At 39.4% G+C, this 543,566-nt stretch overlaps 4 protein-coding genes across 16 annotated transcripts; 1 reads left to right on the top strand and 3 right to left on the bottom strand.

Moving 5' to 3' along the window:
* Positions 1-2,798: 2,798 nt before the first annotated feature.
* Positions 2,799-26,986, bottom strand: IGBP1 (immunoglobulin binding protein 1). Of its 2 annotated transcripts, XM_058536086.1 has the most exons (7): positions 26,914-26,986; positions 26,335-26,750; positions 25,647-25,940; positions 16,735-16,930; positions 15,063-15,142; positions 14,229-14,341; positions 3,042-3,286 (listed from the first exon to the last, which is right to left on the bottom strand). In XM_058536086.1, exons 2-7 carry the CDS (start codon positions 26,526-26,528, stop codon positions 3,141-3,143), a joined length of 1,023 nt encoding a protein of 340 aa, XP_058392069.1. In that variant the 5' UTR covers positions 26,529-26,750; positions 26,914-26,986; the 3' UTR covers positions 3,042-3,140. The 2 variants fall into 2 exon arrangements, with proteins under 2 accessions (XP_058392070.1, XP_058392069.1); XM_058536087.1 differs by lacking the exons at positions 14,229-14,341; positions 15,063-15,142; positions 26,914-26,986 and having other exon boundaries at positions 2,799-3,286; positions 26,335-26,867.
* A 41,625-nt stretch (positions 26,987-68,611) lies between these two features.
* On the bottom strand, positions 68,612-69,647 carry OTUD6A (OTU deubiquitinase 6A). Its single transcript, XM_058536085.1, has one exon. The coding sequence runs from the start codon at positions 69,578-69,580 to the stop codon at positions 68,705-68,707; it is 876 nt and encodes a 291-aa protein (XP_058392068.1). The 5' UTR covers positions 69,581-69,647; the 3' UTR covers positions 68,612-68,704.
* Positions 69,648-88,083: 18,436 nt separating this feature from the next.
* AWAT2 (acyl-CoA wax alcohol acyltransferase 2) lies at positions 88,084-97,321 on the top strand. The gene is made up of 7 exons (XM_058536084.1): positions 88,084-88,215; positions 94,335-94,445; positions 94,827-94,897; positions 95,142-95,346; positions 95,576-95,750; positions 96,338-96,537; positions 96,758-97,321. The coding sequence occupies exons 1-7, from the start codon at positions 88,131-88,133 to the stop codon at positions 96,910-96,912; spliced, it is 1,002 nt and encodes a 333-aa protein (XP_058392067.1). The 5' UTR covers positions 88,084-88,130; the 3' UTR covers positions 96,913-97,321.
* A 5,840-nt stretch (positions 97,322-103,161) lies between these two features.
* Positions 103,162-472,635, bottom strand: EDA (ectodysplasin A). 12 transcript variants are annotated; one of them, XM_058536078.1, is made up of 8 exons: positions 472,039-472,627; positions 210,641-210,746; positions 177,009-177,043; positions 121,846-121,869; positions 110,627-110,806; positions 109,161-109,195; positions 108,172-108,223; positions 103,162-103,538 (listed from the first exon to the last, which is right to left on the bottom strand). In XM_058536078.1, the coding sequence occupies exons 1-8, from the start codon at positions 472,432-472,434 to the stop codon at positions 103,287-103,289; spliced, it is 1,080 nt and encodes a 359-aa protein (XP_058392061.1). In that variant the 5' UTR covers positions 472,435-472,627; the 3' UTR covers positions 103,162-103,286. The 12 variants fall into 12 exon arrangements, 9 of the variants coding, with proteins under 9 accessions (XP_058392061.1, XP_058392059.1, XP_058392057.1 ...); XM_058536076.1 differs by lacking the exon at positions 177,009-177,043 and adding an exon at positions 105,428-105,549 and having other exon boundaries at positions 472,039-472,626; XM_058536074.1 differs by lacking the exon at positions 177,009-177,043 and adding an exon at positions 105,428-105,558 and having other exon boundaries at positions 472,039-472,625.
* Positions 472,636-543,566: the final 70,931 nt, after the last annotated feature.

Genomic DNA, 543,566 nt, shown 5'->3' with positions numbered 1-543,566 from the left:
GTGTATATATGTGTCTATGTACATGTGTGTATATGTCTATGTGTATATATGTCTATGTTTATGTGTATATACATGTCCATGTATCTATGTATATGTATATGTGTGATACATATATGTCTATGTATATATATGTATATGTGTGTATATATATGTATATATGTATATGTGTATATATGTATGTATATGTATCTGTTGAAAGCTTTGAGTCCTCACTTACTGGAGTCCATCAAACCCAGCTCACTCTAGGACCCTGGTGGGAATAGAGAAGGTGGTTCTTTTTTGGTTTCTCTGGCTGTCAGGCAGACGGAACTGGTGAGGAAAATGGAGCAAGATGGGTTTGCTCACCACCTGTCTTCTCATCCCCCAGCTGAGGAGGAAATGGCAGGGGACCTGGCATAACCTTTTCTTTGGTGAGTCAACTAAGAGGGAATTTCTAGAGCTCCAATGAGGTATAAGTGGTGGTTTGAGTTTGGATTCTTGAAGCTGCTCCCTTTTTTTCTGCAGCTTTAAGACACATAACTAAAAGCACAAGCAATTGGGAAATTTTCCATTTCCAAGCAAATGGAAAATGATAGAAGCACAGCTTCTTACTAGTGTGAACTTGAGGAAATCACTCAGCTTCTCTGGGCCTGTTTTCTCATCTGTAAAATGGGGACGATGCTGCCTCTATTGCAGGGTCATTGCGACTATTAATAGAATGCAAAAGTGCTGGGTCCAGTGCCTGGCACAGAACAGAGGCCCATTACCCGTCCATTCCCTTTCCCTTCCTGGTGGACAGACTGCGGTCATCGAGCTCAGACGAATAGAAAGCACTTATTCTTCAGTTGCTTGAGTCTATTATAATGGCTGCCACTATTCATTTAATTCTCAGAACCACCCCATGAGACAGCTCAATCTACAGACATGGAGGAAACAGAGGAGCAATTCGAGTTTTATTGCCCAAGGTCACAGAGCTTGCAATTTTTAAAGCCAGAATTCAAACCCACCTTGTCTAGTTTACCTCTTAGATATCAGAATGTGTGAGGAGGCTTAATCAGGCTGGATCTTCTGGAAGGCCCATCTTTAAGCAGACTCGGACTAAGAAGGTAACCCCAACCTGGCCCATTTCGATAATGAACTCAGGGTGGAGTTTTAAGGGCAGAAAATAGGCCATTGCTAGAGGCAGCCTGGCAATAATTGGAAGAGAGCTAAAAACGAATGTTGGCTTCCCAAATCCTTGGGGAATTTAATCTGTGCTCTACCAGCTTCAGGAGCTATGTTGTGAGGGTGGGATGAGTCCTTTATTAAGCAGTGTACAAATATATTATTGGTAGTCTTCTGTCATCTCCCACTAAACACAACCTCCTACTCATCGCCTGACAGCCCTCCACTTACCATCCTACAAACAAGAGGGAACTGAGTCTCCTTTTCAAACCTCTCTCCTAAACTAGACTTCAGAAGCTAGAATAGACAGCTGAGTCATCTTCCTGTTAAAAGAAAACCTAAGTGTACCAAAGCCACATAGAACAAAAGTATGTTTTCTATACAGATCATTTGTTTCAACACATGGCTGCTTTTTTAAGGTATCAACCCAAGAGCTGAGGGCATGTCTTCTCTCTACTGCAGAAAGTAGGTAACTTTCAGTGTCATCTGTGCTAGCCCCCTCCTCCACACCCAGTTATCAGCATGACTGCAGGCAACTTACTAACCAGCAAAATGACTCCATGGCACATTTACCACTTCAGATTGTGCCAGGTATCACACAGCATAGGCAAGGAGGGCCAAAACGGTCTTATGGGGCCCATTTAAGAGCTAGGATACAGCCTGAGCTGCTCTTCACCCTAAGAGTTATGGCAAATAATTCTACAAGAGTAGAGGCCCTGACCTCGGATGCATACACAGGATGGATCTCATAGCTCTGTGGAGGATCAGAATTTGCACCCCAGGATGTGTCTCTTTGGCTTGTTTTTAAGAACAAAAGACCTGGAAGAGACTCTGGAAGAAACTCTGACCTTCCCCCTAACTGACTAAAAGAATTTAAGACAGAAAGCCTGTTCCAGGAAGGAGCTAATACTATAAGATAACTGTAGTATAATTTAACTAGGTGTGGTAGACAGGAAGGCACTAGCAAGCCCATTTTTATCCAAGTTCTTTCTCTCAGGTCACATTGTCTATAGAGGGCCCAGCAAACATTTGTTCACCAGACATTTGCTTTTCCATCTCCATGTGAATTGCCTTCCTCCCCTTTGAAGTCCCGAACCACTACTCCCAACACCCTCCTTGGTCTTTAGCTTGAAGATGGTATTGAAGGTGGTGGCTTCAGCCATTTGGGGGAGTTACTCAGTTTTCCTGGGTTTCTCCCATGTATACATGTCATTAAACTGTTTTATTTTCTCCTGTTATTCTGTCTCATGTCAACTTAATTCTTAGACCAGCCAGAAGGACCAAGAGGCTAGACATAGTTCTTCCTCCCCTACAATGTCTTATCTGTTTCTCTCATTTCTCCTGGCCAAGGCAAGGAAGACTAGGTAGATAGGATTGTTATGGTCCATTCATTTATAGCTATAATTCCTGAAAATAGTGCTGTGTAGCAGGAAAAGTCCTGGCTTTTGTGATCAGCCCTTGTAAAGCAGAGTGTTGGGTTATTTCACAGTGCCGGGGTAGGAAGGAGAAAGCAAGCTCCAGCTGGTCTGGGGAGCTCTGATGCTGGGAAATTCACTGCCCAGATCAAAGGGAGATGACTAAGATCTCTCCATAAACCCAGGGACCCACAGCTGACCCCCTCCCCCCACCCTTAAGAAAAGCAGCTGATACCAATATTTCTGCACAGGCTCATGTAATAGAAGGGACTTTTATTATTTTTTAGAGAGAATTCATACAGTCATTGATTATACAGAGCCATTTCTCAGTACTTTTCTTTCCACTTAAGAAAATGGAATACACCATGATGAGGATAATAATGCCAAAACAAGACTGCTGGCTCATCATCTAGGATACAAATACACACTTAATTGTTTGACACTTTATTGAACGCAAAGCATGATTAAGCGTCTTTGCTTTTGTTGTACACAGCTGAAGCAGGAACCCAGGGAGGGGAAGACCACACAGCTTTCCTTGGTGGGGAAGATGGTGCGCCCCCACAGTCCCATCTTGTGGGACGACTAACCCATGTTCTGTCGGTTGCCATAGCCCCTAGGATGGGTGTCCTTCCAGTCATCCCATTCCCGAGCTCTGTGGAGTGTTTGCTCATCATCTTCTTCCTCCTTTTGTTCCTGATCTTTCTGTTGCTGAGCTGCTCTCGTGAGCTCTGCCAAAGTGGAAAAATGAGAAAGCAGGGGTGAGAAGGTGAGGGAATGTCTGGGGCCTCAACTCCACTCTGAACACAACCACATATAGTGAGAACAAGGAATCTAGGAGCCCACCCTGGGGCCAGCAGAAGTGGCGAGTACTTATATTACTTAACAGATGACATGTTAAATAACAGTATGAAAGGACGCTGAGTAGTTTTCACAAGAAGGAAAAACATAAAAGTTGCCCCTCAGAATGAATTCTATTTTGGGAAAGAATTCTTGCTAAAATGGCCAACACCGCCTCCCCAAACAAAAAACAAAAAACCAACCAACCAACCAGCCAAACCCTAGCAAACCAAAAACACTCAAGTAAAAAATATTTATGATTTTATGATTTGTGATATGCCAAGGAGGTGGGACTGCAGGTGACTTTTTCTCCTCCATCCGTTTCCTTTATTACAGTTATACAATTTTCTGTGTAAAATTGGAAATCACGGGGCAGTGGAACCTACCAGAAAAGAATATCTCTGTTACTTTGCATGTGTTTGGAACACAGTCTGAGGTCCAAATGGCACTTGTTATGCAGTGTACACCCAAAAGGAATTAAACCAATTGCTTTATCTCTCTTTTGCATTCATTTTTTTTCCTTTGCAAGGTAAAGGAGCATTTCCCGGCTACCCTGAGTTTGCCCATGAGAAATATTTTCATTACTATGATGAAAAATGAAATATGTGGGGATCTGATCTCTTCTAACAACTTAGGAGTCTTGTGCTCTTTTGTTTTAACCCTTTAATTGTAAAATAAAAGATACTAAAAATCACACAAAAATATATATAACAAGTTTTTATAAGGCTATACCTTGATAGCCTCCACTTGGGTCAAGAAATAGATCTGTACCCATGTCAAAAGCCTCTCCAGGAGCATCTTCCAAATCACAACTGCCTTCTACCTCCAAAGGTAACCACTATACCACCTTTTATAGTAATAACTTCCTGGAGTTTATTATAGCTTTATTACCCAAATGTGCACCTCTAGACACTAGAGCTGTTCATTTGTACATTCAATTGTTGCTCAATGATTTTTAGTACAGAGTTCTGCAACCATCACCATAATCCAATTAAAAAAAAGATTTCTATCACCCCCAAAAGATCCCTTGTGCACATTTACAGTTAATCCCCATTCCTTCCCTGCCCCCAGCCCCTGACAATCACTAATCTACCTTCTGTCTCTATGGATTTGCCAATTCTGGAAATTTCATATAAACCGAATCAAGCAATATGTGGTCTTTTGTGTCTGACTTCTTTCATTTGGCACAATGTTTCTGAGGTTAGTCTTGCCCATTTAAAAATATTTTGATATCTTTTTAATCTACATGTTCCTCTTCCACCCCGTTCTGTCCTTACAAGTGATCTATTGAAGAAGCTGGGGTATTTGACCTGAGAGTTTCCCCAAATCTGGATTTTGCTGATTGCATAGTCATGATGTAGTCCAACATGTTCTGTATTTCTGCAGATTGGCAAGTGGATACAGAGGCTTAATCTGACTCAGGGGTGATCCCTTTGGCATGATTATAGGTGGTGCTGTGTTCTCTCATCAGGTGGCACATAATATCTGCGTCTCATGTGTGGTGATGCTAGCAGCTGTTTGTGTTCTATGCCTAGATTCACTCATTTTCCAGGGGTTTCAGAAAGGTAATATTCTTATCCTTACCATTCTTTTTTATTAACTGGAATGCTTTTATAAAGAGAAGCTTCCCCTCATCTACTACTATTTAGTCACCTGGGAAAAAAGACAAGATCAATACTTGATTCTTTCACTTTATTTACTACTTCTTAAGATAATAAATTGGTTCTTTATCATCCTCTGAAATTGAACAATTTTTGTTTTTAAATATAATTATGAACTCATGGATTTAAACATATTTGATGGGTTTCAACCAACCGCAATGATTTCTAAAAAATATTTAAATAAACTTTTTAATTTTACAACAGTTTCAGATTTACAGAAAAATTGAGAAGACAGTATAGAGTTCCTATACAGTGACGAGATTTTCACATATTGAGGTATATGGGGTAACTATTTGGGTTCAAAACTGGTTTGGCTTGAACTAAAAAGCCTGACTTATGGCCTATCAAACATACATTGTACATCTGCTTAACCATTCGAGTAAAGAATACACTCTCTTAAGACAAGAATGCATACTTCCCCTCCTACGCCCTATTGGTAACGCCCTACTGGTAACACCCAATGCCCCATTGGTAACCCCCCATTAGTCCCTTTCCTGACATCACGGTCACGTTGACCTGTTAATTTGCAATTGAATACCTCTTTGAAACTTTGATGAAAATGTATCCTGGGTGTGTTTAATGTATATTCTTTGTTCTAAAAGGATATAAGACTGGACTGTAAACCACGCCTCTCCAGAACGCTTTCCAAGGCCTTCCTGGGTTATAATCCTCACTCTGGCTCAAGTAAACTCACCTTATTTCTCTTATCTATAAAACGGTTATTGGTTATTTTGCATCGACAACATCTGTACCCAATCTCCCTGATTGTTAACATCTTACATTACTAGGGTTCTGTGTCACAACTAACGAACCAATACTGATATGTTATTAACAACGAAAGTCCATAGTTTATTCAGATTTCCTTAGGTTTTACCTAATGTCCTTTTTCGGTTCCAGGATCCCATCCAGAACACCACATTACATTTAGTCCTCTGTCTCCTTGGTCCCCTCTTGGCTGTTAAGAATTTCTCAGACTTCCCTTGTTTTTACTACCTTAATAGTTTTGAGGAGTACTTCTCAGGTATTTTGCAGAATGTCCCTCAATTTGGGGTTGCCTGATGCTTTCCTCATAATTAGACTGGAGTTATGGGTTTTGGAGGAGAATACTGCAGAGGTGAAGTGTCCTTCTCACCACATCAAATCACGGCTACACAGCATCCCCATGACTTATCGCCGCTGACGTTAACCGGAAACACCCGATTAAGGAAGGGTTTGTAGGGTTCCCAACTGTAAAGTCCCTCTTCTCCCTCCTTCCATGCTGCAGTCTTTGGCAGCAAGTCACTAAACACAGCCCACACCTAAGGGGTGAGGAGTTATGTTCCACCTCCTTGAGACAGGAGTATATACACAAATTATTTGGAATTTTTCTGTAGGGGAGATTTGTCTCTCCTCCCCCATTTATTTATTTAATCATTTATTTCTATCATTATAGCCTCATGGACATTTATTTTATTCCGTGTGTTATAATTCAATACTGTTATTCTCCTGCTCAAATTCTTCCAGTTTTGGCCAGGGAGAGTTCTTTCAGCTGGCCCTGTGTCCCACTAACATACCTCATTTTTTTTTGAGTACTTCTTTATTTTCTCCTACTACAAGATGTTTCAGGTACATTTTGTATATTCCCTGCCCCAGCTCTAGAATCAGCCATTTCTCTAAGGAACTCTGGTTCCTTTAATTGGAGAATGGTATTAGAAACCAAGATTTGGGCACTCAATGTGCTCATTGCTACTGGCCATTATCCTTTTTGAAGCCAAACTGTCTGGCCAGTGGAAACATCTTCAAATGGGCTTCTGAGTCTTTTTGATATGACCTTAGTAGTCTTTGAAAGCTTCTTCCCTATCTTTTGACAAGATGTTCCAAGCTCATCTTTTATATTTCCTGTCCTAGACTTGGAATTAGCTATTTCTCTAAGACATCTTGGTTTCTTTTAATGGGAATGGTATTTTAAGACCACAATCAGGATTACTAGGTATGCTCACTACTACTGGTCTGGTCATTGTTTCTGAGCCCTTTTAGTGGATAAAGCAAAGGGGTGTGTGTGTGTGTATTTACTTTTAAATAAAATTTCTCATGAGTTCATATTCAGGACTATAGGGTTGTTTTATTTCTAACTTAAACTCTTTTGAATTACATCTGTATTCTCCCACACTAAAAGTCTTAGTTATCAAAGACAGAGGATGATAGGATTCAAATATTTCATAATTACTCATTTGTATTATCTCACATTACACACAGCCTTGGAGTAACACTAATATTGTCACCAATATAATTACTGAAGACAGTTCCTTTTTAGCATATGCTTTCCCCATTTCTCCATTTTAGAAAATAGTGGTACTCTATCTACGTTATCTGAGCACTGAGCACATAAGCATTACATACTCTACTCTTTCCCTTTTAACTCTCACTTAGTCTTAGTCCTACAAGTAACTATATATTTAACACTTGCCACCAGTCCTTATGTCAATGTCTCTCATCATTTTGGTTGTCTGAAGCTCATTCTCTAGCAAATTCCTACGGAAGGGATCATGGGAACAATATTTCTTGAGCTCCTGCACGTTGATAAATGTCTATACCCTTCATACTTAAAAGTCAGTTTTACCAGATATAATGTCCTTGGCTCACATTTCTTCCCCTTGAGTATCTTAAATACGTTACTCCATTTTCTTCTGGCATAAAGTGTTGGTGTCAAAAAGTTTGAGGGTGATCTAATTTTCTTTCCTTTATAAATCACCTGTGTTTGCTGAAATGTCCAAAGCACTTTTTCCTTTTCTTTAAAGTCTAGTAATTTTATTATATTATCCATATGCCAGGTCTTTGCTATCTTTAATATTTGTCACTTTTTCTCGAATCCTGTTTAACTTTCTTTTTGATTTAAAACATTTTCCTTCTTTTACCTTAGTAAGGCATTTTCTGTTGTGTTCACTTATTCTTATTTTCTTCTGGTTTAGCCTTCATTTCTGAAATGATTCTTTCTTCTTATTTTCCCCAAGTTGTCACACATTTCTGAGTTTTTCTAATCTTGCTTTATATTGTTCTTCCATGTTTTACATAATTTTCTTAATGTCTTCTGATTAATTTTTAAACAGTACATTTTAGATTTGCTGTTTTTTGAGTGTCTCTTTCTGGAATGCTTTTGATTCTATCTTTTCTTTCCCTTATGATAATTTTGTGTGGGATTTGACTTTGATAATTTTCTGTTCATTTTTTTTACAGCTTTATTGAGATGTATTTCACATACCATAAAATGTACCCATTTAAAGTGTACAGTTCAGTGGGTTTTAGTATATTCAGAGTTGTGCAACCATCACCACAATCTGTTGTTCATTCTTATGTGTGATAAGTTTTCCTTAACTTTTAGAAAGAAGTATGGTTCAGGGTAGCTTTTCTAACTTCACAGAGGCTCCCTCTCTGCTCTTTTTATGTATGTGAAGGAAATAGAATGACTTGCTTGATTAGAGTTCTTGGTTCTGGTTCTCTCTCCCACTTTTATCTGGACCTTCTCTTTCCTTCTTCTTTATTGTCCCTGTTTTGCTCAACTGCAATTCTATTCTCAGCCAATTTCTCCTCAGTGTGGGACCCTGTCCCAGAAAGGGGATCTGGTGGGTCATTTTCAAGAGTTCATTAAGCATTTGACTACTCCATCCCTTTCAGACCTTCTGTCCACAGGTCCCATGTATTGACTCAGTGTTTATTGGAGGGTAAAAACTCTCCCGTTTCGTTTCAACTACTGTTCTTCAATTGAACTGCCATGCTTTTTATTGAACACCTGTTTGCTGTTTTGGAGTTCTCCCGTTTATCAGGTCTTTCAGATGGTCTGTCAACTCTTTTTGCTTTCTCCTACACAGATGCCAATCACTTGTCGATCTTGTGGCTATGACTGATTCGCCCTTCTAATTTGAAGGTTTATTCCATTTACATTTAAGATAATTACTGATATGGCTGGACTGGGATCTACCATCCTGCTATTGGTCTTCTGTTCATCTCATCTGTCTTTTGTTCCTCTGCTCGTTCTTTCTTGCCTCTTCCCTTTTTTTTTTGTGAGGAAGATCAGCCCTGAGCTAACATCCACGCCAATCCTCCTCTTTTTGCTGAGGAAGATTGGCCCTGGGCTAACAACTGTGTCCATCTTCCTCTACTTTATATGGGACGCCACCACAGTATGGCTTGACAAGCGGTGTGTCAGTGTGCGCCTGGGATCCGAACCCATGAACCACGGGCCGTCGAAGCGGAGCACGTGTACTTAACTGCTGCACCACCAGGCCGGCCCCTTGCCTTTTCCCTTTTAATTTCTCGATTGACTTTACAGCTTTGTCTCTATGTGTTATTTTTTTTAAATAGACTTTATTTTTTAGAGCAGTTTTAGGTTTACAGTAAAATTAAATGGAAAGTACTGTGTTCCCATATATCCCCTGCCCCCACACAGGCATAGCCTCCCCTGCTATCAACATCCTGCACCATGGTGGTACATTTGTTACAATCAATGAACCTACATTGACACATCATTATCACCCAAAGTCCACAGTTTACACTAAGCTTCACTCTTGGTGTTGTACATTCTATGGGCTTGGAAAAATGTATAATGACATGAATCCACCATTATAGTATTTTTTTTTTTAATAAATTTTTATTTATTTTCCCCCAAAGCCCCAGTAGATAGTTGTATGTCATAGCTGCACATCCTTCTAGTTGCTGTATGTGGGATGCGGCCTCAGCATGGCCGGAGAAGCGGTGCGTCGGTGCGCGCCCGGGATCTGAACCCGGGCCGCCAGCAGCGGAGCGCGTGCACTTAACCGCTAAGCCATGGGGCCGGCCCTACCATTATAGTATTATACGGAATAGTTTCACTACCCTAAAAATCTTCTGTGTTCCATCTATTCATCCCTCCTTCTCCTCCAACCCCTGGCAACCACCGATCCTTTTACTATCTTCATAGTTTCGCCTTTTCCAGAATGTCACATAGCTGGAATTGTACAGTATGCAACCTTTTCAGATTGGCTTCTTTCACTTAGTAATATGCATTTAAGGTTCCTCTATGTCTTTTTATGGCTTGATAGCTCATTTCTTTTTAGTAATGAATACTATTCCATTGTCCGGATATGCCACAGTTACTTATCCATTCACCTACTGAGGGAATCTTGGTTGCTTCCAAGTTTTGGCAATTATAAACAAAGCTGCTATAACCATTTGTCTGCAGGTTTTTGGGTGGACCTAAGTTTTCAACTCATTTGGGTAAATACCAAGGAGCATGACTGCTGAATTATATGGTAAGAGTATGTCTAGTTTTGTAAAAAACTGACAAACTGTCTTCCAAAGTGGCTGCACCATTCTGCATTCCCACCAGCAGTGAATGAGAGTCCCTGTTGCTCCACATCCATGGCAGCATTTGGTGGTGTCAGTGTTTTGGATTTTGGCCGTTCTAATAGGGGTGTAGCAGTATCATTGTTGTTTTAACTTGCAATTCCCTAATGACATATGATGTTGAGCATCTTTTCATATGCTTATTTGCCCTCTGTATATCTTCTTTGGTGAGGTGTCTGTTCAGGTCTTTTGCCCATTTTTTAACTGGGGTGTTTGTTTCCTTATTGTTGAGTGAGTTTTAAGAATTCTTTGTATATTTTGGATAACAGTCTTTTATCAGATGTGTCTTTTACAAATATTTTCTGCCAGTCTCTGGCTTGTCTTCTCATTCTCTTGATGCATTATTTTTTAAGTGGTTGCTCTAGGTAATACAATATTCATCCTTAACTTCTCAGTCTACCTAGAGTTAATATTGTACGATGTGGTAGGTAATCTCAAAGATGGAGCCCAATGATCCCAGCCTCCTGGTATTTATGCTCTTATATAGTCCCCTCCCACACTGCATCAGGGTTGATCTCTGTGACCAATAGAACATGGCAGAAGTCATGGTATGTCACTTCCAACAGTAGGTTATAAAAGATACTGAGGCTTCTATATTGCGTGTTCTCTCTCAGATCATTCATTCTGGGGAAAGGAAGTTCTCAAGCTGTGAGCATCTCTATGGAGAGACCCACATGGGGAGGCCTCCTGCCAACAGTCACGTGAATGAGCTGCAAGAGAATCCTCCAGCATCAGTCAAGCTTTCAGAAGACTGCAGCCCCACCTGACAGCTTGACTGCAACCTCAAGAGATACTAAGCCAGAACCACCCAGTTAAGTTGCTCCTAGATTTCTCACCCTCAGAATCTGTGTGAGACAACAAATGTTTATTATTTTAAGTTGGTAAGTTTTGGAGTAATTTATTACACAGCAATAGATAATATGCATCACTTCACATAAAACAGAAGAATCTCACAAAAACATAGTTCCATTTACCCCGTCCTTATTGCTATAGCTGTTCTATGTATTACATCTACATACATTATAAGCCTCACAGGACAATATTATAATTTTTGCTTTAAGAAGCTATATGTAGTTTTAAAAAGCTGAGAGGGGGAGACAGTCCTTTGTATTTACCCACATAATTACCACTTCTGCTGCTCTTCATTCCTTCTTGAATATCCAACTTTCCATCTGGCATCATTCCCTTCAGCCTGAAGAACTTCCCTCAGCATTTCTCATAATGCCAGTTTCCTGGTGAAGAATTCTTTTAGCTTGCATTTATCTGAAAATGTCTTAACTCTGCCTTCATTTCTATGGATATTTTCACTGGATATAAGATTCTAGGATGACAGGATTTTCCCCCAACACTTTAAAGATGTTGCTCCACTGTCTCTGGCTCCCACTGTTTGTAACGGGAAATCAGCAACAATTCATATCATTGTTCTTCTATATGTAATGTATACTTGATCTCTGGCTGCTTTCAGGATTTTCTCTTTTTCTTTGGTTTTCAGCAGTTTGATTACCATGTGCCTATGTGTGCTTTTCTTTGTATTTCAACTGTTTGAGGCTTGCTGAAATTTCTTAATCTGTAAATTTGTGTTTAACAGATTTGGGGAAAATTTCAGCCATTATTTCTTCAAATATTTTTTTCTGGCCCCTTCTCTCTCTTTCTCCTCCCCTACTGGTACTCCAATTGTACATATGCTAGACCTTGTTACATTGCTCCACAGATCACTGAAGCTCTGTTTACTTTTTTCCAATCTGTTTTATTTTTCTAATTGGCTAATTTGTATTGATCTATCTTCAAGTTACCCAGCACTTTCTTCTGTCATTGCCAATCTGCTATTAAGCTCATCCAATGATTTTTAAACTTCAGATATTGTATTTTTTAGTTCCAGAATTTGTGTATAATTTGTATTTCTCTGCTGAGATTTCCTATCTTTTCATTCATTACAAGCTAATTGTCCCCTCTGCCCTTGAGCACAGAAATAAGCTGCTTTAAAGTCCTTGTCTGCTAATTCCAACATCTGAGTCATCTTGGGGTTGGTCTCCCTTTTTGGCTTTTCCTCTTGCGTATAAGTTACATTTTCCTTTTTTTCTTTTCATATGTATAGTAGTTTAGGATTGAATCTCAGACTTTGTGAATGGTATGTTGTAGAGATTCTGAATTTTGTTTTGTTCCTCTAAAGAGTATTGATTTTTCATTTTAGCAGGCAGTTAATTTGTCTAGAACCAAAATTCCAAATTCTATCTCCTCTGCATTGGGCAGCAGCTAAATTCTCCATTCAGTTATTTGAGCTCTAGCTAGGGTACTTGGAGTCTATCCTGTGCATGCATAGCTTAGCAGTCAGCTAGAGACTGGGGCGGGGTTTATATAAAGAATTAGGGCTCCTCCTCTGTGGTTCTCTCCTTTCTGGGATATCTTCTCTCACTTTTCACTTGCTATAGTCACCCTGAACTCTGTTCTCTCATTCCTCAACCAATAAGACTGCAAGTTTCTTTTTTTTTTTATTAGTTTTATTTTAATTTAATTTAATTTAATTTTTTTTTTGAGGAAGATCAGCCCTGAGCTAACATCCATGCTAATCCTCCTCTTTTTTTTTTTGCTGAGGAAGACCGGCTCTGAGCTAACATCTATTGCCAACCCTCCTCCTTTTTTTTCCCCAAAGCCCCAGTAGATAGGTGTATGTCACAGTTGCACATCCTTCTAGTTGCTGTATGTGGGACGTGGCCTCAGCATGGCCAGAGAAGCGGTGTGTCGGTGCACGCCCGGGATCTGAACCTGGGCCGCCAGTGGTGGAGTGCGCGCACTTAAACGCTAAGCCACGGGGCGGGCCCAGACTGCAAGTTTCTATCCAAGTTTTACCTACCCTCACATCACAGCAGCTGCAGCCTGCCTACGGGTGAAAAGCTATAAAAAACAAGAAACTCTTTCAAGTGACCACTCTTCTTTTTTCTGTGCTATAGTGGAAACGGCACTGGAACTGGGAATTTGAAGGCCTAAACTAAAATCCTAGCCTGGCCACTTTGTAGCTATGTTAACTTTAGGTTAGTCAGTTCTCAGACTTCATTTCCTCATCTTAAAATGGGGATAAGAATGTCTGCTTCATGGGGTTGTTAAAGAGGATCAAATGAGATAATACATGAGATAAAGAAAGTGAGGCTCAGAGGGGCTAGATGATGTCCTATCTATTAAGTGGTAGGAGTAATGGGTTACCCCAGGTCTGTCCATACTTTTTCTGCTATACCATATTGCTTCCATCTTTCTAATATCAACCCTTTCCACCTTTCCCTTCCAAAGACACCTCCAAGTACTTACTACTATGATCTAATTACCAAGTTGGGCACCAAGAATAGAGGAAGTTAAAGTCCCCACCCTCAAGAAATTCCAAGTACTATTCCTTTCTAAGTGTTGACTTCCCTCTGGTCTACATCTGCTTTTGGTTGCTCTCCAGTGCCTTCAGGTAGTTGTTTTGTTATATTTTGTAAATTGTTATCTGTAGGAAGGGTTGCCCTGATACAACCTACTCTGCCATTACCAGAAGCAGAACTGCTATCCATGGATTTTTGGTTTTTCTATCTAGCTGCTCAGTCTGTTTTTATGCCATGATATTTGGAGAGATTCAAAAACTATGTTGCCACTGCCCCATCCTCCCAGAATCATCTGCTATTTATTTTAACAATAAATAAAATCAAATACTGCCTAGAATCTATTACTCAGAATCTTTGTCCAGATTACTTCTGCTCCTAAAGGGCAACAATACTTGGTCTGAATTTAATTGCTGGGATTAAGGAACCAGTACTATAACTACTTTCTTACTACCCCTTCATACCTGGTGTTGTCTTGGCTATTCCCTGATCTGGTAATGCTCCATATTTCTGATGCTGCTCATACCAGTCATTCACCGTCATAGTTGCCAGACTTGGATAACCAGCTCCAAATACTCTGCAAGAATCATATTGCATTTAGAAAACTAAACATAAATAGCACTATTAAAAAGCCTTTTTCTTTAGTGACAAAGCCTGTGTCTGTTTCATCCTTGCTCCCCTACCCAGCTATCTTCTGTGGAGTTGTGCAAACCCCTGTGAGGATATGTAAAAAGAAGCATCCAGGAAGGGGCATTAAAGTCAAGAGCTTTCATGAGAAGATAAATAGCCCAGGATCATCTCCCAAGAAGCAACTCCAGAGGCAAATGCCCCACAGAGCAGTGAAGGTACTGTGGAAGGGGTATTTAGAGTTGGTAGGTCTAAAAGGTACACAGAGGAAGGAGACTCTCCTGCGACCCTATGGAAAAGCATCTCAAGACCTCAGAATTAAAACCTAGATAGGCAAACATGTCCTTTTGAGAATTGTAGTCAAAGGCAATAATAATGGGAAACAATTTTAAAGTATACAATTCTCCATTAGATTCCTTTTTTCTTTCTCTTTATTTTTGGTTTTCTTTCGAGCCTATTTTTAAGCTCAAGTTTGTGAGAGAAATCTCTGATGAAGACAGACACAGAGAAAGTATTACAAGAGATTAACATCCCTTTGATGAAAGAACAGCCCCCACAGGTAAAGCCTTGACCTTTTAACAATGCCCATTCTGTCTGTTACTCATCCACTGCAACTGAACCATAAAGCCAGAGGGCCTGCAAAGGCAATCCACTTTTTAGTTACTACCTACTTGGCTTGGGCTACGTTCCGAGTGAGAATGAAGGGTTTCATTGGAGGCCTGTCCTGACGAGATGAGTGAGAAGTTGATGCCTAAAAAGGAAATTACTTATCAGAAGCACATGTGCCATTTTTCCCACCCCACTATACAGGCAGGCTTTTAAGTCTTCAGGTGCTTGAAAAGCCCTAGATTCAAAATTTACCCACTTCCTATTCATCAATCTCTAAGATATAGCAGCAGAATACTAATGGTGGAGGCTGCTTAGCTCTTCCTGAGGAGGCCTGAGTACCTTAGTGAAAAAGGAGGAAGAGAAAGCTCTCCCAGGAATCATCTCACAACAAGTAAAAAATTACCTCGCTTTAAAATACCCCCCTCCAAAGGAGATTCCAAAGCCTTCTTCCGTGTTCCATCTAAATCCCACGAGCTGAATTTGAAGCTCCTTTCCTCAGCCTGGTCTTCAGTGCTAAAGTTGAATTATTAAGACCCTTCTTCTAAAACCCCTTCCAGTGTAATTATGCTATTAATTGTCAAGAACCCTTGGGGTATTTTAGAAGCAGCTGTTCCTAAATGCAAGGCAGGGGAGAGTGGATTAGTAGTTTTCATATAGAAATATTTCAAGGAACCTTGGCTGTCCAGGGGCATACTAAAAGAAAGCATGGTCAAAGAAAAGGTTTTCACTTGGTTCTAGCTCCATCACTTCCAGAGCCAATCTCAATACCAAATAAGAGAGCATTAAAAAAAAAACCAACAAAGGAAGGGACAGGGGAGGACCCAGAAGAGTTTCAAAATGCTTGAAAACCACTCATCTAGATATGCTCAAGGGGCCTTATGGCCTTAGACTACTAATTGTTCATTCTTTGATCCTTTAACGTAAGGAACTAAGTTGATGCTACCCTGAGGCAAAAGCTCCTGGGCTAATTAGTATAAATCAAATTAGGAAGAGAATTCTCTGAGGTCTTAAATAAATGTTTGTGACTAGCTGATAAATTCAACTCAATTCATGTTGTATGCTGAACCAAAGATAAGTGGCAGCAGAGCCTAATATTTTGAAGCAGTAGCTCCGAAAGAGGGTGATGATCTTCAAAGACAGCCAAAGCTGTGTTAGACCAGGTTTTCTTTATCAGTATACCCGACATTTTGTGCATGGAGATGTCCTTGCTGTGTCTCATACTTGGGTGATCTAAAGATATGAGAGTGCAACATTGTGTAAGGTTAAATTCGGATTCTTCCCCCAACCTAAACATATTCCGTCTTTCGTTTTATCTTCTTTCTACCTTCTCTCTCTCTCTCCTCCAGTTCCACTTTTCTTCTCTGTTCCCATCCTATTCCTCTTCCCCTTTGTTTATTACAGTCAAGCACAGATTTTAAAGGCATACCTCCCTATGCATTCCTTCAGCAGTCATGACTTCCCACAACCAAAACCAATATTTACTTCAGAGAAGTCTCCCTCCCCCGTGGCATGTCACAAAATTACAAATGACTAGAAGTGTGTTACAGGTTAGAAAGCACTGGGGAGCACTACAAGCTAGAGAGAAAGCTACCCTAGTGAACCTTCAGCCTTCCTCCATTAATCATAATAAGAACAATGATTTTAAGGAGACTTAAAAGGATTTTAACACTCCTGTAGAACATTCAAATATCTGATAGTGGCTTTTTGAGCTGTACAGGCAGTAACCGGGCTTACCTCTTTTGAAGAGTCTTTTTCTTTCAGGATCTTTATCTCCTGATCAATGCTCTCAATCTCTTCTAAGCTGATACCAATCCACCTTCGAAGGTGAAGAAGGTAATATTCACGAACACGCTCATCATCTGCATGACCACTTTCCACAGCAGATTTCAGCGCAGACAACCTATGCTCCACCTCCTTCTTCTGCTTGTATCTGTTCCACAGAAAAGCATTACCCATGAACTTAAAAATAAAGAGGTATTCCTTCAAAAGAAGGCCACAATAAGATCTTACCTTGCAAATGACCAGGCAGTAAGTATGCCAATTTCCACTTGGGCAAAAATACAGATTCTACACCCTAGAACTTGCCACCAAGGCAGTTCTTTCAAGACTATAAAGCAAGGAAGGGATCAGCAGGGGCTGAGAAATACATTCTGAAGCCAGAAAAATACAGAAGTAACCTGATCTGAGCAACTCCTCCCATCATCTTTAGAGATGGGAGTGCCTTAGTCATTTCATTACATCAACCCTTATAGGTTGGGTGCTCAGTATCACACATTGTCCATTTAGGAATTACAGCTTCAAAGAATCAGAGAATCTTTTTTTTTTTTTGTGAGGAAGATCAGCCCTGAGCTAACATCCATGCTAATCCTCCTCTTTTTGCTGAGGAAGACCAGCTCTGAGCTAACATCTATTGCCAATCCTCCTTTTTTTTCCCCCAAAGCCCCAGTAGATAGTTGCATGTCATAGTTGCACATCCTTCTAGTTGCTGTATGTGGCACGCGGCCTCAGCATGGCCGGAGAAGCGGTGCGTCGGTGCGCGCCCGGGATTTGAACCCGGGCCGCCAACAGTGGAGCGCGCGCACTTAACCGCTAAGCCATGGGGCCGGCCCAGAATCAGAGAATCTTAAGGCTCATTTACTTGCCATTGATACAGGAATTCCTTGTGAAACAGCCTAAAAAATGGTCATCTCTTCTTTTCTTCTGGACAAAACCTTCCCAGCTCTTCTGAGTCATCCTAATATAAAGACTTATAACCACCCTGCTTGCCTTTTTCAGGATGCGTTCTAACGTCATCTATCATTCCTTTGAAAAATATTTACTGAGTACCTATTGTGTGACAGGAACTGTTCTCAGTGCTGGAGACACAGCAGTGTATACAAGAAAGCCCTTGCTCTCCTGAAGCTCTCATTCTAGTGGGAGAAGACACAAAAGAAATAGATGATGAGTCAGGTGGTGATAAGTGCCAGGAAGAAGCAAAAAGAAAGGTAAAGTGGATAGAGTGATGGTGCAAAAGTGTGCTATTACATACAAGGTGATCAGGAAGAGGTGACATTTGAGCAAAGACTTCAAGGAAATAAGGAAGCAAGCCATGCCACTATCTGGAAGAGTGTTCTAAGGGGAAAAAGCAAATACGAAGGTCCTGGGGTGGGAGAGTGCCTGGCCTGACATGTTTGAGAAATAGCAAGGAGGCCAGTGTGGCTGGCATGGAGTAAAGAATGATAGGAAATGAGGTCCAAGAGATAGCCAGAGCCATAATTTGTAGAACCCTGTAGGCCATAAGACCCAAAATATCAAATGCCATATTTTGAGTGAGATGGGAAAGCCACTGGAGGCTTTCAAATAGAATACATGACATGCATAGAGTGACATAAAAACTTTTTTTGTACGGGCCACTCTGGCTGCTGTGTGGAATGTAGACTGTGAGGGCTGGGAGGCAGAGGTGGAAGCCGGGAAATCAATTAAGAGGATATTGCCACAATTCAGGTAAGAGATAGTGACTTGAAATAGGTAGATGTGGATGTATTTAAAATATAAAACAGACAGGATTTGCTGATTTATTGGATATAAGGGCTTGAGGGAAAGAGAGGAGTCAAGGAAAAACTCCACGATTTCCAAGAGAAGTGTCTTGAAATCTCTATGTCTGGAACTCCACTCTAGACCTCCAGAATCAGACGTTCCTCTGCAGGAGTTCACCCAAACCTGAAGTTCTTAACCTGAGGTCCATGGACAGTTTGGAGTGGGGGTGTGGTCCTTGAAATTCCTGAAATTTTATACAGAATGCTACATGGATGCATTTTTTTTTTTTTGCCGGGGACAAGTTTTGTGGTTTTTATCAAATTCTCAACGAGGTCCATGACCCACAAAAAGTCAAGAACCACTGCTCTGGAAACATTCTTTATTATAAAAAAGTTTAGGCTCCTCTGCTCCTTTACCTAACAAGTGGGTACTTTATATAACGTTACAAATAACTGTCACAGTATCATCATAGGTAGCCTTCTGAGTAAAACACCACAAAGGTTAATTTCTAGTTCCTGAATGCTATTACAGATATCACTTGAGAACACATAATTCCAGTCCCACTCCTACCCCCATCCTCTTTCCTGGATGTACCTAAGTCAGGAAAAAAACATACTGGGGTCTTAGAAGGTATATAATCCAGGGTAAATTCTGGATTAGTCTATTGGTCCCTTGACTAAGATTCTTGCGCTTCCTTTCCCGTTCTCCGCATGCGTACAGTCTAATTGCACTCTCTGGTCTTTCCTTCTCTACTTCCGTACTCTTATGACTTTGCTCCTTGTCATCTTTAGGACTTCTAGCTCCTCAACTCCTGTTCTTTTAGGCCACTGTTTTAAAACCTTTTTGTCTTAGCAGAAGAACCTTTTCTTCTTATGAGAGCTTATTTGGAACTCCAATAAGTAATAAACAGATAAAATCCGCTTTGTTTAAATCGGAGGAGGGCTCCCAACATCCCCCTTACTCAGGCACTGCGATAGAATCTTAGGGCTCCAAGGAACAGATTAAAACCCACTGTCTTAGACTTTCATCACTGTTCTAGATTGCCGACGGTGAGCCATTATGTGGAAACACTCCCTCTCATCCTATCATCCCTGATGCCTGTCACCCTGCTCACTCTAGGCAACTTTCACCATTCCCTTTTTCTGTTCCCAAACTGCTGAAGAGAACTAACGAAGTACAAATTTGTGTCAAATGAGTCACCTACAAATTCGTTTGATCAAACTTCGGCTGAGCCATCACTCTTGCTCAGCTATCCTTTTGTTCATCTCTTGTGGATTCCATGCCACCACCATGCTCACCAGATAGCCAGCCAATGTAGAATTCAATTTCCTTCTTTACCTTAAAATCTCTGTAGCTTCACTTTTCCTTCTTTCCTCTTGTCTGGAAGGAGCTAGTGCTGTCTTTCCCAAGGTAATGTCTTGACCATTCCACTTTTGCTACCAATCCTGTCCCCACCCACATTCTTCCAGGCCTCACTCTATCAATCATCCTCCCTGTCATCAGCAATTACAATTTTTCACTCTACTGGTGCCTTTCTCCTATCCTAGAAACACCTTCCCTCAATCCATGTTCCATCTTTTCAAATAACCACTATTTTCTCTTCTATGCTATAGTGGAAACAGCACCAGAACTGGGAATTTGAAGACCTGACTTTAAATTCTATCCTGGCCACTTACTAGCCATGTAACTTTGGACAAGTCAATTCTCAGAGCTCATTTCCTTTTCTCTAAAATGGGGATAATAATATCTGCTTCATGGGGTTGTTAAGAGGATCAAATGGAACAATACACATGAAAGTGCTTTGTAAGCAGCTAACAAATATTGTTAGCTGATGAGAAAGTTGAGGCTAGGAGGGGTTAGATGATGCCCCATTTATTAAGTGGTAGAATTGTATTGGTCACTCCAGGTCTGTCTGACTCCCAAGTCCAGGTTTTTTCTGCTACATCATATTGCTTCCATCTTTCTGATGACTACTCTATCTGCCCCTCCCAAAGATACCTCAAGTACCTACTATGATCCAATTACTAGGTTGGGCACCAAGGATACAATGATACAATTAGGATACTAAGTATGCAATTAGTCAAGGTCTCTAACCTTTAGGAGTTCCACGTCTAGAGAATGACAGAAAGTTACATCTGAAAAGTAACATAATCTAAGTGCTATAGTACCTGGGAGGGGAGATGGGTAGGGAGAAGCTTCAAAGAGGACATGACATTTGCTCTCTCTCTTCTCCAGTCTTCTATAAGTACTTCTATCTGTACCTTCTTGAGTCTCTTACCTTGAATTGCTCTCTCCTTCCCCTTCCTTGTCCCTTAACTTACCCCAATGTTTTTTCCTTGGCTTTTTTCTCTCTTGGCAAACTATCCACACCCACCAAAGCTCCTAAATTTTAAGCACTAGCCACAAAACAGTTTCATAAGTTTTACTTACACATTTCCATCTATCTACAGACATGGCTGTCCAGTTGTCACTTTAGGACCTTAATTCAGTAAATCTGAAACTAGACTCATTACTTACCCAGCTTCTACTTCTCTATTTCCGTCGAAAGAATAGAGGTGCAGTTAATCAACCAGACTTACACTTACTCCTCAAAAATGGGAATTAGAGAAGATACATGAAGAAACAGGTTTTGAGAAAGAGAGGATGTACCATTTAGGTATTTTATGTAGGATGGCCTCAGTATGTAAAGTCGTGGGAGTGGGGACTTACCGAAAGTAAATAAGGATCTGAACAATTTGTTTTCTAGTCATATACATGCTTCTCGCAAAAGTAATACCTCTGATAGCTATAACTTCATTTTTATCACTTCTTCCCAGCTGAAGCACTATTATAAGATGTTAACTTGTCTTTGTGCCTCTCTCTTCCCTGTCAATATTCCATACACATCACTTCCTTATGCAGACCTCTGACCACACTACTCTTAGCTTCTGCCAAACCAGACTATTCTCCATTTCCTGTACATACCTCAAACTACCTTGCCTTGGGCTTTTGCTCATATTGTTCCTCCGGCTTGTCAACAATATTTCTTGAGCACCTTCTACATGTCAGGCCCTGTGCTAGGCATATCACAGTGAACAAGAGAGAAATGGCTCCTGCCCTCATGGAGTATATAGTCTAGTAGGGAAGAAAGAAAAAGCCCAGAAAGACAGATAAATGAAGAGTATTTCACGCAAAGAGAACATGTACAAAGACTCTGTAGAAGGAAGGGGCTGGGTCTATTCAAAGAACTGAAAGGAGGCCATTGTGGCTAGAGTCTAGTGAAAAAGGGGACTATGATACAGGATGAGATTGAAGAGGCAGGCGCCAGATCCTGCAGGGCCTTGTAGTTAGTGGTTTGGCTATTTCAGCTGAGAGATGCTGGTGGCCTAGACTAAGGTTTGATAGTAAAGACAGAGAGAAACAGAAGGACTTAAGATACATTTTGTAGCCAGAATTGACAGGCCTTGCTGATGGACTGGATGTGGAGATTCAGAATGCAGGAACTGAAGCTAACTCCTAGGTTTCTGGCTTAAACACCTGGGTGAATGGTGGTGCACTTACTGAGATGGTGAAGACTTGGGTGTGGGGGCAGAACTGGTGAGCTAAAAAGCCAAGGGTTCAATTTAGGGCATGTTAAGTTTGAGACATCTGTGAAACATCCACGTAGGGTGTTGAAGTATGAGTCTGAAGGTCAGGAGAGGTCTGGGCTGGTAATATAAATGTGGGAGCCATTAGCAAAAAGATAATGTTGATATCTCATCTGTCAGGCATTTAAAAAAAATGTTCAAAGATCAAGCTTTCTATCCAAAGAAATGCAGATCAAAACAATAAGATACCCTTTTCTGTTTGCTCAATTGGATTTTCTAAGTGTTAACTTCCAAGACCAGTGCAGCAGGACATACTCTGAAACTTTGTTGTTGTGGAAAGCAATATTGTTACCAACAAGTCTTAAAATATTCAAACCCTTTGATCTAGTCACCAGTACCTCTAGAAATCTATCCTAAGGAAACAGTGACAGATGCAGTTAAAGATGTTTGTTCACAACATTACTTAGCACAGCAAAAACAAACAAAAACAACCCAGAAATAGTCTAAGTATTTGACAATAAAAGATTAGTTTCAATAATTACGGTACAACAATAGGATGGAATATCATGTAACCATCAAATATCACGGTTTCAAGACATGGGGAAATGCTCACAATATAATGTGAGGTTAAAAAAAATGAAAAACTATTTACAGTATTATTCCAAATTTATTAACTAAATTAACTATATATCTGGAAGGAAATACATCAGGAAGTTAACATAGATCATCTCTGAGTGCTAGGATTAAGGCTTATTTTTAATTTAAAAAATATTCTTGTTTTTCCAACTTTCTACAATGAGTATTACTTTTACATTCAGGAAAATCTGTAATTTCTATTTTCAACCATCCTTCAAGGCTCATCTCAAACGCCATTACGTTCTGAAATCTTTTCCTCATCCCTCCAACCAGATATGATCACTCCCTGGTCTTTCTCCACAACACCGTTTGTATCTCTATGGCATTTACAGTCTTTTTTTTTTTTTTTTGGTATATTATAATTATTTGGATACCAAACTCACTGTTATAACAGGTAGTTTAATGCCAATGGGCTGCCACCACCTTCTTACAAAGGACATGATGTGGAATTCCACTTCATATCAGTCTATCCCATTTCACCAAAAATCATTCACTATCACTCACTAGCCCCTAACCATACTTTATTATTCTTTATGGCCCTCACCACCTGAAATTACATTATTATGTAGTAGCTTATTGTTTGTCTCCTCCACCAAAATAAAAGCTCCATGAGGGCATGGACTTTGTCTAGTTCTCCATTACCTAGAACAGTTCCTGGCACACAAGAAATGCTCAACAAATATTTGTTAAATGAATGAATCAATATTCAGCTCTCTAGACCAGGCCTCTCCTGAGCTTCATGCTACCAGACACCTCTACTTGGATGTTTCCTAGGCACCTTAAATGCAACATGTCTCAATACCGAATTCATACTCTCCCTGATTCATTCTTCCTCCTCTATTTCCCATCTTAATGAGTTCCACAGCAATCCACCTAAGTCAGAAACATGACATCTTCCTTGCTGCTTCCTTCTACCCCACCTCCCATGACCAAGTGATCACCAGGTTTTCTGCAGATTCAACCCTCCTAAATAAATATATCCCTCCTATCCCTTCTGCCATTGCCTTAGTGAGGCCTCACCACCTCTGTGACCTAACTGGATCTAATCTTCGCTCTCACATTGCTTCCTAACTGCTGCCAGAGTATGCCAGTTAAAATGCAAATATGACCATGCTACTCTCCAAAAAAAAAAAAAAAAAAACTCCAGTGGATCCCAATCACCAACCAAAATTTAAGCTCTTTAGCATGGCCTAATAGTAGGTAACACAGAATATTTACTATGTTCCAGATACTGTACTAGCTGTTTTATGTACTTTATCTTATTTGCTTCTTAACCCTATGAGATAGGTACCATTATTACTTAGAATTCACACATGAGGAAACCTGAGGCTCAGATAGGTTAAATAAGTTACCCCAAGTCCAGTGGCTTATAAGAAACCTGGGTCTCAAACCCAGGTCTGACTCTACAACCTGTACTCAGCTACAAAGTTATAACAATAGCTGACTTTGAGTGCTTACTGCACCAGACACTGTGCTAAGTGCTTTTTATGTATTTCTCTTTTAATCTTCATAACTACTTTAAGACGAAGGGCCTGTTATTATCCACTTTTAAAGCTGGGGAAATTAAAGCACTGAAATTAAGCAACTTAGCCAAAGTCAGAGTGATAAAATGGTGGAACTGGGATTCAAACCCCTTCCCAAGTTCTTAGCAACCAAGTTGTCCCTGCACTTTCCTCACACCCCAAGCTCTCCTTGCTCTGGTCCCTACAACATTCTTCAGCATCTTTCCTTCCCCCTCTCCACCACCTCCTTTGTGTTCTAGCATCACCTAATTGCTTACAGTTATTCCCCACCCACACATCCCCACCCCAGCACTGTGTTCTTTAATGCCCCTGTAGCTTTGCTAATGCCCTCCTTTCCTTTTCCTCTAGATAATATCCCTATTTATCCTTAAACAACTCATCACAGAAGTCACCTCTTCCAGGGAGCCTCTCCTCTCTCCTGCTCCCTCTTTGGTCTGGTGCCCCTCCTGTCTGTTCTCACAGTACCTTGTGCGTCTCTCTATCACATCATTTTATACTGATACCATCTCTATGCCTCTTTCCCTCACCAGACTGTATGCTCCTCCAAGGCAGAGACCACCCATAACTCATACAAACACCTATAATCAGTTTGTATCCCCAGTGCCTAGCATACTTCCTAGACACTGTGAACACTCATTAAATGTTTTTTTAAAAACTAAACTAAGGGGCCGGCCCGGTGGCATAGCAGTTAGGTGCGGGTGCTCCGCTGCTGGTGGCCTGGGTTCGGATCCCAGGCGCGCACTGGGGCACCACTTGTCAGGCCATGCTGTGACGGCGTCCCATAGAAAGTGGAGGAAGATAGGCACAGATGTTGGCCCGGGGCAGGTCTTCCTCAGCAGGGAGAGGAAGATTGGCATGGATGTTAGCTCAGGGCTGATCTTCCTCACTAAATAAATAAATAAATAAATGAATAAATAAATAAATAAATAAAAACTAAGAGGATAAGCAACTTGTTCAAGGTCACACAATGAAGCTGTGCCAGGGCTAAGATTAGTTCAGGATGTTACACACCTGATCCAGAACTGTTACAACAGAACTTCTCAATCAGTGGACCATAAATGGACTATAGCTACAAGATATTGGGCCCTTCAGAGATATTTACCCACTGTACCATATGAATATTGCAATGCTGTGAAGTGGGAAAAATTGGGAAGCACTATGCTAAACTACATTGCTGCTGTTGGCAACCATAAGGTAGTAGGGGTCTGATGGTTAGGTATGACCATCTCAACAAAGGCAGAGGCTTCTTGAAAAACTCAGGAGTTTGCTCTCACCAGGGCCTATGCTCACTAAGAACCAAAAGAGTGACATACACCATTGTTTCCCCCCCTAAAAAAAACATGCACCCGCCCCCCACCAATAGCACTGCCACTGGGCAGTCCTCAAATTATAGCTATTGACCCACCTCTCTATTTTAGCCTGTCTTTGAGATGCCATAGCAATGAGGCTAGGATAGGCCATGGAGGAACTAGCAGTGTTATTTTCAGCTGGGTTGTTCTTGGTTTTGGGCAGCTCAAACTCTGCCACATGGTGGTATTGGCACTGAGTTAAGTAGTTTAAGAAGTGTTCTCGAGCCCACTGCAAATGATCTAGACGCTTGCTGGGGTTGACTTGTTTCATGGTGAGCGCTCCTTGAAATGCTGGCACCATCAGGTACTTCAGGTCGGTGGAAGCAATCTCTTCCAAATCTTCATTGCGGCTGGAAAGAGCAAAGAGGAGGCTTTGAAGCCTGGTTGGGCATTCAAACTGTGGCCCTTGCTTCCTGGGGGAGGGGGGGGGAGGGGAGGGGAGGGGAGGGAGGGCTGGGGGGGAAGGGGGCAAAGGGAGGAGGCCAGGGCAACAGCGGCCGGTTTTCTTCAATGCAAGTGGCTGAGTGCTCACACCCAGTGCCTATGCAAACAGCTGACACTAGGGAGCAGAGTCGTGGGATTATCAGTTATCTCGGAATGTAAACAATGTACACAAGATCGCAAGGGGAGGTAGGAATGGAAGGTTCCTAGTCTTAAAGGTCTCCTCCTCCCAGGCTCAATGGCTCCATCCTTGGTAACCATTATTACCTCCGTTCTCAGTTGTTATTACCCTCTCCCCCATACCTGAATAAGTCGAGCTGCGCTAACATTTCGGCAGCCTTCTTCAGGAGGTCTAGTCCCTTGAACACCTTATCTTGGATCATCCGGGAACCGGTGGGTTCAGTCGCTACTTCCACTTCTTCCAGAAGCTGCTTGCTGGTTTCGAACAGCTCGGGCAGCCGTGGCAGCAGTAACTCGTCTTCAGCTGCTGCCATCATGGGGGAGGGAGGAACCCGGAAGACCTCACTTCCGGGGGCAAAGGCAACTTTGGGAAAGAAGAACTCGGCGAGAACAAACGAAACCGGAAGGGGCGCCGCATTGGTCCAGTTGCTCCATTGTTACCAAAACGTCAAAGAACTTCCGGAAGCAGCAGTTGGCCGCCCGGGCAACTGTTTCCATAGACTCATTTTACCAGGCTGCCTCTTACAAGCGGTGGGCATCTGTGAAAAACAAACACACAAGCAAAACCCGAGACGCTATTTCCCGGTTTGCTCCTCGTGGCCGACACCGGGTTGGGAAGTTCCGTGGGCTCTGAGCCGGGGACACGAGCTGCATTCAGAGCGAGGGCGGGCGCGCTTCGGGAGGCGGCAGGCGCCAACTTACCTCGGGAGGAGCGCCCTGGGTGGGGGCCCGGGGCCGCCGCGGGCTCCAGCCGCCGCGCCGCGCTGCTCCCTCGCTCCGCAGCTCCGGGCGCGCCAGCGCGAAGTGCCAGTAGCGCCCCCCTCCGGCTTCCGTCCCTCCACCAGCTACAGCTCTGGGCTCCTCCCAGCCAACCCTCGCCCGCCCTCTGCCCCCCGACGTCGCCCGTCCTACACCCCCGCACGTCCTCTCGGCCTGCGGCCCTGTATAACCCCTAACCGGGTAACCTGCAACTCCAGTCACCCCACCCCACAGCTGGCTTCCTTTCAAAAGTTACTTCCTCTGTGACCCCTTCTTTGACCCCCTCTGCCCCCGCCAAGTTGCAGAAAATTTTCATTTTCTGTGTATCTCTATCAGAGCATCTACTACATTGTATTACAGCTAGTGATTTACAAATCTAATTCCCTTACCAGAATGCGTCTGACTAATTTTTGCACCTCTCTGGCTAGCCCAGTGCCTGGCACTTATTAAGTGCTCAGTGTCATCAAATGAACAGAAAAATAAGTGATGGGTTTGGAAAGCAGCCCAATTATGCAGAACTGCGCTGTTCAATATGGTAGCCACTAGCCACACGGGGCTATTGAACACTTGAATGTGGCTATTTTGAACCGAGATGTGCTATAAATGTAAAATACACACCAGATTTCGAAAACTTACTACGAAAAAAGATATAAAATATCTCAATTTTTACACAGACTACATGTTGAGATGCTAATATTTTGTATATGTTGGGTTAAATATTAAAATTAACTTCACATGTTTTTTCACTTTTTTACTGTGCCTCCTAGAAAACTTAAAATTACATATTGGGCTCACATTTGTGGCTCATATTATATTTCTGCTGGACAACGCTGATGTAAAAATATAATTCCAGGACTTTGAAAGAAGGGACATTATTGTTTGGAACAAATCAATGTAAATATATACTTATTATCTTAGGACACACCCCAAGTTGTCCTAGGGGATTTAAGTTAAGTAAAATGCACACTGCCTGTCCTGGAAAATAAGCTTTTAAACTAAATATATTTTAAACTAACTATAGTGGAGAAGAAAAAAATTTTCATGTAAGAACAACTAGAGGGCAATATAGGACAGTATATAATCAGGGGATATGTTGTATTGCACAGGCTGTTGGAAAACTAAGAAATAACAAATCATTCTATGCTAGGAGTAGTTCAAAAAGCTTAGACAGGGCCGGCCCCATGGCTTAGCGGTTAAGTGCGCACGCTCCACTGCTGGCGGCCAGGGTTCGGATCCCGGGCGTGCACCGAGGCACCACTTTCTCTGGCCATGCTGAGGCCGTGTCCCACATACAGCAACTAGAAGGATGTGCAACTATGACATACAACTATCTACTGGGGCTTTGGGGGGGGGGGGAATTTAAAAAAAAAGCTTAGACATGCTATGCAGTCATAGTATTTCAAAGCTGGAAGGGCACCTCAAAAATCAGAAGAAAAAAGCTGAGACTAGAAAGGTTAAGTGACTTGCTCAACCAGTTGTGACAAAGCCAGTGTCTTCTAAGTTCAGTTGTTTTTACTCCATCAATCTTAAATCGTAGGATTTAAAAAGATGGGGAGGACCTTTTATGTAGCACAGAAGGAAGCCCCAAGCTAAAACAGTGCTTTACAAGAGGGAGAGGAGAGTGGGGCATAAGTGTAGGTTGCAAAAGCTTCCCAAGTGATTCCAATAAACCTCCCCTTGCAATGCCCACCTCCCCCTTAGAAGCTGAGGAAGAAAGGAGGCTATGGTGGAATTACCTATTTGATTTGTCTGGCACCTTTAATGACTCTAGTAAACTGAACTTTCAGGGTCAGCCTTGGCCAGGAATCCAAAGAGAGAGTACCTGTGGAGGAGACTTGGAAATTCAGTAATTGTTAGACTAAAGAAAATTTGTTCCTGTGCATTTGCTTGGATTAAGACATAGCTTTACTGTTGCCTAGGAGAAAAAAAAAATATGCAGCATTTGAATTTGGTCCTGACCTTTGTAAGCCATTTTTCTATGGCTTTCAAAATGACAGTCTTTATGGGAGTTGCCAATTACTTTCAGAGTGCATATTATATATTTGAATTGTCATTTTAAGTATTGCATTCCGTCTTATTTTGAGACGATACAAAGATTAAAAAGTGGTTAGAAAAAAGCAATAATAAAAATGAGTTGTTTATTGTATTTCAGTGCATAAACACTTTATCACATTAAATCCCTGTTGTGTATGGGCAATTTTTAAAAATTCCTAGTTTAGGGGAATTAGAAGGGCCCTTAGAAATCAAGTAAGTATTGTGGGAGATCAAGATTTGGCCACCCTGAAATATATCTCTTTACCTTGATTGTTTTCTCTGACGGACATTTGACCTCCCCCACTAACTGCCTAAAGAATTTGACATAGAAGATCTGTTCCAGGAAGGAGCTACTATCTGATGGCTGTAATATAATGTAAAATAGATGTTACAATAGGAAAGGCACCAACAAGCCCATCTTATCAAAAATTCTGTCTCTCTGGCCACATTCTCTAGATGGCCCTGCAAGGAGTTGCCAGACAAACATTTACATTTACAAGGCAAATCTCCATTTGTAAAGGTATCTCCCTCTCTGTATTGGGAAGAGGGGGGATGACCTCATTTCTAGAAACTTATCAATGTGGAAGGTGAGGCCTTAAATCTGCATAATAACCTTACTCTTGTTTACTGTGCTTTAGTGGTAATCTCCTGTAACTGACTCCCCCAACCCCCAACATCCTCCTTTGTCTTTAGCTGAAAATGGTATTTAAGGTGGTGACCTCAGCCATTCTGGTGAGTTACTCAGCTTTCCTGAGTTTCTCCTATGTATACGTGTTATAAAGTTTTGTTTGATTTTCTTTTGTTATTCTGTCTCATGTCAATTTAATTCTTAGGCCAGCCAAAAGGACCTGGAGGGTAGAGGAATTCTCTTCTTCCTCTACAGTAGAAAGCATTTGAAGTAATCTATGCATGACTGTTGAAATGAGACGACCTTTCAGGTGTTTCCCCATGTGACTCCCTAAGAGAGATGATGGATGTTCATTTGTCATGTTTGGACCTTAACACAGATTTGTTACCTTGGATAACAAATCGTGTGGTTCATGAGAGAAATGTTACAGTAGACCTTCTCTGGCCTGTCTGAATTGATGTGCTTGGCAGTTTATACCTTCTTTGATCCGCTTTAGAGGGGCCAATACTGTTTTGTCTTGAGTAATATTCTATTGATATTTGTCCCTCTAACGCCAGCCACAGCACTAGAATGAGACCAAACTGTGTGCAGTGTAAAGCCAAGAGCAGGCTGTAACTTGCCAAAAATTATTTATGGAATAAATCAGCTGAGCATTCAAACTGTCTTTACCAAGTATTTTTGAGATTTAAATTTGCCTGACTAGTGGCAAGAAGTTCATTACACCATGAAAGGAAGAACTCCAATACAATGAAGATTGCATTAAATGAAAGATTTCAATTCCCACTTCTATATCGAACTCTGAGGAATGTGGTACAGCACTTAAAAGTACTCTGGAGACCTGGATTTGTGTCTTACCTCTGCTACTGAGTAGCTTTGTGACCTTGCAGAAGTCTCTTCCTTCCTTCTTTCCACATTCATAGTGTGCTACCTGAATGCTAGGCTCTGGGAATTCAAAGAAGAACAAGATACAGGGTTTGAGCCCTTAATGGGCTGGTAGTTCAATGGAAGAGACAGGTAAACAAATAATCAAACAGTAATTCGGTAAGAATGGCGGGAATAACTTTGGCCCTGAGGGTGGCATTCTATTAAAGGTCAAACTCCATACCTGACTTATAAGATCCTTTCTGATCTGATGCTGACATCCTTTTCATTCTGTTCCTCCATGGATCCTAAGCTCAACCTCTAGCAAACTCTCCTAATTCTCCAAACCTATCATGTTCTCTTAGACCTTCATGCATTTACATGGGTTGGGGCTTCTGCCTGGAATGTCCTCTCCCTCGTCTGCCTGGCAAATTTCTATTCATTACTTATGACTTAGCTGAAGGATCACTTCCTCCAGGAAGCATTTCCTGATCTTTTGCCTGCGGGTGAAGTGCCCTCCTCTTAGCTCTTACAGCACTTTATTAATCTCCCTATGATAGTACTGGAGTATGCTTTTCTTTATCTTCAGCTATCTCTCACTAGACTGAGAGCTCTTTGAGGACAGGGAGTGTCTTACTGTCTTTGTTTACCTCAGCACCGCACCTGACACCTGTTGGGTAGGGATTCAATGTTGAATGAATAATGTTGCATAATAATAATAAGACCTAAGGTTCTCTGAGTGCTCACTTTCTGCCAGGTGACTATGCTAAATACATACATTTTCTCAATCTTCATAACTGCCATAAGAAATAGGTGTTGTTATACCCTCCTTTTTCAGATAAGGAAATTGTGGCTCAGAGAGGTTACAATAGTGTTAATTTTAATCCCTTATACTGGGATTTGAACCCAACACCATTGAATCCAGATCTGATTCCAGAGTCCATGCTCTTAACCACTATACTATACTACAAAAGAGGGGGAAATTACAGACCTGGTGAAAAACAAAAAAGGAAATGAACATGTAACAGATTTGTGCTAAAAAGTAAAAGGAAGTAAGATTAAATCAGTAGGCTGGCTCACATGATGGAAGATGTACACTCAGCCCGAAGAGTGTAGACTTGATGTGCTATAAGCAATAGGGAGGTATTTGGTTAAGTTAAATATTTATTGAGGACCTATTATGTGCCAGCTACTGTGCTAGCTGCTGGGATATAAATAGGCAGAGTCTTTGCTCCCGAGGCTCTACCAGCTAGGTGAGGGAGAGAAAACAAATGATTTCAGTGTAATGTGGTAAATGCTGTTATAGTGATATACAGGATTGTGTGATGGAAACACTCAGGAGGGGAGCCCAGCCGGGGGTTTCATAGAAAACATCTTAAAGGAGATGATGCCAAAACTGAGTGTTGAATGGTGATGGCATGTGTAGGGAACTTGAAGCATTTTGACGTTATTGGAACTTACAGTTGGAGGCAACAAGAGGTAGGGGATTAATTCATTCAACACATATTTATTGAATGCCTGATAGGTGTGAGACACTGTTTTAGGTGCTGGAGGGAATGAAACACAAAACCCCTGCTCTCATGGATCATGAAAGGCAAGCAGGAGCTACTGCATGGCCATTTGTATAGCACTTATTTCCAAAGAACTTAGATAAACAATGTCTTAACTGCAACCCACAGTACCTCTGAGAGAGACTGTAGTAGGTAAACTGGTGCAGTCTTTCCCAAAGTGTGGAGGCATACTGGTGATATGAGTGATGAATTTAGGTGGTACATTTAAAACATCTCAATAGGTCTAAGTAAACCCCTAGCAGCCCTCTAGCATCAGAGATAGCAAGCTTCACTTCCCACTGTTCCCTAGGTGACTCCACTCCTCCCCAGTCTGTGGTCATGGAGACGAGTGGCTTCATTTCTCCTGTCGGGGAAGAGGCAGAATCCCCCTCTGCCCTTTCCCTTAAGGTTCTTATGGCTGGCCAAATAATTAAAAGACAGGTTAGCAGGAGAAAATAATACCAAGTTTAATAACATGTATACATGGGAGAAACCAGAGAAACTGAGTTTTCTCAACACAATAGCGGCGATGCTCATCTTAAATACCATCTTCAGCTAAAGACAAAGGAGGATGTTGGGGGTGGGGAGGGAGACAGAAGCGAGACAGAAATTACAGTAATCAAGGGTATGCAGAGGGCCAACCCTGTGGCTTAGCGGTTAAGTGCACATGCTCTGCTACTGGTGGCCCGGGTTCAGATCCCAGGCACGCACCGACGCACCGCTTCTCCGGCCATGCTGAGGCCGCATCCCACATACAGCAACTAGAAAGATGTGCAACTATGACATACAACTATCTACTGGGGCTTTGGAGAAAAAAAGGAGGAGGATTGGCAATAGATGTTAGCTCAGAGCCAGTCTTCCTCAGCAAAAAGCAGAGGATTAGCATGGATGTTAGCTCAGGGCTGATCTTCCTCACCAAAAAAAAAAAAGGGTATGCAGATTTAAGTCCTCTCCTTCCATACTGATAAGAGTTTCCACAGATAAGGTCATCCCCCGCTCTTCCCACTACACAGAGGGAGATGCTTTTACAAATGTAAATATTTGGTGAACAGAACTTTGAAAAGAATGGGCTTAGCGAGGACCCTGCCAGTCTGTCCATACCCAGAGTTAAATTCCTTTAGGCAGTTAGTGGGGGAGGTCAAATGTCCGTCAGAGAAAATAATAGAGGTAAAGAGACATATTTCAGGGTGGCCAAATTTTGATCTCCCACACTCCCATTCCCCTACCTCCACCTCTAGGTGAGCCTCAGAGAGCCCCTTCCCCATTTCCATGGAAGGAACTACAACCCCCCCCCCCACAACCTTTCTTCCAAATCTCATCCTGCTTCTCAGGCTGTCACCATAGAAACTGGAAGTCTCCTCCCCATCCCTGAGTCATCACCATGGTGACCCGCAGCCCTATCCCCAGGATATCACCAGGATCAATTTCTACTAGAGGTCTAGAACTCAGGGAGGGCTAGAAGGAAGGTGAGGGTGACTGCCTAATGTGGCTGCAGGCTTTGTCTCTGTCCCTCTCTGCTTTGAAGGCATGGTGACCTCTCTCTCAACAAAGGGGGTACGGAAATTACAGTTTATAGAGTACCAGTGATGTGCCAGGTACTGGGCTAGGTACTTTACATACTAACTCATAACCAGCCATGTTACAGAGTTTAAGGCCCAGAGGCTCACAGAGGTGAAGGCACTTGGCTTTGTTTCCCCCACCGAGCCCCTTATCATCCTCACTGAAACTGGGAACCAGACAGGATTTTATTTCCACCATTCTCCTTTACTGTATGACCTTGGACAAGTAGCCTACTGTATCTGAGCCTCATTTTCCCCATCTGTAAAATAAGAGTATTGGACTAATTGTCATCTTGCATATCTCCTTATTAATGTCAGATCATAAGTACTTGTGATCTTCTCATTGAGGAACTGATTTTTCAGGTATGAATGCTAGTAAATCCATTAAGGTGTTTTTTTTTTTTAACTGACATAGTGCAGGTCTCCAAACTTATTTGATTGAACACTTTAAGTTTATTGTTTAGAACCCCTCATGGTTTCTTCTGGGGTTTTTTGTTTTGTTTTGAAATTTCTATTTTGAAGTAATTCACAGGAAGTTGCAGGGAGATCTTGTGCATCCTTCACCCCACATCTGCCCGTGTTGGCATCTTGTATAACTACAGGACAATAGCAAAGCCTGTCAACTGACACTGATACAATCCACAGAGCTTATTCAGACTTGATCACACATGTGCTCATGTGTGCAGTTCTAATGCAGTTTTATCACATGTGGAGATTCAGGTACCCACAGCCCCAGTCAAGAGCTGTTCAATCAGCACAAGGATTCCTTGTGTTGTCCTTTTATAACCACACTCACCTACTTCCCTCCCTTCATCCCTAATCCTTGGCAACCATAGATCTGTTCTCCATCTCTATAATTTTGTTATTTCAAGAATTTTATAAAAATGGAATCATCTAGTATGTAACCTTTTGGAATTGGCTTTCTTCACTCAGCATAATTCCCTAGAGATTCATCCAAGTTGTTGCACATATTCCTAGTTCATTCCTTTTTGTTGCTGAGTAGTATTCCATGGTCTGGGTGTACCAGTTTGTTTAATCATTCACCTGGTGAAGGACATCTGGGTTGTTTCCAGTTTTTGGCTATTATGAATAAAGCTGCTATAAACATTCATGTTTCTTTTGTGTGTGTGAATAAAACATGTCTTTCACAGAGCAAAAGTTTTTTAATTTTGATGAGGTCCAGGGGCTGGCCCCATGGCATAGCGGTTAAGTGCGCACGCCCTGCTGCTGGTGGCCCGGATTCGTGTCCCGGGTGCGCACCGATGTACTGCTTGTCAGGCCATGCTGTGGCGGCATCCCACATAAAGTGGAGGAAGATGGGCACAGATGTTAGCCCAGGGCCAGTCTTCCTCAGCAAAAAGAGGAGGATTGGCATGGATGTTGGCTCAGGGCTGATCTTCTCATAAAAAAAAAATTTTTTTGATGAGATCCAATTTATCAATTTTTCCTTTTATGAATTGTGCTTTTGGTGTCAAGCCTAAAAATTCTTTGCCTAGCCCTAGGTCCCAAAGATGTTCTATTTTTTTCTAAGAGTTTTATAATTTTATGTTTTACATTCAAGTCTGTGATCCATTTTGAGTTCGTTTCTGTAAAAGGTGTGAGGTTTAGGTTGAGGTTTATTTTTTTGCCTATCGTTGTCCAATTGCTCTAGCACCATTTGTTGGAAAGACTATCCTTCCTCCATGGAATTGCTTTTGTGCCTTTGTCAAAACTCAGTTGGGCAGATTTGTGTGGGTCTATTTCTGGGTTCTCTTTTCTGTTCCACTGGTCTATGTGTCTATCCCTATCAGTAATACAGAGCATAGGCTTTTGAGACAGAATGCCTAGTACCACTTCCTAGCTGGGTGATCCTGGGCAAGTTACCCTCCATGGCTTCCCATCTCACTCAATATATAAAACAGGCCTTCGGAGTCCCTCATGGTCCAACCCCTGCCTACCTCTCTGTGCTTATCTCCTATTACTCCTCACCTTATTCACTCTGCTCCAGCCACACTGTTCTCCTGACTACTCCTCAATCACATCACATATGCTCCTACCTTAGGCTCTTTCCTGGGCTGTTTTCTCATCCTGGAGCCCTCACCCCACAGACATACCCATGGTTACCTCCCTTACTTCCTTCAAATCTTTTCTCAGATTTCACCTTCTCAGTGAAGCTGTATTTAAAATGGCATATTTAAAATGGCAAAGCCTCTGCATCTCCCCTTTACCTCCTTTTCCTCCATAGCATTCATCACATCTAACACACAATGTTGTCTACTTATGTATTTTTTGTCTGTCTCCCATCACTAGAATATGAGTTCAGTGATAGCAGGCATTTTTGTTTTGTTCACTGCTGTATTCCCAGTGCCTGGTACAATACACCTTTGTTGAATGAATGAAGAAATGAATGGATAGATGGATGGATGAATGAGTGAATGAATAAATGCTGTGAGCCAGGGCCCAGCTCACTTGCGCAGCCTCTCTGCCCCTTTTGTGCCAAAGCAGGACCCTGGCCCCATCCTCTTGCCTCTTTACAGCTGACCACCAGGTGGCAGTTGGAGCCTGAACTCTGGCCTCATTAGCTCCTCCCTTGCCTTCTCCCTGCAGCCTGTCAGTCTTGCCCAGGACTGTGTGACCTTCTCTGTCCAGGCATGGCCAGGGGATTTTGTGTGAGCTGTTGAAGTACCTGAAGCTTTGCATCTTTTTCTTCTTAGAAAGGTACTAGTTTCTTTCCTGTCCTATCCTGCTCTCTGTCTCAGATCGAAAAAGCCACAGATACTGGCCAGTGGGCTGCCCCAAGGTCATTGTCTGCAGCCTCTAGGACATCAGGGCATGTAGACCTAAAGAGATTTCATCTCTTCTTCTGCCCAGCTTCAGCAAGCCTCTCCCAGAGTTACTACACCCCTTAAACAGGTAAAGACTAGGTACTTTAGTGGCACAGTTAAGCCTTTTGAGTCAGCCCGGGTTTGGATCTCCACTGTGCTGCTTATTAACCCTGTGTCCTGGGTGATGTTGGGTAACTGACCTAGATTCAAGCCTTAGTTTTCTCAGCTATAAGATGGGGATAATAATGGCACCAAACTCACAGGGTGGTGTGACAGTTCAGTGGGATAACATATGTACAACATTAGCAGTATGCCTGGTATAGAATAAGAAGAAAAATTAGGGGCAGGGGTGGGGATAAATGAGACTAGTAATGACAAGACCTGGCTAGGGAGTATGAGGAGGGTGCCACCTAGGTGCCTAGAAGGCTGAAGCCATAAAAAGGTGGGAGATCAAGGAAGCCTTCACAAAACAGATCATGCTTCAGCTGTAGCTTATAGGACAGGTCAAATTCTGCCAGAAAGTCAAGCTGGAAAGAGCATTCCGGAAAAAAAGAATGGTATGTGCAAATAAAGAGGGGTGTGAAACAGTATGGGTATATTCCAGTAACTGTAAGTAGTTAAGTATGACTGAAATGTATGTTTCTTGTGGGGGAATGACAAGAAGTAGAGACAGATAAGCAGAGGCCAGATCACAAAGGGCCTCATGGACCAGGTGAAGGAGGCTGGACTTGATCTGGTGGATGGTAGGGAGCCATCAAAGAGTTTAAAGCCAGGAAGTGGACAGCTACAATTGCTGGTTTGGAGGTCCAGCTGCCTTGAAGGAGGGCAGAGACTGGAGGTGGGTGAGAGATGAGCTGGGCTTAGATTAGAGAAGTTGTAGTGGGGATGGAGACCAAGGGATGAAGTCCATGGATTTTTTTCAGAGGATGAAAGCAGCAACCAAGTTTTTCTAAGAGCTTGTCTGAATAAGGAAGGAGAACCAAGGCCAGAGAAGGAAATCATGGTATGGTTTTTGCTTTTTTAATATGGGTGTGACTTGAGGCTCTTCTATTCCCCACAGGGCCTAGCACTAATTAACTGAATGAGTGGAGGGAGGGCCACCCAGCACAATACCTACCAAGTGGTAGGAGCCTATCCCAGATTCAGCTTGGCCCCCACCCTGGCTTACCTCTCATCTCAGAGCCAGAGTCCCATGATAGAGGGACTGAGAGGCTGGCCAATTTACTCAGAGCTTGGGTTTTCCTTCCCACGGAAGGGGTTTCCCTATAATGGCCCCTAAGGACTAAGGGAGACTTATAACCCAGTCAGGAAAGGAATCCCAGTTTTTTCACTTCCTGGCACCCCAAGATGTTAGAAAAGCCCAGCAACTCTTTTCTATTTCGTTTTTACTTTCAAAGGCCTTCATCCCCCTTCTCAACTTCTCTGCCTTACCTTTCCCCCAGGGAGAATTGTTAGTTCTTACTTTTCATCCTATATCAGCACTTCCTGCCCTCGCACGGGCCTATTTAAAAGCAGCCAAGGTCCAGCTCAGGTTCATGGTTTGGAGGAACACTGAAGGAACCCAACAGCAAGGCCTAACCAGAACTCAGCCTACTCCTGGCTTAGCGGTCTATGCAGCTCATGGGCAGTAGTAGAAATTCTGCCCTCTGCCCCAAGGCTGCTACCTTCCCCATGCTGGGGGCTTTTGCCTTCCTGGCCCAACCTGGGGTGAAAATGCGGGAGTTCGTGGTGAATAAGAAAGGGACAAATGAATAGTTATAGATGGGTACTTTGTCTTAAGTGCTTTATGGATGTCATTGCATTGCATCTCCACAACAACCCTATGAGCGAGGTATTAGTAATCATTATTTTATAGATGAGGAAACTGAGGCTCAGGGAAATTACAGAATTTGCCCAAGATTATTAGGCTAGTTAGTGGTGAAGTTAAGAATTGAACCCATGTGTTTTTACCTCAAAACCCATTTTTACCCAATAAGTTATGTTCTGTCGGGGGAGGGGACAACAAGGAGGGGTGGGGGGTGGGAGGAGAGCCTCCCTGGTTGACCCTTTACCCAAGAGAAAGGGCTAGAAATAGGTTTCTCCTGTCCCTGGTGGGTGCCCCATCTCCAAGAAAGATTTTCCAGGGGTAGGCAGTGTCCACTTAAGGAATCCAGAAACAGATTAATTGTTGACTCTCTCTCCTTTCTTCACCCCCATCGTGAGCTCCTGGGCCAGAGGGTGAGCAGGCAGCCAGGTTAGCTGTTCCCTTGGACAAGCCTCTTCCACTCTCTGAGCCTTTTGTTGTTCCAGCTTTAAAATGAGAGTGTTGTTGGAGAGAAATGGTCTCTAAGGTCTCTTCCAGCTCTAACATTCAAGGATTGTGTTGATAGTATTGTACTGTAGGATCGTCTGATTCATTCATGGATAGAAACAAATTTCCGGTTGCAATAGAGAACAAGGGCTTTTTGAACTAGAAAAGGATACACTCAAGGAGGCAAGGTAAATAGTGGAAAGAGCATGGGCCTTGAGTCCGGCAGACTTGGGTTAAAATCCTGTACACTGGGCAGGTCACTTTGCTTCTATGAGCTTCTTTCATCATCTCTAAAAAGGAGGAACAACCACCCCTACTTCTTGGAGTGAGGTAATATATGTGACAGTGCCACGGGAGGTGCTCAAGACCTTTCTTTTTGAGTGAATGGGGTTCAGCTCTTCCTCCCCAACTCCACTCTGCTCTCTCTAGCTCACAAGATACTCTTTTTTTTCTTCTCCAGGCTGCGTGTTTCCTGCCAGGTCTCAACTTCCAAACTTTTCTGGCAGGGTTCCCATGGAGTGTGGAACAACTTGACCTCTCTCACAACCTTCTAAAAGCCCTAGGGGGGATAGTGCAACTGAGGCCAGACCAAGGCTTGGACCTTCAGGGCAACTAGCTGGAAGTTCTGGCCTCAGAGACCCTCTACTTACTTCCCTGGCTCATCTCTCTCATCCTGGCATCCAACCTCCTGGATAATAACCATCTGGCTAATGATGGAACACTCCAGTTCTTGTGTCACCTTCAGGTTCTGGACCTCTCAGCCAACTGCCTCGACAGTGACGTGACTGCTTACTAGGTGGCCAAACTCAGCTTGCTGAAGAGCCTAAATCTCTCAGACAACCACATGACTCGCCTGGCCCAGCGCACCTTCCTGGATTCCCTTTGGACATCAACCTGATGTCCTGAGCAACAACTACATTCCGGAAATTTGTTGGCTTGCCCCTGCTGTAGGAGCTCACCTTGGCCAGGAATTCTTTTCATTGCATCTCTGCCTTCAGCCTCCCCAACCTGTGGCAGCTCGACTTGAGCCCCAAAGCCTGCAGTTATCTGCAGCTGAGGAATGGGATGGGGCATACCAGTTTCAGCTATTAGACATGAGCCATGACTGGCTGAGTACCTTATCACTTCTTCCCAGCCAATATCATCTCCTCTATCTTAACCTCTCTGACAACTCTCTAGCCTTTCTAGAATCAAATCCCCTATCCCCAGCTTAGGGGGTTGCCAGTTGGTACCAAGAAGTGACTAGGTAGAATCTGACTGGGAGTGGCCATGACATAATATCTAACCTGAATGGCATTATCTTGGCATATCCCACTTGACCTAAGTAGGCAGCATTCTCAAGAGATTTCCTTGGTAGACTTCCTGCTCTTCAGTACCTCAGCCTGGCCTGGAATTGTCTCCAGAATATGACACCCACTGCCCCATGGCATCACCAGTTCTGAGGCCAGTCCCTAGTTCTCCACTGTTCTTTTGCCCTTGACATCTCTGGATCTCCAGGGGAATATTATTCAGTCTTTGCCCAGCTGGTTCTTTGAGATTATACCCAGCCTGGAATCTATGGACTTGGGGGACAAGGGGTTGCACCTGTGTTGGAAGCATGGTGCCATGGGGGAAGATCCCCTCAAAAGGCCACCCAGCCCTTCAGGGAAGCCTTCTTAGTGAAGCATCTGGGCCTTCAAAGGAACAAGCCCAGGGTCTTACGTTCACGAGTCTGCCCCTGCCACCCTTTGTTCCCTGGATCTCTCTGGCAACACAGGGCTGACTTTAACCACAGGGACCTTCCAAGGCCTGCAGTTCTCCTTGTGGCAGCTCACTCTGTAGGGCAATTGGATGAAAGCCTCCCAGGCACAGCCTCCCTGCCTACAGAAACTCAGTACCTTGACTTCTCTGAATACAAGCTGAGCAGCCTTCCCAAGGGCCTTGGCTACTTTCCCCTGGCCAGTCTGAGCTTTCACTACAATAGCTCGTAGGCCCTCAAAGGAATGACCCTAAGGGCCATGCCTAACTACCTCACAAGCTTGGCCATTTCTAGCAATCTTCTCCCCTGCTGGATGCTTTGCTTAGGGCCAGTGTGAGTGTGCCAGACTTAGAGGAAGGCCAGAGTATATATTTTGGCAGTCAGAAGGGCTCTTGGGCCTGACTAATGAGTGACCCATAGTCACTCTGTATAGTTCACCCTGTATAAGGCATGGGGGCCTTTGGGTTACGTGGACCTTGCTGGTGCTGACTGGCCTATCCGTCATCTGTTGCGGTCTGACCACCCTACTGAGAAAGAGCTACTGCTTGGCTCTTGGGCTGCAGTTCCACAGCAATAACATCGGCCCAAGGCCTGAGTAGGAAACTAGGGGGAATACTGTGGTGGGATTCTTTTGCAAGGCATAGTCCAAAACCCCTTGTGAGGGAGAAAGAGAAGAGAATTAGGAAATACGTGAAGGAGGATGAGCATGAAGAGGCCACAGGGGCTTCCTGTATACAGAGGTGGATATGTTTATCTCTGGCAGCTAAAGCGTGGATCCCCAGACGACTTTAAAGGGGTCACGTTTGGGTCTTTAAGCCAATGTGCAGCCAGCAAATGGAGATGTGTAGCCTGTCAGAACTATAAGAGACCTTTAGGCACATTTTCCCTTCCGACCTTCTTGAATGGTCATGCAGCGTTTGCTTAGACATTCCCTCTCTCCAGGAAGCCTGTTCTAGCCATGGACAGCTCTGACTCCTAAGACAGATTTTTTCCCTGTACTGAGTTCAAATCTGATTCCACTCGGGTTCCAGCTCTGCCCTCCAGGGCCACATACAAATACACCTGTTCTCTTGGACTCTGACAGAAGTCTGAAGACAACAGACCCATGTTCCCTTTAATCCTCTCCTCTCCAGGCTAGACAGCCCTAGCTCTTTCAATCAATCCTTATGGTACTAAACTGTCACCAAATGTAACCTCTCTGGGTCTCAGTTTCTTCATCTGTAAAATGGGGACTAAACCAGATAATACATGCAAAAAGCTTAGAACAGTGTATGGCATATTGTAAGCACTCAGTGACTGTGGGTTATTAGTATTAAACTCGTATTTCTAGATTTGATCACTCTTTGAAGTCAAAAGGCTGTGCCTTATTTTTCTATTAATTTTTTATTTTTTTATTAATTTTTTAAAATTTTTTGCTTATTGCAGTAACATTGGTTTATAACATTGTATAAGTTTCAGGTGTACATCATTATACTTCTATTTCTGCATAGATTACATCATGTTCACCACCCAAATACTAACTACAACCCATCACCACACACATGTGCCGAATTATCCCTTTCGCCCTCCTCCCTCCCCCCTTCCCCTCTGGTAACCACCAATCCAATCTCTGTCTCTATGTGTTTGTTTATTGTTGTTATTATCTACTACTTAATGAAGGAAATCATACGGTATTTGACCTTCTCCCTCTGACTTATTTCACTTTGCATAATACCCTCAATGTCCATCCATGTTATCACAAATGGCTGGATTTCATCGTTTCTTATGGCTGAGTAGTATTCCATTGTGTATATATACCACAACTTCTTTATCCATTCGTCCCTTGATGGGCACTTAGGTTGTTTCCAAGTCTTGGCTATTGTGAATAACGCTGCAATGAACACAGGGGTGCATGTATCTTTATGCATTGGTGTTTTCAAGTTCTTTGGATAAATACCCAGCAGTGGAATAGCTGGATCATATGGTAGTTCTATCCTTGATTTTTTGAGGAATCTCCATACTGTTTTCCATAGTGGCTGCACCAGTTTGCACTCCCACCAGCAGTGTATGAGAGTTCCCTTCTCTCCACATCCTCTCCAACACATGTTGTTTTCTGTCTTGTTAATTATAGCCATTCTGACGGGCGTGAGGTGATATCTCTTGTAGTTTTGATTTGCATTTCCCTGATAGTTAATGATTTTGAACATCTTTTCATGTGTCTGTTGGCCATCTGTATATCTTCTTTGGAGAAATGTCTGTTCAGGTCTTTTGCCCATTTTTTAATTGGGTTGGTAGTTTTTTTGTTGTTGCGATGCATGAGTAGCCACATGCAAAAAAATGAAAGTACACCCTTATCTTACACCATACACAAAAATTAACTCCAAATGGATTAAAGACTTGAATGTAAGACCTGAAACTATGAAACTTCTAGAAGAAAACATAGGCAGTACGCTCTTCGACATCGGTCTTAGCAACATATTTTCAAGCACCATGTCTGACCGGGCAAGAGAAACGATAGAAAAACTAAACAAATGGGACTACATCAAACTAAAAAGCTTCTGCACAGCAAAGGAAACCATGAACAAAACGAAAAGACAACCTAATAATTGGGAGAAGATATTTGCAAACCATACATCTGATAAGGGCTTAATCTCTAAAAAAAAAAAGGCTGTGCCTTATTAATCTCTGTATACCCGGTGCTTATTCTAGTGTGTGGTACACAGTAGGCACTTAATTCATGTTGGCTGTGAGACAGTGACATGGTCTCTAGTCCCTGTTCCATTCTACTCACGCTCCTCTGGACATATTCTAGTTTGTTTCCCTTAATGTGTGAGGCCCAGAACTGAATACTATCTGGTCATTTCAGGTTCAAGTAAGTCACAAGTGTAAAATCTCAGAATTCCAGAATTTCACATTGGGGACAGACCTTAAAAGTCATTTATCTACTCCACTGAGTCCACCTTCATCTCCCAACTCCTCCACCTGATGCTACAGGCCCCAGCAAGTTGTCCTTCAACTCATGAATATCCCAGTGAGCCAGGTTCTGAGAGGACGGCAGTTCCTGTGGGAGCTCGAGCCCTGTGACCTCAACACACCCCAGAAGAAGATTTAAGGGGCTTGGGTCATCATCCTGACTGAGGCTGATGTCTGTGCTCTGGGCCTCTTCCTTTCCCTTCATTTCTAAGTGAAATTACCTTTTTAAATGTGTGGGTTTACCCAAGGGAAAAAATAGGTGTTTCTGTATCTGGGCATGTGGAGTGAGCAGTGGTGAAAGAGTGAGAGAGACAGGAGAGAGACACACACTCAGAGAAAGAGAGAGAGAGAGAGAGAGGAGAGGTAGAGGAGAGAGAGACAGATGAGAGAGCAAGAAGGAGAGAGGAGACAGAGGAGTGAGTGGGGGTGGAAGAGAGAACAGACAGAGAGACAGCACTACAGAGAAACCAAGAGACACGTACACACACAGAGACAGAGAGCAAGAGAGGAGAAAGAGACACACACAAAGGCAGAGAGAAAAGAGAGACAGAGAGGAGAAAGAGACTGAGACATATATACACAGTCAGACATAGAGTCCGAGTCAGAGAGTGAGAGAGAAAGAGAATGAGAGAGAGAGAGCCGAGCCAGCAAGCACAAGTGAGCACGAGATTCAGGCTGTCTGTGGAGCCTGGAATCCTTTCTCGCGGGAATGATGGCACTGAAGATTTTTGGGGCAACCCAGAGACCAGCAACCTAGATTTTCCAAGGGGAAGAACTCCAAAGGCCAGTCAGTCACAGACCCTATATCTAGCCAGATTCTAGTCTCCCTCCTACCAGTTGCCCCCTGGATGTGGTTCTGTCAGGCCTTAGTCAGCGGGCTGGGCATCATGGGGAGCACCCAGTCAGTCCTTTCTCCAGCCACCCCATGGCCGGAATACATATGCAGGCATCTCTGGTGATGCTGGCCTACAAGGAGTGTGCCAGTCTCCCAGACCAGAGTGATGCTAAGGCACTTAGACCGACTGCCCAGACAGAAATCACTATGCCTAACTTCTGGGGGAGCTTGGACTCACTATCACATCCTGTCCCTGCAACCACCTGGTTTGGCCTATGGCTCCCTGAGTTTTCAATCTCAAAGAACCCTTATTAAGGATCTGGGCAGGGGTGGGGCTGGGGCGAGCCCTGCATGAAAGGAATCCAAGGCCAGACCTATGCTGACAGAGGGGTACAAGAAAAAAACAGCCAAAAGGCTGCTCAGGCATAAAGGGCATGTGATTAACGAAGCAAACAGGTAACCAGGGCAGAATGAATAATCAATAAACACATCGACATCATGCACAAGAATATGGATAAATGCATACGTGACAGCAGCGAGTGAACAGGAGAATAGGCAGGGCAGAGCCAGCGAATTGGCCACTCTTGTAACTAATCAGGAAAAGCTCTCTGGATAAGGTGGAACTTCAGATTGCTGAGCATGTCTGCGCTCTCTGTAATGTGATTAAAATTGGTTTAGAAATTTGTGCTATATTTCAAGTGAGTGCTGTGCTTAAAATGTAATTGCATCTGGCCGCATATTTGACATTCTTGAAATTAGAGCAGCTTGCATGCAATAAGGAAATTTGTCTAGAATGGAATTTGATTTTTAAGCCAACGCATAGAAGAGCAGTTGCAATCTGAGACTCTGATGGATGGTTCCTTCAGGGTTGCCTCTCGGCTGGCTCTCTCTTTGCACTTCCTGTTCATTCTGGAACTCTTCTCCAGCACTCAGCAGCAGGGAAGCTTCTTGACCTCTGACTCCAGAAGCCACATTTCTCCTGGCAGTCAGAGTCTGAGCTATTAAGACTCCCCAGTCTAGGCCTCTCCTACACATCCGCCAGCCTCAGACCATATGCCAGGCTGGGGCAGTTAGGGGCTTTGTCTTTGTCGCTCAGGACTTAGGACCTTGTTCTGGGATCTGAAATACCAGAGCTGGTGCTGTGTTCATCCTGGCTTGCTCTCCTTTGTCAGAATCCAAAAGAGCTGTTAGGATTGCTGCCTAATTCTCTCTCTCCACTGTGGTGGAGGCTGAATGGCTGCTCAAGATTCTGTCACCACCTCAAGAGGGATGGTGATGAGAAAGGAGAGAAAAAGAGAGAAAAAAAGAGATGTCACATTTCAGGGTGTCCCAAACTCTTCTCAGACTGGACTCTGGCTGGTTAGCCATGGCCTTGCCCTTGGGGGTTAGAGAGCAACAGCCTGCCTGTGTGACCCTAGAATCCTAAGGTGGAGAGGGACCACAGGGATCATCTAATCACTCAGCAAGTATTTTGAGCACATACCATATGCCAGGCACTATACTAGGTGCTGAGGTTATAGACCTGAACAAAACAGGCCTTGTCCCTCCTTCAGGAGCTTCCAGTCTAGTGGGGAAAACAGTCCTTATACAGAAATGTGCAATCGTTTCATTACTTGTAGGTGTGCAAAGTGCTCAGGCAAAGTACAGGTACTCGGCCTAGTTCAGTAGTCCGGAAGGCTTCCCTGCAGAATTAATATTTAGAGTCAAGGCCGGTAGAAGGAGAAGTTAACCAGGTGAAGGGTAGGGGATGGGGATTTGTGAGGGCTCAACGCGGGAGGGAGCAAAGTTCAAAATACTTCATGGACTAATTAGCTTCACATAGAAAAACTGTTCTTCAGGCCAGCTATCTTGCAAATGACTGCTTTTGGTCAAAAGAAGACCAGACTGTGGCAAGCCTGGTGGAGAGATATGACCCCCCCAAACACGCCCATGGACCAAGAGGATCAGCTATGTATTTGATGGACAGCACACTGTCACACTAGCAGGCAGGCAGGGAGCAGCTTTACTTAACCTTCCTCCTGTCTTATTTTTGTTCTTTTGGCATGGTATCTAGAGGCCACCAATTTGGCACTAGTCCAAGGGATAGGGCTGGCCTCTGTGTATCTCAACTTTCCTTAGTAAACATATTCTACCAAGCCAAGGGAAGGGAAGGAACACTTAGTGAGCACATGCTCTGTTTCAAGTGCTTTTACAAACACCTCATTAAATCCTCACAGTACACTTAAGAGGTAGGTACCTCTGTGTTTTTGCAGATGGGGAAACTGAGGCACAGAGCAGTGAAGTAACTTGCTCAAGGTCACAGAGCTAGAAAGCAGGGGAGCTGGAATTCCAACCTAATGGGATTGATTCTCAAAGCAAGCTTTTCCTGCAGTTCAACACAGCCTCTCTGCGACAGCTGTGATGTTCCTACCAAGCAGCAGTCTATCTGGGTGCAGACCCCACTGGGTCCTGTTAGTTCTCCATCCTGGGGCCTACCTTCATGCCCAGCTGGGGCTGCTATCACCATTCTCATCACATTTGTGAGGGGCCAGCTGGCAGACACCCTGGCTCCTCTAAGTTCTAATCAGCCAAAGGCTTGATCCAGCACAGAGGTGCAATTTGAGGGGGAGGGTGCTGAGAGGTAGGCTTATAGGGGTCTCATCTGACGCCTCTGAGGGGTGTGTCCAGAGCACAATGTGAAAGGGATAATGCCCTAGAGCCTTGGAAGCAGCTCCTCCTTCCCCCTAGGGGAGGCAGCTAGTTCTTGGAGCCCTTTCCCCTCCTTGGGATCCTTGGTGTTTCCCACGCCTGGCTCATTTGGCTCTGTGCCCAGGGTGTGTGCAATAACAGGCTACCCACTCTTGAAAGTTAGCACAATCCCTTTTGGGGAGGTATTTGTGCTTCCATTATGAAAGAGGGCTAGAAGGCATGAGAAAATGAAGCACAATGTCCTCCTGTCTCTTCTGTAGAATAAGCTGGGTTTTACTCTCCAATGCCACTTCCCAAGGGTAGCAAGGGAGTTGAGGTTGGGTTTCCTATCAATGATTATAAATCTGGGCTTAAGTCTTTTTCCCTACTGCCATTTTTCTTACTGGATAGGCCTCTTGTGGAAGAACAATACTTTCACTGAGCATCGTGACTTCTAGCACTTGACGCTGACAGTAGATAGGCCCTGACATAAAGGGCTCATGCTTACTGAAAACTGACTTATACCGAAGAACTGAGCCTAAGAACAGTGCTTTCCTGGCAGGTGAAACTCTTGCTTGGGGGAGAAAGATCACTTGGGAAAATAAATGCCAACTCAAAAATCTGCTTGGGGAATAGAGAAAACATTGAGGCGTTGCTGGATGGGAGGTGGCAGTGGCGAGCTGGACTAAATGACATACTCTAAGACCTCTTCCATCTGGGAGAGTCGAGGATGCCAAGAGAATCAGAGCAAAGGCAAATGTTCACAGGGATCCTTTGATCTGGCTTGAGTGACAGCTTGAGAAATCATGCTTTCTCTTTCCAAAGGAGTTTCTCTCCCCAAACCTAGGGACAGAGTACTGGGCTTGAGACTAGATTTCTAGAATTAGAACACTTTCTCCATGGCAAAATATCTGTTTTCCCATCACTAAATCTCCATATAATTACAACTACTCTCTTTTCCAATTTCCACATTTGCTGGAGGGAGAACTAATATGTAGGACTCTCCTGTGGCCCAGAGCCTGACTCTGGCCTTTGCCCAGTTCACCTCTTACCCTTCCAACCTGGGGTTTATCCTGTAGTCTACTGGCCAAAAATGACTGCAGCAAACTTTCTGTTTAACGTGTGTGTACAAGGGGTTGTTGTCGTTACGTGCCGTCAAGTCGGCCCCAACTCCTGGCGATCCTATAAATGAGTGATGTCCACAATGTCCTGTCCTCCACAGCCCTACTCAGCTCCTGTGGACTCATGCCCATGGCTTCCTTATGGAGTCAGTCCATCTCATATTTGGTCTTCCTCTTTTCCTGCTGCCTTCTACTTTTCCCAGCACTATTGTCTTTCCCAAAGAGTCCTGCCTTCTCGTGAGGACCCAAAGCAGGACAGCCTCAGTTTTATCATTTTCGCCTCCAGCGATAGTTCAGGCTTCATTTGCTCTAGGACCCACTTGTTCGTCTTTCTGGCAGTCCAGGGTATCCTTAGAGCTCTCCTCCAACACCAGATTTCAACTGAATCAATTTTTTTCCTGTCAGCCTTCTTCACTGTCCAACTTTTGTACCCATACTTAGTAACTGGGAATATGAGGGTGTGGATAATCTTGGCTTTAGCCTCTAATGACACTTCCTTACACTTGATGATCCTTTCTAATTCTTTCGTTGCTGCCCAAGTCTCAGTCTTTTCTTGATTTCTTGGCTGCAGTCTCCATTTAAATTGATGACTGAACCAAGGTAAACGAAATCCTTAACAATTTCAATGTCTTCATTGTCTACGTTAAAGTTGTGTAGTACTCCTGTCGTCATGATTTTGTCTTCTTGATGTTCAAATGGAGTCCTGCTTTGGCACTTTCTTCTTCCATTTACATCAGAAGTTGTTTCAAGTCATTGCTGCTTTCTGCCAGTAAGATGGTATTATCCGCATATCTTAGATTGTTGATATTTCTTCCACCAATTTTCACTCCTCCTTCACCTGAGTCTAGTCCAGTTTTTCATATGATACCTTCTGTGTAGAAATAAAACAGATAGGGAGAAAAAATGCACCCTTGCCTGACACCTTTGCCTATAGGGAAAGGTTTCTGTTTCTCCATATTCTGTCCTGACAGTGGCTTCTTGTTCACAATACAGGTTATGCACCAGGACAGTCAAGTGCTGAGGCATGCCTATTTCTTTCAGAGCAGCCCACAGCTTTTCGTGAACCACACAGTCAGAAGCTTTACCGTAGTCTATAAAACATAGACTAACCTTCTGAAATTCTTTGGCGCACTCCAGCAGCCAATGAATAATCACAATTAGATCTTGTGTGCCTCTCCCTTTTCGAAATCCAGCTTGAGCATCAGGCATTTCTTGCTCCATATAAAGTAAAAGCCTTTGTTGTAACACCTTGAACATCATTTTACTTGCATGTATGGGGGGCAGGGCTTGAAATAGAGACACCCATTGCTAATGGCCTTGAATGAAGAAAAACAAGCCCTTTGTTTTGAAGGGAGAAATTTGAAGAAAGTGCCAAGTAAGCCTTCACTTGGGCAAAAATGGGGAGGTCTAGGTCCCAGGGAGGCACCTGAGTACAACTGGTTTATCCTTTTGTTCCCCTCTCAGAATCCTTGGGACCTCTACCAAACTGCATCAAGATGAAGAACTTCTCATAAAGAATTAAACACACACACACGGAGTGGATGTAGACTCATAGAGCTCCCAGACTGGTAGCTGCTAGGTGTCTACCTTCTGCATTTGGTGTTATGCTGGGTCTCAATCCAAACAGTTTAGAATTCATTGTCTTACATCTGGCTTCCCTCACCCATTTGTACTAATCCTGATGGGCATCTGAGTTTGCAACACTTATTACAACTCTGCCATGGAACAATGAATGATAATCACAATGATAACTACAACCACAGCAACCACCCTGATATTTGTATAATGATTTATATGCATGGATCAGCAGCATCGGCAGCACCTGGAAGCTTGTTAGAAATGCAGAATCTCAGGCTCCTGAATCAGAATCTGCATTTTACCAAGATCCCTAGGTGATTTGACGCACATTAAAATTCAAGAAGCATTTGTTTAGTAGACCATGGGAACTGCTTGGGAACTTGGTCAGAGTTCTTGGGCCTCTGGAATACCTGCTATGTTTCCTATTTTGTCACCTCTCATCAGTGACTCTATACTCTAAATCCTATAGGGCCTATGAGTTTGTTTCAGGGACAGCAAGAAAGCAGGGAATTAGAGACATGTATCCGACTTTGTAGGCAGCCTACGAGAGGAGAGGTGACGGTAGCTAAAAGGGAAAAACATGCATGGACCCAATTTCTAGGGCCTGTGGGAAACTCAGAGTGCTCCCCAACATCCATTCCCTAGTATATTTAGATGTGACCTGGTTACCAGATATTAAAGCAGGGCTAAGAAAGCCAAGGGTCATGGAAATGAAATTAGGCTGTGGAACACAAATATAGAAAACTGTTTTAGCTATAAAGTTTAAGCAGACAGTTGAATGTTCTCTGCTATAAGGTTGTCATCCAACCTCAGCTTGCACTCTTCCAGTGACAGGGAGCTCATTACCTAACAAGGTATCTATTCTGATTCATGGTTGATCAGTTCTGTTAGAAAGCTAATTCCTTGTGTTGAGCTGAAGTATGCTTCCCTGTGGTTTCTATCCATTTATGGGTCCTAGCTCTGTCCCTTGGGCCCCTCACCCCATCTGCTCTTGCTTTCTTGTAACAGCCCTTCAGAGATACAGAAACCACACTGCCATCAGTCGTCTCTTCTCCAAGCTAAACAGCTCCAGCTCCTTCAACTATTTCTCATGGGACCTGGGTTTCAGCTCTCTCTCCAGCCTGCCTGTGCTCCCCTTAACTGGAACCCAAGCGGGATTAAGTGCAAAGGTGCAAAAAGAGAGACCAAGAGGCTAAGAAGCAGCCTGAACTGATGGCTGGAGACAGGGCTCCAAGCACCTGTCCAAGAGGCTCAGCTTAGAATCTAAGGGCAGGCTTTTAGTCAGATGAATAATAAAGGACTTTCATTCATTTGAGAACATTTTTGGAACCTGGTGCTTCCAACCAGAGGCAAAACAAGGCGGGTTTTAAGCAGTTAGCCCCTGATACAATACTGGTTCCTATCCACCTGGAGAGGGCATATCAGCATTTGCTCTCCACCACCCCGCCCCTCCCCCACCCCCACTTTGCCTTCCTTCACTAACTTTGTAGGGTGTAGCTCCAGCACACCCTGTCAGTGACTGTCTTTGCCAGCTAGTGACCCTAGTAAGACCAGCCAGGAGCGGGTACAGCCCTAACTTTGCCACCTCCCCTTTCTCCTCGTGAGCTCTTCTCTGGTCACAAGAATCTCTTTTCCACTTACTGGGTGATTTTCATGAATCTGCTTGAACATTCCATTGCCTAACCTACTTTTCATAGGTCACACTTTCAGTGGCCATGGGCCCCCCAGCTATGCTGAATAATAAAAATAGCAACACTAATAGCTAATATTTATTGAGTGTTGAGAATTTATTATGTTTCAAGCACTTTACATATGTTAACTTATTTAATCTTCACAACAACTATGAACTCGGTACTATCTATTATTAGTCCCATTTTCCAGATGAAGAAATTGAGGCACAGAGAGGTTAACTAACTTGCCAAAGGCGGCAAGGGAAATAAATAGCAGAATTTAGAATGTAGCTCCAAAGCCCACATGCTTAGCCACTGTCAACCCTAGAGGCAAAATACATCCCCAGGGTATCCAGAGACCACCTACATGAGAATCACTTGGAGAGCTTGTTAAAAAGTTCCAATTCCTAAGGAAGACTATTCCTCCAGGCTCTGTCTCACAGGGCGCACCTATCTTCCTTTTATTTTCTGAGGCCTGTAAATCTCATAAGCCAGTATAGGCATACCTTGTTTTATTGCGCTTTGCAGATATTGTGTTTTTTAAAAATTGCAAGTTTGTGGCAACCCTGTGTCGAGCAAGTCTATTGGCGCCATTTTTCGAAGAGCATTTGCTGACTTTGTGTCTCTGTGTCACATTTTGGAAATTCTCACAATATTTCAAACATTTTCATTATTATTATATTTGTTATGGTGATCTGTGATCTTTGATGTTAGTATTGTAATTGTTTTGGGGCACCACGAACTGCACCCATATAATCAATAAATATTGTGTGTGTTCTGACTGCTCAACAAACAGGCCGTTCCCCGGTCTCTCTCTCTCTCCTTGGGCCTCCTTCCCGATTCCCTGAGACACAACGATATTGAAATTAGGCCAATTAATAACCCTACAATGGCCACTAAGTGCTCAGGTGAAAGGAATAGTTGCACATCTCTCACTTTAAATCAAAAGCTAGAAATGATTAAGCTTTGGGAGGAAGGCACATTGAAAGCCAAGATATATCAAAAGCTAGGCCTCTTGTGCCAAACAGTTAGCCAAGTTGTGAATGGAAAGGAAAAGTTCTTGAAGGAAATTAAAAGTGCTACTCCAGTGAACACACAAACGATAAGAAAGCAAAACAGCCTTATTGCTGATATGGAGAAAGTTTTAGCGGTCTGGATAGAAGATTAAACCAGCTACAACATCTTCTTAGGCCAAAGTCTAATACAGAGCAAGGCCCTAATTCTCGTCAATCCTCTGAAGGCTGAGAGAGGTGAGGAAGCTGCAGAAGAAAAGTTTGAAGCTAGCAGAGGTCGGTTCATGAGGTTTAAGGAATGAAGCCATCTCCATAACATAAAAGTGCAAGGTGAAGCAGCAAGTGCTGATGTAGAGGCGGCAGCAAGTTATCCAGATGATCTAGCTAAGATAATTCATGAAGGTGGCCACACTAAACAACAGATTTTCAATGTAGGTGAAACATCTTATGTTGGAAGAAGATGCCATCTAGGACTTTCATAGCTAGAGAGGAGAAGTCAATGCCTGGCTTCAAAGCTTCAAAGGAGAGGCTGGGTCTCTCGTTAGGGGCTAATGCAGCTGGTGACTTCAAGCTGAAGCCAATGCTCATTTACCATTCTGAAAATCTTAGGGCCCTTAAAAATTATGCTAAATCTATTCTGCCTAAACTCTATAAATGGAACAACAAAGCCTGGATGACAGCACACTGTTTACAACATGGTTTACCGAACATTTTAAGCTCACTGTTAAGACCTACTGCTCAGAAAAAAAGATTCCTTTCAAAATATTATTGCTCATTGACAATGCACCTGGTTACCTAAGAGCTCTGATGGAGACGTACAACGAGATTAATGTTGTTTTCATGCCTGCTAACACCACATCCATTCTGTAGTCCGTGGATCAAGGGGTAATTTTGACTTTCAAGTCTTATTATCTAAGAAATACATTTCGTAAGGCTATAGCTGTCATAGATAGTGATTCCTCTGACAGATCTGGGCAAAGTAAATTGAAAACCTGGAAAGGATTCATCATTCTTGATGCCATTAAGATCATTCGTGATTCATAGGAAGAGGTCAAAATATCACCATTAACAGGAATTTGGAAGAAGTTGATTCCAACACTCATGGATGACTTTGAGGGGTTCAAGACTTCAGTGAAGGAAGTAACTGCAGATGTGGTGGAAAGAGCAACAGAACTAGGATTAGAAGTGGGGCCTGAAGATGTGACTGAATTGCTGCAATCTCATGATAAAATTTTAACGGATGAGGAGTTGCTTCTTATGGATGAACAAAGAAAGTTGTTTCTTGAGATGGAATCTACTCCTGGTGAAGATTGTTGAAATAACGACAAAAGATTTAGAATATTACACAAACTTACTTGATAATGCAGCAGCAGGGTTTGAGTGGACTGACTCCAGTTTTGCAAGAAGGTCTACAGTGGGTAAAGTGCTATCCAACAGTATCACATGCTACAGAGAAATCGTTGGTGAAAGGAAGAGTCAATTGATGGGGCAAACTTCACTGTTGTCTTATTTTAAGAAATCGCCACAGCTGCCCCAGCCTTCACTAACCACCACCCTGATCAGTCAGCATCAACATGAAGGCAAGACCCTCCACCAACAAAAAGATTATGACTAGCTGAAGTTTCAGATGATGGTTAGCATTTTTTGGCAGTAAAGTATTTTTTTAATTAACGTATGTACATTGTTGTTTTTTAGACAAATGCTATTGTACACTTAATAGACTACAGTATAGTATAAACATAACTTTTATATGCACTGGGAAACCAAAAAATTCATGACTCACTTTATTGCGATATTAGCTTTATTGTGGTGGTCTGGAACCGAACCCGCAATATCTTCGAGGTATGCCTGTATGTCTCTCAAACCCAGAAGTCATCAGAATCACCTTCAGAGCTCGTTAAAAACCCAGGCACTGGTGCTCTACCTCCAGAGAGTCTGACTCAGTAGGCCTGGGGTGGGATCCAGAAATGAGCAATTGCTATCATTTTAACTGTCATAAATACTGAGTAATACTCACTGCAGGTTTTCTCCAGCTTTCTTTACCCACTCCTGGCCTCCTAATGGCTCAGCAAAGGTCTTCACCATCTCCTTTACCTGATGTGGGATCTCTCAGCTCTCCACTGCACAGACCTCTCCTTTCTTCAGATCTTGAAGGTGCCTTTCCACTGGGCAAAACTGTACATATATGGGTTCTTGAGTTTTTCCAAATGAATCTACCTGTTATTCCCAGTGCTCAGATGAAGAAAGAGAACAGTACCATTACTCCCAGAAGCCTCCCTCCCCCTGCTCTCTTAGTCACTTCCCCTTTTGTAAAAATTTATTTTTAACATTTATGGGTTTTTATTTAACACCTAAAAATTTGGAAGGAAAATTAATTTTATTGTTTAAGCAAAATTACCTATTTGCTTGTATAGTCTTATTTTACAAGTTACTTTGCAGCTTCATTTTTCTAATAAGTCCTTAAAATACGAACCTATTTTTAGGAAAACATTGAATTTTAAAATTTTTAATTTGAATTAATTGTTATAATGATTTTCAGTGTTTTAAGGAAGATTTTAACTTTTAATCAGGTTAGTCATTGTGTATAGAGTTAGCACACTACATCACTGAAATGTTTAAAATTTTAACATTTAAAACAAGCCTGTTTGGGGAAATTTTTATTCATTAAAAAAAATCACAGCTGATTGTTTTTCCATTAAAAAAAAAAGGAAATCGGGCCAGCCCCGTGGCTTACCGGTTAAGTGCGTGTGCTCCGCTACTGGCGGCCCGGGTTCGGATCCCGGGGGTGCACCGACGCACCGCTTCCCCGGCCATGCTGAGGCCGCGTCCCACATACAGCAACTTGAAGGATGTGCAACTATGACATACAACTATCTACTGCGGCTTTGGGGAAAAAAAAGGAGGAGGATTGGCAATAGATGTTAGCTCAGAGCCGGTCTTCCTCAGCAAAAAGAGGAGGATTAGCACGGATGTTAGCTCAGGGCTGATCTTCCTCACAAAAAAATAAAAAAATAAAAAAGGAAATCATTTGCAATTTAAAATCATTTTTTTCTTATTTAAAGAAAAGTATTTTGTTTGCAGAAAAAAATACCACAAAATAATTTAATGAGTCTCTTACGGTATCTAGGAATCTTTACACTGTTTCTTTTTTTTATAGGAAGACTGGCCCTGAGCTAACATCCGTTGCCAATCTTCCTCTTTTTTCTTTTTTTTTGCTTGAGGAAGATTGTCCCTGAGCTAACATCTGTGCCAGTCTTCCTCTACGTTGTATGTGGGACGCCACCACAGCATGGCTTGATGAGCGGTATGTAGGCCCATGCCTCAGATCTGACCCTGCAAACCCCGGGCCACCAGAGCAGAGCAACGGAATTTAACCATTACGCCACTGGGCTGGCCTACACACTGATTTGTTTTTATTGAAATACAATGTAAAACAAAATGTAATATATGCTCACTGTTGATAATCTGGAGGAATTAAATTCACCTGTAATTCCACTGGGATAAAAACCTCTGTTAATATTCAGTGCCTATTCTTGCCTATTCCATGAGAATAGAACTATTAGAGTTGCTCCTGATCATCCTATCTGCCCATCACCCTCCCCACCTTGGCCTCCAGGGACTTCCCTTCTATCTTTTTTTGTGTGTGTGTGTGTGAGGAAGATCAGCCCTGAGCTAACATCCATGCCAATCCTCCTCTTTTTGCTGAGGAAGACTGGTCCTGGGCTAACATCTGTGCCCATCTTCCTCCACTTTATGTGGGACGCTGCCACAGCATGGTCTGACAAGCGGTGCGTCCGTGCGAGCCAAGGATCTGAACCCGGGCAGCCAGCAGCGGAGCGCGCGCACTTAACCCATATGCCACGGGGCCGGGCCCTTCCCTTCTATCTTCAAAGATCAGTGAGGGGAATACATCAAATCTAAAAATTTGACCTGCCTTAAAGTAAACAAACAAACAAAAAAAACCAACAAAGCAAACCAAAAAGTTCTTGAATTTCAAAGCTTCTGCTGCAATTTCTTTGTGTCACCAGAGTTTAGCGGTTCTGCTTTTGATTAAGGCATTATAGCGGGCCTCAGGTCTCTGTACCAGGAGAAGCAGAAGAAATAAATAGAAACTGCTTTGTAAATGATGTAAAACTCAAAATCCACTGTGGGTCCAAATTCAGGAAAAACTTCTATTGCTTTTAAAATGTGGATTTAGTCTTAATTATCTCTGAGAATCGCTGCTTTCCTTGAAAGGGGCGGAATGTGTGTATGAAAAAGAGAGAGGCTATGAAATCTGGTCAAATAGTTATCTCCTGGAGAACTACAGGAAGAAGGATGCAGAGCACATGACACCTGCAGAGAGAGTGCCAGAGCCCTTCCTGCATTGCCCTGATCAAGCTCCTGTCTTATCAACTGAATAATCCTGAGTTTGGTGACAGTACTGTTGACACACGCTTGGCTGGCTACTGACTTCATTTTTTAATTTTAATTATATATTTAAAGTTTTAAACCATATTTATATTTTGAGTAAGCAGCGCACTCACAACCCATTCTTAGCCACTGAGTATGTCTCTTTGGAGATTCTGGTGTATCCATTCTAAGATAGTCTGCGCTTGCTCACACTCACACACTCCCTTTAGTTTGGCTTAGAGGTACAAAAAGCTTTAGTGTACAAAAGCCATATATGTGAAACTGAGGTTATTCTACTTGATTGGCAATTTAAGGGATGTTTAAGGGCTTATCTCAGTGAAGCATTTCCTGAGTTACTCCAGCCAGAAACCAGGAATCACCTCTAATCCTGCCTTCATCCTTACTCTCCACATAAAACAAATGTTAATTCTACTCCCGGCATCCATCACTTTGGTCCCCTTTTCTCTCCCTGCTGCCACAGCCCCAGGCCAGGTCAGCATCATCCGTCACGAATTAAAAGAGAGCCTCTCAAATCATCTTCTTTCCTCCAATCTCCTTCCTTGCAATCCATTCTTTCCCCGACATGCCATTGGATTCCTTATCCCTAAAGCATAGCTCTGATACCTCATTCCTTCTGAAGAACAAACTTCTAATGGATTCTACTGCTTCGAGAGTAACATTCTAACTCCTCAGCATAGAAGACTTTTTTCCTCAAAGGGTGGAGCAAGTTGCAGAAATATTATCTATTTTCAGGTGTGGCTGGTTGCTGAATCTGGGCCCTACAGGAAGGCAGCTCATGAAGTTGCTACGGGGCTGGTCCTCAGGATCAAAAACTGGATGCTCCCAGGACCCCTCAGTGATGTTTGCATTCCTAGGAATGGACAAACACTACCTCAATTCACACCAGACCAGAGGCCAGAGAATTCCCACTTACAACTCCTTAGACAGGCCACTCCCCAGGGGCTAGAATACCCTGAGTATCCCCTTCTTGGTTTCAAGGTAGCTGAGAAACTCAGATAAAGTGGCTTGGTGAACATGGGAAAACACTGTTGTTGCTACCCATTTCTTTCCTCCTTTCTTTCAAACAATATTCTTTTTTTTTTGGTGAGGAAGATCAGCCCTGAGCTAACATCCGCCAATCCTCCTCTTTTTGCTCAGGAAGACTGGCCCTGGGCTAACATCCGTGCCCATCTTCCTCTACTTTCTATGGGACGCCGCCACAGCATGGCCTGACAAGCCGTGCGTCAGTGCACGTCCAGGATCCGAACCCCAGCTGCCAGCAGTGGAGTGCATGTACTTAACCACTACGTCAAGGGGCCGGCCCCTCAAACAAAATTCTGATTGAGATTGTCCAAGAACTTGAACTCACCTCCAATTCCAGCAGGCCTTATTAGCGACTTCCTAGGAGCTGATTCAATTTGGTGATTTCCCATGGTGGCTTCACCTGAGCCGCCCCGGTAACTGCAGTCCCCCCACCCAGTGGTTTCAAGATGGCCCGGGCTCCAGATTCTGTTTCTCACAGGTTCAAAAGAGCAACAAAGCGCATGCGCCCATCAAATCCTGGGTTTCACTTTGATTGGATGGGCCCAAGCCACAGATTCACCTTGAACAAATCGCTGTGGCCAGGGAGAAGTGGTGCTTTGACTGGCAAGCCTGAAGGGGGAGGGCCCTAGTGGTGAAACCCCCCTTTCACCCCAAGAGTGTGACGGATGGCACCCCAAAAAGAAGGTGGAGGCTTTTGTGGGAATGGAGGGAAACATGCTGGAGACGCAAACAACTGTTCTCTACTCACTGCCACCTTTGTGCATTTGTCTAATGGGGACCTCTTAGTCTGGAATGCCCTACCTTTAAGGGCTGCCCGCCTAAATCTAAGCTGACCTTTCAAGGCTCCCCACTCCCTCTTCTGCCCTGCTCCAATCACTCCAAGCTGGCCTAGAACATTCCCATTTCATTTCCTCATCTTCTTACTGGACCACAGCACTTACTAGTGGGTCTTGTGATGCCGGCCCTGATATCGGTTCCCCTACGTTAAACCCGGCAAATATGGGGTTAAAACTAAAAGCACTCATCCCCTTTCCCTGCTTCTCTAAGTTACATTCATATGTAAATATTGGTTCCTTAAACCTTTGTATCCCTGAACTTCATAAGGCAAATAGAAGTTACAAATTGTTAGAGCCCAGGTGGCCTCATGCTAACATTTTGGCTAGTTATGGGTCCTTTGAAGTTTTATTACAGGGAAACTGATATCCAGAGAATATCAAGAAGCTGAAGCTTCCCAGACCCCAACTCCTTGGCTTCCTGGCACCAGAATCCACCATTCACTACGGAGGCAGACAACCAAGGACACCCACCTGCAGATTCTATTATCTCGCCATTCTCCTCCCTGCAAGCAGCCTCACAAGGCCAAATGCAGGCTGGTGGGAAGGCCCGACCTGCGAAGCCACAGCTCCCCTAAAATACTCGCTGATGTTGTCCATTGCTCCCTCTCTTTCTACAGGGTGGAAGGACAATGCTCTAGTCCATATCACCCAGACTCTGGCTTCAACTACTCGTCTGACTGACTGTTGGGGTCTGAGATGATGCAGAAAGCTGGTTTTGCGAAACCCAGGACACCTGGTCCCAAGGTACTGATAGGAATGGATAAAGATAACAACTGACTTGGGCCGGCCCGGTGGCGCAAGCAGTTAAGTGTTAAGTGCGAGGGCTCTGCTGCGGTGGCCCGGGGTTCGCCGGTTGGGATCCCCGGCGTGCACAGACACACTGCTTGTCAAGCCATGCTGTGGAGGTGATCCAGGCAGAGCCACATCAAGCCAACTGACTCGACGCCAGAATGTCTGCTCAGCCCCTTGCATAGTCACTCCCCTGGATGCCTGTGGTCACGACCACCATGGCTTCTCTCCTTTGATCTCCCCTTTAAAAACCCTAACTGCTGGTGCTTCAGGGGGACAGTGGATTTTAAGGCATGAGCCTGCCACTTCCTCATTTGCTAGCAAATTAATAAACTACTTTTTCTTCTCCTCAAAACCTCGTCATTCTGTTTTGTGATTCAGCTTCGGTGACAAGGATCGGTTTTTGGTAACACTTGAGTTGGTGGTCACTTGGATTTGTGTGGGTCTCACCTCCAAGGCTATGAGGCTGCCTTGGAGAGCATAAATGCAGTGTTAATTATTTTGGGGCTCCTTGCTTGGCCTTCCTGGGCCCCTACCCAGCCAGCAGTGCCTGCTACTGGAGATACTGGATATATTTGGTTGAACTGAATAGGATACTTAAGAGAACAAGTTGTTTTCAAGCCCCTCAAATAGTTTAGAAGCACTGTTTACACACTGGAGAATGTGTTCCAGTCATTCTAGGCTATTCATTAGAAAGAAGTCCCTTGAGCAACTCTCCAAGCTGACTGAAGCAGTAGTTTTGCACTTAAGAACAAGGGCTGGAGTCAACATTGCAGTTTTGGTGTCTCCGTCTCAGGCTACTGCTACAGCTCAACAATACTGGTGTGTTCCTAAACTCCTGAAGACTGATCAGGGCCTGGGGGAGAGATGAACATTTCTGTGGCTCTAGAAAGAGGACTTAACTAGGGAAAAAGGGCCTACCAATCTCCTTTAGTGCTCCCCAGCTCCCAGCCCAGTATACCCCATGTCCTGGGGCTTTCTGTGCTTCCCTTCTGGTTCACTTCCCATCTCCAAGTAAAAGAAACCGTTTTTGTTTTCTAATTTCTCAGGTGAGCTGGAAAGCTTCTAAGCTCCCACTAGATGCTTAAATGGCCTGAAAACCTCTGTGAGGTGGTGATTATCCAGCCTGGGCTTACACACCTCTAATAACAGAGAGCTCACCACCTTGTGAGATGGTTCTTTATATCTCTGAATACCTCTGATTATCAGAATGTTCTTTCTAATGCAAACCAAAACTGTTTTCCTATTGCTTCTGTCTTACGGTGTTGTGGGGTCACACACAATGTTCAGAGACAGGTCTTAGATTTGTGTATGTGTGTCTCTCTGAGTGAGACAGAGAGACAGAGAGACAGAAAGAGACACAGAGACACAGAAAGAGAAACAGAGGAGCTGGAAGGACCCATAGAGGTCACCTAGGTCAGTGGTTAACAAGGTTTTCTGGCAAGACTATTTCAGGAGAAATAAACACATTTAGGGGGCACATTTTTTCTCATTCAATGTAAAGTTGGGACTTGATGGTTGAGTAAATGTTCATTTCCATAATTTCCCTAGGAAAGACTCACTGAAATAAAAAGGAATAAAAGAGACAAGAACATGTCTTCTTTCTGAAACTAGGTACAGGCCACGGCAGCATAGCACAATCTCAGTATGTCTATAGGCAAAATAATTTAAATCAAAGTAAAAATGAAGACACCAAGAGAAAAATGCACAAGCTACCCCGCTCCTCCCATACCCTACCCAATTTCTTTTGTTTTCTATCTGTTGCTCCAAGGGCTAGGTTTTCTTTTTTTGTGTGTGGAAATATATATTTTTATTTTATTTTTGCGTTTTGTTTTCCTTTTTTATTTAATTATTTTATTGAGGTCATATTGGCTTATAACTTTGTGTAATTTCAGGTGTACATTATTATATATCAGTTTCTATATAGTCTACATCGTGCTCACCACCAATAGTCTAGTTTTTATCCATCTAAGTTTTCTTTTTTCTTTTCTATCTTCTTTTTTAAAATCTTCTAAATGGGAGCATAGGCAATCTGTTTTTAGTTCTACTGGTGGTGATTTTTATGATGTTAAGCACCATGCTTAAGTCTATAATTCTCAATTTTTCAACTTCAAAAGTGAAATGGTATCTTTAATTCACCCTCTGAGAGATAAGAAAATTGTCACATTTACTCTTTACCTCCTGATTTTTTGTTCTCCAAGTTTTGTTCCTATCTACTTTAGATAAATTATGAATGTTTTTACACTGCATAGCTATTCTTCCAAGAACTGTACCTGACTGTCAAAGAGTATCACTTCAAAAACTCAGGCCCAGTTTCATGAGTGAATGGATTGTTTCAAACTTCCAAGGAGCAGATAATTCCTATGCTATTTAAATTATTCCAGAGCAAAAAGAAGAAAGGAAACCATCCTAGCTGTCAGATTTTTTTTCTATTTTTTAGATAATACATAGATAAAATTTTCTACTTAAAAATTCAACAATATAATGGATAAACAAATGTGATATATACACACAATGGAATAATATTCAGCTTTAAAAAGGAAGGAAATTCTGACACATACTATAGCATGGATGAACCTTGAAGACTTTATGCTATGTGAAATAAGCCAGTCACAAAAGGACAAATACTGTATGATTCCACTTATGAGGTACCCAGAGTAGTCAAATTGAGAGACAGAAAGTAGAATGTTGGTTGCCAGGGGCTGGTGGGAGAGAGAATGGGGTTATTTTTAATGGATACAGAGTTTCAGTTTGGGAGGATGAGAAGGTTCTGGAGATGGTAGTGTTGATGGTTGCACAGCAATATGAACGTAGTACTTAATGCCACTGAACCATACACTTAAAAATAGTTAAAATGGTAAATTTTATGATATATACATATATGTAACCACAACAAAAAAATTCAACTATTGAGCCAGCCCTGGTGGTCTAGTGGTTAAGATTCGGCACCCTTACCGCTGCGGCCTGTGTTCGTTTCCTGGTTGTGGAACCAGGCAGCTCACATAAAGAATTAAACTAACAACTAGGATACACAACCATGCACTGAAGCTTAAAAAAAAAAATTCAACTCTATAGAAGTACGTAGTTTAAAAGTAAAAGCTCATCATCTTCCTCCTTCCACGTATCCACTCCTACTCCTCTCCGCCTAGAGGAAACAATTCATATGGATGATCCAAAATTTATTCAACTAGTCCTTACTGAAGAGATTTAGGTTTTATCTAGATTTTTGCTTTGACAAACAATGCTGTAATGAACATTCTTGAAATATAATGTTGTGTAATATGTATATCTTTAGTATAGATCCCTGAATGTAGACTGCTAGGTCAAAAGCTATGTGCATTTTATTTAGTAAGTTAGGTTTAGATTTATTTATTTATTAATTCATATAGTTCAAAATATCAGATGTTCGAGAGATTACACAGTGAAAAGCCCCCTCCCATCCTTTTCCCCCAGCAACCTGATTCCCCTCCTCAAAAGCAACCAGTGTTGGGGCTGGTCTGGTGGTGTAGCAGTTAAGTTCATGCGTTCTACTTCAGTGGCCCAGGGTTTGCTGGTTCGGATCCTGGGCACGGACCTACGTACCGTTCATGAAGCCATGCTGAGGCGGCGTCCCACATAGAACAACTAGAAGCATGTACAATTATGACATACAACTATCTACTGGGGTTTGGGGGAGGAAAAGGGAAAAAAAGGAGGAAGATTGGCAACAGATGTTAGCTCAGGGCCAATCTTCCTCACAAAAAAAAAAGCAACCAATGTTATCATTTTTTTTTTTTTGTGAGGAAGATTGGCCCTGAGCTAACATCCATGCCAATCTATTTTGTATTTGGGATGCCGCCACAGCATGGCTTGATGAGCAGTGTGTAGGTCCGCACTCAGGATCCAAACCCACGAACCCCGGGCCGCTGAAGCAGAGCACACGAACTTAACCATTACACCACCTGGCCAGCCCCCTATCATTTTTAATATATACTTCAGTCATGCACAAACAAAACTGTATATTTATATCTATAAAAATACAAATGATAGTGGTTTATGCACTTTAAATTTGATAGCTATTGCTGAATTGCCCTCCAAAGAGATTGTACCTGTTTACACACCATCAACAACGTTGGAGAGTGCCTGTTCCTGCATTTCTCCATCAACACAGCATATTACCAAACTTTACTTCTTTGCTAATCTGACTGCTGAAAAATGGTATCTCATTTCATTTGTATTTATTTAATTTGTAACATTATGAGTGAAACTGATGTTTATTAAAGCTGGGAGACCACGCCTGCCTCCCTCTCCAGCCTCTTTGCCACAACTCCCTCACCTCTCACCTCTATCCCCCAGCTCCACTGAACAGGAAGACCCCTGTTCTGTCACTCCTGCCTCCACTCTGGCTGTGTTCTCCATGAGCTCCTCCTAAGCCTCCCTGATTCCCCAGGTCTGATGAGGTGTGCTTTCTCTGAGCTTCTTTCCATCACGGCACTGATCATTCTGCTTTCTGTTTATTTCTGTCTATTTTCCTGTCTGCCACCTCCACTAGATGATGAGGGCTGAGACTGGATCTTTTGTCTCTCTCCCTCTATTGTTTATGACCATTCTCTCCAGTAAATATGGAATGAATGGATGAATGGACAGCTGGCAGTTTCCGATTTAGGTCACTGGAATGCAGCTATTCTGTGTGACTGATTGAAAATAGATTTACTCTCTTATATTAAAGAATGTAATATATGTGGAAGGTGGCACTTCAAATCAACGGTGAAATGGTGGATTATTCAATGAATGGTGTTGGGGTAACTGGTTAATTACCATAACTGGGGAAAATCAATTTATGTCCTTATATTACACCCAAGTAATTTCCAAGTGGATATATTAAATATAGTTAAATATAAAGAGAAAGCATTAAAAACCTGAAAGAATGCATACAGGAATATTGATCCAACCTCGGGATGGGGAAGCCCTTTTTAAGTACGATACCAAGACAGAAACCATAAAGAAAAAGATTGATATATGGATTCAAGTACAATTTTAAACTTCAGCATATGCAAAAAGTCAGAAACAAAACTGAAACGCTAAACGTAAGGGAAAAAACTATTTTTTTAAAATATCTGAATGACAAGTGGAAGGACCTATTAAAAATCTATAAGAAAAAGACAAAATTACCCATAGAAAATTAAGCAAAGTGCAGGAAGAGGCAATAAATTAAGAATTACTTGTTCCTGCATGAATGAAATAGACAGGCTAATAAACACTTAGAGGAATATTCCACCTCACTAGTAACCAACAAAGTGTCGACTAATACAACATTTGTCACCTAACAAATTAGCAAAGATGATAATTTTCAGTGTTGGCAACTATATGGGAAAATAACACTCTCATACCCTGAGAGTGTAAATGGGTGCAATCTTTCTGGAGGGCAATTTACCAGTATGCATTAAAAGCCTCTCTTTCTGACCTAGATCACTTCTAGAAATCTTTTCAAAAGGAAATAATCAGAAACATAGGTAAAGATTCAGCTACAAAGATATTACAGTGGCATATTTATAGTGGTGAGAAATTGAAAGCAATCTAAACGTCCAACAATGGAATAGGATAAATAAATTATGGCACATTCACAGGCTAGAATGCAGGCATTAAAATCATCGTATTGAAGACTGTTTAAGGACACAGGGAAATGCTTATGATTTATTGTTAAGTAAAAAAAAAAAGTAGCTTGAATAGAATGATACCAGTTTTGTTTTTTAAAACATGTGTCTATGTGTTTGTGTAGAAAGGCCTGGAAGGAAGATACTTACTGGCCTAAGGAGTCCCTGCACACAGGCCACCCTGTCCCCAGGAGGGCACTTTGGGTGAGCTCCAGTGGCTTCTGCTTTCATAGTGCAGTCCAGGAAGCTCTGGTGGCAAGAGCTGGGGCAGACAGCCCTGGGAGAGGCTCTGCTTCCCCCACAGGACCTGTGAGAAGAGGCCAAGTGGTCCCAAAAGTCACTGTAAACAAAATCAAGGAGTAGTTGCTGCCACAGCTGATAATGTTATATTCTTGGGCTCCTAGATAATGATACTAACAGTAGCTAACATTTATTGGGCACTTTATATGTATTTTCATTTAATGTACCACCTCTAAGACAGGTATCAATTGTCCCATGTTATTGATAAGAAAACTGAGGCCCACGTCACAAAGTTAGGAAGTGGGTGGATGAGCTGGGCTTCAAACCCAGATAAATGTACCTTATTTTTGGCTGCTATGGCAAAAGGGGAGAGGGCATGATAATGAGTAAATAAAAAATAGTAAGTAAATGAATGAAAATTGCTTCTGGAATTAGATCCCTTTGGGTACAGTGCCCCATGGCTTTTGTACACGAAATTGCCCCAAATAGTCACTGTCCTCAGTGACTGGTCACTGTTACAAAATGGAACAGACTGTAAATCCCTCATGTCCTGCCAGATCCCACAGTGAAGGCCCCCTCTTGGTCTGTGCTCTGGGCCTGGTTAGGATCTGGCCTGGGTTAATTCTTCCCTTTCCTTACAGCTGAAGGCAGACCCAGCGGAGGCAGCTGGGACAGGCCGAATGAGATCTTAAGGGTTCCCAAGACAGAAACAGTTATTTCTCTTGTATTCAGGGACAAGCCTATAAAATGGGACTTTGCTATCTTTGGTTGGTACCTTCTGCCAAAGAATTTCTTGGATAGTACCAGCAAGGCCCACATTATCCGGGCAGTGCCTTCTTCCCCAGTCAGGGTCCCTGCCCCGCCCATGCCCCCCCTTCCTAGTCCAGCCAGTGCACCCTGGCCCCCCACTCCTGCCATCTGGACCTCTTCCCTTGCCAGGAATCCTCTCGCAGCCAGGCCCTCTTTCCCAGCTTGAATTCCCCCTACTCAGCTGGGTCCCCTTACCCATCAAGGTACCCTACCCTAGCTGGCCCCCGCTTTTAACTTGTGGTGTCCTCCTCGACCCAATGCAGCCCACCCCAGCAGAGTACCCTCCCCATTTCTAGAGCTTTTCACCAAACTTTGCCCATGTCCCCAGTAAGGTGCCCTTCATGGGCCTATGTCCCATATCCCATGCAGGTCCCCTCGTCCAGCCAGGCTCTCTTCACCACCTATGCCCTGTTCCCCAGCCAGTCTCCTTCCTCAGCCTGTGGCCACTTCCCCCCCAGCCTGTTCCCTTTCCCCTGCCATGTCCCATTCATCCTCCTAGGCTGACCCTTTCCCCAATTTTCACCCTCCTTCCCAGCCGGGCACGCTTCTAAGGATTATGGCTCCCTTTCTGGCCTATTTTCCCTTCCCCAGCCAGTGTTCTCATCCCTATAAAAGGCTCACTTCTCACAATGCCCCTAAATGTCTTGTTTTCTCAGGGACCGCCTCTTCTTAGCCAGTTGGTTATCCGAAATTTATCTGATAACATATTTATACAGTGAGATATTGGCAGGATTTCCATATTTGTATTTTGGGAACACCTACCCCCCCAAAAAAACAGTGGCACTTCTTTCCCTCCCACAATGTAGCCCTGGACTTGTGAGTTTTGGGAAGTGGGAGTTCTTTTTCATGCATAGCAATAAGAACATCCTTAAATGAAACCATTTCATGATGTTTTTCACGGAGTGAAACATCAACTCAGGACAGCCTCAGGATAAGTTCCTCCCTAAATCCTTCCCTGCAAAACACTGCACTCTGGGCCACCACCAAGACCACAGGCCCATTCCTCCTCCCCGAGGCCTCATCTCTCCTCCACACTCCTGCTCCCTAACCCTCCAGAATTCCTTTGCTGAAGTGGATCCTGGGATACAAACTCTATATGAACTAAGTTAGCCACACAGAAATAGACAACTAGGTATTTTTTAAACTGCTTTCATTTTTTAAACAAATCATATATTTTTTTATTTTTAAATTTATATACTTTATTTTAGAACATTTGGTGTGTACAAAGAGTTTTTTAAATGAATTTAAGTAACCTCACTGAAATACAGAATCCAAAGATTAAAAAATTTTTAAATTGTTTACTGTAAATCATTTCACTTTTACTATTCTTTTGGCAAATTCAAGATATCAACAAGTCTCAAATATCAACAAAAGTATACTGCTCACTTCTTTTCCCCATACCAGTTGTAGATACAACAAAATGGATCAACTACTGTAATATTTTTTAACATTTCTTTTTAATACTCTTCTGTCTAAGAATTAAGGAAAATTACTAAATTCAGACGTTATACGAGCTGTAGATATAACAAAGTGGATCAATTACTTTAATACTTTTTAAAATCTTTTTTAATAATTTTCTATCTCTAAGAATTAAGGAAAATTACTAAATTCACATCTTTCATACGTCACACCAGTTGTAGATATAACAAAGTGGATCAACTACTTGAATAAAGTCCTACCCTTTTATGTCTCTGAGAATAAAAGAAACTTAGTAGTTCAGATCCCACCCCTTCCAGTAAGTTAAGCTACTTATCAGTTTCTCTCTTTTTGCTTCATACCAGCTGTAGACATAAGGAAATGGATCAACTACTTGTATAAAGTCATATCCCTTCCTATCTTTAATAAAAGAAATTAAATTGAGATCTTTCACATCTTAGAGTAAACCTTATCTAGCCTATCAGTTTATGTATATTTACTTTCTATATTTGACACTTATATTAAACGTCTAAATTTAACAAACGCTATTACTTAGAATTTAGCAAACATCTAAACAACTAAAATTAATTTGGAACCACACAAGTTTTTCTGAAAAAACAAAACAAACTACTAGAGGAGCTCTTGTTCGTAACTTGAGACATCTCCTGAGTAACGCAGCTTAAGCAAAAAGCAAAGCGAAACAGTTCACCATACATTTTTTTTCAAAGAACTGAGCGAAAGGCACTCACAAAGCATTTCGATCATGTACGCTCCAACTTTATCTGAGGAATCCAACACATTCACTGGACAATCTGAAGATTCTGAGCTAAACTGATTTGCCTCAAGTTAAGAATGCATCGAACCAAATGTCCATTTTTATGCCCCAATTATTTGCAACATGACCAATTCTCATTGATGAGGGAGGCAAAGACTCTTAAGGGCAAGAAGTGTTAGCACTTCTCCAACTTACTTCCCTCAGATGGCAAGATACAGCTATTTTCCTTGTAACGAGCCTCAGGTCCCCACCCATGAAGGAAGCAACGAAGGAGTGAGAGAGGAGGCTAGAACGGCAACAGAGGGAAACAGGGGGGTGGGGGGGGGGGGAAGGAGAGAGGCGGCTGAATTTTGAGCAAAATGAAGAAAGAAAAAACAGAAAACCAAAGGAAACAAAACGAAGCCTACTGAGAAGACGGCGACGGCGTCAGCTCCAGCGGTAACCGCAGCGATGACTCGACGGCGACGGCAATGGCGGCAGGGCTCCGGCGCCGTCGGGCCTAGAGGAGACGCGGGGCGGTGCCCCCGACGGCTCCAGCCTCCAAGGGCTTCACCGAGTTGTAGTGCTCCCCGAGGTTGCAAGAGTAGCGCAAGTAGACGAGGGTGAGCGGCTTCTGGGTGTACTCCTCCCCGATGAGGAGGGCGGGAGAATCCGACTGGATCACCTCGATGGGGGTCTGCAGGACGTGCGACAGGGCCCTCAGCTCGAGCTGGCCTCCCCAGGCCGCGCTGTGCATGATGTCGTCGCAGTAACTCATGAAGTCGTTGCGGCTGTAGGCGTCGCCGGTTTCGGGGTTGCTGAAGAAGGGCAGGAAGTCATCGACGTGCTTCCTCAGGTAGTCGGCGGTGCGGCGCCGCAGGCTCTCCACGGTCACCGAGAACACCAGCTGGTCTTGGATGGCGCGGTACATGCAGTGGCCGTCGGCCGGGATATCCTTCATCTCCAGATTCTTGGCCTCCAGGATGGCGGCGAGCTTCTCTTCCTCGTCGTGGCGGAAGCTGGCCAGATGCTCCCTCTCGGCCTCGGCAATCCTCTCCAGGCGCGCTCTCTCGATGGCCGCCCTTCTTTCGCGCCGTCTTTGTGCCCTTGAGAGGCGAGGAGGCTGGTTCTCGAGATCCATCTTGGCAAGATCTTCAGTGACAGAATCGAGGCTGCTGTCATCAGGAAAACTCTCTTGGAACTTCTCCAGCTCCTGCTGGTGCTTCTGCTCCAACTCGGCCTCGAGGCGGGCCACGTCTAGGAGCAACTGCTTTCTTCTCTTTCGGTCGCTCTTGGGGACCGCGTTCTTCATGCTCTGGATGCGGGCCTGCAGCTCTTTCTTCTCGCGGTGGTGGCGTCGTACCATCCGCTGATGCTCACTCTGCGAATCTTCCATGATGTTTAACGGCAGGCGAGAATCTTAAGTTTGGCGGCAGCTTAACTAGCCGCTACAGTTCTGACTAACAGCTCAAGCCACAAACTGGCTACAGCTCCTCAGCCTCCCCTAGCCGCTGCACTCTGTTCACCTCACCCACTGGTCGCCCTCGCCTTATTCACGGCCCTCTCTGCCATTGGCTACTGTCTCTCCATGGCTACGCCCCCCCACGCATGCCTGGCACTAGGATTGGCTGTTGGGAGACCCTGAATACGCCCTTATTAGACCCCGTAGCAACGGGCACTACCGGTTTTAGCGCGATTCAAATCCCGCTGGTAAGATCCCGCGAGTAAGATCCCGCATTTACACATTATGTGCAACAGTTGGGCTTGTAGAATTTTGTCATGAAGTGTTACTCTCTACTTCATTTCCAAGCCTGAACGGAATGTAGACACTAGTCATGCTTGAGAATCCCATAACAAATACCCTACCACCAGCTGAATGTGCTCTGACACTGGACTTCCCGTTATGCCTAGTGTTCAGGAGGCAGTGTGGCTTTCCACAGCTTTTCAGGTCCCTTGACTGAGGAACTCTTAGTTTTGTGTATCAGAACAAATACATTTCCTTACGTTCCTGGGAACAGAGAGTCCTTACAGTTTAGGTTTCAAATCCACCCTGTCTCGTTTCAGTGTAAGAAGGCAACAGCCACTCACCTTGAAGTCGTTCTCTACAGCTAAGCGGACCTCTCAGCTTGTACCAACAGAATGCACCTACCCTCAACTCCCCTTCTCTTGGGTTCCCGGCTTACAAAATGGGCTCCCTGGGATGCTCATGAAGCACAACAGCTGGCAATCCTCAAGCCACATCTTTCTAGTTATTTTGAATCTTCAGAAGTTCTAAAAAATAAAATAAAGCCCTAAACTCTTCCAAATATGCTCTCATCCTGCCCCACCCTGCTCATCTGTATTTTGAATTCCAGAACAGGAAGGCCCTTGAGACAACTTCCCCCTTGTCACACATGAGGAAAGTGGACATTAGTCCAAGTTGTTGCATATATCAAAATTTCACTCCTTTTTATTACTAAGTAGTATTCCACAATATGGATGGACTGCAGTTTGTTTAACCATTCACCTGTTGAAGGACATCTGAGTTGTTTCCAGTTTGGGGTTATTACCTGCTATAAACATCCTGCTATAAACATCCATATATGGTTTTTTGTGTGAATGAACATGTCTTCATTTCTCTGGGAAAAATGCCCAGGAGTGCAATTGCTGGATCATATTATAAGTGTATGTTTAGTTTTGTAAGAAACTATTTTCCAGAGTATGCCTGTACATTCCTACCAGCAGTGTATGAGGGATCCAGTTTCTCTGTGTCCTCACCAGAATTTGGTGTTGTCATAATGTTTTATTTTAGCCATTCTGATACATGTGTAGTGACATTTCACTGTGTGTTTAATTTGTACTTCCCTAGTGGCTAATTGTGTTCATCTTTTCATGTGCTCATTTGCCATCTGTGCCATATCCTCTTGGGTAAAATGTTTAGGTTGTTTGCCCATTTTATAATTGGACTGATTTTTACTGTTGAGTTTTGAGAGTTCTTTATATGTTCTAGGTACTAGTTATTTGTTGGCTATGTGGTTTGCAGATATTTTCTCCCACACTGAACTTGTCTTTTCATCTCTTTACCTGGTGTTTCTCAGAGAAAAAGTTTTAAATTTTGAAGTCCAATTTATCAATTTTTCCCTTTTTTTTTTTTTGTGAGGAAGTTTAGCCCTGGACTAACATCTGCCAATCCTCCTCTTTTTTTTTTTTTGCTGAGGAAGACTGGCCCTGGGCTAACATCCGTGCCCATCTTCCTCTACTTTATATGGGATGCCGCCACAGCATGGCTTGCCAAGCAGTGCGTTGGTGCGCGCCCGAGATCTGAACCAGTGAACCCCGGGCTGCCACAGTGGAGCGCGCACACTTAACCGCTTGCGCCACCAGGCCGGCCCCTCAATTTTTCCTTCTATGGGTTGTGTTTTTGGTATCAAGAACTCTTTGTCTAACCCTAGATCCCAAAGATTTTGTCCTGTTTTTTACTAAAAGATTTCTAGCTTTAGGTTTTAAATTTAAATCTGTGATCTATTTTGTGTTTCTTTTTGTGTAAGGTTTGAGGCTTAGGTCGAGGTTCATTCTTTTGCCTATGGTTGTCCAGTTGTTGCAGCATCATTTGTTGGAAAGGCTATGCTTCCTCCACTAAATTGGTTTTGCACCTTTGTCAAAAATCAGTTGGGCATATTTGTGTGGGTCTATTTCTGGGTTCTCTATTCTGTTCCATTTACCTATGTGTCTATCTCTCCACCAACATTATATAGTCTTGATTACTGTAGCTATGTAATAAGTCTTGAAATTAAGTAGACCCTTTCCTTCAATTTTATTCTTCTTTTTCAAAATTATTTTAGCTATTCTAATTCCTTTGTCTTTCCATATAAATTTTAGAATAATCTTGTCTATACCTACAAAAAAATCTTGCTGGGATTTTCATAGGAATTGTGTTAAAACCATATCAATTTGGGAGAATTACCATCTTTCCTATGTTGAGTCTTCCAATCCATGAACACCTGGGTACGTATCCCCATTTCTTTAGATTTTCATTGATTTCTTTCACAAATATTTTATAATTTTCAGTGCATAAGTCCTGCACATATTTAGCTAGATTTACTCTTAGGCATTTCATTTTTTGAGTGATTGTAAAGGCTATTAAATTTTTAATTTCAGTGTCCACATGTTCATTGCTAGTATATAGAAATAAAATTGACTTTTGCATGTTTATCTTGTATTTCATGACCTTGCTCAGCTGACTTACTATTTCGAGGAAGAATTTTTTTGTAGATTCCTTGGAATTTTCTATGTAGAGGATCATGTCATCTGTGAATAGGGACAGCTTTATTTCATCTTTTCCAATCTGCACCCTTTTATTTCCATTTCTTGCCTTATCATACTAATTATAACTTCCAGCACTATGTTTAGTAAGAGTGGTGAGGGCAGGCAGCCTTGCTTTGTTCTAGACCTTGGGGGGAAGCATTTCGTTTTTCACCACTAAGTACAATATTAGCTGTAGGTGGTTTTTGTTTGTTTGTTTGTTTTGCTGAGGAAGATTGGTCCTGAGCTAACATCTGTTGCCAATCTTCCTCTATTTGCTTGAGGAAGATTGTCCCTGAGCTAACGTCTGTGCCAATCTTCCTCTATTTTTTGTATGTGGGATGCTGCCACAGCATGACTTGATGAGCGATGTGTAGATCCACACCCGGGATCCGAAACCACAAACCCTGGGCCGCTGAAGCGGAGGGCGAGAACTTAACCACTACACCACCAGGCCGGCCCCTAGCTGTAGGTTTTTTGTAGATGCTCTTTATCAAGTTGAGGAAGTTCCCCTCCATTTCTCTTTTTCTGAGAGTTTTTAACATGAATGGGTATTGAATTTTGTCAAATATTGTTTTCTGCATCGATTGAACTGTTTGTGTGATTTTTCTTCTTTAGCCTGTTAATATGGTGGATTTCATTGATTGATTGTCAAGTATTGAACCAGTCTTGCATTCCTGGAATCAACTCTACTTGGTCATGACTTATAATTCTTTTCATATGTTGCTGAATTCTATTCGCTAATGTTTTGTTAAAGAGTTTTTTTTTTTGTTTTGCTGAGGAAGACCGGCCCTAAGCTAACATCTGTTGCCAATCCTCCTCCCTTTTTCCCTTTTTCTCCCCAAAGCCCCAGTAGATAGTTACATGTCATAGTTGCACATCCTTCTAGTTGCAGTATGTGGGACGCCGCCTTAGCATGGCCGGACAAGTGGTGCGTCGGTGCGCGCCCGGGATCCGAACCTGGGCCGCCAGTAGCGGAGCGAGTGTGCTTAACCGTTAAGCCACGGGGCCGGCCCCTGTTAAAGAGTTTTAAATCTACATTGATGAGAGATATTGGTCTGTAGTTTTCTTTTTTGGTACTGTTCTGTTTGGTTTTGGTTTCAGGGTAATACTAGCTTCATAAAATGAATTTGGAAGTGTTCCCTCTTCTGTTTTTCTGGAAGAGATTGTGTAAAGTCAGTGTTAATTCTTTCAATGTTTGGTAGGATTCTCCAGTGAAAACATCTGGACCAAAAGATTGCTTTTGGGGGAGTTTTAAAATTACAAAATTATTTTCCTTAATAGTTATAGGGCTAATAAAATTATATATTTCATATTGGGTGAATTTTGGTAGTTTGTGTTTTTTGAGGAATTGGTCCATTTCATCTAAGTAATCAAATTTCTGTTGACTACTTAGAGTTGTTGATAGTATTCCATTATTATCATTTGATGTCTGCAGGGTCTGTAGTGATATTCCTTGCTTTATTCCTGATATTGGTAATTTGTGTCTTCTCTCTTTTGTTATTTGTTCTTTTTCAGTCTTGTTAGAGATTTGCCAATTTTATTGATCTTTTCAAAGAACCAGCTCTTTTGTTTCATTGGTTTTCCCTATTGCTTTTCTGTTTTCAATTTCAGTGATTTCTGCTCTCTCTTTTCATTCCTTCTGCTTGCTTTGGGTGCAGTTCACTCTTCTTTTTCTGGTTCTTGAGGTTGGAGCTTAGATGATTTATTTCAGACTTTTCCTCTTTTTCTAATGTATGCATTTAGTGCCATAAATCTCCTTCTCAGTACTATTTTAATGGTATCTCATGAGTTTTGATATATTGTATTTTCATTCTCATTCAGTCCAATGTATTTTTTGGATTTCCTTGAGACTCTTTGGTTCATGGATTATTTAGAAGTGAATTATTAGTTTCCAAGTATTTGCAGATTTTCCTGTTATCTTTCTGTTATTGATTTCAACTTTGATTCCTTTGTGGTTGGAGAACATACTCTATATGATTTCAATTCATTTAAATTTGTTGGGGGTTTGTTTATGGCCCAGAATGTTTTCTATCTTGACATAGATATGTCCCATGGGCACTTGAAAAGAATGTGTATTCTACTATGGCTGAGTGATGCATTCTGTAAATGTTGTTTAGATTCCACTGGTTGCTAGTGTTGTTGACTTTTATATCCTTCCTGATTTTCTGTCTAATTCTCCTATTTATTGTTGAAAGAGGAGTGTTGAGTCTCCACCTGTAATTGTGGCTTTTTGTATTCCTCCTTTCAGTTCTATCACTTTATGCTTCACATATTTTGCACTTCTGTTGCAAATCCTACATATTTACTATCACTTTGTCTTTCTGGTGGATTCATCCTTTTATCATTATGCAATGCCCCTCTCTGCCTCCAGTAATTTTCTTTGGGTTAACATCTAATTTATTTGATATTACGATAACTACTCCTTTTTCATTATTAATGTGTGCATGATATATATTTTTCTATCCTTTTACTTTCAACCTCTCAATATCGTTATATTTGAAGTGAGTTTTTTGTAGATAGCATATAGTTGGGTCATGTTTTTTAATCCACTCTGCCAATCTCTGTCTTTTAATTGGTTTATATAGATAATTTACATTTAAGATAATTGTTAATCTGTTAGGGCTTATGTCTGCTGTTTAATTTCTTGTTTTCTGTTTGTTCTGTGTTCATTTCTCTGTTTTCTTTTTCCTGCTTTCTTTTGGGTTACTTGAACATTTTTTAGAATTCAATTTTGATTTATCTATGGTGTTTTTGAGTGTATCTCTTTGTATAACTTTTTTAGTGGTTGCTTTAGGTACATTTATATATGTGTGTGTATGCGTACGTATGTGTGTCTGTGTGTGTGTGTGTATTATCAAAATCTATGATATTGTCATTTCACCAGTTTGAGTGAAGCATAGAAATCTTATCTCCTTTTGCCTTTCTTTACCCTCACCTATTTATAATAAATTGTCTTAAATATCCTTTACATACATTCAGAACCACATTAGTTTTCTAATTTTTGCTTCTGCCTTCAAACATAATAGACAACTTTATGGGAGAAGGATAGTCTATTGTATTTGTCCATAGTTGTACTTATCATGTTCGTTCTTCCTTCCTGATTTTCCAAGATTTCTTCTTTTATCTTTATTTTTATTTTTTTGTGAGGAAGATCAGCCCTGAGCTAACATCCATGCCAATCCTCCTCTTTTTGCTGAGGAAGACTGGCCCTGAGCTAACATCTGTGCCCATCTTCCTCCATTTTATAGGGGACGCGGCCTCAGCATGGCCGGAGAAGCAGTGCATCGGTGCGCGCCTGGCATCTGAACCCGGGCCACCAGTAGCGGAGCGTGCACACTTAACCACTACGCCACGGGGCGGGCTCCTATCTTTAATTTTTAGAGAATTTCATTTGGCCATTCTTTCAGGTAGTTCTCCTTGTGACAGATTCTCTTAGTTTTCTTTCATCTGAGAATGTCTTAATTTCCCCTTCATTCTTGAGGAATATTTTTGCTAGAGGCAGGACTCTGGGTTCATGAGTCTTTTCTTTCAGTACTTGAAAAATGTTGTGTCACTTATTGTTGGCCTCTATGATTTCTGATGAGAAATTTACTGTCTTTTGAAATGTTTTTCCTTTATTGATAAGATGTTGTTTCTTTCTTTACTTTCAAAATTTTTTCTTCGTGTTTAGTTTTCAGATATTTGACTATGATGTATCTTGGTGTGGATTTCTTTGGGTTTATCCCATTTGAGTTTTGCGTAGCTTCTTGAATTAATAGGTTTATATCTCTTACCAAATATGATAAGTTTTCAGCCACAATTTCTTTGAAGACTTTTTCAGCCCCACACTCTTTCTCCTCTTCTTCCAGGAATCTGACAGGAACTTTAGATCCTTTGTTGTTGTCCCTGAGGCTCTGTTTGATTAAAAAAATTTTTTTGTAATAGACTTGATTTTTTAGAGCAGTTTTAGGTTCACAGAAAAATTGAATGGAAAGTACACAGTGTTCCCATATACCCCAGGCCCCTACACAGGCACAGCCTCCCCCACTATCAACATCCTGCTCCAGAGTGACACAGTTATTACAATCAATGGACCTACATCGACACATCGTTGTCACCCAAAGTCCACAGTTCACATTAGAGTTCACTCTTGGTGTTGTGCATTTCTATGGGTTTGGACAAATGTATCATGACGTGTCTACCATTATAGTATCATACAGAATAGTTTCACTGCCCTAAAAAATCCTCTGTGTTCCACCTATTCATTCCTTTTTTCTCTCTAACCCCTGGCAACCACTGATCTTTTTACTGTCTCTGTAGTTTTTCCTTTTCCAGAGTGTCATATAGGTGGAATCATGCAGTATGTAGCCTTTTCAGATTGGCTTCTTTCCCCTAGCAATGTGCATTTTTTGTTCTTCCATGTCTTTTCATGGCTTGATAGCTCATTACTTTTTAGTGCTGAATAATATTCCATTGTCTGGATGTACCACAGTTTACTTATCCATCACCTACTGAGGACATCTTGGTTGCTTCCGAATTTTGGCAATTATGAATAAAGCTGCTATAACCATTCATGTGCAGGTTTTTGTGTGTGGACCTAAGTTTTCAACTTATTTGAGTAGATACTAAGCAACATAATTCCTGGATCGTATGGTAAAAGTATATTTAGTTTTGTAAGAAACTTCCAAACTGTCTTCCAAAGTGGCTGTACCATTCTGCATTCCCACCAGGAGTGAATGAGAGTCCCTGTTGCTCCACATCCATGGCAGCATTTGGTGGTGTCAGTGTTTTGGATTTTGGCCGTTCTAATAGGGGTGTAGCAGTATCATTGTTGTTTTAACTTGCAATTCCCTAATGACATATGATGTTGAGCATCTTTTCATATGCTTATTTTCCCTCTGTATATCTTCTTTGGAGAGGTGTCTGTTCAGATCTTGCCCATTTTTAATTAGGTTGTTCATTTTCTTATTGTTGAGTTTTAAGATTCTTTTAATATTTTGGATAACAGTCATTTATCAGGTATGTGCTTTGCAAATATTTTCTGCCAGTCTGTGGCTTGTCTTCTCATTCTCTTGATTCATTTTTTTTTCATTCTATTTTCTCTCTGTTGTTCAGATGGGGTAATTTTTATTGTTCTGTCTTCAAGTTCGCTGATTTTTTTCCTCTGTCCCTTCCATTCTACTGTTGAGTGTATCCATTGAGTTTTTATTCTGGTTATTGTACTTTAGCTCTTAAATTTCCTTTTGGTTCTTCTTTATGTCTTCTACACTTTTATTTCTTTTTTTTTCCTCAGTCTAATTTTCTTTCTATTTCTTTGCTGAGACTGTCTATTTTTTCATTTGTTTTAAGCATCTTTGTTGCTTGTTGAAGCATTTTTATGATGGTCCCTTTAAAAATCTTTGTCAGATAATTCTAACATCTCTCTCATCTTGGTTTGAGCATCTGTCTATTGTCTTTTTTCATTCAGTTTGAGATCTTTCTGGTTCTTGAGTGATATTTGATTGAAACCTGGGCATTTTGGGTATTATGCCGTGAGACTCTGAATCTCATTTAACCCATCTATTTTAGCTGGCCTCCTCTGACACTGCCACCAGCAGAGAAGAGGCATGTTACATCATTACTACTATATGGAGGTAGAAGTCCAGGTTCCCCACTTGGCCTCTGCTGATCCAAACGGGGACTCCTTATTACCGCTGGGCAGGGTTGAGAGTTTCTGCTCCACACTAGGCCTCCACTGACAGCTCCCTGCCTGAGAGGGGTTGGAGTGCCGAGTTACTGCTTCCTTTACTACTACCTCCTCTGTCCTTTGGCATGGGAATTTGGCCTCTTTATCATTGGGCAGTTGTGAAAGTCCTGACTTTCCACTAGGACTTCTCTGACGTCACCTCAGAGGGGAGAGAGGGGGGCACTTCAATACTGCCAGGTGGGGGTGGAATTCTAGGCTCCCCACATTTTCTACTGATATGGTGGGTGGGTCTTGCTATCTGCCAGTGGAGATGAAAGTCCTTTCCCTGTACTTGGCCTTCTCTGACACCACACCAACAGGGAGGGGGTTGAGGGTGTTGAGGCGTGTGGTCACAGCCTCGTGAGTGTGGAAGTCTAAGCTCCTCCCTTAGCCTTTGCTAGTGTGGGTAGGAACAGGGCCACAGTTTGTTCTCTGGTTTTGGCTGGAGTAGAGTGGTTATTGTCTAAAATTTTCTGCCTTGCTAGGTTGATCTTTTCCTAGTCCTTCGGCTAGAGAGCAGGCTTTGGTTGGGGCTCTTTTTGTCTGTGCCTGTTGGCATGTCTGGGTTGCTGGCTTCTTCAGCTCCAAGTCTGGGATATAGAAGGCAAAAAGACAATTCATGTCATTCCTCTCATCCTGAGGACCTAGGTGGTCTACTTTCTTCTCTCCACCTTTCAGAGTCTTCTTATGTTTGTTTTATACATAATGGCCAGAGTTTTTAGTTGTAATAGCAAGAGAAATAGGGCAAAGTGCATCTATACCATCTTCCCCCATCTTATTTTAAATAAACAAAAATACTTCACACCCTCCCTTACTGTCATTTGAATGTTTCAAAGAAATTAAATACCTTGACTTAAAATGAATCAAAGCAATGAAAATTTTAGAGAACCATTATGCTGGTCCTGAAAGAGACACTTTTTGGACTTTGATAGCATGACGGCAATGGTCACATAGAGTCTGCTTGTTTGCTGTAATCAAGATTGCTTTTTCAGATTCTGTAGAAGGGATGACAGGTCCCTTTGAATGTCAAGCCCCATTGAGTGGGCTTGTTTTTGTGGCCTGAAGTGCAGCAAAACCAGCTGAACTTTACTGTCTGTAGTTTGTGTTAAGGAAACCGTAGTTATCTATAATATCGAATGTGCCTTTTCCAACTCTGCACTGAAGCCTACCGCCCTCTCTACTTCCACTCTACTCCACCCTCCCACTTTTCCCCAACTCACACTCTCCCATCTGGAAATCATGATCCAACCTCTGGGGCACACCCCCTGCCTTGTACAGCTATGCATCTCCAGCAATGGATGGGCTGCCTGCTTTTCAGGCAGCTCTCTATGAATATCATTTCCTTTTCTTTCTGAGGAAGATTCGCCCTGAGCTAACATCTGTTGCCAATCTTCCTCTTTTACCTTTTTCTCCCCAAAGCCCCAGCACATAGTTGTATATCCTAGTTGTAGGTCCTGATAGTTCTTCTATGTGGGACGCCGCCTCAGCATGGCTTGATGAGTGGTGAGTAGGTCCACCCCCAGGATCCGAACTGGCGAACCCCAGGCTGCTGAAAGGAAGTGCACGAACTTAACCACTATGCCACTGGGCTGGCCCCTATGAATATCATTTCTCACAACTGAGCTTTCGATAGGATTAGATGGCAGGGAGTTCAAGGTTACCTTTTCCAGTAGGAAGCACTGGGATTGGCCATAGACCGTCTTGTTGATTAACAGCATATGCTTTGCCAGTCAGTGAGGTGGGAGGTGCAAGAGAATTAATGCCTATCTTGCAGGGGGCTGTGATGATCAAATGTACGTTAAGCACCCAGCCCAGTGTCTGGCACCAAGGAAGATAGTAATAAATGGCAGTTCCTTCCCCCTACCATACCCTACTCCCTACCTCCCAGCTCCTGCTCCCCATTCTATTCGTCCACATCCTCTTCTTTTCACTTTACCACCCCCATTCCTCCTCCCTTTCAGAGGCCACAAGAGATGGCAGTTTCCATGGTAATCAGCATCCTCATTAGTTTGGAGTTTAATGGTCTCTAGGTATCTGTCTGGATTGGGTTCCTACCTCACATCAGAGGGAGCTTTCCAGTGAGCTCAAGGTCTATAGAGAAATTGTCAAACACAAACCAGTATATTCAAGTCATCCTAATTAGACACAACAGCATAGAATGATATTTCCATGTAAAGAGAGAGGATGTGATGATCCAGCCATTCCTCTTCTGGATATTTATCTGAGGAAAACGAAAACACTAATTCAAAGAAATATATGTACCCACATGTTCATTGTAGCATTATTTACAATAGCAAAGATATGGAAGCAACCTAAGTGTCCACTGATAGATGAATGGATAAAGAAGATGTGGTATATATATACAGCGGAATATTACTTGGCCATAAAAAGAATGAAATCTTGCCATTTGCGACAACATGGATGGACCTAGATGATATTAAGCTAAGTGAAATAAATCAGACAGAGAAAGACAAATACAGTATGATTTCATTTATATGTGGAATCTAAGAAATGAAACAAACGAACAAACAAAACAAAACAGAAACAGACTCATAGATACAGGAAACAAACTGGGGGTTACGGGGGGGGTTTGGGGGCAGGCAAAATAGGTGAAGGGGATTAAGAGGTACAAACTTCTAGTTACAAAATAAATACGTCATGGGGATGCAATGTACAGCATAGGGAATATAGTCAATAGTGTTGTAATAACTTTATGTGGTAACAGATGATAACTAGACTTATTGTGGTGATTATTTCATAATGTATGTAAATATCGAATCACTATGATGTACACCTGAAACTAAAAGGATATTGCATGTCAGTTATACTTCAATTAAAAACGAGAGAGAGGATGTATGGCAATTATCCCATTCTGTCCAGGGCTTACACTCCCTGGGCACCTGGAGAATCACTCTTTCCCCAGCACTCGCCGATGATGGATTACATCTCTGGGCTGTAGGTGTTGGAATGTGAGTAAGGGGGTGTGGGAGATCGGGCAACAGGGAGCCAACCTCACTGAAGGTTTTTGAGTACATCACTGAGGATTTACTCTTTCCTCATCCTCCCACCTGTCCCTTAAGGCTCTATGGTCACAAGAATTTTCTGCTCTGTTCGTGCTTGGTTTCTGTACTGACCCTCACCTTGTTCCTGACCCTGCTCCTAGCTTTGACCTGCTTTGCTCATTCATTCATTTATTCAGCTGCCATTTATCAGTCCTACTGTAGGCCAGGCACCGTTCTAGGCACTGTGGATATAGCAGTGAACAAACTAGATAAAGATCCCTAACCTCAAGGAATTTACAACCAAGTAAATTGGTTGGGGAAGACAGACAAAAACCAAGTAACTACAGAATGACATGCAAAATCGAAGCTGAGATTTGGAACAGAGGTTCACAATCTCGCTCTTGACTAGGGTCCTAGCCCTGTTTCTCCCTTTGTTCCTCCTCATCGAAGGCCTATATACTCAGAGTAGCTTCTCCTGTCCCCCTCCAAGTCTGTAAGGGATCACATGAGTACACATGGGAGAGTTTGAGACTCGTTACTGTCACTGGTGGCATGAAATTAGAGGTGGGGGTGAGTCTTCTAGGATAAATGGCCATGTGAGGCCCCCAAATCCTGGGGGCCCTTTGGAAACAAGAAAGGTAGCCGTTGCCCACCAGGGCAGAGGAGAGCAGCCATTTCCAATCCTCTGAGGCCTTAGGGGCCCACTCTGGCACCTTCAAGCTGAGTCAGTCTTGGCCTTTCCTGCCCTCCATCACTAACCTCCTGTTTTGGTTTCTCGGTCAGGCCTCCATCCCCTGATCATTCTTTATTTACCAGATGGGAGACAGGGAAAACTAGCACTTGAGCCAGAATGCCTAAAAACTCTGCCCAGCTGGCAGAAGAGATGGATGGGATGGTGGTGGGTGCAAGGCATGCAGGAAAACTTCCCTAGCATAATGAGGACACCTTTGAGAGAATTTGACTAAACCAAGTGCAGAGGATAGTGACTAGCCTAATCTCTCAGGCAGCTGAGAAATTGGGGGTGACGCACAGACCTCCTGAGCCACTGAGTGGGGGCTGCTCTCTGGATATGCTAGACGAGGCTTGACCGTGGCTGCCACAGTGTGCTAACTGCTGACCACATGATCCTGGGTCTTAACGGTTGCCAAATTCAGCAAATAAAGGCACAAGACTCCATTAAATTTGAATTTCAGATGAACAACGAATAACATTTTAGTTTAAGTATGTCCCATGCAATATTTGGGACATATTTATACTAAAACATTTGTTGTTTATGTGAAATTAAAGTTTAACTGGTGTCCTGTATTTTATCTGGTAACCCTACCTAGGTGGGGTGAAAACTGCTATGAAAGGGAAAGAGTGGCTTTATTTTTTGCATATTTCCAGGGGCCTAGAGTAGGACCATTGGGGAGCTGGGCCTAGATCTAAGAGCAGGAAGAAGGATGTCACTGGAAGGGGGCTCAGTGAAGGCCGTGTGGAGCTCTCCCTGGCTGGCTTGGAATTAAAAACCTCAGGGCGCCTTCTAGCTGTGACAGTCTCTGAGCCTCAGAATCTCCAGGGATTTTGAGGATGGGGTGGGGAGATGATGGAGGGGGATAAGACTGAAGACTGGAAGCCCCCAAACAAGCTTACTGTTTCTCTGTTCGGTGTTAAGATAGTGGGATTCATGCAGATGCATCAGCTGGGCACATGGCCTTCTCTGTGCAGATGGGGAGTCAGAGCTTCTAGGATATTCCAAATTCTCACACTGTCATTGATTCTGCTCTTGAGTTTCTGACACCTTTTCTCCAAGGTAACAGTGCTTGGAGAGAAGCCCATCCCAGGGCAGGCCCAGTTGAGCCCTACCCTCCCGCTCTTCCTCTTAATGATAATGACAGAAGCAACCTACATGTGGACACCATTTCACAGTTCACAAAGTGATTGGCCATCTGTTGCTTGTCTGGATTCTCACAAGTCCAAGAGGGAGTACTCATCTCCTATTTACATTTGAGGAAACCAAGCCCCAGGGATTTGCCTAGTGCCAGCCACGCAAGTTGGGCCTCCACCCACTCAGGCATTTTTATAACAAATGTCAGTGCATGCCTATGTGTGTGGCCTGTGTCCAGGGCTGGGCATATGAGAACAGTAAGACCCAGTTTCTGCCCCTGAGAGCTCCCAGACCAGGGAGGAGGTGAGGGGTCAGGGTCGGCAGACAGATGTGTGAAGAGGCAGGAATAACAAAACACAAGTCCTCAGGGCTGGGCTTGATATGAATGAGGAGCCCCTCTGGGGTGGCCCAGTGGGGGGAATGACCACTCAGCCCCCAGGCATTCTTCCTCTCCAGCAGGCAGCTCTTCCAATCTTTTCAGGCTGGCCACAGTCTCCACTTGCTGCCTTGGCGCTAGCCCCTGGAGGTGTCCCGGGGCCCCCGGCACTTGGCCTACAGCCCACCCTTGCTGGGTTAAGGCAGCTTCTCCCTGGCAGGGAAGTGCAGATCCTTTCCCTGCTAGGGTCCCCCAGGGCCCTGCAGAACCTTCTCCTACCCCACCCCCACTCTTTAGTCAAATACAATCATTCGTGCAATTCCAATTGAAAGCAGTTTAAAAGAGAGCTGGTGCTCTGCTTTAAGTGGGAGCTGGCAAGTCCAGAGTCCTCTGCTTAGCTCCCACTGTAGTTGCTGCCCCTGTAGCATGTCTCTGAAAGCCCAGGGTCAGCAGAACACACCTTAGAAACCAGCAACTAGCTTTACTAGTGTCGGGGCAGGGGAAAATCCCCTTTCTTCCCTTCTTGTGTTCTTATGGCTGGGCTAATAACAAAATTGACACAAGACTAGATTAACAGGAGAAAAACCCAGTTTAATACGTACGTATTGGAGATCATAGAGAAATGATTCAGTGAGTGAACAAAGCAGGCAGTATATATATCTTTTAAACAGAGATACAATACAGTAAATTTGTGAAGAATTGACAAGACAAAGAAACTTAGGTTTGGGGTATGTAATTAGTGAGGAATTTAAGCAGAGTTTAAGCTTAAGGTTTGTTTATTCAGGCTTCTCAGCCCGGAATCCCCTAGCTCTGGTGATAAGGCTGCAGGGAGAGCACCTTTCACATGGGAGATTTATTTCCTGCTTTCAGGGGGACAGAGACAGGAGGGTCAGAATGCCTTTTTTGCTTCTCCAGCAACTTTCATTCAAAATAATCAATACACTATTGTGGAATATTTTGGGGTGGCCTGCCGTGGGCCCCAACACCAGCATTCACAGAGCCTGCCTGTCCTGCAGGCTTCTCTCACAAATGGTGGCACAAACTAAGCTTATAATTTGCTCCACCCACCCTGCAAAAAGTGCTTCTCCTTCTGTGTTCCCCATCCCTGCTATCCACCCAGGGAAGGAATCAGAATCTTGGCTGTCACCTGTGGGTCCTCTACTCCCTCATCTCCACACCAGATACTCAGGCCACATTATTTCCTATCTGCCAGAGCCTTCTCTATCCCTCACCTCTCACATGTGTTCAATGTTTATGGAACTTTGTTCCCCAATAGAGGATAGTCTCAGAAAGTTTTCCTAACAGAAGCCTGGATAAAGAGTGGGCTACCCCTACCACAAACAATAAAGTCAGTCTAATAAGGAGAGAGATCTGGGCCAGCAGGCCTTTCTGTGCTGTGAAAGTCCCCATGAGCCCATCCACTTGCTCTGCGTGGAGGTGGAGCTGGTCTTGCAAGTGTGTGTTAGAGAGGAGAAAAGGGTGAGCCCGTGTGTCAGTCATGAGGACAGCTTGGCTCCTGGGCTCTGACAGTCACCCCATGCCCAACAGTCATCTTCACATGGCATTTGGCACAAGCCACCATCCCTGATCAGAAGGTGATCTCACCTCCTCAGTGCCCATTGGACTAAGCCCAAACTCCTCGTCCAGGTGTCCAGACTCTTTTGGAGGTTGACTCTGCTGCCCTTTTCAGTCTCACTTCCTACCAGCGCCTTCACAGAACCACCATTCCAGCCAAGCAAGTGAGCTGCACCTAACACCCTCAACGTATTTCCTGCAGAACTGGATGGGACAAGGCTGAATGCAGTGAAGGAACCCAGGCCAAGGTGGGGCCCATGGTGGATGTTCACCGATGGGACTCCCCTATAAAGGCATCTGAGCCCCTGAGAGGAGAGTGCCCACACTGGGGCCTCTGCTTCAGAGGAGACATCCAGAATTCCACCACTTGCTACCATCCTGACTACCACCAATCTGGCCTGAGCCACCATCATCTCTCACATGCATTATTGCCATAGCCCCTCAAAATTCTCCTCCTTCTTCCCTAGCCCTTTAAGATCATAAGCCAATCCTGTCTGTTCTCCACTCAAAACCCCACAATTGTTCCCCACTTCAGTCAGAGTAAAAGGCCAAGGCCTTACACCATCCGACCCCACCAAACTCTCTGACCTCACCTTCTCAGTATTTTCTCACTTACTTGGCTCAAGTCTTCTGCTCCTCAAAGCCTGCCAGGCACACCCCACCACAGGGTTTGTGCACTGGCTGTTCCCTCTGCCTGGAACATTCTCAGTCCAGATAGTCACATTGCTTGCTTCCTTATCTCCTTCAAGCCTCTGTTCAAATACCACCTCATCAGCGTGGCCTTCTCTGACCACTCCTTTTAAAATTATAAAGCCTGCTCCCCCTACCCAACCCCTCCCCACCTCTAGCACTCTGGATTCTTCATATTCTGTTCAAACTATTTTTCTTTTTCCTTTTTCCATACCACTTATCACTTTATAACACACTGCTGGAGGAGGTAATCAAGAGGATGTGACCGCTGGTTGACCCTTGAGCTGGACCTGGGGAATTGGAGGCTCCTCACCCCCTCTCCTATCCTTGGAATGTATGCTCTGTCTACCGTTTCCACAGTGGGAGCTGTTTCAAGGACGTAGCCTTGAGAGAGTAAGGTATTGTTGAGACCATCTGGACTGAGTATGTGACTGAACCCAGTTAAGGCCTCTACATAAACTCTGAAGATTCTGGTGGGTGGCTGAGGAGATCTACTCATCTTGCCGCTGCCCAAGATAAGCCTTGTAAGAAAGTTCCATTGCTTATTTAAACCTGCCACCTACCAATCTGGAGTGGCCTGCCTCTTTCTTCAGTCTCTCCTTGCCCTGTGTGTACAGGGGCCAGTTTGTGAACAAACATGCACTATATAATTATTTAATTAATTAATTTCGATCATCTGTCTTCCCCTATCAGAATGTAAAATTCACAAAAGCATGATTTTTTTTATTTGTTTTGCTCACTGATATAACCCAGCTGCTTAGAACAGTCCCTGGCATATACTATGCCCTCAATAATTATATGTTGTGTTAAGAATCCCTTCCAGTCATTCAGACTTTCACCTACTCGGCCTACAGCACACACCTGGCTGGACTTAGATGCTTTCATACTCACACGTCCCCATAGCACAAGGACACATACTTGGAGATGCCACCTCCTGACATGGATATATAAATATGTATTGACAACTAGATACATATTTATCTTTGTACATATATATGCACACACAAAGGCCCACATGTGCACATGTACATGCATGGAGAAATCACATTAAATTTTTTTTTTTTTTGGTGAGGAAGATCAGCCCTGAGCTAACATCCACGCCAATCCTCCTCTTTTTGCTGAGGAAGATTGGCCCTGGGCTAACATCTGTGCCTATCTTCCTCCACTTTATATGGGATGCCACCACAGCATGGCCTGACAAGCAGTGCATCAGTGCACACCTGGGATCTGAACCCGAGCCGCCAGCAGCAGAGCGCGCGCACTTAACTGCTACGCCACGGGGCCGGCTCCTAAAATTTTTTTTTATTATGACCTTGAGGGACCTTTTTTTGCAAAATTCTATTATAAAAAATTTCAAACCTGCAGAATAGTTGAAAGAACTGTACAGTGAACATCCACTACCTAGATTGTACAATGTTTTGCTATATTTGATTTGTCACAGAATTATGCATCAATATATCCCTCTATCCATCCATCAATACATCCAATATGCATTTCAAAGTAAAGTGCAGCCATCAGTACTCTTCACTCCTAAACACTTAAGCATTAATAAGACTTCAATATTGTTTACTTTTTAGGTAAAATTTTACATACAGAGAGATGCACAAATCTTAAATGTACATTTGATGAATTTTGACAAATGAGTTTTTGGCCTGTGTAACCCAGAGCTCCATCAAAACAGAGAACATTATTGTCATTCCCAAAATTTCCATCATGCCCCTTGCTAGTCAATCCTCTAGCATAGGCAACCATTGCTCTGATTTAGTTTTGCCTGTTCTAGAATTTCGTGTACACAGAGTAATTTGATATGTACTCACATTTGTTTATTCAGTCAACAAAAAATTTATTCAGCACCTACTATGTGCTCACAGGCACATATCTGATGTCTATTCACGGGGAAGTCATAAGTTCTTCCGGACTCACCAAAAGGCCAAAGGTATTTCTAGGCCTGGCCTGTGACCTCCTCTCTCTTCCCCCGCAATCACATTGTCACTGAGAGACCACAGACAGCTGGGCCTCAGAAACAGAAATGGAGGCCCGCTGTGCCAAGTGCGCTCTGGGCTCCTCCCTGCCCCACTCTACCCACATCCACACTGGCTCTGGAGGCCTCTCATCAGCCCCACCCCCACTCCCATTCACTTCCCACATCAGACCTTCATCCACACTTTTCCATGCAGGTGTGCAAGGGGGTGTCACAATCTCAGGCCAGGCCGTGCTCAAGTGGGTAAAAGTGCAGGTGGGTAGATAGCTGGAAGGAACTGGATGAGCAGAGGTGGCATGCAGTCCTGTGATCCTGTGGAGGAGTGGGGGTGGGGGGTGGGAAGGGGGTGGAGACTAGGCAGGGGCTGGAGAAGAAAGCATGAAGAGAGGAAACATCGCAGGCCCCTGAGCAATTGGGGCTGGGCAGCTGAACAGCACTTACCTGGAGCCACTGGGACCCTGGGCATAATGCTCCTGCCCTCCATGAAGGACCTCAAGACGGCCCTGGAGGTCTTTGCTATTTTCCAGTGGGCCCTCAGTGTCTTGGTTATTGGTGAGTCTTCAGCCTTTGGTAGATTGACCAACTGTCCTGGTTTGCCTGAGACTGAGGGGTTTTAGGGTTTAGCAGGACTTTTGATGCTAAAACCTGGCTTGTCCCAGGCAAATCAGGAGAGTTGGTAACCCTGGCCTCTAGCCTGACATGCCTGGGCATGGTACTCATGGGATCTGTGAGTGTATATGTGGGTATGTGTGTGTGCATATGGGTGTGTGCCTATGCAGGGGTGTGTGTACACATGTGTGCCAGCGAGGCCTGCTGTAGATGTGTATAGTGAACGCTTCTGGGTCTACACTGGGGCATGGAGGGCATGTTTGGGGAAGATGAGGAGCAGTTCCACTGAGGTTAGCCAAGCAAAAGGGCTTAGCTGCAACCTCAGGGATGTGAGCTGACCATCGGTGGGAGACAGTTGTCCTGGTGGCAGAGGGAGACTCTGAAAACCTCTTATACAGAGGAATTTATCCATTTATCCATCCATTTTTACCGCTATCTACACCACAAGCACCTTGTGAAAATTACTTACATGTTGGCCACTGTGTTCTAGGTGCTGAAGCAAACTATCCCTATGGGAAGGGGGCCTGGAAAAATTTCTCGTTTGTCAGATGGTTTAGGTGAGTACTGGCTGGAGGCAGGGGCATGAATTAAATGACCTTGTAAGAGATCTGGGACGGAAGAATGCAGGTAGGCCCTGGGAGCCTGGGGCTTGCCAGCGACTAGGGAGCGTGGGCTAGAGGACAGGGAATGGGGGGCTCAGAGGCCTGCCTGGGGTGGGCACCAGGGCATTCCAGTGCTGAAAAGAGCAGTGTTAACCTAGGAATGACAGGCAATCAGAGCTGGAAGAGACCAGGAGAAAGGAATTTATATGCATAAGGTACTTACTTTGTACCGGGTATTTTCACACCTATTATTTCATTTTAGCCTTATGCCAACCTTATGAGGTAGAAGCTATTATTATGCATAATAATGCATGCTAACAGCTACACATATAATAATAGCAAAAACTCCTATAATATTAGCTAAACTTTACTGCACCTTTTTTTATCCCAGGCCCTTACGTGGCTAATAATCTCTTCTAAGCACCTTATGTGGCTAATAATCTCCCTTGTACAGATGAGGAAACTGAGGTACATGTAGTATAAGTGGTTTGTCCAAGATCACACAGCTAGGAAGTGGAGGAGCTAGCCTGGGAATTGAGCCTGATTCTAGCCTATGAGTTCCTTTCCCTCCCTCTTGCACCTCCTCACTCACTGCTGATGGGGAGTTTGGAAATGGATGTGTCCCCGGGGTACATGCTAGGCCAGAGAGGAAGGAGGAATCCAGGCCTTCTGCCTACATAAAAATTCCTGACTGAAAGGTAAGAAAAGCCAGCTCAGAATGGCCTCTTATTGAGGACAAGGGCCCCAGCTGGGCCTTTCCACTCTTCCTCCATGTGGCACAGGCCTTGTAGCACTCTCCAGAGTAAGGGCTGAGTGCCCTGTCTGGCTGGAGTGGCAGCTAGCCTTACTCTTATCCCTCCAGCTGTTGGGTCTCAGAAAAATCTGAGGTGAGTCTGCTGGAACTGGTCTTTTCAGAGCTGGACTGTGCCATCACCTGCTTTTTCAAATGGGTGCTGGCTTTGGCATTTGGTGCTACTATCCTTCATGTAAAGCAGTTTCCCTGCCTGGGCTGAGGCTTCTTCTGCTTGGTTAACAAGGCTGGCTTGCTTTCTTCTTCGGCCTTGGCTCCAGGGTTCTCAGAAACCAGAGTCAGCGGCCTTATGGCACCTGCAACCAATTCATGCCTGTAGATCCTGCTCTGATCTGAAAGCTTTAGGCCATTGGGTTCTGTTCTATTGTCTTTCTTGAGTTCTTGTCCTATCCCCACAGACTTGGCTCATTACCACCCTCCTCTCTCCCCTCGCTGCCACTGTGTTCCCGTGAGAAAGCAGAGTCCCCAAGGCCTAAGAGCTGATACTGCATTGGGAGAGAAGCATGACCTGGGCCAGGCCCACGTAGGGGGCTGGTCTCGCCTTCCTTAATTCAGTCCCTAATCTCGCTCCTCAGCAGTAACCACTGTTAACAGCGTTTTGTGTATGTAGCAAGAAATTATGGATATACATACACACACACATATATAGTCACATGCATGTGTGCACATGTGCACGCACACACAAACACGCACATACACATACACACATATACATATAGCCAAGAGGCAGTAAAATATGGGTGTTAAAAAGACAGACTCTGGAGCCAGGCTGCATGTGTTCAAGATACTTACTATCTGTGTACCGTTGGCAAGTTACTTATCCTCTCTGAGTCTTGTTTTCTTCATTTGTAAAATGGGCATATTAGAGTGTATTAATTGGGATGGCCTAGGTATGCTGTGGTAGCGAAATAACCCTGAAATCTCAGTGGTTTAACCTAGCAAATGTTGATTTCTTGTTCATGTTAAAAGTCCCACACAGGTTGGTGGGAGTCTCTGCTCTCTGCAGACACTAATGTTCAGGCTGATGGAGGCTCCACCAATTGTGATGCTGCAAAATGTGGCTTCAAAGATTACCACAGCATGGGAAGGAAAGGGAATGGAGAGCTCATATGCACTCCTTACTACCTCCAACCAGAAGTGATAGGTAAACAACAGTGAGTTGTAGCCTTATTTTGAACTTCCTTAACTATGAGTGAGGTTGAGCATCTTTTCATATTTATCGGCAATTAGTATTTTTTTCTGTTAACTGCCCACTCATGACCTTTGCCCACTTTTCTATTGAATTTGAGTTGACTCTTGAAGGACAAATTGGAAATAGGTGAAGAGGAAAGAGTGTTCAGGGCATAGAGTGGGCAACACATGACAAGGCTAGGATGAGGGGAGAGCATAAAGCATTCAAGGAGCTGCCAGTGGTTAAGTGGGATGAGGGATGAGAGGCACAGAACCGGTGCTCAATACATAGTGAATGAGTGAATGAATAAATGGGAGAGGGAAGAAAGAGGAGACTTTGCAGATTGTGCAGGGCATTGTAAACCATGGAAATGAGTTTGGACTTTTTCCTGAAGGCTGTGTGGAGCCATGATAGGGTTTGGCACAGGGCAAAGGCATCAGATTTGTTCTTGAGAAATCACTATAGCTCTGTGTAGCAAATTGATTCTAGGAAGAGGCTGTTGCAATAATCCAGGTAAGAAATGGTGGTGATTCGGACCAGACCAGTAGTAATCGGGATGGAGAGAAGAGGAAAGAAGAGGAGCGACTCAAGAAATTGGAGTGGAATTAATAGAACTTGATGATCAGAGGATGTGGGAGAGGGAAAGGGAGGAGGCAAGATTGAGGGTTCAGGTCCCATTGTGAGCTGGCAGAGGGGTAAGTGGAACAGAGAAGGGTGAAGGAGGAGAGTGGCTGAAAGGCGGATGAGTACAGGGAAAAAACTATCCCAGAGGACTCGTAATTAGAGTTGGATTTTGGGATGTACAGAGAGGTAGTATGGAGTGGGCGGAAGAGCTCTAGGCCTGGGCCCCAGGAGATGCGGGTTCCAGTGCTTGCCCCTCCCTCACTAGCTCACATGGGGTGCGTGTGGCAAATGACCCCTTGGAGCCTTCCCAGCTCTTCACACTAGAAATCTATGAGTGGAATCATATCTATTTGGACCCTAAAGACCTTGAGAGAGGACCCTCACAATAAGTCTGTGAGGAAGGTAAGGCAGATATTGAGGTGATAATTCCCATTTGGCAGATGAAGTTCAGCGACTTGTCTGTGATCATGCTCATGGTAAGTGGTAGATCCAAGATTCATCTTGCCACAGGGCGCTCTGCCTGAGGCCACATTGGATCACAAGCCACCCCCAACACTGTCTTGGTTTAAGCGAAGCCTAAGGGAAACAGAGAGGTCTCTTCTGGACTAGACCCATGCCTCTCTTTATTTCTCAAAAAAGTCCAAGAGTTTTATAAGGAGTATAGCAAAAGCCTAAAACTGCTGGCCTTTTCTTCACCCTTAGATCTGTTCCTCAGAAGCAGCCATTTTCAACTTTATTAGCTCTTTCTTCTGGTATTTACCTCCATATGTCTAAATTTTACTATTTAAAATTTCTAAATATTACTATTTTCTGATTTAACAATTTTCGACATTGTCACTGACTTCCTAATATGAAGATGAGAATTTGGCTCTATACACTATCACTAGATCTTCCTCTTCCCCTATCCTCCCCAGATTGTTATAGCACAGGTTTTGGTTAAATGCCTGACACTGACTAGGAAATATTATCCACAATGGAGCTATTTAGTGTACTAAGATTATATTTCCTGTCTTGTGCAACTTCTTGTTTGCCCTGGAATTCATAATTGCCTCATTTTAAATTTCTTTAGTTATCACTAATTCATCTCCAAACTCTCCACAGACACGTTAATCTCTCAATAAGTGCAAACACATCAGGAATCTATACGTCCCCGCCCCTCCCCCACTGTTTTTTATTTCCTTGAGGACATTGCTAATGGAGCCCAGCATCCTCTTGTTACAATCTTGTTTCATGCACAGCTGTCACCTCCAGGGCCCTTGAGTCTTGTTACAATGTGGTTTCATGCACAGCTGTCACTTCCAGGGCCCTTGAGGCACCTTGAGTGCACAATTTAAGAAGGTGCTCACTCTCAGTGTTATGCAAGTGTTGGGTCACTACTTGCCTGAACCTGAGAGTGAGTGTCTCCTTAAATTTTGTGCCCTAGGTGCCTTGCTTGCCTCACCCTAGTCCTGACCCTGGTCAGTTCCTTCCTTCACTGGATCCCTTTTTTTCCTGGATCCCATGCCTTCCTCTGTCTTGTTTTACTCCCTCATTTTGGTGGAGCACATTCTCCAGTAGTTTTCCAAGAAAGGGACATGGGAGACAAACTATCTGAGATGGTATGTCTGAAACTGTCTTTATTCTACCTTCATACTTGATTAATAATTTGGCTGCCCATAGGATATCTTAGCTGTGTCTAGTGTAATATCTGAGTCTAGAGTTTCTTTTTGGTTCAATTTTTCACGGAATAATCCTCCCATCGTCCAGTTGTGTAGGTGAGGGGAAGGGGCTTGGGGTTCTAACTACTTCTTTGATAGACTTTTAATCAAGCCCTGTGCCTCACACCTGCTTTTTGTGACACCTGGTGGCTCCAAATTCTGAGTCTTTCCTAGATTCTCCAGCACAAACAGGCTTGCTTTTATAGGCATTCCCCTTGAAGGTCATTAGATTTCAACTTTCTTTGTTCAAAGTCAGTTACTCCCTCCTCCATCTATTTTCCAGCATGCAAACAATTTGCTGATATCTCATCCACCATTGGAATCTCTCCAATTCTCTCTCCTTGCAGATGTATATCTTTTAAAACATTCTTATGGTAATTTTCATGAGGTTCCAGCAAGGAGTCAAGATAGAAACTTGTGTTCAATCTGCTGTGTTCAATTAGAAGTGTTTTTCTGTCTTTTCTAACCTTTACTTTGACCCGCTTTCTCTCACACAGTCTTATTCACAGCTGTTTTAAAAATTGAGTCCAGTAATAACTCTAAGTGAGTGTGGCTCCCTATGACTCATCTCCATTGTCCTAACTACTCTAATTCCATGTCCTAACTACTCTAACCTACAGTGTTCCTATCTTATTGGAGCTTAATACGGCCCACTATCTTACTCTATCCCAGCTTGCATTTTCCTTTGTTCTTGTTTGCCATCTTGTGTGCTCCCAACCTGGCTAAGGTAGGTCTTTTCTTTCTCTGATATTCCCTCCACTAATGCTTCACAGAGATGTGGAGAGGAAAATGTGACTTGGAGAAAACTGTTCCTGGCTCTGTCTTTCCAGGACTCTCAACCTCTGGTGGCCAGATCAGTGTGACCCACCACTGGCTCCTTGCCATTGAATGCAGCCCAGAGCAGTGCTGAAGCAGGTCCTAGGGAGTGGAGCACAGCTGGGGAAGAAAACACCCCGCCTTCTAGACCTGAAACAGGTTTCCAAGGCTAGAGAGCAGAGGGCGTGCTGGGGACATGGGCACACAGGCCTTGTGTTAGGGTGAGGATGTGAGACCATTGAGTGAGAGTGCATGTGACTTGGGGTGGACAGAACTCCGGAGGGAGGGCAAGTGTGAGAGACTATTCACAATTCATTAACTTTGGGCTGGGCTCCCTCCAGCAACCACTGTGATCCTCGTCAACCTCTACCTGGTGGTGTTCACGCCATACTGGCCTATCACTGTGCTCATTCTCACCTGGCTGGCTTTTGACTGGAAGACCCCTGAGCGAGGTAAGGGCCTTGCTGGGGCTTTGCTGCCACTTGCTACATGCTCTCTCCTCTTCTCTTCTTATAACCTGAGAGGCTCTGGCCGATTCCCAGGCAGCCCTTCAGCCTGTCCCTCCCTGGGCTAGAGAAGTTGAAGGAAGCGGTCTTTGCAAGGTGCTAAAAAGGCCCAGATTAGAACTGGAGTGGGTTAGGGGAGAGGCAGTTAGTAAAGCAGAAAGCTAGGCCTGTCCTAAATTGGCCCTGACATGCCATAGCCCATCTTGGTTGTCACTTAAGAGACCAGGAAACAGTAGGGGGTGAGAGGCCCCTGTGGTGGGCCCAAAAGGGCTCTGAAGAAGACAGTTGGGGGTGGGCAAAGCTTGGCTACATTGGCTCTGGTTTCAGGCGGCCGCCGGTTGACCTGTGTGAGGCATTGGTACCTGTGGAAACAGTACGGTGATTACTTCCCCCTCAAGGTGAGGAGCCCCAGATCCCCACTTGGGCCCTGGGCCCAGTCCCAACTCTAGTGCCAGAAGTTGGGTCAGGGTGGGGGTCAGGGACATCATTCACATTGAAGTCCATGTGAATGACGCCCCCTTGAGTTGTGCGTTACCCAACCTACATGGCTGGACATAGCAGCCCTTTCCCTTCCGGGTCTCTGGCCAGAAGAGGAGTCCTCTTCCCTGGCTATACCCCTCTTGACTCCACTTTTCTCCACAGCTTTTGAAGACTCATGATATCTCCCCCAGGCACAACTACATCCTTGTCTGCCACCCTCATGGGCTCCTGTCTCATTCACACTTTGGCCACTTTGCAACAGAGACCTCAGGCTTCTCCAAGATCTTTCCTGGCATCACCCCTTATATACTCACACTGGGAGCCTTTTTCTGGGTGCCTTTCCTCAGAGAATATGTCATGTCTGCAGGTGAGTTGGCTCCTAGGACATAAAGCCAAAGAAAAAATGGCTCTCCTAGGGAGAAGTATTGGGGTAACGGGTGAGAGCAAGGCCAACTCTGCGATGCCCTCTGGTCCTAAAAAGCTGCCCTAGTCTCACCTGCCTGATGTGAGGCTCTCCTCTCCTTTGAAGAGGTAGGGAGGAAAGTTAGGAGTTTTGAGAAGTGGCCAATGACCTTTCGGCTGTTTCTGCCCACCAGGGTGCTGCTCTGTGAGCCGATCCTCCATGGACTATCTGCTTACCCATAAAGGCACAGGCAACATGCTGATTGTGGTGGTTGGTGGCCTGGCTGAGTGCAGATACAGCCTGCCAGGCTCTACCACCCTGGTCTTGAAGAATCGGACTGGCTTTGTACGCATGGCCCTTCGACATGGGTAAGAACGGTTCCAGTCCAGGCTGGGGAGAGGGGTTCCAAAAGTCCAGCAGGGAAGAAGGAAGGGGTTTTGAGGAAATGATATCTAAAAAGGGAGGGGGAAAGCTGCTTCTGTATTGGAGTAAAGCCTGGGCCAGGTCCTGGAGGCATTTCTGCTTATGAAGAAAGGCTAGAGGGCCAGCCCTGAGCCTGTTCTCTCTCACACTAGTCTCTCACCTGGGCCAGTCCCTCCATAAAAGGTGACTGGCTGCAATCCCATCTCAGAGAGAGCCAAAATTACTGTGTGGGTTAAAGGGAATAAAGCTAAATGAAATGGCCCTTGGGTCTTATCTTCTAATGTTTCAGACCTGTGGGTTCACAGAAGGGTCTGGGACTTGCTTTCATTAGCTTGCTGCTACTTTGCCCCCATAGGCAGCCTGAGATAGACCATGAGGATCTCACACTTAGCCTGGACCTAGGCCCAGCCGAGCTAAGTTAGGGGCTGAGGAGCCGATAGGCAGACTCAGGGACCACTGGCGGTCAGCATATCTGGCTTTCAGCAGGGTCCCTACATTTCTGGCCATCAAAGGACATGCCTTTCCTCTGCAGGGTGGCTCTAATCCCTGCCTATGCCTTTGGGGAGACAGACCTCTACAATCAGCACATTTTCTTTCCTGGGGGCTTGGTCAATCGCTTCCAGAAGTGGCTTCAGAGTATGGTACACATCTACCCCTGTGCTTTCTATGGGCGTGGCTTCACCGAGAACTCCTGGGGCCTTTTGCCCTATGCTCGGCCTGTAACCACCATTGGTGAGTAGCCCCTTCTGCTGGCAGCTTTGTCTGGGATATAGGATCCAATTCTGAGGCTGAACCTCGGTTCTGGCTGTGTCCAGAGGCAGGGAAGCTGGCCAGGATAAGTGGCGGGATAGGGGTCTGGGTGGGGAGAACCTGGGCTTGAGGGTTGAGGCCTATTCTGAGGAGTGAGCTGTTCTGATGCTTTTTCCTTTTCCTTCTCTGTCTCCTCTGGCAGTCGGGAAGCCTCTACCAGTACCCAAGATTGAGAACCCGAGCCAGGAGATTGTGGCTAAATACCACGCACTCTATATTGATGCCCTGCGCAAACTGTTTGACCAGCATAAGACCAAGTTTGGCATCTCAGAGACCCAGGAGCTAGTGATAACTTGATATACATTCCAGCAGCCTCTCAGCCTGGCTGGAAGGTGTGGAACCAGTGAAACAGGAGGACAAAAGTCCCCTATGGTGCTCCTGCCCCTGATTTGGCCACTCCTCAATGTGAGGAGGGGCTGTTCATTTTGTTGTTTTCTGGACCCCTCTTCCTCCTTCAGCTCTCTCCTCCTTCCAGCTCTTCTCTGCCTTTTCCTTGGGGCTACAGGGGAGACAGCCTCAAAAGGCAGGGAAGGCCCTAGGGGAGAGGTGCCCTGAAGGCCCCCTCACACACGCACACTCAGCATCGGCATTGAGGAAAACAATGGACAGAATAAAGAGCCCACCTTCTGATACTACTTGTGCCCCAACTCGTCTGTTTTGAGGGCCTAGGATCCCTGCACATGTCTTTCCTTCTCTAGCTCTGAAGCAGCCCCATCTCCTGGCATCGAGACTCGTGCAGGACTGGGTGCCTTTTTTTTTTTTTAGATTTTATTTATTTATTTATCCCCCCCCCCCAAAGCCCCGGTAGATAGTTGTATGTCATAGCTGCACATCCTTCTAGTTGCTGTATGTGGGATGAGGCCTCAGCATGGCCGGAGAAGCGGTGCGTCGGTGCGCGCCCGGGATCCGAACCCGGGCCGCCAGCAGCGGAGCGCACGCACTTAACCGCTAAGCCATGGGGCCGGCCCAAGGACCGGGTGCCTTGAGATCCAGTGGGCGTTGAGTTCAGGCTCCATCACCTTCAAGACATGTGACTTGGCACAATCAGTCTCCTTTGAGCTTCAGTTTCCTCATCTGTAAAATGGGACTAATAATCCCTCCCCTGCTTACCTCAGAGGCTGTTGGGAAGATCAAATATTGAATGTGATTGAATTTTGGAAACTGGAGAGCTACACAAATTATTCTCCTCCAACCATTTTGCCCATTTTCTGTCCCTGAGAAAACAATGCCCTAAATTTCATGGCATCTCAATGTTGAAAAGAAAATTTACAGCATAGGATATTGTCAACAGTCTTTTGAAATTTGAAGTAATCGATATCCCCTAACACTCCCTGGTGCACACTCAGTTTCTACCTAATAATGCTGTAATAGAATGGGTCAGGGTCAGGCCTAATTTCCCATCTTTCCCCCAGCAACTTGCCTATCCTTGCCAAGCTCTCTAACTCTGCCCTTTGCTAGAGTCAGCCAGCCTGCTCAAGATGGAAGTGAGGTGCCTGGCTTCTGGCAGCCATAAAGAACTCTCCTTCTGGATGGCCAGTCTCTCAGACCCTTGGCCCAATGGTTGTTGGCAATGGCAGGTTACACCATTTGGCTCACAGCCCCCTTGTTCCAACTCTTTTGGGTGGAAGCCATTTGGTCCCAATGATTTACCTACACAGACTTGGTCAATTTGGTCTAGAACATCCTGTGTATTCACCACAGTGTGATCTGCTGCCTCTACCCTCGGTGCCTGACTCATGTCATGGTTTGTACACAGTGGGGCAAAGAAATGCTTCAACTTTTCTGTTGTCTCTGTTACTTCTTTGTGCCAGAGATGACATTTTCCCTGAGCTCCCATAATGTGTTTTTAAACAATCCCCAGGCTTCCCATGACTAGTTTCCTTGAAAAAAATCTATTTTCTACCTAAGGCAGCCAGAAGACAAGCCTGTCCCCAACACCCAACCCGTGCACACCTGGGCATTGATTTGACACAGGTTACTGTGTGCACATTGCTGCTTAAGTGCCACGTTCTCCACCTATACAATGGGGACAAAGGCCGCTGGGGTCGTGAAAAGTGCCCAGAACTCTCTGGGGCTAGGTGTTCCTGAGCTGCTATCTGGTCCTATTCCCATGATCCTCTTCCTTATTTCAGCCTCCACAGGGCTTCTCTGTGCAATGAGTTTAGGGCCAAGTGGTAGAGGTAGCATGGTAGAACAGAAAGTGCGGAGGACTTGGAATCAGACCAAGTTAACACACTTACTAGTTGATATTGACTGTGACTGAACTTTGGAAACTGGAGAGCTACACAAATTATTCTCCCCCAACCATTTTGCCCACTTCCTGTCCCTGAGCAAACAATGCCCTAAGTTTCACGGCATCTCAATGTTGAAAAGAAAGTTTACAGTGTAGGATCTTGTCAACAGTCCTTTGGCAGTTAAAGTAACCTTTCTAGTTGGGTGACCTTGGGCGAGCTACTGAAACTCTTTGGGCATTGGTCTCCTCATCTGCAAAATGAGATGATACATCATGGGGAGCTGGAGGTTGGACCTACCCAAGCTGTTTTGGGCTCAGGCCTGAAATATCTGTTATAGATGCCACAGTCTCAAGCTGAGGGTGACTCCATGCTGCGTCTCTGCCTCAGGACAATGTTCCTTTTCACAGGACCTCTAACCTACCAGACATGTGGTTACAGGAAACGACCCAGGGGGATGGGGATGGGGATGGCGGTGTGTGGTCTGGGGCACAGAGAGGATATGGGATGCTCTGACAGGAAATTCAAACTACCTTCCTTCTGTTGCCACCTCTGAAATGGGTGCCGTGGTCCTTCCCCTAGCTAATGTGTGGAGTCACTTGCAAAGAAGTACCTAGCATGTAGGAAGCACTCAAGCCGATTTCAAGAACAGGGGGGAAAAACTTTATTTGCAAAGAATAAACCATTAATTTACACAAACTTACATCCCAGTTTATATACATTATGTATAGTTTATATACACAGTATCTCACACTGGATGCTGACCCCGAAAGCAGCATTGGGCCTGCTCCAGGCTGTCCTCACAACAAAGCCCACCCCCAACCCCAGCTGGAAGCTTTTTTAATAAAGAAATGACACACCCCAACTCCTGTTAGAGAGAGTCCTGAAATGGATTAAAAGAAAAAGTCCAGTTCCTTTTTTGTGCTCACATGGCCTAGGGGAGCCTCCAGGCAGGGACAGGCCTGAGGCAGGGCCAGGGTGGCCTCAGGACTTCCTGGTGTTGGGCCAGTCCAGAGCCTCCAATCCAGAGACAGGAGATGGGAGAATGCCTTGTGGGGAGGAAGAGTTCTGATGAAGGCTGCCGCTACTCTCTCCCTGCCTGGCCAGGCTCCTGAAGGGGGCCAAGCACTTCCAGCCTTGAGTCTATGGGTGGAAGAAAAAAGGGGGCCGTATGGGACAGGGACTGCTCCACCCCCTCACTCTGCTGAGTCTGCGGTTTGGGGCTCATTCACCTTGGGCAGGTCACCTTCCCTCTCCGGGTCTCAGTTTCCACATAGGTAACGTGGGGTAGAATGTAGGTTGGGCTAGATTCCTTCTAAGGGCCTTTCTAGCTCTAAATTTCTTTGATTCTATTTGCATCCACCAGAAGTTATATAAAAACACTCTACTGACACGTGGATCAAAGTCTTTGTTCACCTCCAGGGTTCCTAGCACTTTCCTGCTCAGCAAAAGAAATTTGGCTCAGGATGGATGAAGGGGAAAATAAAGCAAAGACTACATTTTCCAAGGAACCAGTAGCTGAGCAGCCCCTAATAGCTGCCTTTTGTGCCAGCTTTGGCAGTTGAAGCCCAAGCAGCTGGCAAAGGCCCCTGCCATGCGATTCTCCTTCAAACCTCTCTCATCTGCTTGCTCACAAAGGTCCTCGTTCCATTCTTCATGCTAGCCTTGGCCCTCTGGTAAACTCACATTGGCATAATTCCAAACTATAAATCTATTTCCACATTCTCTTACTAGTAAATTGCTTTACCACTTTGCCAATAACTTCACAGCAACAGGGCTCCTCAGCTACCTATTGCTTCCCTCATCACCCCCCCCTCTAGGGTTCCTTTCAAGAGTTCATAATGAATAAAGGGTCCTGTGTGAATCCTATTTCCCCTATTAATTGCCTCCATATCTGGAGAATAGGATGGCGTCAGATGTCCTTTAGAGGCACAGTTAGGAAGCGTTTTCCTTCCCTCTCCTCATACCTTTTTCGCTTTAGAACCAGTCCTCTCAGGTCTTCCTTCCACCCCTGAGAGATCACCACAAGGGTCTCTGTGGTGTGGCAGAAAGAGATGAGTCACTTAGTAGCTGTGGGAAGTGGGCCAGCTCCTGTAACCCATCTGAAGCCCACAGTAGGGGCTTCAGACACAATGGTTGGTTGGTTCATTGGGTGGGTAAAAGAACATGAGGTGTATCAGTTCTGTGGTACTGAAGGCCCGCTGCTTGGAGATGGTGCCAAGACAATTCTTCTGAACATAAGAGCTCTAAGGCTGATGGATGTTTCCCAAAGAAATGTCCTACTCTTGCCACAGAGCTCCTGGCAGCCAAGAGAATGGGCATTACCATCAAGGAATGAAAATAAGCATCTCTGGGTTTCTCTTTAGGACTCTCAAGGTTTTCTGGTCCATATTACCATTTTTATTGGTTCTCTCTAGACCCCAAATTCAACACAATGCTGCAGGGTAACGGAATAGCTTTGGAGTCAGACCTGGCTGAAGCTCCAGGTCTGTGACTTACGCTGGGTGAGATCCTGGTCAAAGCACTTAACTTTTCTAAGCCTCATCTAAACAATGGGATTTGTAATATTATCAAGGAGATAATAAGAGAGAAAGTACGTTCCAAACTTTAAGGAGAGGTTCTCATCAGTTCCTGCTACAATTGAGGACTAAGGCACTTTATAGGGGCCAGGACCAGACACACGCCTCAAGTTTGCCTCACCTGTGGGGTTGCAAGGCTCTCATTAGCAACAGACAATGGTGGTGTAGCCCACCACCTCTTGCCCTGGCCCTTGAAGGGCCAAGCAGTGTAGTTGCTTAGAAAGGGAAGGCACAGCTGAGAAATGAGTACCTGTTGTTTTTGGTGGATTTCAGCTGCCTGAAGGAACTGATTCCCTATCTCTTCAAAAGGAAACTTGTTTCAGGGGCAAGAGTAGCAGACTGTACAAGACTGGCCCTCCTAGCTTTGGGCTAGACCCAGCACCCAGAAGCCAGGCTGGGCCCAGACAGTTAGAAATAAGGCCCTTGAATGGTCCCACCATATGATCCGGTGGGAAACTTGGGGTAGGGGGGAAGATGTCTTTGGGCCTGACTAGAGAGCAAAGTTCTCCCCAGTGCCTAGACACTGGCTTCTTCTGAGCCTGGATTCAGGGGAGCTGCACTGGAATCTACGGTGGCTCTGCTCTGCTGCGGCTTTCTGAAGCCAGAGTGAAGAAAGGGTGTCAGTAGGGCATCAGCTGCTGCCCTTTCTGGTAAGGCCTGGGCTAGCGACCACTTGGGTTGCAGCAAACTTGAAAAACACTTTCTGTCCTATCCCCACCTCTCGCCCTTTCTGGGTCAGGTAGAAAAGCTCTGTCTTGCCAATGCCCAGGGGCAGTCTAGAGTTTGGGAATTTTAGTAGGCTATCATGGTAGCTGCCTAAATATTAGAATTTGAAAGGACTTCTGGAGATTATCCAGTCTAACCCTTTGCTCCAGAACTCGACCAGATGAATATTTGTGTTGCTTAATAAATGGAAAATTCTCTTTGTGCCCAGGAAATCTAAAGAGTATCTCAGACTCACATAAGCACAGGTCCCAGGTTAGGCACCTGTCTCAGACAAAGGTAGGCTCTGTGGAGAAAGAAGACAGGAGCTCTAGTCAGGCCGGAAGGGGGGCAATTGGGAAGGGACCCAAGGAGTTTTCTAAGCATGGAGCACAGCTGTAAACAAAGTGAAAGACATGTGGCCACAAGTTTGGCTTCAGGTTCCTATGCAGGGAGGCTGTGGCCATTCCCTACAATTACTCCAAGGAAGAGCAAACCTCGTGTCCCCAAAGCCCAGCAAGCTGGCATGGCATGGCTCTCAGCCTGAGTGGGAAGAACTCTCTGACCCTCTGGTAGGCTGCAGCGCAGAGCAGCAAGAATGCTTCCACTGCTGAGGATGCCCACTTGGCAGGGTTGTCCCTTGGTCTCTGCCACAAGCACCTGCCTTTCCCCTCCCTGTCCCTCTCCTTATGATGCGACACTCCCCTCCCATCCCACCCCGGCCCCACCCCCACCCCAGAGAGGAGCAGCAGCCCCCTTGGGGTCAGAGGTTCTCCCCCACAGTCTGGAGTACACCTTTGCTTTCTCTTGCCTGCTGCCCAGGACCCTCACTTTAGTGCAACAAACCATAATTCTGACAGCAGGGACCTTGAGGTCGAAGAGTCATGCCATAAGCCAGTCAGCATGGAGCCAAGGAAGAAGGTTCTTCTTCATGTAAACGCTGGGGCTCCATCAACTGTCCTGTTAACTCAAGGTCATTCTGGAAGGTCAATCAGGCCTTGTCATCCTGGAGTCACTGGGGAATAAATAGCACTGGGGCATTTCTCTCTGTGGCTGCAGCACCCATATACCTCACTCCACAGCAGCACTTACAGGTTCCGGAAGTCCCAGCTCCCAAACCTGGGGCAAGGGCACAGGTAAGGGGTAAAACAGGACAAATCTAGGATGCAGGGGCCTCGCCCAGCCTGATGGCCCCAAAGAAGGTAGTGTGCTTGCTCATATTGATAGAGATGTCTGCGTGCACCATCTTCACGGCGATCTTCTGCCGGGCTTTGAGGAGGCAAACACCCGCGGTGTAACAAGTGTTGTAGTTGGTCTTGCCCGTCTCGATGCTGCGAGTACACTGCAGGAAGGGCTTCTCATCCACCACTACCTCATAGCTGGCAAAGTCAGTGAAGTTGATGTAGTATACCTGGGTGAGAGGCAATGAGAACGGATTGGGGGAGAGAGGAAAGAGAGGGTGGGGCCCTCCCCTGTGATGAACAGTTAGGACCTTCTCAGATGAGCTGCCAGTACACCTTGTGAGGGGGGCAGTGCCACCTGTAGGCGTGCTAGTTAGCCAACAGGCAAGGCAGAATGACAGGCTTATACGAGTCCTTCTCCCACTCCACAGGGCTCAGGTGGCTGAGCAAATCTTTCTTTCAACAGCACACCAGGTGTAAACATTGTGAGGGCAAGAACCATGCCTTATTCATCCCTTTACCTCCCCCTAATCACCCTCCTCCCACGGGCCTCCTCGGCCCTGGCATGAAGCACGGTGCTTTGCACACATTAGGCGCTCAAGCAGTGCTACAGACAAAAATGAATACAAACTAACATCCAGTTTCAAGCCCCAAGGACTATTTGTGGATAAACTTAGAAGTCACTGATTCCCCAGAGAGGGCACAGTAACGACTTGCCATTTCTTCAGCTCTTTAATAGACAGTTGTTCACTCAGCTTGCAGTGCCCTCTCCCCTGCAGCTGAATTTCTCTCATTGATTTTCAGTGTCCCTTGGCCCTCCTGTCTGATGAATGAGGAAACAGATCCAGAGAGATGGAGAGCTATCCACCACAAATGAGATAAAGAATTTGCAAGGACAAAACCCAGGCCCCTAACTTTACTTTGTGGCCAGAAGGAAGTGCTAACCTGTGTTTAATGGCCTGGTGTCAAGGAGATTTTCCCAGTTTGCACAGCGTCCAAGGCCTGAGGCCACTCCTAATTCTTTCCTGGGCCCAGAAAATCAATTTTTCTATCCTTCACTATGCTTATCCATCACACTCCATCCCAAGCTTTGATCCCCTTCACCAAATGGAGCTTTGGACAAATGGCCCATAGAACACTGGGATTACACCCATGTGCCCCCTGGGGATTGGGACCCTCATCTATTACCCTAAATCACTTTATGAAAGGTTGCTCCCTCCACAGGCTCTTCAGGAGGGAGCAGTGTAATCAGGTGCCATTTCTTGGGTCAGGACCAAAGCTGTGCCAGGATGCTCAGTGGCCTTAGCAAATGCTCGTTAACCCACCTTCTCTGGCCACTCTCCTGTGAAACCCTTCTGCTGGCTCCACAGTCCTTCTGTCCGTCTGCCTCCTTGCTGCCCACCCCACAGAAGCCCCAACCTCAAGCCTCATCTACTTCTAGCTCTGAAGAGCCACCCCAGTGGAGGCAAACAACAGGAGTGGAAGTGGATGGGCACTGGCAGACCTGAGGAGTGCGCCTGGGGCAGGACAAGGACAAAAACAGAGGGAGAAAAGGGCTGGGAGATTGACAGCATGAAGAAGGCAAGAATGACAGAAAAACAGAAAGGTAGAGAAACAAATGGGAGAAAGAGGAAGGAAAGACAGTCAAAAACATTTTTGAGGTGGAGAGAAAGTCTGCAGGAGCACTGTTCACTATAAGAAGGCTAGTGGCGTGGGGAGAAGGGGTTCTCAGCAGCCCTGGAACTGACTTTCAAAGAACCTACTGAGATAGAGCTCAAGTTTGGCAGTAGAACCAAACAGCTCAGCAGGGAAACAAGGGCCTGGGGCCCTGCAGGAGGGAATCAGATGGCAGGGTGTGGGAGGGGCCTCTTTGCAGTTTTTCAATGATATCTGGCTAGGAGAAAAACCAAAACAGGCCCCCCCCCCCCCCCCCCCCCCCCCCCCCCCGTCTTTTTACTCCTTTCAACTCCCTCCCGGTGTGGTGCCCCCACCCCCATCACCTGCCAAAGCAGGAAGTTAGCCATTGGCTGGTCTTGGCTGGCTCCACAGTGCCCCTATGTGGCCTGCACCGTATCTGCATTCTGGATATAAGAAGAGTTAGGCCTAAGACCGTACTCACTTCTACCTGACTATAGATGAAGTAGGTGCCGTCCACCAGTACCTCCAGCTCCCCGCTGCGGGGATGTAGCTTAAACACCTTGGGGTTCATAGTGATGCGAGACCAGTCATTGAGCACTCCACCTGAAAGATCTCAGTATGAGAGAAGGGCAGTCACTCAGTACATGTCAGAATAATCTGGGCAATAGAAACAAGAAATATCACGCAGTACACAACCCCCCATCCCTATCCCAATGCAACCTGGATATCCCAGGAGGCCAAGCTTTAAGAACAGCATTTGGAAGCAGAGAAAGTGTTCTGTTTGTAAAGTGGCTGCCAGGCCTGCCTCAGGCCCCTGAGGTCTGTCCATCTGTCTTCCTCTCTCCTTTCCTGACCCCTCCATCTGGAAGAGTCTTTAAGCAACACCTTCTAGCTGGAATTGATGGGGGGACTAAGAAGAGAGTGGGCATACTGCCCTATTTTCTTTGTTGTTCTGGGGCCTGCACAGGCAAAATTCAGACACTGAGTGGCAGGCTAGGTCTTATTTTTCCATTTTATTTCAGCAGCTGTAGCTCCTGTATCTCTTCTGTCTTACAGGTTCATGGGTTTTCTCCTTCTCCTTAAGAGATTCCTTTTTATAGTTCCTCCACTCCCACTCCTTTCTGGAAAGCCTTGCTGGGCACCCAGGAAACCACTCAGCCCAAGGAATTGTCTACCTGGAGAACCTTAGGGATCAGCAGTGAGTCACACTTCATGGCAGCTGGAGCAAGTGACCAGTAATAAGGCCGCATAGGGGAGAGGGATCTTTATGAGAGTAACAGACTGCCAAGCAGCACTAGAACCAGCCAACGGGATGGTGAGGGTGTCTGGGAGCTGAGGCACCCCTGGCAAAACATCTGCCTCTCAGCTCCACCCCATTTGGGGCAGAAGGGCAGTCACATCACCTTGGCTGGACAGTGGGAGCCAGCATGTGAAGGCAGAGGAAAAGCTTCCCTTTCTATCTTGCAGAAAAAGGGATGTTCCTTCACACCAGGAGAGGAGGGAGTCCAAGCCCATGGAGCCTTTTCCCCTCGAAACCATCCATTCTTCACCCAAGAAATTACGTTTTGAATATCCATCCTTGGCTAGTCTTAGGAGGTCTGCCTCTCTGAGGTGTGAAGAAACCAGCCTTCTGGAAAAGATGGCCATCTTCCCTCAAGGTGATTAAGTAGATGGGATAGGAGTTAGGAGGAGATGCCCTGGCTCTGCCCCTGCAAAGGACCACTCTGCATGATGTCGTTCCACCTCTGACCCCCTCACTTCTGATTCTGGTGGAACTAAAGAGCAGCATAGACTACTACTAGGGACTGGCACAGAGGGGTTGGAGCCAGTCTCATTATGTGGTAGTGAGAGCAAAATCAGCAGCTTTTGGCACAGAATAAACACTGAGGTCCCCCATCCCGACACCCAAACAAATCTATTTCCTGCTTGTGTCACTCCTCCCTGAATAGACGGTGACCATGGCCCACCCAGGGCCTTGGGGCCAAGGCACCTGGTCCCAGCAGGACTGCTTAGGTTTGGTACCATTCTGTTCCTACTTATATTTCTGAGGCTATTAAGTCAGGCATCCAGGTGGCAGTCCAGGATATCGCTAAGCCCAATCTTTAAGGAAGCTTAGCACAGCCAGTTCGAGACTGACTGGGCTCTTAGAAGCCGTCCCCATGTAGCAGGTTTCCTAACCTTCATTTACTGTTTCTGCACTCACAGCTCCTCCCTTCCACTCCAAGCCCTGTAAGAATCTGGCATCTTGGCTGGCTTGCGGCTTCCCAAGGCTCCTGGGGGTTCATGCATTTTAGGCTTTGTGCACCTTGGGGACTGGACATTATTTCAAAGCACTGTTCTTCACTGAACGTTCATGTCTCCTTGGGGAAGAAAATGAACCTAATCATTCAGTGGAGTGTACATACACATCACTGAAGTAGCACAGTGCAGTGGAAAGAGTCAGACAGATCTAGCTTTGAATCCCAACTCCTACACTTAACTGAAATCTTGGGCCAGTTAACCTCTCTGAGCTTCAGTTTCTGTCTCTGTAAAAAGGAGCTAATACCTACCTCATAGGATTGTTGTGAGGATCAAATAAAATAAAAGACAAAGACAGTATGTTGAAAACTCTCAAGTACCATACAAATATAAGGCAGTATGATTTATTATGGTATTTTCCAATCTCTCTGGGACTCTGTTTCCCCATCTTTTAAATGTAGAGATTACATTAAATCAGTGTTTCTTAACCTCCTTAAACCCATTCCCCTTTTTATAGACACTAGTATCTCATAATCCCTGGAGAGTCTAACATGCCCCCCACCTCCCTGAGAGAAATGCCCCCTCCACCCATTTTCTGTGTAGACCCATCAGACAAGAAGAATTTAGTTTTATGTAGTTTTTACCTTCTCTAATTAGTACTGTGAAAATGTTGATCAAACTACACATATCCCCATGGTGACTCTGATACAACCTCCATCTCCCAAGAATCCCCGGTCTAGATGATGTCTCAAGTCCCTTTCAGCTTCCTCATCAGTGATCCCAAATGTAATTTGGGTAAAGCAACCTGTCTTAGTACAAGCAATTACCCAGGACAGCCAGCAGAGGGCAAAATGGAGTAGAGAATGGCTCCCTAGTGCCAAGGGTACCTCAGGGAGCTGGGAGGAACTAGGCTGGGTGATTATTTGAAGGCTGGGGGTAAGGAAGAGGAGAAGCTCCTCTAGGGAGAGAGCCTGCTTTGACTCTTACCATTCTTGACTTGAATTGCTGACCCTTGGCCCTGTAGATGCACCACAGCTGGCTGGGAGATGAAAAGGATAGAGAGAATAGTCACTGTGAGAAATGGCTGCTTGCTCAGCCACCAGTTTCCGTGTTTCCACCTCTGATTTCTAGTCTCCTTTCATATCCCAATTCTGATCCCTCTTCCCTGTCTTGGGATGCTAGTAACCACATTGCTACTAGAGGGTAATATGATTTTGTAGGTCTGCCACTTCCTAGCTATGTGACCTCAGCCAAATATAATCCCTCTGAGCCTCATTTCACTAACTGTAAAATGGGGATTTATAAGAATCTCTGTCTGGCCTCTGTCACAGGGATGTCTGAAGATCAAATGAGGTGATGGATATAAAATTGCCCTGGAAGCCATCAAGCACTGTGCAGCTGTGTAGATTTAGCACTTTGGCCAAAAAGCTGTAGTGCGGGAGGCTGAGATGAGACAAGGCAAGGCAGCAGAATCTGCCAATAGAGACAGATTAGGAAGCTCAAAGAATAGGGAGGAGCCCTTGAGGCCATTAAGGCAAAAGCCCAGACTGGGCTTGGCCTGGAGCTAGTTGGCTAATTTTCAAGGACATACTCTTAAACTTCTAAGCTCCTGATCCCAGGCAGTTTGAGTGCCCACAAGGTGTCTGGAGTGATAGGGAGTCAGAGGCCCAGGTGAATAGGCCTGACTGGCAGCCCATTTCAGCTGACTGCTGAACTTGAATACAGTGACCCTCTGTCTCCTGTGGAATGGGGAAAAATGGCCATGGCAAGACTCAGTTCCCCTAGCTAAAGGTGGGCCCTGGGGCAAAGCTTTTCTATTCATAGAGATGGGAGGGGGCTGTGAGTGAAAAACCTCAGAACCTCCAAGGTATCCTCACAAAATAAAGCCCCAGCAAATTTAATAGGGAGCAAACTCAAAGGTGGCTCTAGCCTGTGTCCTTCCCTTCTCCCCAGGAAGAGAGCAATTTCCAGCCAACCTGGTTTTCTCGAGTTCCAGCTTTATCAGCAGCACCTGCAAAATAGGACAGGACAGTCAGGGGGTGAGCTCTTTCGACTTCCCTTTCTCCTCACCTAGGCAGCCAGTGGCCATAAGCCTTGCTCCCTACAGCCAAGCCCTGGGATAGGAGAAGACATCCCTTCCTTCTCTTACTTGTCCCTGACCTGCATCCTCAGTGGGCCTAGCACCCAGCAGGGAGACTGGCCTCTTGCCAATGCTGGCCAAAGGCAAATCCCACTGAGTACACATAGAGACAGAAGAAAGTGTATTCCTGTCACTGTGTGACCCTGAGATGATGCTGTTTGCTTCTTTAGCCTTTTGCTCCTTTTCTATTAATTTTCTTCAAAGAGCATATTGCCACTTGTAACTATCTTGCTTCTTCAATTGTCTCTCTCCTCCTCTAGGACATAAACTCCATGTGAACAGGGACCACTTATCAATATATCTCCTGCACTTAGAAAGTGCTCAATGAATATTTGTGGAAAGATTGGATGAAAAAAATCCCTAATTCTGTCTCTTGTGGCCACGGTAACGCTGATTAGCCTGGTTTGAACTATGAGTCAAAGAATCTGAGTCCTGCTACAGAATTATTGAACCCAGAGAAATCAGCTGTAAAGAGTCCATTACTTTAAAGCCCCAAGATACAGGAGGGGAGAAGGAGAAGGAAATAACAACTGACCTAAGCCCAGGCAGTCTGACTCCGGTCAACTCCAATTAGGCAGTTTTGGATCTGCATCTATACCTTCTGGATGCCCTTCTGGGCCCAAGGGGAAAGATGCAAAGAGATTATATGCTATGCGAATGGGCAATGTGATGGGGTAAGGATATAATGCAAGAAGCACTTGATTCCTCAACGGAATGGTCTTGGTGCCTGGGTTTGCTTTTCCACAGCCTGAGTGACTTGTAAGTTTGCAACTCCTTGACAATCAGTAACTACTTGTCTACCTCTATTGTAAAGGCACTTCAGAGTTCATGCGATGAGACTGTTCTAGGACTTGTTGTTTTGTCCAGTCCCCAACATTCCTCCCTATAGCCTGTTTCCAATCAAACATCAGCATGTGGAGCTAGATTCTGGGAATCTGAGCAGTCCAAATCCATCCCCCACAGGAACTCCAGTGAACCCTCAGAGCCTCTGTCTCTGGCTCACATGAGTTTACTGGCCCACTACAGGGAGGCCTAGAGTCAGGGAGGGCTTGTGATGGAAGAGTTGATACAGGTCAAGAACAAGTGGCCTGTCCTTGACAAGTTGGTATAAACAAGAAGTTAGGGCAGGGCAGGCCCTACTGGCTTGTTCAATTCCTAGCTCTACACTGAGCTAGAACCGCATTTCTTATTGCACACCAATGCCATCACCACCATTTAAAACTGCTCTCAAGATCACCCACTCTTGCTCTATTAAAGTACGTGTAAGGAGCTTAGTGGGGGTGGAGAGACAGAGGAACTCACCAGAAGGTCCCTGGAGGCCAGGGGGTCCTTGAGGACCAGGAGGACCTGGAGGGCCAGGTGGTCCCATAACAGTTGTTCCTGGAATTCCAGGAATCCCTGGAATCCCTGGGGGTCCCTGGGGTCCGGGAGGTCCTGGAGGTCCTGGGGGGCCATTGGGCCCAGGAGGGCCTGCCTTCTTTCCTGAAAGACAAGATTTGGTGTTACATTTGTAGGTATTGACTGAGAATGTACCATCAAGAGTTCTACAGACTTCCAATGACACAAAGTCAGCCCTCTGGGAGTTCTTGCTGTTAAAGAGGTAGACATCTTTATCACACATGATAGACACACACACTCCCTTCCCCCCTTCATGAATAATCACTTACAGAGCTGGGTTTAAAGATCTAGAAATAAATGACCCTCAAGGAGCTCAGTCTAGTGGGGAAATAGACACAGTCACAGGATAGTAGAAGTGTCACATTAATGGTATGGACAAAAAGCTGAAGAGGTCAGGGAAGGCGTCAAAAAGGAGGTTACAGGGAGTGACGTCAGCATCATGGCGGAGTGAGCTTTCCCGTGAATTCTTCCCCCACAAGATACAACAAAAGCAACAGCCACAGACCAACAACGGAATCCCAGACAGTGAAAACCTAGAGCGGAGGGATCCACACTGCCGCACATCTTAGAGCGGAACGTGCTGGGCCCCCGGAGGAAGTGGGGAGAGGTAAGGAGAACTCCACTCCCTCCCCATCAGATCAGCGATCCCGGTCCGCGCGGCTCCCAGAGAGGGGGGAGGGGCGGCCCTCGGTGGGAAACTGTAGCTCTTCGGGCTCTCTCAGCCAGTGGGAAACTCCCGCACAGAGGGCTCAGAGGAGCCACAGGGCTACCATCAACATCTGAGCACCCCAGAGAGCGGATAAAGAGGGGCAAACGAGAAGCCTCCCACGTCAGGGACCCAGAGGGCAAAAGAGAGAGCTCCCCCCTCCCCGCAACCCGGAGTCTGCAGCTCGACCAGACCTAGCGATCCGAGGCAGACCTGAACAAACTGGACTGGACCCGTGGATCGCAGTGGGGAAAAAAACCAAAACAAAACAAAACAAAACTGCGGATCGCAGCAGAAAAACTGGGGCAGAGCGCAGGGGGCTTAGACTACACAGCCCTTTACCACCAGACAGTGGCGGCAGGTGGAAATTGCAACCAGAGACTTCCAGGATGAGGAAAAACAAAACCAACACAGGAACCACAATGCAAAAATATATGAAATCACCAGACCAGAAACAAAATGACAAGCACCCAGAAATCAACCCCGAAGACACAGAAATCCATAAACTAAATGACAGAGATTTCAAAATAGCTATCATAAAAACACTCAACGAAATACGAGACAACACAGACAAACAATTCAATGAGATTAGGAGTTTCTTCACAAAAGAGATTGAAATCATAAAGAAAAACCAATCAGTGCTGATGGAGATGAAGAACACAATGGAGGAGATAAAGGAGAATCTGGAATCTTTAAAGAACAGAGCTGACAATATGGAGGAAAGAATTAGTACTTTAAAGGATAGGAATACAGATATACTCCAGATGGAAGAAGAGAGAGAACTAAGACTAAAAAGAAATGAAGAAAGACTCCGAGAAATATCTGACTCTATTAGAAAATGTAACATAAGAATTATAGGTATTCCTGAGGGAGAGGAGAGGGAAAGAGGAACAGAGAGCCTATTCAAGGAAATAATTGCTGAAAAATTCCCAAATCTGGGGAAGGAGCAGGAAATACCAGTAAGCGAAGCCAACAGGACACCTATATATGTTAACAGACAAAGGCCTTCACCACGACACCTAGTGGTAAGGCTAGCCAGGGTCAACGACAAAGAAACACTATTAAGGGCAGCTAGACAAAAACAAAAAATAACGTACAAAGGAACTCCCATCAGGCTCTCAGCGGATTTCTCAACAGAAACTTTTCAGGCTAGAAGAGACTGGAATGATATATTCAAAACACTAAAAGACAAAAACTTTCAGCCAAGAATACTCTATCCAGCAAAAATATCCTTCAAATATGATGGAGAAATAGTAACTCTCCCAGATAAACAAAAGCTAAGAGAGTTCATGGCCACGAGACCCCCACTACAAGAAATACTCAAGAAGGCCCTCAGGCCTGAAAAAAAGAAGAGAAAGGGAACACAAAGCTTGGAGTAAGGAGAAAAGTGGGTAGACAAAATCAGAGAAATAGTAGATCTTTACCGGAATAGGTTAGCAACCACTTAAATACTAAACTCAAAGATCAAAGGAAGAAATTCACCAAAAATAAATTTAACCTCATCACTGTAAACACACAGCCACAACACAAGATCGAATAAGGTATAACAAGAGCAACTTAGAAGGGGAAGAGGAAAGTGACTGAATTGACTTAGTATAAGGAAATAGGAGGCTATCAGATAATGGACTATCTCATACAGAAGATTTTTTGCCCAAACCTCAAGGTAACCACTAAACAAATAATCAAATTAAAACCACATATGATAAACAAAGAGAAAACTAGAAGAATCATAAGACAGAACAACCAAACTGAATTGGCAGTCCAAAACAAATGGGACAAGAAACAAAGGAAATGCAAAAGAACCAGAAAATAAGTGACAAAACAGCAACATTCAGCCCTCATATTTCAATAATTACCCTAAATGTAAATGGATTGAACTCTCCAATCAAAAGATACAGAGTGGCAGGATGGATTAAAAAGCAAGACCCAACAATATGCTGCCTTCAGGAAACACATCTTAGCACTAAAGACAAGCACAGGCTCAGAGTGAAAGGATGGAAGACAATACTCCAAGCTAATGGCAAACAAAAGAAAGCAGGTGTTGCCATACTCATATCAGACAAAGTAGACTTCAAGATAAAACAGGTTAAGAAAGACAAAGAAGGGAAATACATAATGATAAAAGGGACACTCCATCAAGAAGACATATCACTTATAAATATATATGCACCCAACATAGGAGCACCAATGTACATAAAACAACTATTAACAAACCTAAAAGGAGAAATCAACAACAACACAATAATAGTAGGGGATCTTAACACCCCACTTACAGCAATGGATAGATCATCCAGACAAAAAGTTAATAAAGAAATATTAGACTTAAATGAAAAACTGGACGAGATGGACCTAGTAGACATATACAGAGCACTCCACCCAAAAACAGCTGACTACACATTCTTCTCAAGCGCACATGGAACATTCTCTAGGATAGACCATATGTTGGGAAACAAAGCAAGCCTCAATAAATTTAAGAAGATTGAAATCATAACAAGCATCTTTTCGGACCATAAGGCTATGAAACTGGAAATGAACCAGGATAAAAAAACTGGGAAAGGACAAAAATGTGGAGATTAAACAACATGCTACTGAACAACCAATGGATCATTGATGAAATTAAAGGAGAAATCAAAAACTATCTGGAAACAAACGAAAATGATAACATGCCATATCAAACCATATGGGATGCAGCAAAAGCGGTCCTGAGAGGGAAACTCATAGCGATACAAGCCCACCTTAACAAACAAGAAAAAGCCCTAATAGGCAACCTTAAATTACACCTAACAGAACTAGAAAAAGAAGAACAAACAAAGCCCAAAGCCAGCAGAAGGAGAGAAATAATAAAAATCAGAGCAGAAATAAATGATATTGAGACCAAAAAAACAGTAGAAAGGATTAATGAAACAAAGAGTTGGTTCTTCGAGAAGATAAACAAAATAGATAAACCCTTAGCCAGGCTTACTAAGAAAAAAAGAGAAAAGGCTCAAGTAAATAAAATTAGAAATGAAAGAGGAGAAATTACAACGGATACCATGGAAATACAGAGGATTATAAGAGAATACTATGAGAAATTATATGCCAACAAATTGGACAATCTAGAAGAAATGGATAAATTCTTAGACTTATACAACCTCCCAAAATTGAACCAAGAAGAAATGGAGAATCTGAATAGACCAATAACAAGTAAAGAGATTGAAATAGTAATCAAAAACCTCCCAAAAAATAAAAGTCCAGGACCAGATGGCTTCTCCAGTGAATTTTACCAAACATTCAAAGAAGATTTAATACCCATCCTCCTCAAACTATTCCAAAAAATAAAGGAAGATGGAACACTTCCTGAATCATTCTATGAGGCCAACATCACCCTGATACCAAAACCAGACAAAGACAATACAAAGAAAGAAAATTACAGGCCAATATTGCTGATGAACATTGATGCAAAAATCCTCAACAAAATATTGGCAAACCGAATACAACAATATATTAAAAAGATCATACACCATGATCAAGTGGGATTTATACCAGAGACGCAGGGATGGTTCAACATCTGCAAATCCATCAACGTGATACATCACATCAACAAAACAAAGAATAAAAACCACATGATCGTCTCAATAGATGCAGAGAAGGCATTTGACAAGATACAACATCCATTTATGATAAAAACTCTCAATAAAATGGGAATAGAAGGAAAGTACCTCAACATAATAAAGGCCATATATGACAAACCCACAGCCAACATCATACTCAACGGGGAAAGACTGAAAGCCATTCCTCTGAGAACAGGAACGAGGCAGGGCTGCCCACTCTCACCACTCCTGTTCAACATAGTACTGGAGGTTTTGGCCAGAGCAATTAGGCAAGAAAAAGGAATAAAAGGAATCCAAATAGGTAACGAAGAAGTGAAACTCTCACTATTTGCAGATGACATGATTGTATATATAGAAAACCCTAAAGAATCTGTTGGAAAACTGTTAGAAACAATCAACAACTACAGCAAAGTTGCAGGGTACAAAATCAATCTACAAAAATCAGTTGCATTTCTATATGCTAATAATGAACTAACAGAAAGAGAGCTCAAAAAGATAATACCATTTACAATTGCATCAAAAAGAATAAAATACCTAGGAATAAATCTTACCAAGGAGGTGAAGGACCTATACAATGAGAACTACAAGACATTATTGAGGGAAATCCACGATGACATAAAGAAATGGAAAGATATCCCATGCACGTGGATTGGAAGAATAAACATAGTTAAAATGTCTATATTACCTAAAGCAATCTACAGATTCAATGCAATCCCAATCAGAATCCCAATGACATTCTTCACAGAAACAGAAAAAAGAATACTAAAATTCATATGGGGCAACAAAAGACCCCGAATAGCTAAAGAAATCCTAAAGAAAAAGAACAAAGCAGGAGGCATCACAATTCCTGACTTCAAAACATACTACAAAGCAATAGTAATCAAAACAGCATGGTACTGGTACAAAAACAGACACACAGATCAATGGAACAGAATTGAAAGCCCAGAAATAAAACCACACATATACGGACAGCTAATTTTCGACAAAGGTGCTAAGAACATGCAATGGAGAAAGGAAAGTCTCTTCAATAAATGGTGTTGGGAAAACTGGACATGCAAAAGAATGAAAGTGGACCATGTGCTATTGCCATTCACAAAAATTAACTCAAAATGGATCAAAGACCTGAAGGTGAGACCTGAAACTATAAAACTCATAGAAGAAAATATAGGCAACACACTATTTGACATTGGTTTTAAAGGAATCTTTGCGGATGACATGCCTACTCAGACTAGGGAAACTAAAGAAAAAATAAACAAGTGGGACTTTATCAGATTAAAGAGCTTTTATAAGACAAATGAAACCAGAATCAAGATGAACAAACAACCAACCAGCTGGGAGAGAATATTTGCAAAACATACATCTGACAAGGGGTTGATCTCCATAATATATAAAGAACTCACACAATTGAACAACAAAAAAACAAACAACCCGATCAAAAAATGGGCAGAGGAAATGAACAGACACTTCTCCAAGGAAGATATACAGATGGCCAATAGGCACATGAAAAGATGCTCAACATCACTAATCATCAGGGAAATGCAAATCAAAACAACACTAAGATACCACCTCACGCCCGTTAGAATGGCTATAATCACCAAGACAAAAAACAACAAATGTTGGAGAGGATGTGGAGAAACAGGAACCCTCATACACAGCTGGTGGGAATGCAAATTGGTGCAGCCTCTATGGAAAACGGTATGGAGATTCCTCAAAGAATTAAAAATAGAGATGCCCTATGATCCAGCCATCCCACTACTGGGAATCTATCCAATGCACCTGAAATCAACAATCCAAAGAGGCTTATGCACCCCTATGTTCATTGCAGCATTATTCACCATAGCCAAGAAGTGGAAGCAACCTAAGTGTCCCTCGACTGACGACTGGATTAAGAAAATGTGGTATATATATACAATGGACTACTACTCAGCCATAAAAAAAGACAAAATCGTCACATTTGCAACAACATGGATGGGCCTGGAGCGTATTATGTTAAGTGAAATAAGCCAGAAAGAGAAAGACAAACACTGTATGATCTCACTCATATGTGGAATATAAACCAACACATGGACAGAGAAAACTGGACTGTGGTTACCCGGGCAGTGGGGGTGGGGGGTGGGCACAAGGGGTGAAGGGAGTCATATATGGGGTGATGGACAAACAAAAATGTACAACCCAAAATTTCACAATGTTAGAAACCATTAAAACATCAATAAAAAAAAAAAAAAAAAAGGAGGTTATATTTCAGCTGAGTCCAAAGGATCAGAATTACCAAGTAGCCAGACCTACGGGTCACTTTTTGAATTGAGAATTGGGCTATTGTTGAAGAGTATAGCTTTCATGTTTACTGCCCAGTTTGGTGGACTTGATGTGGATGATAAGAGGAAGCTAGGAGAACAGCCTGACCTTAGGAATAACATCAGCTCCAGGAAGGTTTCCTATAGGAATCAGGATATACAGGAACCGGGGGTTGGGATGGAAGTGGTGCTAGCTAGAAATGAGGAACGGGAAGGAGTTTGGGAGTTGAGAGGTGGTGGGGCGTGTGGCGGGGTGGGGGAGAGGGGGAGAGAGAGAGAGAGAGAAACATAAGGAAAGAAGGGGAGGCAGAGAAAGAGCTGAGGAGGGGGCAGCAGGCAGGTTTTGCTTTCTCAGCTGACCTCTCTAAACCCTATTTTTAAAGATCCTTGGGAAAGCAAATTCTGCAAACTCCCTTGGTAACATGTTCTGATATTTATCACCCCTCACTGTTAGAAAGTGCTTCTGTATATTTAACTGAAATCCCTCCCGTGGCAGTTTAAGCTCTTAATCAGTTCTTTGTGTAGATAGAGAAGAATAGCTACCATCATACACATAATAACTCTCATATGCTCAAAGACATTAAGTCACCTATCAACCTCCATTATTATAGGCTAAATAATCCAGCTTCCCAGAGTCTTTCCTCAGAGGCCATATTCTTGAATGTATTATTAATCAAGCCCACCAACTTTTCCCCTATTCCTCCTCACTGTCTTTTCAGAACAGTCTCGGCCTTCCCAGTCCATATTCCAGTCCTTCCAACATTCCTACCAGAATGTAGTTATGTTAACTGAGTCATAATTGTGGTCTTGAATCAAAACCTCCAGTCCTCCTGTTTACTTCCTCTGCTCTGTGCAGCCCGATTCAAGCACTACAGGTGGTCACAGGTGGGAGTCTTCTTCCCTTCATCACTTTCTTACAATTTTGTGGAAGTCCCAGGAATGGAAGCCTTTTACCAGACTCCATCACAGTGTCTTCACCTGTGGTATTTTCTTAGTTTTAAATATAAACCTCTTAAGTCTCACTTAAATACCTTCTTACTGACTCCAACTTCCTGCTCCTCAGACTCTATGGCAGGAGAATCCTGTCCTGATTTATCAGGTCCTTCTTTAAGAATAATGCCGTATGTTGAAGAAACCCAATCTCTATGGCAACACCACTCAAGAGGCCAGTTGACCTGTCTAACCACATCTGCGTTTGGAAGGAAACAATGGGGTCATTGTGGGGCCCCTTCCCCAGGGAGGAAAGAAAGGAAGGTCCAGAGAGCCTTTTCTCAGCGAGAGTCCCTGTAGCCTTAAAGAACTAGAGGCAGAGATTTAGCATTTTCCCTGCACTTAGCAGCAAAAGATTAGATCTGCCCAGTTTCTAGATCTAGCTAATTTCAAGATGCTGAACAGGAAAGCCATCTCCCTTCAGATTTGGGCAGCTTCCAAGTCAGGCTTATTCAGTGCCCAAGTTTCAATTCCAGCTAGTGTAGTGGAAAGAACACGGAATCTGTAGTCAGGAGATAAGGCTGAAAGCCCCAGCTCTACCATGGACACACTTTGGGCAAATCCCTTCCTCTCCCTGAGCCTTAGTTTCTCCATCAGTGAAATGAGGAGCTTGGCCTCGATGATTTCTCTCTCTGTTTCCTCCCAAGACTGAGGTTCCATAAGGAGGGCTGCCTTACCCCTGGCAGTCAGGAAACTTCCCTAGCCTGGTTGTAAGGTTTGCTTCTCCCTCACTGTTCTCTGGGTGGTGTAGACACAGAGGACAGTGCATATTAGGTGGTCCTATGTCCAAGAATTTCTAGGCCTAACAGTGATTTTCGAGCTAGAGGTTGTTCTGGGGGTAGTACAAACTTCAGTGTCAAGACTATGAGTCTCCCGTGATTGCTAATATAATTTTGGAAGAATTACAGCCAGAAACTCCTCCAGTCAAAGAGAATAATGGTTGCAGTGTAAACAGAGAATGTTTACTTATGAAAATGTTAGAAGGCATTTGGGAAAAAGCTCCTGCTGTGATCTAGTTCTGCAGCTGGTCCTCTTTGCTCCTCTGCAACCAGGTTTAGGCAAATGTGCTTCTTGTACTTGCATACTTACTGAAAGTTGGAGAGGAGCATGTACAAAATAACCCCTGGACCAAGAGGATGACTAGAGGATTGAATTCTTTCTCTGGATTTCCTTCTTTAACAGAACACCTCATGATAAAAAGCCCAGAGACTTTTGTACTTAGAAAGTTACCCTGTTAGTCTTAGATGAAAGAATATATACATTCTTTTCAAAGCTAAATTTCATGAAAGGAGCATTTTCCTAACCTTTAGGCGAAGCCCAAATTGCTGAAAGAACACCTAAAAGCGAGAGAGCAAAAGTGAGTGAGAGAGACAAAAAGTGTGTGTGCATGAGTGAATTAGTTGTGAGGGGGGAAAATTCCATTAAAGGATGGAAATTAAATGAACGACTCAACTTACCTCTTTAGGCATGTGCCTTTTCACTGTGTCCAAGGAAATCTGTATTAAATGGCTTCTAAATTACTTTCAGCCAAAATAAATGTTTAGGACCTGTATGTATTCTCCTTCCAATAATGGCCCAATACAAGGTAGCAGTACCAGGCAGTGATCCGGGTACTGTCAATGCCCTGTCAGAGGCATTGGAATCTCTGAGTTGTAATTCCAGAGATTCTAGCCTAAACAATCACCTTCTATTGCCACTAGCAAGTGTATTCTCTCAGTGCTTACCCATTGGATAACACTGCAACTGGGTGCTGCTCCCTACCACACACATGCTCTACACTCTGTTAAATCACTAGCCTACTTGCTGTTCTTCTAAACATGCCATGTTCTTTCATACCTCTGAAAGATTTGAGTATGCTGTTCCCTTTGCTAGAATGTCCTTCCCTCTATTTTTTTTATCACCCTTCAAAATCCAGGTCAAATGCTGTTTTCTCTGAGATGTGGTCCCTCACTTTTCCAGAGAGAAGTACTTGCTCCTTCTCTGTGCTGCCACAGCACCCTGTTCATGCTTCTATGATAGCATTTTTTACACTGTACTGTAATTATTTGTGTGTACTTCCACGATTCAAATTACACTGGGAGATTTTTGAGGGCAGAAACCATTTTTCTTTATCTCTATATCTCTATTCCTGACAAATATAAGATGCTTATTCACTGTCTAGTGAATGAGCAAGTGGAAAAAAATGAGTGTCTGTAATTAAAAAGTGCTCTCAAGTCTACCTATTAAGAAGGGAAGTTATCCCTGGGTTTGTGTTAGGAGCAGAGGGTGTCCATGTCCAAACCAGGTGAGCTTTCTAGGTTTCTTATAATTCGGTGTTAAAGGGATGTGGCAAGAGTTAAAAAGTACATGCTTAAAAAGTCAAATTTAGTTTCTTAAAAGACAGAATATCTTGGTGAATGCCCAGGCCCTACAGAGAAAGATTTCCTCACTGACTCCAGCTCTCTGGCTGTTTTCCAACTTTGTTCAGCTCAGGTCCTCAGGAGGCCAAGCCTTTCCTCAGCTTCTTTACAACAGGGACACAGATTTTCCATGTGATCCATGGCACCTCAAGCCACCAGAGTACCCTAGTGTTCAGAGAAGTGGTAGGTGGTGGCTGAAGCCCGTCTTTTTGGCCTAGTCTGGGGTTGATAATATACTCTATAAAGGTCCAGAAATCTTAACAGACAGAATCGTTTCACTTAAAGCATTTTAATGAAAAATCATTGATTTCACTCTATCTTCCTTCCAGGTCAGAACACAGAAATGAATAGATATTTAAAACTGGTTTTGTAGTTGGTTCTTTTAGTCCTAAGGAGTGGACCATATTGCCTAGTCTTGTCTTTTAGAACCTGTTCTGTCTTTGGGTTTTCCTCTTCATGTAAGCAAGCACTCGTACAAGCTCTTGGGCCAGTCCCATTACAAGTACAATGGAGACTTACTGACCCAACAATGCACAATGGACCGTTCAACTAGAAGCTTCCTTAAAAAGGCTAAAAGATCAGGCTATTACTCCAGCTTAGTTTTTCATTATAGAGAAAATGATATTGAAACCCCAAAGCAAGAAATACCTTCCCTGACTATCTGAGAAATAGGATAGGGATGGCTTTTAGGCCAAGAAATAGGGTACTGACATCTCTCAGGAGGTAGCATACCTAGTCCCTACAAGCTGTCTCAGGACCTCATTCATACCTGAATACTGATTTGATAAAGGAAGGGAAAAAAGGAGAAAGGAGAAGGGCAGGGGAAAGAGTAAGGAAGAATGAAGGAAAGAGATGTAAACTGAGTTGTACAAAAGAGGGAGCAAGAAAGAAAAACCAAAATGACTTTCACATGTCGCTAGAGAAGCAATTCTATCTTTCATGGATCATCACTGAAAAACGATTTCTATTTCTTGTTCCTTGGAAGCTAAAATACTCAAGAAGATCACACGTAGTTGAATAAAATAATGGACAACCAGCATTGAAAGAATATAATATCAAAATCCTACTCCTTTGATTTTTTTCTTCTAATTTTAGAAAAGACACGACATGACAGCAATTTTATAAAACCAAAAGCTTAACTTACCCTTTTTCTTATTTTTAACTGGACCTGTTAAAAAAAGAAAATGGAAAATTAACAGAAAGTTCATTCTTCAAGACAGTCACAGGAGGGACCTTCAAGATACTGCAAATTTGAGGGAGCCCCACACCAAGGGTCAGGTTATTGGCAAGGTATCTCCTAACTATCCAACCTCTCTAGTCTGTTTCTGACTGTTGTAACAAGAAAGGTACAAGGAAGATTCTTCCCTAGGAAGAAAAATCTTTCAGCCCCAGTCTGTGGAGTGAGGGAATGGGTGCTTCTCCATAGAGATGAAATGCCCAGAAACGCAGAACTCAACAACCTTAGGACGGCATTTCATTAATTCTGCGAGTCCTGAGATTGAAGAGTCATGCATTCAGGGGGGGAACTGACATGAAGTCTCATGTGTTGCAGCTGGAAGGAAAAAAGGGTCATTTTCACGGAAGGAGCAGAGCAGCGGCAGTTTACTTTTTAGTCTCTTCCTTATTGTGATTTAGATTGCTAGTTATTAAAACAGTGCAACCATAATACATTCATCTAGGGGCCACATGCACTCCCCCTGTAATTTGCCATAAGTCAACAAACACTTTAAAAGAAGTGTCAACAGTTTCATCGACAGTGAAATCACAAGCATTTTTGGGAATTATTTCTAAAGAAAACAATTCTAATCAGTTGAGGGCACTCAGAGAGCCCAAGACTTTTCTCATATAGTTAGGTGACAACCTCTCCCCAGACATACAGTTTAGGTATCTCCCAGACATGTTTTACCCTCCTGCAGACTCAATTCTCTTCATTCTGTAGGTAGATTTGATTTTCTTTAGATACAGGTATTTTAAATCTGTTCCAAACTCCCATGAAGACACTATTCGACAACATTAGACCACTGTTATTGCCCTCAGGAACCTACAAAAAGAATACCAAGCATTTGTATATTGTTTTATAGTTTATAAGACCTATTTCCATCTATCATGTCATTTTATCCTTGCAACAAGCCTGGAATGATCTTTACCTATAAGAGCAGGCTCTATCAGAGGTTCTACCTGAGCAGGCTCAATCAGAAGTCAGCAAAGTCTCTAACCTGGAGGGCTGCCAGTGTGGCCATCAGAGCTTTCACAGGTCCCTTGAAAACCAGTGTCTGTGTAGACTTCCCTGACAAAGTAATTTCACGTGCAACAGTAGGTATTATTATATGCAGGGGATATTTTAGGTTGGGTTTAGCAACCTACTGCACTCAAGGTCATGAATCTCCATTCTTTTATCCTTGTTTTTTCTCCTTTTCTCTCCTCCCAGTCCAAAGAAGTTTCTTTGCTGCTTATCCTTTAGTTTTTTAACAGCATTGAGAGTTCTTGAGAATGTGCATGGAGGTTCTGGCAAGGAAGCACAGCTATGCAGATATGACTGACTAAGAGGCAGCAACTCAACCCGACAAGGGCGACCTCCTTGAACAAGAAAGTTATCTGGGGAAGGGTTTACACAGAAAGGCCCAACCTCATCAGCCAGCTACCATCCAGCCAGTCAGGCACTTCAGCCTGGGAGAGCAGTGGGACGACAGCCATTACAGCCACATTGCCCTCATAGACAAGTTGTGCTAGCCCTGGCCAAGTTTCTGACCATTTCAGCTGGTTAAAGGGTTAGCACTGTTACATCAGACTTCAAAGCAGGCTTTGAGGAAATCAGACCATCACCAAGAAACCAGTCCTTACTGAGCACACCTATGGAAGGTAGCACAGTAAATAATGAAACACAACTCTATCCTCAAGGAACTTACAGTTGGATAGGAAAATACAAAAGAGGGGAGACTTAAGGAATCATACTGACTAGTTGAGGAAAAAAAAAAAAAAAACTTCCTAGAGGAAGTTTGACCTAAATCCACAAGTGAAAAGAGGGAAAGGGAAATTTAAACATTTTTCTTAACTTCTATTATTATTATTATTATTGCTGAGGAAGATTTGCCCTGAGTTAACATCTGTTGCCAATCTTCCTCTTTTTTTGCTTGAGGAAGATTAGCCCTGAGCTAACATCTGTGCCAGTCTTCCTCTATTTTGTATGTGGGCTGCCGCCACAGCACGGCTGACGAGTGGTGTAGGTCTGCACCCGGGATCCGAACCTGTGAACCCAGGCTGCCAAAGTGGATGAGCTGAACCTAACCACTATGCCATAGGGCCAGCCCCCCAACTTCTACTATTTTCATACAGGAAATACCTATTAATTATACATACGTAAATGCATGCATATATACATACATAAAAAAGGGGAGCAAAAAGGAAAAAATAGCTTATTAGATTACCCATAATTAGCCACTATTAACATTTTTATGCATATCGAGAAATTATCTATGCATATAAATATGTACTTTTAAAAAATGGGATCAAATAAAAGTGTTTGATAACTTTTTCTGTCAATAACTACATTTCTACATTGTCATTTTTAATATGGATACACTAGCATTGTATAGGTAACTTTATATTTTTTATAGTACTTTTATGATTTCATTTTTTAAATATTTAAATCTTTAACTAATCTGGTATGGATTTTGGAATACAGTGTGAGGTAAGGATCTAACTCAAATTTTTATTTTTCAAAATGACCATGACGTGAAGAGTGCTGAGAGCAACAGGGGCTCAAAGCCAGTTTTTTCTTCCACTCCTTCCTGTGTCACAGAAAAGCTCTCAGAGAGCATATACTCAGTGGACAAATGAGGCTAAAAAAGTATGGGCAAGATTGTCATTAGATGGTATCACATTTCCCACAAATGTTAACAAGTATATCATCTCAGCAGTATAGGAGTTCCTTCTTGTTCTAATATAGATCACCACGGCCAGTAAATAATTCTTATGAGTTTCAACATGGACCTCTAAGCCCTGGCTCTATATCTGCCACACCCATTTCTTTTGCTTGAGGCCATTGTAGTTTTCCAGCTTCTAGAGAGAGAATGCCAGGGAGCTAGAACTATCCCATACTAGATATGTGCATCTTGACCCAGAGCAAAAACAGTAACCTCTACTGAGTTCTATAACCTTTTAGACATATTGAATTATTTTCTCTATTATGCTTCAAAACCTTTTTCACACCTACTCAGAGCACTACCACTGTCACATGTCTGTTTCTATGGTAACAGGCTACATTTCTACATCATTCTAATTCCCTCTATTTGTAATCATCATGCTTTCTGAAGGCAAAACCACAAATGTATCAGAATGGGACAGACAGCTGTGTAATCCCTGGGACTGCTTTGATAGGAGTAAAATTGAGATCTGACAGGTTTTGCTCAATGTGGGCAGGCAATTTGCTGTCTGTCATTAAGAAATGGGGGTCTTGTCACAGCATCAGGGCCATGGAAGCCAGCAGCAGTCCTAGCCAGATTCTGGTCCCGACTCAACCACAAACTGACCACAGGGCAAGTGAACCTTTTCTTATGATTCTTCGTCTTCTAAATTAGGGAACACTATATATTTTGTCTCTATTCATGGGTTTGGGTTCTGATGAAGATAAATGACATAACTAAAGCTAACATTTATTAAATATATATGAGCCATGCACTGTGTTAGTTGCTATATATATCTCATTTAGGTCTTATAATAATCCAGCAAAATAGATAATATTATCCTTATTTTATTTATTTATGTATGTATGTATGTATGTGAGGAAGATCAGCCCTGAGCTAACATCCGTGCTAATCCTCCTCTTTTTGCTGAGGAAGACCGGCTCTGAGCTAACATCTATTGCCAATCCTCCTCCTTTTTTTTTCCCCCAAAGCCCCAGTAGATAGTTGCATGCCATAGTTGCACATCCTTCTAGTTGCTGTATGTGGGACGCGGCCTCAGCATGGCCGGAGAAGCGGTGCGTCGGTGTGCGCCCAGGATCTGAACCCGGGCTGCCAGTAGCGGAGCGTGCTCACTTAACCGCTAAGCCATGGGGCCGGCCCATAGGCTTATTTTAAAGATGAAGAGGTGGATTAAATAAATTGTACAAGGTCACATAGATCATAGGTATTTTAACATAAGCTGAAACTTCAGAAAGATTCATTTATTCTAGATATGTTTTGAATACTTAAAAATAAATTTATATACTTCCAGTTTCTGGTTTGACATGTCAAGAGCTTGGAAGTTGTCACTCCCATACTCACAACAAGAAAAAAGTTGAACAAACTTAAATCAACTCTTCTTAGATCCATCAGAGAATTGAGGTCACAATGCAAACTGCTGGTTTGAAAGATGGAGAGACAGACGGGTAGATACAGAGAATCATAGCATACCAGGAGTAGAAGCCTGCAGCTGAAGCCAGTATCAGTAAGAACACTTTAAAACTGTAATTGACAGACTGCAAGAGGCTCAGTGTGAACTAATTTAAGACCTAAAAACTCCAAGGGGGGCCAGTCTTGAGGGGCCCCCAGGCTTTCATGACTTTTACCTTTAAGAGCTCTACCAGGTTCTCACTGTGAAGACTGGAGAAAGATTCTCTTGTGCTTCCAGCAAGGGGAGAGGAAAATAAATAAAATCAGAAATGAAGGAGGAGAAGTTACAACTGATACCTCAGAAATACAAAGGATCATAAGAGACTACTATGAACAATTGTATGTCAACAAATTGGACAAATTAGAAGAAATGGATAAGTTTCTAGAAACATACAACCTACCAAGATTGAATCAAGATGAAATAGAAAATCTGAACAGATTGATTACTAGTAAGGATATTGAATCAATAATCAAAAACCTCACAACAAACAAAAGTCTCAGCAAAGAAATAGAGAAAGAAAATTAGAGAAAAAGAAAAAGAGATAAAAGTGTCAGAATAGAAATGGAAGATATAAAGAAGAACCAAATGGAAGTTTAAGAACTAAAATACAATAACCAAAATAAAAAACTCAATGGATAGGCTCAACAGCAGAATGGCAGGGATAGAAGAAAAAAACCAGTGAACTTGAAGACAGAACAATAAAAATTACTCCATCTGAACAACAGAGAGAAAATAGACTAAAAACAAAAATGAATCAAGAAAATGAGAAGACAAGCCACAGATTGGCAGAAAATATTTGCAAAACACATACCTGATAAAGGACTGTTATCCAAAATATTAAAAGAAACAATAAGAAAACAAACAATACAATTAAAAAAATGGGCCAAAGACCTTAACAGACACACCTCATCAAAAAAGATATACAGATGGCAAGAAAGCATATGAAAAGATGCTCCACATCATATTTCATCAGGGAAATACAAATTAAAACAACAATGATGGGGCTGGCCTGGTGGCGTAGTGGTTAAGTGTGTGCGCTCAGCTTTGGCGGCCTGGGGTTCGCAGGTTTGGATCCTGGGTGCGCACCAACACACTGCTTGTCAAGCCATGCTGTGGCGGCATCCCATATAAAACAGAGGAATATGGGCACGGATGTTAGCCCAGGGCCAATCTTCCTCAGCAAAAAGAGGAGGATTGGCGTTAGATGTTAGCTCAGGGCTAATCTTGACACACACACACACACACAAAAACAATGAGATATCACTACACACTTATTAGAATGGCCAAAATCTGAAACACTGACGTCATCAAATGCTGGTGAGGATGTGGAGCAGCAAGAACTCTCATTCATTGCTGGTGGGAATGCAAAATGGTACAGCTACTTTGGAAGACAGTTTGGTGGTTTCTTACAAAACTAAACATACTCTTACTAAGCAATCCAGCCATCATGCTCCTTGGTATTTACCCAAAGGAATTGAAAAGTTATCTGCACACAAAAACTGGCACATAGGTGTTTATAGCAGCTTTATGTATGGTTGCCAAGACTTGGAAACAACCAAGATGTCCTTCAGTAAGTGAATGGATAAAGTGTGGTACATCTAAACAATGGAATATTATTCAGCACTAAAGAGAAATGCGCTATCAAGCCATGAAAAGACATGGAAGAACCTTAAATTCATATTACTAAGTGAAAGAAGCCAGTCTGAAAAGGCTACATACTGCATGATTCCAATCATATGACATTCTGGAAAAGGAAAAACTGTGGAGACAGTAAAATGATCAGTGGTTGCTAGGAGTTGGGGAGTGATGGATGAATAGGTGGAGCAGAGGATTTTTAGGTTAGTATAAATATTCAGTAAGATGCTATAATGATGGATGCAAGTCATTATACATTTTTCCAAACCCAAGGAATGTACAACACCAAGAGTGGACTGTAATGTAAACTATGGACTCTGGGTGATTATGATGTGGCATTGTAGCTTCATCAATTGTAACAAATGTACCACTCTATTGGGGGATGTTGATAATGAGGTAAGGCTTTGCATGTGTGGGGGCAAGGTATGTATGGGAAATCTCTTTACTTTCCTCTCAATTTTGCTGTGAATATAAAACTGTTCTAAAAAAATAAAGATGTGAATACAAAGGAAATTCTAAAAATCAAAAACACTGAAACTAAGAGCTGATTCTTTGAAAAGATGAACAAAATTGACAAACCTTTAGCTAGACTCACCAAGAAAAAACAAAGAGGACTCAAATAAAATCGGAAGTGAAAGAGGAGATGTTACAATTGATACCACAGAAATACAAAGGATCGTAAGAGACTACTATAAAAATTATATACAACAACTGGACAACCTAGAAGAAATGGATAAATTCCTTGAAACATACAACCTACTGAGACTGAATCATGATTAAATAGAAAATATGAACAGACTGATTACTAGTAAGGAGATTGAATCAGTAATTAAAAACCTCCCATCAGTGGTTGGCCTGGTGGTGTAGCAGTTAAGATGGTGCATTCTGCTTCAGTGGCCCGGAGTTCACTGGTTCAGATCCTGGGTGTGGACCTACTCACCACTCATCAAGCCATGCTGAGGCAGTGTCCCACATAGAGGAACTAGAAGGACCTACAACTAGGATGTACAACTATGTACTGGGGCTTTGGGGAGAAAAAAGAAAAAAGAGGAAGATTGGCAATAGATGTTAGCTCAGGGCCAATTTTCCTCAAAAAATAAACAAACAAATAAATAAATAAGTTAGACTTAAAAACAAAACAAAACAAAAAACCTCCCAATAAACAAAACTCCAGGACCAGATGGCTTCACTGGTAAATTCTACCAAAATTTCAAAGAAGAATTACTACCAATCTTTCTCAGACTCTTCCAAAAAATATGAAGCCAGCATTACCTTCATACCAAAACCAGACAAGGATGCAAGAAAAGAAAATTACAGGCCAATATCCCTGATGAACATAGATGCAAAAATCCTAAACAAAATATTAGTAAACCAAATTCAGTAATACATTAAAAGGACCATACACCTTGATCAAGAGGGACTTATTCCAGGGATGCAAGGAAGGTTCAATATCTGCAAAATCAGTCAATGTGATACACCAATTAACAAAATGAAGGATAAAAATCATATGATCATCTCAATAGATGCAGAAAAGGCATTTGACAAAATTCAATATCTATTTACGATAAAAACTCTCAACAGTATGGGTCTAGAGGGAATGTACCTCAACATAATAAAGACCATATGTGACAAGCTTATAGCTAACATCATACTCAACAGTGAAAAGCCGAAAGCTTTTCCTCTATGATCAGGAACAAGACGAGGATGCCCATTCTTGCCATTTTTATTCAACACAGTATTGGAAGTCCTAGTTAGAGCAATTAAGCAAGAAAAAGAAATAAAAGCCATCCAAATTGGAAAGGAAGAAGTAAAACTGTCACTATTTGCAGATGACATGATATTATATATAGAAAACTCTAAAGACTCCATTAAAAATTGTTATAACTAATAAACAAATTCAGTAAAGTTACAGGATACAAAATCAATATACAAAAATTTGTTGCATTTCTATACACTAATAATAAACTATCATAAAGAGAAATTAAGAAAACAATCCCATTTATAATTGCATCAAAAAGAGTAAAATATCTAGGAATAAATTTAACCAAGGAGGTAAAAGACTTGTATATTGAAAACTACAAGACATTAAAGAAACAAATTGAAAAAGACACAATAAATGGAAATATATCCCATGCTCATGGATTGGAAGAACTAATGTTGTTAAAATGTCCATACTATCCAAAGCAATATACAGATTCAATGCAATCCTTATTAAAATTCCAAAGGCATTTTTTCACAGAAATAGAACAAACAATCCTGAAAATTGTATGGAACCATAAAAGACCCAAAATAGCCAAAGCAATCTTGAGAAAGAAGCAAAAAGCTGGAGGAATCATGGTTTCTAATTTCAAACTATATTACAAAGCTATAGTAATTAAAACAGTATGGTATTGGCATAAAAAGACACATAGATCAATGGAACAGAATAGAGAGCCCAGAAATAAACCCATGCATCTATAGTCAATTAATTTATGACAAAGGAGCCAAGAATATACAATTGGAAAAGCACAGTCTCTTCAATAAATGGTGCTGAGAAAATTGGACAGCCACAAGCAAAAGAATGAAAGTGGACCACTATCTTACACACACCATAGACAAAAATTAACTAAAAAAGATTAAAGACTTGAACATAAGACCTAAAATCATAAAACTTGTAGAAGAAAATATACATGGCAAGTCCATTGACATAGGTCTTGGTAATGATTTTTTGAATCTGACACCAAAAACAAAAGCAACAAAAGCAAAAATAAGCAAGTGGGACTACATCAATCTAAAAAGCTCTGCATAGCAAAGGAAACCATTGATAAAATGAAAAGGCAACCTACTGAATGGGAAAAATGTTTGAAAGTCATATATCTGATAAGGGGCTAATATCCAAAATATATAAAGAACTCATACAACTCAATAGCAAAAAACCAAACAATCTGATCAAAAAATGGATCTCAATAGACATTTGTCCAAAGAAGACATACAGATGGCCATGAGGTACATGAAAAGGTGCTCAATATCACTAATCATCAGGGAAATTCAAATCAAAACCACAATGAGGTATCACCTCACACCTGTTAGAATGGCTATTATCAAAAAGACAAGAATAACAAGTGTTAGTTAGGATGTGGAAAAAAGGGAACCCTTGTGTACTATTGGTGGGAATGTAAATTGGTGCAGCCATTATGGAAAACAGTATGGAGGTTCCTCAAAAAATTAAAAGTAGCACTACCACAGGATCCAGTAATTCCACCTCTAGGTATTTATTTGAAAAAAAAAAAGAACAAAAACACTAACTCAAAAATATATATGCACCTTGGATAAGTCATAAATTCATACTTCAAACTCTAGGGTAACAAGTAAAAAAATTTTTTTAACGAAGTATAATGGATATGCTAAGAGAGGAGAGAAAACGGCATCATATAAAATGTTTGATTAAAACCAGAGAAGGCAGAAAAAGAGTGGAAGACAAAGAAAGAACAAAGAAAAGGGCAATAAATATAAAAGTTACAAATATAGTAGATATTAATCCAGCTATATCAACAAGCACTTGAAATGTGAATGGTCTAAATACACCAGTTAAAGGACAGAGACTGCCATAGTGGATTAAAAAACAAGACCCAACAATATATTGTCTATAAGAAACGCTTTAAATATAAAGACACAGGTAGATTTAAAGCAAAAGGATGGAGAAAGATAGACCATGCTCTAATCAAAAGAGAGCTATATATACATAAATTAATATATACATTAATTTCAGACAACGCTAATTTCAGAGCAAGGAAAATGATCAGGGTAAAAAGGGCATTACATAACGATAAAGGGGTCAATTCTTCAAGAAAACATAACAATCCTTAATGTGTATGTGCTAACAACAGACTGTCAAAGACATGAGGCAAAAACTGATGAATCCACTATTATAGTTAGAGACTTCAGCATGTTTCCATCAGTAATTGAAATATCTAGCTAGCAGAAAATCAGTCAAGATATAGTTGACCTGAATAGCACCATCAATCAATTAGATCTAAATGACATTTACAGAACACTTCATCCAACAATAGCAGGATGCACAGTCTTCTCAAGTTCACATGGAACATTCACTAGGACAAACATTGTGTGTCATAAAACACACCTTAACACATTTAAAAGCATAGATATTATACAAACTATACTCTCACATCACAATGGATTTAAACTAGAAATCAATAACAGAAAGATAGCTGGAAAATCATATATTAGAATGGGAAAAAGATCTAGATGATTTTTGGAAAATATCTAATCTAAGCTTCCATTTTTGGAAGCTAGAAAAAGAAGAGCAAATTAAATCCAAAGTAAGCCAAAGAAATGAAATAATAAAAATCAGAGCAAAAATGCATGAAATTGAAAGAAGAAAAACAATAGAAAAAAAAAATCAATGAAACCAAAAGCTAGTTCTTTGAAAAGATCACTAAAATTGATAAACCCCTACCGAGGCTACCAAGAAAGGGAGAGAGAAGACACAAATTACTAATATCAGAAATGAAAAAAGGACCATTGTTACTGATCCCTTGGACATTAAAAGGATAATAAAATAATATTGTGAACAACTCTATGCCCAAAAATTTGATAACTTAGGTGAAATTGACTAATTCTTTTAAAGATACAACTTATCAAAACTCACACAAGGAGAAATATATAATATGAATAGATTATATATAAATGATAGTAACTCTCTATATTAAAGAAATTGAATATACAATCTGAATAGGCCTATATATATTGAAGAACTTGAATCAACAGTTAATAACCTTCTAGATAGATCTGGTGTCAAGATGGGGGTGTAGGAGGACTCTGAACTCACCTCCTACCATGGACACAACAAATTTACAATGACTCTTAGAACCATTAGCCCTGAGAGAGAATGGAAAACTGGATTAAAAAAATCCCACAACAAGGGACAGTGCTGACTGAGGTGGAAGAGGCAGAAATTCCTTTCTGGAAAGAAAAAAGCCACCTTCTAGCCATGGCACTTCATGGCTGGGAGCAATCTTAAGGGATGAAGCTTTTCCTGGAGGAGTAGGGGATCTGAGCAGCAGAACTTTACCACAATAAGCAGCTTTTGGATGCAGCACAGCTGAGATGAGTGTCATAATATCTGGCTTTGCTGGCTATTAACAACAACAGGGAATACTCCCAGAAAAACTATCAGACATAAGGGAAAGAAAAGCTTGCTTTTAAAGGGCCCACACACAAATTCACTCTTTGGAAAGCAACCTAAAATCACCAGAACGAAAGGTGCACAGTCCTTTGGTGAAAAGAGACTCACTTAATAGTGGGTCTCTGGGCACGTCTTGGCAAGAGGTGAGACCTCCCTAGGCTGGGACCACCTTACCAGGGACTGAGACATTGGTGGCAGCCATTATCGTGACCTAGTACAGGCATGCTAACCCAGGTGCTAACAGATGCCATTGGAGTTCTTCCCCTGGCCTGTTAGCACAGGGGACTGCCCCACCCACTAGAGCACTGATTTAATCCAGCTCAGCCAGGACAGGCAGCCCACCCTAGGGACTGGCCCCACCCAACAGCAAGCCCAATGGACAACTTCTGGGTCCACATAGGTGGGATGTGTGGGATCACTACAGTGGGGTGAGTGGGTCTGCCTCTGCAGGGCAGGGTGTGCACGAGGGGTGGGCCTGTGTTGGCAGAATGTGGGGGGCCGCTGCAGCAGGGCAAGTGGGTCTGCTTCAGTGGGTCAGGGGATGTGCAAAAGGGAGGACTGTTTTGATGGGGTGTGTGGGCCTGCAGGCAGTGGGGCTTGTCAGCTGCAGAAGACTTCTTCTCAAACAGCCACGGAGGGGATTGGCCCCACCTTCCGACAGCTGAAACAATTGTATGCACCCATGCCAGAGGCCAGCCCCACCCAGCTGCACTGCTGAGAGGGCTGACAACAGCCTTGCAGGCCAGAGGCCTACAGCAATTGTAAGCCCCAGAGCATAGGAACCAGCCAAGCTGAGGGCCTACTCACTTAATAGAAAAACTGCAACAGGGATGTGCTATTAGATCTTGTAGCCAACTGTGCTGGGGCTCTCCACACCCAATAAAGAGACTGAAGGGACCATAGCAGCCACACACAGCTGAGCATTACAACTAGCCAGCCAGGGGGACACCCTAGCCTCCCAGGCACCTGCATCAAGAGCAACCCTGCCACAACAGAAGGACATATGTAGTCCCCACAGGGGACACTCCTGGAATATTTGGAACTGGTGATGAGAGGGAAGCACACTGCTGGGCCTCATAAGGCATCTCTTACATAAGGCCACCTCACCAAGATCAGGAGACATAGCTGACCTACCTAATACATAGATATAAGCACAGAGAAAGAGGCAAAAGGAGGAGACAAAGGAATATGTTCCAAATAAGGGATGAGGACAAATCCTCAGAAAAAGAACTAAATGAAACAGAGATAAACAATTTACCTGATAAAGAGTACAAACTAATAGTTATAAGGATGGTCACTGATCTTGGGAGAAGAATGGATGAATTCAGGGAGAAATTCAACAAAGAAATGGAAAATATAACAAAGAACCAATCAGAAATGAAGAATACAATAATGGAGATGAAAAATTCACTAGAGGGACTCAAGCAGAGTAGATGACACAGAAGAACGGATCAGTGAGCTGGATGAAAGACTAGAGGAAATCTGAACAGATAAAAGAAAAAAGAATTAAAAAGAATGAGGACAATTTAAGGGACCTCTGGGACAACATCAAGCACACTAACATCCATATTATAGGTGTCCCAGAACGAGAAGAGAGAGACAAAGTGGTAGAGAATCTATTCGAAGAAATAATAGCTGAAAACTTCCCTAACCTAAGGAAGGAAACAGACATCCAGGTACAGGAAGCACAGAGAGCACCAAAAAAGATAAACCCAAAGAGGCCCAGACCAAGTCACATCATAATTAAATCATAATTTAATTCTTTAATCAAGAATTAAAGATAAAGAGAGAATCCTAAAAGCCACAAGAAAATGGCAACAAATTATACACAAAGGAAACCCCACAAGGCTATCAGCTGATTTCTCAGCAAAAACCTTACAGGCTAGAAGGGAGTGGCACAATATATTTAAAGTGCTGAAAGGAAAAAACCTACAGCCAAGAATACTCTACCTGGCAAGGTTATCATTCAGAATGGAAGGAGAGAGAAAGAGTTTCCTAGCAAAAATTAAGTGAGTTTATCACCAAGAAACCAGCCTTACAAGAAATGCTAAAGGGACTTACTTAAGCGCAAAAGAAAAGGCCAAAAGCAGGAATAAGAAAATTATCAAAGAAAATAAAATCACTGGTAAAGGCAAATACACAATAAAGGTAGCAGATCAACTACCTATGAATCTAATATGCAGGTCAAAAGACAAAAGTACTAAAATTATCTATTTCTATGATAAAAGGTTAACGGATGTACATGCACAAAAAAGAGGTTAGATATGATATCAAAAACACAAAATATGGGAGGAGGGGAGTAAAATAGCAGAGCTTTTAGCAAGAGGTCAAACGAGACCATCAACTTAATATAGATTGCTATATATGTAGGTTACTAAATATGAACATCATGGTAATCACAAACCAGAAACCTATAAATAAATACACAAAAAATTAAGAGAAAGGAACCCAAACATAATATTAAAGAAAGCTTTCAAACAACAAGGGAAGAGAGAAACAGAAGGTGACAGGAAGAGAGAAGAACTACTAAAACACTCATAAAAAAAGGAACAAAATGGCAATAAGTACATTCTTATCAATAGCTACTTTAAATGTCAATGGACTAAATGCTCCAATCAAAAGGCATAGGTTGACTGATTGGATAAAAAAACAAGACCCATATACATGTTGCATATAAGAGACAAACTTCAGACCTAAACACTCACAAAATGAAAGTGAAGGGATGCAAAATGATACTCCATGCAAATGGCAATGAATAGAAAGCTGGGGTAGCAATACATTTATCAGATAAAATAGACTTAAAATAAAAACTGTAACAAGAGACAAAGAAGGGCACTCCATAATGATAAAGAGAACAATCCAACAAGAGGATATAATGCTTGTAAATATCTATGCACCCAACATAGGAGCACCTAAACATGTAAATCAATTATTAACAGACATAAAAGGAGAAATAGACAGTAACACAATAATGCTGTGGGACTTTAACACTCCACTTACACCAATGGATAGATCATGCAAACAAAAGATCAATAAGGGAACATTGGCCTTAAATGACACATTAGACCAGATGGACTCAGTAGATATATATACAGAAAATTCCATCCAAAAACCACAGAATATGCATTCTCTTCAAATGCACATGAAACATTCTCCAGGATAGATCACATATTAGGCCACAAAACAAGTCTCAATAAATTTAAGAAGACTGAAATAGTACCAAGCATCTTTTCAGACCACAACGGTATGAAACTACAAATCAACTACAGGAAGAAAATTGGAAAAGCCACAAATATGTGGAGATTAAACAAAATGCTAATGAACAGCAATTGGACAGGCCTATCTCAACAAACAAGAAAATTTTCAAATAAACAATCTAACAGTGCACCTAAAGGGACTGGAAAAAGAAGAACAAATGAAACCCAAAATCAGTAGAAGGAAGGAAATAATAAAAATAAGAGCAGAAATAAATGAAATAGAGACTAAAAAAACAATAGAAAAAAATCAATGAAACTACGGGCCGGTTCTTTGAAAAGATAAATAAAATTGACTAACATTTAGCTAGACACACCAAGAAAAAAAGAGAAGGCTCAAGTAAATAAAATCAGAAATGAAAGAGGAGAAATTACAAAGGACACTTCAGAAATACAAAAGATTATAAGAGAATACTATGAAAAGCTATATGCCAACAAATTGGATAACCTAGAAGAAATGGATAAATTCTTAGAATCACAGAACCTTCCAAAACTGAATTAAGAAGAAATAGAGAATTTGAATAGACCAATCACCAGTAAGGAGATCAAATCAGTAATCAAAAACCTCCCCAAAAATAAAAGTCCAGGACCAGATGGCTTCCCTGGTGAATTCCACTAAACATTCAAAGAAGACAATACCCATCCTTCTCAAACTCTTCCAAAACATTGAAGAGGAAGGGAACCTTCTTAACTTATTCTACGAAGCCAACATTACCCTGATACCAAACCAGACAAGGACAACACAAAAAAAGAAAATAACAGGCCAATATCACTGATGAACACCAAGGCAAAAATCCTGAAGAAAATACTAGCAAATTGAATACAACAATATGTTAAAAAGATCATACACCACGATCAAGTGGGATTTATTCCAGGGATGCAGGGATGGCTCAACATCCGCAAATCAATCAATGTGATACACCACATTAACAAAATGAAGAATAAAAACCACATGATCATCTCAATAGATGAAGAGAAACATTTGACAAGATACAGCATCCATTTATGATAAACTCTGAATAAAATGGGTATAGAAGGAAAGTACCTCAACATAATAAAGACCATATATGACAAACCCACAGCTAATATCATACCAAATGAAGAAAAACTGAAAGCTAACATTCTAAGAACAGGAACCAAACAAGGATGCCCACTTTCACCACTCTTATTGAACATAGTATTGGAAGTCCTAGCCAGAGAAATCAGGCAAGAAAAAGAAATAAAAGGTATCCGAATTGGAAAGGAAGAAGTGAAATTGTTACTATTTGCAGATGACATGATTTTATATATAGAAAACCCTAAATAATCCACCATAAATTTTTAGAAATAACAAATGAACACGGTAAATTTGCAGAACACAAAATCAACATACAAAAATCAGTCGCCTTTCTATACACTAACAACTAAGTAGCAGAAAGAGGAATCAAGAATACAATCCCATTTACAATTGCAACAAAAGGAATAAAATACCTAGGAATAAACTTAACCAAAGAGGTGAAAGACCTGTACACTGAAAACTATAAAACATTGTTGAAAGAAATTGAAGAAAACACGAAGAGATGGAAAGATATTCCATGCTCTTGGATTGGAACAATTAACAGAGTTAAAATGTCCACATTTCCTAAAGCAATCAATAGATTCAATGCAATCCCTATCAAAGTTCCAATGACATTCTTCACAGAAATAGAACAAAGAATCCTAAAATTTATATGGAATAACAAAAGACCCCAAATAGCTGAAGGAATCCTGAGAAAAAAGAACAAAGCTGGAGGTATCACACTCCCTGCTTTCAACATAGACTACAAAGCTATAGTAATCAAAACAGCATGGTACTGGCACAAAAACAGACACACACAGATAAATGGAACAGAATCAAGAGGCCAAAAATAAACCCACACATCTGTGGACAGCTAATTTTCAATAAGGGGCCAAGAACATACATGGAGAAAGGAAAGCCTCTTCAATAAATGGTGCTGGGAAAAATGGACAGCCACATGCAAAAGAATGAGAAGAGACCATTATCTCACAGCACACACAACAATTAACTCAAAATGGATTAAACACTTGAATGTAAGACCTGAAACCATAAAATTTCTAGAAGAAAACATTGGCAGCATGTTCTTCAACTTCAGTCTTAGCGGCATATTTTCAAATACCATGTCTCTCAAAGCAAGGTAAACAATAGAAAAAATAAATAAATGCGACTACGTCAAACTAAAAAGCTTCTGCACAGCAAAGGAAACCATCAACAAAACGAAAAGACAACCTAACAATTGGCAGAAGATATTTGCCAACCATAAATCTGATAAGGGATTAATCTCCAAAATTTATATAGCATTTCTTTTATAGTAGGTGTCCAATACAGTATTTGTCAAATGAATAAATGAATGACTGAAAGAAGTGGTAAACTTGGGATGTAAACAAGGATTCTTCTGACTCCAAATTCATTGTACTTTCTACTGAATCATAGTCACGCTAAGCATACCAATAATAATAGCCTCAAAAATTGCCCATGTGAAGAATGAGCATAATTCTATCAACTTATAGTGTTGTTTTGCAGCCTAAATAAGTGAAAGTGATGTGCTTATAGTACGTACTCAATAAATGTTTATTTAATTTCATTTGTTCTTTGGCTATACAAGTAGTAGGCTCCCTGCTTTCATGCCTTCCTTTATATACAGAGCTACACCAGAGAACTGGACATGACCAACATTTCTTCAGTACCATAGTGAAACAATAAGGAGGAAAGTATGGACAATGGCTGGCAGATGAGGAGGTATAGAATTGGCAGTTTTTATTTAAAAAAAACCCTTCAACATAGTCTGTAGTTTCAAATCCTGTAAGCTTAAGAGTTTATTTCATGTTCTGTCTCACACTGTTAGAATTGTAAAGAGAGAATGCACAAATACCTGTGGCAAGTTCAATTCATTTGGAGAAGATGGAAGCCATTAGTTTCAAAGAAGAGTGAGAATTCTGAATGAGAACCACATGGAATGCCCATGTTCACAGGCCAGATTACAGTTCCAACATCTGCTCTAAGCATGACAAAAAGGCCAGAAAAGGTAGGGCTGTGCAAGTTGATCCCCACCCCAAACTCATCCCATCCCAATCTCTAAAGTATCTCCGATGTGAGAAGGCTTGCATTCTTCATCCAAGGATTTCCTTTCTTTAGCCCTTGCAACAGAGGCTCATGCCTGGGGCTTCAAGCTCCACAAACCTGACTTAAGTTATGATCAGCTGTGAAACTTTTCTGGCTCAGTTCTGGTTTGGTTTGGAAAAGACTCAAAAATATCAAAAATATTACTGTGGTTCAGGCAACGCTAAAACAGTCCCACTAACTGCTGACATTTCAGAAGCTTAATGGTCTCTCAAAGTTCCATGAGGTATGGATGTCTTCACGTTGCCAAAGACGTTCCCAAAATGACAAGTGTATGTTCTTGCTAAGGAAATATTTGCAAAACGAAGTCTTTGGTCACTTTGGTGGATGAAAAAGCCAGGCCTAAGGGTAACAATCTCTGAAGAGGATTAGAAAGAAAAATGGAATGGACTGTGTGGTCTAGTGCATTGTTTTTCAAACTATGTTCCAGGGAGCACCAGGGTCCTGTGTGATATTAACAGATATTCTTAGAAAAAGGATTCCTTGGTCAAAAAGAATTTGGGAAACACAGAGTCAAGGGAAAATAAACAGATTTCTTCACTGAAGACTTCTCAGATCTTTTAATACATGAATGGGAAATGTGACTCTCCAAAATGGAATATGAAATGCAGCATTTCCCAAACTTATTTGGCCACAGAACCTTTTTCGACAAATACCTGTCTCTCATTGAATTAATGTTCTGGGTTATACTGTTTGGAAAAACACTGAGGTTGCGGAAAGAGGGTGAGCTTTGTTATTCTTTCAGAACTGAGTTTGAATTCTAGTTCTAACATTCAATAGCTATGTGAACTTGGGCAAGTTACTTTACTTCTCTGAATCAGTTTCCTCTTTTATGAAAATTAGGTCAATAATATTTACTTCAAAAGGGATGTCAGGAGGATTAAGTGAGATAATGCACAGTATTTAGCATAATGCCTGGCACATATAGGTACTAAATAAATAGCAGCTATAATTGTCACATCCATTTTTCATCACCATTATTATCAAGCCACATACCTACCTGACAGGCCTGCCAAAACAGTTTCAAAATAGGTCTGGCCTGAGGATTCTAATGGCTATATTTCTCACTGCTTTGGGAACTGAGTGTAAAGAGAAAAGAGCTGGACTAGTCGCCCAGAGATACAGCTCTATGACTTATTTGACCTTGGGCGAATCACTTCACCTGTCTGCATTTCTCCCTCCTTCTGCCAAATATAGGTATGGACTAGGTGACTTTGTACTCTAAAATTTTGTGAACCTGAGTTCTAAAATGCTATATAAGAGATTTATAAATTTATTGTTGAAGAAATCCGTGGTACAGGTTAAATCCAATTATAAAGGATGGTCCTGTATAACAAAGTTATTTTTATGATCCAGCAGATGGCTGGCAGAAACAGTGCCTTGCCAATCTGGTTACAATGAACCCTGTATAGTGAATAATTCTATATAACAATTGCTTTCTCTGGTCCTTGACCCTGTAATCGTCACTCTTTAACATTGCTCTAATGAACTAAAGAACTTGATTATGTTTTGTTTTCATTGTAGTCACAGAGAGGGGAGCTGAGTTAAGCTAAGCTATATAATTTCTAGCTGAGTTGTTTATGTCCAATTTCATTATTTTACAGCTGAGGAAACAGTACAGGAGAGGTTAAGTAACTTGTCGGGGTCACACAGTCAGTAAGTAGCAGAGCTTTGAATGGGTGTTTGGACTAAATGATTCATCATCTGCAAACTTAGAGATTTCACTGCAAGCTCTCACTCAGACCACATATAAAAATGTTAAATGAAACTAGAAACAGCTATTATAGAAACTATACTGTTTATGCTTCCAAACCTAGCAAGATGTGAATTTATCACTACCTTTTATCCCTGCATTCAAGCCCTCTTCATAGGATGGTCCATGTGCATGGTGACACAACTTAAAGCATAATAACTTTTGCTGCAGAACTTCAATTAAAGGGTTTTTTTTAATGTCTAAATAAATTACACCCATTGATCTCTTTAGATACATGTACACTTCCTTCCATAAAGGCCTTTATTAGTCATGTATTTTTTTTTCATTATGAGACCATGTGGCCTTTTTAAAAAAAAAAAAAACACAAAACGTAGGTTAACAGAGAAATCTTAACACTATGAATATCAAAGGTTAGCCTTCAGGCCCCTGCTTTTCTCTACTTACACACTCTCTCATGAGTATGTTTCTTTCCAGGGCTTCAACCCTTATGGAGAATCATACTTCCTAAATCAAAGCCCATGTCTCCAATTACCACTGTGACATTGCCACTTGAATGCATTCCTGTTACCTGGAACTCAGATGCTTAAGATTGAACTCATCTTCTAAGTTAGTAGTTCTCAAATCTGGCTATACAGTAGTCCCCCCTTATCCATGGCTTTGCTTTCTGCAGTTTCAGTTACCCACAGTCAACCATAGTCTAAAAATATTAAATGGAAAATTCCAGAAATAAACAATTCCTAAGTTTTAAGTTGCGCACCATTCTGAGTAACATGATGAAATCTGGCACCATCTTGCTCCATCCTGCTGGGACGTGAATTATCCCTTTGTTCAGCGTATCCATGCTGTATATGCTACCTGCCCATTGGTCACTTTGTAGCCACCTCGGTTATTGGATCAACTGTTGCAATATCGCAGTGTTTGTGTTCAAGTAACTCATTTTACTTAATAATGGCTTCAAAGCACATGAGTAGTGATGCCGGCATTTTGGATATGCCAAAGAGAAGCCAAAAAGTGCTTCCTTTAAGTGAAAAGGTAAAAGTTCTTGACTTAATAAGTAAAGAAAAAAAAAATCGTGCTGAGCTTGCTAAGATCTATGGTAACTTTTATTACAGTATATTGTTATAATTGTTCTATTTTATTATTAGTTGTTGTTAATCTCTTCTGTAGCTAATTTATAAATTAAAGTTTATCATAGGTATGTCTGTATAGGAAACAACAAAGTATACATAGGGCTCGATACTATCTGCGGTTTCAGGCAGCAACTGGGGGTCTTGGAACATATCCCCCACAGATAAGATGGAACTACTGTACATTGAAATCACCTGGGGAACCTCAAAAACTCTCAATGCCTGGACCCCATCCCTAGAAATTCTGATGCAAGTGGTCTGGAGCTGGGCGTGGACATGAGAATCTGTAAAAGCTCCCTGGGTGATTCTAACGTGTGGCCAAGGTTGAGAAACACTGCTCTAGGTCAAACAGTGAGTGTCAGTTCCTTCATTTCTGTTAATGATACCACCATTCTCCTCTTCACTTGGGCTTGAAATCTGGGGTATGCAATCTTCAGCTCTGAGGATCAATGATAGGTAGATACAAAACAGATACAAAATCAAATTTTGGAAAGAGTGAAGTGCTAAGAAAATGCAAGGAATTATTTTATGCAGTATGCACATGAATCAAGTGGACTTCTTTAGTAGTTGAGATGTGTTAACTCACTAAACCTGTGAAAAGTTACACTGGCAATTTATCATCCTAATGTTTTTGTTGGGCAGAGCAGAGGAGTTAGAGAGAATCTACTTTTGGGACATGTCATAAATCATCAGAGCTACCCTATCCTCCTGTAGGCAGGTCAACCCCATCAATGGGCCCAGGGTACCGTGTGTTATTCCCAGAAGTAAATCTGTCAGCCTTGCTAAGGGTGGGTGGGTGGTCCTTTGGCTCCCCTTCATTGGGGAGGAGTGCAGTCACAGCAGCTGGCCGGCCAAACCACAAACAGCAGCTACACGGAGAACCACACATGTGCAACGTGGCTTTAGACTGGGTTCCAGAATAGTTTAATGGCTAGCCATTGTGCTGCTGTGCATGTGGTGTCCCTTTAATCAGAGACAGGGCTCAACCTGAGTCACATTGGATTCTTCTTATGATGGGACAAACTGGGGATTTCTGATGCTCAGTTTGTGTGTACTCTGGTCATTTACATTAGTGCCTGCCCTAGGATGGAAGTACTGCTCAATACTTTGATTTAGGAAGAGCCAATCCAATTTTACTTCTTTCCCAAGAAGAGTATACCTACCTGGTTTCATCTGAGGTTATCCTTCAACATGGTAAGTGTTAGCTTGCCTCTTCTATTCTCAGTATTGCCACCCCCATTGTCCACGCCATCTTCTACCTGTTGTACTCTGCAGAACTTTGTTCCAAGGAATACCTTTTCCCTTGCAGGGTGATTGGATACATAATTGTAAGCCAAAGAATTGCATTCAAGTCCCAGCTCCACCACTTACTAAGTGCTGTATGACATTGAACAAATTTCTTCATCTCTCTAAGTGCATCCTCATTTATAAAATGGGGACACTGTTACTTACCTTAAAGAGTTGTTGTAAGGATTATTAAAAAAGAACATTAAAAGTATGTATAAGATACTCTCTAGGCACTTAATAAATACAAGTTCATTTCTTTGCAAAATTTCATAACCATATAAGTTTCATTCATCCAAAACCCAAGCAAACAGAAAGCTCAAAAAACTAAGTCTTTTAATCTAATATGAATTGATGTTCAGAATGATGATTCTAAGGCACAGCAAGATTCTGAAATGGGCTTGAAGGATTTAACTTCCTGTAGAAAGTTTTTTCCTTTCAGTTAATTCTTTCAATTATATTCAACTCATAAATGTTATTTGAACACAAGATGTTTAACACTATATTTTTACTACACAGAACAGACAACTTAAGACCTGGCCATTTTGGTGATCTCTCTTATTTATCATATCTTTTCAATCAATTATCTTGGGTTTTCTACCTATAGAATCATATCTATAAACAATGATAGTTTGTATAGTTATCCTTATTTCAGTTTCTTGCCTTACTGCATTGGCTAGAATTTCAAGAATAATGTTGAACATCAGCAGTTATAATGAGCATCTTTGTCTTATTACTGATTTTGGCAGGAACCCCTCTAATACATTTACCATTAAGTACTATGCTATTTATTAGGCCAAAAAATTCTTTATCATATTAAATAATGTCCTTTTATTCCAGTTTAGTAAGAATTATCAGAAAAGGGTGTTAAATTTTTATCAAATGCCTTTGTGGCATCTGAGCTGATCATATGACTTATATTCTTTGAGCTGATGATGTAATGTGATATTAAGAGATTTCCTATTATTGAACCATCTTTACTTTCCCAGGACAAACCCTACTTGGTCGTGACATATTATACTTTATATTGCAGTGCTTGATTTGCTAGTAGCTTATTTAGGATTTTTATGTGAGACATCCTTAGTTTCCTTTTTGGTGCTGTTTTTGGAAGAGTTTGTTATCAATGTTATACCAATTTCATAAAATGAACTGTAAAGCATTTCTTCTCTTTCTATGCCTTGCAACAGTTTTTAGAACATAAGTGTTTATTCTCTAATAATTTGATTTGAGCCTAACTCCTTTTTCCTAGGATATCGCCAAGTGGTTTTTCTTCCTGGTAGAAAAAAATGTACAATAGCCTTAATTTTAAAAATTTACTGCTATTCCTAGTTTGTAGCACTTCTTGAGGGACAACTGATACACGACTTCAGTTTTTTATTTACAGTTTACGCAGCCTCTCTAACTTAAAAAAAAGTCCATTGATTTCTTCTTATCTGTTTTCCGTGTACTTTCATTTCAGCTAGCAATGTCATTGCCTCCAGAGGAATCAGATGTGGGAAGGATGAAAGATGAGGTGTGGAAGGAGGGAAGAGGATGGATTGGCTCAAAGAGCATGAGAAATGAAGTCTGGGAGGTTTGCTCTGGAAAGGTTTGCTTTATGGTAGGGATGAAGCTTAAATTGCTCTGTGGGGGAGGGCTACTTGCCGGTCAAGCTAACTCATGTAGGAGTTGGAGAAGGAAATATAGTTTCCGTATTTAGCACCATCAATTAATATTTACAGAATTATTGGCATGTCTTCATTTTTTAATGCACAACTGTAACTGAAACAGACATCTTATGGGAATGTAGTGATTACATTTACAAATTGCAGGTACTGAGCTCAAATGGTAAGTACCTTATATTTCCTTGTGATGGTGTTTGTGTAAAGGTCTCTGCCTTTTGTCTTTAGGAAATTAGCTCTTTGAAACTTTTCTTTTTCCTTAGGATGCTCAGTTTCTGCATAGACACAGACACGAGAAGCACACGTGTGACTGAAAGGCCTGGCTATAGGGTGTCAGAGAGTGTGGGATGCCATGAATTTCAGTTATTCCTAATAATTTGAGAAGTCAGTACTCAGGAACTGACCTACATCCAGAATAGGAATAGCATAGAAAGCCCATGCTCCTGAGCAAGTTTGGATAGGCTTCAAACTGCATCTTTCTAATTGGTCCATGCTTTTCCTCTACCCTTTTCTTCTCTAGCAATGTTCCCACTTGCCTAATTTCCTGAGAGCATCTGGGTCAGTAACTTTCTTTGGGCACTTGAGTTTATTTCCTCTGAGCTCCAGGGCTGTTATAAAATGCTTGTTGAAATCTAGACTGTGATTCAGTGGGGTCTGATACAGAGCCTATATTTAGCATCTGGAAAATCCCAAGTTTCACCCTTCTGTACCCAAATTTGTCACACTGTCTTTAACAAACAACTGGATGGAAGTGTCTATGCTCTGTGAGGACTCTGTTCCTTCTGGTCTAGTGGTTGCCCCTTCTGGAATTGAGGAGTGAGATTAATAAAAAGCAGCAACAAACTAGATTAGCCTTTTTATAGAAATTTATAAAAAAAAAGTTGAACACATTATTTAAGAAAACTATTTTTAAACAAAGCCCTCCTCCTATATTACCCAACAGTCTACTGCTGGCTCTTCCCATTCCAAGGAATGAAGTCACGCTTTATGGGAGACATCTGCTTCTGAGAATATTACTGCCCTGAGCACAGAACATGACTTCATTAGAGGGAACAGTGGACCAGAGAAATTCAACAGGAGACTTGCATAGGTGACAGCAAAAAATAAAAAGAGCCAGTAGAGATCCTCCTCAAGTCTTTAGCCTTCAGGATAGACCAAAGATCTGGTGATTTCACCCTCATATGATTTCCTTTAGCTTTAAAACCATGAACCATGTATGAAAACTTCCAGAAAACCGTAACTCATAGCAACACCACCTGTATTTGTAAATAGGGACACTGTCTTCTCGCAAGGGATTGGATGGATTACATTCTGGGAAGAGACCAGGTGTTTGAAACTTTGAGGTTGCTACTGAATGCACACCCACTCAGAGGAAGCTCTGTTTCAAAGAAGCATTGTTTCAAACAGTGCCGCAGATGTATACAATGTCATCTTTCAGTTCTGAAAAGCAAATTCAGAACATTAGCAGGGATTTTGGCTTTCCAGGAAGATGATTTCCAGAGCAGTTTTATAGGATTATTGACATATGTTGTTTATAACCTTAGTTTTTAAAATGAGCAAGTCCAATAAATTTGTTACCTACTAACCAAGCTCTGGTCTAGTTGCATCTGTTCCCATTTTATTTAATACTGTAAAGAAGTTTCAATAGACAGCTAAATATTTTGGTGTTATCATAGTCTTGTGCTCCTATTGACTAAGACTTTTCAAAGAAAACCTTTACAATCACTAGCATTTTAAAAGGCAATAATTGCTGGTTTAATTTACCAGGCTTTGCTTCTAAGGACTCATGATGCAGCTGGAATCACAGAAGCAGAAGGGACACGTGGTTAGGTCCCCTTTGACCTAGGACAGGTGGGAGTTTGGAACATTACAGAAGACTGGTTTGTAACCTCTTACTGTAACCCTGAATCCCACCTAGGGTCAAGAAATTATTCCTGGTATATAATGGAAATTTCTCTTGCTACCATTTAAGCTCATTGCCTGTTGTTTAGTTCACTGCACAAACAGAGAACAATTTGCCTGAGTCTTCAAAACAGCCCATTGTGGAACAAAAAATGGCCATGAAATGTTCCGCCTTCTTTGGTCTCATATACTCCTCCTCTCTCCACTCCTCCCAAGATCCAACTTTCTATTCTTTTAGTCATGTGGATTGCTCTTTTCTAGAATTTCTTTAATTTAACAACCATTTTATGATTGCCTGCCATGCGCAAGGTATGGTGCTAAGTGTTTCAGGCAAAGTGGGTCCTATATCTGGCTGTGTTTAAAGACTTGTCTGGAGAGAATTTTAAAAATATAGATTTTTGGGCCTCATCTGAGATCTACTAAATAAAATCTGGGGGTAGAGCCAAGGAATCTGCATTTCAAAAGCAAGCCCTAGGTTACTCCCATGTAGTCAGCCTGGCATCAGTCCAAGGATTAGAATTTAAGAACAAAGGCATTAGGGTTGGTGCATTAGGGTCATCTAATGGGGTGCTTGTGGTACAGATACGACAAGAAGAGAAATGATTTCAGAGAACAGCAAGAGTAATGAAAGTGCCATCTCCCTTTGCACATCACTTTACAAAGTGAATTTTCAATTATTATTATTATTATTTTTGGTGAGGAAGATTAGCCCTGACCTAACATCTGTTGCCAATCCTTCTCTTTTTGTGGAGGAAGACTGGCCCTGGGCTAACATCCGTGTCCATCTTCCTCTACTTTTTTTTTATATGTGGGACACCTGCCACAGCACAGCTTGATAAGCAGTGTATAGGTCTGTGCCCAGGATCTGAACCTGTGAACCCCAAGCCACCATAGTGGAGCATGCAAACTCAAACACTATGCCACCAGGCTGGCCTCTGCAATTATTATTATTATTTTTTTTGTGAGGAAGATCAGCCTTGTGCCAACATCTGCCAATCCTCCTCTTTTTTTGCTGAGGAAGACCGGCCCTAGGCCAACATCCATGCCCCATCCTCCTCCACCTTATATGGGACGCCATCACAGCATGGCTTGCCAAGCGGTGCATCAGTGCGCACCCGGGATCTGAACTGGCGAACCCTGGGCCGCTGCAGCAGAGTGCACGCACCTAACCGCTTGCGCCACTGGGCCGGCCCTGCAATTATTTTTGTATTTAATCCTCACATTAACTCTGTGGGTGGGTGGTAGTATATCCATTTTACAAGGAATAAAACTGAAGCTCAAGGAAGAGATCACTTGTCTAGGATCCCTTAGCCAAAGGCAGAATGAAGACTCAAACTCAGGTTATCTGATGCCAAATCTCTCATTACAACTTTCTTCATAACAGTCTTGGAAAGCAATGGACATTGGGTTCAAAGGAAGAAAAAATAATAGTTCAATAAGAAAACAACATCCAGTGGTTGCAATAGGAGAAACTCACAAAAAAAGGCTGATATCACATCAGCATTACATTAGGTGCCTTTTAATATATGAAATCCAATTCTGTACAAAATGTCTCCTGGCCCTCCAACGAGTGGTAGGAGGTGAACCTGGCTGGGGGATTCCTGAACCTCCACCCAGTGTCAAAGACCCATACAGAACCTGTGTTTCCTGGCATTCTACCTAGCAGCAGAAAGCAGCCTAGTTAGGTGATTTCCTCTGTAGGCACCAACAGAGATGTAGTGGAGAGCCCACTGGCACTGGGTGGCCAGAGAACAGCCAAGGGAAAATACTCTCTGTCCCACAGTTCTGGCATTCCTGATCTTCTACCTAATGACACTGGGTGGCCCATGGACTGGTGGCCCATGGAAGAAACTTCTGCCCCCACAGGTGGCACCAGCAGAGACCAAGCAGGAGCTCAAGTAGAGCCAGAGCATGAAGCAGACCAGAGTAGCATTGTAAGGGCTCAGAAAACTAAATTGTCATTGGAATTATAGCTCACAAAAGCAGGACAGAACTGACACATGACACCTAACCAGGCCTGCTGCCTGCTAAAATAGAAGATTTAAATAGGATCAGGAGTCTCCTAATATAATATCCAAGGATGCAATAAAATAACTCACCATACCAAGAACCAGGAAAATCACAATGTGAATGAGAAAAGAAAATCAACTGATGCAATACTGAAATGAATCAGATTGTTTGAACTATCTGACACAGGTTTTAAAGCAGTCACCATAAAATTGCTTCAACAATTAATTACAAATTCCCTTGAAACAAATGAAAAAATAGAAAACCTCAGGAAAGAAAAAGAAGTTATAAAAAAGAATGACATGGAAATTATAGAACTAAAAGTTAAAATAACTAAAATAAAAACTCACTAAATAGGCTCAATAGTAGAGTGAAGATGACAGAAGATAGAAACAATGAACTTGAGGACAGATGAATAGAGTTTATTCAATCTAAATAATAGAGAAACAATGCACTGATGAATGAAGAGAGCCTCAGGGACCTGTGGAACAACAGTAAAATAGCTAAAATTAATATCATGGAAGGCCCAGAAGGAGAGGAGAAAAACCAAAACTAAAAACGTATTCAAAGAAATAATGGCTGACAATTCTCCATATTTTGGTGAAAGACATAAACCTACTGATTCAATGAGCTGACTGAACACCAAACAAGATAAATCCAAAGATACCCACTTCAATAAACATCATAATTAAACTTCTGAAAACTAAAGACACAGAAATTATCTTGAAAGCAACTAGAGAGAAATGATGCATTGCCTTTAAAGGAACACTAATTTGAAGGTCAGTGGATTTCTTATCTGAAAGCATGGAAGTTAGAAGGAAGTGACACATTATTCATATACTGAAAGAACTATCAACTACAGGTTCTATACCCAGCAAAACTAACATTCAGGAATGAAGAGGAATTAAAGAGACTTTCAAAAGCAAATTAGGAGACTCTCTTGCTAGCAGATATACCCTTTAAAAATGGCTAAAGGAAACTCTCAAACAAAGAGGAAAGCATAACAGAAGGCTCAGTTTTCAGAAAGCAAAGAACAATGGAATGGGTAAAAATAAGGGTAAATATAATAAACTATCCTAATTCTCATGAATTTCTTAAATCATATTTGATGGTTGAAGTAAAAATTATAACAGTGTCTGTTGTGGTGCTCGATGTATGTAGAAGAAATACGAGACAATTATATTTAAAAAGTGGGAAGGATTTAAATGGTCCTAAATTTAGTAAGGTTTCAATACTTCATTCAAATGGTAAATTGTTGATATGTGTAGACTGTGATAAGCTACACACACACACATATGCTAATATCTGGAGCAACTACTAAGAAAATTATACTAAATGATATACTAAAAACTGTATCATCACAACACGATGGGATCCTAAAAAATGTACAAGAAACCGACAGGAAGGCAAGAAAAAAGAAATGGAGGAATCAAAAATAAATAAATAAGTGGCATACTTAAGCCTTAACATATCAGTAATTACTTTAAATATAAATGGTCTAAATACATCAATTAAAAGACAGATATTGGCAGTGGATTAAAAAAAAACATGACCCAGAGGAGTGATGTCAGCAACATGGCAGAGTGAGTTGTTCATTTTGTCTCTCCCCCTTTTGAACTACAACTAAATGGACATTCATTGACGAACAGAGAAAGCCTACACAGCACAACAGGATGCCTGAGAGACACACGCAGCTATACATCTGGATTGACTAACCCTCTGGGAAGTGGTGGAGATAGGTGAGCACTCCCTACCCTTCCCTGACAGCCCTGTGCACACACAGTATCACTTCCCAGCCAGGCACAAGAGCCCTGAAAGTGGGAACGTGCCCCAAGATGACTGTAGGAGGAAGCAGCGGCAACCCTTAGCTCACTGGTGATAGATTTCCAGACAGTGTGGGAGTACATGGTGCCCCTGAGGCCCCAAGGAGTGGCCCTGGGTGGGTCCCTATGAGAAGCCTCACCCACCAAGCTCAGCAGCCTGTGGTTCTGTAAGCAGAGTTTGTGGCAGAAATAAGTGCACCGAGGCAAGCACAATCCAGGCCCATGTGAGTGCACATAGTATCACTGAGCCCTGGAAGAGGAAGTGCACCCTGGGGTGACTGAAGGAAGAGGCAGCTGCTGCCCTTAATGCACTCCTGATTGCTTTCCTGGTTTGGAGGAGCCCACCATGCCCCTGCGGCCCTGAGGAGTGTTCCTGGCTGGGTCCACAGAAGAAGCCCCGCCCACCAAGCACAGCAGCCTGCGAGTCTGCAAGCAGAACTAAGCATGCTAGTGCAAGCACAATCCAGGCTTGCACAAGCACACATAGTACTGCTGAGCCCTGAAAGGGGGAGTGCACCCTGGGGCAACTGCAGGAAAAGGCCGCAGCTGCCCTTAGCCTGCTTGTGATTGCTTTCCTGGCAGGGTGGGGAGCCCACCATGCACCTGCAGTCCTAAGGAGTGGCCTTAGCTTGGTCCATCTGAGGAAGCCCTACCCACCAAGCACAGTCCACACAAGTGCCTGAATGCTGTCCAGGCTGGTGCAAGAACCCGCAGTACTCAAAGAACTTAAAATAGATGGGGTGGGACCAGAAACTCTGCAACCTAATTCTACCACAAATGCCCAGACAAAAGATTAGTTTAGCAAACATCAGGAGAAACTGCAGCAACAATTCAGACCAGAAGGAAAATGACAACTCTCCAGAAACCAACGCTCAAGGCACAGAAATTTATAATCTAAATGACAGAGAATTCAAAATGGCTGTCATAAAGAAACTCAACAAGTTACAAGAGAACACAGAAAAACAGTTCAGTGAGCTCAGGATAAAATTAACCTCTTCATCCAAGAGATTGAAACTATAAAAAATGATCAAGCAGAAATTCTGGATATGAAAAACAATCAATGAAATAAAAACATAAGCTAGAATCCGTAAAGAATAGAGCTGATGTTCTGGAGGAAAGAATTAGTGATTTAGAGGATAAAATATAGAAATGCTACGGGTAGGGGAGAAGACAGAAATGAGATTTTTAAAAAATGAAGGAATTCTTTGACAAATATCTGACTCAATTACGAAAAGCAACATAAGGATTCTAGGTATTCCAGAGGGAGAAGTGAGGGAGAAAGGAACAGAGAGCTTGTTCAAAGAAATAATAGCTGAGAACTTCCCAAACCTGGAAAAGGAACCAGATTTACAAATACATGAAGCTAACAGAATGCCTAATTACATCAATGCTAAAAGACCTTCTCCAAGGCATATAATAGTAAAACTGGCAAAAGTCAATGACAAAGAAAAAATATTAAGGGCAACAAGACAAAAGAAAACAACATAGAAAGCAACCCCTATCAAGCTTTCAGCAGATTTCTTGGCAGAAACTCTACAGGCTAGGAGAGAATGGAACAATAAATTCAAAACACTGAAAGATAAAAACTTGCAGCCAAGAATACTCTATCCAGTGAAACTTTCCTTCAGATACGATGGAGAAATAAAAGCTTTCCCAGATAAACAAAAGCTGAGAGAGTTCATTGCCACTAGAATTCCCCTATGAGAAATAATTAAAGATGTGCTCACACCGCAAACAAAAAGGCCAAGGCCTACAAAGCTTTGAGCAAGGAGGTAATTAGACAGACAAATCAGAAAACTTCAGCTCTCTAGAAGAACAGGGAAGCAAATACTCAGTTATAACATAAAGATAAAGGGAAGGAAAGCATCAAAAGTAACTATAAACACTTCAACTTACTCACAAACGCAGAATTAAAAACAGAATAATTTGTAACAACAATAACTCAGAAGGGGACGAGGAAAGGGATGGAACTGGTTTAGGTTAACAGAGATAAGAAGCTATGAGAAAATGGACTATTTCACCTACGAGAACTTTTATACAAACCTCATGGTAACCACTAAACAAAAAATTAGAGCAGACCTACAATGCACAAAAAGAGAGAAAACTGAGAAAACCTCCTCAGGAAACCACCAAAATGAAATGGCAGTCAGAAATACAAAGGAAGAGAAACAATGGAAACATAGATCAACCAGAAAACAAGAGATGAAATGGCAGTCTTAAACCCTCATGTATCAATAATCATTCTAAATGTAAATGGACTGAATTCTCCAATTGAAAGACACAGACTAGGTGGATGGGTTAAAAAACAAGATCCAACCATATGCTGCCTCCAGGAAACACATCTCAGCTCTAAAGACAAACATAGGCACAGAGGGAAGGGATGGAAGATGATACTCCAAGCTAATGGAAAACAAAAGAAAGCAGGTGCTGCCATACTTATATAAGACAAAGAAGACTTCAAGTTAAAAAAGACAATGAGAGACAAAGAGGGGCAGTATATAATGATAAAAGGGACATTCCACCAAGAGGAAATGACACTTATGAATATATATGCACATAACACAAGGGCGCCAAAGTACATAAAGCAACTATTAACAGACCTGAAGGGAGAAATTAACAACAACACAATAATAGTAGGGGATCTCAACACCCCACTTCTATCAATGGACAGATCATCCAGACAAAATGTCAACAAAGAAATAGTAGATTTCAATGAAACACTTGATCGGATGGACTAAATAGATATATACAGAGCATTCCATCCCAAAACAGAATATACATTCTTCTCAAGTGCACATGGATCATTCTCAAAGATAGACCATATGTTGGGAAACAAGGCAAGCCTCAATAAATGTAAGAAGATTGAAATCATCCTAACCATCTTTTCTGACCACAGTACTATGAAATTATAAATCAACTACAAGAAAAAACTGGGAAAGGCAGAAATATGTGCAGACTAGACAACATGCTACTGAACAACCATTGGATCAATGAAGAAATCAAAGAAGAAATTAAAAAAATACCTGGAGACAAACGAAAATGAAAATACAACATACCAACTCCTATGTGATGCAGCAATAGCAGCCATAAGAGGGAAATTCATAGGAATACAGGCCTGTCTCAAGAAAGAAGAAAAATCTTAAATAAGTAACATAAAACTGCACCTAATAGAATCAGAAAAAGAGAACAAACAAAGCCCAAAGTCAGCAGAAGGAGGGAAATAATAAAAATCAGAGCAGAAATAGAGACTAAAAAAACAGTAGAAAGGATTAATGAAACTAAGAGCTAGTTCTTTGATACGATAAACAAAATTGGAAAACCCTTAGCCAGACTCACCAAGAAAAAAAGAGAAGCCTCAAATAAATAAATTAGAAATGAAAGAGGAGGAATTACAACAGATTCTGCAGAAATACAAAGGATTATAAGATTATACTATGAAAAACTATATGCCAACAAATTGGCATATTTGGCAAACCTAGAAGAAATGGATAAATTCTTAGACTCACACAACCTTCCAAAACTGAATCAAGAAGAAATAGAGAATCTGAATAGACCAATCACAAGTAAAGAGATTGAAACAGTAATTGAAAACCTCCCAAAAAACAAGAGTTCAGGACCAGATGTCTTCTCTGGAGAATTTTACCAAACATTCAAAGAAGATTTAAAACCTATCCTTCTCAAACTATTCCAAAAAATTGGAGAATATGGAATGCTTCCCAACTCATTCTACGAGGCCAACAACACCTTCATACCAAAACCAGACAAGAACAACACAAACAAGGAAAATTACAGGCCAATATCGTTAATGATCATAGAGGCAAAAATCCTCAACAAAATATTGGCAAACCAAATACATCAATACCTTAAAAATATCATACACCATGATCAAGTGGGATTTATTCCAGAGGTGCAGGGATGGTTCAACATCTGCAGATCAATCAATGTGATACAGCACATTAACAAAATGAGGAATAAGAACCACATGATCATCTCAATAGATGCAGGGAAAGCATTTGACAAGATCCAAAATCCATTTACGATAAAAAACTCTCGCTAAATGGGTATAGAAGGAAAGTACTTTGACATAATAAAGGCCATATATGGCAAACCCACAGAAAACATCATACTTAATGGTGAAAAACAGAAAGCCATCCCTCTGCGAACAGGAACAAGACAAGGGTGCCCACTCTCACCACTCCTATTTAACACAGTTCTGGAGGTTTTGGCCAGAGCAACTAGACAAGAAAAAGAAATAAAAGGAATCCAAATTGGAGCGGAAGAAGTGAAACTCTCACTGTTTGCATATGACAAGATCCTATATATAGAAAAGCTTAAAGAATCCATCAGAAAACCATTAGAAATAATCAACAACTGCAGCAAAGTTGCAGGATACAAAATCAACTCACAAAAATCATTTGCATTTCTATGCACTAACAAGGAACTAGCAGAAAGAGAAATCCAGAGTACAATCCCATTTATAATCTCAACAAAAAGAATAAAATATCTAGGAATAAACTTAACCAAAGAGATGAAAGACCTATACACTGAAAACTGTAAGACATTATTGAAAGAAATTGAAGAAGACACAAAGAAATGGAAAGACATTTCATGCTCATGGGTTGGAAGAATCAACATAGTTAAAATGTCCATACTACCTAAAGCAATCTAGAGATTCAATGCAATCCCAATCAGAATCCCAATGACATTCTTCATGGAAATTGAACAAAGAATACGAAAATTCATATGGGGCAACAAAAGACACAGAATAGCCAAGGCAATCCTGAGAAAAAAGAACAAAGCTGGAGGCATCACAGTCCCTGCCTTCAAAATATACTACAAAGCTATGTTACTCAAAACAGCATGGTACCAGTTCAAAAACAGACAGACAGATCAATGGAAGTGAATTGAAAGCCCAGAAATAAAACCACACATCTATGGACAGTTAATCTTTGACAAAGGAGCCAAGAACATACAATGGAGAAAGGAAAGTCTCCTCAATAAATGGTGCTGGGAAAACTGGACAGCCCAATGCAAAAGAATGAAAGTAGACCATAATCTTGCACCATACACAAAAATTAACTCAAAATGGATTAAAGACTTGAATGTAAGACCTGAAACCATAAAACTCCTAGAAAAAAATATAGGAAGTACGCTATTGGACACTGATATTAGCAGCATATTTTCAAACGCCATGTCTGACTAGGCAAGGGAAACAAAAGAAAAAGTTAACAAATGAGAGCACATCAAACTAAAAAGCTTGTGTAAAGCAAAGCAAACCATGAACAAAACGAAAAGACAACCCAACAACAGGGAGAAAATATTTGCAAATCACTTATCCAACAAGGGGTTGATCTCCATAATATACAAGGAACTCATACAACTCAACAACAACAAAACAAACAACCCAATCAAAAAATGGGCAGAGGATATGAACAGGCATTTTTCCAAAGAAGATATACCGATGGCCAAAAGACACATGAAACGATGTTCAATGCCACTAATTAGGGAAATGCAAGTCAAAACAACAATGAGATATCACCTTACAACAATCAGAATGGCTATAATTACCAAGACAAAAAAAAAATGTTGGAGAAGATGTGGAGAAAAGGGAACCCTCATCCACTGATGGTGGGAATGCAAACTACTGCAGCCACTACGGAAAACAGCATGGAAATTTCTCAAAATATTAATAATGGAAATACCATACAATCCAGCTATCCCACTACTGGCCATTCATCCAAACAACTTGAAATCAATGATCCAAAGACATTTATGCACCCCTATGTTCATTGCAGCATTATTCACAAAAGCCAAGACGTGGAAGCAACCCAAGTGCCCACCAACTGATGATTGGATAAAGAAGATATGGTATATATATATACAATGGAATACTACTCAGCTATAAAAAAAGACAAAATCATCCCATTTGCAACAACATGGATGGACCTTGAGGGTATGATGTTAAGTAAAATAAGCCAGACAGAGAAAGAGAAATACTGCATGATTTCACTCATGCATGGAATATAACAAATACATGGATAAAGAGAACAGATTAGTGGTTATCAGAGGGGAAGGGGGTGGGGGGTGGGTGAAAGGGGTAAAGGTACACATATGCACAGTGACGGACAATAATTAGATGACTTGGGGTGACCATGACGAAATCTACTCAGAAACTGATAAAGAATAATGTACAACCGAAGTTACACAACGTTATAAGCCATTAAGATCTCAATAAAGTTACTGGGAAAAAAACGACTCAATTATATGCTGTCAAGAAAACCTCACTTCAAATGCAAAGACATAGGTTAAAAGTAAAAGAATGGAAAAAGATATATCACACTAACATTACTCAAAAAAAAAGAGAAGATTGGCTACATTATTATGAGATAAAGTAGACTTTAGAGCAAAGAAAATTACCAGAGATAAAGAAGGACATCACAAAATGATAAAAGGATGGATACACCGAGAAGACACAGCAAACATAAATGTGTATGCACCAAACAACAGAACTTCAAAATACGTAAAAACAAAACAGAATTGAAAAGACAGATATAAAAATCCAAAATTATAGTTAAGGACTTTAACACCCCACTAACAGCAGTTCATAGAACCACCAGACAGAAAATTAGCAAATATATAGAACTGAACACTACAATCCTCAAAGAGGGTCTAATTTCCGTTTATATAACACTTTCCCAAACAACAGCAAAATACACAATTTTTTAAGTCCCCATGGAACATTCACTAAGACAGATCATATCCTGGATTAAAAAGCAAACTTTGACAAATTTAGAGGCATTGAAAGAATACAGGGGCCGGCCCCATGGCTTAGCAGTTAAGTGCGCGCTCCGCTACCGGTGGCCCAGGTTCGGATCCCGGGCACGCAACGACGCACTGCTTCTCCGGCCACGCTGAGGTCGTGTCGCACATACAGCAACTAGAAGGATGTGCAACTATGACATACAACTATCTACTGGGGCTTTGGGTGAAAAAAAAAAGGAGGAGGATTGGCAATAGATGTTAGCTCAGAGCCGGTCTTTCTCAGCAAAAAGAGGAGGATTAGCATGGGTGTTAGCTCAGGGCTGATCTTCCTCACATACAAAAAAATAAATAAATAAATAAAAAGAAAGAATACAGAATGTATTCTATGAACAAAAGGGACTCAGACTAGAAATCAGTAATACAAAGAAAATACGAAAATCTACAGACATTTGGAAACTAAAAACACACTTCAAACAACCAAGGAGTTGAAGAGAAGTCTCAAAGGAAACAAAAAAACACACAGAACTGAATGCAAATGAAAACACTACATATCAAAATGCATGCGATGCAACTAAAGCAGTGCTGACAGGGAAATTTATAGCACTAAATGCTTACATTAGAAAAGAGGAAAGGGGGCCAGCCCCATGGCTTAGTGGTTAAGTGCGCGTGCTCCGCTACTGGCAGCCTGGGTTCGGATCCCGGGCGCACACCAAGGCACCGCTTCTCCGGCCATGCTAAGGCCACGTACCACATACAGCAACTAGAAGGATGTGCAACTATGACATACAACTATCTACTGGGGCTTTGGGGGAAAAAAAGGAGGAGGATTGGCAATAGATGTTAGCTAAGAGCCGGTCTTCCTCAGCAAAAAGAGGCAGATTAGCATGGATGTTAGCTCATGGCTGATCTTCCTCACAAAAAAATAAAAAGAAAAGAAAAGAGGAAAGGTCTCAAAGAAATAATTTAAATTCCTACCTCAGGAAACTAGAAAAAGAAGAGCAAAATATGCCCAAAGTAATCAGAAGGAAGAAATTAATAAAGACAAGGCAGAAATCAATGAAATTTGAAACAGGAAGACAAAGAGAAAATCAATGAAACAAAAATATAATTCTTTAGAAAAAAATCAATAAAATTGAAAAATCTTTGGCAAGATTGACAAAGTAAAAAGTAAAATAGACAGAAATCACCAATATAAGGAATGAAACAGGGTCAGTATGGATCCTGTAGCCATTAAATGAATAATAAGTTTCCTGGAGTAGACATACTTTTCCTTATTCTTTCCACTAAGTACAACAAAATATCCTGGACATTATATAATAAAACAAACGTAAGAAGACTTTGAAAAGTGGAGAGAAGGCAAACTGTCTGGGAATCTTGGGACCCAAGGAATGACATAGTGATGTTTTGCAGGTTTTCTTTTCGCTCAATATATCCCAGACTTGTAACTGAAGAAGCCAGCAACCCAGAAATACCAACAGGAGCAGACAAAGAAAAACCCTAACAAAATCCTCCTCTCTTGAGCCAAAGGACCAGGAAAGGAGCAATCTGGTATGAGAGAAAACTTTTAGACAATAACCTCTCTACTTCAGCCAAACACTACAGAAAAACACCTGTTGTCCCACCCCCACCCATGCCACCAAAGGCCGAGTGGGAAACCTAGAGTTCCACTCTGATGAAGTTATAACAAGGTGCACCAATCCCCTGCAGATGTGGTATGAGAGAAGGCTAAATAGGGAGCTGGGACTTTCATCCCCACTAGCAGGTAACTATACTCCCCCACCTGCAGTGTCAGAAGAGACCAAGCACGTGGTGAGTTGGAACTCCCACCCCTACCCAGCAGTAATGAGAAGCCCCTTCTCTCTCAGGTGTCAAAGGAGACCAAGTGTGGGACCTGCACTTCTACATCTACCTGGAAGTAATTAGGTGGCAATCCCCTCTCCCCCTGACAGAAGAATGTCACAAAAAGCCAGTTAAAGCAGAAGCTGTAAATAATATCCAGAGCCTTAAAACAAAATGTGAAATGTCAAGGTTTCAATAAAAAACTACTTGTCATACCAAGAACCAAGAATATCTCAAACTGAATGAAAAAAGATAATCAAGAGAAGCCAACTAGTGAGATGACAGAGATGACAGGACTCTATGACAAATATTTTTATTTTATTTTTTTGTTTATTGCAGTAACATTGGTTTATAACATTGTATAAATTTCAGGCGTACATCATTATACTTCTATTTCTGCATGGATTACATCATTTTCTCATGTTCACCACCCAAATACTAATTAGAATCCATCACCACACACATGTGCATAATTATCCCTTTTGCCCTCCTCCCTCCCCTCTTGCTGTCTGGTAATTGCCAATCCAATCTCTGTCTCTATGTGTTTGTTTGTTGTTGTTATTATCTACTACTTAATGAGGAAAATCATATGGTATTTGACCTTTTCCCTCTGACTTATTTCACTTTGCATAATACCCTCAAGGTCCATCCATGTTGTCACAAATGGCTGGATTTTATCATTTCTTATGGCTGAATAGTATTCCATTGTGTATATATACCACATCTTCTTTATCCATTTGTGCCTTGATGGGCACTTAGGCTGCTTCCAAGTCTTGGCTGTTGTGAATAAGGCTGCAATGAACACGAGGTGCATGTATCTTTACGCATTGGTGTTTTCACATTCTTTGGATAAATACCCAGCAGTGGAACAGATGGATCGTTATGGTAGTTCTATCCTTAATTTTTTGAGGAATCCCCACACTGTTTTCCATAGTGGCTGCACCAGTTTGTACTCCCACCAGCAGTGTATGAGAGTTCCCTTCTCTCCAACACTTGTTGTTTCCTGTCTTGTTAATTATAGCCATTCTGACAGGCATGAGGTGATATCTCATTGTAGTTTTGATTTGTGTTTCCCTGATAGTTAATGATGTTGAACATCTTTTCATGCACCTGTTGGCCATCTGTATATCTTCTTTGGAGAAATGGATGACAAATATTTTTAAAATAACCATCATAAGAATGCTTCAATGAGTAATTATGAACAAATGAAAAAATAGAAAGCCTCACAAAGAAATAGAAAGTCTCAGTAAATAAATGGAAGATATAAATAAGAACCAAATGGAAATATTAAAACTGAAAAAGAAAAACAAATAAAAAGCTCAGCTGATGTGCTCAACAGTAGTCACATCAAATTAAACTTTTGAAAACTAAAAATAGAGAAAAAAATCTTTGCAGCCAGAGAAAATTGAAAGCTTATCTAGTGGGGAAAAACAATTCAAATGGCAGTGGATTTCCTCTAAGAAACCAGGAAGGCCAGAAGGAAGTGGCACAACATTTTTCAGGTGCTGAAAGAAAAGAACTGTCAAGCACTGAATCCTATACTCAGTGAAAATATTTTTCAGAAATTAAAGGGAAATCAAGATATCTCAGATGAGGGAAAACTAACAGGATTTCTCACCAGCAGACCTAACCTAAAATAACAGCTAAAGGAAGCTCAGAAAGAGAAAGGAAATGATAAAAGTAGGAATTTTGGTACATCAGGAAGGAAGAAAGAACAAAAGAGTAAAAATAAGGTAAATACAATAGACTTTCTCCTTTTGACTTTTCTGAATTACGTTTTACAATTGAATCAAAAGTTATAACACTGTCTTCTGTGGCTCCAATATATGTAGAGAAATATTTTTAAAAAATGATATTATAATTGGAGGAGGGGAGAGTAAAGGGACTTAAGAGAGGTAAGGTTTCTACAGTTTACTCAAATTGGTATTTCAATACCAGTAGATTGATATGCTATGTACACATAATGTAATACCAAGAGCAACCACTAAACAACCTACACAAAGAGATATATTCAAAAGCCCTATTAAAGTGGAATTCTAAAAACTGTTCAAGTACTCCACAGGAAAGCAGAAAAACAGAAAACAGAAATAAAAAAGAACACAGGATAAAGAGAAAACAAAAAAACTTGGCAGATTTAAGCCCTAACATATCAACAATTACCTTAAATGTAAATGGTCTAAATGCACCAATGAAAAGACAGATTTGCAGCGTGGATTAAAAAACGACTTGACTACAGCTGGCTACAAGAAACTCACTTCAAATATAACAAGTGTATACAGAAATATAACTGAGTTTTGCATTTTAATCTTGCATACCGACTTTGTTGAACTTGTATTAGTTCTAGGATTTTTTTTTTGGTAGATCATTTGGGATTTTCTACATAGACAATCATATCATCTGCAAATAGAAATAGTTTTATTTCTTCTTTCTCATCAGTATGCCTTTCATTTCTTTTTTTTGCTAAGGCAAGTTGAGCAAGTTCCATGTTGAGTAAGAATGGTGACAGTACATATCCTTGCCTTGTTCCAATCTTAGGAGGAAAGCATTCAGTCTTTTACCATAAAGTATGATGTTGGCTGTAGTTTTATTTATAGATGATTTTGATCAATTTGAGGAAGTTCCTCTGTACTCCTAGTTTAATGAGGGTTTAAATGATGAATGGGTGTTTGATTTTCTCAAGTGCTTTTCCACCATCAATTGATAAGATCACATAATTTTTCTTCTTTAGCCTGTTGATATGTGGGGCTAAACTTATTGATTTCCAAATGTTAAACCAATCTTGCATAAAGGATGGAATAAATCTCACTTAGTCATGATGTATAATTGTTTTGTATATCGTGGCACTCTATTTGCTAATATTTTGTGGAGGATTTTTGCACTTAATTGGATGAGAGATATTGGTCCTTAGTTTTCCTTTTTAGTGCTGCTTTGTCTGGTTTGGGTATCAGGGTGACATTGGTCTCATCAAATAAGTTGGTAAATGTTTCCTCCTCTCCTATTTTCTACAAGAGATTGTATAAAATTGGTGCTAATTCTTAAAATATTTGGTAGAGTTATTCAGCGAAACCACCTGGGCTTGAAGATTCCTTTTTGGGGAGATTTTAATTACATTGAGCTCTATGTATTTTTGTGTGTGTGTGTGAGGAAGATCAGCCATTAGCAAACATCCATGCCAATCCTTCCTTTTTTTGCTGAGGAAGACTGGACCTGGGGTAACATCTGTGCCTATCTTCCTGCCCTTTATATGGGACACTGCAACAGCATGACCTGACAAGTGGTGCCTCGCTGGGCACCCAGGATCTGAACCTGAGGTGCCAGCAGCACAGCGCACGCACTTAACCGCTACGCCACGGGGCCGGCCCTATGTATTTTTTTAAATTGACATCATAGTAGTTTATAACACTGTGCAATTTCAGTTGTACGTTATTTTCAGTCACCATATAAATGTAGCCCTTCACCCCTTGTGCTCACCCCCCAACCCTCTTCCCCCTGGTAACCACCGAACTGTTCTCTCTGTGCTTGTGTTAGTTTATCTTCCACAAATGAGTGAAATCATACAGTGTTTGTCTTTCTTTGTCTGGCTTATTTCACTTAACTTAATACCCTCCATCCATGTTGTGGGCGAATGGGATGATTTTGTCTTTTGTTATGGCTGTGCAGTATCCATTGTATATATATACACCACATCTTCTTTATCCAACCATCAGTTGATGGGCACTTGAGTTGCTTCCACATCATGGCTTTTGTGAATAATGTTGCAATGAACATAGGGGTGCATAAATGTCTTTGGATCATTGATTTCAAGTTGTTTGGATAAATGCCCAGTAGTGGGATAGCTGGATTGTATGGTATTTCCATTATTAATATTTTGAGAAATTTCCATACTGTTTTCCATAGTGGCTGCAGTAGTTTGCATTCCCCCCAGTAGTGGATGAGGGTTCCCTTTTCTCCACATCTTCTCCAACATTTGTTGTTTTTTTGTCTTGGTAATTATAGCCATTCTGATTGGTGTAAGGTGATATCTCATTGTTAGGTTGCTTCCATGTCTTGGCTATAGTGAATAATGCAATGAACATAGGGGTGCATAAGCCTCTTTGGATTGTTGATTTCAAGTTCTTTGGATAAATACACAGTAGTGGGATAACTGGGTCATATGGTATTTCTATTTTTAATCTTTTGAGGATTCTCCGTACTGTTTTCCATGGAGGCTGTGCCAGTTTGCATTCCCACCAGTAGCGTATGAGGGTTCCCTTTTCTCCACAACCTCTCCAACATTTTTTATTATTTATCTTGGTGATTATAGCCATTCTAACAGGTGTAAGGTAATACTTTAGTGTAGTTTTGATTAGCATTTCCCTGATGATTAGTGATCTTGAACATCTTTTCAGGTGCTTATTGGTCATCTGTCTATCTTCCATGGACAAATGTCTGTTCATATGCTCCACCCATTTTCTTTTTATCAGGTTGTTTTTTTGTTGTTCAGTTGTGTGAGTTCTTTATATATTACGGACATTAACCCCTTGTCAGATATATGATTTGCAAATATTTTCTCCCAGCTGATGGGTTGTCTATTCATTTTGATGCTGGTTTCCTTTGCCTTACAGAAGCTGTTTAGTGTGATGAAGTCCCACTTGTTTATTTTTCCTTTTGTTTCCCTTGTCTGAGTAGACATGGAATTCAAAAATCCCTCTAAGACTGATGCCAAAGAGTGTACTGCCTATATTTTCTTCTAGGATTTTTATGATTTCAGGTCTTACATTCAAGTCTTTGATCCATTTTGAGTTAATTTTTGTGTACAGTGCAAGATAACGGTCTATTTTCATTCTTTTGCATGTGGCTGTCCAGTTTTCCCAGCACCATTTATTGAAAAGACTTTCCTTTCTCCATTGTATATTCTTAGCTCCTTGTTGAAGATCAGCTGTATGTATATGTGTGGTTTTATTTCTAGGCTTTCAATTCTCTTCCATTGATCTGTGTGTCTGTTTTTGTACCAGTACCAGACTGTTTGGATTATTATAGCTTTGTAGTATATATATATATATACATTTTTATTTGTAAGGAAGATCAGCCCTGTGCTAACGTCCATACCAATCCTCCTCTTTTTGCTGCGGAAGTCTGGCCCTGAGCTAACATCTATTGCAAATCCTCCTCCTTATTTTCCCCTTTTCTCCCCAAAGACCCAGTAGATAGTCGTATGTCATACTTGCACATCCTTGTAGTTGCTGTATGTGAGACGCTGCCTCAGCATGGCTGGACAAGTGGTGCATCGGTGTGTGCCCGGGATCCAAACCCGGGCCGCCAGTAGTGGAGTGCACGCACTTAACCGCTAAGCCATGGGGCCAGCCCCTGTAGTATATTTTGAAGTCAGGGATTGTGATGCCTTGAGCTTTGTTCTTTTTTCTCAGGATTGCTTTAGCTTTTCAGGGTCTTTTGTTGCCACATATGAATTTTCGTATTCTGTGTTCAATTTCCATGAAGAATGTCATTGAGATTCTGATTGGGATTGCATTGAATCTGTAGATTGCTTTAGGTAGCATGGATGTTTTAACTACGTTGATTCTTCCAATCCATGAGCATGGAATATCTTTCCATTGCTTTATGTCTTCTTTGATTTCTTTCAATAATGTCTTATACTTTTCATTGTATAGATCTTTCACCTCCTTGGTTAAATTTATTCCTAGATATTTTATTCTTTTTGTTGTGTTTGTAAATGGGATTGTATTCTTGATTTCTCTTTCTGCTAGTTCATTGTTAGTGTATAGAAATGCAACTGATTTTTTTAAGTTGATTTTGTACCCTGCAACTTTGCTATAGTTGTCATTTCTAATATTTTCTGATGGATTCTTTAGGATTTTCTATATATAAAATCATGTCGTGTGCAAACAGTGACAGTTTCAATTCTTCATTGCCTATTTGGATTCCTTTTATTTCTTTTTCTTGCCTAATTTCTCTGGCCAAAATCTCCAATACTATGTAGAATAAGAGTGGCAAGAGTGGGCACACTTGTCTTATTCCTGTTCTCAGAGGGATGGCTTTCAGTTTTTCCCTATTGAGCATGATGTTGGCTTTGAGTTTGTCATATATGGCCTTTATTATGTTGAGGTACCTTCCTTCTATACCCATTTTATTGAGTTTTTATCATAAATGGATCTTGGATCTTGTCAAATGCTTTCCCTGCATCTATTGAGATGATCATGTGGTTTTTATTCATTTTGTTAATGTGGTGTATCACATTGATTAATTTGTTGATGTTGAACCATCCCTGTGTCCCTGTTTAAATCCCACTTGATCATGGTATATGATCTTTTAAAGGTATTGCTATATTTGGTTTGCAAATATTTTGTTGAAGATTTTTGCCTCTATGTTCATCAGTGATATTTTCCTTCTTTGTATTGTCCCTGCCTGGCTTTGGTATTAGGCTGATGTTGGGCTTGTAGCTTGTGTTGGGAAGTGTTCCATCTTCCTCTATTTTTTGGAATAGTTTGAGAAAGATAGGTATTAAATATTATTTGAATGTTTGGTAAAATTCTCCAGAGAAGCCATCTGGTCCTGGACTTTTATTTTTTAGGAGGTTTTTGATTATCGTTTCAATCTCTTGTGATTGGTCTATTCTGATTCTCTATTTCTTCTTGATTCAGTTTTGGGAGGTTGTATGAGTCTAGGAATTTATCCATTTCTTCTAGATTGTCCAATTTGTTGGCATATAGTTTTTCATAGTATTCTCTTATAATCTTTTGTATTTCTGTGGTACCTGTTGTAATTTCTCCTCTTTCATTTCTAATTTTACTTATTTCGGCCTTCTCTCTTTTTTTATTAGTGAGTCTGGCTAAGGGTTTGTCAATTTTGTTTATCTTCTCAAAGAACCAGCTCTTTGTTTAATTGATCCTTTCTACTGTTGTTTGGTTTCAATTTAATTGATTTCTGCTCTAATTTCTATTATTTCACTCCTTCTGCTGACTTTTTTTTTTTTTTCCTAATTCTGTTAGGTGTAGTTTATGATTATTTCATAGTTTTATTGTTCGTTAAGGTGGGCCTGTTTTGCCATGAATTTCCCTCTGAGGACTACATTTGCTGCATCCCATATGAGTAGGTATGATGTGTTTTTATTTTCATTTGTCTCCAGATATTTTTTGATTTCTCCTTTAATTTCTTCAAGGATCCATTGGTTGTTCAGTAGCATGTGGTTTAGTCTCGACATCTTTGTCACTTTCCCAGTGTTTTTCTTGTGGTTGATTTCTATTTTCATAGCATTATGGTCAGAAAAGATGCTTGTTATGATTTCAATCTTCTCAAATTTATGGAAGCTTGCCTTGTTTCCCAACATATGGTGTATGCTTGAGAATGTTCCATGAACGCCTGAAAAGAATATGTATTCTGCTGTGTTTGCATGGAGTGCTCTATATATATCTATTAAGTCCATCTGGTCTAGTTTTTTGTTTAAGTCCACAATTTCCTTATTGACTTTCTGTCTGGATGGTCTATCCATTGATGTAAGTGTGGTGTTTAGGTCCCCTACTACGACTGTGATGTTGTTAATTTCTCCCTTTAGGTCTGTTAATAGTTGCTTTATGTATTTTGGTGCTCCAGTGTTGGGTGCTTATATATTTATAAGCGATATGTCTTCTTGTTGGAGTGTCCCTTTTATCATTATATATTGCCGCTTTTTGTCTCTCATAACGTGTTTTATCTTGAAGTCTGCTTTGTCTGATATAAGTATGGCAACACTTGCTTCTTTTGTTTGCCATTAGCTTGGAGTATCATCTTCCATCCCTTCACTCTGAGCCTGTGTTTATCTTTAGAGCTGACATGTGTTTCCTGGAGGCAGCATATTATTGGGTCTTGTTTTTTAATCCATCCCACCACTCTGTGTCTTTTGATTGGACAATTCAATCCATTTACATTTAGAGTGATTATTGATATATGAGGGCTTAGTGCTGCTATTTTATTCCTCATTTTCTGGTTCTTTTGCATTCCTTTGTTTCTTGTCCTGTGTGTTTCAGACTACCAATTCAGTTTGGTAGTTCTTTATGATGGTTTTCTTAGTTTTCTCTTTATATATCATATGTATCTCTGTTCTGATTATTTGTTTAGTGGTTACCATGAGGTTTGTATAAAAAATCTCGTAGATGAGATAGTCCATTTTCTGATAGCCTCTTATTTCCTTAGACTAAGTTGATTCTATCCCTTTCCTCTTCACCTTCTACATAATTATTGTTACAGCTTCTTCCTCTTGTGTTATGAGTTTGTGGTTAAAATGAGATTATATTTATTTTTGGTGTTTTCCTTCCCTTTATCATTGATGTTATAATTGTTTGCTAACCTGTTCTGATAGAGAGCTGAAATTTTTCTGATTTTGTCTACCTATTTTTCTCCTTGCTCAAGGCTTTGTATCCCCTTTGTCTCTTTTTTTTTTCAGGTATGAGGGCCTTTTTGAGCTTTTCTTGTATTGGGGGCCTTGTGGCGATGAACTCCCTTAGGTTTTGTTTATCTGGGAAAGTTTTTATTTCCTCATCATATCTGAAGGATATTTTCATTGGATAGAGTATTCTTGGCTGAAAGTTTTGGTCTTGGCTGAAAGTTTTGGTCTTTCAGAATTTTGAATAGATCATTCCACTCTCTCCTAGCCTGTAAGGTTTCTGCTGAGAAATCTGCTGAAAGCCAGACAAGAGTTCCTTTGTACATTTTTTTCTTCTGCCTTGCTGCCCTTAATATTTTGTCTTTGTCATTGACTTTTTCCAGCTTTACTGCTATATGCCTTGGAGAGGATCTTTTTATGTTGATACAGTTAGGAGATCTATTGGCTTCATTCACTTGTATTTCCAGCTCTTTACCCAGGTTTTAGAAGTTCTCAGATATTATTTCTTTGAACAAGCTCTCTGCTCCTTTTTCCCTCTCATCTCCCTCTGGAATACCTATGATCATTATGTTGCATTTCCTAATTGAGTTGGATATTTCTTAGAGAATTTCTTCATCTATTTTTAATCTTAGTTCTCTCTCCTCCTCCATCTGGAGGATTTCTGCATTCCTATCGCCTAGATTGCTAATTCTACCCTCCATATTGTCAGCTGTTATTTAGAGACTCCAGATTTTTCTTTATCTCCTCCATTGTGTTTTTCATGGCCAACATTTTTGATTGGTTTTTCTTTATAGTTTCAATCTCTTCTGTGAAGTTCCTGATTTCATTGAACTGTCTATCTGTATTTTCTTGTAACTCGTTGAGTTTTTTTTATCATAGCTATTTTGAATTCTCTGTCATTTAGATTATAAATTTCTGTGCCTTCAGGATTGATTTCTGGGTGTTAGTCATTTTCCTTCTGGTCTACAGATTTAATATATTTTTTCATCCTGTTTGATGGTGTGGATTTGTGTGTCTGCATAGTGATAGTATCTTGTTGCAGCTTCCACCTGCTGCCACTGGGTGGGGGTCAAGAGCTGTGTATTCTGAACACACTGCGATCCGCAGGTGCTCTGGCTGACTGGTTGTGCTGTAGCACTGGACGGGGGGAGGGGCGCTTCCTTTCACCTGCCTGATCCCGGGGGCTTCTTGTTCTTCCCTCACTATCTGCTCTCCTGAGGTGCTAGCTTGATGAAGACACCCCCGCAACAGTTCAGTCACCTCCATGTGGGTGTTTTCCACAGGCTGTGAGAGAACTGGGAGAGTGATGGTTTTCCAGTGGAGGGCCGCCCCTCCTCACTCTCTCTGAGAGCTGTGGGGTCCCGGGGTTGCTGCCGTTTGGGAGGGAGAGGAGCTCTCCTTACCTGCTTCCACTTGCTCTGGCGGGGGGGGTCAAGCACCCCCACCTTCAGACGTTTGGCTACGTGGGTCTCTCAGACATCTTTTGTGTTGTGTGAATGTCCTCTGTTAGTATATGAATGTCTTTTTTGTTATGTCTTCGAGGGCAGAGCCTAAGGGCAGAGCTCACTCTGCCATGATGCTGACATCACTGATCAGTGAGCTCTATGTATTTTTTAACTTCCTTTGAGACTTCCTCTTAGACCTATGGATTACTTTCAGGCATGGTATTTAATTTCTAAGTGTTTGGAGAGTTTCCTGTTGTTTTGCTGTTATTGATTTCTAGTTTGATTACATTATGACCGGAGAACATACTCTATTATTATAATTCTCTTAAATTTGATGAAGTTTGTTCTATGGCCCAGGTTATGTTTTATCTTGATAAATGTTCCATGGGTGCTTAAAAATGCGTAGTCTGGTTGTTGGGAGTAGTGTTCTATATATGTCAGTTAGATTTTGTTGGGTTCATTGTGTTGTTTTTCTATATCCTTGTTGATTTTCTGTCTAGTAATTTTATCAATTGTTGCAAGTTGTTGAAGTCCCCAACTATATTTGTGGATTTGTCTGTTTCTTCTTTGTTTCATGTATTTTGAGGCTCTGTTGTTTGGTGTGTACATATTTAGGATTGTTATGTCATCCTGATGGATTGATCCTTTTATCATATCAATGTCCCCACCCTCCCTTTTTTTTAAAGATTTGGCCCAAGCTAACATCTGTTGTCAATCTTCTTGTTTCACCCTCATCCACAAAGCTCCAGTACATAGTTGTATATTCTAGTTGTAAGTCCTTCTAGTTCTTCTATGTTAGCCACTGCCACAGCCATGGCTACTGACAGATGAGTGGTGTGGTTCCATGACCAGGAACTGAACCTGGGCTGCCAAAGCAGTGAGAGCACCGAACTTTAACCACTAGGCCATCAGGGTGGGTTCTCAATATCCCTTTTTGTCTCTAGTAATTTTCTTTGCTTGGAATTGCACTTTGTCTTATACGCATATAAACACTCATGCTTCTTTTTCATTAATTTTTGCATGGTATATATTTTTCTATTCTTATTTTCAACCTACCTATTTTGTTGTACTCAAAATGAATACAGCATTTCTTGTAGACATTATATAGTTGGATAATGTTTTATAATCCACCCTGCTAATCTCTTTTAATTGGTGTATTTAGACCATTTACATTTAATGGTCTGTTAGCACTTAAGTCTGTCATTTTATATTTCATGTTCTGTTTGTTCCCTCTGTTTATAATTCCTGTTTTCTTTTTCCTGCCTTCTTGTCAGTAATTTGAACAGTTTTAAAGGATTTCATCTTTATTTATTCATAATGTTTTTGAGGATTTCACTCAGTATAGTTTCTTTAGTAGTTCTTACTGGTTGCTCTAGGTATTGCAATACATATATAACTTATGACAGTCGACTGGTATCAGTGATTTAGCACTTCAAGTGAAGTGTAGAAATCTTACTTCCATTTAGGGCCATTTACACTCCCTATTTTTTTCTGGTAACGCTCTAAGGAGATGTAATTCACATACTGTACAATTCATCCATTTAACATGTACAATTCAATGGTTTTTGGAGTTGTGCAAACATCACTACAATCAATTTTAGAACATTTTCATCATCCTAAAAAGAAACCTTGTACCCTTTAGTAGTCAACCCTCATTTCCGTCTAAGTCCCCCCATCCCCGGAACCATTAATTTACTTTCTATCTCTATGGATTTGCCTATTCTGGACATTTCATATAAATGGAATCATAAAATATGTTACTGGCTTCTTTCACTTAGCATAATGTTTTCAAGATGCATCCATCTTGTACCACACGTCAGTATTATTGCCAAATATTGTTCTATTGTATGAATATACCACATTTATCCATCCACCAGTTGATGGATGTTTGGGTTGTTTCCAGTTTTTGGCTATTATAAATAAATTTAAGAAACTCACAAGAACTAGCATAGTCTATTATATGTACCCCTATTTTCACCATTGTGGTGTACTTCTTTTCTTTCTGAAGTTCTGAGCCTTCTTCTGTTATCATTTCTGTTTATAGTACTTCTTTTAGCAAATCTTTAAGTGTAGGTTTGCTAGCAACAAATACTCTTATTCATCTGAAGATTTCTTTATTTTCCCTTAATTCCTGAAGGGATGGATTCTCTTGGTATAGATCTGTGGTTGACAGTTTTCTCTCAGTATTTGAAAAACATTGTACCATTTCCTCCTGGCCTCTATGCTTTCAAATAAGAAATCTGTTGACAGTTGAATTGGTGTTCCCTTATAAGTAATGCATAATCTTTTTTCTTGCTGCTCTCAAGATTTTTTCATTATCTTTAACTTTCAGAAGTTTAATTATGATGTATCTTGGCATGGATTTATTTGGGTTTATTATATTTTGATTTCGCTCAGTTTCTTGAATCTGTAGCATTATGTATTTTGCCAAATTTTGGAAGTTTTCAGCCATTATTTCCTTTTTTAAATTAAAAAAAATTAATTGTGGTAAAATACACATAAAATTTACCATATTAACCATTTTTAAGTGTACAGTACCTTCACATTGTTGTGCACCCAATCTCCAAAACTATTTTCATCTTGCAAAACTGAAACTCTATACCCATGAAACAACACCCCACTCTCCTCTACTCCTAACCCCCGTAAGTCATCATTCTACTTTCTGTCTCTGTGAATTTGACTACTCTAGGTACCTCATATAAGTAGAATCATACACTATTTGTCTTTTTGTGACTGGCTTATTTCACTTACGATAATGTCCTCAAGATTCATCCATGTTGCAGCATGTGTCAGAATTTCCTTCCTTTTTAAGTCAGTCATTATTTATTTGAGTCCTCTTTCAGCACTTCTTTCTCTCTCCTCTCCTTTTGGACACTGACGATATGAATGCTGGATCTTTTCTTATTGTCCCACAGATTCCCTGAGGCTATGTTCATTTTTTTCCAGTCTTTTTCTCTCTTTTGTTCAGATTGAGTAAATTCTACTGCTCTGACCTCAAGTTCACTGATTCTATCTTATGTTATCTCTAGTCTCCCATTGAGCCCATCCACTGAGTTTATTTTAGTTATTGTATTTTTAAGTTCTATCATTTCTATTTGCTTTTTTAATATAACTTCTATTTCCTTGCTGAGATTTTGTATGTCTTCATTTGTTTCAAGAGAATTTTTAATTACTTGTTGGATCATTTTTATTATAAATGCTTTATAATTTTTGTCAGATAAAATCTGATTCATCTCAGTGTTGGTGACTGTTCTCATTCATGAGTGATTTTTTATTGTAAACCGGAGGTTTTTGGATACTATATTATGAGACTCTGGATCCTATTTAATATCTTTTTTAAAGCAGGCAGTCCCTGTGTTAAGGTATAATGTGAGGGCTGGGTATATGTGTATGTTCCTGTTCCCACTGACATGACCCAGGCAAAAGTGGGGCACTGACTTACACTTCCTTGTTGCAAATGGGTGGAGTGGAAGTCCAGCTACCTGCTTGACTGCTGACACTATCCCAGTGAAAGTGGAGCATTGACCCACAGGGTTCCGGCTTCTATTATCTTTGAATGGAAATGTAAGCTCAGCTCTCTGGAAGGTCCTGCTGACACCAGGGGAAGAGAGAGGGAGAAGCAAAGTACCAACTAGCTCAACATTTTACCACTTTGTTAAGCCTCATTGATGCTGACTGGGGGTGGAGGCTCAGCTCACCACTGTCCCCACTGACACCAGGGGAGGGGGAATAGAAGTGCTGACTAGCCCTGCTTCACACTGCCTCTTTCAGTCTCATTGCTGCCAGATGGGTATGAAGGTTCAGCCTCCCACTGGTCCTCCCTGACACCAGGGATGGGGGAAAGTGGAGTGCTTACTAGCCTTGACACACATCCCTTTGTTCAGTCTTTTTGTTGTGGAGGGGTTGGAAGCTCAGCCTCCCCATTGGGCCCCAATGATGTGGAGATGGGAACAAAGTCTGGTGGCAACTAGTTGTGCCTTGTACCAAGTTGTTAACTCCCCTTGCTTCTGGGTGAGTATGGCAGTTTAATGTGCCACTGGACTGGGCTAACAGTACTCTGGAAGGAGAATAGGAGCATCATCTGCTTCTGCTAGATGGAGGATTAGAAGGATTGCCTGCTCAGTTCTGCCAAAATTACCCCAGCAGTGGAATAGGGGAATGGTGCCTACTTTTTTGTGGGAAGGGGTGGAGTGGAAGAGTAACTTCCTACTAGGCCCCACTGAAGCTGTGGGGCAGTGGGGAGGGTGTGATTTTGTTCCATTGGTTTTTGGCTGGAATAGGGCAAGTATTGCCAAAAAGATTTAGTGTTGTTAGGTAACCCTTTCCCCCTTTCCTTTAGATACGGCGATCAGGCTTTTCTTAGAGTTTTTTTTTGGTCTGTGCCTATTGGCAGTTAAGAGGCTTCTGTAGTGCCCTGTCTAGGACACATGTGAGGCTAAAAGGAAACCCAGGGAGCCCATTGCTGCATTGTTCCACAAGTTCTGAGGCAGTCTGCCTTGTTCTTTCCACCTTTAAGAGTGTTGTTTGTTATGTTACGTCCAGGCCTTTTTAGTTGTAAGAGGGAGGACCTAGAAGGAAAGAAGTTTCTCCATCTTGGCAGAAACAAAAGTCCTCCTATTTTCTTTTTTAAGGAAAAAAATCAGCAGAGCACACAACATCCTCAAAAATGGATATTTTTTGATATCTAAGGGGATTTCTGATGGTAGTAATGATTTAAGGAAGAAACCATAGTGAAAGAGTGTCTAGGAAAACAAAGAGATAGAGATTTAATAGGTTTATGAAAGCTGTGCAAGATACCTTTCCTAATTTCACTGGAAATTTGTGGAAAGTTAAACTGATCACTCTTAGTGTAGCCTAAGTTCTCTTTCTATACAATGCTCCTTTGTGGGTTTATAAAGCTCTTTGTGTTTCTTGGGGTAAAGATGTAAGTGGCAGGGGAAACTTTGGCTCCTTGTGCATAAAACAAGATTTGACATTCACAGTTACTGTTAAGTAAAAGTAAGACTGGTAGAATTAGGGTCCCCTAGGGGTTTGCAAATAGCAGCTGCTTTAAGTCTCAAAAGCAATAACAGCAACATTTTCCCATACTCACATTCTCAACTCTAAGCACTAGTGACTTTTACTTGTTGGAATTCTTGGTGTAAAATATATGATTTCAAATTCATTGTTTCAGAAGAGGTCCATATCTTCACTTTACAACCCCTGTCTTAGATGTCATTTTCTGGTCCTTAAACCCTTGCCTCAAACCATTATGCTTCAGATGCTGCTGCATTACTAGTACCAGGCTGATTATAGCACTGGATATTAGAAGGAAAAAGCAAGTGTCTGACCATGCTAAGTCACTTGGAAGCAGTGTAGTTGAAAGAACTTTGGAGTCAAAAAGCCCTTGGATCAATTCTTGTATCTGCCACTAACTAGTTGTATAGCTTTGGGCTAATTTCTTAATCTTTCTGAGCCACAGTGTACTCACCTGTAAAATGAGAATAACACTGGCTTTACAGGATTGCAATAAGAATTCAATGATATAAATCACATAAAATGAGGGCCCAAAGTTGGTATGCAACAACTCTGTGAAAGCTTCTAGAGAACATGACCAATCTCTGACAATTGTGCCTGTATTTATCTAACTTTTCTCCCACTTGAACACGTAATGGCTGTTTCCTGCTTCTCCCATGCCTTAAATTTAGTCTCTATACTTACATATGTTACAGCTTATGGGACAAAGAGCCATCATTCATTTGAAACAGAAAAATATTGATATGCTCATCTTATCTTGATATTTATAATTACTATCTCTAGTCTCCAGAATAGAAGTCCAAAGAAAAGAAAGGAAAAAATAAACAAAACCTAAAAAGTTTTGCAATGCAACCTAAACATTTCCTGCTCGATTCTCTTCTATTTATAGTATAGGTTTGTTTATATAGTACAAGATTATTCTTCTGGTGTGGGAATGGGGAAATTGAACCTAAATTTTGAGTTTTAATGGTGTATTAATGATACCGTACACCATTGGCAATAATGTCCAAGGTCCTATTCAACTGACCTAAAAGGATCTAGTGGTAAAGAGAGATGGACATCACCAAGACAGTAGTTTGGGGGTGGGTCTGTGCCTTGTGGCTTTACTAAGATTCTAAACTTTCATTCCAAAAATTCTAAAAATTTTTCCACCCAGAGACAGTAAAGAGAGCTGATGCCCTGTAACCCAAGTAGAATGCTTATGGCTAGAAAAAGTTTCCAACCAAGTAGCTCTCAAGAAACCACAGCCTGGACAAGACTCAGGCAGAGAAGGTCAACATGAATACTTTAAGGTTAAGATTAGGTTTGGAAGCATCAAAAAGACAAATGAACACCTGCCCAGAGGGGCAAATAAGACAAGGAAGACTTTATTTTTCTTCTTATCTTTTCTCACAACCTGTACCCTCTGCTCAAATTACTTAATATCTCTGAGGTTGAAATCCATGTCTGTATGTAAAATGAGAATAACCTCCATTTCATGTGTAGGGATGATGTAAGGATTAGAGTGCCTAGCACAGTGCCTGGAACATGGTAGAAATGCAATAGATTATAGTTATTTTTAGAGCAGAGCTTGAGGTCTATGTCACAGCACTTGGCTTATTTAGTCCAGAATAGATGAATTAGATATGTTAAATAGTTTTTATGCAATAATTTAAACTCTGTCTAAAATTAATATAATTTCATGGCTGAAAGAGACCCTAGAGGTCATCTAAGGTTTTTGATTTAAATGTGTAAGAGTTTTGTTCTGTCATAAATTTGATCACTTATAGTAATCAGCTCAGACAAATTCTTTTGCTGAGGTATTCTTTGATGAAGCTATTCAGAAAAAGCACAGGTTGCCAGAGTCTAACAGGTAACATCATAGTTAAGTGTTACAGAATACTTATTATGGTAGGTCTTTGTAGGCAAAATTCAATCAGTTATTAAAAAGACCATGTATAGGTTAGTTAGATGCTAAGACACAGATATATCTATATGACTATAATCTTGCTCCATTTCTGTGAACTGCAAGACAGGATGAAACAGTCCTTATAAAAGCGTGAGGGAGAGGAAATACTGACTCTTATCTCCCTGTTTAGACCATCCAGTTCTGCAGGGAAACTAAGATGGCAAAGGTAGACTACTATTGTCAAAGAAGCTATGGAGACCTGAAATCACAGTAAAATCAGAACCACTTGAGTTGTTATTGAACATCAAATCACATGGGGAGTAGAAAACATACCCTGGATTTTTCTTTTCTAAGGTATAACAGAAGCAATAAAAAATAATGAGGAACACAAGTGACAAAAGAAAAACAGATAAATTGGACTTCATCAAAATTAAAAACTGTGCTGGAAATGATACCAACAAGAATGTTAGAAAGACTACCCATAGAATGGGAGGAAATATTTGCAAATAATATATCTTATCAGAGACTTGGATCCAGAAAATATAAAGAATTCAACAATAAAAAGAAAAATAACCCACTCGAAAAATGGGCAAAGAACCTGAATAGACATTTCTCCAAAGATGATATACAAATAGCCAATAAGCACATGAAAAGATGCTTGGCATCACTAGTAATCAGGGAAATATAAAGCAAAACCACAATAAGAGACGACTTCACATCCAGTAGATGGCTATAATCAAAAAGACAGATAATAACAAGCGTTGGTGAGGATGTGGAGAAATTGGAACCCTCATACACTACTAGTGGGATTATAAAATGGTGCAGCTGCTTTGGCAAACAGTCTGGCAGTTCCTCAACTAAGGTAGAACATAGAGTTACCATTTGATCCTGAAATTCTACTCCTGGGTATATACCTAAGAGAGATGAAAACATATTTTCATTAGAAACGTGTACACGGATGTTCACAACAGCATTATTCATAACAGCCCAAAGTGGAAACAACTCAAGTGTCTATCAACTGATGAATGGATGAAATATGGTATATCCATACAATGAAATATTATTCATCCATAAAAAGAATGAAGCACTGATACATGTTTCAACATAGACGAACGTTGAAGACATTATGCTAACTGAAATAAGCCAGACACAAAAGGATAAATATTGTATGATTCCATTTATATAAGGTACCTGGAATCGGCAAAGTCATAGACTATTAGAAAGTAGAAGAGTGGTTACCAGGGGCTGGTGGGAGTGGGGAATGCGGACTTTTAGTTTAAGGGATACAGAGTCTCTCTTTGGGAGGATGAAAAAGTTTTGGAAATGGAGAATAGTGACGGTTGTACAATATTGTGAATACATTTTGTGCCACTGAAACGTATCCTTAAAAATCGTTAAAATGGTAAATTTTATGTTATATATATTTTACCACAATAAAAAAGGAATGGAGTATTAATACATGCTATAAAATGGACGAACCTTGAAAATATACTAAGAGAAAGAAATCAGAAACAAAAGACCATATATTATATGAGTCCACTGACATGAAATGTCTAGAATAGGCAAATCTATTGAGACAGAAAGTGGATTAGTGGTTGCTTAGGGCTGGGGGAGGGAATGGAGGAGTTGGGGGATGATAGCTAGAGGATTTCTTTTTGGGGTGATGAAAATGTTATAAAATTGACTGTTGATGGTTGCACAACTCTGTGAACATTCTAAAAACTACTGAGTTGTACGTATTAAAAGAGTGAAGTGTATGGTATGTGAATTATATCTCAATAAAGCTGCTTTAAAAAAATAATGAGGATTATAACAGTCAATAATTAGTGAGCAATACATTACTTAGGTGCTTTGGAATTTTGCTGTGTGTGTATCATATTTAATATAATATTTATTTACTATGTTTAGCTATTTTAATAAAACATTCTATTTTTTTAAAAAAGACAAAAGTGAACTAATATCATTTTCTCAAATAAATTACATCTGTGTGTAAAGGCTGGCATTTTTGACTATACTGACAAAGGCCAAAATACCTTGTGGCTACATCTACAAACTACAAGGGAAGCTAATAAGAAATGAATGTTCTTCTGAATGTTAGAACTGCAAATGTAATCACATTTGGCGAATCTCATATTTATATGGTGTTTAAGTTACAAAGCACTTTCTGATATATTTGTGATGTATTGATCCTCTTAATACCCTTGTGAGGTGTTCAGAATGGTGTTCAGAATGGGTGTTAGGCTATCCCCTTCCCTTGCCCAAGAAATTAAAGAGATTTGATCCACCTAAGTCCCACAGCTAGTTAGTGGCTGAACTAGATCTGAATTCCAAATCTATTTTCAATCAAATGTTCTGTCTAATCCACCATTCTGTTCAGTAAATTAGATCACACAGTGCTCCATAAGCAGGACATATTTCTATATAGCAAAAGCAAACTAAAAACATGAAAAATATATAAATTGGTCGTTGATACATAAACTCTCACAGGTTGACAACTTATTATCTAGCTCCAATTTATCTGTTTGTGATCTCTGAACAAGTTTACTATGTTATGTGCACTTTTATGGCTTTTAAACAAAGGCATGAATAGCGTAAGATAAACCCGGGCAGGGTTTGGGGCAAATGGGTTCTAGGTAATAATTTTTTCGATAAGTATTTCCTGGACATGTGCATTATATTACTTTGAAATTAGACCTAGACATGGTCTCTTACTTCAAGCAACTGCCAATCTAATAGCAGGAGGAGACAAGATAAAAACAAATATGTGACCAATAAAGAAACAAATAAATTGGTATTGAGGAGTAAAGAGAGTTAGGTTAGAAGAAAAATGATAATGGATTAAAGGGTAGATAGGATGGCTTTGAACAATGACTTAAAAAGAGAGTTTCAGAAAAGCCTTGGTTGTCTAGTTCAAGTCTGCCATTTCGCTGCAAAAGGGAGAGGAAAGAGATGCTAATCAGAATAGCAGTAAGAGCGCAATTTGTATTTATTTTTTTTACGCAGGTCTCAACAAATGCGACGACTGGGATCATATAAGAATATGATTTAAAAATTCATTGTATGTTTCTTAAGAATATGATGTTGAATAAATTCATTTCATTGAATGAACAACAAGGAAAAATGTCAAATTATTTGGTGTTTGTTCCAAGAAATGCACCCAAAATCTTTGAACTTATCAATCAATAATGTGAACAAACAAAATAGCTTCTGTAATCTCCATGGCACTTAGCCAACCTTGGGAAAAAAAAGCTATTCCTATATTAATGATTTTTATCCAAATTGCCTTAGGCAATTTGGAAAGAATATTTTCAAGATATGGCACATGATCCAAATCTGACTTTTGGATTCTTTTTTCCCCTTACAGCTACCTCCATTAAATTGTTTCCTAAGAACAGAGAGAAACCTATGTCTGAAAAGAAATGGGTGCATCCTGTTTTCTCCAGATTGTTACATTTCCATCAGAAGGCTGCTTCATATCCACTGGGAGAAATGATCAGGTACTTTGGGGGAAATCAATACACTGAAATGATGATTCTTAGTTCTGGTTTTACAATATCCCATTGGGTCTCTGATTTTTTTCCAGGGGTATTAGGAAACTCTTGAAACATTAATTTCAGTTCACTTTAGTTTTTAGTATAAACATATGCCAACTGGCACTTCTTTTGTGGAGGAGGAGTCTTGGCCAGGGAAAGAAATCCCAAATCCCAAACAATAGAGCCTTCTAACTCCAGAGGTGGGAATCACTGCTTTAGCTCTCTGCTTGGCACAAACATCAAGTCATGACCTACCATTGCTTCTCTGGTGTCAGAGAAAGCAAGAAAGAAGAGGAATAACTCTGATGCTCAGGTTCTAAAACTTTAAAAACACATACACCTAGAAAGTCTACTTAATTGTTTATAGTGGCTATGTCTGGGAACTGAGGTTGCGGTGTTAACTTTTCCTGTGTTATATCATAAATTTCTCTAATGCTTAACTTTGTTTTAGAAGGAGCATGTATTGCTTTTGTATTCATTAAAACTTTCAATTGAGGTTTCAGAAGCCAAAAATAAAATAAATTAGAATTATTATGCCTAAAAAGACAAAGTAAACAGCTTTAAGTCTGAAAACAGCTGGTTACAAATACCAAGACTAGTGCTATAGAATTCTTATACCACCACTGTCCAATAGAAATATAATATAAGCCACAAATTTGAGCCACATATGTAATTCTAACTTTTCTACTAGCCATATTAAAAAAGCAAAAAAAAAAAACAGGTGAAATTAATTTTACTATTACATTTTATTTAACTCAATATATCCAGAACATTATAATTTCAACATGTAATCAATATAAATATGTATTAATGAGATAGTTTACATTGCTTTTTTGGGTACTAAGTCTTTGAAGTCTGGTATGTATTTTACATTTACAGTATATCCTAATTTGCATTGGTCTACGTGTAGCTCACTTTACTTAGTTTTAAAAAATAATGTAATAAGCACCAGGGAACCAATCACCCAAAATAAAAGTTAGGACTTGTTAAAAAACTTACAACTAATCATATGGTTCCTTCTCACTCTTATCTCCCTACCTCTCCCGTACCCAAGGTAAACTTTATCCTAAACCTTGTGTTCATCATTCCCTCGAGTTCCTTTTCATATAACTGTATCACATTTATATGTATTCCTAAAAAGCTTTTCTTAAAAAAACTTAGTTGTTTGTAACTTCTAAAGGTTATCATATTGTAGCTAATATTTTGGGAATTACTCTTTTTTAGTATTCAGTTAGGTTTGTCATTATTATAGGTCCAAGGTGACTTGTTTCTTTAATGCATTTAATAGATATATAGGTTTTTTATTTTTTCCAGTTTTATTGAGATATAATTTATTTTCAACTATTTTACTGAGGTCATAATGGTTTATGACATTGTGTAATTTCAGGCGTACATCATCATTTATCAGTTTCTCTATAGACTGCATCATGCTTACCACCAGTAGTCTGATTTTTATGAGATATAATTGACATATAACATTGTATTAGTTTAAGGTGTACAACATAATGATTTAATATATATATATATATATATATATATATATATATATATACAGTGAAATGATTACCACAATAAGTTTAGTTAACATTCATCACCACACATAGTTACAAATTGTTTTGCTTGTGATGAGAACTTTTAAGATCTACTCTCTTAGCAACTTTCAAATATATAATACAGTATTGTCAACTATAGTCACCATGCCATACATTACATCCCCAGGACTTATTTATATTATAACTGAAAGTTTGCACTTCTTAACCACCTTCACCCATTTCCCCCACCCTCCACCCTCCACCTCCGGCAACCATCAATCTGTTCTCTGTTCCTATGAGTTCAGTTTTCTTAGATTCCACATATAAGTGAGATCATATAGGACTTGTCTTTCTCTGTTTGACTAACATAATGTCCTCAAGGTCCATCCATGTTGTTGCAAATGGCAGGATTTCCTTCTATTTTATGGCTCAATAATATTCCATTGTATATACATATATCACATTTTCTTTATCCATTCATCCATTGTTGGACACTTAGGTTATTTCCACGTCTTGGCTATTGTGAATAATGCTGCAATGAACATGGGGTGCAGATATCTCTTTGAGATAGTGATATACCCAGAACATTCATAGGTTTTTTTTGTGACAACTTCAACATAAGGCACTTACTTTTTATAAGCTTAAAATTATATTGGTAAGATTCATCCATACCACTGTGTTGTTGCAGTTCATTGGTTTGACTGCTGTTTAATATTTCATTGTTTGAATATATCATAGTTTATCCATATATTATCCTGTTGATGGGCATTGGGTTGTTAGAGTTTGCCACCGTGTATTCTTGTCCAAGTCAGCTATTGTATACATGTAAGAGTTTCTTTTGGATAGAGATCTAGGCATTCACAATTCTCACCCAACTGAAACAACTATGTAGCGGATGAGGGAGAAGGCAATGGAGATCCTTTGAGAGATCCAATATGGAACTCTTTGAGAGAGAGTTCCAATATGGGTCAGAAACAGTAGGGAGAGCAATTGGTAGGGATGGGGCTGCTTGTGGAGGCCCAAGAAACACTGCGAGTGGCAGCTGGTCCTAGTTTTCCAACCTTGTTTTGCGTTACTGGGCTGCAGCATGTGGAGTTAAAGCTTGGAACAGTAGCAGAGTGTATAGCCAGGCCCTACTGCTGAAGGTTCCCATACAAATTTTAAGAATGCCAACACATCTAGAGAACTTGGCTCCTGTCTTCTTTAGACCCACCACTCTTGTCCTGTTCTTGGTGGTCAGTCCCTTTCCTCTGCATCCCCTAAGTTGTCTTTCTGCACTGTGCTATGTGCAGGTATATACTGGAGGTACTGGCAAGGCAAGAGAAGAGCTTGACTTTTGGTGTATAAGAAAGCATTCTCCAGGAGTAGGGGAAGATGGAAAATTCTAAAATAAGGAGTTTGGTTTTTTTATTTTTCCTAGACTGCATTAAAGTTCATCACTATGAGCACAGTAAGAACAACCTCTAGGGTGTGTTAGGGCTTAGCATAGCTGGTTCTAATGGAAAAACATGAATCTTGGACTTTTAGCTGGATCAACTACGAGGGAATCATTCTGAAAGGAGAGGGGCTGAGGAATTTATATAAAGTTGGGAATGAGATAAAGCATTAGGTAGTTCAGGGCCTAAGCCAAGGGCCTGGCAATGAGGAAAAGGAGAATTACATAGGTGCATATGGGGATATAAAAGTCAGATTTGCCCAGGGCTTTATAATTTGAAAAGTACTTTTCAAATCACACTATATTTGATCCCCACAGTAACCCTATGAAGTAGGTGTTACCATTATGGCCATTTTATAGGAACTGAGGCTGAGAGATTAACAAGCATGTTCACAGTTTCATAGCAAGTAAGTAGCAGACCTGCAACTTGAACCCAGGTCCCTAAATGTGAAGCCAAAGTCTGTTCTACTGCCCCAGTGATTTACAATTGAGGTACTGAAAGGTGTTACAAATACTTTGTTGCTAACAAAGTACTAAAAGTCACTAATGATTTACTTAAATAAAATTGGAATAGATTTAATGGTGTTTCTATAATAGTGTCATTCTCATTTGCATTCTGATAGGTTTTCTTGAGCAAGAAAGAAAGAGGCCTAGTTAGACCCAGCATGCTAGAAAAATGCATAAAAATCCAGGGACCCCAGGGAGAGAGTTCTGCACGTGAATGCTATCCAAGCTGTAATTATGCTGATAAAAGGTCAAGATCTGCCACCCTATACCATAGCAGTCAGAGAAGTAATAAAATTTCAGGAATGAAGGGTAAGATAATAAATATGTGATGATAAATTACAATGTAATTTTAATTTCTTCATTTGTATTTAAATGTGAGAATAGAACATTATGTTTATTGAACAGAATTGCCCTTTGGAGAAGCCGTTTGTGGACAGCATAGTTAATGTGGTACAGGAATAGAACTGGAAAGTGCCCGCAGGTTGCTCCCTCACGAACAAATATTTATAACAACTCCTTCCCCCAATCTCTTAAAGATTTACCAAGTATTTGCCATTATATACAACTCTTGTGGCTTCACAGACATCTGCATTGTCTACTGCCTATCTCTTAAGATCTCTCAAATATAGCTTTCTCTATTAAAAGAGGGGTATACTTTAGCATGGGCCTGTAGCATGTTTTCTTTCAATCTGAAGACATTTATTAACTATTTGACTGTTTGCTTGTCCTATGCTAGTTGCCATGCTGAGGTAGGAGGGATCCCTAACCTCTTGTGTCTTATCATCTGTCTTGACATGAGTACAGCCATGTTTGGCCGCTCCATTGACCTATAGCCACCAGCACAAAAAGAAATATAAAAGCTGCTTTCTGCGTGGTGGGAACTGGCCCTTCTCCCACGGAGGGAGTTGCAAGTTGTAACATTTCAAGGCTCTTGGAGCGTCGTAGCACGGGATGGACTGGCCATCTGTGCCGGGCTAAGACGATAACCAAAGAAAACAATGCACGTACACAACTACTGGGCTGGGACGTTAGCCAAGGGGCTCAGTGCACGTACGCCACTGATAACCATTTGTGCATGGGAACACTGGATGCTTGCTCTGTAAACTCTGTAACTGCTTATATAAACTGCTGGAGACTGAGACCCGGTGAGAGTTCCACCTGTGGAAGGGACGCCTTGCCCAGGATGTGTGATCCTTGCCCAGCCGTGTCGATTGACAGGACTCTCCCGGCAGTGGGGCATGGATGTTGTGAGTAATTGATTTACTGTGAAGTAACTGATTTGATGTGTTCTCTTTTCGGTCAACCTGGTGTTTCTCTTTCCAGTTGATTTGTGTCATTTCCCTTCAGTCGATCTGGTGTTTCCCTTTCCGATCGATCTGATGTTTTTCCCTCTTATTATATGACCTATTCGGATCTGCTGCTATCTCAGCCGATGTGGATGTTTTCCCTTTCCAGTCGAGCTGGTGTTTTTTCCCTCTTATTATTTGACCTATTCGGATCTGTTTGCAGACTATTGCCTTTACTATCCTCTATATAATAAAATATACCTTCAGTCCATTTGTTTGGAGTGGAAAGTGTCTTTTACATCTCCAATCGAATCCCCGAACCTCTCATAACATCATCTAGCTGGGAAGATGAGAAATATACATGAAAGAGATCTAGAAAATATAAGTGTCCTAAGCATATACATGGAAGAACGTAAACTAAGAAGGTGAACTATCTGGATGGAGGTTCATGAAGGCCTCTTAAAGGCCATGAAGCTTTAGAGCTGAATCCTGAAAAGATAGATAAGGATTAGAAGTAAGGAAGTAAGAAGGCAGTCCAGGAGGGGGACTGATTTAGTAAAAGCAAGAGGCTGTGACCAGCAAGGTCTGGTTAAAAAGGTAAGACCACTTAGTTTGCTGCTATGGTTGCCATCCCATGGCAATGTTACATGATATAGTAAGCCTAAGTAGATCTTTTGAAAAGTTTTCTTGTAATCCCCTATTTCTTTGAAATTCCCAAACCAATAAACTCTTACAAACCACGTTTTTTTCTGTATTCAACTTTTATGAGAAGTGGCACTTTACATTTGTACATCACTGTATAGTTTACATAGCATTTGCACATACATCATTTCATTTGACCCTTGCAGTAATCCTGTGAAATGACATGGAGGCTGACTTACTACATGTTAGAGGAGCAATCAGGGAGGGAGTTCAGGACTCCAACCCAGATCAGATTCAGTCCAGTCTTCAACATTTACATGTACAGTTTTGACCAATAATTGATATTCATAAATGATATTCTTAAGGTCCTATAAGATTCTGAAATACATCTTACATCAGGAATTATTAAATTATGTCCTGGGTCATTTTTATGGTTAGCATATTTGGTTATTAATTTTTAAAAATCCATATGAAATAATTTAGAATTTATTGCATAATCTTTAAGATGGTTTCTAGTAGAGTTGGTTGAATGCTATACCTCAGATTTCTTTCTAATTACAATGCTATATTGTCCTCATCTAGCAGTGTTATGCACAGTTAACACCTCACTTACTTGGCACCATATAAGAGGTTCCTCAGAAAATGAGTTTTGTGGGTGACTAAAGCATACTTGACTAACAGCAAGCTTTGAAATCTGATGGAAATCTTTCTCAAATGTATTGAGACTTCCCTTTCTCATCATGTCAATATAGTTGTCTATTGAGGACTAAGTATCACTATGAAAATCCCCTACTGGACCAGACAGTGAGATGCTCGGTGTTTACCAAGGCATACAGGGAAATTTGAACTCCTACATTAATGGTCCCAAGTGACTTCACTTTTCAAGTTATTCTGTTTTTAGAATTCTTCTGTTCTTTACACTGCTAACTGTGCATTCTTAGAGTATCAGTTTTCTCACATCTGGTAGACCTCTTCTCCCATTCTAATGGGTTGTCAGACAACTAAGCTCATTACATGAATAAGTAACCTTTATTTTATATATAACACTAAACCAAGAGGCTTAGTGAAGCTGGCGCCACTCCTCTCTTATAGGTACAGAGTGAGAGGCCTCAGTGGATTGAGATTTTGTTCCCAGATCATAGGGTTTCCATCATCCCTCCTTTTGGGATTTTAGGCTGTGTTTTGGATGTCTGAGGTTGCTAAATAAAAAAATTCTGAATAACTGGGGTATACTGAGAATAATTATATTTTGTTTACAAAACTCACATTCTGTATATTTCTGCAAGATGGACAAAATCACATGTAACAAACTATCAACAGTAATAGCAGTTTGTGATATCCAATTTTTTCTCTTTAATTCTTAATTCGTTGGTGGGAGAAAAAGAAAACTCTTAAGACAAGCTTTATTTAAAATAAAGACCACTTTAATCTTTAACAGCACTTTATATTTTTCTAAGTGCTTTAGCATGTATCATCTGTTTTGATCACAATCCTGTGAGATAAGCAGTATAGCTTCTTTTCTCAACTACAAAAGTGGCTAAGAGGTTGTGATGTTTGAGAAAAAGTATTCTCATTTATTCTACCCATAACCTGAGAAGTAGATGGATTAGTACTATTCTCATTTTATAGTTGATACTGATAAATTATCAATTATTGAGAACCCATTATGTGCCAGCATTGAATTAGGCATTTTACATTATCTTTAATCACTATAATATCTTATTAAAGGAAGTACCATTACTGTCATTATATAATGAGAAAATTTATGCTGAGAGAGGTTACATGACTTGGCCAAGGCCACAAAACTAAAAGTAGTAGAGCGAGGATTTGAAATTAGGTTTCTTTGATTTTAAATTTTAATCAGGTCTATGTGGCTTTAAATTCTATGCTCTTTCCTAACCCCAAGCTGTCTGAGAGAGAAACCTGGAGTCAGAAAGGTCGCTTCTTGATATCAACTGAGTTTTTCTTTCTGGTATGTATATTTCATTCATGCACTGGGAGCTTTACTGTACTAAATTTGGGCCTTGTTTCTGATAGCCTCTGTATTTTGCGTACTATACTGGGGGTGGGGAGAACACATTAAATTCAAAATGCTGAACTGAAACTTGAAAACAACCTCTGAGATAAAATATTTCTTCCACAAATATACCGTTCTCCTTTAAATAGGTTACAATGTAAACCTATGTTTTAAAGAGCTTTGGAGATGACTTGTAAAGATAATGCACTATACAAACCAATGACTTAATGACTCATGTAAGAAGTTTTTTTCTTTTGAACAAAATAGAGATTTAAATGTGTGACCTGAAATATAAAATTTCATTTTTGAAAGCACGCAATTCATACTTTAAAATTGGATCATTCAATCTAGTTTATTTTTTTAAGAGATGAACTATATCTGAAATTCGAGGAGAGAATCAAATTGCTGTATTTACAATAACTGAATATCCTCTCAAGAGATACCATGAAGCTATCATGAGAAACACATTCTTTTTCCATTTCCTTTTTAAGAAATCATACTTCTAAACAGATTAGGATCAAAACATAGCGAATTACCAAATCAATCTTCCCGCTCTTCTGGCACAACGTAAGATAACGATGCAGTGAATTTCATCTTATAAAGATGACACTACAAGCTTTCTGGCAGCAGGCCAGGCCCACCAGTTGTTTTGCTATAGGGATAATAGATCTGCGCAAAACCACCTTCATTCTAGTACACCATTTGACAAATAGCATAGATTGCTTAGATCCCTGGCTTGGGGTATATAGAACCCCAGTGAGGCTACCCTAAACAACTGACCTAATGCACCACAGTACTAGGTTCATTAAAAGGCTGTATATTGGAAGCAGTGGTAAAATGCAGCCAAGATTCACAAGCCTACAGCAAAGCATCCTTGGTACTTTACCATTTCAAAAATAGCTACTCTCCATTTCTAAACATGTTAATGGCATAGGATCTATGTCTTCCAGCTTGGAGTCCTAAACAAGAAAGTAGGATCAATCATTGCCTCTAAATTACATTGAGGGTCTAAATGTATCTTGCTACCTTGAACCAGAGATGAGTAAGTAGAAGATCAGGGAAATTAAAACTGCTACCAAAGTTAAGAACCGTTACACTGGCTTATATCTTGTATTTAGCAAAAAGGAAGAATTACGTTTGCCTTGCTAATATTTATTTCTCAAGTGTATGGAGGGTCGAGGAGAGATGTAGTGAGGTGGGGAAGATGCCAAGATAATTTGGGATTAAAATGCCATTTATCAAATGCCTGAGTGGGCATTTGAAAGCCCCTCAGGCTGTTCTGGGCTCTTGTCACATTTTCTCTGCCCAACGGTTCTGCTTCCTTCAGTCCTGCCTCTAAGCTCCTATGTTACATATCAGGTTTCCTAAGCCAAGAGGAGAGCCAGCAAACCTTAGGGAATTGTATTTGCTGTTCCTTTTGTCAGAAATGCACTTTCTACTTTTCTTCATCAAACTCCCATTCATCCTCAAAAATCTAACTGAAATGTTACCTCATCCATTCATATATGCATGTCTAGTATGTGTCAGCCAGTGTGCACTTCTCCTTGGAGATGTATTTAATGTATTCGATTGGCCATTCTGTGGCTCCCTCCTCTATGCTTCCACTGCAATCTTATCATACCTCCATATAAGTACTTATCACCTCTGGGAATTCTTTACAAGATTCTCTCTTTTATGAAGACCACGGGCTTCCAGAACTAAGGAACTATATCTTACTAATTTTTGTGTCCCTGGGTGTAACATAACACAGCACCTTGCACATAGGAGATGGTTAATAAATCTCTAGCTATTACTCTGTTCTCTCCCTCCCTTTCATTTATATTTGCTATTTTCTACTTACTCATCTGATTTGATTCTCAACTCTTCTGTCCCTATTACTCTACTAAAACCGCTCTCACCAATGTTGCCAACAACACCCTTCTTACCAAATTCAGTGGATGGATGAGACACACTCTTTCCACTGGGCTTGCTAACTTGATAAGATGTAAGCCTAGAGATGCTTGTTGCTATTTTTGCCACCTTATAGGGAGAACCTGCCTGAAGAATGAGGCCAATACAAAGGAAAGCAGAGCTGAGAAAAGTCCTGATGACATCATTTGAGCTCCAAGGTTCAGCCAAGTTTTAAGCCAGCTTCATCAGGGACTTTACAGTTAAATGAGCCAATAAATCCTATGCCCTCTTCTTTTTTAAAATCTTAATCCAGTTTAGGCCAGCTATCTGTCACTTGTAACTGAGAGAGTCCTGACATAGCTAATGATCTCCATATCTGTATTTCCAGCCCAGATATTTTTCCTGAACTTCAGATGCATATCTCCAACTGCTTATAGATTTTCTCCTCTTGAAGTTCCCACAGGTACCTGAAATTCAACCTCTCTAAAACCACATATCTTCCTCCTCTGATCATTATCTCGGTGAATAGCATAGCACCTTACCAGAAACCTGGGTGGATTCCTTGACTCTTCTTTTTCTCCCTTCAATCAAATCACCATGTCCTAATTTTTTTTTACCTACTAACTAAATCTGTCTACTTCTGTCTGCTTTGCTACTACTCTAATTCAGCCACCATCATTCCTTATGTGTATCATTGCAGCAGCTCCTAACTGCCTTCTTTGTTTCCCTCATGCCCTCTCCAGTCCATTTTTCTCCCCATTTTATCCACTTTTTTCCTTATTACATTTTTTATAAATTACAGTAACACATGCCTATTGTAACAAGTCAAACCATACAGAACTATATAAAGAACCACTTAACAGTTATCCCTTTCCCATCTAATCCCCTTCCATTTGAGGTAATCAGTAGTTCACAGTTAGGTGACTCTGCTTCCCACATCCATTTCTATGTTCATACCTCTATCTATCTATCTATCTATCTATCTATCTATCTATCTATCTATCTATTTATCTGTCTGTCTGTCTGTCTATCTATCTATCTATCAACATTTTTAGGGTTTTAAAATCTTTCTCTTTTTATGAAAATGAGATCATATTATACACATTACTGTGAAACTTGCTTTTTATTACCTAGCAAAGGAACATAGCTATTCTTTCAGGTCCATACATAAAATTCTAACTCATTCCTTTCAATAGCTGCATGATATTCAATAGTATGGCTATGTCACAATTTATTCAACCACTTCCTTATTCATAGATATTAAGGTTATCCCTCTTTTTGCCACTACCACAGTGCTATAATAAACATCCTTGTATATATGACCTATGTAATGGTATTCTTATTTCTGTAGGATAGATTCCCAAAACTGTAAATGCTGGGTCAAAGGTATCCTAATGTTTAATTTTACTAGAGAGTTGGATTAACAACCAAAATGGGTGTAACAATTTACATTCTCAAATGTGATGCACCACATTAACAAAATGAAGGATAAAAATCATGTGATCATCTTAATAGATGCAGAAAAGCGTTTGACAAAATTCAACATCCTTTCATGATAAAAACTCTTTGCAAATTAGTTATAGAAGGAACGTATCTCAACATAATAAAGGCCATATATAACAAGCCCATAGCTAATACCATACTTAACAGTGAAGAGCTGAAAGCTTTTCCTCTAAGATCAGGAAGAAGACAAGGATGCCCACTTTTGCCACTTCTATCAACATAGTACTTGAAGTCCTATAGCCAGAGCAATTAGGCAAGAAAAAGAAATAAAAGACATCCAAATTGGAACGGAAAAAGTAAAATTGTCTCTGTTTGCAGATGATATGATCCTATATATAGAAAATCCTAGAATCCACCAAGAAACTGTTAGAAATAATAAATGAATTTAGTAAAGTTGCAGGATACAAAATCAACATACAAAAATCAGTTGTGTTTCTATACACTAACAATGAACTATCCAAAAAAGAAATTAAGAAAAAAATTCCATTTGCAATTGCATCAAAAAGAATAAAATACTTAGGAATAAATTGAAAAAGACACAAAACAATGGAAAGATATCCTGTGTTCTTGGATTGGAAGGATTGATATTGTTAAAATGTTCATATTACCCAAAGCCATCTAAACTTCAATGCAATCTCTATCAAAATTCCAAAGAAATTTTTCACAGAAATAGAAAAAACAATCCTAAAATTCATATGGAACCCCAAAAGACCCTGAATAGCCCAAGCAATCTTAAGCAAAAAAAACAAAGCTGGGGGGCCGGCCCGGAGGCGCAAGCGGTTAAGTGCACGCGCTCTGCTGCTGCAGCCCAGGGTTCGCCAGTTCGGATCCCGGGCGCGCACCGACGCACTGCTTGGAAAGCCATGCTGTGGTGGCGTCCCATATAAAGTGGAGGAAGATGGGCACGGATGTTAGCCCAGGGCCAGTCTTCCTCAGCTAAAAAAGAGGAGGATTGGTAGATGTTAGCACAGGGCTGATCTTCTCACAAAAAACAACAACAACAACAAAAAAAAAAACAAAAAAAGCTGGAGGCATTACATTTCCTGATTTCAAAATACATTACAAAGGTACAGTAATCAAAGGCAATCTGGTAGTCTAGTGGTTAAGATTCGGCGCTCTTACTGCTGCGGCCCAGGTTTGTTTCCTGCTCAGGGAACCACACCACCCCTCTCTCCGTTGCCAGACTGTGGTGGTTGCATGTTGCCGTGATGCTGAAAGCTATGCCACCGGTATTTCAAATACCAGCCGGGTCACCCATGGTGGACAAGTTTCAGTGGAGCTTCCAGACTAGACAGACAATGAAGAAGGACCTTGCCACCCACTTCTGAAAAAATTGGCCATGAAAACCCTGTGAATAGCAGCAGAGGATTATCTGATATAGCGCCAGAAGGTGAGAGGATGGCACAAAAAGACAGGGCAGGGTTCCATTCTGCTGTACAGAGGATTGCTAGAAGTGGGAATCGACTCCACAGCACTAACAACAAAAGATAGTACAGGCACACCTCATTTTATTGTGCTCTGCTTTATTGTGCTTCACAGATACTGTGTTTTTTACAAGACCCTTTGCCAGCAAGAAGATTATGACTCACTGAAGGCTCAGATGATGGTTAGCATTTTTTAGCAGTAAAGTATTTTTTAATAAAGGTATGTACATTGTTTTTTTAGACATAACACTATTGCACACAATAGACTACACTATAATGTAAACATAACTTTTATACATACTGGGAAATCAATTCACGTGACTAGCTTTATTGCAATATTTACTTCATTGAAGTGGTCTGGAGCCGAACCTGCAATATCTCTGAGGTATGCCTGTAATCAAAACAGTACGGTTCTGGCATAAAAACAGACATATAGACTAATGGAACAGAAATAGAGAACCCAGAAATAAATCCATGCATTTTTGGTCTACTGATATTCGACAAGGGTGCCAAGAGCATACAATGGGGAAAGGATATTCTCTTCAATAAATGGTGTTGGGAAAGCTGGATATCCACATGCAGAAGAATGAAGTTGGACCCTTATCTCATATCATATACAAAAATTAACTCAAAATGGATTAAAGACTTAAAGATAGACCTGAAACTGTAAAGCTCTAGAAGAAAACATAGAGAAAAAGCTGCTTGACATTGGTCTGGGAAATGATTTTTTGGGTACAACTTCAAAAGCACAGGCAACAAAAGCAAAAATAGACAAGTGGGGTTGCATCAAACTAAAAATCTTCTGCACAAAAAAGGAAACAATCAACAGAGTGAAGAGACAACCTACGGAATAGGAGAAAATATTTGCAAACCATCCATTTGATAAGGGGTCAATATTCAAAACACGTAAGGAATGCAAACAACTCAATAGCAAAGTAATAATAATAGTAACAATAACCCGATTAAAAAATAAGCAAAAGACCTGAATAGACAGTTTTCCAAAGAAGACATACAAATGGCCAACAGATATATGAGAAGATGTTCAACATCAATAATCATCAAGGAAATGCAAATGAAAATCACAATGAGATATCACCTCACACCTGTTAGAATGACCATCATCAAAAAGACAAGTGACAATAAGCGTTGGTGAGGATGTGGAGAAAAGGGAATCCTTGTACACTGTTGGTAGGAATGTAAATCAGTACAGCCACTATGGAAAACAGAACGGAGGTTCCTCAAAAACTAAAAGTAGAAATACCATACGACCCAGCAATCCTATTTCTGGGTGTATATACAAACAAAAGGAAATTAGCATCTTGAAGAGATATCTGTAGTCTCATGTTTATTGCAGCATTATTCACAATAGCCAAGATATGGAAACAACTTAAGTATTTATCACCAGATGAGTGGAAAAAGAAAATGTAATCAACACACACAGACACGCACACACAGGTGTATTATTCAGCTTTAAAAAGGAAGGAAATCTTGCCATTTACAACATGGATGAACCTGGAAGATATTAATCTAAGTGAAATGTCAGACACAGAAAGACAAATACTGCATGATATCGCTTATATGTGGAATCTAAAAAAATAAAACTCATAGAAGCAGAGAGTAGAATGGTGGTTTCCAGGAGCTGGGGGGTGGGGGAAATGGGGAGGTGTTGGTCAAAAGGTACAAAGTTTCAGTTATGAAAGATGAGTAAGTTCTGGAAATCTAATGCATAGCATGGTGACTATAGTCAATAATACTGCAGTCTTTACTTAAAATTTTCTAAGACTAGATCTTAAATGTTGTCACCACAAAGAAAGGTAACTACGTGAGGTTCTACAGAAATGTTAATTAGCTTGATTGTGGTAATCATTTCACAATGTATATGTATATCAAAATATCAGATTCTATACCTTAAATATCTACAATTTTTATTTGTCAATTATAGCTCAATAAAGCTGGAATAAAACCCAATTTATATTCTTTCCACAAATATATGGGTTTTCCAACATTCTAATTGGCATAGGATGTTATAATATAAAATTATTGCTAATGTACTTGTGTGATGGGTAGAAAAATGACATATCATGCATACTTTTTATTTTAAAAATTAAATGTTCTTTGTTTCCTTTAAATTAATAGTACATGTAGATGTTAAAAAAAATTCAAAAGATACAGAAGCATGGAAATTAAGTTTACTTTCTCCCCACCCCAACCACAAAGTTGCAGTTTTCTTCCCCAGAGCAACCACAGTTACCAGTTACAGATTTATCAGAATTTATTTAATCAATTTCCCACATAATGGACTCTCAGGTTATTTCCAATCCTCTGCTATTACAAATAGTACAGCAAAGAATATGGTTATTCATAAATGATTTCCCATGTGTGAGACTATGTAGAAGTAAAAGTGGAATTGCTGGTTCAGAGTACATGCATTTAGCATTTAAAGATATTTGCCATGTAATGTATTCTTTTTTTATTTTTAATATATTTTATTTCTTATTTATAAGTGACAAATAAAAATTGTATATACTTAAGGCATGTAATGTGATGATTTGATAGACCTATGCATTGTGAAATGATTACCACCATCAAGCTAATGAACACATCCATTACCTCATATAGTTACCTTTTTTTTAAAAAAAAATTTTATTGGGGTAACATTGGTTTATAACATTATATAAATTTTAGGTGTACATCATTATATTTCGATTTCTGTGTAGATCACATCGTGTTTACCACCCAAAGACTAATTACAATCCATAACCGCACACATGAGCCTAATCACCCCTTTTGTGCTCTCCCCTCCCCGCTTCCCCTCTGGTAACCACCAAGCCAATCTCTGTCTCTCTGTGTTAGTTTGCTGTTGTTTTTATCTTCTATTTATGAGTGAGATCATATGGTATTTGACTTTCTCCCACTGACTTATTTCGCTGAGCACAATACCCTGAAGGTGCATCCATGTTGTCACAAATGGCCAGATTTCATTCTGTTTATGGCTGAATAGTATTCCAATGTGTATATATACCACATCTTCCTTATCCATTCGTCCCTTGATGGGCACCTAGGTTACTTCCAAGTCTTGGCTATAGTGAATAATGTTGCGATGAACATAGGGGTGCATATACCTTTACGCATTCGTGTTTCCATGTTCTTTGGATAAATACCCAGCAGTGGAAGAGGGGATTGTATGGTAGTTCTATGCTTAATTTTTTGAGGAATCTCCATACTGTTTTATATAGAGGCTGCACCAGTTTGCACTCCTATGAGCAGTGTATGAGAATTCCCTTTTCTCCACATCCTCTCCAACACTTGTCATTTCTTGTCTTGTTAACTATAGCCATTCTGATGGGCGAGAGGTGACATCTCATTGTAGTTTTGATTTGCATTTCCCTAATAATAAGTGATGTTGAACATCTTTTCATGTGCCTGTTGGCCATCTGTATATCTTCTTTGGAGAAATGTCTGTTCAGATCTTTTGCCCATTTTTTAATTGGGTTGTTAGTTTTTTTGTTGTTGAGATTGCTGAGTTCTTTATATATTTTAGATATTAACCCCTTATCAGATATATGGTTTGCAAATAGATTCTCCAAATTGTTAGGTTGTCTTTTGGTTTGTTGATAGTTTCCTTTGCTTTGCAGAAGCTTTTTAGTTTGATGTAGTCACATTCGTTTATTTTTTCTATTGTTTCTCTTGCCTGGTGAGCCATGGTACTTGAAAAAATGATGCTAAGACCAATGTCGAAGAGTGTACTTCCTATGTTTTCTTCTAGAAGTTTCATGGTTTCAGGTCTTACATCCAAGTCTTTAATCCATTTTGAGTTAATTTTTGTGTATGGTGTGAGATAATGGTCTTCTTTCATTCTTTTGCATGTGGCTGTCCAGTTTTCCCAACACCATTTATTGAAGAGACTTTCCTTTATCCATTGTATGTTCTTGGCTCCCTTGTTGAAAATTAGCTGTCCATAGATGTGTGGGTTTATTTCTGGGCTCTTGATTCTGTTTGATTGATCTGTGTGTCTGTTTTTGTGCCAGTACCATGCTGCTTTGATTACTATAGCTTTGTAGTATATTTTGAAATCAGGGAGTGTGATACCTCCAGCTTTGTTTTTTTTCCTCAGGATTCCTTTGGCTATTTGGGGTCTTTTGTTGTTCCATATAAATTTTAGTATTCTTTGTTCTATTTGTCTGAAGAATGTTGTCAGAGCTTTGATAGAGATTGCATTGAATCTGCAGATTGCTGTAGGAAGTATGGTCACTGTAACTATGTTAATTCTTCCAATCCAAGAGCACAGAATATCTTTTCATATCTTTGTGTCTTCTTTTGTTTCTTTCAACAACGTTTTATAGTTTTCAGTGTACAGGTATTTCACCTTCTTGGTTAAGTTTATTCCTACGTATTTTATTCTTTTTGTTGTGATTGTAAATGCGATTGTACTCTTAGTTTTTCTTTCTTCTACTTAGTTGTCAGTATATAGAAAGGCGACTGATTTTTGTATGTTGATTTTCTACTGCAACTTTATTGTATTCATTTATTATTTCTAAGAGTTTTTTGGTTGGTTCTTTAGGGTTTTCTATGTAAAATCATGTCAGCTGCAAAGAGTGACAGTTTCACTTCTCCCTTTCCAATTTGGATCCCTTTTATTTCTTTTTCTTGCCTGATTGCTCTCGCTAGGACTTCCGATATTACGTTAAATAGGAGTGGTAAAAGTGGGCATCCTTGTCTGGTTCCTCTTCTTAGAGGGATAGCTTTCAGTATTCTGTATTGAGTATGATATTAGCAGTGGGTTTGTCACATATGGCCTTTGTTTATGCTGAGGTACTTTCTTTTTTTGTGTGTGTGTGTGAGGAAGATCAGCCCTGAGCTAACATCCATGCCAATCCTCCTCTTTTTGCTGAGGAAGACTGGCTCTGAGCTAACATCTATTGCCAATCCTCCTCAGTTTTTTCCTCAAAGCCCCAGTAGATAGTTGTATGTCATAGTTGCACATCGTTCTAGTTGCAGTATGTGGGACGCAGCCTCAACATGGCTGGAGAAGTGGTGTGTCAGTGAACACCCCAGATCTGAACCCGGGCCGCCAGTAGTGGAGTGCGCGCACTTAACCGCTAAGCCACAGGGCCGGCCCGGTACTTTCTTTCTATACCCATTTTATTCAGAGTTTTTATCATAAATGGATGCTGTATCTTGTCAAATGCTTTCTCTGCATCTATTGAGATGATCATGTGGTTTTTATTCTTCATTTTGTTAATGTGGTGTATCATGTTGATTGATTTGCAATGTGGAACCATCTCTGCATCCCTAGAATAAATCCCACTTGATCATGGTGTATGATCTTTTTAAGGTATTGTTGTATTCAATTTGCTAATATTTTGTTGAGGATTTTTACATTGATGTTCATCAGTGATATTGGCTTGTAATTTTCTGTTCTTATGTTGTCCTTTGCTGGTTTTGTATCAGGGTAATGTAAGCTTCATAGAATGAGTTAGGAAGTTTCCACTCCTCTTCAATTTTTGGAAGCGTTTGACAAGGATAGGTATTAAATCTTCTTTGAATGTTTGGTAGAATTCACCAGAGAAACCATCAGGTCCTGGACTTTTATTTGGGGAGAAGTTTTTGATTACTGTTTTGATCTCCTTACTGGTAATTGGTCTACTCAAATTCTCTATTTCTTCTTGATGCAGTTTCAGAAGGTTGTATGATTCTAAGAATTTATCCATTTCTTCTAGGTTATCCAATTTGTTGGTGTATAGCTTTTCATAGTATTCTCTCATAATCTTTTGTATTTCTCCAGTGTTCTTTGTAATTTCTCCTCTTTCATTTCTGATTTTATTTACTTGAGCCTTCTCTCTTTTTTTCTTGGTGAGTCTAGCTAAAGGCTTGTCAATTTTGTTTATCTTTTCAAAGAACCAGCTCTTGGTTTCATTATTTTTTTCTATGATTTTTTTAGTCTCTATCTCATTTATTTCTCCTCTGATTTTTATTATTTCCCTCCTTCTACTGATTTGGAGCTTCGTTTGTTCTTCTTTTCACAGTTCTTTTAGATGCACTGTTAAATTGTTTACTTGAGATTTTTCTTGTTTGTAGAAGTAGGCCTGTATTGCTATAAACTTCCCTCTTAGAACTGATTTTGCTGTATCCCATAAATTTTGGCATGTTGTATTTTCATTTTCATTTGTCTCCAGGTATTTTTGTATTTCTCCTTTGATTTTTTCATCGACCCAATCATTGTTCAGTAGCATTTTATTTAATCTCCACATATTTGTGGCTTTTCCAATTCTCTTCCTGTAGTTGATTTCGAGTTTCTTACTGTTGTGATCAGAAAAGATACTTGGTATTGTTTCAGTCTTCTTAAATTTATTGAGACTTGTTTCAGGCCTAATATGTGATCTATTTTGGAGAATGTTCCATGTGCATTTGAAAAGAATGTGTATTCTTTGGTTTTTGGATGGAATTTTCTGTATATATATCTAGTGAGTCCATCTGGTTTAATGTGTCACTTAAGGTCAATGTTTCCTTATTGATCTTCTGTTTGCATGATGTTTCCATTGGTGTAAGTGGAGTGTTAAAGTCCTCTACTGTGTTGTTGTCTATTTCTCCTTTTATGTCTGTTAATAACTGCTTTACATATTTAGGTGCCCCTATGTTGGGTGCATAGATATTTATAAGTGTTATATCCTCGTGTTGGATTGTTCCCTTTATCATTATGGAGTGCCCTTCTCTGTCTCTTACTACAATTTTTGTTTATAAGCCTATATTTTCTGATATAAATATTGCTACTCCAGCTTTCTTTTCATTGCCATTTGCATGGAATATCTTTTTCCATCCCTTCACTTTCAGTTTGTGAGTGTTTAGGTCTGAAGTGTCTCTCTTATATGCAGCATATATATGGGTCTTGCTTTTTTATCCAATCAGTCACCCTATGCCTTTATATTGGAGCATTTAGTCCATTGACATTTAAAGCAGCTATTGATAAGAATGTACTTATTGCCATTCTGTTCCTTTTTTTCTGAGCGTTTTAGTAGTTCTTCTCTGTTCCTTTCTTCTTCTCTTGCTCTCTTCCCTTTTGATTTGATGGCTTTGTTTAGTATTATGTTTGGGTTCCTTCCTCTTAATTTTTTGCGTAGTTATTATAGGTTTCTGGTTTGTGATTACCATGAGGTTCATATATAATAGTCTACATATAGAGCAATCTATATTAAGTTGATGATCTTTTTAGTTTCACCTCCTGTTAGAAGGCCTACTCTTTACTCCTCTCCTTCCACATTCTATTTTTTTTCATATCATACCTGACCTCTTTTTTTGTGCATGTGTCTCCATTACCCTCTTATAATGGAAATAGATAATTTTAGTACTTTTGTCTTTTGACCTTTATATTAGATTCATAGGTGGTTGATATGCTACCTTTATTGTGTATTTACCTTTACCAGTGATTTTATTGTTTTTTTTTTTTTGATAATTTGCTTATTTCTATTTGTGGTTTTCTCTTTTCCACTTAAATAAGTCCCTTTAGCATTTCTTGTAAAGCTAGTTTCTTGGTGATAAACTCCTTTAGTTTTTGTTTGTCTGGAAAACTCTTTCTCTCTCCTTCCATTCTGAATGATAACCTTGCCAGGTAGAGTATTCTTGGCTGTACGGTTTTTCCTTTCAGCAATTTAAATATATCATGCCACTCCCTCCTAGCCTGTAAAGTTTCTGCTGAGAAGTCAGTTGATACCCTTATGGGGTTTCCTTTGTATGTAACTTGTTGCCTTTCTCTTGTGGCCTTTAGTATTCTCTCTTTATCTTTAATTCTTGAAATTTTAATTATAATGTGTCTTGCTGTGGGCCTCTTTGGGTTTATCTTGCTTGGTGCTTTCTGTGCTTCCTGTACCTGGATGTCTGTTTCCTTCCTTAGTTTAGGAACGTTTTCAGCAATTATTTCTTCAAATAGGTTCTCTGCCCCTTTGTCTCTCTCTTCTCTTTCTGGGACACTTATAACACGGACGTTAGTGCACTTGATGTTGTTCCAGATGTCCCTTAGACTGTCCTCATTCTTTTTAATTCTTTTTTCTTTTATGTGTTCAGCTTGGGTGATTTCCTCGAGTCTTTCATCCAGCTCACTGATCCATTCTTCTGTATCATCTACTCTGCTATTGAGTCCCTCTAGAGAATTTTTCATTTTCAGTATTGTATTCTTCATATCCGATTGGTTCTTTTTTATATTTCCCCAATTCTTTGTTGAAGTTCTCCCTGAGTTCATCCATTCTTCTCCCAAGATCAGTGACCATCCGTATGACTTTTTGTTTGAACTCTTTGTCAGGTTGATTGGTCATTTCTGTTTCATTTAGTTCTTTTTCTGGGGTTTTGTCCTGTTCCCTTACTTGGAACATATTCCTTTGTCTCCCCATTTTCCCTCTTTCTCTGTGCTTATATCTATGTATTAGGTAGGTCAGCTACGTCTCCTGAACTTGGTGAGGTGGCCTTATGTAAGAGATGCCTTATGAGGCCCAGCAGTGTGTTTCCCTCTCGTCACCAGTTCCAAATGTTCCAGGAGTGACCCCTGTGTGGGCTACATGTGTCCTTCTGTTGTGGCAGGGCTGCTTTTGTCTCAGGTGCCCAGGGAGGCTAGGCTGTCCCCACGGCTGGCTGGTTGTAATGCTCAGCTACCTGTGGCTGCTATGGTCCCTTCAGTCACTTTATCTGGTGTGGGGAGCCCAGCACAGTGGGCTGCAAGGTCTAATAGCACATTCCTGTTGCAGTTTTCCTGTTAAGTGAATAGGCCCCCAGCCTGGCTGGTTGCTAGGCTCAGGGGCTTACAATTGCTGTAGGCCTCCAACCTGCAAGGCTGTTGTCAGCTCTCTCAGGATTGCAACTGAGTGGGGCTGGCCCCAGACATGGGAGGACCCAATTGTTTCAGGCTTTGGAAGGTGGGTCCAATCCTCTATGTGGCTTGGTTTGAGAAACACAAGTCTGCTGCAGCTGACAAACCCCATGGCCCATAGGGCCACACACACCGTCAACACAGTCCTGCCCTGTACGTGTGACCCAAGCCCCTGAAGCGAACCCAGTCACCCCACTGCAGAGGGCCCACACACTCCACCAATGCCCCCCACACTACACCTGCTCCTCATGCATGCCCTGCCCCTCAAAAGTGGACCCACTCGCCCAGCTGCATAGGATCCATGTACCCCTACTATGCAGGCCCACAAGTTGACTGAGGGCTTGCTGTTGGGTGGAGCCAGTCCCTAGGGTGGGCTGCCTGCACTGGCTGAGCTGGAATTAAATCAGTGCTCTAATGGGTGGGGCAGACCCTGGGCTAACAGGCCAGGGGAAGAACTCCATTCGCGTCTGACAGCATCTGTGTCAGCATGCCTGCAGTAGGTCACAATAATGGCTGCTGCCAATGTCTCAGTCTCTGGAGAGGTCTCATCTTTTACCAAGATGCTCCCAGAGCCTATCAGGTGAGTCTCTTTTCTCCAAGGACTGTGCATCTTTCTTTCTGGTGATTTTAGGTTCCTTTCCAAAATGGGTGAATTTGTGTGTGGGCCCTTTTACAGCATGCTTTTTATTTCCTTTATGTCTGATAGCTTTTCTGGGGGTATTCCCCATTATAGTTAATAGCCAGCAAAGCCAAGTATTATGACACTCGTCTCGGTCATGCTGAGTACAAAAGCTGCTTATTGTGGTAACGCTCCCCCGCTCAGATCCCTCACTCCTCCGGGGGAGGCTTTGTACCTTAGGATTGCTTCCAGACAGCCGTGAGGTGCTCTGGCTCAAAGGTGGCTTTTTTCTCTCCAGAAAGGTATTTCTGCCTCTTCCACCTCAAGTCAGTACTGTCCCTTGTTGTGGGGGTTCTTTTTATCCACTTTCTGGTTCTCTCTCAGGGGTAATCATTCCAAGAGTACTTATAAATTTGTTTTGTCCATGGGAGGAGGTGAATTCAGAGTCCACCTACATCGCCATCTTGACACCGTCCCCACATATAATCTGTTCTTGACATTGATCCTGTTCTTCCCCATTGCCTTTAGGATAGTTTCTATGCTCCATAAAATGGATTCCAAGGCCCTGCATGATTTTGCCCCTGTTGGCCAGTTCATTTATTATCACTTCCCCTTTAGAAATCTACGCTAACCCTACAAACTTCTTTTGGTTCTTCAAATGAGCCAAACTCCCCTTTTCTCCAAGCCTTCCAACACGTATGTTCTCTCTACCTGGTTTACCCTTTTCCCAAATCTTCACTTGGCTGACTCTTTAGTATCAGTCAGGTTACAGCTCAGATATTACCCTCATTAGGAGACCTTCCCTGACCTCCCAGGTCTAGATCAGGTGCTGATGTGTCCCAGAGCACCCTGTGCTTACCCTAATATACCACTTACTATACTGTGTTGACATCATCCAACTGTGAGTCTGACGAGGGTAGGGTCTTATCTTGTTCACCACTGTGTCCCTAGTGTTCCAAAGAGTGATCAATAAACATTTATTCAACAACTAGTTGGTACTTAATAAACATTTATTGAATGAATGAAAAAAAAGGAAGCTGTAGTAGTTCCTCACTTGTGAGACAGAAGAGGCCCTGCAGGTCTAGGAGTAAAATCTAGAGTAAGGCAGGGTTGTATAAGTAATACACTACAGAGCCAACAGGAGCCTTCTGTCTATGCATCTACATCTGCCTGTGATCTTTTCAGGAAAAGGGAGCTGACAGTTTACCACTTTGCCAACAGAGTAAGCTTCTTAGCCTTCATTTCTTGAAACCATATGCAGACTCTTAATCCTTACTGAGCCTCTTCACGGACACTAATGAAAAGGCTCATTTGACCATCCAAACTGAAATCTTGAGTATTTAATCATCCAGACATCATCCAAACAGCTAAAACTACTCTAGCTATTATCATTATATTATAGAAATCAGGAATAGTTAGGAGTAAACAGAACTGGAAGGAAACTATTAGATCATCTATTCTAGTAGTTCAACATCTTTTTATTAACCTAATATATCTGAGAGATATTATATAATGTCATCAGCAATAGTACTACTTCACTATAGTTTTCTTAATGGGGTGCAGAGTGGTCAGAATTTCCAAGGGTGTGAAAAAGCTCCTTAAATGACTTTGAATGTCTTACACCTGAGTAGAGAATCACTGATTCTAGTCTAACTTTTAGAAAAAACTAAGATCAGGAAAGTAAAGTTAAGATTTGCCCAAGGTTACACTGCTAGTATAACTACTAATAGCAGAGTTGGGACTAGAATCCAGGTCTCCTGGCCTAGAGTTCATCACTTTTCCTAATATTGAGAAGAAAATAACTAGAAGCAATTTAAGATAGAGTGAGACAAACTTGAAGTACCTTTAGAGAACTTCAGGTCAGCTGGGCCTGTGACCTCCTTTATGCAAGTAACATATTCCTCAAAGATATCTTACCTTTACAGCATTTTTCTAGTGGGAGGTGGGCGTGTTCATATTTTACCTTGCATGATTCTGTGTTGCTTATGTTTTTTATAATGAGTATGGATTATTTTTATAATTTAGAAAAGCTCATGAATATTTTTAAGCAGCCTAATCTTTAACTAATCTCTATACCCAGTTCACTTTAGGGCTTAGGTACCAAGGGCAGGAGTTTGCCAGCTATACCAACTACAGAGCCTGGTACAATGTCTTACAAGTAGTTGGTATTCTAAAAATGCATGTTAACCAAGTGTCAGTGGTAAAGGCCTATTGAGATCATTTACTGAAGGGCTAGATCCATCAATTAAAATATAGCTTTAAAGGGCATTTTGAAGTATGAGCAAGCTAAGACATTTTAGTTTACTTAATGTCTTATTTGATATAAAGCCAGTGTCCAGAGTATTCTGCCGTGGGTACTTAAGCTGTTGGCTTCCATAACCAGCAGGCAACCTTGGGGACTCTACATCTGAAATCAACAATCCTCTTTAAGTCTACAAACATGGGAAACCCTCAAAAGCTTGACTTTTGTCTTGTGAACAAGGCCCTGAGACTCTATCAGCTCTCAAAATGATTTTAGTCTCTCGCATTTGATAATAGCACAGTGATGGCTCACTGAAAAGCAATAAATGCAAGAGCAATACTAGAATGAGAGCACTTTATAATTCCAGCTAACATTTGCATAGGCAGAAAGTCTCTTTCTTTGAGGCTATAGCCTTTCATGTTCATCCGTATCAATTTAATGGTAGCTATGGTCTATTCCATTATTATTTTTAAAAAACAAAGAAAAAAGGATCTATTTCAATCTTATTTGTTTTTCCCCTTTACTCTTTCATAACAGCAAAAAAGAATACTAACTTTTTTTGATCTGTTCAATAGTAAAGAAAACTACATTGAAGAGATATTGACAAAAAGGGACACACATACACAGCCAGCCAGCCAGAATAAGAGAGTGACATAGAACTGTACAGATGTGATCATTTGTTGTGATGAGGTAGGCCGTAGTTTGAGGCTTGGAGTCTTCTTCCTATGGGCTTGGATAGCATCAGTGAGCACAGAAAAGGACAATCTGGCTGAAAGAGAGTATCTTTGTACAAATCATAATAGTTATCCATAAATTAACGAATATGAGTGCCTAAAATGTCTGGGAGACCATGATATTATGTTGGTTTCCAGAGAGAACATAGTAATAGCAGTTAATAATTTCTAAAGTATTTTTGCATACAGTAACACTTTTGATGATTACAACTCTGTGAGATAAGGAGGGCTAATCATTCCCATTTTACAGCTAAAGAAACTGAAGCTCAGAGAGATGTCACTCCTCCAAGGTCACATTGCTGGTAAGATGGCAGTGACATCAGGATTGGGATCTAGAAGTTGCAACTGAGTCTGGTACCTTTTCTATTACACCATGCTGCATTTTTATTTTTATTCTTTTACTAGGACAGAAACATGGGGGGCGGGCGGGTGTGGAGAGATATTAATATTTTGATTGATTCCTGAAAATGCTCCTATAGAAAGAGAACAGATGGTTTTACAATAATATTTATAAAATATGGAAACTACCTCCATGGGAATTCTTGATTCATGTTATTTGATTCTAAGACCTCATGATCCTCTAAATATATTGTACATTTCATTCTAACTGAAAAATAAAGTTCTACAGATTTCTGGAGTACCTTGCAAGAGACGACCAAGCAAGCCACCTAGAGCTATTATTACTTCAGAAACATATCACAAGGATGGGTCTCAGCAGGAAATCTTGGCACAGATTTCTCGAACTGCTGTGACTCACAACACCTACAATGAAGGGATCATGCTTTCCTTGCAGAACAACCTAAAAGGCCTAAAAGGCCTCACATAATCAGCAAAAATGAACTTAAAACCTGTATCAAATACTTTTGGCCAGCTCAAAACAAGAGCAGTAAATTTAAGGTAGAACTATAGTAAAGAAAAAGACTTCAGTCATTTTCTAAGAATTGAAGTTACAAAGTGCCAAGATTTATATTAAAGGGGAACTAAGTCTGTGTTTGGGACTCTTATGTCCTAGTGAATGCCTTCATTTATAGAGTAATCCAAATGGAGAAATTGAGATGAATCCAATCATTTCTTGAATGGTGGGTCAGAAAGATCAGATATGCCCTGGATATAGCCAATGACTTTTTTTTTTATTGATGTTTTAATGGTTTCTAACATTGTGAAATTTTGGGTTGTACATTTTTGTTTGTCCATCACCATATATATGACTCCCTTCACCCCTTGTGCCCACCCCCCCACCCCCACTGCCCCTGGTAACCACAGTCCAGTTTTCTCTGTCCACGTGTTGGTTTATATTTCACATATGAGTGAGATCATACAGTGTTTGTCTTTCTCTTTCTGGCTTACTTCACTTAACATAATACCCTACAGGCCTGTCCATGTTGTTGCAAATGGGACGATTTTGTCTTTTTTTATGGCTGAGCAGTATTCCAGCCAATGACTTTTTTTAAGGCAAGACAGACTATACATATGTTATGCCTCTAATCAACTAGTTTAATAGTCTGGTTTAAACAGGAAAATAGGCTTCTATAGGATGATTTATTCCTAGTGAACCTATGCAGGCTCCTAAGGATCACTACACATCCCTTGCTTTTCCTAAGTGTGAATGAACCATTTGTTAAAAATTTTTTTTCTCCCACAAGGATTAATGAAGATCATCAAGCTTAATATCTATAGTTCCTGGATAGAAAATCTAGACTCCCCCCAATTTGTTTGTTCAGTCATTCATTTAACAAATGTTTGAGTGTCTTCTATGTACTGGTGCTGTGTAAGGTAAAACCCCAGGCCCCGCCTTCACCACCCTACCTCTGCTTCATTTTTACCTATTGCCTATAAATGTATACGCTCCCTCATTAAGCTGTAAGCTTCTCTGAGGGTCTTATTCATCTTTATACTTCTTGTGGTAGTGCCTAAAAGGCTTGTTAAATAACAATCAAATAAAATTTTAGGAATGGAAGTGACATTAAAGGATAGTAACAGATCAAAAAATTTACACAAGGACCTAGAACTGATTTTCCTGCTCTCTTTTTAAATTTATCTCTATTTTTGACTTTTGAAAAATGTTTTCTTCCTGAAATCTCTATAGTGTTCTTAAATGTTCAAGGTAAATGACTTTTTCTTTGACAATTGTGATGCAAACTTGAGCTGGATAGCTAAATTTTTATTATAATATATCAAGTAACTTGTGGATTTAGAATCAATACCTGATAGTTTTCTTTTGGCCTTAACTCACCCCACTCTGATTTACCTATCCCATCCTACTTCTTCCTCTGTTCAGACGGTTTATAGATTCACTTCTTCAGTGAGAAGTTCTTCATTTTTATAAAACAGAGTCAGCTCATTGTCCTGAGACACAATGATATACAGTGTAGACTTATATATCTAGCTGCCTCTTTTAACATATATACTTGGTTGTCTAACAGGCACCTCAAACTTAGCATGACTAACTGAATTCCTGATTCCTTCTCTACACCCTTTTACCCTGCTCCTCCCCTGTTTTCACCCATCTCAGAAATGGCAATTCTACTAGTTTAGTTTCTTAAGTCCAAAACTGTGAGGTCATCCTTGGCTCTTCTCTGTCTCTCATACCTCTTATCTAATCAATCTGAAAATTCTGTCAGCTATTCCTTCAAAATCTATCCAGAATCTGACCATGTCTCACCACCCATACTGCCTCTATCCTGGTCTAAACACTCATAGTCTCTCACCTGGATTATTGTTATGCTCCCCTAACAGGTCTTCCTGCTTCTGTCCTTTCTCCCTGCAGCTAGTTTCAATATAGCAGCTAGAGGGATTCTGTTGAAACATTAAGTCAGATCTTGTCACTCCTCTGCTCAACATCCTTAAATGGTTCCCCATTTCACTCCGTGTAAAAGTCAGAGTCCTTACCTTGGCCTATAAGGCTCTAGATTGGGCTTTGCTCTCTGATCTCATCTCCTTCCCTCTCTCTCTTGCTCACTCTATTCCCAGCCATGCTGATCTTTTTGGAACATGCCAAGCATTCTTCTGCTTTAGAACACTAGTATTTACTGTTTCCTCTCTTCTCTCCTGCCCCCAAATATTCGCATGGCTCACACCTTCATTTCATTCAGGTCTCTTCTCAAATGTCACCTTATTAGAGGGACCTTCCCTGATCACTTTACAGTCCACCCCATCGCTTTCTCTCCCTCTTGCCCTCCTATATTTTTCTTTATAACACTTATCACCACCAATTTTGTTTATTGTCTGTCTCTTTACCCTGGAAGTTAAGCTCTTTGAGGGTGTGGGAGATCAAAACTGGCGACCCTGAAATATATCTGTTTACTTTAATTATTTTCTCTGATGGACATTTGACCTTCCCCAAACTGCCTAAATGAATTTAACTCTGGGTGTAGACAGACTGGCAGGGTTCTTGCTAAGACCATTCTTTTCAAAGTTCTGTTTACCAAATATTTACATTTGTAAAGGTATCTCCCTCTGTGTGCTGGGAAGAGGTGGGGGTGATGGCCTTGTCTCTGGAAACTCTTATCAGTATGGAAGAAGAAGACTTAAATCTATATACTCTTGATTACAATAATTCCTGTCTCTCCGGCCACATTCTCTACAGATAGCCCTGCAAAGCACTGTCTGACAAACATTTACATTTCCCTCTTCATGTAAATTGTCTTCTTCCCCTTTGAAATCCCAAAACACCACCCACCCCCAACATCCTCCTTTGTCTTTAGCTGAAGATAGTATTTAAGAGGAGAATCTCTGCCATTGTGTTGAGAAACTCAGTGTCTCTGGTTTCTCCCATGTATACATGTTATTAAACTTGGTATTATTTTCTCCTGCTAACCTGCCTTGTTAATTATTTGGCCAGCCAGAAGAACCTTAAGGGAAAGAGCAGAGGGGGATTCTCCCTCTTCCCTGACAAGGGCAATAAGAAATATTTGTTAAGGGACTACTATGTGCCAGATCCTTTTCTAGGCAATACAGATGTAAGAGTAAACAAAACAAACACCAATAGCCTATGGCATTTCCATTCTAGCATTATATAAGATTCTGTATTTTCTCAGTAAATATCTGATGAATGTATCGAATAAACATAGCATACACTCCACATAGTAACAGAAATGGTTCAAAAGTAAAGGAAATTTGGGTTGGCTTGACACTCTTTAACTCATTGGAGCACCAATCACATCTAAAGAAATGGCTCTATAGCTTCCCAGGTGAAAGGCTGGAAATGTAATCAAATCCCAGGTCTCTTAGAAAGTATATACTCCTAACTTTAAGGGGTTCTTGGATTCCTCCCAGCTATACTATTAAAAGAAAAATATCTGGGATTGCATGAAAAATTTGGCACTGGCACAAAATGACTAGAATCTAGTGATTGACTAGAGTATCAGACCAGGAAGAAATTAGATAAGTGCTAAAAATTAATAAGAGAGGCTTTGGGGCCAGCCCCGTGGCTTAGCGGTTAAGTGCGCGTGCTCCGCTGCTGGCGGCCTGGGTTCGGATCCCGGGCGCGCACCTATGCACCGCTTCTCCAGCCATGCTGAGGCCGTGCCCCACATACAGCAACTAGAAGGATGTGCAACTATGACATACAACTATCTACTGGGGCTTTGGGGGAGAAATAAATAAAATTAAAAAAAAAAAATAAGAGAGGCTTTGGCCTTGGCCAGAAAGAAAAACTTTTCTATCAAAACAGAATAAACACTGTAAAGAAGATCAGTAGCAGAGATATTGGTAGCCAGATCCAGGTAAAGTGGTTTGGGAGAGAGGAGGAAACTGCCTTCTTTAAGAGAAAACTTGGGAGGCCAGATGAAGAGGTAAACTTTAGAAGCTATTAGACTTCCCACTTGGAGAGGAAGGGAAGATCATGTCCACTACAGAAGGTGATATTGCTGTTTCTCCTCTCCTCCTTAGCAACCAGGGAATATGAAAGATTTGGTGGTACTGGGAGTAACCTCAGGGGAAGTGTCAAAGGTGGAAAGAACTACATGCATTGAAGGGTGAGACGATTAGGAGAGGAAAGGGACCATGGTCTTTCCAGGAAACTGGCTGCAAGCAGTAGGTGAATAACAGGTGCCTTTTACTTCATGGACCACATTTCCTAGGCTTGAACTTGGTCATCAATTGTATGCAAAGTGTCTGCTCTGGAGAATGGCCCCACTGGTTCAGTTCTCCATTCGAGGGCTCAATGCTGCTGTGACCTCCATTGACTAGAACACCTCACTTATCTTATTTCTCTGACTCTCTCTCTTTTTTTTTTATTACAGGGTCCTTGTTTTGAGCTCTTTTTCAGACTTCATCTAGTTCTACTTCTTGCCCCTACTGACAAAGTCCTGGCCCCATTTCTTCAATAGCTCATGCCTTCTGGAACTGCTTCCATCATTGGCCCTTACTCACATTGACAAATGTCAGCTTAAAAATCTCATTTTCATCTTTATAAAGTCATATTGCTTTATAACTCCCCAGACATATATCTTTGGCAGATGCAGCCAGACATATGCTGTATTTCAATCCAGATGGCTTTGCTGCAGCCCAGAGCTATGCATTCTACAAACTCCTGTGCCAAAGAAGTAGCATTCTGTCAATTGACAAAGTGATGTTGAAATAGAGAGATTCAAAGACCCTGCCCAGTTGCTAGCTCAACACTTTGTTATGCTTCACAAAATGCATTGCTAGTTAACTCAAATCTGTTTCACCCTCAACAGGGATGGTTTTCATAGCACATTATAACCTAGCTGAAGACACAATCAACATCATCAACTTACATTTCACACACCAATAATTTGCCAGATACTAGGCTAGATTCTGGGGTTATACAAAGAGAAATGAATCCCAGCTCTCAAGAAACTTACAGATGAATTCTAGAAGCTCTAGTTCATATTTGAACATGGTAGCTGATATCAACATTGACGTGATTATCATTGGAATTAACACATCATGTAAATGCCACCATGGCACAACACTTTGTCAATTCCAAGAATAGGACTGAATCCTCTTGGTGGACTTAGTATATACGAGATGCCCCCAGGAGAGGTGAGGTCCTTATGGAGGGTGATCTTGAGAGAAAAAAATGTTACCATGGCTCTCAGACATACTGTGAAAGGACTGAAGGTATCTGGGGTTGAAGGTGAGAGGATCCCTGTATAGTCAGTTCTTTGTCAAAAGACTGATTGGTAGGTTAGGCTGGAAAAACCCTCTTCTGTGACCTTGGGTCTGTGGACAATATATGAGATGGTGAAGCACACTTGAGAAGGTAGTTCTCAGAAGGGTTCTCTCATTAACTGAGATGTGATAAAGGATCACCCAACTAGACTTACCATCTGCTCCTTCACTGCTTTTGCTTCTTTTATTGCGGCGAACACGTCTACTTTCCTCTTCAGAATATGACTTTTCTTCAGGGAAGAAGAAATTCAGAAGGGCCATCTGTAAAAATAACAAGTATATGAGTTAAAGGTTGACCCCAGTCAACCATAGTCAACATAAAAAACTAGCTCTCTGTAAACAGTCTACCTTCATCTCAAATTCTTAGTCTAAAGCCTGAGTCCATCTTCCCCTCCACTGTAAAAATCCTTTTAATTTGGATACCATTATTATTCCAATCACAAAGAAATAAAAGTTTGGTTAATCTCTGAATCCCCTCTCTTGTCTGACCTGCATATCTAAAGAGTAATCCTTCAAGTCTCATTTCTCCATATAGTTCTGGGATTCAGAGAGACCAGTCATGGATTTCTAACTGCCCTCACATATTACTGATGTCTGCCCAGAATTAAACTTGAGTTTGCTACTCCCTCTTGGACTTCATTATTATACATCCGTGATTTTTCCACATTCCTATTTATGCTGAACTTTTGGTTTGTTCCCAGAATTCTGTACATGCAATTATGATTGGATGGTACCATTTATGTTAACGTTTTTCTTGGAGTTAGTTATGAAAAAGCACACAATTATTCTCTCTCTTTCCTAGACTCCTACAGAATTCCTACGGCACTTGTGGTCTATAAGACTCATTTTGGTACGCGATCCTCTACTGTCTTATGATGATGTCTCATAATAATACAAAATGTTTCATATGTGAATGGGCCTTGTTTCACTAATGATAATCACAGATTAAATATATACTTGTTGAACTGAATCATAATCTTTCAGTAAGAGTGCTTCTTTGTGGTTAAAAACATGTTCTTGAGGTAAATAGTGGACAGAGTAGTAGAAGTGAGCGATTCTAATCTTGACTCTGCCACTTATAGCTGTGTAACCTTAAACAAGTTACTCAAGCTTTAATTTCCTCATCTGTAAATAGGGACAATAATAGTACTTTGCTCATAAAGTATTCGTAGGGTTACACAGTATCTAGCAAGTAATACGTACTCAATAAATGTTAGCTATTACTATTATTAAAATTCATCTTCAAAATAGACTAGTTAGATAGTTTGTGGGTTAAAAAAGAAGACATAAATCTGCATTTTCATCCTAGCATTGGTTCAAAAAATGAATAATTCCAGAATCCTCATGTCTGCTGCATCTCTAATTAATTGGAAAAAAATGGATAGGACTCAAGAAAGCCTTAACATTTTACATAAACTTTCTTCAAAACCCTGTGATTTATCACTTACATAGAACAGTTACATCTAACAACCTTAATGTTCAAGATTACTGTCTTGACGAATATATTCATGTATTAAATATAAAATTAATAAATGAATGTATGGGTAATCTCCAATTTGCCATAGGGTTATATTTAAAACATTTAGGTTGAACCATATGAAGCTGTCACTTTTCTTTGTCAAAAACCGTTGAATAGCAACAATTTCACATGGTTCTACTGAGCAGTATTTTTGAGTCACTTGATTGGAATATAAAATGCACTTTCCAATAGAATCAACAATAAAGTCTGGCTAAGTTGCCAGATAAAGCCCATAGGAAGTTACTTAACCCACAATATAAATAAGCTATCATACTAATAATAATATAAACCCAAACTGCTCTTTACAATAAAATCTCAGTCATTTGCAACTCTACAAGAACAAGTTATTCTGGATAGAAGAGTTTTCTTGATAACTTTGAGTGCTGAAACTTACTTCAGCTATTTTGGATAGAAATTAGTCTACAATATATGACTTAACTCAGGGCTTATTGAATATGTAGAAGACTATTTGCCTGTACATTAAATGGCTCCAGTCTGTTATGGTTTTGAATTTTTTTTTTTAATTACAATTACAATTACAATACAGAGCAATACATGCTTTGTTAGAGAGAAGCATAAAGTTCTCTGGGGGCAAGAAGAAAAGCACCTAATACGGACTGAATTAGACAGGTCTTCTTGGAGGAGGTGCAACCTCTGTGAGTCCTGACGGATGTCAAGGATTTAGTGATGAATGGGAAACCAAAAATAAATTCCAGACAAAGGGAGCATTGTGTTTAAAGGTTCAGAGAAAAGAGAAAGAATAGCAGTTTTTGCAAATACAAGTAGCTTAGAATAAGTGGTGGGAGGTGGGGAGGAATGGTAAGGAATAAGCCAAGAAACATTAAATAAGGGCCAGATGATATCAAGGAATTTAGGCTGTATCCTGCAGCAGGGGAATCCTCTAAAGGATTTTTTCCCTTTGTAAATTTTTGTACCTTATGAAAATTTGAGCTATAATTTCCATAAAGTAAAATGCACACATTTTAAGCATACAGTTTGAAAAGTTTTGAGAAATGTACACACCTTTGTAACCACCACCCAAATCAAGATTTAGAACATTTCCATTACCCCAGAATTTTCCCTTATGCTCCTTCCAGTCATTCTTCAGCGCTACCCGCCCCCCCCAGGCAACCACCGTTCTGATTTCTATTACTGATATTCTGATTTCTATCATCTGATTTCTATCAGTTTTTCCCATTCTAGAACTTCACAAAAATGGAATCATACAATATGATTGTATGATTTTTGTGTGTTGTTTCTTTCATTCAACATAATGCCTGTGAGACTCATCCATGTTGTTATCAGTAGTTCGTTTCTTTTTATTGCTGAGTAGTATTTTATTGTATGGATATACCACAATTTTTTAATGCATTCACCTGTTGAGGGACATTTGGGTTATTTCCAGTTTGGGGCTATTACGAATAACGCTGATATGAGCATTCATGTATGAGTCTTTGTGGGGATGTATGTTTTCATTTTTCTTGGGTAAACACCTGGGGGTGGAACCTCTGGGTTGTATGGTAAATATTTTTTGTAAGGAAGTGCCAAATTATTTCCAGAGTGAGTGTACCATTTTATACTCCCACCAGCAATGTATGATTGTTCCAGTGCTCTGCATCTTCACTACACTTGGCATTGTCAATATTTTTAATTTTAGCCATTCTTGTGGTTGTGAAGTAGTGTTTCATTATGGTTGGTTTTTGAGTTCTTAAACATCTTTTTACTGCTTTTTTGTCTCTTACCTTGCTGTCAACTATCAGATTTCATTTCACCTACCTGTAACATCTTTTCCAGTCCCTCCAAATTTGTTGTTTATAATCTGCTATAGGCTTGACTTCTTGTTAAAAATAATTAGAATCACATACAAACAGAATAAACAAGCAGTTAGTGTGTTTTTGAATGGCTTTTCCAAATAGTAAGATGCATGTTCTCTGCCAGCTTAGAGGTCATTTGTTTACTGCTTGATACCTGGCTGTGGTTTTGATAGGAGAATTTGTCAGATAACTGAATTTTACAAGGGTATGTTATTACAGCATAATGTTGTTTCTAGGGGAACGGAATTTTGAAGTACAAATGGAGAACCTCCCTACTATTACCAACTACACTTCCAGAATTTCCTTCATACTTTTTGTGTTCCCTCATGGGCTCAGCTTTTATGGGTGTTCTGGCAGGACCTCCAGCACTTTATTGTGTCCTGGTGGCAGCAGTAGGAGTACGTGCTCACATGTTAATTGTTCCAAAGGATCTGATGGGAGCTTGTGAGAACTCAAGCTCCCAGAGGAGGAGGGCTGAGGGAGACACAAACTCCTGCAGACAGCAGAAACAACTCCAGCTTCCATGGGTAGTAGGAATAGCTTAAAGTCCCTTAAGAGAGGCTATTGATGAGTATGGGACATTCATAAGTCAAGTGTGCATTAGAAGAGGACTGTCTGTATATGAAAATGCTTTGAACATAGTTCTATTTTCTCAATAAAAACCAGAAGAAAACAACACAAAACACTGCCCTTATTTGAGTCTCAATTAGAGGTAGGAGGGAAAACTATCCTCTGTATACTGTAATGGTAAAGACAAAAATCAGTGACTGCTCATACAAAAAGTCTGGAATTCTAGCTTGAGTTTTGAATTCATTAGCATGACCTCCACAGGCAAGTTGCAGAATATAAACAAAACAGCCTTCTCTCTTTGAATATTGCTTTCCTAATGCAAAAGGGAGGAGGTATCAGGAATGTGGGCCACAGCTAGGCATTTTGCTAGAGGGGAAAAAAATCGAATTCTTTACACTTTATTAACTGATTACATCCTTGTTTCCTATGGTAAAATTACACGGTAAACAGCACCTGCAGATTATAGGGCTCTCAGCTGGAAACAATTCGTTTACAGTGTGGCATGAGGAATATATCCATTATTGCTAGTGACTTTCCAGATATTGCTATAAACATATTTTTTCTAATATCTAAACCCACAAAATTATTAGGTACTTTTTTCTTTTTACCATGACATAGAATAAATTTAATTCATTTTACATTTCATGGCTAATGTATTTGATTGTATTAGATGATTCATAGGAAATTTCTTCTAAGCTTCTTGAGGGTAGAGGGCATATTTTATCCATTTTTGTATACCTAGTGATTAACTCTGGGCCTGGCAAACATAGTAGGTCCATAATAAATATCTATCTGTTGAAAGAATAATAGGACTATCAGTAATCCATTCCTTAAAGCCAGGATTTTATTAGACCCTAATTGGACCTCATTTCTTAGGATCAACCATGGAGAGGTAGACTAAGGACTCATTACACTACTGGCAGTAATCAAATCAAAGGCATCTTAAGAGTGAGAGACTCTGTAGGTCAGTGGCTCTCAAACTTAGGTGTGCATCAGAATCACTAGGCATGAGTGTTAAAACAGAATCCTGGGCCTTCTCCTCCCCAAATTTAGATTGAGTAGGCTGAGGTGGGATCCTAGAATCTGACTTTTCAACTTGATCACTATGAGATTCTGATGCAAGTGGTCCTTGAACCACATTCTGAGAAACTGCTATATTTTTCATTCCTCAACTGGTTCATTATCTCGAGACTAAAAAGACTAAGTCCTCCTCTGCCACTGGTAAAATAGCGCTCTCATATAGATAGTGTTTTTCACCTTTCATTCTGTCATTCCTAGGGTTAATCTGTTTATATACATGGGTACTTCATCTCTCTCAAGAGGAGGCAGGTACCTACTGGGCTTTCGAAAATTGGCAAATCACCTATTTTTTTAAAAAATATTTCTTTTTCAATGTTCTTGAATAAATCTATTTTTCTTATTGCAACACTGCCATCACCAGCACCACTCATCAGCAATCATCTGGGGCCTTCAAATAAAATAAAATTAAATAATTTATACCTTGATATATTTAATAAAATCTCCGAGTGATTCTACCATAGCACATTCTAGCTCACATAGATGTGAGCATCAAGTACTAATGAGTGAAGAAGGGTTGCCCAAACTAGTTTGATGGGTATGTCATGGATATAAGATGAATACAGAAGCTGGCATTGAACATACTTCCAATCTTATAAGAACCCTTAACTCAACATGCTCTGATTTTCAACAAAAGGTCTGGAGAGGGTCACTCGGGGAATTGTTGTCTGCTGAACAAACACTGAGTACTTACCATATGGAGGGCACTGAACTAGGCACTGTCTTTAACATACTCAGACAAACAACATGCAGGTAATGCTTGCTCTGTAGTTCAATGAATGATAGCAGTACATAACAGGAAGTAGTAAAGTTTTAAAAGCAGTGTGACAAGAAGGGAAGCATAGTATGTGCTGGTTGCTGAACAAAGTGTGCCAGTTCCTGAGAGTGAGCAAACAAGAACACTCAACAGTGATCACAGCATCCCATGGGAGCTGCCACCAGCAGGGTGGGGGTAGAGGTGGCAGAAATCAGCCCAGAGGCCAAAGGAAATTGACACCTTGGACATCTCTGGTGTGAGTGCCAGGGATGGCTATCCCGTTGTAAATATGTCCGATGAGGAGTGAATTTATGTATTAAAGCTAAACATAGAAGCTAAACACAACCAACATTTTTCACATAGAGCTAAAAGCAGTCACTGAATTCTGCTCCCTAGACAGTTTGACTCAAAAATCACTGCTCAACAATGCAAGTGACTTGTAAGTAGAAAGCAAAATAAAAAAGAACAGTATCTTTGAAGACTTTACCATAGTGTGGCATCAGCAAGAAATTATACTACAGACCAGTTCAGTATCTGGCTTTTCTTACTTCCCATTTTTGGGCTGTATGGATTACCTAACTCTTATCAAATAATGCCTTATATATATTTAATATTGTTTTTTATTCTCCCCATTGATAGTAAGCTCCTCAAAGGTAGCTTTATTTGTAGGTTCAGAACCTATGTGGACTTGTCCTCTAACCAAGGTTAAACCTGCTTAAAATGCACATCAAGTGTGAAAGATGAGTTATTTTAAGCACACAACTACTAATGCAAAGGGGGAAAATGGACTCATACTCTGATCGTCTGTTTCCTAGGTTCGATTCTATTCTTAACATCCAGAACAGAGCTGGAAAAATAGAAGCTTACTGAATTGATTCTCATCAATGGACAATGCAAGTTGTGTCCAGCTTTTGTATGACTTTGAAATTCACATCCACCACAGATGTCACCTCTACCTCGTTGAACTATTTTATTGTCATAGTTGGAGTGAGGCTTGATGTAAAACGGCAAGAGAGGACCACCACTACTGAGATTCTGGAAGTCAGCAGGTCTGTGAGCATTAAAACAATGTTCATTGCTGACGTGCAGAGACGCAATGACAGAAGGATACCCAAGCATCTTTGGTATGGTGAGTTTTATGGCATAACCATAAGCAAGGGTGGCATAAGAAATACTCTAAAGGACGCACTAAAGTATAGCTTCAAATAACGTGACATAGTTGTGGGCTGCTTGGGAAAACAGCAGCAGAGACCAGCTTGAAATGTAACAATACGGAATTTGGAAACTCTTTGAGCAAAGGCTTTTAGCTGATCACAAGTTTAACACAGAAATACAGACAGTGACAGGCTCTACAAATAGCAGCTGCAGCCACAAATCAAAAAGCAACTTGTATGTATGTCATATAGAAAGGACTTCTGATTGAAGAGTTAGTCTTTGCTCCCTATGAGTGTGGGTGAAATCAGTAGTGACATCTTTGAATAAGAAGGGCGGCAATACATACTGGATATCACTGCCTTCCCTTGGGAGTGTCTGCTTATTTAATTTGTAATTCCTCATACTTCTATAGTGAAAGGCACTTTGACACACAAGGAGAAAAATACACACTTCCACTTATAATACCTGGAAATCACTAAAGGCTATCATTTGTGAATAGAATCAGTTTATAAATTAGGAAGTACCTATAGCACGTGTAGAAGTGCCAGGATAAAACCATCCCAACCAATTTTGTGTTCTGGATTCAGAAAATATTAGCTCAAATACATCCTCTTAATTATGAATTCTTAAATGGCTCTTGAAAATTTTATAACAATGTTGCAGTCTACCTTTACAAAGCTGGACGAATGCAGGTTAGAGTAGCATTATGACCAAAATGCGATTGCCCGTGCAATCCATTTAGTTTTTACTAAGATTTTTCCCTTGTCCAAAATTTCACTATCATTAGCATTCTACAAAATCCATTCTGGTTCCTAATGGAGACCTAAACCATATAAACTACCTCTAAGCCATATTTGACCACAACATTCAACATCAAATATGAAGGAAGGGTAAAAGTGAGGTAGCTAGTGAAAAGAGAGTTGCAACAGTCAGAACTTGAGGGGGAGGGGAATAGGACACAGGTAAGAAGCAAATTAAGAAACAGATGGCTATTGATTCTAAGAGGGCAAAAATCTTCTAAATATTGTAGAAAAATTAAGCAGTGGGAAGGATTTTAGAGAAAGATGAGTCATATTCAGTTTAAGTTGATGTTGAAATATGTTGTAGCCAAAAGTTCAACTATTAAAACTGGGGCTCAGATGATGAAAGAAAGGCTAGAAACAATGGTCCAAACATATCCATGGGGTTGGGTGGATAACAAGGATACAAACATAGGTACATGGCCAGTGGACCATTAATTCAGGACTGGCTCACAGGAATGTGAGTATAGAAAGTGAATCTCAGAGATCAGTCCAAAGGGAAAGGTCAGGCAGGATAGAGTCTAAGTACAGTAAATTGAATTCAAAGGAGAGTCCAAGACACAAGTATCTTAGGGGCAGGGAGGTTAATCAGTGGTGATATAATCAGCAGAGATTCAGCCTGCAATAAATGCCTGTGAAACACAAACCTGAGGATGGGGGAAAACAGTAAAGGGCCTGGGACACAAATTCAGAACTTTAAAGAGTGTAAAACTAGAATCACTAAGAACAGAAAAAGACTAGTAAGAAAACTACGAGGCCAGGAAGACCATTTCACTGCGAGATTAAATAAATCTAAAGTTGCAATGCTGTCCTTAGATAACTTGGCATTTTAGTGCCTCTTGTATCCAAGTGTGGCCAAGGCCTCCCTTGAGGTCAATACAAAACAACTGGTTATGTGACATAATGGCAGACCAATACTGTTTCAGGAGCTATAAAACTGAGAGAAAATTTTTTTCAATATGGCTGTTGATTAGAATCCAGCATTAGGGTGTTTCTATGGAAATCTTCTTTTCTCAGAGGAAAATTCCTGACTCTTGCTTATGACCAAGACAGTGAGTGAAGAAAGCCTCATGCTGAGTATTGTCTCATAAATCTTTTCCACTGCATCTCAACAGAGCTACCCACTCAAAAAGAAATTAGGATAAAATATAAACAAAATGAAATGAAGTATAGCAAAGTACTCTATTCATTAGAGTCAATTTTATGCATGTCCATTGTTTGATTGCAAGTTTAGGAACTAAAGCCATCTTTCCATGGAGCAATGGAGAATAAGATTTTATTGCTGTCTACTATTCTCTTTCACAGAGCTTTAACTCTAATGAATCCTCTAATTTCTACTAATGGGTAAACAATGTAGGTTTGTCCAGTTTATAGCTAATTGCTCCTAATTACAAATATTTTCCAAAAAAATTCACAAAAAGCTTATAAACTTTAAAGTTTGACAAGTATATAGATATCTGGATCAAGGTGGCTAACTAACCAAACAATTTCAGCTTGTGTCTCTCCCAAAATCCCATTAAACAAATAAAAAAAGGATATAATGAAGAGAATAACAGAGGGAATCAGCAGAAAAGAGATTTCAATATGTTTCTGAAAGCCAGAAAGTGGATAGGATGCTGACTGATAAAAAAGGGCAGAGAAAGTGACAGAGAGGGGCTTACAGCCTGGGAAGATGCTGGTCTGCCCTGTAGGAGGACCCCAGAGAAGTTTGAAACTTGGAAATGCCAAGTAAAGGAGAAGGTGAGAATGAAATGTGAGAAACTCGTTGAAAGCTTGTGTATTGAATAACCATCTCCTGCCCCTGTTTATAGAACCCCTAGTGTGTAGGCATTTATTCCCGAGGCAAAAAAAAAAAAAAAAAAAAAAATCAGAAGGTTCTTCTCTAAAGAGATTTAATAAGTCATCTAAAAAGAATTGAAACAGCTAGTGTGGGTATTAGTGCCCCAGAACAAAGACATCTACATTCTGGAATTTAGACGTCCCCCAGCATAATGGCTCTATGTACACGGGTGGGGCTTACAGGTCTCATATATGGGGTAACTAGCCATTTTTCTCAACCTCTAGACACATTATAAAATTTCAGAACATCGAAGATAAAACAAAGATCCTAAAATCTCCCAGAGAGGAAAAAACATTAACAGTTAAAGGAACAAGAATTGGAACAGATTGATCATCTCATCAGCAACACTGGGTGTTTGAGAGAATAATGGAGAAAGGCCTTCAAAGTTCTAAGGGAAAATTATTTTGAACTTATAGTTTTATTTCTAGCCAACTATAAATTGAGCTTGCTAGTGAAAAAAAGACATTTCCAGATTACAAAGACTCAAAGTTCAACTCGCACTCCTTTCCTAGGAAGTTATTTAGGAATATACTCCAGCAAAATGAGGGAGTAAAGAAAGACAGAGGTACACACTGGATTCTGGAAACAGTGGACCTAAAACAAGAGACTAATAAAAGTAAGTCCAAGGATGACAGCTACACCACAGTCCTAAGGAGCATTCAGACCAGATGGACACAAGGAGAGCTCCAGGAGGGAGGCATCCAAAAAAAAAGGGGGGGGGGGAGGAGGGGGCTCAAGATTTTATCCACCTTTAAGAAATTAGAGAAACTACAGATGCTACAGAAAATGCAAGAAAAACAAATAAAGGCAATTAGAAAATCCAGAAAAAACAAAACGTTGTACAAATTAAGAAATGTTAATGCTCTCATGACACTTGACAGAAGAGAGAAAAATTTTAAATAGCTGCAATAATATAAACACTGCATACTGATTTCAACTTTCAGAGATAACCAATATACAAAAGCACAGGATACTTAATTATAGAGATACTTAATTATAAAGAGCAAAACATAAATGTTATCCCTCTTGGCAATGTGAAAAGTAAAAGTACAAGTGACAAGAGTTAGGTAGAAGAGATGAGAGATAAAGAGAAGAGCAGGGAACTAATGGCCTCATCTTACAAAAAGAGTTAAGAGATACTGTCTATAGTTTATGGAACAAGAAATAAAGGTCTAAGTATATTCCTCAAACAAACGAACAGAGGAACTGAAAAGCATGATAACTACATTGGGATGAGAGGCAGAATAATTGAGGTAAAGCCTAATTTATCACAGCAGAAAATTAATAGATAAATCAAGTAATAGCAGTATATATGGAAGCAATCACCAGAAGAACTAAACAGAAACAGTTAATAGAGTTAAAGAGAATAATCTCAGAGGATTAGGACTGGGGATAGGGAGAGTTAGAACAGTGAAGTGTTGCTTAAATTATAAACCTTTATGTACATAGTTCATATTTTTTTAAAACAACATGCGTGTATTACTTGGCTACTTCAAAACCAACCAGGAACCTTGAAACAGAAATCTTTTGCCACTACTAAACTCAAACCAGCCTCTGAGAATCCTCACCTGAAAAAGAGGGCTGGCAAGGGGCCATCTAAGCATAGCTCCTGTCTCTATGATTCAACCTACCTCTTTCCCCCAACCCCTGCCCCAAAGCCTAGGGGCTTTCTCTTACAATCATGGATATTTAACACAAAATATGGATTAAATTATAACCAGCTTCATTCTTAGCCACGGAGATGACTTTTTATGGCTTTATAGGGATACAATAAACTGCACATATTAAGTGAACAACTTGTTAAGTTTTGACGTATGTATATAAGTACACCTGCGAAACCATTATCATAATTAAAATAATTAAGATATCCATCACCCCCAAAAGCTTCCTCATACCCCTTTGTAATCCCTTCCCACTCAGCCCTGTCTCCGATGCCCTCTGCATTCCTAGGCAACATCTGCTTTCCGTCACTATGGAGTAGTTTTCTTTTTCTAGAATTTTATATAAATAGGATCATACAATGTGTACTCTTCTTTTTTTGTCTGGCTTCTTTCACTCAGCATAATTATTCTGAGATTCATCCAGGTATCAGCACTTCATTCCTTTTTATTGATAAGTAGTATTCCATTGTATGGATGTAACAGAGTTTGTTTATCCATTCACCTGTTGACGGACATAATGGGTTGTTTTCAGTTTTTAGTTACTACAAATAAAACTGTTACAGACATTGGTGTACAAGTCCTTGTGTGGACATACGTTTTAATTTCTCTTAGGAAATACCCAGGAGTGGAACTGTTGAGTTATAAAGTGAGTATATGTTATAAGAAACTGCCAAACTGTTTTCTAAAGTAGATGCACAATTTTACATTCCCACCAACAGTGTATGAGAGTTGCAGCTTCTCACATCCTCATCAAAACTTGGTATGGTTGGTCTTTTTAAGTTTAACCATTCTAATAGGTGTGTAGTGATCTCTCATTGTGGTTTTAATTTGCTTTTCCCTAATGACTAATGATGTTGAGTATCTTTTTTTTTGGTGAGGAAGATTAACCCTGAGCTAACATCTCTGCCCATCTTCCTCTACTTTATATGTGGGATGCCTGCCACAGCATGGTTTGATAAGCGGTGCATAGGTCCGCACCCAGGATCCGAACCTGCGAACCCCAGGCTGCCGAAGCAGAGGGTGTGAACTTAATCACTACGCCACCGGGCCGGCCCCTTGAGTATCATTTCACACATCTTCTTTGGTGAACTGTCAGTTCAAATCTTTCACTTATTTCTGAAAATTGAGGTGTTTGTTTCTTACTATTGAATTTTAAGAGTTCATTATACATTCTGGATACAAGTTCTTTATAAGATATATGATTTGTAAAAATTTTTCTTCCAATCTATATCTTGCCTTTTAAGTGTCTTCACAGTGTCGTATAAAGAACAAAGTTCTTAATTTTGATGAAGTTCAATTTATCAATTTTTTTCTTTTATGGATCATCTTTTTGGCGTCATATTTAAAAAATCTTTAATAGTTTTACAATTTACATTTAGGTCTATGATCCACTTTGTTATTTTTTATATAGAGCATGAGGTATTAATCAAGGATTTTAAAAAAAAATAATGATGTCCAGGTGTTCCAATAATATAATGATTTTTATTAGAAAGACTATGCTTTCTCCATTGAATTGCTTTACACCTTTGTCAAAGATCAGTTGACCATATATGTGTGTATCTATTTCTGGGCTGACTATTCTGCTCCTTAATCTACTATCTATCTTTATATTAAGAACACTATGTCTTGGGGCCGGCCCCGTGGCTTAGTGGTTAAGTGCACATGCTCCGCTACTGGCGGCCGGGGGTTCGGATCCTGGGTGCACACAGACACACCGCTTATCGGGCCATGCTGAGGTGGCATCCCACAAACAGCAACTAGAAAGATGTGCGACTGTGACATACAACTATCTACTGGGGCTTTGGGGAGAAAAAGGGAAAAAAAGGAGGAGGATTGGCAACAGATGTTATCTCAGGGCCGGTCTTCCTAAGCAAAAAGAGGAGGATTGGCATGGATGTTAGCTCAGGGCTGATCTTCCTCCAAAAAAAAAAAAAAAAAAAAGAACACTATGTCTTTATTACTGTCACTTTCTAATAAGCCTTGAGATCAGGTAGCAAAAGTCCTCCAAGTTTTTCTTTTCTTATTTTTTTTGTGAGGAAGATCAGCCCTGAGCTAACATCCATGCCAATCTTCCTCTTTTTGCTGAGGAAGACTGGCCCTGGGCTAACATCTGTGCCCATCTTCCTCCACTTTATACGGGACGCCGCCACAGCAGGGCCTGACAAGCAGATTGGTGTGCTTCTGGCATCCGAACCCAGGCTGCCAGCAGCAGAGCGTGCGCACTTAACCGCTACGCCACAGGGCCGGCCCCAAGTTTTTCTTTTTCAAAGTTGTTTTGGATATGTGAGGTCCTTTGCTTTTCCAGATAAATTTTAGACCAGATTGTCAACTTCTAGAAAAAAAAAATTAGGATAGATCAAGTTGGGGAAAACTGACATCTTAACATTGTTTCTTTTTTGATGCTATTATGAAAGGTATTTTTTAAAATGTCAATTTCTGATTGTTTATTGCTAGTATATAGGAATATAGTTGATTTTAATAGTGATTTTAATAGTGATTCTGTGTGCTGTGAACTTATATTCACTTACTAGTTTTAGTAGTTGTTTTGTAGATTTCATATGATTTTCTACCAAGATGATCGATCACATTGTCTGCATATAAAGACAGTTTTATTTCCTTTAAAAACTGGCTGCCTCTTATTTATTTTTTTTCTTCCCTTATTGCACTGGCTAGAACCTCCAGCACAACGCTGACTAGAAATGACGAGAGCAGACATCCTTACCTTGTTCCTAATGTTAGAAGGAAAGCATTCAGTCTTTCACCATAAAGTATGGTGTTAGCTGTAGGGTTTTTGTAGATGTCCTTTATCAGATTGAGGAAGTTCCCCTCTACTCTTAGTTTTCTGAGAGTTTTTATCATAAATTGATGTCAGATTTTATTAAATGTTTTGTCTGAATTGATTGATATGATCATATGATTTTTCTTCCTGAGCTTTTCAGTAGGGTGAATCATATTGATTTTTCTCCTATTTAAAAAAAATTAAGGCATAACTGACATACAAGTTGAAAACAACCCAGAGGACACCTAGTTCTATATTCAGAGGCCTCAGCAGAAGATTAGGAGAGGAGCTCAAAATCTTCAGGTGGGTAGACATTGATGAATGGACATTTTCCTCTCTGTCTGTCCTATCTTCCATCCATTCATCCATCCATCCACTGTTTGCTAGGCACTTGCTCTAGTCAAATACTGTGCAAGGCACTGGAGATATAAAGAACCTTGTAGACCTTGTTCTTCTGAGGCTTATAATCTACTAGTGAGGAGATAAATAGCTAATCACATTAATGGGATGAATGTCCTAGTAAGGTCATGGCAGAAAGTCAATGAAGTCATAGAGGAGGGAGTTATTCTGCTTAGAGTAGGGAAGTTGGGAAGGTTGACTTTGAAACGTAAGGAGGAGACTTCTAGGCAGAGGTGAGAGAGACGGGCATTTCAGAAAAGTGGCCATAACTTAGGGCAGTGCTTTAGAAGTTTTTCCACACTTCCCAATTCCCTCCCCACCCATTTTAGAAGAATTTGCATTCTATTACAATATACATTTGTTTAAATATAATGAAGTAATTTTCTTTAACCCAGAATAGAATCTATGCTCCAGGAAGACACACTCTGGGCACTGGCAGACCACTCCTAGTTTGTGAAGCACAGCTCTGTGTGAAGGAGCTGAGGGTCACTGGTAAACAATCAGAAACTAGGAGTAGCTTCTTAGGGTAGTTGTCTAAACTCAGAATCATGTCAATCAAGCATTAGGCATACAATTAGAAATACTCTAGCTTCAAAGCTTGTATGTTTGCCTAAGGACCTAAATTATCATTTGCTCTCTCTCTGATTACCCCAGCTCCATGATGAGCCAAGTTCTACCTAGCACTGCCAAAAAACAGCAAGAATGCCTTTAATAGCTTTAAACAAGTTTTCAAATTTCTTTGGCAAATCAAATCAGCTGTAGTATCTTGCTGGGGTCTTGAACTGACATTGAACTAGGACCACTTAGAGCCCAGTTCTAAGCAATAAATAATGTGAGGAATTATTTTAGTACTGAGATCCTTGAGCACTTGCCAGTCACAATTTTCTTTGACTTGTACTAACAGTAACTGTTGAAATAGTAATCAGAGACCTCATCTCTCATCAGCTGATACCTAGTTGTATGGAAAGTGCTGCCATATCCTGCTTGAGAATTGATTAGAAAAGTTTTGCATTATTTCCTGCCAATAAAGGTCAAATTCTGCTACAACAAATACCTTTAACATATAAATGGAAGCTTTTGTAGAAGGAAGAAACTTCTAAGTGTAAGTTGGTGGCACATTTATCTCTAGCAACATTCAATATAATAGAGCTCAAGGCAATCAAAGGATTTGAATCACCAAGGAGTTTGTTTTCTGTAAAGGATATTAGGCTACCAAAACTTTTCTAAGTGCCTAATGTAGTGTTTTTTAACTATTTAAAAATTTAATCTATGCTCACTTGAATAAATGTTTAACAGTTTATGCAGTCCCTCTTTCTGACAGAAACCCGTTTCCCAAGGAAGTATCCCAGGGTTACTATTATCTAGTGTGTATCTGTACCAGCTAAATAGACTTTATCAGACTTTACTTTTTTCAGTTCGCATTATGAAAACAGTAGATAAAAAGCTTTTTGTTTCCAAAAAAGAAAACAAATATGATAAGCATCCTCTTCATTCTAAAAATCATTGCCCCAGTGTCTATATGGGTTCTATTCATAGTTATCACCAATTTTCACTTCTACTGCTCCCCAAAGATTTAGCAGTTATCCGAATAAATTTACTCAAATTGTTCTAAATCTACCCACGCACAGCAACACACAAAAAGGACTCACACTTCCATAAAACCCCAAATCATTCATTTAATAAACCCTTACTGATAAAATACTGTGGAATGCACAAGATACTATGCAATATAACAGGAATACAAATATCAGTAAGATATGGCCCCTACCCTCTACATAGTCATAGTTAAGCATGATGGCACTTAACCAGGGGCAAGTATCAGAATTACTTGGAGAGTCTTTTCAAAATTGACATGGGCAGTGCTAAGACCACCACCTAGGGAAGTAACATCTGAAGTGGCTTCTGAAGGTTTGGTAGTTTGACAGACAGAGATAGAACAGAAGGGGCATCCTGGGCAGAGAAAATAGCATGTACAAAAGTATTAAAGCATGCCATTTACCTCTAAATTTTTTTATCTATAAAATGCGAATAACAATTGCCTCGTGGGGTTGTTGTCAGAATGAAATGAGAACATGTATGAAAGTGCTTGGTGCATTATAGATGTTTAATCAATGTTACTTGCACTCTTCACTCTAACATTTAAAATAAAATTGATTTAACCAATTAAGTTTTTTCACCTAATGTGACCCTGAAAGAATGGCACATAGAATGGATAAGATGCAATTGGGATTGAAGGGGGAAAACAAGTTTGCAGCTTGGAAGAGCTAGGGGCAACATGGCAGTAATGGGTATACTCAGAGAGGGAAGATCTAAACTGGAGATACAGGGCAATAAAAATCAGATGCAACTAACAGTTTTAGAAGAAATTATATTTCTGTTAGTCACATTGTGATGGGAAAAGGAATTAAAGTCACTCTGGTTATCTGGCCCTAAAGCAAGAAGAAACCATGCTACGTATATATTCTGAGTACACTTTAGTTTCTCACTGCTTTTTCCACGTTCAGGTGGTGAGAATAGAAAGTGGGGTGTGTGTGTGTGTGTGTGTGTGTGTGTGTGGTGATGGCAGTCAGGGAGGGGAGAATAAAGGGCAGCTCTGGATATACCCAGAAAACAATTATCTTATAGGCATCTTGCTTACCAATAAAATTCCCTCCACTTTCTGCACAATAATCAGATTGGATTGATTTTCTGCCACGGGTGACCTAGCAGTCACTTCAGCAGATGCTTCCTTTGCCTATGTTGTAGCTAATTAATAGAGAAGCACAAAAAATCTACACCTTTATAAAAAGGTAGTAGCTTGAATTTTAAACACTTTTTTCCAATGTAAATAAAGCCTAACACTTCATAAGCATTTGCTCCCTCAATTCCAGTAAAGGGAGAATTGGTCAGTAAAACAAAAACTATTGTTTAAAACATTCATAGATTGTAACCAATCAAAAGTGGGAAAGGTTGTCACTAGTGAAATGCAAATTAAAACAGCAATAAGAGGGCCGGCCCAGTGGCACAAGCGGTTAAGTGCATGCGTTCCACTGCAGCGGCCTGGGGTTCGTCAGTTCGGATCCCGGGCGCACACTGATGCACTGCTTGTCAAGCTATGCTGTCGCGGCATCCCATATAAAGTGGAGGAAGATGGGCATGGATGTTAGCCCAGGGCCAGTCTTCCTCAGCAAAAAAAAAAAAAAAAAAAGAGGATTGGCAGATGTTAGCTCAGGGCTGATCATCCTCACAAAAATAAATAAATAAATAAATAAAACAGCAATAAGATAGCACTATACACCCATAAGAAAGGCTAAGATCTAAAAAACTGATAATACCAATTGCTGGCAAGGATGTAGAACAACAGAGACCCTCATTCATTGCTGGTGAGAATGCAAAATGGTACCGCCACTTGGGAAAACAGTCTACCAGTTTCTTACAAAGCTAAACATAGTCTTAACATACAACCCAGCAATTCTACTCCTAAATACTTACCCAACTGATTTGAAACTTATTTCCATACAAAAAGTAGCATGTGAATGTTTATAGCAGCTTTATTCGTAATCACTAAACACTAGAAGCAACCAAGATGCCCTTCAATTGGTAAATGGATAAACAAACTGTATACATACATAAAATGGAATACTATTCAGTGGTAAAAAAGGAATCAGCTATCACACCACACAAAGACACAGATGAATCTAAAATATATATTGCTATGTGAGAAAAGCTAGTTGGAAAGGCTACATACTGCATGATTCCATTTATATAACATTTTGGAAAAGACAAAACTATAGAGATGGTAAACAGATGATCGGTGGTTGCCAGAGGTTTGAGGAGGAGGAAGGAAGATTGAATAGGTGAAGCACAGGGGACTTTTTAGGGTGGTGAAACTATTTCGTATGATACTGTAATGACGGATACATGACACAATGTATTTTTTAAACCCATAGGACCTTACAGCATGAAGAGTGAATCTTAATGTATGCAAAATCTTAAAAGTCATTTAAGAAGTCATCAGGGGATTGATCTCAGGATGGAATGTAGAATGTGACAGAAGAATCTGATTATATGACATACATATGAAACAACCTTACTGAAGGGGGTGGAGAAAAAGGGCTGACTTAAGTAACTTTTGAAATCAGTGGAGTTTGTCTGACTAAGGACAAAAGAAACAACAGATAAGCATGCACTTTATTTGATAAAGTTGTCCCCACAGAGGTATGGGTTAACAATTCTGAAACTACTGTACATGTGTATTGGAATTGGATGATTAAGCAAATATGGTGGATGGGAGTAGGAGGTTACAAGCAAGCACAGGAGAAGGCTAGAATGATCCATATGGTAATGGATTAGAGTTGGAGACATCAGTATGAACTCATGTTTAGCTTGTATAGATAAAAATGGTCACACATAGAAATGTTTACAGATATGTGTATAAATACAGGCTAGTATACACACATATAGTTCTGTCCTCTGTAGCTGAGAAGGCCTAGAAGTAATGACACCTCAATAGCAACAAGCACATCTAGCACTCAGATCTTGCTTTTTAATACTATTCTCTAATAAAAAGAACAAGGGATCCTTGGAGAAGTGGTTGTTAATAAGAATGACTGGGGCAGGAAATACACATATGAGCCTGTAGCATCTTGTAGTGCCATAAAGTAAAGAAGTATTCAGTAAAAGTCCACATGGTTGATGGTCTGTCAAAGGGACACAGGAACCAACTGAAAGAGCTCCCAATGGCCAAAGCTGGAACAATTTGAGCCACAAAATAAAGTAGCATTGGATTATAACCCAAAGTATAAAATAAATATCCTTATGTCTATACTTACATAAATAAATGATTAAACAAACAAACGAACAAATAAATAAATGGGTGAGAATAGGCAAATCAACTGTGCAGAAGAATCCCAAATAATTTATGCAGATACTTTACTCTCAAGAAGGTGGAGCATAACTCCCCACTCCTTAAGCATGGGCTACACATCAGGACTTTCAAAGCATAGGGCATAAAAAGGCAGAAATTAATAATTTTACAGTGGAAAAACCTGAGGAACACCACCTCAGTCAGGTGACCAAGGTTAACATTAACAGTGATGTCATGTTAATAGTATTTTCCTTTGATATGATATGTTGAGAATGGTATTTTACCTCTGTGGTCTTCCTCCCAAAAACCTATAACCCCAGTCTAATCATATAAAAAACATCAGACAAATTCCAATTGAGAGACAATCTACAAAATAGCTGACCAGTACTCCCCAAAAATGTTAAGGTCATTGAAAGCAAGGAAAGTCTGAGAAATTGCCATAGTCAGGAAGAGACTAAGGAGACATGATGACTAAATGTACCATGGCACCCTGAATGGGACCTTGTAAGAGAAAAAGGGCATTACATAAAAACTAAGGAAATGTGAATCAAGTATGAATTTTAGTTAATAATAATATATCAGTATTAGTTCATTTGATATGACAAATGTACCATACTAATGTAATAGGGGATACTGGGATACTGGGGATGGAGTACACGGGAACTCTGTACTATCTTTGCAACTTTTCTGTAAATCTAAAACTACTCCAAAATCAAGTTTATTTTAAAAAGTTTATTTAAAATATTGCATTAAGATATTATTTACCTAGAAAATAAAACTGGACAAAGTAGTATAGAATCTAAGAATAAAACAAAAGAACTTGTCAAAGCAATGGTAAGAAGAAGATATTTCCAGAATGGGATCACCTTATGAAGATTCCCAACACAAAGGAAAAGAAGGAGAAAAGTATGCATACAAAAGAGGCTGCTTTCACTGCAGTGACATGCAAAATCTTACCTGGCAAGGTTAAATAGCAATGCTCTGGAATGTCATGATAGCACAATAAGAATTAGCCAAATAACTTAGCTTGCAGTTACCCACAGACTAATTTGTTTTTGAAGAACCACATTCCAAAGTTTACACAAATCATGAAGCCTACAAAGATTTATTTTTAGTGTATGTTTTTCTTCATATAATGTTAAAATTGAACTTTTTTAGACATGAAATACAATTTTAAAGTTCATTATTGGAGATTCCAAACACAAACACTATGACTTCTGATTTGTTTACAATCCCAAACAGAATCCAAGATTTCTCACCTCCAAATTTCATCCCTTATTCTGGTGCTTTACAATTGAATTCACAGTAAATCCAAAAGGAGGGGCTCTTCTATGGCCATTATTGGAATTAAACTTTTAAAGACTCACCAAAACTAATAAAGACAAAATTATATAGACCTGTGTACTAGGCTAGACTTGAAATATGTCATAATAACGTAAAAGGCAAGACTGTTGGAGAGGGTGTGAGGAGGAGGGAGCTCAATGGCATCAGGTGATTATTTCACACCACATACTTGTTAATCTGGACGAGACACGGGTTATAAATGTCTGTGACTGTCTCCTTGAGAAACAAGTTGGCGGTCTTATGGTTCTGAGTTTCCCTGAAATATTTATTCTGTTATTCCTTTGGGTAATTACAGCTTATTAGCCCTAGTTATATTCTCATGTTGCATAGTAAATTACTCTCCTCTCTCCTTGGTGTTTACACCCTTCAGACAGTTGTGTCCCCACCCCTTTCCCCTTAGTCATCACTTAGCTAAATTGTATAGACAAAATTCTTTTAATCTTTGCTCATAAATCAATCTCTCTGGCCCCTTAATCATTTTTGTTACTCTTCTCTGAACTCTCTCCAATTAATCTATATCGTTTCAGTTAATGAGTTTGGAGAAGCTGAATAGCCCAGGTGTGATCCTAGTTATGTTTGGTGTCTATGTGTTTGTAAATGTACCCAAGAGTCTTTTGTAACAGGGACAAAAAATGTAATAAATTAACGGTGGCTTTTCTGCCCCATTTTATAGTATTCCAAATGGTTAATTATCCTTCGGCTATGGGTTTTCATCATCAGTGGCCATTTCTCAAGTTTCAACTCCTGATAAGACTACAAGATCTATCAGAGTTCCTACTGTTAACTAGTCACAAATACTTCAAGGATCTGTCAAAAACAAATCTATTTAGATTAAATCCAACCAGTTACTTTCAAAAGAACCTTATGTTTAATTCCTCCAGAGATCTTTTTCAAGCCAGTCTGTGTCTACAGATACCACCAGAGTTGACTGCCTTCACTGGAGAAACTAAGATGAAGTTTAGAAATGGTTTTGAAAAAACTAAAAGGAAATTAACTCACTTGACTGCTAAAGGAATGAAGGTTTTTTTTGTAGGAAAAAGGTAATAAATTTTTAGAGAACTGTCACTTCACGGTAAAGCAGATTATTTCAGAATAATGATTTCTTTTCAGAAAGTTCAATTTACCTTTCACTTTCAATAGGTATTCAGCTTCCTTTACCAGAAAGGATGGGTTAGAATACTCTTGATTTTGGGAAATATTTCAGTTTGGGGGTAATTCATTCCCATGAGTACTTACCAATGTTAATTCCCTTTCATTTCCTTCCTGCTGATATTCATTCTCCTTTTTCAGTGTAGTTATACCCATGAGAAGGTATACAGTTAGTTAACAGATGGTTACTAAGCATCTACATTGTAAAAAATTTGTAAATCACCAGATGTTACAGAATAGACTGTATATGAAAAGAGAACCTCAAAATACATTTCATACTTGCATAGGGGTTGGTGATCTTTTTGGAGTAGTAGAACACAAGGCATATAAAAACCTAAGACTGACTTAAAACACTGCATTAAAAATGCTATTATTAAAAAATAGAAAACCTAAGTGGCAAGGGAATTAGAGGTAAAGGGGTGATTAGCATAAGATAGAGTTAATCTGGGATAAATTGATGGAGAAAATGAAAAGTAAAATTAGTCAATTTTCCTCCTCTGGCATGTAGTTTCTGATGAGAAAATTGTTCAAACAATAGCTAAAGGAAGGTTTGATGATTATCTGTCGATCATATTTATCCATGATATGATATTCCTTTGCCTATTAGCACAAACACTAGGAGTTGGGATTCATAAGCTTACTGTGATTCTGAAATATTATCTTAGTTTTGAGTTCAAATGCCATAATCTATATGAGATCAAATATGCAAATGGCAATATAACCCAGTAGGGAAAAGAGGACACATTTTCTGTAAGTAGAAATCATGTCTTGATTCATTTACAAGAGTTCTTTGAGGAGGTAAATAAGGATGTGGCCAATGGGAAACCAATGGATGTAATTTATTTGGGTTTTCAATGAGTTTTTTTCCAAGATCACATACTAAAGATTGCTTAGAAATAAAAATGAATTAACACAGAGGTTGTGGGACCAGGAGAATAATTTTAAGGATAGTAAACAAAGGAGATTACTTTAGATGAAAAAATGTAAATGATGAGCACTACCCAAATCTGTGTTGATACTGATGACTATCATTTATTGAGTTCTATTATGCACCAGCCATCATACTAGGTATTTTCACATAGTGCTTCTTAAATTTTTCTATGAAAGTAGCCATAAGCGCAGAAGAGACTAATGTTGCTAATGTCTGAAATTATGTACCAAATTAGAAAATTCCTTTGGTTTATCTTAGAAATTCTAAACTTTGTATTCTACTTCATAATAAATATGTTTTACTATAAAAATAATGCTTTTAATCACTCATCATTGATTAAAACAGTCATGGAAGAAAAATGGTGCATGTTTATCCTATGACCTTTCTGTAATCCCAGCCTTCCATATCTGATCTCATTTAATTCTTATACCAGCGCCCTAAGGAGTTATTATTCCAATTTTGTAGGTATGGAACTTGGAGCTAAGAAAGGGTGTCAAACTCAGGTGTATCAGCCTTCAAAGTCTGTATTTAAGGTATCATATATCACCATTGAGACTGAAGAATTAACTAACTGGAAAAGATGTTGAAGACTATCTTGTCCAACAACTTCATTTGACTTACAGAAAAACTGAGGCCAAAAGAAGAGATGTTACAAAAAAGCCACACAAGTTAGTGGCAGAACCGGGATCAGAATCTAAGTCTTCATCTGGAGGACCTTCTCTGTTCTCCCCCATCCCAGACAGACAGGTAAGGCGCTACCATTATGAGCTCCCATAGCATCCTGCACTTCCCTTCGTGTCCACACAGTTTTTTCTCTATTATTGTTTATTTAGTTGTCTGCCTTCTCTACTAGACTATAAAAGCCTCAGGAGGGCAAGGACTATGTTTGTTTTCCTCATTATTATATCTCCAGCACTCAGCAAAGTGACAAGTGTAGAGTAGGCACTCAGGCAATAGTTTTCGCATACATGTACATCTATTATGATGCTCACTTTATTCCGCATACTACACAGTCTATTTTAACTTTTTTTTTTTTGCTGAGGAAGATTAGCCCTGAGCTAACATCTGTGCCAATCTTCCTCCACTTTGTATGTAGGTCACCGCCACAGCATGGCTGGTGAGTGGTGTAGGTCCGCGCCTGGGATCTGAACCCGCGAACCCAGGCTGCTGAAGCAGAGAGCGCCGAACTTAACCACTATGCCATGGGGCCGGCCCCTGTTTTAACATTTTTGTTAGTGATCTGGAAGCATGTGGGTTTAAGATTGTAGATGACACAAAGTTCTCTCCATATAAGATGGCATAACAACAGGGAAACATTACAAAAAGAAAGGCCTAATGAGACTCATGAGAAGGTAGAAAAGGTAAAATTTCCTATGAGGGTGAGTAGGGTGACATACTTAGGAGGAAGGAGAGCAATAATCTGAATTATGTAAGATTACAGTCTCTGAGCTTCTACTTTTAATACAGAAATGATATCTAAGAGCCCCATAAATTATTCCATGAAGACATTGCTGGAGCATCATTCAGAAAGATCATTAGAAAGAAAAGCAAAAGTAACTTTCCTCCTCTTATGCAATGAAATCCACTGCTGGAATATGGTGGGGACCTAAAGGAGATTAGCAGGAAGTTGTAAAATGTTTAACAGGCATCTATAGGAAAAACTAATTAAGGAGATAGGAGGAATAGATATTATATGAGGAGAGACGAGAGTCAGGACTCACCCATCTGGAAGAATAATGCCTGAGGAAGAGTATTACTAATATTTAAAAGTAACATATAGAGATGCTCTGGATTCGGATCCAGAAAACCTATACTTAAGCTGTAGCTCTATTACTTTCTAGCCATGTAACATTGGGAAGGTCACTTAACCTTTCTGAGTCTCAGTCTCCTCTTCTAAAATGTTTGAATACACACATTGCAGGATGGTTCCACTTCTGGTAATGGCCAAGTAAGCTCCTGTCAGACCAACTCTTCTGCAGATAACAACTGTACACTCTGGATAAAATAGAAAAAAAAAAAAAAACCTACCTGAAGGCACTGGAGAATAAACAACAGCAGACAGATGACAGATATGGGGGGAATTGACATTTAAAAGAAGGGAAACTGAGATTCTCATTTTTAAAAACAGCTTTTATCATCTCATGGAATGACTAGAACTCAGACAGAAATCTGTGGTCTTACTGGCTTGAAGAACTAGAATACAGAGTTCAAGGGCAACCACAGCCATTGGAAAGTGAGAGGAAATCCTGGAAAGGAGAGACCCAGAGGGGTATCCCAAATTATGCATATAGATTCTGCCTGAATCTCTGGCTGGTTCTTGAATTGTACGTGTGCAGGGCAGACTATACCCAGCCCAGCTAAACCTGAAAGAACTGAACTTAGATATGAGCTGCCTCTCACTGCAGGGGAGATAGGGTTTACAGTTTGAGTTCAGCCAACTTAAATGCTTATTTAAAAAAATAATACTCTTTAGAGGAACATAACAGAATCCACAGCCTCTATAACATAATCTTCTATAATATCTAGTATACAATTCAAAATTATTTAATATATAAAAAACTGGACAATGTGATCTATTCTCAAGAGAAAAGATGATCAACAGAGACCAATTCTGAAATGATACATCCATTTGAAATCAGCAGACAAGATTTTAAAGCAGCTATTGTAACTGTGCTCTGGGATATAAGGGAAAATATACTTGTCATGAATGAAAAGAAAGGAAATCTCAACAAAGAACCAGTAACTATGAAAAAGAACCAAATGAAAATTTCAAAACAGAAGAACCCAATATCTGAAATAAAAATTTACTCTATGGACTTAATAGCAGGAATTCATGGAAATGTCAAAATAGTCATCAAGTAAACTTGATGATAGACTTAAAGAAATTGTCCAATCTGAACAGTACAGAGAAAAAAGATTGAAAAAATAAGCAGAGCCTCAGAGACTTGTGAGATATCAAATGGTCTAACATATTAGTAATTGGAATTCTAGGAGAGGAGAGAGAAAATGCAGCAGAAAAATATCTGAAGAAATAGACAAAATTTCCCCAAATTTGGTCAAAGATATAAATTTAAAGATTCAAAGATTCAAGTACAGTAAACTCCTATCAGGATTAACACACATACCCACACCCCCCCCCCACACACACACCACCTACCTAGGCACATCACAGACAACCTGCTGAAAACCAAAGTTAAAACCTATGAGTAATGCCATCTGCTTCACAAGCACTTTCACATAGGAACAAAGATAATGGGTATGAAACTGCCTAGCACATAGGCAATAACTAGCACATAGCTCAATAACTGTTGAATTATTCACCTAGAAGAGATAGGCAACAATACTAAGCATTTGTGCCAAAGAAAATATGTACTACTTTACCCAAGGTTTGTGAATTCATTATCATCATTATACTAAGAAATGATTTAGACTGGAAATAGAAATGGGCAAAAAAAGGTTCAAGAGAAGTTATATACGTTTGTAGACAAGAGACAAATCCACGGTGGCTTAATAGGATATACTAGAATGCTTGGACTATATCCTTAATCTTTTCAGGTGACATCCTAAATTACAAAACAGTGCTTGATACATGTATAAGACAGAATACTGCACTGTGTGGATGGTGGAGATAGAGCAGTATACCACTTCTACAAAATAATTAAAATTGACTTATTCCTTTAAAAAATGGATGAGATTTTTTTTTTCCCTCAAACACATACATACAAAAGAAAAGACCAAGCATATTTAAAGCTTGTTCTGATGGCACAAATCATCTTTTGTACAAAGTGTAAGCAAGTAGGGCTCTGATTATCACTATGGGTGCATTGCTAATTCAGCATGTCTTTAAATGGGTATATGGGAAGGAAAGAAAGGAGAAAAGGTGTAAGAGGGAAAAATAAACATTTGGGGAAAAAAGCTTTACAGCTATTTGTGACGTGGCTTTCAGAATCATTGATTTTCCCCTTAAAAATTATGATAGAAGGATCCAAAAACAACTGACTACACATTCTTCTCAAGTGCGCATGGAACATTCTCTAGGATAGACCATATGTTGGGAAACAAAGCAAGCCTCAATAAATTTAAGAAGATTGAAATCATAACAAGCATCTTTTCAGACCATAAGGCTATGAAACTGGAAATGAACCATGAAAAAAAAACTGGGAAAGTGACAAAAATGTGGAGATTAAACAACATGCTACTGAACAACCAATGGATCATTGATGAAATTAAAGGAGAAATCAAAAACTATCTGGAAACAAACGAAAATGATAATATGCCATATCAAACCATATGGGATGCAGCAAAAGGGGTCCTGAGAGGGAAACTCATAGCGATACAAGCCCACCTTAACAAACAAGAAAAAGCCCTAATAGGCAACCTTAAATTACACCTAACAGAACTAGAAAAAGAAGAACAAACAAAGCCCAAAGCCAGCAGAAGGAGAGAAATAATAAAAATCAGAGCAGAAATAAATGAAATTGAGACCAAAGAAACAGTAGAAAGGATTAATGAAACAAAGAGTTGGTTCTTCGAGAAGATAAACAAAATCGACAAACCCTTAGCCAGGCTTAGTAGGAAAAAAAGAGAAAAGGCTCAAGTAAATAAAATTAGAAATGAAAGAGGAGAAATTACAACGGATACCATGGAAATACAGAGGATTATAAGAGAATACTATGAGAAATTATATGCCAACAAATTGGACAATCTAGAAGAAATGGATAAATTCTTAGACTTATACAACCTCCCAAAATTGAACCAAGAAGAAATGGAGAATCTGAATAGACCAATAACAAGTAAAGAGATTGAAATAGTAATCAAAAACCTCCCAAAAACTAAAAGTCCAGGACCAGATGGCTTCTCCAGTGAATTTTACCAAACATTCAAAGAAGATTTAATACCCATCCTTCTCAAACTATTCCAAAAAACAGAGGAAGATGGAACACTTCCTAAATCATTCTACGAGGCCAACATCACCCTGATACCAAAACCAGACAAAGACAATACAAAGAAAGAAAATTACAGGCCAATATCGCTGATGAACATTGATGCAAAAGTCCTCAACAAAATATTGGCAAACCAAATACAACAATATATTAAAAAGATCATACACCATGATCAAGTGGGATTTATACCAGGGATGCAGGGATGGTTCAACATCCGCAAATCAATCAACGTGATAAATCACATCAACAAAACAAAGAATAAAAACCACATGATCATCTCAATAGACGCAGAGAAGGCATTTGACAAGATTCCACATCCATTTATGATAAAAACCCTCAATAAAATGGAAATAGAAGGAAAGTACCTCAACATAATAAAGGCCATATATGACAAACCCACAGCCAACATCATACTCAACGGGGAAAGACTGAAAGCCATTCCTCTGAGAACAGGAACGAGGCAGGGCTGCCCACTCTCACCACTCCTGTTCAACATAGTACTGGAGGTTTTGGCCAGAGCAATTAGGCAAGAAAAAGGAATAAAAGGAATCCAAATAGGTAACGAAGAAGTGAAACTCTCACTATTTGCAGATGACATGATTGTATATATAGAAAACCCTAAAGAATCTGTTGGAAAACTATTAGAAACAATCAACAACTACAGCAAAATTGCAGGGTACAAAATCAATCTACAAAAATCAGTTGCATTTCTATATGCTAATAATGAACTAACAGAAAGAGAGCTCAAAAAGATAATACCATTTACAATTGCATCAAAAAGAATAAAATACCTAGGAATAAATCTTACCAAGGAGGTGAAGGACGTATACAATGAGAACTACAAGACATTATTGAAAGAAATCCATGATGACATAAAGAAATGGAAAGATATCCTATGCACGTGGATTGGAAGAATAAACATAGTTAAAATGTCTATATTACCTAAAGCAATCTACAGATTCAATGCAATCCCAATCAGAATCCCAACGACATTCTTCACAGAAATAGAAAAAAGAATACTAAAATTTATATGGGGCAAGAAAAGACCCCGAATAGCTAAAGAAATCCTAAAAAAAAAAGAACAAAGCAGGAGGCATCACAATCCCTGACTTCAAAACATACTACAAAGCAATAGTAATCAAAACAGCATGGTACTGGTACAAAAACAGACACACAGATCAATGGAACAGAATTGAAAGCCCAGAAATAAAACCACACATATATGGACAGCTAATTTTCGACAAAGGTGTTAAGAACATGCAATGGAGAAAGGAAAGTCTCTTCAATAAATGGTGTTGGGAAAACTGGACAGCCACATGCAAAAGAATGAAAGTGGACCACGTGCTATCGCCATTCACAAAAATTAACTCAAAATGGATCAAAGACCTGAAGGTGAGACCTGAAACTATAAAACTCATAGAAGAAAATATAGACAACACACTATTTGACATTGGTTGTAAGGAATCTTTTCAGATGACATGCCTACCCAGACCAGGGAAACTAAAGAAAAAATAAACAAGTGGGACTTTATCAGATTAAAGAGCTTTTATAAGACAAATGAAACCAGAATCACGATGAACAGACAACCAACCAGCTTGGAGAGAATATTTGCAAAACATACATCTGACAAGGGGTTGATCTCCATAATATATAAAGAACTCATACAACTGAACAACAAAAAAACAAACAACCCGATCAAAAATGGGCAGAGGAAATGAACAGACACTTCTCCAAGGAAGATATACAGATGGCCAATAGGCACATGAAAAGATGCTCAACATCACTAATCATCAGGGAAATGCAAATCAAAACAACACTAAGATACCACCTCACGCCCGTTAGAATGGCTATAATCACCAAGACAAAAAACAACAAATGTTGGAGAGGATGTGGAGAAACAGGAACCCTCATACACAGCTGGTGGGAATGCAAATTGGTGCAGCCTCTATGGAAAACGGTATGGAGATTCCTCAAAGAATTAAAAATAGAGATGCCCTATGATCCAGCCATCCCACTACTGGGAATCTATCCAACGCATCTGAAATCAACAATCCAAAGAGGCTTATGCACCCCTATGTTCATTGCAGCATTATTCACCATAGCCAAGAAGTGGAAGCAACCTAAGTGTCCCTCGACTGACGATTGGATTAAGAAAATGTGGTATATATATACAATGGAATACTACTCAGCCATAAAAAAGACAAAATCGTCCCATTTGCAACAACATGGATGGGCCTGGAGCGTATTATGTTAAGTGAAATAAGCCAGAAAGAGAAAGACAAACACTGTATGATCTCACTCATATGTGGAATATAAACCAACACATGGACAGAGAAAACTGGATTGTGGTTACCAGGGGCAGTGGGGGTGGGAGGTGGGGAGTGGGCACAAGGGGTGAAGGGAGTCATATATGGGGTGATGGACAAACAAAAATGTACAACCCAAAATTTCACAATGTTAGAAACCATTAAAACATCAATTAAAAAAAAAATTATGATAGAAGGGCTGGCCCAGTGGCGCAAGCGGTTAAGTGTGTGTGCTCCGCTGCGGTGGCCCGGGGTTCGCCGGTTCGGATCCTGGGCGCGCACCGATGCACTGCTTGGCAAGTCATGCTGTGGTGGCGTCCCATATAAAGTGGAGGAAGATGGGCACAAATGTTAGCCCCGGGCCAGTCTTCCTCAGCAGAAAAGAGGAGGATTGGCAGATGTTAGCATAGGGCTGGGCTTCACAAAAAAAAAAAAAAAAAAATGATAGAAGCAGCTGTTGACAAAGAAAGCTGCCAATACAGACAGTATCATAGAATCTCCGAGTTGGAAGGGGCTTTAGAAATCATCTTGTCTAAACTTTCTTCTAATGAAAGAATTATCGTAATAGTCTGAAAGATGGTCACCTAGTTTCTGCTTGACTTCCTCCATTGATAGGGATGGAGCTGACTACCTTACTACACAGACCACTGCAATGTTAAACAGCTAAAATTATTATAAAATTTGTCTTAAGCTAAGCTAAAATCTTCTTTCTTATACTTCCTCCACTTGGTCTCAATTTTTCCCTCATCCTTATAATTTCTCCTATATATGCCAGTTTTTCAAATATTTAAAGACCATTACCATGTCCCACTAAAGTCTCTTATTCTCCAGGCTAAAGAATCCTATTCTTCATTGGACATGGTTTCTAGCCTCTAAGTAAACCTTCCTCCAGATGCAATATTTTCTAATGATTCTTGAAGTATGGTACAGAGCCTTGGTTAGTAGACTAGCCAATGAAGAGTACATGGCAACTGTGACTTTAACCTTGGTTATAATTCAAGCCTTTCTTAATTGTCTGAGTCCTAATTTTTTCATGCACAATTAGCTATTGTTTCTAGCTTTGTATAATCCAAAAGTTTAATATGTATACCTTAAATATCTTTGTCCAAGTTATTGATAAAAATGTTGAACAGGAGTATGCCACTGCATAATTCTCTCAAGGTTGAAATAAATACCGAGTTCAACTAACTATAAATCCCCTTAACTGCTATCAAACTTCTTTTATGTCCTCTTTTCCACAACGATAACACAGACATAGGGTTAATTGTTTTACTGGGTCCCTAATGTATGATGTCTTTCCGTTAAAGTCTGATTTAGTAATCCTTTGAAGAAATGACACATAAATATTCTTTTCTTAGTGACTTATTCTTAGAGAACCAACTTGGAGATCTTGATGACCATTATTTTCTTTAATGAATGTCTATAAACGAACTGATTGAAAACCTATTTTAGAATTATGCTGAGAGTAATCATGAAATTTACAGATCCATAGTTTCAGCAAATCACTTCTACCCCTTATCCCCCTTTTTGAGAAAATCAGGACATTTGTCCATCTCTAGTCTTATGGAACTTGTCTTTATGATGTTTCAAAAACTAGTAATAGTAGTTTTGTGATTATCTCTGCAGCCTTTTTCAGTGCCCTTAGATCCAGTTCTTCTGGGCCTGGAGACTTAAGCTACTCAAAGGGAATTGATGTATCTTTTCTGATTTTCTAAGCTATGCCTTGAGCTTCAAATTCCTTCTCAACCATGTTCCATCCACCCTTTTCTGTTTGAACACCATTCCCATTGACAGAGAAGTCTGAGTGGATAGTTCTATCAACTGTCACTTTTAGTAGCATGTCAAGCAGGCCTAGCTCTTCCTTGTTCTTGCTTTAAATGGAACTAAATATATGCACACATTTACTGGTCCTTAGCATTTTTTTAAGAAAAATTATGTCCTTCTCTGCAATGTGTACTTGGTTCTGTGCTCTTTCAATTATCGTGTCACATCTGAACTTATCAAAGAACTTTCTGTGCAGTCACACAGATCAATGATGCTGTTTGGGAGCTAGGGAAGGGAGAATGCTTCTTTGGGTGGGGTTTCAAACTACACATTCTTCCCTCCAAATTGTGATATGTGTTCTTGTAGCTTTTGAATAAGCACTATTACTCGGTATGTATCATGTCCCTTCTGGTGAGTTGGGGCATAAGAAAGGTTGAGTATGACTGTTTTAGATACTCCCTTCCCTTCTCTATCATCCAGAAATTAGGAGTATTCAATTTTTGTAAGTCTCATCATTTAAAAAATGTAGTATATCAGGACAAGGGAGACATACTTATCTTTCATTCCCTTAATTTTTGAAATATGCTTCTCTAAAGCCTATAATAGATGTGGGACCATAAACACCACTTATTTCCTTCATTACTACAAACTCTAAGATGACACACTCACTTTCTCCCAAGGTGCCTATCACCACTATCTCAAGAACCAGCTCTTTCATCCTGTTCAGAATTATGACCAGAGTAGCAATTCCTTGCTTGAATTATTCTACATCCTGAGAAATGAAACTGCCATCAAGGCAACAATTTTAACTTTGTCATGTACTTATTGAATGTCTTCTATGTTCCCAGTTATGTGTGGTAATACAGAGAAGACATTATCTTTAGCTAAAAGTATTTCTTTTTTCTCCTACATAAATAGTGTAGAACTCATATTCTAACAATCTGTGGGATTTTCTTTTTGTCAATAAACCTGACTTTATGGTGCTACTGTCAATTCACACTGATGATTGGGAATACAGGCAGCACCACTGCACCACAGCACCACATATCCCATCATCCTGGCTCTCAGGAGGGAACAATAGACATTCCAAAAGCCACAGCATTCCCTGTCACCACTCCCAATTCAAAAGCTTCACAAAATCCAATTTGAATGCCAGATGTGTCAGTGTGATATCCAGAGGAGAGAAGAGGAAGGCAGATACTTGGAAATTTAACTTCAGGAAAGTACTTTCACACCACACCTCAATGTGATATTTTAAAAATTGCTTTTAAAAAAATGGAATTACCCTGCTTCTTTGTGTCCTTGTGTTCAAAAGATTCTCCTCACTGTTTGCTACTTGGGGTAGCCCTTCTGGGGGTTAGAAAGAAGTTGGCTATTATTATGCAAATAAAAGTATAAATGTAAATCTGTGCTCTGTAGGAGATCAAGCAGGAGGCTGACTGCAAGGACAATGCACTGCATGAACCCGGGCAATCTTGAAAAAACAGTGCACAATAAATAAAGGAAAGAATGAGTCAGAAATGAAGGAAGATAGTTAGGAGAGAAATTTAGTGTGAGAAGAGGGCACTTGAAGAGTTTCAAGAGTGGGTGATCAGAGAAATACTGCCATTAGAAATAGGAAGGCAGTTGAGGGTTGCTGGAGTGTAGGCTATACTCAAAGATAAACAGAGGGCCATAGAGGACCTTGTTTCATCAATAACCAGGCAGCGTTCAGCCAGAGGACACTATCTAGGCTGGTGGTAGAAGGAAATATGAGAACTAGGATAAGACTATTGATTGCTTAATTCAGTCAAAAAATATTTATTGAGTACCTTCTATGTGTCAAGTATTGCGTTAGGCATATGAGATATACAGATTCATAGCAGTGAATAAGACAGGCAGGGTAGTCTCCTTCCTCATGGAGTTTACAGTTTAGTGAAGTCAAGGAAAAAAAACAACATTTGGGCTGGGAAGGGCTAGGATGGGTCAACATTGACAGAAAGAGGCAGACTCAGTAAAACTGATCTGGGCAAGAACAGGTTCTAACATTATACTGTGTACATATAATTTTCTAACTACCATAGTTTTATTCTGAAATTCCTCACACAGTACCAGTCTTTTAAGTTTTCAGTGACTGAGTGCTATCTATTGAAAAGGGATGCCAAGAAGAAAATAGTCTAAAGTTACAATTATAAATTCACAGTCCAAAGAAGAGGCTCACCTTAAGCCTAGTGAAGTAGCACAAGCAATGACCAGTAGAAAAAGTCAGGAGCTTCATTTGGAAGTTTCTGGGTTTTAAGAACTTTTTTTTTTCAGAGGAGGAACCAGGCAGTTGAACTAGTAATTGGTTCCATTTCCCAAAAAAGTGTTCCTAGTGTTGGGGAGAGAGTGTAAAGGCAGGGAAAGATAATGGGCAGCTGAACAATACACCTAGTGCTTAGTTCTGCTTCTCCCCAGCCATCTTAGCTAGTGCCCCCATCGTCAATCAGTTGGCTGGTCCTTTCATTTAATTTTCGATTATCCCTGACAAGGATAAAGCGTGTCCTGCAAAAGGAAGCCTCTTCTGGCAGTGCTGCTTCAAAGCAGAAAAATAACTGTTTCCATTTCCTCAGAATGTATGCATGTGGGGGATGGTGAGGGAACATAAAGAAACTTCAGAAGAGAAAATGCGAAAGTCAATACGTAGTATGTCAGTGCCGTTGGTTTTAGTATGTAAGCTACAAAACTCCAAGAACCATGCCTTCTGAAGCAAATTGCTTCAGACGGGGTTCAGCATGTAAGCACTTAATAAACATTTCTTGATGGGAATAATTCAAAGGATATATAACAAAAGGGCAAAGATGTGAGCTCAACCAGCCCTCCTTTTATTAATGAATACAAGTTAAGCATTCAGTGGGGGCTAGACTAGATGATCTCAGAAGACCTTTTCATTTCTAAAGAGCTTTGAATGTAAGTAGTTTTGTTCAGAGAATTCAAATGGCTAGTTGCATACATGTAAGTAGCATGCCAACAAAGTATTCTATTTGGTCCTGGAAGAATACAAATAGACAAATAAAAATGAAGTAAGAATCTAAGAGAGTATAAACTCACTAAGTCTTTCTTGCTAGCACATCTTACAATTGTTGATTTGCCTGAGTTGAGTGATTTAAAATTTCTCTTTCACCCAGAATAGAATGACCTCAGTCTCTTCCAAAGGAACATAGAAAGCTGATCTTGAAGGTACAACACTTGCTTAAAATTGATGCAGAACAATAAATGATTGCTAGCTCCATGGGAAGAGATGCCTCCTCAGGGAAAGGGAAACTGCCAAGTTTCTCAGCAGGGTCTTAAGTTACCAGCTCCAGTAATTACTGGATTTTACTCCAAGATCCTGCAATGGTAACTTACTGGGCAAAGTGATGGCTAATATTGACATTCCTTCACAGTAAAATAAAAATAAACCTAGAAATGTAGATGAAATCCTTTAAAGAAGCAATTAAAACATCAACAGTTGTTAAACTGCCAGATCAAATAACTCTGAATATCAAACAGAACTTTTTTAATGTTATAGCTTTAGAGGAAAAGGAACTCTGCCTTTGCCTCAACATGCAATATTTAAAATTGGGAGCAGCTTGTTGTTTCATTACAGACTGTTCCTCATGGTTCAGCATGTGGCTTTGTCTCCAGCAGGAATGAATCAGGGAAGGGGTCAAACAGAACAAAAGCAAAGAGGAAGAAAAAGAATCAATGGTCAAACTCTACACCACCTCTTTGGAACAAGCATGTTACTATGTGTTCCTGGGGGATCTATAAAGTCTATCTCCAGAGAGCTTTGTCAATCTAGGAGCCTCCAAAGCTCCGTGTATAGAGTGTTCACAAACTCCGTTTGGCCAGACCCTGCTCCAAGGCAGGGAGATAGAGAAAGAAGGGCTGAGTGAAAGGTGTCACCCATGAAATGGGGAGAAGAGGGTATGTCTATAACCAAACAGACAATTCATGTATGGATTCTCAATTCTCTATTTGGGATATCACAATTCTGAATTCAACTCGGGCAAATACTAGTATTATATACCACGTGCTAGTTGAGGGCACAATTTTACAGCTTCTTAATGCCATGGTCAAATAAAAAGCAAACAGATTCAGCTATGAGATCATACCTGATTTCATTTCAACATACAGTGTGTTCTACACCTATGATGTGCTAGGTATTGTTGGAAGCAGAGGGATGAAAAGGAAATCACTCTGCCCTCTAAGAGGTAGTCAAGCAGGGGAGAGAGGACACATATGGAGAATTGCAGTATAGGAAGAATGTGTAAATAGAAGTTAAAAAGGTGCTGGGGTATCATGGAAAGCTTCTCGCTTTCTTTCTTTCTGCTGGGATTCTGTGCACAAGCTGAGCTCCCACTTCTCTTCTTTCATCGGTCACTGTGGTTAGTTAACTTCATCTTAAGTGATTACATATTCTCATATGGACCCATATCACCCCTTTAAATCATCCTTCTTTCCCCTTTCTCTTTCCCAGTTACTTCAGGATAACCTCTCTCAGTCTCTTTGTTCTATTTGTGAACCCCAAATGACCGTAATCATGGCTGATAGTTATAAGAGCACTCATGGTGAGATACCTATATCAAAGAAAAGGAAAGCCATCCTTTCTGAAGTGAAATTAGACATAAAACCTGTGCCATCAACTCCTAATGTCCATTGAAAGTACCTAGAAGTGCTCTTCCAAAAGAATCTCCCAAAGCCTTCATCTATCTCCTCAACCTATAATTAACGCTGCTATTCTCATGCTTTAGTATTCAAGGTGCTACTTCTTATTCAGTTATATTTTGGCTTTAATTTCTAGTACTGAGACAGCATTCTTGCACATGATTTATGAACGGCATGTACAGTATATTTCAGTCCTATCACAGGTTGAATCCAATTTTATCAACTAACCTGGGATCTTCAACATTGTTTCTACAAGGAAACTTGCAATTGCCAAACAATCAACCTAAAAATGATCTTTTGGAATAAAATCATCCCATAAACTGAGGGTCTGCCTGTGACGCCGTGTATAGGATCGTCTTTAGTGCTTAATGAATGGGTTCTAGCAAATTTACTTTTAAAGTAACTGCTAACTAAGTAAATCTCATTTTTCAATTGACTTCTAGTATAGTACTGGAAAAAATTTCGAACTAGAAACAGTTTTTTTGTCCCTAAACATATGATATCACACTGTTTTACCAGTATAGGTCCACTCCACTATAGGCTGGAAACTATAGCATCACAGCATAAGCAACAGGGAGAAAAGAAGATGACTGGAAAGTTATTATTTCTTACTCTTGCTAAAATAATTTCTCCAGGCTCCAGAATTTCACTTGGAAGGCCACTCAGCAATAGAACTAGATCTCCAAGGAGTGCTCATTTCAACCCACCACACTGATATTGACCCAAAATAATTTTTATATGACAAATACATTCCTACCAAAGAACTACCATGACAGCAAAACCACTGGCTTGTGTGATTAGACTATAGAAGACTGATGAATTACATATGCCGTATACAATACTCAACTGCCATACAGACACTTTATGGGTCTGAATTTGCAGCCAAGATGTTAGGAATAAGGCAAGTGGGTGTTCTATGCATTGAGCACTGGGCTAAGCATGTTACACAGATTAACTCATTTAATCGTTATAGCAGCTGTCCTTGTGTGACTAGCAATTTATATATGAGGAAACTGAGGCACAGAGCACTGAAGTAACTTGGCCAAGGTCACACAGTTAGTCAGTGGTAGAGTCTGGATTTGAATTCAGGCAGTCTGCATTCAGTGACTGAGATCTTAACCCCTGTGCTATGCAATAATGCTGCTGATGATTATGACAAGAATGATAATATTGGCAACAAACACTAATATAATGTTGACTATTCAAGGCACTTTTCCAGGTACCTTCCATATGTCAACTCATTTAACCCTCATAACAACTCTACAAGGTAGGTGCTATTATTATTCACACTTTTCAAATAGAGAAAGTTTGGCACAGAGAGGCTTAATAATTTTCTAACGTCACACTGCTAGGAAGTAAAAGATTTGTGATTCAAATCCACGCAGTTTGAATCCATTATAACACCACTGCCTCTGTAACAAGGATAGCTGGAGTATAATAGGCCAAAGTAGCAGGCTAGGAATTTAGAAAGACAATTCAGGCCCAACTATTTCCCAGCTCTGAAATCTTGTAAGATATGTTACCTCTCTTAGCCTCACCTTCTTTATCTATAAAATAGAGGGCAATTTTAAACTCACAGGGATAGTGTAAGGATTAAACAAGAATGTATGTGAAAATACTTTGGAGAATTTAAAGTGCCCTATAACTGTATGGAATCAATGAATAGAGTGGGTAGGAACAGTTAAGAAATTTTATGTGTATATATGTAAACTGTAATAATTGGAACATAAAATACTTAGACTGGAATTATTTGCAACATGGTCTTTTAGAATTGTAGATTATGCTACTAGGAATAGTGTATTTCTGATAATGACCTAGAGCAATGGTAAAGCAATTGCTGGTTGCTATGATTAACATGAACCATTGGATGATGCCATCACGCAAATCTAGCCCACCAGATGTACCCACATTGCGTGTATCTCACAGAACTAGTTTTATCACTGTGATGAGCAGTAGTGCTGGAGAAGAATAGAAGTGGTTCTCAAATATCTCCCTTCAATACATTCCTCTGTGGATTACTGGATGGTATGAGCTCACAAAAGAACCATCCACTAGAGTTCAACAGTTCTATCTCCACTGCACAATAGCTCTTCTTCAGGATTATACTTCATAACAGACGAAAACACTTAAAAATCACAGTAAGAGTGGCAGCCACAAAATTACAGAGGTGCAAATGTCTGCTGAAAGCCTTAGTAATTGCAAAGAGGAGAAGAAAGCAAGAGAACTCTGTTTCTATCAGGGCCTGGCTCCAGATATATCAGACAACATAGTGGCACTTGATGAAAACTGAGTGCTGAAAACAAGGATGGGGAAAAGCTGATGATGCATGTGAACTGTCACTATGTGAAGGAAAGTTGTTCAATAGTACAACAACCAGGGGAGTCCTGCTTTTATTCTTTTCAATAAAAAATTATTTAAAGATATAACAGTATTTGTTTTTATTTCATATACCCAAGATTTTTTATATAAATATACTTATAAATTAGGAAGAAATTCTCTCTCCTAGTACTTTAGAACATTTTTCAGGTGAGAAATTTTTTGTTCAAATGAACCATTAAACAGAAACTAAATTTTTAAAACATAAAAAGTGGAACTCGATGTTATATGTTTTTTAACCACAACAAAAAACATATATATATATAAAGTGGAACTTCCAGTTGAAATGACTTGGGTAGGGGGAGGACTAGAGCCCTGTAGCCAAACCCTACCCCTAAATCAAGAATTTTTATAATACAGTTTGAAAAAGAAATCACTGCTTTATTACCTCATGTTGTCCAAATTGTTTATTAAATAATATGATCCTGTATTTATTTTCACCACCATATTCACGTCCAGTCCGAGATCACATAAGTCAAATTTAATCTATGTTTCTATCTCCTGAAGAGTCAAAATCATTACATTGTAGTACCAAACAGATCTGCTTGACAGAAATGGATTTAATTCCCTTTTGTACCTCAATGGCACAGGCATCTATAATATTTTCGTGCCTCCCAATGTTTCTGTCTGTACTGAATAAGTGGGCAATAGGATCAAGCTCTGACACACTGCACTAGAGGCAATATGGGATGAATCTCTGCCCCTCTCATGTCTCCACAGGGGATGACTTGACCAGATGGATTCCTTAGTAATCAGCAGGGTAAGAAAGGGGCAGCATGGGGGCTATATTATCCAAAGGGTCTCATTTGAAGAAAGGCTTTTTGTCATTAAACACCTATCTCTCAAGAAGCAAACAACTGGGGATTTAGAGAGAAGAAAGTGTTCCCTGATCCATTGAGGTAACTAGCTGACTGTTGAGAACAAATAGCTTCTGCCAGTAGTTTTAAGTAAAAGTAAAACCCTCAAGGATTAAATAGAAGAGTACATCTAATTTTAATAAATCCTTTGAACATTCAGATTCTGCACTTTATAACTCAAAATTTCTCCTATTCCTTTCTTGATATTTTATTCTAAAAAGGCACAGTGGAGAAGATTTACAAGTTAAGAAAAGGTACATTGCATTGAGAATTTCTTTCCTTTCAGGTTCCAAGGTTTGAGCTTAAATACCTCTGGCTAAAGAAAGAACAATCAGGCAGTTTTTACAATGCCAGTTCAATGCTGGTATTTATTGTCTTGGAGGGGGTGAGGGTGTGAGGGTGGGTGGAGAGGAGAGGTGTATATCAAGGTTTCCAGAAGCTTTGACTTCCTATTGCAAGGAAAGAGGACAGGTAAAAAGAAAGGGGAGATGCATAAGTTTGTGCTAATTTTCTTTCTCCACCTCAGATCCCAAGAAGGTGGAAAAAACCCAAGGCTCCTTTAATTTTAGTCCTTTGTCTATCCAGGCAAGGACAATTTCATTTACCTTAGAAAAAATCCTGTTATTTCAAAGCAAGAATGAAAAATGTACATCTAAAATGGAAAAGTGATAAGAAATTAAGCAGAAAATCCCTTACATTTTTTCTTTTCAAAATGTGAGTTGTAGAGGGTAGTAATATAGGAAAATAAAAGTAAATATAGTTTTTAAAATAGCTAATTTATACTTTTGCCAAATCTATTCCAAATCATGAGAAGAGAGAGAAAGAGGTTAAAGGCATGAATAAATCAAATAAACTGAAGTAGCAACATGGTATGGTAGAAAGGGCATGGAACCTGGAGTCAGGAGACCTGATTTCTACACCTGCCTCTGCCACTAACTCAACATGACTTGTTTTAGGCAAGTATCTTAACCTCTTTGTGCCTCAGTCTCTACCCCCTGCAAAATGAGGGGGTTGTAAAAAAAGTTTCTCAAGTCCCTTCTAACTCAAAGATTTCAAAACGTGTGAAATAATATGGTACACATTATGGGGTGAATTGTGCCCCCTCCCCCAATTCATGTGTTGAAGCCCTAACCCCTAGTACCTAGGAATGTAATTCGAATTGGAGATTGGGCCTTTAAAGAGGTACTTAAGTTAAAATGATGCTGTCAGGGTAGGCCATAATCCAATCTGTCTGGTGTCCTTATAAAAAGAAGAGATTAGGACACACAGAGAGACATCAGGAATGTGTGCACCGAGAAAAGACCACGTGGAGAGGCAGCAAGCCAAGGAGAGAGACTTTGAAAGAAACCAACCCAACCAACACCTTGATCTCAGACTTCTAGCTTCTAAAACTGTGAGAAAAGAAATCTCTGTTGTTGAAGCAAGCCAGTTTGTGCTATTTTGTATGGCAGCCATAGTAAACTAATACATGCCATCATTTGAGTAAAAACTCAAATAATTAAACATCTTAGCTAATGAATTGTACTTGGGGTGATTTTGCTGGAGGTTCAAATTTCCTGGCTCCTCAATCGAGAACTTGCAGGCTTCCCAAACCAGCTATAGAACAAATGATAATTGTCGTTGTGGAGTTGTAGCCTATAAAGTCAAGTGTCAAGAGGATTGATACTAGAGCACAATGAAGAGAAAACAGGGGTGAGAACAGTTTATCAGAACAAAATTTACACAATGTAAGATCTTTTATGTTTACTTTTTACCTAATTTATAATCAAAATGGCATTTTGTTTTTTTTTGGTTTCAGGATGGTGTTAATGTGTCTAAAATTAGGGTTTGATATCTTGGTTTGCAAATTGGCTTGTGCTTTAATGGCTATAAACTGGGGCAGGAAGATGATGATAGGATGTGTGCATCAGTGTGTGTGTAGGTCAGAGAATGCTAGAAAGAAGGAGTGGGGAGGAGGGCTGTGGATGGTTCAGTACAAATCCATTCTCACCACAGAAAACTAAACTTAAAGGACCTCCAACAAAATAGGAGTGGTGGTGGAATAGATTTTCTCTGCTGGAAGCTACTCTTACTGACAGCTGAGCTGGACAATCGGATCCCAAAGTGGCTGACTAACCACATTCAGAATAATTCTGCAGAAAACAGAATCCCACAAAGTTAGAGCTGGAGGGGACCTTAGAAGTCATCTGGTCCATCTCCCTTCTTCTGCAAGGGGCAATTTGAAGCCTAGAGAGAAGAAGAGACCTGTCCAAGGTCACACAGCAAGTTAGTAGCAGAGCTTGGATTCAAACTAAAAAAAAATTTCTTCAGAAAGCTTTAAATTAACAGGAAACTGTTTTTCCTTTTACTACTCTTTGCTGTTTTCACATAGAGTCACAAACTTTCAAAGGGCCTGTGACTTTTAAAGGTCTCCATCAGTCAAAATAACAGACAAAATTGCAAAGCAACAGAGCTAGAGGCAACTTCGTATTATTTCTGTTTATTCTCCATTTTATTTGGAACATAAACTGATCAGAAGTGAAACAGCAGCATAGAACGGTAGAAAGGAAACTCATCTGGGGGTCTGGAGACTAGAGTTCTTGAATCAACGCTGTATCACAAACTAGTTGTATGATTTTGGACAAGTAACTTAACCTATCTTGGACTCAGTTTTCTTATCTGTATAAGGGGAATGTAGTGGGTTGAATAGTGGCCCCCAAAAGATATGTCCAAGCTCTAACCCCTGAAACAAATAAATGTGGCCTTATTTGGAAAAAGGGTCTTAACAGATGTAATTAAGGATCTCGAGATTAGATCATCTTGGATTTAGGTTGGGCCCCAAATCCAATGACAGAAGAAGGCAGAGGGAGATTTGAGACACTCAGACACAGATGAAAAGGTGACATGAAGACAGAGGCAGAGATTGGAGTGACGGGTCTACAACCAAGGAATGCCAAGAATTGCCTGCAGCCAAAAGAAGCTAGGAGAGAGACATGGAACAGATTCTCTCTCAGAGCCTCCAGAAGGAATCAAACTGCCAACATCTTGATTTTGGACTTCTGGCCTCCTGAAGTATGAGAGAATAAATTTTTGTTATTTTAAGCAACTAAGTTAGTGGCAATTTGTTACGTAGCCTTAGGAAACTAATACAGTGGGTGAGCACGGCGTCAGGTATGAGGGTACAGGCAGGTAATATAAATGAAGGAAATGGGCTGCTACATGAAACACAAGTGTAAGTGTAATGATTAATGGAAATGAAACAAGCATCTTGGTGTTAGAGAGAAAATAGAGTGATGACCTGAAGAACACTCTTCAGTTTCAGCCTACCAATACCACATGGGAATGGAGGCCCAGTATTGCCAGAGGTTCTGGATTTCAAGAAAAATTCAAAGTTCAATATTTTATTAGAAATCTCCCTATTTTAAAAATGGAAGAAACTAACTTTAATTTTTAAAACACCGTGTGTCAAACAAACTCAATTTTTTTCAGAAATTTCAATGAAACTGATTAAACTTCTATATTGAATTATTAAATTTCAGATCAATAAATATTGATTGTGACATCTCTAAAGGAAAAAGTAACTTCTGTATTCTAAAGGTGCAGCATGATAAATTTTTGGCAAGAAAGGATGAGCACATAATATGGATCAGGTAGGGTGGGCCTCTCCACAAGTTGTAGGATTGAAATATCATTTCAGTGAATTTTTACTAAATTATTCTTAGTAATTTTTTTTACCTTGAAACATTTATGATTCACACACTGCTGCAGAATAGAATTGTAGCTTATGAGTCACAATGAACATAGAGGATTTTATATAATTTTGGTGGCTCTATATTATTTTTGAAAAAATTTTTCTACTTTTGGGAACAAACAAACTAAATTTGAGGGCTAAATATTAGATGATCTCTAATGTTCTTATGGCTCTAGTCTTCTGTTTCACTTGGTTCATCACAGCTTTGTAATATGTTATTAGAGCTGGGAGATGTTTTGGTCCCTAGCATTATTGGGACAATAGTAGCTGTGGTCATAGCATAAGTGTGACATTTTTGTTAGTTCATGTCAAAAGGAGAAGCCATGGCAAACACTTCTTTTCTGGGATTTTAGTAAACTGACAGGTCAGAAACTCGTCCTATTAAAATAAACGTCAGGAAGTGTGGTCTCTATCTGCATTATTTCCATTTGCTAAAAGCATTATTGGTATGAAAGAGAAATTGAAAGAGAATGTAGTATTAGTTCACATCTGGCAAAAGACATTTACACCTGAACCTATCCTATTCAGCAGAAAAGGCATTCAAAAACTCAGTTAACTTTCTGTATATTCATATTTGGAGGTATTTATCCAAAAAGCATACGTGTGGCTTATACTCACAAATGGCAAAGTTTAACACGTACTAAAAATGTGATATATATTCTCCAATACTTTGTAGCAATACAGTATCTTACTAAGTTCATCATCATATTGTACTCATGAGAAACATGAAGATTTAACAAGCTTAAAGTTTAGCTTCTACAGATCACCACATAAGATTTTTTCTCTCCTGTCCTTTTCTAACAACTCATACACCTCATGCACTCACTTCGAATTACAGGGAAGAGGATACAAAGGCAAGTCAATGAGGAAAAAATAGCCTTTTCAACAAATGGTGCTGGGACAATTGAATATCCACATGCAAAAGAATGAAGTTGGACCCCTATGTCATGCCATAAACAAAAATTAACTCATAGAGATCATAGAGACCTAAATGAAAGAACTAAAACTATAAAACTGCTAGAAGAAAACAGAAATAAATCTTCACGACCTTGGGCTAGGCAAAGGATTTTTAGATATAATACCAAGAGCACAAGCAATAACAACAAAAGATAGATAAATTAGACTTCATCAGAAGTAAAATATTTCATGTTTTAAGAACAACATAGAAAATAAAATGAAAACCCACAGAATGGGAGAAAATATTTTCAGTCATATACTTGATAGGGGACTTGTATCTAAAATATATAAAGAACTCTTACAAATCAATAATAAAAAGACAAAAAAAACAATTAAAAATTTGGCAAAAGAACTGAGTGGATGTTTTTCCAAAGAATATAAACAACCAACCAATAAAAGCACATGAAAAGATGCTGAACATGATTAATCATCAGGAAGATGCAAATCAAAACTACAATGAGATAGGCACCGGCCCCGTGGCTTAGCAGTTAACTGCGCGCGCTCCGCTACTGGCAGCCCAGGTTCGGATCCCGGGCTCGCACCGACACACCGCTTCTCCGGTCATGCTGAGGCCGTGTCCCACATACAGCAACTAGAAGGATGTGCAACTATGACATACAACTATCTACTGGGGCTTTGGGGGAAAAAAAAAGGAGGAGGATGGGCAATAGATGTTAGCTCAGAGCTGGTCTTCCTCAGCAAAAAGAGGAGGACTGGCATGGATGTTAGCTCAGGGCTGATCTTCCACAAAATAAATAAATAAATAAATAAATAAAATAACAAAAAAAAACTACAATGAGATACTACTTCACACCTACTAGGATAACTATTATTAAAACAAAACAAAACAAACTCAGAAAATAATACATGTTGGTGAAGATATAGAGAAAGCAGAACACTTGTGCATTGCTGGTGAGAATGCAAAATCGTGCAGCTGCTGTGGAAAACAGTATATATAGAATTACCAATTATCCTACAATTCCACTTCTGGGTATATATCCCAAAGTATTGAAAGTAGGAGCTTGAACAGATATTAGTACACCCATGTTTATATGAATATTATTCATAATAGCCAAAAGGTGAAAGCAACCCAAGTGTCCATCAATGGATGAATGGATAAGCAAAATGCGGTATATATACACAATGGAATATTATTCAGCCTTAAAAAGGAAGGATATTCTGATACATGCTACAGCATCGATGAACCTTGAAGACATTATGCTAAGTAAAATAAGCCAGCCACAAAGGAACAAATATTGTAAGATTCCATTTATATGAGGTAACTAGAGTAGTCAAATATATACAGACAGAAAGTAGAATGGTGATTGCCAAGGACTGAAGGGAGGGGAGAAAGGCAGTTAGTGTTTATTGGCTACAGAGTTTCAGTTTGGGAAGGCAAAAAAGTTCTGGAGATGGATGGTGGTGATGACTGTATAACAATGTGAATGTACTTATTGTACTTAATGCTATAGGACTGTATACTTTAAAATAGTTAAAACAGTAAATTTTATGTTATATATGTTTTATCACGATAAAAAAGACAAGTAAACCAATTAAAAATTGGGCAAGGGTTTGAACGGATGTTTCTCCAAAGAAGATATACCAGTAGACAATATGTACATGAAAAGATGCTTAACATTACTAGTCGTCAGGAAAATGCAAGTCAAAACCACAAGCAGATACCACTTTATACTATAGGATAGATACAGTAGAAAAGAGAGACAATACTAAATCTTGGTGATGATGTGGAGAAATTGGACTCCGAAGACATTGCTGGTGGGATAGTGAAATGTGACAGCCACTATGGAAAATACTTTGATAGTTCCTCAAAAAGTTAAACATAGGGTAACCCCAGAAATTCCACTCTTAGATATATACCCAAGAGAACTGAAAACAGGTATTCAAACAAAAATTTGTACACAAATGTTCATAGCACTATTCATAATAGCCAAAAGGTGTAAAACAACCCAAATGTACATCAACTGATGAATGGATAAACAAAATGTGGAATATCCATACACTGGAGTATTATTAGGCAATAAAATAGAATAAGTAATAATACATGATATGACCTGGATAAACCTTGAAGATATTATGCTAAGTGAAAGAAGCCAATCACAAAAGACAACATTTCATATGGTTCCATTTATATGAAATATCCAGAATAGGCAAATCTATAGAGATAGAAAGTAGATTAACGGTTGTCTAGGGCTTGGGGGAGGGAGGCATGGGATTGTGGAATGACAGCTAATAGGCATGGAGTTACTTGTTGGGGAGATGAAAACGTTTCAAAATTAGATTGTGGTGATGTACAACTCAATGAGTATACTAAAAAGCAATGAACTGTACACTTTGAATGGGTATATTATATGGTAAGTGATTTATTTCTCAACTCTAAAACAGCAAAGAAGAGAAAGTAGAAATGTTTCATGCATGGGTCTCTTAACTTAGTATTTTTTTAATTGAGGTCATATTGGCTTATAACACTGTGTAAATTTCAGGTATTATTATACAACAGTTTCTGTATAGATTGCATTGTTTTCACCACCAAAAGCCTACTTTTTATCTGTCAGCATACACACGTGCCCATTTATACCTTTTGTCCTCCTCTCTGATAACCACTAATTTGTTCTCCTTATCTAGGTGTTTATCTTCCACATATGAGTGAAATCATGGTATTTGTCCTTCTCTGTCAGACTTATTTCACTTAGCAGCATACCCTCAATGTCCATCCATGTTGGCGCAAATGGCATGATTTTGTCTTTTTTTATGGCTGAGGAGTATTCCATTGTATATATACACCACTTCTTCTTTATCCATTCATCAGTTGATGGGCACTTGGGTTGCTTCCACATCTTGGCTATTGTGAAAAATGCTGCGATGAACATAGGGGTGCATAAATCTTTTTGAATTGCTGATTTCATATTCTTTGGATAAATACCCAGTAGTGGAATAGCTAGATCATATGGTATTTCTATTTTTAGTTCTTTGAGAAATGTCCATACTGGTTTCCATAGTGGCTGTACCAGTTTGCATTCCCACCAGCAGTCTATGAGGGTTCCTTTTTCCCCACGTCCTCTCCAACATTTGTTATTTCTTGTCTTGTTAATTATAGCCATTCAGATGGGTGTGAGGTGATGTCTCATTGTAGTTTTGACTCGCATTTCCCTAATAATTAGTGATGTTGAACATCTTTTCATGTACCTGTTGGCCATCTGTACATCTTCTCTGGAAAAATGTCTGTCCACATCCTCTGCCCATTTATTGATCGGGTTGTTCATTTTCTTGTTGTTGAGTTGCATCAGTTCTTTATATATTTTGTAAATTAACAGCATGTCAGATATACGATTGGCAAATACTTTCTCCCAGTTGGTGGGTTGTCTTTTCATTTTGCTGATGGTTTCCTTTGCTGTGCAGAAGGTTTTTAATCTGACATAGTCTCATTTATTTATTTTTTCTTTTGTTTCCCTTGCCTGAGGAGACACGGTATTCAAAAAGGCACTGCTAAGACGGGTGTCAAAGAGTGTACTGCTTATATTTTCTTCTAAGTGTTTTATGGTTTCAGGTCTTACATTCAAGTCTTTAATCCATTTTGAGTTAATTTTTGTGTATGGTGTAAGATAATGGTCTACTTTCATTCTTTTGGCATGTGGCTGTCTAGTTTTCCCAAAACCATTTATTGATGAGATTTTCCTTTCTCCATTGTATGTTCTTGGCTCCCTTGCAAAAATTACCTGTCCGTATATGTGAGGGTTTATTTCTGGACTCTTGATTCTGTTCCATTCATCTTTGTGTCTGTTTTTGTGCCAGTACCATGCCGTTTGGATTCCCATAGCTTGCAGTATATTTTGAAGTCAGGGAGTGTGACATCTCCATCTTTGTTCTTTTTTATCAGGATTCCTTTGGCTATTCCAGGTCTTTTGTTATTCCATATAAATTTTAGTATTCTTTGTTCTATTTTTGTGAAAAATGTCATTGGAACTTTCATAGGGATTGCATTGAATCTGTAGATTGCTTAGGAAGTATGGATATTTTAACTACGTTAATTCTTCTAATCCAAGAGCACAGAATATCTTACCATTTCCTTGTGTCTTCTTCTACTTCTTTCAGCAATGTTTTATGGTTTTAAGTGTAAACGTCTTTCACCTCTTTGGTTAAGTTTATTCCTCAGTATTTTATTCTTTTTGTTGCAATTGTAAATGGGATTGTATTCTTAATTTCTCTTTCTGCTACTTCGTTGTTAGTGTGTAGAAAGGCAACTGATTTTTGTATGTTGGTTTTGTATCATGCAACTTGACCATATTCATTTATTATTTCTAAAAGTTTTTTTTGTAGCTTCTTTAGAGTTTTCTATATATAAAATCATGTCATCTACAAATAGTGATAGTTTAACTTCTTCCTTTCCAATTTGGATCCTTTTTATTTCTTTTACTTGCCTGATTGCTCCGGCTAGGACTTCCAATAGTATGTTAAATAACAGTGGTAAGAGTGGGCATCCTTATCTGGTTCCTGTTCGTAAGAGGGATAGTTTTCAGCTTTTCTCCATTGAGAATGATATTAGCAGTGGGTTTGCCACATATGGCCTTCGTTATGTTGAGGTACTTTCCTTCTATACCCATTTCATTCAGGGTTTTTATCATAAATGGATGCTGTATCTTGTCAAATGCTTTCTCTGCATTTATTGAGATGATAGTGTGATTTTTATTCTTCATTTTGTTAATGTGGTGTATCACATTGATTGATTTGCAGATGTCGAACCATCCCTGCATCCCTGGAATAAACCCCACTTGATTGCTGTGTACGATCCTTTTAATACATTGTTGTATTCAATTTACTAATATTTTGTTGAGGATTTCTGCATCTATGTTCATCAGCGATACTGGCCTTTAATTTTTTTGTGTGTGTTATCCTTGTCTGGTTTTGGTATCAGTGTAATGTTGGCCGTGTAAGATGAGTTATAAACCATCCCATCCTCTTCAACTTTTCAGAATAACTTGAGAAGGATAGGAATTAAATTATCTTTGAATTTTTGGTAGAATTCACTAGAGAAGCCATCTGGTCCTGGACTTTTGTTTTTTGGGGGAGGTTTTTGATTACTGTTTCAATCTCTTTGCTTGTGATTGGTCTATTCAGATTCTCTGTTTCTTCTTGATTCAGTTTTGGGAAGTTGTATGATTCTAAGAATTCATCCATTTCTTCTAGGTTTTCCAGTTTCTTGGTGTATAGCTTTGCATACTATTCTCTTATAGTCCTTTGTATTTCTGTGGCGTCCATCACAATTTCTCCTCTTTCATTTCTGATTTCATTTATTTGAGTCTTCTCTCTTTTGTTCTTAGCGAGTCTGGCTAGGAGTTTGTCAGTTTTGTGTATCTTCTCAAAGAACCAGCTCTTAGTTTCATTGATCCTTTCTATTGTTTTTTTAGTCTCTATTTCATTTATTTCTGTTCTGATATTTACTATTTCCTTCATTCTACCAACTTTGAGCTTTGTTTGTTATTCTTTTTGTAATCCTTTTAGATATTGGGTAAGCTTCTTTATTGGAGATTTTTCTTATTTTTTGAGGTAGGCCTGTATTGCTATAAATTTCCCTCTTAGTACCGCTTTTGCCGCATCCCGTAAGTTTGGGTATGTTGTGTTTTCATTTTCATTTGACTCTAGGTGCTTTTTGATTTCTCCCTTGATTTCTTCATTGATCCAACAGTTATTCAGTAGCATGTTGCTTAGTCTACACATATTTCTGACTTTCCCAGCATTTTTCTTGTAGTTGATTTCTAGTTTCATAGCATTCTGGTCAGAAAAGATGCTTGATATGATTTCAATCTTCTTAAATTTATTGAGGCTTTTTGTCCCACCAACATATGTTCTATCTTTGAGAATGTTCCATGCGCACTTGAGAAGAATGTGTATTCTGCTGTTTTTGTACAGAATGCTCTGTCTATATCTATTAAGTCCACCTGATCTATTGTTTCATTTAAGGCCACTATTTCCTTGTTGACTTTCTGTCTGGATGATCTATTCATTGATGTAAGTGGAGTGTTAAGGTCCCCTACTATTATTGTGTTGCTGTCAATTTCTCCCTTTAGGTCTGTTAATAGTTGCTTTATATATTTTGGTGCTCCTGTGTTAAGTGGGTATATACTAATAAGTGTTATGTCTTCTTGGTGGAATGTCCCTTTTATCATTATATGATGGCCATCTTCATCGTGCGTTATCTTTTTTATGATGAAGTCTGCTTTTTCTGGTATAAGTATGGCTACACTCACTTTCTTTTGCTTGCAATTTTCCTGGAGTATCATCATCCATCCCTTCACTCTTAGCTTATGTTCCTATGCTTCTCATTGAAGCTGAGGTGTGTTTCCTGGAGGCAGCATGTTGCTGGGTCTTGTTTTTCGATCCATCTTGCCACTCTGTGTATTTTGATTAGTGAATTCAGTCCCTTTACATTTACAGTGATTATTGATATATGACGGCTTAATACTCCCATTTTATCTTTTATTTTCTGGTTGTTTTATATTTCTATTGTTTCTTTTCCCTTGTATTTTTGTCTGCCATTTCAGTTTGGTGGTTTTCTGTGATGGTTTTCTCAGTTTTCTCTTTATTCACGATTTGTGACTCTGCTCTGATTCTTCCTTCTGTGGTTACCATGAGATTTGTTATGAAAGATCTCATAGATGAGATAGTCCATTTTCTGATAGTCTCTTATCTCCATTAGTCTATGCAGGTTCCACCCCTTTCCTCTTGCCCTTCTATGTTTTTATTGCCCAAATTATTTTTTTTTATGTTGTGTTTGTGACCAAATTGAAGTGGTTATAGTTATTTTTGATGCTTTCTTTCCCTTTAACCTTTATTTTATATTTAATGTTTGCTAACCTATTCTGATATAGAGCTGCAATTTTCTGATTTTGTCTGTCCATTCACCTCCTTGCTCAAAGCTTTGTAAGCCATTGCCTTTTTGTTTCAGGTGGGAGGGCTCCCTTCATATCTCGTAAGGCACGTCTAGCAGCGATGAACTCCCTCAGCTTTTGTTTGTCCAGGAAAGCTTTTATTTCTCCATCACATTTAAAGGATAATTTCGCTGGATAGAGTATTCTTGGCTGATAGTTTTTATCTTTCAGTATTTTGAATATATCATTCCACTCTCACCTAGCATGTAAGGTTTCTGCTGAGAAATCCGCCGAAAGCCTGATGTGGGTTCCTTTGTTGGTTATTTTCTTCTCTCTTGTTGCACTTAATATTTTTTCTTTGTCACTGACTTTTGACAGTTTTATTATTATATGCCTTGGAGAAGGTCTTTTTGCACTGATGCAATTAGGAGTTCTATTAGCTTCATGTACTTGCCTGTCCAGTTCCTTCCCTGGTTTGGGAGGGTCTCAGCTATTATTTCTTTGAATAAGCTCTCTGCTCCTTTCTCCTTCTCTTCTCCCTCTAGGATATCTATAATCCCTCTGATACTTTTCCTAACTGAGTTGGGTATTTCTCAAAGAATTTCTTCATTTTTTAAAAATGTCCATTCTCAGACAACCTCCTCCTGGATCATTTCTAGATTTCTATCTTTGAGTTTACTGATTCTCTCTTCTATAAGGTCTGCTCTATTTTTTATGCTTTCTACATTATTTTTTATCTCATTAATTGTGTTCTTCATATTCATAATTTCTGTTTGGTTTTTTTTTTTAGAGCTTCAATCTCTTCATTAATTTTATTCCTGAGCTCACTGAACTGTCTTTCTGAGTTTTCTTACAACTCATTGAGTTTCTTCATGACAGCTATTTTGAATTGCCTGTCAGTTAGATTGTAATCTTCTGTGACTTCAAGTTTGGTTTCTGGAGAGCTGTCATTCTCCTTCTGTTCTGCTGTGTTACTGTAGTTCTTCATGGTGTTTGATGAATTGATCCTCTGCTGGTGCATTTGTGGTAGTAATCACCTTTCTTATTTGGGTATGGCTTTGGTTACTTTGGTTCTGAGCTGCTTCTAGTTGTATTTGAGAGCCTGCACTTTCCACCCTCCACTGCCTCAGCAAGAAGCATCGCCAGTGCCACCCTTGTGCTGCTTTTGTCTCTAACGTTGCTGGCACCTTGCCTCTTTCAATGTTGCTGCAGTCTCAGGTGTTGTCACCAGGATCACCTCACTGTGAGCACTTCTGCTGCTTTTGGAGTCACCTGGGTCTTGTGTCCCCCCATTTGCTATCCATGGACTCTCCACAGGCTCAGGTACTGCTGTCCCATGTACTGCCTGCACTGCTACTCCTGGGTTAGCTGGAGGTGCTGGCAGAACCATTGCCAGGGGCACTGGATACACAGGTGTTGCTGTTGCTGTCGGGGGCCTGGCTTCTTGTGTGTAGCCCCCATTGGTGGCAGAGCCGGTGTTGGGCATGCTGTCACTGGGGGATTGGTCTCAGTTTCTACTGTGCTTCCTGAAGCCTCAACCACAGGTACCACCTGCCACTGCTGGGGGAAGGGTAGCAGCTAAGCCACAAATGTTGTTGCAGGCCCTATAGTCTCTGGTCACTGGTGCCCACCAGTGTGCTTTTGGAGGCCTCAGGTTCAAGCACCCTGCTCTTGTCAGTGGCATCTGTGTTTTGGTTGCTGTCCCACTGCTGGAGAGACCAGTGCCACTGTCAGTGGAGGAAGAGGGGGCTGTGTCACCAGCACTGCTCTGTGTCCTGAAGCCTCAGGACATGTGCACCACCTGCCACTGCTGGGGGGGGCAGGAGCTGCCACCTCTGGTTGTCAGTGCTGGTGCATGCTTGTAGCTTATTCTGAAACCTCAAATCAGGGCACCCCACTTTTGCAAGGGAAATTTATGCCTTGGATGTAGTCCTCACTAGTGGAAATATCGGTGCCACTGCTAGGGGAGGGGAGGCCAGATCACTGGCTCCACTGTGTCCTGGAACCTCAGGATGTGTGTGCCACCTACCACCGCTGTAGGGGGCAGGGGTCAAGCCACGTGTGCCGTGTTTGTCCTTGCAGCCTGTGGTCGCGGGCATGCATGCCAGTGTGAGGATTCACATTTTGGATCACCACTGCTGGGGGAAAGGGAAGGGGCTGCTCCCCTATTTCCACTGGTTCCCAGAGGTCCAGTCCACTCACCTTCAGATGTATGGATGCATGTAGCACTCAGGCATTCTGGTGTGCTGTGTAGGGAGTCCTTTGTTGGTCACTGGATGTCTGACTGGTTGTAACTTAGACAGGAGAGACAAAGGGAGTGACTCACTCCACCATGATGCTGATGTCAGTCCTCAACTTAGTATTTTTTTAGTTTCTTTGTTTCATATGTTAAGTATAACAGCTAAGATCAAGCAACTATCTCAGTAGAGATGTCACTTTGCATTTAGTTACTCCTCACTACAGCTAGAATTATCTTTACCACCATATCTAAAAAATTTATTTTGACACTGTAAGTTCTTTGGTCAACTTACATTGAAATAAAATGAATAGGAAAAGTGCATAATTACACTGCTGGTGGGTATGCAAACTGGTGCAGCCACTATGGAAAACAGTATGGAGATTCCTCAAAAAATCAAGAATAGAACTACCATATGATCCAGCTATCCCACTGCTGGGTATTTATCCAGAGAACGTGAAAACATCCATGTGTAAAGATATATGGACCCCTATCTTCATTGCAGTATTATTCACAATACCCAAATCTTGGAATCAACCTAGGTACTCATCAAGGGATGAATGTATAAAGAAGATATGGTATATGTATACAACGGAATACTACTCAGCCATAAAAAAGGAAGAAACCTGGCCATTTGTGACAACATGGATGGACCTTGGCAGTACTATGTTAAGCAAAGTAAGTTAAAGGGAGAAAGTCAAATACTGTATCATTTCACCCGTAAATAGAAGATAAAAACAGCAACAAAGAAAAACATAGAGACAGAAATTGGATTGGTGGTTACCAGAGGGGAAGGTGGGAAGGAGAAGGGTGAAAGGGGTGATTAGGCACATGTGTGTGGTGATGGATTGTAATTAGTCTTTGAATGATGAACATGATGTAGTCTACACAGAAATCAAAATATAATGATGCACAGCTGAAATTTATATAGTTATAAACCAATGTTTCCACAACAAAAAAAAAATAAAAATAAAAAAAGAAATTTAAAAAAAAGAAAAGAAAGATAGAATGAAATGGATATGCTATTAAAGAACACAATAACATATATGTCGTTTTTTATATTGAGGTAAATTCCTTCTAAAACTAGTTTGTTGAGAGTTTTTGTCATGAAAGGGTATTGAATTTTGTCAAATGTTTTTTCTGCGTCTATTGAGATGATCATAAATTTTATCCTTCATTCTGTTAGTATGGTGTATCACATTAATTAATTTGGGTATGTTAAATCATGTTTTCATTCCAGGGATAAATCTGACTTGGTCATGGTGTATGATCGTTTTACTGTCCTACTGAATTTGGTTTGCGAGTATTGTATTGAAGATTTTTGCATCTATGTTCATCAGGGATATTGGCCAGTAATTTCCTTTTCTTATAGCGTCTTTTTTTAGCTTTTGTGTCAGGATAACGCTGGCCTCATAAAATACGTTTGGAAGTTTTCCCTCTTCTTCAGTTTTTTGGAAGAGTTTAAGAAAGATTGGTGTTAATTCTTCTTTAAATCTTTGGAGGAATTCACCAGTGAAGCCATCTGGTCTTGTGCTTTTCTTTGTTGGGAGGTTTTTTGATTATTGATTCTATCTTCTTATTCCTTATTGATTTGTTCAGGTATTCTATTTCTTCATGATTCAGTTTTGGTATGTCATATGTTTCTAGGAATTTATCCATTTCATCTAGGTTATCCAATTTGTTGGAACGTATCTGTTTATAGCAGTCACTTAAGATCTTTTGTATTTTTGTGGCATCAGTTATGATGACTCTTCTTTAAGTTCTGATTTTACTTATTTGAGTCTTCTTTTTTTTCTTATTTAGACTAGAAAAGGGTTTGTTATATTTTCAAAAAACCAACTTTTGGTTTTGTTGATTTTTTTCTATTGTTTTTCTGTTCTGTCTTTAATTTATTTCTGATCTAATCTTTATTACTTTTTTCCTTCTGCTAACTTTTGGATTAGTTTCCTCTTCTTTTTCTAGTTCCTTGAGGTGTAAAGTTACTTTGTTTATTTAAGATCTTCCTTCCTTCTTAATGTCGGAATTTATCATGATAAACTTCTATCTTAGTACTGCATTTGCTATATCTCATAAGTTTTGGTATGTGGTATTTTCATTTTCGTTTGTCTCAAGAAATATGATAAAGGCCATATATGAAAAGCCCACAGTTAACATCATACTCAATGGTGAAAAATTTAAAGCTTTTCCTTTAAGATCAGTAACAATGCAAGGATGCTCACTCTCACCATGTTCAATCTAGTACTTGAAGTCCTAGTGAAAGCAATTACATAAGAAAAAGAAACAAAAGTTATCCAAATTAGAAAGGAAAAAGTAAAATTATCTGTTTTTAGATAACATGATCATATTTGTCTAAAACACTAAAGACTCCACAAAAAAGTTGTTAGATACAATAAATTAATTCGATAAGGTTGCAGGATACAAAATGAACGCACAAAAATCAGTTGCATTTCTATAGACTTAGAATGAGGTATCTAAAAAGAAAATTACAGAAACAATCTCATTTAAAATGGCATAAAAAAGAATAAAAGTCTTAGGAATAAACTTAACCAAGGAGGTGAAAGAGTTACATGCTGAAAACTACACATTGATGAAAAAAATTAGAAAAGACACAAATAAACGGAAAGACACCCCACGTTCATAGATTGTTAGACTTAATATTGATACCATGTCCATATTACTCAAAGCAATCTACAGATTCAATGCAATCCCTACCAAAATTCCAAAGGCATCTTTTACAGAAATAGAAAAAACAATCCTAAGATTCATATGAAACCAAAGGACCCCAAAAAGCCAAAGCAATCTTGAGAAAGAAGAACAAAGATGAAGGCATGACACTTCTTGATTTCAAAATATATTACAAACCTACAATAATTAAAACAGTATGGTACTGGCATAAAGACAGACATATAGACCAGTGGAACAGAATAGAGAGCCCAGAAATAAACTCATGCATATGTAGTGAACTCATCTTTGACAAGGGTGACAAGGGTGCCACAATGGGGAAAGGACAGTCTCATCAACAAATGTGCTGGGAAAACTGGATATCTACATGCAGAAGAATGAAATTGAATCTTTATCTTACACCAGACACAAAAATCAACACAAAATGGATTAAAGACTTAAACATAAAATCTGAAATTGTAAAACTCCTAGAAGAAAACATAGGGGAAAATCTTCAGGACATTGGTCTAAAGCAATGGTTTCTTGGATACGACAGCAAAAGCACAAGTAACAAAAGCAAAAATAAACCAGTGGCACTACATCAAGATAAATGGCTTCTGCACAGCAAAGGAAACAATCAACAGAGTAAGAAGCAACCTATGGAATGGGAGAAAGTATTTGCAATCATATATTTTACTAGAAATTAATATCCATAATACATAAGAAATTCCTACAATGGAATAGTGAAAACACAAATAACCCAATTTTAAAATGGGCAAAGGACTTGAATAGACATTTCTCCAAAGAAGACATACAAATGGCCAATAGGTATATGAAAAGACGCTCAACATCACTAATCATTAAGGAAATACAAATCAAAACCACAGTAAGTTGTTAGAATAACAGTAACCTGTTAGAATGGCTATTATTAAGAAAACAAAACAAAAACAAGAGATAACAAGTGCTGGCAAGGATGTGGAGAAATTGGAACCCTGTACATTGTTGATGGGCATGTAAAATGGTACTGCTGCTATGGAAAACAGTATGGAAGTTCCTCAAAAATTAAAAATAGAACTACCATATGATCCAGCAATCCCACTTCTGGGTATACATCCAAAAGAATTGAAATCAGGATCTCAAAGAGATATCTTCACTCCCATGATTACTATATTATTACTCACAATAGCTAAGATGTGGAAACAGTCTAAATGTCTATCAACAGATGAATGGATAAAGAAAATGTGGTATATACATACCATAGAATATTATTCAACCTTAAAAAAGAAGGAAACTCTGCCACAAGAAACAACATAGATGAATCTGGAGGATATTATGCCAAGCGAAATAAGCCAGTTACAGAAGGACAAATACTGCATGATTCCACTTATATAAGGTATCCAAATTGGTCAAACTCTTAGAATCAGAAAGTAGCATGTTGTTTTTCAGAGGCTGGTGGGAGGGGGGAAATGGGAAGTTGTTCTTCAACTGGCATAAATTTTCAGTTATACGCGATGATTAAGTCCTAGAGATCTGAGAAATCTGGTACCTATAGTTAATAATACTGTATTGTGCACATAAAAATTTCTTAAGAGGTTAGATCTCATGTTAAGTGTCTTATCACAATTTAAAAAAATGTTTTTCTTGAATTAGTGTTTTCATGTTCTTTGGATAAATACCTAGAAGTGGAATAACTGGATCATATGGTATTTCTATTTTTAATTTTTTGAGAAATCTCCATACTATTTTCCATAGTGGCTACACCAGTTTGCATTGCCACCAGCAGTGTACAAGCATTCCCTTTTAGTCACATCCTCTCCAACACTTATTTCTTGTCTTGTTAATTATAGCCATTCTGACAGGTGTAAGGTGATATCTCATTGTAGCTTTCATTTGCTTTTCCCTAACAATTAGTGATGTTGAACATTTTTTCATGTGCCTGTTGGCCACCTGTATATCTTCTCTGGAAAAATATCTGTTCATATCCTCTGCCCATTTTTTTATCAGGTTTTTTGTCTTTTATTTTGTGAATAAGACAGAGAAAGACAATTACTGTATGATTTCACTCATATGTGGAAGATAAACAAACACATAGATACAGAGAACAGATTGGTGGTTACCAGAGGGGAAGAGAGTGGGGAAAGGGCGAAAGGGGTAAAGGGGCACATGTGTATGGTGACGGATGGAACTAGGCTTTTGGTGGTGAACACGATATAGTTTATACAGAAGTTGAAATATAATGATGTACACCTGAAATTTATATAATGTTATAAACCAATGTGACCTCAATAAAATTAATGAAAAAATAAACAGACCAAATAATAATATAATAAATTAGAGCATATAATATATCCAGTGCAAATTGCCAAATAAACATCATTTTCCATTGGGGGGGTTATAATATTTTTGGTTTCATCTATCTTTTCTGTTGTTACTCTTCTTTCTGCTTGATAAATGGGGCTCATTTCCAGAGCCAGCTTGCTGTGACATTCATTTGAGAAGCTCACTTGTTAACTTGTATACTTCCAAGAACATTCAGGAACGCATGGTTCCCAGCATCCTGGGCTGTGAGTCTTTATGGAAGTGAAATGCACACGGATAAGTGCACACACACACATGCAATCACACACTCTGTAAATATATTTTCCCCCAAAGAAATCACTCACATTTCCTGAAACATTCCTTACAGATTGATAAGCCTCCTAAAAAAAGGCTTTGGGTGCAAGGGTTGGCCTGGGATTTGGCCTGGAGCTCTTGAAGAACACTGAAAATGTCTCACTTGCCCTGAAAGAGGGTGTTGGGGGGTCAGTCAGGAAAGCCATCCTTTACTGGATGGCTGCACTGCATCCTCATTTATTACCATGGATAATCCTCTGTTCTGAGACTTGAAGATGGTGATGGCACCAGAAAGAAGATTGTGAGGAGTAAAAGAAAAATAACAACAGAAATTCTATCCACAGAACTGAGGTTTCCTTATAACATCAAGTTTGGTAATTAAACTAGGAATATATGGAATACACATTCACTTTTTTCTATGTAAGCTGATCAACAAATTCTGGAGTGGGTTTCCTGGTCGCTTTTTGAAGAAATATGTGAACTGCTATTGTCTATATTCAGAGAACCTAGTTACTATTTTGAATACAATGGAGAAACCTATTCTTTTGCACTTAGTAACCTGCAAAAGGAGTTAGGAAAAACATATTTTTAAGACTGCTTAGTTGATCCAAGACTTCCAAAATTAGTTATTTGTGGCTAAAACACTACTCCGAACTCTACAAACCCTCAGAAGGGTCATGGTTTCCTCTTCTTTTTCTTATTCAGAAACAAAATCACCTCCTCCTCCCTCAAAAAAGCCAAAAAAATTAAACCAAAGGAATCTCAATTTGATTCCTACTAACCCATCCTGGGGAAGACTGGGAGTCACTGGCCACCAACCTCTAGATGGAACTTTCATGAAGCCCTGGAGAAACTGTAAAAGCAAGAACCTGAGACGAGTACCTATTGCCCACAAGGCTAATACAGATGGGGTGCCCAATTATCCTATCTCTCTAAGGGTTTCTGGAATTCATTTGCTCTCCTTGGGGCAATGAAGGGGATGGTGGCAGTGGCCTGGCAAAGGCAGTGTTGGCTATATGGCCCTTCAAGCTCTTGATCTGAGAAACTCTACTCCTAATGTGGCTCTGACACTGGAGATAACATTGTCAGGGCAACTCAAGGGAATGGATAACTGGTCGAAATGTGAAAATGGAAGAGGTAACTGGGACATAGGAGGTATGTGGGCTTGGGAGAGATGCATCAGAATTAATATCAAGTTCCTTTGAGGAGATACTTTCTAGGCTGCCATGGAAGAACTTATTTTTGAGAAATGCAGGCCATGCTTGCTCAGTGGGAGGGGGAACAGGCTATATCTTTTACAGTCACGCACCACATAACATCCTTTCTGTCAGAGACAGACCACATATACCATATGGAACCATATGGAACAGTGGTTCCATAAGATTAGTACCATATAGCCTAGGTGTTGTAGTAGGCTATACCACCTAGGTTTGTATAAGTACTGTAGGGGAGGAAGAAATTTTCCTCTATGCTTCTAGGTTCTTCTGACTGGTCTAAGAACTAAATTGACATGAGACAGATTAACAGGAGAAAAACAAACAAAAGTTTAATAACATGTATACATGAGAGAAACCCAGGAAAACTGAGCAACTTGCCAAAATGGACAAAACCCTCACCTGAAATACTATCCTCAGCTAATGACAAAAGAAGATGTTGGGAGTGGGAAGAGTCAGGGACTTCAAAGGGAAGGAAAGCAATTCACAGGTAGCTGAAAAGGAGCAAGCATTTGGAAAACACGTGTTTGGCCACACGGAAAAAAGAACACAGAAGGAAGCCCAACAAATGGGCTTTTCTAGGTTCCTCCCTGTCTACCACCTAGTTCATGTTATACTAAGGTGATAGCTCACTTCCTGAGACAGGTTTTTTTTTTTTTATCTGAGTTCTTTTTAGCAGTTAAGGGGGAGGTAACAAGAAAAATTTTCTGAGTCTTTTGTTTCTTAAGAATAATCAGCCTAAGATAATCCTCATGTTAAAGAGACATATTTTGGGTTGGGAAATTTTGTTCCCCTTCCGTACACTCTATCACTTTGGCACACTGACATAATCACCTAATGACACATTTCTCAGAGCATATCCCCATTGTTAAGTGAAATGTGACTGTATGTTAAAACAAATGTTAAAGCTATGATCTTTAGCAACCACTTTGACATAACATTACTGTCACTGCATATTTATAGCATTAAAAGTGGTTACTGACACAGAGAATCAACACTGAATATGCACTATGAGTGTAAATTTCCACTGAATTACCTTGTAATTTCCTTTAAAGGCAATGTACACTTCTGGCTAATGGGCAGGGGCTGTTTCTATGTACTTGGAGTTTGCTGAGAATAATCAGGCAATCAATACTTTTACTGGAAACTTCAGGATCCCTGCTGTCTCCTGTAGCTCCTGCATTCCAAAGTAAAATGGAACTTTAACTGGAGGCCAACCTAGTTACCTGAGTCATACCTTCTCAGACCCTGTTTACACAGACCCAAAATAGCAGGAGAACGTTAACTAAGACAGTCATTAATGCATACTGGCTGCTGGGATGCTCTGCCCACCCTTGTGGAAGAGTCTGGAGTCAGAACTCTGGAAAACACCAAGGTGTGTATAGTAAGTGATCAACCCTTATATGCTTAGACCATACAGACACAAGTCATGCTCTGGTCATGAGGGAAGAACCCTTTATGACTTGGTGATTCCTGGCCTGCTTGCCTTAATCTGCTCAGGATACAATGTCTGAGGGACTATAGGGCTTGGGAGAACTCCTAATGGTATAATATTATTGGTTTCTTATGAACAGATGCTGAGTTAGCTTTAAGGAGAAACAACTGCATCAATACCAAAGAAAAAGATTCTCAGGCATCATGGCTGTGAAATGGAGAAAGTTGTAAAACTACAGAGCAAGAGGATTTGAGTAGGTAGGGAGCAGGAGAAGTGCCCAACCCCAAGTATCTGGCTAAGGCATATAGCTAAGCAACTGCAGCAAAAGGGCTGACAGGAAGCCAAGATGTGCTGTTGGGGATGGAACTGATGGCTAAATTGCTTCTGGGGTACTCAATTTCGTGCTTGTGTATGTGTGAAATAATTTTAAGGAAGATCAAAAAAGAATCTCCCATGGGTCTGGGAGTACCTTGCAATGCCAATGGCCCTGGAAGGATCACCATTACCCTGCATGCCAAATAGACCTGGAGCTCTTCATCTTTGTTATGAAAACCAAGTATCTAGTAAGAGATTTGTGGGGAGTAGAGGGTGAGAATAGTGCATTAGGAAGGACCCCCCCCAAACTGTTCAGTTTCAACCACTTAAGAGCTAGCCTTTAAAATATTTTAAGACCAAAAATGTCATAAATCCAAATGTGAGGTGGCTTGCCCTGCAGCCAACTGGTTGTTTTTGCTTTTTTGTGGAAGCACTTAGTTGGGTATGGAGTGCCGGGGTACTCCAGGCTTTGCCACCATTTCCCCTTGCCCCCTTTGCAAGGCAAGGCTTTTTCTGTATAGGGTTGAGGAAGTTAAAGTTTCTATAGAGGAAGTTAGAGTTGCCTAAATGCCAATTGAGAAACTACATAAGTTTCAGTGACGAGGTCTTAACCACTAGGTAATGGCAAGGAAGAAAACCCCAATATTCAAAGTCCTTGTGAGGAAGGGGCATCTCCCTGCCACTCTGTTTTATATAGAAAAGAAAATTTATTTAAAGAAAAGAAAGATTAAAAATATTTACATAAGCTAAGCAGATTTGAAGCCAGTGAAGTGATATTCCCTAGCCAAGGCCCAAAGGAACACGTAAAGCCCAGTAATACTGACCCACAATAACGTGGCTATTTCTGTTCCATGTAAGGTACATCAAGAGACCTGTCAGGAAATGCCAACTACCAGAAAGTATCCCCACACCCTCCAGTCGAAAAGACAGCCTTACACCTCAAGCCAGAGGCAAAGATTTCTGTGCTTCAAAAACCACTAGATTAAGACACCAGCCACTGTCTTCCATGGTTAGCTTTCTCTAAGCTCCATTGAAATGTGGGAATCGAAGGAGAGTGTTGGTCTGCCCTTCTCTCTTCTCCTGGATATAAGACCTCCTTCTTTAATGTAAATAATCCTTTCTTCTATGTCACATCTGGAATGAGAAGTCACTGTTTGAATAAGCCACTGAACTCAAATTAAAATCAACCATGAGAAGTGTTAACTCCACATACTATTGACTTTTCAAGCAGTGATTGAGGAACCAAGACCCTTCATGGTAGTAAGTCATGCAAATACACCAAGATGAGATGTGGAGAGTGTACTGGAGAGAACATGTTCACAAATTACACATTATTATTGTTTTATACATTCAATGTTTAGATTTACCCACGTTTCAACATTCTTTGGTCACTACTCTGTCTTATAACTCAAATTTTCTTTCTGGGGTCATTTTTCCTCTTTTGTGAGGTACATCTTTCAGAAGTCTTTTAGTGAGGATCTATCAGTCATGAACTCTCTCAGTTCTTTGCCTGAAAACATCTTTATTACACTCAATGGTTTCCGTGGATGTAAATTTTCATTTGGCAGTTATCGCATAGACCAGGGATCAGTAAACTATGACCTGGAGGCCAAATCTGGCCTGCAGCCTGTTTTTGTATGGCCCTTGAGCTAAGAACGTTTTTTTAACATTTGAAAGCATTGTGAAACAACAATAACAAAAATGAAGAGCATGTGACAGAGACTGTTTGTATCCTGCAAAACCTAAAGTAATTACCATCTGGCCCTTTACAGACACCATTTGCTGACCTCTGTCATAGACTATTGACGATACTATTCCAATGTCTTCTGGCTTCCACAGTTGCTGTCATTTTATTGAGTTTAATTGTCATTCTTCTAAGCACAATCTGTCTTTTCTGCCTGGCTGATTTTAAGAGTTCTTCTTTGTTTTAGGGTTTCACACTTTCACTATAGTGTTTCTAAGTCTGGATTATTATTTTTTAATTTAACTTGCTCGGAATTTATTGAGCTTCCTAAATCGGGTAGTGTTCATCATTTCTGGGTAATTCTCAGACACTGTGTCTTTAAATATTGCCTCTTCCCCACTTCCTCCCTCTGGAACTTCAGTTACACAAATGATAGACCTTCTTCCTCTACCCTGTATGTTTCTTAAACTATCATGTTTGCCATTCCTTTGTTTTCTGTTACATTTTGTATAATTTATTTCAGCTCCCTAATTCTCTCTTCATCTATGTTGAATCTATTTAATCTATTGACTTTCTAATTTCAATGATTATATTTTTTATTTCTAGATATTCTATTTGGTACTTTTTCAAATGTGCCTGGTCACATTTGATAGTCTCCTGTACCTTCATCATACCTTAAAGGCCTTCTTTTACTTGACTATATTAAGCAAACTTATTTTCTAGTCTGCATCTGATAATTTCTTTTGTCTTCGCAGGTCTGCTCCTATAGTATGCTATTTCTGCTTAGTCACTTATAATGGCTTATTTCCCAAGTTTTGTGATTTTTGATTGTGAATTCATATTCCTGGGAATTTTAACTGTGGGAATTCTTTGAGGCCTGTGTTTAAAGAAGTTCTTCTAAAAATGATTTGCATTGCATCTGCTGGGTGTTTGGAAAGGACTAGCAATGTAGGACATCTTTAAAGTTTTGGCTTGGGTTTTTTATGGTCACATAATCAGTATGAATTCTAGTCTCAAACCTTTTTGACTGTGGGCTTGTGATTAGCAAATCTCTGTAGAGAATTTTTTCCCAGTCCAATCAGAGGCAAGGCTGAGATAGGCAAGTATTTCTAATCCTCCATCTGCAAGGTATTCTTTTCCCTAGTTCATCCAATAAGCTTGTTACCCTTTGGAAATCTTGGCTTCATTTAGAGATCTCCAATCTGACCTCCCACCCCTCTCAGATCTCAGGCTTTATCTCCAGATCCCAAAGTTGAGTGGCTCGTTAAAACCAGGGCTCAAGGCCATCAGATAACCACAGGCCAACACAGTAGCTCACTTACCTATGGTTTACTGCTCTATATTTGTGGTGTCTTATTATTTCTGGCTTTCAGAGATGCTCCCTACTTCTGGGCCAGTTCAACCATGTATTTTAAAAGGTGGGTTTTTTTTTTATTCTTTATCTGTATTGGGAGTTTCTATAGACCTGTAATCTGCTATAATGCCAAACTTCCTACTCTCCATGAAGGAAGGCACACAAAGATCTCCCTTGATCTTCAGTTCTGCATAAGGAAAGAATATCACTGAGACATTTTCCTATAGAATATAACATGCCCCATACAATTTATTCCAGAATGAGAGGGAGGCAGAGCAGTCAATGGCATGCTTAGGACCTTTAAAGCTCCAGTTCTGCTAGTCTAGTGCTTCTCAAAATTTAGCATGCATCAGAAAAATCTGGAGGACTTGTTAAAATATGTATTGCTACCTCTCCCTCCCCATTCCAAAGTTTTTGATTCAGTAGATATGATGTGTGGCTGAGAAGGTGCATTTCCAACAATTTTCCAGATGATGTGGATGCTACTGGACCAGGGACCATAGTTTGAGAATCACTGTGTTGAACTATGAAAAACTGGGTCATTCATCATTCCTTGCCTCAAAAATTTCTAGATTCATAAAAGGAAAAAATAAAAGTTTCCAGAATTAGCCAAACAAGTGGAAAGATGTTCGTGAAAATTTTTCATTTGATAGACTCACATGATTTACATCATTATCTATCTGCTGAGGATTTGCTCTTCCAAGTGGGATATGATGCCAATGTGTACAAGGCACAGTGGTTTCAAATGTAATCAACAAATAAATGAGAGCTGAAAAAGAAGAGATGTACACATGGTGAACACATTTGATCATTGCTGGCAAAAAGTCATAATGTAAGTGATGAAATTAGCTTTTATTTCATTGCTCTTTCAATAGAACCTGGTTAATTTATTAAGTTAGAATATTTCAAAAAGATACAGAAATTTTTAAATGCATAAGTATAAAAGAGAATAAAAGTATTAGTTACAATCAGAAGCCAGGAAGGAAGAAACTGAGCAGAGTAAGAAGACCTGATCTCTATTTGCTTCCATCTGAGAGTGCCAACCATTCAAAAGAATTCCCATCTGTTTCAGGAAAAGTGTTGTAAAAATTATGCACTAAACTTACTATGGGGAAATGTCAAGCATTCATTCATTCATTCAAGAGTTATTGGGTGCTTACTATGAGCATACTATTATGCTAGGGTCTGAGCATAAAAGAGGAATACAACATAGTTTCAGCCTTTAAGAATTTTATAGTATAGATTCTAGCAAAATATATTATAAAATCATTGACATATGAAGAGGCTATCAAAAAATAAGGAACCAAGAAACAAATAAATTGAAGCTACTCCATGTTCATGGATTGGAAGACTTGATATTGTTAAAATGTCCATACTATCCAAAGAAATCCACAGATTCAATACAATCCCTATCAAAATTCCAATGGCATCTTTTACAGAAACAGAAAAAACAATCCTAAAATTCATATGAAACCACAAAGAACCCCAAACAGCCAAAGCAATCTTGAGAAAGAACAAAGATGAAGGCATCACATTTCCTGATTTCAAAATATATTACAAACCTACAGTAATTAAAACAGTATGGTACTGGCATAAAGACAGATATATAGACAATGGAACAGAATAGAGAGCCCAGAAATAAACCCATGCATATGTAGTCAACTCATCTTCGACAAGGGTGACAAGGGTGCCACATGGGGAAAGGATAGTCTCATCAACAAATGTCCTGGGAAAACTAGGTATCTACATGCAGAAGAATGAAATTGAATGCTTATCTTACACCATACACAAAAATCAACTCAAAATGGATCAAAGACCTAAACGTAAAACCTGAACCTGTAAAACTCCTAGAAGAAAACATAGCGGAAAAGCTTTATGACATTGGTCTAAAGCAATGCTTTCTCAGCTATGACACCAAAAGCACAAGCAACAAAAGCAAAAATAGACAAGTGGGACTACATCAAGCTAAATGGCTCCTGCACAGCAAAGGAAACAATCAACAGAGTGAAAAGTCATCTATGGAATGTGAGAAAGCATTTGCAATCATATATTTTATAAGGAATTAATATCCATAATATATAAGAAATTCCTACTATGGAATAGCAAAAACACAAATAACCCAATTTTAAAATGGGCAAAACTTGAATAGATATTTCTCTAAATAAGACATACAAATAGTTAACAGGTATATAAAAAGATGATCAATATCACTAATCATCAAGGAAATGCAAATCAAAACCACAATAAGTTGTTATCTCACACCTGTTAGGGTGCCTGTTATTTTTTTAAAAAGAGATAAGTGTTGGTGAGAATGTGGAGAAATTGGGAACCTGTATACTGTTGTAGGCATGTAAAATGGTGCAGCTGCTATGGAAAACAGTATGGAGGTTCCTCAAAAAAATTAAAAATAAAACTACTATATGATCCAGCCACCCTGCTTCTGGGTATATAGCCAAAAGAACTGAAATCAAGATATTGAAGAGATATCTGCACTCTCATGTTTATTGCAGCATTATTCACAATAGCCAAGATTTTGAAACAACCTAAATGTCCATCAACATTTAGGCATATGTGGTATATACATACAATGGAATATTATTCAGCCTTAAAAAAGAAGGAAATCCTGTCATACGTGACAATGTGAATGAACCTGGAAGATATTATGCTAAGTGAAATAAGCCAGTTACAGAAGGACAAATACTGCACGATTCCACTTGTATGAGATATCTAAAATGGTCAAACACATAGAAGCAGAGAATAGAATAGTGATTGCCAGGTTCTGGGGGAAGGAGGAAATGGGGAGTTGCTTTTCCACATGTATAAAGTTTCAGTTATACAAGATGATTAAGTTCTAGAGATCTGCTGTACAACACTGTGTGTACAGTTAACAATACTGTATTTTACACTTAAAAATTTGTAAGAGGGTAGATTTCATATTAAGTGTTTTTACCACAATTTAAAAAAATAGGTAGCCGAAAATAGATAGTAAAAAAGTATTATAGATGTGTTGAACTGTTAATTAATGGTCTATATAATACATCTACATAATGTTCTGTATATACACATATATACACACACATATGTATGTGTATATATGTATATGTGCATATATACATAACGTTATATAATATATATTACTGCTCCAGATTTTGTGATGTTTTGGTGTCAGTTTCTGAAAATTTGGAATTTTGTGTAATTTCTTTTCTCATTCTAAATAAATATTCACTTTTATACGCCAAAAAAGTATATAGTCTAATTGGGGAAGTCAGACATATAAAAAAATAATTCAATAAAGATTTTATAGGTGCTAAGATGGAAGTGTGTATAGGGTGTAGCGGAGGCACAGATGACAGAGAAGGCTTCAACTTGGAAGCAGTACTTGCTCAGAGCCTTTATGGGGTCGGATAGCAGGGTGGGAAAGGGCATTACAATTTTAAAGAGTAGTGTGTGCATAGGCATGAAACAGCGTGGTTCATTCAGGAAACTCTAATTCAATGTGACTAGAGAATACAAATGGAACGTTACATAGATGAGTCTGGAAGGTCAGGCAGGGACCAGATAACTGAAGGCTTTGGGTGCCATCCTAAAGACTAGATTTTATCATTTAAGCAAAGGGAGTCATGGAAGCATTTGAAACAGGAATAACACGATCCCTCACGATGACAGTGTGGAAGATGTATTAGAGAGGCCAATGAAACCGTAGGCAGGGAAAAAGTTAATCTTGATGAAATAGGAAACTCTGAAATAAGGCAGTAGCAGTAAGGATGGGAGTAGAGCACGGACTAGAGAGATATTATAAGGCTAGACTGCATAGTATTTTATTCCTGATTGGATTAAATGAGACAGAGAAAGAGAAGAGCTAAGGGTGACTCTTAGGTTTCTGGGTCGGATAAATAGCCTCTGAACCAAAGAGAATTTTGGAAGATAACAGGGGCTCAAGACTTTCCTACTCCTTTGGACTTTGTTAAAGGGCAAAAGTCCAGTTTTCCAGGTACCTTCTGAAGCAGATAAACTCTCCTAAGAAACCACAGCAGTGCTGTATACTTGTCCTTCAGAATATAAGGCCACATCCATATGTGTGGAATCAACAGACCAAGGCACCAGACATCTGTCTTCTAGGATTGTTTTAACAACTAATGGGACTCATCACATGATGGATTCAGCCACAGCAATCAGCCACAGTAATTAATATTGATTATAAAGATGGCAAAAAAAAGAGTAGTTTGGCCATGCCTGTCACGGATCAGTATGCAGGTCAAGTATAGATATGGCCTCTATCACCCCTCACATCATTAGTCATTATCCACTGCAAATTATGAACACATTTGCAAGCAAGGAATGAAAAATATACACTACTTAAAGTTGTGTGTCATGTCTCAGTAGAACTGCCTGTATATAATATTTATTTTTGCATTGATTGCCTCTTTAAGAACCTAGCTCTGCGGCATTCTCCACCAGTTCTCACCAACAGTTGTCTCTACAAAGGTCAATGTGTTGCCACAACTACCTAATTCTTCATTCATTCATTTCTTCAGTGCTAGAAAAGTATTTTTTAAAAAAGTCCCTAACATCAAGGAACCTTGGCTAGCTCGCAAAACAAGACACTCACCTGTGGAAAGCTAAACAATGAAAGAGTTAAACAAGAAAACAACAGTATGCTACCAAACAATCTATATGTCAGGTGTCAAATGAGAGCTATAGACAGGAAGTGACAGGAGTTCACAAGAGGGAGAAGTGCTCGTGGGCTTGAGTGGTAATATAGTAAGTTTCATGGAAGAGGTGGGAAAGGCTGTGGTACTTGAATAATGGGAAAGACTTGGGCAGGAAGGGAGGATAGTATAGGAATTTTGATGGTATGAGCAAGGCACTGGGGAGGAAGTGGAACAAACATGGTATGTTTCAGGGACAATTATGCTTGACTAGTCAACACACTGCATAAGCAATGAGACACTGCCACCCCTTCATATCACAAATATTTAAGATATTTCAAAGTGTCAATACGATGTTCAAAGGCTTAAATCAGTTTAGCACTGCAAGCAGAAAATATCTGAAATCAAAGTTAAGATTCCCAAAGCTTTACATCATCATTGTTCACAGAGTAACTATGCCTTTGAAAAAATGATTAGAAACAATTGTTGTCCTCCTTGAATCTCAGAATTATACTATCAGAAAGGATGGAAATAATATGTCCAAATTTGGATGTCTAAAAGTGAAGGTTAGTGTACCTTCATATGTCATCAAGTTCCTAACATATTTAAAGCACCTAGATGAAAAAGAAGGTGTGTGGGCCCCTTTCCCAGAAGGATGTACTGATTTCATTTACTGTACATAAAATGACTTTTTCTAGTTACTGTGTAGGTACATGTGACCTGTCCTTATTTTCCCAAAAGATCAGGAGGGCATAAAAAAAGACAAATTCAAGGAATGAGTAATGGAAGAGGAAAAAACATATGTAGGATTTCATTGAACAGGAAACGTGTGTGTGTGCATGTGTGCACAAGCTTGCACTTTGTTTTCTCTTTCACTGCCTTTTCTCTCTCTCTCATTCACTGTCACATTGTCTTTTTGATTTACTTTCTTTAGCTCAGTTTAATAAATATATATATATATATTAAGACTTTGTGTGCTTTATATCATGCCATGTTATGCTACATGTTAAAGAGGGTATGAAAAGTCCCTATCCTTCAGTGAATTATAAACTAAATCATACCTAACATTTAAATCACCATATAACATAACAAATGAAATGCCAAAATGAGTGCTACTGACAAATTGAAATAGGAAGAGAGTTCAACAGTTCTTCAGAGGAAGGTGAAATCACTGTGCCTGGGAGTCACATATGATAGCTTCACCAAGGTAGGACTACAGCATCTAGATTCTAAATCTAGATTCAGGGGTTCTCATACTCAATTGTGCCTAAGAATCATATATGGAAATTTTGTTAAAATGTAGATTCCCGGAGTCCATCCCCAGAAAGTCTAATTCCGTAAGTCCAGAGTAGGGCCCAGAAGTCTGCATATTTAACAATTCCAGATTATTCCAATGCAGATGTTCCTCAGAACACACTTTATGAAACACCAAGTAACAGCTTGCAGAATAAATAGGATTTGAATAGGCTTGATGGGCATTCCAGATAAAGGATGAAAGGATGGGGGGACAGTAAAGTAAGTGAAGTTGCTGGCAGCAAAGTAGTAGGGGGAATGGTAGAAGATAAAGCTAAAAAAGGTAGTGGGAAGAAAAATTATGAAGTATCTCAACTGTCACGACAGAAAATTTACATGTGACCCTGTAAATGGTGTAGAGCCAGTGAAGATTTATCTAGTAGGACCCTTCAGTAAGGGGAATTGACCATGCTGATCCACGCATTCTTACAATAATTTCAATGCCAAAATAACAAGTCCTGGACGGGAAGTCCTCCAAAGGCTTGTCGGTAGACCAGTGCATAATCACAATCAAATTTCAACTGTCCTGAGGCAAAATGAAAATAAAAAAGACAATGTGGTGAGCCTTTTGTGAAGCTACAATTATTTACTTTTTTAATGTTAAAATGTTCTTTTATATTTAATTTATTAAATGTCCTTTGCAAAATAAAAAGTAGGCAGTTGAGAATATAAAAATATATTCAACATCATTAGCCATTAGGGAAATGTAAAATTAAAGTTACTATGAATATACAACTACACATCTATTAGAATAACTAAAATAAAAAAAATAGTCATAATACCAAGTGGTGGCAAGGATGTGGACAAAGTGGTACTCTCATACATTACTGGTGGGAATGCAAAATGGCACAGCTGCTGTGAAAAACAGTTTGGCAGTTTCTTATAAAGTAAAACATACACTTACCATATAACCCAGCAATTGTACTCCTAGGTATTTATCCCAGAGAAACAAAAACTTACATTCACACAAAAACTTGTACATGAATGTTTATAGTAGCTATATTCATAATCACCAAAAAACCAGAAACAACTGGAAAATCCTTCAGTGTGTGAGTGGATAAACAAACTGTGGTACATCTATACCAAGGGATACTACTCAGCAAAAGTGGAATGAGCTATTGATATAAGCAAAAAGTTAGATGAATCTCAAAGGCATTATGCTAAATGAAAGAAGCCAGTCTCAAAAGGATACATGCTGTATTTATGCATTTATATATATTTATACAATATTCTTGAAAGATAAAACTATAGTGACAGAACAGATCAGTGCTTGCTAGGAATATGTGAAGAGAGGAGAGTATGACTACAAATGGGTAGTACAAAAGTTTTTTTTGAGTGAGAGAACTGTTCTGTATCCTCATTGTGGTGGTAGTTAAATGAAGCTATACATGTATTAAAACTCATTGAATGATACAACTCCTCCCGCCCCCAGACAAGTAAATTTTACTGAATGTTAATCGTAAAAAAATAAATCGCAGGCATTCATTTATCAGTTCCTCCAATATTTTGGAAATCACGGTTGTTCAACTGTCTGGTATGTCTAGCATAGGCCACTGAGGGGCAGATGTCCTTAAGAACCTTGCTTGTTGGTGTTAGAGAGGTACTTGCATTACTTCTGTCTCAGATCTCTCAATAAGCACCAATGACTCTTATCATAAACCTGGGTTCCACTTCATTCTTCCAAATTCCACACTCATGAATTATTCCACAGGGTGATGCTCATATCAATCAATTGTCCCAAAGTACCCAGTCCTCTACTCTCATCAACATCGGAACAAGCTACTTTAGTCTCTGCCATTCTCACATACTCAAAATTTTCTGCTCTCTTCCTTCAATTTTGCAGTGAAGATTATTAGGTAAGAGTGAGGGAGCAATAAAGTTTGGGGTTGGTATCAATGGGTTCCAAGGCACTTTTTTTCCTGGAATCTAGAGACCAAGATTTCCTTTCAGTACACCCAAGTAATTATTAGACAAATGTTTCTGAGGATTTCCCAGGCACCCAGAATCCCCCAAATATTTCTGGGAGTCATATATTTGGTAATATGGGAACAAACCTATATAGTAGTCCCCCCTTATCCACGGAGGATACATTCCAAGACCCCCAGTAGAGGCTTGAAACCATGGATAGTACTGAACCCTATATATACTATGTTTTTTCCTATACATACATACCTATGATAAAGTTTAATTTATAAATTAGGCACGGTAAGAGATTAATAATAAATAATAATAAAATAGAATAATTATATTATAATAAAAATTATGGGAATGTGGTCTCTCACTCTCTCAAAATATCTGATTGTACTGTACCCACCCTTCTTCTTGTGATGATGCAAGATGATAAAATGCCTACATAATGAGATGAAGTGAGGTGAATGACATAGGCATCATGACCTAGCATTAGGTTACTATTGACCTTCTGACAATATGTCAGAAGGAGGATCATCAAGCCGTGACGACATCGGTGGTTGGATGTACGATGTCGATGGTTGGGGATCCAACAAAGGGATTATTCATGTCCTGACTGGGACGGAGCAGGATGCAGCAAGATTTCATCATGCTACTCAGAACGGCACACAATTTAAAACTTATGAATTGTTTCTCTCCGGAATTTTCCCTTTAATATTTTTAGACCACTGTTGACCACAGGTAACTGAAATCACAGAAAGCCAAACTGTAGATAAGGGGGTGACTACTGTTTTTCTTCTTTTCAACACTAACAAGTCAAGTAGGGAGACGGAGGGACCACGTTTTTGTTGTTGTTTTCTAACACAGGCAGTCCCTTCTCAACTTTCTCTTTCTTTTTGGTGACTGACGGAATTAACACAAATGATAACATGAATAAAAAGTAGAACTTTCATGAATTATATTTCCCTTTAGCCTTCTGTTTTCAAGAATAACTGTTTATTTAAAAACTATTTATTTGAAAAATTCTCCCTTGAGCTTGGCCATTAGTAAACCAGACCATGTTTAAATTTCACAAAGCTTGACTCCTGTATTAGTTATCTATTGCTGCTTAACCAATGACCCCAAAACATGTCCTAAAACAACAAAAACTTATTAACTCACCCAGTTTCTGGGGTCAGAAATTCAGAAGCAGCTTAGCTAAGTAGTTCTGGCCTTAGGGTCTCTCATAAGGTTGTAATCCAGATGTCAGCTGGGGCTGCAGTCATCTGAAGACTTAACTGGGGCTGGGGGAATCTTCTAAGATGGTGCACTCACATGGCTACTGGCAGAAGGCCTCAGTTATTTGCTGACTATTCATAGGAAGCCTCAATTCTAGGCTCTCTGTAGAACGCTTGAGTACTCTCATGACATGGCATTGGCTTTCTCCAGAACAAGTATCCAAGAGGGAGCAAGGTGGAAGTCTCAATGTTTTTTATGACCTAGCCTTGAAAATCACACTCCATTATTTCTACAATGTCCTACACAGATCAGCCCTATTCATTGTGGGAAGAAACAACAAAAAGAGCATTAAAATACCAGGCAATAGGGATAAATAGGGGCCATCTTAGAAGCTATCACCACTCCAGACCAAGGAAAGAGTTTCATAACTTCTCAAGTTGATAGATTTCATCAAGGTGAAAGGCTAACCAATTAACCCTGGCAAAAGAAGGCTAACACAGAAATGATACCTAAGGTTGCTAATTGTTCTTTCTCATTAGGATGTCAAGCATTTGACAGATACAGCCTTGTACAGGTAAGGCTAAAGCTATAATTAGGCACTGAGAGTCAAAGAGAAAAATGAATAAGTATCCTAAAATCCACAAATGAACAGAGACCAATTTCACCGATTTTCCAATTAGCCAAATGCATGAAAAATGTATTCAAGCATCAGACAGATCTCTGCGTTGAAAATGTTTTTTTTCTGTTTAACTGTGTTTGAACTAGAGCTACCCTAGTATATGAACATGCTTGAATATATCTGGAGTTTCTAGGAGAATAACTATAGTTGAACACACTCCGCATGCTATTTTATTAGTCCCATGAAGAGCCAAGTTTATGAGGTTACCAACTGGTGATAATTACTTATTTTCCTTTCCCTCATTTCCTTATTTTCAACGCATCAAGACTTTAATTACACATTCCACGAGAATCAAATTTAAGCTTGAAGAGGAGAAGTGTACTTATGCTGAGGTCACTCCTGGGAAAAAATGAGTGGAACCAGGCTGTAGCTGATGCCAATTATGTCAGGTGGTGGTGGGAAAGAACTCACTGGTCATCATTACAGCAGGTTTCATCATCCTCATTTCACGCCATTTTTATATAGGATTGAATGAATTGTGCTTGTGGGATTTTGGAGACAAAAGCAGATGTGGAGTGTTCTAAACAAATGTCTGCAGAGGGAAAACATATGCAAGTGGTGGCCAAAGTTTGCAGAGATCCAGCCTAAAACTTGAGAGATGGGGCCCTGCATTACAGAATTTGTTCTGCTAGGTCTAGGATGACTGGGCTTGTGACAATTTGGTAGGCTGATAAATTTTTTCCAATGTGCCTCAAAGCCAAGGTATAAGGAATAGGCACACAACATCTAAGAGTACTGGGTGGCTCTGCCAAGGCAGAGAAAACTCACCATGCCTATGAGCATAACTCTGCACCAGAAATTCAAACACCTTGATTTCTACTAGAAGATCAACACAACAGCAGCCTTAGAAAAGCTCCTTTATTTCCCACCATTTATATAAAAGGGGCTAATCAAAAGTCCATTTGGATTTTTCAGAAGTTTTTATTATTAAAACTTCTATTATTCTATTATTAAAACCTCTATTATTAAAATTTCTATGATTAAAACCTCACTATTTCTAGAAAACAGTGATACCAATCAGTAACTTTTTTCAGGCTATTTTTCAAAGACATGAAAATATTTGATGTTTTCTTATCCTCTCTTCAAATTTTCCATCTCAATTGGGTCAAAATTGGGCCAGAGATCTGTTCTTGATGCCTAAGAACCATAATAGGCTAGGTTAAAAATTCATTAAAAACTATATTTCATTCTCATTATATTTTACTTCTCCCCTCCTTTTTTAAGTGTGTTGTTTCATTTATACTCTGCTTCATTTTAATGAAGTCTATAAATTTATAATCTCATTCTATGTATATGATACTTTACAGTTTACAAAGTACTTTTATGAGGTAAGCAGGGCAAGTCTTATCATCCCCGTATACAGATAATGCAACTGACTTACCCAGGTAATGAAGAGCAAAATTGGGATGGAAAAAAACTGATCTCTTAACTCCAAATCTAGTGTTCTTTCCACTGTACTGCACTGACTGAGAAATATTTTATATAATGAAATGCAAGGTATAGTGAATATCTCTCAAGAAGGAAATGGTCAAATAGAAGAGAATAAAGACAACCTGTTAAAATTCAAGTCTCTGTGAAAGAGTAAAATTAGCAAATTTGGAGTGTTGAAGGATTGCTGCAGTGGTTTGGGGAGGTTCTATCTTAATTTTTTAGAGGAAATTATTTTCCTTTGCTCATTTACTTTTATCAAATGTAGTTTACTAATCCATAAGCTCCTTTAAGGCACTTTCCTCATTATATGTATCTTTGTATCCCCCACCTTACAATCTCTAGCCTTGAACAAGATAGATTCTTAGTAAATAAGTTGTTCAAAGCAATAAATTCAGTCTATATAGTAGATGGTAAACATATTTTTCTGTCTTCTCAAAGTCAGAGAAGCAGAATGACAAGACTAAAAGAATCCTGTGGAAAACCTATCCTTTTCATTGCCTTTAGGTGGGACTATACTCAGCTCAGTCCAGACTAAAAACCAATCATCTAGATCCCTTGTTACTAAGAGCTCTGCTGGATTGGAGATGCCACAAGCCCCTTTTGTCACAAATTCATTGCTTTTAAGACACTCATCTCCAAAAGTTTATTTCTATAATTCTATAATTTACTGTAATTTAGATCCCTTACTGCTTACTCAGCTTTCAGTGGAGACTATAAAGTACGATTATTCTGCCTGACGAAGAAAACGAATTTCCTTAGTGTTTCTCCAATAATTCTGTATCCCAATTCTCCTAAACTTCTCTAAGTTTTCTATATCCCTCAGGACAAAATTTGGAGCACAAGTCTTGGCGCTCTAATAAGGATTTTTGAAATTCTTGTTTTTGATTTCTAGTATTATTCTCCATAGTAACAATGCTAATCCATTGACATTTATTTTGGTCAACTAGACTTCTAGATACATTATTTGATTGCTTTTATTATGAAAACAATACAAACGTTAAAATTCAGGAAAAAAATAGTTGAGTCTACCATCCCCACACAAAATTCCTTTTATTGTGCATATATATACGTGTTTCACCATAGCATCCATACAATATTGTATTCCTCACTTTTCACTTATTCTAACAAAAATATTTATGTTTCTGCATAATATTCCTGCTATTTATAATAACGGAAAAATATTATATTGAATTTAATAAAATAATTTATGTTATTATTTCCTATCGTTGGACATTCAGGTTATTTCCTACATTCTGTTTGACAACATTTCACTCATTTTATTTATTCACTCATTCATTTATTTAACAAATATTTACTAGGCTCCTACCATATGCCAGGCATTGTTCTATGTTCTGGAGACACAAAGGTAAACAAGATAAGCAAGGACTCTGCTTTTATTCTAGTAGGGGAAGACTGACAGACATACACAATAAAATTAATTAAACACAATAATTTAAATGAAGGAAATAGATAAAGAAAAGAATGAGTTTGGAGACCTCTCTGAGGAGGTAACACGTGAGCTGAGACCTGAAAGAGGAGTGATCTCTCTCGCCAGCCATGCATAAGCTTGGCAAAGAGTTTTCCAGGCAGAAAGAAGAGCATGTGCAAAGGCTGAATTAGGAACAAGCTTGGTGAGTTTGAAGAAAAGGCCAATGTGGCTGGAGCACAGTTGAACTCAGAGGAGCATAGCACCAGACATGATTCTAGAGGTAAGTGGGAACTTATAGTTGATGTTAGAGAGTTTGGAAATTATTCTAACTTCAGAGAGTAGCTTTTGAAGAGTTTTAGGCAAGGGAGCAATAAGTAAACACAGCAAGTTAAATGTCATCACATCTCCCTTCTCTTTTATGACACTTGTTAACATACTGCAGCAGAGTTTGGGAAACATTGGTATAGAGAGTCAGTCCATTCTAAGTCTGAAATGATTTTGGGCTCATAACCAATTCAATCACATGCTGCTCCCCAACCCTAGCTGATAATGCCATTCTTCAACTAATTCACCATCTGACTGATCATCTCTTCTTGATGCCAGAGTTGACTTCTTCTCCCCATCCTTACCCTCCATCACATACAGTTCTTCATCAGTAGCAAACATTTGTGAGATGCTCTCTAAAAAGTAAGGGGGAAACTTACATAGATGGTCATGAAGAGCATATAGACAACTGAGTATTGAACAGAATATTTTCAAATGGAAATAACATATTATTCTTCTGACTAGGCAAAGGAATAAGTGCATATTGTGATATGACAAGTTAAGGCCAAGTAGCCCAATACTTTTAGACTTAGCTAGGCAAAAAGTACACGGTCTTTCTCTCAATTAGTTAGTTAATGCCATGTGATAAAATGAGCGCGTGGGCTTTCAAGAGCTTCCTGAATGAATGAAGGGAAGAGGCTGGGGTATTTAGGGTAGAAAGTTCCAAGCCCAAGTTATAGTTTTTGGAAAGGTTCAACTGTGGGTGTAGGTTAAAAAAATGAAGGGGATAAATAAATGCATTTCACGAAAAGGGGAAGATAGATGATGAATAGAAGCAAAAGGAAATGAGTATGTCTGAAGTGGCCTGGTGAATGACTTTGAAGCCATTTTGATCTAATCTCTATACACAAAAAGTAACTTTTGGCCTGTTTGTTACTATACTATTGAAAACAGCTGGATGGAAATTCAGCAATTCAACAAAATTGGTGTATAGTCTGACTTAAAATATAGCCTAGGATATATCTCATTTAAAATGTTGATTAGTTGGATTCATAAATTTACATTTTCTATACCTGTCAGAATATGGGTGGGTGGGGGGGTTCTAAATATTTACAATATTGGACTTAATTTTTTTCATTGTGGATACTCTCAAGAAATTAGACTAAGAAAATGCCATTTTGAAAATGAAAAAATCTGGATTGGCAAAAACTAAAAGCAGATGAGAATTTTGAGAACCTGAAAGTCAGTCTGAAAGGCGTAATCACTTAAGGGCTAAACATGAAAGCCAAACATAGGCAGTTTTGAGGGCAAATGAAAGAGATATACCATGTGAAGATCATTTGTTAGTTGATTGGAAAGGTAGTATGCTCTTTCAAGGGCAATTGATGCCTAACCTGAGGAATGTTTGATCACCCAAAGTGCAAGGCAGCATCCTTTACTAGAGTAGATGAAACAGAGTTCCACTAAGAGGGTATATGCTTACTGAAAGGGAGAGCCTGTTCTTACCATAAAGCAGACTCTGAAGTTCAGCATGAGGAAAACATGTGGCTATCAAAAGTGAAAGATCCTCCTTACAGTGTTGAGACACTATGGCAGAGAAAGCAAAGAGTAATTTCAGGAGAGGAGCCCCAAAGGAATCCAACATCTGTATAATGCCTAAAAGGTGTCACCATTGTCAGGCTCTAAAATGGACAAGTCAGCTTAAAGATGGAATGATAAGATCATATTGGGATCAGTTATTGAGTTCTCAGGTCCCCCTGCAAGCTTAATTTGAAGAACAACATGTGGAATGCACACAGCACTAGGTCCTACCAAAGCACATTTCATTAAGGTATGGTAAAAGGGACAATTAATTCCACAGATACCACCAATTCCCTTGGATGACTCCTTTGCTTTCAAAGATCTGCATTTCCTGGTGGGTATCTCCATGACTTTATGATTCATAAAGTCACGAATTCACAAAATTCACTTTATGAATTCAAACTTATGAATTCATAAAATTCAAAATACTTTGAATTGCAGGCTTTGACTTTCAATTGTTACATAGACAACTCTCTGTAGTATGCTACAGAGCGAGTAGAAACAGATTTATTCATATGTGTTTGGAGAATAGAAAAAGAAACATGGTCTTAAAAAAAGCTGTGTTATGATTATAAAAAATAAAAATTATTATAACTCCATTTTTTTATTGTTTCTATGAGCCTTCATTTAACCCTGGTTTGTGAGTCTCTTAAGCAATGCCAGGTAATTCAGCTAGTCTTTAATACAATGAAAAGTCATCATCCCATGGAATAATTAAAACAAAAGAAGCCAAAATAGAAGCCAAAAAATAGATTTTGTGGCAGTGACACAGCGTTGTGTGGCAGCACCATGGACTGACTGTAAAAATAAGGAATGGAGAACTGGATTGGGCTGTAACTGACTGTAGTCTTTGATTCAACAGTGCACTCACCTTTAGACTTTAGATTCAGACTTTATTTTTCCGGTTTGCTGATGAGGTACATCAGACCCATTATTAAACTTGCTAAAGAAAGATATGGCAGGTTTCCAATCAGAGCATTAAGAGAATGGCTTATTCATCTAGTAGATTTTGAGGGGTATTCTAAAACAGAATTTTCCAAACTGTGCTCTGAGAAAAACTAGTGTCTCATAAGATACTAATAGTTGACTCACAATAAAAGGATTTCTCATCAAGTAAGTTTGGAAACAATGGGTAAAATAAAGGTAAACAACAGGTATTTTTACTGCTTTTAATATGTTAACATCCATTATAAGGATCCAGGGAGGGAATACAGTATGTGGTGTTACCCAAACTTCTTTGGCTACAAAATCCTTTATTCCTCTCAAGCCAAACTTTTTATATCTTATGTTACGCTAGGGTTCTGAAGAACCAAGTTTGATGGAAGCAACCTAAGTGCCCATCAAGGGATGAATGGATAAAGAAGATGTGGTATATATACACAATGGAATACTACTCAGCCATAAGGACACGATGAAATCCAGCCACTTGTGACAACATGGATGGACCTTGAGGGTATTATCCTAAGTGAAATAAGTCAGAGGGAGAAAGTCAAATACCATATGATCTCACTCATAAGTAGAAGACAAAAGCAACAACAATCACACAGAGACAGAGATTGGATTGGTGGTTTCCAGAGGGGTAGAGGAGAGGGAGGAGGGCGAAAAGGATGATTAGGCACATGTGTGTGGTGATGGATTGTAATTAGTCTTTGGGTGGTGAACATGATGTAATCTATACAGAAATTGAAATATAATGAGGTACACCTGAAATTTATATAATGTTGTAAACCAATGTTACCGCAAAAATAATAATAAAAAAAGAACCAAGTTTGAGAAAAGATGCATTACAAACATACATACATTCGAGGGCTCAGAATATGCCACCAGGGGCTGGCATTTGGGAAACACTCTATTTCATCAAATACCCAGCTAGCCACCTAACCATTTCTGCAAGCTTATTTCATATCAAACACTGTCCTACTCATTATTTCAAGCAAAATTTCCAGGGGATACCCAAAAGATACACTATCAGTTATCATGCTTTTTATTTTTTGAGTGGTTAAAAGTGACTCATGATGTTACACAAGTATTACTTTTCCTTGAATTAATTCCTTCCTTCCTTTCTTTTTGATTTTTCAAAGGTAATCTTACATGACATCTATGCAAATAATCTTTATGAAAGATTAATATTTTGAGGTTTATGCAGAATTGGTTTTTTTTTTTTTCAGTTTCTAGGATTTCTCATACTTGAAGCTTTAACAGCCATAATGATCACATATATAACATGTGGCTAACTTGCCTAATAAATCATTACTTCATCATCAGCCAGTATTGTGGCATTTAGGAAAAAAGACCAATTTTGCTGAACACTGTTTTGTGGCTTTCAAAGGATCAAGAATCAAAGGCTCAGATTAGCAAGCATGGACATAAGCAGCTTTTTATCTTTGGGAGGAAAGAAGGAGCCACTCTGGCTTTGAATAACTCAGTTAAAATTTGCAGTAAATTCAAGTTATTTGTTGATAGAAATCATTTTGTCAATGGCAATTTATGGCACATTACACAAGAAAAATATTTTTAAGATAAATAGAAAAAATATATTGGGAGGAAGCAAGATGAAAAGATAGGAAGAAAGCATATAGGGGTAAAAGAAGCAGGAAGACTAGGACTAATGGAAATAGTTGCCTGTTGTTATCAGTAAAAAACTAATCAAAAAGCCTGCCCAAAATACATTAGGCAATACTGTTGAATATAGAAAATAAAGTAATGGCTAACTATAACATGGGGTCATTGTGAACTAAAATATTTTGATAAAAAGATGTGCTTTTAGAGAATTTATGAAAAGAGAAATGTGGCTTGCTGTTAGTAGCACTCCATATAACTGATGAAATTATCTTTAAATATCATTAAAGTTAGGAGGAGGAAAAAACAAAAGAAACATGATTAGTGAGCATTGAAGTAAGGACAGGCCAAGGTAAGGAGGTGGGTAGCTTCACTAGACCCTGGGAAAATACGCCATAAAGATAACTTGTATAGTGGTTTCAGAAACAAGTGTTACTATAATGTCTCAGGTGTTTCCATTTCTGATTCCGTAAGTTAATTAGCAAATCACTGGATGACGCGTAAGTAATCAAGCCCTCATGTGTCTTTGCAAACAACCATCTGTTCTGGTTATCATTTATTCTTATATATAGCACACAAAATTTTAATTTTAATAACATTATTTCCCATGAATGCTCCAGTTCTTGTCTTTATATTTTATAAAACGTATCATCATTGACAGCATTGTCAGAAAATCGGCCACTTTATGACACATAATAAAAATCGAAAATTTATTAAACTTGGACATCCAAATACCTGATTTTGAGTGGTAGAGAAGGTGCAAAACATCTCTAAGAAAGGATCTTCCAGCCCCAGAACAGCTTTAACAAAATCCAATCTGTGAGAATGGGTCTTCATCTATCCATATAACAAATATTTACCAAGTTCCTACCTTACGCAAGGTGCTGTGCTGGAAACTAGGGATTTACCTATGAATAAGACAGACAAGGTACATGCCCTCATGGAACTTATATTTGAGTGGGGAAAGAGAAAAAAGCAAACAATTATAGAGTATAATCATTTCTCTGAAGGATATAAACAAGGTGATATGATAGAGAGTAATGGAGGATGGTGATGGAGGGGTGGGGGTGACCTATTTTAAATAGGACGGTCAGGGAAGGCCTTTCTGAAGAGATAGCATTTGAGCTGAGATATGAGTGATAAAAATGACACTTATTTGAAGCTTTACCTAGGGGAAGAATATTCTACACAAAGCAAACAGAAAGAGCTAAAGGGTACACTGGCTGTCATTGAATAAGATGGTATAACAATCTAAAAAGCTGAAAAAGACTGTTTCATTGATGGGCTAATGAAAAATATAACAGGAAACATTACCATTCAATGCCTTTTTCATTTTTAATAGAATCACAGAAGGATGTTAGAACTCATTTAGTCTAATCTCCCACACAATGTTTTCCACACAGATAGTCACCTTCAGTGTTTTAGGCATCCCACTCAATTGTGAGGCATCTCAGATACTAGAAAATGTTCTCTTAATCTGAGCTGAAATTGGCTTTTCAGCACTCTCCCTCATTGACTCTGGTTCTGCCCTTTCAAATATTCAAAGGCAAGTGTTATATTGCCCCTCAGTGCTCTGCTCTACGACACAGATTCTTCAACCATTGTTTTGGGATTCCAGATCATCTAGACATTACGCTTCCTTTGGACACACTAGTTTCTTAGTAAGTTACTTTAAAACCATACTACCTCTGGACACACCTACAAAATTTGGATGGTAAAGAGTTAGGGCCTCAATTCTCAATAACGGTTGTGGCATACTTACCAAGTATGCTCAACACTCAACTGTTGATCACTCGATATATGCAAAGCATGCAGATTTAAAATTGAATTAAAAATGGTCCTTCTCTCAAGAAGGTTGCACTCCAGTGGAAGCAAGAGTCATGGACTTAAGTGCCATATAATAGGTATAGATACAATATAATGGGCACCCAGAAGAAAAAAATGTGTTGCAAATGGGCTAGGCACCATTCTCATGCCACCTCATGTTATCTGTATGCTTACTCCTATCTTTACAGACACACACACACACACACACAGAGGTCAGGATATCTTGGCACTAAAATTTGAACTGCTGTCAATTCTGTGCTAATATTAAAGTTAAGCTAATGAAGGGTAATTGCCAAATTTATAAATTCAGTTTCCTTTTAAATTATTAGTGAGACTAACCATTCAAGATTTATTTTATTCCTTGATTACAGAATGTAACATAAACGATATTGGATGAAACTAGATCACAGTTGTGAAATCTGAGATATGTGGTATTTAAACACAATTTTGGAAATTCAAACACTATCATTATTGATAGCTGCTCACAGCTTTGTTAAAGGCAGAACATTTGAAATAGACTGTGTTGTGTGTATGTGTTTATGATGCTACTCATAGTAATTGATAAGATATTTTTCAGAATTGGTCTGTACAAGTAAGTTATAAGAGGCTGATCAAGGAGGGTTAAGTACAGCTAGATAGCACTGCAGGTATTTGGACACAGGGAACCAGTTCTTTTATACTCCATTTATTCCACATCATTTTTTATGGAAATAGTCTCTGAGATAGTTCCAAATCAGGGAAATAAAGAAGTTATTCTTTGCTTGGAATTTAGTTTGATTATTTTGTTTGAAGAGAAATTTCTATACGGTATAGGTTGTTGCCTAATAGCATAAATGTATGGTACACATGTACACACTCCTCTGGATTAATCGCTTACTTTACCGTGATGTTGTCTTTTACTATAAAAGCAATTTTTATGGGAAAAATGTAGCAACATGCTAATATTTCTTTTTTTACCTTCATTGAGGTGCACAAGCAAAAAGAAACTTCATAATTTAGAGGCACAAATTGTATACATTATCATGTCAAAGCGGGACAATGCAAAGCATATTTGTAGAATACTAATCATCACTAGCCTGGGAAACTCCTTTAGTACAGAGCTTCTCTTCTCAAGTAACCAGATGTTTTTACCCAGGCCTGAAAGCACAGATGGGGTACAGCTGTCAGACAGCTGTCTTTGTTGAAGTTCTTTTTAAGAGTTTTTCAGCATCTATTAAATGGAAAGAAATTTTCCTAAAGGTTGAGAGAAAAAGGAAATAGGGATATACTATTGAAAATTAACTTAAAAGTTTGAAAGTAATAAAAAAGTAGTTTTGTGTTCTCAAAGAAGCTGTATACTTCTAATATTTATGTGGTTTCCTTCCCTTTCTGCCCTCAATAAAAATTTATGTTTGTGCCAGGCACTATACTAGGAGATGTGGATTAAAAGATAAATGAGACAGTCCCTGCTCTCTAGGACTTCACAGTTTATTAGAGAAGATAGTTATAAAAGTAAACAAGTGCAATACAGTATAATACATTCTATGGTAGCAGAAAATACTACATATAGTGGTGGTGCAAAGGAAGGAGTGGCCAGCTATACTTGAGCTGTCAAAGAAGGCCTCACAGAGTGGTGATATGTGAACTGAGTCTTGAAACAAGTATAAGATAGTTAAGTTTGGTGTCAGGGGGTGGATTCCAGGCAGAGGACTAGCATGTGCAAGGGTACAGATAAGTAAAGCAACACGGCCCACTCAATAGTTAGATAGGGATGGAGCATAACTGTGTCTGAAAGAATGATAGGAGATAATACTGATGAAGCTGGCAGCGGTTATATTAAGGAGAATGCATGGAGCAGTGGTCATGAGAAAGGTATTAAAGGTTTGTAATGGCAGCCATTGTCAATAGGAGAGGGTAATAATTAAGGATACATACAAAGATTGCTAACTGGTGTGCTACAGGCCCAGTTGAGGTCTTTAGAAACCATAATTTTATAGCATTAGCAATCTGCACAGTTGTGTCATTTGCTCTAGCAGCATTCAACCATTACGGTAAGAGGAACACACAGTTCCATAATCTGGAGAATAAGACCATTAGAAACTAAAATTGAATCTTAATTAGAAACATGTCAAATACTGCCCCAAAGTAATTCAAATTCCAAAAATATATTTTAAGAGTACCCAAAGCTCTAAGTACTTAAGCTCAAAATGAATAAATTAGAGGAAAGGAGGGAGGGTATCTATTTGTGCTTTTGTTTTGCTTTATACATCTCAAAGTACTTTAATATGGTTGTTCTCAATTTATTCCTCTCCTAGTGAGGAAGAGAGTAAAGGTATTATCCCTATAACTATTGTTCCCAGCACCATATGCACACTTCTAACATGGCAATTACCAGACCATATTGCAATTGCAGACATATATGTCCTCCATCAGACTGTGAGCTCTTTGAGAGCAGGGACCATGCCTTACTCAGCTTTGTACCCGCAGCACCTCATTCAATATGTATCTCATAGAAGACACTTAAAAACCTTTTGTTGGATGGATAAATTTACAGATGAAGAATATGAGGCACCAAATAAAAGGTTTGCCCAAGACAGCACAACTAGTTTGTAGTCTAGAGTGCAGTCCACTGACACAGACCAGAGAGGTCAGCTTTTGTGAGGTAATATTTGGCTTTATTTTAAGATAGATAAGAAATATTTAGAAATAAAACCATGTATGTTCAAAATAAAGCAAAACATTAACATTACATGGGACTTCTCAAAATAGAATTACATAGTGGAAGGAAAATAAATATCACCACTCTATTTTAATTCTCAGTATAATGGCAAAAAAAAGGCTGATGAATTTAGCAAGAAGAAATCGGAGATTATTAACATCAATACCTTAAAAACACTAGCAGTTTAAAAAAATTTGAACATATTTCCTTTCCATTGTAGCTTTCTTGTTTAGCTGGCAAGCTTCTTTGCCTTCTACTGGTAGCACTGGAGTTTGTTTTTAGAGATAAAAATTATAATAAAGAGTCTGACTCCATTTTTGACGTATAACCAATGATAGCTTTCAAGGCCCACCCCTCTTTCCTTCCCTTTTTTGCCCCATGTCAGGGAAAGCTGATAAGAAAGGCCTGGGCACTCCTTCTCATGGTGCTGGCAGGAAAGTTCAAATCATGCCAGTCACAGACAGCATAATAAACCTCACCTGGGCCCTACCAACTAACCACTGTAAAAACCAAAGTCACTCGCCTCTCTCTTCACTCAAGCCATTTCAGACCAGCCCTGCTCTCCCCAGAAAACCTCATTATGTCAGTAATAAACCTTTTCATAGACTTTTAGTGCACGTATGGCATCATCAATCTCAATATCTGAACCACACTTTGGGTGGGGGTATTAATCCCACTCCTTGCAGGACAACTACAAGACAATTGGCACTTCGAGTAGGATGTTGAGGCAATAACCATCACCACCTGGGTGTCTTTCTTCTCTTGCTTTTGGCTTGCTGTCTGCTGGTCAGGGTACACTCCTATGTAAGGATAGGAGTATGGGATTGGGGCCCTCCTTAAAGTAGCCCTGGGTTGTGTATATCAGTCAGGGCCTATCTATGTGTTTCATATTGAATCATGTGTTTTGATTCTAGCATAAGGCATGGCTGATGCTAGGCTCAGGGAAATGACTCTTACCTCATGACTGTTGGTTGTATGTCTTAATGAGTCCTTGGCCCTCATTTTATAGAGTGTTCAGGGGAAAGACTATATTCTTTACAATATATGGGCCCATTAGGTGGTTGGTTATGTGAAGAAGAGTAGTCACCACGTGGCATGCTGAAGTCCACACTCTAAAAGTCAGATGGCTCACTAGGACCCTATGAAATTCCTTTGCTACTGCTGCTGCCTGATCCTCAGGGTTATAGAGAGACACTCATGGCACCCAGTGGCACAGACCCTTATGAAAAGCAGCCTTGAATGCTTTATTCCCACCCTTTTAAAGGTCCAGAGGACACCATCACCCTGTTGGACAACTGTAAAAAGGACCAACAAAGATTCTGGACTCAATGGAGTGCCATGGCTTGTCAACATGTCAAGAGGTTAATTTAAACTCGACTTAAACCCAGGGCCCTTAAACCCAATAAAGCAACAATCACCACGGGAGAGGCCCTTAACCCTGATGGTACTGAATTAGGAATCTAAGGAGGAAGAAACTTATGAGCAGGGTAGAAAGGACCTCTTCCCTCCAAAGTATGTCCAATAATCGCAAAAACAAAAGAAAAAACCTTGATACAAGGAGAGAAAACAAAAACTAAAACAGAAGTCCATAATTTTACCCCGACTAGAAATCCAAAATTTATGCAACAGAAAGGTAAACAGGGTGCCAATTGGCTTTTGCTCTACAACACGGGTTCTAAATTAATTTTAACATTTACTGAGATGCACCAATTGACAAATTTTCATGGTCTTAATCAATACTGGGCCTCCCACTAAATTTAAACAAGGTACCCCCTATACTTTTAGGAGAGTTACCAGACATAAAACAGAGGACAAACAGGTATGCCTCACCTTAACAACTGGAACTATTACTTTGCCTAAATTCCCCATAGTTATAGTGCTCATCAACCTAAAGTATCCCATAATGGGCATTGATGCTCTGACTCAAAGAGTAATAGACTGAAATAACATTATTTGGCACTTACAATAATCTTGACAAATGGTACCCAAGGACCTCCTCCCACCACAGTTAAAATAGTTAATATGAACTCAATATGATTAAAACAAGGCCTACAGGAATTAGGACCCATTATGCAAGACCTTCATGGGACCTTTATTAGGACCATTATGAAGAAAGAGGCCCTTATTCTTGCTATCTTCCCCTTGAACAGCCCAATTTGGCCAATGCCTAAATCTAATAAAAATGAACGACATTTAACAATCAATTACTGCAACCTTAATGCCTTGGTACTCCTCATTAAGGCCCCCATACCCAATAATATTAAAATTACTGTCTCCATCCAATCGACAATTGGAAAATATTTTGCTTTTGTAGACTTGGTTAATATTCAGTACCTATTTCAATAGCCTCTCAGCTGGCAGTTTGCCTTCACCTTCAAAGGGATACAATATACCTAGCTACTCATGGGGTACCTCAACAGCCCTGTTATCAAACACAATATTTGCCAGCAAGATCTTAACTGCATTCAATTTTTTCCAGAAGTGCATGTATGATACTACACACCTGAGAATCTTAGGGTGGGGGCTGGTCATGCCAGAAAGGCCAACCATATCACTTAGTATGGGGGCTTTGGGTCATGCGTGTCGGTTGACTTAGGGACTGAATTCAGCCACATGGGCAATAAATCGATCAATCCTGTCTACATAGCCTCAATAAAAGTATGGACACCAAAGCTCAAGTGAGCTTCCTGGGTTGGCAATATTCTTTGTGTATTGACACTTATTGATACTGGGAGGGTAACTCCTCCTGAGGACAATGGAACCCTCCCTGACTCTGCTTTGAGTCTCTTCCTTTGTTTGGTTGTAATTTGTATCCTCTCCCTGTAATAAATGACATACAACAAATATATAATATACAAATAATAAAAATAATAAAATTAAGACAATAGGGATGAGAAAAAAGAGGAAGCCAAAATACAACTCTAAGTTCAGTACAGTTGCTGTCATTGGTTTCGTGTATCCTGTCAAGACAGCACTTGATATTTGCATAAGGTTTCATAATTTATGAAGTAATTTTTACTATAAAAACTTTTACTCATAATTTCATTTACCCCTTATACCCACTTGTAGAGGAAATACTTTTCTTAGCCCCATTTTATACTTGAGGAAATTTAAATTCAGAGATACGAAGTGATTTGTTCAAGGTCCCTGGCAGTACCAGGCCTGGGAAGCCAGCTCTTCTGATTCCAAAGTTCACATTCTTTATACTGACACTTTATACCGACAGGTCTTCTCCTGCCACTACTTCTCTCTTTAGATGATATCTCTCTGAGTATTCCCTGCTAGTGATCAGATGGGTGGACACTGATAGCTCTGATCCAGTGCACGACAGGAGCCTGTTTCCCAATCTATTTAATAAAGGAAGTAGACCAGATGGTCTCTAAGGTACTGTTGTACTTTGAAAGTGTATGATATTAAAAGTGGTTACTAGGTAAAAGCACACAAGGTCTGGTCTAGGAAATAACTGCCCAACTTGTCTTTAGATTATCTACTCTGGATGGGAGAATTGTGGTAGCAGAGGAAAAGGCTAAGAAATCAATTTCCTTTCTTCTACCCTCCAAAATCTTAAATTATTATTCATGTTTTTGAGACATGGTAGCGGTATCTAGTGTGCTCTCCTCCAGTAATACATATCCTACCCAGTATCCAGAGATGAATTCAACTCCAATTATCTACATAATGTTTTCTCAGACTATGCTAGCCCACAGTCATTTTTTCTCTCTCACTTCCATCAGTATTTATCTGTCCCACTCACTGTAGCTCTTAATCATATACAGCATTATTTTTCTTATTTAGCAGTATCCTGTACAATAGCTATTCAAAGACTATGTTGTATTTTAAATTGTGCCTACTTAGCGGATTAAATCTTCTTAAGATACTATGTGTCAGAGATTTTAATTCTCCTTATCTATAGAATTTTCTTCCTAGTTTCCATTTACAACTGTATGTCATTCATTACTCAGTCATATTTCCAACTACTGTTTACTCTTCTTATTGTTGATGTGTGGAGGGCATATAACCACATAATTTCTCTGTAAAAACACCGGGTAAACAGAAGTATACAATATAAAATTGCATCATTCCTTTTTCATGGAGTCCAAAGCAAGCTGGATTTAGTCAGAACTTAACCAAGTTCTTAACATGACCTATGAGCCCTGCCCTGGTTTTGTCTCTACCTACCCTTCACCTTTCTTCTTGCTTCACTCTCTCCTTCTCTCTGCTCCAGCTATACTTGAATCCTTTCATTTGTTCAAATTCGTCATGCTCCCCCCTACCACAGGACCTTGCATGTGCTATTCCCTCTGCTTGGAACTCTCTTTCCTATTCTCATCTCTGTGTAGTTAACTGCTATTCTTCCTTCAGATCTCAGCCTTATCATCACTTCCTCAGAAAGGCATCCCTCATTGTTATGACTAAGTCAAGGCACCTTATCATATTTTCATGGCATGATATTTCTCTCTTTTGTAGTGTGTAACAGTTGTAAATTTTACATTTACTGCTGATTTCTGATATTTGTCTCTTCCACTAAATTATTGTAAGCCCCATGAAGGTGGGATTCACTGTCTTTTTGTCTCCCCACACCATTGTATCTCCACTGCGTAGCACAGTGCCTTGCATATTTTAAGTACTCAACAAATATTTGTTGGAAAAATAACATGTACTTCCAATGAAATACAAAAGGGCCTTAGCTATGTTAATAATCTCAATATTAAATACTCTCTCCTGTTCATAGAATGGGTCAAGACTATTCATTTAGGAAATACTGTCACCACAGGCATGCCTTACTACTGACAATAAATGATCCTTCTCCGTTATATGAATAGAAAAACTGAAGTGTAGAGTGATTAGATGTGACTTCCTCAAGGCAGAACAAGGTCTAAAACCCAGATATCTTGATTACTTATCCAATGTTCCTTCTACTACATAACAAAAGGTAGATAGTGCAATAGAAAAATCACAGATTATCAATTCAGGTAACCTGGCTTTGAATTCTGCCTTATTTACAATGTGACAATGGGTAGAATACTTAACTTCTCCAAGCCTATTTCTCTGTCTGCATGTTGAGGATAATGTCTATTGTGTAGCGTTTTTGCAAGAATTAGAAAATATAACCTCAGAAATACAAAAGATTATAAGAGAATACTATGAAAAGCTATATGCCAACCAATTCGACAATCTGGAAGAAATGGATAAATTCTTAGAATCATACAACCTTCCAAAACTGGATCAAGAAGAAGTAGAGAATTTGAATAGACCAATCACCAGTAAGGAGATCGAAACAGTAATCACAAACCTCCCCAAAAATAAAAGTCCAGGACCAGACGGCTTCCCTGGTGAATTCTACCAAACATTCAAAGAAGACTTAATACCTATCCTTCTCAAACTCTTCCAAAAATTGAGGAGGGGGGGAAGCTCCCTAACTCATTCTACGAAGCCAACATTACCCTGACACCAAAACCAGACAAGGACAACACAAAAAAAGAAAATTACAGGCCAATATCACTGATGAACATCGATGCAAAAATCCTCAATAAAATACTAGCAAATCGCATACAACAATACGTTAAAAAGATTATACACCATGATCAAGTGGGATTTATTCCAAGGATGCAGGGATGGTTTAACATTCGCAAATCAATCAACGTAATACACCACATTAATAAAATGAAGAATAAAAATCACATGATCATCTCAATAGATGCAGAGAAAGCATTTGACAAGATACAGCATCCATTTATGATAAAAACTCTGAATAAAATGGGTATAGAAGGAAAGTACTTCAACATAATAAAGACCATATATGAGAAACCCACAGCTAATATCATCCTCAATGGTGAAAAACTGAAAGCCATCCCTCTAAGAACAGGAACCAGACAAGGATGCCCACTGTCACCACTCCTATTTAACATAGTACCGGAAGTCCTAGCCAGAGCAATCAGGCAAGAGAAAGAAATAAAAGGGATCCAAATTGGAAAGGAAGAAGTGAAACTGTCACTATTTGCAGATGACATGATTTTATATATAGAAAACCCTAAAGAATCCACCAGAAAACTTTTAGAAGTAATAAACGAATATGGTAAAGTTGCAGGATACAAAATCAACATACAAAAATCAGTTGCATTTCTGTACACTAACAACGAAGTAGCAGAAAGAGAAATTAAGAATACCATCCCATTTACAATTGCAACAAAAAGAATAAAATACCTAGGAATAAACTTAACCAAAGAGGTGAAAGATCTGTACACCGAAAACTATAAAACATTTCTGAAAGAAATTGAAGAAGACACAAAGAAATGGAAAGATATTCCGTGCTCTTGGATTGGAAGAATTAACATAGTTAAGATGTTCATACTTCCTAAAGCCATCTATAGATTCAATGCAATCTCTATCAAAGTTCCAACAACATTTTTCACAGAAATAGAACAAAGAATCCTAAAATTTATATGGAACAACAAAAGACCCCGAATAGCTAAAGGAATCCTGAGAAAAAAGAACAAAGCTGGAGGTATCACACTCCCTGATTTCAAAATATACTACAAAGCTGTAGTAGCCAAAACAGCATGGTACTGGCACAAAAACAGACACATAGATCAATGGAATAGAATCGAAAGCCCAGAAATAAACTCACACATCTATGGACAGCTAATCTTTGACAAAGGAGCCAAGAACATACAATGGGGAAAAGAAAGTCTCTTCAACAAATGGTGTTGGGAAAACTGGATAGCCACATGCAAAAAAATGAAAGTAGACCCTTACCTTACGCCATACACAAAAATTAACTCCAAATGGATTAAAGACTTGAATGTAAGACCTGAAACTGTGAAACTTCTAGAAGAAAACATAGGCAGTACGCTCTTCGACATCAGTCTTAGCAACATCTTTTCAAACACCACGTCTGACCGGGCACGAGAAACAATAGAAAAAATAAACAAATGGGACTACATAGAACTAAAAAGCTTCTGCACAGCAAAGGAAACCATCAACAAAACGAAAAGACAACCTAACAATTGGGAGAAGATATTTGCAAAGCATACATCTGATAAGGGCTTAATCTCCAAAATATATAAAGAACTCATGCATCTTACCAACAAAAAAACTACCAACCCAATTAAAAAATGTGCAAAAGACCTGAAGAGACATTTCTCCAAAGAAGATATACAGATGGCCAACAGACATATGAAAAGATGTTCAAAATCACTAACTATCAGGGAAATGCAAATCAAAACTACAATGAGATATCACTTGACGCCCGTCAGAATGGCTATAATTAACAAGACAGGAAACAACATGTGTTGGAGAGGATGTGGAGAGAAGGGAACTCTCATACACTGCTGGCGGGGGTGCAAACTGGTGCAGCCACTATGGAAAACAGTATGGAGATTCCTCAAAAAAATCAAGGATAGAACTACCATATGATCCAGCTATCCCACTGCTGGGTATTTATCCAAAGAACTTGAAAACACCAATTTGTAAAGGTACATGCACCCATGTGTTCATTGCAGCGTTATTCACAATAGCCAAGACTTAGAAGCAACCTAAGTGCCCATCAAGGGACGAATGGATAAAGAAGATGTGGTATATATACATAATGGAATACCACTCAGCCATAAGAAACGATGAAATCCAGCCATTTGTGACATCATGGATGGACGTTGAGGGTATAATGCAAAGTGAAATAAGTCAGAGGGAGAAGGTCAAATACCGTATGATTTCCTTCATTAAGTAGTAGATAATAACAACAATAAACAAACACATAGGGACAGAGATTGGATTGGTGGTTACCAGAGCAGAAGGGGGGAGGGAGGAGGGTGAAAGGGATAATTCGGTACATGTGTGTGGTGATGGGTTGTAATTAGTATTTTGGTGGTGAACATGATGTAATCTATGCAGAAATAGAAGTACAATGATGTACACTTGAAATTTTTACAATGTTATAAACCAATGTTACTGCAATAAACAAAAAATTAAAAAAAAAAGAAAAAATATAGAGAGCCCTCAGCATAATGCCTGGCACATAGTAGGCAGTCAACGAATGGTAGATACGCTATAACCTAAAGCTCTGTTTGTTCATCTTAAAATTCAAATGTTTGTATATTGGGTTTTCCTGTATTGGAGTATGTTATATACCAAGTCAAATATATGTATGTAAATAATTTAGAATACCTATTTGTCATTTGTATAGCTTTGAGTCCTTTTATACATACAGCATGTACTGATCAGTATTGTCTGAGTTAGATTACAAGCAGGGACCACAGCTGCTTAATTTCTTTCTTTTTTTTTTTTCGTGAGGAAGATCAGCCCTGTGCTAACATCCATGCTAATCCTCCTCATTTTGCTGAGGAAGACCCGCTCTGAGCTAATGTCTATTGCCAATCCTCCTCCTTTTTTTCCCCAAAGCCCCAGTAGATAGTTGTATGTCATAGTTGCACATCCTTCTAGTTGCTGTATGTGGGACACGGCCTCAGCATGGCTGGAGAAGCGGTGCGTCGGTGCGCGCCCGGGATCTGAACCCGGGCCGCCAGTAGCAGCGTGTGCGCACTCAACTGCTAAGCCATGGGGCCAGCCCCAGCTGCTTAATTTCAACCACCTCTTTGAGGTGGTTGCTTAATTAAAGCATTTTGTGTTGGTGCTAGGTTTAATACACAACATGTTAATTGCTGCAGTGAGTTTGACTTTACCAAAAGAGGCAAACCATCATGGAAGCTCCTACCTGGAAAACAGTGAAAAGGTTTTTTAGTTTAGTTTAGCTTTGTCTCACTTTTCTAAGCAAAGAGGGTAAAAAATTTCAAAAAAAAAAAACACTTACCTGGAGAGGCATTTTGAAAAACAAAAGAGAGGATGTACCCAGCTTTAAAAATAGCCAGCAGCCCAGTGCAACAATATATGTCTGATTAATAATAAAGTTAATGTCATTCATTCATCCATTCACTCACTTAGATATTTGAGTACCTTCGCTGTACCAAGCACTGTAGTTTCAGTAGTGAGCAAAAACAGACATAGTTCCTTTGAGAACAGTAGGGGAGACTGACTATACATAACTACCCAGGCCCCTCTAGAGGCAGAGAAAGCGAGTGTTTCTTAATTTCAAGGTTGCTGAAGCTCCTCCTACACTTCTTGTAACTCTGATACAGAACAGAATTTGACATTAAGTAAGTTGGTCCAGGACATATCTCAGGGGAATTACTTAGGATGTTTCAGAAAGCCCTTGTTAAAAGAAATCCTCACCTCCAAGCAGTCCCAGAACAGAAAGCCCAAGCTCCTAGGGTGATGAGATAGAAAGCTCTAAACCAGTAGAAATATGGAGCTAGGTTCTAGTCCTGTGCCACTTTATGACCTTAAGCAAGTTACTTAACCTCTGATCCTCAGTTTCCTCATCTATTAGATTAATGTTCCAGTTTAAACAATAACAACATCAATAACAAAGATTCTATGACAACATTATGATGAGGCTCCAGGGTATTCTAGATTGCTACGCCAATTTGGTAGACACTTACTGTAAACTTATAAAACAATTCTACCTAGTATTAAAAACTACACATTTATTTTGGTAACAGGTTTTAATCAAATTATGTTCACAGAATCCAAAGTTTGGAAGGAATCCTAAGAGACCAATTAGTTACATGAAGATCATTCCCACGAGCCAATCATATTAGATGATTGCCTATCCTATTTCATAAGGTTTTTCTCAGGAGTGACATTCAGCTATCTTCTTTGGTTGACCAATCAAGTATTTAATAAACCTCATTATTGAACATTTCTTCCTTACACGTAACCTAACACTCCCAATATAGTTTAAGCCTGTTTCTTTTAGCTTTGTCCTTGGGAGAGAAGAACTGATGGTTGGCATCCTTTTGTAATAATACTTCGTGGATGTAGAGATGATGATTAAATCACAACCTCAGCCTTCTAAGCAGACTAAATAACTTTATGTTTCCAACTCCGATTTCTATGATCCTTTGAGTTGTATATTTCAAAAGAAATAATTGGAAATCTTATCTACTTTATATCAAAGAAATATGAGAACATAAAGCACATCCTTTCTCAAATATAAGTTAGGATAATGATGATTAAGAACAATAGAATTCAGTTATGTTAGGTATCTTGCATGGTAATGTGAACCATTTTTCTAAAACAAGTTTTGAAAAAAATCATCCTTTGAATCATCTTTTTCAAATGCTAAAAAGACAAAATGCATTTTAATACAGAGAATGTTCACAGAAGGGTTGGTATGGATGCATCCCTGAAATTTTAGTATCTGTATCAGCTATACATAATTATTAAAGCCATCCACAAAAATCTTAACATACTAAAAGAAAAAACAGCAACTACTGAACCTTTTCTTTGATCACTTAAGTTTGCTTGCTTCAGGCCTTTAAATACAGGTGACTGGTTCTCAATCATGTAGAACCTTCAATCTGTAGGCCTAGCACCTGTCTACAAGATATCATGTAGCCAGGGATAGAATAAAGAACTCAAAACAGTTTAAACACAATGTGGTCAGGTATGTGTTAGACCAAAGGCAAGGTTTCTGACATTGCAATGGTTTTGTTTTAGTATTTTGAGCCTTTATCCATAATTTTCTTTTTATTTTAATGAACTTAGGTGAAACTGAGAAAAACAGCACAGATATTGCCAGATAGTCATTGGCAAGTGCTTGTTATAGTCTGAAAATGAGTTTAAATAGGCCCAACTTTTGCAGTCATAAAAGTTGTTCCAATTCTCTCTGGGAAGTGACTTGCCTAAGGTCATACAGTTGGTTAGTGGCAAGCTAGCGTTTGCTCCTGACTCTAAATGTAATCTAATACTCTTTAAAAAACATTTTTTAATGCTTAAAATTTATAAAAAGGCACAAAGAATCATACAATGAATACTGATGTCCCTATTACTCAACTTAAGAAATAAAACATTGCCAATACAGTTGAATTTATATTATGTACCTCATTCCTGATCACCTTGCCCTTCTTTGCCCAACAGTTCAATACCATCTTGAATTTCATGTTTATCATTTCCATGCCTCTCTATATACACTTCTAAGTAAAATAAATATTTCTAAGACATATATAGAATTGTTTGGGATATTTTTAAACTTTATATAAACTGTTCCATTATGTATTATTATTCTGCAACTTGCTTTTTTTCTTCAGCACTGTTCGTGATACTCCTCTATACTGATTCACGTAGCTCTAGTTCATTCATTTTCCCTTACTGTATATTATTCCACTGTATAAATATACTATAATTTATTTATGCATTCCCCTGCTCATGGAGATTTAAGTTGTTTCAAATTTCTTGTTATTCTAAATGATGTGCCTTTAAAACTATATTCAGGTGCATGTCTCCTAATTTATCATGAGCGAATCTCTCTGGGAATTCACCTAGAAGTATTAAAGTGCTGGGTCATAGGTTATATACATCGTCAACTTTAATAGATATTGCCATATTGTTCTCCAAAGTGGTTGTACCTAGTTACACTCCCACAAGCAGTGTAGAAAATGGCTCAATGTTCTACATTCTGGCCAAAAATTGGAACTGTGAGACTTGGTAACTTTTGCAAATTCGATGGGCATGAAATATTAACTTGGTGGTGTTAACTTGCATTTTCTTGTTACGAGTGAGAATGAGGCTTTTCACATTTATTGATCATTCTGTGAACTGCCTATTCAAACCATTTTCCTAACGGGTGTCTTTTTTTTTAAAACTGATTTTGAGAAATTCTTTATATATCCTAGGTAACAATCCTTTGTCTGTTACATGTGTTACAAATGTGTTCTCCCAGTTTGTAGGTTGTCTTTTCACATATTAATGGTGTCTTTTGATGAACAGAAATTTCAAATTTTACTGTCTCGAATTTATCAACTTTTTATGTTATGGTTGATCATTGATTTATCTGAACAATTTCCCTACCCCAAGATCATAAATACATTTTCTTATACTTTTACCTAAATTTTTAAAGTATTGTTTTAATGCTCTTTCCATTGCACTGCAGTTATCTCTTTCAAAGAATGTACTGCACACAGGAAATAGTCTTCATTCTACTTAGATGTCAGGCTCTGCTCTGGCTAACAAGGGACATTTCATAAATGTGGCTGAACAAAGCACTCTCTGGATCTAATTTGGAACTGGGCATGACCTTTTAAGTATTAAAAAGAGTCTCCAGAATACTTTCAGGTGCAACATGGTTCTGGTTTGTAAATGTGCAGAGGTCATGAAAAATATGAGACTTTATGAGTCTCTTTAAGAGTAACTTCTCAAATACACTTTGCTTCAAGGAACAGCAAAAGTTTGATATAGAATGAATTCTATAGAAACAAAATTTACTTTCCTAAAAAGTAGATAAATTCTCTTATTTTTTTTGTTTTTTGGTGAGGAAGATTAGCCCTGAGCTAACCTCTGTTGCCAATCCTCCTCTTTTTCCTGAGGAAGATTGGCCCTGAGCTAACATCTGTTTTATATGTGGGACGTCTGCCATAGCATGGCCTGATAAGCGGTGTGTAGGTCCGCACCCAGGATCCAAAGCTACGAACCCTGGGCCGCCCAAGTGGAGCATGCGAACTTAACCACTACGCCACCAGGCTGGCCTCAGAAATTCTCTAATTTTTTAAATAAAAAATATGTAGTGAGGAATGGATTAAGATGGTTATTATCACAACATACTATATCAGTGGCTGATAGAACTTCAGACACTGCTTTTCCTTTTCGTAATTTTCTCAGTTCCTTTCCATTATAGACCAGCCTCTAGCCTCTCTTAGAATATTGAACTTTCTTCTCATGCCTGCGAACCCACTGATTCCACAGACAGCACCACAAACTTTGATTGGTTATGATGTGTCTTGGTGCTTAACAACAACGTTACAGTCTACCAGAAAGTCTCAAGACCTTCCACACCAAGTATTCTAGCTTAAAAACTGCTAATGAGGTATCAGGTTATGTTTTTAATGATTTAGAGAATAGTATTAAAAATAAAATATATATGTTCTTTGGCCCAGAAATAGCACTTCTGGGAATTTATCTTGAGGAAATCATTAAGGATGTTAAAGATTTAGCTACAATTACGTTTACTGCACCACTGTTTGTAAGAGGAAAAACTTGAAAACAATTCTGATGTCTAACAGGAACAGGTTATTAAATATGTCATGATACATCCATTCTATAGAATACTAAGTAGCCCCTTTTATGAGCTTCAGAGTTTCACATTCAACTGTCTACTCAACAGTTGTACCTGTCTATCCAAAGGTGAGCTTATCTTCCTCCCACAAACCTAGTCCGTATCTCAGTGGATAGCACCACCTTCTACCCAGTTCTCCAAGCCAAAAACCTAGAAGTCATCGTTAACTTTCTTCTCTCAACATCCCATTAAATGAATCACCTAGTCTTGTTTATTTTACCTCCTAAATATCTATTGAATCCAATTTTCAGCATCTCCACTGCCAATACTCTAGTCTGAGCCTCCATCACCTCACCTCATTGACTGCAACAGCCTCCTCACTGGTCTCCCCACATCCACTCTAGTCCTCCAAAGCATTCTCTACACTGCAGCCAGAGGGAAATTTTAAACACTTATAGCTAACTGGTGAAATACAAAAAAGGTCTGTAGTTTAGTTATTAGTATTGTATCAATGTCAGTTTCCTGGTTTTGATAATTGTACTATGGTTATGTAAGATGTTATCACTGGGAGAATACGGGTAAAGGGCACACTGGAACTCCCTGTATTATTTTTGAAACTTCTTGTGAGTCTAAATTATTTCCAAAAAAAAGTTAAAAAAATTTTTAATGTGAAGCTTATCACAGTATCCCCCTCTTAAAGTCCTTCAATAGCTTCCCGACACTATTAGGCTAAAAGCTAATACCCTCACTGTGGCCTACAATGCCCTGCAGAGTCTGACCTCTGCCTGCATCTTAAATCTAAGTTTTCTTTCTTTCTTTTTTTTTTTTTTGTGAGGAAGATCGGCCCTGAGCTAACATCTGCCAATCTTCCTCTTGTTGTTGAGGAAGACTGGCCCTGAGCTAACATCCGTGCCCATCTTCCTCCACTTTATATGGGACGCCACCACAGTATGGCTTGACAAGCGGTGTGTCGGTGCGCGCCCGGGATCCGAACCTGCAAACCCCGGGTCACTGCAGCGGAGCGCTCGCACTTAACCGCTTCTGCCACCGGGTCGACCCCCTAAGTTTTCTTTCTTAAACCAATCTTCCCTTTGTTCTCTGTGCTTGCCACACCAGTATTCTTTTGGTCACTTGAATATACCATGCTTTTTTACGCTACTGAGTCTTGGCACAGGGTATTTCTTCTGTCCAGAATCTCTCCTAGTCATTCCTTTCTTTGCCTAGTTAATTCCTATTCATCTTTCAGATTTCAACTGAAGTATTTCTGAGTGAAAAGTATTCAATAAAAATTGTTGAGTGAAAAAAATAGGAAAGATAGGTGCAAATAGTGAGCCCCTTACCAAGATATATGTAAAGATATTTTGTTTTGTTAAAGCCACTTGGAGTTGAGTTTTCTGTTAGCCAAAGTGATCTTAATTGATAAAGATGATATGGTATGATAGAATGCAGACTACAAAATAAAATTTAGAGAGTTTTTGCCATCTTAATTGGGTTCACTTTCAATCTATAGGTATGCCTGTACTTTGTGAACCATATGTAGCCCTGAAAAGTTGAGTTAATCAAATTTTTATAAAATTAGAATTTCCCTATTGGCATACATTATAATTTCATACAATATAGCTTTCATTTCTGATTGACTTCCAATTGGATATCACATTAATTTTCTCCATCTTATCCCTTTTGTGGTGGCTAAAAACGTAGATTTTTGTATATAAAGAACTCATACAACTCAACAACAAAAAAAGTGAACAATCCAATCAAAAAATGGGCAGAGGACATGAATAGACATTTTTCCAGAGAAGATATACAGATGGCCAAGAGGCACATGAAAGATGTTCAACATCACTAATTATTAGGGAATTGCAATTCAAAACTACAATGAGATATCACCTCACATCCGTCAGAATGGCTATAATTAACAAGACGAGAAATAACATGTGTTGGAGAGGATGAGGAGAAAAGGGAACCCTCATATACTGCTAGTGGGAATGCAAATGGGTGCAGCGACTATGGAAAACAGTATGGAGATTTCTCAAAAAACTAAAAATAGAAATACCATATGATCCAGCTATCTCACTACTGGGCATTTATCCAAAGAACATGAAATCAATAATTCAAAAAGATATATGCACCCCTATGCTCATCACAGCATTATTCACAATAGCCAAGACGTGGAAGCAACCCAAGGGCCCATCAATGGATGAATGGATAAAGAAGATGTGGCATATATATAATGGAATACTACTCAGCCATAAAAAGATGAAATCTTGCCATTTGTGACAACATGGATGGACGTTGAGGGTATGCTGCTAAGTGAAAGAAGTCAGACAGAGAAAGACAAATACTGTATGATTTCACTCATATGCAGAAGATAAACAAACACATAGATAAGGAGAACAGATTGGTGGTTACCAGAAGGGAAGGGGGTTGTGGGAGGGCAAAAGGGATAAAGTGGCACACAGGTATGGTGACAAAGAAAAAATAGACTATTGCTGATGAACACAATGCAGACTATACAGAAACTGAAATTTAATAATGTACACCTGAAATTTACGCAATGTTATAAGCCAATATAACCTCAATAAAACAATTTTTAAAAAATTAACAATTGCTAATCAAATGTCTAGCCAGTATTTAAATTTCTACAGTTGTCTCATTTGAAAAAATATTTTACTTGGAAAAAAAAAAAAACATAGATTTTTGGAGCCAGGTTTCCTTGAATCAAATCCCAATTCTTTCACTTACAAGCTGGGTACCTTAGACACATTACTTTACCATTCTATGCCTCAGACGATTTTTACCTGTAAAATTGTAATAATATAGTTCCCATAAAATGGAGTTTTGTGAGAATTAAGCATTTAATACAAGTAAAGCACTTAAAAAGAGCTTGGCATCAATATATAAATACTGATTTTTGTTATTATTCTTATCCCCAGAACTTCCCAAATTATCCCTGAATCCTATCAAGTTCTTAGATATAAACAAAGAATCCATAATTAATTTTCCAAATTTGTAAATTCAAATTTTACTTAAAAAATGACCATGGTTTGATAGTTGTTGAAGCTGGGTGACGTATACACACATGGGAAGTCCATTGTACTAGTCTGTCTGTGTATATGTTTGAATTTTCCATAATAAAAAGTAAAAAAGCTTAAAGGAGGTACACCTTCCCTGTCTATAAATTAAGTATAAGCATATATGCCCTTTAAAGCTCAATATTTTATTCAAATAAAAAGCAAAGCACTGTATTTCACTTATCATACTACTTCAGTTGTCTGTTTTGGGGGTGTATGGATGAAAAGATTACACAAATTTAGAGCATTTGCCAAGTAAACCAAAAATAAGTAACAAGAAAATTATTGGCTGCCAAAATTTACAATTCATCTAAGAAATTCTATGAGGCACCCTGGACTATACGTAAACAGCTGGCACCAGTGGTATATTTAAATATTATAGTGTGGAGCAGATCATCTAGAAGCTTTGCTCCGCTTACCCCAAGAAGACAGGGAGACACTGGTTCATGTTAAACATATTACTGTAATATCACACAAAGTTGAGAACAACAACAAAAGTTGGTTGCCAGGTAATTCATCCTTTGTTCTCCTATACTTTCAGGCCCAAATAGTCTTACTAAATATATAAGATATGCTACATATATTAAGGGACTCCTGGCCGCAGGATATTTCAGTCATTGAGTTGGTCATGCACTGGATATTCCTTCTTGATTAATGCACTATCAACTGAACTAGGATTAAATAAACCACTTAACTAAGCAACTTAATGGGCAAAAGTAAGATTGAACTCTCTCTCTTTCTCTCTCTCTCACACACACACACATACAGATCTTGGCAAAAGAGGACTTAAAATGCCTCCTTATGGCACAGGTCCTATTGATTTACTAGGTTTCCTTTATATATATATTTTTTATTCACCAAACTTGTGTAAATACTCACAAATAAGAGCTATTAAGGGTTGTTAAGGATTGGATAATTTAGTTAAGCAGCCACTGTACTGATAAGCAAAAAGTGCTCAGGATGCTTAAGATGTGCTGATAGAATAAACCTGGAAAAACATCTTCTAAAGGGCTCTAAAACAGGCCTGGGAGTTAGAAACCTTATGTTCAAGTTAGATCCAACATTAATACATTGTTTTAATACTTATCAAATTACAAAGCACTTCTCTGCCTCAATTTCCCCCACTTTATTTAGGAAAGATTTGCCATCAGCCACTTGGGACGCTAAATTATATTAATAGATCACCTACTTTCTGAAGCTATGCCAACAGACTATATAACTGCAACTTGAAAAGTAGATGGTCTTCTTGGAAACAACCTAAGTGCCCATCAACAGATGAATGGATAAAGAATATGTGGTATGTATACATATACACACAAAATGGAATACTACTCAGCATAATAAAAGATGAAATCTTGCCATCTGCGACAACGTGGATGGACCTTGAGGGTATTTTGCTAAGCGAAATAAGTCAGACAAAGAAAGACAAATACCAGACAAATACCATATGATTTCACTCATATGATTTCACTCATATGTGGAAGATAAACAAATAAACAGATACATACAGAGAACAGATTGGTGGTTACTAGAGGGGAAAGAGGGTGGGGGTGGGGGGCAAAAGGGGTAAAGGGGCACATTTGTACAGTGATGGATGGAAACTAGACTTTTGGTTGTGAACACAATGTAGTCTATACAGAAGTTGAAATATAATGATGTACACTTGAAATTTATATAATGTTATAAACCAATGTTACCTCAATAAAAAAAGTAGATAGTCTTACAAGAGAATGAATACAGAAAAGGAGGAAAAAAAGACAAGGAGGGAAACAGAAGGGATATTTTTTAAAAAGCAAAAGGAAAGCTAGAAAGGCACAGTATCACCAAGACCAACAATTAGTTTTGAGAAGGTACACCAAATATGGCAAAGAGATCATGAAGAAAGAGGATTGAGTAAAGGGCAATAGGTTTGTGAACTTAGCCTGAAATTACATTGACACTGGTTTTAATAGAATAGTGACAGTAGATGGATGCTATACTGTAAGGTATTAAGGAAGGAGGGTAGAGAGAAAATAGAGAGAGCTGCTCCAGAGTATTTATTTAAACAATTTGCCCCCAGAAATCTGAGATGATTTCTTTACCCAGTATCTCTCTTAATTTCATAAATCCTTTTATTTGGTCATTCTGCTGCTACTCCGGTTCTGCTAAGAAACAAGATCAGATTGTATCCCTCTCTGTGGCTCACCAAACATCTCTTCTGTCATTCAGACCGTTCTAAAATTTTCAACTCCTCCAGGAACCATCCTTACTTCATCCAATGAGAACTATTTCACTGCTTTGCTTAAACTTTTAACTCCAATGACAGTAGTGTACTCTCCACCAGCCCCACTATGTTTAATTTTAACTGAAGTTATTTCTGACATATATTGATGTTAATTCCTTATTCTATAATTCTTTCTTGGTCTACAGATACATTTATACTTCATACCTAGCAAAGAAAGACTCAGATTCTGAAGAATATGACTATTTCCGAGACTTGGTGAATGATCCATAGAAAATAATTTGTTGATGTGGCCTCAATTCATTCTACACAAGAAGGAATTCTGCAGTACAAATAAGCGAAGGAGAAAATATCCCATATCAGACACTCAAACCTCTTTTCATTTCGAGTGTGTATATAGATGTTTTGCTCCACTAATAGTTTGAGAGTTCAGTCAGGTTATATTTTAGATGCTTTGTCAAGTCTCCCAGTCCTGGGTTGGCTTCAAAGATCTTTTCACCTGTTAATTCACAACAGATAAGCCCAGCATCAAATGCTTTATTTGCTTGCTCCCTAGCCGAGGCCTGTGATTTCTTACAATATATTTAAAACAGAACTCTATCACTGGGACACCTTGATTAACAAATCCTCCAGGAATAAAGCTCCTCTACAATGAAATTGGCTCTGTTTAAAACAAGAACCACTTCATAATCACACAACGCAGCACTAGTGTGCCTCTTAGTTGAATACAGTTGCTAAGCTATGCATTAGTGTGGCCACAGAAGACCAAAATAACTTCTGGGCAAGGCTCTTTAACCCCTCCCCCTCCGTTAAGTCCAAGGCTCCTTAATGGCTGTTTAATGTTTTCTAGCACATTTCATGTTATTTATCTACACACAATTGAAAGTAAACAAAACTGTTCAGGGGCCAAGAAATCAAGTTTTCTGTGTGACTGATTCACCTTTCAACTCTTCCTCCCAGCCACCCCTATCCCCATCTTGGTGGCACTTCTCATTTATAGCCATTTTTCTTTTATAAAAAAAGGAAAGATCTTGATAGCAGCTTTCTACAGTTCTAGCCACTTCAGTCTGTATTCAGCTCCCTTAGTGGAAAATAAGCTTGGCTGTAGCTGCTTCTGGGAACAAAGTGAGCATTGAAGATTGTTCCAAGATTTATCACCTGCCTTATCCTCAAAAAGTTTGTCCAACATATCTTTTCCCTGAAAATTCTCTCCCCACACCATTCCTGCCTTAAAAACCTAACCTTTCCCTCCCCATTCTATGACACCCCAAGATATATATTTTATATGTTCTGGAACATCGTGTTTACTGTTATGTGATATTTTAATACTATACTTACATTTTCTGGTATTTTTACCATTTATCACAAAGCTTTTAATAATAAACTATGACAATGAATTGTCTTCTCTTTTTTAATTGTTGGATTTCTGTCTAACAGATATAATTGGGTATATTGGATACTGGTTATACAGGTATACTTTGTTTTAAGCAACTAGAGGTTCCTGTACACCACTTAAGAGAGTCATACAAAGGAATGTACTAGAGAATTCCTCTAATTATCAAACTTAACTAAGATATTCAAAACATGAATAACTCCAACTTCATAAGAATACCTTTATAGCAGTAGCTGGCAAATTTTTTTCTGTAAAGGTCCAGATAGTAAATATTTCGAGCTTTGCAAATCATACAGTATCTTTCACAACTACTCAACTTTGCCATTTTACTGTGAAAGTAGTCATAGACAATATGTAAATGAATGAGCGTGGTGGTGTTCCAATAAAACTTTACTTACAGACAGATAATAATAATAAGAATTGGTGAGGGTGTGGAGAAATTAGAACCCTCATAAACTGCTGGTGGGAGTGTAAAATGGTGCAGCTACTTAGAAAACAATCTGGCAGTTCCTCAAAAGGTTAAACACAGAGTTAACATATGATCCAATAATTCTACTCCTAGGTGTGTATATATATATATACACACACACACATATACAAGAGAAATAAATATGTAAGTCTACACAAGAACTTATACACGAATTTTCATAGAAGCATTATTAATAACAGCGAAAAGATGGAAACAACTCAAATGTTCATGAATTGATGAATGGACAAATAAAATGTGGTACTTTCATACACTGAACTATTCTTCAGTCATAGAAAGAAATTAAGTTCTAATATATGCTACAAAATGGGTGAACCTTGTAAACACTATTCTAAGTGAAAGAAATCAGTCATAAAGGACCAGATATTGTATGATTTCATTCATAAGAAATGTCCATCATTGAAACACCCATAGAAATAGAAAATAGAATAGGAGTTGTCAGGGACTGGAGGCTTTAGTGGGAAATGGGGAGTGACTACTAATGGGCTCGAGGTTTCTTGTTGGGGTGATGAAAATGTTCTAAAATTGACTGTGGTAATGGTTGCACAAGTCTGTGAATATACTAAAAATCATTGAACTGTACAATTTAAATGTGTGAACTGTATAATATGTGAATTGTGTCTCAATAAAGCTGCTATTAACAAAACATTTATTGACAAAAATAGGCAGTGGGTTGAATATGGCCTGAGAGCCATAGTTTGCCAACTCCTGCTCTATAGGATAAAGATGTAAGAACTCTTGGAGATATTAGTTATATTATATACATATGGCATTTATATACATATGGCATTTATATACATATACAGGATTTCACCTGTATATGCTCTATTAATATTTGTGTCTTTCATTATAAATGTTACAGGGGCTAAGGGTCAGGTATAGACTTTTTGAGCAATAAATTTATACACATACACACGCACACATATACATATACATATAGAGATACCTTAATAAATATTTTTGATTAAGGCCAGTAGCCACAAGTTTTGTTTCTGTCTTTAAATCACAAATACTAAAGTGACTGACAAAGTCCTCAGAGCAAATTTTGGTGTTACATGCTTCGTCGGTTCTTAGTAGTCAAGTTGCACCATGGCCATAAAAGCCTTTTCTACTACTTAACCACACATTTGCAAGTAACCAAAATGACATCAGAGAAAAGGAGAATTCATAGAGATAGAAAATGGAAGGTATTCATGTATTAAGTAGAACAGGGGTCAGCAAACTATGGCCAATCACAGTTGCTACCTGTTTTTTATTTTTTATTGAGGTGAAATTCATATAACATAAAATTAACCATTTTAAAGTGTACAATTCAGTGGCATTTAGTACAGACACAATGTTATGCAACCATCACTTCTATCTAGTTCCAAAACATTTTTATCACCCCAAAGGAGACCCCATACCCATTAAGCAGTCATTCCCCATTCCTGCCTCCCCACAGCTCCTAGCAACCACTAATTTTCTTTCTGCCTTTATGAATTTGTCTCTTCTGGATATTGTACATAAATGGAATCATATATCATGTGATCTTTTGTGTCTGACTTCTTTCACTTGGCATAATGTTTTAAAGATTGATTCTTTTTTATGGGCAAATAATATTCCTTTGTATGGATATACAACTATTTAATTGTCCATTCATCTACTGATGGACATGTGGGTTGTTTCCACCTTTTGGCTTTTGTAAATAGTAATTCTATGAACATTTCTGTATAAGAATTTGAATATCTGTTTTCAGTTCTTTGGGGTATATACCTAGGAGTAGAATTGCTGGGTCATATGATAATCCTATGTTTAACTTTCTGAGGAGCCACTAAACTGTTTTCCATAGTGGCTGTACCATTTTACATTCCAACCAGCAATATACAAGGGCTCCAATTTCTCCAAATCCTTACCAACATTTATTGTTTTCCACTTTTCTTAAATTACAGCCATCCTAGTGGGGTACAAAGTGATTTTGATTTGAATTTCCTTAATGATTAATCATGTTGAACATCTTTTCATGTGCTTTTTGGCCCTTTGTATACACTCTTTGGAGAAATGTTGCCGTCTGTTTCTGTAAATACAGTTTTACCGCAACACAACTATGCTCATTTATTTATGTATCATCTATGGCTACTTATGTACTGGAATAGAGTTGAGTAGTTGTGAAAGAGATCTTATGGCTCACAAAGCCCAAAATATTTACTATCTGGTCCTTTACAGAAAGTCTTTGCTGACCCCTGAGGTAGAAGTTTGGGCCAGAAAATTCTAAGATGCGTTTTTTACTGCACCATTCTAAAGGTTTGTGGGTCACTCACTGCTTTGCTCCATTTCATCACTAAGAAAACTTAAGAGTAGCAAGATTCAAGCTCAAACAGGAGGTTGCCCCTTAACTGCAATTCACAAGTAAAAGGGAGATAGATAGCCAGACCTCTTATACTTTGTTTGAACTAATGATTATTGTAGCTAACAGCCAGCATAAAAATCCAATGAACCCTTTAATTGTCAAAACCATAGGATGTAATCATGGTTTACCACAAGAAGTTTTAAAAGGTTTACTTAGCAAGCTCTTCAAGAAAGCAAAATGTAGGGTCACTCAAAAGCCAGAACTGTCTAAATAGGTCATGAAGGAGACATTAACGAGTACTTCCTGGCATTCAGACTCTTAAACCTTTAGTGGTATGAGTTTCAGATCACTTTTTATCACTGTTTAGGAATGTGGCCGACCTCCTGCCTCCAGTTATTTTTTTCTCAATCAATAATATTAGGGATCAATAGCAAAACCACACTTCCTTTCATTTATCTGTAGCTATAAGGATTCTCGCTTTGGGTCACCAGCTTGATTTCAAATGCTTAATGAAAGTCTCAACTATATTTGGGGGAGCCTCTATTTGTCCACATTTCTAAAATCCCAGCACATTAACTTTGACTTTTGTATTACACTGCTACAATCAAATGTAAATACCACTGGGAAAAACTTATACATTCAAAATTATACAAAAGGTTTGAATTAAAAGATAAACCTCGAAAATTCAACTAAATACAGCCATTACATAGATTCAACAAGAACAGGAATTTAGACTTGGTTACAAAAACCAGCAGTGTCTCTTATGGCAGGAATTGTAAATCACATGAGAGGAATCAATCTGCAAGAATGCTTATTTACTGGAGGCCTGTGTAAGAGTCATTCTCTAAACAAGAAATGGTATTAGCTTGTTTTCATATTCTGCATATTCAATAAAAATTTTGCATTTTTAGCAAAACTTCTTCAATGTCATAAAACCATGTTGTATGGAAATGGTTTATGCTTAATTTGGGGGCAATTTCACAAACTTCTCTTTCTCCATAAAACTCATATAGCATCACAAGTAAAATAAATGTAGTCTAGCTCGGTTCATGGCTCTGGTCACACCACATGACATACAAGAAAGTGACAGGACCACTTGAAGAGCATAGTGAAAAGGACACAGTCAGAGATGAAAAGTAACTATCAGAGAGATTAAACAAATTCTGTGAGTCAGTACTAACCTAGAGAATATTAGATAGTCTTTTATTCCCAAATTGGCTTATGAAACACACAGGTTAGATGTACTAAATTTACTGATGATGACTCTTAACCTCAAAATGACAAACTATATATAATTACATTAATTGGGGTCTCATTCACCCAATATTATTAAAGAAACACAGGTGAGAAATCAAAATTATTATTTATAAAGGTACAACCTGCCATGATTTATGGCCATCATACCAAAGGGCTGAGGAACTGTCAACAAAATACCTACCCACCCATCCCCAACATTCAGTACCACAAACTAGCAAGTTTAACCTCCGTACTGAGCAAGTTTACAAAACCTGTCTAAAAAAATGAAACAGAATCAAAAGAAACCATTGCTATAAGCTATTGGAGAAAAGGCTCATAGTTTTTGTAAAGGAAAATAATCCCTGACTAAAAGCATTTGAATATTTTGAGGAGAAAAAAATAAGAAAAATAAGTTAGCCAAAGGATAATAATAAATATTTAGATTTTAAATGGTTTTAAAACTGTATTCTCTAAAACTCTAGGATACAGAGGTGCCTCAGGGGTTTTGCCAATAGTTAATTTAAAAACCATTTAAAAAATATTTTTAGCTATTTTAAAAGCTATAAGAAAAATTACAAACTATCAACACAAACGCCTGATTATGTTTTGTACCAACTATATAATGTTGAAGACCACCTACTCATTAACTTGTTTTAGCAAGTCAACTAGTGTTTGTTCAAACCTCCAAATAAATCTTGTCCTGCCATTTCTGTGCATTAATTTAAATTCTTCTGGATAGGTCTATGATTAGGAAGGACACAGCTTCCTTCTTATTCAGGGCTATGCATTTCTGCTCAATTAAATTTTAAAGCAAGTACAGTACTATGGCATATTGCCTAAGACTTGCCTGGCATCAAATTGACCCTGTGCACATCTGTTCAACATATGCTTTTGTCATGTTATAAGAATCAATTGTAAAATAACAAGTGAAGATGTTAATATACTGTATTATCATTTACACACTTATTTGTAAGTTTTAGATGTTTTTCTTATATTTTTGTTAAGGAGTACCAGCACTCGTCAGATAATTAATGATTCAACTTCAAAATAAGAGTTTCCTATTGCTCTTCTTTTAGGCTTCAGGATCAGTTAATTAATAATAATTTATGATTTCAAGATGAGCTATGAGACACACAGATCAATGGAATAGAATCGAAAGCCCAGAAATAAACCCACACATCTATGGACAGCTAATCTTTGACAAAGGAGCCAAGAACATACAATGGGGAAAAGAAAGTCTCTTCAACAAATGGTGTTGGGAAAACTGGATAGCCATATGCAAAAAAATGAAAGTAGACCCTTACCTTACACCATACACAAAAATTAACTCCAAATGGATTAAAGACTTGAATGTAAGACCTGAAACTGTGAAACTTCTAGAAGAAAACATAGGCAGTACGCTCTTCAACATCGGTCTTAGCAACATCTTTTCAAACACCATGTCTGACCGGGCAAGAGAAACAATAGAAAAAATAAACAAATGGGACTACATCAAACTAAAAAGCTTCTGCACAGCAAAGGAAACCATCAACAAAACGAAAAGACAACCTAACAATTGGGAGAAGATATTTGCAAAGCATACATCTGATAAGGGCTTAATCTCCAAAATATATAAAGAACTCAAGAACTCATGCATCTCAACAACAAAAAAAACTAACAACCCAATTAAAAAATGGGCAAAAGACCTGAACAGACATTTCTCCAAAGAAGATATACAGATGGCCAACAGACACATGAAAAGATGTTCAAAATCACTAACTATCAGGGAAAGGCAAATCAAAACTACAATGAGATATCACCTCACGCCTGTCAGAATGGCTATAATTAACAAGACAGGAAACAACATGTGTTGGAGAGGATGTGGAGAGAAGGGAACTCTCATACACTGCTGGTGGGAGTGCAAACTGGTGCAGCCACTATGGAAAACAGTATAGAGATTCCTCAAAAAATCAAGGATAGAACTACCATATGATCCAGCTATTCCACTGTTGGGTATTTATCCAAAGAATTTGAAAACACCAATTTGTAAAGGTACATGCACCCCTGTGTTCATTGCAGCGTTATTCACAATAGCCAAGACTTAGAAGCAACCTAAGTGCCCATCAAGGGACGAATGGATAAAGAAGATGTGGTATATATACACAATGGAATACTACTCAGCCATAAGAAACGATGAAATCCAGCCATTTGTGACAACATGGATGGACGTTGAGGGTATAATGCAAAGTGAAATAAGTCAGAGGGAGAAGGTCAAATACCGTATGATTTCCTTCATTAAGTAGTAGATAATAACAACAATAAACAAACACATAGGGACAGAGATTGGATTGGTGGTTACCAGAGGGGAAGGAGGGAGGGAGGAGGGTGAAAGGGATAATTCGGTACATGTGTGTGGTGATGGGTTGTAATTAGTATTTGGGTGGTGAACATGATGTAATCTATGCAGAAATAGAAGTATAATGATGTACACCTGAAATTTTTACAATGTTATAAACCAATGTTACTGCAATAAACAAAACAAACAAACAAACAAAAAAAAGATGAGCTATGAAAATTTGTTGGCATTTAGAGATATTTATCTGTATGAATTAGGATTTTCTCCATACTGTGCATCAAAAGCAAAATAAAGAAATATAATAAAAGTTGAGACAGGTACAGAATGTAACTATCATCTATAGCTTCCTTATTCCAAATTTTGGTGTTCAGTAAAACCATGTTATTCTAATTTTGTTGACTTTACAACAAATGATTAAAAATTGAGCTTATAAAATAAATTATACTCATTGGGTGAGTTTTTATATAGATAATGGCATGAATTTGGTGAGTAATGATATAAATAAGTTACAATATGATGTGCTCTGAGTTCATTATATAAGCCAAAAGAAACACGGGAATATTTCTAGAAGACATCAAATCAACGTGTTTTTAAAACTTTAAAAAGTTTTAAAAAAACACTGGGAATTTTCAAGAAAGACAAAAAAGAGGATATTATTCTTATCTGTCATACTATGATATAAATATTTTAGATACGATATATAATATTACACATAGCTCTGGAGCTATATCTTATGATAGAATAGAAATAGAAATAGAGAAGTGATTGAAGGGATTAGTATGGGTACAGAAGGGAAGGTTGCTATATGATAATAATTGATTAAAAAGATGAGTGAGGTCTCTTTAGTTTTGAAAGATGATGACTGAAATGGGATATTATCATAGTCATACCATAACATGAACAGCATGAGGGAGGTGAACTCAAACATGACTGTCAAAAATACTGGAAAAATGGAGTTCTGTTTGAAATTTCAGGTATTTGAGTTTAGGAAACACTAACAAAAGAAGGAATACTTCTCATGGTGGGCAGTAAATTCAAGAGAATCTCAAAAGATGGTTCAGAATATAAACATAAATGATGTTTTTTAAAGGTTTAGGTTCATGGATAACGGAGTCATAACATTTTACTGGGAGAACTAGTATGCATAGAGCTTATTCTAAACATAGGAGGTTGGGGACGACAGGAGCAATCATGCCATTCTACAACACATTCCTTAATGCCTCTTAACATAGAATAATAATTTGAGGGGTGCCTTGCAGAGCAACAAAGGTTTCCAGTTAGTTGAGTAGGCAGGGTGAAAAATGAACAAAGAGAACAACCTAGATGATTAGGTTGATCTTCCTATTACATTTATGTATGTGACCTTTCAAATATCATATGTCTAAAGAACTTGAGGCTGTGCAAGTTCAGGGAAGTCTCTGGAGTCAGAGATTTCTCTAAGCTGCCACTTGGAATTTATAATTTAAAACAATATGACAACTTCACTGCTGGTCAAGATGGAGTAACAGCCTGAAACAACCAAAACAAAGCAGTAAAAGTTTTTTAAGACAATATATATAAAACAAAGGTTTTCAAGACCCTGAACATCAGAAAACAAAGGAAAATGATCCCTGAGAAACCAGAAACAAATGAAGTAAGCCCAACGATTGCCCCAGCTTAGTGCTGTGAGCTTTCAGACTACAGTGCAGGCAGAACACAGGTGGAGGTTGGCTGACTCTGAGTTAAGGACACAGAGCTGAGAGTCTGGGAAGACCATGGTATCTTGTTCTTATTCACAGGACAGAATGCCAGAGAGGAAAGAACATCACAGAAAGAAAATCCTGGAGATCTGTAAATGTTCCCACTTGAGTATTCAGCAGAGGACAGATCAGTGGCAGTGCACGAATGTGAGGAAACTACCCAAGGCCTGGGGTAAACATCCAAAAGGATTAGAAGGGAACAGCACTCAGTGATCACATAAGGCCCAGCAATAATGCCTGCTTGTACCAGCCAGAATGGAAAAACTCCTAAGTCATGAGGCATTGAATAGAGTAACCAACAGGGTATTGCCTAAGCAGTGGGGAATATTTAGTAGTGGACTGAGCTCTGCTTTGTACCTATCTAACTAATCTTAAAAGCATCAAATAGAAAGGATCAAACTGTTTCCTCAAAACTTAACTGCATCCCAGAACAGAGCTAAAGAATATTTACTGGAATTCAAAAATATCCAGCACCCACAAAACTAAAAACTTTTATATATCCAAGGACACTATCAAGAGAGTGAAAAAACAGCCCACAGAATGGGAGAAAATATTTGCAAACCATATCTCTCATGAGGGATTAATATTCAAAATATATAAAGAACTCCTATAACTCAACACACACAGAAAAAACAAAAAGTTCTATTAAAAAATAGGCAAAGGACTTCAACAGATATTTCTCCAAAGATGATATACAAAATAGCCAATAAACACATGCAGATGCTCAACATTACTAATCATTAGAGAAATGCAAATCAAAATACAAGGAAATATCACTTCACACCCATTAGGATGGCTATTACCAAAAAAAAAAAAAAACAAGTGTTGGTGAAGATGTAGAGAAATTGGAACACTTGTGCACTGATGGTGGGAATATAACATGGTGCAGCCACCATCAAAAATAGTCCAGCAGTTCCTCAAAAAGTTAAACACAGAATTACCATATGATTCAGCAATTCCACTCCTAGATATATATACCAAAAGAATTTGAAGCAGGGACTCAAATAGACACTTGTACACCAATGTTCACAGCAGTGTAATTCACAAAGGCCAAAAGGTAGAAACAGCACAAAAGTCCATCAACAGATAATTGGGCATACAAAATGTGGTATTTTGACACAATTAAATAGTATTCCATCTGAAAAAGAAAAGAAATTCTGATACACGCTACAACATAGATGAAGCTTGAAAACATTATGCTAAGTGAAAGAAGCTAGTCACAAAGGACCATGTATTGTATGATTCCATTTACATGAAATGTCCAAATCTATAGAGATAGAAAGTAGATTAGTGGTTGTCAGGGGCAGGGGGAAGGGGAAAATGGGGAGTGACTTTAATGGCCATAGGGTTTATTTTGGGAGTGATGAAAATGTTCTAGAATTAAATGGTAGTGATGGTTGAACAACATTATGCATATACTAAAAGCCACTGAATTGTACACTTTAAAATGGTTAAAATGGTCAACTTTATGTTGTGTGAATTTTACTTCAAAAAAAAATATAAGCAAATCAAAGCTACCATTGTATAAAATGAATTATACACCATGACCAAGTAGGTCTTATTCCAGGTATGCAAGGCTGGTTTGACATCTGAAAATCAATTAATATGACTGATTATATGATTAATATGTTAATTCACCATATCAACAGGATACATAAGAACATCATATGATCATATCAACTGACACATAAAAAGCATTTGACAAAATCCAACACTCATTCATGAAAAAACTCTCAGCAATTAGGAATAGAGAGGAAGTTCCTCAACTTGATAAAGAGCATCTACAAAATGCCTAGATCTAACATCATACCATGTGGTATTGGCAGAGTGACACATGCACAGATCAATAGAACAGAATAGAGAACCCATAAATGGATCCACAAAAAATATGCCTAATTGATTTAATTTTTTTAACAGCTTTATTGATATATAATTCACATACCATAAAATTCACCCTTTGGTATACAATTTAGTAGTATTTAGTATATTCACAGAGCTGTGCATCCATCACTAGTATCTAATTTCAGAACATTTTTATCACTCCAAAAAGAAAGCTCATATCCTGATATAGTCACCTGCCACTCTCTTCTCACATTAGCCACTGCAAACACTAATCTACTTTCTGTCTTTATGGATTTTCCTATTCTGGACATTTCATAAAAATTGAATAATACAATATGTGGCTTTTTGCATCTGGCTTCTTTCACTTAGCATGTTTTCAAGGTTCATGTAAGTTATAGCATGTATAAATACTTCATTATCTTTTATGGTGCAACTGATTTTTGATGAAGAAGCAAAAGCAGTTCAATGGAACAAGTACAGTCTTTTCAACAAATGATGCTGAAGCAATTGAACACCCATAGATTTTTAAAAAATCAATCTTGAACTAAACTTCACTCATAAAAATTAAGTGAACATGGATTACGAACTTAAGTGTAACATGTAAAGCTCCAAAACTTTTAGAAAGAAAAACAGGAGCGTGTTTTCAGAATCTAGGACTAGGCAGAGTTCTAAGAGTTGACACCAAAAATATGATCCATTAAAAAAAAGTGGTAAATTGGATTTCATCCACATTAAATCTTCTGTTCTTCAAAAGACCCTCATAAGAGAATGAAAAGATAAGCTACAGACTAGGAGGAAATATTTGCAAACCACATATCCAACAAAGGACTAGTATGTTGAATATATAAAGAGCTCTCAAAATGCAATGGTTAAAAATAAATCCAATTAGAAAATGAGAAGACATGAAGAGAAAGACATTTCACCAAAGAGGATACACAAATGGCAAATAAGCACATCAAAAGATGTTCCATCTCATTAACCATTAGTAAAATCCAACTTCAAACCACAATGAGATATCACTACACACCTATATAAATGGCTAAAATAAAAATTAGTGATAACACCAAATACTGGCAAGGATGTAAAAAAACTGGATCACTCATACATTGCTGGTGGGAATGGTAAATGATACAGCTAGCCTGGATTACAATTTGGCAGTTTCTTATAAAACTAAATATGCAACTACTGGACAACCCAGCAATTGCACTTATAATCCCAGAGATATGGAAATTCATGTCCCTGCAAAAACCTGTATACTAATGTTCATGCTAGCTTAATTAATTATACCCCAAAACTGGAAACAGACTGGATGTTCTTCAATATGTGAATGGTTAAACTGCAGCAATAAAAGGAACAAACTATTGGTACACATAACAACTTGGAACTGCACTGAATGTAAAAAGGCAATCTCAAAAGGACATATACTGTATGATTCTTTTTATATAATATTCTAGAAAAGAGAAAATTATAGAGATAAAAAAATGGATTAATGGTTGCCATGAGTTAGGTATAGGGGAGGGGAGGTGGATGTGGTTAATAAAATAAGGGATCCTCATGGTAATGGATTTTTTCTGTATCTTTACCATACCAAAGTCAACATCCTGGTTGTTATATTGTATTATAGTTTTGCAAGATGTTACCATTGGAGGAAACTGGGTAAAGGGTACATAGAATCTCTCTCTATTATTTCTTACATGTGCACACCAATCTACTATTATCTCCAAATAAAAATGTTAATTTTAAAAAGAAGATGAAATAAAGACTTTCTCAGAGGTACAAAAGCTGAAAGAATTCATCACTAGCATACCCGCAGTAGAAGAAATGTTACAGCACATCCTGCAGGAAAAAGTAAAATGATGGCAGACAAATATATGGATCTATACAAGGGAATAAAGAGCACCAGAAATGGTAATTACATGGCTAAATACATAAGATATTTTTCTTATTATGTAAACTATAAACCCTAAAGCAACCACTAAAGTAATAAAACAGAATTATAGCTAATAACCCAAAAAAGCCATGCAATAGAATTATAACAATACTCGCTTAATCCAAAAGAAAAAGAAAGCAGAAAACGAGGGAAAAGGGGACAAAGAATAGATAGGAGAAGTAGAAAACAAATGACAAATGACAGATTTAAACCTAACTATATCACCGATCACATTAAATGTACATGGTCTAAACACCTCAATTAAAAGGCAGACTGGGGGCTGGCCCCGTGGCTTAGCAGTTAAGCATGCACGCTCCGCTACTGGCGGCCCGGGTTCGGATCCTGGGCGCACACAGATGCACCACTTCTCCCGGCCATGCTGAGGCCTTGTCCCACATACAGCAACTTGAATGATGTGCAACTATGATATACAACTATCTACTGGGGCTTTGGGGAGAAAAAAAAAAGGAGGAGGATTGGCAATAGATGTTAGCTCAGACCCGGTCTTCCTCAGCAAAAAGAGGAGGATTAGCACGGATGTTAGCTCAGGGCTGATCTTCCTCACACATACACAAAAAAAAGGCAGACTGTCAGACTGGAAAAGAAAAGCAAGACTCAACCATATGCTGCCTACAAGAAATATACTTTAAATATAAAGACACAAATAGGTTACAAGTAAAAGGATGAAAAAAGAAATACCATGCTAACACTAGTCAAAAGAAAGCTGAAGTATTTATTTTAATCATACAAAGTAGATTTTAGAGCAATGAATATAACCAGGGACAAAAAAGGTCATTTCATTGTGATAAAGGGGTCAATTCATAAAGAGGACAACAATTCTAAACATTTATGCACCTAATGACAGGCTTCACAATTCATAAACAAAAAACTGATAGAACTGTAAGAAGAAATAGACAAATACACAATTATACTCAGAGATTTCATTACTCCCCCCTCAATAATTGATAGAATAAGTAGACAGAAAATCAGTAAGGGAAGAGAAGACTTCACAAACACTATCAACCAAGGTGAACTAATTGATATTTATAGAACACTCCTGTAAGCATTTGAAGAGTACACATTCTTTTCAACTGCACATGGAACATTTACCAAGATAGACCATATTCTGGGCCATAAAACAAGTCTCAATAAATTTAAAAGGATTCGAGCCACACAACAGAATTAAAATAGAAATCAAGAACAGAAATATATCTGGAAAATCATCAGGTAATTGGAAAATAAATAATGTACTTGTAACTAATGCATGGGTCAAGGAAGAACTCAAAAGGGAAATTAGAAAAAATTTTGATCAGAATGATGATGAATATACAATATACAGGATCAATATTTTGGGGGAAATTCATAGCACTAAATGCCTATATCAGAAAAGAATAAGAAAGTTCTCAAATCAATGACCTCAGCTTCCTACAATAAGTAAGTAGTAAAAGGTAAACAAATTAAATCCACATAAGAAGAAATGTTTGTAGAAATTAACAATTTGATTCTAAAGTTTATAAGAAAATGTAATACATCTAGAATAGTCAAAACAATTTTGAAGAAGGACAATGCTAGAGGACCTACACTACTTTTTCCGGGACTTAATATAAAGCTACAGTAATCAAGACAGTATATTATTGTGTAAAGATAGACAAAACAATCAATGAAACATAATAGAGTCCAGAAATAGACCTACTCTTATACTATCGATTGATTTTCAACAAAGGTGCCAAGGCAATACATTGGGAAAGAACTATTTATTCAACAAATGGGGCAGAAACAAATAGATATCCATATGCAAAAAAAGAAATAAGTATGCCTTGACTCTTACCACACACTGTATACAAAATTAAGTCAATGTGAATCATTGACCTAAATGTAAGAGCTAAAACTATAAAACTTCTAGACAAAAACATAGGAGAAAAATGTCAGTGTCTTTGCGTTTGTCAAAGATTTCTTAAATATGACAGAAACCCACAAATTATAAAAGGAAAAAAATCATTAAATTGGACTTCATCAACATTAAGTATGTTTGCCTTTCAGAAGACACCATTGTGAAAATGTAAAGGCAAGCCGAACAGTCTTTCCCAGTCGGAGAAAAATTTGCAAAACATGTATCTGACAAAAGACTTGTATCTAGAATATATAAAGAACTGTTACAACTGAATAATAAGATGACAAATAACTTAATAAAAAATAGGCAAAATACTTAAATAGACGCTTCACCAAAGAACATATTTGGGTAGCAAATAAGCACATGAAAAGATGTTCAATATCATTAGCCATCAGGGAAATGCAAATTAAAAACACTGAGATAATACTATACACCCACTAGAATGGCTACAATTAAAAAATCTCCCTATACCAAGTCTTGGCAAGGATATGGAATAAATAGAATTTTCATACATTCCTAGTGATAGTGCAAAATTTGGAAGTTTGGCGGTTGTTGTTTTTGTCCCCCTGAGGAAGATTTGCCCTGAGCTAACATCTGTCACCAATCTTCCTCTTTTTGCTTGGGGAAGATTCACCCTGAGCTAACATCTCTGGCCAATCTTCCTCTATTTTGTATGTGGGTCACTGCCACAGCATGGCTGATGAGTGGTATAGATCTGTGCCAGGAACCGAACCCAGGCCACCAAAGCGGAGCACGCCAAACTTAACCACTACGCCACTGGGCCGGCCCCATGGCAGTTTTTTAAAAGATAAATATACTTATACCATACGTCCCAGACATTCCACTATCCATTTATCTAAGAGAAATAAAAGCATAGAACACAGAAACAGTTGTACACAAATGTTCATAGCATCTTTATTTGTAATAGCTAAAAAGTGAAAACAAATCAAATATCTATCAATAGTTGAAAGGAAAAACAAATTGTCATATATCTATGCAATGTAATACTACTAACAGTAAAAGAGGAATAAACTATTTATACACACAACATGAATGAATATGAAAAAATTATGCTGAGTGGAAGAAGCCCCAGATGAAAGTTCATACTGTATGAATCCATTTATAGAAAATTCTAGAATCTGTAGTGACAGGAAATAGACTAGTAGTTGCCTGGGAATAGAGGAGGTGAGTGGGGAAGGGATGGAAGGAATATAAAGGGGCACCAGGAAATTTTGGGGGGGTGATAGATGTGCTAATTATCTTGATTGTGGTGATGGGTGTGTATATGTTTTATTGTATGTCAATTACCTCAATAAAAGTGTTAAAAAGCTGTAAGAAAAAATATGGCATAGTTAACACAATCACAATGTTATCGCAATTATGTTACTACTTTTAAGGATTTCTAAGTGTTTAACATCAAGCCCCGAGAAAAGCCAGCTCTTTCTAGCCAAAAGACCAGGAAATGGCAGACTACCAAAACAGAAAACTTTTAGACAATCACCTCCTAACTCCATCCAAACACCATAGATAAAACTGTGACCCCACCCACATCTTCAGCAAAGGCCAAGTGGGAAACCTAGACTTCCACTCTAGTCCAGGTGTAAGGAGTTGCCCCTACTAACTCCCACTGGGGAGGGGTCAGAGAAGACTGAGCAGGGACCTTCATCCTTGCCTGGCAGTAATGAGGTTTCTCCGTCTTTGATGTCAGTAGAAACCATTTGGGAAGCCTGGATTTCCACCCACACCTAATGGTAAGAAGGCACTCCTCCCCCTCCCTGCCAGGGCCGTGTCAGTGGAGGCCTAGTGGGGAACCTGAACTCCCACCTCTGCCTAGCAATAACGAGGCATCTCTCCGACTAGAGTGTTAAGGAAGGTTGAGTTGTGAACCTAGACATCCACACCTACTTGGCAGGAACCAGGCAGCGGCCTCCTTCCCCCACAAGTGTAATGTCAGAGAAGACCTGCTAAGACATATTTAAATAAGATCCAGAACTTACAGCATAATACCCCAAATGTCCAGGATTCAATTAGGAATTGCTTATCATAATAACAACAAGGAAAATCTCAACTTGAAAGAGAAAAGAAAATCAATAGACACCAATACTGAGATGACAAGAGTTTAGAATTATCTGACTAGGATTTTAAATCAGCTATCATAAAATTCTTCAAGGAGAAATCATGAACACAATTGAAACTGTGGGATATCAAAATTGGCCACCCTGAAATATGTCCCTTTACCTTGATTATTTTCTCTGACAAACATTTGACCTCCTCCAAACTGCCTAAAGAATTTAACATAGAAGACCTGTTCCAGGAAGGAGTTACTATCATATGATGGATGTAATATAATGCAAAATAGATGTTACAATAGGAAAGGCACCTACAAGCCCCTCTTATCAAAAATTCTGTCTCTTCCCAGCCACATTCTCTAGGTGGCCCTGCAAGGAGTTGCCAGACAAACATTTACATTTATAAGGGAAATCTCCATTTGTAAAGGTATCTCCCTCTCTGTATTGGGAATAGGGAGGATGACCTTATTTCTAGAAACTTATCAATGTGGAAGGTGAGGCCTTAAAATCTGAATAATAACCTTACTCTTGTTTACTGTGGTTTTCTGGTAATCTCCCATAACTGACTCCCCCCACCCCCAACATCCTCCTTTGTCTTTAGCTGAAGATGATATTTAAGATGAGAATCTCTGCCATTCTGTTGAGAAACTCAGTTTCCCTGGTTTCTCCCATGTATACATTGTTATTAAACTTGGTATTATTTTCTCCTGCTAACCTGTCTTTTTAATTATTTGGCCAGCCATAAGAACCTTAAGGGAAAGGGTGGAGGGAGACTCTCCCTCTTCCTCAACAAAACAAATAAAAAAAATAGAATGTCTCAGCAAAGAAAAAGAAGATATAAAGAAAAACCAAATGGAAATTTTAGAACTGAAAAATACAATAGCCAAATTAGAAACTCAAGGGATAAGCTCAACAGCAGAAGAGAGAGAACAAAGGAAAGAATCAGTGAATTTGGAAATAGAACAATAAAATGGGCAAAAGATTAAGCAAACTATGGTACATCCATACCAGGGAATACTACTCAACAATAAAAAGGAACAAACTATTGATAAAGGCAACAACTTGCATGTATCTCAAGAGTACCATGCTCAGCAAAAAAAAAAAGTCAATCTCAAAAGGTTACATACTGTATGATTTCTTTTATATAATATTATAGAAATGACAAAGTTTTAGAGACAGAAAACATATTAGTGATTGCCAGGGATTATGGATGGTAAAGGATGGGAGGTAGGCTTGACTCTAAAGGGGTTGGTAGCAAGAGGGTAATCTTTGTGGTGATGGAAGAGTTCTATATCTTGATTGGTTATACAAATCTTCATATGTGATAAAATGACATAGAACTATATAGACACATTGTACCAATGTCAGTTTCCTGGTTTTGATATTATACTCCAGTTATGTAAAATGTAACCACTGGGGGAAACTAGATGAAGGGTACACCAGACCACTCCGTACTATTTTTGCAACTTCTTGTGAGTTTTTAAAAATAAAAGGTTATTTTAAAATATTTTAATGTTTTATATTAAATTTTATATTAATTTAAAATATAATTTTATATTAAATTTTATAATTTATGTTAAATTATATTAATAATAAATTAATATTTTAACATAAAATGTTAAAAAAGAAAACAAAAATAAAATCAAGACATTTGGAAACAACTAGAAGCACAATTCAACAAACATGAATGATGGTTATAAATGATGGGTAAGATTCTGCAGGCTAGAGAAACACCCTAGAGTGGGAGAACAAAAGCACTATACTTCATAGTCATCCAAACTACATAGTACTGAATTATTAGCTGTCAAAGAGAAATGGAATTGAGGGTTACTCTAATTCAACCATAGGTTACTCATCACTAAAGTAGGGGCATTTTCAAACTAGGAAACATTATCTTTTGGATAACAGGTAGATAGAACAATGTTGACATACAGGAGGCTATCAATATATAGTTGTTGAATGAATGAATGGGTAAACCAGTTCCCTTCTTACCTATGTCACCGTTGTTACATTCTCTCACAGCCTTTAAAAACTTTTTGGGGGGGGGACTAGAAGAGATCAGAATTTTGGCTGTTTAGTGATAAATGATTGTGCCTCTCCTTAGGGTGGAGTGTTAATAGAATTTTGTTTCCTATAGTAATGAAATAGTTTAAAAACCATTGTTCCAAAGCACCAACTTCTAATTGCCAGGTGGTGCCATGCCTATGACAGCTTGATTTGGGGATCTTATCCAAACCATTTTAAGTTAAAGGGACTTCAAATTAATTTTGGTTTGAGAATTTCATGCTAACCATTGATAAGATTATAAATACCCTGGGATGCCACCCTAGATGAGAAGATGTCAGAGTGATCGAGATACCGTCCAGAGAATGTTGTTTCTTGGAAAAACAAAATGATCTCAGCTCGTCATTTATAATAGAGTCCCTTTATAAAAATATGGGAGTAGAGATTACCTGATAAAGGTTTTATTTGGGTAGCATCAATAAAGAAAATTAAGGGGTAAAAAGTAGGAAGTATTTTTAAAAAATACAACAAAAACTAAGTTTTCCTTGGTGTCGTTCTCTTATTATGTAATACCTTAACAGAGAATTTCCATTAGGACAGAGGGTCTCAAGAAAGGGTAGTGGTGGTAGAAAGCTAAAATAAGGAAGGATAAGAAGAGATCTACGAGCGAGGTTCAGTACTAGACCAAGGTAGTGGCAGAGAGGAAGGGTAAGGAGGGATATAAACCTTCTTTTGGTCTAATCTCATTATCCCCTTCTCAGCTCAAAAAATGTCCCTTCTGCCCACTTCTCCCTTTCTGGCTAGCTCATCACTTGTCCCTATTACATCTACTGATATCTAATCAAGATTTATTATAGCAGAGTCTCCCCATAGACTCTGGCAGGTCAATGTTAGTCTGGTTTTCTAAAGGAAAGTTCAATGCAATTGACAGATGCAATGCAATTAAAGCCTAAAGCCTCAAATCTCATTGGTTTATTTTAAATCTTATGCCTGATACTCGCCCATCATAATATCCTTTTTAGACAGAAGGCACTAAAGCTAACTGATACATCAGATAGAGAACTTCAAATCAAGCTGCTCTGGGGAAATGTCCCTCAAATATCAGGGTCTGGCCTCAGTGCTCATGAGCACTATAACAAGTAAAGCCTCTCTAGTGCTAAATCCAAACACAAAACATCAAGCCACTGATTGCTTTTTTTTCCGTTAAGTGAGGCCATTTAAACATTTAATAATTTACCTTCATTATACTGCCAAAGTTGAAGTCACATAAGGGAGCAGTTGCGGCATTCTGTAGGCATAATTCATAGCTTTCTATTCAATCTAGATACTTCAGTTGTACTGTCATATTTTCAAGCTGATAAATCTGATTATGTTTAGAGAACATACCACTTGCTCCCTCCAGAAAACATTTTTCATTCACCAATAAACATCTCATCAGAGACATTTGAATGCCCACCAAATGTATGTTCCTATAATAGATACTCAGACACAAAAGCAAAAAAATGGAAAGCAAATTTCTCTCCTTCTGAAGAGTCAGTCTAAAATGGATATACTGACATGGTCACATGCAAAGCAAGACAACTACCAAAGCCCAAGGGCTTCTAGGAAATCTCCCTTGCTTTCACCAAGGCCTGGATGCCCTGCTTATTTCTAGAAAATACTTTCATGTCTTAAATGCATTCATGTAAGGGCATTAGGAATTGTTTCCTACCAATCGTCTTTGTAAATCTTATCTTCAGTCATGGATTCCAAAGAGCATCAAATCAGAAAATTTCTACTAAGACCCAATTCAGAGCCATACGATACTAGTATCACAGCTGTATTTTCCATAGACCACAGCTAATCAAAAATCATTCCCATTTTTCTGGGCATAAGGTGATATGTGGGTATTTCTAGCTAACAATACAGGAGCTCCTTTGTCCCAAACTACCTGTGCAAAGAAATAAACACTTTTCCTTCCCAATACTATGAAGCATACAATCTTACCTACCAACATTTGAAAAGCTAAGAGTTTTAGTTATTGACCTTGCTGAGTTCTAATGACATCAACTTTTATTAATTTCATCCTTCAGCAGAGTGTAAAGGGAAATCACCTTTCCTCTTCCTTTTCTATTATTTCCACCCAGTTCAGGTTAATTAATGAACATACTGATTAGTCACCGATCGTCCATCATCTTAAAAATTAATTTGAAAAGTAGATTTGGAAAAAACATCATTTCTGTTTGGAGGTAGATTTGGTGCTCATGAAGCCTGGGCGGTCCACAGTCCACACATCTGAATTATGCAGACACTGTACCAAGTATCACAAAATGCTTCATTCAGCCAGCCAGAGACATAGATTTCACACTGAAGAGTACAATGCTTCCTACAGGAATGATGCCCCTGTGGATAGTCAATAAATCTTTATTAAAAGCCTTCCCCACAGAGGGAAAAAGGGAGAGACAAGTGAACCAGGGGAGGGCTAGTTGAAAGTTTCTGCGACTGTTTCAGGAGGGAAGACTTAGTGGAGGCAAAAGGGAATGTCTGCAACCTTTCCAGCAGAGGGGCTTGGGGACTAAGAGAAGCAGTCACAAGTCATTCTGGAATAAAGGGGATTGGGCCGTCATTTCAAAACTTTGGCAACCCAATTGCTATTCACCAAATATTCAAAACCTCCTGTTTGTAAAGCATTATTAGATTTCCCTGTTGCCACCAACAGAATCTGTTTTTAAAAAGTAAGGGTCAGGGGTTACACACTAAATATATACACTGACACTTCACCTTTCTAGGTAACTTATCCAGAACCTTCAACTATCCAGAATTAGCCAATAACCTATAAGATCCCCAAAAATATACATTCTAAGAATGATCAAGCATTAAGACTTATATTCTTTACTCAAAAAAACATAACATAACATTAAGGTTAGCTTCTCTTAAGAGGATATCTTATGTCTTCATTTAATGTATAGTCACTCTTAAAATTGTGTCTAAAAGTAACAAGTATATTTATCTGGTTTCCAGGGGCACAACTGATTAGGAGTAGGGGAGTTGCCAAATACATCAAATAGTAACAGCTGACAGCAGTGGAGGAGATTAAAGAACTATAAAAATCAGATATGAAATTTTAAAAGCATAGCAGTCTGGGGACATTGAGTGTAGGGGCAAACAGTCCTATTCATATCAAATATCCCCAGTGAAACAATTATAGTAAAGCAAAGCAAAAAACTGAGGCTCATGATAATGGCAAAACTCTAACCTTGTCCTGATTTGTCATCTGGTAATATTATACCAGAAGCTCCAAGTAGAAGGCCTTCTTGAGGCAGTGTGAAACAGTGGGGAAAAAAACAAGGCACTTACCAGTTATATCGCTTTAGATGCATCAGTTAATCATTAAGTCTCAGATTTCTTATCTGTAAAATGTGGATACTTACTACTTCCCTCACAGAACTATCATGATGACAAAATAAGATACTGTATGTAAAAGCATTTCATAAATTATAAAGTGCCAAATAAATGGTAGTTTTCCATTTTCTTTGTTGCGCCTGCTCCAAAATACGACTATAAGAATCCGTAGTGGTTATCTTACCTCTTTCATAACTCTCTGTTCTGGTTTAACACACCTCTCCTCCTCTTATACTTGCAAAGGATTATGGTACCATCACTCTAGGTGGACATAGAACCTACCTAGGCATCCAACAGGCACCCTTGATTGCTTCCTTTCCATTCATATCTAAGTAGTGACTCCCATTTTCCTAACTCCTCTTATAGCTTTCCTTTCCTTTCCATTCCTTCCAATACATCCTTGTCCAGACCTTTAGAGCTCATCTCTAACTGGTTCTCCTATTTCTAGTCTCCCCCGGCCCCCGCTGACTCATTTGAGGTTTCTTATAACTGCTCTAAATACAGCTTTGTGTATGTCATCCTGTGGATGAAAAGCTTTCACTGGCTTCCCAGTGCCCTCAGGATAAAATCCAAACTCACCAAAACGGCATTATAAAAACCCACGGGAGAATTTCTCAAAAGTCTCAAGAAAATGTGTGCTGCTTCTAAGAAATTGGCTCATTTTTATCTTATGGACATCTGCAAATCTTATAACTAATATTTCCCTCCCTGATCTGTCTGCTCAGACACCCAGAGCCAAACTTGGGGAACAACTATAAAGTCCTCAACACTGTATGCTTGATGTAAACCTTACCCTAGCCTCATTTTAGTTTCTTACATTTATCTTCCCTTCATACTCATTTCTCTGCCAATTTGTTAAATCCTGTCATTAATTTCTCAGTAAACCAACTCAAATCCTTGTTAGAATGAAGCAGGGTATAAAATGATATTGTGAGACTAAAGAAAATACATGACCATATGAACAGAGGTGGAAAAGAGGCTGGGTAGAGAGGGGACAGGAATGAGGGTAAGAATGAGGATCTCCACTGATAGGAAGATCAGTAGCAGATCAATTTTAAGGAAGGTAGAGAGAGCCCTTTGGGGAACATTTACTATGAGAATTTGTAATGAGCTAGCATGGAAACAAATAAAGCATTTACAATAACAAATCTGTTCCCAACAACATCTCTGAAAATAGGAAATTTTACTGCTAACTTTTTGTCTTACAATATTTTACCAAACACAAATTTAATGAAGTTAAAGCTAAGTTGAGTATGACGATGACTTACATTTGTACCGCTTTGCTGCTTACAAAGCCCTTTCATATACAGTATCTCATTGGAACCATTCTGGACTATTCTTGTCTCTGTTGTAGAAGCCATTCAAACTGGCAAGAAGCTGTTGCAAGCAGCATTCTCCAGACATGGGTCTTTAAAGATGTGGTATTTGCTGTAATAGAGAGTCATATGGTATGTTGTTTGGCCCTCTCTCTAAATCCTCCTCTGCTGGCATTTTACCTCGTTCTCTAAATCACCAAACTCTACCATGCCAATGTCAGTCTGATCCCTTTACCCATTCTTATGTTGAGCCTCTTTTCAGACACAAGATCCAACCCTCCCTTCCTTCTCCTTACCCCCGATCCCCAAAAGAACAGCCTTCCACTTCTTTGCACGCCTGGGCCACTCCCTATCCAACCTCCACCTTTCCAAGACGGCACTTGTTTTTGAAGCATTTCAGCTATGAAGACCACCCACCATGGGGCTCACTTATTGTTCTCATTCCATACTGCACGGCACCAACTTGTATCTTTAGATTGTAAGCTCCTCAGAGAAAGGATTTTCGTCTTTGTTTAATGCAATCAGCCTATTGTAAAGCACTGTGTATACTTACAGACTATCACTAATGCAGTTCTTCCTGGGCTTCACTGGAATTATCCACTGAGTCATGTGACTTCACTTGGGCATCATTTTTCTTCCCCTGAATTATTTGGGGGTCCTCTTCCAGATTTTTCTGAAAGTAAAAAATTAGCACTTCCTGCTTTCAAGAGTGCTGTCAGCTACATATTTGAATGTATATGCTTTATCCTGCTTTGTTCTATTTCTTACAGATAACAGTATCAAATACCCTCCAAGATGCTGCTACAAAGGTAAAACACAAAGAGACTTTCCTTCTGGCTAATCTTCAGATAATCTTATTCACTCTTGCTGCACAGAAAAATGACACTGGTCCACTTGGAATTGAGTACGTTCCAACTATCATTAGTTATAATGCTGTATCGAGGAACAATGCTGGTTAAAAAAAATAGTCATTGATTTCCCTAGAACAAACAGAGGGGAAAGAAACCTTAAGATACAGAGAGTTAACTGCATAATAAATCCCATTCTTCAATTAACACAAATATTTAATGACTTGAAGTAAAGTTTAAAAATCAAAATGTATTAGAGGATAAACAGATCAGATAGTACATAAAAACTCTTGTGTGGAACCAGGAGTCAGATATAATCCAAAATCCCCAACCTCAGCACTTGGTCTCGTAAGTATCAACATGGAAAGAAAAAATGTGGTCTCTATTTTGTTTTTTTTTTTGACAAACTTGTCTCCTGAAGTTTGTACTGAAGTATTTGCTTAAAAAATATTTCTTAGGGGGGGCAGGCCTGGTGGTGAAGAGGTTAAGTTCATGTGCTCCGCCTTGGCGGCCGGGGGTTCACAGGTTCAGATCCCGGGCACTGACTGACACACCACTCATCAAGCCACACTGTGGTGGCGTCCCATACACAAAATAGAGGAAGATGGGCACAGATGTTAGCTCAGGGCTATCCGTTGTCAATCTTCCTCTTTTTACTGAGGAAGACTGGCAACGGATGTTAGCTCATGGCCAAAAAAGAATGATGGGCACACATCAAAAGGACACAGAAGCCAGCTTAAAGGACTACCACTAGCCAAATCTGGGACCATGTGAATATCAACAACAAAAAAAATTTGTTGGGGCCAGCCCGGTGGCATAGTGGTTAAATTTGTGTGCTCCACTTTGGCAGCCTGGGGTTCGCAGGTTCAGATGCCAGGCTTGGACCTAAACACCACTCATCAAGCCATGCTGTGGTGGCATCCCACATACAAAGTGGAGGAAGATTAGCACAGATGTTGGCTCAGTGACAATCTTCCTCAAGCAAAAAGAGGAAGATAGGCAACAGATGTTAGCTCAGGACCAATCTTCCTCACTAAAAAAAAAAAAAAATGTTGAATATAAATGCCGTTCCCAGGTCTAAGCAACAATGAAAAAGCCCAAATGTGGGCAACAAAAGAGGGAGAAACAAGCGCACCGGGATAATCCCTAAACTGTAATTCTCAAACTAGCTCTTTCTAAAGACATATTGACAATGAATCTTCTTTCTCTAGGAAAATTCAGTTCATATCATCAGAGCATTTCATCTAAGATCCCTATTTCATCCAATTCACACACAATAGTTTTACCCTCTAGCCCACTGGAACTTTTGGCTTATGCTCAATTATCTGGATGAACCACAATGCCTAATCCTTGCTCTTTTGTGTATTCAGACAAAGATGGACACCTTCTAAACGCTGTACCTGACATTTGCAAGTAGTCTTAAAGGAAGCTTCCAAAGAAGAGCATATGGTAGTAGTAAAACTGGAGGGATACAAAAATGAATTATTTTAGAATCCAAAGTACATTTCTGTATAAACCCTACTTCTGAGTGATACACAACGAAAGGGCAGAAATTGCTTGAGAATATTGACTCCATAGCCAAAAGATGCTGTTAAGTTCATATCTATAACCACATAAAGAGTATATTCCATAGAGAGACTGAGCCCATATGAAGATCTTTGCACAAAGTATGTTAAACTTATTCTTCCATCAATACCTAGCAGTGCAAATTATCAGGACAGGTGTAGTTTCTATCACCACTGCCCCTCAGTGGGCATTTCAGAGGTGTGTGGCTAATAGAAAACAAAATATGATGTGACAGGTGAAATAAAGATGACTAAAATTTGGACTAAAATGACATCTTCACACAATATCTACAATGGCTTTATTATGAAAGTTCAGCTTTCTGTTCACGATGCTTTGCAGTGCCCCTTCACGCCGAATTAAATGTGTAAGATTTTATTCCTTATAAACGTGTTGCTGTTAAGCAGCTAACAAAGTATCTGTTGGGATGAAGTTAGAATGTCTTTTTCAGTTATAAAGAAAGAGGTGTGGACAACACTAATGTATATCAGATGATAATCTTTTACCTCCTACTAGAGATACATTGGGTTAAGATGATTTAATATTGAATACTCAGGATCACACAATCAATACTATTCAAAACAGGGAGATTTCAACTAAAGCTCAACCTTGGAATTAAGTTGGCTAAACAAATGTTAACTGTGAGCTATCACACTTGACCAACCAATGTTGGTCACTCCTTTTAATTACTAAGTTATATGCAGCACACCCTTTAATCACTAAAGAGACATAGCTTAACTAGTTTCTTCTTAGTCCAGCAGTATCTACCAGGACTTTCTCATGGGCTACATTCAGAAAAATGAGAAAATCAAAAGGACCAGGAGACTAATAAACACTAGGAAAGAGAAAAGGGATTCATGTTAAATATAGGTAAGAGTTCATCACTAATTGATCTCCCCTCAACCGACCCTCCCGTTTCTTTGGTTTGAGTAGAATTTTTTTTTAAACTGGTGTATTGCTAGAAATCACATTCCCAACCTATAAGACCATAAAATAAGAGAGCTCACCTTATGCTGTTAATGGTAAATTAGCAAGTGATCACAACCTAGCAATAACGAGGAAAGGTTATAGAAACAAATCTCTCACAGTTCTCCCCCAGTTTTATCCTCTTCTTCCCCCAACAAAGCAGATACAAAATCAGATATTTGTATCACAACCTAGCTGTTACTGAATCAGGGCCAGAAAAAAACATTTGCTTGTATAGGTTTATTTGTAGTGATGTAGTCCCTAGTAGTCAGTGCAACAAAGCACCATTACTGTAGAGCCTCCAAGAGGGCATGGAAATATCTTTGTCTTTCTAATGGGATTTTACTTAAATAAAAGGAAAAGGTCCTGACAGTGAAAGTCCTAAACACAGAAATGACTTAGAAAGAGGTTACAAAATTTCATTCCCAAAGGTCCTTTAAAAATAAGATGTTCGGATCAAAGACCTGAAGGTGAGACCTGAAACTATAAAACTCATAGAAGAAAATATAGGCAACACACTATTTGACATTGGGTTTAAAGGAATCTTTTCGGATGACATGCCTACCCAGACTAGGGAAACTAAAGAAAAAATAAACAAGTGGGACTTTATCAGACTAAAGAGCTTTTATAAGACAAATGAAATCAGAATCAAGATGAACAAACAACCAACCAGCTGGGAGAGAATATTTGCAAAACATACATCTGACAAGGGGTTGATCTCCATAATATATAAAGAACTCACACAATTGAACAACAAAAAAACAAACAACCCGATCAAAAAATGGGCAGAGGAAATGAACAGACACTTCTCCAAGGAAGATATACAGATGGCCAATAGGCACATGAAAAGATGCTCAACATCACTAATCATCAGGGAAATGCAAATCAAAACAACACTAAGATACCACCTCACGCCGGTTAGAATGGCTATAATCACCAAGACAAAAAACAACAAATGTTGGAGAGGATGTGGAGAAACAGGAACCCTCATACACAGCTGGTGGGAATGCAAATTGGTGCAGCCTCTATGGAAAACGGTATGGAGATTCCTCAAAGAATTAAAAATAGAGATGCCCTATGATCCAGCCATCCCACTACTGGGAATCTATCCAACGCACCTGAAATCAACAATCCAAAGAGGCTTATGCACCCCTATGTTCATTGCAGCATTATTCACCATAGCCAAGAAGTGGAAGCAACCTAAGTGTCCCTCGACTGACGATTGGATTAAGAAAATGTGGTATATATATACAATGGAATACTACTCAGCCATAAAAAAAGACAAAATCGTCCCATTTGCAACAACATGGATGGGCCTGGAGCGTATTATGTTAAGTGAAATAAGCCAGAAAGAGAAAGACAAACACTGTATGATCTCACTCATATGTGGAATATAAACCAACACATGGACAGAGAAAACTGGACTGTGGTTACCCGGGAAGTGGGGGTGGGGGGTGGGGGGTGGGCACAAGGGGTGAAGGGAGTCATATATGGGGTGAAGGACAAACAAAAATGTACAACCCAAAATCTCACAATGTTAGAAACCATTAAAATATCAATAAAAATGTTAAAAAAAAAAAAAAAAAAAAAAAAAAAAAATAAGATGTTCATCTTTCTAGAAAGGTTTAGATAGAATTGAGCCTAGAGGGAGGAAGATGGATGAGACCTCTCCAAATTCATGCAGTCCTATAACTCTAAAAAGGGCCTCAATTCTGCTGCACTCCACAGATGGAATGTACTCCACCAATGGAATAAGATAAATATGCCATTTATAATTACTAACCTGATCCATCCACAGATGCTGACTTCTGCCATTTGATGCTCATGAAGCACCACTTGGTAGTTCCTCTAATATATAAAGAATGCAATTATAAGTCTTTTGGATGAGAATACTTGAGACAAAATGGGAGAGAGGAGAAAATGTCCTGGTTAGTAGAAAAAAAAATACACATTATGTATACAATAAAGAGTTTAGAGTTACTTCTTCAAGAAAAAGATAAACTATAAGAGAAAGGCTTTTTTACTTCATCCATTCTTCTGATAGAAATGATAGTCCTCTCTACCCCCCCCAAAAAAAAAAAAGAAAGAAAGAAAAAGAAAAAAGAAACTTTAGTGAGAGGGATAGTTTCTAAAAAAAAAACCACATTGGGACTCATATTTAACTTTGGAAAAACAGTGGTTTTCAGGGACTAATATCCTATTAGACCTTATGTCAACATGGAGTTATCTATATTTCTTGCACTTGTATATAGTTCAGTGTTAGAGAATCTAGGAATTTTTCACCTGTTTCTGGGCCTCAAGAGGTCTACATCAGCTCCTGTCCTGCAGCCAGGAAAAGATTAATCAAGCCATAGCATGCACCCCTGGTCCTACTTCAGAACCTCTTTATACCTGTGTCTCAACTCCCAGCCGATTGCGTTGTCTGTCCTGCCTACTCCACCCAATGACCCAGTATTCTGAATCAGTCTTACATTCTTTGATTAACCTCCTATCCAAGTGCTTATTTATTTTATCTTATTTAACAAACACTAATATGGATACTGTTTTAAGCACTTTATAAATATCGACACATTTAATCATCAACACAATCTTATGAGGGAAGTTCTACTATCCTCATTGTATAGATGGTAAAAACTTAGGCTTAGGGAAAGTTTAGTTAACCCAAAGACCACAGCGAAAGTAAGTGGTAGAGCAGCGATTAGAACTCAGGCAGCTCAAGAGTCCATGCTTTTAGCCACTATACTATACTGTTTTCACAAAGGAGACAGTCGAATGATGGTTGTTAGTTTACTGATTACTCTAAAGATTCCCTGCTTTTCTTTTTTTAAAAATGTAATAATAATAAAGCTACAATTCTTTAAAGGCAACCAGCATCACTGATCCTAACTTTGTTTACATGATGTATACTTATATCACATGACAGGCCTTTTTAGCAGTCCTTAGTAATAAAGCTCTACACACTCCTGGTGATGAGCAGGAACAGAACTTTGCAAATCACCTTATTTCTCGTCCCTTTACCTAATCAACTCTCTTTTATAAACAGAAGAATGTAGTTTTCATTTCCAAATATTTTTCTATTATAGGTTTAACAGGTGTTCTCTGGATCCTATTAGACTGAGGGCTAAAATCAAGTTATCTGGATTACCATGAAGGTAACAAGGAACATCAAAACCCTCCCCTCAAATCCTGAGACTCCAGGTTTTCCCATTCTCTCCTGGGCCACGCAGGATCTCTTCTGTATCTGCTAACTACTCCCCTCCCCACAAGAGTGGGCTAAGCAGCTTCCCACGTTCAGTCTCCTGCAAGAGGCTCCTTCCCTCCTCCTGCACTTGCCCTCCTTACCAGCAGGGTAGCTGTTGAATGGACTCTTGTTAGTCTGTCAATTTCAGGACTCTGCCAGTCTCACTTGGGCTTCTCCTTTTCCAAATCACTGTCTCACCTGCTAATCCTAACCACCACCCTTCTAATACTCTATTTTGACCTACCCAGTTACTAAAACTAGAAAGAGAAGATAGTCTTAATTCTTTCCTTTCCTCTACCTCCACATCCAATCCCTCAGCAAGTCCTGTTGACTCTGTCTTCAAATTATAACCCAAATCCTTTCACTTCTCTCATTTTCCATTGTTATCCTAATTCAAGACCACATTATCTCTCCCTTGGACAAAAGTAGTTGCCTCCTAACTAGTCTCCCTGCTTCCACTCTTGACCTCCTACAATCCATTGTCCACTCTGTGGACAGTGAACTTGTTAAAGTACAGTCTGATCAATTGCACTCCTCCTTAAAATCCTCCAGTAGCCTCCCACTGCATTCAGAATAAAATGCAAATTCCTTACCATGGCCTATAAATCCCACTCTGAATGATCTGGCCTCTGCTGACATCTCACACCACTCATGCTTTCCCTTGGTTCCTAAGAAAGGCCAAACTCTTCCTTATCTCAGGGCTTTTGAACTCACCTTTTCCTTTACCTGGAACACTCTTTCTCTCCTGGCTCTTTGTGTGACTAGATCCATATCGTCTATAAGGCTCAGCTTCAATGTTATCTCCTTGAAGAGGCCTTCTATCTATCATTATTACTTCTATCGTGTTACCCAGTTTATTTCCTTCTTCATATTTATCACTATCTGACCTTTTCTTAGCTATTTTTGAAATTTGTGGCCTGTAAATTTAGTACAGTGGGGCTGTAAGCTCTAGGAGGGTAGGGACTATATATATTCATAACTGTATTTCCAGTGCCTAGATCCTCAGAAAATATTTTTGGAAGTGAAGAAACAGCTGGCCATTTCAGTGCATGGAGGAAGCCTCTGCTGGTGTTAGACCTCTTACTGAAGCTTGAGCCTTCCTGAGGTTGCCCCTCTCTACTGCTATACTGGACATCAAATCCCTTCCCACTTGGGGCCAAAGAAGTACCAAGTATTTCCCCTCTTTCCATTTCTAGAGGCCAGGAAAATATGGCCCACCTCTCTTCCCACCATCAAGAGGCTGGTGTTTCTCTTCAGCTTCTTTCTTCTGGTTCCAAGAAGGGGGAGAGGAACTCCCTTTTGCAAGAGAAAACCTTCACCTCTTCCTATCTGCATCCCCTTGCAAGAGTCAACATTTCTCTCCTCTCACTCTAAAACACTTTTGCTTCCACTGCAACCTAGGTTTTATATACCCAAGACTCCAATTTGTACCCTCTTTTCTGCCCTGAAAAAGAGCATACTGGAGGTCACAAAAGATGTTCTGTGGGCTAAAAAAAAAAAAGAAATCAAATAATAATAGAAGTCTGAAGAAATCTACCCTTTCCCTTAATAAAATTACACCCAAGTCTCCAACAAGACACAATAGAAGAAAACTATATGTAGAACAGAAGCTTGGGTTGGGAGAGGTGGCTAAAATTCAGGGTTCTGAGCTGTAACCTCTATGTAGAAACTTACCCTAATTTACCAACCTTAGAAGATCTGGGTGTGGTTTCACTAATGGAGCAGGCCAGTTTCCTTAAAAGGCCTACATGCAACATTTCCATGGCAACCTGGAGCAAACATGACTTTTTGCTTAGTGTTTGCACAAAAGAGAGGCAGCTACAATGCAAACAATGGGAGAGAGAGAAAGAGAGAGAGACAGAGAGAGAGAATGAGAGGGGAGACAGAGAATGAGAGAGAAAGAGAGAAAATGAGAGAGAACAAAAGAGACAAATAGAATGAGAACAAAAGAATGAGAGCAAACAAGAGAGAATGAGAGAGGGGGAGGAGGAAGGTAGGGAAGAGGGAGGGAGGAATAGATGATCTTGGTTTTCATAATTTAGCTTTCATGACTGAATGTTTCTGGGGCACTCAATATTTTGAAACACTGATGAGATAAGTAAACTCCATTAGTGAGGCTTTTATTTAGTGTTTTATTTGTGGGGTCTCTTGTTTCCTAATGAGCAAAGAAAAGACTACTTTGCTGCTCCAGAGCTCAGGAGAGCCAAAGTAAAAAGATTTTGGAGCTCAAAGCCATGTATTTGTTTTTTCCTTTGAGATAGCTCTGATTAAAGGTTAGTTAATGGAAGACAGGAGGCAGAATCATTAGCTTGCAAGATCACCAATCTCAAATAGTATTAACTATAAGAACTGCTGCTCTGGGCCGGCCTCGTGGCTTAGCGGTTAAGTGCGCGCGCTCCGCTACTGGTGGCCCGGGTTCGGTTCCCGGGCGCGCACTGACGCACCACTTCTCCGGCCATGCTGAGGCCAAGTCCCGCATACAGCAACTAGAAGATGTGCAACTATGACATACAACTATCTACTGGGGCTTTGGGGGAAAAAAGGAGGAGGATTGGCAGTGGATGTTAGCTCAGAGCCGGTTTTCCTCAGCAAAAAGAGGAGGATTGGCATGGATGTTAGTTTAGGGCTGATCTTCCTCACAAAAAAGAAAAAAAAAGAACTGCTGCTCTGATCTATTAGTGCAGTGGCTTCCAAACATTTCCACCAAAGGTTCTTATATTCTGTTTTCCCTCAAAGGACCCGATGTGAAAAGTTTAATCTCCTAGACAAATGGCATTTATTAATTAATCATTCTTCAGATTCTATCAATTGAAAACCCATAGCTACCCATCAGAACTTGTGATCAGTATCAGATAATGAGTGTTATCACGAGTTGATAGAATTCCAAGGTAAAACATAGAAACTAGACATGTTAATTAGCATGTGAAAACTGCTCAAAGATCCTCATTCCTACCCTTCACAGACTCCAGATGAATTAAGTGTGATCTAAAGAATCCCACATAGCTCTCCAGTGAAAAATAATTAAGTGATGGAGAAATACATCTTCCTATCCATTGAAAAATAATCCAGAAGTCCAAAGCAGAGAGGAAGAGGAGTTGGTTGCAGGGTTGGTTCTATGTGGATGCCACTATAGGCAAAGTCAGAGAGAGGAAAAATCTTGGGCTCTAGAGTAGGCAGACCTGGGGGGTGACTGTCAAATTCTACAACAAGAATATACCAGCTTATGCCCTTAGGCAAGTTATTAAGTTTCAAGTTCTTCATCTGAAAATGGGGATGATATCACCTCCTTTATAGCACCATTATGAGGATCAGATGAGAAGTATAAAAAGCACCTAGAAGCACTATCCCCCCACAACTCTTATTACTCTAAACCACAATGTCTTTTTGCTTAGATTCTAACATCCTCTTTTCTTGAAGATCACCTGCCAGCTGGTAAAACCAATGGACCATTCAGGGGTCCAGTCCATATTAATTCTCTAGCTTCTTGCATTCTTTCACCAAAGTCTTATCTAACATGCAAACTTTAATTACTCGTTTCCCCTCTTAATCTTCTGGGTACAAAGATATGATGGAGTATCTTTATAACATTGCCTTTAAGAGTTCCTGCAGTAGAGCCATGCATTAGATAGCAGTGCTATGACCAAAGATCACAGTAATAATTCCAATAATAAGCCCTATGAAAGGCACAGGGCTTCAGAGTCAGAAACCCTGGGTCAGCATTTCATATCTACCCCTGGTTTGCTATGTAATCTTGGAAAAGATACTTCATCATTTTGAGCCTCAGTTTCCTCCTCCATAAAACTGGAATATAATACTTATTTCCAAATGTTTCTGTAAGGATTAAATGAGATAATGCATGTAAAGAGCATAGCACAATGCCTGGCACACAGATATTCAATAACAGATTGTCAATTTTATTATAATATCACCTTGATATGCTGTAGAGTATTATGGTAAAGCGCCAATGCGCTGTTCTCCTGACAGAGCACATCATTTACACAGGGAAGTCTTGAGGGCTTCTGGCAGGGTATCCAAGTCAACAGGAGGCATCCATTTGCTTTCTTCATCAGATATTATTGATACCACATTACTTGTGCCCAGACAAGTAATTAAACGTCTAACACCAAAAGAAGATTCTGGGAACATTATATAACAGTATCTAAATCTGGTGTCTCATAAAATGTCTCCATCTCATGTAGCAAGAAGTTTAAGTTCATTGATTCAGACAAGGTGGAAATACAACACATTTCCAAAATTAGCCACCTTAACTACTTCCAGATCTTTATAAAATAGAAACAGGCCATGGGTATTCTGCTAATGACTGGGTATTGAACACATCTACCTATCTAGGCTTAATTACCCTAAGACTTCACGTGGGCAGTTAATACTATCCTTGGTTATACCTCAATTTTTTAAAAATCACACAATTTTATAGATTTACTAGTGCCATTTTCGCTTGGATGGTGGTGGAAGAGGGCATTAGGTACAGAAAAGCCAAGTAATATCATGGTATGACACCAAGAGCACTTAATGGAAGTCAAAGACTGACTTGTTAGGTGATCTTAGCCCAGGGAATCAGCTTTATAGGCCTAACTTTGCTCATGTGCAAAGTAAGTGAACTGACACAGGTGATCTCTTCTAGCACTAAGAGTCTACCATCTTAAGTTTGTACATTAATACAAATAAATCAGAGTTCACACATACAAAAATTCAACTGCAGGGGCCAGCCTGGTGGTGCAAGCAGTTGGGTGCGTGCACTCCGCTGCGGTGGCCTGGAGTTCGCCGGTTCGGATCCTGGGCGCTCACTGACGCACCACTTGTCAGGCCATGCTGTGGCAGCGTCCCATATAAAGTGGAGGAAGATGGGCATGGATGTTAGCCCAGGGCCGGTCTTCCTCAGCAAAAAGAGGAGAATTGCCAGATGTCAGCTCAGGGCCGATCTTCTTCACAAAAAAAAAAAAAAATTCAACTGCAATATAGTGTCTAATATTTAGCAGTAACTATTAGATATTATGGTCCAGTCCTCTTCTATATTCTTACTGCAAGTGATGTCTTAGGCAATTTCCCCAAGGATATATGGGGAATGAAGAGAGTAGTAGTAATAGTAGTAATAATGGTGGTGGCGAAGGTGGTGATAGTAGTAGGTAAATCTTATTTCAACTTCCTATGGGCCATATCCTGTTATAAACACTTAACAAGCATTAGCTCATTTAATCCTCACAACAAGACTAGAAGAGGTACTCTTATTATCTCTACTTTGTAGAAAAGGAAGATGAGGCATAGAAAAGTGAAGTGACCTGCCTTAACCACTGGAAAGCCAGAATTCAAACCTAGAGTTTCAGCTCTTAATCTCTACACAGAAAGAAAGTAGCAGAAGAGCACTGGACCAGGAATTCCACTTCTAGCCAAGATGGGGTAAAAGGGATAAGACTTACCTTCCTTCCTTAAATAAACAGAAAGCCAGAAAAAAAGATATAAAACAACATTTTTTAAAGATATTGGACAACAAGCAGCACAGGACTGTGATCCACCCAAAAAGGGAAATAAGTAAGCTAAGTGTAATTATTGCCCCAGTTTACTACAGTAGAGGCAGTTTCCAGGCCACAGTGCAAGGAGAGAGAATTCAAACAGAGCCCAGTGGTCTTATCAAGTTGAAGAGACAGAGATTAGAGTTCAGAGGGGCCAATGTAGTTTGAAAATGTGGAGGAGAGTACAGAAGACAAGGAAGCTGCACGGAGTGTGTGAGTTCCAAAGATCTACAAAGAGGTTCCCTTAAGTCTTTGGCTGATTACTGAATCTACACATGCATGAGAGGGAGCTACTCAAAGCTGAGGATAAAACCACAAGAAAGAAATAGGGGAATGACTTCTAGGATAGTGGCATGAGGAACTTGACAGATTCTCAACCCAGCTAAAGAACAATAATTGGTGAAAATGATAAAACAGTAACAACTACTAAAACTCGCTGGAAATTGTCCTAAGGGCATGCAGCAAATGAAGAAACATTTCTTCAAGAAAATCTACTGAAATTTAGTAAGAGCAATGAGAGTCTGTGGCATTTAAGACATGATCCATCCCGTGCCTCCACCTCCCAGCTCCCCAGCTCAGTGTGACAGAAACTCTACTCTGGCAGATGCAGCCAACAACATGGGGCTCTCTCTCCCCACAGCTCAAAACCTAGAATTACAGTGTCAAGTGGGGTAGGGCAGGATGCCCACATTAATCCTCCTCCAACCCTTTGTTTCAGAAGCTCTAATCTGAGTGGGCATAGCTGAAAGGTCTGGGACCCCTTCCTCTATTCAGCTACCACTCGTAGGGCAGAAGCTCTACTCCATGCATGGCAGGCCAAGAATACTGGGCCTCAAGTGCTCTCACCTCAGCTCACTTATAAGGTGAGGTTCCACATTGAGAGAGGAAAGCCAAGAAGTCCACAAGCTACTACTTCCACCCAACACACCATGAAGAAAGCAGGGATGTAACTGTGAGAGAAGCAGGCCACTGTCTCAACTTCCAGCTGCGGAGGAGTGGTGTCGATGTTTTTCCCAGAGGCATAGGAAGACCATAACAATACAGGACTCCATAACTCTCCCCAAGGAAACTGACTTTATTTGGAACAGAACATGAGAAAGTTCAGGCCTCAGAGCACTGTGGAAAACAATGGAGATTTTGGTGGTAAGCATTTAAGAAGAGGTTGATTGCTTCATGATAGCAAAACCCTACATCAGCTAGAAGCTTAACAGAGAGAACCAGGAAAAACACAGCTAAGAAGAGGCCTCCTGGAGTCAGAATAAATCTCAAATACTGGTCTCAAAACTACCCCTGCAGAGCCAGCCCTGATGGCCTAGCAGTTAAAGTTCAGTGCATTCCACTTCAGTGGCCCAGGTTCAGTTCCCAGCTGTGGAACCACACCACTCATCTGGCAGTAGCCATGCTGTGGTGGCGGCTCACATAGAAGAACTAGAAGGACTTACAACTAGAATATACAACTATGTAGTGGGGCTATGGGGAGAAAAAAAAAAACAGAGAGGAAGATTGGCAACAGATGCTAGCTCAGGGCGAATCTTTCCCAGTGAAAAAACAAAACAAAATACCCTGTGGTTAAAAAAAAAATAAGTAATTAACTTCCAGCAAGTTGAGTAATTAATTTAAAAAAAGAAGACTACCCTTGCAAAGAGGCCTGAATTTAATTGGATCAGAGGCAGCAATTTATGCCCCAGGACATTGTCAAAAAAAAATAAAACAGCCAGATGGCAACTAATGGTGGTAATAGCTGACTAAGAAACCAATAGAGACAGACAATAGCGAGATCAGAGAAAGAGACAGTTAAATAGGGCCCTGCTAAAACCACTGCCATCCCAAGGTGATTATGTACATACCAAACCTTGCACCCTCTGAGGAAACATCAGAGGCTTCACATTGTGAGAGAAATAGACTTCAGTGAACTAGTACAGCCAAGTAACTAAACAAGTAAACAACAACAACAAGCGCTGTAAGGGGGGAAGCGGCTGTAATGAGTACTCATATTGCTGCAATATATCATCTAAAATGTCTAGTTTTCAACAAAAAAAATTACAAGACATGCAAAGAAACAGGAAAGTGTGACTCACACAAAGGGAAAAAAAAAAGCAGGCAATGGAAACTGTCTTTGAGAGGGCTCAGACATTAGACTTAGCAAATAAAGTCTTCAAAGTAGATAATATAAACATGTTTAAAAAACTAAAGGAAACCATGGTTAAAAAAGTAATGGAAGCTATCATAACAATGCTTCATCAAATACAGAATCTAAATAAAGAGAAATTATTTAAAAATATAATCAAATAGAAATTCTAGAGTTGAAAAGTACAATAATTGAAGTGAAAAATTCACTAGAGGGGCTCAATAATAGATTTGACAAGCAGAAAAAAGAATCAGTGAACTTGAAGAAAGATTGGCAGATTATGCAATCCAAAGAACAGAGAGAATAAAGAAAAATAAAAATTACCTCAGAGCAATGTAGGACTCCATTAAATACACCAACATATATGTAATGGAGTAACAGAAGGTGAGGAGAGAGAAAAGAGCAGAAAAAGTATTAGAAAAAAATAATGGCTGGAAACTTCCCAAATTTGGTAAAAAGTATTAACCTACACATAAATAAGTTCAATGAACTCTGAGTAAGATAAAGGTAAAGAGATCCACACCCAGGCAAATATAGCAAAAATGTTGAAAGACAAAGAAAAAATTAAAATCTTGAAAGCAGCAAGAGAAAAACAACTCATCACATACAAGGGAACCTAATAAGTTTAACAGCTGAAGTCCCATCAAAGACAATGGAGGCCAAAAGGCAGGAGGATGATATTTTCAAAGTAATGAAAGAAAAGAAAAACTGTCAACTAAGAATCTTCTATCCAGAAAAACTATCTTTCAAAAATGAAGGTGAAATAAAGACATTCCCAGATAAACAAAGAGTGAAAGAATTTGTTGCTAGCAAATCTCCTTATAAGAAATACTAAAACAAGTTATTCAGGCTGAAAGAAAGTGACCCCAAGTGGTAATTTGATTCCACAACAAAAAACACAGAGCAGTGGTAAAGGTAATTATATAATTATGAAAGACAGTAAAAATGTATATTTTTCTCCTTTCTTTTAACTAATTTAATTGTATGAAACAATATGTATATTATTGAATTGTTAGACATAAAACATATAGAAATATAACAAATTTGACAACAATAGCACCAGGGAGGTGGGTGAGAATAAGCTGTATTGAAGTAAGGAAATGACACCAGATGGTAACTTGAATCTACAGGAAAAAATGAAGAGAACCAGAACAGTAATAGGAAGGTTAATGTAATAAACACTAAATATATACTTGCTATTTTCTCAGTTTCTTTAAAAATATATAAATTATATAAGATAATAAATATAACAATGTATTGTTGGGTTTGTAACATATATAGATGTAGCATGTATAACAATAATAGTACAAAAAGGAGAGGAGGGACTAGAGCTATATATAGGTAAAGTGTCTATATCTCACAGAAATTAAGTTAGTAAAAATATGAACTGGATTATGATAAATTAAGATGTATATGATGTCAATTATACTTCAACAAAAAAAAGATGTATATAGTAAGCCCTAGAGCAACAACTAGGAAAGTAACTCAAAAAATATAGTGAAAAAAATCATAAAAGTAACTAAAATGTTACACTAGAAAATATTCATTTAGTGCAAAGGAAAGCATCAAAGGACAACCAGAGGGAAAAAAAAGACAGAGGACATACAGAAAACCAAAAGTAAAGTGACAGACATAAATCCACGTAAAGTCATGTGTCACTTAATGACAGGGATACATTCTGAGAAATGCATCATTAGGCAATTCCATCATTGTTCAACATCATAGAGTGTCCTGAAGGGGAACAAGATTTGCCACCCCAAAATGCGTCTCTTTAACATGAAGATTATTTTAGGATGATTATTCTTTTTTTTTAATAGTTGTTGAAGCTGGGTATTGTTGGATTAAGCTGATTATTCTTAAGAAACAAAAGACTCAGAAAGCTTTTCTTATTAACTCTGGCTTAACTGCCTAAAAGAATTCAGAGAAAAAAATCTGTTTTAGGGACTAAGCTATCATCTTAGCATAACGTGAACTAGGTAGTAGACAGGGAGGAACCTAGAAAAACCTGTTTGTTGGGCTCCCCTCTGTGTTCTTCTGTTTCTGTGTAGCCAAGCAAAACTTGTTTTTCAAACATTTGCTCCTTTCCACCTACCTGTGAATTGCCTTCCTTCCCTTTGAAGTCCCTGACTCTTCCCACCTCTAACATCTTCTTTGGTCTTTAGCTGAGGATGGTATTTAAGGTGAGGGCTTCAGCCATTTTGGCGAGTTACTCAGCTTTCCTGGGTTTCTCCCATGTATACATGTTATTAAATTTTTGTTTGTTTCTCTCTTGTTAATCTGTCTCATGTCAATTTAATTCTTAGACCAGTCAGAAGAACCTAGAAGGTTAGAGGAAAATTTCTTCCTCCTCTACAGTACTTACACAAACCTAGATGGTATAGTCTACTACACACCTACGCTATATGGTACTAATAATCTTATGCGGCCACTGTCATATACATGGACTGTCATTGACCAAAATGTCATTATGCAGCACATGACTGTACATCAATAACAACACTAAATATGAATGATTTAAACAATCCAATCAAAAGTCAGAGATTGTCAGAGTGTATTAAATAACAAGATTCAACTATATGCTGTCTAGAGGACATATACTTTAGATTCAAAGATATAAATTGTTTGAAAGTAAAAGAATGGAAAAAGACATATCATGTTAACAGCAACCATAAGAAAATTGGAGTGGCTATACTAAAATTAAACAAAATAGACTTTAGAACAAAAAATTTACTAGAAAAAAACAGAGACATTATGTAATGATAAAAGGGTCAATCCAGCAGGAAGATACAACAATTATAAATCATGTATGTACCTAACAACAGAGCCCCAGAATACATGAAGCAAAACCTGACCGAATTGAAGGGAGAAATAGAAAATTCAACAATAATAGCTGATAACTTCAATACCCCACTTTCAATAATTATTAGAACAATTAGGCAGAAGATCAACAAGGATATAGAAGACTTGATCAAAACTATAAACCAAATAGACCTAACAGACATCAATAGAACACTCCATCCAACAACAGCAGAATATACATTCTTCTCAAATTTACATGGAACATCTCCAGGTTAGACCATATGCCAGGCCATAAAATAAGCCTCAATAAATTTAAAAGGACATAAATCATACAAAGTATGCTCTCTGACTATGATGGAATGAAATTAGAAATTAATAATAGAAATAACTTTGGGAAAGTCACAAATATGTGGAAATTAACACAATTTTAAATAACCCATGGTCAATGAAGAGATCACAATGGAAATTACAAAATATTTTGAGATGTATAAAAATGAAGACACAACATATCAAAACTTATGGGATGCAGCTAAAACAATGCTTAGAGGGAAATTTATAGCTGTAAATATCTATACTAAAAAAGAAGAAAGATCACAAATTAATAACCTTCTATCTTAAGACACTGGAAAAAGAAGAGCAAACTAAATTCAAAGCAAGCAGAAAAAAGGGAATAATAAAGATTAGAATGAAGATTGATAAAATAGTGAGTAGAAAAATAATAGAGAAAATCAATAAAACCAAAAGTTGGTTATTTCAAAAGATCTATATAATTGAAAAACCTGTAGCTAGACTAACAAAGCAACAACAGAGAGAATAATCAAATTAGTAGAATCAGGAAATAAATGGAGGACATCACTACTGACCTTAGAGAAATAAAAAATAAAATTTCTAGAGAGTAAAAATACGATATCTAAAATGAAAAGAATACTGAACGAGATTAACAACAAATTAGACAGTGCAGAAGAGGATCAGTAAACTTGACGAGTAAGCAATAGAAACCATCCCAAATGAAACACAGAGAGAAAAATGACTAAAAATAAAAGAAATGAACAGACCACTGAACTCTCAGAAGGAGATGAAGGCAGAAAAAACAATGGCCAAAAGTTCATCAATGTATTAAAAATGATAAGCCTGAAAATTGAAGAAGGTCAGCAAATCTCAAGCAAGATAAACACAAAAAGAACCATTATAATCTAATCTAAGGCACCCATAATCTAATTCCTTTAAACTAATGATAAAGAGAAAATGCTAAAAGCATCCAAACTAAAGACATATTATATAGAGGAGCAAAGGTAAGAATTATCACAGACATTTCATCAGAAACTACGCTATTTAGAGGATAGTGGAGTGACATTTTTAAGGTGATGAAAGAAAAATCTGTCAACCTGGAATTCTTTATCCAGTGAAATTGTCTTCTGAAATTGAGTGCTAAATAAAGACTTTTTCAGGAAAACAAAAGCTGAGAGAATTCATCACCAGCAGACCCACAGTATAAGAAAATTTAAATGAAGCTCTTGAGGCAGAAGAAAAATGATTCCAGAAGCAAATTTTGATTTAAATAAAGGAATAAAGAATGCCATAAATGGTGAATATAAAAGACCTTTTATCATTTTAAAAATCCTCTTAAAAAGATAAATGACTAGTTAAAGCAAAAATAATTACAATGCATTGTGGGGTTTATAGCATGTGTAGAAGTAAAATGTATATATGATAACAATAGCACAAAGGATGGGAGGGGCAAAATAAAAGTATATCTTTGTATAGTTCTTACACTATATGTGAAGTAGTGCAATATTATTTTAAGGAAGATTGGAATAAGTGCAACCTAATGAAACCAGTAAAAAAAGATGTATAGCTAATAAGCCAATAATGGAGACAAAATGGAATCATAAAAAAATTCAATTACTCCAAAAGAAGGCAAGAATGGAGGGGAAAAGAACTAGAGGGAACAATGCAGTGTACACAGCAGTCAAATTATAATGTACATCTGAAATCTAGGTAATGTTATAAACCAATGTTACCTCAATTAAATAAATAAATAAAAAGAAAATTAGCTAAACATTCAAAATAAAAGCCATATTTTTTCAAATTGGATAAAAAATCACTAGGAAACTATTTGCTGTCTATAAGAAACCTACTATAAATATATAGATGGTTTACAAATGAAAGGACGAGTTCCAGTTCTGGCCAAGGTAGAGTGAGCTCACTACAGCTTATCTCTGCTGCCGATACAACTAAAAATGATGGACAAAATATAAAAATCAAGTACCTAAGGATTGAAAAGTAACCAAAAGCAGGTAGATTGTGAAAGGCTTTTAAAACTTAGAGAAGGAGCCTGCATCAAGGTGGATGTCTTATACTTTTTTTCTCTTGAAGATTATCCCTGAGAGTGGATCCCAGTTGCAGAGCTGCACAGCAGAGCAGTGGCATGATTGGTGAAAATTCCAATAGAAACCCTGTATTACCAGGCAGAGTAACCATAAAAGGGACCACTATGAGCCAAAGAGTGTGGGGGGTAATTCTGTTGGGTTTGTCTTTTGTTCTGTTTTCTCTAGCAGCTTTGCTCAGTCATGGAGTTGTTTGGCAGCGATGAGTGTGTGAACAGCTAAAATCCAAGGGATACACTGTTTTTCTGGCCAGACAACCAGGAAAGGGGGCACCCATGGCCTCAAAAGTAGGCTTGTAAAGGAAATTCTATACAGGAGAGAGCTGAAGAAAAGGATCCCTTAATTCTGTTAATGAATCCACACAAGTCCTGTGCTCACCCCTAAGCTGGGCATGTGCAGGAAAGACCCAAAGGATCATAACAAAAGCTTTGAAGAATGAACTAAGATTTAAACTACCACTCAACACTCAGACAAACACCTGAGTTGTGCATATACAGAACACAAATAAAACAGCAATCTAATGACTTGGAAAAGTGAACTGAAATTAGAATCCCCATCCACAGAAGACAAGATAGACTATGTGGCTTGAACATAACTTGGTTGAGTGTCTTCTAAAAAAATTCTCTAGAGGATTATGATGTGACCCATAGTTTACACAACATAATATTCACAATGCCCAGGATACAATCCAAAATTACTCAACACAAAAAGAACCAGGAAAATATGACCAACTCTCAAGGGAAAAGCCCATCAACAGATCCCATACCCTATATGACCCAGATGTTGGAATTATCAAAGACTTGAAAGCAGCTTATGGCAAACAGATCTTAAGATGACCTCCCAATGATTTCTTGCCTCCTGGTAGCCATGGCTTTGTGTAATCCTCTTCCCTTGAGTGCAAGCAGGATCTGTGACTTGATTCCAAGCAATAGAATATGGCAAAGATGATGGGATATCACTATCTTAATTAGGTTACATTATAAGGCAAAGGTGATGAGATGTCACCTCAGTGATTATGTTATGTTATATAAGACTCTGTCTTAGCAGACTACAGAGAGAGATTCTTTCCTGGCCTTGAAGACGCAAGCTACTATGATGTGAACTACCTATGGAGAGGGCCATGTGGGAGGGAACTGCTGAATTTTGCCAACAAGCATGTAAGGTTGGAAGAGGACCCCAAGCTCCAGACTAGAATGTAGCTCAAGTGACACATTGAGAGACCCTGAACAGCTAGGCCATGCCCAGACTCCTGACCCACAGAAACTGGAAGATAATAAATGTGTGTTGTTTTAAGCTGCTAAGGGTATGGCAATTTGTTTTGCAGGAATAGAAAACTAATACACAGCTATTAAAATTATGCTCCATGCAGTAAAGGCAAATACACTTTAAATGAATAGAAAGATAGTTTCAGCAAAAAAAAATCAAAACTGTAAGAACAAAAATGAAAATTTTAGAATTGAGTAATATAAGATCTCAATTTAAAAAAAAAAAAATGGATGGGCTCAATAGTACAATGCAAATGACAGAGCAAAGAATCAGTGAACTTTAAGATAAACAGAAATTATCCAGCAAGAGTAACAGAGGAAAAAATATTGGAAAAAAATTAACAAATGTTCAGAGACCTGTGGAATAACATCATAAGTTCTAATATTCATGCCATTGGAATCCCAGAAGAAGAGGAGAAAGAAATGGGTATAGAAAATATATTTGAAGAAATAATGATTGAAAACTTCTCAAATTTGGTGAAAGTCATGTTTATAAGATTCAAGAAGCTTAGCTAACCCCAAACATGATAAACTCAAAGAAAACTATACCCAGGCACATGATAGCCAAAGTGCTGAAAACCAAAGATCTTTTTAATCTTGAAATCAGTTCTTCTAAATTACACATTGCATATATAGGAATAAAGATTCAAAGAACAATGGATTTCTGATAAGAAATAATGGGGGTCAGAAGACAGTACAAAAGCATATTTAAAGTTCTAAACAAATAGAACTGTGAACCAAGACTTCTATAGAGAGTGAAATACTTCAGAAATGAAAATGAAATGAAGACATTTTCAGGTGAAAGAAAACTAAGAGAATTTATCACCAATGGACCTGCTCCAAAGAAAATTCTTCTAGGTGAAGGGAAGCAATATCAGAGGGAAATTTAGATCTTCAAGAGTGATGGAAGAGCAACAGAAATAGTAAATATCTAGTAAATATTAAAAATTACACTCAAGCTCTGTAAAATCGGTATGACTGTAGGTAGGAAGCAAAACTCATAATGTGGTATGTGGAATTTTCTATGTATGTGGATATAATATATGTAACAATGATAAAGGTAAGTGGAGCAGGGTAAACAGATCCATACGGTTGTAAGGCGTCTACATTTTACTTGAGTAGTACAACATTAACTCAAAGTAGATGATACAATATTAGGTATGCTCCATAGAGCAAGCACCAAAATACAAACATGAGATATAGCGAAAACACCAATAGATAAATTAAAATGGACTATTAAAAACACTCTAATATTCCAAAAGAAAGCAAGAAATTGGAAACCAAGGAACAAAAAATAAAGGGGACAATCAGAAAACAAATAATAAAATGGTAGAATAAAATCTAGCCATACCGATAATTACATTGAATGTAAATTATCTAAATGTATCTAATATAAGACAGAGATTGTCAAACTGGTTAAAAAAAAACTACATGCTGTGTATAAGAAACTCACTTTAAATACAAAGATATATAGGAGTTAAAAATAAAAGGAAGGAGGGGCCAGCCTGGTGGCGCAAGCGGTTAAGTGCATGTGTTCCGCTGCGGCGGCCCGGGGTTCGCCAGTTCAGATCCTGGGTGTGCACCGATGCACTGCTTGTCAAGCCATGCTGTGGCGGCGTCCCATGTAAAGTGGAGGAAGATGAGCACAGATGTTAGCCCAGGGCCAGTCTTCCTCAGCAAAAAACAAAACAAAGAGGAGAGCTGGCAGATGTTAGCACAGGGCTGATCTTCCTCAGAAAAAAATAAAAGGAAGGAAAATTATATACCATGTAAACTCTAATTCAAATAAAGCTGAAGTAGCTATATTAAAATAAGATAAAGCAGACTTCAGAACAAGGAATATTACCAGGGATAAATAGTGACATTACATAGTGATAAAAGGATCAGTTCACCAAGAAGTCATAACAATCCTGAATATGTATGCAGCTAACAACAGAGCTTCAGAGTACATGAAGCAAAAAGTGATAAAACTAAAAAGGATAAATAGGGAAATCAACAATTATAGTTGGAGATTTTAACACTCTTTTCTCAGCAATCAATAAAACAAGTAGAAAATCAGTAAAGGATATAGAACTGCACAACTCTATTAACCAACTTTACCTAATTGATGGTTATAGAACACTCTACCCAGCAAGAGCAGAATACATAGCCTTTACAAGTGCACAAGGAGTATTCACCAAGTTAGACCATATTCTGGTCCATGAAATAAACCTCAAAAAGTTTTTTTAATTGTGGTAAAAAACACATAAATAAAATTTACTATCTTAACCATTTTTAAGCATATAGTTCAGTGTTAAGTATATTCACATTGTTAAATAACAGATCTCCAGAAGTTTTTCCTCTTGCAAATCTGAAACTCTATACACATTACACTCATTAAAAAACAACTCCCCTTTTCCCTCTCCCTCCAGCCCCTGGTAATCACTATTCTACTTTCTGTTTCTATAAATTTGACCACCTTAGATACCCCATATAAGCAGAATCATACAGTATTTATCCTTTTATGACTGGCTTATTCCACTTAGCATAATGTCCTTCAAGTCCACCCCATGTTGTAGCACGTGACAGCAGGATTTCCTTGCCTTTTTTTTTTTAAGATGATGGCTCAACTAAATGGATGTGTAGCTAGCTTACATGCTCCAGATTCAAAACATATTTGAGCAATGGGTCCAAATCAGTGAAATGAAATGTAACAATGAATGTAAATTCCCACCATTTACATTTCAACAATAATACCACTAACACCACTACCAACAACAATTATATACAAAAGCTGCCTTTACTGAACACTTACTGTGTACCAGGTTCTATGCTAATAGTTTTATATTCTTCATTTTGCTCAATTCCCTCAACACTTCTCTAAAATAAGTACATGATTATTAGGTACTATTTCATAAACGTGGAAACCAAAGTTTAGATAGTAATATCTTCAATGTCATATAGATGATAAATATCTGCACTGAGATTCAAATCTAGCTGACTTGCTTCCAAGCCTAATCTTTGCATGCTAATTCTTCTCAGAAAATCAGTTGAAGAAATAAATACAGCATGGTGAAATCCTCAGGTAACTGCAGCTCAGAGACTTTGAGTTTACCACCATCTTTTTTTTTTTAATGATGAATAATGTCCTTAATTTCTTTTTTTTTCCCCCAAAGCGCCAGTAGATAGTTGTACGTCATAGTTGCACATCCTTCTAGTTGCTGTATGGGGGACACGGCCTCAGCATGGCTGGAGAAGCGGTGCATCAGTGCGCGCCCGGGATCCGAACCCAGGCCGCCAGTAGCGGAGCACATGCACTTAACCGCTAAGCCACGGGGCCGGCCCTACCACCATCTTAATATAAACATAGGGGCTACAAAACCAATACAATATTAAGAGCCATGGGGTTTTTCTTACATTTTAAGGCTGAATAACATTCTATTGTACGTATATATCACATTTTATCCATTCATTTGTTGATGGACATTGGGGTTGCTTCTAACTCTTGGCTATTGTGAATAGCGCTGCTATGAACATGGGTGTGCAAATATCACTTCAAGACTCTGCTTTCAATTCTTTTGGCTATATATCCAGAAGTGGGATTGCTGGATCATATGGTAGCTCTATTTTTAATTTTTTGAAGAAATTCCATACTGTTTTCCATAGTGGTTGCACTATTTTACAATACCACCCACAGTGTACAAGAATTCCAAATTTGCCACATCCTCATCAATACTTAACTTTTCTATTTTTTGATAGTAGCCATCCTAATAGGTGTAACAAAAAGTTTTTTAGGAATTGAAATCATATAATGTATGTTCACTAACCACAATGAAATTAAAATAGAAATTAATGACATAAAGATATTCAAAAAAATCCCCCAAATATCTGGAAGTTAAACAACATGCATCTAAATAACCCATGAGTCAAAGGAGAATTCTCAAGAGAAGTTTAAAATATTTGAACTTAATGAAAATGAAAATTTAACATATCAAAATTTCTGGGATGTACTTAGAGCAGTATGGACAGGGAAAATCACACCATTAAATGCTTGCATTAGAAGAGAAGAAATGACTAAAATTAGTAATCTAAGCTCCCAACTTAAAACATGATAGAAAGAAAGCAAGTTAAGTCCAAAGCAAGGAGAAGAAAGTATATGGATAACAACAGAAATCAATGAAATTGTCTGTTATTTTTTTGGTTTGTTTTTTTTGTTTTTGTTTTTTTGAGGAAGATTGGCCCTACGCTAACATCTGTTGCCAATCTTCTTCTTTTTCCTTATTTTTTCTCCCCAAAGCCCCAGTACATAGTTATATATCATAGTTGTAGAGTTGTAGTTCTTCTATATGGGACGCCACCTCAGCATGGCTTGATGAGTGGTGAGTAGGTCCGTGCCCAGGATCCGAACTGACAAACCTGGGCTGCCGGAGCAGAATTCACAAACTCAACCGCTATGCCACTGGGTTGGTCCCTTATTTTTTTGTTTTTAATCAAACCAAAAGCTGGTCCTTTGAAAAGATCAATAAAATTGATACACCTATAGCCAGATTGACCAAGAAAACGGAAGTGAAGACACAAATTATAAATATTAGAAATAAAAAGGGGGCATCACTATGACTCCACAAACATTAAAAAGATAGTCAGGGAATAGTACAAATAACTCTATGCCCATAAATTTGACAACTTAGACAAAATGGACCAATTCCTTGAAAGACAGAAACTATTAAAGCTCACTGAAGAAGAAATAGATAACCCAAATAGTTGCACATTTATTTTAAAAATTGATTTGTTGTTAAAAACCTTCCAATGAGAAAAATGCCAAGCTCAGATGGGTTCACTGGTGAATTCTACCACACATTTAAGGAAGAAATAATACCAATTTCACACAAACTTCCAGGAAATACAAGAGAAGGGAAAACCTCTCAACTTATTTTATGAGGCTAGTATTACCCTGATACCAAAGCCAAACAAAAACATTACAAGAAAGGAAAGTATAGAGCAATATCTCTCATGAACATAGATGTAAAAATCTTCAATAAAATATTCAAAAATTAATCAATGTAATTCACCATATCAATAGAATAAAGAAAGAAAAGCAGATGATCATCTTAATAGGTACGAAAAAAAGCATACGATAAAATTCAACATTTATTCTTGATAAAAAATTTAAGCAAACTAGGAATAGAAAACTTCTTGTCTGCTAAACGGCATCTATAAAAAATCTAGAGCTAACAAGACACTTAATGGTGAAAGATTTAATGTTTTCCCCCTAAGATAAAGAACAAAATGAGGATATCCATTCTCACCACTCCTATTCAACAGCTACAGTAGTGCTTAGGGAAACTTATAGCATTAAATGCTTATATTTGAAAAGGAGAAAGGCCTCAATTCAATAATCTAAGCATCCAACTTAATAAAACTAGAAAAACAACAAATTAACCTCAAAGTAGACAAAATGAAAGAAATAATTACAAGAACAGAAATCAATGATTTTTTTAATTGAGAAAAGTCAATGAAACCAAAAGCTGGCTCTTTGAAAAAATGAATATAATTGATAAATGTCTAGCTATACAAACCAAGAAAAAAGGGAAAGAAGACACATATTACCAATATCAGGAATGAAAGTGGGGCTAACACAACACACCTTGCAGACATTAAAAAGACAGAAAGGGGAGGAGTGACGTCAGCATCATGGCGGAGTGAGCTTTCCCGTGAATTCTTCCCCCACAAGATACAACAAAAGTAACAGCCACGGACCAACAACGGAATCCCAGACAGTGAAAAGCTGGAGCGGAGGGATCCACACTGCCGCACATCTGAGAGCGGAGCGTGCTGGGCCCCCGGAGGAAGTGGGGAGAGGTAAGGAGAACTCCGCTCCCTCCCCATCAGATCAGCGATCCCGGTCCGCGCGGCTCCCAGAGAGGGGGGAGGGGCGGCTCTCGGCGGGAAACTGTAGCTCTTCGGGCTCTCTCAGCCAGTGGGAAACTCCCGCACAGAGGGCTCAGAGGAGCCACAGGGCTACCATCAACATCTGAGCAACCCAGAGAGCGGATAAAGAGGGGCAAACGAGAAGCCTCCCACGTCAGGGACCCAGAGGGCAAAAGAGAGAGCTCCCCCCTCCCCGCAACCCGGAGTCTGCAGCTCGACCAGATCTAGCGGTCCGAGGCAGACCTGAATAAACTGGACTGGACCCGTGGATCGCAGTGGGGAAAAGAAACAAAACAAAACAAAACAAAACAAAACTGCGGATCGCAGCAGAAAAACTGGGGCAGAGCGCAGGGGGCTTAGACTACACAGCCCTTTACCACCACACAGTGGCGGCAGGTGGAAATTGCAACCAGAGACTTCCAGGATGAGGAAAATCAAAACCAACACAGGAACCACAATGCAAAAATATATGAAATCACCAGACCAGAAACAAAATGACAAGCACCCAGAAATCAACCCCGAAGACACAGAAATCCATAAACTAAATGACAGAGATTTCAAAATAGCTATCATAAAAACACTCAACGAAATACGAGACAACACAGACAAACAATTAAATGAGATTAGGAGTTTCTTCACAAAAGAGATTGAAATCATAAAGAAAAACCTATCAGGGCTGATGGAGATGAAGAACACAATGGAGGAGATAAAGGAGAATCTGGAATCTTTAAAGAACAGAGCTGACAATATGGAGGAAAGAATTAGTACTTTAGAGGATAGGAATACAGATATACTCCAGATGGAAGAAGAGAGAGAACTAAGACTAAAAAGAAATGAAGAAAGACTCCGAGAAATATCGGACTCTATTAGAAAATGTAACATAAGAATTATAGGCATCCCTGAGGGAGAGGAGAGGGAAAGAGGAACAGAGAGCCTATTCAAGGAAATAATAGCTGAAAATTTCCCAAATTTGGGGAAGGAGCAGGAAATACCAGTAAGCGAAGCCAACAGGACTCCTATATATATTAACAGACAAAGGCCTTCACCACGACACCTAGTGGTAAGGCTAGCCAGGGTCAACGACAAAGAAACAATATTAAGGGCAGCTAGACAAAAACAAAAAATAACGTACAAAGGAACTCCCATCAGGCTCTCAGCAGATTTCTCAACAGAAACTTTTCAGGCTAGAAGAGACTGGAATGATATATTCAAAATACTAAAAGACAAAAACTTTCAGCCAAGAATACTCTATCCAGCAAAAATATCCTTCAAATATGATGGAGAAATAGTAACTCTCCCAGATAAACAAAAGCTAAGGGAGTTCATGGCCACGAGACCCCCACTACAAGAAATACTCAAGAAGGCCCTCAGGCCTGAAAACAAGAAGAGAAAGGGAACACAAAGCTAGGAGTAAGGAGAAAAGTAGGTAGACAAAATCAGAGAAATAGTAGATCTTTACCGGAATAGGTTAGAAACCACTTAAATACTAAACTCAAAGATCAAAGGAAGAAATTCACCAAAAATAAATTTAACCTCATCACTGTAAACACACAGCCACAACACAAGATAGAATAAGGTATAACAAGAGCAACTTAGAAGGGGAAGAGGAAAGTGACTGAATTGACTTAGTATAAGGAAATAGGAGGCTATCAGATAATGGACTATCTCATACAGAAGATTTTTCGCCCAAACCTCAAGGTAACCACTAAACAAATAATCAAATTAAAACCACATATGATAAACAAAGAGAAAACTAGAAGAATCATAAGACAGAACAACCAAACTGAATTGGCAGTCCAAAACAAATGGGACAAGAAACAAAGGAAATGCAAAAGAACCAGAAAATAAGTGACAAAACAGCAACATTCAACCCTCATATTTCAATAATTGCCCTAAATGTAAATGGATTGAACTCTCCAATCAAAAGATACAGAGTGGCAGGATGGATTAAAAAGCAAGACCCAACAATATGCTGCCTTCAGGAAACACATCTTAGCACTAAAGACAAGCACAGGCTCAGAGTGAAAGGATGGAAGACAATACTCCAAGCTAATGGCAAACAAAAGAAAGCAGGTGTTGCCATACTCATATCAGACAAAGTAGACTTCAAGATAAAACAGGTTAAGAAAGACAAAGAAGGGAAATATATAATGATAAAAGGGACACTCCATCAAGAAGACATATCACTTATAAATATATATGCACCCAACATAGGAGCACCAATGTACATAAAACAACTATTAACAAACCTAAAAGGAGAAATCAACAACAACACAATAATAGTAGGGGATCTTAACACCCCACTTACAGCAATGGATAGATCATCCAGACAAAAAGTTAATAAAGAAATATTAGACTTAAATGAAAAACTGGACGAGATGGACCTAGTAGACATATACAGAGCACTCCACCCAAAAACAGCTGACTACACATTCTTCTCAAGCACGCATGGAACATTCTCTAGGATAGACCATATGTTGGGAAACAAAGCAAGCCTCAATAAATTTAAGAAGATTGAAATCATAACAAGCATCTTTTCAGACCATAAGGCTATGAAACTGGAAATGAACCAGGATAAAAAAAAACTGGGAAAGTGACAAAAATGTGGAGATTAAACAACATGCTACTGAACAACCAATGGATCATTGATGAAATTAAAGGAGAAATCAAAAACTATCTGGAAACAAACGAAAATGATAACATGCCATATCAAACCATATGGGACGCAGCAAAAGCGGTCCTGAGAGGGAAACTCATAGCGATACAAGCCCACCTTAACAAACAAGAAAAAGCCCTAATAGGCAACCTTAAATTACACCTAACAGAACTAGAAAAAGAAGAACAAACAAAGCCCAAAGCCAGCAGAAGGAGAGAAATAATAAAAATCAGAGCAGAAATAAATGATATTGAGACCAAAAAAACAGTAGAAAGGATTAATGAAACAAAGAGTTGGTTCTTCGAGAAGATAAACAAAATAGACAAACCCTTAGCCAGGCTAACTAAGAAAAAAAGAGAAAAGGCTCAAGTAAATAAAATTAGAAATGAAAGAGGAGAAATTACAACGGATACCATGGAAATACAGAGGATTATAAGAGAATACTATGAGAAATTATATGCCAACAAATTGGACAATCTAGAAGAAATGGATAAATTCTTAGACTTATACAACCTCCCAAAATTGAACCAAGAAGAAATGGAGAATCTGAATAGACCAATCACAAGTAAAGAGATTGAAATAGTAATCAAAAACCTCCCAAAAAATAAAAGTCCAGGACCAGATGGCTTCTCCAGTGAATTTTACCAAACATTCAAAGAAGATTTAATACCCATCCTCCTCAAACTATTCCAAAAAATAGAGGAAGATGGAACACTTCCTGAATCATTCTATGAGGCCAACATCACCCTGATACCAAAACCAGACAAAGACAATACAAAGAAAGAAAATTACAGGCCAATATCGCTGATGAACATTGATGCAAAAATCCTCAACAAAATATTGGCAAACCGAATACAACAATATATTAAAAAGATCATACACCATGATCAAGTGGGATTTATACCAGAGACGCAGGGATGGTTCAACATCCGCAAATCAATCAACGTGATACATCACATCAACAAAACAAAGAATAAAAACCACATGATCGTCTCAATAGACGCAGAGAAGGCATTTGACAAGATACAACATCCATTTATGATAAAAACTCTCAATAAAATGGGAATAGAAGGAAAGTACCTCAACATAATAAAGGCCATATATGACAAACCCACAGCCAACATCATACTCAACGGGGAAAGACTGAAAGCCATTCCTCTGAGAACAGGAACGAGGCAGGGCTGCCCACTCTCACCACTCCTGTTCAACATAGTACTGGAGCTTTTGGCCAGAGCAATTAGGCAAGAAAAAGGAATAAAAGGAATCCAAATAGGTAACGAAGAAGTGAAACTCTCACTATTTGCAGATGACATGATTGTATATATAGAAAACCCTAAAGAATCTGTTGGAAAACTGTTAGAAACAATCAACAACTACAGCAAAGTTGCAGGGTACAAAATCAATCTACAAAAATCAGTTGCATTTCTATATGCTAATAATGAACTAACAGAAAGAGAGCTCAAAAAGATAATACCATTTACAATTGCATCAAAAAGAATAAAATACCTAGGAATAAATCTTACCAAGGAGGTGAAGGACCTATACAATGAGAACTACAAGACATTATTGAGGGAAATCTACGATGACATAAAGAAATGGAAAGATATCCCATGCACGTGGATTGGAAGAACAAACATAGTTAAAATGTCTATATTACCTAAAGCAATCTACAGATTCAATGCAATCCCAATCAGAATCCCAATGACATTCTTCACAGAAATAGAAAAAAGAATACTAAAATTTATATGGGGCAACAAAAGACCCCGAATAGCTAAAGAAATCCTAAAGAAAAAGAACAAAGCAGGAGGCATCACAATTCCTGACTTCAAAACATACTACAAAGCAATAGTAATCAAAACAGCATGGTACTGGTACAAAAACAGACACACAGATCAATGGAACAGAATTGAAAGCCCAGAAATAAAACCACACATATACGGACAGCTAATTTTCGACAAAGGTGCTAAGGACATGCAATGGAGAAAGGAAAGTCTCTTCAATAAATGGTGTTGGGAAAACTGGACAGCCACATGCAAAAGAATGAAAGTGGACCATGTGCTATCGCCATTCACAAAAATTAACTCAAAATGGATCAAAGACCTGAAGGTGAGACCTGAAACTATAAAACTCATAGAAGAAAATATAGGCAACACACTATTTGACATTGGGTTTAAAGGAATCTTTTCGGATGACATGCCTACCCAGACTAGGGAAACTAAAGAAAAAATAAACAAGTGGGACTTTATCAGACTAAAGAGCTTTTATAAGACAAATGAAACCAGAATCAAGATGAACAAACAACCAACCAGCTGGGAGAGAATATTTGCAAAACATACATCTGACAAGGGGTTGATCTCCATAATATATAAAGAACTCACACAATTGAACAACAAAAAAACAAACAACCCGATCAAAAAATGGGCAGAGGAAATGAACAGACACTTCTCCAAGGAAGATATACAGATGGCCAATAGGCACATGAAAAGATGCTCAACATCACTAATCATCAGGGAAATGCAAATCAAAACAACACTAAGATACCACCTCACGCCCGTTAGAATGGCTATAATCACCAAGACAAAAAACAACAAATGTTGGAGAGGATGTGGAGAAACAGGAACCCTCATACACAGCCGGTGGGAATGCAAATTGGTGCAGCCTCTATGGAAAACGGTATGGAGATTCCTCAAAGAATTAAAAATAGAGATGCCCTATGATCCAGCCATCCCACTACTGGGAATCTATCCAACGCACCTGAAATCAACAATCCAAAGAGGCTTATGCACCCCTATGTTCATTGCAGCATTATTCACCATAGCCAAGAAGTGGAAGCAACCTAAGTGTCCCTCGACTGATGATTGGATTAAGAAAATGTGGTATATATATACAATGGAATACTACTCAGCCATAAAAAAAGACAAAATCGTCCCATTTGCAACAACATGGATGGGCCTGGAGCGTATTATGTTAAGTGAAATAAGCCAGAAAGAGAAACACAAACACTGTATGATCTCACTCCTATGTGGAATATAAACCAACACATGGACAGAGAAAACTGGACTGTGGTTACCCGGGAAGTGGGGGTGGGGGGTGGGCACAAGGGGTGAAGGGAGTCATATATGGGGTGATGGACAAACAAAAATGTACAACCCAAAATTTCACAATGTTAGAAACCATTAAAATATCAATAAAAAAAAAAAAAAAAAGACAGAAAGGGGATACTATGAACAACTCTATGCCCATAAATTTGACACAGTTGAAATAGACCAGTTCTTTGAAAGATACAAAATAACAAAACTCATTCAAGAAGAAAGAGATAACCTTAACAGTTCTATATCTACTAAATAAAGTTTATAGTTATAAACTTTCCAACAAAGAAAACTCCAGCTTGACATGGTTTCACTGGAAAATTCTACTAAATATTTAAAGAAGAATTAAAGTATAATAAAACTCACCAATTTTAAGTGAACAATTTGATGAAGATGACTATCTTTCCCAGGATAAAAGCAGAAAATTGATGTCTGGGAGTTAATACATATTCAGTAGCACTACCTTACATAAAGTAATGAAGGGGTAGGCTAAGTGTCATAAATATTTTTCATTTTGGTCCACTGACCAAAAGTCACAAAATGTAGACCCTTTTATTTACCAAAGCACTCACAACACCGGGCAATTTCCCTTTCCAATATCACACACACCCTTTTGAGCACCTGTTGGGTACAGAAGACTGAACTAAGGCCCTTGCCTCCAAAGAACTAAGAGTTTGGTTGTGAAACTAAAACTTGTAATGTCAAATGAGGCTCCAGAGAGGTACAGTTTGAGGGTTTGAAGACTAGATAGGATTTAAAAAGCAGGAAGATAATGCTACCATGTCCATTCACATCTTAGCAGCCATTTCACAGTAGTAAGACACTATGTTTGCTGTCCCCCAAACCTCAGGAGCTCATTCTTACAGGCTTGTCATGGTAAATGACACTGCCATTGTCTGGAATGCCCTTACCCCTCTTTTCCATGAAGTCATATCTCTTCATGCTTTGAAAACCCTCCTCAGGACTCATCTCCTCTAGGATGAATTCACTAATAGATTAATTCATTGGCTTATTCAGAAATATTTATCAAGCACCTAATACATCTAGGTACTGTGGATACAGCAGTGAACAAAACAAAATCCCCACCCTCAAAGAACTTTGTCATTTCAAGGGGAAAACATACAATAAATATATAAATAAATGAAAAATATGTAAAGTAGTGGATAAACGAAGAAAAATAAAGCAAGCAAAGATGTCAAACAAAGATGGTAGGCAGGAGAGTTTTGTGTGCTATAAAGGGTAGTCTGGGAAAGATATTTGTGACCTGAGGAAAGACCAAAATGAAGTGAGGAAGCAAATCATACAGTGCATATCTGTGAAGGGGGGAGGGAGACATTCCAGACAGAAGATCAGATAGTGCAAAGACCCCAAGGTATGCTTGGCATGTTTGACTGATACTAAGAGTAAGAGGTGGAGTGGTAGAAAATGTGGTCAAAGAGGCAGCTTTGCGTAGGCCATGTTAAGGACTGCTGAGATAAGAAGCCAATGGGAACAGAAGAGCGATGTGATTTGACTTATGTTTTAAAAGGAATATTATGGCTGCTGTGTGGAGATTAGAATAAAATAGGGGGCAAGGCTGGAAGCAGAGAGACCAGTCAGGAGGCTTTTGAAATAATCTAGTTCAGAGATGATGGTGGTTTATATCAGGGTGGCAGCAGTGGAGAGGATGAGAAGTAGTTTGGGATATATTTGGAATGTTGAGCTGATAGGATTGCTAAGGGATTGGCTGTGGGGTACAAGAGAAAGAGGAGAACTAGGGTATATTTGCTGGAGTATGTCCTTTTGTAGGCAAAAGGCGATGGACTCTAGTGCACAGGTGGAGGGGTTGGCTTTAGATAAAAGCAGACAGTTCATCTATAGTAACAGGAGAGAAGATAGAGAAAACAGGCACAAATGCAAGTAGGTGAGTAGTTGTGAGAGTAGGAACTTTTGGAGGTTCACAACTGATTGCTTTCTCTTTTCTCAGCAAAAGGAGAAACATGGGGCTGAGAATGAAGAGGAGAGATGTGATGGAGATTTAAGGAGAGAAGAGAGGCTAGGGAATAGTCATCTAAGAATATCCACTCTGACCAAACTCACTCAGATCCAGTTACTCACTTCCCCAAATCTTAAGCACCACCACATCAATTTCCACTCAGCTGGATTCATTTTACTTAGTTGGTATATGTTCATCTATGCTCTGTATTTGCTCTGACTCCTTCATTAAACCCTCACCCACTGGGGGTACTCTATATGTATACTTTACTAGGAAGAAAATAATAGATAGAAACTATCCATCTATTCATGGGGAGAAACCTCTACACCAAGGGGTACAGATGTGTTTTATCTACATTTCTGTCATACCTCTCAAATCTAGGCTCTTCTCTCCATCCCCACTGCCACTGCCCTAGTTCAAGTCTTCATCATTTCTCACTTGAGCTACTGCACCAGCTTCCTAACTCATCTCTCTACCTTTCCTCTCACCTCTCTCCAGTCCATTCTCCACACCACTGCCAATAATAGAGTTTATGCAACTCCTCTGCTTAAAATCCTTCATTATTACCCCTATTCCCTTTCTTTCCAAGTTAAAGACCTGCCAACTTTTCCAAGTGAATCTATCCCCTTCCTTTACCTCACATCCTACCCTCTAGCCATGCCAAATTACATTTGATCCCTGAACACCTCAAATCCTTCAATTCCCCTGTGCTCTTGTACATACTGTTTCCCCTACCTGAAATGCACAGCTGCCCTTTCTCCACAAGATATTTTTACTAATCATTAGAGACTTAGCTCAACTATCACCTTCTCAGTGGCACCACAGGCAGAGGTAACCTCTCTTCTGTGCTCACATGTCTCCCCTATAGCACTCATCTTAACTGTGTGAAAACTATTTAGGTATCTAACTTCCCCACTAGCCCTACTACTCATCTTTTATCACAAGCACTTAGCACAGTGCCTGGACATAGTATATCAACAAATGTTTATTAAATGAGTTGACTGTAGAAGTGAAGGGATTAGAAACAGCAATAAAAAAAATATAAGTTGACAGGTAAAACATAAATAAAAATTCTTTAACACACCAAAACAAGATATATTTCTATAAAATGTTTTAGGAATAGGAAAAAAGCAGCAGAAAATCTCAGCAATCTTAAGGAAGCAGATTTAACTTTTGATAAAGATGGTAAAATGAAACCTGACAAGATAATGCACAGCAAACACTCCTCTCTTTTCACCAAGTATACACAGCAACAGATGGAATAGGTTTTTACTCTGAAGTGTTTTTAAGGCAGATGTTGACTCTAGAAGACAAGTATCTATAGATTTCTGCTCAGAATAGTAGAAATGTCCCAAGTTACAATATATTATACACAATAAAGAACAAATGCTGTCATGTGTGTGGCTCTGTAGCTTACAAAGCTCTTTCACAGGTATTATCTCACATAATTCCCACAATAACCCTGTCAGGTAGGTATTATTGTCCTCCTTTTACAGATGAGGAAACCGTGGCTCAAAGAATCACTAATCCAAAATCACATAGTAAGAGAGTAAGAGGCAGAGCTGGGGTTCTAAACCAGGTCTGTCTGTAAATCTATTGTTCACGACACAGCCTGAGTTGATGTTTTCATGGCTTCCAAACAAGTACACTAAAGGGAAGCTAATAAATTGTTGACATGTTTTTTGTATTTTCCGTATTTTTTTTCCCTCTTGCTACTTTCAATCTGAATATTTTCTACTGACCTATCTTCTAGCTGACGAATCTTCTTTTGAGCTGTATCTAATCTGCTGTTAAGCTCATCTATCAAATTCTTAATTTTAGTTGTTATAATGTTCAGTTCCAGAATTTTCTTTCTTTCGTGTAGAATCTAGTTCTCTGCTGAAATTCTCCATCTTGTCAAGCATTATGAACATATTAATCACAAAGTCTGAGTCTCCTGTCTCTAATGTCTCAACCACATCTCAAGGCTTTGCTATTATCTGTTTTTTCTCACAGTTCTATAACCTGGTGTTACAGTTTTAACTGCATTCCCCAAAATTCATATGTTGAAGTCCTATTCCCCATTACCTCAGAATATGACCTTATTTGGAGATAGGGTCTTTACAGAAGTAATCAAGTTAAATCGAGGTCATTAAGGTGGGCCCTAATCCAATATGACTGGTATCCTTATAAAAAGGTAGAAATTTGAACAAAGAGATACACATAGAGGGAAGACAATGTGAAGAGACATAGGGAAAAGATGGCCATCTACAAGCCAAGGAGCAGGCCCTGAAACAGATCCTTCCCTCACAGCCTTCAGAAGGAACCCACCCTGCCAATACCTTAATCTTTGACTTCTAGCATCCAAAATCATGAGACAATAAATTACTGTTGTTTAAGCCACATAGTCTGTGGTACTTTATTATGGCAGCCCTAGCAAACTCATACTGGTAAGCCTAGTAATTTTTGATTAAATGCCAGACATTGCTTATTATGAGTTAGAAGAGCTCTGGATGGTATTATCTTCCTTCAGAGAAGATTTACTTTTGCTTCTGCCAGGTGATGAAGGACAGATCACCTTAAGCTTGCCTGAGACTGAGCTGATTCAAAGCTGTGCTTCAGTCTTTGTGAGAAATGGTATTTTTCTAGCTCATCCTTACTCCTAGAGTTTAGCCCCTTGGGGATCCCAACTGAAAACCTAGGGTAATTACCAGGGCCCCTCCTCTTTGGCAGGCTTTAAACTCCAATTTCTGTCTCTCCAGCCTTATGAAATTGCTGGAAGCTCTGCTTAGCTACTCAGATTTGTATCTGCCACTTTCTGCTTAATCTCTCAACTTCTTTGCCCTCTACCACTTACAAATCAGTAAATGACACAAGGGGAAAAGTAGCATAAAATATTGGACTGAATTCATCGTACTTTTTTTCTCTGGCATCTTGGACCCTCAAGTCCTGACTATCATGGTATCCCTGAACTCTAATTTTCATCTCTACAGCCCTGTGAGACTGCTGAAACCTCTGCTCAGCTTCTCTGTCTTTTTGTTACTACTTTCACTTTGGCTTCTTGGTCTCTCTCCCCATACCACTTACATTGGCAAATGCCTTGAAAGGAAATGTAGCACAGAATGTTGCAATCACCTCAATACATCTCTCCTCTCTGGGATTTTGATCCCTAGTTGCTTTGGTAGCTCTCTGATACTTTCAAACAAGTATTTTGTAATTTTATCCAGCTTTTCTAGTTCTTCTTGAGGGATAGTTGGTCTGATACAAGTTAGTCTCTCAAAGCCAGAAGCAGAAGTCCTCAAAGCCATGTTTCTAATTTCATTGACATGCTTGTCCTTGGTTCATTCATTCATTCATTCCAACATGTATTGAGCACATTGTATGTGTTAATAACTCTGCAAGACTCTGGGAGAATCAAAAGTTCCTGTCTTTAAGAAACTCACAATGGAATCTGTGGGGGTAAGACCACGAACACAAATGGTAAAAATACAATGCTGAAGTGTTTAAAACTAGAGGCGTGTAGAAGATGCTATATGGGAGAAATGGAAGTAACTTATCTTTGTCCGTGCAGGGGTCAAAAAATGATCACGGAATAGAAACATTTGAGGTAAGTCAAGAATATACCAGATAAATAAGGAGTTAGAGAGAGGGAAGAAAAGTACTTCAAGAGGAGATAACATTATATGAGTAAGGTATGGCAGTAAGCATGGGAAATTACAATTAGTTTGGTACTGCTGGAGGTAGATGAGTGATAGGGTACAGTAGGACATAAAGGAAGAAATACAGGCAGAGTTCTGATTGTGGAGGGCTGTCCCTATCTTAAAAGTAATTCTTCAGGTAGTTAATGGATAATGGTATTCTCCGAGGTAGAAGTCCACCACATGTTCAGTCAGATCCATGGAGAATTTAACAACAGAAATTTAAGACTTCTCCAGTCGATGGCTTGTAAATTCAAAGGCAGCATTAGCATGCTTACTAAGGAATTTAGTAGTATTACTAAACAATGAAGTCAAGTCTTCGAGTCACCTGACTAGTTTATAGGGAAAAGAAAGAAAACTTCTAAAACACTATAGCGGATATTCTGTGTCCAAGCATTGAAATGACTCAAGTCTCATTTCCTAAGCCTATAAGCTCAGTTATCTGTTAGAAAGTTCAACAAACAGCAACACGAGTTCTAACTTTTCAGAGGCTATTTGTTCACTTTTGCCCTCAATGACACTGCCATCAAGGAGCAATCTATTAAATGCCTACTTACTTGTGAGACTGAATATCCAGTAAGTCTGATAGGATTTCTCCCTTTTGTGAATTTAAAAATCTAAGATTCCAGACAACACAGATAGGTATCCCACAAAGACACCAAGACAGCAGTATAAAAACACTGAACATCTACATAAACTGACAAGAAGAAGTGTTTACATGATCTATGCCTCAGGGAGCTGTCACTTCTGTGACACTCAGGTCAGCAGAGTTTAACGAAGGAGATGAGATTTCTAGATTTCTCAGGCTGACAGCAGAGAAAAGGTTTGGCAGACAAAGGAGAAGGCATTATTCAAGATACATGGCACAGTGTGGAAACAGTCTAAGCAAGAGGATCCTGCACAAAGAAGAAGCCTGAATATGTTTCTCTAAATAAAGCAAAGTTGTGGATTTGGCTAAAGGAAGAGATAAGGAAAGAGCAGTGGGCCATGAAAGCCTGGAGAAGGATCATTTGCAGTTCAGGCCCAAGAGTTCAGCCCCTTTCATCTATATTTCTGCTGGCAATTTACAATTCTGTAATCGAACATAAAGCATCCCTAACCACTCCTAATCAATCCTTTATTCCCCCAAAGGACTCAACAACACTCTACAAGCATATAAACAAACCACATCTAGGAATTAATTCACCAATGAAACATCATTGACAAAGCATAGTACCTAGCCACTGCACAACACCATTTCATGATACCAAGAAGGAAAAGACTGGACCTTGTACCATTTCTATTAGGTTTGACACCAGAATCTAAATTAGCCATGTTAATGAAACAGAGACCAAAAAAAAATAGAAAAAATTAATAAAACCAAGAGCTGGTTCTTTGAAAAGATCAACAAAATTGACAAACCTTTAGCTAGACTCACCAAGAAAAAAAGAGAGAAGGCTCAAATAAGTAAAATCAGAAATGAAAGAGGAGAAATTACAACAGACACCTCAGAAATACAAAAGATTATAAGAGAATACTATAAAAAGCTATATGCCAACCAATTCGACAATCTGGAAGAAATGGATAAATTCTTAGAATCATACAACCTTCCAAAACTGGATCAAGAAGAAGTAGAGAATTTGAATAGACCAATCACCAGTAAGGAGATCGAAACAGTAATCACAAACCTCCCCAAAAATAAAAGTCCAGGACCAGACGGCTTCCCTGGTGAATTCTACCAAACATTCAAAGAAGACTTTATACCTATCCTTCTCAAACTCCCAAAAAATTGAAGAGGGGGGGAAGCTCCCTAATTCATTCTACGAAGCCAACATTACCCTGATACCAAAAACAGACAAGGACAACACAAAAAAAGAAAATTATAGGCCAATATCACTGATGAACAACGATGCAAAAATCCTCAACAAAATACTAGCAAATCGCATACAACAATACATTAAAAAGATTATAAACCATGATCAAGTGGGATTTATTCCAGGTAGGCAGGGATGGTTTAACATTCGCAAATCAATCAACGTGATACACCACATTAATAAAACGAAGAATAAAAATCACATGATCATCTCAATAGATGCACAGAAAGCATTTGACAAGATACAGCATCCATTTATGACAAAAACTCTGATTAAAATGGGTATAGAAGGAAAGTACCTCAACATAATAAAGACCATATATGAGAAACCCACAGCTAATATCATCCTCAATGGTGAAAAACTGAAAGCTATCCCTCTAAGAACAGGAACCAGACAAGGATGTCCACTGTCACCACTCCTATTTAACATAGTACTGGAAGTCCTAGCCAGAGCAATCAGGCAAGAGAAAGAAATAAAAGGGATCCAAATTGGAAAGGAAGAAGTGAAACTGTCACTATTTGCAGATGACATGATTTTATATATAGAAAACCCTAAAGAATCCACCAGAAAACTTTTAGAAGTAATAAACGAATATGGCAAAGTTGCAGGATACAAAATCAACATACAAAAATCAGTTGCATTTCTATACACTAACAACGAAGTAGCAGAAAGAGAAATTAAGAATACCATCCCATTTACAACTGCAACAAAAAGAATAAAATACCTAGGAATAAACTTAACCAAAGAGATGAAAGAGCTGTACACGGAAAACTATAAAACATTGCTGAAAGAAATTGAAGAAGACACAAACAAATGGAAAGATATTCCGTGCTCTTGGATTGGAAGAATTAACATAGTTAAGATGTCCATACTTCCTAAAGCCATCTATAGATTCAATGCAATCCCTATCAAAGTTCCAACAACATTTTTCACAGAAATAGAACAAAGAATCCTAAAATTTATATGGAACAACAAAAGACCCCGAATAGCTAAAGAAATCCTGAGAAAAAAGAACAAAGCTGGAGGTATCACACTCCCTGATTTCAAAATATACTACAAAGCTATAGTAACCAAAACAGTATGGTACTGGCACAAAAACAGACACACAGATCAATGGAATAGAATCGAAAGCCCAGAAATAAACCCACACATCTATGGACAGCTAATCTTCAACAAAGGAGCCAAGAACATACAATGGAGAAAAGAAAGTCTCTTCAACAAATGGTGTTGGGAAAACTGGATAGCCACATGCAAAAAAATGTAAGTAGACCCTTACCTTACACCATACACAAAAATTAACTCAAAATGGATTAAAGACTTGAATGTAAGACCTGAAACTATGAAACATCTAGAAGAAAACATAGGTAGTACACTCTTCGACATTGGTCTTAGCAACATATTTTCAAGCACCATGTCTGACCGGGCAAGAGAAACAATAGAAAAAATAAACAAATGGGACTACATCAAACTAAAAAGCTTCTGCACAGCAAAGGAAATCATCAACAAAACGAAAAGACAACCTAACAATTGGGAGAAGATATTTGCAAAGCATACATCTGATAAGGGCTTAATCTCCAAAATATATAAAGAACTCATGCATCTCAACAACAAAAAAACTACCAACCCAATTAAAAAATGGGCAAAAGACCTGAACAGACATTTCTCCAAAGAAGATATACAGATAGCCAACAGACACATGAAAAGATGTTCAAAATCATTAACTATCAGGGAAATGCAAATCAAAACTACAATGAGCTATCACCTCACGCCTGTCAGAATGGCTATAATTAACAAGAGAGGAAACAGCATGTGTTGGAGAGGATGTGGAGAGAAGGGAACTCTCATACACTGCTGGTGGGAGTGCAAACTGGTGCAGTCACTATGGAAAACAGTATGGAGATTCCTCAAAAAATCAAGGATAGAACTCCCATATGATCCAGCTATTCCACCGCTGGGTATTTATCCAAAGAACTTGAAAACACCAATGCGTAAAGATACATGCACCCCTGTGTTCATTGCAGCGTTATTCACAATAGCCAAGACTTGGAAGCAACCTAAGTGCCCATCAAGGGACAAATGGACAAAGAAGATGTGGTATATATACACAATGGAATACTACTCAGCCATAAGAAACGATGAAATCCAGCCATTTGTGACATGGATGGACATTGAGGGTATTATGCAAAGTGAAATAAGTCAGAGGGAGAAGGTCAAATACCGTATCATCTCACTCATTAAGTTGTAGACAATAACAACAAACAAACACATAGAGACAGAGATTGGATTGTGGGTATTATGCAAAGTGAAATAAGTCAGAGGGAAAAGGTCAAACACCGTATGATTTCCTTCATTAAGTAGTAGATAATAACAACAATAAACAAACACATAGAGACAGAGATTGGATTGGTGGTTACCAGAGGGGAAGGGGGGAGGGAGGAGGGCGAAAGGGTTAATTCGGGACATGTGTGTGGTGATGGGTTGTAATTAGTATTTGGGTGGTGAACATCATGTAATCTATGCAGAAAGAGAAGTATAATGATGTACACCTGAAATTTATACAATGTTATAAACCAAGGTTACTGCAATAAACAAAAAGTTAAAATAAATAAATAAATAAATAAATTAGCCATGTTAGAATTTGGCCATAATGCCAGTGCTAGCCCTCAGAAATAATCTAGAACATTCAAAGGTTAGAGTTAGCAAGACCCTAGTTCCAAATATTTCCAAAAGACTAACAACTTGGATTTCTAGTCTTCCCAGGGTAGCAGGTAGAGAACTAAAAATATATAGGTAGAGGAGAGCAGGAAAGGTTGAATCCCTGAAGAAAACTCACATCCTTACAATTACTTAATACTGCCAAGAAGTAACTGTACTATAGCAGAAAATTTTCAAACACATTCCAACATGCCTCTAATTAAGATAGTTTTGGGAGGTTCCAGAATTACAGCTATCAAACATGAAACCTAAAGAATTTACCAAGATTAAAAAGATTACCAACTTTAACTCAGAGGAAAAACACACTGGAAGAAACAAGTTAGTTAGGATACACTCATAATAATGTCAATTTGCTGACCTTCATACAATTGCTACATCATTTTAGGTACAATCATTAGTGATAAACACCTGAATGACAATGGGTTGGGCACTGTACAAAATATAAAATTAGATATGATTCTTGTTCAGAGAGTTCAAATCGAGTGTCTGATAAACTTCATTTTTCACCAGAGAAGTATGCTGATGTACTACAACCACGAACTTATTTTAAAATACAGCAAGAAATACAGGTAGGACATATAATAATGTGAAATGTTTTTTTAGCATGTAGGAGAAAGCTGGGTACCCACATGAAGTATGTATTTTGAAATATTTATGGATAGTTAACCAGAAAGGCTAATTTAACACCTACACATCAATTGCATGGAGTCAGAGCTGTGAAATATTTGCATTTACTACTCAGTAAGAGGCTATCACCAGCACTGGCATTAAATTAGATGAAATCTCGCAATTTAAAAGATACGAAATCTCTTCCCTGAGAACTTTAATTTACATAAGCTGATTAGAAGGCTCTCAAAAATGAAATTCTGACTATAAAATTACAAAGAAGGAGAAAAGGATAGGTATCAAAAGAGTTACCTGTAAAAAGTTTTCTACAATTTCAGATTTTAAAAATGTATAACAACAGTAATAGCATTTATTGAGTACTTTATCTGTGCAAGGAACCGCTCTACATGCTTAATGTCTCTTATCTCATTTAATCATTATAACAAGTTGGTTCTATTTTTAGTAGTCTTATTGTTTCTACATTACAGATGAGAAAATAGAAGCTCAGAGGTTAAATAACCAATCCCAAATCACATATCTAGAAAGAGGTAGAGGTGAGATTCAAACACAAGTCTGTCTGACTCTCAAATTGGTTTACATCACTTTATTAATGTAACAAAGGAGACATAACCAATGATAACTACAAAAGAGTGACAGGTACCTGCAAAACACTAAAAAGGCCAAGGTTCAGAATGACCTGAGGTTTAGAAAGAGATATATTCTGAGGATAACAAAAGGGGATTTCAGGGGCAGGCCCCGTGGCTTGGTGGTTGGGTGCGTGCGCTCCACTACTGGCGGCCCGGGTTTGGATCCCGGGCACGCACCAATGCACTGCTTGTCTGGCCATGCTGAGGCGGCATCCCACACACAGCAACTAGAAGGATGTGCAGCTATGACATACAATTGTCTACTGGGGCTTTGGGGAGAAAAAGGGAAAAAAAATAAGGAGGAGGATTGGCAATAGATGTTAGCTCAGGGCTGGTCTTCCTCAGCAAAAAGAGGAAGATTGGCATGGATGTTAGCTCAGGGCTGATCTTCCTCACAAAAAAAAAGGGGGGGGGCGGATTTCAAAGTGCCATCAGCAATAACAAGAAATTTAATATTAGGTGACAGAGAAAGAACAAAAACCCAATTCCTCATTTATTTCCATGCATCATCTGTTAAGAAAAATTAGAGGGACAAAAAAGGGTACAACAAACATTAGTAGAAGGAAACTGAAAACACAGACACAAGAAAAGATTACAAAGCACTTGTCCTAGAAAAATCACAGTGCAGGATATTGGTAAGACCTTGGGCTAAGATTTCCAAATTGCTGTCTAGACAGAATTGTGAATGAGAGAGGGACAGACGTCTGAAGAGAGGCAAATGTAGTCTTGATTTTCAAAAAGAAGAAAGTCATGTTTGCAAGCTGGTGAATTTAATCTCAATTCTAAGCAAGTTGTATAGAATACATTATTAGAGAGAAAGGAAGACTTCTGGTCTGGGCAGAACAGTGATTTCCTCTGTTTCTCCCAGCTAACCACAACTATAAAACCTGGAAATGGCACAAGAGACAACCAAAGGAGAACTCTGAAGAGTGGTAAGAAGCTGAGCTGTTTTGGGACCCCAGAACTGGAGGAACAGCACAACAACAGGATGACTTGCATCCCCCCATCCAACAGAGAAAAGCCACAGTGTTTCCAGATCTTCCACTCTAGCCAGAGAGGTCAGCCCAGGTAGGCTCATTCCCCTCCAGAATCAAACAGGAGTCGCTTTGACAACATTAGATGAGCCCAACATCATCAGTACAGAGGATTAATTGGGAGCTAAAGGGGTTGTGGACCCAATTCCAATATGTTGGGGAGGGGGTTTATTTCCACACCAACAATTCTCCAACACCAGGAGGGTATCTGAGAATTCAACTCATTTTTGACACTAACTACCTGGAGATATCATCAGATCCCACAGGTTAAGGGTTCAGTCTCACAAGACGCCCTCCTCTCAACTTCAGACACCAGTCTAGGTTGTCACCTGTGCTTCCAACCAACCGGCTATAGATGGAGGTTACAATGACCCTCTCCTTGGGTTTGATTAATCTGCTAAAGTGGCTCACAGAACTCAGAGAAACATTTTACCTACTAGATTACCAATTTATTATAAAAGGATATAACTCAGGAACAGCCAGATGGAAGAGATGCCCAGGGCAAGGTATGGGGAAAGGGTGCCGAGCTTCTGAACCCTCTTTGAATGTGCTACTCTCCCTGAATCTCCATGTGTTCAACAACCCAGAAGCTCTCCAAACCCTCTCCTTTTGGGTTTTTATAGAGGCTTCATTATATAGGCATGATTGATTAAATCATTGGCTACTGGTGATTGATTCAACCTCCAGCCCTTCTCCTCTCCATGGAAATCAAGGGATGGGACTGAAAGTTCCAACCCTCTAATTATGGTTGGTTTCCCTGGCAACAAGCCCCCATCCTTAAGTGCTTTCCAAAAGTTACCTCATTAACATAAACCCAGCTGTGGTGGAAAGGGGCTTGTTATGAACAACAAAACACCCAATTTCACCTTTATGGCTCTGAAGCGATTTCAGGAACTGAGAACAAGAGAAAGAAACCAAATATTATAACAAAAGATGCTCCCATTGCTGTTATCACTCAGGAAATTCCAAGGGTTTTGGGAGCTGTGAACCAGGAACGATGGACGAAGACCAACATATATGAGAAATATATTTTAGTCATCTGAATAAACAAATTTATTATAAATCACAATATTACAAGAGCTTAGCCAGAAATAAAGAGCCAGAGGAGGTATTCTCCTTCCCCACCAGGCCTGAGACTCTCCTTGCCCACTCAGAGATACTGAGATTTTCAGGCAGAACACACAAGAGAGACCCAGCTACAGCAGGTAGCAACCTGATATGGGAAGTTTCTTTGTCTCTATGGGCCCAAAACTCTCCACCCCACCCAAAGACACTGGGAGAGAAGATGGAACCAGAAATGGAACTCAAGTCATAAGAAACATCCTGATTCCTAGAAGTTTCTTTATCTCCCAGACCCAACACTCTCCTCCCCTGCCCAGAGACATTGGGCCAGTTTGGGGGTGGGGGAAACTGGTGGAGGATCCCACTGTGCCCCTCCTTCACACAGGGACATCCAGTGGCAGGCCTGAGGAAACTCCTTCTGCCCCATCACGCATCAGCAGCAGGGACCAGTGAGAGCCCCAGCAGCGCCAGATAAACCAAGCAAACCAAAATAATACCACAAAGTCTACAAAAATCAAACTACCATTGGAACCACAACCCACAAAAGTAAGCCAAGACTCACATGCTAAACCTAAACAATGTACTGTCTGCTAAAAGATTGAATTAGGACCCAGAGTCTCCTAACATGATAGATACACATCCATGATACAGTCAAAAATAACCCATCATACCAAGAAACAAGAAAATAACAACTTGAAGGAGAAATGACAATCAATTGAGGCCAACACTGGGATGAAACAGATGTTGGAATTATCTGACAAAATTGTAAAACAGCCATCAGAAAAATGCTTCAAAAATCAATTACAAATTCTCTTGAAACAAATGAAAAAATAGAAAACCTCAGCACAGAAATAGACATTATAAAAAAAGAACCAAATGGAAACTATAGAACTGAAAAATATAATGACAGGAAAAAAAAGATTGCTGGAGGGCTCAATAGTATAATGGAGATGACAAAGGATACAGTTAGTGAACTGGAGGACAGAACAGTAGAATTCACATAATCTGAACAACAGAGAAAACACAGACTGAAAAAATGAACAGGGCCTCAGGTACCTGTGGGACAATAACAGAAGATCTAACACTTGTATCATTGGAGTACCAGAAAGAGACATGAAAGGATGTGGGGCTGAAAGAATATTTGAAGAAATAATGGTTGAAACTTCCAAAATTTGGTAGAAGACACACATCCAGGAAGCTGAGTGAACTCTAAACAGGATAAACTCAAAAGAAATCTATGCCCAAACACATCATAATTAAAATATTGAAAACTAAAGACCAAAACAAATCTTGAAAGCAGACAGAAAGAAATGACACATTACCTACAGGAGAACACCAATTCAAAAGGCCAAGGATTTCTATTCAGAAACCATGGAGGCCAGTAGAAAGTTTCACAATATTTTGCAAGTTCTAAAAGAAAACAACTGTCAACTATGAATTCTATATCTGGCAAAACTATCCTTCAGGAGCTAAAGGGAAATAAACACATTCTCAGAGGAAGAAAAACTAAAAGAGTTTATTGCTAGCAGACCTACCCTGAAAGACTGGCCACAAGAAGTTCTTCAAACACAAAGGAAATGATAAAAGAAGGAACATTGGAACATCAGGAAGAAAAAAGGAAAAATGGAAAGAGCAAAAATATAGGTAACACAATAGACTATCCTTTTTCTCATAAGTTGCATAAGTCTTATTTGGTATTTGAAACAAAAATTGTAACATCATCTTATACTCAAGACAATAATATTTAAATGTGGGGAAGGTAAACTTAAGTCTAAGTGAGGTTTCCAAACTTCACTCAAAGTGGTAAAATGTTACCAGTAGACTGTTGTAAGTCACATATGTATATTGCAATACCCAGAGCAATCACTACGAAAATTATACAAAGAAATGCACTTAAAGACAATATAAATAAATCAAGCTAAAAATGTGCAAATAACCCATGGGAAGATAAGAAAAGAGACACAGAAGAATGAGAACCAGAGAAAATAAACAGATAAAATGAATAATAAAATGGTGAGATTAAGTGCCATCAATATATATATATATTACCTCAAATGTAAATGGTCTAAATATACCAATCAAAAGACAAAGATTTAGAGAGTGGATATATTCTTTTTCTTTTTTCTTTTATTTTATTTTTGTGAGGAAGATCATTCCTGAGCTAACATCCATGCCAATCCTCCTCTTTTTGCTGAGGAAGGCTGGCCCTGGACTAACATCTGTGCCTATCTTCCTCCACTTTATATGGGACGCCACCACAGCATGGCCTGACAAGTGGTGCATTGGTGCATGCTCGGGATCTGAACCCAGGCCACCAGCAGCAGAGTGCGCGCGCTTAACCGCTACACCACGGGGTCGGCCTCCAAGAGTGGATATATTCTTTACAAGAAACTCACTTCAGATTCAACAACATAGGTAAGTTGAAAGTAAGGTTATTGAAAAAGATACACCATACAAACAATAATTTTTTAAAAATAAAAGCAAGAGTGACTATATTAATATCAGACAAAGTAGACTTCAGAGCAAAAAAAAATTACTAAAAAACAAAAAGGGAGTGATGTCAGCGTCATGGCAGAGTAAGCTTTCCCGTAAACTCTTCCCCAGATAAGATACAACAAAAGGAACAGTCACAGACCAACAACGGACTCCTAGACAACAAAAAGGAAGATTGGAAAGATCCACACTGCCACACATCTGAGAGTGGACGTGCTGAGGCCCCCAGAGGAAGTGGGGAGAGGTAAGGAGAAATCCTCTCCCTCCCCATCAGATCAGCGATCTGGCTCCACGTGGCTCCCAGAGAGGGGGGAGGGATGGCCCTCTGCAGGGAAACCGTAGCTCTTTGGGCTCTCTCAACCAGTGGTAAACTCCCACACAGAGGACTCATAACTGCTGCAGGGGTGCCATCAACATATGAGCACTCCAGGAGAGCCGATAACGAGAGGTGAGCAAGAAGCCCCCCATGCCAGGGACCAGCAGGCAAAAGAGAGAGCCCCCTCCCTCCCCATGTGCTCGACACTGAAGCTCAGCCAACCAGACCAGACGAAGCAGCCAGCCGATCACAGCGAGCAGCTGGGGCAGAGCACACGGGGCTCAGATTACACAGCCCTTAACCCCCACACAGTGGCAGTGGGTGGAAATTGCAACCAGATAGTTCCAGGATGAGGAAAAACAAAGTGAATACAGGAACCACAATGCAAAGGCACATGAAATCACCAGGCGAGAAGGAAAATGACAAGCACCCAGAAACCAACCCTGAAGGCACAGAAATCCATAACCTAAATGACAGGGATTTCAAAATAGCTATCATAAAAAAACTCAATGAAATACGAGACAACACAGACAAACAATTCAATGAGATTAGGAGTTTCCTCACAAAACAGATTGAAATCATAAAGAAAATCCAATCAGTGCTGATGGAGATGAAGAACACAATGGAGGAGATAAAGCAGAATCTGGAATCTTTCAAGAACAGAGCTGACAATATGGAGGAAAGAATTAGCATTATAGAGGATAGGAATACAGATATGCTCCAGATGGAAGAGGAGAGAGAAGTAAGACTAAAAAGAAATGAAGAAAGTCTCCGAGAAATATCTGACTCTATTAGGAAATGCAACGTAAGAATTATAGGTATTCCTGAGGGAGAAGAGAGGGAAAGAGGACCAGAGAGCCTATTCAAGGAAATAATAGCTGAGAACTTCCTAAATCTGGGGAAGGAGCAGGAAATACCAGTAAGTGAAGCCAATAGGTCGCCTAAATACCTCAACAGGCAAAGGCCCACTCCACGAAATATAGTGGTAAGGCTGGCTACAGTCAATGACAAAGAAACAATATTAAGGGAAGTTAGACAAAAACAAAAAATAACGTACAAAGGAACTCCCATCAGGCTCTCAGCAGATTTCTCAACAGAAACTTTACAGGGTAGGAGAGACTGGAAAGATATATTCAAAATACTGAAAGACAAAAACTTCCAGCCAAGAATACTCTATCCAGCAAAAATATCCTTCAAATATGATGGAGAAATAGTAACTTTCCCAGATAAACAAAAGCTAAGGGAGTTCATGGCCATGAGACGCCCACTACAAGAAACACTCCAGAAGGCCCTCAGCGCTGAAAAAAAGAAGAGAAAGGGAATACAAAGCTTGGAGCAAGGAGAAAAATAGGTAGACAAAATCAGAAAAACAGTAGATCTTTACCAGAATAGGTTAGCAACCACTTAAATACCAAAGTCAAAGATCAAAGGAATGAAATCAACAAAAATAAATATAACCTCATCACTGTAAACACATAGCCACAACACAAGATAGAATAAGGTATAACAAGAACGACTTAGAAGGGGAAGAGGAAAGAGATTGAATTGACTTAGTATAAGGAAATAAGGGGCCACCAGATAATTGACTATCTCATACACAAGATTTTTTATACAAACCTCAAGGTAACCACTAAACAAATAATCAAAACAAAATCATATATGATACACAAAGAGAAAACTAGAAGAGTCATAAGACAGAACAACCAAACTGAATTGGCAGTCCGAAACAAATGGGACAAAAAACAGAGGAAATGAAAAAGAACCAGAAAATAAGTGACAAAACAGCAACATTCAGCCCTCATATATCAATAATTACCCTAAATGTAAATGGATTGAACTCTCCAGTCAAAAGATACAGAGTGGAAAGATGGATGAAAACGCAAGACCCAACAATATGCTGCCTCCAGGAAACACATCTCAGCTCTAAAGACAAGCACAGGCTCAGAGTGAAAGGATGGAAGACAATACTCCAAGCTAATGACAAACAAAAAAAAACAGGTATTGCCATACTCATATCAGAGACAGTAGACTTCAAGATAAAACAGGTTAAACACAGACAAAGAAGAACAATATATAATGATAAAAGGGACACTCCACCAAGAAGACATATCAATTATAAATATATATGCACCCAACATAGGAGTGCCAAAGTACATAAGCAACTATTAACAAACCAAAAAGGAGACATTAATGACAAGACAAAAATAGTAGGGGATCTTAATACCCCACTTACACCAATGGATAGATCATCCAGACAAAAAGTCAATAAAGAAAGAGTGGACTTAAATGAAAAACTGGAGAAGATGGACCTAGTAGACATATACAGAGCACTCCATCCAAAAACAGCTGACTAAGCATTCTTCTCAAGCACACATGGAACATTCTCAAGGATAGACCATATGTTGTGAAACAAAGCAAGCCTCAATAAATTTAAGAAGATTGAAATCATAACAAGCATCTTTTCAGACCATAATGCTATGAAACTGGAAATCAACCATAAGAAAAAAAAAGGGAAAGTGACTAAAATGTGGAGATTACACAAAATGCTACTGAACAACCAATGGATCATTGATGGAATTAAAGGAGAAATCAAAAAATATCTGGAAACAAATGAAAATGAAAATATGCCATACCAAATCATATGGGATGCAGCAAAAGCGGTCCTGAGAGGCAAACTCAGAGTGAAACAAGCCCACCTTAACAAACAAGAAAAAGCCCAAATAAGCAACCTTAAATTACACCTAACAGAACTAGAAAAAGAAGAACAAACAAAGCCAAAAGTCAGCAGGAGAGAAATAATAAAAGTTAGAGCAGAAATAAATGAAATTGAGACCAAAAAAACAGTAGAGAGAATTAATGAAACAAAGAGTTGGTTCTTTGAGAAGATAAACAAAATTAACAAACCCTTAGCCAGACTTACTAAGAAAAAAAGAGAAAAGGCTCAAATAAATAAAATTAGAAATGAAAGAGGAGAAATTACAATGGATACCACGGAAATACAAAGATTTATAAGAGAATACTATGAGAAATTATATGCCAACAAATTGGACAATCTAGAAGAAATGGATAAATTCTTAGACTCATACAACCTCCCAAAACTGAACCAAGAAGAAATGGAGAATCTGAATAGGCCAATCACAAGTAAAGAGATTGAAAAAGTAATCAAAAACCTCCCAAAAAATAAAAGTCCAGGACCAGATGAGTTCTCTGGTGAATTTTACCAAACATTCAAAGAAGATTTAATACCCATCCTTCTCAAACTATTCCAAAAAATAGAGGAAGATGGAACACTTCCTAATTCATTCTATGAGGCCAACATCACCCTGATCCCAAAGCCAGACAAAGACAATACAAAGAAGGAAAATTACAGGCCAATATCGCTGATGAACATAGATGCAAAAATCCTCAACAAAATATTGGCAAACCAAATACAGCAATACATTAAAAAGATCATACACCATGATCAAGTGGGATTTATACCAGGGACACAGGGATGGTTCAACATCCGCAAATCAATCAACGTGATATACCACATCAACAAAACAAAGAATGAAAACCACATGGTCATCTCAATAGATGCAGAGAAGGCATTTGACAAGATACAACATCATTTATGATAAAAACTCTCAACAAAATTGGTATAGAAGGAAAGTACCTCAACATAATAAAGGCTATTTATGACAAACCCACAGCCAACATCATACTCAACGGGGAAAGACTGAAAGCCATTCCTCTGAGAACAGAACAAGATAAGGCTGCCCACTCTCACGACTCTTATTCAACATAGCACTGGAGGTTTGGGCCAGAGCAATTAGGCAAAAAAAAAAAAGAATAAAAGGAATCCAAATAGGAAATGAAGAAGTGAAACTCGCACTATTTGCAGACAACATGATTTTATATATAGAAAACCCTAAAGAATCCATTGGAAAACTATTAGAAATAATCAACAGGGCTGGCCCAATGGCTTAGCGGTTAAGTGCGCGCGCTCCGCTGCTGGCAGCCCGGGTTCGGATCCCGGGCGCGCACCGACTCACTGCATCTCTGGCCATACTGAGGCCGCGTCCCACATACAGCAACTAGAAGGACGTGCAGCTATGACATACAACTATGTACTGGGGCGTTGGGGGAAATAAATAAATAAATAAATAAAATTATTAAAAAAAAAGAAATAATCAACAACTACAGCAAAGTCACAGGGTACAAAATCTATCTACAAAAATCAGTTGCATTTCTGTATGCTAATAATGAATTAACAGAAAGAGAGCTCAAAAAGATAATACCATTTACAATTGCATCAAAAAGAATAAAATATCTAGGAGTAAATCTTACCAAGGAGGTGAAAGACCTATACAATGAAAACTACAAGACGTTATTGAAAGAAATAGATGATGACATAAAGAAATGGAAAGACATCCCATGCACATGGATTGGAAGAATAAACATAGTTAAAATGTCTATATTACCTAAAGAAATCTACAGACTCAATGCAATCCCAATCAGAATCCCAATGACATTCTTCATGGAAATAGAAAAAAGAATACTGAAATTCATATGGGGCAACAAAAGACCCTGAATAGCTAAAGCAATCCTAACAAAAAAGAACAAAGCTGGAGGCATCACAATCCCTGACATCAAAACATACTACAAAGCAATAGTAATCAAAACAGCATGGTACTGGTACAAAAACAGACACACAGATCAATGGATCAGAATTGAAAGCCCACAAATAAAACCACACATATACGGACAGCTAATTTTCGACACAGGAGCTAAGAACATACAATGGAGAAGGGAAAGTCTCTTCAATAAATGGTGTTGGGAAAACTGGACAGCCACATGCAAAAGAATGAAAGTGGACCATCTGCTATCGCCATTCACAAAAATTAACTCAAAATGGATTAAAGACTTGAATGTAAGACCTGAAACAATAAAACTTCTAGAAGAAAACATAGGCAGTACGCTCTTCAATATTGGTCTTAGCAACATATTTTCAAGCACCATGTCTGACCGGGCAAGAGAAACAATAGAAAAAATAAACAAATGGGACTACATCAAACTAAAAACCTTCTGCACAGCAAAGGAAACCATCAACAAAATGAAAAGACAATCTAACAGTTGGGAGAAGATATTTGCAAACCATACATCTGATAAGGGCTTAATCTCCAAAATATATAAAGAACTCATGCATCTCAACAACAAAAAAACTAACAACCCAATTAAAAAATGGGCAAAAGACCTGAACAGACATTTCTCCAAAGAAGATATACAGATGGCCAACAGGCACGTGAAAACATGTTCAGCATTATTAATTATCAGGGAAATGCAAATCAAAACTACAATGAGATATCACCTCATGCCCATCAAAATGGCAATAATTAACAAGGCAGGAAACAATAAGTGTTGGAAAGGACGTGGAGAGAAGGGAACTCTCATACACTGCTGGTGGAAGTGCAAACTGGTGCAGCCACTATGGAAAACAGTATGGAGATTCCTCAAAAAATTAAGGATAGAACTCCCATATGATCCAGCTTTTTCACTGCTGGGTATTTATCCAAGGAACGTGAAAACACCAATGCATAAAGATACATGCACCCTTGTGTTCACTGCAGCATTATTCACAATAGCCAAGACTTGGAAGCAACCTAAGTGCCCATCAAGGGATGAATGGATAAAGAAGATATGGTACATATACACAATGGAATACTACTCAGCCATAAGAAACGATGAAATCCAGCCATTTGTGACAACATGCATGGACATGGAGGGTATTATGCAAAGTGAAATAAGTCAGAGGGAGAAGGTCAAATACCGTATCATCTCACTCATTAAGTAGTAGACAATAACAACAAACAAACACATAGAGACAGAGATTGGATTGGTGGTTACCAGAGGGGAAGAGGGGAGGGGGAGGGTGAAAGGGATAATTAGGCACATGTGTGTGGTGATGGATTGTAATTAGTATTTGGGTGGTGAACATGAGAACATGATGTAATCCATGCAGTGATGTACACCTGAAATTTATACAATGTTATAAACCAATGTCACCACAATAAACCAAATAAATAAATATATAAAAACAAAAAAAATCATACAGCACATTATCTGATCATAATGGAATAAAACCAGACATGAATAATCAAAAGAAAACAGGAAATCTCTAAACACATGGAAATTAAAAAACACACTTGTACATAATCCATGAGTGAAAGAGGAAGTATCAAAGGAAATAAAAAATACACAGAACTGAGGAAAAATGAAGACACAACACAGCAAACTATCTGGAATGCAGCTAAAGCAGCACCGAGAGGTAATTTTACAGCACTAAGTGTTGTCATTAGAAATAAGAAAAGGTCTCAAATCAATAACCTAAGTTCCTACCTCAAGAAACTAGGAAAAAGAGGGCAAAATAAACCCAGAGGAAGCAGATGAAGGAAATAAAGGTAAGAGCAGAAATCAATAAAATTGAAAATGGAAAATCAATGAAACAAAAAACTGGTTCTATCTATTTCCATAGGCTTTCACAGATAAAAAGTTTTAATTTTGGTGAGGTTCAATTTATTATTTTTTCCTTTTATGGAAAACACAAAATATGTTTACTGTTTTGATTATATTGGTGGAGGAGTAAACATATAGATCCATGTAACAGAATAGAGAACCCAGAAATAGGAACACACAAATATGCTCAATTGATTTTTGACAAAGGTTCAAAATCAATTCAATGGAGGAATCATAGTCTTTTCAACAAGTGGTGCTGGAGCAATGAATATCCATAGGCAAGAGAAGTAACCTAGATCTAATCTTCACACTTTATATAAAAGTTAACTCAAAATGGATCATGGACTTAAATGTAAAAGTAAAACTATAAAAATTTTAGAGAAAAACAGCAGAAAAATCTTTGGGACCTAGGGTTAGACAAAGAGTTCTTAGACATGACACTAAAAGCATGATCCATAAAAGAAAAAATTAATAAATTGAACCTCACCAAAATTAAAACTTTTCCTCTGTGAAAGCCTGTGGAAATAGATAAAAAGATAAGCTTACGGACTGGGAGAACATATTTGCAAACCACATATTAGAAAAAGGACTTATATTTAAAATATATAAAGAATTCTAAAAAATCAACAGTAAATAAAAAAACAAATAATTCTGTTAGATAGTGGACAAAGATATTAAGTAACATTTAACCAAAGAGGATATAGAGATGTCAAATAAAGAGATGAAAAGATATTCAATATTATTAGCTGTTAGGGAAATGAAAATCAAAATCACAATAAGATATCACGACATACCTATCCAAATAGCTAAAATAAAAAAATAGTGACAACACCAAATGCTGGCAAGGATGTGGATAAACAGGATCACGCATACATTGCTGGTGGGAATATAAAATAGTATAGCCACTCTGGAAAACAGTTTGGCAGTTTTAACATACAACTACCATATCACCCAACAACTGCCCTCCTGGCCAATTATCCCAGAAAAGTGAAAACTTATGTTCATATAAAAACCTGTACAGGAATGTTCATATAAAAACCTGTAAAGAATGGTCATAGGAGCTTTATTTGTAATTGCCAAAAATTGGAATCACCCTTGCTGTCCTTCAACAGGTGAATGGCTAAACAAACTATAGTACATCCATACCATGGAATACTAGTCAGAGGCAGATACAGGTTTTGTTGGACCTGAAGTATATACAAATTGTAAGATCCTCTTAAAGAAAAAGAATACAAAATTACAAAACAAAATTAGCTATAGGGCCTTGGAAGGGGTCTCTGCAAGTAAGGGGCCTTGGAACTAAAGCTTCGTTAGCTTCATAGTAAATCTACCTTTAGTCACTGTTCTAGCCCTAGTTCCTAGCACAGGTCCTCATGCATGGTAGGTGTTCAACAAAAATTTATTGAATGAATGAATGGACAATAATGTAGTAATATAAAAAAGGCGAATATCACCTGAAGCTACAAAAACAGACATACATCCAGATGAAGAATGTGATCGTCAGGCCTGGTCAGATCATGTCTAAAATATTTTTCCTATTTTAACAATAAGAAACAAAAGCCTTCTCTGACCTCAAAAGCCTCGGTTGGAAAACATGTGCTACATCCTTTCTGTATGGCAGCCTTATCACCTTGTTTTGTATTGCCCATTTCCTTGTCTGTATCTCACACTACACGTTCCATGAAGTCAGGGACCATGTCTGTCTCTTTCACTATTGTATTCCTAAATGTTGGCACAGTGTCTAACACACAGAAGGCATTCAGTAAATATTTGTTTAATGAAGGATAAACCAGAGAACATCCAAACAAGAGTAGCCTAAATAGTGAAGAGATTTAATACCATACTTCTCTCATCTAAACACTTGTTATAAATCTCACACATTCAAATATAAGATACAGTCCATGCCCTCGAGAAGCTCACAACTCAGAGGATGTGTGAAATTATGACCACAATACACAGTGTGGAAAATGCAACAAAGTAACAAAAGAACAGCTGGAAAAAGATGTTTAGCCTAGAGTATGGGGGAGACAATTCAGGGGGACATGGTAATTTCTGTCTTCATTCTGAATAGCTGTCAAGTGGAAGAGAGCTTATGACTTCATAGAGGGGAGGCACAGAGTAGCTGACTGCAGTATTAAATAAGGAAGACTTTTATAACAACTAGATTGGCCTGCAAATGGCATGGGCTGTCTCCAGTGCGTGCAAATTCTCCGTTACTGGCACATTTCAAGCGTAGGATGATCATCACTTGGTAGAGATATTGTACAGGTAATTCATAGAGGAGATGAGGACTTGAGCTGGATGACCTTTATGGTCATTCTAACCCAGAGATTCTGATACTTTTGGTCTCTGCTTTAGATAGAGAGAGGGGAAAATAAATCAATCTTTTCAAACAAGAATCCTATACTAAATATATCTGTCCAGCTCTGTCTTAAATAAAAGATCAATATTTAATAGAAATTATGTCTCTCCATGTAGTACATGTTAGATTTTAATCTCATCTCCCAAATTTCTTGTTTTGTGATAGTTTGAAACATTGCTATCTACCACAACATATACAAAATGAAGTGAACGGGTTCTTTGAAGTCACATCTGAATCACAGTAAAGCTAATGACAAGCTTCTCAATTTTTCTGGACATGACTAGGAAGAGGTTCCTCCAATCCCCACTGGAGTCAGCCATATTAGAGGCAGCACTTGTATTCTCAGATGTCTTCAGAAAACCTATACAATCTCTCTTCTCTGGTTCCCACCCTGATTATGGAACAGTGAACCTGAGGCTGATTTATCACTTTAAAACTGGTTATTGTTTTTCCAAAACAGATTGAACAAATTTGTTCCACCTGCTCAATTATGCTCCCGATTACTTTCTTGTGGTTTCATTGAAGTTTTTAATCCAAACCTCAAAGATTGTACTTCGCACATAAACTCTGAAACATTGCTCCATTAAAGTGCTGCTCAAAAGAGTAAAAGTTGTGTGTGGGTGACAAAAATGGGAGCAAGAAAAAAGGTGAGTGTGTTTGTCGCATCCTCTGGTAAGCAAATTAACCAAAGTCAACCCCCTTCCAACCAAAGAGATTAGGGAAATGGAGATGGGGAAGTGGAGGAGGGGGAGAAGGTGACAGGTTTGACAACCACTACTCTGTTTTCTCTAGCTGCTTAACCATCCTGACTAAACAATAGCTCTTCTCATACCGAACCTCTTAATCTCATGTTTGTGTGCCCGATGCCCAGCAAGCCAAACACGGAGACATCAGTGCTTGAAGATGAGAAAGGTTTATTCGAATTGGCCAAAAATGAGTAGGTGGGAGCTTGGGTTCGCTCAAATCCACCACCCCTATAACAGAAAGCAGGGGGGTTTTATAGAGCTAAGGGGCTTGGCAGGAGGGACTTCAGGGAAACACAGGGGTCACAGTCTGGGCAATCTGACTTCTGGGCTTCAACTGCTTCTGAGGGTGGACCATCCCTCCGGTGATCGGCCATCCGGCCATGCGGTGATCGCAACCTCCCCAAAGGCATTCTCTTTCTCCTGCAAAACAGGCTCACAAATCCTCGAGACCCGAGTCACCCCTCAAGTTAAACAGGAAAAATAGCAAATTGCTTTAATATCTACAGTACCCCTCAGATACCCGGCTTCAATCCCCACTGTCTTTTTTCCCTTCCTCATTCTTGTAGGAAGCAGGGTGTCGATCCTTCTGGCTACTTTCTGCTGAAAGGGGGCGAAGATGGGGGAACTGAGGAAGGAAAGTTTTCAACCTGAGATTGAAAATACTCTGGGGTACCGGGCTATATTTTGCATTTTGCATTATCATTACTTGATTTGACTAACCCAAATTTCCAGAACCAAAATGCGAGAGCCCAATTTGTTTTACTTATCTGACTGTTTGGTGTCGGCTGTCTTAAACTGATTGAATGCATTCTGGCACTCTCGTGTCCACATCCAAGGCTGGAAGTCTCTTCCCTTTAAGACCTCATATAGAGTTGTATAATTAATCTGAAGTTGGGCATCCAAATTCGACAGAAGCTTGCCATTCCTAAAAGTCCCTACAATTGTTGAGAGGTAGTGGCAGTGGCAACTCAAGCCATTGCTTCCCTCCTATCTGGGAGAAGCCTTCTCTGTCCTTCTGACAGTTCAAATCCTAAGTATTTAACAGTCTTTTAAGATATTTGTGACAGTATCTACCTGGAGATAGCATCAGATCCCACAAGATTACCCTTTGCCTCCCATTTTAGATACCAGTTGCAAGTCCAGGTTGTCACCTGTGCTTCTGACCAACCCGTCACAGGCCAGAGGTTCCCACGACTCCCCTCCCTTGGGTTTGATTAAAACATTTTGATAGGTTCACAGAACTCAGGAAAACATCTTACTTAACAGAATAACAAAAGACACCCATTTCACCTTTATTGCACAGAGCAAGATATGTGGGAGAGAGACATGGAGCTCCCAAGCTCTATCTGGGCGTGCGACTCTTCCCGAATGTCTCTTCAGCCCCTCTCTGCACCTTGGAGGTGCAGGGAGGGGGATGGGGCTGAAAGTTCCAACTCTCTATTCACACCGTTGGTTCCCCTGGCAACCAGTTCCTACCCTTAGGGGCTTTCCAAAAGTCACCTTATTAACATAAATTCAGGCATGTTTGAAAGGGGCTTGTTATGTATAACAAAGGACATCCATTTCCTGTATTGCTGTGGAGCTGAGGACTGAAGTAATTTGTTATAACAAAAGATGCCTCTATGATTCTTATATTGGAAATTTAGCATTTTGATCCTATTTCACAGGTCAAGGGCTCCAGAGACCTTTTGGTCTCTCCTTTTCCTGATACCTCTTTTATGTCACACTTTCTTTTAGAAAGGTTTCCGTTTTTGGCATTCAACACCGAGAATATGGATCCAGCATTGAGCAAAAATTCAACATGCTCTCCTCCTACTGCCAAGGTCACCCAGGGCTCCTGGAGCCAACTAGGGAGCCCCACAGCCCCATCACATCTCATCTGTAGTCAAGGGAAGTTGGCACGACCCAGTCCTGTTCCATCCTCTCCCTCTCTGGGGACAGTTTGGACAGTCCCACCGCCAATGCCCTTCCTGCCAGCAGTATGCAAATTGATTAGCCCCAAATTTTGTTGGTGGCCTTGTGGTCCCTCAGTGGGGACCGGGGTCACTCACCCATGGCGCCTTCCTTTCCCTCCAGTTACCCTGAGAAGTCTGGAAGGCCACAGCTAGCAGGGTGGTTTGCCTTTTCATCTTCTTCTCTTCTCTTTCATCCTCAGTTACATCCTGGTTATTGAACCCCCCAACTGCAGCCTCTACTAGCTGTGCAGAATTAGCATCAGGACATACAACCAACTTTTGGAGTTTCCTACAGGTGTCTGAAGCACTTTGAGATATGAAATAGGTATTAAGAACCACTGTACTACCCTGGGCTTCAGGGTTTATCACCTGAGGCAGTCTCGTAGCCTCTGGAAAAAAGGCAGAGAGGTTTTCCTCAGGGCTTGTTGGACCTATCTTAATTTCAGACGCAGACCCTAAAAATGTACCCAAGGACATATTTCTTCCGGCTCCTGTCCAGTGTCCAGGCCGCAGTGAAGTGACTGGGCGCTGAGCCTCTTCCACTGCTGCCACTGCTCATCACGGCTCCTGGGCCGAGCCGGCTGGGCAAAGCACAGAGGTGCCCACCTGCCTTCAGGCCGCCCCTCCCGCCGCGACCTGTGCCATGACGGGGCAGGGAACACCAGGCCGCTCTGTTCTGCCTTCTATGCCATTTTCCCTTCCGCACCGCCTTCCCAACCGCACCACCTTAACCATCCGTGCCACCTTAACCATCTGTGCCACCTTAACCATCCACGCCAACGCCACTACTGATAACTCTGGGGACATGCCCATTTCAATCAAATCAACAAACATACACAAACACACACAAGACAAATGCACCCAAGATAAAATCTGACTCCTGCAGGACAAAAACAAAAGAAGTCCAACAATTCCCAAGACCTCTCCCAAACGAGGGGCACTTCTTTCACACAGAATGCGTGTGGAGAGACAGAGAATTCACGGCTGCGCCTCCCGTGGTGACTTACCCCACAGAGCAAAACCAAAAGTACTCACATACACCACAAACACATCCACACAAGGACAAAAAGTAGACCAAGGCCCAATGCGCTTCTCCACTCCAAGCGAGCGTTGGGCTGAGGGCAGCCAATGCCGATGGGAGCGGCAGGGGAAGTGCCTCCAGGCAAAGATGCTGGAACAGCTGCTGAGGACCACCTACCGCTCAAACTCCCACCAGGGCCGTCCAGCCATGGGCACAAGACTCCTGGCTGGCTCGCCAAAATGGATACCGAACCTCTTAATCTCAAGTTCGTGTGCCCGACACCCAGCAAGCCAAACCCTGAGACATCGGTGCTTGGAGATGAGAGAGGTTTATTTGAATTGGCCAAAACTAGTAGGTGGGATCCTGGGTTGCTCAAATCCACCTCCCCTAGAACAGAAAGCAGGGGGTTTTTATAGAGCTAAGGGGCTTGGCAGGAGGGACTTCAGAGAAACAAAGGGGTCACTATGGATAAGCCTCTGGGCAATCTGACTTCTGGGCTTCAACAGCTGCTGAGGGCCGGCCATCCAGCAGGGGATCAGCCATCCAGTGATCCCAACCTCCCCGAAGGCATTCTCTTCCTCCTGCAAAACAGGCTCACAAATCCTCGAGACCCCGGAGTCACCCCTCAAGTTAAACAGGAAAAATAGCAAATTGCTTTAATATCTATAGTACCCCTCAGATATCCGGCTTCACTTCCACATACATGCCAAAAATCAATCAGATCTCCAGAAGATGGTTTAGGTGGGTTGAAGTGATGTGTGGACCAAATGACATACTGTACTGGAAAACACTTTATAAATTAAATGTTAAACATACATTATCAATAATAATAATAATATTAGTAATAATAATAATTCCACCTAATTCCTCCCAGTCTAATTTCATTCTCTTCCATGTCACCCAGCTCTCTGACATAGTACCTCTGGTCATACCCTCTTACTTTATCACATCTTTTCACGTTCCTACTGTAAATAAACTAAATAAAGACACAACCAATAACAACTAGTTGAATGCTTACACCAATACACTGACACACACTTCCTCATCTGATCTTTACAACAACCCTCTGCAGTAGATATCATAAAACTCCTTTTACAGAAGGAGAAACTGAAGGTAAACAAAATTAAGTAATTTGGCCAAACTCATACAGCTAGTAAGTGGCAGAGCCAAGCTGTTTGATTCCAAAGCACTTGCTTTCCTTAGATTCCTCCATACTCAGAGCACTCGAGAGAACTATCATTAACTGTTAGAGATAAAAAGGACTATGACTTGAATGCTCTCTCACACTGATGATTGACTTCTCACTACCTCATCTCTTCTAATTTTGCTCTTCTCCACCACTGTTACCATGCCTAATCAAGTCAATTTTCACTTTTCACTACGAGTAATGTGACTTAGCCCTCTCCCTCAGACTTCTCGAAATAGTCATTGATGCTTTTCTGCTTAAATTTTAAACCAGTCACATAATTTTTCATTCCTGTGTGCTTCCTAACTTGCCTCCTCTCTTATGTCAAGTACACTTATTTTGTTCTCTTCTTTCCTTTTTTATACTTATTTCTTGTTCATGCTACTCCATATGCCTAAATAAATTCCCATTATACTATCAGAAAAAGATGACAAAATCATGATTTAAAGAAGGCCACTAAAATTACTACAATAAATATTTAAGTGTACTAAATATATAAGCACTAGACTAGGAACTATGAAGGTCATAAAAGATGAAAACTCAACTAGTCCTTGACCTCAAGAAGATTATAATTTAGTAAGAGACATAAAACACATACACATGTAACCACAATTTATACAATTTATATGTGAGGTCCTAAGAGTAGTTGAAATCACTAGAAAAGTTAAGTGGAGAGACAGAGGACTCTCTGTATGGGGTGACTGAGAAGCTAGGGAGCATTCTAAGTACTCTTATCCTCACTTTTTAGATAAGGAAATCGAGGTATAGAGAGTGTAGTCTAGGGAGCCAAGGTCTTTCAAAGATAAAGAAACCTTAAATATTTGCAAATGACAGTCCTTCTATATACTACAATGAATAAACATTTACATCTTAAAACAGTAATATCCCAAAGTAATTCTGGATCTGTCGATTCTTAGCTATGTAAACCTAGGCAAATTAACCTCTCTGAATCTGTTTCCTCATTTATAAAAATGCAGCTAACAATAGGATACTTCTAGAGGTTGTTGTGAGGATTCAGTAAAACGAGGCAGGTAAGAATTTATCACTGTGCCTGGCATACAACGAAAACTCAATAAATGTCTGCTATCATTATTATTGAATGGCACTAGATAGTCTTTAAAGTAGCTTCCAATTATAAGACCTAGGGGTCCATAAACATACTTTGGTAATATCACCAAAGCAGATGTAAGTCTCCTGCCTGATGTAATACAGGAGTCTCTTCATCTATTGAGATTCATTTCCTGCCATCACAACAATGTGCCAGCCAACAGGGTCTACTTTTCCTGGTAAGATACCATTTGGCCTGGCTGGGTTGGGGGCCTGATCCATCCCAGACAAGTAGGGAACACTAGCAGGGACACAGTAGGATTATAAGAGCTGGTGGCAATATATAAGTTAGCACAGGCATGGGGTGGGCAGAAACCAAAATAAGAGACCAGTAATGGCAGAGATAGTTGCAATAATAGGACAGGGTAAACAAACATGGTTTGTTATCAGTAGTAACTTAGCTTGTACAAATGTAAAAAAATTAAACCACATTTAAGGTCAAATAATCCAAAATCTGAAATTTTAAATGCAGTCAGAGAAAGCTTTAATGTTCCTGTTGTAACAAGCAGGTGGGTCATAGGAGTGAAGTTATTTTGACAAAGATTCCTTACAATGAGCTGGGCACTGTGCTAAATACTTTACACACATTATCTTATTAAAATTTCACAACCACCCTGTTATCACCACCAGCATTTTATGCACATGGAAATTGAAGCTCAGAGAAGTTGAATAATTTGCCTAAGATCACATTGCTAGTAAAGTGCATCAGCTAACAAGGTAGGTCTCTTAAGAGACCTGGAGTCTTCACTGTCTATATTCCCATAGAAAATAAATGTCTTCTGGCTGGAATTGGGAACCTATTGAGATGAGAGGTTGCTCCTGGTAACTCTACTGACATGGAGCTTGGGGGATGGGGTGCTTTTCTATCATCAGTGTTACAATCATGATGTTTTGTGATCTACTTATGTCAGGCTGGGTCATAGAGATCCTACCATAACCTAACCATAACCTCACTCTGCAGTTCAATTATTCCAGCTATGTAGGTCATCCACAGGGTAAAACCAGTGATGGAGCTCACGGATACATGTTACAACAGCTAGCCAGACACACATGAAGTGAGGCACCATCAAATCTTCCTCATTTCAGAAGAATGGAAAACCTGTGGGCCCAACACTGAGGTCATACACGTGACAATAACATTCAATTCCTATTTCCAAAGAGTAGTCACTCTTCATTGACTCAAAGTTTACAAGAAAAATGTTCTTATTTCCCCAAATTATTAGCAAGCAATGATGGTACACATCTATGGAGGAGATTAAGTCAAAGGATACTCAAGAAAAAAGAGAATACGAATTCTCACAACAGGATGTAGAAACTTTTAATAAAAAGTAAAATTGGATCAGAGATTCCTTTCTTTACCTGAATAAATTGCATAGTACAATTTGAAAGGCATTTCGATAACTTTTATAACAGTACTAAATTATCATAAAGTTCATAAAAGTTTATTAAAAGGTCATAATTGCCTCTCAAAAATGTTAAAGTTATTTTAGAGATGGTGCTCCTATTCAAGAAGAGAGAAATGATCTCTATGGATATTTGATAGGAAAATGAAATTACTACTGAAATAAGAAGAGATAAAAATAATACAGAGGCTGATAACTTATACAGGATTTCAGTTGTGCTTTTAGATTCATCTATGATTAATATTAAACTATCATTGTTTTACCTGATTACATTCAGAAATTAGTGTTTTCCTAAGTCAGTGAAAATAAATATCTTGGTTCTATGGTAGGCAGCGCAAAAAAACATATTTTCAGACTTTAAAAGAGAAGTTATTTCTAATGTTTACTTATTAAATTAGATTTGGCAACCAAAGAATAATGCAGTAAAACTGGGGTCAGCATAATGGTGCGGAAGAAAAGGATAGGAACATTTATTGAAAGTCTACCATGAATAGGCATTGTGCTAGAGATTTTACATGTTATTTCATCTAATCTTAGAGACAAATCTGTGAGGCAAGCCTCATCACCCCATTTTATAAATGAGGCAACTGAGGCTCCAAGATGTTAAGAAACATGTGTCCAAGAACACACTGCCAGTGAGACTATTATATAGGGGTTACTTAGCTGACATCTAATTATTAATTTGTTGTTTCCCTTCTCGAAAGTCTATTTATATTCTTTGAAAAGATCAACAAAATTGACAAACTTTTAGCTAGACTGTTGAAGCAAACAATAAAGAAGACTCAGGGGCCGGCCCTGTGGCTTAGTGGTTAAGTGTGTGCGCTCCGCTACTGGCGGCCCGGGTTCAGATCCCGGGCGCACACCGTCGCACCGCTTGTCCAGCCATGCTGAGGCCGCATCCCATATACAGCAACTAGAAGGATGTGCAACTATGACATACAACTATCTACTAGGGCTTTGGGGAAAAAAAGGAGGAGGATTGGCAATAGATGTTAGCTCAGAGCGGGTCTTCCTCAGCAAAAAGAGGAGGATGGCACGGATGTTAGCTCAGGGCTGATCTTCCTCAAGAAAAAAAAAAAAAGAACATTCAAATTACTAAAAGCGGGAATGAAAGAGGGAACATTACTACTGACTACAGATATAAAAAAGATTATAAAGGAATACTATGAACAACTGTATGTATAAAAATTAGATAACTTTTCATTAGCTGAAATGATCAAATCCCTAGAAAGACAGAAGCTACCAAAACTGATTGAAGAAGAAATTGAAAATATGAATAGAACTATAACAAGAGATTAAATTAGTAATCAAAAAACAACTCACAAAGAAAAGTCTAGGCTCAGATAGCTTCACTAGTGAATTCTAATAAACATTTAAAGAACAATTAACATTCATCCTTCACAAACTCTTCCATGAAATAGAAGAGCAAGAAACACTTCCCCACTTACTCTATGAGGGCAGTATTACACTGATACCAAGACTGAACAAAGGTATCACAAGAAAAGAAAACTATAGATCAGTATCTCATGAATATAGAAAATCCCCAACTAAATACTAGCAAACTGAATCCAGCAACATATAGAAAGGATTTTACACCATGACTTAGTGGGATATATCCCAGGAATGCAAGGTTTAACATCAGAAAATCAATTAATGAAATACACCATATGAATAGAATAAAGGGAAAAAAACTATGAATATTTCAAAAGACATAAAAACATGTTGACAAAATACAACACCCTTTCATGACAAAAACACTCAACAAATTAGGAATGGAAGGGAACTTCCTCAATAGGATAAAGGGTACCTAGGAAAGACCCAGAGTTAATATCACACTAAATGGTGAAAGACTGAAACAAGCCAAGATTGTCTGCTCTCATCACTTCTATTCAATATTGTACTAGATGTTCTAGCTATGAAATTAAGCAATAAAAAGAAATAATAGGCATCCAGATTGGAAAGGAAGAAGTAAAACTATCCCTACCTGCAGATGACATGATATTATATAAAGAAAATCCTAAGGAATCCACAAAAAAACCATTAGAGTTAATAGACAAGTTCATTAAGTGTGCAGGATGCAAGGTCAATATGAAAAGATTAGTTGTATACCTGTACTTACAATGAACAATTGTAAATAAAATTTTAAAATAATTCCATTTACAATAGCATCAAAAACAAATAATCTGATTAAAAAATGGGCAAAGGCTGGGGCCGGCCCGGTGGTGTAGTGGTTAAGTTCAAGCGCTCTGCTTTGGCGGCCTCGGATTTGTGGGTTTGGATCCCGGGCACAGACATACACGCCCTCATGAAGCCATGCTGTGGTGGCGTCCCATATACAAAGTAGCAGAAGATTGGCACAGACGTTAGCTCAGGGCCAATCTTCCTCAAGCAAAAAGAGGAAGATTGGCAACAGATGTTAGCTCAGGGCCAAGCTTCCTCACCAAAAAAAAAAAAAAAATGGGCAAAGGGCCTGAATAACATTTTTCCAAAAAGATATACAAGTGGCCAACAGGTACATGAAAAGGTGCTCAACATCATTAATCATCAGAGAAATGCAAATCAAAACCACGATGAGATATCACCTCACACCTGTTAGAATGGCCATCGTTGAAAAGAAAAGAGATAACAAATGCTAGTGAGGATGTAGAGAAAAGAGAACCCTTGTGCACTGTTGGTGAGAATGTAAATTAGTATAGCCACCATGAAAAACACAGTAATAGTAATAGTATAGCCACTACAAAAAATAATATGGAGGTTCCTTGAGAAATTAAAAATAGAACTACCATATGGTCCAGCAATTCCACTTCTGAGTATATATCCAAAGGAAATGAAATCACCATCTCAAAGCAATATCTGCAACCCCCATGGTCACAGCAGCATTATTTACAATAGCTAAGACATGGAAACAACCTAAGTGTCCTTCAATGGAAAAATGGATAAAGAAAAGGTGATATGAATGTGTATATACACATATGTATAATATATAACAGAATATCATTCAGTCATAAAAAGGAAATCTTGCCATTTGTGACAACATGGATGAACCTGGAGGGCATTATGCTAAGTGAAATAAGTCAGACAGAGAAAGACAAATACTGTATGATCTCACTTATATGCAGAATCTAAAAACACGTGAACTCACAGAAACAGAGAGTAGATTGGTGGTTGCCGGAAGCGGGGTGGGGTGGGTAGGTGAAGGTGATCAAAGGGTCCAAAACTTCCAGTTATAAGATGAACAAGTTTTTGGATCAAATGTACAGCACGGTAACTATAGTTAACAATACTGTGTTGAAAGTTGCTAAGATAGTAAATCTTAAAAGTTCTCACCACACACACCGAAAACATGGTAACTATGTGAGGTTATGGATTGTTAAGTAACCTTATTGTAATAATCATTTTGAAATATATACATATATCAAATCATCAGTTGTACACTTTAAACTTACATAATGTTGTATGTCAACTATATGGCAATAAAGATGGAAAAAAATAAAATGCTTCGGAATAAATTTGACAAAAGAAGTGCAAAACATACCAAAAACTACAAAACATTGCTGAAAGAAAGTAAATAAGACTGAAATAAATGGAAAGACATTCCACATTCATAGATTGGAAGACTTAATATTGTTAAGATGGTAATACTTCCCAAATTGATCTATAGATTCAACCTAATCCCTATCAAAATCCCAACCAGAATATTTGCAGAAATTGGCAGGCTGACCTTAAAATTCATATGGAAATTCAAGAGGCACAGGATAGTCATAACAATCTTGAAAAAGAACAAAGTTAGAGGTCTCACACTTCCTGATTTCAAAACTTACTATAAAACTACCAAGTAATCAAGACAGTTTGGTACTGGCATAAGGGTAGACATATTTATCAACAGGACTGGCGTAAGGATAGACATATAGATCAATGGAGTAGAATTGAGAGTCCAGAAATAAACCCTTACATTTACAATCAACTGATTTTTCACAATGGTGAAAGACAATTCAATTCAATAGGGGAAAATAACAGTCTTTAACAAATAGTGTTGGGATAATTGCACACCCACATGCAAAAGGTTGAAGTTGGACTCCTTCTTTATACCATACAGAAATACTAACTCAAAACGGATCGCAGACTTCAATGTAAGAGCTAAAACTGTAAAACCCTTAGAAAAAACATTGGAGAAAATCCTTGTGAAATTGGGTCAGGTAATAGTTTCTTAGAAATGACACCAAAAGCACAACCAACAAAAGAAAAAAATAGATAAATTGGACATTATCAAAATTAAAACCTTTTATGCGGCAAAGGACATCATCAAGAAAGTGAAAAAAAAAAAACCCTCAGAATTGGAGACAATATTTGCAAGTCATATATATTTGATAAAGGACTCACACAGACTATGTGAAGAACTCTTACAACTCAACAATAAAAAGATAAACAACTCAATAAAAAATAGGCAAAGGATTTGCACAGACATTTATTCAAAGGAGATATACAATTAATCATTAAGCACATTAAAAAGATGCTCAGGGGGCCGGCCCGGTGGCGCAAGCGGTTAAGTGCGCGCGCTCCGCTGCGGCGGCCCGGGGTTCGCTGGTTCGGATCCCGGGCGCGCACCGACGCACTGCTTGGTAAGCCATGCTGTGGCGGCGTCCCATATAAAGTGGAGGAAGATGGGCACAGATGTTAGCCCAGGGCCGTCTTCCTCAGCAAAAAAAAAAGAGGAGGTTTGGCGGATGTTAGCTCAGGGCTGATCTCCTCACAAAAAAAAAAAAAAAAAAAAAAAAAAAAAAAAAAAAAAAAGATGCTCAATATCATTAGTCTTTAGGGAAATGTAAATCAAAACCACAACTGAAATACCACTTGAGACTCACTAGGATGGATATAATCAAAAAGATGTCAAGTGTTGGTGAGGATGTAGAAAAAATGGAACCCTCATACATTCCTTGTGGGAACGTAAAATGGTGCAGTCATCGTTTTACAGTCTGGCAGTTCCTCAAAAAGTTAAACATAGAGTTACCACATGATCCAGAAATTCCACTCCTAGGTATACACAGGGAACTGAAAACAAACATCCACACAAAAACATATACACAAATGTTCATAGCAGCATTATTCATAATAGCCAAAAAAGTGGAAACAACCCAAATGTCCATCTACTGTGAATGGATAAACAAAATATAGAATCCATACAATGGAATATTCTTTAACCATAAAAAGAATGAAACACTGATTCATGCTACAACATGGATGAACTTTGAAAATATTATGCTAAGTGAAAAAGACAATAATGAAAACCACACATTATATGATTCCATTTATATGAAATGTCCAGAATAGTCCAACCCATAGAGAGAGAAAGTAAATTAATGGTTTCTAGGGGCTGGAGGAGGGGAAGATTAGGGGGATATGGAAAGTGATTGGTTATGGATACGGGGCTTCTTTTTGTGACTCTAAAATTGATTTTGATGATGGTTGCACAGTTCTGTGAATATACTAAAAATCATTGAATTGTATACTTTAAATACAGGTGAAGTGTATGGTATGTGAATTATATCTCAGCAAAGCTGCTGTTGAAAATAAAAGCAGTGGTGAGTTAAAACTGCTGGCACCTTGGCATGGATTAAGCCAGGGCACCAAACTACAGTTGTCCCTTGGTATCTGTGGGGGATTGGTTCCAGGACCCCTGCGGATACCAGAATCCGTGGATACTCAAGTGTCTTATATAAAATGGCATAGTATTTGCATATAACCTACGCACATCCTCCCGTATACTTTAAATCATCTCTAGATTACTTCTGTGGGAGATCAAAATTTGGCCACCCTGAAATATATCTCTTTACCTTGATTGTTTTCTCTGAAGGACATTTGACCTCCCCCACTAACTGCCTAAAGAATTTGACATGGTGGCTCCTTCCTGGAACAGATCTTCCATCTGATGGCTGTAATATAATGTAAAATAGATGTTACAATAGGAAAGGCACCAACAAGCCCATCTTATCAGAAATTCTGTCTCTCTGGCCACATTCTCTGGATGGCCCTGCAAGGAGTTGCCAGACAAACATTTACATTTATAAGGGAAATCTCCATTTGTAAAGGTATCTCCCTCTCTGTCTTGGGAAGAGGGGGGATGAGCTCATTTCTAGTGACTTATCAATGTGGAAGGTGATGACTTAAATCTGCATAATAACCTTACTCTTGTTTACTGTGCTTTAGTGGTAATCTCCTGTAACTGACTCCCCCCCCAAACATCCTCTGTCATTAGCTGAACATGGTATTTAAGACGAGAATTTCTGCTATTGTGTTGAGAAACGCAGTGTCCCTGCTTTCTCCCATGTATACATGTTATTAAACTTGGTATTATTTTCTCCTGCTAACCTGTCTTGTTGATTATTTGGCCAGCCAGAAGAACCTTAAGGGAAAGGGCAGAGGGAGATCCTCCCTCTTCCCCCGACACTTCTAATACCTAATACGATGTAAATGCTATGTAAATAGCTGTTATACTGTATTGTTTAGGGAATAATGACAAGAAAACAAAAGTCTGTACATGTTCAGTACAGACACAACCATCATAGGCCTTTTGACCCGCAGTTGGTTGAATCTGTGGATGGGGAACCCCTGGATTCGGAGAGCCAACTGTATACGAGTGGTCATTGTATTCTTTACCACCATGCACTTCTGGGAAAAGAAACACCATTTCACTTAAGAATGTTCTTGATGAAGCAGTAGAAATTATAGTCATTTTTCATTAAAAATGCTATTTATGTTAACATGCATTGGTTTTATTATGATTTTTAAATAAATTAATTTTTAAAAGGCTATTTATAGAGATTTTAAGAAACTTGTAATTTGCATAACATACTACATTTCTATACCACATCCTTCTGAACTGACTTCAGTTTGGTTGTATAGCTCGTAGAGGTTAACAACTTTTGATCTGCATTGGCAACAATTAAAAATCCTCTTCTGCCTTTCTCAAGAGGGTAAAATACACACAAAAAATTTGGGTGGGGGTGCTAGAAGCCTATTTATCTTATTCTTAAAAATAAAAAATATTCTTTCTAAAATACGTGGCTTAAGGTCTTAATTTTTAAAATCTGTTTCACTGTATCTTGAATTGTACAATACGTTGCAAGATGGCCTAAAATGCTAGTTTTAAATGTCACAGTTAATCCAAGTTTTGACATGATTCTTTCAAATTATCTAGGTCCTAAATCTATTCATTAAAATATTTATTGTACTTGTTTCTATATCATAAAGGCCCAGATATTATCAGCTAATAAAATATAAAACACATTTGAATAAATGTTCCCATGAAATCATTTGCGTAATCTTGCTACAACACAGAAGATATTTGCTAACTGGCTCCAAGGGAGAATAAAAAATTAGTTGAATAATTTATTTCAAATACAAGAACTGTTCAGTATTATAGTACTTTTAAAATTAAATTTTAGTTTTCTCCATTATTTAGAAACACATCAGTTATAAATGGTTCCATTTCAGGAAATTTTCTTGGTTCTCTCTCTCCCTGGGTAGTCACTGAAAAGAGTTTTAGGAAGATACAAGTTTTCAGAAAAAAGTTTAAAAAGTAATGAATACTGCCAGAATATTAGTTGCTTCTGTGTTCCAGAACCCTTATATAAATGAAATAAAATAAAACCAAGAGGCTTAAAATTGAAAACCTAAAATAAAGACTTCTTTCCATCTTCACTTGTCAAGCTAAAAAGTTCCAAGTTCTTATCCAATCTCTTTCAAGCTCAGATTCTCTCAGCATTCTGGTGGGTAGAAATGTACAGTTATACAGCATCTGACAAAATTCCAGGCCATGGTCACCGAATAAATGAGCAAAGCTAAACAACTGGTATTCCTTATCAAATAAACACCAACATGATTCAGCATACAGCATTTCAATCAGTCAACATCTGTTCTATAATCATATTTCCTATGTTATAAATGTAGTGTGAATGAACAATTCGTTTTTATGGATTTACTGCCTCATGCTGCCTCATCATTGTTTTACAATCTAGTTAGAGAGACCTGAACAGAAAGTATATACTGAATGCAAATAAACTTTGATTACCCACAACCTCTCAGGAATGAGTTATCCAAATTATCCAGCTAGTTAAGGGCTTATCACTTCATAAATAAACCATTTTTAATTTAATCTGTTGGATAGAAATCTAAACACAATACTCATTGCTTATCTTCATAACTAGAATATGGAGGATGATCATAATTTAATCATTTTTGATGAATTTGGGTCATTATTATGAACGTCAATTACTGTACTGTGTTATAACACACTGATGCCCTCAAGGCGTATTTAAGCAATATAGGGCTATTAGTCCCACACTGCTGTGAGTCCTTGGCCTGTTTTTTGGTTTTTCTGTTTCCTTCCTTACAGTCAGCTGTCCCTCCCTCCTATGTTCTATGAGCCTTTCTAACATTTCTAAATTGCCTCTCCACAGCCGTTGGCTGGGAAATCTGATAAACATGATTTAAGCATAATGACGAGTAAATAAATTATGAGTGAGGATTTGAAGAGCTTACCCTATAAAGTGCATGAGCTTAAATGCATGGATTTTGTGACACATAGTTTATCTGTACAAAGTCTTTTTTTTTCCATCCTAGATCTTAGGTGAAGTTACTAGACCACTGAATTCCAGCTGTATGATACCATATTTGATAAACCCTCCCCTTTACAATCAGAACAATTTATCATCTGGTAAAAAGTCCTTAGGCAATTAAAACGAGGTTTGATTAAGACAAATCTACTTCTTCTGCAACTGAAGATAAAAAAGTATAGTCTTTCTAAGCTTGAACACTTAGGAAACCTAAGAAATAAATTGCATAGAGATTTAACACTCGGGAAGCACGACTTAGAAATCTGAAAATTCATCTACAACTAAAGATATGAATAGGAGAACAAATTCAATTCAATCCAATCAGCAAATGTTTATTGAGCATCTACCATGTTCAAGATACTAGACACCATACTAGACACCACAGGGGATATAAAAATGAGTAATACACAGTCTGTACTTTAAGAACTTAATGTCTAGTAAGCAAAATTGGATACAAACGACTAAGATGAAAGGCAAAGAAAGGTAAGGGATGTAAGAAAAACATAAACAAGATATCATGGGAGCTGAAAGAAATGAGAGATTACATTTAGTTTGGGGAAAAGGATCAGAAAATCACAAAGCATTCCATGGAATAAATGGCATTCATGATGAGCCTTACAGCTTGGATGGGTTTTTAAGAGAAGAAGAGAATCGGAGGAAGAGGCAGCAGTAGTGGGCATCTTAGGCTAAGGAAACTGCAATCATTCATTCCACAAATATTTACTGAGCATTTTATTAGGTGTCAGGCACTGTTGTGGTTACTGGGGATAGAGCAGTGAACAAAACAGACAAAAATCCCCACCCCCATGGAGCTAATATTATAGTGGAGGGGGTGAGGAGGAAGGAGAGAGAGACAGGGAGAGAGAATGAATGAGAATAAACAAAAATAGTAACAGGAATAACAGCTAACACATTGGAGCAGTTAACATGTGTCAGGCACTGTTTAAGTGCTTTACACATAAATTCCTTTCATTCTCAAAACATCTCTATGAAGTAGATTACTGTTATCCCTATTTTACAGATAGAAAACTAAGGCACAGAGGTTAAATAAACTGCCCAAATGCACACAATGAGAAATGGAATCACAATTCAAACCTGGGGTGTCCAAGCTGCAGATTCTGTGTTCTTAACCATTATACTATACCAAATAAGCATGATCTATAACATGTTAGATGTTGATTTAAACATTATATCGAAGGAGCACTAGGCCAATTTATCTGGAATATATGAGGGAATAGTGAAGGATAGAGCCGAAGAAACAGATTGGGCTCATACTATGGAGGGCCTTGAATGTGAGACAAAGGAGTCCGCCTGACGAATTAAGTGCAATTGGAAGCCATCAAAGATGATCATATGATTAGTGCCTCATTTTATCAAGGATGAACTGGAGTGAGCAGAGAGGCTAGGAGAGGAGATCAGATTTACCACTGAACATTTATTAAGACTATTGACACAGCCCAGGTGAAATGTAATTAAGAAATATAACATAACATAACATAATATAAAATAAAATAAATTATGGGAGTTCCAAGACATACACATACAAAACAGTAATTGAAAAACACATTCTTCCAGTTCAGGCCAAAACCTTAAAGTCATCCTTGACTCCTCTGCTTCCTCTCACATCCCACCTCCAATCAATAGCAAATCTAGAATCCAACAATCTTTCACCACTCTCTCTATCACTACCCTGGTCCAAGTCGTCATCAACTCTCACCTGGCTTACTGCAATAGCCTCCTTACTTACTCCCTGCTTCTACCCATGCCCCACTACAGTCCAGTCTCAATCCAGCAGCCAGAGCTATCCTGTTAATAAAAAAGTCAAATCAGGTTGCTCCTTTGCTCAAAATCCTCCAGTGGCTTACCATTACAATCACAGAAAGGATGTGGAGAAAAGGGAACCCTCATACACTGCTGGTAGGAATGCAAACTGATGCAGCCACAATGGAAAACAGTATGGAGATTTCTCAAAAAATTAAAAATAGAAATGCCACATGACCTAGCTATCTCACTACTGGGTATTTATCCAAAGAACTTGAAATCAACAGTTCAAAGAGATTTATGCACCCCTATGTTCATTGCAGCATTATTCACAATAGCCAACACATGGAAGCAACCCAAGTGCCCATCATGAACTGAAGAATGGATAAAGAAGATGTAATATATATATATATATAATGGAATACTACTCAGCCATTTAAAAAAAGACAAAATCGTCCTATTTGCAACAACATGGATGGACTCTGAGGGTATTGATGGTGCTCAGGGCAGGTTACCCCAAGAAGCACCACTCTGGTATGCGGATTATTTCGAGCTGAAGACAATAAAGACTCAGAAAACTCAGGAAGAACATTTGAGTTTCCCCTCCCAAACTGCCTAAAGGATTTAAAAGAAAAGATCTGTTTCAGAAAGGAGTTATTATCATGATGGCTCTAATAATAATGTAAAATAGATGTTACAATAGGAAAGGCACCAATCCCATCTTATCAAAAATTCTGCCTCTCCCTGGCCACATTCTCTATAGGTGGCCCTGAAAAGAGTTGTCAGACAAACATTTGCATTTCTATCTCCATGTGAATTGTCTTCTTCCCCTCTGAAATCCCAAACCACTACCCCCCCAACACCTTGCTCGCCTTTAGCTACAATACTTAGGCAAGCAGCTTAGACAGAAGGACGAGCTGCTCATTTCTGAGTTTCTCCCATGTATACATGTTATTAAACTTGGTATTATTTTCTCCTGCTAACCTGTCTTGTTAATTATTTGGCCAGCCAACAGAACCTTAAGGGAAAGGGCAGAGGGGGATTCTCCCTCTTCCCCCACAGTTTTGGCATAGCTGATGGGATCCCCACTGGCTGGCAAGTTGCCTTTTCTGGCTGAAAGAACTGCCTTCTCAATGGACTACTGCAGATGATGAGATACGGGAACGCCTGACGAACGCCGGCAAAAGGTAAGACTGCTTACCATGTCAGCCTCCCGGAATCTCTATCTGCGGGGTCCGGTGGAAGCAAGTGGTGAGAATTTTTTTCTCTTTCTAAATTTAGATTGGCAGGAGAAAATATTTGGGAAACTAGCTTCTTGTGCTTTTAGTGACTCTGGTAAATTTAGTAGAGTACTCTTGGTTTTGATCTTGATCCCTTTTCCTCCCAGAGTAGTCTCTGTTTTTCTCTTTTGTCTTTGTCTTTTGTGTCGTGTGTCATAAGAAGGAAATACCATAGGGTAGGATGCAGGCATAGGCCCTATAAGCCTGCTGTCCGGGCCGGCCCCACAGACGGGTGAGTTTGCGGGTCTCACGAGACTGGCGTCTATTTAGACAAATTTTGCTGTGGGTTAATATGCACATGAAGTGAAGGCCATTGCCAAGGGCATCTTGGAAGCCAAAAAGGCCACAAATTTGGTGGGCACGGGTCGAGTAGTTAAGAGCCATTAGGGCGCTCGCCACCTTCAGCAGACTCCTCGTGAAAGGATAAGTTGGGTCACGGAATGGGGTAGATGACACAGGTCCCCCGCCAACTGCAAGAAAATGTCCGGACAAAGATGAGGTACTCTGTAAAGCACACAGTTACCAACCCCGCGGCACCTCCCCCTAGGTATTATTCTGGCTCCAAGAGACCTAAGGCGTGGCTAAAGCTGTCATTGTGCATATAAGAAAAAACCAGATGAGGTTTTTCCTTCTGTCTTGTTCTGTGTCCTGAGAACTTGGCTTTGTGACCAGTGAGAATATTCTCCTTGGTCTTCACCATACGGAAGGTGTATTTACCGGGGTGCACCCTGGTGGCCAGTCGAGTAGACTGGGGTTCCAAACTGTCTCTTTGTCCGGCTGTGCCAAGCTGTCAGGGGAGTTTGTCATAAAGGGCCCAGCCCATAAGGGCTTTTGTCATCTTAACCTTCGTTGCTTGTTAGTGCTGGAAAAATCCCATTCCAGTAGCACCTGCCCGGTGTCGCAGATTAGCGTGTCTGCGACTGGAGGCGACCCACACTATTGTGGGAGACCGGAGACACCGTTTTCACTACATCATCCTTACCATCTGTGCAACGAAGGTCTTTACTTTTTCTGAATATCTTTGGGAATGAATTCTGTGGGTCATGGGGGCTACATCATCTGTGCCCTCACCAGGGACGCCTCTCGCGTCCGTGGTAAAGATTTCTTCTAAGCGTGGAAAGTTACCTCTGGGTCTTTCCTTAAAAAGGCATATTGGATTGAGTCACTATTGGAATAAATATACAAATGAAGATCCTACTCGTCAATGGCCAGATGATGGATCCTTTGAATTGGAAAAACTTCTATATTTGAAAAATATTTTAGAGAGCTCTCATGCCAAGCAGCTGCCTTATTGGTATTTATGGGAAGATCAAATTGAAAAGAAAACCCATAAAAATATAATGGCTAGCCTTAGGAAATCTCTTAGTAAAATGAAAGAACAAAAGTCGGAGTTAGAACAAAGATTGAAAAGCAAATTTACTGAAAATTCCCTTTCTCCTCCCTCCTACACTCCCTTATATTCCCAACTCCCTGTCCCTGACTCCCCAAAAGATCTTTTGGATCTCCGGGCCCCTGGTCCAAACCCTCGCCCTCAAGACAGCTCCTCAGCCACCTCCTCAGCCAGTTTCCTTAGGTCCCAGAACTCCAACTTCTCCGAAGGGCATTCAGCTGCCTATTTTAACTTGTCTCACTGTTGAAGACTTACAGGGGGTGCTTAGGCCTGACCTCGAAGCAAGGGGCCTACAGGTTACTTGTGTAAATGCTGAAAACCAAGAAGTAAATTTAGTAGAAACACCCAGGAAGGGCAGGAAGGTTCGTTTTGCTGTATCTTACAACTCCTCCCACTTTCCAGGGCTCTGTAATCAGGCTCTGTCAGCTTCAGACATTCCTATGCAGTCTCCACTGTGGATGTATCCTGGGCCTCCGCTGCAGAGAATTCATGTACCCTGGACAGCAGCTGATCTATTAAATTATAAAACTCTCCTGCCTTCATTGTCAGAAGACCCTACTAAATTTAGAGAGGAACTAGAAAGATTAGTGGCTATTCATAACCCCACCCACAGAGACCTTGACTGGCTGCTAAGGGGCGTTATTCCAGCCAATGACTACACTGTAGTTATCAGACAGGCCGGACAACCCCCTGGAGAAAACCCCCCTCATAGAGGAAATAGATGGCCAGACCCTCTTGCAGGCCCCCCTGCAAATGACTAGGAAGTGGCACAGCTAGAGGCTGATATTCAAGGTTTAATAGGAGTGATTCTAGAGGCATTTCCTCCTAAAGTTAATTGGTCAAAAATTGAATTATGCACTCAGAACCAGGGGGAACATCCTAAAGCTTTTGTTGAGCGGTTTATTCAGACTTTCCAAAGACACACTGCATTGAATCCGGAAGCCCCAGAACATAGGAATCTCCTAATCTCTGCTTTAGTTGGAAATTTTCTTCCTGATATAAAGAAACAAATTCAAAACAGTGTGGTTGGTTGGGCAGGGCAACCATTAAGTGTAATAATGGAGGCTGCTACACAATTTTTTGAAAATTGTCAGCAGGAAAGCAAAAAGAAAAGAGAATTAAAGACAACTCTTCTTGCTTTGCAAGTTGAATCTTTTGGAAAGCAAAAATTCAACCCTGAAAGTAACCTAAAGCCCACTCAGAGGTCTCCCTATTTGCCTTCGCACAATTGCAGGTATTGCAAGAAACCAGGGCATTGGAAAAGGGCATGTCCCACTCTTAAGAGCAGGGAAAGTTTAAAAAATGTTCCCGCTTGGCCCCAGCACCCTCAAAAGGCTCATTTTTCTCCACCTGAGGGGCATTTCTCCCTCAAATGATGGGGTCAGCTGATCCCCAGTCGCACTCCTGAGCCTACAGTTAAACTTAAAATAGAGGATCGGGAACTGGATTTCCTAAATGACACTGGTGCGACATCCTCTACTATCCGTTTGAAGGATTTATCTCTACCTGTGATGGTGCTCAGGGCAAGCTACCCCAGGAGGCACCACTCTGATATGCGGATTATTTCGAGCTGAAGATAATAAGGACGCAGAAAACTCAGTCAGAGTATTTGAGTTTCCCCTCCCAAACTGCCTAAACAATTTAAAACAAAAGATCTGTTTCAAGAAAGAGTTGTTATCATGATGGCTATAAAGATAATGTAGGATAGAGGTTACAATAGGAAAGGCACCAAGCCTCTTTTATCAAAAACTCTGTCTCTCCCTGACCACATTATCTATAGATGACCCTGAAAAAAATTGTCTTCCTGCCCTCTGAAGTCCCAGACCACTACCCACCCCCAACACGTTCCTTGCCTTTAGCTGCAATACTTAAGCAAGCAGCTTAGACAGAGCGACGAGTTGCTCATTTCTGAGTTTCTCCCATGTATACATGTTATTAAACTTGGTGTTATTTTCTCCTGCTAACCTGTCTTGTTAATTATTTGGCCAGCCATAAGAACCTTAAGGAAAAGGGCAGAGGGAGATTCTCCCTCTTCCCACCGACAGTTTTGGCGTAGTCGGCAGGATCCACACTGGCTGGCAAGTTGCCTTCTCTGGCTGGAAGACCTGCCTTCTCCCTGGACTACTGCAGATGATGAGATACGGGAACGCCTGACGAAAGCCGGCAAAAGGTAAGACTTCTTACCACGTCAGCCTCCCGGAATCTCTATCTGTGGAGTCCAATGAAAGGAAGTGGTAAAATTTTTTTTCTCTTTCTAAATTTAGATTGGCAGAAAAAAATATTTGAGAAACTAGTTTCTTGTGCTTTTAGTGACTCTTGGTTTAAATTTGGTAGAGTACCCTTGCTTTTGATCTTGATCCCTTTTCCTCCCAGAGTAGTCTCTGTCTTGTTCTGTGTCCTGAGAAAACTTGGCTTTGTGACCAGTGAAAATCTTCTCCTTGGTCTCCACCATACGGAAGGTGCATTTACCAGAGTGCACCTTGGTGGCCAGTCGAGTAGACTGGGGTTCCGAACTGTCTCTTTGTCCGGCTGTGCCAAACTCTCAGTGGAGTTTGTCATAAAGGGCCCAGTCCATAAGGGCTTTTGTCATCTTAACCTTTGTTGCTTGTTAGCGCTAGAAAAATCCCATTCCAGTATCACCTGCCCGGTGTCACAGATTAGCGGGTCTGTGACTGGAGGCATCCCACACTATTGTGGGAGACCAGAGACACCGTTTTCACTACACCATCCTTACCGTCTGTGCAACGAAGGTCTTTACTTTCTCTAAATATCTTTGAGAGTGAATTCTGTGGATCATGGGGGCTACATCACCTGCGCCCTCACCAGAGACGCCTCTTGCATCCATGGTAAAGATTTATTCTAAGCGTGCAAAGTTACCTCCAGGTCTTTCCTTAAAAAGGCTTATTAGATCCAGTCACTATTGGAATAAATATACAAATGAAGATCCTACTTGTCAATGGCCAGATGACGGATCCTTTAAATTAGAAAAACTTCTAAATTGAAAAAAAAAATGTTTTGAGAGCTCTCACATAATTATTTATTTGGTACCTAAAAAAAGGAAGAAAAAAATTTGATTAGCCTTAAGACCTTGACTCAGGTTACAATTAAATTGAGAACATGTAAAAGTGTAAGTATTAATAAGATTATAAAGGTTAGAATGTTTGAGCTAATTTTATATAAAGAGGTTACATCAACTTTGCCTGAGTATGTTTTCAAATGTCTGACTAAGAATGCTTCCCTTGACCAAAATTAGAAGACCAAGACCTACTGATAAAAATCTTAATGATAACTATGTTTAAAGGTATAAAAGATAATAAAATTTACATAAAATTTTGTAAAAAAAACTGATGTTATTTCTATTACAGAACTGGTTAACAAAAATAGTAATTTAAATGATGGCTAATTTTATCTAATGTCTTATAAAGTCTTATAAGCAATCTAAATAATTATTGGGAATAAGTAACTAAATAGTTGTAAAAAAGATAAATGTTAGATAAACTTTAAACAATAATTATGTGTTATGGTGCTTACAGCTTCCAAACTCTTTTTGGTGACTTAAAACTTTAGAGTTTTGCTAAATTTTATGATAAAAATTCACTGAGCATCATCATTTCCAAATAAGATAAGATATTAGACATTGATTGCTAAATGTACGTTTGTCTACTTTTAGCTTTTCATTACAGGAAAACTAAAAGGTGTTTTGGGTCTATTGATAAACATGTGTTTTATTAAAAGATTGTACTATAAAATAACATATTTCTAGAAGTTATAAAGTGTTTATAAATTTTCCAAGCCACAAGATACTAATGTAAAAAAAAGTTTATAATTGTTTACTTAGTTTTTACTTACAAATTAAGGTTTCTAAAGGTTAAAATTTCTAATTAATATATGTGATTAAAGCTACTAAAAAATTTAAAAAAATATGTGTGTGTACAAGAAAAGCAAAATGTATAAAGGTACAAAAAATAAAAATGTTTTGTTTGGTTGATTAAAAAAGATATATTTGTCCTCAAGTACTAGGAGGGAAAAGAAAGACATGGGACACATTCTAAATGTAAAAAGAAAGTTAAGGGCTGGCCCGGTGGCTTGGCGGTTAAGTGCAAGCGCTCCGCTGCTGGCGGCCTGGGTTCGGATCCCGGGCACGCAGCGCTTGTCCGGCCATGCTGAGGCCGCGTCCCACATACAGCAACTAAAAAGATGTGCAGCTATGACATACAACTATCTACTGGGGCTTTGGGGAAAAAAATAAATAAATAAATAAAAATTAAAAAAAAAAAAAGAAAGTTAATAGGTTTGTGGAAGAGAAATTCTGGAAAAGGAGTTTTTGCATGGTCAAGTTGGCTAAGATGGAAATAAATTTAATTAAGTAAATGAGTTTTAATATCAAAAGTAAACTGGTACAAAATTATAATTTGGTCTTATTTCTCTTAAAAGGATAATTTTCTTGAACTTGATAAAGAGGTTATAAAAGATTTTTCTTTACCTTTGCATAAGTGTACCTAAAAGACAGAAAAAAAAAACTGTTAAAATAATTTCCTGTGTTCAAAAGACTGAAATCTCTCTATTAAGGCTTTTTGGACTGTTAATGCTCTGTTTGCTTTAACTTTTTATATTTTTGACAAGGTCCCCAAAATTCATATCTTAAATAAAGTCTTTTTTTTTACTTTGGGAATTTTCAAAGGGCCCTGAAACTTCTCAAAAATATTTGCTCTCTTCCTATAAGGAGAAAGATACTAAACTTATTAGGCTTATTCAGTATGTTAAATTACATGGGAAGCATTGTCAGACAAGTGATAATAAACCTTCTTAGGTAGTATTATGTGAGCAAATGTTATTGATATAGGTGTTTTAAAATTGTATAACATTACTGAAATTCTGATCTGTCCTGGTTATCAGTCATAATTCTGGTTATTATTATTTTAAAGTGTTGTATGTCACAAAATTAACCAAATTTCTCTGTCAATTGCCATTTTGAGGTCTTGTTTACAGACTTACTTCTTTGCTCTAATACTTTTGCAAAATGTTTCAACTTCAAAAAAATTCATGGAAAGGACTCTGACAGTTACACTGGAGTACAGGTTTCTGACAAACTTTCTGATCATAAAACTGAACTTGGTAAGAAATTACAGAAATCTGATAGAGAGACTGATAACTTCATGAAGCTGCTAACAAAAAGATTGGGATCAAGAACGGATTACACAGGACTGAATGAACTGATAAGGATGATTATAATTTTTATGATTTTTCATTTGAAGTATTGCTGAATTTTTAATGTTTTGTTTTTTCAGAGTTAAAGAAAACTTTTTCTCTTTTCTCCTGAGCTAGCTATGACTTATACCAATTTGGTAAATGATACTTTTGTAAGTAAAATTAAAATATTTATCTTTTTCTTTCTACTTGATCCCTCAAATTTAAAAACTCTTAGTGAGTGAGTATTGTTGTTTTCATGGCAATATAGTTATTTGCATAAATTCAATAAGAATCTGTTCTCCTTGTAACAGGACACAATTAGAAACACTGGTTATATTACCAAGGCTGTGACTGGAACATCATATTTGTGATATAACCATACAGCTTTTGAGGAATAAAGATTAGACTTTATAAAATAAAGCCACATAGAAATATTGGCCTGGTACCTTATGTTCCAAGCAACACTTACCAAGATAAGTAAAAAATGTCACTTATCTGGCAGGTACAAGGAACCTCGAAATATTTTGGGGGAACCTCAGAAGAGAAAAATTCACCCAAATCTATAGGTATTGCAGGCACAGTCTGATGACAAAATCCTTGGCTTGGCTTTCCTGGCCTCGAGAGACCTTTAAAGTTCAATCTGAGATTCCTTATAAAAACTTCCAGCAAAGCAGATTTAAAAGAGCTTATGTGATTAATTGCTATTCTTGCTGTACTTATGTAAATAATTGGGCCAACTTTATTAAAACCAGACTTATTTTGCAAACTAGTTAGTTTTAATTTGGCTATCTTAATAAAAATGAGGGTGATTTTACAAAAAAAACTATATTTCAGTAAAAACTCTAGTATACATTTGCAGATATTAGATCCTAGTTTTGTTAATTGTCTTTTGAGGTTTTTGTTTTATATCTGTTGACTAGAGTAGATCCTGATTTCTTCTAGTCTCCTAAAATATCTGGCTACAGATCTGCAAACTAACATTTTTGACTTTTTCCATCATTTTCATTTGAAATCACTGAAAACTGAACCTGCCCTTTTTCCTGAAGCCTTACAAATTGAAGCTGATGGACTTGATAGAAACTTAAGAGATTACCCGCTGACATCATCAGAGACATTTTAAACTGCAAAAGATGCTTTGACGCTGAAGTCTAAAACCTTAACTGGCTGTCCTCTAAACTCAAAAACTGCTTTACAACTTCCTCCAACCATTAACCTTGTTTTTCTTTCGTTTACACAGAAATGCTTCTATTAAATACCTGATTGCTTGCTTCCATAATATAGGCATAACTTTGAGAGCCCACCTGCATCACCACCTTCTAAAATAAACTTAATTAAACTGGTCTATTATCAGGACTAAAAAATGTGTTCAGTGAGATGAAACAATCTACCAACTCAGCTTCTGGACTATAAAACTTCTTTAAGTTTCAAAAGGACTGTGAAACTTCTAGGGAAGTTTCAGAGGAGGGAACTGATGGTGCTCAGGGCAAGCTATCCCAGGAGGCACCACTCTGATATGCGGATTATTTCGAGCTGAAGACAATAAGGACGCAGAAAACTCAGGCAGAGTATTTGAGTTTCCCCTCCCAAACTGCCTAAACAATTTAAAACAAAAGATCTGTTTCAAGAAAGAGTTGTTATCATGATGGCTATAAAGATAATGTAGGATAGAGGTTACAATAGGAAAGGCACCAAGCCTCTTTTATCAAAAACTCTGTCTCTCCCTGACCACATTATCTATAGATGACCCTGAAAAAAATTGTCTTCCTGCCCTCTGAAGTCCCAGACCACTACCCACCCCCAACACGTTCCTTGCCTTTAGCTGCAATACTTAAGCAAGCAGCTTAGACAGAGCGACGAGTTGCTCATTTCTGAGTTTCTCCCATGATACATGTTATTAAACTTGGTATTATTTTCTCCTGCTAACCTGTCTTGTTAATTATTTGGCCAGCCATAAGAACCTTAAGGAAAAGGGCAGAGGGAGATTCTCCCTCTTCCCCCGACACCTGTTACCTCTGCTTCTATTCAAGCTGTTGGAGTCTCTGGACAGCCTATTTCACTGCCCATATGTAAACCCACTCCAATATCTTTAGGCCCCCTTAACACTCATCATGCTTTTTTAGTCTCTGACTGTTCACCAGCAAACCTCTTTGGCCGAGATTTGTTATGTAAATTCAATGCCACTATAAATTGTAATGAAAAAGGTGTTTTTATTTCCTTGCCTTCTGACCAAGCCCCAAGTCTGCTACTTTCCATGATGGAAACTCGTCCTGATTTAAATCCTTCTGAGGAGGATGAGTCTTTAAAGGATGTCTCAATTAGTCTCTGGGCTGCACATGCAAATGAGGCAGGATTGTTGCTTAGTGCTGAACTCGTGCACATTACTTGGAAAAAGAATAAACCGTTTCCATCAGTAGCCCAATACCCGCTCTCCAGAGATGCCGAACGAGGAATTGAACCCATAATAGACTCCCTTTTGCAACAGGGTGTACTAGTTTTTACTTCCTCACCCTGTAACACTCCAATCTTGCCAGTAAAAAAGGAAGGCAAATTTGACTCAGACGGGAACCAAATCTATAGATTTGTACAAGACCTCAGAGCCATAAACTCTGTAATTCCTCGGCATCCTGTGGTCCCTAATCCAGCTGTCATCCTGACTTCAATACCTGCTGATGCAGTCTAGTTTACGGTAGTTGACCTCTGCTCAGCTTTCTTTTCTATCCCATTGCACCCTGACTCACAATTTTTCGCATTTACATTTAAAGGGAGACAATTAACATGGACTCGCATATCTCAGGGATATTGTGAGTCTCCCTCAATATTTTCCCAAGTCCTTAAAGCTGACTTGGATTCTGTAGTCTTTCCTCAAGGCTCCACTCTTTTTCAATATGTTGACGACCTTTTACTCTGTAATCCAACTAAGCAGGGGGCTCTTACAGATTCTCTCATTCTCCTGAAAGCCCTAGCTGAACGAGGCCATAAATCTTCCAGATCTAAACTTCAGTGGGTGCAAATGACTGTTACCTACTTAGGGCATGAGATATCTCAAGGCATTCAAAAGCTAACCCCCAAACGCCTTGAGTCAATTTTATCCATCCCTCTCCCCAAAACAAAGAAACAGCTACGTAAATTTCTAGGAGCTGCTGGTTACTGCCGCCAATGGATTCCTAATTTTGCAGCCCTTGCTAAACCTGTGTATTCTCTTCTTCCAGATATCGCTCCAGAGCCTATTTAATGCCCTCAGAGGCATTAAACTCTTTTGAGGCCTTAAAAATAGCTTTGTCCACGCCTCCGGCTCTTGGCTTACTTAATTTTGACAAGCCTTTTCATCTATACTGTCATGAAAATAATGGAATTGCTGCAGGCATTCTAGGGCAATCTTTTGCCTCTCAAATATGTCCTATAGCATATTTCTCATGCCAACTAGACCCTGTGGCATCAGGTATGCCCCCATGCTTACGTGCGGTGGCTGCAGCTGCCACCCTGATTGATAAAGCTAGTACTCTTACATTAGGCTTTCCCATTCACCTCTATGTTCCACATTCTGTGTCAGCTATTTTGCAAGCTCATAGGATACAACACCTCTCTACACGGCGACAGACCACCTATGAGCAGGCTCTTTTAACTAACCCTTCCATCATCTTACATCGTTGCAACACTTTAAATACAGCTACTTTACTGTCCCTTCCAGATGATGGAGAGCCCCACTCCATTCCACAAGATTGCCTTGCAACTATAGAAATGGTCTTGAAGCCACGAGAGGATCTCTCAGATATCGCTTTAGACAATCCAGACTTAGTCTCTTTTGTGACGGCTTCTGTAAACGAAATTTCCAGGGAAACATAATAACTGGTTATGCCATAGTTTCCCAACATGAAACTCTTGAAGCTTATTCTTTGCCCACCATAAAATCAGCCCAAGCTGCAGAACTCATAGCTCTTACCAGGGCCTGAACATTAGCAAAAGGAAAAACTGCCACTATTTACAGAGACTCCAAATATCCTTTTGGAGTCTGCCACGCTGTTGGCACAATTTGGAAATCCCGTGGATTCTTAACTTCTGCAGGAACTCCTATTGCTAATGGACACTTAATTGCAGCCTTATTACAAGCTATTCACCTTCCTTCTAAAATTGCCATTGTTCATTGTTCAGCCCATACTAAGGAGACTGATGTCATATCTTTAGGGAATGACAGGGATGACAGAGCTGCTAAACATGCAGCTCACTATGGACCCCCTTATCCATTTTCCACCCAATTTTTAAACCTGCCTTTATCCCTGACTGATATTATTAACTATCAGGCAAATGCCCCACAATCTGAAAAAGACAACTGGATACAAAAGGGTGCCAAACAATTATCATATGGATTATACATTGGGCCAAATGGACTTCCAGTAGCTCCCTTTCTTTTGACTTTTTGGCTTGCACTTATCTCCCAACAAATGGGACATTTGTGCAAACGGGGGATAGTTAAGGAACTAAAAGACAATTGGTTTTGCCCTGGCATCTATAAAATTTCTGACCAAATTACCTCCCAGTGCACAACTTGCAAATCTTACTAAGTTTGTGGGAGAAATCGGTGTGCCCCAGGAAGTCCTCCCAGGCCCATGCTGCCCTTTGCGGCACTCCAAATGGATTTTATAGACTTGTCCTCAGCTTTAGGTTACTCTCACTGTTTAGTTATTGTCTGCATGTTTAGTGGGTGGACTGAATGCTATCCGACCAGACAAGCCGATGCCACAACAGTGGTAAAAAAATTAATAACTGAAGTTATTCCTCGCTTTGGCATTCATTTATGGATTGAATCAGACCAAGGAACTCATATTACAGCAGAGATAAACCATTTGCTTGCAAAAACTCTGGGGTACTCATTAAAATTTCATACCCCATATCACCCTCAGTCATCAGGGCAAGTGGAATGTAAAAATCTAGATATAAAAAGAACTTTAGGAAAAGTCTGTCAAGAAACTGGACTTAAATGGCCAGAAGCTCTGCCCTTGGCCCTTATGAAGATTCGAAATACTCCAAATAGGAGGCATGGACTGACTTCTTTTGAAATAGTTTTTGGATGTCCGATGCCTGCTGGCATCTCTAAACCTTCAATTCCTGGATTAAGTGAATATTATGGGAACTTAAGTGAACAATTTGATGCTATGACTAGTTATATACAAAAATTAACTCGTATACTTGAAGCATATCGTCAACAGGTAAAAGAGGCATGGCGCCCACCTCCTGACAAGCCTTGCCATCCCTTTCGACCAGGAGATCGGGTGTACATCAAGGTCTTTAGAAGAAAACACGCACTGTCACCTCGCTGGGAAGGACCTTATGAAGTCTTACTGACGACCAGCACTGCCATCAAAATAAAGGAAAAATCTTTCTGGATCCATGCAAGCCACGCCAAAATAGACCCAGAACATTGCTCTCAAGACAACTGGGAGAAAATCCCCACAGGCGACCTTAAACTAAGGATTTCAAAGGCCAAAACCCAGGCCCCAGCAGCCGACATCACGAAGTAGACAGCTTTTCCCAAGATCATGGATCAAGATAATCTACTTTGACCCATTTTCTCCCCCTTGCTTTAAAATTCCCCATACATACACACACTCATACGCACACACAAACTATTAGTGGATATATATATATATATATATTTTTTTTTTTTTAATCATTTATTAGAAAGCTGACTGGAGAGTGCTGGTCTCTATCTGCCCCTCTTCCCCTAAGTCTCCGCTATGGGCTCTTTTCCAATCTGTTTCTTGCTTTTACTAACCCTTTCCTTTTCAACAGGTCAAGCACAGACCAAACACCCCCTTATGCCAGTTGATCAAGCCTTGGCCATGTTAACTAATCAATCTGACCGTTGGTTATGTCAACAGCTAGATAGTGCAAAAGAACCTGAACTAGTCTTTGTTCCTGCTGATGTGAACACCTGGTGGACTAAGTACGGAAGATGGATGAATAACAGGGTATGGTATCCGCAACAAGGGAAACTTCACTTTGCCTCTTCTCCTGTGAGTCACGTGGGCCCCAGAAAGACTCCTTAGAAGCTCAAGGACTGTCCCTCGCCCAAGTACAGGCAATAGGTGAAAGTTTTTCCCTCTGCATTGAAAGTAAACATGGCATGAAAGTAAACTGGACCTTTCCTGGGTGACATACTGGGACAATATTGCAATCAAACTCTGTGGTTGATTCCGCAGGTGGCATCTTCAGACCTCTCAAGGGAATTGTAAGTGACTCTATCACTACTCCCTCTGGCACAAACATTTGCCAAATCACCAAGTGCTCTGGATGGCTTACGAGCCACCTGTGTACAAGTTGGGGTATGGCAGCTGCCCACATGGTTAAACTGCCCGATGCCACAGACTATATATGGGTGGATCAAAAATCTGGACTCACCTGGTCAGGTGACAGGACCAGGCTTTATAGCTGCCAAAATCAGACTGCAGGCCTCCTGTACCAGCTATTCTGCAATCTGTTCTGTTCTCACAGACTGACAGGAGCTCACGGGAAATGGAGATGTTTAGGTACTAACAGTGCCAGTGGCAAAGATCATGGAATAGTCCAGATCTTGGGAACTACAGACTCAATTCTAACCTTGTCTTTAAACTACACTGGTCTTTTCATTTTATGCGGCAATAAAATATATAAAGGATTCCCACCTAATTGGTCAGGACGATGTGGACTTGGATACCTGGCCCCTTCTGTCACCAAACACTCTACCTTAAATGCCAGCCAAATTACAAACTTGGGTTCCTTTGTTCATAAGATTGTGCCACTTAAACGTGCCAATCGAGAAATCGTGGAAAATCCACTTGTGTATCTCAACTCCAAGTTCTTTTCAACCTTGAGAGTCCTATTCCCCAGCTTTGGAGATTACGAGTTGGAAAAGGCGATCTTAAATTTGTCTATGGTAATGGAGCGAAAGGTCAACACCACCATGCAAACCTTGAACATACTCCAGTCAGAGATTAACAGCCTAGCCTCTGTGGTGCTCCAAAATCGACGTGCTCTGGATGTACTCACTGCCCAGCAAGGAGGAGCGTGTGCAATCATTGGCAAAAAATGTTGCTTTTATGTGAATCAAACAAGGCAAGTAGTACCTAACTTACATCTATTAAAAGAGAAGATAGACATTTTTCATCAGATAAATGAAGCTCACACATTTTATTGGACTGACTTATTTCCAGGATTGGGGGACTGGTTTAATGGAGTGTGGGGAAATGTGCTCCAATTTGTTCTTTTCTGCCTGTTCATCCTCATTCTAATCTATGTTCTTTTCTCTCTTTGCAGACTTCTTATCACTCAGATACTAACCCGATTTCTCTCTCCACAGTCACCAGCTCAGCTTTTAATATGTGAAACTTCTAGGGAAGTTTCAGAGGAGGGAACTGATGGTGCTCAGGGCAGGTTACCCCAAGAAGCACCACTCTGGTATGCGGATTATTTCGAGCTGAAGACAATAAAGACTCAGAAAACTCAGGAAGAACATTTGAGTTTCCCCTCCCAAACTGCCTAAAGAATTTAAAACAAAAGATCTGTTTCAGGAAGGAGTTATTATCATGATGGCTCTAATAATAATGTAAAATAGATGTTACAAAAGGAAAGGCACCAATCCCCTCTTATCAAAAATTCTGCCTCTCCCTGGCCACATTCTCTATAGGTGGCCCTGAAAACAGTTGTCAGACAAACATTTGCATTTCTATCTCCATGAGAATTGTCTTCTTCCCCTCTGAAATCCCAAACCACTACCCCCCCAACACGTTCCTGGCCTTTAGCTACAATACTTAGGCAAGCAGCTTAGACAGAAGGACGAGCTGCTCATTTCTGAGTTTCTCCCATGTATACATGTTATTAAACTTGGTATTATTTTCTCCTGCTAACCTGTCTTGTTAATTATTTGGCCAGCCATAAGAAGCTTAAGGGAAAGGGCAGAGGGGGATTCTCCCTCTTCCCCCACAGTATGATGTTAAGCAAAATAAGCCAGACAGAGAAAGACAAACACCACATGATTTCACTCATATATGGAAGATAAAGACACACATGGACAAAGAGAACAGATTAGTGGTTTCCAGAGGGGAAGGGGGTTGGGGAGTGGGCAAAAGGGGTAAAGGGGCACGTATATATGATGACTGATAAATAATAATGTACACCTGAAATTTTACAATGTTATAAACTATATAACCTCAATAAAATAATAATAATAAACTGTGACAAACTGTATACATATATGCAAACAGAAAAAAGTATACCCTCAAATGATAAAAGCTGTATGTTATGATGGTAGGATTATGGCTATTTTCCCTCCGATATATTTCAGGAAAAATTGCTCTTTCCAATAAATAAAGAGAAAAGTAAATATTTATAGCAATGACAGGAAGAAGGGAGTTGAGAGGGTAGCTTGAGGGAGGAGCAGGTTTGAGGAAATGTTTTTTAGAAGAGGCAACCGGAGCATGTGCCAAGATGAAGGAGATAGCAGAAAAGCAGAGATTGAAAATTCACAGATCTTTCTTACTGCCACAGCTAATTTAACATATCTATTCTGAGAGCTCTTCAAATTCCTTGGAGAGTGGACTTTGACTAGCCTAGAATAGCTGTCCTAGAGCTGACATTTAAATGTGTCTCTTGTGAACACTAATAAAGATCCCATCCTCCACTGAAAAAAAAAAGCTTGATTCACACAATAAATTTCATAGTAAAAACTACTGAACATGGAGGAAATAGTTACTGAACATTATTAGCTCTCATGAATTGCCTCAAACTATAGAATGTATTCATCTCACTCCAATAACTCTGCTTCTAAATGACTTTTTTAAATATAGTAAAAATTTGCTTGGTGTGGGGTATATTTTTATTACCATTTAAAAGGAAGATAATTTAATGAAAGTGTGGTATAGCACATCTAATATGCTGACCTCTCAGTTCCTTAACCTCCTCATCGCCAATGACTTTCTCTTCCATTCATGTCAGCCACCCACTCCCCATACCTTGGAAGTTATCATCACACTTTAACCACTCCATCTCCAAAGTCACTAATTCAAATCTGACGTTCTCTGACCACATCCTTCCAGGTTGCTGATTCAAGTACTCCCACCATTCTTTCAGCTCATCAAGATCTCCAGTTCACTGATCCCTCCGCCTCTACTTTCTCCTATTTATCAGAACTTTCTTCACTTCCTTCTTTATCTAGCTTAGGTTCCATAGTAAATTACTGCAGTAACACTATTGTCAAAACCATAAATCTCTTCCCTCACTATGATATTGTTGTGGATGAGGATGATGTCGTTTTTGTACTTATATAGCCGAAGTCCAACCATTGATCATTCCTACTATCCACTTTCTCTGTACCAGTATCCAGTACCCAAATATGGGGCAAAGTCACACAATAGGCAGATGGATTTCAATACATAAAATCAAAATCACTACCTACAGCAGGGTCCTGAACGCTGCTCACCAATCTTGCTGTGTTTCTCTGGTCAATACCCTCTTTTTCATTCTCTACCACAACTTTTCAAATATTCTCCACTTTCCTCAAACCTCCAGAGCACTATCCCCCAGCTCCACCCCTTTAGAAAATGACCTTGCCTCTTACTTCCTAGAAGAAACAGACCATTAGCCCCTTAAGGGTGGCACATAGCAGGTACTCAAATATATGATAAATGGGGGAAAAATGATAAAAACATGAAAAGGAAAAAAACTTGGCATGACCTTATTCTCTAGGTCTCAGTTTTCTCATCTTAAAAAAGAGGTAGGTGTATAACATTATTTAAGTGGCCCAAGCTCTAAATCCTATGGTAATAAAATTTAGGCTTACACATCAGGACCTATGAATGCAACCTGTCCAGAGAAAGATTGTCTCAAAAGTGAACAAGCAGTAGCCAGGAAATACCATCTTATACCTTCTTGTCTTCACTACTGGGGAAGGTGCTATAATTCATTGTTCAATAAGTATTTGCTATGAGTTCCTTCTACATGTTAGGATTTACGGGTGAGAATAAAGGCTATCTAAGACCAAGTCTTTGTTTTCCTGGAGCTTTCAATCTCCTAGGGGAAGGAAGAATTTATACAACTATCTCTAATAGGTGACATGTGCAGCAACTTTAAAGACTAGTGATTAATGACTTAGCAATTCTTATTGCTTCCCAATCAACTCTAAAGGACTCTGATAGCTGTCAAAAAACTGTCACTTCCTAAGATATGATTTAACAGCATGCATTTCTTGCAAGCCCTGAGACTATTCCAGCTACAGATAGGAGTGGGTAAGTAGAGAAATGTGAAGTTAGTCCTGACTTACTAAAAATGTTTTTTAAATTTCAAGACACTCTACTTTTTAAAATGTTTTTCAATGGAAGAAACACCTTGGAAACGTTTATTAAACCTATTACCTGTACAAATGTTATGGTCAGTGGAATGATTCTTAATGTATCAGTTTGCTGAAAAAAGAAAAGGGAGGAGAAAGAAAAATAGGTACTGACATACCCATGCCTAGGGTTCTAAACTTGGCCATGCATTGGACTCACCTAGGGAATCTTTAAAAATACATATTCCTGCCCCCTCCCAGGTCTACTCAGAGTCTCTGGGGTTCAGGCCCAGAAATCTGCATCTTCAAAACTCCTTAGGGGATTCTGATGCCCTGCCAGGTTTGAGAACAAAGGTTAGATCATTTAGATCATTTACTACCCCCAACCCCACAAGAATTTCTGTATTACATGATAGCAAAAGAAATGATTGATTTATTGCTAAAAATAGATTTCTTGAGGCCAGCAGGTCATTTTTCAATACACTTTACTATACGATTGGGTTGTATTTTAAGTGCTTTATGCACACTTTATAATGCACTGGTGTCCCTTGCATAATGATTGCCTATACTACATTTATGTCCATTTTACAGGACTTGGAGCATAATTTTAACTACTTTAAATGATTAGAGATTTATAGTTCCTATATCTTTGCTTTTATGCCACATTGTTGATTATATCTATGATTTATTTGATGCTGAGTCTTTGGTCAGGAACACAACCCCCAATTATAATATTGTTCCTGTGGGAAAATACGATCCATTCGATGACGCCGTTTCCAGGAACACCACAGTAGTGAAAATCAGGGCCTGCCTGTACAAGTGTAGCTCACTTTTCACAAAGGGTATGCTCCTGAAAAGTGGTATAAACTGAATTTCCATCAGTTAAGTCATTTAAAAGCTACCAAGGAACCGCTTAACTTAAAAGGAACCTTTTAGTAAAGAAAGAAATAGTTTTAGAAAATTAAAGCTCATCCTTATTTTATTTGCTCTGAAATTTTTGATTTAATACATGGAGAGATACTAAAACAGGGCACACTAATATTTAAGTAGAAGCTAGTGTAGGCTATAGTGAAAATGGTACTTTTCTTGAATACCAAACTGCAGATCATATACTTTGGAGCCAAAATGTAATCACTGAATCTCCAGTCCAAGAAGGTTATCTTTTGTAGTGCTGTGCATTAATCTGGAAGAGAATGTGGATGGCAAGTCTGTTTCTTTGTACTCTAAGATTTAAAAGGATCAGAGTACAGACAGATGCTCACACAATGTTCTTGGGAGCAAACAAATACGGCAGGTGTGAGGATCCTCCTTTTTTAGAATGAGAAGTGCAAGCACAGGTTGATCTGTGCAACTTAAATGGTGAGGACTTCAGAACTGCAGACAGGTAAACTGAATACTAGAACCAACTGAATAACCAAGAGTTATTTGCTCTAAAGAAGAATGCTGCTCACACTAGCCATTTCCTGGGAAGAAGAGGGAGAGATTAAGTCAGAAAAGGCATGCAAAAGTACTTTGTAAACTCTTAAGTACTAAGCAAATATAGGAAGCAAAGTTCTTAGGTGAGCGTGAGGATGGGGGCAGTGGTGTTGGGAGTTTGAGAAGAGAGGAAGTATGAAAAAAATATAGAAAAGGGAAGGAGGGAATGGACTGGAAGGGCAGCATTAAGGGTCTAACTTGAGTTCTGTGGTCAGGAATTTAAAGTGAGACTAGGCAGTGTGCTCATGTGTTTTTTCTCCAGCCTCTTTCACTGCATGGGTAAAAGCACCAAGTAGGCAGAAAGTTACCAGGATTGTGATTTTGCCAAATGAATAAAAAGAAGTGAGAGGAGGCAAGGGAGTTAAGGGTATACGCATGCCAGGGGCCTGAATTAGAGTGGTGGCCATAGAAATAGAAAAGGATAAGGCTGAGAGATTCCCTGAAGATCAGATTGATAGGACTTAGCTAAGGTGCATGAGAGGCTCAAGAATGCCTCAACATGGGTTTTGGTCAGGCAATAGCATTTGAACACTTGCTATGCATAGAGTACTGCACAGGTGGGATTTTAGAGGTCAGTTGTAGTCCTAGATTTCCTCAAGTAGTGCTGAGGTACCTGAGATGCACAGACAAGTCATATACCTGTTAAATAGTGGGCTAGGGAAAAAGGAGAGGAAGGCAAAGGTAATTTTGCTTAAATTGGCAATAAGTTTGGTGGTGGGCAAGGAGGTCAGTGAACAATGGAATAGATTATCACCTAAGTGATAGTGAGGTGGAAAGGCAGATGGGTTCCCAGGACAGGATTAGTAATAAAGACTGGAATCATGGGAAACAGGAACAAGTATTTTGCTGTGTGCTTGTCGCCCTCTCACCCTCCTTACATTTTGCACCATAATTTAAATCACAAATTACAATATGTACTCTTTTTTGTGTGTGTGTGAGGAAGATCAGCCCTGAGCTAACATCCGTGCTAATCCTCCTCTTTTTATTTGCTGAGGAAGACCGGATCTGAGCTAACATCTATTGCCAATCCTCCTCCTTTTTTTTCCCCAAAGCCCCAGTAGATAGTTGCATGTCATAGTTGCACATCTTTCTAGTTGCTGTATGTGGGACGCGGCCTCAGCATGGCCGGGGAAGCGGTGCATCGGTGCACGTTTGGGATCCGAACCCAGGCCACCAGTAGCGGAGTACACGCACTTAACTGCTAAGCTACGGGGCCGGCCCTACAATATATATTCTAATGGTGGAGAACTTTCTTAAGATATCTCCCACACACATACATATCTTGAATTCAGAGACATGAGGAAAATATGTGGGAAAAATCCTTCAAATTTATCCAAAAGTGATCATTAAAGGCAGATATTATCATGCTAATAAGGAAATAGTGTAGAATAGAAGAAAGACAAAACTGGGGTTCTGAAGACCTGGCTTCTAGTCCAAGTTGAGTAATCTGAGCTTCACTTTCATTATCTGTAAAAGAAGGTAATGGCACCCTCCCTACATAATCATAAGGTCTGTACATAGGAATGTAAGATTCCTGAGGGCAGGGACCTTTACTGTCTGCTAGTGTTATCTCTAGCACTTAGCCTGGCAAATAGCAGGAGCTTATAAATATTTGTTAAGTGAATGAGTATAGGAAAGTGCTTTTATATCCGAGAGTGCTACACAAATATCAAGTATGGACTTTTCTTCTTAATAATAATTCATATGAAATGAAAGCTCTTTCTGTGATTATGGAAATATAAAATTCTCTAACATTTTGATATATATCTTCAAGCACTATATCTTCTTTCTTTCTTATGAGATAGTTATGGACTGGCAGTAGCTCAACAGGATAGTTGGAGAGTTTAAGCAGTTAATTCTAAAATTATTTCCTGGACCAGCTCCATGGAGGCCAGAGGCAAAAGGTCAAAGACAAGAATGATGAACTTTTTGAACAGTGACGTTTCTTTCTATCAGGAGTATTTAAGCTGGAAGCTTCCCAAAAATAGGCAAGATGAAGAATTGTGTAGTCACATATGAAATATATTGAAAAGTTTAAAAGCTCTTTTTTCAGCTGCACCAAAAACATGTCCCTGCTGTCCCTAATGATCCCTTTACCTTTTCTACTTACCCCTTATCCCCAGTCAATATCATGTATTATAATTTCTGTCTTCTCTGGTCCATCAGTTTTTTATATTTATAGTTACATATTTTATATTTATACTTAATTTAAATATTTTTTTCACTTTTATATTTATACTGTATATATTAACCCCTCAAATTCTTTGTTGAATGAATAAATGGATGAACTTCATCAAGACTCCAACATATTGAGCCTGTGACGTTCTCACCTCCTCCTGTCTTCTTCTCTCTCCTTATCTAGCATGTTCAATAGTCTACCATTATAATCATTTCCTCAACATCTTTGCCTCTCTCTCCCTGCCAGCAAACTAGTCTGGCAAATCCTTGATCCTGGATAAATTCAACCATTTACCTGCTCTGAATTTGCATCTGAGCAGCTAAATGTTCCTAGAGGAAATCACACCATCTTGCCGACAGGTTGCACTTAAATTCATGATCATAGACCTCAAACAAGTACTAAATACTGCCTGTTTGAAATCCACTGCTTTTCTCTATCAAGCTTACTTTCCAGGACAATTATTCTACATCTTTTTTTCTCTCCTCAACCCTCTCCCACCACTCTCCTCTGCCCTCTACCCTAATGATCTTGCCCCATATTTCATTGTGAAGGGTATCATCAGAGGTGGGCACTCCCCCTCTTTCCACCACCAAATCTATCAGCTGATCTCCATCTGTGTACATTTTCTCTTCTTTTCCCACTGTTATAGTGGATAAAATTCTCTCCCTCTCAAAGGCCAAACCTTCTACTTATACTATGTATCCCATTTCTCTCTCTGCGCCACCTTTCAAAGACTATCTCTTTGGTTATTTCACATCATCAATCTCTCCTTCTCTATAGATTATCCTCAGGCATTTACATAAAAAATCCAAACTCCTTGTCTCCACCAACCTCCCCTTTACTCACACTAGGCTTTAGTCACACGGGTATCCTCTTCTAACTTGGACATGCCAAACTCTCTCCTATCTTAGGACTTTGCACTTAGAACAGAATCCAAACCCTGCTGCTAACTATGGCCAGTATGATATGGATCCTCCTGCATTTACAATCTCATCTTGCATAACTTTCCGTCTTACTTCTTCCCAGTCACACTACACCTTTTTCAGTTCCTTCAGCATTCCAAGATCTTCCTTGCTTCACGACCTCCACACAAGCTTTCTCACTACTTGGTATGGGACCCCCCCAATCCTCCTCTCATTCTATAAATCAGTATCAATGCTACCTCCTTAGTGAGGCCTTCTCTGTTCATTCTAATTAAAACAGGTCCTCACCTATTATTCTCTTACAGCACAATTCATAGCCTTTGGAAACTCTCATTTACTTATATATTGGCTATCTCTGCCATTAGACTATAAGTTACGTCAGGGCCGGGACACTACCTGTTTTGTTCACTGCCATGTACCCAGCATCTAATACACAACACATTGCATAAACTAGTACCTCAATATTATCTTTGAAAGGAAGGAATGAACAAACATTCATCATTTCCTTTTGATCTTCCCGATATTCTACAAGATAAGAAAGATATTATTATCTCATATATAGGTAGAGAGTTACATAGTAAGTAGTAGAACTAAAGTCTTTTTACTCCAAATTCAATGCTCTTACATTACACTACCTCAGCAAACAGGGAGTGTTCTTTGTTGTATGAACACAAACACTATAATAAACTCATTAAGTCACATTTCCCATAAGGATGTGGCAACCTCAACTCCAATTCTTTGGTTTGAAGAATTTTTCTGAGATAAGTACTACCCCCTTCCTCATCTTCGGGAAAAAAGACTATATTTCACATATTACCAGGAGACAAAGGAAACAGGTTTGTGTATTCACTTGGCTTATTTCATAGCATGCAATGTGATTCTACTAAGAAGCTTGCTTTAAGCCAATAAAAGTAAAGAAATAATAGCCCTACCTTATAAATCTGTCAGTAAGTATGTTCCCAATATCCAGCCCCCAGATAGACACCACAACTGCATTGTTTATACAAGTTAATAGAGTTACTGTTTTCTTATTGACCCTGACAATTGGACTAAATAGACCAGGCTATAATTTAACAAGCCTCATATTTCTTTTTTTGTTTTTGTGAGGAAGATCAGCCCTGAGCTAACATCCATGCCAATCCTCCTCTTTTTGCTGAGGAAGACTAGCCCTGAGCTAACATCTATCGCCAATCCTCCTCCTTTTTTTTTTTTCCCTTTTTCTCCCCAAAGCCCCAGTAGGTAGTTGTATGTCATAGTCGCACATCCTTCTAGTTGTTGTATGTGGAACATGGCCTCAGCATGGCGAGAGAAGCGGTGCATCGGTGCGCACCCGTGATCTGAACCCAGGCCGCCAGTAGCAGAGCGCGTGCACTTAACCGCTAAGCCACGGGGCCAACAAGCCTCATATTTCTACATACTCAAAATTCACTGAAACCATTTCAGGAACTATCATATGCTTTATGTTATATACTACTTCATAAGAATTCAAAATATGACTAGCTCTTTGTGCTGTCATGTGTTTTGATACATTTTATACATAAAAGTAACAGCTATCATTTGTTGAGAACCTACTATGTACTAGGCATTATTCTAGGCACAGGGGATACAGTGATAAAGAAGAAATAGTCTTCACTTGCATGGAAGCTTATATTTCTTGGCTTCCTCGGGTTACTCAGGTTTTAGATTTTCCCCAATAACATTTTTACTAAGGTTAAAAATAGGAGAAAGACATTTATCAAGGGTATCTACAATTCTGATACCAATTCCAGCGTGTGGGTTCTTTCCCCACACCAAGCAATTTTCTAACACTACTGGGTGTCCTACAATTTAACTCAACTCTGACGCTGTCTACCTGGAGATAGTATCAGATCCCACAGGTTAAGGGCTCAATTCTACAAGCCTGCTCTCTGCTTTCAGATGCCAATTGCAAGTCCAGGTTGTCACCTGTGCTTCTGACCTACCAGCTATAGACTAGAGGTTCCAACAACCCCCTCGTTGGGTTCAATTAATTTCCTAGAGCAGCTCACAGAACTCAAAGAAACATTTTACTTACTAAGTTACTGTTTTGTTTTTTTTATAAAAAGATATAACTCAGGAACAGCCAGATGGAAGAGATGCATAGAGTGCAGAGCTTCCATTCCCTCTCTGAGCCATTCTCCCAGAATCTCTCTGAGGTTCACCAACCAGGAAGCTCTCTGAATTCCAAGCTTTTGGTTTTTATGGAGGCTTCGTTACACAGGCATGACTGATTCAATCATTGGCCATTGGTGATTGAACCCCATCACCAGCCCCTCTCACCTCCCAGGAGGTCTGGGGGTGGGACTGAAAGCTCCACTAGCAACCACATGCTAACTATCCTCCCCTTTAGATTACCTAGGGGTTTTCCAAAAGTCACCTCATTAACATTACAAAAGACACCTTAATGGCTCTCAACAGTTAGGAAATTCCAAGGGTTTTAAGAGCCGTGTGCTAGGAACTGGGACAAAGACCAAATACATATTTCTTATTATAAATCACAATATCACAGTATCTTCAATAATTCTGTACATGTCTAGCTTCTATTCCATCTCTTATAGTATTTTCCTTAAAATCTTTTCATCTCCCACTGCCATCTTCCAATTTCAGTTAAGAGAAGAGGCTTTGGAATCAGGGCTAGATTCCAGTCCTGGCTATGTCACTTATTGGCTTTGTGGCCACGAGCAAATTAACCTCTCTGAACTTCAGTTTCTTCTTCTATGAGATCTTCACACTGCAGCTATAGTATTATTTCAAAATTCAAATTTGATCAAGTTCCTGCCCTACCTAAAAACCTTTCAGTAGTTTCCCATTACCCTTAAAATGAAGACCAAAGTCCCACTCAAGGCTTCCAACCCTGCATGGTCTCCTGTCTGCCTACCTCTTTGACTTCTTCTCAAACCATGTTCCCTCTGACCTTCTCTAATCCAGCCACTCTGGCCTTCTTTCAGACTCTTAAATTAGGGTTACCAGATTTAGCAAATAAAAATATAGAACACCCAGTTAAATTTGAATTTCAGATAAACAACAAATATTTTTTAGTAGAAGTATGCCCCAAATATTATATGAGACATACTTCTACTAAAAAATTATTCACTGTTTCCCTGAAATTCAAATTTAACTGAGTACTCAATATTTTATCTGCAACTCTACTTAAATGTGCCATCTCTCTCCTGTACCAGGGCCTCCACATGCACATGTTGTTCTCACTCCCTGAGAAGCTCTTTCCTCACTCTCCTGCTGACAGAGCTGTTACAAGTAATACATGAGGCAAGATTTATAAAGTGTATATCACAGTATTTAGCACAAAGAAAATACTCAACAAACAGTATAATAATAATTCAAAGCTTTCTACTCTTGGTTTATCTTTTGTATTATTCTAATAATGGCAGCATCAATGCTCTATCATTTTAAACAAGTAATTCTCAACACTCTTGGGTTCTTTATAAGAGAGCTAGTAAATAGCAATATACGCACACAACATATAGTATTTTCCTTACCAAGTACTTTTACATACGTGATTTCAATTTGGTCTTCACAATAATACTGTAACATAAACATTAGTAGAATGATTTTATTCACTTTAGAAATGAAGGAATAACCGGGCAAGTTCTAAATCACACAGCTGATAAACAGTAAAAGCAGTAATCAAACCCAGGCCTTTCAGCCTCAAAAGCTGAAAGTTTGCAGCTATATGGTATTGCCTCCCCACCCATTATGGGTCCGTGACAGATCTATACTACTAACAGTAATAATAACAACAGTAATCAACAATAACAACCACAACAACTAACACTTACTGAACACTTTCTGTGAGCCAGGAACCTTTCTAAGTGCTTTGCATGTATTATTTTATTCTCATAACCACCCTATGAGGTAGATAGCTTGTTATTATTCCCACTTTTCAGTAAACTTTGAACCTCAGTTTTCTTAAGTAATTTGTTCAAGGTCATAAAGCTAGTGTCAGATCAAGGAGTCAAACCCATGCAGTTCAGCTCCAAAGTCTCAGTTCTTGTCCTGTCACAGTCCAGATGGAATGCACCCATGGAAGTCCTGGTATAACTCCTGCTACACCATTATATATACACATGCACACATCCAAGCTAGAGTCTATCCTATGAAGATGGCACCAATGGCCCAGAAAGATATCCCTCCATATTGTGGGAGATCAAGATTTGGCCAACCTGAAATATATCTTTTACCTTGATTGTTTTCTCTGAGGGACATTTGACTTCCCCCACTAACTACTGTGGGAGATCAAGATTTGGCCATCCTAAAATATATCTCTCTACCTTGATTGTTTTCTCTGAGGGACATTTGAGCTCCCCCACTAACTGCCTAAAGAATTTGACATGGTGGCTCCTTCCTGGAACAGATCTATCATGATGGCTGTAAAGATAATGTAGGATAAATGTTACAATAGGAAAGGCACCAACAAGCCCATCTTATCGGAAGTTCTGTCTCTCTGGCCACATTCTCTGGATGGCCCTGCAAGGAGTTGCCAGACAAACACTGACTTTTATAAGGGAAATCTCCATTTGTAAAGGTATCTCCCTCTCTGTTTTGGGAAGAGGGGGGGATGGCCTCATTTCTAGAGGCTTATCAATGTGGAAGGTGAGGCCTTAAATCTGCATAATAACCTTACTCTTGTTTACTGTGCTTTGGTGGTAATCTCCTGTAACTGACTCTCCCCACCCCCAACATCCTCCTTTGTCGTTGGCTGAACATAGTATTTAAGACGAGAATTTCTGCTACTGTGTTGAGAAACGCAGTGTCCCTGCTTTCTCCCATGTATACATGTTATTAAACTTGGTATTATTTTCTCCTGCTAACCTGTCTTGTTAATTATTTGGCCAGCCATAAGAACCTTAAGGAAAAGGGCAGAGGGAGATTCTTCCCCTTCCCCCGACACTGCCTAAAGAATTTGACATGGTGGCTCCTTCCTGGAACAGATCTTCTATCATGATGGCTGTAATGATAATGTAAAATAGATGTTACAATGGGAGGGGCACCAAGCCCCTTTTATCAAAAAAAACTCTGTCTCTCCCTGACCACATTATCTATAGATGACCCTAAAAAGAATTGTCTGCTTGCCCTCTGAAGGCCCAGACCACTACCCACCCCCAACACCTTCCTCGCCTTTAGCTACAATACTTAAGCAAGCAGCTTAGACAGAGAGACGAGTTGCTCATTTCTGAGTTTCTCCCATGATACATGTTATTAAACTTGGTATTATTTTCTCCTGCTAACCTGTCTTGTTAATTATTTGGCCAGCCATAAGAACCTTAAGGAAAAGGGCAGAGGGAGATTCTTCCCCTTCCCCCGACACTGCCTAAAGAATTTGACATGGTGGCTCCTTCCTGGAACAGATCTTCTATCATGATGGCTGTAATGATAATGTAAAATAGATGTTACAATGGGAGGGGCACCAAGCCCCTTTTATCAAAAAAAACTCTGTCTCTCCCTGACCACATTATCTATAGATGACCCTAAAAAGAATTGTCTGCTTGCCCTCTGAAGGCCCAGACCACTACCCACCCCCAACACCTTCCTCGCCTTTAGCTACAATACTTAAGCAAGCAGCTTAGACAGAGAGACGAGTTGCTCATTTCTGAGTTTCTCCCATGATACATGTTATTAAACTTGGTATTATTTTCTCCTGCTAACCTGTCTTGTTAATTATTTGGCCAGCCATAAGAACCTTAAGGAAAAGGGCAGAGGGGGATTCTGCCTCTCTCCCCACAATATCAACTTATGACAAAGGTAATGACTTTTTGATGAACCAGCTACATTTTCTGCCCTTTATACCTTGTAAACAATAGTATGAATTTATAAAAATGACTGGTCTGGCTTGGAAGCGGACTGAAACAAACTGGTCCAAGACTTAGCACCAGAATGACATGATTTTCATTGGGAACTTTTAACGCCATCTTCTTCAATGTCCATTTTACTTAGTCAGATGTTTTCTACTACTGTCCTATATGTGTATGTATACACACACATTATATATGTATGTAAACATACACACATGCACCTATATGTATGCACTCTCCTAACCATGCACCCCACCACAGATCTTGCCAAATGCAATAAACTACAAATAGCATAATTACTTTTGCATTTTATAATTGCTACTGCAAATTATAAAAATGCATAGGCTTATAAATTAGAAAACTTTACAGTTCTCAGAAGAACTGTTTCTTAGCAGCTTTGGAACCTCCAACTTGCCAGTTAAAACAACAGAACAGGACATGGTGATAATGCAAAAGCTTGGCAGTTATGTATCAGAAAAACAACAACAAAATAAAACATTACATGAGAACAAAAATTTATATTAGCTATTCTCACACTTACCAGAAGGGTTGGAATTTGAAAAGGAAACTAAATAAAATCTATGTTGCTTCAGATCACAGGCTTTGAAGTCAAAATAGACCTAGGTTTAAACCCCAGTTGTGCTATTTACTGTCTGTTATTTAATCTCTCAGAGCTTGTTTCCTCATCTGTAAAATGGGGATAACATCTACTTTGCAGGGAAATTGTGAAGACTAAACTAGAATATATGTAAATCTCTTAATCCAATGGTTGGCACTTAGCACATGGTAGACCTCCAATGATCCAAATCCTTCTAATCCCCCTGCCAGGCCTGGCGTTAGTGCAGAATGGTTACAGAATCATGGTGATACTGTTCCTTTCAGACTTAAAGAGTTCTCTGGGCTGGCCCCGTGGCTTAGCGGTTAAGTGTGCGCGCTCCGCTACTGGTGGCCCGGGTTTGGATCCTGGGCGCGCACCGACGCACCACTTCTCCGGCCATGCTGAGGCCGCGTCCCACATATAGCAACTAGAAGGATGTGCAGCTATGACATACAACTATCTCCTGGGGCTTTGGGAGGGGAAAAAAAAAAAGGAGGAGGATTGGCAATAGATGTTAGCTCAGAGCTGGTCATCCTCAGCAAAAAGAGGAGGATTAGCATGGATGTTAGCTCAGGGCTGATCTTCCTCATAAAAAAAAAAAAGAGCTCTCTGCCAGTTGTCTGCTTTCCTCTCTCCACTTTACCATAAACTTCCCATTCTCTCCTTTGGCATCGCAGCAGTGTTCATCCAGCCTTTGTCTCTGGGGTGCCAGAAATAAGTGAGCCAGTCTCAGCAATTTAGGCAGGGGGGAAGATGGTTGTGCTGAGTTCTTGTGTGCTCCCCAATTGAGGGCCACTTGATTCAAGGTAACTTCACACCCACATCAACCTGTGCCTTGTATCTAAAGAGAAACCCACCCAATTATGGTATCAGTTTAATATTTACCATTTAATTAGTTCATGGGTTTTATACAATTAATATAAATATTTTAAATAGCTATCATTTCTTACACACTTTTTGCCAGACAGTATGCTGAATGCTCTACATATATTATTTCATTTAATTCTTACAACAGCTTTCTGAGGGAAGTCATTGCTCATTCATTCAAGAGCAAATATTATTGAATGCAATTAATTATTGATTGATTGTTCTAAAGACTAAGAATATAATAGTAAACAAAAGAGACAAAAATTTTCTGCCCTCATGGAGTTTACTTTCTGCCATAGGGAGATATCAGAGAGGTTGAGTAACGCACAGACTATCACCTAGTAAGGAACAAAGCCAAGATGCAAAAGCAGGTCTGTGAATAAAATAGAAAGTCCAGAAGTAAATCCTCACATATACAGTGAATTGATTTTTCACAAAGGTGCCAAACCATCGAATGGGGAAAGAACATTCTTTTCAACAAATGGTGTTGGGAAAACTGGACATCCACATGCGAAAGAATGAAGTTGGACCCTTAACTTACACCATATAGAAAAATTAACTCAAAATTGCACAAGGCCTAAACTAAACATAAGTGCTAAAAGTATAAGACTTTTATTTTTAATTAATTAATTTATTTATTTATTTATTTTTATGAGGCAGATCAGCCCTGAGCTAACATCCATGCCAATCCTCCTCTTTTGGCTGAGGAGGACCGGCCCTGAGCTAACATCTATTGCCAATCCTCCTCCTTTTTTTTTTTCCCTTTTTCTCCCCAAAGCCCCAGTAGAAAGTTGTACGTTGTAGTTGCACATCCTGCTAGTTGCTGTATGTGGGACGCCGCCTCAGCATGGCTGGACAAGTGGTGCATCGGTGCACGCCCGGATCCGAACCCAGGCCGCCAGTAGCGGAGCACATGCACTTAACCGCTAAGCCACGGGGTCGGCCCAGTATAAAACTTTTAGAAGAAAACATAGGAGAAAAACTTCATGACCTTGGATTTGGCAATGATTTCTTGGATATGATACCTAAAGCATGGGCAACAAAAGAAAAATAGATAAATTGCACTACATCAAAATTAACAACTTTTGTGCATTAAAGGTCGCTAACAACAGAATGAAAAGGCAACCCACAGAATGGGAGAAAATATTTGCAAGTCATATATCCAATAAGGAGTTAACATCCAGAATATACAAAGAACTCTTACAACTCATCAACCAAAAAAAATTCAAAGAGTCCAATTTAAAAATGGCCAAAGGATTTGAATAGACATCTCTCCAAAGAAGATATACAAATGATCAAGAACCTCAAGAGAAAATGTTAAACGTGCCACTAATCATTAAGGAAGTGCAAATCAAAACCACAAGGAGGGGCCAGCCCGGTGGCATAGTGGTTGGGCTCCTGTGCTCTACTTGGGCAGCCCGGGGTTCGCACGTTCGGATCCTGGGCACGGACCTACACATCGCTTATCAAGCCATGCTGTGGCAGGCATCCCACATATAAAGTAGAGGAAGATGGGCAGGAACATTAGCCCAGGGCCAATCTTCCTTAGCAAAAACAGGAGGATTGGCAACAGATGTTAGCTCAGGGCTGATCTTCTTCACCAAAAAAAAACACACACACAAGGTGATACCACTTCACACCCAATAGGATGACTATTATTAAAAAAAAAAAAAAAAAACCCAGAAAACAAATAACAAGTGTTGGTAAGGATGTGGAGAAATTGGAATCCTTGTGCAACCGCTGGTAAGAATGTAAAATAGTGTAGCTGCTATGGAAAACAGTTTGGTGATTCCTCAAAAAAATTAAAAATAGGATTACCATATAATCCAGCAATTCCACTTCTGGGGATACACCCCAAAGAATTGCAGGCAGGAACTCGAACAGATATTTGTTTTTTGTTTTTGTTTTTTAATTTTATTTATTTTCCCCCCCAAAGCCCCAGTAGATAGTTGTATGTCATAGCTGCACATCCTTCTAGTTGCTGTATGTGGGATGCAGCCTCAGCATGGCCGGAGAAGTGGTGCATCGGTGCGCGCCCGGGATCCGAACCCGGGCTGCCAGCAGCGGAGCGCGTGCACCCAACCGCTAAGCCATGGGGCTGGCCCTCGAACAGATATTTGTATACCCATGTTCATAGCAGCATTATTCACAATAGCCAAAAGTTGGAAGCAATCCAAGTGCCCATTGATGGATGAATGGATAAACAAAATGTGTTATATACACATAATGGAATATTATTCACCCTTAAAAGGGAATAAAATTTTGATGCACAGTACAACATGGATGAACCTGGAGGACAATATGCTAAGTGAAATAAGCCAGTCACAAAAGGACAAATACTGTATGATTCCCTTGATATGAGGTATCTAAAGTAGTCAAATTCATAGAAACAGAAAGTAGAATGGTGGTTGTCAGGGGCTAGGGGGAGGGGACAATGGGGGAGTTATTGTTTAATGGGTATAGAGTTTCAGTTTGGGAGGATGAAAATATTCTGGATATAGACAATGGTGATAGTTGCACAACATTGTGAATGTACTTAATGCCACTAAATTGTATACATAAAAATGGGTAAAATGGGGCCGGCCCCATAGCGTAGCAGTTAAGTGCATGCACTCCACTGCTGGCGGCCCGGGTTCGGATCCCGGGCACGCACCGATGCACTGCTCGTCAGGCCATGCTGTGGCAGTGTCCCATATAAAGTGGAGGAAGATGGGCACGGATGTTAGCTCAGGGCCAGTCTTCCTCAGCAAAAAGAGGAGGATTGCCATGGATGTTAGCTCAGAGCTGATCTTCCTCACAAAAAAAAAAAGAAAGAAAAAAGAAAAAAACAAACAAAAAAAGTTTGTACACCTACTGTATGTACAACATTGTTCTAGGCATTGAAGATATAAATTCATATAAGACAGGGTTTAGTAGAGAAGGACTTCAGTTTAGTAGAGAAGGCAGACAGGTTAAATAACATTCATAGAGTACAGTACATTATAGTTAAGTGCAGTGATAAGAGTATGCCTAGAACTCTAGGGGAACACAAAAAAGCATGAATTTTAGACTTGGCAGAGAGTAGTCAGGGAAAATTTTTTAGAGTGGGTGACATTTGAACTGAGCTTTGGGGGAAAAATGCAGATGTTAAATTAAACCGAGGTGAGGGTAGCATTTAAGGCAATAGGAAATGAGAGGGGAGATTGAAGAAACATCAAAGAGGTATACTCTATAGGACTTGGTGCTAGAATTTCGGTGGCAAGGGAATGAGAAGGAGGAACTTAGAACAACTCCCACATTTCTGGCTTGGATATGTAAATAGACAGTAGTGCTACTCACTGAGATAGTGAACAGGGGACGGGAGCAAGTTTGGGATGGAAAGAAGATAAATGTGGTTTAGGATAAGTTGATTTTAAGCTGCCTATGGGACACCCAAGGGATTGCCAACAGAAATTGTACTGGAGCTCAGTGGGTATGGAGCAAAGGAAAGAGGTATGGACTGCAGATCTTGATTTCAAAGTCATTCCCACATAAATGGTGGCAATTAAAGCCATGAGTTTAAAAGAGGTCATGCTGGGGGAATGTATAGAATAACAAGAGAACAGGGAATATTCAACATTTAAGAGATGAGCAGAAAAAGATCTTTTAAAAGAACCTGAGAAGGAACAGAGAGGTAGGAAAACAAACAAGAAAGTCCAACGCCACAGAAACCAAAAGAGGAGAGAGTCTAAAGAATAAAGGACTACAACACACAGAATAGGAGGGAATATTTGCAAATCATATCTCTGATAAGGGTTTAGTATGCAGAAAACATTAAAAACTCCTATAATTCAACAATAAAAAGACACATAATGCAATTAAAAATGGGCAAAGGACTTGAATAGACATTTCTCTAAAGAAAATATACATATGACCAATAAGCACATAAAAGATATTCAATATCCTTAGTCTTCAGGGAAATTCAAATCAAAACAACAATTTGATACTACTTCAAATTAGGATGGATGTAATCAAAAAGACAAATAATAACAAGTGTTGGGGAGGATGTGAAGAAATTGGAACTGTCATACACTGCTAGTGAGAATGTAAAATGGTTCAGCAACCGTGGAAAACAGTTTGGCAGTTCCCCAGCAAGTTAAACAGAATTACCATATGACCCAGTAATTCCATTCCTAGGTATATACACAAAAGAAGTGAAAACAGGTGTTCAAACAAAAACTTGTACACTATTGTTCATAGCAGCATTATTCACAATAGCCAAAAGACGGAAACAATCCAAAAGTCCATCAATGGATGAACAAATAGACAAAAGTAGTATGTTCATATAGTGGAATATTATTCAGCCATAAAAAAGAATGGAGTACTGATACATGCTGAAATAAGGATGAACATTGAAAATATTATATTAAGTGAAAGAGGCCAGACACATATAATTTCATACAAAATGAAATATCCAGAATAGGCAAATCCATAGTGACAGAAAGTAGATTAGTGGTCGACAGGGGCTTGAGGGAAGGGGGAGTTGAGGAGTAACTGCTAATGAGTACAGGGTTTCTTTTTGGGGTAATGAAAATATTCTGGAATTAGATAATGGTAATGGTTGCACAATGCTGTGAATATATTAAAAACAAATGAATTGTACACTTTAAAAGGGTCAATTTTATGGTATGTGAATTATATCTCTAATGCAAAAATTTTAAAACAAAACATAAACTTTACGTTCAATAAATATTCACTGAAGAACATTAATAACTGAAATAACTATCTTATTACCAATAAATTCATAATGTCAAATGGCTTTCTCTGCTTATTATCAAAATTTAAAAAATAAAAATAAAAAAGAGAATAAAGGATTGGACAATATAAACCATAAAAGGAAAGTGAAATATGATTACAACAAAAGAATCCCACTAAATTTTGCAATATGGAGGTCACCAGTGATCTTAGGAAGAACAGATTCAGTGGTGAAGAGGGCACAGAAACCTAACCATAGGAAGATAAAGAATCAACGGGTTGTTAAAATGTAAACAGCAAGTTTATTCCATTCCTTTCAGAAACAAGAAATAGGGTAGTTTTAGGAAGATGTTGGGTCAAAGAAAGTTCTCCTCTCCCCAAGATGAGATGTGAACATAATTATACACTAAGAAGAAAAAGACATTAGAGAGAGGTCAAAGACACAAGAGAGAAAGAAAATGACTGATAGAGAAAGAACCATGAAAAAGTGGGAGGGGAGAGGATCCAAAGCCCAGGTGAAAGGACTGGCCATGTACCAAAGGAACATACCTCCTTTATGGAGACAGGAGCACAAGAATGGATGCAAATGGAGTTCAATCTGTAGGTATTCCAGTGAGCGAGGGAAATGGAACATCTACAGTTTGGGGGTTTTGTTAATGCAGGGAGAACTGGAGACAAGGAGTCAAGAGACTTGAAGGTAATTACAATAGGGTGATTGGAATGATCGGTAAAAGAATCTAGACTGGTAAGATAAAAAGTCAAGCCAGTTCCAAAAGAGAATGGAAGCTGGATGACCATACATCACATGGCCACTGCTCTTTAGTTTAAGTGGAGTAGTAAGAAGAAAGATCTGATCCCTTTGGCTTCTCTTGTGGGATACAGGAACTGAGATTTCCCATGCCACCAAAACTATCCGATAACAGAGGGGGACTACTCCAAAAGGAAATTGCAGTGCTATTAAAAAAAGGAAATTGAAGCTTCATGGCCAATAAAGGAAATGGAAGCTGTGTGGCCAATAAATGACAAATGAACCATAATTTCATATTATATGGTAGCATACTGTCACAAGAACTGTTAGAAGACAACATATACACCAAATAAGTAAGGCTCATGTGCTCTAAGCCAAACAAATCCTCCTCTCTACTGTCTCCAAGTCTTTGCTCACGCTGCTCCTTCTGCTCAGAATGTTCATTTGCAATTTCAGCCTGTCTCTAATGTCAGGGATTTATTTTATCTTTCTATTTCCTACAATGCCAAGTAGAGGGTCTGGCATGTCATAAATGCTGACTTGAGTTCAGATGAAATAGAAAAAAATCACTAAAGGCTAAGTGATCAGGAAAGGCTTCACAGGAAAGTGAAATTTAAGCTTGTCCCTAAAGATGAGTATTCTGCTGCCAAAAAGAGAGTTTTAACAAGAGGAATAACACAAGTAACAACGAAAGTAGGAACATTCAGTAAGAAAATCAATCTATATAAAACTGGGGGTTCCTATTACGAACAGTAGATAATGCTGGCAAACCAACAATGATGTGGGTCTTGAATGGCTAGCTAAAGCATTTGGACTGTATCTATTAGGCAAGTGATTCTCAAGAGGGGAACAGGGTAAGAAAATCTGGGGGATAAAAAAGCAATGGGGCTTCTATTTAGCTGCAGTGATAAAATCACTCGTGTTAGAAGAGAACTTATAAGTCACCAACTTCAATTTCCAGCATTTTACAGATGAGGAAATTGAGAGCCAGAAAGGGGAAGTGACCTACCTAAGGTGACCCAACTTAACTAGGGGAGAATAATTAGACTCATACCTGGGACCAGAATCCCTGTCTCCCAATTTTCAGTCTAGTTCTCCTTCAACCACACATGGAAAGAAACTATCACACCACCAGGCTGAAAGACAGCATTTGCAAATATAAAAAGGAAGTACACATAAAGGCATGTACTTGAAAAATTGCAATATCATCATCAATTCCTGTGAATTTATGTCAATAGACAAGGCAACTATATGGAATATATAAGAAAACAGTCAGAATAAAAGTTTTACACAACTGAGGAGACAAAGAGACACATTTATCAATAAGTCCTCTAAGAAGTAACTGTATAGCTTAATATTTTTCACATATATTTGTATTTGATCCTCAGAAAAACACTGTTAAGGAGACAGGGAAGGTATTACCTTTCCCATTTTACAAATAAGGACATTGAAATGTGCTAATTGGCTAAGTGAAGAGCCAGAACTCATTCCAGTCCTCTTTCCACAACTTCCAGGACAACGCAAACCTCCAAAATAGACCAAAACAAGCATGAGGCGCTCTGTTTTAGCAGGTGGAAGCAAATGAGTAGGCAAAGGCAGGGGCTGAGGAGAAAATGGGTCAATTGGAAGTGTGAGAGGGTAGTTTATGAAATAGTACTACTTGGTCTTAAGTTTCTAACTATGAATCACATTTCTCCTAGAAACGTTTGGCACATAGTAGGAACACAATAATTATTTGCTTAATTTAATAATTTAATGACACAAATTTCAGTCTATATGCACATTGTCTGTGGTTGGTAAATACTCCTTTATAATGTCATTATCCTCAGGTCACAAACCATATGCTTTGTGAGTCCTGCTAGAGATATCAAGAAAATGCTGCAATTGCTCTTACTGGGATGATGTCAAAAGGCAAAATTATATTAGTTACACAGCTGTGATAATATGATACGACATCTCCCAGTGGACAGAATTCTAGTGTTTAATATTTAAATGCATACACACACAAATACAATCAGTCTCTCTTGCTCTCTCTCACTCTCACTCTCTCTCCCTCTCTCTCTCACACACATGCACACACACACACACAACAGGTGCACACGTACCTAACCACAACCCTGGCTTTTCCCTAGGCCTTTATTATTTGGAACACTGGCATATTTTGTGTTATACAAGATATAGAGAGTCCTGGCCTTAAGTGCTTACTCGTGTTTACACATTAAATGAGGTATTGTTAAAAATACAAACAAGAGGGTTAGGGAACTCTGATACATGTTGGGGGAGGGCTTTTGACTTGAAAGGAAACTTGGGTATGGAGCCTCCCACAACCTGGCAAATCAGTTAGAATCTGAAGACCAACAAATTGAGGTACCTTCACTAGTCTACGGGGGAAATTAATTCCAAAGGAACTGTAAAGGCAAGGACTTGCTGGGTTGGGGAAATCAAGAAGTAGGTACATAGCAAGTCAAAGTGGAATGTGAATGCCCACTATGCAGAAGGCTTTTAAAGATTTGAAGAAGGGAAAGGAACTGAGGGTGGAGGATTTAGGGTCCAATGTGCTTTCTGCAAGGGTGCTTGACCTTAAGCAGGGCTCTAAAAGGAAAGAAGCCTCAGTGACAGACCCCATTAATAATCACCAGATCCTTAAGATGGCATGATATTCCCCTCAATGAATGTGTACAACTGTGTTTCACAGTCCAATGTTAGGGAGAATGTTTTAATATCTTAAGATTTACTTTCATATTTAACCAAAAGTACAGATTAGTATTGCAGTTGTAGGAGCTACAGAGAAGTATAAGACTTAGTCTCTGCCTTCGAAAACCTTCCTGCCTAGTTGAGGAAACAAGATAACCTACAACACAATGTAGCACCAAATAAGAGGTTTAGAGAAATGTTGAAACGGATGGGCAAGGAAGAAGTCACTGAAGTGGGAAAGGTTAAGTTGAGCTGCGAAGGACCTGAAGGGATCCAAGAGGCAGGTTAGAGGGAAGGACATTCTACTTTGGGGAATGAGTGAATGAAGGCCAGAATGTGAGAGGCCTGTGAATGGACCAGTCTGGATGGAACAGGATTCTGATGGAGAGTAGCAAGAAGAGTGGCAGAGTAGCTCAAGCCTGATTGCAGAGTGGCTTGGAATGCCAGTTTAAGAAGTTTGAACAGTGGCAGTGGGAAGACGTAAAAGATTTCTGAGGAGGGGGGTGACATGACAAAGAGGCACTTGAAGAAAAATAATCTAGCTGAGGTGTGCATATGGAGTAGAGAATAAAGTACCTCTCAACTGGATAACCACTGCAGGAGTGAGGTAACAAGGAACTGAGGTAGAATCACAGATTTTCTTGGTTGGGAGGGACCTTAAAGATCATCTAAGCCAAACGCAACCAGAGTGATAGCTGTAGGACTAGAAGGAAAGAGAATGATGCAAGAGATATCATGAACAGTATAAATCAACTTCACTAAGTATGAATCAACTTAGCAATTGATTGCTAAACATGAGTAGCAAGGGAAAGGACAAAGTAAAAAAAAAAAAAAGCCTTCAAGGTTTTATGCTTGAGTGATTGAGGGAATGAAACTAGGGTTTAATTTTGTAAAATTCGGTGTGGGTGGTGGGAGAGGGGAAGAATGGAGATGAGTTCAGTGTAATTTGTTGAATTTGAGACATCAGCTGGAAATCCAAGCAGAAACAAACTGCACCAAAAGGATTTGTCTAACGTCATTAAGAACAAAGTAGGTTTGCGCTCCTTGGTTGACTCTTTGTTAGCTAAATCAGCTTTGAGGAATAGAATCCCCACTAGCAATGTGTCTTGTACATAATAGGGACTCAATGAAGTGGTGGTTGAGTCAAGGGAACTCCTGAACTCTGCCCCTTTTCCTTCTCCCCCTTGGTCTGATTGTGACAAGTGTTAAGATCCTTCCTTCCATAATAAACTCTCAGAGTTTCCCCAACCTAAGCATTCCGACTACATGGCAAAAGTGCTTCAGAAGCATGTAATGCTTCCAGGCACTGAGCCTTGTGGATTGATCCAAAATCTTACTAATGTTCAAGCTTTTCTTGCCCTTGTAGGCCACTGATGAAGCAAGATGAAACAAAAATAATGATCTACAAACCACAAAATAAAATTCAGAAGCAATCTCCTTTTGAAAATCAATTTCACTGTGGCTGTTTAGTTTCAACCCCTGCTGTATGCCATCACTCCAATAAAAATTACTCTTCATCTCTGAAGCGCAAGCCCACTGACAGGTGGATGTGCATGGAGAAGATTACTCAGCAGCCTATTATTTTAGAGTGGTTTCAGCAGCTAGCAGCAAGGAGGTCCCAATGAAGCCACGGGAGACAAGGAACCACTCCCTTCCCTTGGCTATTCCAAGCACACAGGACTATCATCTGGCTGAGGAACTGGCAACTGAAATCCCTCTCTCCCTAAAAGATAGAGTTTATGAATTGATTTCCCAAATGGTGTTCCACAGAGATGCTCATTAAGCATTCCCTACCATCCAAGCTCATGGTCCAGTAGTCTTCAAAGGTAGTCCCAGTATCACAGATGATAAAACACCTAATAATCCTTGAGAGAAGAGCTGAAGTTAGGCACAGGGAACCAAACGTTATCTCCTTTATACTCTTTCCTTTACTTCTTCCTTTAGAGCATTAGTTCGCAAATGGAATGAGCATCAGCATCACCTGAGAAGCCTTTTTTTCCAAACAATATATGCTCATAGTCCCAGTCTAAAGACTCTGATGTTATATGTCTGAGTATGGCCAGGGACATGTGCATTTTGACAAAGTTTCCTAGGCAAGATTAATATACACCCTTGGTTAAGAACCACTACAATAGACCATCTGTATAATATATTTTAACCCTACAGTTCTGAAAAAAAAATTCTAAGTAAGATCTGGGAATAGCTAGCTATTTCTATCAGAGAGAATGAGAGTGAGAGAGAGAGACATATACAGAGACAGAGACAGATCATTCTGGGCCAAGATTCCTGATTACTGTATGCTCACTCTAGTGTAAGCAGCCATTAGGCTTCACATGCACTCTAGGTTCTAACCACACCAAGCCATTCACAATTCCATAAATCACAGATTCTTACCCTAGAGTACACACCAGAATCACCGATAGAGCTTTTTAAAATTATACATGACTAAAACTCCACTTCTGGAACTTGTGATTGAGTTGAGTCTGGGTTGGGGTCCTGGACACATCAATTAGGGGGAGATAGCTCTGTGAACAGTTGTGAAGATTCTCTTCCTCTCAAGACAGGTATCACTCAGAAACAACCAATACCTCCTACACATTTATTGACCATATTCTATGTGCCAGACACTTTAAAAAATAACAGCTTTATTTAGATATAGTCACATATCATAGAATTCACTCATTTTAGGTGTACAACTCAATGATTTTTAGTAACTTTACCAAATTGTATAACTATGATATCTCTTGCATCATTTCCTCTCCCTTTAGTTCCACTGCTACCATCTTGGCTGTAATCAACCAGTTTTAGACTATTTTCACCCCTTCAACAAGCTCCATCAATAAGCTCTCTCATGCCCATATTCACTTACTCCCCATTCCTTTTACCTGCCCCTGGTATCCACTAACCTAATTTTTGTCTCTACACTTGTCTATTCTGGACATTTCATATAAATGAAATCATGCATTATGGTTTTTGTGACTGGCTTCTTTCACTTAGCGTAATATTTTTGAGGTTCATCTATGTCATAATATGTAGCTATACTTCATTCTTTTTTATGGCTGAATAATATTCCATTGTATAGAATATTATACAACATTTTGTTTACCCATCAGACATTTGGGTTGATTCTACTTTTTGGCTATCACAAATAATGCTGTTATGAACATTTGTGCAGAGGTTTTTGTGTGAACACATGCTTTCATTTATCTTGGGCTGGGTCATGTGGTAACTCCATGTTGAGGAATTGCCAAACTGTTTTCCAAAACAGCTGCATTATTTTACATTCTCATCAACAATGTATGAGGGTTTCCATTTCTCTACGTCTCCATTTCTTATTGTCCTTTTCATTATAGCCATCCTAGTGAATGTGAAAGGATATTTCCATTGTGTTTTTTTTTAATTTTATTATTTTTTATCGAGGTATAATTGACATACAACATTATATTAGTTTCAGGTGTAACCTTTTTAACACAATATTTGTATATATTGCAAAATGATCACCACAATAAGTCTATTTAACATTTGTCACCATACATCATTACAGAAATTTTTTTTCTTCTGATGAGAACTTTCAAGATCTACTCTCTTAACAACTTTCAAATACACAACACAGTATTGTTAACTATAGTCACCATGCTGTACATTACATCCCCATGACTTATTTATTTTATAACTGGAAGATTGTACCTTTTGACCACCTTCACGCATTTTGCCCAACCCCACCTCCACCTCTGGCAACCACCAATCTGTTCTCTGTATCTATGAGCTTGTTTTTTTTTTTTTTTTTTTAGATTCCACATATAAGTGAGATCATACAGTGACTGTCTCTGTTGTGGTTTTAATTTGCATTTCCCTGATGGATAATAATTTTGAGCATCTTTTCATGTATTCATTTAGCCATTTGAATATCTTCTGTTCTGAAATATTTCTTTATATCCTTTGCCCATTTTTTTGTTTGGGTTGTCTTATTATTGTGTTCCAAGAGTCCTTTGTAAATTCTGGATAAAAATTATTTATTGAATATATGTTTTGCAAATATTTTCTCCTAGTCTGTCATATTTATTTCATTTTTTAATGTTCCTTATAAAAAACAAAAGATTTTATATTTTGATGAGGTCCAGTTTATCAATTTTTCTCTTTTTTGGACTGTTTTTGATGTTGTATCTAAGAAATCCTTGTCCAGGCCAAAGTCTTGAAGATTTTCTCTTATGTTTTCTTCTAAAAGTTTTATTATTTTGGCACTTACATTTAAGCCTATCATACATTTTGAGTTAGTTTTGGAGTAGTGTGTACAGTGAGAGTCTAAGTTGATCTTTTTTCATGTGGATATCCAAATGTCCCAGCACCATTATTTGAACAGAGTATCTTTTCTCCCAATGAGTTGTCTTGGTATATTTGTCAAAAATCAATTGACCATAAATGTACGTTGTTTCTGAACAATCAATTCTGTCCCATTGATCTATATGCCTACCCTGATGCCAGTACCACACTGCCTTGACAACTATAGCTTTATAGAAACTGAGTTTTCTATTCCCTGAACACGCCCTATTCTCTCTCACCTCCAGGTCTTTGCACATGCTATTCCTTCTGCCTAAAACAGTCTTTTTCTAAATAACTCTTACTTATTTTTCAGGTCTAAGCTCAGAAGATGCTTTGTCCAGACACTGTTCCTTGATTTCAAAAGGCTGGGTCAGGTACTTCTCCTTAGTGCTCCAGATCATCCTATGATTAACCTTATCACTGCATTATCCCATTGTATTATATTTGCCTGTTCACTTGACTATAACCTCCATGATGGCAAAAATCCTCTCTAAGTAGCTCGACAGTTATATCTCCACTGCTTTGTACAGTGCCTGATAAATAGGAGATGATCAATAAATACTTGTTGAAGAAATGAGGAACTGATTCTGCTTCTAGTAATGGAAGACTAAATAATTCAGACCAAATTTCCTGCTGAAAACAAGAAAACTGGGATAAAATATAAATAATATATATTTGAAGGCATCCAAGATCTAACAAGGCAGTGAGTATTATGGACCCAAGACGTAAGATAAAAAGAAAAGTCAGAGAGGCTGTTTTTCTCCTCAGGTCACTGGATAATCACAAAAGAGTCAGCTGAGAGACAGCAGAGCTTTTGAAAGGCTCATGGAGCTAAAATAACAAAAATTGGAATTCAGGATTCATCAATAAGGGGAACCCTAGAAAAACCCTCAAACATTGGGTCCCAACTGCAAAAGGATAGATACTGAAAGGAAGGCTAAATCAGCTTTCACATGGCCAGCTTCAAATTTTCTCAATCTCAGATTGGCTTAAGATGATACAGGATTCCTAGCGCCCCTAACCACCTGCCAGAAGTTAGCATAAATCCTTTCTGGATAAAGATAAAAACAATTGAGGCCTCAAACCATCTCTACTATAGTTTTTCATATACAATGTCTGCCACTCAACCAAAACTAACCATGCATATGAGGAAACAAGGCAAAGTGACAGAAAATCAAGATAACAATAGACAATAGAAACATACCCTAAATGATTGAAATAATGGAGTTGGCAGATGAAGAATTTCAAATAATTGTGCACAATATGTCCAAAAAAGAAAAGACTAGATTGTAAATTTTGGCAAAGAACTGAACACTACTTTAAAAAAGAATCAAATGACAATTCTAGAAATAAAAAATATATATGAGAAGTGAAATTAAGAACTCAGTGGGTGAGTTTAACAGGAGATGAGACAAAACTAAAGAGAGAATCAGTGAATTGGAAGATAGGTCAGAAGAAAATACCCCCAGAATGAAATACAGAGGAAAAAAAAGGATGGAATATAGAAAAAAGTGTATACAAGGCATAAGGGATACAGAGAAAATGTTTAAAAGAGGTTGTGAATCTTAAAAAGAGTAGAGAGAGAATAAGGCAGGAACAACATTTAAAGGGATAATATCTGAGAATGTTTCAAAACTTACAAAAACCCATCAAGCCATAGATTCAAGTACTACGAACCCCCATGAATATAAATATAAAGAAAATCACATATAAGCATATCATGGTAAAATGACTAAAACCCAAAAATAAAGAGAAACATCAAAAGCAGCAAGAGAAAAAGGCAATTACCTTCAAAGAAGCAAATATAAATTTTCAGCTGATTTCCCAAGGGAAAGAATGGAAGCCAGTAGGTAACGACAGGGTATCTTCAAAATTTTGAAAGAAAAATAACTGCTAACCTAGAATTCTATACCCAGTAAAAATTTCCTTCAAAAACAAAGATGAAATAAAGACATATTTTCAGGCAAACAAAAACTGAAAAAAATGGTCAACAGCAGATACACACTAAAGGGAATGTTAAAGGGTGTTATTAGAGCAGAAAGAAATTATCCCAGACAGAAGCTTGTGAAGGAAAGAAGGAATGAAGAGTAAATAAAAGGGTAAACACAGGGGGAATCTAAGTGAATATTAACTATGAAACAACAACAATAATGTTTTGTGCTGTTTAAATTATATAAATAGGGGCCTGCCCGGTGGCACAATCGGTTAAGTGTGCACGCTCCACTTTGGCAGCCCAGGGTTCGCAGGTTCAGATCCTAGGCGTGCACCAATGCACCGCTTGTCAAGCCATGCTGTGGTGGCGTACCATATAAAGTAGAGGAAGATGGGCACAGATGTTAGCCCAGGGCCGGTCTTCCTCAGCAAAAAGAGGAGGATTGGCATTGTATGTTAGCTCAGGGCTGATCTCACACACACACACACACACACACACACACACACACAAAATTATATAAATTATTAAATTATACAACAACAATAGCATATAGTTGGCAGGGGGTAAATGGAGTTAAAGTATTTTCAGCCTTTGCACTGCATAGGAAGAGGTCAAAGAACTAATTTATATCAGATCGTAATAAGTCAAGAATGCATGTGGTAATCTTGAGGATATCCACTAAAGAAAATAGCAAAAGAATGTATATGTACAAAGTTAACAAAAGGTAAAAAAAAAAAAAAATGAGTGAAAAAATCCGAAAGAAGGTGATAAGGAGAGAAAAGTTTCATAGAACAGGCAGGACAAGTTGAATGCAAATAGTATGATGGTATATTTAAAGCCAAATATATAATTAATTACATTAAACAAAAATTGATTAAATGTGCCAGTTAAAAGAGATAGACTGAATTAAAAAAGAAAATTATATCTGTTTATAAGGGATGCATTTAAAACATACAGAAAGGTTAAAGTTTAAAAGAGGGAAGATATATGATGCAAGTAGTATCCAAAAGAAAGTAGTATTAATATCAAACAATGTAGACTTTAAAGCAAAAAGCATTAATAGAGATAAAGAAGGATATTTCGTAATAATAAAAGGTTCAATTCAACAGGAAGATATAACAGTTCTAAATTTGTATGCACTTAATAACATGATCTCAAAATATATAAATCAAAAATTACCAGAACTAAAAGAAGACATGGATAAATACATAATCATCATGAGAGATTTTTAACACAAATATCTCAGCAACTGATAGAACAAGCAGACAAAAAAATAAGAGAGGGAAAAAAATATTTGAAGAAGACAACTTGACCTCTTTGATGAGTACATAACCCTAGACTACAAGACATATGTCCTTTCAACTACACATAGAGCATTTATAAAAATTAACTATATGCTGGGTTACAAAGTTCCCATGAATAGCAAATATTTTAAATCATACAGAGGTGTTCTTTAACCACAGTGGAATTAAGCTGGAAACCAATAACACAAAGATAACTAGAAAATTGCCATTTTGGGGAATCAAAAATAAACTTAAAATGACTAAAGAAGAAACCACAAGGGAAATCAGAAAATATTTTTTATACTGAATAATGAAAATACAGCATATCAAAACTTATGTGACATGCTAAAACTGTGCTTAGAGAGAAATTTATACTCTAAAATGCACATATTAGAAAAGAAAAATCATTTAAGCATCTTCTTAAGAAACTAGATATTATTTTAAAACCAGTAAACTAAAGCCAAAGAAAGTAGAAATAATAAAATTTAAAAGATGAGCAGAAATTAATGAAATAGAAAACAAACAATCCGTAGTGTGGATCAACTAATAAAATTGATAAATCTCTGATAAGACTAACAAAGAAAAAAGAGAGCATACACTAACAATATCAGAAATTGGAAGTTAATGATTTAAACACACTATAGTACACAAACTGCTAAAATATGTAACAATTTGCATGAATCACAATGGCATTATATTGAGCGAAAAAATCCAATCTCAAAATGTTACATAACTGTATGATTCCATTCATATAATATTCTCAAAATGATAGATATTATAGAGATGGAGAAGAGGTTAGTTGCCAGGAGTTAGAAATGATGGAGAATGAGAAGCGATGTGAATATAAGGAGTAGCACAAGGGATTTCTTTGTGGTGATGAAATAGTTCTGTATATTGATGACAATAGTGGTTATAAAAATCTACATGTGATAAAATGATAGAACTATAGACATACTTTATACCTACATAAATTTCCTGGTTTCTATATTGTACTATAGTTACATAAGATGTAACCAATGGGGGAAACTGGCTGAAAGGTCCCCATGACCTCTTTGTACCATTATTGTAAAAATACTTTGAATCTATAATTATTTTAAAACAAAGTTTTTAAAACAGGTAATGATAATCACAATGAGAAAAAACTTCAAACCCATTAGGATAGCTATTTTCAAAAAAAAATAGAAAACAACAAGTTGGTGAAGATGTGGAGAAATTGGAACCCTTGTGCATTGCTGGTGAGAATGTAAAATGGTGCAGCCACTGTGGAAAACAGTTTGGTAGTTCTTAAAAAAATTAAACAGAATTACCATATGATCTGGCAATTCCACACAAAAGAACTGAAAGCAGGGACTCAGACAGATACTTGTACACCAATGTTCATAGCAACATTATTCACAATAGCCAAAAAGTACAAACAACCTAAGTGTCCATCAACAAATGAATGGATAAACAAAATATGGTATATATACACACACATACACACAATGGAATATCATTCAACAATAAAGAGGAAATAAAATTCTGATATGTGATTCAATGAACCTTGAAAACATTATGCTAAGTTTAATAAGACAGACACAAAAGAACAAATATTGTATGATTTCACTTATATGAGGTACCTAAAATAGGAAAATTCAAAGGGACAAAAAGTAGAATAGAGGTTACCAGGGGCTGGGAGAAGGTGAATTAGAGAGTTATTATTTAATGAGTACAGAGTTTCTGTTTGGGAGGATGAAAGAGTTCTAAAAATAGATAGTGATGTCAGGTACACAACACTGTGAATGTACTTCATGCCACTGAACTATACAGTTAAAAATGGTTATAATAATAAATTTTATGTTATGTATATTTTACCACAATTAAAAGATAGTGAGGATACCATGAAATTCTTTATGTGAATAAATTTAAAATTTTTGCTGAAATAAACAATTTCTTAGAACACAAGACTTACTGAAACAGACATAAGTAAAAACAGAAAATCTGAAAAAATTATATCTATTGTTACCAAATCTACAGTTTAAAATCTCCCCCTCTTTCCCCAAAAAATCTCCAGGCCCAGATGCTTCACTGATTCTACCAAACATTTAAGGAAGAAATATTACTAATATTATATAAACTCACAAACAAAAAATAAAAAAGAAACACTTTCAACTAATTTTATAAGAACATTAAAATCTTGATCCGAACCTGATAAGGAAAATTACATGCTAATCTCACTCATGTATACAGATGCAAAGATCCTAAATGAAATGTTAGCAAACAAAATCTAACAACATATAAAATGAATAATACTTCAAGACTAAGTGTAGTTTATCCCACAAGTGCAAGGCTGGTTTAGCACCACATTAAAAGAATAAAGGAAAAAAATCATATCTCAATAGATATAGGAAAGCCATCTGATATAATGATATATTCATTCATGATTAAAACAAAACTCTTAGTAAACTAGGACTAGAAAAAACTTTTAAATTGATAAAGGTCATCTTATTTGCATGGACTATCTTTTTCCATTCTTTCATGTTCAGCCTATCTGTGTTCCTAAATCTAAAGTGAGTTTCTTGTAGAAAGCATATAGTTGGGTGTTGCTTTTATGCATTTGGCCACTCTATGTCTTTGATTGGGAGAGTTTATCTACTTACATTTAAAGTAATTATTGATAGGGAAGGAATTACTATTGTCATTTTCTTAGTTGTTCCCTGTTAGTCTTGAGATTCTTTTGTCTGTATTTCCTCTCTTGCTGTCTTCTTTTGTGTTTTGTTGATACTTTTGTCTTAATACGCTTTGATTGATTTCTCTTTTGCTTTTGTGTAACTTCTTTTTTTTTTTTGTGAGGGAGATCAGCCCTGAGCTAACATCCATGCTAATCCTCCTCTTTTTGCTGAGGAAGATCAGCTCTGAGCTAACATCTACTGCCAATCCTCCTCCTTTTTTTTTTTTTCTTCCCCAAAGCCCCAGTAGATAGTTGTATGTCATAGTTGCACACCCTTCTAGTTGCTGTATGTGGGATGCGGCCTCAGCATGGCCGGAGAAGCGGTGCATCGGTGCGCGCCCGGGATCCGAACCCAGGCCGCCAGGAGTGGAGCGTGCGCACTTAACCGCTAAGCCACCGGGCCGGCCCCTGTGTAACTTCTATAGGTATTTTTTGTGGTTACCTTGGGGCTTACATAAAATACCTCATAACAATCTATTTTAAGTTGATAACTTAAGTTCAATTACATACAAAAACTCTACACTCTAACTTCTTCCCCACACACACTTTATGTTATTTTTCTCACATTTTAGATCTACTAATATTGTGTATCTTTTAACATATTTTATAGTTATTTTTAAAACTTTTGCCATTTAATTTTTATACTAGAAATAAAAGTGATTTATCCACCACCGTTACAGTATTCTGTATGTGTCTATATATTTACCAAGTTTTGTACTTTCTTATGCTATCATGTAGCTGTTTAGCGTCCTTTCATTTTAAGTTGATAAACTTCCTTTAGCATTTCATGTAAGGCAGGTTTAGTGGTGATGAACTTCCTCAGCTTTTATGTGTTTAGGAATGTCTTTATCTGTCCTTAATTTTGAAGGACAGTTTTGACAGGTATAGTATTCTTATTTGGCAGTTTTATTCTTTCAGCACTTTGAATGTATCATCCCACTCCCTTCTGGCCTTCAAGGTTTCTGCTGAAAAATTTGTTGATAGTCTTATGTGGTTTTCTTGTATATGACAAGTAACTTTTCTCTTGATGCTTTCAAAATTCTTTTTGTCTTTGACTTTTGACAATTTGATTATTATGTGTCTTGGTGTGAATATCTCTGGGTTCATTTATTTAGTATCTTTTAGGCTTCTTGGATCTGGTTGCCCATTTCCTTCCCCAGATTTGGAAAGTTTTCAGCCATTATTTCTTTGAATAAGCTTTCTGGTCCTTTCTCTCTTCTCCTTCTGAGATTCCCTTAATACCTATATCCATCTGCTTGATGGTATTCCCATAAGTTCCTTACACTTTTTCACTCTTTTTCATTCTTTTTTCTTTTTGTCCCTCTGATTGAATTATTTCCAATTACCTGTCTTAGTTCACTGATCCTTTCTTTTGCTTTGTCTAGTGTGCTGATGAATTCTTCTCATGAATTTTTCAGTTCAGTTATTGTGTTCTTCAGCTCCATGATTTCTGTTTGGCACTTTTTAATATTTTTTATCTCTTTGTTGAAATTCTCACTTTGTTCATGCATTGTTCCTTTGATCTTGATTAACATCTTTATAATAGTTATTTTGAATTCTCTGTCAGGTAAATCTTAAAATTCTGTTTCATTAGGGTCAGTTTCTAGAGATTTAATGTGTTCCTTTGTTTGGAACACCTTTGTTGATTCTTCATTTTTCTTGACTCTCTGTGTTGGTGTCTGCACATTACACAAAGCAAGCACCTCTCCCAGTCTTCACAAATTGGTCTTGTACAGAATACCTCCACCAATCAGCCTGGTCAGAGATTCTGGGGGCCTCTACAAACTCTCTGGTTATATCTTCCTTTTGGATTGACCCTTTTTTCATTATATAATCTTCTTCTTTGTCTCTTCTGACACTTTTTGACTTAAAGTCTATTTTGTCTGATATATGTATAGCCACTCCTGCTCTCTTTTGGTTACCATTTGAAGAAGCAAGTAGCTGTGGTTTTCATCTACTCACTCTCTGCTGAACAGGGGTGGGAGGAAAGCTATGGCATTTACCAGTCCACAATACCATCTCCATTCTCCCCCAGGAGGCTAGACTGTGATGGACTTCTCAGAGCTCCTAGACTGGCAAGTCAGATGTCAGTTTTCTGGGCAGCCCTGGAGAAGTTGGAACCCTGGATTCACAGATAAACTCTTTCCTTACGTCGGGGAATGTTGACAGCTGGGATTTTTTTCTTCATGCTCTGTGCTCAGCAGGAGGGAAGATTTACGGTGTCTACCAGCCCAAGCCAACATCTCTGTTCTCCCCTAGGCAGACTCCTGAGAGTTCCAAGACTGGCAAGGCAGAAGCCAGTGCTCAGAAAACTTGGGGTGCTGGACATATGAACCAACCCCTTCCTTCCCCTGGGAGAAGCTGGAAGGTAGGGGGTCTCTTCTTTATCACATGGTGCTATGCTGGTGGCAAGTACTCTAGTGAATAGATCTCCCAAATCTCCCTACTAGCTTTACTGAATCTGGTTTCATGTTTGCCCTGGATATAGGAGCTTTTCAATTAGTTCCTGGATTTCTTACAAAGAGAATTTGTCCATGAATTGTTGCCGAATTGGTGTGTTTGTTGGGGGAAGAAGGGTCCAGGACTTCCTAATCCACCATCTTACTGATGTCATTCTCTTAAGAATTACTCTCTTTTTTTGTGGAATGTGACAAGCTGATTCTCAAATATATATAGAAATGCAAAGAGCCAAGAACATCCAAGGTGGAAGGACTTGCTTTATCAGATATCAAGAGCTTATTATAAAGTCCAATAATTAAGACTATAGTATTGTTGCAATGACAAACAAACAGAACAAACAGTTCAGAAACAATCTTTACACATATGCAGACACTTGATTTATGAAAGGTGACACTGTAGAGAAGTGGAGAAAATGATATTCCTTATAATAAATGGCCTGGGTCAGTTGAATAGCTATAGGGAAAAGATGAAGCTTGGCCTCTATATCTGACCATACACAGAAATCAATTCCAGATGGATTACAGATCTAAATGTGAATGGCAAAAACATAAAGCTTCTAGAAGATAATATGAGAAAATATCTACATGATCTCAAGGTAGGAAAATACTTCTTAAATGGAACACAAAAAACACTAGTCATAAAGAAAAGTACTGAAAAACTAGACACATTAAAATTAAAAACTTCTGTTCATCACTTTAATGAATCATCTGTTCATTAAAGAGATTTGGGAAGGGTTTACAACATAAAAAACATAAAAATGGTTCATAGCCAGGGTACATAAAGAATTCCTACAAATCTTTAGGAAAAGGACAAACAAACCAATAAAAAAACAGGCAGGGCCAGCCCCATGGTCGAGTGGTTCAAGTTCCGCATGCTCCACTTCAGCGGCCCAGGCTCGCAGGCTCAGATCCCGAGCACAGACCTACATCACTCACCAACCATGCTGTGGTGGCATCCCACATACAAAATGAAGGAAGACTGGCATGGAAGTTAGCTCATGGCTAATCTTCCTCAAGCGAAAAAAAGAGGAAGACTGGCAACAGATGTTAGTGCAGGGCAAATCTTCCTCAGCAAAAAAAAAAGGGGAGGAGCAAAATACTTGTATAGACTGTTCACAGAAGAAGATATCCAAATAGATAATAAACATGCGACAAGGAGTACAACTTCATTAGTCTTCTGAGAAATGCCAATTAAAATCACAATGAGATATTACTACATACCACTCACCAGAATGGCTATAATTAAAAAGAGTGATAATAACAAGTATTAGCAAGGATGTGGAACAACTAGAATTCTCATGCATTGCTGGTGGGAATGTAAATTGGTACAACCACTTAGAAAAACTGTCATTATCAAAAAATTTGAAAATATGTATTCCCTATGACCCAGAAATTCCAATCCTAGGTATACACCCAATAGAAATTCAAGTATGTATAACCAAAAGACATGTATGATAATATTGATAGCATCATTATTTATAATAACCCTAAGCAAGAAACAATCCAAATATTATTAGTAGAATGAATAAATCAACTGTGATATATTCAAACAAGGAAATAATATACAAAAATACAAATAAAACAATACAGCTACATGCAACAACATGATGGATATCACAAACATAGTGTTGAGCAAAAAAAAAACAGAACTCCAAAAATACATACTGTTTGATTTCATTAATATCAAGTTCAAAATGGGCAAAACTAATCTGTAATATTAGAAGTCAGGATAGTCATTAACTATGGAGGAGGATGGTATAGTGATAGGGATGGCGCATAAGGTGAGGGTTGTGAGATGCTAGTTCTATTTCTTGACGTGGGTTCTGATAACATTAGTATGTTCACTTTGTAATAATTCATCAAGTTGTACAATTACAATTTGTGATGTTTTCTGTATGTATACTTCGATAGAAAATGAAAAAACAAGAAAAGAAATGAAGAGCTAAGTGATGAATATTTATAGAATAGTCAGATAAAAATGGTCCTATATGAGAGCCACCCTGCAGGCAAAGCAAGTGGTTTCTCTTGGTAATGTTCTTGGGGATTAAATGGCTTCAGAAGTTCTCTAGTATAAAAATATCTTCCTATAAGGTAGTTACAGATAAATTACACATTATTTTTCACAAGATCTAAGAGAGAAAGAGAGAGATGAGACCTAAAAGCAAACAAAACAAAACATCAAACAATATATTACAGAAAGCTTTTTGCACCATCTTAGAGGTAATGCGGTTAGGACTCTTCTCCATTTCACTTTCTAATGATTCTAGAAACCAGTGAAACATTGCCAATGGAACTATTTACTCACCTAAGCATAGCTGACAATTCACAGGCTTAGCAAGACCTGAGGAAAACAGGCCTGTTACATAAAGAGAAAATGTCTTTGTTTTACATAAACATCTCCAAAGGCCCAAAAGAATATTCAACTCAACAAGTATTTAAGTACTCTAACTATAACTAGCACTGTGTCAGGTATTGTGGAAAAAGACAAAAAAGAAGGCAGATTTATGAGGTGCTCTAATATAAAGACACAAGATTTATTAAACACAACAACAGCAATAACAACTAGAGAATGATTCCAAGTCAGGATATGGTGAGTGGCTTATAGAATTAGAGTTAGTGAGAGAGAAAATGGGATAGGTATAATGGAGTCAGTTGATCAAAAGCCTTGAATGTCACACTGAAAAGTCTAGATTTAAGTCTATAGGGGCCAGCCCCGTGGCTTAGCAGTTAAGTGCAAGTGCTCCGCTACTGGCAGGCTGGGTTCGGATCCCAGGCACGCACCGATGCACGGCTTATCCGGCCATGCTGAGGCGGCGTCCCACATACAGCAACTAGAGGGATGTGCAACTATGACATACAACTATCTACTGGGGCTTTGGGAAGAAAAAGGGAAAAAATAAATAAATCTATAGAAAACTATTTTAGCTGGATCCCAGCCCCCTAAAAAATTCTTGCATTTAATGATTCCTAGTTATTTTCTTGATCAACAGCCTTAATAAATAACGTCAAATCTGGATATACTAATGTTCTATTTAGTTAAACCAAGAGATGTTTTGTGGAAAGTTAAGGTTGACTTCTATGACATCACCTCAGATAATTAGGAACATATTCCAAATATCCCCAACAGTCCCAAACAAACCCGTATTAATCTACCCATCCAAATTTTTCTAAATACTTCTTAAACCTTAAGAAGAGGTTTCAGTTTAGATTATCTCTTGGGGCAATAATTTGAATGAGATACTACATTTCTTTGCCTCCCCCCCCCAAATAATCTTTCAAGCATTAAAAGATATGTAATACCTAACGTAGTGTCTGGCTCACAGACTTTCTATTTATTGAACTAGATTTTTAAATTACACCAATATATTAACCTTACTCATCTCTCTCATGATTTGGTAGACCTTGATCATATCCCTGCCTCAACCTCTCTCTCTCCAGACTGAAAAAACAACTAGAAAGGCCTTCCATCCTTTTGATCAATTTAATTGGGTTTCTGGGGACTTTCATCAGCTGTTAGGTTTTTCTTGAGGAGCAGCCACCAGAATTTTCTATATAATTGTGGATGCAAATCCACTTTTGGTCTTTTACATGGAAAAGATAAGGGTTTTGTTTTGTTGTTGTTTTCAACACCCTTCCAGATGATGTCCGCCATATTCGGGGCTTTGAGGACTACAATTACAACTGGGTCAACTTCTTCACAGAATGATCAACAGGGACTTTTATTTTTATTTTTTTTTTACTCTAACAATCATATTATGTATTGTCTAACTCAGAGACTGATGAGCTATACCTAGCTTTTTAGATCATCTCCAGTGAGTATCTAGATAAATCTACAGGTACTTAGCTACTCCAGGTGAAGGGGACAGTTATGATTCCAGAACATCCAAAGTGACGCTCTCACTTTTTATCATCAGCAACTGTGTCTCCTCTGGGAAGGCTTTTCTAACAATTCACTGGGAAAACTTTGCTGATCTCTCTGCTTGGTATCCTGAGTGACCTAATTTCCTTCTGTATCCTGTTTTAGAAGTTTTTAAATTGAGGAATGACATACATACATCTTCATTGATTTCCAGATCCCTTTCTTAAGTCATAACTGAGCCATCATCTCATAAGCATGGATAGGTTTGCATGACCTTATACAATGAAATGCCTCTGACCGTTCTGCCCAGTTGGTCTCATGAGATCTTCCTGCAATTTATTCTCATCAATTTGTCTTCACTCCTTGCAGATAAACTGATGAGAAACGTGAATGTTCTGCCCACTGAAGGATGTATATTTTATCTTTCTTCCTCTCCATCTAAGAGTTGTTGTAACAGCAGCTGTTTGTGTTGAAAAACTAAAATATAAAAATATGACCTATGTGGCCAAATCCCACAAGGCTGTTTATTTCCTTATTTATGAATCAGAATCTGTCGGTATAACTTAGAATCTTGACTGTCAGCATATACTGAAATTAAATGTCCCTGCAAAGCCAGCAGAGGGTGCACCAGGGCACTAGAAATTTTACCCAAGGTGTAGCAGTATCAATTTATCTCTAATAGCTGATCAACTTTTCCTTTTTTTTGTTTTTTTGGTATGCTAAAACTAATATCCTCAAGATAAACTTAAGTTGAATCTGGGCTAAAATTTCTTCAAAGCATACTCCAATTCTCCTGAAAGTGAAATTCAGGAAGAATAAGGATACATGGTTAAACTTAGTCTGGCCAAAATGTAGGTAAAGTAGCAGAAAATGATGCAGATCTGAGCCTTCTACTTTGTAAAAATTCTACTATGGAGCTCCACCCTATTCCCTCCAAAAAGGCTCCAGGAGGTAGTATGCTATAGGGGAATGGGCACTGATCTGGGAGTCAAGATATCAACTTCCATTCTAATTTTGACAATAGTTGCATGACCTTGGACAAGTCACTTCCCCCTCAGGGCAAGGGGATCAAACAAAACGGACTCATGTGGCCTCACAATTCTAAAAATTTCTGACTCTAATTGATGTCAACAAACGTAAAGAGCCAGTATGCTTGCGTCTACTGCTCAAAAAAATTAAAACAAAGAATAAAGGATAGACAATAGGGAGCTGTATTTAAACCAAGACAGAACTATTTGAAGTGCCATGCAAAAGACAGGTAACTAAATGCCATTATAGACCTGTGAGAGTCTCACACCATCACAGAAGCCCTAGACTACAATTGTCCTGCTAATCTTCAGTCCATAAACATGGGTCTGTCTATTCTGAATGCCAAAAAGCCTTGGCCATCATTTGACTAAGGAAGCTCAATTCCTTCATCTTTTCACAGAATATTAATGTTCAGCTGCTAAGTATTTCTACTGGGCATTGTTGGGGGAGGAGGGGGTTGATAGATAAAGGGAGCCAGAATCCTAGTTAATTATCATTTAGCTACAGTGTTTAAAGTTTCAAGTATGAGAAGCATGTCTACTGATTCTCTTCTTTGATAGGCTGTTATATAAGTTGGAGTGTGCTAGCAAGACATTTTAAGGCTCAGGGCAACTTTACAATGCACAATGTAGAAAATGTGTGAGTCCTAACATTACAGTATTATCATGAATGTGATAGCAGCTTTGAATGGGTGGTCAAGGTAGCACAAATAATGTTTGCAGAGTATGACAATGATTCTGGATGTGGTAGAAAATATAGAAGGCCTGGGTCCCTGACCTCAAGGAAATTATTTGCACAACATGCCCTCTTCGCCAGGAGGAACAAATTCACTATTATTCTTTAACCACCTCAAAAGGATTCTTAGATGCTTCTCAAGTTTCACATAAGACAAAATATGGCAGTCAAGAGAATACTTATTTTAAGTGCACTAGATTTACTTGAATAAGGAGCTAGAAAAAGTAGAAAACAAGCAGCAAAGCTAATAGTTTGCTAACAAGGGCACAAACATCATAAAGTTTGCAAAAACTGCTCTTGAGAGATTACTCTTGAGTAATTATTCCATCAGTAGATTCCTGGTCTCAAGCTAGCAGTAGCGAAGGCACGTTACACGCCCCCTCCCTACCCACCCCCCAAAAAAGAGTCAGAACTGGCATGCAAAGGGTGAGTTTTATTTCCATAGATTTTTTTAAATTGCTGTTCAGAAGTTGTCTAGCAAGACGGCATATTTCTACCAGAATTCCTCAGGGGCGCTGATCCTCACTAGAACACTGAGGACAACCAGTCTCAAATTGCAGGTAAGTGTGAGCAAGCCCACGTTCTGGTCAGCGCAGAAAGATCCGCGCTGAAAATACGATTAAAAGTTGTTTCAACCGGCGTGGAGCATTTATTACAGCTGTTTACAGCTCCAACACCAAAGGAGAGCCTGCTAGTGCTGGCATCAGCTCTGGGCACGAAAAAACAAGCACCGCGGGCAGAGAATCTCACCAGGAGCAGAAGGGCCAAGTTGCTGCCGTTAGTCCGCCAGAAGGGCAGCGCCGGCACCTCCGCCCCCCGGCCCGGCCGGGAGCGCAGCCAACTTTTCCCGAGGCAGCCTGTAGCCGGGGACGGCGGGCGCAGGCCAGAGTTCCCAAGTCCTGGGGTCCTGAGAGAGTCTGGGTGAGCCGAGCCAGGGGTCGGGGACAACCTGCCCCGGGGCAACCTCTCCCACGCCCGCCTGCCCCCTCCCAGGTCCTACCCTCCAACTTAGCTCGAGGTGGCAGAGTCCTCCCCAGGGCCCTGTGGGGGAGGGCCCCCGCCCTGCCCACAAGGGGAGGGGGCCTCTGCCGCCGCCACCCCTACTAGGTGACTCACCTGGTGCCCGTCCTGGGAGTCTGGGGGGAATGTGGTTTCTCCCGGTTCCAGGGGCTGCTGCTGAGGTGACGGCTGCCCGAAGTGGCGGGTGATGGAACCATCAGGGTCCAGGCCACCGGAGCTGCTGAGGGTCCCAGAGGTGCCAGGGGTGCCGGGGCCGCCAAGGCGGGACTCGGCTCCCCGTTCCCGCCGCAACTCAGAGCGCAACTCCAGGTAGCAGCACAACGTCAGCAGGTGGAGGGCCAGCGAGAGGCCAAAGAAACCCAGGAAGAGCCGGCAGCTGTTCCCTTCGCCCGCCCGGGCAGGGGCCCCGCGACAGCCGCAGCCCTGGCTCCCCCGCTCCCGCGGCGCTGCCGCGGGCAGAGGTTCCCTTCGCTCTACCTCGGGGTAGCCCATGGCCTCCGGAGACGCCCACTCTCTGAGGCCCGGGAGCCGCCGCGTCTGCCTCAGCGGTTCACGACCCCTGACAGGCGGCTACTGTCCTGCCATCGGCTGGGGGCTGCAGGGACCCGTTCCTGCGCTACGGGCGCTGGGCGGGACGGAGCAGGGAGCAGCCGCATGTGCAGCTCCACTTCGAGGGGTGGGAAAGGGAGGAGGACGGGCGGGAGAGACGGGCGGCTGGCCCTCGGAGAGAATGAGGGAGGAGGCCCGGGCCGACCCGCCCCATCCCTCAAGCGGCTGCCGGGACACCCAACCACCGGGCCCGCCAAGCCTCGGCGCCCCGCCCCCGGCCGTTCCACCCAGGGCCTCCAGCCGCGGGGCGGGACCTGGGGGCGTGTGGGTTCGCCTCTGCCTGGCGGCCCCACCCAGCTCTTCCCGCTTGCCCGGTTCCAGTTGGTGACTGCCGCTGTCGTTCATCCCTGGACTCCGCCCCAATTTAACCCTGTAGCGCCAGTACAGGGGAGAGGGAAGAGAGGGAGGCTGAGAAGAATTTGGGAACCTTGGAGAGAAAGTAGAGCAAAGAAAAGGAGGCAGAAACTAGTATTAATAGAAATGTTTGCAATTAACTGCAGTTGTTAATAACATCATCCAGTACTTATCTGTTGCTTTCAATCTTCAAAGCATTTAACAGACGTTAAACTAATTAAAACAGCTCTGGGTTTGGAATGAAACCATGCCTGCTGTGTTTGCAATCCAATGGCGTGGCAAAAGAAAGAGAGACCCAGGAGCCTGAGAGCCAAAGGGAGTGAGAATGGGGTGGGACTGAGGCAGCCCCACTCTTACAGTGAGTCTGGGGCCTCAATCTAAGTGACGGAGAAACCCACCTGTGTCAGGTGGGAGTGAAGTGATGTTGCCCCACCCGGGGTAAAACAATCCACTAGGATTTCTTGATATATTAATTAATTCAACAAATATGTATTGATCTCTTTGCAATGCAGAAACTGCTGTATGAGAGAATCCACAGCCAGTATAGTTTCTCTTCTTCCACCGCGGCAGGATTTTTGAGTGGAGAACACGTGCCTTCAATAAGAAAATGGGGAAACCGAGGACCAGAATGAGGTGGATTTTTACAAGGGTGGTCCACAGAATGGCCAGACAATATCGGCATCTCTATTTGCAGGCAACTGTTCTGGCCTCTCCACACCCCCCTCCTCTCCCTGGAGTAGTCCCTGGGGGAAGTTCAACAAGTCAGCCAAATGTTCCAGATGTACACTGCTTCAACTGCAGCATCTTCAACAGCTGCACCAATCAGAAAAGGGTTCACAGCAAAAAACAACAAAAAAAGTGGAAAATGTCAGAACAATAGACCCTGAAATGAAGGATGGAAAGGATTAATTGAGTCACAATTGACAAGACTCACTAGTCTGAGATTATAGAGAACTGAATGACCATAGCAGGAGAAGTATGTATGCTTCTTTGTCACCATGCACTCTCATTCCCATGTTATGAATAATTAGCAGTTTTTTTGACTTGAAATGGCTAGGCCTAAGACCTAGACTGGTGGGAAAGAAGAAAAATAGGGAGAAATGGAAAAGAAAACAAAAGAAGAGAAACAACAAAACAAAAACAAAGCATATGGTAGAGCCGTCAGTCCAGAGTGCAGAGAGGTCATAAACCTTAAATATATTAGCCACAGCCAACTTTTCTTCCAGACACTTTGTGAAGGGTCTCAGTGCTTCAGAAACGTCTTTGTGTCCCCTCGTTGGCCCTTACCCATGAAATATAAAGTTTGCAAAGAATATTATCATCATGCAGATAAGAAAATAAAAAAGGGCGCTTAACAGCTAATCTCAAATCCTGCTTGTTCAGTCTAGAAATTCTAGACTGGCTCTCTCTGGGTCACTCTGAGCAAGTCACTGTGCTTTTTGAGACCTTAGTTTCTCCAACTGTAAAATGACGAATTTGAACTTGAACAGCTATAACATTGTGTTTTATCTGTGTTATCACTGGCTGTGTTGACTTGGTTACATACACAGTTCAAAAAAGCTGTCCCTTCTTCCCCTAAAGTGAAAAGGGAACAAGTAACAGCCATCTCCTGGTAGTGGAGGTGGTGCTCAGGGGCCTTACTGGTCTCAGCTTACCATGTTTCACCAGCCTTTCACCAGGATGACTGAGACTCTGAGTTGCACCATTGCCCTCAGAAGCCCTGCAAGTTGCATTTGACCTGGGACCTCACTTTGGTTCCCTGGAGGAAGAACATATGACTTCATATGCAGTAGAAATGTTGGAATGCGGCAATCCGGTGAGGAATGTATGTAGTTATTTTTTAAAAGTGTTTGAAGTGTTACTTCAGTTAGCTTCTATGCTTCCATAAGTACTCCATCCCCTACAGCACAGATATCAAAATGACAGTCTGCAGGCCACATTCAGCAAATGGAGGTGTTGTGTTTGGTGCAATGTTGGCTAAAACTTTGAATTAAAAAAAATACTTGCCAGCATTTAGAAATTAGGAGGTTTCACATTAAAAATCCAGATTTTCTGGGGCCGGCCCAGTGGCCTAATGATTAAGTTCGTGCGTGCTGCTTCAGCAGCCTGGGGTTCACAGGTTCAGATTCCAGGCGAGGACCTATGCACTGCTTATCAAGCCATCCATGCTGTGGTGGCATCCCACATATAAAATAGAGGAAGATGGGCATGGATGTTAGCCCAGGGCCAATCTTCCTCAGCAAAAAGAGGAGGATTGGCAACAGATGTTAGCTCAGGGCTAATCTTCCTCACTAAAAAAAAAAAAAAAATCCAGATTTCCTGCTGCTCTATTAAAAAATAAGAAAACCTGCCAACACTGGATCCACATTCCCATATGGCTACAGTCAGCTAGAACTGCCCCCTTGAAACAAGTGTGAGCAAGTTCTGCACAATCATCCCCATCTGCTTCCTCTAGTCTCCATTACTGTCCTTGTCACTCATTTACCTTATCTGTCTGGCCCCGAGCACTCTAGGAGACAAAATATCAGCTCCTTAGCATGACCTATAATCTGCCTGGCCAACCTCATCTTCTGCTGTCCTACAAGGAACCCATGCTACCACAATACTAAATTTGTTGACACTTCTAACACTTCTGTGTCTTTGCACAAACCGATTTCTTTGCCAGGAATGCCCTCACCTGGGAAACCTGATAAATTCTTCAAGAATCAAATCATGTGTTTTCTTGATGCGGCCCCACAACTCACTCCAAACAGGTTTTCCTTTATGCTTTCACTGCACCCTGAGCATATCTCAATGATATCACTTACTGCATTGTGTTTTTATTTTTTCACATGCTTTCTCACCACTAAACTGTGAGTTCCTTGATGGTAAAAACCATGTCCTTTCCATTTTGGCAGTCCTAGTACCTAGCATAGCAGCTACCACATAGTGGGCACCAGTATTGTTTGTCAAATGAATGGGGCATGAAGTCTGAGATGGTTAACTTAGACTACCTAGAATTCCAAAAAGGGAACTGGGCCAAGCGGATGCCTGTCACTTCCACTTATGAAGCACCTACTGTGTGCAGAGCTGTATAACACATTATGGAAAGATATCAAGGAAATTGAACCAAACGGCAACTGTGCAATTATCCTCTTATTTGTCCTACTGTTGGAGTTGTGGAAAATCCAGAAAAGTAAATAATCCAGAAATTCAAATATAATTGGTTTGTAGTACTTCACTGGTTTTCTGGCCTATAAAATTTCCCTTCCTGATTTTGTATGTGTGGGCCTAATATTAAAGCAATATTAGTTGACAATACCTGAATAATAAATATTCAAAATGAGTTGACAACTTCTGGCAGAATATGATAAGGAGTTGGGCAGGGACTGGTTTAAAATACCTCTTAGCTCTGGTTAATCCACAGAACAAATCATAGATATCAGAGAGTTGACTCTCTGACCCACTTAGGGATAAGCAGATAGATAGTCAAGAGGAACATGGGCTTAGAACTTGGATCCTGGTTTGAATCCCAGCGTATTCACTTGCCAGCTGTGTGACCTAGGACAAGTAGTTTTTGCCTGTCTTTCAGAGCCTCAGTTTTCTCATCTGTGTAATGGAAATGACAACATATGCTTTGTAAGAAAGCTGTGCTTAAATGAGATGCTATATATCAAAGTGTCTGGCACAGCAGAGTAAATGTTAGTCTTTGCCGTCTAAGAGACTTCCATCAAAAGGAGATGATGACCGGGCAAGAGAAACAATAGAAAAAATAAACAAATGGGACTACATCGAACTAAAAAGCTTCTGCACAGCAAAGGAAACCATCAACAAAACGAAAAGACAACCTAACAATTGGGAGAAGATATTTGCAAAGCATACATCTGATAAAGGGTTAATCTCCAAAATATATAAAGAACTCATGCATCTCAACAACAAAAAAACTAACAACCCAATTAAAAAATGGGAAAAAGACCTGAACAGACATTTCTCCAAACAAGATACACAGATGGCCAACAGAAACATGAAAAGATGTTCAAAATCATTAATTATCAGGGAAATGCAAATCAAAACTACAATGAGATATCACCTCATGCCTGTCAGAATGGCTATAATTAACAAGACAGGAAACAACATGTGTTGGAGAGGATGTGGAGAGAAGGGAACTCTCATACACTGCTGGTGGGAGTGCAAACTGGTGCAGCCACTATGGAAAACAGTATGGAGATTCCTCAAAAAATCAAGGGTAGAGCCACAATATGATCCATCTATTCCACTGCTGGGTATTTATCCAAAGAACTTGAAAATACCAATGCGTAAAGATACATGCACCCCTGTGTTCATTGCAGCGTTATTCACAATAGCCAAGACTTGGAAGCAACCTAAGTGCCCATCAAGGGATGAATGGATAAAGAAGATGTGGTATATATACACAATGGAATACTACTCAGCCATAAGAAACGATGAAATCCAGCCATTTGTGACAACATGGATGGACATTGAGGGTATTATGCAAAGTGAAATAAGTCAGAGGGAGAAGGTCAAATACCGTATGATTTCCTTCATTAAGTAGTAGATAATAACAACAATAAACAAACACATAGAGACAGAGATTGAATTGGTGGTTACCAGAGGGGAAGTGGGGATGGAGGAGGGTGAAAAGGATAATTCAGCACAAGTGTGGGTGATGGGTTGTAATTAGTATTTGGGTGGTGATCATGATGTAATCTATGCAGAAATAGAAGTATAATGATGTACACCTGAAATTTATACAATGTTATAAACCAATGTTACTGCAATAAACAAAAAATTTTAAAAAAAAGGAGATGAGAAGAAAAACATATAAGAATACTTAAGAACATGGATGGCAGAAATGCAGAAGAGCATCTACATATTTTGCCCTTATCAAACGCCTGCCCCCTTCTTTGCATTCTTAAAGTTTGAGATAAGACCCTTATATTCCCACCACCCTCTCCTAAACTCTTGACTCAGGTATCCAACTTCCTCCTCTCCATTTCCACTTGGATGTCTAATAGACATCTTTAACACAACATGATCAAAACCAAAGCTCCTCTCCCCCAAAATGTGCTTATCCCTTGGTCTCTGCATCTCAGCGAATGGCTGAATCCTCTTGAATCCTCTTTTTTGAACACTCCACATCCAATCACTCAGCAAATGCTGTCAGTTCTGCCTTTATAATATACCCAGAACCTGACCACTTCTCACCATCTCCCATCACACCCCTAGTCAAAGCCCCCATGCTCTCTAGATTACTACTTTAGCCATCTCCTGGGTCTCCATGCTTTTTGCTTTTGTCCTTGCAACCTTACAGTCTATTTCCTACCCTGTGTCAGAGGCTTTCTGTTACAATGTTAAGTCAGAATCTATCACTCCTCTGCTCCAAATCCTCCAACGGCTCTGCATCTCCCTCATAGTCCTTACCTTGGCCTACAAGGCCCTACATGATCTGGTTGTTGGGCACCTCCTGGGCTCCTCTCCTACTGCTATTCTCGTTGCACTCTGCTCTGGACACACTGACCTCTTTGCTGTTCCTTGAACTTGCAAAGCATGCTCCCACTTAAGGGTCTTTTTGCTTGTATTTCCTTCTGCCTGAAATGCTGTTCTCCCAGATAGCCACATGGCTTCTCCCTCACTTCTTCCAGGTCTCTTCTTAGATGTATCAGAGAACTTTTCCTTGACCAATTTCCCATCACTTTTTGTCCCTTTCCTTTGCTGTGTTCTTCTTCTTAGCACTTATCACCATCTGACATGTTATAACAGTTTTTGTTTATTGTGTGATTCCCCTGCAGCCACACTAGAATATCAGTTCCATGAGGGAAGAAATTTTTGTCTGTTTCTATTCACTGCTTTATACACCAGACCAAGAACAGTACCTGACACATGAGAGACTCTCAATAAACGTTTGTTGATGGAATGATTTAGTTCCTACCCTACTAGAGTAGGAGAAAGGAGAAAGGAGGACTGGTCAGGCATGTTATTGGGTACTGTTGGGGAAGAGGGAGAATCCCCCTCTGCCCTTTCCCTTAAGGTTCTTCTGGCTGGCCAAATAATTAAAAGACAGGTTAGCAGGAGAAAATAATACCAAGTTTAATAACATGTATACATGGGAGAAACCAGGGAAACTGAGTTTCTCGACAAAATGACAGAGATTCTCATCTTAAATACCACCTTAAGCTGAAGACAAAGGAGGATGTTGGGGGTAGGGAGAGTCAGTTATTGGAGATTACCAGAAAATCACAGTGAACAAGAGTAAGGTTATTATGCAGGTTTAAAGCCTCAACTTCCACATTAATAAGTTTCCACAGATAAGGCCATCCTCCCCTCTTCCCAATACAGAGAGAGAGATACCTTTACAAATGGAGATCTCCCTTATAAATGTAAATGTTTGTCTGACAACTCTTTGCAGGGCCCCCTAGAGAATGTGGCCTGGGAGAGACAGAATGTTTGATAAGAGGGGCTTGGTGCCTTTCCTTCTGTAACATCTATTTCCCATTATATTATAGCTATCATATGATAGTGGGTCCTTCCTGAAACAGGTCTTCTATGTTAAATTCTTTAGGCAGTTTGGGGGAGGTCAAATGTCTATCAGAGAAAATAATCAAGGTAAAGAGACATATTTCAGGGTGGTCAATTGTGATCTCCCACAATACGCAAGGACTTTTCTTCCACCATAGTAAAGCAGGAAGCAACAGCTCCCATTTTACATGAGGCAACTCCCCCAGAAAAAGAGATGCAAAGGCCCACACAGCTAACTAGAGGAGGGGGTAAGAAAGGAAAGGAACATTGGTCGAACATTTATCTCCTATACACCAGCCTTTCTCATTAGCTGCTGTGTAAGGTTTAGTATTATGAACATTTTACAGATTCGGAAACTGAGGCATTTAACAGAGAGGTTAAATGGCCCAAATTCACATAGCAACTAAGTGGTAGACTCTGAATTTCAATCCAGGTCTGACTGGCTCAAAAATTCCATACTCTATTCTCAACTTTACCTTCCAGTTACTGGCAGATAGATCCATAATTCAGCTTCATTAAGCTAGACACGCAAAGACTGTGAGATTCCTGGAGTGTCAAAGTGATAAACCAGCTGGAAGTCAGAGTTTTTTCTCCCATCTGCCTTTTGCCCCAACTCCAAGGCCACTGTGCACACTATGATTAGATGAATGTGCTTAAATCTGGGTCCCATCAGGTCATTTTTCTGTACAGTAACCCTTAATAACTTCCCATTTACTACAAAACAGTAACCTAACCCTTTAGCCTGACATCCAAAGCCCTCCAATCTAGCCCTAAACTACCAGTCTAGCTGTGCTGTTGCTAGGCTTCCACCAAATTCTGTCTGTGGTTAACTGCAGTTCTCCTTGCCCAGGGACAAACGTCTGCATTCCTGCCTCTTTGCCATTTGCTAACATTGCTCCCCTTGCTCTTTCCAAAATCCTGTCCCTTCTCCTTTGCCTATTTAAAATCAGCACATTCTTCAAGGCCCAGCTCAAGTTCCCTCTCCTGACCCTGCTTGCCCACAGTGCTCTCCACCAGGGCACTCTGCCTATACACTTTCCTGGCACTCAGAATATGCCACTCAATTGCGCACGCTTCCACCATTCTGTGTGAGGGTCTCATTTCTCCCAGATTATAGCCAATGCTCTTCAACAGGCAGGACACTGTCTTAGCCCCCACAAGGCCTACCTTGAGAAGGTGCTTACCAAATCTTTGTTAATGGATTAAAGACTCTGCAGAGATGAATTTTAAGCAGGATTTTGAAGGTGGAAGGAGTCTTGGTTTGATGGAGAGAAGACAACTGTTCTAGATGGAAAGTAAAGTAAAATAAAATGCTGAGCACATTAATATTTAGAAAAAAATTGTAAAACAGACACTGAATAAGGGGAAGAGCCGCAGACCTCTAACTTCCTGGGAGAAATGACTATAGCCATGGCTGGCATAGAAATGTTGCAGAAATCCGTGAAGCAACGATAAGGAGATAAACATTCTTCTTGCAGGAGGGAGCAAGATGGCACAACATTAACATGGACTATTCATGTTTGCAATAAAGTCTTTGGCTACTCACAGTGGCTGAGCATATGGGGAGGCTCTGACTTCATGAAAGAAATTTTTCATTCAAAAATAGAAAACCTTGTTGCTGGCTGAATGTCATTTGCATCTATCACCTGCAATGTGTGTCAGCGCCACCATTCAGGCCACCAAGTAGCCTAGAAACAGACTGTATATTTCACAGAGCCATCTCTACACATCACTTCAGGACCACAGTGAGACTGCAGATTCCGTTTTTTGACAGAGTAAAGTTTTAAAAAAATCTTTGGTGGTGAGTGTCTTTACAGGTTCTCATATCCTTCAAACAACTATGTGTGGGAGATAGAGTGGCCATTTGTTTTCATCTAACATGGGAGGAAAATGAAGCCCAGAGAGACAGAATGACTTATCCAAGGTCACACAGTCAGACTACCTGACTCAGCCTAGGGTTCTTTTTCTTACTAAACTGTCAGATTTGTCCGTCACATTTATGTTTGCTAGTTGATCTGGCCAAAGAGTTTATTGACTGTGCCTGTTGGGGAAGAGGGAGAATCCCCCTCAGCCCTTTCTCTTAAGGTTCTTATGGCTGGCCAAATAATTAAAAAGACAGGTTAGCAGGACAAAATAATACCAAGTTTAATAACATGTATACATGGGAGAAACCAGGGAAACTGTGTTTCTCAACAAAATGGCAAAGATTCTCATCTTAATTACTATCTTCAGCTAAAGACAAAGGAGGATGTTGGGGGTAGGGGTTTTGGGATTTCAGAGGGGAAGAAGACAATTCACAGAGAGAGGGAAATGTAAATATTTGTCAGACAATTCTTTACAGGGCCACCTATAGTGAATGTGGTCAGAGAGACAGAAATCACAGTAATCGAGAGTATGTAGATTTAAGACCTCTCCTTCCATACTGATAAGAGTTTTCACAGATAAGGTCATCCCCCCCTCTTCCGACTACACAGAGGGAGATACCTTTACAAATGTAAATATTTGGTAAACAGAACTTTGAAAAGAATGGGATTAGCAAGGACCCTGCCAGTCTGTCCATACCCAGAGTTAAATTCCTTTAGGCAGTTAGTGGGGGAGGTCAAATGTCCATCAGAGAAAATAATCAAGATAAAGAGACATATTTCAGGGTGGGCAAATTTTGATCTCCCACATGCCCATAATACACATTTTCTGGTCATGAGAATTAGGGAACAGATTTAAGGATCTGAGCCTGGGAAAGTCAGGCACTTTTGGGATCTGATCTTGGCTCTGTGATAAGCAACCTGAGACAAGACTTGGAAGACTCTAGAGTTATAATAACTTTCTCAAACTTGCCCCAGCTCCCCCTGCCCACCAGACTACAGTGAGGGAGTACTATTGGCTTTGGGTGGTTTAAGTATCACATCCATCTAACAAATATTCAGAGTGCCCGTTACGTGCCAGGCACCATTCTAAGTGCTAAGGATACACCAGTGGACAAAACAAAGAATTAAAATTATCTACAATTAGAACACCATTTTTAAAAAATAAGAACTCTGTTTTTCACAAATACAGTAAACCAGCAAAGTGCCTTAAATGGCCCTATCTCTCCTCTTACTACACCTCTGACCTGGGCCAGACTCACAAGCACACTCCTAGGGGTTGAGAAGTGCCTCGTCCTAACTGTTTCAGGATCTCCAAATATAAAGCAAAAGGTACAAACTACCTCAGTTCAAGGGCTTTCCTCTAAATAACTCAGGGAAACTAGCAAATGCAGCCCTGGGATAAGAAATGCTAAGTAAACAGCCTATTGTTTGAATTTAAGCACCCCTCTTATCTGCTTAGCACCTGCTGAGTAAAAGTCCAGGAAAGGAATCTCCGGGATAATAGTCTGGCTCCTGGAAGGATGGGAAGCTTGGAAGCCTAGGTTCAAGGTGAATAGTCAGTGACTGAAGATAAGCTCCATATTGAACTTGAGACTTAGGACATCAATGTCTAATAATAAACGTGTGTGTGTGTGTATGTGTGTGTGTGTATATATATTATATGTATATTATATACATAATGAGTAACAGAAGGTATAGGAGAACACTTTGTAAAATGAAAAGTTCAGGGGCTGGCCCCGTGGCTTAGCAGTTAAGTGCGCGCGCTCCACTACTGGCGGCCTGGGTTCGGATCCCAGGCACGCACCCACGCACTGCTTCTCCAGCCATGCTGAGGCCACGTCCCACATACAGCAACTAGAAGGATGTGCAACTATGACATACAACTATCTACTGGGGCTTTGGGGAAAAAAAGGAGGAGGATTGGCAATAGATGTTAGCTCAGAGCCAGTCTTCCTCAGCAAAAAGAGGAGGATTAGCATGGATGTTAGCTCAGGGCTGATCTTCCTCACAAAAAAAAGAAAAAAAAAGAAAAGTTGAAATGTAGGATACTAAGATAATGGCTACCTTATACTGAGTACCTACTATGTGCCAGGCCCTATGCTAGGCAAAGTTACATATGTTTATCTCATTTAATCTTCAAGAACAAATTTTTGAGGTAAATTGCTCCTTTTCCTACATGTTTAAAAAAAAAAACAGGCCCAGAGAAAAGAGAAGTAGTATGCCTAATATCCCTCAGCTAGTAAATGGTAGTGTTAGGATTCAAATCCAGGTCTGTCCTGATTGAAAAGCCCACATTCTTTCCATTACGCCATAATGAACAACTTATTTTGCACACTCAGAAACTCAAGAAATAAGGAGTTTTCTGTCATTTTCAAGCTAGACTCTATGAGATGTTAGATGGTGGTATCCTTCCCTCATCCCAATACAATCTTACCATCTAAGGGGAAGGGATGATATTGTAGCCAAGCCAAATTAGATCTTGAAATAACAAAACTAAAAGAAAATTCTAGCAGCTGAAAATAGAGACCCAGGAGATTATATGAGATAGTGCCAAGGAGAAATGATGGTGTGTCTGGTGGTAGAGGGGGTCTGCAAAGTGTTACTGCAAAGGATCTGTCTCAGTGAAAACTTCCCAGAAGGGCTTGTATTGATTCTTTCATTTGTCCATTTGTAACTTCATACATTTATCCCTCCACTTTTCAAAGAGTTATTGAGCACTGGCTGTAGGCACTGACAGCTCACAGAACTTCCATAAACTGTGTGAACTAATGAATGAATAGTCAGGAGGCCGAATCCAGCAGGCTATAGGCCCGTGGCAGTCCTGACCGCCATTTTAACCCTTCTTTTCATACAAGTTCAACTCAGTCAATTTAGGGATTTTATTTTTCCTGTGGGAACCTATCTCCAATTAACTCTAGAAATACAGGTTTTGTTTGACTGAAATGTGCTTTATAGCAATGCCCACTGAAGAATAAGCTTCCACAAACAGACTCCTTTGTGAGGATTCTGGAAGCTAAGCTTTACCTAGCAACAGAAAGTGGGATCCATAGATGCAGGAGTTGAGACACCAAGTCCATGCCTCAGAGAAAGAAGCTGACCCTAGGAATGTGCCAAATTGCTTGGGAAAATAGACTGGTGTCTGAGAGGGAAAGAGGTGGCAGCCCAGAGAAGTTACATGACCTAAGTATCACTGCTACCCACCAGAACTTGGGCCCTTGGACCCAAAGGCCTTAGCCCTGCAAGACCAGGTGTGACATCTCTGGTTTAACAGAGCTCCACTTTGTTTAACACTCAGAGTTCCAAAAGTCATGGCCATTTTCTCTTCTCAGCCTCTATAGCTGACTCAAGAGGTCAGAACCAGAAGGCCCTTTGGAGACCACCTAGTACAATCCATTCATTTTTCAGAAGAAGAGACTAAAGCCCAGAAAGGCCAACAATCATGCCCATCAAGTTATTGAATTACCTAGACTAGAACCAATTGCTCCTCCCTCCTTTCCCCCCAAGCCGCTGGCTTATGTATCTATACCTGACAATCTTAAAGCATTTTCAAAGTGCGTGAATTACTTTCCTTTTACTTCTGCTGAGCCAAAAGCATGAAACAGAAAATTGACTAGAAATCACTGGCCTGGTGTCTGACTCCTAGTCCCATTCCCTATTAAGCCCCAATCATTTTCCTAGTTTGTACTTTGCCTTGAGGTATCCCTTCATTTTACCCAGTGTCATTCCTGTATTCAACCACTTGAATGTAAATCCTAATCTTACCTTGACTATTGCAGAATCCCACCACCAAAAAAGTCTCTGTGCAATTGATTTTGATTGTTTAATTAGTAACATTTATTTTTGAAGAAGCAGTTGCCAAGCTGTCCCTTAAATGCACTCTTAAAATTTTGAAATTTGAGAGAGAAATGAAACGTTTCTAGTACAAATGGTTTCTACATAAAATTGCCCTTTTGGAAAGGTCAAAACCCACTGACAAACTACCACTTGATTTATGAGAAGCCCCAACCTCCAAGGGGGTGATCAGACCTATTTTGGACAGGTCAGGGAGCTTCTTTCTGCAGATTCTGATGGGGCCAAAAAACTTCCTGTCAAAGTAAACTGCTTCTTCCAAAAATATCTTTTGGGGAAGCTGGAGAACAGAATCTTGAGAAGAGCTGGCTGGAGGAAGCATTGGTTGAAGTTATAGCTAAATTAGTTGTTGTTTTGAATTCTTCTCCTTAGAAAAAAAAGTTAAATTGAAAATATCATAGTGAACAGAGCTAAATGCTTCCAATTCAGACAAAAAGGCAAAAGGAAAGCCCCATCTGGGCTTGTAAGCCCCTGGGGAAAGACAAGTTAGTGTTAAAGGACAATTTTATTTTTTGGGGGTGAGGAAGATTCATCCTGAGCTAACATCTGTGCCAATCTTCCTCTATTTTGCATGTGGGATGTCTCCACAGCATAGCTGATGAGTGGAGTAGGTCCACACCTGGGATCTGAACCGACGAACCCATGCCACCAAAGTGGAGCACGTGGAACTTTAACCACTCAGCCATGGGGCCGGCCCCTAAAGGACAATTTTTAAAGGTAAAATCATGACTCTCATGCAAATGTAAAAGGAACACACGTCAAAAATTTTACTTAATTCATTAATTAATGAGGGAAGCAGCAAGATGTTATAACCAGTTCAAAGGAGAATTCAAAGGACATAGAGTCCCATAGGCGATTAGGAATGCTGGAATGAATTTTCAAATACAGTCATGCATCAATTAACAATGGGGATACATTCTGAGAAATGCGTCATTAGGTGATTTTGTCATTGTGTGAACATCATAGAGTGTACTTTCACAAACCTAGATGGTATAGCCTACTACACACCTAGCTATATGGAACTAATCTTATGGGACCACTGTCGTATATGTGGTCCGTCGTTGGCCGGAATGGCGTTATGAGGTGCATGACTGTAGATGCAAAACTGGTGCATATCCACAGGACAATAACCAAATGCGTTGCACCAAACAAAATTCATTTGCATTTCTAGGAATAAGAATAATTTGCATTGCTCTTGGTTTTGTGCAATTTAATAGAGTTGTCAAATAGCTCAAAGCCAATGAAAGGCACATAACACAGAAGAGTGCACAAGTCAGGACATCCAGTAATCTTTTTTGTTCATTCAAAGTCTTGCACAAATTTCTTTGACACTAGAAAGAACTGTTGCAATCAGACTGCTTTAAGGTCAGCAGGCCTATAAGCTTTGGGGCCCTGGCAGGAGGCAGCCAGAGGGATGGCCTAAGGAAACTGTTGGAAGTGTAACTTGATACTTACAAGAGAATTAGCAATGCCCAAAACGGATTAAAGAAACCAAGCCTGGCTTTTCCAAAGCCTCAGGAGCTAGAAAATCTGACAAGTGGAGAGACCCACCCATGAGACTGAAAGCAGCTGGTGGTGGCCTGAGAAGTTCTGTATAAAGGAAAACACATGTGTCCCTTGGCTACTCTATCTTGTAGAGCCCAACTCAGGACATCTGGTTGAAATACAACACCTTGATTCTCGCTTGGCAACAAAATGCAAGTAAATACAATCCCCCTGAGCAGCCCCACTGGGAAAATTCAGGAACACATTAGGGAGGATTCTGCCAATTTTTCTAGTACTTCACATACTGTGTAACTGATTTTCTATTAAGTGCTTATATACCTTTGGGTTTTATGTATCCCCGAAAACCAGCAGAGGTCCAGAAATCAAAAGCAAGCTGGAGATGTTTGGCATCCTGGCATGTCTTATGTAGTGTGGAAGAGCAACATGGGACATGGGCTAACCTGAAGGCTTTTGTAGTTGCCCCTCTTCCCCTCTCCCCTCTCCAGCAACAACCCACGCCATTAGGCAGCCAGAAAAGGCACGAAACAGACAATTCATACACACAAAAAATAGGAAAAAAAAATGAGACAATAGACTAGGATTCAGGAGGCACCCAGATCTAATCTCAGATCTAAGATTCCTTCTGGTTCTTAGACGATGCAATTTAACACATTTGACCACACTGACACTAAAGAACAATAACCGTTTTATACTTATTAAAGTAGTAAATATTATCAAACACAATGTTGGCTTGGCTTGGAGGAAGAGGATGGAAAGATATCCTCCCAGTGTTCCAGCAGCAGGTAAGGGCAATTTGGCAATACACATCAGAAGTCATAAAAAAATATTCATGCCCTTTCATGTAGTAATTCCACTCCTGGAAATTTGTCTTTAAGGTAATCATTCAAAAGAAGGAAAAAACTATATATACAAATACATTTTACATGCCATTATGAATAATCTCAAAAACAGCCAAATGTCCAACAAAATCAGAATAAAGTGAATTAAGACATGTAGATTGAATGGAATATTATGTGGACAATAAAAATAATAATTCTGAGGACTGCAATAAACGTAGAAAAGCCTACACACAATAACATTAAGAAGTTAAGAGGCAAATATAGAACACACAATTGTATAGACATTTTCATTGTAAGTCTATAAAAACGTATCTCCAGAAACAATTGTGTTTGATGGTGGGATTACAGATAAATTTTTTTTTCCTTTTATGGAATAAAGTTTCTAAAATAAGTTAAAAATAAATTTAAAACAAATAAATAAATGAAACAAGTGTTGGTCTAACACCTAGGAGCCTAATATTGAAATCTCTTTTCTCTCTGGGCTGCCCTTCTAAATCTACCAGCTCCTGCTATCTGCTTCTAATCCTGGAGGAGGGAAAGGAGAAAACAAGGGATGTTGCTAAAGGAGAGGTACTCAAGAAAATGTGCCTATGACGCCAGAAAACGTATTACTGCTGAATGCCTCTGCTTACTGTGCTGTGAATTGAGCATTCCAATGGACTAGTTTCTCCTCCATGCCTCCATTTAAATTTATTTAAGAATAGAAAACATTTATTTTCAGCAACTGTGAAAATAAGTATTTCTTTTCCAGAGGACATAATAGTTACTTTTTATTTATTAAATGTTTATTTAAATAGATGTTATAACAATAACAAAGAATGGCTAAAAATCATAACATTTATAATTCCATCACATGAACAATTTTCCCTTTCTGAATGTTACCTTCAATGAGTATATAATTTTTACATATTGCAACTACAGTATACATGCCATTTTGAATTGTTTTCTCTTATCATTGTATCATAAGCATGTTTTCATTTCTATGGTCTTCATAGTTATCATTTTAATGACTGCATAGTATTCTCTAATGTTAATGGATCATCATTTATCAAACTGTGACCCTAGTCTTGGTTCATCCTAGGTTGTTTACAATTTTTTGCTATCCTCCATTTCATTCTGATGAAAAAGAAAGAAGGTCTTTTGAGGAGTATTGTCTAACTGATTAAGGTAAAAGCCTTCCAACCCTTTTTTGAAAGCCTGTACTTGGCTTTCCAGTATTCTAGACCAGGGATTGTCCATTAAGATGACTCTCAGAGAGAAGGCAGCCAACATATAGATTTTGGAGAGTGCTGGCAGTTGGAATAAAGCTGCTGCTGGGTTTTGCCTTGTTCTGTCTCTGGCGAGATAGGGAAATGTCCCTCCTAAGGAATATATCAGAAGGAAAGCATTAAACTTGTTTTGCTGGGCTGGACAGGGGTTTCAATAGACCTAGATTCACATCCCAGCTCCAGCTTTTACTAGCTGTGAATTTGGCACATTGCTCTTAAACTGGGCCTCAAGTTGTCATCTGTAAATAAAGAACTGGACTAGATGATGTTGGAGGTCCTAATTCTGACATGCTATGACTCTAGTTATTGGTCTGCTCTGAAATCTTGTTCACTTCCTGTCTTAACCAATCTAAACATTCACTTCCCAAAGCCCTTGATTCACTTTTGACTCCCTCACTCTCAGGAAATAACCTTGACTTCACCTTCTACTTGACTGAGACTCTCTAGTTATCTTCCAGTATGAGCTACACTCCTCCCTTACCCAGTCTCTTCTCCTTCTCTCCTACGTCAGAGAAAGAAATTTGTCTTACTCCTTGCTTTTAATCCCGACCGCTTCTACTTCTGTAGAGACTGTGCTCTATTAATTATATCCTGTCAACAACGTTTTCAATTTCTCCCTCTCTTCTGCTTCCTTCCTCTGTCTATAAACACACTCAGATATTTCTCGTTCTAAAAACCTTCGCTGGATCCAGTCACCACCTCAAGATTTTGTCCTTCCCTTTCCTTTTGCCACCAAACTGAAAACTGTTCATCTATACACATATCTATATTTCCTCTACAAGGTCACCAATAACAGTCTAATGCCACTTATTCCCTTAAATTATTTTCCTCTGCTAACTGCTTCTTCTGTTGGCTTTGTTAGGGCCTCTTCTCCTACTTCCAATAGTAGATTATTCTGAAACATACTGTTAACTAAGGAAGTAGGATATAAGATTACATGCATACTAGTTAAAAGAGGTATATTAAAAGCCTGGGAGGAAGAAATACTTCCAAATGATAAAATGGTTGATTTAGGTGATTAGATTTTTTTCTATTTTTACTTTCCAAATTTCCTATAATATTGTTATATTACTTTTGTAATTAAAATTAGTTTTTAACAGAAAAAGAAAATAAATATTGGTGCTATCCCCAATTCTACCCTTGGTCCTCTTTGTCCTCTCTTGCCTCTCTTTCTCCTTTGGTGATATCATCTATTCCCAAGCATTCAATCATACCCTCACTGACAATAACTCACATACCTATATCTTTAGTCCCTGCTGATTTCTTGGATTTCTAGCCACCTGTTGGAGGTACTTGCTACTATTTTACATTCAACACGATCTTTTCTATCTGAGACATTAGTAAGAAACCTTAACATATCCATAATATAAGCCATTTCTTCCCTCTCCAAAGCTAACAGGTAAGTCCTTTTCACCCTGGGCTAAACCACTGTCCCTTAACTGGATAACTGCAACAACCCTCTAGTTGGTCTTTCCACTTTCTTCTTTACTCTGTTCATATACCAATGTGTATAATCTGCTTAAAATATGAAGCAGATCACAGTACTCCCCTCTTTAAAACTCTCCAATGATTTCCATCTCAATCAGAATAAAATCCTAAATCCTTACCATTGTCGATAGGGTACTACATAATCTTGACTTTAGCTGCATCTCTGAGCTCATCTCCTCTCCCTGGAGATATCCTCTGCTTCAACTCTCTTCTTTCTTTACCCTTTCCTCCCAACTCCATACAACTCTCTTGCTTCAGGGCTGTTGCACATGCTGTTCCCTCTGCCTTGACTGTCCTTTATTCTCCCCGACTCCTCCACACCCATTTTTCGACATGAGAGAGTGTAGCTTCTTCCTTATCATCCTTCAGCTCTCAGCCTCAATATCGCCTCCTTACAGAGGCTTCCCCAGATCACTCTGTCAAAAGGAGGTCCATTCATGTTGGTCACCATTACAGCACCCTGTCCATTTCTTTCAGAGCATTTCTCAAAATTTTTAATTTCAATTATTTGTTTGCTTTTTGGTTTACTGTCAGTCTCCTTCTCTGGACTGTGGGTTCTATGAGAGTGGAGCCCACTTTTATTTTGTCCATTGCTGTATAACCCAGAGCCTGGAATAGTGCTTGACATGTAGTAGACCCTCAATAAGTATATGTCAAATAATTGATTGAGTGAATGACTTGTTATGATTATGATTTGGTTTCCTTGAATGTTTGCTAAGTATGTAAAATGGGCCAGACATTTTTACATAAATTACATCATTTAATTCTTTTGGAGGTATTTTAAGCAGAGATTTTTTAAATTAAACTTTTAATTTTGAGACAATTGTAGATTCATATGCAGTTGTAAAAATAATACAGAGAAATCTCATTTACCCTTCACCCAGTTTCCTCCAATGGCAACATCTTGCAAAACTGTAGTACGCCATCACAACCTTGATATTGACATTGACACAATGCACTAGATTTATTCAGATATCCCAATTTTACTTGGACTCAGTTGTGTGTGTGTGTCTGTTTACTTCTATACAGTTTTATCACATGTGTAGGTTCTTCTATCCATCACCAAAGTCAAGATACAGAACAGTTTCATCACTATAAGGATCTCTCATGTTGCCCTTTAAGACCACACACACTGTTTTCCCATACATCCCCTGTCCCATCCCATCTTGAACCCCTGGCAACCACAAATCTGTTCTCCACTTCTATAGTTTTGTCATTTCAAGAATATTATATACTCACACATCTATGGACAGCTAATTTTCGACAAGGGAGCCAAGAACGTACGATGGAGAAAGGAAAGTCTCTTCAACAAATGGTGTTGGGATAACTGGGCAGCCACATACAAAACAATGAAAGTAGACCATTATCTTACACCATATGCAAAAATTAACTCAAAATGGATTAAAGACTTGAATGTAAGACCTGAGACCATGAAACTTCTAGAAGAAAACATAGGCAGTACACTCTTCAACACTGGTCTTAGCAACATATTTTCAAGCACCATGTTTGACTGGGCAAGAGAAACAATAGAAAAAATAAACAAAAAAGCTTCTGCACAGCAAAGGAAACCATCAGCAAAATGAAAAGACAACCTAACAATTGGGAGAAGATATTTGTAAACCATATATCTGATAAGGGGTTAATTTCCAAAACATATAAAGAGCTCATACACCTCAACAACAAAAACCTAACAATCCAATTGAAAAATGGGCAAAAGACCTGAACAGACATTTCTCCAAAGGAGATATATAGACGGCCGACAGGCACATGAAAACATGTTCAGCATCATTAACTATCAGGGAAATGCAAATCAAAACTACAATGAGTTATCACCTCACACCTATCAGAATGGCTATAATTAACAACACGGGAAACAACAAGTGTTGGAGAGGTTGTGGAGAGACGGGAACTCTCATACACTGCTGGTGGGAGTACAAACTGGTGCAGCCACTATGGAAAACAGTATGGAGATTCCTCAAAAAATTGAGGTTAGAACTACCATATGATCCAGCTATTCCACTGCTGGGTATTTATCCAAAGAACATGAAAACACCAATGTGTAAAGATACACGCACCCCTGTGTTCATTGCAGCATTATTCACAACAGCCAAGACTTGGAAGCAGCCTAAGTGCCCATCAAGGGACAAATAGATAAGGAAGATGTGGTATATATACACAATGGAATACTACTCAGCCATAAGAAACGATGAAATCCAGCCATTTCTGACAACATGGATGGACATTGAGGGTATTATGCTAAGCGAAATAAGTCAGAGGCAGAAAGTCAAGTACTGTATGATCTCACTCATAAATAGAAGATAAAAACAACAACAAACAAACACGTAGAGACAGAGATTGGATTGGTGGTTACCAGAGGGGAAGGAGGGAGGAAGGAGGGTGAAAGGGATGATTAGGCACATGTGTGTGGTGATGGATTGTAATTAGTATTTGGGTGGTGAACATGATGTAATCTATGCAGAAATAGAAGTATGATTGTGTACACCTGAAATTTGTACAATGTTATAAACCAATGTTACTGCAATAAAAAAAAGAAAAGAAAGAAAAAAAGAATATTATATAAATGGAATCAGACAGCATACAACCTTGTGGGGTTAGATTTTCACTCAGGATAATTACCTGGAGATTTACCCAAGTTGTGTGTATCAATAGTTCATTCCTTTTTATTGCTAAGTAGTATTCTGTGGTATGGATTACCACAGTTTATGTAATCATTCACTTGAATGCTATCTGGGTTGTTTCTAATTTTTGACTGTTATGAATAAAGCTGCTATGAACATATGTGTATAGGATTTTTAAATTGAGATATAATTGACATATAGCATTGTATTAGTTTTAGGTGTACAACATAATGATTTGATATATGTATACATTGCAAAATGATTTTTACAGTAAGTTAACATCCATCACCACGCATAGTTACAATATTTTTTTCATGTGATGAGAAATTTTAAGATCTACTCTCTTAGCAACTTTCAAATATACAATACAGCATTGTTAACTGTAGTCACCATGCTATGCACAGGTTTTTGTGTGAACATAGATTTTCATTTCTCTGGAAGAGAAATTGCTCAGGAGTGCTATTGCTGTGTCATGTGTTAGTCACATGTTTAGTTTTATAAGAAACTGTCAAATTGTTTTCCAGAGTGGCTGTACCATTTTACATTCCCACTAGCAATGTATGAGTGATCCAGTTTATCTGCATCCTCACCAGCACTTGGTGTTGTCACTATTTTTTTTTTATTTTAGCCATTCTGATAGGTGTGTAGTGATATCTCCTTGTACCCATAATATAGAGCAATTTTCTTTGCCCCAATGTTTAGCGATGTTGACATATTTTCATGAGCTTATTTGCCATCTGTGTATCTTCTTGATCTCTTCATGTCTTTTACCCATTTTCTAGCTGGATTGAATTATTTGCTGTTAAGTTTTTGGAGTTATTTAAATATTCTAGGCACAAGTTCTTTCTTCAAATATGTGGTTTGCAGATATTTTCTCCCAGTCTGTAGCTTGTCTGTTCATCCCCTTAACATAGTCTTTCACAAAGCAAAAGTTTTTTTAACTTTGATAAAATCCAATTTACCAATATTTCCTTTTATGGATCATGCTTTCAGTGTAAAGTCTAAGAACTCTGACTAGTCCTGTATCTTGGAGGTTTTCTCTATTTTTTTTCCAAATTTTTTATAGTTTTACATTTTACTTTTAAGTCTGTGATCCATCTTGAGTTAATTTTGTATTAGATGTGAGGTTTAGATAGAGGTTCATTTTTCTGCCTATAGATGTTCAATCGCTCTAGCACCATTTGTTGAAAAGTCTATGCTTCCTCAATTGAATTGGTTTTGCACCTTTGTCCAAAATCAGTTGGGCATATTTGTGTGGTTCTATTTCTAGGTTCTCTATTCTGTTCTATTGATCTATGTGTCTATCCTTCCAATATGACACTGTTTTGATTACTGTGGCTATATAGTAGGCCTTAATAGTGGGTAGAATGATTTTTCCCACTTTATTCTTCTTTTTCAGGATTGCGTTAATCTAGGTACTGTGCCTTTCCATATAAATTTTAGAATAAACTTATCTATGTCCACAAAAAAAACCTTGCTGGGATCATTTAATTTAACAGCTTTGTTGAGATATAATTGGCATACAGCAAAATTGCACATATTTAAAATACACAATTTAGTAAGATTTGACATATATACACACACAGTTTTGACATATATACACATTTGACATATATACACACACAATTAAGATATTGAACATATCCCCCACTCTTTAAAGTTTCCTCAGGCTCCTTTGAAATCCCTCCCCTTTCAGCCTTGTCTCAAGGCAACTACTGACCTGATTTCTGCCATTATGTATTAGTTTGCATTTCTTAGAGTTTTACATAAATGGAATGATATGGAATAGTTTATTCCTTTTTAATGCTGAGAGGTATTCTATTGTATGTATTCTATTGTACACATCACAGTATTTATCCATTCCCCAACTGAGAGACATTTGAGTTGTTTCCAGTGTTTGACCACTACAAATAAAGTTTATATGAATGTTGATGTACAAGTATTTATTTTGACACGTTTTAATTTCTTCTTGGGTAAAAACATAAGAGTAGTATGGCTGGATCATACGGCAAATGTATGTTTAACTTTTTAAGAACCTGCCAAACTGTTTTCCAAAATGGTTGTACCATTTACATTCCCACCTACAATGTATGAGAGTTCCAGTTCCTCCACCTCCTTGTCAACTCTTGGTATGATCAAAATTTTAATTTTAACCATTTTAATAGTACATATCTCATTGCAGTTTTATTTACATTTCCCCAATGACTAATGATGTTGAGAATCTTTTCATGTGATTATTTGCCATCCATACGTCTTCTTTGGTGAAATGTCTGTTCATAACTTTTGCCCATTTTTTAATTTTTTTTTTTGTGAGGAAGATCAGCCCTGAGCTAACATCCATGCCAATCCTCCTCTTTTTGCTGAGGAAGATCATCCCTGAGCTAACATCCATTGCCAATCCTCCTCCTTTTTTCCCCTTATTCTCCCCAAAGCCCCAGTAGATAGTTGTATGTTATAGTTGCATATCCTTCTAGTTGCTGTATGTGGGATGCTGCCTCAGCACGGCTGAACAAGTGGTGCGTGGGTGCGCACCCGGGATCCGAACCTGGGCCGCCAGTAGTGGAGCATGCGCACTTAATCACTAAGCCATGGGGCCGGCCCCGGGTTGTTTGTTTTTTTTAGTGTTAAGTTTCAACAGTATTTTATATATTCTGGGTACTGGTCCTTTACCAGATATATGCTTTGCACATATATTCTCTCATTTTTTTTGTGGATTGTCTTCCTATTTTCTTCACCATACTTTTGAAGAACAAAAATTTTTCATTTTTATTAAATCCAATTTATCAATTTTTTGTGTGTGTGTGAGGAAGATCAGCCCTGAGCTAATATCCATGCCAATCCTCCTCTTTTTGCTGAGGAAGACTGGCCCTGAGCTAAATCTGTGCCCATCTTCCTCCACTTTATGTGGGATGCCGCCACAGCATGGCCTGACAAGCGCCATGTTGTCAATCGCGCTTGTTGGTGCACGCCCGGGATCTGAACCCAGGTCTCCAGCAACAGAACACATGCACTTAACTGCTACGCCGTTGGACCGGCCCTATCAATTTTTTTATGGATTATGTTTTTGGTGTCATATCTAAGAAACTTTTGCCTAACCCAAGTTCACAAGGGTTTTTTCTGTTTTCTTCTAGAAGTTTTATATTAGGTCTATGATCTTCTATCTAGAAGTATTACGTTTAGGTCTATGATCCATTTTGAGCTAATTTTTTTATAGATGCAAGGTATGGATAGAATTCCTTTTTTTACATACAGATATACATCCAATTGTTTTAACATCATTTATTAAAAAGATTATTGTTTCCCCACTGAATTGCCTATTTATCTTTGTGAAAAATCAGTTGTCCATATATGCATAAATCTATATGTGGACTTTCTATTTTGTTCCATTGATCTATTTATTTATTTTGCACTAATATCATGATGTCTATATTACTGTAGCTTTAAAAGAAGTCTTGAAATCAAGTAATATTACCCCTCTAACTTTGTTCTTCTTCAAAGTTGTTTTAGCTATTCTACGTCCTTTGCATTTCCATATAAAGTTTAAGATCAGCTCATCAATTTCTATAAGAGCCTGTAGGGATTTTGATTGGGATTACATTTGAATCTATAGATTAGTTTAGGGAGAGTTGACACCTTGATAATGTTGAGTCTTCTGCTCCATAAACATGATATATCTCCCCAATTATTTGGGTCTTCAATTTCTCTCAGCAATGTTCTGTAATTTTCAATGTTCAGATCTTTCACATCTTTTGTCAGATTCATCCATAAGTATTTTGGATTAGTTATTGGTTTAGTTATCACTAAGTATTTTGTTGCTATTGCTAATGGTGTTGTTTTCTGAACTTTGCTTATCGATTTTTCATTGCTAGTATATAGAAACACAATTTTTATATATTGATCTTGTATTCTGCAATCTTGATAAACACACTTAAATGTTTAAGCAGATTTTCTGAAAAATTCTATAAGATTTTATGCATAGATTATTATGTCTGTGAATAAGGATAGTTTAACTTCTTCCTTTCCAATCTGATATCTTTTATTTCTTTGTCTTGCCTGATTGCACTGGCTAGAAATGTTGAATACAATGTTGAATACAATGTTCCTGTTCCTGATCTTTCACCAAGAGGTATGATACTAACTGTAGTTTTTTTGTAGATGCTTTTCATCAGGTTGAGGAAAGTTCTCTTCTCTTTCTGCTTTGCTGAGAATTTATATCAGAAATGGATACTGAATATTGTCAAGTGCTTTTTCTGCATTTTTTAAGATGATCATATAGTTTTTCCTTTTTAGTTTGTTAATATAGTGAATTACATTGACTGATTTTCAAATGTTAAACCATCTCTGCATTTCTGGGAAAAATCACACTTTGTCATGATGTATTATTATCTTTTTTATGAATTGTTGGATTCAATTTGCTGAAATTTTGTTTAGAAAACTTTTGTATCAAGGTAGTGCTGGTCTCATAGAAAATATTTTATTATCAATTGTTATGAGTTGGGAAATATTCTCTTCTCTTCAAATTTCTGGAGAAGTTAGTATAGAATTGGCACTTTTGGTAGATTTCACCAGTGAAGTCATTTGGGGCCTAGCATTTCTTTATTGGAAGATTTTTTTTTTTAGAATATTTTCCTTTTTTATTAATTTTCCTTTTTAAAAATTTTCTTTTGTGGCAAGAGTTTTAACTACCAATTCAATTTCATTAATATAGGGCTATTTAGATTATCCAATTTTTCTTATGTGAGCTTTAGTAGTTTGTTTCTTTCAAAGAATTCATCCATTTCGTCTAAATTGTCAAATCTATAGGCATATAGTTGTTCAGATTATTCCATCATCATTTTAATATTCTGTGGAATCTGTAGTGATGTCACTTCTCTAGTTTCTGGTATTAGCAATAATGTCATATCTATGTTTTCTTGGTCAGTCTGGCTAGAGGTTTATCTATTTTCTTTATCTTTTTAAAGAACCAGCTTTCCCAGAAATAAACCCATGCTTATATAGTCAATTAATCTATGACAAAGGAGGGAAGAATATACAATGGGGACAAGATAGTCTCTTCAATAAATGGTGTTGGGAAAACTGGACAGCTACGTGAAAAGAATGAAACTGGACCACTTTTCTCATACTGTATACAAAAACAAACTTGTAATGAATTAAAGACTTAAATGTAAGACCTGAAGCCATAAAACTCCTAGAAGAAAACATACAACGTAAGCTCCTTGACATCAGTGTTAGCAATATTTTTTTGGATCTGTCTCCTCAGGCCAGGGCAACAAAAGTAAAAATAAACAAATGGGACTACATCAAACTGAAAAGCTTTTGCACAGCGAAGGAAACCATCAACAAAATGAAAAGACAATCTAACAGTTGGGAGAAGATATTTGCAAATGGTATATCTGATAAGGGGTTAAAATCCAAAGTATATAAAGAACTCAATAGCAAAAAACCACACAATCTGATTAAAAAATGGGCAGACGATCTGAATAGACATTTTTCCAAAGAAGACATACAGATGGCCAAGAGACACATGAAAAGATACTCAACATCACTAATCATCAGGGAAATGCAAATCAAAACAACAAGACATCACCTCACACCTGTTGGAATGGCTATTATCAAAAAGACAAGAAATAACAAGTGTTGGTGAGGTTGTGGAGAAAAGGGAACCCTTGTGCAGTGTTGGTGGGAACGTAAATTGGTGCATCCACTACGGAAAACAGTATGGAGATACCTCAGCTTATTTTACTACTCAGCCGTAAAAAAAGAAAGAAATGTTGCCATTTGTGACAATATAGATGGACCTAGAGAGTATTACGCTAAGTAAAATAAGTCAGACAGAGAAAGACAAATATTGTGTAATTTCACTTATATGTGGCATCTAAAAACAAAACAAATGAACAAACAAAAAACAGAAACAGACTCATAGACACAGAGAACAAACTGGTTGCCAGAGGGGAGAGAAGAAGAGGGATGGGTGAAATAGGTGAAGGGGATTAAGAGATATGAACTTACAGTTATAAAATAAATAAGTTATGGGGATGTAATGTACTGCATAGGGAATATAGTCAATAATACTCTAATAACTTTGCATGGGGACAGATGGTAACTAGACTCCTCATGGTGATCATTTCATAATGTATATAAATGTTGAATCACTATGTTGTACACCTGAAACTAGTATAATATTGTATGTCAACTATACTTCAATAGAAAACAAAAAAAAGAACCAGCTTTTGGTTTCATTGATTTTTCTCTATTGTTTCCTGTCATTGATTTCCACTCTGATTGTTATTATTATTTCCTTTCTTCTGCTTATTTTTGGTCTAATTTGCTCTTCTTTTTGTAATTTCTTAAGGTTGAAGCTGACGTCATTGACTTTAGACCTTTTGCTCTTTTCTAATATAGCTGTTTTTGTACTATAAATTTTCCCCTTCACACTGCTTTAGTAGCATCCCACAAATTGTGATATGTTCTGTTTTCATTTTTGTTAAGATTAACATATGTTCTAATTACCCTTTAGATTTCTTCTTTGACTAATGGGCTATTTAGAAAGGTGTTATTTTGTTTTTAAATATTTGGAGATTTTCCAGGTATCTTTCTGTTACTGATTTATTTTTTTTATTGAAGTAACATGGTTTATAACATTATATAAATTTCAGGTGTACATCATATTTCAATTTCTGTATAGATTACATCATGTTCACCAACCAAAGACTAATTACAATCCATCACCATACACGTATGCCTAATTGTCCCTTTCGATTTCTAATTTAATTCCATTTTGGTGAGAATACATACTTTCTATAAATTGAATCTTTTTAATTTTTTAAGGTTTCTTTTATTGCCTTGAATATGGTCTATCTTGGTGAGTGTTCCATGTACACTTCAAAAGAATAAGTATTGTTCTGTCATTGGCTGGAATGTTCCATAAATGTGAATTAGGTCGAGTTGGTTTATAGCATTTAAATCTTCTATATCTTTACTGATTTTCTACTTGTCCAAATGTTGAGAGGGGGGTATTGAAATCTCCAATCAAAATCATGGATTTTTAAAACTTTTCCTTGCAGTTCTATCAGTTTTTGCTTCATGTATTTTGGAGCTCTTTTATTAAATACATATATGTTTAGGAATGTTATTCCTTCCTTATGAATCAAACCCTTTATCATTATGAAATGACCTTCTTTATTCCTAGTAATATCTTTTGCTCTGAAATCTGTTTTATCTGATATTAATAGCAACAGCAGATTCCTTTTGACTAGAGTTACCATGATATATTTTTTCCATTCTTTTTTGGGTAACCTATTTGTATCTTTATATTTAAAGTGTGTTTCTTATAGGCAGCAAATATAGTTGGGTATTGCTTTTTTATCCAATTTGATAATCTCCACCTTTTCACTGAAGTGTTGATGTCATTTTCATTTAATGTAATTTTATATATGCTTAGATTTAAGTGTATCATTTAAGATTTGTTTTCTATTTGTTCCATTTGATTTTTGTTTCCTCTTTCCTCTTTTTTTTTTTGCCTTCTTTTGAATTATTTAAATAATTTTCATGATTCCATTTTGCCTTTTTTAGATTATTGGCTATAACTCTTTGTTTTGTTATTTTAATGGTGGCTTATTCTTCAGACATTATACATATAATGAATACTACAAACAACTTTATGCCCATAAATTTGACACCTTTGATGAAGTGGACCAATTCCTTGACGGATACAAATTATCAAAACTCAGTCAAAAAGAAATAGATAACCTGAATAGTCTAATATCTCTTAAGGAAACTGAATTAGTAGTTAAAAATCTTCCAGGCCTAGGTGGTTTTACTCACAAATTCTACTAAACATTTAAGAAAGAAATAACATTGATCATACACAATCTCTTCCAAAAAATAAAAGAGGAGGGAGAATTTCCCAACTCATAATATGAGCCCAGTGTTACTCTAATACCAAAGCCAAACAAAGACACATAGAAAGAAAACTACAGACCAATATTCCTTATGAACGTAAAATGAGACCAGTCTGCATGGTTGTTTGTTTTTCTAAATTCAGTTATGCAGGTGCATAATAGGTGGAGAGTTGGATTTAACCAATATTGAGGTTTAGCCATTTGAATAAGAAGTGAGAGAGGGGCAGAGGAACTGAGAGCACATGTAGAAGCATTAATATAATGATTGACCATAGAATTTATGCTGGGTCGGGAGAGAAACCAGGACATGAAGGAGAGTGAGAGTAGTTGATTCAATGAGTGGGGCTGAAACATTATTAGAGTGGGGGAATGATAAGGAAAGAGTTAGAAAAAAGGAGGTGGTAGTTGAAGAGTGGGATGCTTGAAACTGAGAGAAGACAGGAATAGTAGCTTTTAGTAATATTAAGGTTGATGGTATAGCCATGTGGGTTAGTGGATAAAGTAGAGTGGAAGACAAGATAACTAGAGGAGAAGAGGTCAAGGAACTGAGAGGCTAGACTATTAAAAAGATCATCTATGTGGATACTGATATAACCAAGAATTATTACAGGAATAGTGTTAGAGGGAGTGACAGTGAACCAGATGCTAAAATCTTCAAGAAGTAAGTGTGAGTGATCCAAGGGTCAGTGGCTGATTGCTCCGAGGACAGAGAGTGGGTGATATAATCTGTTGACATGAGATTCAGAGCTGGGGGTTGTTATTGAGGAGGGAGGAGAATGGCCTGGAAGTGAAAATGAAGAGGACACCCCCTCCACTTCCAGGTCTTGTGGTGATAGAGGAGTGGGAGGGAAAACAGTGTCATTTAAGAGGATTTCAGGGAGAGTAAAGACCTTAGAGAAGAGTTTTATTTCAGTTAAGCAAGAAGATGAAGATAATATATAAAGAAGCAGTTGTGGATATAGGGGAATTTGGTGATGATTGTCCACAAATTCCAGAGAACATAGTAGAATTATTTCATAAATTGGGGAAAGGTAAGAGATAGAGTCATAAAAGGGATAGACATAGCTGTCTGAGTACACTCAAACTGAAGAATGACTTGGGAGTCTTAGGGTGACTGACATCAGAAAGCAGAATCAGTAGGATGTATGTATGTGTGTGTCTGTGTGGAGAGAGAGATTTATTACAAGGAATTGACTCACACAATTGTGAAGTTATGTGTGGACTGGCTAAAAAGATCCAAAATCCATAGGGCAGGCAGTCAGGAAAGGAAAATTACAGGCAGATTAGAACCCATAGCACAGGCTGAAACTGTTGTCTTCAGGCAGTCAGGAAGAGAAGATCATGAGCATGATAGAATTTTATGGTCATATCAGCCAAAGCTGTGATCCACAGGTGGAAATTGTTCTCTATCCCAGGGAAATATCAGCTCTGCTTTTACCAACTTCCAATGGACTTAGCTAGGTCGACCCAGATAACCTAGGAAAAAAATCCCTTACTTAAAGTCAACTGATTAGGGGCTTTAGTTTCACCTGCAAAATATCTTCACAGCAACACCTAGATTAGTGTTTGACTGAATAACTAGGGACTGTAGCCTACCCAAGTTGACACATCAAAAAAGTCATCACAGGGGCCAGCCCCTTGGCATAGTGGTTAAGTTCAGTGTGCTCCACTTTTGCAGCCGAGGTTCACGGCTTGGGATCCCAGGTGTAGACCTACATCACTCATCAGCCATGCTGTGGCTGCAACCCACATACAAAATAGAGGAAGATTGGCACAGATGTTAGCTCAGGGCTAATCTTCCACAAGCAAAAAAAAAGAGGAAGATTGGCAACAGATATTAGCTCAGGGCGAATCTTCCTTAGCCAAAAAAAGAAAAAAAAAGTCATCACAATATTAATTCTTCCAATCTGTGAACATAGGATAGCTTTCAATTTTTTTCTGTCTTGTTTAATTTCTTTCATCAATATCATATAGGTTTCAGCATACAGATTTTTCACCTCTTTGGTTAAATTTATGCATCAGTATTTTATTCTTTTTGATGCTATTGGAAATGAGATTTTTTTCACAATTCTTTATTAGTGTATAGAAATGCAACTGATTTTTGTATGTTGATTTTGTATCCTGTAACTTTATTGAATTTGTTTGTTGGTTCTAACAGTTTTCTGGTGAAGTCTTTAGGGTTTTCTAGATATAAGATCATGTCATCTGCAAACATAGACAATTTAACTTCTCCCTAACTGATTTGGATGCCTTCAGATTCAATGCAATCCCTATCAAAATTCCAATTGCATTTTGCACAGAAATAGAAAAAACAACTCAAAAATTTGGTTGAAACCACAAAAGACCATGGATAGCCAAAGCAATCTTGAAAAAGAATGAGGAAGGCATCACACTTCTGATTTCAAACTATACTACAAAGCTACAGTAATCAAAACAGCATTTGGCATAAAAACAGACACATAGACCAAATGGAACAGAATTGCAAGCCCAAAAAGAAACCTACACATATATTGTCATCTACACTTTGACAAGGTTCCAAGAGTGCACAATGGAGAAAGGATGTCTCTTCAATAAATAGTGTTGAGAAAACTGGATACCCATATGCAAAAGAACAAAATTGGACTTTTATCTTATACAAAAATTAACTCAAAATGGATTAAAGACTTAAATGAAAGACCTGAAACCATAAAACTCCTAGAAGAAAATATAGGGAAAAAGCTCCTCTATGTGGGTCTTGACAATGACACCAAAAGCACAGGCAAAAAAAAAAAAAAAAAGCAAAAATAAGCAAGTGGGACTACATCAAACTAAAAAGCTTCTGCACAGCAAAAGAAACAAAATTAAAAGGCAATCTACAGAATAAGAGAAAATATTTGCAAACCATATATCTGATAAAGGGTTAATATCCAAAATATATAAGGAACTCCTATAACTCAATAGCAAAAAATTTCCACCTAATTAAAAATGAGCAAAGGACTAGAATAGATATTTTTCTGAAGAAGACATACAATGGCTAAAATACATATGAAAAGGTGCTCAACATCACTAATCATCAGGGAAATGCAAATCAAAACCACAATGAGATACCACTTCACACCTGTTAGGATGGCTATTATCAAAAGACAAGACATAACGAGTGTTGGTGAGGATGTGGAGAAAAGGGGACCTTTATAAACTGTTGGTGGGAACGTAAACTGGTACAGTCATTATGGAAAACAGTGTGGAGGTTCCTCAAGAAATTAAAAATAGAACTACCATATGATACAGCAATCCCTCTCCTGGGTATATAGCCAAAGGAAATAAAATCACTCTCTTGACGAGAAATTTGCACTCCTATGTCCATTGCAGCATTATTCACAAAAGCCAAGACATGTCTGTCAATAGATGAATGAATAAAGAAAAAAATGTTATATATATATATATACACATAATTATATACTGAGTATATATTATATATAATGGAATATTATTTAGCCATAAAAAAAGAAATCCTGCCATTTGCAACGACATGGATGAAACTGGTGGACATTATGTCTTTTTTTTAATAATTTTATTTATTTATTTTTCCCCCAAAGCCCCAGTAGATAGTTGTATGTCATAGCTGCACATCCTTCTAGTTGCTGTATGTGGGACATGGCCTCAGCATGGCTGGAGAAGCGGTGTCTCTGTGCACGCCTGGGATCCGAACCCAGGCCGCCAGTAGCAGAGCGCGTGCACTTAACCGCTAAGCCACGGGGCCAGCCCGGGACATTATGTTAAGTGAAATAAACCAGACACAGATAGACAAATACTGTATGATCTCACTTATATGTGGAAACTAAAAAAGTCAAACTCATAGAAGCAGGTTTATAGTCATTAAAATTCTCTTTTCTCTATGTGTTTAATTTTTGATAGTTGATAGTTTCTATTGCTATGACTTCAGGTTCACTAATCTATTTTTCTGCAATGTCTAATTTGTTGTTAACCTCATCCAGTATACTTTTCGTCTCATACGTTGTAGTTTTTAATCTCTAGAAGTTCAATTAGGGTTTTTTTTTTAATATCTTCTATATCTCTAGCTAATTCTTTAAACATGTAATACAGTTATAATAAATATTTTCATGTGTCCTTCACTGCTAATTGTAACATCTGTGTTAGTTCTTGGTTGATTTCAAATGATTATTCTCCTCATTATGGGTTGTGTTTTCCTGGTTGCTTGCATGCCCAGTAAGCTTTGATTGGATGCCAGGTATTGTGGATTTCACCTTGTTGTGTGTTGGATATTTTTGTATTCCTATAAATCTTGAAGTTTGCTCTGGGATGCAGTTAATGTCACTTGGAAAATGACCCTTAGAGGTCTTGTTTTTATGATTTATTATGTGAGTCTGGAATAGTACTCAATCTAGGGCTAACTATTTCCCATTATTGAGATAAGACATTCCCAAGTACTCTACTCAATGCCTTTTGAATGATGAATTACTCCATTCCGGCTGGTGAGAACAGGCACTATTCCTGGCCCCATATGAATGTTGCATTCTCTTTAATTCTTTTGTTGTATGGCTTTTTCCCTGGCTTTGGGCAGTTTCCTCACATGAGTGCACTGATCAGTACTCTGCTGAATACTCAAAGAGAAACTCTGTAGATCTCTAGGGGTCTTTTTTTGTGCAGCTCTCTCCTTTTTAGTACTCTGACCTATGAACTCTACCCACTTTAGTCTCCCGGGACTCTCAGCTCCATCTCCTCAACTTGGAGTATGCTGGGATCCTCCTGGGCTCCTCCTCATTGTGTCATGACCTGAAAACTCTCTCATAGCAGTAAGCTGGGCAATCTTAGGGCTCATTTCATTGGTTTCCCGTTTCTCAGGGATGACTATTTTTCATTGCCTGATAGCTAGTGTCTTGAAAGCCCTAGTTTCATATCTTTTGTCTGGATTTTTTAGCGGCAGGGATGCTTCAAGTTGGAGAGTAAATTTGATACGTGTTACTCTACCTTGGCTGGAAGCAGAAGTATTATTTTTTTTTTTTATATACTAACTCTATTGAGATATAATTCACTTAACACACAATTTATCTATTTAAAGTGTACAAATCAAATCAGTGGTTTTTGGTATATCACAGAGTGGTGTAACCATTATCATCATCAGCTATAGAGCATTATCATCACCCAAAAAGAAACCCCATACCCATTAGCAATCACTCTGCATTTTTCCCCACTCATTCTTCCTGTGCCCTAGGCGATCACTTTTTTTTTTCCATAAGTTTTGTTTACTGATTTAATATTTTTTTTGTGTGGTAACATTGGTTTATAACACTGCATAAATTTCAGGGGTACATCATTATACTTCTATTTCTACATGGATTACATCATGTTCACCACCTAAATACTAATTACAACCCATCGCCACACACATGTACCTAATCATCCCTTTTGCCCTCCTCCCTCCCCTCTTCCCCTTTGGTAACCACCAATCCAATCTCTGTGTCTATGTGTTTGTTTGCTGTTCTTTTTATCTACTACTTAATGAGTGAGATCATACAGTATTTGACCTTCTCCCTCTGACTTATTTCACTTAGCCTATGACCCTCAATGTCCATCCGTGTTGTCACAAATGGCTGGATTTCACCATTTCTTATGGCTGAGTAGTATTCCATTGTGTATATGTATCAAATCTTCTTCATCCATTCGTCTCTTGGTGGGCACTTAGGTTGCTTCCAAGTCTTGGCTATTGTGAATAATGCTGCAATGAACACAGGGGTGCATGTATCTTTACACATTGATGTTTTCATGTTCTTTGGATAAATACCCGCAGTGGAATAGCTGGATCATATGGTAGCTCTATCCTTAATTTTTTGAGGAATCTCCATACTGTTTTCCATAGTGGCTGCACCAGTTTGCACTCCCACCAGCAGTGTAGCAGAGTTCCCTTCTCTCCACATTATCTCCAACACTTGCTGTTTCCTGTGTGGTTAATTATAGCCATTCTGACGGGCATGAGGTGATGTCTCATTGTAGTTTTGATTTGCATTTCCCTGATAGTTAATGATGTTGAACATCTTTTCATGTGCCTGTTGGCCATTTGTATATCTTCTTTGGAGAAATGTCTGTTTAGGTCTTTTGCCCATTTTTTTTAATTGGGTTGTTAGTTTTTTTGTTGTTGAGATGTATGAGTTCTTTATATATTTTGGAGATTAACCCCTTATCAGATATATGGCTTGCAAATATCTTCTCCAAATTGTTAGGTTGTCTTTTCATTTTGTTGATGGCTTCCTTTGCTGTGCAGAAGCTTTTTAGTTTGATGTAGTCCCATTTGTTTATTTTTTCTATTATTTCTCTTACCCAGTCAGACATGGTGCTTGAAAATATGTTGCTAAGACCGATGTCAAAGAGCGTACTGCCTATGTTTTCTAGAAGTTTCATGGTTTCAGGTCTTACATTCAAGTCTTTAATCCATTTTGAGTTAATTTTTGTGTATGATGTAAGGTAGTGGCCTACTTTCAATTTTTTTGCATGTGGCTGCCCAGTTTTCCCAGCACCATTTCTTGAAGAGACTTTTTTTTTCTCCATTGTATGTTCCTGGCTCCTTTGTCAAAGATTAGCTGTCCATAGATGCGTGGGTTTATTTCTGGGCTTTCGATTCTATTCCATTGATCTGTATATCTGTTTTTGTGCCAGTACCATGCTGTTTTGGTTACTATAGCTTTGTAGTATATTTTGAAATCAGGGAGTGTGATACCTCCAGCTTTGTTCTGTTTTCTCAGGTTTCCTTTGGCTACTCAGGGTCTTTTGTTGTTCCATATAAATTTTAGGATTCTTTGCTCTATTTCTATGAAAAATGTTGGAACTTTGATGGGGATTGCATTGAATCTACAGATTGCTTTAGGAAGCATGGACATCTTAACTATGTTAATTCTTGCAATCCAAAAGCAAAGAATATCTTTCCATTTCTTTGTGTCTTCTTCAATTTCTTTCAGCAATGTTTTATAGTTTTCAGTGTACAGATATTTCGCTTCTTTGGTTAAGTTTATTCCTAGGTATTTTATTCTCTTTGTTGCAATTGTAAATGGGATTGCATTCTTGATTTCTCTTTCTGCTACTTTGCTGTTAGTGTATAGAAATACAACGGATTTTTGTGTGTTGACTTTGTATCCTGCAACTTTAGTGTATTCATTTGTTACTTCTAAAAGTTTTTTGGTGGATTCTTTAGGGTTTTCTATATATAAAATCATGTCATCTGCAAATAGTGACAGTTTCACTTCTTCCTTTCCCATTTGGATCCCTTTTATTTCTTTCTCTTGCCTGATTGCTCTGGTTAGGTATTCCAATACTATGTTAAATAGGAGTGGTGAAAGTGGGCATCCTTGTCTGGTTGCTGTTCTGAGAGGGATAGCGTTCAGTTTTTCACCATTGAGGATGATATTAGCTGTGGGTTTGTCCTATATGGCCTCTATTATGTTGAGGTACTTTCCTTCTATACCCATTTTATTCAGAGTTTTTATCATGAATGGATGCTGTATCTTGTGAAATGCTTTCTGTGCATCTATTGAGATGATCATGTGATTTTTATTCTTCATTTTATTAATGTGGTGTATCATGTTGATTGATTTGAGAATTTTGAACCATCCCTGCATCCCTGGAATAAATCCCACCTGATTATGGTGTATAATCTTTTCAATATGTTGTTGTATGTGATTTGCTAGTATTTTGTTGAGGATTTTTGCATTGATATTCATCAGTGATATTGGCCTGTAATTTTCTTTTTTTGTGTTGTCCTTGTCTGTTTTTGGTATCAGGGTAATGTTGGCTTCATAGAATTAGTTAGGGAGCTTCCCCTCCTCTTCAATTTTTTGGAAGAGTTTGAGAAGGATAGGTAGTAAGTCTTCTTTGAATGTTTGGTAGAATTCACCAGGGAAGCCATCTGGTCCTGGACTTTTATTTTTGGGGAGGATTTTGATTACTGTTTTGATCTCCTTACTGGTGATTGGTCTATTCAAATTCTCTATTTCTTCTTGATCCAGTTTTGGAAGGTTGCATGATTCTAAGAATTTATCCGTTTCTTCCAGATTGTCCAATTTGTTGGCATATAGCCTTTCATAGTATTCTCTTATAATTTTTTGTATTTCTGAGGTGTCTGTTGTAATTTCTCCTCTTTCATTTCTGATTTTACTTATTTGAGCCTTCTCTCTTTTTTTCTTGGTGAGTGTAGCTAAAGGTTTGTCAATTTTGTTTATCTTTTCAAAGAAGCAGCTCTTGGTTTCATTGATTTTTTCTATTTTTTTTTATTCTCTGTGTCATTTATTTCTGCTCTGATTTTTATTATTTCTCTTCTTCTACTGATTTTGGGCTTTGTTTGTTCTTCTTTTTCCAGTTCCTTTAGGTGCATTGTTAGATTGTTTATTTGAGAATTTTCTTGTTTGTTGAGATAGGCCTGTATTGCTATAAACTTCCCTCTTAGAACCACTTTTGCTGTATCCCATAAATTCTGGCATGCCATATTTTCATTTTCATTTGTCTCCAGGTAGTTTTTGATTTCTCTTTTGATTTTTTTGTTGATCTAATCGTTTTTCAGTATCATTTTGTTTAATCTCCACATATTGTGGCTTTTCTGATTTTCTTCCTATAGTTGATTTCTAGTTTCATACCGTTGTGGTCAGAAAAGATGTTTGGTATTATTTCAATCTTCTTAATCTATGGAGACTTGTTTTGTGGCCTAATATGTGATCAATCTTGGATAATGTTCCATGTGTATTTTATTTTATTTATTTATTTTTTAAGATTTTATTTATTTATTTATTTCCCCCCCCAAAGCCCCAGCAGATTGTCGTATGTCATAGCGGCACATCCTTCTAGTTGCTGTATGTGCGACGCGGCCTCAGCATGGCCGGAGAAGCGGTGCATCAGTGCGCACCCGGGATCCGAACCTGGGCTGCCAGCAGCGGAGCACGCGCACTTAACCGCTGAGCCACGGGGCCGGCCCCATCCATGTGTATTTTAAAAGAATGTGTATTCTTCGGTTTTTGGATGGAATGTTCTGTATATATGTACTAGGTCCATCTGTTCTAGTGTGTCATTTAAGGCCAATGTTTCCTTAGTGACCTTCTGTTTGGATGATCTATCCGTTGATATAAGTGGAGTGTTAAAGTCCCCTACTATTATTGTGTTACTGTCTATTTCTCCTTTTATGTCTGTTAATAATTGCTTTATATATTTAGGTGTTCCTACGTTGAGTGCATAGATATTTACAAGTGTTATATCCTCTTGTTGGATTGTTCCCTTGATCATTACGTAATGCCCTTCTTTGTCTCTTGTTACAGTTTTTGTTTTAAAGTCTATTTTGTCTGATATGAGTATTGCTATTTCAGCTTTCTTTTCATTGCCATTTGCATGGAGTATCTTTTTCCATCCCTTCACTTCCAGCTTGTGAGTGTCTTTAGGTCTGAAGTGTGTCTCTTGTATGCAGCATATATATAGGTCTTATTCTTTTATCCAGTCAGCCACCCTCTGCCTTTTAATTGGAGCATTTAGTTCATTTATGTTTAAAGTAGCTGTTGAAATGTATGTACTTACTGCCATTTTTTAAATTATTTTCCTCAGTATTTTAGTAGTTCTTCTCTGTTCCTCTCTTCTTCTCTTGCTCTCTTCCCTTGTGCTTTGATGGATTTCTTTATTATTATGCTTGGGTTCCTTTCTCTTCGTCTTTTTGTGTGTGTGTGTGAGGAAGATCAGCCCTGAGCTAACATCCATGCCAATCCTCCTCTTTTTTTTTTTTTTTTGCTGAAGAAGGCTGGCCCTGGGCTAACGTCTGTGCCCATCTTCCTACACTTTATATGGGACGCTGCCACAGCATGCCCTGACAAGTGGGGCATTGGTGCGCGCCTGGGATCTGAACCCGGGCCACCAGCAGCAGAGCCCACGCACTTAACCACTAAGCCAGAGATCCGGCCCCTCTCTTAGTCTTTTGTGTATTTATTATAGGTTTCTGTTTTGTGATTACCACGGGGTTCATATATAGTAACCTATGTATATAGCAATCTATATTAAGGTGATGGTCTGTTTAGTTTGACCACTATCTGAAAGCTCTACTCTTTTTAATTTTATTTATTTATTTATTTTTTCCCCCAAAGCCCCAGTAGATAGTTGTATGTCATAGTTGCACGTCCTTCTAGTTGCTGTATGTGGGACGCGGCCTCAGCATGGCCGGAGAAGCGGTACGTCGATGCGCACCCGGGATGTGAACCTGGGCCGCCAGCAGTGGAGTGCACGCACCCAACCACTAAGCCACCAGGCCGGCCCTGAAAGCTCTACTCTTTAACTCCCCTCTCCCACGTTTTATGTTTTTGATACCATATCTAACGTCTCTTTGGTGCGTTTGTATCCATCACCCTCTTATCATGGAAAGAGATAGTTTTTCCTATTTGTAATTTTCTCTTTTCCTCTTAAATGAGTCCCTTTAGCATTTCTTGTAGTACTGGTTTCTTGGTGAGAAACTCGTTTAATTTTTGCTTGTCTGGGATACTTTTTATCTCTCCTTCCATTTTGAATGATAACCTCGCCAGGTAGAGTATTCTTGGCTGTAGGTTTCTTCCTTTTAGCACTTTAAATATATCGTGCCACTCTCTTCTAGCCTGTAAGGTTTCTGCTGAGAAGTCAGCTCATAACCTTATGGGGTCTCCTTTGTATGTAACTTGTGTCTCTCTTGTGGCTTTTAGGATGCTCTCTTTATCTTTAATTTTGGACATTTTAATTATGATGTGTATTGGTATGGGCCTCTTTGGGTTTATCTTGTTTGGGGCTCTCTGTGCTTCCTGTACCTGCATATCTGTTTCCTTCCCTAGGTTAGGGAAATTTTCAACTATTATTTCTTCAAATAGATTCTCTGCCCCTTTGTCTCGCTCTTCTCCTTCTGGGCCACCTATAACATGGGTGTTACTGCACTTGACGTTGTCCCAGAGGTCCCTTAGACTGTCCTCACTCTTTTTAATTCTTTTTTCTTTTATCTGTTCAGCTTGAGTAATTTCTTCTAGTCTTTCATCCAGCTTGTAGAGCTTTTCTTCTGTATCTTCTACTCTGCTTTTGAGTCTTTCTAGTGAATGTTTCATTTCCAGTATTGTATTCTTTGTTTCTGATTGGTTCTTTTTTATATCGTCCATTTGTTTGTTGACATTCTCACTGAGTTCATCCATCTTCACCCAAGATCAGTGAGCATCCTTAACACTCTTTATTTGAACTCTCTGTGGGGTAGGTTGCTCATTTCTGTTTCATTTAGTTCCTTTTCTGGGGTTTTGTCCTATTCCCTTACTTGGAACATATTCCTTTGCCTCCTCATTTTGCCTCTTTCCCTGTGCTCGTGTCTATGTATTAGGTAGGTCGGCTACATTTCCTACTCTTGGAGAGGTGACCGTATATAAGTGATGCCTTATGAGGCCCTGCACTGTGTTTCCCTCAGTTCCAAATGTGCCAGGAGTGACCCCTAGGCAGACTTTGTGTGTCCTTCTGTTGTGGCATGGTTGCTCTTCCTGTAGTTGCCCAAGGAGGCTGAGCTGTCCCCCCAGCCAGCTGTTGTATTGCTCAGCTGCTTGTAGCTGTTGTGGGCCCTTCAGTCTCTTTATCAGGTGTGGAGTGTCCCAGCACAGTTGGCTGCAAGGTCTAATAGCACATTCCTGTTGCAGTTTTTCTATTAAGTGAGTAGGCCCCCAGTGTGGCAGGTTGTTAGGCTCAGTGGCTTGCAATTGCTATAAGCCTCCAGCCTTTAAGTTTCTTGTCAGCTCTCTGAGGACTGTAGCTGAGTGGGCCTGGCCTCAGGCACAGGAGCACCCAATTCTTTCAGGCTTTGGAAGGTGGGGCCAATCCCCTATGTGGCTCTTTGAGAAGCACAAGTCTTCTGCAGCCAACAAGCCCCACCACCCACAGGTCCATGCACACAGTCAACACAGTCCTGACCCATGTGTGCCCCCTGACCTCCTGAAGTAGACCCAGTCTCTCCAAGGCAGGAGCCCCACACACTCCACCACCACCCCACACTCTCCACCTGCTCCCTGTGCACGCTCTGCCCCACAGAGGTGGACCCACTTGCCAGGCTGCAGAGAATCTAGGCAGTTCACTTAGTAGGCCCACAAGTTGCATAAGGGCTTGCTGTTGGGTGGGGCCAGTCCCTAGGGTGGGCTGCCTGCCCTGGCTGAGCTGGATTAAATCAGTGCTCTAGTGGGTGGGGCAGACCCTGGGCTAGCAGGCCAGGGAAAGAACCCCAATGGCGCCTGCTAGTGTTTGTGTCAGCACATCCACATCAGGTCACAACAATGGCCGCCACCAATACCCCAGTCCCTGGAGAGGTCTCACTTCTCACTGAGATGCACTCACAGCCTATCAGGTGAGTCTCTTTTCACCAAAGGACTGTGCACCTCTCTTTCTGGTGATTTTAGTTTGCTTCTGAAACAGGGGAATTTGTGCATGGGCCCTTTAACAGCCAGCTTTAATTTCTTTGTGAACCAGCTTTTCTGGGGGTATTCCCCAATGTTGTTAGTAGCAAGCGAAGCCAGATATTATGCCACTCGTCTCGGTTGTGCTGGGTCCAAAAAATGCCTATAGCAGGCAGGCTCCCCAGCTCAGGTCCCCCACTCCTCCAGGGAAGGCTGTGTATCTTTGGGTTGCTCCCGGCTGGCTGTGAAGTGTGGCAACTTGTGAAGGTGGCGTTTTTTTCTCTCCAGAAGGGAATTTCTACCTCTTCCACCTCAATTAGGACTGTCATTTGTTGCAGGAGGTCCTCTTATCCAGTTTTCAGTTCTCTCTCAGGGGTAATTTTTCCGAGAGTAGTTGTAAATTGTCTGTGTCCATGGGAGGAGGTGAGTTCAGAGTCTGCCTATGCTGCCATCTTGACTTCTCTCCCCTAGGCAATCATTAATCTACTTTCTGTCTCCATAGATGTGCTTATTCTAGCCATTTCATGTAATTGAGCTCATACAATATGTGCTCTTTTGTGACTCACTTCTTTACATGGTGTAATATTTTCAAAGTTCATCCGTGTTGTAGCATGTATCAATGCTTCGTTATTTTTTATTGCCAAAAAATATTCCATTACATGGATATACCACATTATTTATCAGTTCATCAATTGATGGACATTTGGGTTGTTTTTACTTTTTGGCTATTATTAATAATGCTGCTATGAATATTCACATACAAATTTTTGTGTGGTTATGTGCTTTCCTTTCTCTTGGGTATATACCTAGCAGTGGAATTGCTGGATCACATGGTAACTCTATGCTGACCTTTTGAGACTATCTTATTTAGTTTTAATACTCAAAATTCTGTAAGGAAGGCATTATCATCTCCATTATACAGAGTAGGCACAGATATCCAACCAGGTTAAGTAATCTGTCCAAAGTCACAACACCAGAAAGTAATAGGATTCAAAACCAGGTTTTCTTAGGAAATAGTCACTCTCATTTACTGTTGTCAAGATGGTATATTGTTACAATCATTTTGGAGAGCAATTTGGCAATATAGATTCAAATTTTTAAATGTGCACACCTATGACCCATCAGGTTCACATCTAGGAATTTATCCAACACAAATACTGTGACTTCTACCAAGATGTTTATTGTAAATTCATTATAATAAAAACAGTTCAAACAAACAAATGGTCATCAGTAGAAGACTGTACATCCATACAATAGGATAGTATGCAGTCATTAAAAAGAACATGAAAGATACTTGCTGATAGAGAAAATGCTCAATAAATAGTAAGCAAAAAGTCAAATAGCAGAATGATATGTACGGTAGTGATGCCAGTTGTGAGGGAAAACAAGAAAAACGTATCTGCTTACATATGCGCAGAAAATTACAGGAACACAAGAAAAAATATTACTTATATGTGAGAAATGAGAATGAGAGGTGAGTACTTTTATTTTTCACTTTATGCTTCTCTGCAGTGTTTTGGCTTTTGGTCATGTGTTTGTATGACTTCTATAAATTTAAAAAGTTATTTAACAATGCCAATTCTTCTGGCTCCAAATCCAGTGCTCTTTCTCATACATCATAAATATGTTTCCATCTTCATATTTACCACCAAGGTCCAACACTCTGCCTTACATATAATAAGTACTGAAATAATTGTTGGAAAGCATTCAGAAAGAGAAAGGATTTGTTCCCTTTAAGAAAAGGCTAATTTGTGCCACAAAACAAGTTGTAAAAATGGTTGAGAAACTTGTCTCAGCAAAGAAAACTTAATTAATTGTAATAGAAATTGATAAAAGAGGGATTAGTGTAAGTTAGAAGTGAGAAGTCTGGTTGCCAGAGCAACCTCTTCCTGATTTGAAGGCACCCTTCACTTGAAAGGAGCTGTTGAAGCAGGCACTGCTGCCTCCATCTTCTTTGTTTTCATTTAGCTTTGATCATCAGGCAATGAGTGAGCAAGCAAGCTAGAAGCAGTTCTTGGAGTCAGTGTCGTAACCACTGCAACAGGCATGCTGGGGCCTTGACAGGGAGAGAGGACAGAGTAGACTGGCAGGCAGTGATGTGGGGAAGGGAAGCTCTGGGATATAGGGCCCAACCTGAAGAAGGAAGATGACCAAAAGTCCAAGTCGCAGAGTCCAAGGGGATGAGGCTAATTCAGGTCTTATTTGCACTGGTTTTGAGAGCCAATTTGAGGTCTGGGAACCAGGAAGAGTAGTATTTGCATAGTGGTGATAATCATAGAAACTTGGGTAGAAGTTTCTGGATTCCAAGGGTTGATCTTGTTTGAAGAGGATTCAAGCCCACAGCTAGAGAATCATGACGTGATCCAGTTCCCCTCTTAACCTAGGGAGAGAGACTAGGCAAGGTATAATCTTGTAGGGGTTGGGGGGGGAGTGGAGTTCAAACTAACAACAACTGCCATAGAAACTACTAGATGCTCCATGAAAGTTGGGATCTCTCTTATTCACTGCTGTATCTCCAGTGCCTAGAATAATTCTTGACACAGGTATGTATTCCATAAACACGTGTCAAATGAATGAAGCCCTGTTCTTCAGACTAGAGCTTTCCTCAAACACACCAGGTCATGTCTTTAGGGCAGCAGGCTAATTCTGCAGTTCAGCTAACAATGAGAAGAAGCTCCTGATATGTTTTTAGGCTTGGCAGGAGCTGGGTGAGGCTGACTATGAAGGCTAAAGAGCTTCAGTTCCTACAGATGGTAAGTCTCTAGCAGGCAGAGACTGATAACTAGAGCTCTAAAGTCTCCTTTAATCAGATCTCAGCTCAAATGTTACCTTCTCAGAAATGCTTTCTCTGACCACTAGCTAAAATGTCCCTCCACATTCATGAAGTCATTCTCTTTCTCATTACTCTGATTTAGTTTCTTCATCATCTGAAAATACGTGAAGTGTTTGTCTATGGGTTCAGTGCCTGTGTCCACTAGAATACGAGCTCCACAAAAGCAGGGACTTTGTCTCATTCATCACTATATTTCTGACCTAGAGCAGTGCTCAACAGATAATAGGTATTCAATAAATATTTGTTGAAACTCAGGCTGGAGGAACCAATCTAATAAAGAGTTAAGTGTGACTGTTAGAACCACTTCCCACTTTTTTTCAGAGGAGAAAGAAAAGCTCAAGTTTAATTTATACAGTGATTAAACAATCAAGTTTAGTGATAAAGGTACAAGTTTATTCTTGTGTTTCTATTTCTTTCAATTTTACTCTAGCCAGTACATAACTTTCTCTTATATATTGCTTACAGTGAGCAGATATTTTCTATTTTAACAGTTTCTTTTGAACCAGAAAAACTTCCAAAGGAGCTCATGTGCTAATCTATGATTACCTCTATCCATGCAAGAAGAAAATGTTGTCTTCTGTCTAGAGTCAAACTAAGTTAGCATAATCCTGGAGACAGTGTTTCTCAAGGGAGTTCTAAAGACCTCCAACATCAGAATCACTTATCAAAAATGCATATTCCTGGGCCTCTTTCTAGAGCCATCAAATCACAATCTGAGGGAGAACCCAGGAATCTACATTTTAAACAAGCTTTCCAGGTGATTCTTGTTAAGAACGACGAAGAGTTTGAGATTTTTCTCTACTTGCAAGTTAACAAGTTAGCCTGTCATGGTTTCATGGATGCTGGCAGAAGATAAGAAATTTCCAGGTCAGAGACAGGAGTTGTTGTTATTATTTTATTATATAGTTATTGTTGTTATTACTCAACATACCAGGAGCCAGAGTATGAGCATGTGTGTCAGTTTCCCATGCTCTAATTCTCACAGGATGACACGAAGAGGGCCAAGTGATGCAAGCACATGCAATGGGTCGTGTTACAGAAGAAGAACACCAAGCTTAGGGAACCTGAATCTTTTATAATGGGCAGTAAGCATGCCTGATTTGTACTCTAGAAGGAGAGATTGTCTTTATTATATGGGTCAGAAATAACCCTGTCCTTTGCTCTGGAGGGAAATATTAGTTCTATCTTCCAAGGCTGTTCACTGTGCAAACACCCATGAAAAGGTAGTCTGGAGCACAGGCAGTCAGTGCCTCTACTCACAAGACACGCAGAGACCCATGGAGAATTATTTCCCAACAATTTTGATGTCCACTCAAGTTTGGGAATCATTTCCCCAGAAAGACTTAGCCATGTCTATGGCTACCTTTGCACACCCAAGCCTGTTTGGTACTGGCAGATATTCTACCCTTCTCTGGTCCCCCCAGCTTGACCCAGCCTCTTTCCTCTAGCCATGTTTCCTTAGGCCTTGTTATTCCCTTCAAGGTAACTCTTTGCTCTGCAAAATAGACCCACAAGCTGGCTCAGAGGCACTGGGGGCGCTCCCACTAAAGGATCCTTTTGAAGAAGTAGGAAAGTACCTAGAAGGAGAGCACATAACAGTGAGAAAAAGGCTTAAGCATTTATTTGTTAAGAAAGCAAATATTTATTGAGCACCTACTGTGCCCTAGCACTGTGCTAAGCACTGGGACTATTAAGATTCATTCATTTGGGGCCAGCCCAGTGGCATAGTGGTTAAGTCTATGTGCTCCACTTTGGCGGCCTGGGGTTTGCAGGTTCGGATCCAGGGCATGGACCTACACACTGCTCATCAAGCCATGCTGTGGTGGCATCCCACATACAAAATAGAGGAAGATGGGCACAGATGTTAGCTCAGGGACAATCTTCCTCAGCAAAAAGAGGAACATTGGCAACAGATGTTAGCTCAGGGCCAGTCTTCCTCACCAAAAAAAAAAAAAGATTCATTCATTCAACACATATTTTGGGAGTGCCTGTTATGTACCAGGTACAAGTTAGAGGAAACTTTAAAGAAATAAAAATACTGTCTGGCCAGCTCGGTGGTGTAGTGGTTAAGTTTGCACACTCCGCTTCAGCAGCCCAGGGTTTGCAGGTTCGGATCCCGGGTGCAGACCTGTGCACCGCTTATCAAGCCGTGCTGTGGCAGGCAGGCGTCCCACATATAAAGTAGAGGAAGATGGGCACGGATGTTAGCCCAGGGCCAATCTTCCTCAGCAAGAAGAGGAGGATTGGCAACGGATGTTAGCTCAGGGCTAATCTTCCTCACCAAAGAAAAAACCAAAAAAAAACAAACAAAAGCTGTCATTCCCCTCAAGAAGGTTAATAAAGGAGACAGCTGTGTAAAAAAAAATTGTGCAATGGTGTGATAAATGCTGCAATGGAGGTAATGTACAAAGTACATGGGTGACACTGAGAAGAGAACAGCCAATTCTGTTTAAAGAGAGTAAAGGAGGGCAGGGCAGGACAAGGCATGGCAGAGAATGGAAGGCTTCACCACAGAGAGGATGATTACGCTGAGTCTTGAAGCATATGTAGGAATCTTTCAGATGAACAGGGGATTCCAATCAGAAGAAAGAACATGGAGAAAAGCACAGAGGCATGGAACAGAATGGTGTGTTTAGGAAGCTTCAAGTCGTTTGGTATGGGTGGAATGTGAGGTATGAAGAGAAAAATTAAAAGATGATTCTTGTAGGGCCAGTCCCGTGGCTTAGTGGTTAAATGCGTGCGCTCCGCTACTGGTGGTCCGGGTTCGGATCCCAGGCGTGCACCGACACACCGCTTCTCCGGCCATGCTGAGGCCGTGTCCCACATACAGCAACTAGAAGGATGTGCAACTATGACATACAACTATCTACTGGGGCTTTGGAGAAAAAAAAAAGGAGGAGGATTGGCAATAGATGTTAGCTCAGAGCCGGTCTTCCTCAGCAAAAAGAGGAGGATTAGCATGGATGTTAGCTCAGGGTTGATCTTCCTCACAAACAAACAAAAAAAATTAAAAAAAAAAAAGATGATTCTTGTAGTGTAGGCAGGGGCTGGCACGGCTTTATTTACTGTGCTGAAAAAGCTGGGTATATCCTAGAGGCAATGAGGGCTCTCTGAAGGGCAAACCAAGAGTTGTAAAATTAGATTTGCACTTCAGCAAAAAAAACAGCAGGAGAAAAAATGATGGACAGGAGTTTACCAAGTAGGTTTGGTAGGGGGTAGTGAGAGAGGTCCACGGAGAGAACAGAATGTTAAAAGGAACAGAGGTGTGAAAGAATATGGTGTGTTCAGAGAACAGCAAGTAGCTTGCTGTGGCCAGAATGTGGGTGTATGGGTGGTGATGAGAGAGAGATAAGGCTACAAAGGTCATTACGATGCCAGATGACAAAAGGCCTTGTAGAGAGGCAACATCATGAGGTGGTTTAAAAGCATGGACTCTGGAGCTGCACTGCCAGCATTTGAAACCCATTTGTTCAATTTACTAGTGTGTGTGACCTTAGGAAAATTATGGGACCTCCCTTGCCTCAGTTTCTTCATATGTAAAATGTGGATAATTACAACTACCTCAAAGGTTTGAGGATGAAATCATTCAATACGTAAAAATCAATTAGAATGTTCTCAGCATTTAGTAAGTACCATGTAAATGTTAGCTGCTCTTATTATCATAGACCACGTTAAGAAGTTTGAACTTAATTTTTTCTTTTTGGCAATTGGGAGGTCTCCGACGACCTTTGCATGGGGAGGGTATACGCAAAGCGGTGTTTTGGGAAAATTGACTCAATGGCTGTGTGGGGAGGATGGCCTGCATGGGAAAGAAACTAGAGGCATGGGCGCTGTTGGGAGAATATTGCAGAAATCTAGGAGAAAGATGAGGGCTTGACTAAATGCAGTGACAATAAGATAAAGAGGAAGTAACAGACGTGAGAAAGAATTTGGAAACAAATAGACAGGACTTGGAAAGAGTTGGGTAAGGAGAATGAAGGAAAGGAAAGTTCATATTCAGTTAGGGTCCCAAGTCAGTTCCATAACTTTTCCTAACTTATGTCCTCCCTTCCTGGTCCTGGGCACAGTGACTGCCCAACTCTTATATTTCCTTTCTTTCCTAAAAGTGTTGTCCGTTTCCAGCCTCAAGCTCTTTAGCACTAAAGAGGAGTTAAAAAGCACCATCTGAGATTTCCTGGGAAAGCTGATGGAACAAAGCTGACCTATAGACTCTTACTCAATCCCCTACCACTGCTGCCAAATACCTAACAAAATGAACAAAAATAAATCATAATTAAAAACACTAACAATTTCAACAATAACAAACAAACAAGAAAAAGAGTAGAACTTCAAACTATAAATATCCAAAAGTGGCAGCCAGAGGATGGAAATTGAAGACCTTGGGATAGTGCTGCAAGGTTCCTAACTCTGTCCCCACTCCTAAAAGCAGCACTTAGGGAAAAAGCTGAGTCAAAAAAATCCTATGTTTTCACTAAAAGACACCAATTTAAAAAGTAGTCAAAAGGGATTTGGAATGGGTGGGGCAGGGAGGGGTTGAGGAACAGAGCATTTGGGGAAGTGTCCAGAAAATATCTTCAAGAGGAGAAGCCCCCAAGACATTACTGCAGGATCTCAGCTAAGGCAGGGGGTGCTGTCACGGCTTGCCATTTTCTGGAGGTTCCCTACTTCCCTATTTCTTAGGAGTATTGAACCAAATCTTTGGGAGTAGAATATAACTGTGGCAGGTGGAAATGGGCCACGTATGAACATTTAATAAAACATCAGAAGACAGAGATCAGAGTCCAGGTCCCTGAGCAAGACAGGCATAGCTTTAGCTAAGTTTCCTCTTCCCACAACTTACCTGAAGGCTACAGAATAATGGATTGAACAGAACATTCTGCTTTCCAATGAGATCTTGGAAGGGAATAGGAAAAGGTCCTAGATACGCTGGGAAGGGTCATGGAGAATTCAACCAAATTTTATCAAAGCAAATAGAAGCTCTGGCCAGATCCACCTGCGTTAAGCACAAGCAAGGGGAAAAGAAATGGCATGGCTACCTGATAACATACCCCCAACAACCAAAGGAGAAAAGGGAAGAAACATAGCATGCAAACAAGAGATTAAATCCACATGGAGTAGCAATTGCAGTCTTGGGAATTTTTCCCAGAGAAATGAAAACTTATGTTCACACAAAAACCTGTGTGTGAATGTTTCCTAGCAGCTTTCCTCGAAATAGCCCCAAACTAGAAACAACCCGGATGTACTTCAATGGGCACATGGTGAAACAAACTATGGTATATCCATACCGTGGAATACTACTTAACAATAAAAGGAAAGAACAGTTGATACACACAATAACTTGGATAGATCTCAAGAAAATTATGCTGAGTGAAAAAAGCCAATCCCTAAAGGTTGCATACTGCATAATTCCATTTATATAACATTCTCAAAATGACAAAGTTATAGAGATAGATGGAGAACAAATTAGTGGTTGTCAGGAGTTAGGGATATGAGGGTCAGGCAGGAGGTGTGGTTATAAAAGGGCAACACAAGGAATCCTTGTGGTGTTGGAACTGTTCTGAATCTTGACTATGGTGGTGGATACACGAACGTACACATGTGATAAGCTGCATAGAGGTAAAGACACACACACACACACACACACACACAAATGAGTGTAAGTAAAACTGGGGAAATCTGAATAAAATGGATGAATTGTATCAATGTCAATATCTTCGTTGTGATTGGTACTATAGTTTTGCAAGATGTTAACTTTAGAGGAAACTGGTAAAGAGTACAGGGTACTATTATTTCTGTATTATTATTCTTACAATTATTATTGTATTATTTATTTCTTACAACTATTTCTTACAATTGCATATTTCTGTATTATTTCTTACAATTGCACGTGAAGCTGCAATGATCTTAACAAAAAGTTTAATTAAAAGAAAAACATATAGGGGTAGAGGATATGGACAGACATTTTTCCAAAGAAGATATACAGATGGCCAACAGGCACATGAAAAGATGTTCAACATCACTAATTATTAGTGAAATGCAAATCAAATTACAATGAGATATCACCTCACACCTGTCAGAATGGTGAGTATTAAAAAGACAAGAAATAACAAATGTTGTTGAGGATGTGGAGAAAAGGGAACCTTTGTACACTGCTGGTAGAAATGTAAGTTGGTGCAGACACTATGGAAAACATTATGGATATTTCTCAAAAAATTAAAAATAGAAATATCGTATGATCTAGCTATTCCACTTCTGGATATTTATCCAAATAATATGAAAACACTAATTGAAAAAAATATAGGCACCCCTATGTTCATTGCAGCATTATTCACAATAGCCAAGACATGGAAGCAACCCAAGTGCCCATCAATGGATGAATAGATAAAGAAGCTGTGGTATATATACACAATGGAATACTACTCAGCCACAAAAAAAAATTGTGCTATTTGCGACAATATGGATGGACCTTGAAGGTATTATGCTAAGCAAAAGTCAGACAGAGAAAGATAAATACTGTATGATTTGTCTTTCTCAAACACATAGTTAAGGAGAACAGATTGGTGGTTACCCGAGGGGAAGGGGGTGGGGAGGGCAAAAGGGGTAAAAGGGCACATAGATATGGTGATGGATGAAAACTAGACTTTTGGTAGTGAACACGACGCAGTCTATACAGAAGCCGAAGTATAATAATGTACATCTGAAATTTACACAATGTTATAAGCCAATGTGACCTCAATATAATAATAAAAAGCAAAAAAAAAAAACAGAAAAAGAAAAACATATGGAAGAAAACATAACCCAAGAAACACAAGAAAAATCTGAGTGTTTAGAACTCAACAAAACATGAATTCAATAAACAAGAACTCAAACATAAGATAATAAACAATAGAATGAGGATATGGCAGAACTAAAAGAACATAGTAAGAACCAAAACAACACTATTTCAGAACTAATAAATTAATTAGAAACAGTGTGGCTCAAAATAGCTATGACTGAAAATAGAATCACTGACATGAAAGGAAGTATTGTGATAATCATAGTGAATCAAAGCTAAAGGACAAGGGTAGTAATTCAATCAGAGACAGGACAATAGTCTTGGAACATGAAGACAATCTAACTAGGCTGGCTAGGGTTCCTAACATCTATGGAGAATTCAAAAAATTGTGCAGAAAAGGTACTTAAGAGTATAACAGAGAAAATTTTCCCTGAAGTGAAAGAAGACCAAATCTGTAGACAGGAAGGACATACTGTGCCCCGGAAAATATTAAAAAGTGTGACTGATATTGAGATCTCTGGTAACTAAGCTTTTGAACATCAAGGATAAAGAAATGATTTTTCAGGTATATAGACAGAAAAAAGCAAAATGTTTACATGAAGAAAAAATCAGCCTGGCTTTAGACTTCACAACAATCTTCAACACCAAAAGACAATGGAGGAGGTCTATAACATGTCAAGAGAAAGTTTCCGTGAGACTCAAAGACATCATACCCAGCCAACTACTTTTTCAAATAAAAAGGCAATGGGTAGAACTCAGGTAATACAGCATTCATAAGACCTACAAAATCCAGCCAACCAAGAGAAAAATCAAATTAAAAAATCTGGAAATAGATAAACCATGATAAAAGAATCTAGGTGGAGTATTGAATTCATCTGAATAAATAAATATTTATGCTACATATACATCCCCTAAATAACTGGGTAATGCTGGTGGCAAAGCAGCAGGTAACAGTTGACAACATTGACAGAATAATGCTATAACTAATAAAAATATGGAGGTTGGAGGAGAGGAGATGAGAGAAGATATAACAGTGATAATCTTATCCTCCATAATGTGGAGTAAATATCTCTTGAGGTGAAATAATATTTATCCAAAGGCTAGCAATTCCTTTGGTTTCATTTTAGTCTTCTGTTAAAATCAAGTAAAATTAGATTGAATACTTTTTAATAAAACTGGCCTGCACACTATGATCCTATTTTCATAAAATCCTTTTTATCTAGTTATCCATCTCTTTTCTGAATATGTGCATAGAGAGATGTCTGAAATGATGTTCACTAAATATTACACTGATTATTTCTGTGTGGTAGGATTTTGGGTGATCTGTTGCTTTTTTATTTTTATAAAAATAGTAACATCATTTTCTTTTTCTTTTTTCAGAAGAAAGCAAACTATATTTGTTCTTTGGTTGTACTGGAATCAAATTTTATCTGATATGGCATGGCATTAATGGACCATATTAGAACCTTGTGTATCTTTAGTTCATACAGAAATGTTCTTTATGATGTGGAATGACATCTCCCTATGGTGGAAGAATATGCATTGGTTAATTAAATATGCAATTAACACCCACTGTGGGTCCAACCCTATGCTAGACCCTATAGGAGAAATGTGGCTTCCATCCTTGAAAGAAATTTCAATTCAGTTGAAGAGACAAGATTCATAGTAGGGAGAAGTTTCTCATCAAACATAGATACGTCCAAGTAAGTGAAAAGAGCTCAACTGTTAAGAAAACATCAAATGGGTATTTGTATGCCAAGAATTATTCTAGGTATAGGATATACAAAGATGCATAAGGCACATTCTCTGTACTCAAGGAATTTATAATCTAGTTGGGGAGACAAAGTATAAATATATAATTTTATTATAACATGATAATTGCTAAGATACAAGTATGCCTGTGGTGCAATGTCAACAAAAAAGTGAATAAAAGAAGTAGTTAGTACTGAATCAGTAAAGACAGAAATTGATGAGTTGGACGTGGCTTGTGTTTAACTCTACAAATGGTTTTGTACCAGCTTCTTTCTGTTTCCCATGTTTTACACCATGTCATTGTAATTGAATCTTTGCCTAATGTCATCCCCCAACGTGACCAGGGTTCTTTGACAATTCAGCTTGGCAAACCTTTGAGGCCCACTGTGTGCTGAGCCTTGTGCTAGAGATCCAAAAATAAATAAATAATGCACAGTTCCTTTCTCAAAGAAGGGGAAGATGGAGGCAACTCACATTTGTCAAAGACCCACTTGTGCCAGGCAGTGTGCCAGATTTCTTATGTTATTTCATTTAATCCTTGCAACAACCCTATGAGATAAATAATGTTACTCTTTTTTACAGAAGGAGACACTAAGGCTCAGAGAAGTTAGGTAACTAGCTGAAAGTCACACAGCTAGTAAGTGGCAGGGTAGATATTTGAATCTATATCTGCACTCAGGGCAGTGCCCATTTAGCGGCAAGAGCAGGCTTTTATAACTCACGGTGTTATTCAAGGATATCTGCCATAAAGGGGTATGAACAGAGTACTCTGAGTGCTTGGAGGAATCCAAAAATACTTCCCCAAAGTGACTCATCTTTGAGGAATAAGGGTGGGGCTTGGGTTGAGGGGCATTCTAGAAGACAGAAGAGAATGGATTTCTAAGAATATACAGCAACTATAATGTCCCTAAAATAATTATTTGAAAATTTCGACCACTCTCCACCAGGAATCTGATCAGGAAAAAGTAAATGTAATTTTATTAGCTATATTACATCCATTAAATCACTTAAAAATGTAATTAGCTGCAATTATTATAAAGTTCTGGGCATTTTCTCATCTCTACGCATCTCTCCTCCATGCAATAGCCTCAAAGCTTGTCTCATTTTTTTCCCAAAGTAAGGTCTTGAAAATATTAATTTATACCTTGACCTCCCCTGAGGACGTAGCCAGGACATATTAATCCTAGTGATTGGCAAAGCAGAATGAGGATTTTCTGAGCCAGGTCACCCTGACACCCATCATCATAGTGGGAAGTTTCCTTCAGAGGCCAATCACTCTCCACCTCTGGGTCTATAGAAGACTCCAGATCAGTCTCATTCAGACAAGTGGCCAAAGGAGAGTGTTACCACCTTAAACTCCTGGAAGGCTGCCCCCCTCCCTCCCAGCCCCCTGCCATAAACCTTTCCTGAGTGTTTTGAGATCTCCAGGTCTCTCTTTTCCTTTCCTTCAGATTCTGAAAAGTTCTCAAAGCAAGCATATCCATTCACCCACTATCTATGCATTCATTCATCCAAGTTCACATCCACATCCATCCACCAACCCACTCACACACACTCAATAAATATTCATTGAAAACTTACCATGTGCCAAATATAATGCTAGATACATGGGATAGAGACAAGAAACAGACCCTACTCTAGAGTGACCAACCGTCCCAGATTGCCCAGCACTGGGGATAGGGGGCCTCCTGGGATATGATACTTTCGGTGCTAAAACCAGGAAAGCCTTGGGCAAACCAGGACGAGTTGGCCACCTTACCCTTCTCTCAAGGGAATGGGAATACAGGCAATCATGATCAAACAAAAAGGACAGTGCTTTATTCATCACTAACTCCAGTATACAAAAGAATACCTAGCATTTAATGAGGACTAAATATCTGTTGACTGATCAACCACATGAATAACTGAGAAAAGTGTTAACAGAGAGGATGCTATGGGAAGGCAGATTCATTCATTCAACAAATACTTATCAAGGGCCTACTTTGTTGACAGGCACAATGCTACCACTAGAGATACAATGATGAGTAAAACCAGGCATAGTCCCTGCCCTCATGACACTTATAAGTATAAGAAGAAAAATAGACATTTAAATAGTTACAACAAAAACAGTGGATACTATGGGACCACATAGCAGGAGAACCTTCACCAGTCTATAGATCAGGTAAGACTCTCCTGGAGGAAGTGACATTTAAACTGAAACTTTCAAGGAGGAGTAGGAAAAAAGAAGGTAGGTAGGGAGTGGGAGAGAGTGAAATGATTTAAGTCAAATGAGTTCTGAAAAGAGACTTTCTAGGTGGGAAGGTATGGCTGTAATAGCAACCCCAACTTCATCCTCTGGGGTTTCATTTTTTCCACGGCATTATTTCACTCTAACATTCAACAACTACTTCTCTTTAGATATTCCACTCAGGGGTCATCTCTATGAAGGCTCTCCTTCCCCTTCCAGGTAGAATTGATCATTCCATCTGGGGCAGTCTAGCTACATGTTCGCCAAACCCTGTTTTTAAATATCCTCCTTAGCGTATCATTGAACTGTGTCTTTCAGCCCTCTTGCATGTATATGTGGCCACATGACCACGTGCTGTGTCACTTCTGGGACAAAACGGTTATGAGAAGGTATATCTTCTCCACTCTGGCTCTCTCTCCCCACATGCCAGCTAGGTGATGCTTAGTGATCTTTAGTGGAAGACGGAACAGGCCTGGATCTCTAAATGACTTTGTAGAGTACAGCCTCCCTTCCCAAGCCGACCCACAATGAACGTCAATGTGAGCAAGAAATACATTTTTGTTGTCTTAAGTCCCTTATATTTGGGAGTTCATATGCTACAGTTCATATGCCTTACTTACCTTAACTATTACACCGACCTCTACCACGATTATATTGATATCTCAGCACTATTTTTAATCATTTATTGTACCTACTTGTTTACATGAATGTCTTGTCTATTAGAATCTAAGTTCCTTGATGTGGCTTAGTTCTCTTTGAATCTTCAGCACCTAGCACAGTTCCTAGCACATGCAAGTACTTAGCTATTTGATGAACGAATAAATGAATGCATGATGCCCAACCCTCTGGGATTTTCCACCCTCTCTTTAAAAATCAGGCCCACACTGAAAAAAGGTCCCATTTTCTGGTTTTCTGTAGCACAGCTTACATTCTCTAAAAGAATTTTGCTAAATCCTAAGAGAAAACAGAAAATAATTATAGAAAATAGTAACAGCACAGAGTCAGGTTTCTACACTATAGGTTTTGAATTCCACAATCTCAGTAAAAGCAGCGAAAAGCTTTCTTTATGGAGTCCCCAAACCCTCTCCCTTGAGAGAGATTTACTGTTTAGGCCAGTTATTCTCAGAGTTTTCCCCCTGCCTCCACACCTTTCCCATGTACAACACACTCCAATCAATAACAGCTCTTTTTACAGCCACGTAACTGAGATGCACTGATGAGCCGATGTGACTTGGCAAGCAGCTTCACCTGGTTTTCCTTTCCCTCTACCCCACACCCTGCCTGTTGCTTGGTCATGAGGCCCTCTGAATGTCTCAGCTCCTAGAATCTCCTGCCTTTGCCTCTCCATTTCCAACTAGCAGCTGCTAAAAGCCTTACTCTGCTGCTTCAGATTTCCCAGGCCTTGAAAGGATTCATATTTTCAATTCTAGTGTTTGGCCTGCAGTGATTACCCATTTCATAACCAGTTTGCTGCGAAATGATTGTCATCCTTGAGTTCCCAGACCTGGAGCCTTCTTTAAGGGTTTAGGTGAGCCCTCTTTATCACCCGCTTCAGGTCTGCAATATAACAACCTTTACCACACAATACCCAGAACAGTCCTGCAGTGACTATTAGAACCAATACAGAAGTTTATGCAAGACTAGAAAGATGAAGGGTGCAATGTAAATAAGAACGGGACACAAAACAAGCTTTGAGCAATTGCTGTGTAGGAAAAATATACTAGATTGTGCTGACTATGCTTATATGATTTACACGCTTTTGTAAGAGCAAGCAGCTCTTTTTTCTGTGCTCACTGGGTGAGTAAACACAGCATAAGCTAAGGTAAAAAAATAGAACCAGATCATAATAAACAGACCTTTACTGCATGCTAGGGCCTTAGAGTTCAATCTGGACATTGCCCATGCTCTGGGAATAAAGATAGCCAAGCTTTCTTTCAACATGGAGCCCCAAATCTGGGATTTACTCCATTGGTTAAGTACAATGAAGTCTGTGGCTGAGTGAACAATCATGTATTCTATATGGAACCCCTAGGGGCTAGTTTTGGTTCCTGGGATATAGTACACACTCAGTCAATGTTTCGTCAGTGTATAAGTTCTCAGCAAATATTCATTCTCTCATGAAGACCATATCTTTCAGGAGCAGAGAGTTGCCAATTCATGTTTAGTTACCAATTCATGATTCATGAGATCCCATCCTCACATCCAAGGGTTCAGATGGTGAGGAATAGACAAAAGCAAAAGGGAAGAGTCTAGACCAGCATGACAAACATAAGGCACATGTACTACAACTCCTTTCTCCTTCATTGCTAATGACATCTCAGACATTGCTAATCAATCATAGCCCTCTACCACCGAGTCCACTTGCAGCCTCAGACTCCTTCTCAACATATCACTCTAAGCAATCTCTACCATTCAGCTGGAGTGCAACATAAAATGTATTTACCATCCTGAATCTAAGCCCCCTTGGTTATGGAGAGAACCATGAATACAGGTCTAAAAGGAAACCAAGACACCTGTATAGCAAGTCAGAAAATCTTCATTGAGTACACCATGACTTTTTTTCATACTCATGGCTAAGATTTATTACAAGGATTTATTAAGGATATTAAGATTTATTAAAGATACTTGGCTGGATCATAAGGGAAAAAAACACAGGTGGAATCTGGAGGAATCCATGTGCAAAGGCCATGACTTTTTGTGTTTTTGAACCTTTGAACATGCTCTTTATTTTTTTTTTGAAATGATATTTTCCTCCTTTGTCTTCCTGGTGAACTCCTAGCCATCCTTCATGATTTAGTTAAAGCCTGACCTCCTTTCTGAAGCCTTCTCTCTTTTTCCCCATCCCAAAGAGGGTTAATTATCTCTAGCCTATTCTTCTCAGCCTCCTTTCATTCATTCGGCAACGTTTATTATGTATTTACTATGAGGCACATTCTGTCCTCCTATTCCTTGCCTCATTCCTTAAAGATGGGTTCCTCAAGGCTCTGTCCTCAGCCCCTTTCCTCATTTCTCTCTATACACTCTCCTTGGGCCAGCCCATTCACCTGCATGGCTTCAGTGATCAGCCCTATTCACTCGACGCCACACCTCTCTCTTGCCTGATCTTCAGATCTGCACATCCACAAATCTGTTTGGATGTTTTGCACACTTTAAAATCAACATGTCCAAAACTCAGTTAACTATTTTCTCCCACCCTGCACCTGCACCTCCTCCAGCGCTCCCTATCCCAGTGCATAGCATTGCTGTCCACCCCAGTGACTAGGTTAAAAATCTGGCAACTCTAACTCCTTCCTCCTCCTTAGTCCCCACATCTGATCAATCACCAAGAAAATCCTGTTGATCCTACCACTTAAATCTCTCTTGAATTGCTCTAACTTGCTCCATCCTCACTGCCATCACTCTATCTGAGTCACCATATTCTCTCATCTGGATCCCTGCATGGACCTGCCAACTGGTCTCCTTGCATTCAATTCTTCTTCCCCCTAATCTGTTCCTTTATAGGGAACAGTGAGCAGGATTTTTGTTTTTAATGCAGATATGATAAGTAACTCTTGAAAACTTTTCAATGGCTTCCTATTTCCCTGGAAATAAAGTCAAAACACGGCTTTGAATATGGACCAGTACAATCAGACTGCTGCCTCTCTCTCCTGCTTTATCCTCCATTGCTCACCACTCACCAGCCTCCTCCTCACAGTCCACGCTCCTATCACACTAAACTTCTTTCAGTTCCTCCAGAACAGATGCCATTCCCTCTGCTTGGAAAATTCTTTCCCTACCTTACCTAACTTTTACTCATTTTTTTAGGCCTCAGATTAGATATCACTCCCTCTGGGGTATCATCCCCCCTGAGAGACCACTCTTGACTATACCTACCTACTGAATCTGAGTTCTGCTGCCCCTTCATTTGCTCCCACAAAACTTTGTGCTTTCTTCTAATGGTATCTTCACATTAAACTCAAATCACCTGTTCACTTGTCTGACTCCTCCACTAGCCTGTGAGCACCCTGAGGCCAGAGACCAGGACTGTCTTATTCTTACTTGTACCACTAGTGCGTAACACAGTACCTGGTACATGGTAGGTGGTCAATAAATGTCAGTTGACTACATAAGTGGCTGGAATTCAATAGAGAGATTGGGCATAAATTTGGAAGGCTGATAAACAATCCCCTTTGAAGTAATGCTTCTCTATAAATGTTGTTGTTGTTTGCAAATGTTAATGTATGGCTGACAAGAGATTGCCTAGAAGCAGGACAATAGGTGAGAAACAACTTATTCCTTGGTGTGTGTAGAACAAAGAATGAGTCAGGAAACAATGGAAGAATCAGGATGGAATTAGCTAAAACAAAAGATTAGCATGAAATAGCCTACAGAAAGCTGGAGAGTGGGCAAGGAAGGAAAAGACTGAGTGAGTGGTGATCTAAGAATAATGGCTAGAACAGGTTATGGTACTCTACCTTTTATAAAGCCCTTCACACACACTGTTCACTGAATCCTCACAACAATCTGCTACAATAACTATTATGAACGCTCCCCTCTCAATTTTAGCACAAGAGGAAACCGAGGCTCAGAAGGTAGAGTAACCCAGCAAAGTCATGCAGCAATCTAATGAGAAAGCCAGGACTCCAATTCAAGCGGACTAACTGCTATACCTGTACTATGCCCTAGAGCATCTTGGGGGCAGGGAGAATTAGGGCAAGTGAGATAGCCATTCTATCTGAGGCAGCTCAGGCATTCCTGACCACCTGCACACATCTCCCATCTGGGTCAAGGGCCCCTCCTCTGTGGGGTTATAACACCTGAGGATTCCTAGTATTGAATTTGGCATGCTGCATTGGAATCATGCATACTTTTCTCTCTCTCCTGGAGATATATATATTCCCAGCACAGCAGCCTTAGCGCATGGCACAGAGTGGGCTATTGGGCTATGCCTAAGAAGTGACTACTAACAGGAAGGAGCTGAATCAAAAAGGTAGGGCATGGGATTCAGGCAGGGGTAGGAAGCTCCCGGCCAGCAATTGTCCAGTCTTTCCAGAGAAACTAACCATTAAGCCCCTTCAAGGCCTGCCCCAGTGAGGCCCAGATCCTTACAGCCAAAGAAAGGGAATCTCTCATAAGACTGCTAGAATCTCAGGCCACTGGGTGCTCAGGGCCCTGCAATGGCCATTCAAATGAGTAGCAGACAGCAGAGACATAAACAAAATCCATGAAGCTTGAATGACCTCACTTCTCAGGCAGGAGGGAACAAGGCAGAGGGCTTGAGGGGAACTAAAGGAGAAAATACCTCAGAGTATGCGGCAGGCTAAACAGTGGCCCCTCAAAAGATTTCCACACCTGAATCCCCTGAACCTGTGAACGCTATCTTATATGACAGAAAAGGACATTACAGATGTGATTAAGTTAAGGATCTTGAGATGGGGAGATTATCCTGGATTATCTGGGTGAGCTCTAAATGCAATCACATGTATGCTTATAAGAAGGAGTCAGAGAGAACATTGTGACCAGACAATGTGACCAAGGAGGTAGAGACTCGAGTGATGCAGCCACAAGCCGAGGAATGCTGGCAGCCACCAGAAGCTGGACAAGAAAAGGAGTGGATTCTCCCCTAGAACCTCCAGAGGAAGCATGGCCCTACTGACACCTTGATTTCAGCCCTTGATTTTGGACTTCTGACCTACAGAACTGTGAGAAAATATGTGTGCTGTTTTAAGCCACTAAGTTTGTGGTAATTTGTTATAGCAGCCACAGGAAACTAATAAGGACTACAAAACATGTTCAGGCATTTTTAGTTATTGCAGATGCTCTGTCACCAATGTAGATTAAACACAGTGAAGACAGACGCCCAGCTTCTTTCTCCTACCTTCTCACCTCCTCATTAGATGAGAAATCTGGGGTCACTTGTCTTGTCTTTGTCCTTTGTTCCAGAAAGACAGAAAGTGTACAAATCTGGCAGTTCTTCTTTTCAGAAATGCTTCAGAAGCAAGATTCAGGTTGGGTGGGACCCAACTGGGCAAGACTTAGGTGAAAGTGGGCAGATGGGATCTGGCCTAACTGATAGGCTCTGTTGCTGGTTGTTCAAGCAGCAACCAAGACTATTCTATAGCACACAGTAGCCCTGGAAGAGGGAAATGGGCATGTGAGATCTCTAGGGGACCACCAATCTTTGTTAAGAAGGGCCAGCTGTAAAGGACATGTGTCAGAGAGCCAAACCCAAGGTGTTAGAACATCTGGGCAAAGAAGCCAGCCACTGGGAGCCTGGTGTTAGAAAGTCAGAGCAAGACTGGTGATAAGGCAGATGCCAGGCTGCAACTTCACTTCCTCGTGCTAAAGTCAAGATTTGTCCCTCAGGATGGGGTTGGAGAAGAGCCTACAAACAACAGCAAAAACCTAGCTAACACCTCATAGCACTTACTGTGTGCCAGGCATTGTGCTAAAGTGGTTTACATGTATTAACTTATTTAATCCTCAGCAGAACAATATGAGGTAGATGGCATTATCATTCCCATTTCAAAGATAAGGGAAGTGAGATATATAAGAGATTATATAACTACTCCAAGGTCACACAGTAAGTAGAGGAGACAAAATTCAACCTGGAATTTGAAGTCAGGGCTGCTTGGCTTCAGGGCCCATTTGCCAGTGGATCTCAATCCCAACTGTAAATTGGGAGCTTTAAAAAATGCCCCTACCTGGGTTCCACCTCCAGATATTCTGGTTTAATTGGTTTGGGATGGGACCTGGGCAGCAATTCAGAAAAGTCTCCGCAGGTGATTCTAACAGCAGCCAGAGTTTAGAACCACAGGACTAGGCTATATTGACTTTTTTTTTTTTTTTTTTAAGGTTCTCCAAAGTCCTCTGCCTCCCTTCTTTCCAGCCTCATCTTCCACGACTGTCTCCTCCCTCTTCCATCCAGGGACATTGGTCTTGTTTTTTTTGTTTATAATTTTATTTATTTATTTTTCCCCCAAAGCCCCAGTAGATAGTTGTATGTCATAGTTGCACATCCTTCTAGTTGCTGCATGTGGGACACAGCCTCAGCATGGCTGGAGAAGCGGTGCGTTGGTGCACGCCCGGGATCTGAACCCAGGCCGCCAGCAGTGGAGTGCGCACCCTTAACTGCTAAGCCACGGGGCCAGCCCTATATTGACTCTTGAATGAGTGATAGCTCCTCCTTCAAATTCTTCCAGAAGTGTTTGCTTGTTATTGAAATAAATCTCTTGTGGATGGAATTTCAGGCCAAGTTGAGAGACATATTAATAACCATAATGGTGATGATTACGACAATAATAACTCTTTATAGTTGTATAGGATTTGTCATTTACAAAGGGCTATCATATGTATCCTCCAAACAACCCTGTGGGTTAATGATTGTTAGCTCCATTTTACAGATCATCGAACTGAAGCTCAGAGAGATAAATAAACTTGCCCAAAAGATCACACAGTTAGTAAGCAGCAGAACTTCAGACTTCTGATTTCAAACTCCCTATTCTCTCAATTCCAGCACAGGTACAACATGCTCAGGTCACAGATTTGCAGAAGTGGGAGCAGGCAGAGAGTAACTACATACACCTCCCAAACTCATCCCTTCTTTTCCATGCAAGCAGTCTCAGCTGCAGCCTCAGCCTTCTTTCACCTTGGCAATGGCATTTTTTGGGGATCCCCATCCTCTGGCACCAGCCCTCACCAGCCCAATTTTCAAGATCACGGTTCAGTTTATCTCCCACCTATCAACTTAATTTTTTCCTTTGTAATGGCATAAATGACATCAACATAAATCAAAAAGAAAAAAAATTCACTGATAATCCTGCCACCCCAATGAGTCATCTGTTTTCATTTTTTATGCTCCCCTCTCCAGGGCTTGGCCATATGCATACATTATTTTTACATACTTGTAATCATAGCATACATGTAATTTCATATTCTGCTTGTATCACTTAGCGTTATGTCATAATCATTTGCTGGGTTGCTACAGCGTCTTCATAATTATCATTTTAATGGCCACATAATATTCCATTGAGTGGATGCACCATCATTTACTTAAATATTTCAAATTTTTCACTATTATAGATAATGTTGCAATAAACATCCTTACACATAGAGCTTTTTTCTTCTTTTGTTTTTGTTTTTTTTTTTTAATTTTTTGTTTATTGCAGTAACATTGGTTTATAACATTGTAAAAATTTCAGGTGTACATCATTGTACTTCTATTTCTGCATAGATTACATCATGTTCACCACCAAAATACTAATTACAACCCATCACCACACACATGTACCGAATTATCCCTTTCACCCTCCTCCCTCCCCACTTCCCCTCTGGTAACCACCAATCCAATCTCTGTCCCTATGTGTTTGTTTATTGTTGTTATTATCTACTACTTAATGAAGGAAATCATACGGTATTTGACCTTCTCCCTCTGACTTATTTCACTTTGCATTATACCCTCAATGTCCATCCATGTTGTCACAAATGGCTGGATTTCATCGTTTCTTATGGCTGAGTAGTATTCCATTGTGTATATATACCACATCTTCTTTATCCATTCGTCCCTTGATGGGCACTTAGGTTGCTTCCAAGTCTTGGCTATTGTGAATAACGCTGCAATGAACACAGGGGTGCATGTACCTTTGCAAATTGGTGTTTTCAAGTTCTTTGGATAAATACCCAAGAGTGGAATAGCTGGATCATATGGTAGTTCTATCCTTGATTTTTTGAGTTTTTTGAGTTTCCTAAACTTACACCTCTTTTTCTCATTCAGTCATCCATTCATCCAACTGTTCATTCAGTCTGCAAGCACTGTCAGAGCATCAAGGCACATGCTCAGAACAATCAGATGAGGGCCCTGTGCTCAGTCTAGCGTTAAGACAAGCACAGCAGCAAACAATTGTGATATGATGTTGTAAGTGCTATCAGAGTCCAACGGAGGGAGTAACAAATTCTGTCTCTGCCTCCTTGTCTTTATTGTTGGGTGGCTTCTCATTGTTCTCTTACTGGGACTTTGTCTCCTACGTGGCAGCTCCAGCTAACCTCATTTCTCCAGTCTCTTCTTTCTCCCTTAGCTGGCCTCTCAGCGTCCCTAACTCAAAGTTCCCCTCCTCTGTTCCAATTCAACCCTAGAATGCACACTCCCCACAACTTACAAGCTTGCTTTCTTCATTCATTCAAACATCTTTGACTGCCTTCCTTCCTCAAGATGCCTTCCCAAAGATTACAAAGTATGGCGCTTAGGCCAAATTGGGCCTGCAGTTTTGTTCATTGGGCACAGTATTTTCAAAGGTTGGGATTGGAGTGCCTGTGGACTGGGCATGTCGCTGTCCTTCCTCCCAGGTCCATCACTCCCTACCATCTCAGATTAGGTCAGCTTCACTCAGGAATTTTCCCTGTCTAGTCTTCACTGGCGAGGCAAACTAGGCTCCCCTCAACTAAACCTGGAACTTTCATTATCTTTCCCTCACGTCCTTACCCCACTACCATAGGAATTTAATTTCTCCTATCTTCCAATCTTTATACGTGATTCTGTTTTGTTAATGTACGTCCATTTGCTTCATTCATTTATTCATTCAGTCAATTGCTCAGTTAAGGAACCCTCACTGAGCATCTATATTGTGTCAGGTTCCCTGTGGGATGCTGGACATACAGAAATGAATGACGTGTGGTCTTTTCATTGTTGGAACTCATGGCCTAGCATACACATGTCCTTCATGGATTTCAATTGTAAGCTCCTTTCAAGGAAGAATTAAAGGCAAAGATCCAATTGGTTAAAACACATTATGTAGGGTCTTGCATAGAGACTTATTAAGTGCTCTTTGATGATGACTTTGCCAAAGTAAAGGATATTCAAGGGCTATTCTACTTCATTATACCATACCTCACTGACATTTATCTTTGTGGGACTAGCAGTTGACAAAATCCATATTCTTTTCAGGAAAAGAAAATGGTCACCTGGAAGAGACTGGATGATTATCCTAAGATTTCTCATTAGTAAGGATCTTGTCATTTCCTCTCTTTTAGTGCCTGCTTCTGTTTAAACAAGCTTCCGTTTTGTTCATACACTCCCAGGCTTTTGCATAAGTACAGGTCCTAGGGCCTGAGTGTGAGAGGTCCCAGACCCTCCTGCCTCGTAGGGACCACAGCTGCGATGTCTCTTTATCCAGACAGGAGAAAAAAAGAGGAGGAAAGAAAAAAGGTGGTCGTGATCTTACATGGCTTGTCCATGGCATTTGACAACACTCTCTTGACCTGCTTTTATTTTCTGGGTATCTGCCCCAGTGCTTGCTCTTGGTTATCCTACCTCTGAGACTTTTCCTTTACAGTTTCCTCTGAGGGTCTTTCTTTCTCTATCTTTTAAAAAGATTTTAGTAACAGTTTTATTGAGACACAATTCACATACCATACAACTCACCCATTTAAAGTATACAACTTAGGGGCGGGCCCCGTGGCGTAGTGGTGAAGTGCACGTGCTCCACTGCTGGCGGCCGGGGTTCGGATCCCGGGCACGCACCGACGCACTGCTTGCCAAGCCATGCTGTGGCGGTGTCCCACATAAAGTGGAGGAAGATTGGCATGGATGTTAGCTCAGGGCTGATCTTCCTTACAAAAAAAAAAAAAAAAGTATACAATTTAGTGGTTTTTAGAGTATACATTGCATTGTGCAGCCTTCACCACTAATTCCAGAACATTTTCATCACTCCAAAAAGAAACCCCATTTCCCTTAGACATCATCCCCCAATTTCTCAATCCTCACCAGCCCTAGGCAACCACCGATCTACTTTCTGTGTCTCTGAATTTGTTTATTCCAGACATTTCAGACAAATGAATTTATATAATATGTGGCTTTTTGTGTCTAGCTTCTTTCGCTTATCATAATTGTCAAAGTTCATCCACGCTGCAGCATGTGTCAGTGCTTCATTCCTTTTTATGGCTGAATAATATCCCATTGTATGCATATACTACAATTTGTTAATCATTGATGAACATTTAAGTTGTTTCCAACTTTTGGCTATTGTGAATAGTGCTGCTATGAACACTTGTCTCAAAGTTTTGTGTGGACATATGTTTTCATTTCTCTTGAGTATATACCTAGGAGCAGAATTGCTGGATCAAATGATAACTCTGTGTTTAACCTTCTGAAGAACTACTAGACTGTCTTCCAAAGGGCCTCTGTCTACCTTTTAATGTTGCTGTTCCTCTTCTCCTCTTCACTATCACTAATATTTTCTAAATTTCCATTTCCAGCTCAGTTTTCTCTTTTGAGCTGCCCATGAACATCTCCATCTGGACATCTCACAAACTCTTCAACCTAACGTTTCAAAATGGAACTCATCATCTCCTCCCTGCCCCATACTGCATTCCCTCTTTCTCCCATGTTGCCTATCCCAGCGCACATTACCATAATCTCCCCAATTGCCCAAACACCAGACAAATACTAGAATCCTCTCCTCCCTTATTCTCCACATCCAAATCATCACAAAGTTCTAAAGGTTCTGTCTTCTCAATAACTCTCCAACCCACCTCCTTCTCTTCATCCCCATTTGCCAATGTTCCAATTAAGGTCCTGTCTTGCCCAAATAGTAGCTTTCATCTAACCTCTAATTTCACTATCCTTCCAAATGATCCTAAATATTACTGCTAACGTGATAAGCCACTTTCCTGCTGAAAAGTCTTCAGTAACATGCCCCAGACTATAGGATTAAATTTAGCTTCTTTGCTTGACATGGTAACACATAATGCTCCAGCAATACTGAATTAAGTATGCTGTCTCATACCTCTGTGCTTTGCACATGCCGTTTCCTCTGCCTTGAAGACTCTCCCCATGCTTGTCCACTGAGAAAATTCCTACTCATCCTTCAGAGCCCAGATTAAATGCTACCTCCTCTGTGAAGCCCTCCTCCCTGAATTCCTCAGGTAGACTTTGGTCTCACTTCCCCCATATTCCTACTGAGCCTATACATATATACCTTTACTAGAGACTTCTTTGTAAATGATGTTTCCTTAACTATCTTCTTTTCTAGACTGTAAGATACTTGGGGGGGAGTGTATATTTCATCTCTGAATACCCAGCCCCTAGCAGAATGTCCAGTGTGTGGCACAAAGACACACATACACACACACACACACATTGATGTAAGGAAAAAAGAAAGTATGCTTTATTGACTTTCCTGACTCTTGACCACCTGCTCTGGGCCAAGAATGTTAAACACTTTGTATATTATCTCATTTAACCCTCAAAGCATCCTTACCTGGTATTTCTACCTTAAAAATGAAGGAAACTGGGGCTCTCTGAGATTTGGTAACATGCCCAATTTCACATATATAGTCAAGGCAGAGGCAAAGGTGAGAGAGAAAAGAATTGAAACTCCCTAGGGGTAGTCTTTTTTCAAAAGGGCCCCAACTTGAATCCTCACCACCTCTATCTTGCCTTCAGGCTCAAAGCCCTCAAATAGTGTCCTATCTGTAGACCACAGTCATCTACATCTCCTCTCCCTGATGGAAAAGTCCAGGAAGGACCTTTAAGTCTCATAGGAATGCCACCTCTCAATTTACCTGGGTTCCATCATCTCATCCCAAGACTTCAAGTGGCCCATCCCAGCCACCTCCATTCTTCCCCTTTTGGAGCATGATAATCTTCCTAGCTGTTTTGACCCATCTGTGGCCAAATGCCTTATCACTTGAATTGATCTGAGACAAGATGGGAGTTGTCAAAAGGAAATTTTCTCGGAAGCTGAAGGGCATACCACAATTTTTTTAAATTACGAAACCCTAGAAATAAATGAGTTTACAGAAGACTGATTCCTTTTCCTAATGGAACTCAGATCTTTACACTGATGGGCTTGGCTGGCACAGTTTATAGGGCACTCAATCCTCATTCCTATTCTTGGCCTCAATCCTGTCTTGTTGGATGCTCAACCACACTATTCAGACTCATTGCATGGAAAGTTTGGGTTGGAGCCACGATTAGGGCTGGTGGGAGTCTCTGTCTTTTCTAGAATCTGCTTTATTAATTTAGCTCTGGTGGGGGAGTGAGGTGGGGAACATTTCCATATTACTTCTTGGTCCTGGGAAACTCTATACTTGTTTCAAGTAGCTTTCCTGGCCCCTGAGAGAACTATCCTGGTTTCTTGTCCCATGGGTGAGGAAGGCACTCATCTAGCCTTTCTTACACTTCAGGAGGCCTTGTAGGTACTTCTGTAACTCCTCTTAGAGGCCTCTATGGCTCTGGTCTCTGGAAAGCCCACCTTCACCCCAGCCTATTTCTCTTGGACTCTTTTGGTTTTCCTAAAGCACATCTGGGGTAGATATCTGTTGGGGTGGTGGTTTGGCTCACAACAACACCCCTGTGATAGTCACTGTTGATTGTCTATCCAATAGCTATTTCCCCACTCTTTTTGCTAACAGGTGGAAATATGCTGAGTCCTTGATGATGAATTAAGCAATCCAAGAACTCCATATCCTGGACATTGTATTAACAAGACAATGAATTTCCCTCACAGCTTAAGTCACTTTTTGATATGTTTTCTATTAACTACAACTGAAAGAACCTCTGGGCATGCCCCAATTCAAAGGCCCAATGGTCAAGTCTGCCCTATGCTATATGATTCTGTCCTCCCTCCATCATTTTTTGTTCCAGGGTTTAAAAATCTGTTCCAAGTTGGTCCAATCAACTTCACTCTTGGGGGAGTTTGAAACTGGTAATGGGAGACACAAAGCGTGGGAGCCAGTTATTGGAGCAGAGTCCCATGAGTGGCATTGCTCCAATGAGGAAGGGTCACATACTTCTACTGTTTAGGTCTAAAAAGCTGTCCTGGCTCCTGCCCTTCCTGAGGGCAACTCTTTCTTCTGTCGCTTGCAACCAAAAGAGACTTAGATAATGACATCTAACAGATTAGACATTAGGGCTACTTCTACCCTTTTATGACACACAGCTGTTACTCAAGGCCTGAACTTACAAATTGCTTTCATTTCTGTGTCAATGCTGATCCATTATTGGTAGTAGCTGCCTAGAGTACTCAGTTAAGAAGGACTTCGCGGAGGAGTAAGCACTGAAGTTGGGGCACAGTGACCAATTAGCAATGTCCACCATAGGCACAGGAGTGGTTATGTGGCACTATATATTCGCAGTGGTTAAGTGGCATCATATATTTGCAGACCCTATCCAGGCTAATACCTGGGGCTGTACTCTCTAGTAGCCTATGTAACCTCTTTCTGATGCCTGCCCATCTGCCTAGTCCACTAACACAACTTTGTGACCTTGTACAAATCATTTTCCTTCTCTGAGCTCTAGTTTCTCAGTGTAAAATAAAGATGTTGGATCAGATGATCATGAGGTCCTTTCTAGTTCTATGACTCAGGTCAGGCCCCTTCAAATGTCAGTGGCAGACTCCCAGTCTCTTCATGTTTCAAAACTCACTCACCTCCCCCTATTACAGCACTCACTGAGTTCCAGTGTCTTGTCTGAGGAATGCCTCCAGTTCTCAGTCTATTGGCGGAGGAGAGAGGATTGACAGGTCTTGAGCCCAATGAATCATCAGGCCTTTCCCAGTTCAGGTTACAAACTCCACCCACTTCCCCAGGGTTTCTCTGATGATTCATTCAGGTGCCCCTCTCCTATCCTTGGGAATGACCTTCCAGAATTTTATCTCTCCAGTTTTGCAATAGAAAAATACTTCGCATGCTGAGTTAAGGTAATAAACGATATTCATCAACAGTAAAAGGGTTGCTCTCTCATGCCCTCCCTCCTCTGCCTCACCTTTACCATCCACACTATGTGCCACCCCAATCAGGCCCTCAGCCCACCCCTTGGCTGCCACTGCACTCCCCTTCCTTTCCCCCTTCAGATGCAGTCCTGCACTCCTGAGGATTTCCTCTCCTACACCCCAACTGCCTGCATCTCTCTCCTTTCGCCACACTAGGCTCTGGCCCTTAGTGGCAACCCAGCCTTTACTCCTTCCCCACCCTGCCACCCTGCTCCAGTGCTCCAGTCTCATTGCCCTCCTTGTGGGCCTCTCCCTCTGCAGCTGCTGCAGACGGAATAAGCACAACAAAAAAATTACCACATAGGGGCCGGCCCGGTGGCGCAAGCAGTTAAGTGCGTGTGCTCCGCTGCGGCGGCCCGGGGTTCGCTGGTTCGGATCCCGGGCGCGCACCGACGCACTGCTTGGTAAGCCATGCTGTGGTGGCGTCCCATATAAAGTGGAGGAAGATAGGCACAGATGTTAGCCTAGGGCCGTCTTCCTCAGCAAAAAAAGAGGAGGATTGGCGGATGTTAGCTCAGGGCTGATCTCCTCACAAAAAAAAAAAAAAAAAAAAAAAAAAAATTACCACATGTATTAAAGTGAAGCTCTTGTTGGACAACTGCAGATTTCCCTGGGCAGGACTTCAGTTTGATTTTCTCAGGGTTCCTATGGAGCCTGAGTTCCTGCTCAGACCCACCCCGCCCCCACCTCAGAAGTCTGGGCCTGTAAGGAACCAGAGCCCTGGCCAGTTCTGGAGGACTAGCTCCCAGAACTTCCCTGTCCACCAGTCAGGGGCCAAAGGAGCTGAGAGGGCAGGGTAAAGTCAGCCAAACGGGGCAGGGAGCAGGCAGCTCACCCTGTATGGGAGTTTAACTCAAAACTGGGGGCCTTAGTGCAGGAAGCCAAGCTCTCCCTCACTGAAGCAGAAACTAATCTTGCAAATAAACAAATAAACATATTACCAGTGAGTCAGGAAGGGCTGTTAAAGGGCTGAAGAGCTAGCTGTGCCTAGCCCCACCCCTGGTACTTCCTCCAAAACTTAGGCCCCAGCTTTGCCCAGGAGGGTCTGGAAGAGGGCTTGGGTCTCCAAAGACTATGCCCCACCCAGCCTGTCAGTTGCTGAGGGAAGCCCTGTGCCTGGCCAGGCCTGGGCCTCTCTACACTGTTGCCCCTTTCTCCCTGGCTTCTCCCCCCAGAATCCCAGTCCGATTCTTTTTGATTCTCAAGCCTGGGCTCTCGTCCACCTCTCTTGTGTACTTCTGCCATTTGTTGCCAGTCTTTTACTGCCCCCAGCCACTTTCCCAATACCCCTCAAGCACATTTACCACCATGTGCCTCCCTCTCTGGGCCTCCTCTCCAAATACCCACCATGAACTTTGAAAATGGCCCAAGATATCACTCTACCTCCCTACTCTTACTCTTTCAGAAGCCCAGGTAAAACCTTCAAATTAAAGTTGTTTGGGCCTCAGTCTGTTCCAAGATGCTAGGAGCTCTGCCCAAGCCCACAAGCATCCCTGAAGAATGTCTACACGCTATGGAGCAGAATTGCAGTGCCCAGGCTCTGGGCCTCAGAGAGATTTTCCCAGCCTGTACCTTTCTGTCAATCCCCTTTTCTGCCACTGCCATCACAACCATTAGGGAATGGCACCAAGCATTCAGGTGCTGGGAGGGCCCAAGGGGATTCTAATAACAGGTCAGAATGCATGCCTCCAGATTTGGCCAGAGGGAGAGAATACTGCCCCTGAGCTAGGCTGGAAGTTCCACAGCTCTATCTGTGCTTTTACTGTATCCTCAAGGCCTAGCACAGTGTCTGGCACATAGGAGGCACTCAACATATATGTGGAAAAGTGCATTCATAAATATCTAAATGAATAAAGCTTATAGCAACAAATTTCTAGAGTCCGGGATGGTGCCTCCTCATATGACTAAAATCCCAAGGTCTCTGTATTAGTTTTCTGTGGCTGCCATAACACATTAACACAATAGCAGCTTAAAACAACACCTGTTTATTAGCTCACAGTTCTGTAGGTCAGAAGTTCAGAGGGGCTCCACTGGGTTCTCTGCTCAAGGTCTCATAAGTCGAAG

Source organism: Diceros bicornis, chromosome X (assembly GCF_020826845.1).
Source record: "Diceros bicornis minor isolate mBicDic1 chromosome X, mDicBic1.mat.cur, whole genome shotgun sequence".
In the NCBI taxonomy this organism is placed as follows: Eukaryota; Metazoa; Chordata; class Mammalia; order Perissodactyla; family Rhinocerotidae; genus Diceros; species Diceros bicornis.
The sequence above is the reverse complement of the archived record's forward strand: the minus strand, read 5'-3'. Positions and strand labels throughout refer to the sequence as shown.

What these genes read in the sequence shown, in the direction of transcription:
- IGBP1 (XM_058536086.1), bottom strand. Translation starts at nt 26,528, where the DNA reads ATGATGGCAGCAGCTGAAGACGAGTTACTGCTGCCACGGCTGCCCGAG. An exon ending in CGGAACGTAGCCCAAGCCAA is followed by an intron (nt 14,342 to 15,062) that starts GTAGGTAGTAAC and finishes TGATTCTTGCAG; the next exon opens with AGTATTTGGAGCTGGTTATC. An exon ending in AATAGCCAAGACAACACCAG is followed by an intron (nt 3,287 to 14,228) that starts GTATGAAGGGGT and finishes CCACTTTGGCAG; the next exon opens with AGCTCACGAGAGCAGCTCAG.
- OTUD6A (XM_058536085.1), bottom strand. Translation starts at nt 69,580, where the DNA reads ATGGAAGATTCGCAGAGTGAGCATCAGCGGATGGTACGACGCCACCAC.
- AWAT2 (XM_058536084.1), top strand. Translation starts at nt 88,131, where the DNA reads ATGCTCCTGCCCTCCATGAAGGACCTCAAGACGGCCCTGGAGGTCTTT. An exon ending in GTGATTACTTCCCCCTCAAG is followed by an intron (nt 94,898 to 95,141) that starts GTGAGGAGCCCC and finishes TTTTCTCCACAG; the next exon opens with CTTTTGAAGACTCATGATAT. An exon ending in TCGGCCTGTAACCACCATTG is followed by an intron (nt 96,538 to 96,757) that starts GTGAGTAGCCCC and finishes CTCCTCTGGCAG; the next exon opens with TCGGGAAGCCTCTACCAGTA.
- EDA (XM_058536074.1), bottom strand. Translation starts at nt 472,434, where the DNA reads ATGGGCTACCCCGAGGTAGAGCGAAGGGAACCTCTGCCCGCGGCAGCG. An exon ending in AGTTAAAAATAAGAAAAAGG is followed by an intron (nt 110,807 to 121,845) that starts GTAAGTTAAGCT and finishes CTTGTCTTTCAG; the next exon opens with GAAAGAAGGCAGGCCCTCCT. An exon ending in CTGGAACTCGAGAAAACCAG is followed by an intron (nt 108,224 to 109,160) that starts GTTGGCTGGAAA and finishes TTCATCTCCCAG; the next exon opens with CCAGCTGTGGTGCATCTACA.